General features: G+C 51.3%; 8 protein-coding genes, 2 long non-coding RNA genes, 2 other non-coding genes and 5 pseudogenes across 22 annotated transcripts; 6 read left to right on the plus strand and 11 right to left on the minus strand.

Moving 5' to 3' along the window:
* Positions 1 to 83,062: 83,062 nt before the first annotated feature.
* Positions 83,063 to 83,187, minus strand: LOC123646832 (annotated as a pseudogene).
* Positions 83,188 to 87,925: 4,738 nt separating this feature from the next.
* RAPGEF1 (Rap guanine nucleotide exchange factor 1) lies at positions 87,926 to 225,912 on the plus strand. Its single transcript, XM_045563702.1, is given in 27 exon segments — positions 87,926 to 88,017; positions 161,620 to 161,759; positions 162,343 to 162,456; positions 168,549 to 168,727; positions 172,676 to 172,832; positions 183,542 to 183,630; positions 184,290 to 184,442; positions 184,903 to 185,026; positions 185,500 to 185,683; positions 186,817 to 187,025; positions 187,027 to 187,318; positions 191,111 to 191,313; positions 193,761 to 193,913; positions 205,975 to 206,232; positions 209,373 to 209,461; positions 212,380 to 212,491; positions 214,171 to 214,246; positions 214,345 to 214,429; positions 215,987 to 216,079; positions 216,971 to 217,156; positions 217,940 to 218,024; positions 218,162 to 218,256; positions 219,666 to 219,744; positions 219,855 to 219,956; positions 221,685 to 221,782; positions 222,882 to 223,010; positions 223,507 to 225,912. Coding segments are annotated over 27 exon segments (3,696 nt in total). The 5' UTR covers positions 87,926 to 87,956; the 3' UTR covers positions 223,658 to 225,912.
* On the plus strand, positions 123,449 to 123,531 carry LOC123646838 (annotated as a pseudogene).
* LOC123646575 lies at positions 207,843 to 220,751 on the minus strand. Of its 2 annotated transcripts, none has more exons than XR_006737942.1 (6): positions 219,888 to 220,751; positions 210,880 to 211,085; positions 210,614 to 210,759; positions 209,579 to 210,371; positions 208,113 to 209,430; positions 207,843 to 207,879 (listed from the first exon to the last, which is right to left on the minus strand). It is a non-coding gene; the product is annotated as an uncharacterized LOC123646575 (long non-coding RNA). The 2 variants fall into 2 exon arrangements; XR_006737943.1 differs by lacking the exon at positions 219,888 to 220,751 and adding an exon at positions 212,109 to 212,144.
* Positions 225,913 to 228,945: 3,033 nt separating the features above from the next.
* Positions 228,946 to 229,035, plus strand: LOC123646740 (annotated as a pseudogene).
* Positions 229,036 to 237,658: 8,623 nt separating this feature from the next.
* PRRT1B (proline rich transmembrane protein 1B) lies at positions 237,659 to 243,446 on the minus strand. Of its 3 annotated transcripts, none has more exons than XR_006737941.1 (5): positions 243,422 to 243,446; positions 240,472 to 240,887; positions 239,666 to 239,809; positions 238,170 to 238,416; positions 237,659 to 237,982 (listed from the first exon to the last, which is right to left on the minus strand). XR_006737941.1 is itself a non-coding variant. In XM_045563703.1 (4 exons), exons 1-4 carry the CDS (start codon positions 243,429 to 243,431, stop codon positions 238,267 to 238,269), a joined length of 720 nt encoding a protein of 239 aa, XP_045419659.1. In that variant the 5' UTR covers positions 243,432 to 243,446; the 3' UTR covers positions 237,659 to 238,266. The 3 variants fall into 3 exon arrangements, 1 of the variants encoding a protein (XP_045419659.1); XR_006737940.1 differs by having other exon boundaries at positions 238,164 to 238,416; XM_045563703.1 differs by having other exon boundaries at positions 237,659 to 238,416.
* Positions 243,447 to 250,577: 7,131 nt separating this feature from the next.
* LOC123646580 (translation initiation factor IF-2-like) lies at positions 250,578 to 251,488 on the minus strand. Its single transcript, XM_045563713.1, has 2 exons — positions 250,865 to 251,488; positions 250,578 to 250,776 (listed from the first exon to the last, which is right to left on the minus strand). Exon 1 carries the CDS (start codon positions 251,481 to 251,483, stop codon positions 250,872 to 250,874), a length of 612 nt encoding a protein of 203 aa, XP_045419669.1. The 5' UTR covers positions 251,484 to 251,488; the 3' UTR covers positions 250,578 to 250,776; positions 250,865 to 250,871.
* Positions 251,489 to 251,517: 29 nt separating this feature from the next.
* UCK1 (uridine-cytidine kinase 1) lies at positions 251,518 to 257,681 on the plus strand. Of its 4 annotated transcripts, XM_045563709.1 has the most exons (8): positions 251,522 to 251,749; positions 252,147 to 252,306; positions 253,170 to 253,266; positions 253,489 to 253,631; positions 253,697 to 253,791; positions 255,799 to 255,847; positions 256,313 to 256,508; positions 256,978 to 257,681. In XM_045563709.1, exons 1-7 carry the CDS (start codon positions 251,642 to 251,644, stop codon positions 256,492 to 256,494), a joined length of 834 nt encoding a protein of 277 aa, XP_045419665.1. In that variant the 5' UTR covers positions 251,522 to 251,641; the 3' UTR covers positions 256,495 to 256,508; positions 256,978 to 257,681. The 4 variants fall into 4 exon arrangements, 3 of the variants coding, with proteins under 3 accessions (XP_045419668.1, XP_045419665.1, XP_045419666.1); XM_045563712.1 differs by having other exon boundaries at positions 251,518 to 251,749; positions 256,313 to 257,681; XR_006737944.1 differs by lacking the exon at positions 256,978 to 257,681 and having other exon boundaries at positions 253,697 to 254,450; positions 256,313 to 256,354.
* POMT1 (protein O-mannosyltransferase 1) lies at positions 257,676 to 274,911 on the minus strand. Of its 5 annotated transcripts, none has more exons than XM_045563704.1 (20): positions 274,746 to 274,911; positions 273,682 to 273,825; positions 272,122 to 272,228; positions 271,886 to 271,936; positions 271,188 to 271,334; positions 270,255 to 270,366; positions 269,787 to 269,852; positions 269,604 to 269,697; positions 269,236 to 269,391; positions 268,176 to 268,306; positions 267,667 to 267,762; positions 266,552 to 266,644; positions 264,858 to 264,954; positions 262,837 to 262,929; positions 262,428 to 262,548; positions 261,936 to 262,033; positions 261,219 to 261,332; positions 260,114 to 260,240; positions 258,894 to 259,071; positions 257,676 to 258,273 (listed from the first exon to the last, which is right to left on the minus strand). In XM_045563704.1, exons 2-20 carry the CDS (start codon positions 273,801 to 273,803, stop codon positions 258,099 to 258,101), a joined length of 2,178 nt encoding a protein of 725 aa, XP_045419660.1. In that variant the 5' UTR covers positions 273,804 to 273,825; positions 274,746 to 274,911; the 3' UTR covers positions 257,676 to 258,098. The 5 variants fall into 5 exon arrangements, with proteins under 5 accessions (XP_045419660.1, XP_045419661.1, XP_045419662.1 ...); XM_045563705.1 differs by having other exon boundaries at positions 274,698 to 274,911; XM_045563706.1 differs by lacking the exon at positions 274,746 to 274,911 and adding an exon at positions 274,356 to 274,555.
* A 2,233-nt stretch (positions 274,912 to 277,144) lies between these two features.
* PRRC2B (proline rich coiled-coil 2B) lies at positions 277,145 to 361,056 on the minus strand. Its single transcript, XM_045563714.1, is given in 33 exon segments — positions 277,145 to 281,598; positions 282,850 to 282,931; positions 285,016 to 285,107; positions 285,669 to 285,824; positions 288,649 to 288,889; positions 289,393 to 289,520; positions 290,482 to 290,579; positions 291,421 to 291,601; positions 291,767 to 291,871; positions 293,007 to 293,093; positions 293,529 to 293,726; positions 293,864 to 294,055; positions 294,572 to 294,654; positions 296,194 to 296,335; positions 296,930 to 297,075; positions 297,675 to 297,880; positions 299,188 to 300,269; positions 300,271 to 301,264; positions 301,906 to 302,122; positions 305,720 to 305,915; positions 308,462 to 308,652; positions 310,283 to 310,598; positions 315,132 to 315,324; positions 317,709 to 317,799; positions 321,334 to 321,476; positions 321,939 to 322,060; positions 322,525 to 322,766; positions 324,547 to 324,690; positions 329,306 to 329,378; positions 332,522 to 332,624; positions 335,529 to 335,706; positions 336,462 to 336,631; positions 360,998 to 361,056. Coding segments are annotated over 32 exon segments (6,672 nt in total). The 5' UTR covers positions 336,577 to 336,631; positions 360,998 to 361,056; the 3' UTR covers positions 277,145 to 281,463.
* Positions 277,160 to 278,005, plus strand: LOC123646582 (annotated as a pseudogene).
* LOC123646778 lies at positions 286,788 to 286,873 on the minus strand. Its single transcript, XR_006738028.1, has one exon. It is a non-coding gene; the product is annotated as a small nucleolar RNA SNORD62 (small nucleolar RNA).
* Positions 290,846 to 290,931, minus strand: LOC123646779. The gene has a single exon (XR_006738029.1). It is a non-coding gene; the product is annotated as a small nucleolar RNA SNORD62 (small nucleolar RNA).
* A 43,104-nt stretch (positions 361,057 to 404,160) lies between the features above and the next one.
* Positions 404,161 to 418,991, minus strand: PLPP7 (phospholipid phosphatase 7 (inactive)). Its single transcript, XM_045563715.1, has 2 exons — positions 418,009 to 418,991; positions 404,161 to 405,439 (listed from the first exon to the last, which is right to left on the minus strand). Exons 1-2 carry the CDS (start codon positions 418,457 to 418,459, stop codon positions 405,075 to 405,077), a joined length of 816 nt encoding a protein of 271 aa, XP_045419671.1. The 5' UTR covers positions 418,460 to 418,991; the 3' UTR covers positions 404,161 to 405,074.
* Positions 418,992 to 430,131: 11,140 nt separating this feature from the next.
* Positions 430,132 to 446,235, plus strand: FAM78A (family with sequence similarity 78 member A). The gene is made up of 2 exons (XM_045563716.1): positions 430,132 to 431,088; positions 443,168 to 446,235. Exons 1-2 carry the CDS (start codon positions 430,766 to 430,768, stop codon positions 443,694 to 443,696), a joined length of 852 nt encoding a protein of 283 aa, XP_045419672.1. The 5' UTR covers positions 430,132 to 430,765; the 3' UTR covers positions 443,697 to 446,235.
* Positions 446,236 to 449,801: 3,566 nt separating this feature from the next.
* LOC123646586 lies at positions 449,802 to 457,144 on the minus strand. Its single transcript, XR_006737946.1, has 3 exons — positions 457,073 to 457,144; positions 451,653 to 451,747; positions 449,802 to 450,024 (listed from the first exon to the last, which is right to left on the minus strand). It is a non-coding gene; the product is annotated as an uncharacterized LOC123646586 (long non-coding RNA).
* LOC123646585 lies at positions 454,585 to 455,144 on the minus strand (annotated as a pseudogene).
* Positions 457,145 to 463,215: the final 6,071 nt, after the last annotated feature.

Raw genomic sequence — 463,215 nt, forward strand, 5'->3', positions numbered from 1 at the left:
CTGCAGAGGGGTCACGTCTGAGCACCTCTGCCCGGGAGGAACGGCGCTGCGTGCACTGCCCGCCTGGGGCACTGGTGCTGTTTCCTACAGGGGTGGCTTTAGACTGGACACCTTAGTTAATCAAATGCCAGATGCCAGTGCTCATAAGATGCACCATTATTTTATGAACCACTAAGAAAGAAAACCACACCACCAATTAAGCCCAGGCCTTAATGACAATCCAGTATGACACGTGAGTCAGTCACACCAGCCTCCTATTGCTTTGAAATTTCTTTCGTCTATTCCAAAGGGGTGGCAATTTCTCCTGCCTTAAGTCTTGTTTAGCCTGTGACAGGTGACCCCTCAGCTCCCAGTAACAGACCGTAACACCCCCTCATTGACTTCCTGTGTGCTCCTTCCTTTGGTCTTGTAAGACACCTGTTTGTTGCTTTGCAAGAAAGTACAGGTATGTAATAACGTTTCGTCTCAGTGTGGCACATCTTTCTGAAGACATTTAAATGGCAAGTAAACTGACCCCGTGCAGTACTAACGGTGCGCACAGCTCGTGCAAAGTGACGACAGTATGACCAGCTATGACCACGCTGGAGCATGTGCAGACAGTGAGTCCATGGCGACTGCCAGCTGGCAGGCAGCACGCATCAGGATGTTCAGATGCGGAAAAGTATCCATTTGAGGGTTGATGCAGTTATGGTCCTGGTAAATCCCGTTGTGAGAAAGCTGTTTGTATTTTTCACTGTTTGAGTGCTCCCGGGTGTCGCGAGTCTGAGAGCGTTCCCGCTGGCACGGAAGGTCTCTGATTCCTGCAATCTCCACTGTCGAGAGAGAGGGTGGCCTTGAGCTCAGAGCCTCGGCAGGCAGTGTTTCTTCTTGGAATTTCATGGCGTTTGTCTTCTCTGTGTCATATTTAGAGATACTTTCTATTTTTGGCAAATGATGCCTGTTTCCCATTTACAGGAGTGATATAAAGTGACCATTTAAAATTTATTTAGGTGAAAAAGTGTGACTGTTACAGAAAACCATTAAATGAATAGTAGCACAGGAAGAGAATGGCTCTAGCAGAAAGTGTGAGAGTGGGCAGGTGGCAAGGGTGGGGGCAGGGACCAGGGCCTGACCCCAGCCTTCTGCTGCCAGCGGTGGGAGCCTGGAGAAGCGACTTCCTCTGCGACCCCCGTGCCCTCCGCTGTGAAATGCCAGGCAGAGGAGCCAGCCGTGGTGCAGCGGGGTGCTGGGCAGTGGGATGCCTGCGATGCCTGCTGTTCTACTTTTCCATTTTTTAACATTCCCTAATTTAAAAGGGGGGTGGGAGAGATGCAAGGGTCGGACCAGTTGAGCTTTAAGGCCTTTCCATCCCTGACGTTCCCATTCTTCAGTCCTGAGAGGGAGAGACTGACAGGGACTGTATTCGCAGTCCAGCGGGGTGGGGGCTCGTTTGCCAGACCCCAGACGATTGCTGCTTCAGGAGGCAAACACGCCAGAGACCGGCTTTGTGTGTCACCCACAGAAGTAAAATGTATTGACCTGAAGTTGGCACAATAGAGGCCCAAGGTGGATCGGGATCAGTTCCAAGATCATGGGTTATGAGGGACAGTGGGAGACCTGCTGCTGCAGTGAGGACAGCCCCCAGGTCCCGGGGCCATTCTTTGGCACCTCCCACCGAAAGGAAGGTGGCCATGCACCGGTGCTGCGTCGATGGGTCAGGGCATGATTCAGACTGTCCGGAGGTGACCTCTAGGCCAAACCTGTAGGTTCTGTCTGTGACTTGGCTGGTGCTCCTACAGCACAGCACCCGTGCTGTCTAGTTTAATCCCTGGCGGGCATGTGCTGTTTTCCCTGTTTTAGAGAAGGGACCAAGCGGATGGTCTCGCATAGCAGCCAGCAGAGGGGCTCCGGCAGCAGAGCTTCCTCCCGGTCAGAGAGACTAGCCCTGCCCTGCCCAAGTGTGCCGCGTTGAGCCGGCCCAAGCCGCAGCTCTCGGCCAGAGCCTGGACACTCTGTCTTGCAGGTGCTTCCCTTGGCCATGACTGGCAGGGACGCCTTCGCCCCCTCTGCCCCCTTCGCCCCATGCTTCCTGCTGGCCGGGTTACTGCGAGTCACCCAGTAGGGACTGACAGAACGGAGCGAGGAGGTGTATGAAAGGTGGTCCAGATTTTTTTTTTCTGAACTAAATTGGGAATTGGCCTTTTGGTATCGAGTGATGTTTTTACACTTCACACCACTGACTGCATGAAATGGTCTTTCAGTGTAAATGCGCAAACTCGCCATTGCGTTTAGGGTGTGAGAGTGTGGGCCTGATGCTAAATCGAGAGCCTTTTAAGGTCACCCCAGTTGGGAGGAGAAGGGACGACAGCTTCAGCCACCAGGACTCTCACAAGATCTGGAACCCCTGCAAACCTGACAGGAGGCACCATGCGGCCACCAGGACTACGGGGAGAGGGCAGCAAAGAACAGCTCGCCCTTTCAGTCTGTGCCCCAAGCCCCGCTTCTCCAGCGGAGTACTGAGCCGGCCAGGGAGCTTCCACCCGGGCCTGACAGGAAGGGGCAGCGGTTCCCTTGCCCTGCCTGGTGAGCTCTCTCGGGGCCACGCGCTGTGCACGTCGGAGATGAGCCCAGCAGAGCGATTGTGAAGGAGCCTCACTGAGTAATTAGGCTTCACTGTCTAGGACAGGCAGGCTCTGTCCCCAGGCTCTGCCATCCCTCCCCCTCCCTCATCCCCACCCAGCTCTTAAATTAGGGGGAAGGAACCTCAGAAACTCACTTTCAAGTCGAATTTTAAATTGCAGGTTGGCGGCTCCCTGTTACTAGTACTTGAGGAGCCAAACCTTAAAGTTCACGAGCACATCCCAGGTAAAGCACCACCCTGGCAGCTTGGAGATGATTAGTTACTCAAGAACAACTCCAGCCTGTCTCTGTGCTAATTGAATTTGAAATTTCAGCTGGAGATTGACTGTCCTCGGGGACAGTGTGAGCTGCAGTTTGGCGCTAAGGGAACAGGCAGGTCCCGCTGGCAGCAGGCTTCATCTGCGTCGTGCTTCTCCCAGCCCTGATAGAGACAGTGACCTGTCCCTCCAGGAGAGAAGGCACAGGGGAGCAGGGGGCGTCGAGGCAAGGTGGGGGACAGGGAGAGTGCAGGAAGAGGCTGCAAGCTTGAGAGCCAGCCCAGAGAGCAGCAAGCATCCGTCAGCACCCAGCGTGCTCACACCCTGCACCCCGGGGTGGGATGGACTGTTACTTAATGCATTACTCATCTCAGTCTTGGCTCTCAGCTCAATCATGGGCTTGCTTTCTTAATTACAGAAGGAATCCATATGTTCCTTTTGTAGAAAATGAGGTAATGTGAATAAGCAAAGCAAAGAAATTCAAACCCGTGATGCCCACCAGCAAGCAATACTGGCGCGCTTCGGTGTGTACCTTTCCAGACCCTTATATGGACATGCACATTTTCCGCAAAAAATGAGATCATCCCGTATACTGTTTTGAAACCTGTTTTTTTCCATTAAGCAAAGGATAAGCTTCTACAATACAGAGGCCCAAAAATACAGTGGCTTTAGGACTGTGGATACCTCCCCTTCACTTCAGAGCTCCAACGGGAGTGGACAGGTCTGCTCCAGGCAGTCACTTGGGGATCCTGTCCCTCTCATCTTAGGACATGGTCACAGGCCCCTTTGCAGTTTGCAGAAAGGGGAGAGCACACGGGGAACACGTGCCAGTGTTTAAGACCCAGACCCAGCATGGCCCACGTCAGTTCCTCTTGAATTTCATTAGCAGGAACACCCAGCTGCAAGGGCTACTGGGAAACGCATTCTCTAACTGGGCAGCCACGGTCCCGCTGAAACTCTCAGCCCCGCCAAGGGGAGAACCTTTTCTGATGGACGACCAGCAGCCCCCGCCATTTGACTTGTCCCCAACCTCCACCTGTCCCAGGAGTGCATCAGTGATGCTGTCCATAGGGGGTTGTTTTGTCCATACTTCAGTTTTATGCTACAATGGCGTTCCACTCTTTGGTGACCATAATGAATCTCCTTTTGGATATTTTTAACTTTTTATTTTGAAATAATTAGAGCTTCACAGGAAGTTGCAAGGAAATGTATAGGGATCCAGCCCCTTCCAGAGTTACCATATGGCACAACTACAGCACAACATCAAAGCCCGGAATTGGACATCAGTACAGTGCAGAGGTTATTCAGATTTCACCCACTATGCATGTACGCATTTGTGTGCGTGCGTGGCTCTGTGCAGTTTTATCACGTGTAGCTTTGTGGAACCACCACCATAATCAAGACCCTTAACTGCATCATCGCTGCAAAACCCCCCACCCCACCCTTCTCTAGCCACACACGCCTGCTCGCCCTGTCCCCAACCCCTAACAACCACTCGCCGGTTCTATGTCTCTACAATTATTTTATTTCATAAATGTTATGTATATGGAATTATGTAATATGTATCCTTCTGAGACTGGCTTTTTTTACTCAGCATAATTTCCTTGAGATTCATCCACATTGTTTCATGTATCAGTAGTCCTTTCCTTTTTATTTATTTATTTTTTTTAAGAGACAGGGTCTCTGTCACCCAGACTGGAGTGCAGTGGCGTCATCATAGCTCACTGTAACTTCAAAGTCCTGGGCTCAAAATGTCCTCCCGCCTCAGCCTCCCAAGTAGCTGGGACTGCAGGTATATGCCACCACACCCAGCTAATTTTCCTATTTTTTTGTAGGGATGGGGTCTCACTATGCTGCCCAGGCTGGTCTGTAACTCCTAGCCTCAAGTGATCCTCCCCCCTCGGCCTCCCAAAGTGCTGGGATTACAGGCGTGAGCCACTGTACCAGACCCTATTCATATTAATTTCTGAGTAGTATTTCATGGTATGCATGTATCACACTTTGTTTAACCATTTATCTATGGGAAGACATTTTGGATAGTTTCTAGTTTGGGGCTATTACAAATAAATCTGTTATGAGCATTTGTGTACAAGTTCTGGCATGAAAATAAGTTTTCTCTTCTGTGGGGTATGTGCCTATTAATGTAATTGCTTGTTCATATGATAAGTCCATTTTTAGTTTTAAAAGGAGCAAACTATTTTCCAGAGTGGTTATATTTGTTCACATTTCTGCCAGCAATGTATGAGTGATCCAGTTTCTCCACATCTTCACCAGCATTTGGTATTGTCACTATTTCTTATTTTAGCCATTCCAATAGGTGTGTAGTAATAGCTCATTGTATTTTTTATTTGTATTTTCTATCTGCTAATAACGTTGAAGATGTTTTCATGTGCTTATTTACCATCTATTTATTTGTCTTATGTAAAATGTTCATATCTTTTGCTTGTTTTCTAATTTTCTTTCATGTTGAATTTTGAGAGCTCTTTATATATTCTAAATACAAGTCCTGTGTCGGGTATGTGATTTGCAAATATTTTCTTCCAGTCTGTGGCTTGTCTTTTCATCCTCTTAATAAGGTCTTTGAAACAGAGCTGATGTGTTCAATTTTAATGCCGTCCGATCTATCAGTTTTTTATTTTATGGCTCAAGCTTTGGTATTGAGTCTGACCTGCTGGGGATTAGGTGAATGGTGTTCTACTGTAAGGACGTTGCTCTCTCTCCTCTCTCTCTCTCTAGCTCAGCCATGCATGTGATGGCCACAGTGTCCAAGGCCCCAGTTCACCCAGCCTGAGGGCCAGAAGGAAGCCCCCAGTCAGCGTGACTTCTACTTCGCCAGACTTGTCTTAGGGTAGCACCTGACCTACAGTGTCAACATGAAATCGACCCCACTACCGCGCAGATATCTAAAAGAAAACGTTTCGACAGCCTGGCCTGGGGCCCAGGTAGCTCTGGGCAGCAGTGAGGGACTGTCAGGGAAGCTCTTGCCGTCCCTGTCACACTCAGTCAGGGCAGGGCAAGGAGAGGGAACCCGCTGGGTGTGAGCAGCCACTTGGTCACCAGACGACCGGGCCCTTTGCCACACATTCCACCTGCCAGCCTCTGGGCTGCTGTTCCCCGCCTGGAACGGTCTTCCTCCAGAAGCGACGTGGCGTTCTCTCTCGCTTCCTCTAGGAAGCGTGGCCTTACCGTGTGGGCCTCCCCGACCGTTCCGTATAAACGCGTGCATGTCCCCAGTCCCTCCTTCCCCCGACACTGCTGTGTCCTGCAGAGCACCCGTCACGTTGCTTATTTTGTCATCCATCCCCCACACGAGAGTGTCAGCTTCGGGAGGGCAGAGACGGTGCCTGCCTTGGGCCCTGCTCTGGGCCCTCATACACAATAGGCGCTCAGTAAATTATCTGCCAACTGTGGAACGGACTGAGAGAGCTGGGCCCGGGTTCCTGCGCTGCTGCTAAATTGGTGACCTTGGGCCAGTCAGCCAGTCACTTGATGCCTCTGAGTGTGGATTCTTCATCTGTGAATTGGGCCAGAGAGTCTGGCCCTCCAGTGCGGAAGCTCTGAGAGTGGCCACATCACATATTTACACACCAGACGTTTACTGCACACCTGTTATATCCAGGTACATGTGCCAGGGAGACAGTTCACGTGTCGGATGAGCCCAAGGCCAGAGAGCAAAGCCCAGCTTGTGTGGCCACTGGCATCCCATCGCAGGCATGAGTGTGGATGCTATGGGGATATGGTTATCCGTGTGGGACCCGTTCTGTCTCCACAGTGGCCCGTGACACCCCTCGGCGTCTCCTTGCTCACTCAGGGGAAGAGATTCTGAGAGCGGAGTCCAGGAGGGCGACGGCGGTCCCAGGGAGGCCTCCCCTCTGCAGAGGCGGAACAGCCTCGGCTGGCGGTCGAGTGAGTCTTCAGCACAGGGACTTTCAACGCCGCTTGGAAAGCCCAGGCATCCTGAGAGCGTGTCAGAACCACGGGCACCGCCCCGCTTCCGTGGCCTGCCTGCATTTTATGAACGTGTCGCATCTTCCCGCCTTGATTAGAACGTAGTCCCTTTTTTGCTGTGGCCTTTTGATATTTGACTTTGCCCCTAAAGCTAATAGGCACTGGCCTTTCATTTCCAAAGGGTACTTGGTCAAATTAATGATTGCCAAAAGGCCATAGTTAATTTGCTGTCCTTTCTGTTTCTTTCCATTAGTTTGCAAACCAGCAGAGTTCAAGAAAACTTCCAAGCATGAAAGAGTAGGGATCTAATTAGGGAGCAGGCAAGTAGTTCTAAACTTTTTCAAAAGCTTGGGGCTGTAGCCAAGGGATGATTGCGAGACTGTACCGGCGAGAGGAGCCAGTCCAGCTGGCCACGTGCTGGCTGTGGGCCTGACACACAGTAGGTCTGGGTGAATGTGTCACACTCTCACCTGTCCTCAGCCCTCCTGGAGGCAGCTTCCCCATTTCATGACGAGCTCAGAGAGGTTCCGGGCAGAGCGGGGTTTGAACTCGGGTCTGACTGGCTCCACGGCCTGGGCCGTTGTTCCTTCGCTATGCAGCATCTCTTAGGAGCAGAAGGTGGTAAAGAAATGGGGCTTTCTTCCAGGAAGCAACAGGGGCTTGCTGGTGGTGTGTAGAAATCTTTTGGCAACATTCACCATGGCCGTGGTGGCAAAAGCCTGTGACCCCAGAGGTGTTAAGTTCCGCCAGCACATTTGCCACGTGCTTCGTAAAGGTCGCTTCTGTCGGTGCTCAGCGGGGCCGGCCTGATGTGACTGTCTCTGCCACACACTGACGGCCACAGTGGGAAAACTTTTTCACTTGGGGCCATGGTGTTTTATTATGAAATATAGAATAGAATTATGAAAATAGCATAAAAACTTCAAAAACGAAACGACCCTTTCTAATTTAATGAAAAATTTGTTATTTTGTATTGTTTTCTGTGCGTGAGTTACATGCAATTTGAAAAATAGTTCTCTCAGCTCCCAAGGTAAGAGACGTGTGAGTTGCATTTGCTTCACGAGGCCCTGGGCTCAAAACTAGCGTGAGTTAAATACAACTCACGTGGCAGTTTATGTGTTAACCATAAATTGGGAGGTTCCCCCCAACCGCTTTCTGCGCAGCTGTGCCTGGCACCATGCTAGGGCCAGGACCCCCCGGGAGCCCTCGATGAGGAGGCGCAGCAGACGTGCGGTCGGATGTTGGCCACCCAGGTGACAAGTATTAGGCTTGTCTGGGCCAGGCACCCTGAGCAGTCCGCTCTGAGCAGAGGTGAGGGTGTCTGGAAGGGTGTTTACTCCCAGGGGACACGCAAAAGGAAGAAAGGGGACAGAAGCCAGAAGCTGTCACACAAGCAGTACCTTTGGGGAACTGGCCGTGGCTCGGTGTGGCTCAGGCGTGGGGTGGACAGTGGGCTGGGCCCTGGCCCGTGGCCGCTGTACCAAATCGCCACCAGCTCGCTACTGTAAACAATACGGACGTATCCACGGTCCGGAGGTCAGAGTACGACACGAGTCTCGCTGGCTAACGTGGGGCCGCAGGGCCGTGCTCCTTCGGGGGCTCTGGGCAATCCGTTTCCGTGCCTCCCCAGCTTGTAGAGGCCCCGCATTTCTCGGTTCATGGCCCCCCACCCCGTGCCTTAAAACAGCACCCGTGGGCGACTCCCCCTCACACCTTCGTCACTCTGACTCCCTTTGCCTCCCTCTTACCCCTTGGAGGACATGGGGCCCCGGGGTAATTCAAGGCTAATCCCCTGAGAGATTTAAGAGTCAGCTGACCAGCAGCTGTCATTCCCCTGTGCCATGTGACCTAACACTGTCACAGGTGCCAGGGAAGCCTTTCGAGGCTGCCTAGCTGTCAAGGACGCTGTTCTGCTGTGAGCCGTGTTTGTGACTGCCTCGTGGGAGCACGTGATCAGAAGAATCCAGAAACCCTCTCAGGATAAAACAGGACCTTGAATTGCTTTTGGGGAACACCCTCAAGCCCTGGACCTCTCGTCAGTCCATGTGCTTTGGTTAGATTGTCTCGAATCGGTCTGCCCCCTCCCCTCTGCACCCCAGAGTCAGGAAGTCCAGTCTTAGCGTCAGACCCACCTGGACACACAGGCACCACACGTGCACACTTACCGTGGCTCAGGGACAGGCGTGTGATCTAACCCAGCCAAAGGGACACAGTTACTTGCTGGGATGCTGGGAGAAAAGGAGCCGCTAGTTTCCACTGAACATGGACGGAGGGAGCCAGACAGCTGCTCCCCACCGTGCGCGGCTTGGCCGGGGCTGGAAAGGAAATCTCTGCCCGCAGCGCCATGCGCGGCAGGCAGAGGAGGAAATACCGAAAGAGCCCAGAGCTATTTTATAGATCCCGCAGTTGAAGGGCGAATTTGGAGCTAGAGGGCGGCGGAGCGACGGCCGGCACAAGAGGCAGCGCTTTCGGTCTCTCTGAGCTGTCACAGACGATCTCGTCCTGTCCTGCAGCTGATCTTTGCCCAGAGGCCATTTTTTAATTTAAGACTTTTGTGCCATCTGGGGAGCCTGGGAATAAAAAACAGTTTTATTTTCAAACCCTTCAAGTTAGGGATCCTTTAAATTTGCTTGGAAGCTGGCAGGTTTTGTACTGGCCATCTCTGTCCTGAGCGTGGTACCAGAGGGGCTGGGACAAGCGAGGTGGCTCGTGGACGCTCGCACTGGAGTCTCCGCAGGACGAGCGCTGAGTGCGCCGGGGAGATTCCTATTTCCCGTGTCACCGCACAGGTGACGGATCACCTGACATCCTTCCACTACAAACAAGGGTCCCCTTTCCTCCTCCCAGTGCCGTTTCCCTCTCCTTTAAGCCTTCTCCAATGGCTTCTGCCGTCTGGCCCCGTGGCACACACTGGCTTCCAGAGGACGCCGCTTTAAGGCACCAGAATCTGCGTCAGTTGTCTACGGCTGGGTGAGAAGCCCCTCGCTTTGGTGGCCTGTCCCTGCCCTGTGAGTGTGAGCTGGACTGAGTGACCTTCTAATGAAGAGAAAGAAAAGGGGAAATGGCATTAACAACAGTAGAGACAGCTGGCAGCCACCATCCGAGGCAAGAGCTCAAGGTTGTCACCAGGGATATCGTGGGCCCTCCACCTCTGTGGGACTCGCCCTGAAATACATAACCCTCGTCTCATCTTGAGAAAACGTTAGACAAACTCAAAGTGGGGGACATTCCACAAAACCAGTGCTCTTCCCAAAGTGTCACGGTCACGACAGACAAAGGAAGGACTGAGATGCTGCTACAGGTCACAGGAGACTAAGGACACAACCAAGTGCAACACCGTGTCCCAGGTGGGATCCTGGAACGGAAAGCAGACACTGGCAGAAAAAAGTGGAGAAATTCAAATAAAGCCCGGGGTTTAATTAGCAGCGACGCACCGCCGTTGACTCTTACTGTTGAGAAACGCACCGTGGTCGTCGCAGGGTGTAAGATACTGGGGGAGCTGGGAGAGGCGTGTTGGGAACTCTCTGTACTGTCTCGGCAACTCTTCTGTAAATCTAATAAGATTTCAAATAAAAAGATTGTTTTGGTTTTTTATTTACTTGCTCAAAATCACAACCACTGGATGTATGTCTCACTACCTCCAGCTGGGGCGGGGCTAGCTGGGGGGGCTGGGGCTGTCGCCGGGAGCTCCGGCGAGGCTGCGGGACGGGGCCGTGGTTCCTCCACGTGGGCCTCTCCACAGGCTGCTCGGGCTCCCCACGGCGTGGAGCTGGGTGCCGAGTGAGCACCCAGAGAGCCAGCTACGTGCTGTATCACCTTCTCTGTCCCAGCCTCGGAAATCACACAGCGTCACCTCCACCATGCTCTGCCAGCCAACCAGTCACTGCGGCTGGCCCAGATTCAAGGGAGGGGGACACAGACGCCCACCCCTAGATAAGACGAGTGTCAAGAGTAGGTGGACGTGTTATCAAACCAGAACGGGGGCTGCCCTTCTCTTTTCTTCTTCCCGCTGTGGGATGCGGGGCAGCTGTCTGGGACGCGGAGCCCACTTGTACAGACAAAGATGGGATAGACTGGGGGGTCTGAAGGCATCACAGGTCCCCAGCCGCCCTCCTGGCAGACAGATGAGAGAGAAATAAGCGTCAACTTTGTTTGGGCCACTGTTATTTGGGGCCTTCCGTCCCTCACAGACTTGCATGTTTGTTCCTGCAAGTGTCTGGTCAGTGTGTTACACGCTGGTGGGCCTCAAGCACGTAGAAGGTACGCACCAGGAACCCAGGAATTTCTAACGGTGTGTCTCGTGACCGCGGGTAAGAGGATGGGCTCTGCACGTCCTTCCCGAGCTGCGGAACGAGGGCCTCGCCGTGCCTTGGGCACCGTAGCAGGGCAGGCAGGGGAGTGGTTACTCGGATGTGGTCAGGGTAAGTTTTTGTTTCCTGTCTGGGTAAAGTTTGCTGTTTTTGCACTGTATAGCATCACGACTTAAATGTCACAATTTACATGACTAATCCCACGTACTTCTAACATTCTGTCATGTGACATTTTCCCCCTTCAAGGGGGGGCTCCTGCTTCCTCACTGTCACCCTCCCCTCCCCGGGGCTGCACTCAAAGGCAGTGTCTCATTGACCCAAGATGTCATTTTGGTTTGGGCTGAATGTATTTTAACTTTAGGCCATGGTAGAATCTGCTACTGGCCCTCCTGACATTCACACTCCACTCTTCCTGATGGCGCTCCCGGTTTTAGCCTGGGATAAAACTTCATCTGCCAGCTCCTTTACAATCAGGAGTGGCTGTCAAGGTGTGACTCAAGCGATGCACAGCTGGGAGATGTCCTTGGCAGGTGGTGGGAGGAGGGAGGTCCTTCCTGCCCCTTCCTCCTTGCTGGCTGCAGTGTGGAAATGGCTGGCGCTCAAGCAGCCATCCTGGCCCAGGAGGTAGACTCCATATGCTAAGCATGGCAGAGCAGCAAGATAGAAGGAGCCTGGCGCTCTGGCGATTTTGATGTCCATCCCTGGTCTTGTGTGGGAGAGAACTAGGTTATCTTGTTTAAGCTACCATTGTTCTGAGGTTTCTGTGGCCCATGGCTGAATTTGATCCTAACTGATAAGGATTTCTGATAGAAGTTGGCTTTTCAGACTAATCTGCAATATGAGCTTGTTTCCTCCTTTCTCAGCTTATACAGGAGCTCATCCAGAGTTCCAGTGAATTGCCGCTTTTTGTTCTTGAATGTGGTGTTTTACACCCAAGGCCCAGCCAGTGTGGGGGCCCCTTCCCCATGATCATTAACACCCCAGTTCCACCGGCCTCTATTGAGACCCAAATAACTTTGGTTTCTGCTGGTGTTCAATGTTATTAAAGGTTATTGAATCCATCTTTAATCAAGAACAGCAACTTAATTAGTATGTTTCTGTTTCTGCCTCGTGAAGGGAAAGCGGCTGCTCACGTGCATTCTGAGTTCAGCAGCCCGTGGCTCCCGTGTCCTCGCCGATTTCATTTCTCGCCCGTGTTGGACAAGCAGGACAGGCTGGCCTTCTCCTTGCCTGCCCGGCCCCCAACCCTCATGCATTTTTCATCCCGACTCTCCAGTCCCGCAACTTCTCTGCCTGTGAACAGTATTGATTGGCTGATTAAGCCATCAAGTCACAGCAAACTACTTTAATTTCCTAACCAGGCTCTCCGTCCCCTTCCTTCCCCGCACTGTCCCTCCCGCACAGATTTTCCCACGTCCTGCCCGCCTCGAACCTCTCCCTCCCGCCCTTACTGTGTGGGTGTGTTTGAACAATCAGAAGATGAACTTCTAAGAAACCAGGTCCTTGGTTTAGATGACACTTCACCTGTCATCTAAATGGAATACCTCACAGCTTTGCTATTGTTATTAATCACACCTCTAGAGAGTCCCCTCTTTCAAGGACCTGTTTAAAACCAGACTCTGTGTTAGTTATCTGTCGCTGCACAAATCAGTACCCCGGTACTTAGCAGCTTAAAGCAACAAACTAGGCCGGGTGCAGTGGCTAACGCCAGTAGTCCCAGCACTTTGGGAAGCCAAGGTAGGAGGATCGCTTGAGGGCAGAAGTTCAAGACCAGCCTATGCGACGTAGCAAGACCCTGTCTCTACAAAAATAATAAATGAAAATTTTTAATTTTTTTAAAGAGCAACAAACTTAATATCTCCGAGTTCCCATGGGTCAGGGCTTCTGAGTGTCTTGGCCACATGGCCCTTCCCCAGTGTCTCCTACGAAGTTGCAGTCACGGTGTCTGAGGCAGCCACTGATGCCACTGGCTCGGCAGCTCCGCTTCCACGATGGCTCCCACGTGGCTGTGGGCAGGAGGCCTCTGCTCCTCACCGGGCAGCGTCTCCACCCGGCCTCCCGTGTCCTCCCCATGGCAGCTCGCCTCCCCCACGCGAGGGCCCTAGAGAGAGCAGCGGGAAGCGCAGAGCCTCTTGTCACCAGTCTCATCCGCCATCACTGCTCTTTTCTGTCGTCAGCAGCGAGTCGCGGGGTCTGGCCCACATCCGGGGGAAGGAGAATTCGGCTCTGCTGTGAAGGGCGAGCCCGCGAACCAGTGGACACATTTCAAATAGTCACACTCTGCCCTCTGGCCACAAGTGTTCTTCATTTCTTCCCCATGCAAAGTACGCTCGCCCTTCCCAACAGACCCCAAAAGTCTCAACCTGTCACCGCATCAGCTCGCAGTCCAGGATGCTGTCACCCAGGCGAGGCCGAGGCTCTGAAGACCTGCACGCTGAGAGCCGGGGGTCTGCCCCACAGGCCCCCACGCCAAGGCAGGTCAGCAGGCGAGAACCGCGACAAGCCCACCATCCCCGGCTGCTGGCGCCGCACTGGGCTCCCGGGCCCCAGCGTCACCTGAACAGCGAGTATGTGAGCAAGGGGACAGTCGGGGCCCCAGACGCAAAGAAGCACAGCCAGCAAGTCCCAACTCAAGTGTGACCTCCGTGTCTGTCACACTCTAGAACCTGACTCAGTTTATCTTCCTCATGCCCTTGGCACACCCCAAAATCACTCCACCTACTCCTGTTGACCCCTCTCCCCTCTGATGGCGTGTGCCACGGAGCAGGGCCTGGTGCATCTTGTTCACTGTGTCCCGTGTGCCTAGAACAGGGTATGGCAAACACTAAGCACTCAGTAAATGTTCGTAGACTGAGGAATGGAGAAATGGGCCAACCAATAATCAGAGCTGCCAGGGACGGAGAGACTAGAACAGGGACTGAGTGGTCGACTGTCCGGTGTCCTGGGTGGGACGGGGTGCTATTCCGTAGGCTCCGGCCTGGTTCTCGGGCTGGGGAGGGGAAGTGTTGGGATGTCTCCAACTTACCTTCAAGTGTTTGGCAGGTGGGGGGTGTGGAGAGAGCACAAATGTGGCAAAATGTGAACAGTTGGTGACACTAGGTGAGGGGCATGTGAGTCATTGGGCTCTTTTTTAAACTTTTCCATAGGTTAGATATTTGTCAAAATATTAGGTCTTTAAGTATGGCATGTCTAATTTTCTTAAGCACTGAGTTTGACAGTTACTGTCTCTGATATTTCACTTTGACACTTTTTTTGTTTTGTGTGAAGGGACATCCTCATTCTTTCAAATGCACATTTGCCTTGTGATTCTCTTTCTAATTTTTTTGAGCAATTTTTGTGAAACCACAGTAAGCAAAAAATTCGTATTATTTTCTAATATGGGTTCCATCGTGGAAGCAGTGCTGCGCAGACAGCTCAAAATATCAACGAATGTTGGGGAAGGATGTGGCTAATGAACGCATTGATGGTTTGAGAAGTTCTGTTCTGGTGATTTTAATCTTGAAAATGAGCCACATGGGAGACCTGAGACCAAGGTGGATAATGATGAGCTGAAAGCTGTAGTGGAAGCGAATCCGTCTCAACCTACGTGTGAATTAGCAGCAAGGTTTGACGTTACCATTCCAACAATATTGGACCATTTGAAACAAATGGGCAAGGTAAAGAAGCTGGACAGATGGTTCTGCATGAATTAAAGGAACATCAGAAGAGAAATCTGGAAGCTTGCCTTTCTTTGCTGTCATGACATAAAGGTGAACCATTTCTACACCGTATTGTTACATGTGATGAAACATGAATTTTTTTTGACAATTGCCAGCGTTTGGCACAATGGTTGGACAAAGATGAAGTGCCAAAACACAGTCCAAACTGAACATTCATCAGAAAAAGCTAATGGTGTGTGTTTGGTGGTCCAGTGCTGGTATTATCCACCACAGCTTCATGAAACCTGGTCAGTTGATGACAGCGGATGTCTCCTGCACCCAGTTGGACGAAATGAGGATGCTCGTGATGAAGCAGCCAAGATTGGTCAATAGAAACAGGCCAATCCTCTTGCGAGACCACATGTTGCACAAACAACGCTGCCCAAACTACAGAAACTGGACTTGGAAACTCTCTGTCATTCACCGTATCCACCAGACCTTGCACCAACTGACTAGCACTTCTTCCAGGCTTTGGACCACTTCTTGCAAGGAAAAATATTCAATTCCCAAAGAGCTGTGGAAAACACCTTTCGTGATTTCATCACCACTGGCTCTCCAGGCTTCTTCGCTGCTGGCATAAGTAAGCTACCATTAAAATGGCAAAACTGTGTCGATAGTTTAGGCGCACACTTTGATTAATTGCACTGCTTCTTGTTTGAGATATAATAAACTATACTATTGATTCGAAATCGGACATTTCATATTTAATGACTTAATAGAAAGGTGGGGAAAACACTCTCATGAAATCTGGCATCCTCTTGGAGACAGAAGAGGGCAAGCCAGCGTGTGCCAGGAGCACAGGATTAGTCAGGGGCCCCAGGGCCGCTGAAGGAGGGAAAAGGTGCATAAAGCTACCTGGAGGCAGTGCAGAAGGACCAAGAGCAAGTTGCAGGCCAGGGGCAGGAAAAGCCTCTCCCAGCCTGTCGGGGGAGCAGGGGCAAGGGGCCTGGTGCGCAGGGCAGGCGGCTCCCTCACCCGGGCCCCTTCCTGACCCCCCACGCTTCTGCCCTCCTGCCCTGTCCTCTCCCAGCCACACGGCCACTCGCCATCGATGGCAGAGACCAAGTCGCCTCGCTGGGGCCAGGCTCGTGGGGGGCACCAGCACCTACCACCTAGATGAGGGGGCCCGGCTTCACTTCTGCACTCCAACCCCCGCATCCACCCTGCACAACTCGCCCCCTCGGTCCATCTGCTCATCCTTCGGGTTGGGAGTAGGAAAGGGAGATTGGCGCCAGATGTCGGGGGATTCGGACACAAGGGCAGGAGCTTGTTCCTGTCTGCCCCTGGAGTGACGTGGTTGTCTCTGTCATTTAGGAAGGTCCCAAAAAGGGGGCTCAAATGTCCCCACTCCTGTTGCCAACATCTCTGCCTGGACACCTCTGCAGCCAGCCCAGCAGCGTTGGTCTCTGTGGGGTCCACGGCTCCCTAGTGAGGTTCTTACTGGAACTGTGTCACCCCCTCCAGCTGATTCCCCCCACGACCGAGATCCCTACCGCAGGACATTCACCCAGAGAGGCAGCCCGGAGCCTGTCCCGCCCCCAGCTCCTGAGGAACTTGCCCATCGCCAGGCGAGATCTTTCATGGCGATCTCAAGGGGCTCACGGGATGGCTGAGTGGAATTTACTTAACACATCGGCTCCCCTTTAAATAGCTCCCGCTAGGCATTTAGCGGCAAAGTTCTCTCATTTCCCGTCCACGTCCTTTCTTATGTTACTAAATACCAAGATATTCTGGTCCAAGCTGCCACTCCCCCACCCTGATTCATGCGGGCGTGCGTGTTAGGGAGCGTGAGACGCCGTCACCCTGCCCCCGTGAACTGGGATGGGCGGTGACATTGCGAGTGTGCCAGGCTGGAAGCTGGCATTTGAGCTCAGGAATGACTTGGTTCTGCAAATATCTCCAGGCACCACGCGTGTAACCAATGACATCACCTCCCATTCAAACTGCTGCTTCTCTGGTTTTGTTCTCTTACCTCGATGTGTGTACGTTTCTCACTGCTCACCTGGCTCCTGGGCCGTGAGGGTCCCCGTCATCCTGAGGGCAAATGCCCCAACCCCCTCCTGACGGGCTTTGTACCCAGACCTTGGGCATCTCACCTTGTCGTGGCCTCTGGTTTTTCGCTTCCTCCCGAGTTTGAATTCATCTACTCGTCTTCCAGTCTGATATTTGAGTAGGGACAGGCTTAGTAACAGGAATGCAGTGTTAGGATGCGGATGGGGGCAGCGTGTGCCCGCTGTGCAGGCTGGCTCTTCGGGAAGCCGGTGCTGAGACGGGCTGCAGGCCGCTTGCTGTGGTGCACACCTGTCAGGGCAGCAGGTGGAGGGGGGGGAGCAGAAGCGAGACCGGGCAGAGGAGGAGCTGACCCAGATGCAGGCCCCAGGAGACCTCGCTCAGCCCAGCAGGAGGTCGGGGCCACCGCTGCCCCCCAAGGGCATGGCCTGGGCAAGGAGGGTCACCGCAGCTGCGGCCCACCCCGCAGGAGCCGAGAGCCAAGTCCGTCCGACCACACACCCGTAGTTGGCGGCAGGTCCGAAGATGATCCAGACAGGCATCTCCGCGTCCACCACAAGCCTTTCGTCTGTGAGACCCAACTTCACCCTCATAACGATCGATGCCCAAGGTTGTTTTGCAGATGAGATGACAGGCTCAGAGAGGTTACATCACTCACCCAAGGTCACACAGCTGGAGTTCTGCTCCAGGTCTTTGGAGGTCCACGTTCGTAACCACCACCACGCTGCCTCCCCGGCTGCACAGTGGGGTTTGAAAGATGAAGCCGAGGTGCTGTGAGCTCCCTCACCCTAAAGGACAGACCCGGTGCTCTGATGGCCTCCACCTCCTTGGGGAGGGTCCCCATGCTCTGTGCTTCCCTTTCCACAGCTCAGGCCAGCCTGGTACCCCACTTTGCTTCCTGTTCCCTTCCTCATTCCACAGGGACTCTGGGGGTGACTTCTGGAATGGATGCCATTTGGGTGTGGTCTGGTCTTTTGCTGCCGGGCCTGGGGAAGGAGGAGGGACACAGTTGTTCAGCACCACCCTTGGTGCCAGGGTGCTGGGAGACACTGTCGGGGAGGCTGCTGCCCTGCAGGGCCAAACCCACAGGAAATGACCCTACGGTGACACCCCCAAGGGCAACTTCCTGCCTCTCCAGATAACCCACTGCTTGTTATGGGGTGTGTGTTTCTGCGGTGATGGGCGGAGGCTCTGCCTGGGGAGAAGGTGCCACACAGGACTTGGTCCACCTTGACGTCGGCCTGGGCTGCAGTGGGCTCAGTGAATGGGAGGAGCTGGCCCTGCAGGGGGAATCCCAGCCTGGGAGTCCTAGGAGGCCCCAGCCCTGCTTGGCCCCGTCCTCCTCCTCCCACCTCCGGGGCCCTTAGCAGCCAGGGCGGGGCATGTGCCTGGCTCAGCCAATCAGATGCTTCCACCTGGCTTTCGCATTTTGGGCACATGGAAACAGTTGAGAACGCCCATCTGGTGGTGACAGCCTGCCCAGCCGTCCCGGGGGGCCGGGCTGTGGTCCCAGCTGCCTGGCTGGCCTTGGCTCCTGCCACCCTCTGCTTCCCCATCGATTCCGGGAGCTTCTGCTGTCCCTCTAGTTCCCCCCTTTGCTGTGTCTATGCCACAGCCAGTTTAGGCGGTTGCAACCAGGAGCCCTGGCTGTCTGGAGGCCAGGGACGTGCAGCGCGGGCCAGCGCCCCCACAGACACGCTGGCCACACTCCTGGGGCCAGCTGTTCCAGGGGGCAGGGCCCTGTCAGGAGCAAACAAGGCTCCGTGCCGGGCGTCAGCTGGTGTCACCCCACAAGTCTCACTCAGGGTGGCTCGCAGGCTGGGGGGCCATTTATAAGACAGTGATCACCAGTAATCCCCACTCACAGTCCTAATAATTACGAGGGCCTGGCGCTGTGCCGAGGGCCTGCCTTGTTTGTCATGTTTAATCTGCACAGGAATCCTCCCGGGCAGGGACTGCTATTTGCCCCATTTTACAGATGTGAAAACTAACATGTCTGGGGCAGACTGAGGCCACAGAATGAAGCAGCAAATCCTGAGCCCTCAAAGCAACATGACATATGCAGAGAATGTCAGGGGAGTGAATGACCTAAGGAGCCTGGGGGACACCAGAGCTGGGGACAGAGCAGAGGGCTGTGTGTTTGGGGGACACTGGAGCTGGGGACCCTGTGATGAGCCCGGCAGTCACAGGCCCGGCCCTGGGAGAAGTTCATTGTCTGGAGGTGGGGTGCAGAAGAACAGGCAGAATTTTTTTTCTGGAGACAGGGTCTCGCCCTGTTGCCCAGGCTGGAGTGCGGTGGTGCTGTCGTAGCTCACTGCAGCCTCGAACTCCTGGGCTCAAGCAATCCTCCTGCCTCAGCCTCCTGAGTAGTTGGGACTATAGACACAGGCCACCATGCCCCACTATTTTTTTTATTTTTTGTAGAGACAGGATCTTGATATGTTGCCCAGGCTGGTCTTGAACTCCTGGCCTTGAGCAATCCTCCTGCCCTGGCTTCCCAAAGTGCTGGGACCATAGACGTGTGCCGCCATGTCTTGCCTGAGCAGAGGCAGAAATTCTCACACTGGGGGAGACGTGGGTTCCGATGGCCGTGGGGATGTCTGACCATGGCACGCTCCCTGGAGGAAGGCGCGTGTGAGTCCTGACCCGCGTGTGGAGTCGGTGGCAAAGGGCGGCGGGCAGAGGGTCTGAGCACTGGCGGGAAGCAGCAGGAGCTGGAGCCACCTGGCGTCTTCGTGCATCTGGGGCAGCTCAGGGCCTGTCAGGGAGGTGCCCTGGTCTGAGCCGAGGCTGCCACGGGCCTGTGACGGGAAGAGGCAGCGCAGGGAGTGCCGGGGAAAGGCCGCAGCTGAGCGCGAGCGCGGGAGCCGCACCAGACATGCGGGCGAGTCAGGCCCTAACCAGAGTCCGGGGCGCGGAGCGAGAGAGGGCCGGGCTCTGAGAAGCGCCAGTTTTCCCCTGCTGTGTCCCGGGTCCTCGGAAGCATCATTCCGGCTCCAGGCAGGCGTGGCTGATCCTCAGCACACGTGTGCAGCTGTCACCATTACACACGCAGCCTCTTGCGGTTCCTCAGGGTCACTTCCAAAAGGATCCCCATGTCGCATCTGGGAGCAGCTGGTGGAGCAGGCCAAGCCGGTGCGGTCGCGTTGGCTTTGCAGGCAAGGTCTGAATCCAGAGGAAAGACGTTGGGGTCCTCGGGGGGCCAGGGCAGAGCCAGGTGCCCGGGTGTCAGCCCAGGTGGCCTCACCGGCTGCACTGGGGAGGACAGGCGCCCGCTAGCAAGGACCGGCTGGGGCTTCTCTATCGCCCAGTAGCCCGCGCACGAACCCAGTGTTCTTGTTTCCTTGCACTGATGGGGAAACAGAGGCTTGGAGCAGATAAGGGACTTGCCAGTCACAGGCTAGGAAGCAGAGGCGGTGGGATTCCACCCGGGCTGCGCGTTTCCCACGGGCGTCCTCGTTCAGCGCATGTCCAGTCGGGTGGGGCGGTGGGGACCCAGGGAGCAACAGACAAAAGGCCGCAGGGAGTTCAGAAGAGGGAGAGCGTGCCCTTGCCTGGGCATCGAGGATGGCTTCCCAGAGATGGTGGCATCTGGCACGAGCCTGGAGGGACAGGAGGGTTTGAGCAGCAGGAGCCAGAGTGAAGAGCACCGGGCAGGTGGGGCCGCTGCTCCGCCGCCTCCCGCAGCAGAGGAGCTGGAGCTCCGGCGTGGGGTCCCTGCTGCCCCGGCCCTGCCGCCTTTCCCAGGAGGCCGGCGCATACTGGGAGGAGAGGACACAGGGAAGCCACCTGACCCTGGGCCCGTGGGCTCCCAGCACGGCAGGCAAACATCGCAGCTATGGAGGGCGGGTCCAGAACCGCCGTCAAAGGGCCCAGGACCCAGAAGGTTCCACACCCCTGCAGAGGGCTAACGCTGGGGTTGGTGGCGAGGGGGCAAGCGGAGGCCCGACATCCTCCGAACTTTGCGTGGGCTCCGACTAAAGGGAAAACACAGCTGTTCCAGGCGGAAAGGCTCCGTTTACACTTCAGGAGCTGAAGGTGGGAACTGCAAATCCTTGAGCCACGATGCACTTTCGCACGTCCCGGAGGAGCCGCCCACGTGGGCGGGTGGCTTTTCAGCTTCTCAAGCCTTTCCGGGCTTCCTTCCCTCCTTCCAAGGAACCTCTGCCCGTGAGGGATGACGGGTCCCCTCAGGCCTGACGCAGCCTTTCTTCTGGTAAAGTTTCCAACTAAAAATACCGGAGCCGGATTTTCTCTCCAAAGCTTCCGCTGACAAGTCTGCCAGCTGCGTGGATAGAAACCTTTTCATCGATGCTCCTAGGTGATCAAGGGCTACAAGCAACGAGCCCGGGAGGAGAAGAGGGCCCCAGCCCATGGGTGTGGGGCGAAAGCCAACCCACCGCCCAGCCCTCAGTCGCAATGCTCTGGGGGTCCAAGGCCCCCCGGGACCCCGCAAAGGAACACAGCACAGCTCCCCCAGTAGAAGGACTCGGCCTTGTCAAAGAATGGACGAGGGTCAAAATACCCAAGGTGGGCATGTGACCATCACACAAGAACTGCAGTGTTAATAAGAGAAGGCCTCACAGGAGCTCCGCAAAGAGAGCCCCTCAGCCTGCAGCGGCTTCCCGGGGAGCGTCGGCTGGGCCTCCCATGAGGCGGCTGCCCCCGCCCACAAGGTCGTCAGACTTCCCACGGGGCAGCTCAGAGCTCCGAGAGTGTGCTCAAGAGACAGGAAGCTGGAGTAGGCCCAGAAATGGACAGTGTCACTTCCACCGTAGCCTGTGGGTGGAAGCAGTAACAAGTCCACCTAGATTTAAGGGGAGGGGATAAACGTGTCCTCCCTTCAGTGGGAGAAGTCACAGGATTTGTGACCATCTTTAATCTACGATATTCAGGAAAACTACAGTCAGCAGCCAGGAGGGCTCTGCTCACACAGGGACTCAGAGACCCAGGCCGGGTCTGGGACCCTGCCATTTCTACATGGTATTTCCAAGGTTGCCCTGGTGTCACCATCCAGCTGGCAGATGCTGGAGATGAGAGAGCAGAGAGGATCACAGAGGAGGTTTCTATGGGCCAGCCCTGGAAGTGGCACGTGTCACTGCCGTCCATGCATGTCTCATGGCCAGAATTCGGCACTGAACTGCAAGGGTGGCCAGGAATGTCATCAGGCACACCGTTGGCAGCCTTGAGTGGCCTCTTCCCCTCCTCTGAGTGCCTCTGAGCATGTTGGGGGCAGGCTTTGCTGGTTTGCGTCACCATGTGCTTGGGCATAGTGGCACCTGCCAGTCCCTTAGCATCTCAAAGGGAAACATCCTCCATGAGGAGTGGCCTTAGGTGTCCATGCCATGCTTTTCCTAGCTGCCCCCGGCCATAGCTGAGGGCACAAAGAGTGGCCAGGCCCCTGCTGGTCACTGGCCCACAAAGGGACCTGGCATGAGAAGCTTTGCTTGGCTAGGCCGCCGCAGCCAGAGTCTAAACCGACAGGAGAGAGGAGCTGAGAAGATGCGGGCGGTGGGGGCTGAGGGGTGGGGCGCGGCCAAGGCCGGGGCAGGCGGGCGCTGCAGGAAGGCAGAGCTGGGGGCTGGCGCAGAGAGCCCGGAGGAGACGGGCAGGAGCAGGCGGGGGCAGGACTCGGATAAGGTGCGGAAGGAGAAGCAGAAACCAAGGGACCCAGCTGAGACGTGCTCACAGCAGCTCAAGAACACCACGGCCGTGCTCTGGGCTCTGAGAAGCCACCGTACACCCTGTAGGGAAGGACAAGGTCCTTTCCTTCTGCCCTTCTAAGTTCTCGGCTGGGGCCCCATCACGAAAGACGGATGAACAAGAGACAAACATGCATATTTAACTCACGTCTTACGGGACACAGGTGCCCTCGTAAGGAAGTGAAGACCCAAAGAAGCGGCTCGAGTTGAGCAGTTACATACTGAATTGGACAAAGAGCAGTACATTATGAAAACGCGACAAGGCACAGGGGCTTGGGGAAGAGCAGTTCACGGTGGAAAAGTCAGCGGGAGACAAAGGTGATTTTAACCAGGTTTGTTTGTGCAGATGTCTTTCTGCCTTGCCCCCATCTCTGGTGCTAAGAACGTTCCTTCTGCTGTAAGGAGGCCACCTTCCGTAGGAGGGTTTCTCTCCTGCTTTTAGGAAGAAAAGGAGGTCCGAATACCCTCCCTGCGCCTGCTTTTTGTTAAATGCGCAAAGTAGTCATTATGCCATAGAGACATGTTTGGGGGTGACATATTCTACCACTGTTAATGCAGGAGTCCCATGAGACCCGCTGGGTCCTTATGAACCAAGAGCAGTGGCCAGGGCATGCATGTGGCCAGGGAGAATCATCACTCCTGATCACGGGTCGGCAAACTTTCTGGGAAGAGCCTGACAGTCGATACTTCCGCTTTGTGGGTCTCTGCTGCAGTTGTTGAACTTGGCCATTGTCACGCAAAAGCAACCCTAGCAACCCTAGACGGTATGCAAGCCAGTGAACACGTGTGCCAATAAACGTTATGGACACTGAGATTTACTTACATAAAGTTTTCACATGTCCAGAAATAGTATCTTTCTTTTGATTGTATTTTAAAACGTAGAACTCACTCTCAGCTCAAGGCTGTACACGTAGTGGGCGCCAGGCAGGATCTGGAAAACACTCCACAGTTTACCAAGCCTGCTCTTGGTCTGGAAGGGCCAAGGGTGTCGTGTCCTTTGGTCACCAAGATTCTGGCCCCACTTCTGGGGCCTGCGGAAGCCTCCCTGAGGCAGAGCCCCCTCCACTGCCAAAGCCAAGCGTGACAAATGTGTACGTGTGCCCAGACGCTGGCCATTGGCAGCCGCCACCCTCACCTCAGCCAGGGGCGAGTGTGGGAACCGGACTGTGGGGGTCTGTCCTGGTGATGGGTGATGACACTCAACACAAAGGCGGGTGTGACCTTGTCCTGGGTGGTGGTGCTGGCCTGGTGGCAGTGACAGGCAAGGACACGCACAGCATCTCATGCCCAGCGGCAGTGGCGGTGGCGTCTCCACTAAACCACTTCTGTTGGATTCCGCCCTTCCCGCCTTGCTTCCCGGGCTCCCGGCTGGGTTCTCCAGCCTGCGACCAGCTCCGGGGCCCTGTGAGCCTCAGCGCCTCTAGCGAACCCCTTTCCTGCTTCAGTCGGCGGTCACGTCCCCACTGCTTCCAAACAGGAACCCCGTCCGCTGTTGGCATTTCTCTCCATGGCTGTCTCTAGTGAATTCCCAGGGCAGTAAAATCTGCGATAAAGTTCTTCTTTTAATAAGATTCTTTACAAATTATTACATAAATAATACATGCTCACTTTTTTTGTTGTTTTGAAATACAGTCTTGCTCCGTTGCCCAGGCTAGAGTGCCGTGGCGTCAGCCTAGCTCACAGCAACCTCAAACTCCTGGGCTCAAGCGATCCTACTGCCTCAGCCTCCCGGGTAGCTGGGACTACAGGCATGCGCCACCATGCCCAGCTAATTTTTTCTATTTTTATTAGAGACGGAGTCTCACTCTTGCTCAGGCTGGTCTCGAACTCCTGACCTCAAGCGATTCTCCTACCTTGGCCTCCCAGAGTGCCAGGATTACAGGCATGAGCCACCGCCCCCAGCCCATGCTCACTATTTTAAAAAGCAAGAAATAAAGGATAACACAAAGAAGAAATAAAAATCGTTCATAATCACAACATGCAGAGATAAGCAAAATTGCTATTTTGAGGCAAACTCCTCCAGATATAGATACAACAGACTTTTTTTTTTTCCTAAAAAATGGGTTATTCTATTAAATACCATATTGTAACCCACTGCTTTACTTGCCGGCATATTGTGAGCATCTTGTCACGTTATTAAGTGTATGTTTACATCTTTTTAAGTAACCGCCTGGCATGTGGGTGCACCCAGGTCACTTCAATACCCGTTAGTGCCCGTGTAGGTGGTTTTGGATTTCTCATTATTAGACACAGAGCTTGGATAAATATCCATATGGGCTAAATTGTGTTCTCCCAAAATTCATGTGCTAAAGTCCTAATCCCCAGACCTCAGACTGTATTTGGAGACAGGGCCTTTAAATAAGTATATAAGGTAAAATGGTGTCATTAGGGTGGGCCCTGATCCAATTGAACTGGTGTCCTCATAAGAGGGGACGAGGACACAGACAGCACAGACTGAAGGGTGAGCATGTGAGGACAGCAAGAAGGCGGCCCTCTGCCGTCACGCAAGAGACCTCGGAGGAAACCAACCCTGCCAACACCTGGATCTGGGACTTCCAGCCTCCAGGCTGAGAAAATAAATTTCTCTTGTTTAAGCCATCCTGTCTGTTATTAATATTTTTGTCATGGCAGCCTGAGCAAACTAATACGGCATCCTTTTAGCTAACCCTTTGAGTACAGTTTTTATTTTTCCTTAGGCAAGAATCACAAAAATGGGATTATTGATTCAAAGGGTATGCATTTTTTAAAAAATGTTCTATTTTGAGGCTGGGCACAATGGTTCATGCCTCTAATCCTAGCATTTTGGGAGGCCAAGGCGGGAGGATCACTTGAGCCCAGGAGTTTGAGACCTGCCTGGGCAATAGGGAGACTCCGTCTCTACAAAAAAAAATAAATAAATAGAAAAATTAACTGGGCATTGTGGCGAGAGCCTGTAAGTCCCAGCTACTCAGGAGGCTGAGGCAGGAGGATGGCTTGAGCCCAGTAGTCTGAGGCTGCAGTGAGCTATGATGATACCACTGCACTCCAGCCTGAGCAACAGAGTGAGACCCTATCTCAAAAATTAAATAAATAAATAAATTTTTAAAGTTTAAAAAAAAACATTCTATTTTGAAATAATTATAGGATCACAGGGAGTTGCAGAAATAGTACAGAGGGTCCTGTGTTCCCCTCACCTAGCTCCCTAATGGTAACATCTCACATCACTACGGTACAAGACTGTTAAATAGACTGCAGGCTGTATTCAGTGTACAGGTCTTGTATATCTTCTGGTAGAGTAATTCCTCAGTATATGATTTTTTTATGCTATTGCCAAAGTTATTTTCTATTTCATTTCCTTTTGGTTTGTCTCTGGAATAGGGAGACTGGGCATGCTGACCTTGTATCCAGCAATCTTGCTAAATTCACTTCTTAATTCTGACAATCTGTGATTATGTTGGATTTTCAATGCATACAATTTTATTGTCTATGAAAAATGACATTTTTATTTTTTCTTTTAAAATTTATACTTTTTCCCCCTTACTGCATTGGCTAGGAATGACAGCACAATGCACAGTGAAAGCAATGATCGTGGGAGTCCTTGTTTCACTTCCAGATTCTAGGTTGAGGGGAGAGGAGTTTTCTGCAATTTACCATTAAATGTGATGTTTGCTGTAGATTTTTAATTGATATTGTTTATCAAATTAAGGAAATTCACTTCTATTTTAGTTTTCAAAGAGCTTTTTTCATGAATGGTATTGAAGTCCATCAAACATTTTTCTGGATCTGTGAAGATGATCGTATGAATTTTCTTTTTTATAACAATATGATTTTTTACTATTAAACCAACCTTGCATTCCTGAAATGAATCCCACTTGGTTGTGATATTGCTTTATTTGATTTGCTAATATTTTGTTAAGGATTTTTGCATCGATTTTCATGGGACCCGTAACTTCCTTGGCTGTAGTGTCCTCATCAGTATTTAGCATTAGGTTATGCTACCCTCATAAAATGACTTGGGAAGTGTCCCTTCTTTCTGTATTCTCTGGGAGATTTGGTGTAAGATTAGGATTATTTCTTCCTTAAATGTTTGGCAGAATTCTGCAGTGAAGCCATCTGGGCCTGGAGTTTTATTTGGCAGATAGTTTCTAATTTTGGACTCAATTTCTTTAATAGATATGTTTTTTTTCTTGTGACAGTTTTGGTAAGTTGTGTTTTTAAGATACTTTTGCCTGTTTCATTTCAGTGTTCAAATGTATCAGCATAAAGCTGCTCCTGCTGTCTTCTTCCACTCAGTGTAAACATCAGACCTCTGCCTGGTTACAGGAGGCCTCTGTATGATTAGAGTCATGCACTCTGTATGTACCCGTGTAGTAGCACTCGCCAAGTCGTATCTGCGTCTCCTGTGTATGTGTCTGGGTTTGTCCCACTCACCATCCCCCAGGAGAAGGGACCAGACAGAACTCACTGCCCAGACAGGACACATCTAGGCACTGTTGAACTGGGGCCAACGCGAATGGTTGCAGTCAGGGTTTGGGGGGCAGCCTGTCACCAGCTGCTGGCTGCCTTGAACGAGTCTCAGGTCACTTCAAAGTGGAGCTTTCAAATGCTGTTTGCACTGAAACATCTGAGAGCTCCCCGGGTCCACCAGGCCAGAGAAAGTCATTGATAGATTAGTTTGAATGAAGATTAATCAATAATTTATGCTGATGTTTTTCCTCATGCAGCAGAGAGGCCTGTTTTGATATGATTTGACAGGGTCAGGCACACCTTGGTTTAATTAAACCTGATACAGAAAAAATACCCACAGCCCACCGGCGATTGGTTACCGAGGGTGGATTCTATCTGCAATCAATGAAGGGGGACGGAGCAGCCGGGATGCTGAGTGAAAGTGCGCACTCAGCGGTGCCGCTGTGAGCCCGCCCTGATGGGCACAGCAAATGAACATACACTTATTGGCATCTTCTCATAATGTGGCCTTTAGGAGCCAGCCGTTCGCACGCGATGATGGATGGTTTTGCGGGCAGGAGCCCGCGTCAGGGAGCCAACATTGCCCAGGCCCCCCTTGGAGGAGCTGGTACACCGAAACTGGCATCCTCAGAGCAGGCATCAGAGGAAATGAGTGAAAATGAGTGATCATCGTCTTCCCAGCTTCCGGAGGCGACCTCGGAAGCGGGTGGAGAATCTTATCAAGGCAGGCTTCTCGGGCACTTTCTAAGTCTTCCACCCTCCAGGCCACGGCAGGACCTTCTGCCCGTCAGCCCCCGGCTGGGCCACCCAGCCACGTGCCCCATCCCTGGACCCACCTCTTTGCCCCCCTAGACCCTCGTGGTGCACAGGGGTGTCCCCCTCTCGCTTTCTGCCTGAGAAATCAGTGACTCCCACACCCCACGTCCAGCCCCTCTACTGTGTCACACATGCAAAGCTCATCGCCATAGCGACCACCTGCTGTAAGCCTTGCCCCGACTTGGACAGATGTTGAAGTCAGGTCACAGGTGAGACTAAAGCGGACTCTGAAGCCCTAGAGGCAGGAGCCGAGGTCGCAGACCAGCGCCCTTGAAATCCTGCCTCTGTACCTCCTGGTCCCGCCCCCAGGTTACTCGGCCCAGGAAGGGGCCTTCTCCAGGCTGAGCAGCCAGGGCGACCCATGGGGCCCGGAGCCAGTCCACCTTCGTTTTCCAGGCTCCTGCTGCTGCTGTAGAGCCCCAACTCGCTGCAGAGCCTCCCCAACCCCTGGGCCTCCGGAGAGCCTCAGTGGGGAAAGACGCTGATCTTGGCCCCACCAGCCAGTCCCTAGTATGTGACCCTGGGAAGGTCACTTCCCTTCTGTGTTTCATTTTCCTAAACGGGGACCACACCCTCCTGTCCAACCCAGAGCAGCTGGAATGTGGGGACACTGGCTGTGCTAGGGGGCCAAGTGGGGAGCAGTTCTCAGAGGTGCTCTTTTTGGGGGTCCTTGCCTCTGTCCTGGGCGGGGGTTTGGGCCCAGCCATGCCTTGCGATGTGAAGGTCACAGCAGCCACCAGGCCCGGGCACCCCTGTCCCTACTGTGCCTCGTGCTGCTGTGTCTCCCACTCTAGAGGATCAGGAGGTGGCCCCAAAAGGTGGGTCCTCCCAGACCCTGAGAATTGACCTCATTTGAATAAAGGTCTTCGCAGATGTAATCAAGATAAGCCTCTCGAGATAAGATCATCCTGGATTAGGGTGGGATGACAGGGACAGGTGTCCTACGAAGTGAGGACACAGATACATGGAGGAGAAGGCCACGTGGGGGCAGAGGCAGAGATTGGAGCCCAGGACAGTGGAATCCCCCGCAGCCACCAGAAGCCTGGAGAGAGGCCGAGGACAGATTGTCCCCCACAGCCTCCAGGAGGAGCATCTCTGCCGACACCCTGATCTCAGACTTGCAGCCCCCAGAGCTGTGCGACAACACATCCCTGTTGTGGGAAGCCACCGGGCGTGTGCCTCACTGTCGGCACGAGGTCCGGACAGAGCAGAGCAGCACAGCCCTCTGCAGGAGCGAGGCCACGGTCCCCTCGTGGCCAGCTTGCCTGGCACCAGGATGGTGGCCTGGCCGAGGAGGGGCCATCGCATCAGCACCACGGGAAGCTTGTGATGTTGTGGCAGAGACCATCCCACGCCCAAGGTGACCTTCTCATGACAGACGCGGCGCTGGCATCAATTGCTCACACAGAGCGTCTTGGAACGAGCTCCAAACATGCGGGTCAGGCTTTCTGTTGTTACCCCCTACCCTGCCTTTAAAAACATTTGTCAAATCCACACCTGGCAGAGAAACAGAGAGCCGGGACATTTGGGAGGGGTGGGGAGCAGGGCACACAGGGCTCCCCCAAACTCACCAGCTCCGTGCAGAAAGCTGTGGCTGCCCGGGCCTTTGATTCCTCCCTGACAGGGCGCTGACGGATTGATCCGGCGCCGGTACATAATTCATGAGCCCCTAAGCAGCTGTGCATTCTGAGCAGGGCTTTTCCACCGCACACAAGAAGCTGGGCTGGAGAGAAGGGTTTGGGGAGCAGGGTGACCCGGGGATGGCAGATGTCCCACCCCTCCCCCATTCCTTTGCTGCTCCCCAGCCCCTGCTGCCCCAGGGGATGCTTCTTCAGGGTGCAGAGAAGAGTTCAAGGTCCTCTTAGAGGTGATGACCACCAGCCACGGTCCGTTGTCTTGGAGATAGGGCTTCAGGGGCCCTGTCCCATCCACCCTGCTCCAAGCTTGAGCACACCCTTCCGGATGGCCTGCCAAGAGGGGCTGCAGCCCCAGGGGACCTCCTCAGGCCGTAGTCCACACACACGATTAGCTGGTGACCTTGGGCACGTCACTCAGCCAGCCTGAGCCACGCTCGTTCCCTGCGCTGCGCAAACACACAGACAACAATACACCGTAAGGGGAAGGCACGTCCACCTGCAGTCGGACTGGGCTGTTGCTGTTAAAGGTGATGGCCGCTTGGGATTCTGCTAGCACATCGCACCCATGCCCGTCTTTCCCACTTGCTCCCCGGGGGTGGTGGCTCCATTTCCTGGGTGTGTCCATGGACAGGGTCTCGGGACCTGGTTCACACTTAGATTCTGAAGCACAGACCATGATCCCAACCAGAGCTGCTGTCGGGTAGAGAAAGCCTTTCACGCTCCGTCTCCTGGAGCCCCGGGATGTGGTTCCCAAGCCCAATGGGCCATCAGAGCTTTGGAAGGACAGCATCCGGGCCTCCACGGGGATTGGGATTCAGGTCTGGGTGGGCCGGGCATCCCCAAAGTCCTCCTGATGTGCCCCAGGGGGCCACTGCCTGGCCAGAAACAGGTGCCTGGGAAGGGCCCCGGGCCCAGCTCCACCATGTCGCCCAACCAGAGTGTGGCCGGAGGTGTCTTTGCAAAACGATTAGGTTGTCCTTTTTGCCCAATGTTTGTTTGGTTGAGGACATTGTTTTTTTTTTCTCATAGTATTTATTGTTGATAGTTTTTTTTAATTGCACAAGTAATACATATATAAATGTTTTATTCTCCATGCTTTTCTGTATTTAAGTATTTCCAACATTAAAAAATATATGTATTGCATGCCAAAAAGTGTGGAAAATATAATAGAAAAGCAGAAAGAAAAGCACCATCTCCCACGATCCCTCTGTCCCGAGATGACCGTGAGCACATTGGTCTGTGTCCTCCCTGGACTGTGGTGACGTGAACAGAGAGACCCTATCTTGTTTTATTTGTATTTATTGTGGTAAAATACGTATAACATAAAATTTACCATTTTAACCATTTTTAAGTGCACAATTCAGTGGCACTAAGGACATTCCAATTGTGCAGCCATCACGACCATCCATTTCCAGAACTTTTCCATCTTCCCAAACTGACACTCTGTCCCCATGAACCACTGACTCCCATCCCCCTCCCCAGCCCCTGACAACCTCCATTCTACTTCCTGTCTATGAATTTGACAACTCTAGGGACATCCTGTGAGTGGAGTCGCACGGCATTTGTCCTTTTGTGTCTGCTGCGTTTCACTTAGCACGATGTCTTCAAGGCTCATCCAGGTTGTAGCGAGTGGCAGAATGTCCTTCTCTGTAAGGCCGAGAGAGATTTCCTATTTATGAAATAACATTACGTTGCATGCTGTAGACTGCTCTGTGCCAACTTCTCTTTTCACACAACATTAGATTGAAACATTCTCCATCAGAGACTGAGGTGTAACTTCCTTCCACTGTCTCACCCACCAGGTACCCCCTCCTGAGAGTAGCCCCTGCTTGGGAGCGCAAAGCCCGGACCCTCTTTCCAGCTCAGCTCCCCGAGAAAGTCCCTCCTTAGGCCTCGCTTGAGTGTCCAACATGGGGCTCAGGCTCTGAAGCCCCAAATGGGCTGCCCGGGGACCATGTCTGGCCAGTAGGTACGATTCATCAGAGCTTTACAAGTTTTGCATTTAAAACCAACATTAAAAATCTGCAGCTCTCACACTGTGTTGGGGTCCCTGACACCACCCCCTACCTGGTTCAGCGAGTCACTAGGGGGACTCTCAGGACTTAGCATATTGTTGTATTAACATCACGGCTATGATCTATTACAGCAAAAGGATACAAAACCAAATCGGCAAAGGGCGAGGCACACGGGGCTGAATCCAGGGGAATCTGGGTACCAGCTCCAAGGGTTCTCCCAGTGGAGTTACATGGGAGATTCCTCCGGCAACGTGTTGTGACAGCACATTTGAAGTGTTTTCTACCAGGAAAGCTCATTAGAGCCTCAGTGCCCAGGGTCTTCACTGGGAGCTGGCCACGTAGGCACCCTCTGCCTGGCATGCACCAACATTCTAGACTCCCAGCAGGAAACCACGCACTCTGCAGCAACCACACTGTGTGTGCAGACAGTTTGGGCACAGTGAGCCAGTCTTACTAGTTAGGGAATGGTGGTAACCTTCCTGAAGTCCAGGTGCCCAGAGGCCAGGCAGAGGCCACCCTTGCAAGCAGGCCTTTCATGGAAGGCAATCTTAGGCAGGCTGTGTTAGCTCTTTTCCACACACATACCAAAGTCCAGGATTTTAAAAGTCTAAGACTTAAAACAAAAATGCAGACCATCTGTCCACCTTGGGCCCTTTGCCCACAGGCCTGGTCAGCCAGGGGAGAACAGCTGTATCTTTAAGCTAGGTGAGTAGGTCTAGGAACATTCATTATTCCATTCTTACAAATTAGCTGTAGGTTTGAAAGTAGAAAGAAGTCTAATGAAGACATGCAAACTACACTGAAAACTACAAAATGTCATTAAGAGAAATTAACAAAGACTTAAACAAATAGAGGAATATACCATGTTCATGGATTAGAAAACTACAATACTATAAATATATTGCCTTCCCCTAATTAATATCTAAATTCAATGCAATTCTAACCAAAATCCCAGTAGGTTTCTTTTTCATAGAAATTGACAAGCTGAGTCTAAAACGCTTATGGAAAGGCACATGACCAAGAATAGCTAAGGAGATTTTGAGAATAAAGAGCAAGGCTGGAGGACTGGCACTACCAGATATCAGACCTAAAAACAAGACAGAGTAATTGGGCCCATGTGGGATTGGCACAGGAATAGACAAACTGACTGACGGAGCAGAGAGAGAATTCAGAAGTAGACCCTCCTCCCCACAACACAGTCGACAGGGTGAACCCTGTAGTAAAGGAAGGAGCGTCTTCACAAATGAAGACCATTTGCAGAATGATTACATTGCAGATGGATTACAGATCAAAATGTGAAAGGAAGACAATAAAGCAATTAGAGGAAACAGCTTTGTGACCTTGGACTAGGCAAAGATGTCTTAAATAGGACACAAAAAGTACTGACCATAAAAGAAAAAAATTAACAAGTTGGACTATAGCAAGGATGTCTATTCATCAGAAGAGCCTACTAAGAGAATGAAAAGGTAAAATCCACAGAGGGGAAGTTATTAGTTTAAAACATGCCAACAAACCAATAAGAAAAGGATAGAAAAAGGAGATAAATGGGCCTGAACAGACACTTCACAGAGGAGCCAACAGGATTCCCAAAGGGACAAGACACATAAAACAAGAAGCTCAGCTTCATCAGCCATCAGGAAATGCAAAATTGCAAGCCAGCAATGCAATGGCAATACACACCCACCAGAACAGCTAAAACAAAGAGAGCAAATACTAAGAGTTGACAAGGATGTAGCGCAACTTCAACTCTCTTACACTGCTAGTGTGAAAAAACAACACCAACATTTTGGAAAAGACATGTACCAGAATGTTCATAGCAGCATTATTTATAATTACCCAGAGGCCCAACAATAGTAGAGTGGGTAAAGTGTAGTGTCCTTATCCAATGGAACACCATACAACAACGAAAAAGAATCATCTACTTTAACACACAACCACGTGGGTGAATCTCCCAGACAGTGCTGAGTGATGGAAGCCAGACACGAAGGATATACACTCCATAATTCCACCCACCTGACATAGGCACAAGGGGTCTTCTGAGGTGCTGGTTACATGGAATCAGTTTGTGAATTCATCCACTCGTGGGCACTCACTCATTTACTCGTCGGCACCCACCGGCACTTTTCTACGTGTGCTATTAAAGAGAAAACTGTTGTTTTTCTATATCCTCACAACACTCCTGACAGCCAACGTGTGGGTTTTTTCCCCCACACCAACCAGTTCTCCAATTCTCGCTGGACACCAACTGGGTGTCCTACCATTTAACTGGATTCTGACACTGACCGCCTGGAGTGAGCACAGACACGCAGGTTAAGGACTGAGTCCCACACACTGCCCCTACCTCGGAAGCCAAGTCGGGGCCTCCTGCACTTTTGACTGACCAGCTATGAATTGGGAATTCCCACAACCCCCTCCTCATGTTTGATGATTTGCTAAAATGGTGCATAAAACTCAGGGAAACATTTATTTACATTCACCAGTTTATTATAAAGGATCCAACTCAGGAACAGCCAAATGGAAGAGGTGCACAGGGAAGGTGTGGGCAGAGGGCATGGAGCTTCCACGCCCGCGCTGGGCACGCTACCCTCCCAGCGCAGCCGTGTGTTCACCCACCCAGGTCTCCAAACCCCGGTGTTTAGGGGTTTTATAGCAGTTCCTCCATAGGTGTGATCCATTGAATCATCCGCCATTGGTGAGTGACTCAATGTCCAGCCCCTCTCCCCTCCTCAGAGAGGGGAGGGGCCGAAAGGCCGACAGCCCTGTGATCACATGGTCACGTGGTCGGTTCCTCCGGCAACCAGCCCCATCCTGAAGCTATCCAGGGGCCCCCAGCCACCCCTCTCATTAGCATATAGAAAAGACATTTACCACTCCCCAGATTCCAAGGGTCTTAGAGGCTCTTGTGTCAGGAACCAGGGACTAAGACCAAATATTATTAACAAAAGATGCTCCTATCACCCCATCACTCAGGAAATTACAAGGGCTTTAGAAGCTCCGTGTCAAGAACCAGGGGCAGAGACCACATACATATTTCTTGTTATATCACAGTTTTACTTAAATAAAAGTAAACATAAAAACTCAGGGATAGAAAGATGGGACATGGCTATGGTTTGCCATACCCCACACGGGGCCTTCTGTACTTAGCGTTGTGACCTCTGACCTAGGCAATCTCTGAGGCCCCTTCGCCCTGTCACAGGTGCAGTCCTGCATCATGCCAGCAGCCAGTGGCTCCATGTGCCGCCATTGTTCGCTGTGTTGTAAAGGTTCTGACAATTCAGAAATCCGAACCTCCAGGGGAGAGCTGGCTCCCGGTGACACTCACCCTGGCTCAGGGTCCAGTTCCAAGACCAGCAGCCCAGGAAGGGCTGAGGGAAGGGGTTGGGAAGACCTCACCTAGCCCAGGCGTCCCCCAGGGAACCCTCTGGCTTCTCTGCTGGTACAGCCTGGCACTGCAGGCTCCGCACCGCACAGCCAGGCAGCCCAACCCACCGCAGATGGGTTAAAAGAAGGCTTTAGAAGCCAGTGCGCAAAGCCCAGCTCTGCCTCTTACTGGCTGTGTGACCTCGGGAAAGTCATATGCCCTCTCTGGGCCTCTATTTCCTCATCTGCAGCATGGGGACCATAGCACCCATGGATGGAGTTGTTGCAGACATTAACTGGAAGTTTAACAAAGCACAGAGTCGGACACAAGGCCAGCCCTCATCATGTGGCATCTAGCGCTGTTACTGTCAGTACTGTCATTATTGCCTTTCCTACTCTTGCTCCTTTCTGCTTCTAGACTTCACCACTCTGGATGGGGTCTGTGAATTTACCTTTCCTCAAACCTGAAAGGGAATATCCAACAGACGTAGAGAACTGATTTCTGAGAAGAGCTCTTTTTTTAACCCCACGGGCAGCACAGCTAGCCAGTACCCGCGCACAGGGTCGTGTTTGCATTCATTCCCTTCTTTCTGCAGCGCACGCGCGGCACGCACTTGGTACTGCAACGGCCCGAGCTGCAGCCCCAGGGGGCAGGGGGGAAGCAGCTCCCCAGGTTTCACAGGGGAAATGTATTACTGCAGCTTTGAGACACAGAAGCAGCCCGAGGTTGTGGTTTGGGAGCCAAAGGCAGCTGGAGCTCGCATTTCATTTAGCTCTTAGGAAAGTGATGCAGTAGATTCCAAATGCTCCCCGCCCCACGCCCCTGTATTCAGATCCCCAGGGAGTTCTTCCATGATAATGTAGACCAGCTCCAAGAGATGTTCTCTGGAAAGGTTTATTAAAAAAATCCCCCTGCTGTGGCTCAGTCCAAAACCCAAAGTGCAGACAGGCTTGACCACCCGGGGTATCACTGCTAATGCCCACTGGACCAGGCCAACTCAGGTTCCCAGAGGCTGTCACCACCATCTAGGTCTCTCTGTGGATCCCCCAGACCCACAGATCTGGGGTAAATGGGCGTGTGAGTCCCCACACATTGACTTCTCAACTGCTGGGGCAGGCAAGTGTCAATCAGCTCAGGTCCAGCGGGGTATAATGCAGGGTGCTGTAGTGTGGCAGGTAGTCCACCGCTCCCCAACCTGTGACCTTGGCAGGCATTGCTAATCAATCCCCGTGCTCCTTCCTGCTGAGCCCTGGCATGGCTGCTGAATCCTGCTCAGCTCAGTGCTCCAGGCAGCCAGACTGACTGACGGGAGTTGGCCAGGGCAGTGTTTGCCATCCCTCGCAGGGTGGAAGGAGACTGAATTTTAATCTGGAACCTGGGCTGTAGGTGCAGATCAGCCCCTGATTACCTGCCATCCCTCAGGGTGGCTGTTGAACACCCTGGCCTCAGTTTTCTGGTCTGTAAGATGGGAATGAACATAGGACAGGAACTGATTGTTACCTTGGGCTTGAGTTTCTTCCCCAGGGGTGCACAGGCAGCACTTGGTAAGTGCTGGCACCTGCTATAGTGCAAGACCCAGGGCCACTTCCAAACCTCTGAGCCTCCCACTCCACGACCACAGTAAGTGGTCTCGAAGGTATAGTCAGGACGTGGTGAGGGCCTGCAAGGAACACAGTTGGCCTGGCCCCGGCGGGAGGAGGTGCTGGCAGGAGGCCGGGCAGTGCTGCTGCTGTCTCACTCCAGCACTGCAGAGCCCTCGCACAGCATTAATGCCACTCAACCAGCTGGAGAGAAAGATTCAAGCCCTCCTGCCCGCCTCCCGCGCTCCCCGGCCCTTGGTAGGGCAGACACACATGGGGGAAGGCTTGGGTCATCGGCAGATGCTGACTGGGACCTCGGGAGGCTGCCTGGACGCCGTCCAGCCCCCAGGGCCAGACAGTTACAGGTTCTGGGTGATCACAGAGAAGGGCTCACTAGTCCTTGGATGGGAAATGCCGCCCCTGTGCCTGCATGTGACCTCGTGGCAACCACCCGATGTGTGGCAGGGCCCCAGAGGACAAAAGGGGTGCTCGGTGGGGGTGAGAGTAACCCAGGAAGGCCTCTTGGAGGCAGAGGGGTGGGCCCCACCTAGGGCGTGGTCAGAGGAATTTGACAGTGGGCACTTGGTCACCTGATTACTTCTCCCACCAGGATGGCAGCAAACCCCAGAGGGAAATGGTCTTGAGGGAGGGGAGAGGAAGCCCGGGCCTCTCACAGGGAAAGCCGTGTTCCCTGGCCATGACATTCGCGGGGACACAGCTGCCCCACCTCCCTCATTCATGCTCAGTGGCCAGGGCAGGGCAGGGTCTGTCCCACTCGCAGCTCTCCTCCCGCCTCGGCCTTCTCCATCTCTGGCGCTCTGTCTCTCTGCATTCGCCTTTCTGCTTCCCTGTGGGCATGAGAGATGGGGCCGGGGGCGGGGGGCACCCTCTTGCCCAGTTCTGCCCTCATGGTCCCCACCCCAGATGAGGAGCGCTCGGCTTCTCAGCCGGGCCCTGCTCTGCCTCCCTTCTCTGCTTGGGGGGGCAGAGATTCCTCCTGCCAGGTATCACCGCCTGTCCCTGAGCCCCCAGTTCAGGAACGGGGAGCCAGGAGACCCTGGGAGTCTGTGCTTGGGGCCTGGGCCAGCCTCCCGGTGCCCTCGCCTGAGAGCGTTTGGAAGCTGCCTCTGGGTCCGCGCCAGGAGCGCTGCACAGAGTGGCAGGTGGGCCAAGGTCACTGCTCCTGCAGGCAGGTCCTGGAAAACCCAGCCCTCCCATGACCTCAAGATGCTGGGTGCCCAGGGCGCCCCCACCCGCAGCTCCCCTGCCTACCCGTTCCCTGATGCAGCTGCTCGGCCCTTGGGAACGCCGGGCAGCGCTGGGAGGAGGCAGCTGGCTCGGGCAGACAGGGAGGTTCGGGGATGCCATGGCCCCGCCGGAGCCCCTCAGCCTCGCTGGGCCTCCCTCCCTTGGAAGCCCGTCCAGCTGCAAACACGCGTAGCCAACCCAACGGCAAAGAATTAGATGTGTTCTCAAAGAAATCAGGTTGTTAGGAGTCTGGAAACATCCACCCCTCCCCGGGCCTCGAGCTGTGTTCCCTCGGCTACGCTGCTGGGGAGAGAAGGGGCTGACGAATTTGCCAAGCGCACTGCCAGGTCCTGGTGATGCGAACGAAAGCAGCGGTGGCAGGGCCGGCCACGCTGGGCGCCTGCCATGGGCCGGGCAGGGTATGAAGGCTCTAACGCAGACGGCAGGCCTGATCCCCAGGAGACGGGAATTAGCACCAATTGTCACCCCCATTTGACAGACACGGCAGCTCAGAGAGGTCAGCAGGCCTGGCCAAGGTCACACAGCGGGGCAGCGGAGAAGCTGGGATTTAACAGTCGTTTGGGGATTCTGGCGCCTCCTTGTTCAGCCTCATCCTACCGTCTCAGTCTGTATCAGAAGCCACCAACTCGGGCACAGCAGCCACAGCCTCAAGATCTCAACCCCTGAACTGTCACCACCGTTGCCCAGTTTCTTTGGCTGGAGGCCACTCCTCTATTAACACCGCCTCCCGCTGGGGAGGCCCAGTCTGTGCCCGACTCTGCCCTGGGAAGGGCTCTGGGATCCTTTCCTAGGACTAGGGAGGAGGCTTCTGCTCCTAGAGGGGAGGTGATGGGGACAGAAAACTTGCGGGGAAAAGCAGCCTAGTGCAGGGAACGGAGAAGGGAACTGACATCACTCAGAACCTATGTTCTACCAGGCAAGTTGTAAACATCTCACTGTGCACGGCAGGGACTGTCACCACCAGCTTACAGATGAGTAAACTGAGTCCCCCAAGCTGCTGGTTAATGTGCAGCCGGGTGTCCCGTCAGGGCCTGCCGAGGGGAGCCTGGGCTGCTCAGGGAGAGCTCGGGGCAGCCCGGGCACCGGGAGGGCCAGGTGTCCCGCGGGGACTCTGGTCTCCCTGTTCTTCCCGAAGGCTGTGCCGGCCGTGGATGCGGAGTGGCCAGAGGGGAGCGAAGGCAGCCCCTGGCAGAGGTCACCCGGCTGGAGTGGAGCCGCTGCTGCCAGCCGCGCCTGCAGCCCGTGGCCTGAACATCTTCCAGGTCTCCGCAGGGCCTCACCCGCCCTGCCAGCTCGGGGCAGCTGCTGCTTTGGACGACTCTGGGGCAGCCAGGGAAAGTTCCTCACCCCGTGCCCACACCAGCCCTCGCCAGAGAGGAGAGGCGTCCAGGCCTAGAGAGACAGGGTGGAGAGCCGCTGGCCCGGCCGCCCCGCCGCCCGCGGGATCTGCGCCCGGCACTGTGCGCTGCACCACCTACCCGCTCCCCCTGCCCCGCACAAGCGCAGGTGACAGCACCTGCTCAGAGAGGTGACTCCACTTACTCAAGGCCACCGCTAAGCCGTCAGTCGCTGGGTGGAAATTTGAATTCAGAGCTGGGTCTAGAAACTCTCTAAGCCACCGAGTTCCCCTGTCAGGGCAGCTGGGCCACCTCGTGCGCAGTGCTGACTCGGGACCACGCTCACCTGAGAACAGTTTCGTGCGCCTCTTGTGCCGGGCTCAGGATAAAACACTGACAAAGTGAGACGACATCCCCGCTCCAGTGGGTCCTGTAGCCAGGTGGGACAGACAGGGCGTGAATCAGACAACCCCAGAAACCAGTGTGGCATTTCAAGCCGGAAGTCATGCTCTGAGGCAAAGTGGTGAGTGTGGTGACAGCCCAGGACGAAGGGCCCTGAGCTGGCCCAAGTGTCAGAGGAGGCTTGGGTGGACAGCACATCACCAAGGCACCAACAGGCCAGAGGTCAGCAGCGGGGGAGGGGAGGAGAGAGCGTGGGCAGCAGGACCTGTGTGTGCAAAGGCCCTGCGGCGATGGGGGCGGGACAGAGAGGGTTCAGGAAACCACAGGCTGGAGGCATGGACAGAGCCAGGGTGTGCTAGGACATAGCATAGGAAGATGGCAGGCCTGACCCTAAAGGGGGCAGAGAGCTGGACATGGCGGTGGCATCTGTAGTCCCAGCTACTCAGGAGGCTGAAGCGGGAGGATGAGCCCAGGAGTTCAAAGCCAGCCTGGGTGACATAGCGAGACCTCATCTCTAAAAATTAATTAGTTAATTAATTAATTAAAAAGACAATGGAATTTATTGGTGATTGGAAGTGAGGAAAGGTAACATGAGAAGCACATTAGTTAACAGCTGAATGCTCTGCTAGGCATTTCTCTTGCACTAACTGGCCCCCAAATACACGGTCCTATACCCGCTTCCTTTGCTGACAGCTGCTGACTCTTTGCTACCCGGTCATCTCTGACCGGAGCTGGTCCCTCTGCTCGGCCGTGGGCCGGGTGCAGATTCCTTCCGTTCCCTGGCAGCTGTGATGATCTGTCTGAGCAAAGCATGGGGGGTGGGGGGGGCTTTGCGGCTCCTTCTCAGCACCCAGGGCGTTGGGTACACTTTTGCTGCACCCAGCCTGTGGGTGGCACCCAGCCCTCCTGAGCTCCCACCGTCACCTTTGTCACCCTTCTCCAGGAGAAGGCGGGTTACAGCCCAGGAAGCCAAACCCCAGCAATAAACAGGCCCCGCCCAGCCTCAGGCCCCGCAGGGCGTTGGCCAGCCCAGCCGGCCAGCTGTGGCGTGGACGAGAGAGATTGGAACTCGTGTGTGACCAGTTCTGGTGTTAAGATCTGTGCTCGGACCTGCCTGGGTACTTGCTAACGCATCCACAGTTATGCCCTGTCTCCGTCCTGGAGGGCTCGGAGTCCCCCGGGAGGCGTCCAGCCAGAGAAAAGCCTTCACCACGGTGGGCCAAGTACTAAAACTGGAGCAGGCCCCAAGTGCTGCGGAGCCCCCATTCCGATCTTGAACAACGTGGTGATCATCTTTCTTCTGCGCAGGGACATCTGTCCTTCTCCTTGCAGTTTCCACCTCTGATCCTGATTCAGACGCCATCCAGGCTCCTTGGCTGCACGGTTCTAGAATGTTCTCAAGGCAGGCCCCAGAAGGGCAGCCAAGAGGCCTCTCTGCCACCCAGGGAAAACAGCGCACTCACCAAAACTAGTCGTCAAGCAGATTCATGCTAAGCTAGTTTGGGCTTTTTAATTGGCCAGAGGCCTAGAATCCGACTGGCAGGGATGGAGCAGACAGATGGGATCCTATATGAAGCTCCTGACTCATTCAACTTAGAAAGAGAAGAAAACCTTATTAGTCAATGTTTCGAAGGGCTGCGACTTCACAGGAAGCCTTCTCCGGCCCAGCCAGCTGGGGCTGCCTCTGCTCCCCGGCCAGCACCGCCTGGCTTTGCCCGGCCCCGCGGGAGGCTCCCGCATCCCAGGCATTGCAGTGCGGTGCCCGCCAGCCCCATCCCTGTACCCAAGAACTGCTGCTCCCTGGTCCCAGGGCTTTCCTGTGCCCACCAGCAGGCGGAACCAGGCAGAAGGGCCTCGCATGGGCCTCTTCTTGGTTCTACCCTTGGCCTGAGCTCAAAGTGACCTTACTCAAGAGACTATTGGCCACACGGGCGCCACCTCCCAGAGAGTCTGGCATGTGGCTTGGGACGTGGACATCTGCCCGGCCCAGTGGGTGCAGTTTGTCCCTCGTTGACCAGGTGACGCTCACCAGGCCTTCTCTCCTGTCCAGCGCCCTCCGTGGGTGCCCACTGCCATCCACAGGCCCCGGGTCCCCTCACCGAAGCCGGGTGGAGAATCTCCCTTCTGAGTTGCTGCAGGAGTTGTCCAGGCTTGACTTCATTCATCATTGTCATCTTCTGAAAGCCCAGGCCAAGGGATCGCAGCCCACAGCGCTGAGCCAGGCGCCCCGTCAAGGGGCCTGCGCCGGGTCCCAGGGCACCGTGATCCAACGTGCCTCACCTCAGCCAGCACCTCCTGCACACCTGCCGGGCCCTGGCACCACGTGGGCGTCGTCAGTGATGCTGGGATGAACAGGGCATAGTGCCTGTGATTATGGAGCATACAATGTCCTTTGTATTTGTTTTCAAAGAAAATGCCTTTAGGAGATCAGCCGGCAACTGGTGATATAGCTGCAGGCCAGCGAGCAAACATCCAACCTCCAGCGCCAGCCTCCCGCTCCTGTCTTCACTTGCTGGGCGCCTGCTGGGCGCCACACAGATCATCTAACCCTGTCACAGTCCTTCTAGGATAGGTATTGTCATCCCATTTCAGAGATGAGGAAAATGAGGCTCAAAGAGGTTGTGAGCTTGCGGAAGGTGACAAAGCTGCTCCGTGGCTGAGCAGGATTCAAATGACCCTGGAGCTCGTGTTCAAACCCTCATGGTGCACCCCTGTCCAGCCGCGGCCACGCTCTGCACAGGGCTTGTTCTGAAGGCAGGGAGGGAGTGTGAGCCCCACCCAAGGCCCCCCTGTGAGCGGGGACCTCACCATCCTCGCTGGCTGGCCGGCTGGGCAATTTGGGGCCACCCACTCAACCCCTACCAAAGCACTTGGCGTTGCTGGGTTTTGCTTTATGAACAAACTGGACGCTTCGCAGCCATCAGGCAAGTAGAACCATGGCTTCGTTCCCGCAGTGCACAGAGCTAGTTTCCTGTGCTCTTGAGTTTCAAAATCGTGTTCCCCTGGGGGCTGAGAGGAGGGACCTGTGGCCTCGGCCCCTGGTGTTTGTGCTCAGCCACAGATATGGATGGAGCAGGTTCCCTGCCCTCAGGGACTCAATGCTGGGGACAGTCATCAAACACAAAGTCCCAAGTCCTGGAGCAGGTGTCATACTGAGGAGCTGTGGGAGCCCAAGGGAGTACCTGGCCCTCCTGGCCACGCCCCCACCCCAGCTGGCTGCTTCTCCCTGGGGGTGGGGGAAAGTGCTTTGAAAGTCAGAGTCTCCCAGAAAGACAGCCTGGCTTAAAAGGGGCTTCCAGGCCCAGGTGGGCAAGGATGGTGCTGGCTGGGGGAGGCTGGGGCCCACCCCTCTCTTCCCCCGGAGGAAGCACCGCCTTTGCTCTCCCCACTTAGGAGAGGGGGAAACTGAGGTCCTCTGATCCCAGTGGGAGGTCCTGGGCCAAGTCAGACTGGAGGGTGCTGGCAGTCCCCTGTCCGCCAGGCCCACGCCAGGCCAGCCCCTCCTCTGCATCCCCATTTTGAGTTCCCATTTCCCGTCATCGTGCTGGCAGATCCATTCAGGTCAGGCAGGCCAGAGGCCAAGCAGAGGGGTCACTGCTAACTATATGCTAATGACAGCAGGGACCAATCAATCTCCCCTTAATCAGGCAATCAATGCACCCTGCAGGTGTGTCCGATCCTGGCCCGAGGCTGAGGGAGGGGAGAGGAGGGGGAAGGGGGAGGAGCAGAGAAAGGGAGGAGGGCTGAGGAGAGGGGGAGGGAGGGGGGATGGGTGCCCAGGCTCCCGCCCCCGCCCCACCCCCACCACAGTTAGGCTCGGGCTCTGCTCCCAGCCCCGCCCTCCTCTCCAACCCTAGAGAGCCGGCTGCAAATTGAAATCACTGCTGCGGGAAAGAACCAAGGGGAAAAGAGGAAGAAAAAAAGACGGCATCTTTTTAATCAACGCTCAGAGCTGCAGCCGCTAATGAATTCAAGGTGCTCGGGAACCCCAGGGCAAGTCTGGGTGGATGGAAGCCAAGAGACTCCCTCCCTCTCTCTGCTCCCCTGTGCGGCTCCTGGTAGTGGGAGAGGAAGGGAGGGGGCCTGCTGGGGCCTCAGACTGCGGGGACCTCAGGGGCTGCTGGTCTGACTCCTCCCTTCAGAGAAGAGCTCAGGGCTCCACCGGGAAGGGCCACCCAAGGTCACGGCCCGGCAGGGGCTTTTCCTCCCCTCCTCCGCTTAGGGGGTGCTGTTAAGAGAGGTGTAAGTGGGCCCCACTTCCTGGCCTCCCCTTTGAAGGGCGTCCTTTGGGCCAGCTGGAGTTACTCATGTTTTGTGCCCCTACTGTGTTCCAGGCTGCAGGTACAATAGCACGCTGAATTCTCACCCCCGACCACCTGCATCTGACCTAGCTGCCATCATCAGCCTCTTTTCACCCAGGTGAGAACACCAAGGCTCAGGCAGGATTGCGGAATCTGCCCACATTTCAGCCAAGTCGGGGTACACTGGGGGCTGCGGCCTGTTGGCCTCCAAATTCTCCTCCCAAGACCCCGGTTAGAGGCTTGGGTGCCCCCAGGGCTGGGAGGGGCCCTGGCTCCTGGCTCCGCTCTCCCCTGAAGCTTTGGCTTCAGATCGGCGTTTTCAAAGTGTAAGGCACAGGTGACGGCAGTTGTGACTTAGTCTGCATTTGTTCCTTGCCGGCTGTGTGATTATAAGTAAGTTGCTGGCATCTCTGGGCTCAGCAGGGGACGTGTGGCGTGACAGGCTTGCTACCAGCCTCTCACCCCCTGGAAGGCCTTTCCTGTGCCTCACTTACCCCTCAGAGAGTCAACTGTGACCCAGAGAGGTTAAGTGACTTGCCCAAGGTCACCCAGCAAACCAGTGACACCACGGGCGCTGAGCTCTCGCGTCTCTGCTCAGCCTGCTGTCTCTTGGCCCCAGTGTGCACCAGGGCCTGCGCAGTCTGAAGCTCCCCTCCTCTTCCACCTGTTCTCTTTGCCACCTCTAGAGCTGCCAGATCGGGAGGCAAAATGAAAAGCTGCTCTGCGAAGGAGCAGGGTAAATAATGCTTGTTAAGGAATTCATGGCCTGGGAAACGTATTCCCAGAACAGCTCGTTTCAAAAGTTCTGCGGTTAAGAGCTCTGTGCAGTGGACACTGCGGGGAAGCTGAGGTTCGAGGCCACGCCCACCAAGGGGAAAACACGCGTCTCATTTGCTTCTCCGTGGCACCTGCCTGGTCCCGTCTGTCATGATCCGCCTTCCCGCTCCCCACACACGCGTGCACACGTGCACACACCACAGCACCCACGCTGCAGCTGACCCCGGCCCTAGAAGTCCCGGTTACCGCACTCAGCTTAGCTCAAGCCAGAGGGCGTGGGCCCCCGAGGGCAGGAGCAGCCAGTACACTGAGGGCCTCCAGGGCAGGGCAACCGAGCACCAGGACTCCCCTGTCCAAGACCACAGCCACCAGCCACTTGGAATTAAAATTAAGTCCAGGCCGGGCGCCGTGGCTCACGCCTGTAATCCTAGCACTCTGGGGGGCCAAGGCGGGTGGATCGCTCAAGGTCAGGGGTTCGAGACCAGCCTGAGCAAGAGCGAGACCCCGTCTCTACTAAAAATAGAAATAAATTAGCTGGACAACTAAAATATATATAGAAAAAAAAAATTAGCTGGGCATGGTGGCACATGCCTGTAGTCCCAGCTACTCGGGAGGCTGAGGCAATAGGATCGCTTAAGCCCAGGAGTTTGAGGTTGCTGTGAGCTGGGCTGACGCCACGGCACTCACTCTAGCCAGGGCAACAAAGTGACACTCTGTCTCAAAAAAAAAAAAAAAAATTAAGTCCAATTTAAGTTCATTTCAGTGAAGTAAAGTTTGATATCCAGTTTCTCAGTTGCACTAGTCACATCTCAAGCACGCAGTGGCCACGTGTTATAAACCAAGACCAAGCCCGAGACAGCGGGCCACTGGGAAGGCAGAACACGTCAGAAAGTTCCGTGGACAGCCTGTCTCCTGGAGATGAGGGTTTGCCTCTCCGTGGGGCTAGTTCACTCTCCTCTCAGTGGATTCTTCTGTTTGCTCCTCTGGTCCGTGGCCCAGCACGGCCACCAGCCCCAGGGCTGCCTTGTGCCCCCTCAGCTCACCACCCCCATTCCTCTCAGGTCAAAATCTCAAGAGAGAAACCGAGACTGGCTCAGCACGGCCTGCAGGTGAGCGCTGGGTGCAGGCGGCTGTCCAGGGTGTCAGGGCTGTCCCCAGAAGCCAGGGCTGGGGGCACCGGGCTTTCCTCGGGAGGGACATGGTTCCAGGGCCCAAAACACGGAGGACAAGAGCAGGAGAGAAAGGGCATTGTTCGTGTCAATGCCACGCTAGGGCGGGGAGGTGCCCTACTGAAGACCCTGCTGGTGCCAGCAGCTGTAGGACACAGGCCCCTGGATCGCATTGCACAGATAGGAGCGTTAAGTAACTTATCTAGGATCGCACAGCCAGTAATTGGCAAACCCTCAAGCTCAAGTTCCCTGCAATGACTGGCCCGAGAGCAAGGCTTCCTCTCTAAGGGCAGCAGGCTGGCACCAGCGCCGGCCGCCCAGGGGCTTCCTTTTCCGCACTCTGGTCTCCTATCGCTTTATCCGCCTGCGAGGGGAGAAGGGCCCCCACCACCCTCACCCAGATGGCAGTTCAAGGTCACCAAGTCTGTGTGACTGTGGAGTGTCAGGCCGGTTCCCCCACGAGCCCTGGCCTGGAGACAAGTGTGCTTCGCAGGTGTGCAGGGCCTGGGTGTGAAGTGGCCTGGCAGCCGTGTCTGTTCAGCCAGACCCGGAGCTCCTTGGGTTGCGTAGATTCAGACATTCTGCCTGGAACGAATGGCCCCCAGGTCTCAGTGGCTCGACACAGTCAAGGTTCCTCTCTTGCTGTGTCCCCATCCAGTGCAGGCTACTCCAGTGCACTCTGCAGTCACCCGGGGCCCAGGCTCCTTCCAGCCAGTGGCGCCACCGTTCCCTCAGAGCGGGAGTCAGCCAGCTCTCTCTCTAAAGGGCCAGGTAGGAAAGATTAGGGGCTTTGTAGGCCACACAGGGACAACTGCTCATTTCTACTGTTGTACAAGAGCAGCTGTGGCCAACACGGAACGGATGGGGTGACTGGGTCCCATGTGAGCTTCATTCACAGACAGAGGGCTGGAGTTGGCCTGTGGAGCCCAGTTTTCTGCCCTAGAGCCTTGGAGTCCCTCCCTGGCCCCCCTGTATCTGATGAGAAGGCCAGGACAGAGAGCTGGGGGGTCATGCAGGAGGTTGGTGGGGCTGGAAGTGGCATATGTCATTTCCACCCCTATCCCGTTGGCCAGTACTCAACCATGTGATCCCACTCACGGCAAGGGAGTTTGGGGAATGCAGCGCTCCTGTGTGCCAGAGAAACACAGGCGAGAGGAGGCTTCAGGTGGTCACCTGCTCTCTCCTCCTACCTCTGGTCCATACCATTAATAAAGTCACTCCAGATAGGTGGTTTCTCTCCTCATTCCTTGGAAGCTTTAACAGTGAGAACGCTCTTGCAGCTCTCTCCTGGAGCTGTCCCTCTTGTCTGAACATCGTTTCGGGGAGGCTGAAGGTCCCCATAGTGGACAAAGAGCGGCTCCACCCAGTGCCCTCCCGGGAAACCATCAGGTGCCAGCAGGTGGGTGGGTGGAGTAACTGGCTGCCCTCATCTCCAGAAGAACTCACCTGTGGTCAGCTCACTCGTTCAGCAGGTGATTACGCTGGGAATAGAACCTTGAACGAGACCTCCCTGGACCTTGCCCTCATTCACCCAAAGACCTCTGTTCTTTTTGGGTTGTCTCCCTTTGTCAGCTTTTGCTGGGAGCTAGGAGCTGCCCTGAGGACTGTCATCTCCCCAACAGCCCTGGGAGGAACGTCCATAGTAGACTGTAAAAATGGAGCTAACGCTTCACCCCTCCCTGTATGTGAATTTGTAGTTCCCTTCCATTCTGACTCTGGAAGAGTCTCCAGGAGGCTTCCATTGGCCAGTGGGATGTTAGAAGTTAATGCAATCAGCTTGTGGTGGGGTTGGCCCTCACTCTCGCATCTCCATTGTCGCCAGGAGGATACGCACAGTCGGGCCTGATGGAGGATAAGAGAAGGTGGCGCAGAGCTCAGTCATCCAGGTCACCCCAGCCAACAGCCGGCTGACCCCCAGACAGGCAAGGCCTTCAAAGCTGCAAGACCCATGACCTCTCTCCTCTAGGTGACTGCAGATGCATGAGAAATAAATGCTTATCATTGCATGCCACTGAGATTTGGGGGTTGGTTGTTATGCAGCATTATTGTAGCAATAGGTAACTGATACACTCTTATTCTCTCCATTGTGAAGACAAAAACTGAGCTAGGATATGTTCAGTGATTTGCTCAAGGTCTCACAGCTGGCAAATGGCCTCGATTTGCCCCTATGTCTCTCTAACCACAGTACTCTCCACTAGAGCACCAGCTCCATTGGGGCTGCTGTGGTTTGAACATGTCCCCAAAGTTCATGTGTTGGAAACTTAATCCCCAATGCAACAGTGTGATCAGGTCATGAGGGCTTTCTGTGTGTTATCTCAGGAGTGGGTTCCTGATGAGAGGGTGAGTTTGGCCCCCTCCCACTCTGGGATGACGCAGCAGGCAGGCCCTCACCAGATGCAGCCCCTCAACCTTGGACTTCCCAGCCACAGTTGAAGAAATAAATCTCTGTGCTTTATAAATTACCTAGTCTCAGGTGTTGTGTTATAGCAGCAAAAAATGGACTAAGACAAGGGCCAAAGCTCTTGTCTAAAGATTTGACAACTGCTCAACCCCACTCAACTATAATGGTGTTATCGTCGGTGCCAATGTTTGCTGAGTGGGCAAGAGGCCTCTGCTTGTGAGTGGTAGTGACTGAGAGGCTTTCTTACTCTTAGGAGGCACAAGGGGCCTTGACTCTCCCACAGCAGACAGAGGAGGAAGCCGCGAAACCAGAGATTAAAATTCTCTGCAGCAGCAGGAGCCTGAAATCACGGCAGACACCAGGGACACGGTAGCACTCAATAATGCCCTTTGTTCTCCTGCAGACTCAGGGGAAATGGGCAGAATCAAAGGATGGGGAAAGAGAGGCTCTTGAAAAATCACTGGGCTTCTTGACATGATGGAAGCCCCTTTGGGAAAGACATAGGGAAGAGGGTGCAGCTCAGGGGGTCGGGGAGGGGCCTCAGGGCAGGGAGGCTGCTGCTTGGTACAGGCCAAAGCAAGACCAGTTGAGACCAAGGAACTGCCCAGAGGGACATCTCAGGGGAGCATGGAGGGAGAGATGCTTGGCCAGGCCCTTCCGTAGTGTCCTTCCAGCTCCTGTTCACCCCAATCTTGCAATCCCAGCAGCTCCCTAAAAACCCCTGTTCTGCCCAGTTTTAGCTCCAAGGGCTGGCGAGAGGAGTAAACATTTTCTCTCTGGCTAGAGTTTTACACACACAAGCTCATGCACGCGGATCCAGGGGAGAATTGATTTTCACTTATCTCATTTCTCCCACCGTGCACCCGTGCTCCGGCACCCTTAGGATTACATCGTGTTCCTGCTCCTGTTCCTTGTCAGCACTGATGTATTTCTAATTGCAGAGGAATGCAGAGGTGCATGGGCATGTGTGTGCACCCATCGTGCAAACACAGAAACCCATCCTGGTGGGCCAGCTTGGTTCCCTGGGTAGTCTGATGTCATCTGACAGCATGACAAAGCTAAGCAGCCACCAGGCAAGGGGTGTCAAGATTCACTGCCTCCTCAAAACTCCAGAGCCCCAGTCCCAAATGTCCCTCTTATCTCTCGGGGAGTCTATGCAATTTCCAGAATACTCCAGCTCATCCTGAAAGCACGGAAGCTGGTGCCATCCATTGGCTGGGCCCCTAGGATGGGGGTGGGCACAGAGTGCTCTTGTGATTCTCTCTGAGAGCTTCTATCACGGGCCGACTGTGCCAGCGTCTGTTGCATTTATGGCCAATACTCATCATAATGTACAGTGCATGGCACGTGGTGAGTGTTCAATAAGTGTTTGTAGAAATTAATGTAACTTCTAAATGATGAGAATGTTGTTAGAGGCAGGGAAGATTGCAGCTCTGCTCGATCCTGGTAAAAACAAAAACAAAAGCTCACTACTCCCTATTCTTCCGGCGCTGGTTCTTTGTGGGCACAGCTTCGCCATAAGGAAACAGCAGAGCTGGGCTGGTGTCAGCGTTGTTCCATTACGGGTCATTGCTGCAAATCAGATGGACCGGTGGGTAAGAGCTGGACTCTGAGGTTAGACAGACCTTCGCTTGAACCCTGGTTCTCACATATGTGTGGCCTTGGGCAAGTCACGCCATCCCTCGGAGCCTCCTATCACAATGGTGGTAACAGGAGGGTCTGCTGTCACAGAGTTTTTGTGAGTTTTCAGTGAGACAAAGCAGGAAAATCGCAGCATGGCCCTCGCGTGGCGTGAGTGCCCACCCACAGGGGCTGGTGGCGGTGCTGCCGCCGCTGATGCCCATGCAGAGGTCAGGCTGGGCTCTGCTGAAGGAGGGAGAGAAAGCAAGAGCCAGGTCCCCTGGGAGCTCACGGCTGAGTGGAGAGAGAGAATTCACGGAGATTATCTTGAAAAGCTTTGCTTGCTAAACTGGGCTCCATGTTCAGTAGGAGGTGAGGGGGGTGAGAAGGCAGAGTGGCCCGAGTGGTCAAGAGAGGCTTCCTAGTGCAGGAGGTGGTGGGGACAGGCCTTAAAGGTTGGGTCGGATGACAAGGTGGGGGGTGGGGAGGGCAAGAGGCCTGGGCTGGGAGGGGCAGTGTGCAGTGGCCTGCAAAGAACTTCAGGACAAGAGGAAGGTGTGGGGATGCAGGTGTCAGGTTTGCTTTTGCCATAAGGATGGTGTTGGGGGCATACCGGGTGGGAAAAGGCGTTTCCCACAGGAGGGAGTTGTTGTTCGGTGACTGCAATAATGTGTAAAGAAAGGTGCCCTCCCCAGTCTGGTGGTGGCTGTCTGACCAGCAGCACTTGTCCAGTGGTCACTCGTCACTCCACGGCTTCTTCCTCCCTGGGCTCAGAATTCCTGGAAGGAGGTGGACAGGCTTCCCCAGAGCCAGGCATAGGTGGGACAGCCAGGACAGCCCATGATGGTGGTTCAGCACCGTGGACAGCGCCCTGGGCCCAGCTACAACTCTAGGTTCAAAATGCCAGTGACTTTCACATCCTCCAAAGGCACCCAACGGCCCGCCCCCACCTGGAGCTGGCTACTGCCCTCCTGCCTGCCCCTCGCCACCCCCTTGGCATTTTTGTTTGTATCCTGTACTTCTCAAAGCCCAATTCTCGGTCTTCCAAGAGGTCAGCTGATACGCCTGCCTCGTTCATTCCACGAACGTGCGCTGAGTGTCCTGTCTGTGCCAGGCCCTGTGCTTGTTCACTAATGGAGTGGCCCACCAGGGGTCTCTGGTCCCTAGTCAATACACATTGTCCCCAAGGTCTCCTAGAGCCCCCGGGTGCCTTCGCCAGGGAAACAGCTCTGAAGAAGTGAGCGTGCACACCGGAAAGCCAGTTGGCGGGCAGCTGCGCCCTTTCAGTGCCTCCCTGAGTTACTAGTTATGTAGTACCTAGGACATCACTAGTACGTAGTGTATTACTGCCTGCCAAAGCAGCTTCTGCTGAGTGCGCGTGGATTTTGCACGAGCGCTGAGGCAAGTTCCTGACGTGCTCCCTGCCCTGCGGGGCTGTGATCACCTGCACTTGACAAGTGGGCGCGAGGCGATGAGGCCACGTTCCCGAGTCCACACGGCTGACGAGCACCAGAGCAGGCCTGGAGCCCGCGATCCTGACTCCGGGCCCTTGCCCCTGCCTCCCACTCTACAGCACAGCCTCAGATGCCCTATCAGATAGAATTGCCATTTTCCTGGGTCAACAAATGGCTAAATATCAGAAATGTCATGTGGCTCAACCTAATATTTTCTCCTTTGAGAGCATCCCTTCCCCTGCCAGGCGCCTGCTTCCTCCCACAGCTTCCAGGCCACTGGGTCTGGGCAGCCGTGACCTTCCCCACCCTGGGCGGGCTGGGAAGAGCTTCCCCTCCCCGGGAACTGCCTGCTCAGAGGTGGCCCCACTGAGCCAGGCCAGACTGCGTGACCCTGCAGCGGCTAATGAACACAGGTCACAGAGAGAAAAGCAGCTTTGTAGACTAATCCTTGATGTGGGGGCTGCCTGGTGTGCGCAGGTGGCTTCATCAGGACGTTTGTGGAGGGAATTAATCAGGAAACCCGGTGGAGTCGCCCGTGGCGGGAGCGGCAAGGCGGTGGCGGGTTTGGGAGGGGCTGCTCCAGCCCGGTAATCAGTGCTGGAAAGAATTCTGTGAATGTTAGTGGTCTGAATACAGGCTGGAGGCTGGAGAACAGCAGAGAGCAGACAAGGCCCGACCGAGTGAGAGAGGCATGTTCCACCAGCCTCCGGAAGGTCGCCGGTGTTCATTCATTCACTGATGCATTCATTCCTTCTTTCAGACAGTCAGTCACGGTCTCTGGAGGTCTCCAGTGTGCTGGGACCGGTGCAGTAGTGACAGGAAAGACATTACCCTGTCTTTGTGGACTGAACTGCAAAGACATTTAGAATCAAGTTCAGGGATTTTGAGTCTTTTCACAACTTTCTGAGTTCCTCCCACCTCCCCGACCCCTGATAATAATACACATGACTATTATCATGTACTGAGCCCTCGCTGAGTGCCAGGCACGGTGCTATTCTCTCCGTGGATCCTGGCAACACAGTATTGAAGTAGACACCATTGTTCTGACGCTACGGATGGGAATAAGGCTCGGAGAGGTGAGGAACTTGCAACTGTCGACCTGAGTTTCAAACGCAGGTCAGTGAGTACAGAGCCCCTCTCTTAGTCACTCTGCATACTGTCTCTCTAAGGGAACACAGCTTTTTAAAGCTTTGACAAGACTCTCCGATTCCCTTGGCTTCCCCATCTTCATCCTCACCACACCAGCTCCGAGCACTACTGCAAGTTCCTCCTGGTCCTCCTTAATCCCTCGTGTCCTCGCACCCTGTGTTCAGGGGGAGGATAATTAAGCAAAATGAAAAGATTTAAGGAAAACTGAAGTTCTTTGAAGACCCTGGCTAAGCATATGGGAGTACTCCAGCCAATGTGTCCTTGGCATCTCAGGGCCCCACCTGTGCCATCCCCGTCCTGTCCTGAGAGCTTGCCCTGCTTTGGGTCCATGCTGCTGGCAGGAGACACAATGCCATGGGACGCACTGTGACCTTCAGCGAGGCCCGTGGTCTCTGAGTCTTGTTCTCCCCAGCTGGGAATGCGACGTGGGCAGAGGGAAACCCCAGGGGAGTCTGGACTTCTCGCTGAGAGAATAGGACGCTGCTTCAAGCCAGGAGTGACACATCTCAGCCCCTTGGGACTGAGTCTTGCTGGTCTCTGCCCTGCCGGGTTCTGCGGGGCCTGTTTGGGGAGTGCAGTCAGCCCCGAGTGTGTCTGTGGCATGCTCCCCTCCCCGTGCCCATCCATCCCAGTCCTTTGCCACGTTAGACAACTTCCTCCCAGGTCACCGCCACCCCCCCCACTTCCTGTCCCCCAAACTCACCATGTTAACAGGGGACTTTTTTCCTTTGGTCATTCTCAGACTGAATTAAAATAGCACTGCCACGGAGCCGTGTCGGATGTGCCCAAGGAATTCCGAGTCTCCGGTGACTTCATTAGCTCCAGCGCCTTGAGTCATTCGGGCCACGGTGCTTTCTTGTCCTGTCCCCTCCCCCCTGCAGAGGGGGCCTCATTAGCTGGGAAATATGAACCACTTAGTAGTTCCATTAGCTCCACGCTTGCAGCACGTTTCATCTCTGCCTTTCTTCCCGCACTGCCCTTTCCCGTCTCCTGCCTCTCCACTCATTAGCCAGAGGTGCCTCTGCTCGCCAGCGACTGCCTCTTGCTCGTCCCTCGCTCCCCACCCGCTTCCACTTCCTCGGTGCTCCCATCAGCTTCAGAATCAAGGGACGTGGAGGTCTCGAACCAGGACCTTCTCCTTTAGTGAACGTTTGATGGCCACTGGCCCGAGAGCCTCCCCCTCAGATGCCCCCTCTCACCACCTGCCCCGAAGAGCTGCAGAGCTCCGGCCAAAGGCACTGCCGCTGGGGGCTTCCAGACCTCCCATCCCCCAGGGACCCTCCCATTCCCCAGGGACACTCCCACGTCCCCAGGATCCCCCAGCAGCACGGATGGGGTTCAGCCGCTCCCGGGGCCGCCAGCTAGCCTTGGTGCTCTGCCTCTCCCCGCCCTCCCTCTGGGGCTCAGCAGGCCCCCACCAGCCGCCACCCTTCACCCCCACCCTGTTCTGGTGTCCCCTCGCCACCACCTTGTAAAAACCTTTTCCCCCAGTCCTAACTGGAAGGCTGCCGTGCCTGGGCTGGGATGTGGCAGACCCTGCGGTGTGCGGAGGGGCCGTTGTCAGAGGCAGTAGCAGCCGGAATGGCCTGGAAAGACGGGCCGTGTTCGTGCAGAGAGATGGAAACAGACCCAGGCGCGGTCAGAGGCCAAAGGGGCACGGGGGAGTAGCCGCCCATCGTCTCTGGGGAGCCTCTGCTGTCACTGTCCCCTCTGGGCTTGTGCCTCCAACTGGCCTGAGTGGAACGACATCTGCTGGCTGTTCTGTGCCAGGCCTGCGCCAGGGGCCGGGTGTGTCGGTGGGTGAGACAGAGAGAAATTACGAGCACACAGGTCAGGACAGGAGACAGAGGATGGGCCTGGGCCTCCGGCGGGAGAACTTGTGTCCCCACACGCTGCGTGAGCTCCTTGCCCCCTCTCCCTCGAGAGGCTCGAGAGGAACACGCACAGACCACGCGCCTGCCACACGCCAGCCCCCAAGACGCCACTGCAGAGCTCGGCGTGTCGGAATACTTGGTCTGGGTCAGAAGGGCCTGGACCCGCGTCTTGCCCTGCCGCTTACAAGGTGTGTGACCTCAGGGGCAAATTGTTTCACCTCTCAGGGCCTCAGTTTTGTCATCTATGAAATGGGAATAACAATAGCACCCACCACGGTGTTGCTGTGAGGATGACGCGAGGTGACTCACCGGGCACCGTGGCTCCGGCCAGGCCCCGAGTGAGCAAGCCCCGACGCTCTCAGTGACAGGCACCATCACGGGGCATTCAAGGGAAATGGGGGCAGCAGTTTCTATGTGGCCATGAGGAGGAGTAACTGGTTCTGACTGGAGCTGGCACCTGGGCTTTGGAGGCCTTGGAAGTTTCCAGTAGGTGGAAAGCGTTTGTGTCCCAGGTTCCTGGGTGGCCTGGCGAGCGTCGTGAGTCTGAGCGTGGCGGCCCGCGCCCTCCCTCCCCCGGGCACCTCTACTGGGTCCTGGTAGGTGCCAGACACGGGGACTGCCACCACGCACAGTCTGGGGGGCAAAGTCTCACAGAAGCGAGGCGAGGGAGCCCTGGGCTTGTGCGGGGAACAGCCCGGTCCCTGCCCTCGTGGAGAGCCAGGGCCGTGTGCAGAAAGGGGACAGGAGACCCGTGAGCAGGGAGCCCCCCAGCCACCGCTGGGAGCTTCCCAGGCTGCGACCCCCATTTCCCAGGTGCCAAGTGCCCCGTGGCCTGGCCCCCCTTGCAGCTCCCCGCGGAGGTGGCTGCTCTTGCCGCGTTTGGTCGGCGTCCCGGTGGGTCAGGGCAGTAAGAGCGAGCTTGCCTTCCCCTTGCGTGGCCCACGGTGCTGTGAGGCCAATTGAGCCTCACGCTAATCACCAGCACAGGGGAGAGCCGGGCCGGGCCGAGTGAAGCGAGGTTGTCTCTGTGCTCCGCCGTGAAGAGGGGAGCTGTCGCCCCAAATCCAGCTCACACGCTCGCGCCTCCTGCGCAGGCTGCTCTGCGGGGGGACGGTTTTGCTCTGAGCCTCACGAGGGGCTGCTAGGTTGCTGCGCAGGGCAAGTGTCCCTTCACAGAGTCATTCGTGCACTCAGCTCTGAGGTCCTCGGGGTCCCCGTGGGGTGATGGGTTTGCAGCCTCTGCCAGGCCTCCCTCCAGGCTTGCCCCTCCTCCCTCCTGCCTTTCTTCTGCCCTCCCAGTGTGTGCCCCCACCCCAACGTGTTACCTAGAGCCCAGGGATTCAGAGGCAATCTCTGAACTGAGACAGAGCTGGGTTTGGTTTCTGACTCTGCTGTGTGACCTTGGACAAGTCACTTACCCTCTCAGGGCCTCAGTTTACTCATCTGTGAAATGGGTAATACCAGTGCCTGCTTCACTGGGGTGTGTGGTCGGGGGTGCTGGGGAAGGTTTTATGTGCAAAGCACCAAGCCTGGTGCCTGAGTGGGACAGACCAGTCAGGCAGACCCTGTGCGCCCCCAGAGGTTTTGCAAGTTGAGTGGGTCTCCCAGCTGCCAGCTCCCAGTTCGTCCATCCCCACCCCACCCCACGCCCTGCACCCAGGCAGCCTCCAGGGTCCTCATCTGCAAAGAGCATTTTCAGCTCAGACCAGACAGCCTGAGGCTAATTTGAAAATGAGCCTCCTACTGGGACCCCAAATACCAGGGATGAGCTGCAGGGCGGGGCAGACATCAGCCTCAGCAAGCAGATTGGAGTGTGAAGGCCCCACCCCGCTCCCCCAGCAGGAGAGAAAGCAGAAATTGGGCCTTTGCAAAGAAAATGACCAAATGCAGGGTGGGAAAGACAGTTCTGGACCGAGGGGAGACCTTGTCCTGAACATGGTGAAGGTCGCCTCTCCTTCCCAATGGGGACAACAGCCCACGGCCTGGCCCCAGACACACCTGCTTGTGTCCCCTGGCACCGAGGAGGGGCAGAGAGGGGTGTCCTCAGCCCGCAAAGCCCAGGACCTACGGTGGCTTCCCAGGCTCCACCCCTTACTGTCTGTGTGACCCTGAATAAGTCACTAAATATCTCTGAAGTTTGTCCCCCACCCATGGTAGGTACACAGCCTACCCCACCCCACACCACAAGGATGTTAAGTCTCCGTGTTTGTCTCATCTGTGGTCCCTCCCCGGGGCCTGGCACAAGCAGGGTGTTTGATACAGACTTGTAAAGAATGAAGGACAGTCCCAGCCAGGCCATGTTCTGCCCTGACAAGGAGAGTGGGGAAACTGAGGCACGGAGGAGGCGAGTTCTGGTGTAAGAGGAGCAAAGAGATGCTATGCCGGAGTTTATCCCAGGTTCTTGGGGCAAGATCCCTGTGGGGCACTTGTCTTCGTTCTCCTTCAGCTCCCAAAGCCGTCCATACGCACAGATCAGCTTCCCTGCCTGAGAGTGACACAAGAAATATTGCTGGGAAGAAATTAGAAAACATAGGAAAATACAAAGAAGAAAGAAAAACACCCGGATCTCTCCATCCCGACGCCCCTGCTGGAGAGATGGCCGAGCACGCTTCCCGCCAGCCCTCCGTGCACGCGTCCACACCCGGTCTTGCACCCGCGGTTTTACAGAAATGGGGTCACACCCCTCTCAGGCCCAGCGTCGTTCACACAACACACTTGCGGACGTTTTCCCGTCAGTAAGAACGCACCTCCAACCCCGCCGTTCCTGGCTGCGCGGCAATCCATTGTATGGGTGGATTCTAGGTGGATCAGTCCACCCCCAGCTGGGGCAGAGCCATCGATGGGTGTTTTTTTCACGGGAAGCAGGTGACCCTGGCAGGCAGACATCTAGCTTCTCTGGAATACCCCTGGTGACAGGTGCTCACTACTCGCAGGACAGCCACATTGCATTTTCAGGTGGCTCTATGGTCAGGGAATCCTTCCCGAGGTGGAGGACAAACTGTCTCCCAAACACGTCCTCACACTGGTGTCAGTCTGCACTTGGGGTGACACAGATTGTCCACCCTCGGCCTCAGCCTCCTGGTTTCCACCCCAAAGCCAACCTGTACACCCACCTTTTCAATCTCTGGTTCGGGAGAAGGGCACCTTTCCCACTTGAGTGGGCAAGCGTCCCAGGGCTGCAGGGGGCTGTGAGGCTTCCAGGTCTAGAGGCCAAGAGCCTTGGCTCTAGAGCCAACCAGACCTGGGTTCAAATCTTGGCTCCACCACTTCTTGGCTGTGTGACCTGGGGAAGGCACTTGACCTCTGGAGCCTCGGTTTCCTCATCTGTAAAACAGGTTTAATAACAGTAGCAACGTCATGGGACTGTCACAAGGATGTCACAGGGGGCTTCCTTGTGAAGCACTTAGTTCAGGACCAGCTCCCGAGAAAGCCTTAATAAATGGGAGGTAACTATACTCCAAACATCAGGGAACTCCTCTTCGTGGGGATTCTGGGGACAGGCTCAGTGGGGACCTGGGGGCCTCGCTTAGCCGTCCCAACCCTGCCCACCCCACCCCCGGCTGTCGAAGGCCTGTGACAAGCTCATCCCTCACGGCGAGGAGGCTGCAGTACCAGGAGAAGCCGCTCAGGGAGGGGGGGAGGACTAAAGACTTGGAGAGCGATCAATACATTATTTAACAGCAAGAATGCAAATGAGGAAAAATTAATGAAGGCGCTTTCTCTCCCCCGCCTCCCCATCCCCCACCCTTCCTTGACTGCGAGATTGCTGACAAATTCTCTAGAAAATATCAAAACAGCCTCCGGCTGGAACCTGCCACAGTGATGCACCACTATCTATTATTGATGTAAACCTTGACAAGTTCTCTTTCTGAGGAAGGCAAGCACGAGAGGGAGCTGCTAATCCGTGTTTAAAGGGACAGACTCTCATCCGCCCCCTCCCCAGGGCCACCGGCGCCTGCAGATGGCAGCCCCTCCCTCCGCCTGCTCCTGTCCTAGCCGGAACAGGGAGGGACACCTGGAGAGAACAATGGGAGGGAGGTCCTGCCTTTCACCAACTTTCCCTCGGATATGCCTCAGTTTCCCCCTTTGTGCTCTTTCCAAGGCCAGCTATTCTGTGGCTATTCTTTACATTGCCCTGGGGCAACGAGGGTGTCACCGTGAAACCAGAGAGCTCTGAGTCCTGCCTCCTGCCTCAGTCCCCTGAAGGACGTTGAGTGCAGTGAAACCGCTCTGGGTGATACTACGATGGCAGATACATGTCATCATCTGTGTGTCCAGACCCACAGGCTGTCTGACCCCAGGAGTGGCTCTGTGTAAACTGTGGCTCTGGGTGACAGTGACGTGTCACTAGGTTCATCCGTCATAACGGGCAAGATTGAGATTTGAGCACAGATAATCAGGGGTCACAAACTTGAGTGCAGCCGGCCACACAAAGGGGAGAAACAGGAGGGGGTGTAGTAGGCGGTGGTGGGGATTGTGGCACACTGGGGCCCACAGGTTGGGTCTGAAAGAGGCAGCTGCCCCTAAGCTCCGGCCGCGCCCACAATGGAGGAATTGGGCCCATTGTTGTCAGATCTTCCAATTTTTTGAGAAAAGTGCAAATCAAATTTTAATGTGAGATTTCCCAATTTTCAACCATTGACAACTAATTCTTCTTTTCTTTCTTTCCTTCCCTCCTTCCCTCCTTCCTTCCTTCCTTCCTTCCTTCCTTCCTTCCTTCCTTCCTTCCTTCCTTCCTTTCTTTATTGACAGAATCTTGCTCTGTTGTCCCAGCTAGAGTGCAGTGGCATCATCACAGCTCATAGCAATTTCAAACTCCTGGCTCAACCAATCCTTTTGCATCTGCTTCCCTAGTAGCTGGGACTACAGGTGTGTGCACAACCACACCCGGCTAATTTTTCTATCTTTAGTAGAGACGGGGTCTCACTCTTTCTCAGCCTGAGGCTGGTCTCAAACTCCTGCCCTCAAGCAATCCTCCTGCCTCGGCCTCCCAGAGTGCTAGGATTACAGGCGTGAGCCACCATGCCCAGCCTAATTCTTATTTTCTAAAACAGTACACAGGCCAGACACAGCCTGTCTGCAGGCTGAGCACAGGCTGAGAGCCCCAGTTTGCAGCCTCTCATCTCCCCTGACAAGGAAACTAAGGCCAGGAGAGGTTGATGGTGCCTGTGGTCAGCTGCCCAGCTCTGCAGCCTTTAACAGTCGGGTGCTCTTTCCAGTTTGTCTGGGACATGTAATAAGAATACCCACTCAGCACTGGTCCTTGCACCGTGCCAGGTCTGTGCTGAGTCCTCTACGTGAGGCGTGTTCTGTCTCGGAAACCTGCACAGAGCTCTGGGGCGGGTGTTGCGCTTCTCTTTTGTGTCTGTGATGAAATGGAGGCTCAGAGAGTCAAGCAGCTCCCCACGGTCACACGTCTGCGAAAGCGGCGGAGCTGGATGGAGGGTGCTCGGGTGCAGGTGGGGGTCCCACACTGGGGTCCCGTGGTGTCCCTCCTCACTGCAAAATGGAAATACAGCAGGGGGACATATACAAAGTGGGGTCATCGTATTGGTTTCCTATTGCTGCTCTAACAGATTACCATGAACCTGGTGGCTTAAAGCAACACAAATTTATTGCAGTTCTGGAGGTCAAAAGTCCTAAAATTGAGGTGTCAGCAGGGCTGCCTTCGTCCTGGCTGCTCTAGGGCATAACTCATTTCCTCGCCTTTCCCAGCGTCCTGAGGCCGCCTGCGTCCCTTGGCTCTCAGCCCCTTCCTCCTCTTCAAAGCCAGCAGAGTGGCGTCTCCCAATTCCTCTCCCTGACCTCTGCGTTCGTTGTCACATCTCCTTCTCCAGCTGACCCTCCCCCATATGAGGAGCTTTGTGATGACATCAGGATCACCCAGATAATCCTGAGTGACCCCCCATCTCAAGGTCCTTAATGTCATCCCATCTGCAAGGCCACTGTGCCGTGTCAGGTGACATATTCCCAGGTTCTGTATCACGACATGGACCTCATGGGTGGGAGCATCATTCTGTCTCCCACAACTGCCTTCCCTGCAGATTGTGTTCGTCACCCCTGCGTGGAGGGGTGTGGGAAGGAGACCAATGGAGAAGTTTCTGTAACAAAGCTCGGACTTCCCTGGGGGCTGTGAGAAGCCTGTGCAGCAAGCAGACCCCCCGGAGCGGCCCGGGAGAAGCTGGGGCGGAGGTGCTGGGCCCCCGCCACGCTGACCCCAGGCCACCGTCGGGAGGAGACCCTTTATCAACTTTGATCCTTCACCAGCCTTCATGGGGTGACTTCCTGGGGTGGGGGTGCCAGGATCTAGAACCCAGCATTCCCTGTTCTGGCAGGGACAGGGCTGTCCGACACGCTTCATCCAAGTCTGGCCTTGTGGTCCTGGGAGCACTGAGAACGCCAGGGGCAGTGAGCACCCGGCTGCCCCTCCCGGTGATGGGCACTGCACCATCTCCTCCATTCGCTCCTTCGTTCAAGACACGCGATCCAGCTCCTGCTCTGGGCCAGGCCCTCTGCCAGGCACTCGGGCGCAGCTGGAAGAGAGGCAGGTGGGCCCGTGCCCCTGTGGAACCGTTTGCTTGCCAAAGAGATAGGTGTGAAGCACATAATCATTTAATTGCAGATAGGAAAAGTGCTTCAGGGACGTGGCATCTTCGAGAAAAGAGGGGCCTCATCTGGTGCATTTCCTAGGTACCTGAAGGTACTTCCTTGAAGGATAAGATATGAAGGGTTGAGAGAGGAAGAGGAGGAGTCAAATCTCTCCAAAATGCACCACTTGCTTCCCCTACCCCACCCCACCCCACCCCTGAGTTCAGTTGTCAGTTTCACAGTCTAGCCTCAGAGCTCGACTCATTCCTGTTCTGGGCTATGAGGTCCTGACTCCCTTCTCTTGATCTGGGCTCTCTCCATTTTTGGGTGTTACATCTCTTTCCTCACAGTCTGACCTTTGGCACCACTGCTCCCAGCGGAAAGGGCTTGGCACTTGGAGTGTCACCTCCACTGTTCTGCTGCTGCACATCCTATGACTGGTGCATGGGGTGGATCAGGCCCAAACGTCACCAGGAGCCCAGGCCTGGAGTGCCCTGGGAGCTGTCCAGGGTCCTGCACTGCTTGTGGCCTGAGGCCCATGTCCCAAGCCTGCCCTGCTGTGGACGGTGGCCCTGGGCAGGTCCTACCCACCTCCGAGCCCCAGGCTCCCCATACAAAACAGGAGCGGATGGATCCGATGGTCTGCAAGGCCCCTGGCTCTTTCCCCAGCCTGGACTGCAGGCACTTTAAGGACGGGGGTCAGCTCCAAGTGCAGATCTGGGCACAAAGTGGATGTCCCACAAGAACATTGGCGTAGACAGCCTGCGAGCTGCTGCAGGGAGCGCAGGCCTCACTGACATTCTCAAATGATGCCCGTGGTAGGGCTGGCACAGGCCCAGTGGCTGAGGCCCAAGGCTGCAGGCACCCCACGGGGATGTGCCATCCTGCCACTCCGTGGGGAAGTACGGGCACTCTGTCCTTGGGCAGGGAGGGAGCTGGGGCCGGCCCGGGACTCCCAGGGATGGCACCTTTGCTGAATTCCTCTAGGGCTGCCAACCTGGCTGTGTGTTCTCATCCCTCAGCAGAGAGGGCTGGGTGGGGCAGCCTTCAAGACGTGCACTTGGGAATCTAACATCCCTGGGTGCGAGTCCCGCTCCCTCCGGCTAGCCAGTGACTTTGGGCAAGTGGCAGAATCTCCAACAGACTCCACTTCGTCATCTGCACAAAGGGGGCCCCCACTTCGTGGGGGGTGTGGGGCTCAGTGAGACAATAGGGTGCAGCAGAGTGCACCCCGTGTTGTAAGTGCTCAGTGAGTAAGTATGGCTGTTGGGATTATTGCGCTGGTAAGTTAGTCTACTGGTTTCAAGGCTGGGCTGCTGCTGGCCCTCAGTCCCTTCCCCTGAGAAGTAGGGGAGGAGGGGTCATCCCAACAGTCTCCCAGGTCCTTTCCAAGCTTACGTTCTGTGACCTACATGAGCTGTTACTCTCCTGTCACTACTTCCTCCAGCACTAGATTGTGGCCCTCTGGAAGGCCAGGGACACTCTGCCCCTGGAAGGCCAGCAAAGAGGAAGTCACCTGCCAGGGCTGACCAGCAGAGTGGGCAGAGCTCCTTACCTGGGCAGAGCTGCGTGGGGGCAGGTGCGCAGTGTGGGGCCAGGGGTGGCAGAGGCAGGCAATGCCACCCACATGGAGGGAGGAGGCAGCAGGGAGGCACCCAGAGCCCCAAAGAAAGGCCATCCTTTCCCCCCAGGTCAGAGGTTGTCCCTCTCTCAAGGTCAGGGATGGGGCCCAATTTTCAGATGAGCCAGGAAAGCTCCCTGGATTTAAGAGCTTATGGAGAGTTTAATTAAAGAACCTCGTTGTTACTTTTGAAAAAATCCCTCTCCCTGCATTGATCCTCCTTTGAAAGGTGCTTGCTCCAACAGAGCAGCAGAGGAAGGATGTGGGGGGACGAGGGGGAAGGAGGGATTCATAAACGGGCCGTGACGTGATGCGCATGGACGAGAGGCCTGGCTCCCCGGCTCTGCGGTGCCGGTGATCCAGCCCTGCCGTTCTGCCTCCTGAAAGATGGCTGCATTCAAATAGGCCTGAGACCCCCGGCCCACCCTGGGGCTGGCCAGCCTGCCTGCCTTCTCCTGGCTGCCACTGCATCTGTCCTGTCTCCCCAGAAGCTGGGGGTGGCTGCAGTGACACAGCAAACAGTCTGGGCCCCAGGCGAGGAGCTTGGGGGCAGCCAGCTCTCTGCTGCCGGGAGTCTCCTGAGACTTCACAAATGGCCCCAGCTTACCTCGGGCTCGCCGGAGTGCTGGCTCAGCAGGGCTGGGCTCCGGGCAACGCTCTTGCTCCCCTGAGTTATTGGACAGGGCACAGCCGCCAGCTCCCGGCCTCTGCCCAACTCCTCCCTCGGTGCCCCTTCCTCCACAGCCACCCCAGCTGTCCTGGGCCCCTAAACCAGGCACAGGGGGCATTCATCCTGCCTGTGTCTCAGGGGATGGAGCCATCTGTAACATGGAGGCTCAAGCTGCAGAGAGAGGTGGGAGCGCCGGGGTGCCAGGGAGGAGGCTGTGCAGATAGAGTGGGAACCCTGGGGTGGGGGGACACAGTGAGTTACTGGGGTGTCCACCGAAACCCAGGAGCAGGAGGCAGCCAGGCCTCTGGACAGGACAGAATCTGAGGCCTCAACACCCAGCCCCAGGCTCCTGGTTCCTCTTTCACTGAGCTTCCCTTGGGGGGCTGCCCCACTCCTCTCTGTATGCTTCAAACCACAGGGAGAAAAGTGGCCTCTCACCAACCCCAAGTGGACCTACTGCCCCTTCTTGGTCCTGCCTCCAAGTACTGGGACAGTGAACCGGACTGGTCCTCCTTGGGCCATGTGCCCACCTTGTGCAGTTGACTGTGGACACGATCTGAACCCTGTCTGAGAACCCCACTGTGAGAGTGAGGGGAGGGGCTCCCAGAGGCCCTTCATCATTGAGCAGGAAGTCACTCCCACAGGCATCCCTGACAAGTGGCCTGTGGCCAGTGGGTGTCTGGAAGAGCTGAGTGGGGGCCGGGGGAGGGGGGAGAGGGTAGGGCTGGCCCCGCTCAGCACCTTGGACAGGCCCCAGCAGTTTCTGCCATGTCCAAAGGGAGTAACAGCACCTGCCCCGCCACCTCCAAGTGGGCACTGAATGGCCAGACGTGGAACTCACGTCCTCGGACACCATGCCTTTAACCAGGGCTGACTCCACTGCACCAAAGCCCCCAGGAGCAGGCCCTTCTCCCAGGCTGTCTGTCTAGCCAAGGTAGGGACTGGTGCAGGCATTCCTATATGAAGTGTTTTAGGTGAGGCTGACAGACCAGGAGATGACTGCCATTGAAAAACCAGTTTGTTACGCCCACAGATCCCTTGGGGAGGGGCTCACCACACCAGGCAGGGCCACAGCAGGAACAGGGGCAGAGGGAATGTGGGGAAGACATCGGCAAGAGCCTTTATTGTGGTTCTCAGGGGAAGGAACAGGTGAGGCATGTAAACAGGTGAGGATTGGCTCGTTTGGATAATTTCAGTGTGCTCTGGGCACAGGGGCTGTCCCCAGTTGTCTGGTACCTGGCCCCGAGGTGGTTAGGGCAGGTGGATAGTGGCCCAGAGTGTAAGAACCCAAAAGAGGGGACTGTGGGCTCTGGGTTGGTGGTTTGCATATGGAAGGCATGCTCTTACCATCCCTAGGGACTGGCTAGCACTGGGAGGGACAGTCCCTCCAGGGTAGGCCAGGCCCCAAGATGTCAAAGCATCAAAAACATAGAAAATAGGCCAGGTGCAGTGGCTCATGCCTGTAATCCCAGCACTTTGGGAGGCCAAGACAGGAGGATCGCTTGAACCCAGTAGTTCGAGACCAGCCTGGGCAATATTGAGATCTCATCTCTATAAAAAACAAAAAAATTAGCCGTGTTTGGTGGCACCTGGAGCCCCAGCTACTCTGGAGGCTGAGGCAGGAGGATGGCTTGAGCCCAGGAGTTGGAGGCTGCAGTGAGCTATGATGATGCCAGCCCAGGTGACAGAGCGAGACCCTGTCTCTGGAAAAAAAAAAAAAAAAACAAACAGAAAATGAAAAGACAGGATTAACACAGCAGGTAGATGCCTGGGCAGAGGAGCCACAGGGTCCCCACTCAGAGGGTCCCATTCACCCAGCCGAGGAGTGACAGTCCCCTGAGGAAGGGCACTGGCGTGGCAGACAGTCAGCCCCGGGCCCTGCTGGGTTCTGCCTAGTGTGCCATCCTCCAACTCTCCCAACCCGGACAGCCTCCGCCTTCCTCACCCGAGCCACCTGGTCTAGCCAGTGCTGGCTGGAGACACATGGAACGTTCTGGCTCTGAGCCCAGCCCACATGGTGGGGCAGGTCTCCGCCATGGCTCCATGTGGCCGGCAGGGAAGGATGCGCTCAGGAGCTGGACTTGGGTTTGAGACGAGGCCCTGCTTCACAGTGGGGCCCACAGTGAGCCCCCTCGTCTCTTCAGGCCTCAGAAAGCATTTTATTCAGGCTCCTTATTCAGTCTCCACGTTTCTTCTCTTTGGAAGCCCGGAGAGGGAGAGACGTGCCGGAGGCTGCAGAGCTGACTTGTGCCCAGCGTACCAGAGCCGGCCCCTGGCCCCGGGGCTCCGTGTCAGCTCCGCCAGCCTGACAGTTGTGCCAGGCGACAGCATCGCGGCTCCCTTTACAATCCCGCACGGGCCCTGGCCCTGGCGGCGGAGCAGGGGCGAGCGGGGCCTTCCACGGTCCCTCACTCCGGCCTCCCAGCCGCCGCTGGCTTCTGGCGCCAGTTTTTGTGACTTTGGAATATTGATCGTATTCCCTGCTGCTGTGCCTATTTGTTGGTCAGGCTTTTGTTTGGAAGAGTCCTTTTGGAGGCCGCCAAGGGTCACCTTCCCATCCCGTCGGCCCGCCGGAGGGTCTCCTGGCCACAGAGAAAGGCAGGGAAGAAAGGCAGGGCCCTGGGGAGACCCCAATCAATGGGACTATTCTTCCAGCGCAGCAGCGCCGGCTTCCCGGCAAAGGCGGGAGGAGCTGCAGATGCCTGTGTGCAGCCGTGGTTCTGCAGGCAGAAACGAAGCGCCGGACCCAGCGGGGGCACAGAAGCCATTGCAGAATTGAGCGGCAACGTGGGGCGGAGCTTACAAATGTCACAAAAGCTTCAGCACAAGCCAGGCCAGAGGAGCAGGACAGGTGTGGGCCAGGGTCTGCAGGCTGGGCATGCCGGCCGCATGGCGGTACACCCTCTGCCCAGTGCTCTCAGGGTAGCGCCAGGCCCTGCTACGGCAGGCTGCTTGCAGCACCGAGTGGAGACTGTGAGCTCTGGAGTCAGGGAGACCTGAGTCAAATCCCTGCAAGCTACTCCACGGCACGGCCATGACTGCATCTGTCAAGTGGGGGTAACAACTGTGCTTCCTCACAGGCTGCAGGGGGAGGAATGAGGCAATGCGTGTCCCCAGCTTGCTGTTATGGCCACTGATCAGCCATTACTGTCACAACGACACCTCCAGCCTTACTTCCTCCTGCTCTACCGCTTGCACGCTCCATTCCAGCCACACTGAGCTTCCATGCCCTCGCTCCTCCTGGCTCGTGCGCGTGCGATTCTCACTCTGTTCCTCTCTTCTTGTTTGTTTATTTTTTTGCTGTTGTTTTTTCTTTGTGTATTTTGTTGCTGTTGTTGTTCCTTGCTCCTCTTTACCCAGCTGTCTTACCCTGCTTCTAGGTCTCAATCTCAATGTCACCTCCTCCAGGAAGCTCTCCTGGGCTAGGTGCTCTTCCTGTGCACCCTGCGGCACCTGTGCTATCCGCATCCCAGCGCTCCTATGGCGGACTCTCTGTTGAATTGCCTGTCTCTTCTGGGATGTGAGCTCCCTGGGGGTGGAGCCCACATCTGTCTGTGCACCCCTGTATTTCCAGCTCCCAGCGCCTGAATGAAGCTGCACGTGACAAATGATTAATTGTGGCAAGCTGGGGAGCTCCATCCCAGGGGTTGGGGGTCATTATTACCAAGTAGGGGCTAACAGGTGATGAAATGAGCCTAACGGTCCTCAGTGCCTGAGGGGGCGGGCGATGATGACGGATTTGCTTGGATTTTTCGGGGGAGCTGAGATAGTCCCTGGGAAATATGGTCTTTCCCCACGAGGCTCAAGAGGTTGTAGCACGTGGGGAAGGTCAGGCTCCAGAGCCTGGCAAACCAGATTCAAATTCTGACTCTCTCGCTTCCTCCTCCAAGCCTGCTGGGCTCCCCTTTGATAAAAAATACGGCTTTTAAGACGGCTTTTAAGAGAACCAGACGTCACGCTCAAGCACCTAGCACAGGGTCTGCCACGGAGCAGGTGATCCATTTTTTAAAAGCAATAGATGTTAATTTTTTAAAAGATACTACAAATCAAAAACATGTTTTACATCCTCTCCCTTTTCTAAGCCAATCCTTCACTTGCAGTTCATAATTCCTTCCCTATGACATCCTCAAAATAATGTTTTCAATTTATAATTTATTGGATTTTTTCTCCTGAGACAGACATCTTCAAGTTTTGATCTAAAGAATACAATCAACAAAATTAATAATTAAATCTAGGAAAATCTAAATTTGGTGACTGATCTCAGGGATACGAGTTAATCGGAAGATTTTTAGACCTTCCAGGCTCTGCACAGGGCATTGCATTTTGTATATTCCCCTGGGCTAAGGAGGGCAGGAAAACTGCCTCACCACCCCGCTAACCCTGCAGCCAGAGCGCTCAACAAGGGTGCTGTTGGGAACCACACTGGGATGGCAGCCATCAGCCGGGGCCATGCTGACAAATGGGGCCTGTGGTCCCCCTCCTGAGGGCTGTCATCACTGAGGGTCACAGCCTCCTTCCCAGGGGCCCCGCTCCGCCTCAGGCTCCTTCCCCCACCTCCCCGCCCCCAGCCCTGCGGGCGGCCAGTCTCAATCCACCTTCCACACCTGCTAGACGGGGAGCTCACACAGTCCTCGAGTCTGGCCCTTTCGTCCGGTCCCGGGCTAGAAGGCTGCCTGGCTCCGTGGGAGGCTCTCAGTAAATATTTGTTGAGTAAATAAATGAACGAATCAGAGATGGAATGCAAGATGAAGCCTTTCACCACGCCTACCACAGATTATGGTGAGCTTTGCTTTAAGGTTATTGTCACCTCTAATAAATGCTATAGTTCTTCTCTTTGGGTTTTCCTACCTGTGCCTTTAACTATATTTATGAAAATGGGGGTTCAAAAAAATTCTTGTTCTTCAAGACAAAATGGGAGCAACGGTGAGAACACTGACCATGCTTGTGGTATCCGAACAAATAACCTAATTCCCCTGACATTTTGGGAGCCTCCACCCCCCGCCCAGGATGGTCTCAGGCCGCCTCCTCTTCCTTATCAAGTGCGTCTCATCATCCAAAATATGAAACAATGTGACCAGAACAGAAACCTCCCACGTCTAGTTCCAGTTCTGACCTCCCGGGTAGGCCCAGTCCTTGGTCCCAGTGGCCTCTCTGGGTTGCCTTTGCTTCCTGGGCGCCCAGCAGCCTCTGCTGCTGCTGTCCCCTCTCTGGGAAGCGTCACCCTTCCCCACCTGAGGGGCCCAGGCCTCCTGCCACCCCTCCCCCCGGTTGTAAGCCCTCCCCTCCCCTAGGGGGTTCATAGCACACCTCATTGCCCAAAGGGTGATACGTTTATTGATTTGCTCTTCTAACAGCATTATTGAGGTATAATTGACATACACACTGTTTGATACTGTGGGACATGCGATTACCCCCATGAACCCGTCCCCACTGTCAAGATAGCGAATACACCTGCTAGCACTCAATTGCATCCTCTGAAAATGTGTTTGTTGAAGCCCTAACTCCCTGTACCTCAGAAGGTGACTGTATTTGGAGACAGGGTCTTTATAGAAGTAATTAAGTTAAAAATAAGCCTGTTAGGATGGGTCCTAGTCCAGTGTGACTGGTGTCCTTATAAGAAGAGGAAATTTGGACGCGGATACACGCGGAGGGAAGGCAACGTGAAGCTCCGGGGAGAACCTGGCCATCTACAAGCCAAGGAGAGAGGCCTGGGGCAGATCCCTCCTTCTTAGCCCTCGAAAGGGCTGAATCCTGCTGACGTCCCAGAATCCTAGCCTCCGGAACCGTGAGAAACGGGATTTCTGTTGTTCGAGCTCCAGCCTGTGCACTCTGTTGTGGCAGCCGGAACATACTAGCGTGGTGCCCACTGTCCCCTGGACTTTCACACGCCTCTTTGTGGCACCTCCTGCCCCCTGTGGCCCCGAGCAACCACTGGGCTGCTTTCTCACTGCACATTACTTTGCATTATCTAGAATCTTTCTGGAATTTTGTATACGAAATCCTCCTCTATGTACTCTTGTTTGGTCTGGCTTCATTCGCTCAGCATCATTGCTTTGCGACTCCCCCGTGTCGCTGTGCGTGTCGGGAGTTCATTCTTTTTATCGCTAAGTGCCGTCCGGTGCATTGATAGACCACGGTCTACGGTTTAATTTGTGATAGCCAAACGTTGGGGGGAAAAACCCAAATGTCCATCAACAGATGAATGGATATTTCCTTGTTTTTAACTTTCTCTCCACCTAGAACAGGCCTCCACGAGAGCAGGGACTGTGTTCACAGCTACAGCCACAGCATCCGGGCACCTGCGCCTGGCACGTAGTGGGCACCCAGTCATGCTGATTGAAGTCATTATTTCAAGGTCCCTGCTGTGGGGAGCATCTTCCCTGAGCCCTGCAGCCGGGCTGGCCTCTTTGTCCCTGGCGCGCAGCCTCTGCCGGCACCCTGGCTGAGCTGCTGCTGCATCTGCTGCTCCCAGCTGCATCCCCCCAGTGGTTGCTGCTCTCCCCCTGCCCACCGTAGCCCCAAGCCCCAATTCCTGCCCACATGGACTTTTCACTTTGCTCAAGCCCTGCCCCTGCGGTGTTGCTGCCCAACCGGCCTCCTCCGCTAATGCTCTCATTTATTCAACAAGCATTCACTGGGCACCTGTTGTGGGCTCCGCACTGGATGCTGGGAAGACCGTGTTGCAGACAGACGCGGAACTCGCAGTGCAGTCCTGGAGGCCACAACTAAGCGAATCATGTATGATTATCCACCTACACCTGCTACCACGTCCCATGAAGGGCAAGGGTCCTGAGAGGGGACTAGTGGTGGGGAACCTGATTTCCTTTAGGGGATCTCTGAGGGGGACCGCCGGGCAGAGACAGGGTTGAGGAGGAGCTGTGAGGCTCCGTGTGTGCAGGGCTGCAGGAGGGTTGTGAGGCCAGAGCGTGGTGAGCACAGGCCAGGTCCCCCTGGGGGCATGGGGGCTCCAGTACTGGCCTTGAAGACTGTATTCCAAGCCCTCTCCTCCCCTTGTTCACGCGGCATTTCGCAGCAGTGTCCAGAGCCTGCACTGCCTGCTCTCAGACCGCAACTAGTTTTTGTGCATCGGGAGCAGCAGTTGGGGGGTGATGCTTAGTTTTCTTGCCCCCAGTCCCGCCCCCCATGCGCTTAACAGTATGAGGCCCACATTAGGCAGATAACAAATGTTCCTGGATTGATTGATTGATCGATTGGCTGATGCCGATTGATTATCTCATTCTTATGCAGAGGAAGGGAGACTGCGTCCTGAAGGGCACCGAGTACTCGCGTCTGGAGGATGTGGACGTCTGCACAGGTATTCTGGTGCAAGCGTTAGCGTCCCCTCCAGAGCTGGGCTGCAGACCATGCTGGAAGGTAGTTTATTTACAGGCAAAGTGGTGTTTCTTGCCTCACCACTTCATTTCCCAGCAGAATCGAGGCTATTACAAATGCTTTCCAATATGCTAGCATCAAAACCCACCCTCTTTCCAATACTCCTTGAAAACTGCTTAAAATGTAGAATCTATTAAAATACAATGGATTTGTCTCTGCATTCAAAAGAGAAAGGCTGGGAGCACCGACCAGAAGACGATGGAAAAACGCACGTTTATGTACAATGCTCTTTTCCTTTTTGTCATGGGAACAGTTCTTTCTTCTCTCACTTGTTAATCACAAATTTGCTTCTCCCAGGCCCCGCTGACCCGTTCCTGGAAGGCCACATGGTCTCCTAGTTGCCGTTTTCCTTGATGTACCACAGATCTGGTCCTAGGGAAGGACCAGACAGATAATGCTGAAAGATAGCTGTGCAGCAACCCCGGGGGACAGTTAGAGGCCGATCTAGAGTGAGAACTCGGAGAGGGAATGCGACTGAAGCCAGTGAGGTCATTAAAAAAATCAAAGCCACAAACAGGGTAGCGTGGAGACACAGAAAACCTGCGAGGGCCAAAATGAGTCGCAGGTGGGAGCACCTGAAACTCGAAAACGATAATCTCAACGCAGAAGAAGAGGAGGCAGAGGAGGGGGAGGAGGAGGAGAGGAAGAAGTCTGCACCCAGTGGGGAAAAGGTAAATTGAACTTACCAACTAAAAATATAAAAAGGTTCAAGAAAGGCTTTCATAAAATATTTAGAACTAGGAGGGGCCTTAGGAATTATCTAGTCTGGTGGTTTTAAACATTTTTTGGTTAATTTTAGCATCAGAACTTCTTTCCTAGAAATAACATTGCAAAGCCTAGAAGAGCTGCTCTAGCGGGGGGGGGGGGACCCCCCCCGTCCTTCTTACTCCCTAGACCTTGGGGGCAATCCAAGGGGCATGGATTGAAAAGCTCCAATTTTCTCCTACCCCTGACACTACAGAGGAAGCGGCAGAGGTTGAGGGAGGTGACGGGAGTCCCAGGGGAGCCACCTGCGTGCTCACCAGTCCTGGGGAGGTGACAGCCGCATGTGGGTACGATGCCTCAGGCCTTACAGAGGTCAACTCTGACCGGGCGCTCTGTGGCCAGACGGTGTGGGGAGCCCCAGCCCAGCTCCTGCAACGTGGGCGGGTCAGCGTGCCCCTCTGAGCCTCAGTTTGCTCCTCTGTCCGGTGGGAATAATCACCTGCCACGGTCGGTTGTGGCCCGAAGACAGGATGTGAAAGGCACCCAGAGCAAGGAGCAGGCCCCTGGGGATGTGCTGGGGTGAGGGATGGCACCGATGCCAGTGCTGTTCCCGCCCGCGCTCCTGGGCTCTCCAGAGGGTGGTCATGAGGATTAGAGGAGAGAGGGCTTAGCAAGCACCAGCCAGGTCTCCAGCACAGAGTCAGCGCTCAGTAGACCACTGTCATCATCACGGCCATTGTTATTACCGATACTGTCACTAGTTCTGAGGCTCTCCATAGCCCACAAAGTGGCTGTGGTGTTATAATGACAGTATCACCATTTTACAGGTGCAGAAACCGAGGCACAGAGTGGTTGAATGACTTTCCTGAAGTCCCAAAGCTCATGGGTGACAGAAGCAAAGTGGTCCCTGGATTCCCTCCCCAGGGCTCAGAGCACAATACCAGGGTGTGAGCTGGACAGAGTGGGCTCCAGACCACCCCAGTCAGCAGCAGGGTCCGAGCTCCCCCCTCAGCTCCTCCCTCCCACACCCCCGTGGCTCTGCCAGGTGGTGCCAGGCGGGCGGTCCTTCTGTGGGACTGTACCGCCCTCTGGTGGCTCCACAGCAGACTCAGGCCAGCCGCCAGGCTGTCCGGGGAGGGGCGTGAGCCCTTGACCACCACTGTTGCACCCTAACCCCTTGCATTCCCACATGTGCAGACCCCACGGTGTCCAGTGATGTTGGGGAAGGACCATACCGTGACCCCCCCACCCCACCCAGAACAGCTGTCAGCCCCTGCTGGAGCAGCCCGCAGGCCTCACCAGGCACCAGTCCAGGTGTAACTAGAAATGGGGACTCCGTGGTGGCTGGTCAAGGCGCAGTGTGGAATCCTTGTTTAGGTGTCTCGACTCGGGAGTGCAGGTGTGTGCGTGTGCGTGTGCATGTGCATGTGTGTGTGTGTGTGTTTCTACGTGTCAGGACCATGTGGAGGCAGCATAAATAGGTGAGAAGGAAAACAGGGACACAATCCTAGCACATACCGTGTACCTCATCACCTACAAATCCAAAGCAGCAGTTAAATGGGGTTTAGGGAGAAGATGGAACACTTTCCAGGTGTACGTTTTCCAGCTACCTACATCATCATTGCACATTTTAAAAGCCAAGAGACAGGAGTGTAAACTGATAAAACTACTCTGAAAAAAATATTTGGCGATACTTGCTTAAACTAAACGCACATATACCCTTAAGGGCCAGCAACTCCATTCCCGGGTATACGAGTGGAAATCTGGGAACACGCAGACACACACTCTTACAAAAGACAGGCACAAGAATGTTCATGACTGCATCGTTAGTAATGGCCCAAACCTGGAAACAGATCAAATGTCCATCAAGGGTGGAATGGATGGGCCGGGTACGGTGGCTTATGCCTGTAATCCTAGCACTCTGGGAGGCCAAGGAGGGAGGATAACTCAAGGTCAGGAGTTTGAAACCAGCCTGAGCAAGAGTGAGATCCCATCTCTACTAAAAAACAGAAAGAAATTAGCTGGATGACTAAAAATATGTAGAACAAATTAGCTGGGCCTGGTGGTGCACGCCTGTAGTCCCAGCTACTTGGGAGGCTGAGGCAAAAGAATTGCTTGAGCCCAGGAGTTTGAGGTGGTTGTGAGCTGGGCTGACGCCACGGCACTCTAGCCCGGGCAACAGAGCAAGACTTTGTCTCAGAAAAAAAAGAAAAAAAGCATAGAGTGGATGAACAAATTGTGGCAGTGATATACATGTCATATAATATTATAGAATATTACTAAGCAGTGAAAAATAAATACATGCAACAGCATAAGCAAGTCTCATAGACACCATGCTGAGCAGAATTTGTCAGACCCAAACCTTCCATTTACATGAAGTTTAAAACCAAGCTAAACAAATCTATGGTGAGAGATCAGAATAGTGGTTACCTCCAGTGGGGTGGGGGGTTCTGACTTGGCGGGGCATAAAGGAACCTTGGTGATGGGTGCGGGTGCTGGGAATGTTCTAGATTTTGTTATGGATGGTGGCTATATTGGGGTAAAATCTCATCAAATTGTACATTTAAGATTATCCTGCTTTATTGTGTGTCAGTTAAACCTTAAAAACAATCTAGAAGGAAAAGGAAAGCCAGGGGACAGTGAGGGAAGTGGGGTGGGCTTGTTGCTCGCTTGAGCAGCAGTACCGGGAAGTGGTGACTTGGGACTCTGGACAGGTGGGCTCGGGCTTGCTGTCTGGCCTCGCTGAGATAACACAACTGAACCTCGGGCATAGAGGAGGTCCCAGGCATGCTGGCATTCAGACGCGGTTTTCAAAACCCCAGAGGGTCCTGCTCCATATTTCCCCTTTATGAAATGTACTTGGTTAATTTTCGTGTTCAAAGCTGCAGAGTAGGATTACTGCTTCCCCCTCTCTTTTTGCTTATTTGTATTTTTACATTTTTCTACAATGAATGTGTTATATATAGCTTTTGTGATATGAAAAAAAGCAATAAAAGCTATTTTAATTAAAGGAAAAAAGCTGTGAGTGCAGATTTTAGTTTGTGGATTTTGCAGAAAGACAGACTGTAAAAGCATTAAGGTTATTTGAGTTGGGGAAAGGGTGGGAGGTTTTGAGCTTTGGGGCCAAAACTGCCTCTGCTGCCTTCTCCCGTCTGCAGCCTTTTTACCAATAAAAATGCAAAAACATCGCACGCCTTCATAAGCCATCAGATTGTGCCCTCCTTAATGGGTTACTCAACTAAGTGCTTTACAGACTTTAGCTCCCTTAGCTTTCTAACGAGCTAGAAGGCAGGTATCCTTATCAATATCATTTAGAACAGAGGGCGGGCATGGCAAACGCCACATGGCTGATAAGTGCCTGGCTGAGAGTGGCTTTGGTGACAGTGGCTCAGATGGCCACGGGGGGACTCAGGAGCTCCACCTTCCACTCCTGGCCCTTCTCTTGACAGATGATGCTCTCCAAATCCCTCCTCCACCTGGACCACCCTTCCTGGAAGGCATTGAGCATTTACTTCCCACCTGACAAGGTTGGTCACTATTATTATCCCCATTTTACAATCAAAGGAACAGGTTTAAGAACGTTTATTTATTCATTCATTTATTTATTTATTTATTTTTGAGACAGAGTCTTGCTCTGTTGCCCGGGCTAGAGTGAGTGCCGTGGCATCAGCCTAGCTCACAGCAACTTCACACTCCTGAGCTCAAGCAATCCTCCTGCCTCAGCCTCCCGAGTAGCTGGGACTACAGGCCTGCATCACCATGCCTGGCTAATTTTTTTCTATATTTATTCTTAGTTGTCCCTATAATTTCTTTCTATTTTTAGTAGAGACAGGGTCTTGCTCTTGCTCAGGCTGGTCTCAACCTCCTGACCTTAGGCGATCCACCCGCCTCGGCCTCCCAGAGTGCTAGGAGTACAGGCATGAGCCACCGTGCCCGGCCGAGAACGTTTAAATAACTTACCCAAGACCCCCTAACCCATAAATGACAGTGCAGAGAGTCACAAACAGCCAGAACTTTCTGGCCCAGAACAGAGTTCCCCACCACTGAGCACATGCCCCCTCTGGCAGTGACTGTTCAAGTTCTTTTGTTCTAAGCTCGGCATGTTAGGCTATGAAAATCAACTTGTTCCTCTCTAGAAAATGAGAGGTTACAGAGTTTACATTTCAGAGCCGCAAAAATGAGGATAGAAAGGATTTCAAGGTGGTTTCTTTTAGGTAAAGATTAAAGGAAATGTTATAACAAAACTAGGAATCATTGATCTTTCAGTATTGTCTCTTCATTATAAAAAATAATACAGTCTATGTGATGAGTTGATGTATTTGCCATATAGGAATTTGGTAACTAAGGAAGGCATGCCTTTGTTTCTCATCCTGACTCCCCGGATTGTATTTAATACTATAGAGATATTTACCCAGGATTATTATTGGCAGTGCCCTTTCTTAATTTAAAGTGTGGAGAAAAGTGGCTTGTTAGAATCGGAGAATAAATGTCTCAGGGAAAGTGTAAATTGATACAATCTTTTTAGAGGACAGTATGGAAACATGTATCAACATTTCGCACATGCACATCTCTCCACCCAGAAATTTCACTTCTAGCAAAGAGATACAAGGATGCTCATAATAACACTGTTTGTAATGGTGAAAATTAGGAACATCTAACAATATGGAATTGGTCCAGTAAAATATGGCACGTCCACCCGGTAAAATACGGCACAGCCCTTAGAATCAAGGATGCAGAAACTGATAGCAGAGGGTGCTCCCAGGGCGAGTGGGAAATGTATTTTTCATCATCTAAATACTTTTGTAATTTTTTAAAAAAATGTTTTGTTTTAAGGTAATTGTAGATTCCCATGCAGTTGTAAGAAATAATACAAAGAGATCCCTGGTACCACTTGCCCAGTGGTAACATCTTGCAAAACTAGAGGGAGCTAGCTCACCCAGGATGTTGACATTGATACAGTCAAGATGCAAACATTCCATCACCACAACTACCTTCCCACTCCCCTTTATGGCCACACCCACTTCCCCGCCTACTCCCACCTCCTCTTTAACTGCAGACAGCCACCAATCTGTTTTCCATTTCTACAGCTTTGTCACTTTAAGACTTTTATATAAATGGAGTCACACAGTATATAACCTTTGGGGGCTGACTTTTTTCACGTAGCGTAATTCTGTGGGATCTATCTGGGTTGTTTCATGCGTCCAGCATTGCTTCCTTTGCGCTGCTGAGTAACATTCCCATCAGCAAAGTGTGAATGTTTCTCTGCATTGTCACCAACATTTCATATTCTCACTTTAATGTTAGCCATTCTGATAGGTATATAGCAGTATTTCATTGTGTTTTTAATTTGCATTTCCCTAATGGCTAATGATGTTGAGCGTCTTTTCATATGCTTCTTGGCCGTCTGTATACCCTCTTGGGTGAAAGGTCTTTTCATGTCTTTTGACCATTTTCCAATTAGATTGTTTTTTTTTTCCTGTTGAGTTTTAAGAGTTCTTTATATATTCTAGATACTAGTCCTTTATCAGATATCTATGTGGTTTGCAAATATTTTCTTCCACATGTAGCTTATCTTTTCATCCTATTAACAGAAGCTTTAGATCCCAAGGTTTTTCTCCTTTTTTTCTGCTCTAAAATTTTTATAATTTTACATTTTACATTTAAGTCCATGATCCATTTTGAACTAATTTTTACATAAAGTGTAACACTTAAGATGATGTCTATATTTTTGCCAATGGATGAACAATTGTTCTAACACCATTTGTTGAAAGGCTCTCTTTCTTCCATCGATTTTTTTTGCAACTTTGTTAGAAATCAGTTGGATATACTTGTGAGGATCTATTTCTGGGTTCTCTATTCATATGCATGTACTATCTATCAAAAATTAATTTTAAAACTATACTGATGATATAGGGCTATAATTATTAATATGGAAAATGTCAATATATAGAGTAGAAAAAAATCTTGCAAAAGAGCAATTTGGTGTATTCTAATTTTTGTAAAATTTTTTTAAGTGTACTTTTGTGCCTATACATGGGATCAACTCACAGAAAGACCCTGAAATAGCATTTTCCAGACTGTATTCTTGGGAGTCCCTCTGAAGGATTATGGGGTGGGAGAGACACTGATGTAGACAAAGCTGCACTCAGCGCCTATGCCATGCTGGTGATCTGTGACGCTTGCTGAGTGGAACGCAGCTCTTCCTAAGAACTCCCAACAGTGGGATCCTCCCCCCACCCTTTTTTCCCCCTGAGGAGTGTTTCTCAAGGCCAGTGTTCAAGGGAACATACTTTAGGAAACTGGTCTGAAAGGCTCTCTGCCAAAATGTGAACAGCAGTTATCACAGAATTGTGGCATTTGGAGTGGTTTTTATTTTTTCATCTCTAACTTTTTCTATTAGCTGAAAAAAAATTCATAACAAATATTGTTCATATAAAAAACTACAAAAGGGGCTGGGCAAGGTGGCTCATACCTGTAATCCCAGCACTTTGGGAGGCCAAGATAGGAGGGTCGTGTGAGGCCAGGAGTTTGAGACCAGCCTGGACAACATAGTGAGACCCTTTCTCTATAAAAAAATCTAAAAATTAGCCAGATGTGGTGGTGCACACCTGTAGTCCCAGCTACTCAGGAGGCTCAGATAGGAGGATCACTGGAGCCCAGGAGTTCAAGTCTAGCCTGGGCAATATAGCAAGACCCCATGTCTAAAAAAGAAAAAGAGAAAACCTGAAAACGTAATTAAAGTGTTCCTAGGACAGAGTGGGGGAGGGATAGCAGGGCACCCAAGGACTAGAGTGGGGATGGCAGAAGCAGAAAACACACACAACGCCTCCAGTTCACTGAGAGGAGGGAGAAAGAGGAGATGAGGAACCAGAATCCATGCAGATCTCAACAGTACTGCAGTGATGGTGGGCGTTTTCGTACGCAACACTCGCTGAGACCTCACTGTGTGACTGGGAGGTGGCATGGGCTCTGGGAAAAGCCGGTCCTAATGCCACCCACATGGGGAGTGTGTGAGGAAGAAGGTGTGCCAAGTTGCTCGTACGGCTGGTGGCCGTTATATCCCTGAGACTTGGTGGAACAGAATTTTGATGAAACCAACTTGTAGAAGAGACTCCTGCTAATTACATCCACAGCCACTCTTTTTCCAGTCTTTCATGTATTTATTTATACCCACCTTGTTCTTGGGGGAAAAAAATTAAAAATAGCTTACAAGTGCTCATAAAATAAAACAAGATAGCATGAAATTAAAAGCAGACGGAAGAAGAGAGGAAAACAGGGAGGATGCCAAGTGGAGCCAGCAACCAGCTTATTCCCAGCCCGCTGCCCATCATCCGGTGAACGCAGGCCCTGTAGCTCTGGAGTCCCTCGTGGCGGAGGCCGGGGCGGAGCAACGCATGAGCGGGGCCACCGGGTAGCACCACGGGCCAGGCCCTGGCAGGAATAGCTGTCGGTCATATTTGTGGAGTGAATACACATTTGACGCCGAGAAGTCAGAGCTGCTTCAGATTTCCATCGCTGACTCTCTGGTTGCCACAGAGTTGCGACGTCCCAGGATTGAGCTTTGTGTGGCTTGAGGACCAGGGTTCTCTGGAGAGAAGACTTTGAAGAGGTAAACAGCCAGTCCTCAGACGGTGACGGTGACTTTCCCTCACGCCCTTTGGAATGGCTCTACTCAAAAAACAAAAACATACCAGGTGTTGCTGAGGACTGGGAGAGGAGGCTGAAGCCCACCACGGGGGTTTGGGCTCCGCGCTGTGGTCGTGGGGAGTGGCCTGAGGCTCTTTAATCTGGAGATTGGCACCCGCATCAGGTTGGCACTGAGAAAACCCTGCGGCCCCACGTGGAGAAGAAATTGTGAGAAGGACAAGAGTGGAGGTGGGGGCCTGCCGGGAGTGACTCAGGCACAAGGTCGCGGAGGCTGGGAGGAACAAGGAGAGTGGCGGGGTGGAGAGGCGTTCATGATGGAGTGGACTGGGGTGACGGGTGTCCTGGCTTCTGAACTGGGCAACCTGTGGAAGGAGGTGACATTTCCGAATGGGAGACCCTGGAGAGGAAGCAGGTTTAGGGTCAGCTGGGTCCACGTTTGGGCGATTTGAGTCTGAGCTGCCTACGGGACAGCTGAGCGGAGGCGGCAGCCAGCCGGGATCGAGGCTGAGCGGGACCCAGGAGGCGCTCCGGTGGCCGGGAACCACGGCGGCTGTGGCGGATCAGTTCTCCAGAGACACTCACGACACACGCTCCCTTCCCACGTGGTCGTCTTCAGGGCGACCTCGCCAGACTCTCATCAAAGAGGGCCAGTCGGCAGGAACGGTGGCTCACGCCTGTCGTCCCAGCACTGTGGGAGGCCGGGCGGCAGGGTCACTTGAGCCAAGGAGTGTCACTGTTTATTTTCTATGTCTGTATTACTTATTTTTTAAATGATGAACATGTATTTTCTTTCTTTCTTTCTTTCTTTTTTTTTTTTTGAGACAGTCTCGCTTTGTTGCCCAGGCTAGAATGAGTGCTGTGGCATCAGCCTAGCTCACAGCAACCTCACACTCCTGGGCTCAAGCGATCCTAATGCCTCAGCCTCCTGAGTAGCTGGGACTACAGGCATGCGCCACCATGCCCGGCTCATTTTTTGTATATATATTTTTAGTTGGCCAGATAATTTATTTCTATTTTTAGTAGAGACGGGGTCTCACTCTTGCTCAGGCTGGTCTCGAACTCCTGACCTTGAGCAATCCACCCTCCTCGGCCTCCCAGAGTGCTAGGATTACAGGCGTGAGCCACCGCGCCCAGCTGAACATGTATTTTCTGTGAGATTTAACAACTTACAGATTTGTAAAATGATAGCACATTGCTCTTTTCTTTAGACTTTAAGCAAACGGAGTTTAGAATTCCAAAGTTCGCTAGGGGGCAGAAGAGATGTGCGAGTGCCACGAGGTCTGCTAATCTCTGTTTACTACATTTCTTGCACAACTTCCCCATTCATCCGGCCATCTGTAACCTCTACTGACTTGTTTGGGGAAATGATAGCACTCAGGCCTCTCACACTAGTAGATACCATCTGTAGGCCCAATATTCCCGTATTTTCTCCAACTTTTTTATTGTGGTAAAATATACATTACATAAAATTTACCACCTAAGCTTTTTTTTTTTTTTTTTTTTGAGACAAAGTCTTTCTCTGTCACCCAGGCTAGAGTGCAGTGGCATCAACATAACTTACTGCAACCTCAAACTCCTGGGCTCAAGCAATCCTCCTGCCTCAGCCTCCCGAGTAACAGGGACTACAGGTGCACACCATCACACCCGGCTAATTTTTCTATTTTTTGTAGAGATGGAGTCTCACTCTTGCTCAGGCTGGTCTTGAACTCCTGAGATCAAGCAATCAATCCTCCCACCTCGACCTCCCAGAGTGTTAGGATTACAGGTGTGAGCCATCATGCCCAGCCCTTTTTTTTTTTTAGAGATGGGGTCTGGCTATGTTGCACAGGCCAACCTTGAATTCCTGGGCTCAAGGGATCCTTCCACCTTAGCCTCCCCAGTAGCTGGGACTACAGGCACGTACCACCACACCTGGCTTATTTTAGCCATTTTAAAGTGTACAGTTCGGTAGCATTAACTACATTCATAAAGTGCAACCATTACCACCAGCCATCTCCATAACTCTTTATATCTTGTAAAACTGAAACTCTGTACCTATTAAACAGCTACTCCCCAATGCCCCTCCTCTAGCCCTTGGCAGCCACCATTCTACTGTCTCTACAATTTCGACTAACTCTAAGTACCTCCTATAAGTGGAATCATACAGTATTTGTTTTTTTGTGACTGGCTTATTTAACTTAGCATAATGTCCTCAAGGCTCGTTCATGTTGTAGCATGTGTCAGAATTTCCTTCTTTTCTCAGGCTGAATAATACGCCATTGTATTATTATTCCATACTTTGTTTATCCATTCATCCATTGATGGATACTTGGATTGTTTCCACATAGGAGCTGTTGTGAATAGTGCTGCTGTGAACACGGGTGTGCAAATTCCTCTTTGAGACTCTGCTCTCAATTCTTTTAAATATATAACCATAAGTGGAACTGCTGGATCATATGGTAAGTCTATTTTTATTTTTTTGAGGAACCACCACACTGTTTTCCACATTGGCTGCACCATTTTACATTGCTACCAACAGTGCACAAGTGTTCCAGTTTCTCAACATCTTTGCCAACATGTGTTATTTTCTGAGTTTTTTTGATAGTAGCCATCTTAGTGCGTATGAGGTGGTATCTCATCATAGTTTTAATTTATATTTCCTAATGATTAGTGATGTGGAGCATCTTTTCATGTGCTTGTTGGCCATTTGTATATATATCTTATTTGGAGAAATGTCTACTCAAGTCCTTTGCCCATTTTTTTAAAGAGACATTGTCTCATTTTGTCAACCAGGCTGCAGTGAGGTGGCACAATCACAGGTCACCGCACCCTCTAACTCCTGGGCTCAGGCAATCCTCCTGGCTCAGCCCCCTGAGTAACAAGGAGTACAGGCGTGTGCTAATCTGCCCAGCTAATTTTTAAATTTTTTTGTAGAGGCAGAGTCTTGCTATGTTGCCCCAGCTGGTCTCAAACTCCAGGCCTCAGCCTCCCAAAGTGCTGGGATTACAAGTGTGAGTTACTATACCTGGCTATTTGTACATTTTTTAATTGCGTCGTTTGTTCTTTTTGTTGTTATTGTTGTTGAGTTTTAGGAGTTCTCCACATATTATGAATATTAATTCTTTATATGACATATGATTCGAAAGTGTTTTCTCCCATTCTGTGGATTGCCCTTTTATTTTGTTGATAGTTTCTTTTCATGCACAAAAATTGAAAAATTTTTATGAAGTCCAATCTATTTCTTCCTTTGTTGCCTATGCCTTTGGTGTCATATCCAAGAAATCACTGACAAATTCAATGTTATGAAACTTTTGCCCTACGTTTTCTTTTCCTTTCCCTCCACTTTTGTGTTTTCTTCTAAGAGTTTTATGTCTTACATTTAGGCCATGGATGGGTTAATTTTTGTATATGGTGTGATGTAGGGGTCCAAGTTAATTCTTTTGCATGTGTATATCCAGTTTTCACAGAACCACTGGTTGAAAAGACTGGCACCCTTGTCACAAATCATTTAACCATATATGTGAGTGTTAATTCTGGGCTCTCTATTTTATTCCATTGGTCTGCTTGTCTGTCTTTATCCCAGTGCCAATCTATTTTAATCACTGTAGCTTTGTAGTTATTTTGAAATCAAAAGCTCTGTGAGTTCTCCAGCTTTGTTCTTTCTCAGGGTTGTTGGTTATTCAGGGACCCTTGAGATTCCATATCAGTTTTAGAATGGAAAGGTAAGATGTGAAAAAAAAAATTTAGGATGAATTTTTCTATTTCTGCAAAAAGAAACCCATTAGATTTTGATAGGGATTGCATTAAATCGGTAGATTGCTTTGGGTAGTATTGACATTTTAACAATGTTAAGTCTTCCAATCCATGAATATGGGATGTCTTTTCATTTATTTATGTCTTCTTTAATTTCTTTCAGAAATGTTTTGTAGTTTTCAGTGTGCAAGTCTTTAACCTCCTTGGTTAAGTTTATCCCTAAGTATTGTGTTATTTTTATTTTTTTTTTTAATTTAAATTATTTTTATTATTTTTAGAGATAGAGTCTTGATGTGTTGCCCAGGCTGGACTCAAATACCTGGGCTTAAGCGACCCTCCTGCCTCAACCTCCCAAGTAGCTGGGACTATAGGCACGTGCCACCACACCCGGCCATTTATTTTTGATGCTATTGTAAATTGAATTGTTTTCTTAATTTCCTTTTCAGATTCCAGCAACCCCATTTCAACCTGATGCTGGGCTATGATTATCTTATGAATCACTACTGAAAATGTATCTGTTTCATACCAGCTTTTTTTTTTTTTTAAAGGAACCACTCAGACTGCGTCCTCTCCACCTTACTCCCCTGAAAGGAGAGAAGAATGATCATCAATGGCAAATGGCAGTTGCGCAAATCAACACCAAGGCCCAGCTTCACAATCAGGAGACAACACTGTGCCCCCCAGTGCTGAAAACTGGACCACATGTGTAGACCCCAGCAACTGTGTGTGTGCCGTGTAATTCCACCCCCTGGCCAGACCCGACTGGACCCGAGATGGACCAGTGAAGCCAGGCCGATTAGCTCATCTCTCCTGGAATTTAGGTTTGGGATTGAACATCCTGAATGAGTCTGGTCTGTTAGCTGAGGTGGGAGAGAAAGGGGCCCGGGTGTGCAGGAGAGTGACTGTTGTGTGTGATTCAGTTCCTGGTAAGGGGTTGTGCTGCCCGCCCTTTGGTTCTACCCATGAGTCACCTCTGTGTTTTCCGGTAAGTTCCTCTCTGCCCACGTTACTAAATTGGTGTCTACAACACGTGGCCAAACACCCCCTTATCTAGATCCCACCTCCCAGGATTATTGTGAGGGTTGAAGTGAGTAAGGCCACCACAGGCAGCCCTCAGGAAGTGTCAGCTCTTGTTACCATGACTACTATTGGTGGGAGATTCCACCTGTCTAGCTGCAGAGGAGAGGTAATGAAGCAACACCCTCTGTCCTCTGGGAACTGATGGCGAAGTCAGGGAGTTCAGGCAACTGATCCCCAGTGATCCAAGCCAAGGTGAGCCCCAGGGCCACCAGCCTCACTCGGGCTGTTTTCTACCCCACTGTCAGTGAATTCCTCTTGTCCAAGTAGCTGAGTATTGTCTGCAAATGCCAAGAAGAGGATGTGACCCTTTTGGAAAAGCCCCCTTCTAAAATAGGCTCTGTGAGCAGGCTCCTGGTCACCTTGCTGCTTCTTCCAGCATGGAGTATGGAGAGGCACTGGAGTGGCACCTGGTTTGCCCCATGCCTCCCTGGAATGTTGGAGAAGGCCTGGCAGCACCCATGCAGGTGTTGCCTGAGCTCCTTCCCTGTGCTGGAGTTGGTGCTACGACAGTAAATGAGCCAGACATGGCCCCTTATATTAATAGGATTAATAATATTTTTCATTTTATGTTTTCTTTTTTTTTTTTGTAGAGATGGGGATCTCACTATGTTGTCCAGGCTGGAGTGCAGTGGCTATTCACGGGCACTGTCATACTGCACTGCAGCCTCAATCTCCTGGGCTCAAGTGATTCTCCTGCCTCAGCCTCCCAAGTAGCTGGGACTACAGGTATGTGCCACGGCACCCTCTTATGATGTTCTGTCATCTTAAAAATCTTGCTGGCCAGGGAGAGAGTGTCCCTCCCAGGGTTAGCCGATTCTTAGAGATAGCCAAGGCAGCACATCTTTCATGTGCAAACCAACCAATCCCAAGTGTATAGCTCCAATCACCTCCTTTCCTAATTCTCGCACTCCAGGCTAATATTTCTCCTGCCCTAAATCACCCCAGAGCCAGATACCAGGTAGTTAGAGACACCTCTCTAGCCTAGAGCCCACTGGAATTATCCAAACTGGCCAATCCTAAACTCTTTCCCCACCCTACCTGGCCTTTCCCGTGGAAACCCCCATAAGGCTCTGGCCTAGGCTCTCCCCTGGCTCCTGCTTTTGCCTCCTGACCAAAACCTGAGACTCTCCCTGCATCCTTGGGTGGCACGGGTGCCTCTTCTCCTGGGAAAGGCAATATATCTTCTTTCAGTGGCATTGGCCTCCCGATGTGGTCACTTGGTCACCTCCGTAAATTAAAATCCTGTGGGCACAAACAAGACAGTCCCTGCCTGCATGGAGCTCACAGCATGGAGCTGCCCCTGGAGGAGGCAGGCACTAAACAGATGCAAGAAATCAAAGAACTGAACGGAGGCATGTGCCACGGAGGAAGCCATCTAGATGCCAAGGTGGATGGCTGTCTGTGGCCTCATGGCACCTCCTCCCCAATATTGCTTTGAGCAACCACCCTCTCCACTCCCTGTTGCTGGTTCGGCCTCCACTCCTAAGCTTTCTTGCTTTGTCTACCCCTTTGCCTGCAGTCATTGGCTCGGGGATAGGCACGTGACTCAGACAGGGCTAATGAAAGTCCACTGTGGGGCTCTTTTTCGAACAATGAGGAAAGAGACCCTCTTTGTCCATTGGGGTTGTTGAGCAGGCGGATGACAGGCCTGAGACTGCTGGTGCCCAACTTTGTCCTTTGCCACCGTGTAGAGAGAGATGGTTTGAGAATGCAGCCAACATGGAGGAGCAACGCCATTGTCCCAGAGCTGGGTTAGCTGTGTTTGGGCCTGGCTGTACTCCTGGTTTGATAATTACGATCTCCAACAGATTCCCCTTTTGCTCTACCCAGGCAGAGCTGGGTTTCTGACAGTGAAATCAAGCGTCCTGACCAGTGCGGGGAGCTGGCCTGACTGTGGGAAGGATTCCCCAGGGAAGTGACGGATGACGAGAGTCAGGCAGGTGGAGAGGAAGGGAGAGAACATTCTAGACAGCAGGAGCAGCATGTGAAGAAGGTTCCAAGGCAGGAAGACCAGGGCTTTAGGAATTTGTTTGCTTGATTACCCTGTGCATGTTCTACTGTGGCTATAAACACCTTTGATGAATAACCTGTATTAAATAACTTCCATGACCCTGATTTAGAGTGATGTCCACTTGCAAGTGCTTTATTGTTTGCAAATCCCTTGTCATTTGATATGTCATGATTTATTAAATAGATTTGGTTTTGTTCTCACAAATCCCTAACTGCACCTAGTATTCATTTAGTCTGTTCATTCAGTCTAATTTTCTACTTTGCACCCAGGATTTTGGACTTAAAAGACTGGCCCCTTCTTAGCTCAGAAGTCTAGATGTGCTGGGGCAGTGCTGGGGCTGTTGGGGAGGTGGGCCTGGGCCAGGGGCCAGTTTTGCCTGATGGTGCAGCTGCCAAGAGAGCTGAGCAGGCCCCTCTGGCTCAGAGCAGCCATTTATCAGCTCAAAAAGAGAAATGAATTTGTCAATCTTTGGCTTTGCCTTTGACCCCTAGAGGGCTGCAACTGACAAACTGATGACTCTGGAAATCTGGCTGCCATCTAAGTCTGGCTCTGAGTTACGGAATCAGTGACCCATCAGAGAGTGCAGGGAGACGGAAATAGGAATCTCTCACAACATCAACCACCTTTTCCTTCTCCCTGCACCTCCCCCAAGTCCTGTCCCCACACTAGATTATTTAATTCATTTATTTCGGGGGAAACAGGAGGAAAAGCTAGCTGAGTTGGTTTGTGCTACTTCTTTAAATTCCATCTTGGGCCAAGAACAGCAGGCAGGCGGCAGGAGATTTCCCCACATTTGAACATCCCTTAAGGCTACTATAATTTATTGTTATTTAATACTTGTATTATATGATTTAATCTTGACTTTCCAACTAAATTATGAACTCTTTGGAAGGAAGAATCAATTGTGCTCATTTTTGTAGGGCCCACAGCACCTGAAATAGTGCCTGGCCCTGGTAGGTTCTTTGATTCTTAGACAAGTGACTTCTTTTTTTTTTTTAGACACAGGTGTGCTCTGTTGCCTGGGCTGGAATGCAGTAGTTTCATCAGAACTCATTGCAGCCGCAAACTCCTAGGCTCAAGGGATCCTTCTGCCTCAGCTTCCCAGTAGCTGGGACTAAAGGCATGTGCCACGCCTGGATAATTTTTGTATTTTTTTTGTAGAGATAGCATCTTGCTATGTTGCTCAGGCTGGTCTTGAACTCCTGGCCTCAAGTGATCCTCCTGCCTTGACCTCCCAAAGTGCTGGGCCACCATGTCTGGCTTCATGGGACTTTTAATCAACTTATTACCACACTAGAAAAGGCCCATAGCTGAGCCCCAGGGTACCCATCTGGGGGTCTCATGAGCAGGACGGGCAGGGGGTGCTGTGTCCCTGATGGGGTTGGGCCCAGGCCTTGGGACAGAGGCTCTAGGCCTCAGGGCACACTCAGACCTGAGTGGGGTGGCTCCAGCTTGCAGGGGCTGCTGAGTCCTGCATGGAGGTGGGGATGAGTCCCATGCCTTGGCATGGACTATGGGCCAGCAGAAGGCTTTGAATGCCCAGTAGAGTCATTCCCCAGCGTGGAGCCAGTGGGCTGGGAGGGGGTGCTCTGGGTTCACTGCCAGGCCTTGGTGTGGCAGCTCCAGTTAAGGAGGCTGCTGTGGCTCTGGTGGAGGGTCAGGGCAGACTCCCAGTCAGCAGAAGTTGAGTCCTGGTTAGGGCCAGTTCCAGGCCTTGGCATGGACCCTCTGGGTGGCAGAGGATGCTGAATCCTGGATGCAGAGGAGGTATGGGTTCTAGGTCCTGGGGCAGAAAATCTGGGCTCGTGTCTCAGGTGAGGGAGCATGCTGGGCTCTGGGCAGTGGAAGGCACCGTCCCTGGGTCAGGGGTGTCAGTCCCAGGCCTCGGCCTGGAGACTCTGGACTCTCGCAGAGGATGTGGAGTCCCGGGTGGGGACGGCCCAGGGGCAGGCCCTGGCGTGGCGACTCCGGGCCGGCAGGAGGCGCTGCGTCCCGGGCGGGAGGCTCGGGCCGGCTCCGGGTCGACAGGGGGCGCTGTGCCGGCGGCGGCGTGGCGGGCGGCCGGCAGGTGGCGCTGTGGCCGTGGCCGCGGCCGAGGCCCGGCGGGCGGCGGCGGCGCGGCGCTGCGGCCGGCTCGCGGGCCGGAGAGCGGCGGCGGAGCGCAGGAGGCGGAGCGGCGGCTGCGGGAGCGGCGGCAGCGGCGGGGCCTGGGCGGGCTGGAGCGCGGTCGCCGAGCGCACGGGCCGCGGCCGCGCGGAGCCCGCCATGCCGGCGCGGGTCTGAGGCGCGGCGAGCCAGGGCCGAGGCGAGCGGCGGGCGCGCCGGCCTGTCGCCCCGCAGCGGCCCGGCCCGGGCCCGATGAGCGGCGGCCTCGGCCTCCGGCGCAGCCCGGAAATGTCCGGCAAGATCGAGAAAGCAGGTGAGCGCGGCGGCGGGGGCGGCTCGCTGGGCCCCGGCCGCCCGCCCGCCCCGCCGCGGCCCGCGTGGGTCCCCGCCGCCCCGAGTGCGGGCTTCCCGGGCGGCGCGGGCCTGTGCGGGGGCAGGCGCGGAGCTGCGCCCGGGCCCGGCCGCGGCGCGGGCAGCGTCACCTCCAGGGCCATTTTGGGCGGCCGGGGGCCGCGGGGCGGGGCGGGGCGGCCCCGGCCGGGAACTTCGGAAAATGGCTCGACCCCGGCCGCGTGCTGGGGCGGCTGCAGCGCCCTGTGCCCGGCCTGGGCTGGGCTCGCGGAGGGCGAGCCGAGCTGAGCTGAGAAGTGTGTCATTTCTAATGAGCTCGAGTGTACACTTAACCAGAGTGTCCATTTGGGTTGCTTCCGAGGAAGCAGGCTGGGTGTGCTGGGCGTTCTGAGGACGCGGTCAAGTTTTCCTGTGGTGTCGAGCTCGGCTCTGCAAGCAGGGCGAGTGGGGGCCGGCGGGTGGGAGTAGATTGCAGATCGCGACGCGAACCTCGTCTCTTTGTGTATTCCTAGAAGTCTTCGGGAGTTGCCTTCTGATTACCTGGGTTTTACCTGTACTGGGAATGGACTCTCCAGAGATTCGATTACTGTCGCGCACTGGGGGCCCCGGGCTTAGTTAGCCGCAGCACCTTGCAGGGCCAGCCCTTGGGCCCGGGGTAGGGTGGGCGGGCGGACAGGGCTACCCTACTGGGAACACGGCGAGTTGTCATAACCCGGGCACCAGGTTAGCCTGCCGGCTGAATTGTGAAAGGCAGGCTTTTAGGGCGAGGGCTGAAAAGGGGTCCATGGCATTGATCTTGGAAGTTGCTTATGTTTCCCGGGTTGAATCAGGATACTTTTCTGGGATGCACCTCTGCGGTCGACGCAGAAGGCAGTGTAACTTTTGTGGGCTGCAGCTGAAGCTCAGGAAGGAGATTTGTGTAGCCATTATTGAGGGTTTACTCTATATCCGGCTCTTCACTTAAGTACCTAAAATGTGTTGCTTATTAAACCCTTGAAGATCCTCTGTGACAGAGACTGTGGTCCCAGTTTTACAGGCTCAGAGAGGTTCAGTGAGTTCCTGTAGGCCGCACAGCAAGAGGATGCAGGCCCAGCATTCATGCCTGGCCGTTTGACCAGAAGCTGTGCGCCTTCCTCAGGGGCAGGGCTCTTGGTTTCAGGGGCTATTTCTTGGGTATTTTTCTCACCGTTTTTCAGCCCCAGGGCCTTGCCCAGTGACCATGAGTCGCCTTCCTGCACACGTGTTGTTCCAGAAATATCTTGGGTTCATCTGTGCAGCATTTTTCATGAGCTGCTTATATAGTGTCTCATCAGAATGGTACTGTTGGGAAACTTAGACAATCTACTTAAAAAATAACATCAGGTGGATTTTCTGTGATTATAAGACTGTTTATTGTATGGTCATTGTCAAAACTTGGAAATCATAGAAAAGTATAAAGAGTGGAATGAAAATTACCTGTCATCTCATGAGCTGCTTCTCACAGCTGGGCCTCTCAGATTGAGATGACTCTTCCTTTGCCTTCTCTGCTACCCAGAGAAAGGCCTAAGGCCTGTTCCGTCAGCATGGGTTATCTGTCCTTGGGCCTTTTCTGGGCATCACCCTCTGCCAGGGGCTGTAGTAGGTGCAAAACCCGGCAAGTGCCTGCCGCAGAGGCTTGTCTGACCTAGCGTAATGCCCGGGCTGCCAGCCCACGTGAACTGCGTTCTGTGGGCACAGGTGAGGGAGGGAATGGGAAGGGCTCTGAAGAGAGGAGGATATATCCCAGGTGGAGGTAGAGATGAGGGAAGAGGGCAGAGCGGAAGGGGCTGACGGGGGCCTGTGGAAAGTGCGAGAGGAAGATGCCTTTGGCGAGAAGCAGGAAAGTAAGAAAGTTCCGAGGCTGGCAAGACCACCTGCCGATTGGGGATCCCAGATGTGGCACTGGCGAGCGGTCCAGCCTATTTGCACAAGGTCTGTTGCTGTGATCCGTACACAGCTGCCAAGGAATATTGGGACACTCCTGGAGTAAGCGTTGGCCTTTCTGGTGGTGTCTGCTGCTCGTTGTAAGTGACTTGACTTTGAGTTTCACCAGGATTTTCCGTTAGGGTTCTGTTGGAGTTTTCTAAGCGGACCTACTACTGTTAAGTCCCCAGAGGAGTGTTTGGTCCAGAGGAGAGGTCCTTAGGTGAAGTGGAGACAGCCTGCACCCAGCAAGCAATTGTCGTGAGTGGAGTTTTGCTGTTTTCCATTGTCTTGAAGCAACAGAAATGTTGCTTAAATGTGTTTGTAATCTCTTCTCTTCGAAAGTAGAAGGCCTGGCGTTTTTACTGCTCAGGGCTTAAGGAATCCAAGGGTTTTTTTTGCGTGAACAGGAACATTTCTTTCACATCTGCTGCAGCCTGAGACTCTGCCTGTTCTTTATCCTTCTTCCTTCTGGGGAGCAGGGGGTTCTCCTTGACCCCTGGGGGAGAGCTTTTGAGCCTGTCACTGCCGCTCCTCAATACGTCCACTCCCTCCCTCAGCAGTGCCTGGCTGGGGCGAGACATGGCTACACACATGCTCAGAGGACTTGTCGTTTCACAGGGACACAGAAAAGCAAGCCTTACATTCAGCTGTCCCAAGTGCCCGTGGGGATCAAGCAGTTCCAGAGGGTGACAGAGCGACAACTTGCTGGGCTGGCTGGTGAGGCTTGGTGGAGAAGGGTTGAATTTGGGGCACATGGAAGAAGGCAGGGGTGGAGGGGGAGGCTTCTCTAGACTTTTAGTGCCTCCAGAGATAATGAGGAGGTGTTGAGTGGAACAGAGCCAGATGGGTTAGGGCGCTGCTGCGGCGAGCTCGTGGGCAGGCCTGCCAGGGAGAGGAGGCTCTTCCTTGGGCACTAAGGGGGTCTTGTTCTGGAAGACTGATGGGAGGTGTGTGCAGCTGTTCATTTGGGGAAGAAATGAACATGGTTCCGGTTGTGCCGGCAGTTATGGTGATTCTGTTTGCGCATGTTTCTTCCAACAAAGACATCAAGAGTTGACACCCTAACATTTCTGGAGCTTAAGCACAGACTGACAGCAGTGGGCTGGCAGTCCACAGGTGTCTTGTGTTTTGGTCCGTGTGTTCTTGGGGGAAACAAGAATTGATGGTCAATATTGAAAAATCAGGAAATTGTTCAGAAATCTTAGGTTCCTGGTTCTCCTGAAAAATGAGAATCTCTGGTAACCCTGAGCCCTTGTTCCTACCTACAGGGCAGCTATGGGAGTTGGGCAGTGGCCATCTCTGAGGAGCCCCTGTCACTCCCACGGCTAGCTGTGTCGTTATTCCTGTTGCTCACTTGACTGTTGACATTTGAGTTTGCACCCCTTCCTTGGAGAAATGATTCACATTTGTTTGTTTTTGATCTGGACTTTGAAATCTTTGCCCCATTCCTTCATTGATTCAGTACTCGATTCCTTCATTCAGCACTGGCTGAGTGCCTGCTCCGCCAGGTACCATACCAGGCTCTGGGAATTCATTGGTGAAGTCAGCAGACATTGTGCTGCCCCCGTGAAGCCAGCCTAGCCTGTGCGTGGGCGGGCGGGCGGGCGGGCAGGGGCTGGGAGGGTTCCCAAGGATCAGATTCATAGTGGGGAGCGGTGGTCAGGGAACCACTTTACTTCTGTGAAACCATGAGATTTAAGGTGAGTTGGAGAGGATGAGTGGAATTAGGTGGGCACAGTCCAGGGAGTAGGGGGTCACCCTGTTGGGGTGGGGGGGTAATAAAGGGCTCAGCGACTGGAGGGAAGAATGTGCTTCAGTTTTACTGATGGCACGCATCAGTTTCTGTTGCTCCTTCCTTCCTTCACTCAGTTGATTCATCAGATAGTTTATGGAGCATCTCTTAAGAGCCTGGTGTCGTTCTCATCCTTAGGATACAGCAGAGAGCCCTTCCTCCTGGGTCTTACCTTTAGCTGGGCCTGAGGATAAAAATAGACATCACAAAAGAAGTAAATTATACAGGTTTTTTTTTTTTTTTTTTTGAGTCCCTCTCCTCCCTCTCTGTGCTCCTAGCAAACCACAGTCTGTCTAGAAGTTTCATCTTTACTGAACCCTCTGGGCAGTACAGTGGCTCTCTGGCCTCAGCTGTCTAGCGGAGCTGCTGAAGTATATGTGGCCTCACCCTGCACAGCCTTGAAGGCAGAATAAATACAGTGTTAAACTCAATGTGTTGTGTTTTCCAAATGTGAGAAGATGCTTTTATCATCAATTGAAAAGAAATTTACAATGACTGTATTCATAGTAACTTTTAGTCATTATGTATCTTCTGTGCATTCATAGTAACATTTTGTCACTATGTACTTTTTCAGAACAGATACTAAAAGTGCAAGTGCTGTCATGTGGGGCTGCACATTTCTGTAGCCTAAGACAGAGGTCCTCTTAGATTGGCAGTCACTGTATTTTGATCAATTTTAAACTCTTCAAATTTTGTGCTTCCTTTTGCCCTCATAGTTAGGAATTTTTGTGGTCAAAATGTACTCAATCAACCAATGTAACATTTTGATGGCCCCTACTCTTCATTCATTGGCTCACTCATTTAATATTTACTGATGGCAAACACCAAGTGACACCTCGTGGTGGCAGGGAGCCAGCAAGAACCTGGTCCTCTGGAGCTCCAGGGGTTATATCAAAAATCTTGAACATTTCTGCAATTTCCTATAGTTTCCAGAATGCGTTTATAGACCACCTCATTTCAGGTCATCCTCACAACAGCCCTGAGGGGGAGGGCAGGGCTGAGGATCCCCATTTTGCACCTGAGGGCAGTTAAGGCCCAGAGAAATTTGGTTACTTGCCCAAGATCACAGCCTTAGGGAAGTGAAATGGGGAACCAGCCCCCTTTCTTGTTTTTACAGAGCGCTGCTTAGAGCCTCCCCTGTTGCTGGAGACACAGTAGCTTTCTATCTCCATTCTTATTCGTGCTTCTCAACTTCTTTTCTGGTATTTAAAAAAAAAAAATCTAGCAGTTAAATTAAGGTAAGCCCACCACCGTCTTTAGGCTGCATATGATACTCATAATGCTAATGACATCGGCAATGCTGTAGAGAGATAAGAAACAGTACTAACACAGGCTAAATGTTTTTAAAAAAATTAACCACAGCAACCCCAAATGTTTCCTGGTCTCCTGAGCAGCTGTTGGCAGAGGCAGCTTGAATGGGATTCCTTGTAGCCAGGAGGCCTGATAGGAGGCCTATAAAGATGAGTCATGTGTGAGCGTGCAGAAAAATCATTTCCCAAATTAGCCCAGATTGGAGGTTGCCTCAAATGCCAGGCTGGGTCTTAGTCCAGCTGAATGTGTCCCCTGTTGCCATAACAAGATGACGCACTGGAAAGAGGTGAGGCCTGGCAGCACCACCGACGGGCTGCCCTGCTGCTGGGACAGGTGTGCCTCTGACTCTCACCCACCTGGCCCGAGAGGCTGTTTTATCAGCAAATGAATAAAACCCACAGTTTGTGAATTATTAAGGGATCTATCATCCAGTAGGCGTGTTATCTTAGTTTCCAGTCATTTGTTTTAGACCATCTGAGACTTGATGTTGTGTCCTCAGGTGGTTCTTTCCCTCTTCTGGGTCTCCTTTTCTCCATCGGTGTCAGGAAGGGGTGGGACTCTAAAATTAGTGCTTCCCTGCTTGTTTAAGCATCAGGTCCTTTTCTATACATAAAGATGTTTATCAGATAACTCTTCCTGCTCTGCTGTGGCCCTGAGGCTCCTCCTTGGACCCTCCAGCAACATGTGAAAACCCACTTCCTGGGTGCTCTCACAGCCGCCTCTGCCAAAACCGACTTCCTCTGGGCTGTTCATGGCGTGTCTTCCTCTAACAGATAGTAAATTCCATGGAAAGGCCCCAAATAAGCACTTGGGTAAATGACACTATTTAACTCATTCAGAGATCAAAGCCCCAGTTTCGTTTCTGCAAGTTAAAAATCAACAAATAAAGTTTTAAGTAGACGATTGGCTCCACGAGGGAGTGTGCCTGGCCACCACTGGGTTGCCATCACCATGCCTTGCACACAGTAGATGCTTAATAAATATTTACTAAAGAATGAGTTAGTGTTATCATAGAGTAAACTTAGGTTTCTAATTCCAAGTCTCAAATTATCTTTAGATGCAGCTTCTTCTGATTTTAAATTGCTAATTAGGATGTTTGTTGGTGAATTAATAGGACTAATACTTTGATCAGGGGTATCCAGTTAGTTGGAGGTTCTGTATTAATCATATACATTGATCAGTGTTTTCATGTAGTTCTCTGAAAACTAGCGGTAAGGCCAAGATCAAAGTTCCAGAACACTCCGTTGAGGGAACAACAGAACCGGCTGAGAGACTGAGCCACAGCTTGACTCTGATAACGCATCTGCCAGTACACATTCTTTGAACTTCCATTTGTAGTGACTGCGTGGTTCTGTGGGATGCACAAGAACAAAGTACTCGTAACTAGTGCCCAGTTTGCATGTGTGGTTGTAATTTTGCCTTATGTTTACAAGCCAAAGTACATGCCAACTTCGCTCAGTCTGGTGCCCATAACAGGCATCCTACCAGGAGTCCTGTCCTTTTTTTCTTCAGTTGGCCTTTGAACATTGCATAGGACTAGCTTGCTGCACCATCACACTCTGTTCTCCGGATGACTGTATGGTACGTGCTGTCTTGAAGGGCTGGGAGAGAGAGGTAGGCTGCTGGTGTTCTTCCTGGCTCCCCTTTGTCAAGGCGCATGGGCGTCTCTCTTGCTCCTCCTCCTCCTCTGTGGGCTAAGATGCAGCGGAGAGACTTGCCTGAGGGGATTAGAAATATGCTATCCCTTAGTCACAATTCCTTTTTCTCCCACCTTTTTCTTCCAGGCTATGGTTTGAAAGACAAACGATAGTTCTCTGAACCAGAGCCCTGACATGCAGCCTGGACTGCTTCTCCCTAAAACACTGTGACTATCCCGTAACAGCTTACACCTTTTGCTCCTGTTAGTCCCTTAGCGGTGATCTTTCTCTTTGCTTTTCACTAGCTTGCTGGAACCACAGAGTCACTTTACTGCAAATGAAGTTTTGTGATCAGGAAACTCTTTTAAACTCTTACAACATAGTAACGAAGCTGTTGAGCACAGAATGGTGTGCAGTGCTTCCTAGGGCTGGAGACAAAGGGGCAGATTTCAGGTGTTTGCTTTGTAGCTCTTTAAAATTTATGCCATTGGTGTGAACCTGATAGATGTGGCCCCCAGCCCACACCATACTATTAAAAATGGAGCAGGGCCGGGCGCGGTGGCTCACGCCTGTAATCCTAGCACTCTGGGAGGCCGAGGCAGGTCGATCGCTTGAGGTCAGGAGTTCGAGACCAGCCTGAGCAAGACCCCGTCTCTACTAAAAATAGAAATAAATTATCTGGACAACTAAAAATATATACATACAGAAAAAATTGGCCGGGCATGGTGGTGCATGCCTGTAGTCCCAGCTACTCGGGAGGCTGAGGCAGGAGGATCGCTTAAGCCCAGGAGTCTGAGGTTGCTGTGAGCTAGGCTGACGCCACGGCACTCACTCTAGCCCGGGCAACAGAGTGAGACTCTGTCTCAAAAAAAAAAAAAAAAAAAAAAAAATGGAGCAGGAGTGTGATGCTAGCAGTATTTGGCAGGAGGAAGGACTGACATGGAATGAGAAGAGAGGGCAGCTGAAGTCCAGTGGGATGTGATGGCACCGAACAGCCACTTAGATGACCCCAGACAAGCAAATAAACACACAAGACCCCTGGTTGGAAACAGTGGTTGTATTTTGTATTTATTCACTGGTCATGTGAGTAATCATGTGTGCCCATCCTCCTTCGAGTGACCGGTTGTGAATAAATAGATGGATGATTGTGCATGGGCCATGGAATTGGCTACTCTTGATTCCTCCTTTAATAATAAATATAGTCATAGCCAATGTTCATTGGGCACTTACCCACTGCCAGTACCAGGCTCTGTTCTGTGTATTTTACACTTGTGGTCTCGTGTCATCCTCACAATAGGAGAAAGATACTATGACTGTTCTCATGCTACTGAGGAGGAAACTAAGATACAGACAGAGCTTTTCGTTGAGGTCTGGAACAGTTAAGATATACTGAGTTGGGGCAAAGTTAGGACTAAAGCCCATTTGACTATTCCCCACTTATTTGCATTTTCATTGATTGTGATGACATTATTTTCTCGGCTGTGTGACTTGGATGAAAATGAGTATTTCCAGGGACCCCTCCCTCCCCCACTGAGGCAGCTGCTCCACTAACAGGGCCACCCAAGTGCTGCAGGCGTCCTTGAGAAGACAGCTCTTTTCCTGGCTGTCCCGCTCAAGCCCACTGGGGGCTCCGGAAACCTTGTTGGGTGACCTCAGGCAAACAGCTTAATTTGTTTGAGCCTCCTGTGCCTCTTTTATAACTTGATGAGGCAAACCCATCTCAGAGCACTTTCTAATGCTGATTCTTTGTGAGTAGTCTGCAGCATAAAGGGGGGAGTTGGACATATTGAGGGATATTTTGTTGATGTTTTTAATAGCACTAAATGTTGCGTGGTACTTTACTTTTTTTTTTTTTTTGAGATAGTCTGTTGGCTGTGCTAGAGCGCTGTGGCATCAGCCTAGCTCACAGCAACCTTACACTTCTGGGCTCAAGCGAGCCTCCTGCCTCAGCCTCCCGAGCAGCTGGGAGTAGAGGCGCCCGGCTAATTTTTTCTATTTTTAGTAGAGACGGGGTCTTACTCTTGCTCAGGCTGGTCTCAAGCTCCTGAGCTCAAGTGACCCTCCCACCTTGGCCTCCCTGCTAGTATTATAGGTGTGAGCCACCTCGCCCGGCCTAATTTATTCTTATAGAGAGAGAAATGGCAGGTATTGTGTCCATTTGACAGTTGAGGAAAGGAAAGCACCAAGAGGGAAAGTGACTTGCCAAGGTCACTTACTGCTGGGAACTTGCGTTTTACTTCCCTCCCCCTCTGGCCTGGGGTCTAATACTGGTCTGCTGCTGAGCCCCGGGGCTGACTGGGAGGCACCACCATTGTCTTTGGTTGGAACCTGCCTTGGGAGTCCCCTGGGGCTTTCCAGCCTGTCTGCGGGACTGTTAAGGTAGTCACACATGTGCCTACAGATTGATGAAGCAACTTCTGGTTTTTCAATTATAGAAGTGGCTTAAAAAGTATATTTGCTGAGAATCTGCTTTGGAGAAAGCTTTCACAAATGGCACAAGAGTGGGAAGTGGCCCTTGTGAGTTAAAATAGTTCCATCTACTTACCCACCCACACTGGCCGAGTGTCCGTTAGCGTCCTGCAGCCTGCCAAGGCAGGGGAAGGTGCTGAGAGCAGTAGAGGCATCGTTGCCCTTGGGGAGTTGATGGTCTGGCCACACACACTCATCTGTGTTGGAGGCAGCGTGAGCCTGAGCTGGAGGGCAGGAGGCCTGTTTTGGCCCCTGGATCAGCACCACTGCACTGGATTAGTGCCCCTCACTAGCCCTCAGTCTCCCCATCTTCGCAGAGAGAGGATGGAGTCTCTAAGGCAGGGACAGAGTGCGCTTCAGGTCCTATAGCTGTGGTTTTGGATCCCAGTTCTTCCCTGTAATGATAGTGGGACCTTGGGCCAGTCACTTCCCCTTGTCTAAGCCTCAGTTGTCTGTAAAATGGAGGAAATCATGACAGTACCTACCTTATGGTGTTGAGGGAGGATTAAATGAGCAGTGCACACAAAGCATGTTATCAGAGTCTGGACACTTAAGAAGTCCTCAATAAACCTTTGCTTTGTCCTTGCCTGAAGTCCCCTTCTGCTCTAAAGCGACCATTTCTTTAAAAATGGAAATCTGGCAAGTATAATAAAATTCAGACCTCAGCACTCACAGAAGAAGGGAGGCCTCTGACTATTGAGGTATTTTCCTTTCTCTTTCTCTTTCTGTGTTTCTGTCTCTCCCCGCTCGCCTTTCACCCCATCTGAGAAGCCTCAATTCCAGGGAATACATTTTTTGTAATTAAGTACTAAACCTTTGAAGAGATCAGTTATAGGCAGAGTAGATGGCATTTCATTTCAGCTGCACCTGTGGCCCCAGTGCATGCAGGTAGATCAAGGAAAGTCTGCTTATGTTATTTCTTCAGTCTCTCTAGAAGGAATGAGCCTGTGCTTGCAGGCCATGGTTTATGTCAGAGTCACAGCGGGACTCATCCACCAGCAGGTATATTTTTGCTCGACCCCAAGAGATATCACCTCAGTTTCTCCTTGCAGGGTGACTCTCAGGACTAATTAAATCATCTTTGTTTGGCTCTGAGGGTAAAACGATCATAATGTGTTGCTTTTGTTTTGTGACAGTTAAAATACCATAAGCCATTCAAAGTCCTCATGTATAAGAAACTTAATGAATTGCATTGAACACCACAAGCAGGGTGATTTTATACCCTTTATTTTTCTCCCTTGATTAGCTTTCACAGTTAAAATAATTTCAGAAATCCTGCAGTATTGTTCTGAGTCTTCCTTAACCCCTGCTCCCCTGGGAATTTCTGATAGGTGAAAGTAAACGCGTGTAGTCTCCTTGCAAATTCATCAGTGCAACTATCGTGAAGCACAGAGCTGTTTGCAGAGACTAAAGCCCAGGCAACCCTTTTCACTTCCTTTAATCATTTGGTCCTGGAGCTGCAGAACCTCTCATTTAGCAGAACCACACTAATTTGTGCCTCTGCCTCAGCTTGTCAAGATCTCCTTACAAATATTAATTCTCTGAGCTCATCCGAAAACCAAAGACACAGATCAAAAGCATGCTTTTCTGCATGATCTAGCCTTGTTTTTTCTGTCCATGGGGAGCTTTCTCTGTTAACACATTGACTGCCATGCTAAAAGAAATTTTTTTCCTTGAGGCCACAGTGTGTTATTACAAAAATAGAATAAAAACTTTGAAAACAAAACAATCCTTTCTAATTTAATGAAAAACAAAGTTTATTGACTTCTATTTATTTAATCCACGTTCGTAGAATTAATTTGTCAATATTAATTGCAATGATAAGAAGAACATCAGCAAGTAAGATTTTCACAAAACAACTACAGGGTTTTGCCCAGGTTTGTCTCATGAGGGCCTGGGCTCAAAACTAGCATAATTAAATACAACTCACATGGCAGTTAATGTGTTAATTATGCTAAATATGCAAGGTCGTAAAATGAAGTTTTTATATTTAACAAGATAAGGTTTGGGCTAGGGACTGCCCTGTGTTACAGGGAGCCTGAGGGTCCTTGGCCCCAGCTTGGTAGGACAAATGCACCTGCTGCTGAGGAAATCGTGGGCTAAAACCATCGTGGGGAGCTGGTGAGTTACTGTCACCAGGAATGCTTGGGACTGTGGCATCTTTGGGTGATAGAGAACTGGCCTGGCACTGCCACAGAAATGCACTGTGTCCTCTGGGGCAGGCCATTCTCCCTCCCTGGGCCTTTTGGCACCCTCTATAAATTGAGGGCCTTGAAGTGGAGCAGCAGTTCCAGAGCTTTTTAAGGTCATAGGTCTACTGACATCTGATGGAAGCTCTGTGGACCTTATCCCCAGGGAGAAAGATTCATTATGTGCAGACATGTTTCTGCCAACTATAAATTCCTGCTACTATGTGATAAATGAAAATTTGCAAACACCCTGAGTCTTGGAAAGATCAAATAGAATCTTGGGTGTCTGGAGTGATCAGGACTTAGTTTCTCCTAGTTCAGTTAGATATGGGTTCAAGTGACAGTAATTGTGCATTCCTGAGGTTTTGTAAGATTCTATGACATGGTGCTTGTAAGCCATTTAGTGTAATGCCTATGTAAATAAAAGGGGAGAACCTTCCCCTTTTGGGTGAGATTTTAAAATTTTATATTCCGCAAAATTGGCTTTTGGGGGGTTATAACTTTATGAGTTTAACACAGGTCGATTTGGGTAACCACTACCACATTCAGTGTACAGAACAATTCTGTCACGCTGGGGAAAAAATCGTTTTGCTGCCCGTTTATAGTCAAACCCTTCTCCCACCCCTGACAGCCATTGGTCTGTTTTCTGTCTATACCTGTAGATTTGCCTTTTCCAGAATACCATATAAATGTAACAGTATAGTATGTAATTTTTGCAGATGGGCTGCTTTTTCTCTGGTTGCTGCTGTGAGATTAATCAGCTGTTTTTTATCACTAATTAATTCCTTTGTGTTACTGAGTAGTAGTCCATTGTGTGGACATAACAACTGTTTATCTGCATGGGAATATGACCTTGGCTAACTATCTAGCTCTGTTTGCTAGAAATAGACAAAGATGGCACAGGGCCAACAAAAAACAAACAACCCAATTAGAAAATGGGCAAAGGACTTGCATAGGCATTTCTCCAAAGAAGATATACAAATGGCTTAATAAACACATGAAAATATGCTTAACATTGCTAGTCAGCAGGGAAATGAAAATCCAAACCATGGTGAGACACCACCTCACACACATGAGGATGGCTGCTTTCAAAAACACGAAGGGTTTCCAGGTAGCTGAACGCATAGAGGTTCCTGGAGGGTGGTGTGCCTGGGGAGGGCATGGAAGTTCTGTGCCCCTTCCTCCATAACCCTCTACATATCTCTTCATCTGCATTCTTTGGTGCAGCTCACTGTGACAGGGTCCAAGCTTTCCCCTGTAAGTGAGACTTAGCCTTTGGGTGAAGAGGTGGACTCTGGATTTTTGCTTGTAGATGTACCTAGTCTAGCCTCTCAGATGTCTGGACACCAGAGGAATAATTGCTTTGAGGATCAATGTGCTCGTGTAGACCATGACAGATAGGGTGATGATCACACTTCCTGGCTTACACCTGCTGTCCTGGCATAATTATTAATATCACCTGCCCTGCCCCTCTCAAAAGTGTCCTGGTTTGGATGAAAGAACTCTGAGGGAGTAATCATTTACAACTGCTGCGTTCCACAAATTTGTGTTGGAGAGGGTCTGAGTTTGCAGTAAGAGAACTATTACAGAAACGCAGCCTGTTCCAAGGTAGGACCAAGTCCTCGGGAGGGTCTCTGGGACTTGGTTTTGGTTCCATTCTTTCTGTGGGCATCGGTGTTCTAATCACTCAAATGTGGCAACATCAAATCTGGGACAGTTTGGGTCAAGAAACAATAAACATGTATATGTAACAACCAGAGTGTATTTTTCTTATAAAAATTTAATCCAACCAAATCTTAAATTCATATTTTTTGGAGTGGATGGAAGGGATATGAGTATTTGTGCCAATTTAAGTCTTACAGAGAAAGTTGGAAAAGTAATTATATAGGGACAGTAGTCTGGGTTAAGCTGGACAGAGTTTTTTGTTTTTTTTTCCCTGTTGCCATAGAAAGGAGTATGGGGATAGGATTTTTGTAAGACGTTTCATTCTTATGCAAGTGGTATATTTGGGGTTTAAAGAAAACAGCCAGAAAGACAGGTAGGAAGCTTTGTGTTTGTAACAAATTGGTAACTTGTAGTTTATTACATTAGCAGATGTTGCTGACAGGGTCATCTGGGACCAGGTGTGTTGGGGCCAGGTGCTTCCTCTCCTGAGGACCTGCTGGGTCTCCCAGGCTGCTGTCTGCCTGCTCAGTGGCTCTCAAACTTTAGCACCTAGAGATTGCTGGGCTCTAGTCCCTAGTTTCTGATTCAGTAGGTCTGTGGGCTGAGAATTGGCATGTCCACCAAGTTCCCAGGTGGCACTGATGCTCATGCTGGTGATAGTGGGGTATGCTTTGGAACTGCTACTCAAAGTATGGGGAGGAATGGAAAGAGTCCTAGGGATTTGACCTAAAAAATAAAAAGTTGCACTTAGAATAATGATGAAGATCACGATGGTTATATAACAAACAACTTCAGTGCACTAATGGCAGGAACTGTGCTACATATATTTAATCCTCCCAACAGCACTGCAAGCAGGTGATAGTGGCCTCATTTCACAGATGAGGGGTTTATGTGACTTGTCCAGCTGGCATGTGGGAGGGCTAGGTTGACGCTATTGCCCAGTGCTGAAACAAACCCTTATAAAATGGAGAAGTAGCTTCAAAATATTCCCAAAAGACATCACAGACTGAAGATGATTTTAATAATATATGCAAGAGTGAACAAGAAAATGTTGATACTTCTGCTTCTAGTACATACTTTTTGTCAGCAGTATTATGAGGGGAAAAACAAATGATCTAATTAGCTCTGACGAGAAGGCAGCCACAATATTAGCAGTTACGAAGAAGATTCTTTCATGAATCTCACACTTGATGTGTATCGTGCCTTGAGATATTAGCCAATTAATTTAGGTGATATATTTGTCATCACAATAAGCAAGACACTCAAAAACTAAGCATCCAGAACTTGAAGACAGATTCTACAATTTTGCCGGGTGTGGTGGCGTGCCCCTGTAGTCCCAGCTACTCAGGAGGCCGAGGTGAGGATTGTGTGAGCCCAGGAGTTTGGGACCAGCCCAGGCAATGTATCAAGACCTCATCTCTTAAAAGGAAAAATTCTAAAATTTAAATTATGTTTAAAGTCACACAGTACTCACATTAGTACTTTAAAAGTATAGTAGTAAATGTTTACAAACTGTTTCTGAATTTTCTTTTCCTTTTTTTTCTTTCTTTTTTTTAAACATAGCATTTATTTGCTTCTTTTTTATGATCTTCTCCCTCATATGGAGGTAAACTCCTTGTCAGCTGTTTGGCCAGAGCCCAGAACAGCGCCTGGCACACAGTTGAAGTTCATTAACTTTTGTTGAATGGATGCATATTGGGTGTGGACTCCAGACTGCTTAACAAAGGGCGTGCATCCTACAAGCCAGCCATGCTTGCCCAGCGCGGGCAGAGGGCCATGCAGTAGGAGTTGCTTAGTCAGGTTTGACGACTGTGTGTGGAAGTAACGGGTTGAAAGGACAAGAGGCAGCAGAGTCTGGAAGCTTGAGCAGTGGGCGGGTACCCGGAAGAGGGGCCGAGCCTTCCCCAGCTTGGGCCTGCCTCTTCCTGCACTGTGGGACCCCTTGACGGCATGCTGGCTGCTGGCTGTTAGGTTTCATTTGATCACCTGAAGAGGAGGGAGCTGAGCTACAGTGCAGGCGGCAGGCGTGTGGGGAAGTGGGAGGTACAGGTGAGAAAGGTAGGAAGGGCTCGAATGCTGGATCCCAGCAGGATCTACCTGGAATCCAGTCCAGGTACTTGAGACTTCCTCCTTTTAGGTATTCCAGGAAGTATTAAGGCTTTAAGAAGTATTCTCCACACGTGTTTAGACTTTCCCCCAAGTCTTCTAAATACCATGAAATAAGTGGCAGAGGAGAAATTTACTATTTTTATTCACTTTTTTTTTTTTTTTTAGACAGCATCTTTGTTTCCTGGGCTAAAGTGCAGTGGCATCATCATAGCTCAGTGCAACATCCAACTCCTGGGCTCCAGCAATCCTCCTGCCTCAGCCTGCTGAGTAGCTGCGACTACAGGTGCACGGCACCACACCTGGCTAATTTTTCTGATTTTGTAGAGACAAGGTCTCGCTGTGTTGCCCAGGCTGGTCTCAAACTCCTGGCCTCAAGCAATCCTGCCACCCTGGCCTCCCAAAGTGTTAGGATGACAGGCGTGAGCCACCACGGATGGCCTGTTTTTGTTCACTTTTGTTAAAAATTGTGTCTGTCTCTCAATTCCAGGTAGAATTTGATAAAATTGGGGTTATAGGCTTTCTCCTTTTCATGTACTGAGGGCTACATTTTGTTCTTGGCCCAGTCCTGATTTTGAAACGAAAAACAAGTAAACAGCTTCTCCCAAAGGCTGGGTGCTGAGTTAGCAGGGAGAGCTCTGCCCTGAGTGCCCTTCCTATAGTGAACCAGCATCATTCACGAAGGCCCTTGAAAAGCCAGAAGCCATCTCATCAGGGGCCCTTGGAATCGGAGGTGAGGGCCCGTTCTGAGCCGCTGTGTTTTCCAGGTTAGGTTAGCCCAAGAAGGATGAGCTGGGTGACTTCATGGTTCACTTCTGTAGCGTGTCACTTCTAGGCCTGCCTGACAGAGAAACAGAGCTGCCTTGTTTTATCAGTGCTCAGTGAGGATTAGCATTTGTCGTTGTTGACCCATCCCCTGCAGAAACAAGGCGGCTGGCTGGCTGTGGGAGAACACTGGACTGGGAGTCAGTGACTGGAGTTCTCCAGCCTCCTATGAAACCTTGGGGAAAGTCTTTTTCTCTGGACCTGTTTCCCCATTTTGTTGTAATGAGTTGGACTAACTCAGTGGTTCTTAACCTTTTGGAACTCTTCAAGACTTTAGTGGAAGCCATAGACCTCTCTTTCCAGAAAAATGAACACACATGGCTTGCAACACCCTAGGAACCCCTTGAACCTATGAGACAAAGCCCCGGACCTACAAGGTCCTGTCCTGTCTGACCATCCCCCCACCTCCCCTGTGCATGTGCTTTGGCTGTACAGGGCCTTTGGACATGCTGCTGCTTCTGCCCAGAATGCTCTCTGCCCCTTTGCTTGATCCAGTCCTGCTTACCCTTCAAGTCTCACCCTTCCCTGACTTCCCAGATTAGATTGGGTCACCCTGCTGGACATGCTTCCCCTACGCTGAGCTTCTCAGCTCCGATCGCAGTGGTAACTGAGTTATTCTTTGTGCATGTTATCTGACTCTGCCTAAGCTCCATGTTGGTATTTGTTGAATAAATCTCTGAGGCCCCACTGGCCGTGACATTCTGAGACTGATCTGTGAGTATGCAAGTGTGTCATAAGAGAGTCCCTGAGTTTGTGTTTCCTATGACACTCTACACATGATGTGCCTTTGCCTTCGATGATTTCCTCCAGGGCTGGATAGGGAAGTCACTTCAAAGCAGAGTCTACAGGACCCAGAAAAGTGGCTCCTAGACTTTCTGCCTCAGTGCTCTGCTGGGCCTGACCAGGCCGGTCCCCTTGTTTATGTTCTGGTCTGAGCTGGAACTCCCACTTGGAACATTCCCACAGTGCTTGGTGCTTCCTCGTATTGTGTTTTTCTCCAGGAGGGAAGTGACTAGCATCAGACTTTCCTCCCAGCAGACAAATTCCATACACAAAGCTTTGTGTCAGCTACCGGGTACCGCCTGAGCGCCTGGCCTCTGTTTCTTTGGTTCTGGCGAGTGAATATGTATGTTGTGGGGATCCATTGGCCTTTGCCTCCTGAGACATTTCTTTTAAAAAAAAAAAAAACTCCCTCAAGAAGTGAGCAACGCCTTGCAGAACTCCAACTTGGATTTCTTCTGAATCCCACGGTTTCTTGCATGGAGGAGAGGGCTCTTCCTAATATGTTTCATACTTCAGGGGCCACAGTATCACTTCCCTGGCTTATGTCACTTTCCACAATCAAAATATTATTCCTAAGGTACAGATGTTTGTAAGTGAAAGTTTATTTTAATTACACTAAGATAATGAGTGAGTTATTCACCCGAATGTTGCAATGGATCTTATTCTGATATGGGGAAAAAATCCCTAGTGAGGGTAAATAATTTTTTTTCAGTACATTGCATTTAAACCTTGGAGGTTTATAGGTAGTAACTATCAAAACAGCAGCAGTGGTTATTCATATTAAGTGTCTGCTGTGTGCCAGCGCTTTTAAAACATCCTGGTTAACCTTTAAACTATGAAGTAGGTGGCACATTTGTACACATTTTACATATGTGAAAAAATAAGATTCAGAGAGGTTAAGTTTCTGTCCCAAAGTTGTCCAGCTAGAAAATGCCCACGTAAAGATTCAAGCCAGGCTAGCTGTCCTCCAAAGCCTCTGGTCATGAGGAAGTAGGTAGCAGAAGTTTTCCTAGCCCAGGATAAAAATTTGAGGTCTGGATCCAGTTGTCTCACTAAATGTGTAGACTTGGTCCTTGCCCCTCCCTGGGGCATCTGTAAAATGGGGGAGGGGCTCATTGGAGGAAATGATCGTGTAAGTCTCCTTGGGCCTTATGGTGATTTGGGGCTTGTGGTAGTAACACCTCAGGGGGTGACTTTAATAACTTGTGGTCAAATAGGGTCTGCTTGAAAGCAGTACATATATCCACAGCATTCTCGAAGTGTTTGTACAAGACTTGGAAACATCCCACTAGCCATGCGGTGAGCCTTCTACCTCTGGGCCTGTTCATTTTTTATTCTTCCAATCTGTTAAGATTCTTAAGTTGTCTCCCTAAGATGTACACTGGAGATGGGTCACTTGCTCATCTTGGGCTGCAGCATATTCACTTTTGGGGATGACTCTAAAAGACACTTTCTGAGCTGGGGATTAGTGAGGAATTCTGTTTATCTCCTCCAGCCCTACCCCTGAACAGTTCACATTTGAATCATTCTGGGGGGCCATGATTACTTGAGAAACAGTTGAACCACGGGGTCCTCATTTCCGAGCTCTTCTCTCAAGGAGCAGAACTTGAGTTCTTCAGTAAATTAGTTGTTTGGAACTTGAGATGCATTTTCTCATGGAAACATGTTATGAATGTGTCAGTCCCCAGATGAGAAATGGCAGAGCCTGGCACCTGATCCCAGCTTCTGTGAGTGCATATCCACAGGCACTGTGAGGAACTGCCACAAACACAGCCCCTGCCTTCAAGTGACTTCAAGGGCTTTATAGACTAATAAGGGAAATAAAGATATGGAAGAAACTCCAGGGCAGGGGAACTGCCTGAGCCGAGGGGTGGGGGAAGTGGATGAAACAGTGCTCCAGTCGGCCCATGCCCTCTGACTCTTGCTAGGAGAGGAGAGTTTATTTGTGGGTTAGAAACTCTGGTTAACCCATTCTGGGAGGTGGGGGCAATCAATGTGGGGAGGGGGTGGAAAATTCTCATTTGCTTATTACTTCATTTTTCCACCCATTTGTTCAACAGAGAGTTATTAAGCACCTACTGTGTGCCAGGTAGTCTGCTGTGCACCTGTTAGGTTTCAGTGGACACCTCTGGCGTGGTGGGGGTTCCAGCCCTTTGCTTTTTTCTAGTTTGTGGTTGCCATTTAATTTGGGCAGAAGCTCAGTGGCTCGGAGAAGGAAGTAGGGGGCCTTCTTGCATTTGCTATTTATTTGAAACAGACGTGCTATTTATTTGCTAAGTATGAAATCTCAGCCTATGATTTTGTAAAAATTATTTCTATATTGGCAGATCAAAATAGGAAGCCTTAAGATCTCATAGAGATTTGGATTTGGCTTTGTTTGTTTTGCATAAGTTGGCAAGATTCTTTCTCCCTCCTTCAGAACAGGCAGGGGCTGGTATAACACAATGGCCTGTGGTGCCCAGAAGTTGTAACAAAGCATTAAATGCCTCTTAAACTTGGTCTCTTTGGTTCTGTGGGTCTTTTTTGAAATGTTGTCTTCAAATTTTACTCCACTTCTATACTTTGCACGCATATTATACTGTCCAACTCCATAGAATAAATTTACTTTGGTGCCTTTGGCTAAATTGACGCCAGAAATCTGCCATCTGAGTTACCGTAGTTTCACAGTCTAAGATATAAAAATGGTGACAAATATTCACCAAGGGCTTCCTAAGTGTTGGGCAGCAAGCTGAGTACTTCACAAACATTCTCTCTTATTTGATCCTCATTACAGCTGAGGAGGTGGGACTAGCACTATGCCCAGTTTAACAGGGGAGGAAACTGAGGCTGCTGTGCTCAGCGGGCAAAGCCAGGTGGCAGAGCCGGGATTTGAATCCAGGTGGTTGGGCTCCAGAACTATATTCTTACCTGTTATGCCACAGGAGATTCTTTAAGAATTTTTCTAGCTTCAGACTCTGGGATTGAAATAAACGAAATCTTTTCATCCACCTTGACATTTTCTTCCTTTTTACCAAGAGTGTATGATTTCATGCCCTTGTTTTCTTCCAGGAAATCCATTTTTCAAAATTTAGGTGGCGTAACATGTTCTCCAGCAAAATTGTTCCCAAAGTGGAATGGAAGTTTGGAACTTGAGGTTATAAATTCTTAGCTGTGTTTGTCCCTCTTGGTTTTTCTTCTTTGGAAACTGAAGTATAGCTTGCTTTTTGATATTTTGGTTTTTTTTTTTCCTTGGAAACGCAGTTTAATGAAATCAGCTTGTGTTCTCTGTTGGTACTTGTCACGTCAAGCACACCGCTCTGAGAGTGAGACCTTTAAGCCGAAGGTGTAGCATAAGGGTCTGTGTGAAAATGTTTCTCCCCGCACACCCCAGAATGGTCCATTTATGACTTTCAGCTTTTTGATCACCCAATTCCCCACTTCTCCCCCAGGGAAAAGCAGTATTGAAAGTGTTTGGAAGTATAGTCATTCTCTGAGCTGCTGCCGGGCTGATGAGTAATGTGTCAGAGCAGGGCCGGAGGGGAAAAAGCTGCTTAATATAGACCAGTTACTGCGGCTCACCGGTAGGGCGATAGAAAGCCTTTTCTTCTGATTTCCTCCCTGGGACCAAAGAGAGTTTGAAAGGCAAAGACTTTTCAGAGCAGAATTCCTCATGTTCTTGCGAGGGTTAGCCAGGGCTCTGCTGCTGGGTGATTTGGGATGTCCAAGAGATGAATCCCTTTTTGCGTTCTGACTCAGTCCTTATTTGCTGCTCAACAAAGACACCTGAGCTTGGAAGGGCCCTGTGATCCTCTGGCGTTAGAATGGGCAATGCTATTGAAAAACAGAAACCCCTGAAACGAAGCCATCTGTGCCCCTGGAAACAAGGTAAGAAAGCCCTGGGCTTCATTTCCAGGAAGAAGCAAGGAGGAAATCTTCTGTTGAGAGACTTTGGTTCAACACCAGCACTGAAACTACACAGGGAAACACCTTCCAGATCAGAAAACACTTGCAGTCTAACGTGGTCTAAAGAAAATTAACAGACAGTTCTAAGGAATAAAATGGTTCGTATCTCAATATGATGGCTTGGCTGAGAATTTAGTTCAGCCCAAGATGTTTTATTCAGTACAGTATGTATCTGTTTGTTGCAAATTTTCACTTTTTAAGAAATATTCCAAGTCAAAGTTTTGATATCCAGGAGTTTGAGTCTTTTGTGATATTTTTGGTTTAGAGAATGTTATTAATGGCTTTTAAATATTTAGCACCTTCCAGAGAGTTCAAAGTATCTTCTGTAAAAAAAAAAAAAATCTCATATGTATCCACCTTGGACCTTTTTTTTTTTTTTTTTTTTTTTGAGACAAGAGTCTTACTCTGTTGCCTGGGCTAGAGTGCCGTGGCGTCAGCCTAGCTCACAGCAACCTCAAACTCCTGGGCTCAAGCGATCCTCCTGCCTCAGCCTCCCAAGTAGCTGGGACTACAGGCATGTGCCACCATGCCTGGCTAATTTTTTTTGTTTCTATATATATTTTTAGCTGTCCATATAATTTCTTTCTATTTTTAGTAGAGATGGGGTCTCGCTCTTGCTCAGGCTGGTTTTGAACTCCTGAGCTCAAACGATCCACCCGCCTTGGCCTCTCAGAGTGCTGGGATTACAGGCGTGAGCCACCGCCCGGCCCACCTTGGACCTTTTTTAACACCTGCTTTGTCTCTGAGGGTTCGAATTAGCTTGAGGGGAGGAAGCCAGTGGGGCCACAAAGCAGTGCAGTGATGTGCTTGGAATTGGGAACCTTTAGCAGTGTCCCAGGGCAGTGCAGTGTTCTGATGCACTCAGTGGCCTTTTCTCGCAGTTATTAACCCAGGAGGCCAGCAGTTTGGCAAGCCTGGCAGGCGTGGCAGAGATGGCACATACAAGATTTCACCAGGTCTTTACCTCCACTTACCAGAAAAAGTTGCAATAGCACTTGATCTGTAGCAAGATAGTTCATTCACAACTGTATATCTGAGCATGTGTTTATGAAAAGAAAAAGTAACTGGAAGAAAATGCATGGGAATGTTAACATTAGTTGTCATTTGTGGCCAAATTGTAGGATTTTTTTCTTTTTAAAAGGGTTGGGGCCGGGCGCGGTGGCTCACGCCTGTAATCCTAGCACTCTGGGAGGCCAAGGCGGGTGGATTGCTCAAGGTCAGGAGTTCAAGACCAGCCTCAGCAAGAGTGAGACCCCGTCTCTACTAAAAATAGAAAGAAATTATCTGACCAACTAAAATATATATAGAGAAAAAATTAGCCGGGCATGGTGGCGCATGCCTGTAGTCCCAGCTACTCGGGAGGCTGAGGCAGTAGGATCGCTTGAGCCCAGGAGTTTGAGGTTGCTGTGAGCTAGGCTGACGCCACGGCACTCACTCTAGCCCAGGAACACAGAGAGACTCTGTCTCAAAAAATAAAAAATAAAAAGGTTGGGATGGGATAGGTGGGATGCTGATTACTGCCAGGTTCCAGCCCTTCTGACTGTCCCTCAGTGATTCTTTTGTCTCACATGTCACTTTGTAAAGCTTGCTCCGCAATGATCCTTGATTGGATCCTGGTTTGAACAAAACAGCTGTCAGAGACATTTGGAGGACAGTTCGGGAGATTTGAATATGAACTCGGTAGCGGATTATAATGGGGAACTGTTCGTATTATTTTGTGTAATGTACTGAGCCACGCAGGTGCATGCTCTGTTTTGGGTAGTCGTACTGAAGTATTCAGCGGTGAAGAGTTGTGCCATCTACAATTTACTCTAAAGTGGTTCAACAAAATAATATACTGTATAAATAAATAAATGGGAGCCTACAGATAAGCAAAATAGGACATGTTTAGCAACTGTTAGAATCCAGGTAATGGATGGATGAATATATGAGGTTTGTTATACTTTAATGTATTTTTACACATTAAAAAAAAATTTAAAAACCAGTCCTGACTATGATGCCATAGTACCATGTCCTTCAGAATGAATCTTAGCAGACGGGGGACTTACTGAGGCTGGTCGAGATGCACCATTCTTCTGAATTCAGTGCCACGTGGGCTGGTATCTCCAGCCACCCAGAAGGAAGTCAGCATTGATCCAATAACTCAGAAGCATCACCTTAATATATTTGCTTACTTTTGGATCATCTCTGGTTCTCCTTAGAAAAATGTAAGAGTTAAAACTTAAAATTTTCATGGGAAACAGCTGGATTTACAGACAAAAAGAAAGGTTTTATGGGTTTTTTTTGTTGTTGTTGTTATTTGTTTTAATTATGGTCAGAAATTTAAATGAGAGGAGTTGTAGGACCACTGTTGATAGTAGGGATCTCAGGATCCACAGTGAGTTGGGGATAAAGAGAGCAGAGCAGCTCATGGCCCCTGATTTCTAAGCCTTCGCAGATCCCGTTGACCAAGAGCAAGTCTTTGCCATGTGGGGTAGACCTCCTCAGTCCAGAATCTATCTCAGAACGCAAAGCTGTTTTTCATACTGAACGATGCCCTGCCAAGGAGCTGCAGTGACAAGGATGTGGAGTAGTCCCTCATAGCTTATCTGTCCTTAAAGGATGTGTATGTTTTGGAAATGGGATTTTATAACAGTATTTAGGAGCTGTATTTAATGAATCCTAGGCACCACCCTGACCCTGATCTGAATGTGTTTTCTGCAGTCCACATGCAACATGGTTGTGAAATCATGGTGGATAATGATGGCTCTAGGTTCCAGGGCAAGCAGCATGGTCAATGCCTACTTTAGAGGCAGGTAAATGGGAAACCTGGGCATGTCCTCGTGTGGATTTGTGACAGGCAGCTGGGACAGCCTAGGCAGCCCCTGACTTCTGCCTAGCTGGTTGCCCTGTGTTGGCAGGTGCTCTGGAGAATACAGGCTTTGACCAGAGAGTGCATTCCAAAGGCAAATTTAAAGGAAATGTTATCTGCCCTTTGGACTGTTGACATGTGTTTTCATATTGTACACATGGAAAGTTGAAAACTGAAGTGCCAGAACACCAGTGTGAGAAACATGAATCCTCCTACCTCTGCCTGCTGTTGCCCTCCAAAGCATTTCATGCCTGCTAGAGAAACCCCTCTCTAATGATTTTGAACAGTGCAGGACAGGCACCCAATGAGGGGCTGTTAGACTCTTCTGACTTCTTGTTCTGGTTTTTTTTATTTATTTATTTAGAGACAGAGTTTTACTCTGTCATCCAGGCTGGAGTGCAGTGGCACAATCGTAGTGCCACTTTTAATTGATCTGTTTGCATCAGGGCAAATCTCCAACATAGAAAAGTTCCGCATCATACAGAGTCAGGACTGGCCGACCCACCTGGAAGGCTCACTGCTACGGGCGGGAGTCCGCTTACAGCTTTGGCTGCTCCTTGAAAAACAATCAGGTTTCAGAGACTAAAGCGGCCTGTGCCATTTAGAAATTCTTGTAACCTTGAACTTCTGGACTCCAGTGATCCTCCTGCCTTAGCCTCCAGAGTAACTAGGACTATAGCGCACACCACCACGCCCAACTAATTTTTGTATTTTTTGGTAGAGACAGAGTCTTGCTATGTTGCTCAGGCTGGTCTTGAACTCCTAGGCTCAAGCGATCCTCCTGCCTTGGCCTCCCAAAGTGCTGGGATTACAGGCGTGAGCCACTGCACCTGGTCTGGGTTTATTTTTTTATAGCTCTCAGGACCCAAAACATAGAAAATGTTTTTGTTTTTTACAGTAATGGATGCTTTTTGCGGTTGATAAATTTGACTCATTTGTATTACCATTGTGAGTTCCAGCAGGCCCCAAGCAGAAAAAATAAGATGGGAAGTGGGATAAGGCAGTGGCTCCAATGCCGAGTGCTGTCTGCCTGGTTCTTTGTTCTGTCCTCAGCACTAGCACAGTGCCTGGCACTTGTGCCCTTTGCAAGTCCTCCTGGCTGCAGTGTCGCTCTGGGTATAAATGAGGGTAGGCATGTGAAGGGCAGAGCCTGGTGCTCCTGCTGCACAGTGGTGCACAATAAATGGTAACGGCCGGTGTTGGCAGTTATAGGGTTCATGGTTATATGCGACTTGGAAATGTTCATTCTTAGCCTTTCTCTGCTAAGAAGAGACATTAGGGAATGAAAATAGGTACACTTTCCTGTAGCAATTTTGAATTTAGAAAGAGTAAATTTATTGATGATTGTTCACATGGCAAAAGACTGCTTCACAGAAGGCCCCTATAAAGAGTCAACATTTAATTGTTGATTCAGACACCTGCGGAAACTTTGAAATTTAGAGCCAAATTGAACTTCTCTGAAATAGGCCTATAATACCACCTCCCCCACCTCTGTCCTCACCCAAGCCTGACTGGCTGGCTTTCTCTTTCTTTTTCTTTCTTCCTTTCCTAAAAATAATTTGAAGCGTTGCCTACAGTGTTCATTTTGTCTCTTGGGAGTACAACTTGCACAGAAGTTTCCTTGGAAATTAAAAATTGCAGCAGTAATTGCAAATTGAATTGTTATCTCCTTCAAAAATCCCAGCAGCTCAGGGCTGTACCAGCCTGGTAAATGGAAATGTTAATGATTTGCATGTTTGTACACAGTGTGGGTGTGAGCGAACGAAATTAACACCCTGGGTGGAAGAGCTGACTATAAAAGGCTTCAGCCCACAGGCCTGTGCTGGCTGTGGGTTTGCTGTGCTGGGAAGGACGTTGGCAGGAGAGGGTGGGCTGCGGATGGGGGTGGGTGGTGGGGGTGGGTTGTGGATTTGCCTCAGTTCTGCCTGCCAGAGGTTGCTCCACTATAGGGGCAAATTTAGAAATGTTTGGATTCCAGCCAGCAAAGGTGTTTAGACTTGCCTCTACATGCTAGACAGTGAAGAAGCATCTGGACAGCTGGATGCCCGCGTGCCAGCTAATTAATATTGATCCAGAGAGCACAAGGACTGGGTGCTCCACTCCGACCACTAGCTCAGTGCCTTGTAGCTAATAAGTAAGGCAAGACAAATTACCTCACATTTCCAAGCCTGTTTCTTGATCTCTAAATGAAATTAATAATAATGGCTACTTCAAAGGACTATTGTGAGAATTAAATGAGATAGTTCCTGTAAAGGGCTTTTAGCCCTTAGCATACAGTAAGCATTTAAGGAATAGTAGTAATTCTTGTTATCACACACTGCATAGTAGAAAGAACCCTGGATTTACCAGGTGCGTGGGCATCATCATAGGCCTGGCTCTGACCCAGTCCCCGCTAGCTGTGTGAGTTTGGGTAGTTCTCTACCCCTTTCCTTCTCCCAGTTGGGGGTATCATGTGCCTGATGATCTTAATGGTCCCCTTGAGGGCTGTGAATCAATGACCATCAGCACTGGCCACGGCCATTCTTATTGACAAGCTCCTAGAGTGTTCAGTACCTACTTAGAAAGCAGGACTGGCTGAGCTCCAGGGTCATAGGTGTGCTTTTTGTAGTGCTGAATTTCTTTGAAAAAAAAATTTTTGAACTCTGGAGCCCAGGTGGCAGGGTAGAGTCCTTGTTCTCCCACTTTCTAGTTGGCTGACCATGGGCAAATTACTTAACTTCTGGGCCTCAATTGTAGGTACTGCAAATTGTAGGTATTCCCTCATAGAGTGGCATGAGGATCAAGGAGTCTGTCTATGTAATGTGCTTAGAACAGTGTCTGGCATGCAGTAAGTGTTTATTATTATTATTATTATTACTTTGAGATGTTGTTACATTATTCAAGGAAAATATTGGAACAAATTGACAAAATGCAAAGAAGGCAATGCATGTTGAGTGCTTAAACTTAAAGGACCTACAACATAGGCAACAAAAGTGTTAGCTGGTACTGTTATTCTTTTCCAGAGCTGCTGCACATACATACATATTTTTCATATAGTTTTAATCATGTGCAAATAATTGTTTTTTTTCCTTTAATTTCATGCTTCTGTGTGGTCTTCATAGCTCCTATAATGACTGTGACATTCCATCATGTTAATGTTGCATAACTTCACCTGCTGTTGAATATTGAAATTGTTTCCCCTTTTTGCTGGTACAAGTAAGGTGGCAGTAAATAACCTCATTAATATAGTTCTGTGATTCTGTTGAGTGATTTCCTTAGGATAAGTTACCAGTGTAAAGTTCCCAAGACAGGAACATAGAAGTAGCTTTAAGGATCTCTTGCCATGTTGTTTTCCAAAAGGGATATATCTGTTAACATTTTCATGAGTGGTAACAGAGATTTACCAGTCAGTCACATGCACATCAGCATTGAATATCGTCATCTTGAAATTGCTCCTCTTATAAAACTTAAACTACACTTATCTAATGCCATTGTGGTGAGTTATCTGATGGCATGGGGCTCAGGGAAAGGATATGGGAAGTTCAAAAGCCATTATTGGTGCTAAGAGTCCATTTTTGTTATAAAATTCTGATTTCCCACAGTCCTTTGCTTTAGGCTTGACTCAGTCTCATCCAAGTGCTGAGTTTCATAGAGAAGAGACATGAGGCTTCGTTTAAGGATACGCACTTACCATCACAGCCTTTTCTTCTGCCTCCCGGAGAGCAACAATTATTAAACACTTTAATTTCCTCACATGACAGAGACAGAGCAAGCCCAGAAGTGTTATTAGCACGGTCAGTGTGACCAGTGACCCAGCTCTTCCTCTTCACTGCTTCTGTTGAGGGCTGACTCATTCCCGTTTTCCCCAGTGCTCACCCATGATGGAGGCACCAGCTCAGTTGTTACTAAGATGTATGTACTGTATGAAACAGCTTGCTGTGAGGGTGGTTTGGATCAAGCACAGCGCATCGGTGTGTTAGAGTAAGCATAACCAATGAAGACCGTGTCTAGGCCTGCTTATTAGTGAGGTTCGAAGCTGTGTTGGGATATAATAATAAATAGGTTCGGGGTAGGAGAACAAGCTAAGCAAAAGGTTATTTAACATGCTTTTGGAATCACAGAAATCTTAAGCTAGAAAGGAACAGTAAAAATCTTCTGAAATGATTCCCTAATTTTACCAATGAAGAAATCGAGGTTTAGGGAAATGAAGTGACTTGTCTGAAGTCTTGCAGTTAGTTTGTAGCTTTGTGTCTCCTATGCTGGGATAGCAGTGTAACAACGATATAATAATGTCTGTAATAAAACAATATAACGTATGATTATATATTTTATATTTATATTTACATGTTATAGAATACTTGTTCAATATGTTGTATGTGCAATACATTATATATTATATCTTATATATATAATATGTAATGTGATACAATAATACCATGTTGGGATATAATATTAGAGAAATACCAGTTGCTTCCTGTGTGCCAGGCATGGTACTAAAAGACTGTGTACATTAGGGGCTTTCATTTGTGAGCAATTCACATGTAACTCAAGCATCTCATAAACTGGATTTTTATTAAGGGAAAGATCAGATGTAGGAAATGGAAACCATAAGTGTGAAGGAATTTTTCTCATGAGACGTGTGGGGTGTTGTTTTGGGTGTGGGTAAGAAAAGGGAAGGAAACTTGGCTCTGTCATCAGATATCTCCAAATTTAGAACAATGTCTATCGCTAGCCATTGGCTTTAGGATATGCTTTACCCTGGGAACCTGCGTAAAATACATTTCCGTGTTTGGCTATTTCTTTTCCAGCTGTATAGAGGGTGTCACCATTATTTAAGATAATAGGAATGGCTAGCAGCCACTTTATATCTAATTACCTTTCAAATTTCTTTTCAGTGAAGGCATTTGGTTTCAGAAGTCACTCTGTGTCAAAATATCAGGATGACAGTTTCAGGGGACCTTGTGGACTGCAGCCAAGGAGTTTGCCCCTAAGGGCTGGTAAATTTCTTAAAGGGCCAGTGAATATTTTAGACTTTGCAGGGCCAAGAAGCAAAATGAAGACTGTTATGTAGATTTAAATGGTTTCATCTAAAATGAAGCCATTTAAAAATATGAAAACCATTCTTTACTTGTAGGCTGTAAACAGACAGCCTGCACAAACAAACAGGTGGCTGGTGGGATTTGGGCTGTGGGCAGAAGTTTGCCACCCCCTAACCTAGTGCGTTTTTGGTTTGGGTGTTCTCTGCGGTCATTGTTAGTTACTCTGGAAATCAGAAGCAGGTCACTCACAGTTAAAAAAGATCAAAGAATCTTCTAATTTTCTGGCCAGAAGAGGACTTAAATATCACCCTCCAGCTGCCTCAGGTGTGTGATTGGTATTGCTGGCTGAGTGTCTGGTTCTCTAGTCTGTCACACACATTCAGGTCTTCATCTATGAAAATGGTCCTTCTTATCACTATAATGAGGAGAAAATAGATGATGGAAGGTTTGAAGAAACTGATGGGATTGTCTGTAGAGGCTTTCAGTATTTTTCCATTACCATTAAATGGGACACTGTACTAAAAAAAATCCATTGTTCCTATTGATTGATGGAGATTAATTCATCCAACAAATATTTATTGAATAGGTCCTGTGTCAGGCACTGTTCTAGGCACAGGGGGATACCTAATTTAAAAAATATGGCTACCCTCTGGAATGTATAGTTTATATATAAATAAGTAAAATTATATGGACTTTTGGGTAATAGGCATCATATAGAGAAGACAGGGAAGAAGGGGATAGAATGTCCAGGGCCAGGGAAGAGGGTTGTTAGTTTTACATAGGATTGAAAGGGAGGGGAGTGCTCAGTGGTAAGGAACAAGCCTGAGTGTTGCAGATGTCTCAGCAAGAGCACTCTAGAAGGAAGAGCTGGTGTGGAGGGCCTGGGATGGGAGTGTGTAGCTGGGGCAGAGTAGACCGGCGAAAGTGACAACAGAGGAGATCAGGCCTTGAAGGTGATTTAAAGGACTTTGAATGGAAGAACTAATGGAATTTGCTGAGGGATTGGGTATGGGGTGTGAGAGAGAAAGGAGACCAGGATATTTTCGGCCTGTGTATCTGGAAGGTTGGCGTCATAGTGCAGGTTGCGGGGGACAGTCAGGAGCTGTTTTTGACACAGATGGAGTTTGAGATGTCTGTTAGCGATCTACAGGGAAGTGGCCCTTAGGCCGTGAGTTTTAAAATCTGGAGTTCAGAAAAGAAGTCTAAGCTTTTTTGAGAGTAGTTGACAGTTGACATAAAGGTAGTGTTTAAAGCCATGAGACTGGGCGGGATTACCAGGGAAGGGAGTTAGAGAAAAGAAGGGGCCCGAGGCCTGAGCCCCAGGACACTCCAGCATTAGGGAGTGGAGGAGACGGGAGGACAAGTGGGGACCTAGAAAGACCTTCCAGGACATAGGGGGGATCAGCAGGCTGGTGTCCTAGAAAACAAGTGCAGAAAGTGTTTTCAAGGAGGCGGCAGAGAGGGAGCCATGGTGACACACCATGCAATTTGGGTCAAGTCACCTGAGGACTGGTGGTCATTGGGGACCTCAGTAAGAAGTTTCAGTGCAGTGTTGGGGGAGAAAGTATACAAGAGGGTGGGAGGAGAGAAATCAGCCACAGGGAGCATGGGCACTTCCTTGGGGAGTTTTGCTTCAAGGGCAAGCAGAGACCAAGGCGGTGGCGTCAAGGGAAGGTTTTCATACAGGATGAGATAATGGCATAATTGAGTGCCGATGGGAATGATCTGGTGGGGAAGGAAAAATTGATGATGACGGGGAGAATTGCTGGACAGGAGAGAAGTTGTCATTATCATGGCTTTGTTTCACTATCACTCTAGCAGTCAGTCATTGCTGACAAATCACCCCAGTATTTAGGGGGTTTAAATAACAACTGTTATGCTTCTGCAGTTGGCAGATTAGGCTAGACTGCTGAGCTCCAGGTTTCACCTGGGGTCCCTCAAATGTCTGGAGTCAGCTGCTGAGAAGGCTGGTCTCTGTGCCTCCAGCAGGCCAGCCAGGGTCACTCACCTGGAGCCTGGCGGGTTCCCAGAAAGCAGGAGACTTACAGGGCCTCCTACAGCCCCAGGTCAGAACCAGTACCGTGTCACCTCCACTTCATTTCTTTGGGTAAAACACGTCACAGGCCAGCCCAGATTCAAGGAGCAGGGAGGGAGAGACCCCTCCCTTCTGCCCCCACCTCCCTCACGATGGGAGACTGTAAGGTCACCTTGCAAACAGGTGTGGACACACGGAGAGGAATTGTTTGGCCGTTTTTGCAATCTGTCTGTCACAGCTTTCTGTGAGCTGAGCATCTTGTATTTGATCTTCACTAGAGTTCTTTATGGTGGATAGTATTTGTTTCACAGATGAGAAAACAGGGGTCACTGAGGGTCTAGTAACTTGCTCAAGATCACACAGCTAACTTAGTGGCAGAATTGGGACCCAAACCTAATCTCTCCGATGTCAAAGTCCCTTTCTTCTCTGTTCTACCTTCTTGATAGTGACTGTTTACAAGAGCAGAGTAGAATGCTGCCTCTCTTTTCTTGTTAGGCACGGGAATAATTTTTTTGTAGATGATTATCATCTCATAATCAGAATGGACAGAGGGAGCTGATTATCTTGTTGTGCCTTGCATGTTTACTGCGTGGGATTGGACAACTGTATTTATTAGAATCCCATTGAGGTCACAGTGGTGTTTCATTAGGGCTTTTATTGACACACATTCACGTCTCTGCTCTCAGCTGGTCCCTAAGTGCCCTTTGACAGTCTTTCTACTTGTCCTTAGTCAGCTGACTGTCCTGTCCACATAGTCATACAAATCCCCCTTCAAATCCCGCTTGGCTCCAGGCCTTCTGACTTCCTGTGTCTGCCTTTATCCTTGCCTCTCTGTCCCCGATAAGGAGACGTCCTGCCTCTAGTCCAAGATTAGTCCCCTCTGCTCAGGTCTCCCTCCCTCCAGAATCTGTCATAATCAGCATCTGTCTCCTCAACCAGCTGGACTTCAAGCTTTTCAATAGCAGAATCCAAATAGTGGAAAGATTTGAGTTAGCATCAGGTAACTGTGGCTCTGCTGCTGGTTGTGTAACCTTGGGCAAATCACATCCCTGAGGTTCATGAGTTTGTGAAGAGTGGACGAGCTGAGTCATCTCAAAGGCCATTGAGGGGGAGAGGGAGAGGGAGATCTGTTTATCTCCACGTAGGAGACTATTGGCCTAGAGCTCAATTCTGTGTGCAGTGGCTACGGTGTGTCCTGGGTCCTGATCTTTGTGTCCTTCAATTTGCCTGCAAGAGCTGCAGCATTCTCTTTGCCTTCTCATTGGAGTGTCAAAACCTTGTTGGCCTCGAGCTGCTGGCCACTTAGCTCATTTAGGAAGGCAGCTGGAGAGGTGGCCTGTCCTGTGTTGGTTCCACAATCTCAGAAAAGATGACCTTTGGTTGGAAAGCACAGACCTCAGTAAAAAAATAATGTTTAGAAGCTCTTTGGGTAGAGGGAGCACATCGGTGAGTAATTAGGTTCAGTCAGGCATTTCAGGTCTCTATAACCTTGCTTATATAGGGAGCCCAGAGCTTTGACCTTCTTAAAATCCCTGGATTGGGATCCCAGCAAGCAGAGTGTCAGACAGGGAGAGAGAGGGAGGTTCCATGGAGGAGAAGCATGGGCCAGAGGAGGGCCACGCTGATGCTCAGGCATGAGATTCAGGATGCAAAGTCGGTCATCATTTTTAACGTAGTTGGCCATAGCAGTTAAGTAGTCCTGCTGCTTATTTATCATGTAACTTCTTGGGAAGTTACGTAGTTTCTGTCAGCCTCAATTTGCTCATCTGTAAAGTGAAGGCAGCTAACATACCAGCTGCTGTGCAGTGTGAGGAGGAGTGAATGAGAGAATACTTGGCAATACTTGGCATAGAATTAGCACTCGATACATTTCAGCTGTGACTGTTATTATGCAGACTTCACGCTTTGTTGTGTTTATATTGTAAATATCATTGGTTAAAGATTTTCCATACTTTCGGGATCGCTGCATACTTTCAAGATGTGCCATTGTAGTATTTCTTACTCATTTAGTCATTCATACACTGAGTTTGTATTTTATCAGTCACCTACTTATGGGCAAGGAACTGTTGATTATTTTCTCTCTGTTCAGGTTATGATGAGCTGTTCATTTCTTAGTGGTTGCCATTATATTATAATTTTCAGAGCTACAGTTTACTGAACAGTAGAATTGCTCACGTCGGGGGTTTAGATTCTAAAGTCAGAACATTGCATAGAGTCAGAATTACTCTTGAAAAATCCGTTAAATCATCTGTAGTGTACAGTCTACATTGGGGGTCATCAGATTTTTTCTGTGAAGAGCCAGATGGTAAATATTTTAGGCTTTGCAGGTCACACATGGTCTCCGTCACATGTACGTCTCCATTTTCTTTTTTATAACCTTTTAGAATATAAAATCCTTTTGTTAGCTCTGAGTCCTTCAAAAACAGTCCTTGGTCTACATGAGCAGACTGTGGAAGGCCCTCGCCAAGATGGCACAGTGACCTCCACCTCCTGGTGCTCACACCAGGTGCAGTCCCCTCCCATGCTGGGTCATGGTTGATCCCTGTGACCAGTAGAATACAGCAGCAGTCGTACAAGACATTGTGGCTTCTGCCTCCCTGTCTCTCCTGGACCCCCTGCTCTGGGGGAGACCAGCTGCCATGTGAGGAGAGGCCACGGGGTGAGGATCTGTGGCCTCCCGCCAGTAGCGCATGGTAAACTAAGCAGTCCTGCTGCTTATTCATCATGTAACTTCTTGGCAGATCCTCCGGCCCAGTGAAGCCTCAGGTGACTGCAGCGTTGGCCAACATCTGGCCTATAGCTTTGTGAGAGACCCTGAGCCAGAACTACCCTGCTAGTGTACATCATTCTGCCCATAAGGTGATTATAAAATCCGTAGCAGTGAATGGGGAGCAGTGAGGAACTCTAAAGAATGTCTGCTTGCCTGCAGAGTTTAATGGATTTTTTTTTTTAGACAGAATCTCACTCCGTTGCCCGGGCTAGAGTGAGTGCCGTGGCATCAGCCTAGCTCACAGCAACCTCAAACTCCTGTGCTCAAGCGATCTTCCTGTCTCAGCCTCCCAAGTATTTGGGACTACAGGCATGCACCACCATGCCCAGCTAATTTTTTTCTACGTATTTTTAATTGTCCAACTAATTTCTATTTTTAGTAGAGATGGGGTCTCACTCTTGCTCAGGCTGTTCTCGAACTCCTGAGCTCAAATGATCCTCACGCCTCGGCCTCCCAGAGTGCTAGGATTACAGGTGTGAGCCATCGTGTCTGGCCGGATTTTTAAAAAACATTTTAAGTGTTTCTGCCAGTTACATAAGTCAGCAAATCTGTTTATAGTTAGGATGAGATGGAAGGGTGGTTAAGTTGCCTAAGGGAACTTAGAAGGAGTAACTTCTAGGTGGGCTAGACATTGAAATACATGTAATCCCCTCAGCAGCCTCCTCCTCCTCCCATAAGGCCAGGGTTGGGGGCTAAATATCTGGTTTGATCCAACTTGTTCCTGACCCCATCTTGGCTTTCACTGATGCTCGGTGTGGCCTCTGCTGTAACAGCCACATGCTTGCACCCTGTGGGGAGCGTTTGCTCCCATATAGGATAGCTCCAGGTGGCTTTGCTCTTTCTTAGTTTTTCCCACAGGACTTTCTGCACTAAATGGCTTTTCCAGAGGCAGTTGGCCATTGACCTATGAGTGTGGTCTTCTTTGGAAAGATAAGCTGGGCCCATTGGTTCCACCTCAGGAATTGAACCAGGAAGAGAGACATTCTAATCATTGGTGGGCATTTGAGCTAAAGAGTCTTGCAGAATTAGAACCAAGCAGCCGGGAGGTGCTCCCAAATTAGGAAGGAGCAGTAACTCAAAAGAAGCATGTTCATGCGCTTATTTAACAGATGTTGATTAGGCCCCTGCTGCGTGCCAGGCATTGTTTTAGTCACTTGGGTTGTAGATCTCCTGGTGGAGCTGACATTTCTAGTAGGGGAAAATAGACAATAGACAATAAACCTTATCCATTAGTGGAGTATACGTAAAGTATGTGAGAAGGTGATAAGTGCTGTACACAGCAGGATAAAGGGGGTATCAGGAGTTCCAGGGGTCAAGGGGTCAGGTTGCAGAGTTAAATAGGGTGAGTGAGGTGACCTCATTGAGGGGTGATGTTTGTGTAAAGTCTTGGAGAAGGCCAGGGAGTTGGCCAAGCATATCATATGTCTGGGACACAGGCATTCCAGGCAGGGGATCAGGTAGGAGTGCTGAGGGAACAGCAAGGAGGCAAAAGTGAGCACGAGCGCACCAGCCTTAGAGTCATTGCAAGGACTTGGCTTTTATCACAAGGGAAATGGGCAGCTGTTGCAGAGTTCTGAGCAGAGCAGGGAAGTGGTCTGACTTGGGTTTTGTGAGGATCACTGTATTGTGTTGGGAATAAAGGGAGCCAGGGCAGAGGCAGAACCTGCTGGAAGCTGGTACAGTGATGCAGGTGGACAGCAGAGATGTGGGGAAGTGGTTGGATCTGAGTGTGTTTTGAAAATGAGAGCCAACAGGATTTCCTAACAGATTGGATGTGGGTTATGGGAGGAAAAGAAGAATCAAGGATGACTCCAAGGTTTCTGGCCCAAGCAGCTATGACTGTAAGGGTGCAGTTGCTGTCAGCTCAGATGGGGAAGGCTGTTATGGAGCAGGTCATAGGGGAGGCCAAGAGTTCAGCTTGGTCATGTTCAACTGCAAGTGCCTTTTAGATAGCCAAGTGGAAATACTGAGTGGACAGTTAAATACATATAGTCTGGATGAGAGGTGTAAATTGGGATGTTGTGGCATGTAGACTGTATTTAAAGTCCTAAGAGCAAGCTTTGCACAGTGGCAGTGTTGTAGCCAATAAGGTTTGTCTGAGGCACAATTATTGCTAATTGAAAACTTTTCCCTAAAGTTGTAGGAGCGGATGAGCTCCCAAAGAGAGTGAACTTGGATTGAAAATGGAGCCCGGTGCAGAAAGGCTGTGAAGCAGGGAGAGGTGGGGAATGCTGGTTCTCAGGGCTGCTTTCTTCCCTCTCAGCCCTCCTGACTTCTGGGTAGGGCTTTCCTTGCACTCTCATTTATCTTACACCTTCATTTTTATGTGAACCATGTGTCATTGGGTTTCTACTCCTTGCCACCAAAGAACTCTGGCTAAAATGGTGGTATTTATCCCTCTTTATGGGTAGGAAACAGAGTCAGGGGTTAAGTCACTTGCTCAAGGTTATACCAAGTGGGCCAGCTGGGACTGGCTCCATTCTTCCTGGCTCCAGAGTGTGTGCCTGGTGTGGGACCCCACTGTCCTTCCTGTGCAGTGGTTGGCTATTGTGCCGTGTGTGGTGTTCAGTGTGATTCCAGTGGTTTAAATGGTCTCATGCAAGTGAGGAGAGAGGTGAGGCCTTACGCTGAGACTATTATTGGCTTGAGTTTTAAACCTTAGGAGTCCTAATCCAGTGAAAGGAATTGAAGCATTGAGTGGCAGTTCATTGATTAATTTCTTGTTTCATTTTCAATCAACAAACATTTTAGCACCTACTATGTGTCGAACACTATTAGGCACAAATCTTTCCAAGCCTGGGTTCCTCATTTGAACTACAGAACACAGAGCTGTGACTATTTCCTCAGATCTTCCAGGGATGGTAAGTAGCTAGTACCATTCTAGATGCATAGGACGGAAGTTAATTCATTACCTCCAGTGGATGCCTCAGGGTATTAGACTTCAGTCTCTGCTGGAACCCTGATTGAGAAAAGCAGAAACCGAAATAGCTCCCCCAACACATAATCACAGTTTCATAAATACTATGTAAGATCAGAGCTGAGATCTAGAGGATAAGTCAGAGTGAGCTAGGTAAAGTGTGAGGTGGGCCTTGGAGAGCTAGGAGATACTCTCTAGGTGAAAACAATGGGCAAAGACCCTGAGGCAGTTTGGGGGTAGGATGAGATGCACCTTTTAGGCCTGTCTGGGCCTTGAGTTTGAGAGCACCGACAAGTTAAATAGCCATTAAGTGTTTTCAGTGGTGTGTGTGTTTCTTTGTGAAAGAGATAGATTGAGAGAGGAGATCAGGTTTGTGCTTTGACAAGGTGACAAGATCTGGCTTCAGTGGGAGAATGCCTTGGAGAGGCAGGAATGAAATTCACAGGCTGAATTGTATTTCCAGGCAGATGATAGCAGCTTGGATGAGGGTGGTGGCAGTGGGACAGATTCCCTGGATATCTGGAAGGTAAAATGGAAATAGGACTTGGGAATGGGTGGGATCCGGGGGTTGAAAGGGTGGTATTGTCAAAAGACAAAGTTACAACAGATTTAAAGATCTGAATTGGCTTTTACCTGTGATTACAGAATCTGTAACAATAGAGTGAGTGTTCTGGTGGGCTGAGCAGAGGAGGTTGGTTTTCTAGACAGAAGAGGGCTGAGGAAAACAGAAACAGAAAACAAAAAGAGGATTTGGTCATTTCAAAGTTACTTTTCTTATAAAGGTTAAAGTGCTGGGGACTTCCTTATCCTGCTGGCTAACACTGCCATGAGTAACTCCATGTTGGTTTGGTCTCTTGGGCCTAGTGCAGGAGCTCAGTCCAAACTAATAACCTCCTAAATTTTATTTAACAATTCTCCTTTTTCCCCAAAACTTAGGGCATCAGCACTACTCTTAGTCACCATCATTTTGGGTTTTCAGCCTTAGCAAGTTATGGGTTTTGGTGTCTACCTTATCATGTATTTCTTGGAGTTTCCATCTTTCCAGCCAGAGAGAGACAATTTAGCATTCATGGCTTCATGTAGATGTTTAATACTACTATTATGACTAAATGACTACAAGGAGGATAATACCAAGAGTTTGGAGTATGCCGTTAGCCAGGGTCCCATGAATCAAACCAACTAAAATCATTTAGATCAAAGAATGAGCCAGATGGGGAATCTACCTGTTTTAGCCAGGCAGCCTGTTAATTCTGTTTATTCACATGCAACAAGAAGTGTTAGCAACTGCACAGATTCCTTCCTGTTCGGCTAGTAGGTAGCACTTCTCTTATCTAGAATCCCATGACTGGGTTTGGCATGATAGATCTAATATTTTATCGGTTTTCTAAAGAAGCTACTGATTATGAAATTCCAACTACAGCATTATCCTGCCAAGAAAAAAAGGCAGGCATAAATAAGGAAAAATTAAGACGGGTAGGAGTCTCATTATGATAGGGAGTCTTGTTCTGATGTCTTGGGAAAAGCTTGAGGCATGTTGTCAGCTTCTTGTCTAAACATTTTGAATGTTTCTGGTTATGACATTGGGTGTCTGGGTGAACTCTCTGTGTGGCTCACATATCAGGCATAAGACTTGTCCTTTGTAATTTACATGCAGTTGTCCAGCTCCCGTTTATAGGGCTTTGGGAACAGAGCAGTTCTTGTTCTTGATTGGAAAAGTATAGCCAAATATTGGAGGAAACTAGAATTCAGGATCCAGTCCAGTCTACCAATAGATAATAAAAACTGGGAAACAACAAACAGGGCTACAGTCTAATAGGTGTATTATGGTTTTTCATTTTGAAACACGAGTTTTCTCTCAATCTCCCTCATCTCTACTAAAGATAATCAAAGTAAGACTAATTTGTTTGCAAAGTAAGTTTATCCTCATCAAACATGGCCATCAAACACAAGAGCAGCAAGAATAGTGACTGACCACAAAGTTTGCTTTGCTGGAACTTTTTTTAGAGACATGGTCTTGCTCTGTCACCCAGACTGGAGTACAGTGGCATGATTATAGCTCACTGTAACCTTGAACTCCAGGGCTCAAGCAGTCTTCCCGTCTCAGCCTCCCAAGTAGCTAGGACTATAGGTGTACACTACCACACCTGGCTAATTTTAAAATTTTTTGTAGAGACGGTCTCACTGTGTTGCCCAGACTGGTTTCAAACTCCTGTCCACGGGCAATCCTCCTGCCTTGGCCTTCCAAAGTACTGAGATTACAGGCATGTTGTTGGAACTTTTTATAAGGAATCCCAGATTAGACTTTTAAAAGACTTTCAAGGATAGGAACCCAAACCAATATTTCCAACAGTATCCTATTATAAAGAGAGCAGATTCTTATTGAACTTATGCAAATAACTATATTAGTATAAAAATAAGAACACTACGAATAATTTCCAAATTCTGGAGTGATCAGGTAGACAAAGTAAATGCTTCAAGTTTTGTTCACAAGAGTATAGTTTACCAAATTGTTATAAGCTATAGATAGCTTAAAGGAAAAAGAGTCCTTAAATCTGGAAAATAAAAACATTAAAAGACTCAACAGTGTTTCAAATTAAGAGCTGTAAAAACCCATAATTCTTCTTTATCAGTTCATTCAGTCTCATGTAATTAACTTTAGTTCTGCTTGATCTTGATTAGCAGTTTCATAAACCCATCAATTTCTTTATTAGGGCTCTGGAAAGTCTTAGAACCCAAATGATCTTAAAGTCATCAGAAGCCTGTACTTGTCAGAGTCTTTTCCAGCCTTTCAGTTAATCTCCTTGAAGATACAACACTTTAGGATTATAGCTGCTTGTAAAAAGCTTTCAGAAAAGCATCAGAATAAAGCAATTAATTTTGGACAAGAAGACAATGGCCGTGGTTAAAGATCTGATGAGAGTTCATTATAGTAATGATTCAATTGCCTTGGAAATTTGGTTGCTTGTGTGGCTTACAACAATTTACCATAATAACCAGAATTACGACTGATAACATATCAGATTTCTAGGAATTTCATATAATTTTTTGGAACACATATCAATAACATACCTATAAATATAACTTAAAGAAGGTTTAACATCATTTATTTGACAATGCTTCGTGTATAATTTAACATATCAAATAAGCCTAATTAGTTTAACATCTGTCTTTCACAAGGTAAGAGACACATCCTTCCATGTTTTCCTGGGGCCAAACTGGGAAATCCCAAAGTAAATTCAGGGTCAAAAAGACATTAATTTAGAATTTGATTTTGGGAAGTTTGTCAAAAATGTCAAAAGGTTTAAAACACTTAATTAAAATAGCATCACAGGTAATTGTGTAATAATAGTCATTCATTTAACAAGAGTGATAAAAGACTTCAGAAGGCAAATACAGAAGGTTACATAGTTGTCAACAAAAACTTAGCTCCTTTATTATTGTGAGGGCACTCACTTTTCTTAAGTAATTAAAGACCTAATAAAAGACAGCACAAGGCACAAGAAATTATCTTGATACAACACAAAATCTTTGTTTCCCAGGCCAATTACCTAAAAGATGAAGAAAAACCTTTCACTATTTCTTATTAAGAGCGATTAAGGCTAGGCTTGGTGGCTCACGCCTGTAATCCTAGCACTCTGGGGGAGGCAGGAGGATCGCTTGAGCTCAGAAGTTCGAGACCAGCCTGAGCAAGAGCAAGACCCCGTCTCTACTAAAAATAGAAAGAAATTATACGGACAACTAAGAATATATATAGAAAAAATTAGCTGGGCATGGTGGTGCATGCCTGTAGTCCCAGCTACTCGGGAGGCTGAGGCAGGAGGATTGCTTGAGCCCAGGAGTTTGAGGTTGCTGTGAGCTAGGCTGACACCACGGCACTCACTGTAGCCCGGGCAACAGAGTGAGACTCTGTCTCAAAAAAAAAAAAAAAAAAAAAAAACCAAATTCTAGTTTTGCATCAGTGTACTTTTGATATTCATACTCTCAATTTTTAGAAAAACTTATAAATAATTTCCTTCAAATCTTAGCTTGATCACATATAAAATTCCTATCGCAAGATTTATCTTCCACAAATCTTTTAGAATTTTCTTATTTATTCAGTTTTTATGCCATACTTTTCCTCTTTCTCATTTTGGAACAACCAGTCACTCTAAGGCAAAAATTACTTTCTTTTTTCCTTAGCAAAAACTCATTCTCATACTTTATAACTTCCTTAATGAAACATGCCTTACTTCCTTTGCATACAGAGTTGTTTCCCTTCTTATTTCTAGTCTTTTTTTTTTGGAGACAGAGTCTCACTCTTTTGCCAGGGCTAGGGTACCGAGGTGTCAGCCTATCTCACAGCAACCTTCAACTCCTCGGAGTAGCTGGGACAACAGGTTTGTGCCACCACACCCAGCTAATTTTTTCTCTTTTCAGTAGAGATGGGGTCTTGCTTTTGCTCAGGCTGGTCTCAAACTCCTGAGCTCAAGTGATCCTCCCGCCTCAGGCTCCCAGAGTGCTAGGATTACAGGCCTGAGCACTGCACCTGGCCTATTTCTAGTCTTAATGACTATATGTTACTATGTTAATTAGAATTTTTAACTCTTAGTAACTTTAATTTCTAGTGAGAAGTGTTAGGAAATAGGCAAATTTAGACTGTTTTATATCAGCATTTTGCAGATGAGTACCACTTCATAATTTTTAGAAACATGTTTCCATAATGTATTTTTTCATGTTTATTAACAGACCCAAATATATTTACCTTCTCTATACCACATAAAAACAAGATGCCAAAATACATATACTTTAAGTTTTTGTTCTGCAATTAATATTTCAATACTTTAGCTTATTTAGAAACAACTCAGACATTTCATGGCTATTTACTACTTAATTTAACATGACTTTTAAGATTTCAAGTTACTAAAAAAGATTTTTGAAACTATGACAAATTCATAGCCAATGAAGGAGTTCAGGAAATGCCACCCCCAAAATGTTGCTTTGGTATATATCGATCGTTTCCAGCTGAATGGATTTGAAAAATAAATGTAGGGAAAGGCTTTCTCTGGATTGCTTATCTGCCCAATGATAGATGCTTTAGAGGAACAAAACCTTCATCAATGTGACAAACTAGGCAAGTGTCAAAAACATTACAAACAAAGAAACAGAAGTCAAGCTTGATTCTTTTCCTTTCAAACTATCAATCTTTCTCTTGCCTATTCCATCACCCTAAGCAATTTTTAGCTAGACAACCCTAAATTTGTACTTCCAAAGGAATGACTCTTAGGTGAACCAGGGTAGAAGATTTACATTTCAAAAGCACGGAACTTAAACACCATTATTTGTCTAGACAAAGAAAGCCCAGTGAAGACTTAATGGTCAAAGGTGAGGCTTGTTATGCAGATTTAAGTCTTTGCCTTGTCCATTGTAATAGTGTCTTGTGATTTAGGGTGGTGGGAGGGAGACACCTTTACACTACAGAGATTTCCTTTACTGGTATAAATTTCTTAAAAAGAGTTTCCACATAGCCAGCTATATACCAGAAAGGTGTATTTTGGAGCTCAGTCAAACCAATGGCCTCCTATAAATTTTATTTAACAGTATGAAGCAAGCCAAGGATGGCCACTAGGTTTCTGGCTTGTGTTAGTGGGTAGTTGCCATCCACTGAGATAAGATGAGTACAGAAGGAAACTACTTGCTGTTTATTTGGTTTATTTATAATCAGTGATTGTGGTTCTTTTAGGGCTTTTTCAATTTTTATTAACCACCGGAGTCCAAACTGTTGGCTGTAGGTATTCACAGACTCAGAATAATTGACTTCAGTTCTCCCCTAAAGTTCTTAATTTGTGGGATTTGGGGGCTTTGAAAGGGAGTGACTTGGAGGGACAGAGTTACAGTTCCACCTTGAGAAGTCTCGCTTTTGTCTGGCATGATGTCTCTAGCGCATCTCCCCGAGGTCTCTCTGCCCAGGCAGGTAACTGCACACAAACCAACCTTGAAAAGGGCAAAAGACTCGCTGTGGCTCATTTTTATTTCTTTTCTTGGGCAGCTGGCTCCTAATGAGAATGCTGCTCATTCAGAGGTGCCCGGAAGCCTCTATCCGTGAGCGACTCACATGATTTACAGAACTGCTGTGTGGAGCATCCTCCCATGGATGACACTCACTCACTCCACACAGCTGGCAGGATGACGTTATCAAGCTATTGGGACCTGTGTGATGATGGCGTATCCAGATTGACAAGTTAATTTTCTGTTTATATAGAAAATTATGTGGAAAAAAATTTTTTTAAGGCATGGGGGTGGAAGATCCTGGGATATGTGGCATGGAGGGAGAGAAGATAGGATCTCTTACTTAACATTAAGAATTTACCAAGTACATTTAAACTTGTCATCCTTGACACGAACTGAGGGGCTAGGCAAGCTCTGAGTTCTAAAGGAGTTACAGGAAGCTGGTTTTACAAATGGGCTGAAATGCTCCCATGTGTCTCCTTTGCTTCTAATTAAGAAAAAGCCAAGGACCACCTTACTCTTGAGGCATTTAAAAAAATAGAAACCTAAAAGAAACATACTCACTTGAAAATAAGCTTGTGGGGAGGGATGAATAGAAATCCTATGCAAGTTACTCAGTTTGCTACTCAGAAACATTATTGATTGATTATTAGTTGAATCTGTCATCCAGGCTTGCCTTCTCAAATTTTCCAGTATTGCTGAGAAGCAGAGACTAGCAATGATTTGATTTAACATAGTGGATACTAGTGGTAATTTTATTATCTTTGTATGGTTTTGAACCTCAACAGTTGAAATGTTCAGCTTATTTTAGATCTTCCCTTTCAGCAGAACTCCATTCATAGTTCAACTAAATAATTATAGTACAACTGTGTAATTACATTTAAGTGCCATGAATGTAGAGTATTCGGGACTGAGAAAGCACACACTGGAACCCAGTTTACTTCATTCAGCAGACATTAATGAGGACTTTCTAAATCTCTAGCACTGTGCTAGGCGCTGGGCAGACAGCCACGAGCAAATGGAGGCGTGCCTTTCACTGCCTCGTGGGAAAGAGAGGCAGTAGACTCAGCCTACAGTATAGAGAGGTACATTTTAGGCAGGAAGCTATGACCTAATTACCTGGTTTAGGAGGTCAGAGCAGGTCTATGAGAGAAAATAACTGTTCAAACAGGGCAGGAGCCAAGCATTTCTGGACAGCATGACTGGATGGTGACTGTACATTGATTTCAGGGCCGATTTGGCAGCTCTTGGCATTGATGCGCAGCTGTATAGTGGGGTTGCAATTTTATACAGGCAGGGGTTGGGTTTGAATGAAAGTATATACGGAACAATTGTGTATACAGAAAATTACCTTTGAGAATGCCTGTTGGGAGCAACAAAGCCAGTTAATTGCCTTTTCAGCATTGGATAGAGTGCTATTTCTTAACCTAGACTGTGGTCCCCAGGTCCCCAACCCCCAGGCCACGCCCCGTACTGGTCCATGGCCTGTTAGGAACTCGGCTGTGCGTCACCGCCTGAGCTCCGCTGCCCTAGACCCCTCCCCCGGAAAAATTGTCCTGCCTGAAACTTAGAAAGGGGGGAGCGGCAGCCCACAGAGCAGGAGGTGAGATCTGCTCCCCATCACTGAATGACCACCAAAAAGGCTGTAGCAGCAGGGATAGCAAACAGTGGGACACATCCAGTGGGCGGTCTATTTTTGTAAATAAAGTTTTGTTGGGACACAGCCATGCCCATTCCTTTACATACTGGGGATGCTGCTTTCTCACTAAATGGCAGAGTTGAATATGAGACCGTATGGCCCACAAAGTCAGAGATATTTTGTATCTTGCCCTTTAAAGGAAAAGTTTGCTGCCCTCTGCTTTAGAGCAAATGAAGGAATTAGTTTTATATTCAGGCACCATTTTGTAAAAAGAAAATTATTGTCTTCAAACACTAGAACCTCATCAGTGAGATGAGCTATACACACCACATGAGGCTTGAAGAAACTGAAGAAACAGCCACTTCCCCTCTCCCATCTTACTTGCAGCTGGGGTCATGTGCTCATTAACCGAAATGCAGAGTGATCTGCCTCAAATATATGTCCTTCATCCTTCCCTCCCACCTTCTGTCTCTGAACTGAATTCAGCTGCATTCAATGGAGTCTGTCGCATACTCTTTGTACTCCTCCAGTCGTGGTAAGCTGATGAGGAAAGTGCAGAGGCAGACTGAACATGTAAATGATGCATTTCTGCCAGCTAAAAAGCTAGAATGTTGTCCTAGTGATTTCAGGAGGGAAAAAATGGTAAGAATGAGTTGTCATTTTGATATAATTAAACACACTGAACCTCAAAATAACTATCCTGTAGCTCTCCATACTATGCTCACATTATAACTGGCCCTGTGATCTCAAGAAGACATTGTCCTTATTGCCCATACGTGAACCTTGTTAATCTAAATTTGGGGGTGGGGTTAGTTTTATTTGCATGTAATTATAAATTTGGTTATATTCTGTGGTCATGAGGGAGCTAGAAGCATGTGGCAGACAGACTTTAAGGTGGCCCCTATGATTCCCGCCCCCTGGTGCTCACACTTTGAGTCCCTCCACTTGAGTGTAGATGGCTCCTGTAACAGGCTTCTAACCAGTAGAAGACAGCAACGCTGATGGGCTGTCATTCCCAGGGCTATGTTATCTGAGACTGGCTTCGAGGAAGAGGCTTCTGTGGCAAGGAGCTGAGCGTGGCCTCAGCCTACAACCAGCAAAAAGCTGAGGCCCTTAATCTTAGAGCTGCAAGGAAATTAGTTCTTCTGCCCACACCTGAGTGAGCAGTGAGATGCAGCCCTTTCCCTGGCCGAGTCTGTAGATGAAACCAAACCATGCTGTGCCTCTGTTGCAGCCTTGCAGGGGACCCAGCTAAGCTGTGCTTGGACTCCTGACCCACAGAAGCCATGAGGTAACAAATGTGTGTTGTTTTACGCTGGTAAGTTTGTGGTACTTTTGTTTTGCAGCAATACAAAAATAATACAAAGAATTTAAGGAGTTTACACCAGTTGTTATTGGTACATATTTAACATTATAAAAGTCCAAGCCAAGTCAGACCACCTTCAGATGGGAACGTCTGAATCACAGCCCTGAGGAGCTTTTAATCTCTTGTTTCGTTTTTATTCTCCTCGGGCAAAGCCAAGAGTGGCTCCTGGGGTCATTTTTATGGTACCGACAAGGTATTTCTGGCAAGACACTAATGAGAGATGCACTGCCATTGATGTTTCTTTGGTCACAGTGGAAGAGAGGGGCCCCCACACCATGACACGGTGTTCTTTTACTGAGGGACTCGTGGACACAGGGATTGGCCCCTTGGGCTCATCCTCCCTGAAGTCAGCCACAGCTTGCAAGGAGGTAGCGCCTGGAGATGTTTATAAACTATCCTTCATACAGCTGCTTGGGTGCCCTCTTGTCAGTAAGAGTTCCCTGTTGGGGGCCTGGTTTCTTCACTTGAGCTTCAGAGGGCCCCTCCTCCAGTCCTTGGGGCCTTTTCTTGTCCACCCTGCTCCATCCGTGCTACTTCTCAGCCCTTTCTTCTCCAGGCTGAGGAATTCCAGACTTTTTGATCTGTCCTGCTCCCACTGTGCTATTTTGCCTATCTACTGCCCTTCTACACCGTATCCCATTTAACTCATAAAAAGCAGGGGGAAATGGTAAAACCAAACTCAAGCCTCCCTATGTAAGCCTGGCTCCCATTTGATTGTTGGTTCTTTGAAGAAAGATGCTCTGAGAAAGAAGAGGGCTACCTGTGCTGCCCCTGTCATGGGGTCAGCCTCGTGCACCATGTGATTGGATTTTCTTTTGTGCCCCCAAGGCCCTGCTAGTGCCTGCAGAGCTGACAGCCCCTTGGGCACAGGAGTGTCAAGTCATAGTCATCAGTCAGTACTTTAACTGCTCAGAGCTCAATGTTGATGTGACTGACATCTCACTTCTGCCAAAAATAGGTGAGGGAAAACATATTTTTGTTAAGTTCTTGAAGGATTATTTCTATATTAAGTTGGAGGTCTTGAAAGCAACACACTGGGCTATATTAATAGATTCCCTAAGAAATATCTATTGATGTAAAGCTATTGAGCTATTGATTTTTTTATAGAGCACAGATATTAGGTGGTTATTTGAAGAACATTGTAGATGTTGTAAGAACAAAGTTGAAGACCCAATGCATAGTTACTTTACATCCTTCTTGAACTTCTTTCCAGAGTATCACACTAGAAAAGTTTTCCTTTTAAGTTCATATACTTTCTTTTAATGGACAAAATTTATCCGTCTTGTTTATCTTTTTACCTTTGCTAGGAAACTTAGAGCCAAAAGGCCACAGCTTAGCTGCAGTAAATCTTGTGTTCTGAGCTTCTGATACTGTTTGCTTTTAAACTATGTGTGTAATGTTGCCTAAATAAATATCTACCATTAGGAGAAGAATTGCTTTGCAACTTTGCACATTAGTTCTGTGGTTTGCTTTGACCCTGCTTCTGAGCAGAAGTAGCTGTGAGTTTGTTACATTAATTATTAGGTGAGTTGTTTTAACTAGTGTACACAAGAGCTTGTTGACCTGTGATCTGGATGAGAACCTTGATTTCTGCTTGTATTCAAAGTGGTCTAATTCCATGATGCAGTTTTGATTTACGAGAATTTGGTTCTGCCCTGGAGTAAGTCAGTGAGACTTTGTGGGGTTGGTGCAAACCAAGACTCTAGTGTTACCGTGTTATCGACAAGGTCTACAGCAGCTGGGCAGCTTGTTCTGCCTTCTGAGCCTGTTTCATTTGCGCACCCTGCCCCTCGCCCCTTCTGCTTGGGCAGAGGAGAGAGAAGGAAAAGCTTTTGGTAGATGTTTCTAGCAGGACCCTTTAGGCGTAGGGAGAAATCTAATTTTAGTCCTGTTTTTAATATTATGGTAGTTTGGTTGCGTCTTTCCTCCTAGGGCAGAGAATTTTAGCTTTTGTTTTTGGTTTTGCATTTCCTGTGTATACACCTCCTGAAGCAAAATGGACTGCTAAAAATGTCACTTGGTATTTGTTATTTTGTGCCTAGAATAACATTTAAGACCTGTGAGCACTGTGTGAGTCACTAAAATAGTTTTAGGAGAAAGAAATGTCATCTGTGTTACTCTTTCTGTATTCCTTCCTAGAATTTTCCCAGTTGATTTTCTGTGTTTACTTTAATTGGACATACATAATCTATCTCTTTCATCAGTAGCAATACAATAACATTATACTTGCTGGCACGTTGCATCTTTCCTTTATACAGAGCACCTTATTTTTAAAAATACAATAAGTTTAGGAAGAAGATCGTGGCTAAAGAGGAAAGTTGCTGGAAAATACAGTTGTGCTGCTTACCCAGTGAACAACCAGCGAACAAGCTGTTATGTGCTTTCACTGTGGCCGGAGCCTGTTACAAAGTAGACTTGGGTTTGTTGCCCAGTGTATAGCACGTAGTAGGAACTTTGTAAATATGTGTTGGATAAATGAAGTCAGTAGCATAACATGTAGGGAAAAGGGAAAGAGGGATGGTTTTATAAAACAATAAAAAGGGAGATCAGCTAGGCCTGTGGCCTTTGAACTCAGTGTGTATCAGAATCACCTGGGGGGCTGGTTAAAGCCTATGGCTGGGGCCCAGGAATTTGCATCTCTAAAAAATCTTTTAATGAGGCTGCTGCTGCTGGTTCAGGACCACACTTTGAGAACCACTAATGTAGGCTAATGCCTACAGATGAAAAAAGAGGCTTGGAGAAATTGTGGGGTTTTTGTTTAATTGACAAAACTGATCAGTGACGGAACCAACACAAAAAGCCAGGTGTTTCTTTCCCACTTCCTGACTTGAGGATGGAGAGAGATATTCTGATATTGCTAAACTGGCAAACTGCTATGGTGGTGGCCACATGCCCCAGTTTCTTTCCTGGGATTTAGTCCCAGCTAACTGACAACCTTGGGACAGAACGGGAGGACAAGAGGGGTTGTTCTGGTGTTTGGTAATAATCCTGCAAATGTGCCCTGTCCCAGCCACCCTTTGTGACTGGATGGCATCTGCCGCCCCTCAAAGGAAGAGATTTGTTTGGGAGCCAAGTGAAGTCTTCCCGATTGTTTGGCAGTTGTGTCCCTGAAGTCTCTTGCCTGTCTTGGAGATCTTAGCACAGCCCGTGTGCTTGGGGTTCAGCTGCCTCAAGGCGGAGTCAGCCCCCACAGATGATTCCCATACACTGTGGTGGGTGCTGAGATGGGGAGCATTCTTGATAGACCCTCCATTTACTCACAGCCCTTCTCCCCTCTGGGTGAGCCGGAAAGAACCCCTGTTGGGTGCCCGGGCTTAGAGGGAACCTTTTCAGCTCAGGCAGGAGGAGGTTATCGTGGCCGTCTCCTGTCCTTGGTTTTCTTTTGTTTCCCTTCCACGGTACTGTCGGCGCCCAGCTCCCGACCACACTCACACTCTGAGAGACGTGGTCCCTTGCTTCAGCTTAGGAAGGCACTGCAGTGTCATGACTAAGGCTGTGAGCTGAGTTCAGGTCATTTCCCAGTCGTTCTGTGACTTTGGGCCTAGCTCTTTTCTCTGAACTTCAGTTTCTTCATCTGTAAAATGGCCATTAAAATAATGTTTGCCTACCAGGGGTGGCATAGTAAGTGCTCAATAAGTTACTGGCTGTTTTGGAGGAGTGTGATGTAGGATAGATCGGGTTATAGACAGTACCTGACCAACAACATGAGCCTTAAATCCCTCTTCACCTTCACTTCTGTGGGCTCTCCTGGCACCTGGGGGGGACAGCCACTTTGGACAACACTTTGGATTTTGCCTTGTGGCAATTTGCTTTAAGACAAGATCGGGGGAATTCATTTTTGTCTAAACATCTGGACCACCAGTATACTGGTAATGAGTCTTAGATAAAGGAAGGTGTCTTCTGGGTGATTGGCTTCTCAGCCTGTTGGATACGGTGTTTAGATTAATGAATTAACCCTTTTTCATAGCAGATGAAGAAAGTACATCCTGAACCTTGTGACCCACATGTCCCAGCACCCTCAGGAAGGCTGTCAGGCCTCTCCAGTCCCGCAGGACCTGCCCCTAGCTGCAAGACCCGCCCCCAGCTTCCCTGGCCATGCTGGCCCAGGACCTTCCAAACATGTGCCTGCCTCTGCCGGGAACACTGTCCTCAGTCCACACCCCACCCCCACCAGAAATGCAGTGCAAGCTGGCCAGCTGCAAAGCCTCTCTCAGGCTTCAGTTTAAGCCAGCTTCCTCCTGGCGGGAAATGCCTGCTGCCCACCACCCACTGTGGAGGGCTTCACAGCACACCTTTTCCTGGCTCCCTTCCTCCCCTGCCTTACGGCCCCCTCCCCTGCTGCAAGAGTCTGCTTCCAGGATACCTAGACCAGGGCTTAGGCATTCACCTGGGGGAGGCCACTCCCACCCCCCCTCGCCCAGATCTGGTTGGGGTCTTTGGCCTCACTTTGTAGCAGTCATCACCTCTGTGGTGGTGTGTTTTGGGTCTTTCTTCCTGTTCCTCCTAAGTATCAGTGCCCTGTCTGTCTGCCTGCCTCACTGCTGCATCCCAGACACTGGGTATTTGCGGGGCTTGAGAAGTGCCATGTGCCATGTCACGTCAAACAATCCCCCTTTTCCACAAGGTTTCTTGTTCTCTGAGGAGAAGTGAGGGAATGTGACAGGGAGAGCTTTTCTTAGCAGGCAACCAGGTTGGGTTGAACTTTCCTTCTAGGGGTTCCTCTTCAGGTTGGGGGCTTGGGAAGGCCCTCTGAACCTGAGCGGGTGTCGGGGACACATTCAGCAGACTGGACTCCACCAGCAGTTCACACCTCCAAGCTCCTGCCAGGCTCAGGCAGTCAGAGCCACAGCCCTGACAGGGAAATAATGCAGGGGAAGAGTGCTGTCCTGCACCAGCCGTGGAGGTCCAGATTCCTTTGTACCTGAGGGAGAGGGACCACAGTGGTGGCTCGCACACAGTGGTGACCGGGGCCAGCTTATTTTATGTTTTTTTAGAGACAAGGTCTCTGTCACCCAGACTGCAGTGCAGTGGTGAAATCATAGTTCCCTACGGCCTTGGGCTTCTGGGTGCAAGCGTTTCTCTCGCCTCAGCCTCCCAAGTAAGCTGGGACTACAGGTGCGTGCCACCAAGCCTGGCTAATTTTTTTTTCTTTTTGTAGAGATGGGGTCTCACTATGTTGCCAAGGCTGATCTCAAACTCCTGACCTCAAGCTATCCTCCTGCCTCAGCCTCCCAAAGTGTTGGGATCACAGGCGTGAGCCACTGAGCCCAGCCCAGGGCCAGTTTAGAGCACAGAGGTCTGAGCTCATTTTTACGTCAGGTGGATGCTTTGAGTAAGAGCGTGGGATTTTAAAGCCAGACAGTGCCCTACGAGCTGCCTGTTTCAGCACTTTAGGTCTGGTCTCTCCCTAGCTGATTTTGGTTCATCGCCCTCAGAAATGAATGTTGACAATAAAGTGGCAAGCCCCATTTGAAGCAGCTGGATTTTAACCAAGCTCCAGGACACATAGTTCTGTGCTAATATTTTTGTTTTGATGAAAAATTTAAAAACACTACTGTCAACCCCCACCACAAAGAATACAAAATATTATTATAAAGAAACTAGATATATTTCAATCCCTGCTCTGTGGTGGTGCTTCAATTTGTAAAGAAAGTTGGAACCAAAAATGCTTTAAAAGGTGGCCTCAAAAAATGTATGTAACTTTCTGTTCTCATAATACTCTTTTTTACGGAGTTAGAGACCCATTTATAGGTTCAGTCCATAGATTTTTATGCATTTTCAAACGTATCTACTAGCTCTGCGAGTTGCATATTTTTATAATTAAGGTTCCCGTAGCTCTGAGAATATGGGGACTGGCAGACGCCAGCTGTAGTACAAAACTGTTTTTCAGGAAACACAAGCCTTGATGAATGCTTGATGGGCCTGGTCTTTCTGGAAGAAAATTAAGTGGCATGTTTTTCTTTATGGTCACTTGTTGGGTCTTAGAAACTTTTGGTTGAACACCATCGGACTCTTGCCTGCCACCTTCTTTCCATTCTGAAGGAAGGAGCTTTTGTAGTCCCCACATAGATTGGGTGGGATTCCTGAGTTCATAGGAATGTCCTGCTTTCTATCAGATCTGGAAGGACCTGTGCTTTGGGTTGCTGTATCCTTGGCTGATTTCTTTCCTTCTCAGTTGATTTTGTTTACCTGTTTAAAAAATGTAAAGCGTCTCTCTCTCTTTTTTTTTTTTTTTGAGACAGAGTCTCGATCTGTTGCCCCCCATAGAGTGCAGTGGCATCATCACAGCTTACAACAACCTCAAACTCCTGGGCTCAAGCAATCTTCCTGCCTCAGCCTCCCGAGTAGCTGAGACTACAGGCACATGCCACCTCACCTGGCTAATTTTTCTATTTTTAGTAGAGACGAGATCTCATTCTTGCTCAGGCTGGTCTCAAACACCTGAGCTCCAGCAATCCTCCCTCCTTGGCCTCTCAGAGTGCTAGGATTACAGGTGTGAGCCACCGCACCCAGCCAAGGTTTTCCATCTTAAATGTAAAATGTGGGTGTCATCTAAAACACACTTTGTTTTCCACTGAGGATAAAGTTCATTCTCAGATCAAGTCAGCAGCGGCATTAGGACCCAACCTCCAGGCTCTGGGCCTGCTCCTGAGCAGGCTGGCCCTTTAGGCCAAATGGCTTGGTGGCTTTTCACCCAGCCCTAATTTTGTACACATTAATGTCTCAGCCACTCCCCCTTAGAAATGCTGATTTGAAAATTACAGTATCTCTTCTGTATTCCCATGAGAAAGGCAAAATGATTTTGTTCAGATTTGCTTTCTTCTGATTGCAAATATGAACGTTTATATTTGTTTTGTATATACATTTTCAGACCAGACACCTGTCATTCTGACCCCTCCCCGCTCCCTTGAGAACCACTGACTTACAACAATCACTCAAGGGCAAAAAAGCACATTTTTTCCCAGCACAAAATAGGTGCTAAATAAACACTACAGCCAAATATAAACAAGCAAGTCATTCAGCAGAAGAAAGTTCTGGGTGAAATATGTTTGCCCTCACAAGCACGCCATGCGCACAGTAGGGCTTCAGGATATACTGGCTGGCTGGTTCTCTGAGCCTTGTACTTGAAGAGCCCTGGTTTCCTTGGTTGGGGTGATTGGTCAGTTGGAATTTGGTGGCTGCCACTGGTGGTCACCAACTCTCCCCCCAAGCTCTCCCCCCAGGCTCTCCTTTTCCAGGTACAGCATTTACACATTTGTTTCCCAGTGAGGAGGGGCTTATCCTGGAGAATGTTCTGATCTGAGATTAGAACTTCCCTTGCTGTCAAAGTCAAAGGATCCTGCCTGCCTGTCACTTTATACATGCACTTTGCTGGGCTTGCAGTCAGCCTCTCCCCCTCTTTGGCCCAAGATTTGAAATTTCTTAACAGCTTTACCACTTTCCCTCAGACCTTTGTCTTGTAAAACATTATCACCTGGAGGGCTTGTTAAAGCCCAGTTTACTGGGCTGCTTCCGTAGAGACCCATTAGGTTCATTAGATTGAAGAGGTTTGGGTCTGGTCTGGAGAGCTGGCATTCTCTATATGTGCTGCCTAAGCGAGGGAGAGAGCTGGAATTCTGACCGTCTCCCAGGTAACATTGGTCCTGTACTCTGATGCCCAGCCCTTGCCCTTCTCAGTTAAAGGCAGGATTAAGACACTATTTTGGCCGGGCGCAGTGGCTCACGGCTGTAATCCTAGCACTCTGGGAGGCCGAAGCGGTAGGATCCCTCGAGGTCAGGAGTTTGAGACCAGCATGAGCAAGAGCGAGACTCCCGTCTCTACTAAAAAATAGAAAGTATCTAGACAACTAAAAATATACAGAAAAAATTAGCCAGGCATGGTGGTGCATGCCTGTAGTACCAGCTACTCCGGAGGCGAAGGCAGTAGGATTGCTTGAGCCCAGGAGTTTGAGGTTGCTGTAAGCTAGGCTGATGCCACAGCACTCTGGCCAGGGCAAAAGAGCGAGACTCTGTCTCAAAAAAGAAGACTATTTTGTCATAAAACTGATTCAGTGAAATAGTGAAAAAGTGCAATAGAATTTTAATCCTTTTAGATTTTGATATACTTTTTATACTTGGTTGTAATATAAAATGCATTTCTCAGTTAAAAAAAGGTTTGAAATCCCCGGATAGTCTCTCCCTTAGCTAATTCTCTGAAAGGCCCACCTGTTGCCTTCACACCTGTGCGTGGCCCTTAGCTCCAAACCCAGGGTGGGAAGCTTAACCAGCATCTTGGTAACTTTGGGTTAAAGGTTAGATTTGTGGTCTTGTCCACCCCTGACCTGCAGCAGCACCTCATCATGCAGAGCCTGCTGGTATTTTCTATTGTTTCATGTTTTAATCCATGAAATCGATTTCAGTACTTGCTAATGGCTTGTGACTGGTAGTAAACATTAGCAATGGGAATAGCCCACACATCCACACCCTCTCCCCCACAGTGTAGCCAGAGCCAGTTCTGTCTCCCAGAGGTTCCTGTCCTCACCCAACTTAGCCCTCCCGCACCCCTCTGTCCCCAGTCAAGGGCTTCATTACTGAACTTTTCCTGCATCTCTCAAAAAGTAACCCTTATGGCTGCAGCATTTGATTCACCTGCTGTGTAGCTCTGGCTGCTTGGCTTTATTTCCTTGTCAGCTTATTAACCGCCTTGGGGCAGGGCCTGTTCAGCCCTGGACTCCCTGTGCCCAGCACCTGGCTGGTTTGCTCAGCCAAGTTGTGCTCCATAGTGTTAACTGTATTTCAAGGGGAAAGTGCATTCTGATTCCCAGCGACTGACTTCCAAGGAGACAGGGCTCAGTCTGGGCTTCTCTCCTGCCTGGCCTGTGCTGCCCGTTCTTCTCTCTGGCATGCTGTGATGTGGGTCTTCAGGCAGTGGCAGGAGGCTGCCTCCTGTGGGAAGGTTTGGTCCTATAAAGTAGGACTTCAGTTCTAGGAGACCGAGAGGATACAGCTGCTGAGAGAGAACATGGACAAACGAGATTCCTTCTCTAAATCTGGATCAGAGCGTGCTGTTTCCTGCTCTGAGGATTCTAGAATGAAGGGACTGAACTTTTGAAGTTGGGTTGTCCCCTGGACTTTTCCTAGACGCACTCCCCCGGGTGGCGCGGGGTTTTGGAGAGCTCTGAACCAGAGAGGTAATTTGGAGGGAGTTAGAGGAATGTCATGAGTGGCTGAGTCCAAGATCCAGAAAGGGGATGGCTATCTTTTAAAAACACTTCATTGAGGAGCCTTTTTAATCAGTGCTGTGAAGCTGTTTTGTTACTGATCACAGACTGTGGAGGTATAAATTCAGGGAGAACTGGAAGGCCTTTCTGGTTTTGGAAAATCCCCCTCCTGCTTTTTAGCCAGACATTGGCAACTCCAGGCATCACGGAAATACATATTCTTCCCCACTCGTTATTTTTTGTGTTGTTTAAAAATAGTATCTTGGTTCTACTCATAATCCCACCCCTCAAGTTGGGAGAGCCAGTGTGTAACTTTGGCTTCTCCCCCTCAGGCCAAGAGAGTGTCCCTGAGATTTTACCCCGGAGCGTTTTTAGCCCAGGTGCTAGCACAGCCAGGAACCTTTGATGTGCCCGTGCTGAGAATGAGCCATCTTGGTCTTGGGCTTTTCCAGAAGGGCGTGATTCACTTTCATAACCAGTGCTGCCAGAAAGTCTTCTGTTCTTGTGGTGACTTGCTTCCCTGGTGATCAAAGCTGTGAACACATATAATAAACAGTTTATTTGCTAGGCTTTGGCTTTCAACGAGGGAAGAGGAGGCCTACACCAAGATGAACCATCTGAGCTGGAAGCCGGGATTGGGGACCGGGTGGTGGTGATCCCATCTAAGTCCAACTTAGTAGGTGCCGGTTTGTCACAGTGGAACACTGACCCAGAGGAAATAAGAAAATTCTCCAGGGACAAAAACAGGCATGAGCCCTCCCTCCTCTGAACTTGTATTCTGCTTTGTTTGGGTCATCCTTAGGGTGCTTTATTTTTACTTCTCCCGCTGAATTGAGAGACTGCATGGCTGGTGTGTGAGGCAGAGCTGGGTTCGGATCCAGGGTCTGTCACTTCCTCCTCAGCCTCGGTTTTCCTGTCTATGAAGTGGAGACGGTCGTGTCTACCTTGCAGGTTCACTGTGGGGATTCGGTGACATACCTGTGAAGCGCCTGGGTGGTGCTGGGCAAGAAGTGGTTCTAGTTATTGCCATGCTGCCCTCGCTGTCAGCATCACTGTCCACTCCACGCAGCAGGGCCACGTGTGACGTGGTGCCTAACGCAATGCCTTGTACACAGGCGGCGGGGCTGGAAATGAAGTGGATTGAATTTCAGGCTCTAAACCAGTGAAGTTCTGGCTTTGCCTAAACCAGCACGACTTCAGATTTTAGTCCTGGAATTTTGAGGGCCCTCAGAGCCTGTGGTGGGCGGTTAGCCCAGTTGTAGTTGTAGATAATTCGGGAGCGAGAGAGTTGGTGGTGCCAGCAGCCCTGGAGTGGGCTGCCTGTTATTCTGGCCCTTTTGGTACACTTAGGTGTTACATCAGAGTTGTGGCACGAGGGGAAGAAAGGGCTATGGGAGGCAGGTGGATGCTTTTTCAGCCGTGACCGAGGAAGGAACCTGGACTGGCCTCTTTGGGGGTGTGGGACCTAGACGGGGGCTGCTTGCTGACCCTAGTACTTTGCAAGTGCTTGGCACATACATATTTATGGAGCGAGTGAACGAGGATACCATATGGTGCCTACCCTGCGTTATCTGGTGCAGCCTGTTTCCCTAAGCTGACGAGGGAAGGGACTTTGTAGTACATTAACTGCCATGTGAGTTGTATTTAACTCATGCTAGTTTTGAACCAGGGGCCTTGTGAAGCAAATGCAACTCACATGTCTCTTCACCTTGGGAGCTGCGAGAACTATTTTTCAAATTGCATATAACTCATGCATAGAAAACAATAAAAAAAATTTTTTTCATTAAATTAGAAAGGATCATTTCGTTTTTGAAGTTTTTATTCTATTTTCATAATAAAACACCATGACCCTAAGGAAAAACAATTGTTTCTAGTGTGTCAGTCAGTGTGCTAGGTGACCCTCTCCCTTCGCTTTCTTCCTTCTCTGCCCAGGGAGCTCATTCTGCAGTGTCCCACACTGGTGCGGATAGTGGCTCCCAGCTCCTTCCCCTGTTGCCTGGGAAATAAATAAATGAATGTGTGGTCACTGACAAATGACAATGTTGTTTTTCCTCTGGAACCCAGAGGGTGGCCTGACAAATAATGAATTCTCAGAGTCCCTGAGCAGGGCTGAGCTCAGCAAAGGCGGGCAGAGTTGCTGTCTGCCACAGCCTCCGCCACCCTGTGAGCTCCACAGTGCTCCATTCCTGTGGCCTGGCCCCAGAAAAACAGCCCTTCCTGGCGCAGAGTGGGCTTGCTCCGCGGGTGGCAGCTGCTGAAGCAGGGGCTGCTGCAGCACCCAGGGAGTGTTTTCGAGTTCTGAGGTCACATCCTGCCTCCACCTTTCCCTCCATCCCTGGTGCCAGTCCTAACAGGCAGCTCCTCTGCAGGACCAAGGCTGCCCCAGACAGCTCCATCTAAAGGACAGATGTTGGGGTAGACTCTGCTTCCTGATTCACCCGGGATCCCAAATGATGTGATGCGCTTTGGCCCTGCTCACTTTCTGCCCTGTGGTATTGGTATGTTTACTCAGAATAAACTGTTACTTTACCATCTCTCTTTTTTTCATTTTGTTTCTGGAAATAAAAATGAAAGAGACATGACTAATTGATGTCTCTGGAAGTCTATGAAGTCTGTGGTTTTAATCTCTAAGTCAATTCCAAACAGTAATGGAAATGAAATACATGGGAGTAGGCCACTGTGGGGACAGGCTGACTTTGAGTGGTTCAGGACACCTGTTAGGGCCACAGTCACCTTGTCTGACGCCGGGAAGGGAGGGGAGGTTTAGGCTAAACTGTGTGACTTTGGCCAAGGTCCTGGACTCCCCTGTGACTTGGTTTCCTCATCTGTGAAATGATAATAAGAATACCTCCCTTCCAGTGTTAGTGTGAGGATCAGAGAACTCCCTACATATCAGAAGCCCCACTCCCTGCTTTTAAGGGGATTTTTCCTAATTGTAAGGTTTTTGGTTTTTGGTTTTTTTTTTTTTTTTTTGGAAACAGTCTTGCTCTTTTGCCCTGGCTAGAGTGCCGTGGCGTCAGCCTGGCTCACAGCAACCTCAAACTCCTGGGCCCAGGCAATCCTTCTGCCTCAGCCTCCTAAGTAGCTGGGACTACAGGCATGCGCCACCATGCCCGGCTAATTTTTTCTATATATTTTTAGTCACCCAGCTAATTTCTTTCTATTTTTTTAGTAGAGACGGGGTCTCGCTCTTGTTCAGGCTGGTCTCAAACTCCTGACCTCAAGCAATCCTCCCGCCTCAGCCTCCCAGAGTGCTAGGGTGTGAGCCACCGTGCCCAGCCTAATTGTAAGTTTTTAAAAATTAAATTTTTAAATCTCATTTTTAAATTTCTAGGGGGATCTTTAAAAGTGGCAACTACTGATTGAACCACTTCATTAGGCTCCAAGAGGAAAGCAGCTCTCAGTCCCAGAGGCTCCCCTCTCATCCCTTTACTGATGTCTGATATCTGTCTGTCTATAAAAGGAGTGGGTCTGGGGCAAACTCTTCCCATCTCTGGCAGGTGGGGAGGGGACTCCCAGGACATCCTTTCTGTGTGCTTTGTTCACATTTGCAAAGGTTTACCTGATGGAGGCAGTGGCTTCTGTTTAAATCCTATGAGATACTGAAGTTATTGGAATTTTCCTCTATTTTTAAAGCCTATTGTATTAAATAACAATTGTTCATGCAGAATGATGACATGTATTCCAAAGAGGAGTATCTCTCAGAAACATCTGGGTGGCAGCAGATGGCATTTATTAAACATTTGCTAAATGGTGGGACTGTGTGAAGTGACTTTACATAGAATACTGCATTACATCCTTGTAATGGCACAGTGAGGTAACAATAATTGCTCCCATTTTATGGTTGAGAAAAGTGAGGCCCCAGAAGGCTAACATCCCACGCCATACACATTGATGGGGGTTTCGCTTACATCAAAGATGTGGGTGGGATGGGAATGCATCGATGGGTCTCTCCTGGGCGTGTGTAGAGATTAGTGCCGCTCCTTTTTGTCCACATACCATGGCAGGAGGACGTGATGGCAGTGCCACCATAGTTCTGCCTCCAGAGAAAACACAGTTTGCATTGTTAGGAGGCTGTGATTGTCAGAAATTTCTTCTCTTGAAACAACAGAAAGCCACCTCCTCAACTGTTTTCCTTCTCCAGATCTTGTATGTTTTTTCAGTCCATCGTCTAACATTCTCTATCCCTGTACTGGGTGCTGTTTAGGAGGAGATCATGCAATGTCTCCGGGTAGGAAGTGCATATGGAGGGCTTCAGAGCCTGGAACTCGAGTGCTGTGCTTGAGCCCAGCTGGAGGATGAGGAGGAAGGCACCTTAAAGACCTCAGCACACCACCCTGAAGCAGTCAGATCCAGCCTAGCTCAAGACACTTTCAGGAGGCCAAAGGAGCCGGCAGTCTCAGTGCCAGGCCTTCGCAGCGTGGGAGGTGAGGGCCGAGAGCTGCGCCGTCTAGCCCCACAGTGCTGGAAATGTGGCCAGTGCCGCTTGAGACCTGCGGGAATTATGAAATCCACACCAGATTAGTAGGAAAGAAGAAGAAGGCAAATAGCTCGTTAATAGTTTTTCTATTAATTACATGTTGAAATAATATTTTAGATAAATTGAGTTAATTAGACAATATGTTAAAATTACATACATGGTTCACATTATGTTTCTATTGGACAGTAGTGGCCCGGAGAGTCCATCACACTTTAGAGACTAGAGGAGGAGTGTGAAAGGTACAGTCTTTTTCTTGTCTGTTCCCTGGAAGTGGCTTTACCAACAAACATTCTAATAACCCGAGTAACCCAGACCGAAGCACCCCACCAAAGGAAGTTCCTGATTGAGATGTCTCTGACTCATTACATGTTGGTACTACTTACAGAATTATATTAAAAATCTATTATATATAAACCATCCCATCTACATCTCTAATCTTGTGTTACTCTCTGGTGTAGGTTGAATGTAGTAGTAGTTGTTACAGGATTCATTCATTGATCCTTTTGTCTGTGTGTTCACTAACAAACACTTAACGTATTCATTTTCACTGTGTGCCAGTTAGTACCTGGCAAAGTGCCACATTCCAAAATGAACAAGGCTTGATCTCATTGGCAACTCAAGTGACCAGTAAATAGAACCCTTTATCTCTCTCCTGAATTCTGGAAGTTAGGAAGATAATAAGATAGATGGGGAGTAAAATATCTTTATTTCTGATACAGCCTGCTTGAAGGATGCAGTTTGCTCTAAGAGCCAAATGAGATTCCTAATATTGAATCCCAAGATTCAACTAACATTACCCATCCAGTCATAGCCGCTTTGCACTTCTCAGGCCTCCCCAGGTAGAGGACATCAGGGACGAGGTTCCCTCTGGAGCAGGGGTCCCCAACATATGGTGAGTTGTATAATTATTTTGTTACATATTACAATGTAATAATAATAGAAGTAAAGTGCACAACAAATGTGCTTGAATCATCCCGAAATCATCCCCCCCACCCCCCATCTGTGGAAAAATTGTCTTCCATGGAAATGATCCCTGGTGCCAAACAGGCTGGAGACCACTGCTCTAGAGGGCTTATTCCCAAAGGTGTGTGTGTATGGGGCTGGTGGCAGTTGGAGGATGGGGTGTACACAGCAGGGTGCAAGTCATGTAGGGCTTGTAGACCTCTGGAGGGCTTTACTTTTTTCTCTGAACGAGAAGAGATGCCATCAGGGGATTTCCAGCAGAGGGGAGACATGACTGGACCCACCTTTTACAAGGACCACTCTGATTGCCGTGTTGAGAATAGAGCAAGGAGCAGGGAACCAGGTAGAAAGCTATCACAGTTGTCCAGGTGAGGAATGATGCTGGCTCAGGCCAAGAGGTCAGTGGTACAGGTGGTGAGAAGTGGTGAGATTCTGAATATACCATCAAGGTAGAACTGCCAGGATTGGCTGAAGGATTGTGTGATGGACGTGAGTGAAAGCCTGGAATCGAGGATTTTGACCAGAGCTACTGGAAGGGTGAAATTTCCTATTTGCCAAGATGTGGGAAAAGCAGGTTTGGGGAGGAAGTTTCAGGAATAGAGTTTGGATTTGTGTTTGAGCTGCCTGCTAGACATCCAAGGGAATTCCCAAGAGCTTACATGTAGAAAGAGACCACTCAACGATAAAGTGACCTGGACCTCTTCTCTATCTGCACATATCCCCCGAGGATCTCCTCGCTTCCTGTGCCGTGTGTCTGCTGACAGTTCCCAGATGTGCACCTCCAGCCCTGATCTGCCTCCTGTCTCTTCAAACTGCCTAATTCAGACTCCTGTGGATGTCTAATATAGTATCCATAAGAAATAAGAGAAAATAAGGATGGGTATATTACTTATTTCTGCAAAAAGAAACAAAGGAAGAATAACCAGAAGTCATTTAGTTTCTTGACTTTTGAACTGTATAAATGTTTTACAAATTCAAAAAAAATCTCTGAAATTGAGTATTATTAGAAACAAACCTGTATATGAAATGATATAACCTGTACGAAGAATTAATTTGAATATCTTTTGAATACAGTACTCTATGTGTACCCTTCATGGGATATATTCATATTTCCCAGCTGTGTCCACTGAGGGGACATAGAACAGTGACATCCCAGTGGCAATGAGCACATCTAATGCCCAGATCTTGGTTTCTAAATACTGCTCCCCACCAGAAGGAGCTGGGGTCATTAAAAAAATGGATGATTCCTGTGCAGTTTCCTTGGAGAAATGGGCTGTCAAGGGTACTGGTGGTTCTGGAGCATCTTTTGTAACAAGAAAATGAAGAAGTGTTCAAAGATTGACAGAGACACATCAATAATACAGGAGATGCTTTGAAAGAGGTCCCTCTGGCCAAATTTGGCGCAGTTTGAATATCAAAGGGAATGATTATAAGACACTGAATAAAAAATGAAAACCCAAGTCCACAGTGATACCAAAAAAAAGTGAGGAGTGGGTACCCATTACTTATTAAAAGAATGCCAACCAGTACATGTAGAGGAATAATTGAAAATCACCGATTTGTAACCACCAATAAAAAGCATTCTCACAAGGATCATCAATGCATGTCAAACCACTGGGGAAAAATGTGTTAGGGAACAGGATGTTTACAGTCTCAAACTGCACTACCTATTAGTTATTATACAAAGGGAAAAACATATCATTGCAATGGAGAAATGTGGCAGATACCACCTTAACCAACTGATGAAACTTAACATTATCAACATAGAAAGCAAACCCCACCCATGAACTATTTTTACTAAACGTGTTTTACCTGAATCTAATGACAGGGAACAATCAGACAAATCCAACTTACGGTATCTCCTATATAGCACACCTGGAATGCACTCTTCAGAATATGTCAACATCCAAAAGACAGTCCCCTCCCCACTACCACCAAATTAGATTTTAAAAATCTAGAGAAACATGACAACCAAATGCAATGTGTGAGCCTTAATTGGATCTTGTATTTTTAGAAAAGCTATAAAGAACATAATTAGGGAAATTTGATTGTGGAGCCAATATTATGTCAATGTTAAATATCTTGGGTATGATAATAGTATTGTGGTTATTTATGTAAGAGAATGTCCTTGTTTTTAGGAGACAGCTGGTAGCATTTAGAGATAGAGCGTTATGATGTGTGCAACTTTCATTTGGTGGTAAAATAAAAATGTGTGTATATCTATGATAGGGAGGGAAGAATAGAGAAAAAGCAAATGTGGCAGGATGTTAACAGTTGGTGAATCTAGATGAAGGTTAAGTGGATATTTGGTTCATAATATTCTTGCAGCTTTTCTGTAGGTTTGAATTTTTTTCAAAATAAAATGTTGGGGAAAAATAAAGAATATGAGAAAAAAGGAAATTGTAGGAATTATAGCAAAGTCTTTCAAGCAGTTTTGCATTTTTTTGTTGTTGTTGTTGAGACAGGGTCTCACTCTGTCACCCAAGTTGGAGTGCAGTGGCCCCATCATAGCTTGCTGCAGCCTCCAACTCTTGGACTCAAGCCATCCTCCTGCCTCAGCCTCCCCAGTAGCTGGGACTACAGGTGTGAGCCACAGTGCCCAGCCCCCGTTTTGCTATTTAGGGAAGCAGAGAAATGTAGAAGTAGCTAGAAGAAAATGTAGGGTGAAGAGGATTTTGGCTTTTAAGATGGGAGAAATCTGTGTGTATATGCTGATGTGAAACGCACAGCAGAAGGAAGCCTGTGATGAGGCCGGGAGCAGAGAGTCGCTGGTGCGTGGGCTGCGTGGGGTTCTCACTACGATGCAAGGCCTGGTACAGATGAGATGCTCAGAAATTTATTGAATGAATATTGGTTTTAATTCTTAGGCTAATCTCATGAAATAGATACTGTTTTTATTAAAAATACATTGATTCAGTCTTGATTAAAAGTAAGAGATTATAGTTTTCAATTGAAAAATGTGGTTTTTCAGTTAACATTAAGTTCTTTGAATTTTTCATCCAATAAGGAAGAAGAGATTAGAAAACATTTATTTACCAGTGATTTAAGATCATAAGAATATTTACATTTATGTAGGCTCTGTCTTTTATTATTTTTACAAAGATAAAACAAAAGCTTTCTGAGATATCCACAGGCTCTTCCTGGGCTATTCAATGCAGAGTTCTTTGGGAAGGTATTCATTCTGGAACATTCATGATTAAATACATTTGTTTGTTTTAAGGAATGGGATTTCCTTAAATTGTAAATGAATTGTTAATCTGAAAAATGGAAATGGTGGCTCTGTCATATTTGAACCCACATCCAAGGCAAGCCTGGTTTCTTCTGTAGGTAGTAGGCCCCCAGCCTCAGCCTCTTCCCTGCACTTCACCTCTCCTGCCTGCCCGCAGCCTAACTCTGCGGTGGTCACTGCCGGCTGCACCCAGCTCAGTACCAGGGCAGTTTGATAGTATCTCATCAAGCCCTGGATACTTGTCCTTTGTGACCTGACAGTTCCATTTCTAGGAGTCTGTCTCCTTGTGCAAATGCACAGAGAAGCAGGCATGAGGGTGTTCATCAATGCAGCATTGTTTGAAGAGCAAAAGTTAGAATCTGTTCAGTTAGGAGACTGACTACTTAAGTATATCGTGGTCTGCCTTTCAGCAGAACATTACTCAACTGTTAACTGTACTCACATACAAAAATGCCCACAGTATATTGTTAAGTGAAAAAAATATTCCAGCTCTGCTGTCTATGGGATTATGAGGGATTTGTACTTCTTATGTTACATATTTTCCAGTGCTTGGATTTTTATAATGAATTGTTTTGCCTTTGTTGCTGAAAAAGAAAGATAAGCTTAATATTTCCATCAGCAGTATCATAGTTATCAAGTAGACTCGCTGAACAAATGGGTAATATGAATAGATTTTCATGTCAAAGGAGCCTTTGGTATTGCAAAACTCCAAATATTGTGTTCCCTCTGTTTTAACATGAATAGTTCTATATTAAGTAAGACAGAGGATCTTTCAATGTGGAAATTGTTGGAAAAATATAACTCCAGGTTGCTTTTGGCTATACTAGGCTGGGATTATTTTTAGCTTTTGCCTTATTAAGTGTTGGCAGAGGCCTGGTGAGGTTGTCAAATAACAATAACGGTTGCCATTTATTAAGCATTTGCTATATCTCGGGTCCTTGGCCGCATACTTTACACACCAGATCGTGTTTAATCCTCACAACAACCTGAGGAGGTAGGTCGGTCTATGGTTATGCTTTTCCCGTAGGTGAGGAACCCAAGGTTCAGAGAGATGAAAAGTTTGCCCAGGGTGGTGGCCAAGCTCAAGTTAAAACAGCCACACAGGCTGTCTGATCGGCAGCCGTGTGGTGCCCGCCTGCTCACCACCGTCTCACCCATCTCTTACCTCCGTCTTCACGTCACAGTCTGGGAAATCTTAGACAAGTGAACACACTTTTAAAAAATCTGAAATCCTTATATTTAAAAAAAAGTTCTTCATAATGTCTTCTAGTCACTTCTCTGCTCCATTTGTCCTTTTTACACATTTGGAAAACGAGGGATGTGTATTAAGTAAGCGACCTCTCAATCCTTCCCAGTGCTGCAATGCTAAGCCCAGTGTGCAGTAGGTGATGAGAAATTAACAGCCATGGTGTTTCCCAAGATTGACGGCGGTCATTCTGGAACAGCCTCGGGGTGTTACCTGCCATGGCCTTGTCTTTGTGGTCCCTGTGTAATTGATGCTTAGAGACTCCCCCCATCCCAGAGTGAAATTAAGCCCTGACAGAAACTGCTAAGTTGGGATCCCAGCTGCTGCTACAAGTGACATTTTAAAGAAGACCAGTTGATATGTACATTTGTCAGCAACAGGCAGAGATTATTGTTAGGCCTGGCCAAGGGGCAAGTTGAAAATTTAAGAATGAAATTTTGGCACCTGGCAGACCACTTGGGAAGAAATTGGTTTTGGCTTTGGTGTGTTTTTGTTCTGCTTGCTTGGTTTTTTGTTGAGACATGATTCTGTGAGCAGGCTCTGCACTCTCCCTCGTCCCACCCTCTTTCTCTCTAGGGAGAGAAGGATATTCCATCTCACAGCTAGATCTGCAGCCTGTGATGGTTGCCCAAGAAAGTGGCTGCTGTTAGTAACATCACAGTCATTTATGCAGAAATTGTTTGTGAGCTTATGTCAGCTACCCTTCCTCTGGAAGAAATGACTAGCAGATTAGTCATTAGGTGTCTCTGACCTTGCTTGGTATAAATGCCATACTGCACCATTGTCTGAGACTTTGTTTCCTTAAGTTCTGTTAGTGACCTTTGAAGTTGCTTTCACAGGTTTGATAGATGACAATGAGAAATGCCAGCATGTGAAGGAGGGCTTTTGTGTCCTTTGGTTAGACATGGCCATGTGGGAAAGTGTGCAAGTCTGACAACCCCAGGTGTTGGTAGTGTGGAGCAGCTGGGACTCCTTACCCTGCCTAGTGGAACTGTAAAGTGGCACAGCCACTTTGGAGAATCATTTGGCAATATCTGTAAGATTAAATATGGTGCATGCCCTAAAATCCAACAGTTCTACTCAGAGAACTCTTGGCATGTGTTCTAGGAGACATGGATGAGACTGTTCATAGCAGCATTGTTTATGAAAGCAAAAAGGTTGGGAGCAACCCAGTGTCCACTGACAGAACAGATAAATAAAACTGGTATCGTGGAATCTATGGACTTTCACAGCATGGAAAACAAAAGTGCTGATACACACCCAGCATGGTTCAGTGTCAGGCCTACTATTGAGTGATAAAGCAAGAACATGAGAATCTCTGTAGTATCATATCATTTATGTAAAGTTCATAAACTCATAAGTTAAACTATACATGTCAATATAAACTATCATAAAAAGTAAGGGATGATAAGCACGAAAGTCAGAATCACGGCGACCCATCACAGGGAGGAGAGATGTGGTTATGAAGGAGCATGTGGTGGCACCAAGGGACTCGACCTACTTTTAGAGCTGCAGTGTCCAGTGTGCAGCCACCAGTCACGTGTGGCTGTTTACATTATAGTTAAATAAAAGTTGGGTTCCTTAGTCACACTATCCACAGTCACGTGCTCAGTAGCTACAAGTGGCTATCGTGTTAGACAGTGCAGGTCTAGAGCACTTCCATCATTGCAAAAAGCTCTACTTGATAGGCCAGATGGTAGATGCATGGATTTGATTCATTCCCTGTAACTTGGACATATGTATGTATGAAATCTCTTAAAATTTTGTTTTAATTTCAGTACTAGAAAAATTTTTTAAAGATGCATATACACCAGCCTGAGTAAGAGCGAGACCCTGTCTCTACTAAAAAATAGAAACAAATTATCTGGACAACTAAAAAAAATATAGAAAAAATTAGCTGGGCAGGGTGGCGCATGCGTGTAGTCCCAGCTACTCGGGAGGCTGAGGCAGGAGGATCGCTTAAGCCCAGGAGTTTGAGGTTGCTGTGAGTGAGGCTGATGCCACGGCACTCACTCTAGCTTGGCCAACAGAGCGAGACTCTGTCTCAAAAAAAAGAAAAAAAAAGATGCATATACAAAATCTAAAGGATAACTTCTTAAAATGTGAAAAGACAGAATGACAAGAGTGGTCGGTAAAGCTACCTGAGACTCTGCCGTGTTGCATTTCTTGGGCAGTGCCTTCTACTCCAAATATAGAAACATGTGAAGGAGGGGCAGGGAGAGTGTGTGCACAGTGTGGCTGTGTGTGTGTCTGGAGCTGCTGGCAAGATTAACCGCAGCGTTCATGTAGTGCCACCTGTTGCTTCCTTCCACCTGTTGCCACTGGCCGTTATAGTGCCTTGTCAGCACTCAGACATAGTTGGAGTGACCTTGAAAATCACCTGAAACCTGTGCTGCTAACTCAAGGTTTCAAGAAGAAGTTAACAGCCTCCAAGTCAGTATCTGTCCCTAGTTAGTGCTTCCAGAGTTGAGACGGTTGGTTGTCATTACAAAGAATCTCCTTTCTTCACCTGATTTATTGCTTCTTGTGCTTAGAACTGGCTGTTTTGAGGCTATTAGGTATCCCAAGGAGAAAGATTTATTGGTAGGCATTGCACTGCCGTTGATGACATTGTCTCCCAGACTAGAATCGTGAGTGCTGTAATATATTTCCTGGGTTCTGTTAGCATGTTTTGGGCAGAGGTTCCCTTAGTTGGTCCCTGGGTCATGATTGGGGCCAGCCCTGCACTTGCATGAACCTGAGAAGGTTTTTTGGGACTAACCTCCACTCCTCACTTGTCTCCCCTAGTTCCACCCTGGTCATAATGGCAGAGATGTGAATCTGGCCAGCTTCTCAGCCCCATGCCTGCCCACACAGCAACTCAGGGCAGCGGACAGTGGAGAAGGCAGAAGTTGGCTCACCCAGCCCGTGTTTCTGAAGATCGCTGGCCACCAGAGAACCCCTACATCCTGCCTAGACTTCCCCATTTGTGTCTGCTTTCCCCCTGCTGTCAGTCTCACATGACAGGGTAGAAGTCCCACGGATTAGGAAACCGCTCTCACATCCCGTTTGACTAGGGAACCTGCGGGGTGAGGGATATGCTATGTCTCTTAGAGATGCTGTGAGGCCAGCATCAGAGGGGTGGGGCGGGGCAGCAATGAGATCAATACAGAAGGAGGCGAGTCAGACCAAGGGGGGAAGTGGATTAGCAGGCTTAGGCCAGATTGAGACTTCTACCTCACTGCCACAGGAAGAGGACAGTGGGCATTTATAAGGTCTTCATTTATTCAGAGTAGAGAGTTAGATGTTCAGTGCCACAGAACAACCTGATTAAGATCTGTAAGCAGTGGGAAATGAGAATTTAGAATTTGATCAACCTTGCTACCCATCCAAACCATATGTTAGGTTAGCTCCCTGTATTGAACAGGTGCCATGTGCCAGGCATTTTCATAAGTACCTTATTGCATTTTCCACAGGCAGTATCTTGTTTAATCTATATCATATCAGCCATGTCAGGAAGGATACTATTATTTTATTTATATTTATATTTATTTTTCCATTGCATAGTTTTTTTTCCGGACAAAGAAACTAATGATTTAAAGAGATACTATCTAAGTATTTTAGCCCAAGCAGCCTAACTCCAGTACACAACCCTTTTTTAATTTTTAATTTAAATTTTTTTAAGAAAAGGAGTCTGGCTGTGTTGCCCAGGCTGGAGTGCAGTGGCTATTCACAGGTGCAGTCATCGCACACTACAGCCTTGAGCTCCTGGGCTCAAGTGATCCTCCTAAGTAGTTGGGACTACAGGCCCCTGCCACTATACCAGGCTACCAATGCACGCCCTTTTAACCACCACGTGAATAATTAGACTGTTCACATAAATTTTGAAGCATAAAAAAGGATGTATAAGCCGGGTGTGGTAGCTCACGCCTGTAATCCTAGCACTCTGGGAGGCTGAGGCAGGAGGATTGCTTGAGCTGAAGAGTTTAAGACCAGCCTGAGCAAGAGTGAGACCCTGCCTCTACTAAAAATAGAAAAATTAGCCAGCCATGCTGGCCTGTACCTATAGTCCCAGCTACTCAGGAGGCTGAGGCAGGCAAAGGCAAATCACTTGAGCCCAGGAGTTTGAGGTTGCAGTGAGCTATCTATGATGATGCCACTGCACTCTGGCCCAGGAGAGAGCAAGACTCTGTCTCAAAAAAAAAAAAAAAAAAAGGAAGTATAAACTATAAATGGGACCCACCCTACTTGGGTGGGGAGGGAGAAGAGGCAGGGCAGAAGGAGCTGGAGAAATCACACTGTCCCATTCACCCTCTTCTAACCCCAGGGTTGACTGCTGACATATAAGGGCTGGTTTCCATAGCCCTCCTCACCCTGCCTGTGCAGCTGTCCAGATGAACTAGCCAGGTGCACTGGCTTCCTATGGATTTGTGTCCACATTTTGGGGACTAAGAAGGGCTTTCTGCAGCTCTGGCCAGCACACAGCTGTGAAGCTTTTGGTTTGACTCTGCATGTGAATGAGGGTCAGGCCCTGGCTTTCCTCTTTGGTCTAGAGTGCAGTGGGTTCCTAGATAGTTTGCAAAGGGGTAGATAGTTTATCCCGTCCTACCTGGCCATCTGGAAGGTCTTTGACAAAGGAATTGAACTTTGGCTTTATTAAGTCACATGCAACAATGGTAGACACTGTGACAGCCCTAAAGTACAAGGTGCTATGTCATTTATTTTTTTTTTTTAGTACTAAATTGCTAAAAAAAATTGACAGAGGGAGTGCTTTTTATTTTTAAAACTACAGGTATTATTTGTCCATTGCATAGGATAGTGTTTTGTTCCATAATTTTTAGCCAATTTCAAGTATTTTCTATGAATTTCTGTTACCAAAAGAAGTAGTCCTCTTCCTGGGTTTTTTGTTGTTGTTGGTGGTGGTGGTGGTGGTGGTTGATTTGTTCATTTGTTGAATGAATGTTTACTGAGCATCTTCGATGGGCCAGGTACCATGTAAGCCCTGGGAAGACAGGCATGAACAAGACAGGTAAGGTCCTCAAGGAGCTTGCATTCTTGTGAGGAGACACGTAAATCAATTAACAAGATGATTTCAGACACTGGAAGATGTTGTGGTAAATGGTGAGTTGAAGGAAGACTGCCCAGTGGGTTTTTGGTTTATTTAACAGCTTTATTGAGATGTAATTCACATATGCAATTTACTCATTTAAAATAAACAATTCAGTGGTTTTTTAGTAATTCACTGGGTTGTGCAATCATCACCAGATTCTGATTTTAGAATATGTTTGTCCCCTATCAGAAGAAACCCCATACGCACTAGCGGTGACTCTGCATCCCTCTCTCCGCCCCCCACCAATACTTGGACATTTCAAATAAATGGAGTCATACAACGTGGTCTTCTGTGGCTGACTGCTTTCCCTTAGCATATTTTCAAGGTTCAGCCAGGTTGTGGCATGTGTCAGTACATAATGTCTTTTTATTTCCAAATAATACTCCATTGTATGGATATGTAGCACGTTTTGTCATTCTCAGAAATTTGGACATCTCAATTGTTTCCACCTTTTGGCCACTATGAATAATGTTGCTATGAACTTTCCTTGAACTTACCTGTAAAATCACATGGACATATGTTTTCATTTCTCTTGCAGACATGTCCAGGAGTGGAAGTTCTGGGTCATATGGTAGCTCTGTGTTCGATCTTGTGAGGAATTGCCCAGCGTTTTCCATAGCAATTGCATGGTTTTACATTTCTACTCACCGTGTATGGGGTTTCCAATTTCTCTGGTCCTCACCAACACTCTGTCTATAATCTTCCCTGATTATACCTAGTGAGCATGAATTGATAACTTAGTGTGGTTTTGATTTACATTTCCCTAGTGACTAAATATGTTTTATTATCTTTTCATGTGCTTTGTTGCCAATTTGTATATCTTCTTTGGAGAAGAATTCAATCCAAATTCTTTGCCCATTTTAAATTGGGTTATTTGTCTTTTATTCCTGGGTTGTAAGAGTTCTTCATGTTTTCTGTATGTAAGTCCCTCATCATATATAGTCTGCCTCCATAGCTACGGGTTCTGCATCCTCCGATTCAACCAACCTCCAATAAAAAATATTTGCAACAAAAAAACCAATATAACAATAAAAAATACAAATTTTAAAATAGAATATAACAACTATTTACATAGCATTTACATTGTATTAAGTATTATAAGTAACCTGAAGGCAATGTAAAGTATACTGACAATGCACATAGGTTATGTGCAAATATTATGCCATTTTATAAAAGAGACTTGAACATTCATGGATTTTGGTATCTGTTAGAGGCCCTGGAACTAATCACCTAAAGATACTGATGGCAACTGTATGTGATTTGCAGATACAATCATGTGCCAAATAACAACATTTTGGTCAGTGCCAGACCACGTATAACATGATGGTTCCATAAGATTATAATGGAACTGAAAAATTCCTATTGCCTGGTGACGTCTTAGCCATCATAACATCATAGGGCAGTGCATAATTCACATGTTTGTGGTGAAGCTAGCGTAAACAAACCTACTGTGCTGCCAGTTGTATAAAAGTATAGCTCATACAATTATGTACAGTACATAACACTTGATAATATTAAACAGCTGTTACTGGTTTATGTATTTACTATATGTATAGTATTTTTATCGTTATTTTATATTTTTTAAAATTAATTGTAACAAAACAGCCTCAGGCAGGTTCTTGAAGAGGTGTTCCAGAAGAAAGTATTGTTATGATACTCGATGACAGCTCCAAGTGTGTTACTGCTCTGGAAGACCTTCTAGTGAGACAAGATGTAGAGGTGGAAGACAGTGATATTGATGATTCTGACCTTCTATGGGCTTAGGCTAATGTATGTGTTCATGTCTTAGTTTTAACAAAAATATTTAAAAAGTAAAGAACCAAAATATTTTAAAAATAGAAAAAAGCTTATAGAATAAGGATATAAAGAAAGTAGTTTTGTAAAGCTGTACAATGTGTTGTATTTTAAGCTAAGTGCTATTATGAAAGAGTAAAAAGGTTTAAATATTTAAGTTTATAAAGTAAAAAGTTACAGTAAACCTAGGTTAATTCATGGTTGAAGAAAGAAAAATTATTTTTTATAGGTTTAGTGTAGCCTAAATGTTCAGTGTTTATAAAGTCTATAGTAGTATACAGTAATGTCCTAGGCCTTCACATTCACTCACCATTCATTTACTCACTGACTCACCCAGAGTGACTTCCAGTCCTGCATGCTCCATTCATGGTAAGTGCCCTATATAGATGTACCAATTTTTATCTTTTATACGTATTTTTACTGCACCTTTTCTATGTTTAGATACACAAATACTTACCATTGTGTTATAATTGCCTACAGTATGCAGGACAGTAACATGTTGTATGGGTTTGTAGCCTAGGGACAATAGGCTATAACACATAGCCTAGGTATGTAGCAGGCTGTACCGACTAGGTTTGTGTAAGTACACTCTATGACATTCACACAACAATGATGCGTTTTTCAGAATGTATTCCCATTGTGAGCAAGGCATTACTGTGTTTTCTCCTATCCTGTGGGGTTGTCTTTTCACTTTTTGATAGTATCATTTGTAGCACAAAAGTTTTTAATTTTGTTGAAGTCCAATTTATTTTTTTTCTTTTGTTTCTTATGCTTATGGTGTTGTATCTAAGAAAACACGGTCAAATCCAAGGTCACAAAAACTCCTTTGTTTTCTCTAAGAGTAGTATAATTTTAACTCTTACATTTAGGTCTGATCCATTTTGAGTTCATTTTTTTATATAGTGTGAGATAGGGGCCCAAATTCATTCTTTTGCACATGGCCACCCAGTTGTCCAAGCACCATTTGTCGAAAAGAGTATTCTTTCCCCTGTTAAATGGTCTTGATACCCTTGTTGAAAATCAGTTGGCCATAGACACATGAGTTTATTTCTGGACTCTCTATTCTATTGATCTGTGTGTCTGTCCCTATGCCTGTACCACACTGTCTTGATTAGTGTGGCTTTGTGGTAGTTTTTACATTGAGAAGTGTAAGTCCTCCAACTTTGTTCTTCTTCTTCAAGATTGTTTTGGCTGTTTGAGACTCTTGTATTTCCATACTAATTTTAGGATTAGATTGCCAATGTCTGCAAAAAAAAAAACAGCCAGCTGGGATTGTTATAGGGATTACAGTGAATGTGTAGATCAATTTGGGTAGTATTGCTATCTTAACAATATTAACCTTTTGATCCATGACATAAGATGTCTTTCCATTTATTTGGATTATCTCTTATTTCTTGCAATGATGCTTTGTAGTTTTCAGTGTGTCTTGCGTTTCTTTCATTAAATTTATGCCAGTGTATTTTATTATTCTTGATACTGTAAATGGAAGCTTTTTGAAATTTTAGTTTGGAATGTTCATTGCTACCATATAGAAATGCAATTAATTTTTATACATTGTTCTGGTATCCTGTCACCTTACTGAATTTGTTTATTAGTACTAATAGTTTTTTAATGGATTGCTTGGGAATTTCCATACAAGATCATGTCATCTACAAATAGAGATACATCGTCCTTTCCAATCTGGATACCTTTTGTTTCTTTTTCGTGCCTAATTGCCCCACAAGAACCTCCAGTACAACATCAAATAGGAGTGGCAAGAATAGACATCAGAGTCTTGTTCCTGATCTTAGGGGGAAATCATTCAGTCTCTCACCATGGTCCAGAGGATTTTGAACACCTTATGTCTAGTTTAGTCGCCCCTTCCAACTGTGGAGCCTTGCACATGTCACTTCCTGCAGTTCCCTAAACCAAAGAATGAGGAGGATGATTCGAAAGGGGCTTCCTTTCCAGTTCTTACCTCCTATGCTGCTGTGATTCTACTTGGTATTCTTTCTTCTTAGCCAGTTCCCTTGGATGTTAGTTAGATCATCATATGGATTCTATAAGGACATTTGGAAATATTTGCAAGTTTTTTCTCCATATTTATTTGGACTGCCTCTGATTTCCACAATTCTGAACAACCTAATGTAGATGGAAGTTGCAAAAATGGAAACATGCAAACAGAGATGTTTTCATGGATCCATATTTCCTTCCCTTTGAAACTCTCAACGGCCACAAAAAAAGATTGGTTTGGGGACATTGCTCATTTCCACAAAAGACCAGTGAACCATTCTTCTTCTCACTCTGCCCTCTAACAGTCAGTACCCTCTTTGTTTTCAGACTCTCAGCGTTCTCATCTCTCTTCCTTCACCATGAAGCTGATGGACAAATTCCACTCGCCTAAAATCAAGAGAACTCCGTCAAAGAAGGGAAAACCAGCTGAGGTGTGTGTGAAGATTCCAGAGAAGCCTGTGAACAAAGTAAGCTGACTCTCCAGGTGTTTCTCCTGGCCTTGCCTGCTTTGAGCAGTATAAGTTTGTGCTGGTTGTATGTTCACTCCCTGGGGATTGAGCTTTGAGTACATCACACCTATTCCGTAGCATTCCATGGTTCCAGGTGGAGCCTTCAGTGTCCTTGTGAAATAAGGACCATTAGGATAGGATGGTGAGCGTTTCCCATGTTAATTAGAGTTGAGCTCAGTTAGCTAGAACAGTTCTCCTTTTCCAGCTGTGTCATCCCCTGGGCATTTAAAACAGCTCAGCACGTTATGTTCACACCCAGGATGCTGCCTCCCTGCCCCAGAGTTCCCCATATTGCCTTGGCGCACACTCGAACCAGGGAAGTTTGTGATGTCCAGAACGTCCATCATTCGGCTTTAGGGCCAGTGCTCTGAAACGTGCAAACCCCTCGAAACCCGGCAAAGATGTCCTGAAGTGCTAGTAACCTCAGCAGGGCCAGTCAAGCCAGATATGTCGGAACAGCTATTGATTTTCATCAACCCCTCCCTTCAGCCTAAAACGGCCATTTCAAGCTCTGTAGGAATCCAGGTTTCCTCTCTTCCAGGAGGCAACAGACAGATTTCTACCAGAGGGCTACCCTATCCCCTTGGATCTGGAGCAGCAGGCAGTAGAATTTATGTCCACCAGTGCTGTGGCTTCCAGGTCTCAAAGGCAGAAGGTCAGTGTGACATTAAGAACAATTGGGTTTGCCTTGCCTTCTACTGCAGAATCCTGGTCCATGGTTTTGGGGATGGAAAAAAATCTATTGCAGTATTACTGTGTTCTATTGGGGGGCGACTGTGGGCTGAATTGTTGAGGAAAAAAAGAGTCCAGGGGGCCTTGGATAAAAGTGAGAGTTTATCCAAGCTTTCATGATCTTTGGAGAGAGCTCAGTGCTCTGTGGCAAAAGCCTGGGGATTCTTTCTGGGGTTGGTCTGGGTGTGCTGCTTGGGTCCAACGGGTTCCAGAGGGAAGTGAGTAAGTCTCATCTCTCAAGACCAGCTGTTCTTTCCTTGAATTGCTAAGATGATCAGAATAGTTTAGAAGGGGAAAGGCTTCTAGAGCCTTAGAGTGTTCTCTTAGATATCTTGCAAGGAGTGTGATGAGACTGCCACGTAATCAAGTGCTCTCGAGCCAGGGATGCCATCTGTGTCGCTAACATTTGCTGAGCCTTTTCTTGGCCCCATGCTAAGTGCTTTACGTGTGTTCTCTTATCTTCATAACAACCCTGATAGGTGATAAAACCTACTTTGCTGAAAAGGAAACTGAATCTATAGAGATATTATAGCATTTAGCCAAAGTGAAACAGTAAAAATGTGGTGAAGTCAAGATTTGAACGCAGGCTGTCTGACATCAGAGTCTGAATTCTTAAGATGCTACGTTTCCTCTTTATGAAAGACAAAATTTATTTAATATCTCACACATCTAAATATTAATCCCAACTCACTACTGTACATAAAACTAAAGTTATCAATGTAAAATAAAAACAAGCCTCGGCCGGGCGTAGTGGCTCACGCCTGTAATCCTAGCACTCTGGGAGGCCGAGACTGGTGGATCGCTCGAGGTCAGGAGTTCGAAACCAGCCTGAGCAAGAGTGAGACCCCGTCTCTACCAAAAATAGGAAGAAATGATTTGGACAGCTAAAAATCTATATAGGGCATGGTGGCGCATGCCTGTAGTCCCAGCTACTCAGGAGGCTGAGGCAGGAGGATTGCTTAAGCCCAGGAGTTTGAGGTTGCTGTGAGCTAGGCTGACGCCACAGCACTCACTCTAGCCCGGGCAACAGAGTGAGACTCTGTCTCAAAAAAAAAAAAAAAAAAACAAGCCTCTTAGACAATAGATCCTCAATCCTTTAGTGATTATCCAAAGCACAACTTCTGTGTAGTGGAACTGTTGTCACATCTGTCAACATAATGCAACTGGTCAACACTACCTTGTTGTTGAAACACCTAACTCTTGAATGTTGCAATTTATCTGTTTTCAGTTTTTATGTTGACCAGCAGAATATCTTAAAATTCTAGTTAAAAGTAGAGAAAATAATGGTTTTAAATCCAAAAGTCTTTCATTGAAAAGTTTTTCCCACCCCATCTGTTAAGCACAGGAGGCCAAAGAGGAGGAGGCAGAGAGTCAGTGTTGGCCAGATGGAAGGAGAGTAATAAAGTAGAAGATTTGGTCAGTGCCACAATTTTGTGTTTTTAATTATTATGGGACATAATAGTTGTATCACAATTATTTTTTATTACAGTCTGTTTAGCAACCTCTTGGAGCTGAGTTTAATATTAAACTCCAAGGAGTGCATAAGTTGTTCTCGAACACTAGTCCAGGCAGTTCAGAATAAAGTGATTTACTAACAGCTTTGTTCTGCTGGTGAACTCTGATGTGAAACTGTTCAGCCACCCAATTTTTGGATTTTTTTCCTTTTTATTCACTATTCCAGGAGAGGTTATGGAAGAAAACATGATGCTAGAGTATGTTGGCTTGGTGGGGCACCTGCAAGCCCCAGGGGACACTTGGCACTGTCTGGAGACAGTTTTGGTTGTCACAAAGGGAGGGTGAAGCAGGTGCTACTGGCATCTAGTGGGTAGGGGCCGGGGTGCAGGTAAACATCATACAACATACAGGACAGCTGTCCCAAAACAAAGAATTGTCTGCCCCAAAATGTCAGTATTGTTGAGGCTGAGAGAACTGTTATGTGGCAAGAAGCTGTAGGTGTGATCTTCTACCAAGAAGGAGTGTTGTCCTTTTTTTGGTAATTGCTCTTTAAGAAGGGTTGGATTACTGTGCCCTGCCCCAAGTCACCTGCGTGGGACAAAGTAGGTGTTACTTAGTGGAGGCCCACAGACAGAACTGGAAATGCTGAGGAATCTGCCAGAGCACGTGGACTCAAGATTATGTTGAGAAACCTTGCCGTAGATCTGTCATGCTGTCCTCATTTGTTGTTCATTCGCCCTCACTTAGGGAGCATTTACATACATTCTCGTTTTATCCCAGGTTGTATACATGGTCTCTGTTTTTAAATACATGGGAGATTGAAGCACAGGGAGGTAGAAGTCCAGATTCAGATTCATTGTCACTTACTGAGGTTTCTCTTTGTACAGACCCTGTCCTGGGTGGTTTCACACATGCTGTCTTATTTACTCCTCACCGTAACTGTGCAGGAAAGCTTTTATTCTTCCCACTATGCAGACAGTGTTGGCTGTGGCTCAGGTTTTCTTAGTTGAAATACAGTTTTCCCACTATGTTCTGTTGTCTTTCCAGACTGCTCTTAGTAGTCTCTTGCATCTTCTTAGTTGAATTTTAAAATTTATGGTACACTGTGGTGAATTTATAAACTTTTTTGCAACTTTTAAACAAGCCTAGCAGTGAGCTGCAGAGTGTTAAAGTAGTGGAGAACATTTAGCCACATTGTGGGAGTCCCAGCATAATTGTAGTTAGCACAGTCCAAAATGGCCTGGGAGGTGTGAGTCTTCCCTCGCTGAGGGCACGTGGACAGAGGGTTAGATCCAGGGGCTTGTTGAGTAGACCCCTGAGAGCCTTGCCCTTTCTGCTTTCAACATCTTATGAAATACAAGCAGGGAGATGCTGCTGCCAGAGAGCTGAGTGGTGGGCAGTGATGGGGGTGCCTGCTGTAACTGGTCTCTGTGTTAAACACATCTTCTTGCTAGACCTCGCTGTTCTGGTCCAACGGAGAATAATAATGTTGCGTTCCTTTTAAATAAATCCTGTGATTTAAGTTTTTTATTATACTGTTTGTGATTTGCTTTCCTCCTCAGTCCCTGAGGCTTAACCCAGATTTGAATGGTTCACTGTCCTCCCGCGTGGGGAATGAGACTTGAGTTGCTGTGGAGCAGACAGGCCCCAGGCTGAGACAAGGAAAAGAGAAGGCAGATTGGGGTTGCCCTAGATGCCACCCTGCTCTTAGGAGAGAAGTGTCTGAAGATGAGGACCAGTTTTTCCTCACTTCTGTCTCCTCCAGAGCCAGTATAGTGGCATGTAGCGGCGAAGCAGCAGCCCCAGTGTCCCGAATGAGCACAATGCCACGGGCAGGAAAGCTGGTGGAAGTTTTCTCTCCATCTCTGCCATCTGGGCCTCATTTTACTGATTCATTGAATAGAGCTTCAGACCAAGGGATCTCTAGTAAATTATTTTACTTCTTACAGTAGATTTCTGATTGGTCTTTTTTCTCCTCTCCCTCTGCCCAGGCTCTGCAATCTAAGAAAGTTCAAATTCCATTTCCTTTACTACAGCTGTGTGACCTTGGGCAGGTTGCTTGTTTTCTCACCTGTGAAATAATAGTGTCTGCTTTATATGGTGGCTGTAACCCTTAAATGAAACAATGTGTATAAAATACATAGCACAGTGGGTGACTAGAAGTCCCTGACGAGTGGTAGCAATAAGCTGGCCTCTTTCTTTCCTTTTCAGAGTTGTACATCTTTTGTTCTCTTTCTTGCCTTTATTATTAGCAGATATACAGACTCTGATGTTGGTGGCGTGTTTGTTAAGTTGATGCACCACTTCCTTTTGTATCTCATTCAGTCCCCATATTAACCTCTTTGGTTACACAGGGCCAGTATTATTCTTCCCGTTTGTGAACAACAAGCCCCATGTCCAGCAGTTGACCTTGTGTCTAGGCCCTCCCCAGGCACAGATAGTCTTGTTTAGTTTCCAGGCTTATGTGAACCAGTGGTGGCAGCTCATCCCCCACAGCAGGAGGGCTGTGCAGGTAGATGCATCTGCCTCTTCAGGTTATGCAGCCGGGCCATTTTAGCAAAGCCAAGGCATCGAGTCCCAGGTTCTGGCTGGTGCTGGGTGTAGGTGTGTCACTGTAAACTCTCCGACTGTGGGCTACATTTTGCGAGAAGCCACAGTTTAACAGCTGAAGGGCTAGGGGAATGCACAATGTTCAGAGGGCATTGATTCTGGGAGTGGCATTTGAGAGTTAATGATGCAACCTGACTCTGCTAAGTTGTTGGCTCCTTTATTAGGAGCTGAGGGCAGCCTGGCTCTTAAATAGCTGACTCGGTCTCTCTGCAACAACAGGAAAATTCTCTTTTTGCTCTGAAGTGCCTTGCCCCTTTCCAATGCCTAGCAAACCTGATGACACATTTTCTTAAAATGTTTCCTCTTCCCTTGCCAAGTTTCATCATTTCTGGCTTCTGCCACTTTCTGATATGCTAAGATGGCAGTATTATTGTCATAGTCCTCTTGCCATGGCTTTGGGCACATTTGATGTATGCATGCACTGTGATTCCTTCTTACTCAGGTTCTTCCCGGCCGTGGGCAGGGGATGGTGGAACAGAGAGCTTTCGTCCATGAGATGGAGAAACAAGCACCTGGCCTCTTACAGGCAGGAAATAAACAAATATGTCAGGCGGTGAAAAGAGAAACATAAAGCTAGGGCACAGGGATCCAGTTGTTCCCCTCTCTAGGGGATGAGGAAGGGGTGCCCTGGAGAACACCTTTTGGGAAGTGCCCGTTGAGAGAAATTACACTGGGTCTTTGAAAGTTGTCTAACTGAAGTAGCTATTTACTTGTTGATCTCATTTATTTATATATTTTTCTTTTCATATTCCCGTGAAATAAAAGCCTCTACTATTGAATTATTTTAATTTAAAATAATATTCGCCATCATTTTAGAAAAGAGCTAGTGTTCAAAATCATAATCACGTTTCACTTTATTTCTATTATTTGTATATTTATAGATTATTATTTAAATCAGCTTTTTCTAGAAATTATCTCCTTACCCTCAATTGCTTACATTTTCTGGACTGCAAAGAGCCCACAGGTGGCAGTTTTTCTCATAGAACCCCTCCCTCTTAATTCGCACTGGGCATGTCATCAGTTCCACCTGGGTCCGTATCCACTTTGCATTTATCCATTCTGTAGGTTGCTCCTGATTTTGCTTGCCCTGCCAGCCAGCTGGGACCTGACCCATGGACACCAGGACTAGTGCAGGGTGGGGGAGGAACGAAAGGGGTTGTGTGTGCTACTGGCTGTGGACCCACGTCAGCTGTAGTCAAGAAGAGTTGGGTGATGCTTTGAATACTGGAAAGTGCAGGGCTCTGTATTTTCGTTTCCTCTTGGGTCAGCTTTCCTCAGGAGCAGAGGGACCCTTCGAGCTATTAGCAGCCAGTGGACAAGTCATTGCCATCTGCTCTGACTTCTTCACCTCTTCACCCTAGAGTGCCCCCCTTTCTATCCCTGGGAGTTCCCAAGCCCTTTGGACACAGCCTGTCATTTCCAGAGCGCTTCACTGGGATGAACGAGGTGGGAGCCAAGTGAGGAGTCCCAGGGGAAGGGCTTTGAACTCTCATGGCCCAGACCAGTCTTGCACGGTCTCTCAGATCTTTGGAAGAAAGGCCTGGGGTTTCTAGATTACAGAAGGTATATGTACCGTGGGACTGGCCTGCTGCTTTTTCAGGTCATCAGCAAATTGGCCCTCACTACACTTGATGTGGTTAGTGGTGGTAGCTCAGGTGGTTACTAGGACAGAGAGGAGGAGAAGTGGTTTTCAAGACCTCAGGGTCTGGGATGAGAACTCAGAAATTACTAAATGACCTTTCTTGGTCCAAGCCCCCTTCTCCCTTCGGGTCTAGCCTCTGTCTCCTGATTGCAGTCCTTAGAAAAATCATCTGCTTGGTTTCTGCAACAAGAAACCTTTTCCATTCACATCAATCTCAAGCTAGTTTAAAGAAAATTTAACTTTATTTTTTTCAAACTATCTCCCTTTAATCTCTCTCCTCCCTCCTTATGCTTAACGTTTCCTTTCAGAACCTGAGCTGGCTGGAAGAGAAAGAGAAGGAAGTTGTCAGTGCCTTGCGATACTTTAAAACCATTGTGGACAAAATGGCTATTGATAAGAAGGTACTGGAGATGCTTCCAGGGTCAGCCAGCAAAGTGCTGGAAGCCATCTTACCCCTGGTGCAGAGCGATCCTCGAATTCAGCACAGGTGAGTTGCTCCGAAGGCCTTGGGTATGTCAGAGCAATGGAAGGCTTAGAGGTATCTTGGTTTTAGGGCCCTTTGAAACTGGAGGTTTCTAGGAACAGTTAGGAAAAGGTGTCCACCCTTCAGGCCCTCCCTCCAACACAACTATCCTTGATGCCCTCGCAGGGTTGAGGTCATAGTTACTCCTGAAGCCTCAACACTGAGGCAGATCTCTGCCATCCATAGGGATATGGCCACAGTATAAGTTCGTGGTCATTTCTTTGCATTAGTGATAATTGCATTGGTTTGGATACGTTTCTCCTAGTATCCTCAGCCACCTAACGTATTCAGCCTTATCAGCATCTAGCTGTTGTAGTCCTCAGCTGCTTAGGTGATCAGGGCAAAAGAGGTGGACAAGAACCCCATTAGAGCAGGGGTGCTGCAGCGCTTAACTGGTCGAGCTGGGACGCCTTCCAAACAGTGCCTGGCTTCACTGGAAGCAGGGAGGGGGCTGTTTTGAATGAAGCTCTTTGAGTGTCCAGTAGCCACCAGAGACCCGGGCAGAAGAGCGCCAGCTGGGAACCCACCTGCATGAGTCTCCTGGAGGGGGAGGGTCACTGTCAGGATTGGACTGTAGACCTGGCTTCAGTGACACAACTACAATGTGGAAGTTCAAGAGTTTTTTAGTATTAAATACTTTAGATCCGAGGGGCACACAGCAGCATGGAAGCCACACGTGGAGGTCAGGGAGCACAGGCAGGGAGGGAGAGAAGGGACCCCGTGGGCGTGCGCCTTTATTGGATCCAGGCTGTTATCCAAACAGGTTTCTTGCGGGGAGCTTTAATTGGTGGGTTTAAAACAGTCACTAGTTCCGGGAGTTCATGCTGTTACTGAGAGGTCACTTGAAGTTCTCGGGCAAATGTCTCCGTGGCCCATTTAAAGGAAGCGGTGGGGAAGCAAGGAGCCCAGCCCACCTCTAGAAATGCCTCTAAGTTTTTATCTCTGGCCACTAGCTGGAGCCACTAGAGTGGGGTGTGGTTGTTGAAACCCATCAAGGGTTCTTGAGCCCTCCTTCTGGTATGAGAAAGTTAAACATATTTAAAAATGGATGCTGAGATGACGTAAAATTATAAGCACTCACTGCGAGGGCGTGGAGTGGAGTGAGCCTTTGCCCCAGGAAGCTTTTGTTGGGTAATGCTTTTATTGTTAGGGTGCATTTTCCTCTTGAAGGTTAGTGAGAGGCTTGCCCCATATTTATTGTTAAATGTAAAAAGAAAAGCATTATTAAATGTAATTTGAAATGAAAGCCTAGCAGGAGCTTTTTCTTAAGAGGCTGGCAGATTTTTTTGTTTTTCTTCTGTGATACCTGTTCAGGATAAATGCATCTCTGTTTTGATTCTTCAAGATGGCTTAGTGTTCATTTAGCCCCATGAGGCTAAGCTTTTATGAACTGCTTTCAGAACTTGGCAGTAAAGTTCATAGTTTTCTTCTTCTGGGAGACAAAGCAAACAGTGTCTTTATTTCCAAGAAACTCTCTGCCCTGGGGCTTCCACGCTAGAGTTTCAGCTGACCCCTGCGTGTAGTGGTCTTTGGCACGGAGCTCTCTGGCACTGGTGGATGAGGCAGGAAGAAGCATCGGCGTGGCTGAGCCCTGCGCTGTCTGCCCTGTATTCAGTCCGGTGCCCTGCTCTTAGAAGGGCTCAGTGGCGGTGTTATTTTTCTTGATGTCCCCAAAATGATTGAAAATACTCCTCAAATGTTCGTTTTACATTCTTTTCCTTGTGTCTTTCCTCCCTAAGTGCAGCTCTTGAAGGTCTTTCCCTGCCCCTTCTGTGGCTGGGTCCTCACAGGCAGACCTTTGCTGCCCTCACCTTGGTTTCTAGGATGGTGAGGGACTGGCCTTGAATAGAGACAGCTGGCTCTTTCAGTTGGAGCCACGAATGGAGCATTCTCCTGTGTGGGGGCACCCAGGGGCCCATGTGAGAGCATGAGCCGTGCCGGCCATCACACAGGGGACTTTGCGCTGTTGCAGAAATAAGCCAGCAGCTGGGCCGCTGAGCAGCATTTTTACAGTACTGAACCCTCCTTCCTTTCTTATGTCTTGTCCCCTTGACACAGAAGTATGCTGCTTCCAAGCTAATAATGGGAAGGGTGAACATATTGTCAAGTTCTTTAAGTGCCTTCAGGGAAACTTTAGCATCCAGTGCAGGGTAGAAATTAACTATTAAATAAAAGTATTTCCTCCTGTTTTTCATCTCACTATTGCCAGTAGTTTAACAGTGGGATGCTTTGGTGGAATCCCCTGTGAGCACATCGGTGGAAGGCACCAGTCTTCGTTAAAGAGGCCTCACCCACAGCGGCTCACACCTGTAATCCCAGTACTTTGGGAAGCAAGGCGGGAGGATGGCTTTTCCCAGGAGTTTGAGGCTGCAGTGAGCTGTGGTCGCCCCACTGCACTCCAGCCTGGGTGACAGAGTGAGGCCTCATCTCTAAAAAAACAAATAAATAAGTAACAAAGAGGCCTCACCTGGCCTTGCCAGGAAGAGCGAGGTCTATCCGGCTGCCAGAAGCACATTCCCCCGCAGGACGACATCCGCTGTGATCCAGCCCCAGGAGAGGCCGCAGAGCTTTGTTTCCCTGCTCAGTCCTCCTTCCTGAGAGGAGAGATCCAACGCTGAAAGCGTTTCATTTGCATTATCCCCAGAAACAGACCAATCCTGGCTTTCTCAGAGCTCCTTTTAAACATTTGTTTGTTTCTAGCGGGACTTGAGCAGTTTGCTTTCATTCCTGCTGACCCTTCTTTTCTCCTGTTGGAGCGCGCAGAGTGGAACCACGGGCTAAGCGGAAACTTTCCATCTCTCGGAAAGATTTTTTCCTCCTTACCTGATTCTGAAGAGTTTCTCATTAGAGCACTGTTTGGTGCAGGTTTTTGTTTTAAATAGCTTTGTTTTTAGAACCTCTTTTAATTATATTTTACCATATTATATGTTTTCCTCAAAACTGTTAACATACCTTTGTCTCCTAAATGTCTCCCTCATTTTTGTTTTATTGGAGTGGAGGAGGGGCAGCATGTACATTTTCTCCATTTTTGTTCTTGCTCTGTTATAATGCATATTTAAAATGGAAAAATAATCCTTTCCAGAATTCCTAGTGAAAATTATCTTTAGTTATTTAGAAGTGTGTGGAAGATGTAAAAATTCTTCATTTCAGCTACTCCTCTACAATCACTGAGGCTTTCCCAAAGTACTCTGGGCTTCTGTTTGTGTGTGTTGGCAACAGTGTAGCTGGTGGCTGGTACCTGACACACACACACACACACCCCTTACAAGTCATCTCGCCTCTGGTTTGTTGTTCTCAGAACAGTCTTTGTGAGTGCGCTGCTGTGGCCTCAGGCTCGGTTACAGCATGAGGGCGGTGAGGCTGAGCCCATATTAGGAGGAATTCAAATAGACTGCGGGTCTGTTCTGAGCTCGTGGCTGTTCCTTTAAAGGAACATGCTGTTAAAATTCCTGTTGGAATTTGAATTTTAAAACCCATTGGCTCCCCGTGACATGTCTAAAATGAATTTTAGTCTAATTTGTAACGAGAAGTGTGCGATGCTCTGACCTAGTCTGGTGACCAGCGGCGCTGAGGCGGGAAGATGCGGCTCCTTGAGAGATGTCACCAGCATCTCACAGAGGGATGCGAAGTGGGGAAAAGCACATTAACTATCGTGATGGAATATTTATGTTGTATTTGGGAAATGAAAACAATTTTATAACACAGATAGAATATAAAGCTGCACAAAGTTTCTTGTTGGATGTAAGGAGAAAGGCTCAGGGGAGAAAAGGTTTATTTATTAAAAGGAGGTGTAAGTTTTATAAAAAGAAAGATTGAGAAACATGCCCTAGCCACTGAGAAAGTGGATATCTTAACATGATGGTCATGCTTTAGATGTTTTTAACGTTCTTTTAAAAAATCTCTTCCCTGTAGCTCAGCCCTCTCCTCCTGCTATAGCCGTGTGTACCAAAGTCTCGCCAACCTCATCCGTTGGTCTGACCAAGTGATGCTAGAAGGAGTGAACTCAGAAGATAAAGAGATGGTGACCACTGTGAAGAGCGTCATCAAGGCCGTGCTGGACGGAGTGAAGGTACCAGCTCAAGTTCCCAGCCTGCTGGGCGTTTATCACATAAGAATTTGTTCCTAACCATAACACAGTAGAAGCAATGTCTTCCAGCGTCTCTAGTGTTGTGTGCTCTATTTGATAACTACTTAATTCTCTCAGGACTGGAGCAAATGGCCTTATAAGCCTTTGGAGTACTTGTCCAGACAGTTGGGAAGGCTGCCTGGAGCAGTTGGCCCTCGCTGAGCGTTGTATTAAATCTTCAGAGAGGCTTTGTGTCCCAGCTCTGGCTGTGCGTGCTTGCCAGCTAGACAGAGTGCTACGGGGATCCTTTCTGCACTGACTTAGCAAAACTCCCAGCATGTCAGCTGCTACCTTTCACGTCCTAGGAACTTTTGGAATTCTTGATAAAAAAGCAGGCTTGAGTAAGAAGTGGAGCCATCTATAATAGGAAGTTATGAATCATAGTTAAGGTGGGAAGGATAGGCCATGGTGGACCTGAAATTTGGGTGGGGACAAACCCTAGTTGAGAAAATAAGTACTGGTGGTTAAGAAGCAAGACAGTATATAGGACATAAAGCAGGTGAGGGCCTTTGGCCAGCACCAGGACTGTGACCAACAGGAAAGTGGAACCCTGCTGTTAAGAGAGGCCAGGTGTGATGGAAAGGGGGCTAGCTTGGCGCCTAGCTAGGTTTGAATCCTAAGTTCACTACTTACCAGTCTATGAATCTGAGCAATTTACTCAGCTGTTCTACATCTTAGTTAACTTATCTATAAAATAGCTATAATAACAGCACTGTGCATCACAGGGTTGTAGGAAGGGTTAAATGAGTCATATAATGAGTACATATGATGCTCTTAGAACAAGGCCTTAGCTGCTGTGTATTATTAATTACGTAGTGCTAGATGCGTGCTTTGTTAATAGATCTTTTGGCTTGAAAAAACTGTGTCCCCTTTCATTCTACACCCTTCAATCCAAAATTATAGCTGAGATACCTTAGGTCAAAAAAAAATTTCTTCCCCACTCAACCATGCTGACAATTCCTGCAAGCTGCCTTCTTGGCTTGACATTCCCCAGAAGCTCTGGAGAGTAGAATAAGGACCCCCAGGGGGTTTAAATTACAGAGAGAAGCTAAGAAAGCATGGTTTGGCGTTACAGATTACTCCAGAATGGAGTGTGTTAGCTGGAAAGTGTGGGTGGCTCCATGCCTCTAGCACCGTGTAAGTGGAGGCCGGCATGTCTGCTGGGGACGTGAGTTCATTCAGAGGAGGATCAACCAGGTGGCATCAGTATTTTCCTCTGAGAGCCTCCATGTCTTTTTCATTCCAAAAAGTTATTAGGTCCTATGTTATCTGTTCAGCACTGTGAGGCCTAACAGTAGCCCAGGGTGGCTGCTGTCATAACACCTGATGTCACTCTCCAGAATTTGAAGTACAGTCACATACATTATCCTCTTTCGTCCTCATGATAGCTCTTTGAGGTCACCAGGGCAGAATGAGATGTGACCTGGGCCATACTTTTGTCGGCAAACTGGTATATTTTTGGCTCACCCACCCTTGCTATTCCTGTCAGGGCTTCTGGAAATATTGTCATTGAAAACTGTCATTTTTCAGATGACTTTGTTAAGATTTCCTTCTACCAAATTGATTCTGATGAGATGTTCAAAACAAGTTAGAACAGCCAAAACAGAGATGGAGCTTCCACATATAAAGCTTTGTGACAGTCCCAGGTAGATTTCCTTTGTGGAATCATTAAAGCACCACTGTATTGGTTGAAAGCCATGTCTGAAAGAAAAACGTCTTTGATTTTTTCAAAGTGACTTGGATAAAAAAAAAAAAAGAAAGAAACCTATAGATTATGTAGCTGTCAATATCTGAGAACAAATAACTTTTCCATAATTGTTTTAAGAATATTTTAACCACAACAAAGATTCTCTAGGTGAGGAGCTCTATAAATTCAATTTTGTTTCATTTATTAAAGAATCATTTAATGAGAATCTTCTTTGTGCTGGGCAGTGTGATATAATTGGGACTATAATGATGAACAAGACTGGCACAGCCCTGACCTTATGGAGCTACAAACTAGGGAGGCAAAAGGACCACGAACAAAAATGTACAGTTATGTAGTATAGTGCTACCAAGGAAAAATGGCATGTGGTTATTATGAGCGTGTGCAGATGACAGTCCTTTTTCAGGGTGATCAGAGATACTTCCCCGAGGAAGAGATAGGCCAGTGCCTGAAGAATGGACAGGCATTGACCTGTGACTAGGATCTTTTTGTGCTGGAGTCAGTAAAGGCAGTGAGGATGATTGAGACACTATGATGTTAGCATTTGTTGTTAATGTCTAATTGTAATCATAGCTAACGTTTACTGGGTGCTTTTTATATCTTACCCTGACTTAATACTCATAACAATCCTCCAAGGTAGACCCCCTTCACGGGTGTGGAAACTGAGGCTCAGGCCAGTAGTCAGTAGCAAGGTTATGATTCACACCCTGTAGGCCCTGTGCACTGTCACCCTCAGCTGCCTCCCACACAGAAAAAAGGGTTCTCTGTGCTCCCACCTCCAAGCCAGCTGGCTTCCAGCTTCTCACTGTCCCCATCAGGCCAGGGACACCTTAGAAGCCTGTGTCCTGGTGGGGTGAGAGATCCTCGCCCAGCCAGGAGGGGTCAGGACTGTGCAGAAATGAAGTACATTCAGAGGGTGTCTTCACCCCACTTGGAGGAGAAATGTCGGCATGTCCTTTAAACTGACTTACCGTCTTTCAAGCAACTCAGTCATTAAAGGGAATCCTTTTTTTTTTTTTGAAGGCTTAAAAAAATGTGTTAAAACATATTACTTTGTTTTTGTCCCAATATGGGTAGTACCATTTATCATTTAAACCCCCACATAAATGTCACTTGTTAGCTGTGTAACCTTGGGCAAGTTACTTCTCTGAGTTTCAAGTAGGTTTAAAAATGTTCACCCTGAAGATTTGAGGAAAGGCCAAGGAAGATAATGTACGTAAAGTTCCTCCGTGCGTAAGTGCCCGGCGTGCAGTGGGAAGTGCTGTCAGCCATCGAACAGCTCACACGAACAGTCTTTGGCAATGATTATGGCGCTTTTCGAGGTGATCTCGCAAATCTCGGGCCAGAAAACAGAATTCTGTTATCTGATCTGGCCCTGGGGCTGCTTTTCCAGCGGGAGCCTTGGCTCAAAGGTGCTAGTGACTCTCAGAGGAAGGAAGTCTCTGAGCAATTTAAAGGCCTCACTTTTTTCCTCTAAGAACCATACCCAGCCTAGCACCTGGATGCTGGGGGACTGAGCCCCTCGGGGGCAAAGAGATATCCCAGTTTGATCTGTTGAAACCAGCACCCCAACTGTTCCCAACTTTACCAGTTAAGTTTTGCCTTTTTCTCTCATCTCAGCCATATGACTCCTTACTCATCTCCTTGGGCTCTGGTTTGCTCTCTTTGCAGATCTAGGGATGTCAGAGCTCCCTTGTGGATCTCCCATCTCCAGCCTAGAGACTGTCTATCCCTAATCTCCAACCACATATACACAACAAAGTTTTTGTAATTAAAGAAAAAAAAAAGCCTTACACTGATAACCTTGGGAGGAAAACTGTGGAATACCTACAGTTCTGTCATTTAACCATCACCACCCAAAACTGGGCATGTGTATCAGACTCAGACTCGTATAACAGCAGCAATATTTTGAAAAGAATGTTTTCTTGACTATCGCATTTAGGATTAGGTTTGACTGTAAGAAAACCCAAAATAATAGTGGCATTTAAAAAATAGAACTTTTTGTCTTTTATGTATAGGAAGTTCAGAGATAGACAGTCTAGGGCTAGTATGACATTTTCACAAAGTACTCTTCTCCCATCTTGCTCTCCTGTCATCATTAGCACATGGATTCTACCTCATGGTTCAAAAAGGCTGTGTAGTCTCCAGCCATCATGACAACATTCCAGCCAGCTAGGAAGATGAAAGAGCAGGAAGTTGTGCCTTCTACCTTTAAGGAGGTTTCTCAAAAGGCCTCACAAAACTTCTGCTTACATTTTATTGGCTGGAAGTCAGTCATGTGCCCTGCTAAAAGTCTATCAGTAAGGAAGAACAGATATTGTTCTCTACTACACTGACATCTCTTTTATTCCTTTTCAACCTATTTTTATTATGAAAAATTTCACACATTTATAAAAAAGGGAATAGTGATAGAAAAAGAAAAATGAACATAAAAGAGAATAATGGAGCCCTGTCCCATAGCTTCTTTTTTTTTTTTGAGACAGAGTCTTGCTCTGTTGCCCGGGCTAGCGTGCCGTGGCGTCAGCCTAGCTCACAGCAACCTCAAACTCCTGGGCTCAAGCGATCCTCCTGCCTCAGCCTCCTAAGTAGCTGGGACTACAGGCATGTGCCACCATGCCCGGCTAATTTTTTCTATATATTTTTAGTTGTCCAGCTAATTTCTTTCTATTTTTAGTACAGACGAGGTCTCGCTCTTGCTCAGGTTGGTCTCGAACTCCTGAGCTCAAATGATCCACCCACCTCGGCTTCCCAGAGTGCTAGGATTACAGGCATGAGCCACCGCACCCGGCCCTGTCCCATGGCTTCTGCATCATCTGCTCACAGCTGGTCTTATTTCCTCTGCACCTCCGGAGCAAGTCCCAGACTCCGGATCCTTCCATCTGTAAACATCTTGGGACATGTCTTTAAAACAAGGGAAAGCTTTTTTGTAAAGGGTCAGATAGTAAATATTTTAGCTTCTCAAGCTACATACAGTCTCTGTTATATATTCTTTGGTTTTTTATTTATTTTTTTATTATAAACCATTTTTGAGAGCCTTACAAAAAGAAGCCCTGGGCTAGATTTGGCCTACAGGGTATAGTTTGCTATTTTCAAACAGTTTTTTAATTCAGGATCCAATATTCCCAAGGTTCATCCAATGTTGTATCACGTATCCATACTTAATCTTTTTTATTGCCAAGTAATATTCTAGTGCTCAGATATGCCACATTTTATCTGTTTACTTATGGACATTTGGGTGGTTTCCTCCTTTTGGCTATTATGAATAATGCTGCTATGAACACTCATACAGGTTTTCTGTGGATATATGTTGTCATTCGTCTTGGGTATATACCTAGGAATGTCATTACTGGGTCAGATAGTAACTCTGTTTGATCTTGTGACAAACTAACAGACCATTTTCCAAAGCAACTGCATCAAAGAACCTTGATTCTGTCCAGGCGTGGTGGCTCACGCCTGTAATCCTAGCCCTCTGGGAGGCCGAGGCGGGAGGATCGCTCAAGGTCAGGAGTTTGAGACCAGCCTGAGCAAGAGCAAGACCCCATCTCTACTAAAAAAATAGAAAGAAATGATTTGGAGAGCTAAAAAATATATAGAGAGAAAAAAATTAGCCGTGCATGGTGGCGCATGCCTGTGGTCCCAGCTACTCGAGAGGCTGAGGCAGGAGGATGGCTTGAGCCCAGGAGTTTGAGGTTGCTGTGAGCTAGGCTGACACCACGGCACTCACTCTAGCCCGGGCAACAGAGAGAGACTTTGTCTCAAAAAAAAAAAAAAAAAAAAAAAAAGAACCTTGATTCCCTTTATTGGAAAAGGGTATTTAGAGACCACAGTTTAAGTGCTAAGGTTGTTCATTGCTACTGGCTGGTCACTATTTCTAGTTCTTTTCAGTGGCTAGAGCTTAAAAACATATGTTTAGTTTCTTTAAATCAAAACGCATTATGAGTTTATACTAATACTTCCGAAGCACAACCAGGAAATGTATCTCTTAATAACCCCCTCCCGAACCTGTTTTGTGAGTAGTTCAATAAGTATATTTTCTAATAAATCTGCTAACATGAAGCCCTACACCAAGCATTTACTTTTTGTAGTCTCAAGGGCTTTGGGTGTAGAGCTGCACCCTGTCCGAGCTAGGGTAGCAGCAGCTCCTCCTCTGATGGAAACACTGGTGGTTTCTGGTGCCCGCTGCTCTGCAGAGTTACAACGAGCAAGAGAAAGTCTTTCAGTTATCTGTGAGGGCTTTATTTTCAGGGTGACTCTTGCAAGCTTTTATTATTAGAGTTGCAGCTTCTTGCCCCAACTACATTATTCTGGGTACAAAGGTGCCCGGTTGTAAAAATTGTGCTCCCCAGCCCCCGCCCTGGCCTGCTCCTTGGTAGGCCCCGTGGGTACCCCACCTGCTGGCGTGGAGTGCGAGGTCACCCACGGCTCCTTGTGTGTAGGCTTTGGGAGGAGCGCCAGCCAGCGCCTCGTGGCTGGAGCGGCCTCCGGGAGCTGACCTCACAGGTCCATTGCCACCCTGTCTGCTTCTGGGCCTCGCGTGCTTAGTGCTCTGCCACTTCCTCTTTTTTGTTATTGCCTCTTATTACCACTTTGGATGTGGGCAAGGAAGGTCCCTTTTTGTTGCCATAAAAAAGTCACACTGGGGCTGGACATCCCTGTGATGTCCTCACACAGGTTCAGTTACAGCAAAGTCCTCAGTGGCCTGTTTTGCATCAGACTCGCCCCAAGGCCTCTGGAGAATTTGTCAGAAGAACTACCTGAGAGAGGGGTTATGTCATGGTGACACAAACACATATCTTGCTGGGCTCTGGTACCCGTACCCAGCAGATGCACAGGGCCAAAAAGGGACAGAGGATAGACAGAGACGGGGTGTGAGCAGGAATGGAGGCCACAAGTTGTAGACTGGTGTGCTTTTGTTTGAAATCGTGTCCCCCTCTATGCAAACCTGGAGGGCACTGGCCATGCTGCTGTGTGCGTGGGGCCCTTTGTGGCAGGGGCAGTGTAGCAGTGAGTCGTGAAATTGGTGTTGCCTGTGGGCACCTGGTAGGAGCACTTTCCTTGTGCAGTGCGTGTCCCCTCTGCCAGGCAGTGGCCTTGTCTCAGTGCCAAGGAGAAACTGGGACGATGGATGGTTCACTTTGTCTCTCACTTGAGCAGCAGTACTGAATTTTGACTTGTTGAAGGTCATTCCCTTCCATCTCTATGATCGTTGTCAATATGGATTAAATGAGCTTGGAAATAAAGTAGTGTGTATTTGGAAAGATAACTTTTTCCAAGATACTCTTTGGCTTTTAAAAGCTGATTTTCAGGCCAGATGAGGTGACTTAACACCTGTAATCCTAGCACTTAGGGAGTCCAGAGTGGGAGGATTGCTTGAGGCCAGGAGTTTGAGACCAGCCTGGACAATATAGGAAGACCCTGTATCTACAAAAAATAGAAAAATTATTAATAGCTGGGCATGGTGGCCAGCGCCTGTAGTCCCAGCTACTAGGGAGGCTGAGATAGACCCCTTGAGCCCAGGGGTTTGCGATTGCAGTAAACTCAATGATAGATGATGCCACTGCACTCTAGCCTGGGCAACAAAGAGAGACCCTGTCTCCAAAAACAAAACAAAAAAACCTGATTTTCAGTGAACTCGTAGCTTATAGTCACTGACTATAGATACATAGCCTTTTCTAACTTGTGCCTCACAACGATTGCCTCATGACGATTAAAAAGTCTGACATCCCTTTCAGAAATTCTGCCTTCAGTAGGTGTTTGGGCTGTCACCAAGTTAGAAATGGTCAGCTTTCAATGAGATTAGGGTTAGCACAGTAGCCAGATATGTGCATGTTTTAAGGGTTTTCCTTTGTCTGTGATGGTTAAGGCAAGTTGAGACTAACGACCTTGTGTTTAGCAGGAAGGTTGGTGGTAAATAAAAAAGCCGCCTCCCTTTTACACACTCTTTTCAAGCCTAGGCCAGCAAACTGGTAGAAGGGAGAGTGGCTGCATTCGTGACGTCATCTTGGAATCCGAGTGCACGCTTGCACACGTCTGCCTGGCATTCCAAGATTCTTCGCCATCATTCGCTGGTTGAGTTCACAGCTGCCTGTCCAGAAAGATGGCGATCTAATTATAATTGCTCCTGAATCAATAAAGAATCGGTGGAATGTTTTCCTCTGTCAGCAGATGCAAAGGTGAAGCCCTCTCTGTGTTCCTTTTGCCCAGCTCTAAAGAAAAGTGAACCTGAAGGTGGGGCATCCAAGTTGTTGTGGCCTGGCGACATGCTTTCACGACGAGCTGCCTCTCCCACCCTCCTCCAGTCGCGGGGTGCTGGGGCAGCCTCCGTTCCATCTGCCGTCTCTCTTGATTATGTAGTTTCTTATCCCGCCATCCTGTCCTGTTCGTAATCACCAGCTAGGTAGCTGTTCCTTAAATATTAACTTCTAAATTGTGGTAACAGGCAAGTGTTAAGTTCTCTTTTCTTCTGCCAGTACCAGGCTCTTAGAAATCCTCACTTGTCCTCGTTTCTCCAAGAGTAGGCATCACTGTTATAGACTGGGGTAACCCTGAATCTGCTTATGTTTGTATATCTTTATTTGGGGGGGGCTGTTTGTTTAATTATTATTTCAGAAGTAATACAAGTTCATTTTAGAAAATTTAGAAAATGAAGAGAAAAAAACAAGATAGGGGATATTTCATAGCCATAGTTTTTCTGTTACGTGTTTCCAAAACATACAATATGTACCAGCATGCCACCTCAGGCTGTCTTTCCACTGAATGTTGTATTATAGCATCTTTCCGTGCCATACCATATATTCTTGATGTGACTTTGTTTTTAATGGCAATATAATGGTCTGTTGTTTGGTCTGTCAAGACTTATGTAATCAGTTATTATTATATATTATTGAATATATTGTATTCGACATATTGAATATTTAATTATGAAATGTTGAACGATTATTACATCAATAATACATAATATGTAAAATGCTGTGATGACCTGTGGCTTCATTTTTGCATACATTCAAGACATTTTTCTTGGGCAAAATTCTTATGCAAATATTTAAGGCTTTTGATATATACTTATGTCATCCTCTGGAGAGGCTGTCCAAAGTGATGCTCCCATCCACCATGTCTAGAAGTTTCTATTTTGTTACCATCTAAGCTGGAGAATCTCTTAGGATTACTGACCATTAGTATTAACATTTGTGAATTTCTTCTTTGATATTTCTTTTGGTGTGTTCATCTTTTCCCTAGTTTTTATGTTTTTGAAAGAACCCTTGCTCTGGCAAGGATGTCAACTAACTTTGTCTTATTTCTAACATATGCCGCACTTTCTATGTGTGGTGTTTTTCAAGTTTGGAGAGGCTTTGTGGTCTCTGATCTAGGGATTCATTGCTGTGCCGCCTGCTGGCAGCCCTCGCTGCCTCCTCTGTAACTTCAGAAATGGCTGTTGGTGCTGGAAGCCTGAAACCCCTCGTGAAACTGTGGTTTCGCAGATGCCCGTCAGCAGGAGGACAGCTAAAGAAATCAGGGTTTATCCCTACACAAAAGCATGGCTGTTTATGCTAAGCAAAAGACAGAACAGGCAAATCTGTGGAGACACAATGTGGATTCGTCGTTTCCAGGGGCTGGTGGGGTTGAGGAAAATGAGGAGGGACTACAAATGGACACAGAGTTTTTTTGGGGGGTGATGAAAAAGTCCTAAACTTGATTGTCTTGATGGTTGCACTACTCTGTGAACAGACTAAAAACCACTAAATTGTGTACTTTAAATGAGTGAATTTTGAAGACAGACACAAAAGCTTACATACTGTATGGTACTGTTTATGTCATGTTCTAGAATAGGCGGAAGTAATCTGTGATACTAGAAGTAAAAAAATGGTTGGGGTAGGGCAGGTTGACTGGAAAGGGTGATAGGAATGTTCTGTGGGTTGTTAGTAGTTCCTGCTTTGGATATATGCAATTGTCAAAACTCATCGAACTGGGAAAAATGCATTCTAACTGAAAAAAAAAGAAACAAATGGGCTGGGCACAGTGGCTCATGCCTGTAATCCTAGCACTCTGGGAGCCCGAGGTGGGCAGATTGTTTGAGCTCATGAGTTCAAGACCAGCCTGAGCAAGAGCGAGACCCCATCTCTACTAAAAAATAGAAATTATCTGGCCAACTAAAAATATATATAGAAAAAATTAGCCAGGCATGGTGGCGCATGCCTGTAGTCCCAGCTATTCAGGAGGCTGAGGCAGTAGGATTGCTTGAGCCCAGGAGTTTGAGGTTGCTATGAGCTAGGCTGATGCCACGGCACTCTAGCCAGGGCAAAAGGACAAGACTCTGTCTCCAAAAAAAAAAAAGAAACAAACAGATGGGCCCTAATCTCATCCCTTTCGTTTGTTTGCTATAATTTGAAAAATAATTTTTCCTTTTCTTTTCTATTTTAATGGTTCTAAAGTCATCTCTCTGGTGGATAATATGCCCTTAACTCCTCTGCATTGACAAAGACCCCAGCCAGTCCCTTGGGGTACCAGGTGCTGCCACACCCAAGGCCAGCTCTTCTTGGGAAACCACCCAAAGCCATTGTGCACATATTTAATAATATAATGGCTTTAAAAATATGGTTCTTTCCCCACAAACTGACTAGGAATCTGTTCTACTGGGTGTTTAATTTGTGTGATAAACTTAGTCATTTTGAGACCATGGGGTTTACCATTTCCCCTCCCAAGAGGAAGTGCCTTTATGCATGTGAAACTTCTTGACATGCTATCAAAGTATTTTTGGAGGGCAGGGGACATTTGGGAAGCTGTGCAGATTACCTAAGTCAAATAATACTTGCCTTTATGGTGTGTGGGGACTCTGTTGACAGAGAAACGAGCCTCAGCAGTTGGGGGCAGACAAGCCACCTGCCTTCTTGTGAACCCTCAGTGGTGACAGGAGCTCTGCTCACTTGCCTTTCTCTTATGTGGGATGTAGGAGCTAGTCAGACTGACCATCGAGAAGCAGGGGCGACCATCACCAACGAGCCCAGTGAAGCCCAGTTCCCCGCCCGGCAAGCCTGACGGGTAAGTGCTGACCGATCGTACTGTGATGGGGGTCACATTCGGTGGCACACAACAAAGAATGGGACCGGGTGGGCAGCAGGTCGAGCAGGCTGCTTGAGGCCCCTGTTCCGTTTTCAGTGATAAGTTCATAGCGTACGTTTCACACAGGCTTTTAAGTATCGCCGCCTCTCAAGCTTAGCATTTCATGTGACTGTTTCTGAGCATAGTGTGTGAGGGTGTCCAGAGACACACACGAGCACTTTTCCTGACCAACTTCACTTCATGATTAGAAAGAATTTTTAAGGGTTTGGATTTGGGGGACTTGACTTGAGAGCACTCCTGCTTGGTCAGGGAGGAAACTGAAGGCAACGTGGACAGCTGTAATAGCTTGCATCCATCTCTACTGCATGCCCTGGTGAAAATGCGGAACACGAATCTGGAGCATTCTGGAAGGGCTTTGGGTCATCTGCAGATGAGGACACTGGGTGCAGGGTCGGGGACACGGCCAAACTCCAGCAGTCTGTTAGCTATCAAACCAGACTTGAACCCCAGGGCCCTGTGCCTAGAGCCCTCAGCCCAACCCCATCGTGCCCCTGCCCTGGTCAAATTTTAACCCTCTGGGGACCTGTGTGTGCTCTTCCACAACCTTCTGTAACCCCACGCTCTTCTCCACTCTCCAGCCCATCTGAGCTCCCCCTGTCAGACCGTGAGATGGAGATCCTAAACAAGTCAGCAGGGGTGTCACAGCCCGCCGAGCTCCTCCCAGATGCCACAGACGAAGAGGTCGCTCCCCCCAAGCCCCCTTTACCTGGTATTCGGGTGGTTGATAACAGGTAATTACCTTCCTGTTTTCCGACAGCACCTTTCTTCACGACATAGAGGCGTGGAGGGTAGAATGAGCAGAAAAGGGAGGTGGCGCAGGCTGGGTAAGAACCCAGAGCTCAGGCCCTGTCTCTGTACAAGCTCTGGGGGTGGGACCTGCCTCGGGAGGGACGTCTGCTGGGGTGTCTGGGCCCCGCCCCGCCTTCCCCCGTTACATCCTCTGAGCTCTCCTGAAGGCTTTCCTTGCTCCAGCCCAGTGGCACCTGGTGTGGTTTGTTAGGAAAGAAAAGGTGGTTCTTTTTTATTCTTTTGGTATTTATGGGTTTTGTTTTGGCAGGAGGGGAATGGGTAGGAGTTGGAGTGTGAAAATTGGGTGTGGAGAGTCTCTGATGAAAGAACCCCACCCTAATATGGTGCTAAAGAGCTTTTGTGTGCATTGCTTGGTCTGCCTGGATGTTCTGTCTGTTTCAGTCCTCCCCCAGCATTGCCACCCAAGAAAAGACAGTCGGCACCGTCCCCTACCCGAGTGGCTGTGGTGGCCCCCATGAGTCGAGCCACCAGTGGCTCCAGTTTGCCTGTTGGAATTAATAGGCAGGTAATGCAGCCCCTATTCGCTGTGTGGGAAGGTGGAGGGGGAGGGTTTTGGGATTTGGCTCCTGAAGCTGAAAGAAACCCAGTGGTCTTTCAGGCCCTGGTGTTTGCCAGGTCAACACACGCTCTTCGAGGGCTTGGAGGCCGCACGGGCATCCTTCTGGCTCCAGGACATGGTAGAAGTTCTTATATGGAGTGTAGGGGCCGGTGGGAGGGAGAGGCTACAGCCAAAGGGACATCTCCTAGGGACATCTGAGCCCCAGGCCCAGGGCCCTCCCTGGCCACATACCCCAAACACTACAACAGCTGCTTTCTCAACAGCTTTCTCATCTGTCTGTGTGGTTTTATTGCTGATGTCAAAGACAGTTTCTGAATTTGGCAGTATTTCCTTTTCTAAGTATATGTACTGATCGCCCCATCCCTGGCCTCTTGTTTCTCAGTAGTGACTCGGATTTTGTTTTTATTTTTCCACCCAAGGATTTTGACGTTGACTGTTACGCACAGAGGCGACTGTCCGGAGGCAGCCACTCGTACGGCGGGGAGTCGCCCCGCCTGTCCCCCTGTAGCAGCATAGGCAAGCTCAGCAAGTCAGACGAGCAGCTGTCCTCTCTGGACAGGGACAGCGGGCAGTGCTCCCGGAACACAAGCTGTGAAACACTAGGTGAGCACCAGCGTCGTCCTGCCTCGTCCTTCCTCGGTGGCTTCTTAGGGGTCGTAGGGTCCTAGGTTTGAGTCCCAGGTAATGCCAGTCATTAACTACATGACTTTGGCCAAGTCATTTAAAACCCGAGCCTCGGTTTCCTCACCTGTAAAATGAGGATTAACAATATCTGCCTCTCAAAGGGGTTGAAAGTTTAAAGGAAACAACAGTCTGAAACCACATCATAGATACTCAAGTGGTGGCTGTTGTTACAGTTAACCTGTCAGTGTGTAAATGGATGCTCTTTGCCAGAGTTAAGTGCTTAGAGCTTTACGTGAGGGGGGTGCTCTGGCAGAGTTTGAATGCGAGCGAGCCGTGCTCCTCACCACCTTGTGGGTCGGTGCCGGGCCTGTGCCATGTGGCCCAGCGGAGTCTGCAAGGCAGCTGGGCAGGGCGTGAGGAGCAGTGGGCTGTTGGTGTCCTGTGAACTGGTTTTCACTTCAGAGAATGTATCCTAAGAACATAATCAAGGTTTCTGTCCAAGGACGTTATTCCCAGTGTTACTAGGAGTAGTGGCACTCTGGAGACGCTGGTAGGGAGTCAGATGAGTCGTGGCATGTTCACTTGGGGAGTGATCTTCACACTGTTCTGCAGCAGCAGGCCTTGCTAAAAAAAAAAAAAAAAAAAAAAGATAAAAATCACTTATGATACATTGGTAAATGAAAAAAGTCCAAGGCGATTGCATGGTATTTTCTCAGCTGGGTTTTTAAAAAAAGGAATTCTAGAGGGGAAAAAATAAAGACTTTAAATAAAATAACATCAAAATGTAAATAGGGATTATAGGTTATGGGATTGTGAGTAATTTTTATGTTCTTGATAGTTTGCCATGTTTTCTGCAGTGATCATATTGGTTTTTTTTTTTTTTAAGAAATTCAAAAAATTTAGGAAAGTACAAAGAATAGTATAGCAAACAGCCACATTTCCATCTTTTTTACTTTTATAATCAGGGAGAGGAGGGAAGAATATAAAATACAAAACATGGAGCAGGTTTTGTCACACGCTCACAAGTGAGATTGGGTGAGGGGAGGAGGGCAGGACCGTGTGTTTCTGGGGGCCTCATGACTAACGGGCATTTCTCCCTGTTGTGATTGCAGATCACTATGATCCTGACTATGAATTCCTCCAGCAAGACCTCTCTAACGCAGACCAGATACCTCAGCAAATGGCCTGTAACCTTAGCCCGCTGCCGGAGTCCTTGGGGGAGTCTGGGTCTCCATTTCTTGGCCATCCTTTCCAGCTGCCTCTTGGCAGCTGTCCCCAGCCAGAGGGGCCCTTGGCCCCAGGGCAACAGACAGACACGCCACCCCGCCCTCCCCGAGAAGAAGCGCAGAAGTGCGGCCTCCCAGACCACGGACAGCTCTGGCTGCAGGGTATCCTACGAGCGGCACCCCTCGCAGTACGACAACATCTCCGAGGACGACCTGCAGAACCCAGCCCCGATCCAGTCCGTCCCCTACACGCCCTTTGCTGCTGTTCTCCCTTTTCAGCAAGGAGGTTCCTCAGCCCCTGTTGAATTTGTGGGTGATTTCACTGCTCCTGAATCAACGGGTGACCCAGAAAAACCACCACCTCTACCAGAGAAGAAAAACAAACACAGTAAGCTTTTATTGAGCTTTGTCAAAAAGTGCATTTTATTACCTAAAATGGTGACATGTTTTATTTAAGCATTAGACCAAAGTCAAACCAGTGGCCTCATTATTTCATAAAAGATAGGAGCATGGGTACATGGACACTTCTGGGAGCCTGTCTTTGTCATTCCTGGTGGTTGTTTTTAAAGCCCAATCAGCTGGCCGGGTGTGGTGGCTCACGCCTGTAATCCTAGCACTCTGGGAGGCCGAGGCAGGCGAATCGTTTGACCTCAGGAGTTCCAGACCAGCCTGAGCAAGAGCGAGACCCCATCTCTACTAAAAAAAATAGAAAGAAATTAGCTGGACAACTAAAAATATATAGAAAAAATTAGCCTTCTCCTGTCACGGACTGCCTGGCTGGCCCCCAGGACAGTCCTTGCTGGGTTTAACTAAGCCAGGGCTTCTCTTCTTTAAGAACAGGATCCAGCTCTAAGCTGAACCACTCAGATGCTCTCATTAGGAATCTGGAATAGAGATTCCATTTCTAGTTTGTAGAAGTTCTCTGTTGGATGCTTCAACTGAGGCCAGGGAACCCTGGGGCTGTGGGGCTGATGTGGCCTCACACGTCAGAGTGGCGCATGCCTGTAGTCCCAGCTATACTCGGGAGGCTGGGGCAGTAGGATTGCGAGTGAGACTCTGTCTCAAAAAAAAAAAAAAAAAAAAAAAAAAAGCCTGATCATATGGAGAGCAAGGTGGGCCTTTGATTTTAAGCTGAACTTGCCTAGTGCCCGCAGAGTGATTTTCAGGGGTCCCTGAACAGAGGGCGCGCTGTCCTCTGTTGCAGAGGACAAACACTCACAGAGTGACCTGGAGCTGAGTTTGCCTGGCAGGAATAACTTAGGACCTCTTGGACCAGACATTTTAATATATGATGTTATTAGGACCCAGAGGTGGAGCTGAAATTTTGAATATTTGTTTATATTTTGAGTATTTTCCAACTGTAAATTTGCCATAAAATTACTAATTAGAGTTCCACAGGAATTTCTGTTTCCCCCTGGCTCCCCTGACTGCTCCACATTGTCGAGAGTTGCCTGGCCCTCTCGGCCCCCACCCTCTCCCACTTTGCTAACACAGCCCTGCTTTGATTTTCTTTGGCCGACCAGCTGTCGCCACTCTGACGTGTGAGGCCACATCAGCCCCACAGCCCCAGGGTTCCCTGGCCTCAGTTGAAGCATCCAACAGAGAACTTCTACAAACTAGAAATGGAATCTCTATTCCAGATTCCTAATGAGAGCATCTGAGTGGTTCAGCTTAGAGCTGGATCCTGTTCTTAAAGAAGAGAAGCCCTGGCTTAGTTAAACCCAGCAAGGACTGTCCTGGGGGCCAGCCAGGCAGTCCGTGACAGGAGAAGGCTGCTGATGGTGTAACATATTCTCCAGCTTCTCCCTGGGTGTTACCCAGCTTGTATAATGGCCTCAGTGGTGTGATTCCCCCCGCCCGCCCCTCCCAGAGGGAGAGCTGGCTCTGTGGGGCCAATGATGTCATCCCCATCTGTTGTGTAAATTTGCTCATTAGAAACCAGGACACTTGGGGAAGGGGATGCAATGGCAGTGCAAGGAATGCTTCCCTCTCTGCCTCCCCCCTGCATGGGCAAGTGCTTGAAGCGCTGTCGGCCTCCCCCTCCACCCGCCCTGCCAGGAGCAGTGTGGCATGTGGGCTTCACCCTCTTTCCTTCCCTAGGCGTCCTCCGAGCTCAGACATGGGGCGGCAGGATGGCATTCTTGCAAACTGCAGCAGGTGCCAGGGAGCCTTACCCTTCCAGCTCCTAGAAGAAGTGTGAGCAGCCGTCCTCATGCAGGGTCTGCAGAGAAGAGAAGGAAAGGAAGGGGTAGCCATTGTTTCCTTCCAAACAGTCACGTGTGGCTAAAACTGTCTTTCTGTTCATTTAGGCCACCGTTTTGAGGCTTTAGCCCACTCTTCAATAGCTGCAGGCATGGCGTGCTCTCAGCTAAAGCTGCACATGCCCTGTCATAGGTAGTCCTTGCAGCCACCTGCAAAGTGGGCATTATTAGCTCACATTTTATAGATAAAGAAACTGGAGCTCAGACGAACTGAGCACTTGCCCAAGATCGACAAGCCAAGTGGGTGGCAGATCTGAGGTTCAGAGCCAGGCCTGTGTTGTGCCATCATGTCACACTTCCTCCAAGCTGAGGGGGAAGGAGTTTGGCCCTCTTTCCTTGAGCTCCTGTCAGTTTTTCGTAGTGACCTCCATGCAAGGGGTAGTCTCTTTTGTGCCCTGTGAGAGAGCCCCAAACTTGGGGTATCCTGAGGCTCTGTCCTACCCCCGAGTCTGCTCTTAACTCCTTGAGGGAACTCTCAAAGGGTTCTATTCCGTGACCCTGTGGAAAATGCCTCAGAAGATTGCTTTGCGGGCAAGAAGGAAATACTCATTATCCCCTGTGCGTGACCCATGAGGGACCAAGTTCATACGTGCTCAGTGCCGACGTTATAGCGTGTCCTCATCACGATGGTCCCGGCTCCTCATGCCAAGGGCAGCCCCATGAGTCCCTTGTGCCAGATGGGCTTCCTGGTCACTGCCTGTCGTCCGAAGTCCACACAGGCCCGGTGCCCACTGCAGTGCCAGCCACCATCTCTGCTGGCCTCTGAGCCACTGCTGGGCTGCGTCTGAGATGGACTGTGTCCTCCTTGTTTCTAGATCTGAAACCCATCACTGCGGTTTCTCTGTGCACCATCAGGAGTTCACAGAGACCTCCTGAAAAGATCATAGTTCCACTGAAGAGGCGGCCAGAGCTGGCTGTGTTTAGTCTTTTCAGGGAGCAGTCGGTGGGTGTTCAGGATCACCTTCCCAGGCTGGAATCTTCCTCTGGAACTGGTGTCGTGGGTTGTGCAGTGTTAAAGGGGACGCATTGTGGGACAAGCTCAGGGGCTGGGGAGCTGCACTTTTCTTTTAGCAGCAGCGGCAGCTCAGAGTTCGGGAAGCCATCCTTTCCTGTCCCCCTTTTACAGTCAACATCTGCTTGGCACTTGTTGGAGCTAATAAATTCTTACTTATTCTTTTAAATAAAGAAGGTGACTTTGAACCCTTTCCTTCAGTGAAGGGCACCAGAAAGACATACCTGGAGAGAGAGCATTTCTACGTACCTAGACCCCAAATGCAGTGCAGGGGAGAAATAAACTCTCTGTGGCCGTCTTCCTCAGCTCGGTGTCTCTGCTCTTCCTTAATTTTCTGACTAGTTTAAGTTTCCAGGGAAGCCCCCAACTTTGTGGTTATTTGAAAATACAAAATTCAGTACTGCAGAGCTGTCCTTGCCACTGTTTCTTGGATCTGAATCTCGGCTCCATCTAGCCAGGTGTTCGTGGCACTTGTGACGTCACCCAAAGGGAAACTGGCAGCTCAGTAGGTGACCAAGACCAGCTGTCCCTGTGGCTGTCCTGGCACCCACCGCGTGCTAACTTAGGTCCTTTGCTTCCAAACCCAGGGCCCCTTTACTTCCCAGCTCTTGTCAAAGTCCAGAGTTTGCATTAAGGTTCCCTCTTGGTGTTGCACACTGTGGGTTTGGACAAATGTCCAATGACACAACATTGCAGTATCGTACAGAATGTGATTTCACTGCCCTGAAACTCCTGTGCTCTGCCTGTTCATCCCTCCCTAAGGTGCTCTCAGTGGAAACCCCCCTGGCTGCTGTGGGAAGAATGGGGGGTGGGGGTTCTCTTGCACAGCAGCCCCCAGCCCAGCCCTGCCCCAGCTCTGCCCGGGCATGGGAGGCGCAGAGCTGCCACCACCCCATCTGTCCCACAGTGCTGGCCTACATGCAGCTGCTTGAGGACTACTCGGAGCCACAGCCCTCCATGTTCTACCAGACACCGCAGAACGAGCACATCTACCAGCAGAAGAACAAGCTGCTCATGGAGGTTTACGGCTTCAACGACTCCTTCAGTGGGGGGGACTCCACCCAGGAGCTGGCCCCACCACCGGCCCTGCCCCCCAAGCAGCGGCAGCTGGTAAGTGGCACCCTCGCAGTCTCAGGTCCCTGCACTGACTGCCTATGGTGGCCAGAACGTCTGTCCAATCCTAGCAGGTCTCTAGGAACTAGAACCACCCTCATTGCGGCAGGTTTAACCCTCTTTTTGACTGTGATGGAGCCCTTGGTTTGTGTGCTGAATGCACCATCTCCCACCCACATGGGTGCTTTCGCTTCCTCGTGAGCCGCTCACCAGCGACCTGTCTCCATCTGCCATCCCCCACCCTGAGAGCGGGGGCCTTTCTTTCCCAGAGCAGCCCCATGCAGCAGGGACAGGCTTGTACTGAGCGTGTTTGCTTTCTCTGCTGATAGTCTCTTGTAGTTTTTCTTTCTTCTATGGCTCCAACATAGACCTCCCAGAAAGGAGGGACTCAATCAGAGCACAGGGCATGGTCTGTGCACGGCCATCTGTGGACTTGATTAACATAACGGGCCTGACTGTGTGGAGTGACTTACAGCCCAGCCCTGGCTGGGGATGGCCCAGTGAAAACAAGCTCCACTGAAGCAGGATGGCTTTAAACAGAGCCACTCTGTGTTTCAGACACGCACCCTTCGAACTTTAAAAAACACCACCTGTGTTGAGGGCTCCATGTACGCAGTGAAGCACAAGTCAGCACAGAACGCAGGCTGTTCCACGTGGGCAGCCTGACCGGCTCTGGGAACTCGCCGGGGTGCTGGGCGGGTGGGCACATTGGGGGTACCTGTCACGTGCCTCCAAACCTTTTTCTCTTTGCTACCAGTTGATGAACGCAGTAGGCCCTAGTCAGTCTTTAGGATCAGAGCCTCTTGCCAAGTCCTGCTCTCCAGGAAGAGCACACACACAGGAGGGAATCCTTGGCCTCTTCAGAGCATGTGCTGCTATGCTCACATGCTGGGCAGTCTGGTAGCTTTCTAACAAGAGAGGGACTGGTGTGCATCTGCGCCATCTTTTATCCATTGCAAGAGGACCCGGAGGTGCCATTCTAACTTTTCTGGGAGGCATCTGCCAGCTGGAGGACAAATATCCCTTGGTCACTCCCTATAGCACCTGGTGCTCAGCCTGGTGCCAGAAGTCTGTGAGCCTTCCTATGGGTCGGCTCAGACTGACCAAGCAAGCTGTTTCCCTCTCAGGGGCCTCAGCCAGCCTCCTCAGAGGCAGCCCCATCCAGGGGAGGAAAGGCTGAGCTCCCACCACTCGTCAGTCGTGTCACCCAGGCTGCGTTCAGGGCCTCAGTTCTTCACCTGCCTTGCCCGGCCCATGAACATTGAATAGGAATCTAAATTGCTCTGAAAATGTTTCCAAAAGGGATCTCCACCGCGGAAACTTAATGCCAATTCTGGGGCCCCCTAGCCTGAAATGCTCGGTTAGAGCCATTGCTGAGCCAGATTTCACTGAGAGTTGCAACATCCTCAGCCCCACCTGGTGGCATCCTTCGTGCCCCTGGGCCATTCGTGGCATCCTGTCCGTACTGTGGAGTCCTGAGCCTTCTGAATGTCTGAAGACAGGTCCCTAGCTGGTGTGTGGAGTCAGAACCCGTCTGAGGGAGCACTCTGGCCCGCACACCAAGCCAGTGGGGCAGGAGTGAGCTTAGCCCCAGCAGGCCTGTGAGGGACCCCCTTGTTGAACACCTTCCCAGGTAAGCACTGGAATTTTCTTATGGTCTCACACCATCCTCACCACAGCTTCCAGCATGCCCATTGTGAGTAAATTGAGGCTGAGAGAACCAGAGAGACTTATTCCAAGGCCACAGCTGGAAGTAGACCTGGGAAGTAAACCAACCTTAACTGAAGCCCAGGCACACCACGTGGCAGGCCACCCATCTCAGATGCAGATGTGGGGGAGCTGTCCCCATTTTACAGACAAAAGTGACGATGGTAATTACATCTGTTGGCCCGCGTGCAGTATGGTGGCACGATTGCAAGTGCTTCCTACGTATCACCCCGTTTAACCCCCAACAGCCTGCGCGGGAGAGCCGGTGCCATCCCCATCTCACAGATGAGGAACCTGAGGCACGGAGATCTTTAAGTGATGCCCAAGGCCAAACAGGCGATAAAGGCATGGTCCAGACTCAAACCCAGGTAGCCTGAGTCCCATTCTGAACACTGAGGAAGCATGTGTGACCTCATGTGTCCCCTCCCCACAGAGGAAGGAGCAGCTCAGAGCTGGGAGTCCGCCCCAGTTTGTGTAGCTCCAGCCCTTGTCTTTCCGCCTGACCTGCTTCAGTGGACACAGATTGTGTGATTTAGCGTGGGGAAGTGGAGGGCTCCCTTTCCTTCAGGTAGCCTTGGGCAGGTATTTTTGATCCCTGAACTGGGCCCTGAAGCCGTCCCTCTCCAGAATGTCCCTGAGCAAAGGTAGGTAGCAGCTACACAGCCTCTCCCTACACGCCTGACTGTTCTCTGCTTCTCTCCCCCTTCCCCGCCTTCCCTCCTCCCTCTGTCCAGCAGGCCTCCTATGCTGCTTCTTCCTTCTCTGTCTCCTACTGTGTCCAGCAAACTAAAGTGGCCTTCACCCCCGAGGACGGCAGTGCCACTCAGGGTCTCAGTGTGTCCGTCTCTAACTCCTTTCTCAGCCGGCACGGCAGCTTGCCCGTGCCCTCGGTGAGTCACTCCCTGCTGCTCTCTTCTTGGAAACGCGGGCACAGGATCATCCCTGTGTGGCCTGTGCCTCGCGGATCTGCGTTCTGCTGCCCTTGGCGCACTCGCCCTTCTGCAGACCCCTGCACATGGAGGGGAAGGGTATGAACAGCTGGTTCTCTGGGGTCTTAGGGCCTGTGTGCCATGTGCAGGTGGAGGGTGGGGGCACGGGGGATGTGAGTGGCCACATCTGGAGTGTCACTGCTCTAGCATAAACTGGCAGAGACGTGGCCTTCTTATTCCAGTCTCCCACTGGGCCTTGGAGCTCCCCTCTAAGCGTTCCGTGTTTAAAAATGAATGTTCCTAACTTAGAAATCCAGGCCAAGGGGAGCGGGCTTTGCCAGGTGGGTGACAGTTTGAGTTTGAGGACTGTATCAGTTAGCTTCGGCTGCATAACAGACCACCCCAAAACTTAGTGGCGTAAGATGACAATAACCATCTGTTGTTGCTTAGGGCACAGGTTAGCAGGGTGGTTGTGCTGATCTGGCCCAGCATAGCTGATTCTGACTGGACTCGCTGACATCTCTGGGACCTTAGCTGGGACAGTTGGGCAGTTTTGGTCTGTCCCATTCCCCAGGCTAGCCTGGGCTTGTTCACATGGCAGCTGGCAGGGCTCTAAGAAAACAAATGGAAGCATGCAAGGCCCCTTGAGGCCTAAGCTCAGAAGTGGCAGGATGCCACTTCCATTGCAGTTGCTCAGTTAATTACAAGGCTAGCCCAAAGTCAGGGAACGGGGAAGTAGACTCCACCTCTTGCTGGGGTTCCTGGTGAGTCTCACTGCACAGAGGCACAGGTCCAGGAAGGGGAATAAGTTGCAGCCGTTTCTGTAAACAGGTTACTACTAAAGCATAGGGGATACTAACACTTAAGACAGGGTCTTTCACTGGAACCTGACTCTGTCCAACAACCTGAACAGCCCCATTCTCCCTTTAGTCTGTTAAAATGAAACCAAGCAGGAGGAAGCACTAGAACAGCTCCTGATCCCACTCGAGGCCTTGGGTCCTCCCGGGCCTCGGAGTCTTTCCTTTGGGATTGTCCTTTTCCTTGCCTCATATTTTGATCATGAGGATTAATACTACATGAAACGCCTGGGCACGAAGTAAGCTTAGAAAGGTGTATTATTACTGTTCTTGTTCTTATTACCGTGGTAGTAAGAGTTCTGCGTTCTAGTCTTGTTCTGCTTCTAATTTTAGCCATAAGAGTTGGGCAAATGGCTTAACCTATTTGGCAGTTTTCCACCTCTATAAATGATGAGTTTGGACTGCGGGACTTTTAAAGACTTACCCGAGCTCAGGTTCCCAGTTTGTTTTTGTCCGGTTTCCATCTATGTGCAGGGTTGGCAGTCCCATTCCAAGTCCCTCCGTGTCCAGGGCCAAGGTGGTCCTGCAGTGCATTTCCCTGGGGTGCTGGGGTCTGCGGAACTCTGCAACTCTGAGCCCTCAGCGACTCTGCTTGTGCTGGGAAGGCCGGGCACCTCACCCCACCGTGGCCACACAGACGCCCTTGGTTTCCTCAGAAGGCACCTCTGGCAAGCTCCTTTCACAGATCTCCCAAAACTTGGCTTTCAGACAATCCTGGCTCTTGGCTGTTTTTTTTTCCCCCCTCTAAGTTTCTACAATATCCCTTTTGAGCAGTTAGGGGTTAGAGAACTATGAATGAACTGGACTGTTTGCTACAAAATTAAAGAAAATTGGGGGGCATTTTAATTAAGTTTGGGCATAAGTACATCATTGTTTTTATCCCTGAAACATGCAGGAGTCTTAAGACATCTTGCATCTAAACTACTGCATCCTCAGCACCTACTCCACAAAGGAGGCCGGGGATAGGTGCCCAAAGCTCATAAGGTGCTTTATTCGTGAGAAGGAAAATGCCTCCAGAACTGTTAGTAATGTTCCAAACTAAGTGTTTGGAACATTTGACATCTGATATGCTGAACCCCAGATAAGTGATTTAATATGATGCAAACATGTTCTTCATGTATTCTTGAGTTGAATTCTGAGATGAGCCCCAGATGTAGGGCTTTGGATTACTGTTATTCCTGAATTTCTGTATTTCATTGTTCCTGGGCCTGGGTCATCAGTCCAGCGTGGAGTTCTGAAGGCGCCTCTTGGGCACAGAGCATCTGACACATCTGGATGGAGACACCTTACATGGCTCTTGGCACAGTGGGCTGTTACTTCTGCTGAAAGGTTCCAACCATTGAAACCCTCTTGCCAAGGGGATTTGTAGAGGAATAAACCTGTGCTGGACAATTTAAATTGAGCTAGGTGCTGATAAGTATTCTTGTTCTCTCTTCTCATGATCCCAGGGATGGTTTTAATTCAACAAGCTCAGGACATCGGCTTGTATGGGTCAGGCTGCCAGAGGGATCCAGAGCACGGAGTTGGCCCCAAAAAGGACTTGCAATTCAGGAGGCAGAATAAGGCAAGCATAAAAGAGACTCGTGTCCAGGCAAGATGTGAGCAATGGCATGAGAGTGACAGTCAGTAGAAACCTTGAGGGGGCGGAGCGAGGCCAAGGTCAGGCAGCACTTCATGGAGGTTGGTGGTGGGGTGTGAGCTGTGGCTGGGAGGGCAGTTGGGATTTCAGGGAGATAAGGAAAGCGAGTCAGAGATGTTCTGAGCAGAGGGGCTGCCTGATGGATGGAGGCATCTCTGCCAGAAGGGCATCTGGGATGTAACTGCTTGGGGAGTAAGGTCATGGAGGGTGGTGACAGCAGCCAGCCTCCCTAGGCCTCCCGGGGACCTCCACTTGAGGAAGAGCCAGTTGCCCCCACACTGCGGGCTCTGCCTTTACCGCACCCAGCTACTGAGCTTCTCCCTTGTCAGCTCAGCCCACGAGTTGGTCCCCAGGCGGATTCCTCCTGCTGTTCCTGGGCGTGCCCGCCCTCGTCTTCACAGGCTGCAGCCAGTCTGCTTGGCTCCCATTCCACAGCCGCCCTCCCTTTCCTAACCTGCACGTAATCCTGGGAGACTCGAACACAAGCCTCCAAACTCCAACACGTGGTCTTGGGGACACTTAGACCAGCTTGATGAAAGACAAGCGTTGGGGGGATGAGTGAATGAGTGAGGCAGGAAAGGTGTGGGGCTGTGTGTGCAGCGTCCCGGAGGCCTGAGAGGCCAACCGCACTGTCCTGATTCTGCCTGACCCTGCCAGGTTTCATGTGTGCCTGCCACGCAGGGGCGCTGCCGAGCGTCCGAGCGATGGCCTCGCCATCCCTCCTAGAAACAGCGATGGTGCCTGAGCTTTCTGGACTCTCGCTCCGTGGCTTTCTGGGCGTGCTGCCTGCTATGTTCTCGTGGCAGCCCTGCCTGGGGGCTGCCCACCTCAGCCTCTGCTCGAGTCCTCCCTGCCGCCACCTGATTCGCAGCCCTCTCCTGCGGGTCCCTTCCCTGGCCCTTGTTTTCTCTGGTTCTGAACACTGGTGATGCGAATCATAAGGGTTTGGGGTTTGGTCCACATTCATTTTGTCCTTGACCAAGAATCATGGAGACTCTCAGTAACCGTTCTGGTTACCACTGCCCTCCAGGTGTTACAGTGTTGGTTGGCATCAAAACAATCACCTTCCCCATCCCCCAAACTATTTTCTTATATATTTTTTTCTTTGCTAGCTGTAAGTTATGGATATTTACTGTCACCAAGAGATCTGTTTGGATGCTAGGAATCTGTTGAAATTCTTTATCATCTTGGCTTCCGGAATGCTGGATAAGTAAAACTGCTAGCAGCACAAAGTTTTGAGTAGAAGTTATGTGGAAATGCTCATAATAACTCCTTAGTTTTTAAAAAAAAAATCTTCAGGGTAAGGAAGTCAAGTGTGTGCCATCCTGAGGACTTCAGTTTTTAAAAATGGTCTATAGAGCAGCTGGTACCCCACTCTGGGCAAAAGAGTCATTTTCTGAGATGCTGGACCCGGGTTCTTGTGGATCAGCACATATGCTCTTCACAGAAGGCCTGAGCTTCTTGCAGACACATGGTCTCTCTGCCACGGCCCAGCCGTCTCCTCGCTGCAGACCAGCCAGGGCCGTCCTGGGAGGTGCGCCAGGCTGTCTCCTCCCCCACCAGCCTCCTGGCCCCGAACCACCCCTGAGGATTCACCCAACAGCCGTCACAGACACCACAGGCACACTGACTGGTCTAAAGGTCAGACAGGAAAGAGGAGAGATGATGGGGAGAAGAGCAGAGAGGGGTGGGTAGGAAAGGGGGAGGGCCCACGTGGGGACTGGAGAACAGTCCTGTGGGCTCTCAGGCTGCCTGGCGCAGCAAGGTGTCTGTCCACCTGTTGGAAACAGTAAGTTCCGACAGTTCTTGGCTTTGTCCTTGTTTCTCCCTTATGTCATCTTGTCTTTATGGGCTTCCTGTCTTGGTCAGAGCTGAATCCCATTGAGAGATGAACAGGAGGGACACGTGTGGGCAGAGCCCCGTAGCCTCCGGTCAGGGAGGTATTTCTCAGAGTGGCCTCTGGGGAGGGCTACCGACTTTCCTGGGTTGCCTGGGAGCGCCTCTCTGTGGGGGAACCAGGAATGTGCTGCTGTCCCTCACGTTGGGAGGCTCTGTAGGGCTCTCCACCTCCTTAGTGGGGTATGTTCCTCCTCGGCCTGGTGTAGCTCGAGCACTGCGTGGGTGCTTCAGTATTGCAAGTCACTGACTGCTAGACTCTCCCGGTCCCTGGGCTTTGGCAGCCCAGCGTCGGCCACACGTCCGAGCCCGGCCCTGCTGGGTTGAGCTGTTCGTGTGCAGGCTTCTCTCCTCACCAGGCTCCGGGCTCCCTGAGATCGGAACTGGGTGGCGTGTGGCAGCAGGCAGTCAGTGTTCATTCAGTCTTGTCCGGCTGCGTTCACTCTTGTCCTTCCCTGTCCTTGCTATCATGTGAATGTTTCCAACATCCACCAAGCTGCTTCACAAGGAAGGGAAATATCTTGTCATCCCCACCATGTGTTTGTCACATGTACCCACGCGAAGTCACTGGGTCCTGCTGAGGCTGCACAAGTCTTCGGCCTTGGGCTGGTCCACTCCTCCCCGACCTGGCACCGCCCGCTTCCTCCCCACCATGGCATCTCACTCATATGGCCACTGTGACCTCCCTGCTGGGCTTCCTGCCTCCCCACTGAACCCTACAGCCAGACTAACGTCACCTCATCCCTGCAGACCCAGGGTCAACATTTCCCTCACTCTCCTGAGTCCACCCGTCCCCAAGCCATTCTCTCCATCCCTCCACCATCCTCCTGGCCTCCTCACTCCTGCACTTAGTTGCTTCTTTCTTGTGCCCCGACCTTCCCCGACTTCCTCCGCCCCCGTCTCCTTCCCCACCCCGTTTCTTCCTACTTGCTGTGTGCACCCAAGCACCCGGCCCCAACTCACTAGACCTCCGTTTCCTCATTTGTCCGGTGGGGCCCGAGATAGTTGTGAGGGTGAAGAGAAAAATGTGTGTGACGTGCTGCATGATGCACCACCAACGTTCGATAAAAAGGAGGGGGCATGACCACATTTGTTTTCACATTGGGAAGGATATTCGTTTGTGATGCTCAGGTTCTTTTTTTCAAGATTGCAAGTTCTCTGAGGTAGGGACTGGGCTTTGACAAACTTGTGGCCGCGGTACACAGCTTAGTGCCCACTGGGCAGGTGGCAGGTGCTCTGTGGCACTGAACAGGTGTGAAGATCTTGATTCACTCAAAGGCAGCAAGTGGTGACCAGGGAGGGAGGCCTCGAGCTCTTTCCCTCAGTCCCCAACATTTCAGGAACAGCCTGATGCTAACATGTCACATGACAGCCTCTCGTCCCCATGAAACAGATGCGTCAGTCCCAAGGTCTGGCAGAGCACCCATTGTCTTCCACATTTTCCTTCTCTGCTGACCCACGAGGCTCTGGCTGCTGGTGTCTGGCTCAAGTTCTATAGGTGGTTCCTGCCTGCAGAGCCTTTAACATGGTTTGGCTCCTGCAGTGTGTTCTGCCCGTGCTTTTCCGCCCTTCCTAGGAGACCCAGGGTGCTGTGGGCCAGTGGTGCCTCTGAAGTGTGAAGTCCAGACTGGGTCCCACTCTGAGCCTGTCAGGGCCTTGTAGAAGAGGTGCACGCAGACCAGCCCCCCTTCCAGGTTGCTGCAGCCCTCCTGGAGAATGTAGAGCCACCCTTGGAGAAGGCTCTGGCTCTGGAGTAGGCAGTTACCGCCTGGGCCCAGGGATGGGCCTGCTTGCCCTACAGTAGGCAGAGAGGAACATGCCTGTGTCAGGAGGCAGAACCGGAGCTTAGAGTGCCTTACCTTGGGGGTTTCGAAAGAACCGCTCTGACTCAGCCGCTTCCACCCCTTGCTTCTAGACTTCCTGACACCTTGTTTTTGTTCACAGCCTGGCATTTTGGCTGGTCGGTGCTCTCAGACCGTCTTCAGGACAAGAATGTCCTGTAGCACCTGGTAATGTCATTGCTCCATCCATGACAGCCAAACTGGCCAGGTACCAAAAGGACCCCCCTTCCCTGTGAAGGTCATTGGTGACATGCACCCTGAGGGTGCAGTTCCACACACAGTGGCTCTCTTGCCTTTACCTTCCCATCAGACTGCTTGTCTCCTTGTCAAGGGCCTTCCTTACCGCTTTGTGACAGGGTGGTGTACCCCAGTTTTAGAGCTGGGAAAGCCAGGATCGGGAAGCCGAGCCATTTGTTCAGTCTTAAGCGAGAGGCAAGGGTAGAATCCAGATCCCCACCGTGAACAACGCGGTGTCAGGTTAACATTTTTGAACTGCTCACTTGACAAATAAGTGTTGAGACCTGGTAAGGCAAGATCAAAAGGAAAGTCCACAGGCTGGACACCAACAGGTGTGTATTTGTCCTTCATGCTCTGACACATTATGAAGTGTAGCGACAGGCTCTAAATAGAGTTCTAAGAGTGAGCATAAATTAGAGCCACTGTCATGCTGTTGAAATCCAAACTGAGTAAAAATAGTTCAGTCAGATTTCTAGAACTGAATTTGAATCATTTTTCAGTCTGTACTAAATCTTTCTGTGAAGAGTTGATGCTATTCAGGTCACCACTCAGTGAATATATGTACAGAGCACCTTAAAACACACCAGAGGTTTCTGCAAGAGTGTCATTAGCCATGAAGCCATTGAGCATCCTGTGGTGTTTTCAAGGAAAATTTTATGATTCAGGTTGCAAAAATATGTCGCATGAGAAGGAACTTAATAAATTTTTCTACTCACCCATCTTACTACTCTAAAATTCTCCCAAGCAGAATATTTGGTTTTTTACATCCTTTGTTCTTAGAATTTTCAAGTGGTTTCTAAAACTAAACTCCACTAGGAAGTTTATTCAAAAGGGAGAGGGTATTTTGTGGAGCTGACATGATGCTAATGTTGCCCCTCTTTGAAGAGATTGGTGCCATCTCGTTCACACAGTGCGACCCACAAAAGTGCCCTCCTACCAGGAGCAAAGAGAAAGCAGCCTGTGACAGATCTCAAGTTCAGGTGCTTGTGGCATTGGCCTCAAAATGTACTATTTGTCTGTGGAACCTCATCTTTTAACATTATGTAAAATGTAGTTAATTGTTATAAATTAACACAAGGGCATCGAAGAAGGGGGTAGCCTGTGGGCCTAAGGTAGCCCCACCCAGATGATGGTGTTCATAAACCAGTAGTTAGTTGGGACCAGTAAGGAGAGAGAAGACAAAGCCAGAAGTCTTCTCTCTGGTTTGCCAAATGGAGTGACAAGGAACGTCACCAAGGACCTTTTCTGGCGTCCTAGGGGTGATCGTGTCCCATCTCTAAGCACCAGATCAGATGAGCTCCTCCCCCGGCAATCGTGTAGGGTGTTGTGTGGTGGCTAAAAGCCTGACTTCCTCCCAGAATCAATGCATTAGGTTTCACATTGTGACACTTGCGGTCGCTGGTGGAAGGAAGTGTGCTCGGAGCCCAGCACCAGTGCTGAGCTGCAGCTCCAGGTGATGCTCTGCAGAGGGAGGAAGCCCAAGCCACGCTGGAAAAGCAGCTTCCCTTGAGTGTGTTTTGTCACAAATGAGGGATAAAAATTTAAGCCTGAAAACCAACTGTGCGATAATTTATCTATTTTGCTAAGTAGTATCCAGAAACACTGAAGTCATAAGCCTAGCTTGAACCAAGAGTATGTAGTAATGACCAATCTGTGGCAACTTCTCTTCTTCCCAGACGCTTCACCATGACAGTGAGTCCATTCATTTATGTGATCACATTTCCTCGTAATTGGTAGAGGTGACAGGTCTCCAAGGCTTGGAGCTCATGTCACTGTGGAGCAGCCGTTCGGATCAAGGTCCCTGCACCTGTGGCTCCAGCTCTGAGCTGCTGGTGTGCAGAACCGCCTTCCCTGGCACCCAGCCTTCCTGATCATCGGGAACTGGAGTGGCTGTTATATTGAGGACTCAGAATTTTTCATTTAAAGATCTACTTTTCTGCTTTCCTGCCAAGACAACACAGGGCCCATCCCAAGTCATTTCTCATGCCAGGACTATAATGGAGAGAAAGTGTCACTGTGCCTAGCCAGCTGCAGGTAGCTTTGCCTTTTAATGAGTTGGCCACAAGCTAACCTATAAAGTCGTCAGCCTCCATCATCTTTTAGACTCTTGAAGACTCAATGGTTCTTTCAGGTGTATGTTTTCAGAAAACCCAGTTACAGATTCTATCTTTCCCTGCCCATCCTGGAATGTTCTGGCCAGTCCACTTCTCTCTGCCTCCCAGCATCCCAGAGCACTCTGTGAAGCTCTCTGCACGCGGTTAGTGAGACTGTATCGCAGAGCTGTGGGTGGTGTGGTCAGGGCCTGCCACATGCCCAGCATACTCCTCAGCGTTTCAGAAAACATGAAATGAGTGTGGCACAGGCCATCCCCATGCCACCTCTTACCAGCTGTGTGTTCCTAGGTTCGTGGTCTACCCTCCCAGCTCAGTTTCTCCATCCTTATAGTAAGGATCATGACAGCACTTTGTGTAGATTAAATGAGATGATCCATGCAAAACCCTCAGCACCTCATCTGTGCAGCAGGAAGGAGGCATTCAGTGCAAGTAGTTGTGAGTAGGTGTCCTCATCTGCATGCAGCAGTCCCCACTGGCACTTTGATCATGGGACCAGGACTGACTGGGGGCCCGGCACCTCCTCTCCTAATGGTGCTGACACCCCCAGGTCCTCTGCAGAAGTTTGCAGGTCTCAGACAGGCAGCCCTCATGTTCTAAAATCCTCAACCCAAACAGTCTTAGTCTGGCTATAAATAAAAATTCTCGCTGCACAGAGAGCAGCAGCTCTTCGGGAGCAAAGCCAGGCACCAGCCAGATCCTAAAATAAACTCCAGGCTGTGGTGAGGCCAGCCACGCCTTCCTCCCTGCCCCTGTGGATAGTGATCTTAAAGGGCTGGAAGTACTGCTCTGGGGAGTAAGTAGAGACCAGGGCTTGTTGAAAATGGTATGATCAGAGCCCTGATGCAGCTGCCGGCATCTGCAGAGCCCCCAGGGTCTGTAGTGATCAGAAAGCCTCCCCATGCATCCCCCCCCCGTCCCCCACCCCCAGGGTACTTCTCAAGCTTGGCTCTTGTCCCAGCATGACTGCATAGCTTGCATACCAGAACTCTGGCTCCGAGTTGCAGAGGGAGGGAAGGTGGGGTGGGCAGGCCCTTTGTCCAAGCTATGCGGACTCCTTCCTTTCTCCTTGGTGACTACCCCTCTTCTTGGCAGTCCAACACCCATGATGGCATCCCTGAACTTCCTTCCTCAGTCTCTGGACCTGAACCCGAACACATGTGACAAGTGAAGCTTATCTCTTACCCTTCCATGTCCAAAACTGAGATGCTGCTGTAAGGAAATATTGTAGGCACTTTGATTAATAATAGAATCAGTAAGTAGCATTGGGTCCCTACTAAATGCCTCAGCTCCGTTATTTAGAGTAGTTCCTAAAGTGGTGTTTGGAGAGCAGGCTGAGAGCAAAACCTCTAACTAAACCTGCTAAATGCACCCTGTGATCAGCTAGGAAGATACTTCTCAGACTTGATATGTTTTGTTGTGATTACACAAAAGCCATCTGTGCATATGTAAATCAGGTGCTCTGCTATGGCAGGGCACGCGTGAGTGCTAGTGAGTTCACATGGGGGCGCCGGCGATGGCCGTGCCAAGGCTTCAGAAAGAGCACCTCGCGAGAATCTTAAACTGGGTGCCAACAAGTAGGTGGGTTTGTGGGCAAGGCAAGAGGTATCTGTTAGCAAATCTCATGGCAGCACCTGGGCATTGGGAACAAGCATCTGAGGGATCTGAGAATCTGGGGAACTGCAGGGAACTGAAGCCACTGCCCGGAAGTCACTTGGGGGTTCCCTGAAAGCAACCTCCCAGTACCATCCCGCGCCTCGGCCACTGCATTCCACTTGCTGTCTTCTCTGTGGACCTTCCCAGCCATGAGAGCCTCACTATGGGGTGAGCATCCTCCAGAGATGGAGGACACAGAAAGCCAAGCCCTTCGCCCCACCGCCATCCCCAGGAAGGCCCAGAGTGCGTGCCCAGGCCCGCAGCACCGCCTGGGGTAACTGCTGGGAGAGGTTGAAGTGATCACGTGGGGCTGAGGGTGAGAGCCACAAGCCTGCGGTTGCTGGGCCGGGGCATCTGCCCCCACCTCCAGCTTCTCTAGAAAGACGACTGTGAACAGACCGTCACTCGTAGCAGGTATCTTGAGTGTTCAGTGTTATTTGGTCACATGTATGGCCCTTCCACTGATTCATTTGACCATGGTCAGGGGTTGGTCCTGAGTTTGTGAGTTAGAGGGGGAAATAAAATGTGTAATAGTCAGTGCCAAGGGCAGGTGTCATGGTTCTGCTGTAAACCGACAGCCACTGGAGCTCACAGGAGCAAGAGAGCCTTGGCCTCACCGAGGAGGGAGGAAGAGCTTTAAACTCTGATCAGTGCAACTAAGAAGGGGCAGGAGCTGTCCGCACAGTGGACGGATGCAGGGACCACCTTGTCCCTTGAGTCGCAGTATTTCTTTGTCCAGGTTGAAGGATAGCTTTGCAAGACGTCTTAAGTCTGTGAGTGGCTTTGACTCACTATAAGTTTAAAACTTCATTTTTTCTTCCTCCTTTTCCTTGTTTCCATGGGTTCTAAAAATCCTGTTACACAGCAAATACATAGAACATTTGAGTGAGGGATGTGCACCTTTGTGTTGGGTTTGACTTCTGTCGAGTCCTGGCACCTGTTGTAGGCACGTGAACCTGGCAAGGACTTCGGACATGGGCTGTGCTCCCCCCTCGATGGTCTCAGCCACCTGTGACAGTAGCAACCTGGTGGCAGGCCTTTGCAGGGCATGATGACGTTGCCAGGTTCTCAGCATGGTGGCCACTCACCAGTGGTCTGAGAGCTCCTCTGTCTCTCTTCCAGCAGCAGAGCCTGGCCTGAGGGTGCTTATCAGATCTAAGAAGCTTCGGGTATTTGCTGCCAAAAAGAAAAGATTGAGTGGGAGGGGAAATGAACTCAGAAATGTTTAGCATTTTGATAGCACAATTTTTCCAGCCATTCTTAAGTCTTATGCCCTTCTCTTCCAAAAGGATTTGAGGTGAATTACAATATTTAAAAGGTTGCAGTGTTGACTTATAAGGGATAAAACCTAAAAGATTCATCCAAAAGATTGAAAATTAATAAATACATTGGTGTTGAATTTAACTATAAGGACCGTTAAAGGACAAGAGGCAGTGGGTTGGGTTGTGTAGGTGATGTTTCTGTCACAGTAGAGCGTGTGGTCACCTGTGCCTGCAGGGTATGGGGTTTGCTCTCCTTTGGGGGCCTCGGAGCTGTTGTCCACGTGCTGTTGTTTGGACAAGTCTCCGGTTTCAAGGCCCTTCTCGAGGGAGGATGCGTTGGGTGTGGGGGGACCTCAGCGGCCAGAGGACCAGGGTATTTTGGTGGCATGATTGGTGGTCCTTATTAGAGTTACTGTGAACAACCTGTCAGTGTTTGGCTACAGTTAATCTAATTACTTTTTCTTTTGTCTGTTTTCTTCCTGTATTCTCGTTTTTGTGTTTGTTTTCCACTTTGATTCTGTAGTACAAATCTGTGTTTAGGTCCTACTCCCAGGATTTCGTGCCTCACCACCAAGCTTCCGTTCAGCCTTTCCTCCCGCCTACCTCCTCTTCCTCTCCACATTTCCCACCTGTCCACCAGTCTCAGAGCTCTGACTTAGCGGTGCCAGCTGTAGCCAGTCTGCCGCCCAGCACCGTGGACGGGCCTCTCTCATCTTCCCAGGACAGCAGCTTTCATGGGAATACTGTCTGCCTTCCTTCCGAAACCTCTTTCACTGACTCGGTGAGAACTCAACTCGCACACCTGCACGTGGGTCTGCCCAGTTTTAGAACGCGGTATCACTGTTCCTGCAAGACACGTCCGCCCTTCACGAGCAGTCAGGGGCGTTGCGGGCAAGCGCCCGTAGCAGCATGGCCAGACTGACAGCTGCGGAAGGTCACAAGGTGCAGTTTGTAGCCCATCTGTTTCCAGAACAGAAATTGAACCTTTTCTACAAAGTTTCATCAGACTAGGAATCTGATTTTCCACAAATAGACTAGTGACCATTTAGAGACAGTTAAAAGCATAAGATAGAAAATGCTACTAGCTTTTTGTTTGGTTGTTTTTAGAGAAAGGTACAAACTCCTTTGGGAGTACGGAAGTGGCAGAGATCCAAGGCAGTTGCCTGCTCATCCAGTCGCATGTAGTGCCGAGGAGAGAGGGGCCTGGTTTCCCGTCCTGTTCAATTGCCCCTGGTGCTTCATCCGAGGCCAGGGCGATGCTGCCTTGCAGGTCGGAGTGGACAAGTGGACGGGGCAGGGGACGTGTGGGCAGGTGGGGACCACTCCCTGGCGTGCTGAGCTGTCACGGTGTGCTGCTGCTTTCCCTCCACAGCCATTTCCCACCACACTGTGGACCCCTGCAGTCCCCTGAAGTTGTCTTTTCAGGACAGTTTGAATGGCCCTCGACCATTTGGAAAAGATCTAGCCGAAAACATGGGTCCTCTCTAACATAGAGGCAAGAGGTGGCAAAGGCAGCTTTGTTCTCTGGCGCTGGGGAGACCAGAGTGTAGGCTAGGGCCTTCTTTTCTTTCTTACCAAAGGAGTGTCCTGGTCAGGGCCAGCCCTGCCAGCTGCCCTCTCTGGGCTGTAAGGGCTGGCTAGAGGGCCTGGCCCATGTGTCTTTCCTCTCATCCTATCTCCCCCAGAGTGAAAACGCCAGTGAGGAAGCTGGTGAGGGTGAATATGTCAATCTGTATTCCTCTGGCCAGAGCAGCGAGGAGCTGGCTCCCTCTCGAGGAGTAAGTAACCTCGGGTGGCCTGCATGTGGCCTGGCCTGGCCTGGCAGGAGTTGGGCCCTGCTCTTCCGAGGCTGCGTCCCTCCCACCTGCTTCTGTTTGGCTGACCCTTGCCCCCTGGTCACTGGGAGACTGGGCCCCCCTGCAGGCTTGTTGGGAGCCAGGTTGGCTCTGTGGGAGAGGACGTGGCTTCCAGGTGGCGGTCTGCTTCCAGGCGGCGGTCTGCCCGTTTGCTCCTGCTTCAGCACGTGTGGCGCTCCTCAGAGCCTGGCCATATGGGTCTTGTAGAAATCTGTAGGAGCAGCATGGCATGGACCCTGGCCACGGATCCAGTTGCTCTCTGTGGGTTCTTTCTGTCCCATCTTCTAGCATAGAGCTCCATCTTCCGTCCCTCACCCAGAGGCTCATAGCCTTTCAGGCCCCATCCCCTCCTCCTCCCCAGCATGCTGTGTCACCCCTGCATTAACTGCTTCCCAGGTAGCCCCTGCGGGTTTGTGCACACCTCTCTCCCAAGGGAGTAGAGAATTACCTGGCACTGGCCGGGCGCAGTGGCTCACGCCTGTAATCCTAGCACTCTGGGAGGCCGAGGCGGGAGGATAGCTCGAGGTCAGGAGTTGGAGACCAGCCTGAGCAAGAGCGAGACCCCGTCTCTACTAAAAAACAGAAAGAAATTAACCAGACAACTAAAAATGTATAGAAAAAATTAGCTGGGCATGGTGGCTCATGCCTGTAGTCCCAGCTACTCGGGAGGCTGAGGCAGGAGGATCGCTTGAGCCCAGGAGTTTGAGGTTGCTGTGAGCTAGGCTGACACCACAGCACCCTAGCCCGGGCAACAGAGTGAGACTCTGTCTCAAAAAAAAAAACAACAACAACAAAAACGAATTACCTGGCACCATCACCCTCGTTATGTTGCCGTCCCAGCTCCTGGTGGTCGAGAGACTGCAGTTCTGTTGAGCAATCAGCTTTCCAAGTTTTGCTTCAGCAAAACATGAGCAACTTCAGAAGCTTCAAAAATAGCTCTTCCCTACATGCCAAGTGGGGCAAGGTCCTTGTGGGAGGGTCCATGAGGACTGAGAACTCCCCAGTCATCAACCCCAAGGGCAGGGCCCCCCTTAAGAGTGCGGTCCCCACAGAATTGTGGATGTCCACACAGGGCAAGCCCCACCTCAGGCGTTAGCAAGTCATGGAACATGAGGAATTTTCACTCCAGTGGGATTTGATCCTGTCCCTGGGAGCCAAGCTGATGTCCCTACCTCAGCTGTCCCCTCAGACCTGTGCCTCCGGCACCATCCAGCTCGGCCTCCATGTGGTGGAGTCCATCCCCCCAGAGAGAGGCTTTCCATGCTGTCTGCCTCTACCAACAGCTGCATCCAGGGCTGACTTTTCTTGTCCTTAAACCACTCTCCACAGTGATGTTCTATATATCTGTGCCACCCCAGTTCTCTGCGGTGGCCTTGGTTGTCACTGAATCGGGTGGGCCCAGAGACCCAGGAGGAAGCAAGTCTGCTGGAGGAGGAGAGGGGGGACTGACACTCACGTGCCTAGGCAGCTGGACCTCTGGGGACTGTACCAGGATGAGCACTATAGCCCTAAAGACTTCTTGAAGTCAGTGGAGTTGTGCACGTGACCACAGTGCCCAGTGCTTAAGGGCACAGGCATTGCAGGTAACAGCCCTGGGCTCAAATTCAGGCTCTGCCATTTACCAGCTATGTGATCTTGGGCAGCACTCTTGACTTCTAGCCTCGGTTTCCTCACGTGGCATGGGGACAGTGGTCTTAGCTCATTGAAGAGGCCAAATGAGGAGCTGTGTGCAGAGCCCTTAGCCCAGGCCTGGTCAAGCTCTGGTAGGCTGGCTGTGGTGGCAGTTCTCTTTCTTTGAGGAGGTGGTTGAGGTGGCTTCGTCTAGGTTGGCAGCTGAAAAATGTTACAATTAGTGGCACCTTTCACTCTCTCCAAAGGCAGGATGGTAGTCTCAAGAGGGCTTGTGCCTCCTGTAATTAACTGCATTCACCATTAACTTGTTCTCATCTCAGATTGCTCCGTAGGACCTTGCACTCCAAAGCCACTGTGGGCAGGAATGCTGGGAAGACAGATCCGCCCTGGAGTGGACCTCCTGTCCAAACTCAATGCTCATGTCTCTTTTCAGGAATCACCAGCTGGGAAAGATGGACATCCCAGAGATCCCTCAGCGGCCGGCACTGTACCTGGGAAGGACAGCAGAGATGGCAGTGAGAGGTAGGAAGTGAACCGAGAGGGGCTGTGGCCCCCAACCAGCCAGCTTACCAGGCCTGCAGGTGTTTCATGTTGGAGTCTTTCTTCCTTTTTTTCTGATTCTCCCACCCAAGTACTAACCAGGCCTGACGCTGCTTAGCTTCCAAGAGCAGGCGAGATCCGGCACGTTCAGGGTGGTATGGCAGTAGACCTGATTCTCAAAATTATGTATGCTCAGGTTAGAAACTGTTGGAAAGAACAGAAAATTCCAAGAAAGCAGGAAAAATCACTAAGAATCCTACTCTTCAAAGGCCTTAACATGCAGTCTGCCATTACTTCCTGATGGTCTGCACCTGCGTCATCCACCTTGCAAGTTACCATGATAGTCTCACCTTTTCCAATCCTGACCAACCTTCCGTGGTTTTGTTCTCTTTCAAGTTGTGACGGGGAGCATAAAAGATACCCCTACACCCACACAGACTTGTTATTGTTGACATTTCGAGACATGTATAAATTGTGTTGCTAAACCACCTGAAAGTAAGTTGCAGATGTGGCCTCGGCCCACAGATACTTCAGCATGCCACTCCAAAAATAATCCTCATCACAATACCATTGTCACACCTAAGAAAATTAATAAATTCCCTCATGTCATCTAATAGGCAAACCATGTTCCAGTTCCCCAGTTCTCCCCAAAATGTCTTGTATATCTTAATTTTTTTGCAACCAAGATCAATCAGGAGTTCTCCATTGTACTTAGTCATTATGTCTCTTTAATCTTTTGTAACATTTTTCAATATTAGCATAAGCCAAACCTGACCAGGTGTAGAAATATGCAGTAAATTTCTCCAACATGGGCTGCCCTTTGGGAGGTCAAAGTGGGAGGATCAGTTGAGGCCAGGTGTTCCAAGACCAGACTGGGCAACATAGCAAGACCCTGTCTCCACAAAAAGTTTAAAAATTAGCTGGGCATGGTGGCACATACCAGTAGTCCTAACTACTTGGGGGGCTGAGGCAGGAGGATGGCTTGAGACCGGGAGTTTGAGGCTACAGTGAGCTATGATCACACCATTGCCCTCCAGCCAGGGCGACAGAGCAAGACCCTGTCTCAGGAGGAAAAAAAAAGCCCAGTATACACTTACAAAATATAATGTGTAGGCTGCACATTGGCACTCCCACCTGCAACTTCATGTTGACTCCACCTTCTTTGTGAAATGTTGGATGTGTTCAAGCTTTTCCTCCCTTGTTAGGTCACGGTTCAGCTACCTCTGGTGTCCAGGGTGATCTTAGCAGAGCAAGGCAATGCCTGCTTGTCATTCTCAGGCCTGAGCATGAACAGTTGAAAAGGTAGTTAAAAAAAAAAAAAAAAGAAAGTAACAAGAGAAAGAGAAAGATGTGAAAGCGTTCCAAAAGGGGCCTCGAGGAGGGCTAGCTGCGCAGCCTACCTCTTGGCCGCTCAGCGCTGCCGTCCACATGATGCCTGTGTGATGCTGCTGCCAGGCTGAGGTCTCCCGGACTGTTAAACAGGGAGTGGTGTGGTTTCTAGCGTACCTAGGGGCAGAGGAGGTATGCACCGAGCAAAAGCAGCTCACGGGTTCTGTCACCAGCTTCATTGGACCCAAAAGTGTCATTTTCAGAGTTCCAGATGGTCCTTGTGAAAGAGAAACATGAACACATTGGTTAGAAACCATCACTGGGTGGTGTTCTCCTTCCGCCTAGGCCGTACCACAGGCTGAACAGTGACAAAACGTGAAACAGAGTAGTTCTTCCCAAGACTGGGGTGGGTTTGCTCTGGCCCATTCGTGTTCTCTTACTGAAGGCATGAATTTTTGCATCTCAGATACTTAGGGTGAAAAATGTGATCTGTGAGCCAGGCACAGTGGCACACACCTGTAGTCCCAACTAGTTGGGAAGCCAAGGCAGGAGTTCAGGTCCAACTTGGGCAACATAGCAAGACCCTCTCTCTTAAAAAAATGTGACCTGTGACCACAAGGCCGACCAGAATAAAACAGGGGAACGTAAAAGATGCCAGGGGAAAAGCCAGGCATTGGCAGACCCAGCGTCCATTCTCCCCAGAACACCCTAGGCTGGGAGACTCATCTTGGACACCGCTAGCTGCCCTTGCGCCTATCTGTGGGGAATGTCCTCCCTGTGCTTCAGGCTCAGCTCACTTGTCCCATCCCAGGGGCCTTCCTGCCCTTTTAGGAGAGGCCAGGGCACCTGCAGTGTTCTTCTTACTGTCCGTGCTCCCTCCCACCCGCCGTTTTTTTTTTTTTGTTTGTTTGTTTTTGTTTTTTTTAGTAGAGATAGGGTTTTGCTCTTGCTCAGGCTGGTCTCGAACTCCTGACCTCAAGTGATCCTCCCACCTGGGCCTCCCAGAGTGCTATGATTACAGGTCCTACTCCCCCTTTTTTGTGTTGCCATGACCACTTGTTTTACAGTCTATATCCTGCTAGATGGAGCTCTGAGAACAAGGGGCCATGTCTACCTGGTTCATGGTTTTTTCTTAGTGCCAGACAAAGGGTCTGATGGTGAGCTGGCCCTGGGAGAAGCCTCGGGGAGGGGAACAGCATCAAGCCATGCTGCCTTCCCCACCTGCTGCCCCGTTTGCTCCTTCTCCAGTGCTGACTGTGTGTGTGGTGGGCCTCGGAAGGTGGCTGAGACCATCACTCACACAGCTCAGTGGAACCTTCTTAATCTCCCAGCGGAATCCCTTCCATGTACAGACAGGCCATCCAGAGAGAGCAGGAGAAGTGCCCAGTTCACATGGCTGATCAGTAGTGAGCCGGGACCCAGTCCGTGACGATGGAGTTGCCACCCAGGGTGGGCTCGTTCAGAGAGCAGTTCTGATGCCTGTGGCCAGGCTGGCACTGCCTCGGCCTCTGGGCACCAGGAAGCCCAGGGGCTTGTTGGGTGCTTACAGTACAAACCACTTCTCCCTCCAGGGCCCCAAAGTCACCAGATGCTCTGGAGTCGGCTGAGTCGGAGGAGGAAGTGGATGAGCTGTCCCTCATCGACCACAATGAGATTATGGCCCGGCTGACACTCAAGCAAGAGGTAAGGATTCCCAGGTCCGGATTTCACAGTCTGGCCCCACAGAGGGAGAGCAAGGGGGCCAAGGAGGGTGTGACCTTGAGGTGTCTCGAGCAGACAGACCAAGCCAGGTGTGGAGGCCAAGTCTCAGTGCTCCTGGTGGAGCTCAGCTCTGGGCTCCCAGAGGGGCGAGTGCCAGGGGAAGCATACTGTCCCCTTCCCTTGATGCTTCTGAGAGTGATTTTGGTCATGACATAGTATATCCCTGAGCCTCAAATGATGGGACTCCTGAGGGTGGTATGAGGATGAAATCCATGTGCGTGCTCAGCACAGAGCTTGCACGGGGTAAGCCCTCACCAGTGTGGGATGTTTTTCTGTTGTTGATAAAATAGCCCCATGATGGCCTCAGTTGGGAGATACCAGCTGATTAAGAAAATTCGGGCCTGGACAGTGTGGCTGCCTTCATCCTGTGCCTTGTCTACAGAGCCTCATTGGTCAAAACAGTGCCCAAACCTGTTGCAATAAGAGGAAGTCGGACTGAGAGAGCTTTGCCTCTTCCTTCGACTATGCATTTCTGGAAACACAAAAGAACAGCTTCATAAAGTAGCCCTGACCTCCCCTCCCCTCCCCCCTACCCCCCAAGGAGGTAGCCATGTTTCTGGGCTTTGACTAGATGATAGTCACACACAGACACACAAGCAGACACTGCCCTTTGCATGGTCCTGGCCCAGGCTAGGCCAGCTCTGGCTGTGGCAGAGAGCAGCCCAGGACGCTGAGAGCCCTGGCAGAGAGAAGTGACATCTCATGATCCTTGCCATAAATTTCTTCCTTAAAACCAGGTCAGAGGCATAATCCCTAGCTCTGGAGGTAAATCTAGGACACTCTCAGAACCCTAGGGTTGAGGGGTAAAAGAGCTAAAAAGACAGGGAGTCTTGGAGCGGGTGCTGCGGTAGGAGGGGCTCGAGGGAGTGTTGGGGCTCAGGGGCAGAGAAAGGCCCTGGGTGTTTGTCCTGGGCCTGGTTTGCTGGCCCCTGTGACAGCTCTTTTTGGCCCCAGGCCAGGTGGTGAAAGGTCTGCTTGCCCTCATGGAAACAGATTTGCTCCTTAATTGGCAGCTGGAGGTTGATGGTCATTTAAGCAGCATCTGATGTCATCGAACATCTTTGTGACACACTCCTTTAATGAAGGGCTTCGTGGAAGAACCTGCAATAATACTAGTGACTGCTGTTTCTACTTGGGGAAAAGGATTTAGATTTAGGGCAGCTTGCTGTAGTTTTGGGAATATTAACATGCTAATAAATAGTCCTCTTGCCTCCACTGGCATCCTGGGAGGTGACTGTCCTGCCTCCCTGTGGGGTCCCACTGTCCCCCACCTATGAGGACTTCTACCTCCCCTCTGGCCCATGGGTCGTTGAGCAGGGTAAGGTCGAATGACACGGTGTCCCCTGACCCAGCTTTGTCCTCAGAACAGTGATGTGCCCTGGTGCCCGGGCCGTCCTAGGCCCTCCGGCTCCCAGACACGGTTCAGTCTGTGCCTGTCACCGAGCATGGTGTGGTGGGCTGCAGAGGCGCCCCTGGCATTGCAGCAGGGTCATGCTGCGGCACAGCCTCTTGGTCATCTCATCCCTGCCTGTTCCTTCCTAAACTTGCTTTCTTAAGGCCATGTACTGCCTCATGCCCCTCCTTGGCCGTTTTCATTACAGGGTGACGACGGGCCAGACGTGCGTGGAGGATCAGGGGACATCTTACTGGTCCACGCTACGGAGACGGACAGGAAAGGTAGGGCAGCCGTCTCTCAGCAGCTTAGTCAGCAGGGACTTGCCCCGGGCCCGAGCTCTGTGCCCTGACTCAGCGGCTCCCGTTGCTCCTCCCTGCAGACTTGGTGCTGTACTGCGAGGCCTTCCTGACCACCTACAGGACCTTCATCAGCCCGGAGGAGCTCATCAAGAAGCTGCAGTACCGATATCCTTTCCCAGCCCCGCCGCAGGCCCTACCCCCACTCTGCCCCTGTGCGAGGGTCCAAGTGATGTGTTGGGCGGCAGCGTGATCAAGGTGGGGACGTGGGAGTCCCCTCGATCTGCGATTTGCCCCATGGGCCACCCCTGGTAAATGTACCCCATGCGGTAGGGGCTGAGGAAGACCCCAGAGATTTGGTAGGAGCCACTTTTGTTGCCCACTGCCTCTTCCTCCCTTGGGCCTGCCTGTGCCGCCAAAGCTAACCGCGGCTGCTCCTCCAGGAGGGCAGCCCATGACTGCCATCTGCTGGGCAGCCGCCGCTGCCGGGGCAGGAAGTCGAGTCCCCCAGCCCTCCTCCTCCCCTTCCTGCAGGCCCTGAGCCTTCCCCCGTCCCCCTTGGGGTCTCCTGCAGATCTCCTTGCTGTGGCCGTTAGAGTCCCCTGCACGTCAAGACGGACGTGCGTGTTTCCCATTGGCAGGACTTGGGTCCCCTGGCACTTTCCGTCACGCAGAGCACCTGCTCACAGGCCCGGCTCAGCAAATGGCACCCACTCACCCGTGGAGAGCTTACTAGTCAGGCAAGGTGTCCCTTTGCACGTGTGATGTCAGCTATAACACCACCGTGTCATACATGGTGCGACTGTATAATTTCCTGTCGTGTAATTGAGGAAACTGAAGCTCAGAGAGGTGAGGGATCTGATGACCTATGTGGCTGCTTGGTGGGAGGGCAGCCACAGCCCCCTGCCTCTGCCTCCACCATGCAGGTTCTCAGCCTCTTCCCTGCTTGGCCGCCTCAGGCCCATGCATGGGCACCAAGCTCTGGGCCCGGGTGGCCAGCGAGCCCCTGTGCTGAGGCCAAGCAGACTGTCCCTAGTGCAAGGCTCCGTCCTAAATCCAGGACATGGAAGGTCGTGGGTCACTGGAGAACAGGCAGGACAGAGTCAGGGAGGGTCTGGGGAATCGATGGCAAACAGGACAGTGTGGCAGGAAACCACAACCTCCCACTTCAAGGGACAATGAGAGCTGGTCGAGAGGTCAAAGGGCTGCCCTGGAGACGAGGAGCCAGTACGGAGTGTGCTGCTCTGGGAAGGGAGACCTTGCCCAACATTGCAGAAGCAAGAGCTCCCCAGGAAGGTGTTCGAACTAGAGCAGCTACATGGCCCAGGGAGACAGTCTCAGAGTGGAAACTCATGGACAGAGTGAAGGGAGATACCTCTGGCCTATATACCTGCCAGAGGCCTGGGGTTTTGAAGGTGTTTGGTTTGGGACCACCTTCCTCTACCTGAGGCTCAGCAGGGCATCCTTCAGGTGTCAGGAATCTCGCAGGAGCCTTGGGTTGAACCTAACAGAAAGGCAGGCAGGAGAGGGAAGCAGTTGGGAACAGTCCTGGGGGCAGGAAGGTTTGGGCTCAGACCTCAGCTTCGCACAAGCCCTGTGCCTTCGTTGCTGGACGCTAACGCTTCCCTCCTGGCACATCGTAAGCACTCGATCAATCGTAGTGAGAAGGCAGGCCTCCACTTACATCTCCCCACCACATGGCTATCTCTTTAACACACGCTCCACATATGAGAAGTTCTCTCCTTTTGCCGACACATTCAAGAAGCGCGTCAGCAAGAACACATTCTTCGTGCTGGTGCGGGTGGTGGACGAGCTCTGGTGAGTGCGCCCCGGGCTCTGCAGAGGGTGGCAGAGGCTCTGCCCTCTAGGCAGCTCAGCAGGCCTGGGCCAGCCTCAGGGTGCTGTGGGCTTCCCTGCCGAGAGCGGTAGCCTGTCCCCATTGCACCCACCTCTCCTCGGGTGAACACCCCCTGAGCACAGAGCTCTGGTCAGGGCTGGCTCTTGCCTGCTTTGTCACCACCCTTTGAGAGAATGACCTGTCCCCCACGGCCCAGGGTGAGGTATCTCGCCATCCCCAGCCCGGGCCCTGAATTTCCCACAGGAGCGGAACCTGCACTGCCTAGAGCCATCCCTCCTGCAGGTATTACAGGACCATCCTCAGCCAGCTGTGCTCTTAGCCCCCAGCATTTCTGTGGTCATCTGTCCGAGTCTTTGACACAGCACTTGCCATTTTTATCCATTTAACAAGTATCCATCGAGCAGGTCTTTCCTGGTATGGAGAGTCAGAGGTGAATGGAACAGACTGGCCCCTACCTTCTGCCGGGGAGATGACCATGGCCAGTGGCTGTACAACTAGGGAACGGCCGTGGCCTGGACGGCTCTCAAGGCGGGTAGTTCAGGAGCTGCCCCAGAGCAGGATTGGTGTGGGATTTGTCTCTGTAGCCCAGTCCCCAGCTTAGTCCCTGGCACTTGTCCAGTGCCAGCAAATGTCTGTTGAGTGCATGGCAGGTGTTTGTTACCACTGAGACCACTCTCAGCACTTCTGAGGGCGCAGCCGCCGTCCCAAGATCTTGTCTCTTGCTCTCTTCCCACGGGGGGTTCCCAGCTATGCACTGATCGCTGCCCCGTGGCCTTTGGGTATCTGGAGGTGGATTCCAGGTCGTCCTAGGTCTTGTTCCTGCCCCCTCACTTGTGCCTTTGGCCCTCTAGCCTAGTGGAGTTGACAGAGGAGATCCTGAAGCTATTGATGGAGCTAGTCTTTCGCCTGGTGTGCAACGGGGAGCTCAGCCTGGCCCGCGTGCTCCGGAAGAACATCCTGGACAAGATGGACCAGAAGAAGCTGCTCAGGTGTGCCAACTCCGACCAGCCGCTGGCAGCCAAGGGGGTAGCAGCCAGGTAAGGAGCCAGCTCCCCAGTCCCCACCGCCTCTAGCAAGAACTGTGCCCAAGAGCTGCCTCGCTATGGCACTTTGCTCAGTTCACCCTCCTCGATCCCCCCCACAGCCTTACATCCTGGTTCTATCCAGGCCCTGTGACAAGGTGCCTCAGGGACAGCCCCATGGGTCCCCTGTGGCTGGGCCTCTTCTTCAGAAGTTATATGTTGGGTGATGAGTCACCTTGTCACCAGGAAGTAGGGCAGCAGGGCACACAGGGCTATGGAGGACAGAGGTAGAGGAGTGTGTTCCGGGCTGTGGTCAGCTCTGCATGGCCTTGCCAGCGTTAACAGAGCGGCCGCGCAAGGCCCTGTGTGAAAGTTCCAATCTGTTGCCTCCCCTACCCCAGCCCAGAGGAGAGTGTCAGTTCCAGCTGTAGAGACTGTTGATTGACGGGCTCCTTTTTAGTGGGCACTTAGCCTTCATTTATAGGGCACCATCTCTGTTCTGGCCACCTGGAAGTGGGGTCGGGCTGTGAGCGAGAGTCCTCAGGCCTCTGAACTGTCCGTGAGTTCACAAGGGAAACTCCGTCTCCTGATTCCAAAAGCTGCAGGACTACCCAGCAGAGGCAGGAGGGGAAGGCAGACAGCATCATCCTGGGGAGAAACGCGGGGCCCAGAGGGACCCGAGGAGCAGCTGGTGCTGGCCTGCTCCGTGGCCTCCTCGCTCCTACAGTGCAGCCAGGCTGCTCAGCTCCTGACCACTGTCCCCACCCCGACAGCAGTTCTCCTGCCTCTGTCTTCCAGGCCGGGGACCTTGCATGACTTTCACAGCCATGAAATAGCCGAGCAGCTGACACTGCTGGACGCTGAGCTCTTCTATAAAATAGAGGTGTGGTATGGAGGGGGCCGGGGCCTGGGGAGCCCGTGCTGGTTGTCCCTGAATGGGAGACTCCCCCTGCCCCTGTCACAGGGGGTATAACCTCCAGCCCAGGATTCCACCTCTATCTAGTGTCTTTCCTTTTGCAGATTCCTGAGGTTTTGCTTTGGGCAAAAGAGCAGAATGAGGAGAAGAGCCCCAACTTGACCCAGTTCACAGAGCACTTCAACAACATGTCCTACTGGTAAGAAGGGTCCACAGCACCAAGCCCTGTGGCTCTGGACGGTGGCACACCTGGATGGGCTCAGTGGTAGGAAGGAGCTGCTGCTTTCATTCCTCCAAGCTCCTCCGTGGGTGCTGTGGGCACGAATCATGAACCAAAAGGCGGAGAACAAGGGCAGGGACAGGAGAGGGCTGGTTGCAGAGGCTCAGCAGGGAAGAGTGCCAGGATCGATTAGTCATGTCTGCCATAGGTGGCAGTCCGGGAGTGGGATCGGGCTTGGTGTCCTGGGCTGGTCACTGCCAGACACTCCCTCACGTGCCAGACGCTCACACTGACTATGCCCGACAGAGCAGTTAGCAAGGAGTGGGTTTTGTTAGCCTTTAATTCTTAAAGCAAAATGAATCCCAACAGTGTGTTTATGATTCAGAACTCTTGGCTCTTTGAGGTGTGACTTAAAGTGCCCACAGCATCTCAGCATCAAACAGAGCAACCGTCAGCGCGTGGCAGCTGTGCGGTGCTCCCCGACCCGCTGCTCCCACCAGCATGCCGTCTGTTTTTCAAATGTTCCGGGGACTGCGTATTGGGGGAAAATAGGGTCATCGCCCCTTTCTTTGCCTTTCTGCCCAGCACAGCAGCAGTCCAGGCCTCAGCAGAGTGTGTGCAGCTGTCGCAACCGCCGTTCCGTGTGGGGTTTGCCCAGTCAGATGTGGTGGTTTCTGGGCAGAGAGAAGCTGCACGCACACCCTGAGCCTGGCCTCTGACGCCGGCTCCTTGCTGGGTCCAGGAACCTCAAGGGCACCCGCCCCCCAGGAGCCTGGCTGGGCCGAGGTGCAGAGATGTGGTCCTCAATGTGCTCGGCCCAGCTGCCCTCTTACAGGGTGGACGAGGGCATGCAGAAGGTGGCACTTCCTCCAAGTGATGCTGGTGGTAGCCCCAAAGACCACAGGAAGTTGAAGCCACTATGAGGTCCCTACTGCACATGTGGCAGAAATGAGACTGGCCTTTGGGTTTGGCTTTGGTTGGTGATAAGGTTCTGAGAGATCCGTTCCCTCATGGCTGGCAAATGTGGCCCGTTAAGTCACGTGCCAGCTGGTCTCCCCGAGCCAGTCCTGAGGCCACATGAGGAGCTTTCCCAGCCCCAGTGGTGCTCGGGTCCGCACCTGTCAGGAAAGGCTCCGCGTGCAGAATCCTTGTTGGTGGTGTTTGGCACCAGTCACCAGATTTCTCTGTGACGTCTTGTTTCTGTCCCTGGGATGCTGTCGGCTCCTTGAGAGCAGAGACGCGGTCTATGCCTGGGCCTCGCAAGCCCTGGGCACTCAGTAGGGGTGAGCTCATGGCTGCTGGTGCAGGTCCCGTCTCCACAGGACCGCCGGGGCCTGTAGGAAGACGGTCAGCTCAGCTGTCTCTTCTTTTTCCCTTGGTCCATGCAGGGTCCGGTCAATAATCATGTTACAGGAAAAGGCCCAGGACAGGGAACGGCTGCTCTTGAAATTCATTAAGATCATGAAGGTAACGGTGGCCAAGCCCTCCCCGGAGCACCCTCTTTAGGCCCTGCCCGGGGAGCTGGAACCCACCTGTCCTGCCACCTGCTCTCACAGAGGCTGTACCTCTCTCCACAGCACTTAAGGAAGCTGAATAACTTCAACTCCTACCTGGCCATCCTCTCAGCGCTGGACTCGGCGCCCATCCGCAGGCTGGAATGGCAGAAGCAGACCTCAGAGGTGAGTGGCCTTCGTGACATGGGTGGGAAGGAGCCAGCAGATGGGGTCCTTGGGCAAGCGGCTGTGGCAGAACGTGCTTGGATGCACTGGATGCTGGGGCTCAGGTCCCTGCTGTGCTGCCAGCCTGCTGTGTGGCCAGGACAGCTGCCCCGCCCCCAGCTTCCTGTCTCTGATCAGCAGTCACCATATCCCGGGGGGCTTCGAGGTTGGTTCTGGCGCTGTCATGTCATGGCGTCCTGCTGCTGCCCGCAAGCCCATCCCTAGGGCCCAGCATCACCATGGTCCTTCCTTCGGCCCATCCTTCAGAAGGGGCCGTTCCAGGCTCGGCGCTGCCTTAGGCACAGGCCACACCTTGAGCAGCTGCCATCCTATTGGGTGGGTTTCTACAGGGTGAGCACTAAAAGACAACGTGGGCTGCGGGGCCACGTGAGCTACCCTGGAGGAAGTGTCGCACATGCCACCACCCACAGGGGAAGAAGTTGTTCCTGGGAAGGGAAAAAAATTTCCACCCAAGGGGACAGAGCAGAGCACAGCCTGGGAGCAGGTGGGAGTTCGGCGTCCTTGGGGAGTAGGGTGGAGACCAGGATGGCCACATCCCTGGAGAAGGGACCAGCTGTAGGTGAGGAAGGCCTCTGGGGGGCCTGGTGAAGAATTGGACTTTTTTTTTCTTTTTTTTTTTGAGACAGGGTCTTGCTCTTTTACCTAGGTTTAGAGTACAGTGAGTGGTGTCATCATAGCTCATTACAGCCTCAAACTCCTGGGCTCAAGTTAACCTCTGCCTCAGCCTCCCGAGTAGCTGGGACAACAGGTGTGCGCCACTGCACCCAGCTAATTTTTGTATGTTTTTGTAGAGACAGGGTCTCACCATGTTGCCCAGGCTGGTCTGGAACTCCTGGTCTCAAGTGATCCTCCCACATCAGCCTCCCAGAGTGCCAGGATTGCAGGCTGAGCCACTGCACCTGGCCTGGAATTGGACCTTTATCCCTGTGTGGGGCAAATGTTCTTGAGAAGGGCAGCAAGCCCACGGCTTTGAGTGTCAGCCAGACCACCTGGGGAGCCCTCTCACTCGGTGCACATAAAGGGACAATTATATAACAGTGTCATATGGCACCTGGGGGAAATTCACCCCAGGAGCTACAGGAACAAGAGAGGTCCCGAGGAGTCAGGGCAGGCTTCCTGGAGCAGGCATGACAATAGCGTTCCAAGCATGGGGCAGCGGTAGGTGCCTCTCACAACACATGCAGAGGCGAGAAGCAGCTTGGCCCTGCAGGAGGTCGAGGTCACATGCCACCCCGATCGCACCTCAGGTGCGGTGAGGCGTGAAGGCAGCTCTGAGCCAGGAGTGGCTTGGTTCCGTGCATGGTTTAGAAGCTCCCTCAGGCTTGAGCATGGAGCAGGAACCAAGTGGGAGCCCCAGCTTGCAGTGTCCTGCACACACAGTGGTCAGTGGCTGCTCGGCAATGGTTTTACCAAGCACAAAAAGCCCATGGGGTGTTTCTCCCTACCAGGTCTGGGGTTTGTCTGGGACCAGGGTTTGGCTGATACTCAGTTAAAAGAGACTAAATCTATGCCGGCCGGGGGCAGGGCCCGCATCTGGCTTGTGTTCTCATGTGGGCACCACCCTGCCAGTGTCGATGGAGCAGGGTAGACAGGCTGGCTGGCACTGAGGGCCAGGCTCTGCCCCCGACAGTGTCCCCGCACTCGCTGACCCCTGCCCTGTCCCACCAGGGCCTGGCCGAGTACTGCACACTCATCGACAGCTCGTCCTCCTTCCGGGCCTACCGGGCTGCCCTCTCGGAGGTGGAGCCTCCCTGCATCCCGTACCTGTGAGTAGCCCGCACGCCCCTCGCCCAGCCAGCTGCTCTGGGGAAGGTACACTGGGTTCCCCCAGAGAAATCCTCACTCAAGGGCTTCCAGCTGTGACGTTTATACTTCTATTTTAGTTTTTACTTCTAACTTTCAAAGTAAAACATGCTCTTTGTAACGGAATTTAAACAGAAGACACAGTCAAGGATAAAAGTTCTCCTTCCTATCTCCCAGCCCCCCTCCCGCTCCTCCCGTACCTGCCAGAGCGCGTGTGCAGGCATGCTGACGACAGGCATGTGGCTTCTCCCCACGTGGCGTCATGCAGTATCTAGTGGTCCTCACACTCAGCTGCATGTTAGCACCACCCAAGGAGCCTGTCACTCCGGAAGCCCCAAGAGCGCTTGGCAGGAAGAAGTTCAAAAAGTCTTCCTGAGGGTGGGCCGTGGGGCGGAGGAAGTGCGTTTCGTGGAAAAGGGAAGTTGCAGAAAAATCAGAGCTAAGGAGGTTTCTTTGATTATCAGAGCCTTCAATATACTAGTGGACACTGGCATTCCCCAGAGGGGGGCAGAAGACTCAGCAGTGTCCCTTGGGTTAGGGCCTGCGCTGAACACTGTCCCCTCACAGACCCACCCCTGGGCCCTGCGGCTGAGCACTCCCTGCATCCCCCGCCTTCTCCCCTCTGGATCCAGAAGCACCTGTTAGGTTACCATACCTGTTAACAACCGGGTCTCCACCCCTCGACCCTCCTCAGTTTGGGGTTTTGTTTTTTACTGCTCATGTGTTAATTTCACATTAGCAACCCACAGCTCTGCCCCAACCCTGCAGCTCTCTGACAGTCGTCCTCAGGCGTGGATGGGTGGGATGTTCCAGGCCCCTCCAACGCCTGAGCTGGCTTCCGAGAGACCCAGCGGGTTCTCATGGACACAGAGATGGTGAGGTGGCAATTCACCCCAGAGGAAACAGACACCCAGACTTGCTCTTCGGTTTGCTTTGGTTTGCTCTTGAGTTTTCGGCAGCTGCGTGGGCTGGAGTCATTGTCCAGCGCTAGAGTCTCAGTAAACCAGCTGCCTTGGGACTTACCCTCTGTAGTGGTGACTGGGCTTCCTCCCGTCCTCCCAGGGGGCTGATCCTGCAGGACCTGACCTTCGTGCACCTGGGGAACCCAGACTATATTGATGGGAAGGTGAATTTCTCCAAACGCTGGCAGCAGTTCAACATCCTCGACAGCATGCGGTGCTTCCAGCAGGCGTGAGTGCCATTGCCCGGGCCGCGTGGGGCAGATCTGAGCCCTCCCCAATGCAAGGAGCGACCCCGGGGCCCTGAGCAGAAGCAAAAGGTCATGGAGGACCAAGTCACCCTCCATCTGTTGAATGGGGGTACTGCCTCTGGGTCAGGATAACGCGAGAGAGTATCCATAAGGGGCTCAGCTCCCTGTCTGGCCCCGGGCCTGAACCCAGTGCCACAACCAGCTCCTCCTCCGTTTCGCACACCAGGAAGGTGGTGCTGCCTTACTGTGAGGAGAGGGCTGACGACCCCGGGCCTGCCTGAATCCAGGGTGTGCCTGGGGCACCTGCAGTGGGGGCCAGGCTTCTGCCGCCCTCGCTGGGGGGCCCAGTCCACATGCTGGGTGCGGGCGTCCTCTGCAATAGCAGCACATGAGTTTGCTGTGAGGGGTGTCGGGTTGGTCCACGTGGCACCCTTGGGCTGTTCGGCCCTCACCCCCTGCCTCCCCTCCCCTGCACAGGCATTACGACATCCGAAGAAATGACGACATCATAAACTTCTTCAACGACTTTAGTGACCACCTGGCTGAGGAGGCCCTATGGGAACTCTCTCTGAAAATTAAACCCCGGAACATAACAAGGAGGAAAACAGACCGGGAAGAGAAGACCTAGGAGCAGGTGCCAGGATGGAGGCACGCGCTCGGGGGCGCAGAGCAGCTCCACCACCAGGGTGCGCTGGGGACCTAGCAGGCACTGCAGCACTCCTGGCCCCAGGGCCAGGAGGCCGGGCCAGGCCTGGCTGAGCCGGCAGGAGCCTGGAGCCTGGAGCCTGGGGGCAGCCTCCTGCCTCCCTCCCTCCCTGTGGGAGCAGACCCAGGCAGCGTGGAGCCTCGGGCCTTGCTGCTGACTGCGAGCCAATGGGTTCCTGGGTCGGTTTTGTTTTCTGCTTTCACTTCTGTCTTTCCCCTCCTGCCCTCCCTCCCACCTACTCCCCTCCCACCTGGGAGCAGCAGGGATGTCATCAGCAGACGCAGGAACAGCCGGTCCTCCCCCTCCCTAAGCTCCAGGGTCCTTAAGTCTTCTGACATGGCGTGTGAGTGGCGGCTGGAGGCTTCTGGAACAGGAGCCCGCAGGGGCTTGGGCAGAAAGCAGAGAAGACCCAGGAGGCCCCTTTCACCTTCCATTTCCTGCTTAGACGTGGAGGATGGTGACAGCTTTTCTCTGGCCCAGAAAGGTACAGCAGGTGGCAACGCGGCAGCCTCACAGCTGGCACTCCTTGTCATGGTACTGGCGCCCGCAGGGCCTCCCTCGGGCCAGCCGTGGTGTCTGTCATCTTGCCGCTCCTTCAGCTCCCACACCGCCGGTGCTCTCGGGAGCTGGGAGTGGGGGGTACGGGAGGCCGTTAGCATCGGACACTTGTTAGTGCTGGGAGTCTGAGCTCCGGGCGCGTTAACTCGGAGGAGGAGTGGAGGCGCTGCTCTGTCTGGGAGAGTCCAGCAGCCCCTCCCCGGCGCTTGCTGTGTGCCTTAAACGCCATCTCCTGCCGCACCAGGCTCCAGCTTCCCTCCGGCCCTGCGGTGCTGGGGCGGTGCCTCTTTGGCTCTGCAGCCCTTTCTGCCAGTGCGGGGAGGGCAGAGGCGCTCCTGAGGCTGTGCAGCTTGCTTCCCCAGCGAAAGCACCTTCGAGAGCGGGTACTCTTGCCCTCCTCCTCCTCTTTAAAAACCAGTCTTGCTGCTGAGGTTGACAATCTGGGGCAAGGTTTGCAGGGGCGCTCAGCAGACAGGTGCCCACTGGTGCCGCCTGGCTCCGCGGCAGCCGAGTGAGGGGTGCTGGTGGGACCCCAGATGCCCTGCCCGCCTAGGCCCGTTTTGCATGAATGAGCGCTCACGTCTCCTGGGCGTGGTTAAGCGAACATCAGGCTCTAACTGTGCTGGCTTAGCCCAGTTTAAACAGAACAAAGGAAACTAGTAGAAAGCACCGCCTGCTGATGTAGGTTGTTTAAACAACCCTGCCACTTTGAGTCCTTCATGAGTTTTTGAGCAGCATTTATCAAGAAAATGGGGGCTGCTTTTCCCTCTTTTGTGTTTTTGGCCTGTAGAGAGAGGGGCGGACCCCCTATGAGATGTCAGGTAGGATCTTGCTGGGGCTGGCCGGAGCCTGTCACTTTATTATTTAAAGCGTGTGTGTGTATGTGTGGTCGCTGGGTTATTAACAGTGTTGTATGTGTGGGGTTTTTAGTTTGTTTCCTCTTTAAGTCCCTTCATTTCATCCTGCCCTCGCCCAGCACTGGTGGCTGCTGCTGTGCGCGTGTGACGGCCACTCTGTACACGGGGCTCTGGGGCTGTGCACTTGTGGGAGCCCCGCACAGGCCAACCCTGCGCCGCAGCCTTGCCCTCCCAGCCGGGCCCCTGGGGCTGCCCCCGTTCCCTCTGCCTGGTGCTCAGGCGTGAGCCGGACAGTGCCAGGGAATCTCTTCCCCTTCTGAGTTTGGAACAGACCCTGTGCCCAGCCCCAGAGTGCCCGAGCATCTGTCCGGGCGGCTCCCTGTGTGAGGACAGCGAGGTGCGACGTGAGTCTTTACCTTAGTGGCTGACGGGCGTCCCCACCCACCCCTCAGTGCCACAGGGGGCCCGGGAGGGTCATGGGAAGGAGTCTTCACAGACAGCTGTGAGCAAGACGGGAGACTCGGGTCCCTGTAGACAAAGTCAGTTCCCACCCGCAGGTGTGGGCGGGGCCAGGTGGGGCAGGCATGCACCTGTGGGCCTGAAGCCCGGGTCTGAGGAGTGTCCCCTGCTTTGGCTGCCCACAACCACCCCAGTGTTCCGTTGTAAATATACCCCCCGACTAACCTGATCATGGCATCTTCCTGCAGACATTTCAACCGTGTAACTTTTATACAGAAGAAAAATAAACACAGACGAAAGCTGCCCCATGCTGGCTTTGCGCCGCATGCTGCGTGTGTGCAGTCAAAGCGCTAGTTCGGGCCGCTCTGCTGGGATCCCTCTTGCAGGCAGGGCTCCCGGGGGCACTGAGGGTCATTTGTCTCAGGCCCCAGGCCTTGCTGCTATTGGGGTAGCTCTGGCTAGGGGAAGGAATGTCAATAGCATCAACTCCTTTCTAGAACTTTCTCTCCTAGGGCTTATGCCCCAGAAGCATTCAAATTGACCAGAACTACATGTGCCCTGGAAATGGGTTCACATGCAGGAGCTAAACCACCCCCCCACCCCAGGATCCTGGTGAAAAGGGGCATTCCTGGGGTGGGAGCCCCAGGCCTTGACGGGCACAGAGGCTCCGGCCCAAGCAGCAGAGCCTCTGTGCCTGCATGGCCGGAGGGAGGAGGCCCCAAGGCTTCCTGTCCCTTCTACACAGAGTAAGGCCGGGGACTCAATAGCTCTGGGAGGCTATTTGTCCTCCTCCCAGAGCTATCGCCCCTGCCCGTCACCCCCCCCCCCCCCCGTGCCCCAGGCTTCCCTCAGCACCTTCACTGCAGTGAGACCCACTGCCCAGGGGAGGGCAGGCCCTCTCTAGCGCCCTGTTCCCCCGGGAAAGCCCAGGGGCTCCCACCTCTGTACCTGGAGAGGCCCAGAGGTCAGACCTGGCCGGGAAAAGGGGCATCGCCCTTAGATTCCACCCTCAGGTGGTCTCCCCTTGCCCACTCCAAAAGGCAGCAGCTTAAGCCTGTCTGTTTAAAGGGAGGGGGACAACTGTTCCTGGGCTGATCGCACTGTTACGGATCTGACAGAAGGGATCCCAACTACGGTGAGCTCTCCTGCTCTCAGCTGTTTACTGAGCACCTAGTACGTACCAGGCATCATCGGGACCTCTCACGTTAAGCTTGTGGGGCGACTGAACCTGCCTGGGGCAAACCACTCAACACTCATGCCTCAACTTCCCCTTTATCTGCAGTTGTCCAGTGTGGTCCATGAGCACATGGAGACCCCCACTGCCTTCACCCCACCCTTACCTGCCACCAGCGCCAAGAACTTGGGCTGGCCCCAAGACCCCCTGGTGCCCAGGAAGTGACAAGCTAGACATGGACCTCAGGCCTAAGCCTTCCCACCAGGGCTGCAGGTCTTTGGTGACTGGGGGTCCTAGGCCTCACACCAAGGGAGCAGTCATGGGCCTGCAGTAAACACCTGGGTTCCAGGCCTGGAGCACAACGCTTAGCCAGTGACCCAGGTGTACCTGCTGCAACCAAGGACTGCGGCCCTACTTCAGGGATGGAGCCAAGGGCCCCGCACATCCCCAAGTGGTCCACCTGCATTCAGACCGCTAGGTTCAGTGACCTGAGGTAGGATGGCTGCTTAGAGGTACCCCCAGTGGGGTGAAAGGCAGGCCCAGCCTTCATTCAGACCATCCCCTCTTCACTCACGCACTGGGGCTGCATTATTTAGGGGCCGGGCCAGGCTGGGCTTGGGCCATCTGAGTCCTGCAGCTGCTGGCCACAAGCTATAAAGGGCATGTCCTGACCCTGCAGCCAACACGCCAGAGGACCTTGGGTTCGTGGTTTTCTCTCTGCTCCCCAGTTTTCCCAGCTGGAAGTGGGGCTCCTAACACCTGCCTCGTAAGCTCTGGTGAGGTTTCAATGAGTGAATACCTGGAACAGGGTCTGGTGAGCATTTCTTGGGTACCAAGCACTTTGCAGACTCCGCTGCCTCATTCAGTCTTCTCAGCTGAAAAACCACACGAGCGAAATATTACAACCATGATGAGTGCCGCAGAGAAGGGGAGCTTGACATTAAATTAAATCTAGCTCGAAGTCCACCCACCAACCTCAGGGCCAGACAGGTTTAACAAGTCATTTATGCCAAACAAACTTCCCTTGAGAGTAGAAAAAAGGAAAACACTTAACTCGTTTTATGAACAGAAGAAAACACTTAACTCATTTTATGAACAGAATAATCTCAACATCACATCTAGACAGTACACAATAGTTATAGGTCAGTCTAACTTATGAATACTGATGCAAAATTTACAAAATCATCTTAGTAAGCCCAGACCAGCAATGCATAAAATCAGCACTTCCCGCCCAAAGCAGGCTTATCTCAGTCATGGTGTCATTTACCCCCCACTAGGCCTCGGTCCTGGGCATGACTGCTTTGCCTCCTGCCTGGGCACCTGGGGGACTACACTTCCCGGCCCCCCTCGCATGAGATCTGAGGGACAGAGACACAGGTCACGCTGGGCTGGACATTAGGAACTGTTGTGCCACCTCCATGCTCGCTCCTCTTTCCCACCCACAGCACAGAGTCCCCGAGCGAGGGGCCATCCCCACTGCCCCACCCTGGGCTTCGCATGAATAAAAAATGAAGCTGCTGAGAGTTGAAGGTTTATATATTTTCACAGCAGCCTCAGCTGCCCTGAAGGTGCCATGTTAACAAATTAAAGGAAGAAGCCACAGAATCAGCTCAGTACTCACAGAACAGCCCTTGTTAAACATGCCACACCCGTTCATAATTTTTATTTTTAAAAAAAAAACCTCTTAACTAGAAAACCTCCTTAATCCAATAAAGGTTACCTTCCAAAATCCTGTGCAAACATCCTACCTAATGGTGAAATATTCAAAGTGTTTCTTTTAACATCAGAAACAAGGGAAGATGCTGCCGACACCTGATTTCACCATCCACTGGAGACCACAGCCCACGCTGCAAGGAAGGAGAAACAGCCAGGGAGTGACAAGATCCGCCACGGTGGCTGGGTGCAGACACACTCCTGTTGTAATCAACAATTAGCAAATGCTGTTAAAGGACCCCATTTATCCCGGCATCTCAAGTCTCAAAATCCTAAGAATAAACCCCACACAGGATGTGAGACCCTTATAGCAACAATGATAAGAGTTTATCAAAAACCATAAAGGAGACCTTTGAGAGAGTGCGTATTTGTGGCTAATAAGATTAACTTTCTCAAAGATATCACTTCTCCCCCAAAGAGCATCTATAAATTTAAAACTATTCCAGTGCTCGCTTTGGCAGCAAACATACTAAAATTAGAATGATACAGAGAAGATTAGCATGGCCCCTGCGCAAGAATGACACAGATACATTCTTTTTAATAAATAAAGTAATAAAGTAAATAAAACTATTCCAAAGGAAATCCCAACAGGATTTTATATAGCTCATGACCAAGTTTATTCTAAAATGTCTAAGAAACAATTTCCACTGTGATTAGTAACGGCAGACCAGGTAATTTAGACCAGGCCTCCTGCTAGGAAAGCTGTATGAACTATTTTAAAGTCCTGCCTGAGGCCATCAGAGAGCTCGAGAGGGTGGATTGCTGGACCAAGATTTGGGAGGAGACAAAGGGAGAGGCCTGAGTCGGCCACATGGAGTTAAGGGTGCCGGATGATTCCAGGCGCAGGGGTGAGAAGCGGAGCAGCACTTCTGACAAAAGGTGGACTTAGAGAGGGAGTATGGGGGGAGTCCAGAACTCACCAGGATTTGAGCTGAAACCTCGAGGTCCCCTCCAGGTGGAAGGGTGACCTGTGACAAGTATACTGAGCTAGCGTAGAATCGTTTCAATCCTTAAGTTGAATTGAGATGGTTCAAGACTGCTAGCAGCCCAGGCACCTGCCAGAAATAGGCAGAGTCTTACCAGAGGAGGTTAATGTCACCCTAGGTCTCAGATTTTAATTTTTCACATACAATAAAAAAAATAACCAGGGACACTACACAAGCATGAACCATAAAACAGCAGAAGCAGTTGACAGACTCAGCCCCGCAGGGCTGAGATTTGGAGGCAGGCGTCGATGTGAAAGCACAGTGCTTATTATGCTAGGAGTAAGGCAAGGCTGAGAATTGGGGCAAATAATTGGAAGATATAAATAAGAAAAATGGAAATTCTGAACCAAAAAATACCTTAACTGATACAAAGAACGCAATGACCATGATTAACAGCAGAATTAGCAAGTAGGAGGTAGGCGAGAAGCCATGGCGGGACGAAGCTGGAGGCACACGGTGGCCCCGGGAGGCCGAGAAGGGACGAGAAGAGCTGCAGTGTGACCGCAGCGGGAACAAAGGCTGACGTGCAGGCCGATGGCCAAAGAATGGGAACGATCCAAATGCCCATGACTCGGTGAAATGATCAACATGGCATGGCCACGCAGTGGGACACTGTGGCAATGGAAAGAAATGGACTACACACTACAGCAGGGACAGACCTTAAAACACGGACGTGGAAGCCGCCACGTGCAAAGGACGCATGTTACATAGTTCCATGTACATGGAGTGTCCAGAAAAAAGCAAACATGTGGACACAGGAAGCAGATTCATGGCTGCCTCAAAGTGGAAATGGAGACTGACAACAAAAAGGGCGTGAGATCTTGTGGAGCTGATGGAAATTTTTTTTTTTTAATTGGATCTTGGTGCTGGTTACACAATTCTAAATTTACTAATAATTGAATTATATGCTTAAAATAGGTGAATTTATATGTAAACTATATTTCAGTAAGGCTGTTTAAGCAAGTTTTCCAAAACTGGTTGTGCCAGACACCAACTCATCACCCACCCCGCATGTCCAAGTCCTCCCCTCAGGGCCTGCTCTGCAGCCAGCACGTCAGGCTGTCAGTGGGGACCACCGGAGGGATATTGCAGGAGTGGTGCTTCTAGTACTTTCTTCCTGCTCTGACCCCACGGCTGCCTCCGGGCACGTGTGGGACACATCTGGTGGGGGTCTGCCCCTGCCATGCACCCACAGCCTGCAGCCTCCCAGAAAGCTCGCAGCCCCAGTGCTGGCATGGGTACCGCGCACCCCAGACCTTGTGCCACCTACAGGCGGGCAGGCAGGCTCCCAACACCCCGGCTCCCAGCACGTGCCCACCCACCAGCTTCAGCCTGTCCACACCATGGCCCTCCGGCACCTCAAAGGGGTGTTTCCTGCCTGCCCGGCTCTGGGAACCGGCTCCAGCGGGGGCGACCCAGGGAGCTTCTGTACCTCCCAGTGAATTCTGAATCCTGGCCAGAACTTGGAGTGGCCCTGCCACTCACCTTCAGCCCTAGGACATTCTTTAGCATTCTCTTTATACCAGCACTGGGACTCTTCCCCTTAGAGTTATTCATTCCCTGCACTAATCTTTTCCAGTGTGGATCACTCTGTAGTTTACGTCTCTTGATTGGCCCTTGACTGGCAACGTCAAGCCTGGGATTCAGGAATCCTTATAAATTCCACGTGGGATTAAAAAAAAAGAAATATGCACAGCGTGGTTAAGCTTCTAAAAACCAAAGACAAAAGAATATCTTTAAGGCCAGGCATGGTGGCTCACGCCTGTAATCCTAGCACTCTGGGAGGCCGAGGCAGGCAGATCGTTTTAGCTCAGGAGTTCGAGACCAGCCTGAGCAAGAGCAAGACCCCCGTCTCTACTGAAAATAGAAAGAAATTATATGGACAGCTAAAAATATATATACAAAAAAATTAGCCGGGCATGGTGGCGCATGCCTGTAGTCCCAGCTACTCGGGAGGCTGAGGCAGGGGGATCGCTTGAGCCCAGGAGTTTGAGGTTGCTGTGAGCTAGGCTGACGCCACGGCACTCTAACTCAGGGCAACGGAGTGAAACACTGTCTCAAAAAAAAAAGAAAAAAAAATATATCTTTAAGCAACCATAAGAAAAAAAGACACATACCTTTAAGGGAGCAACAATTAGACTCCTCAGCAGAAGCAGCTGAGGCAGGAAGACAATGGGACAGTGTCTTCAGTGCCGAGAGAACCAGCCACCGCCCAAAATTCTCCTCCCACTGAAAACGGTTTTCAAGAATGAAGGTAAAATCAAGATACCGTCAGACGAACAAGACACAGGAAACTCGTCACCAACAGACCCGCAACTATGACTGCACTAACCAGTGTCTCAGAGGGAAACAGCCCCATGTGGCAGATCAGACGTGCAGAAGAGGAGGAGTAACAAAAAGAGTAAATACGTGGATAAATGACCACTAACTGTATAAAACAACAATAAAAATGCCCGGAGCTTAACACAGAGAATTAAAATACATACAATGGCTCGTGACTTGGGGAGGGGATGAAATAGAGTTCACGTGTTCCTGAATTGTCCAGGGAGATAAAAGTACTAAAAACATAGGATTTTGAGAAGACAAGAATGCAAGTTGCAATCTCTAAGTAACCACTGAAAAAATAGTAAGAGAATGTATTAATATAATTGCCAAGCTAATAATAGGAAAAAATGGAATAAAAAATAATCAAAAAGGCAGGACAGGCCGGGCGCGGTGGCTCATGCCTGTCATCCTAGCACTCTGGGAGGCCGAGGCGGGTGGATCACTCAAGGTCAGGAGTTCGAAACCAGCCTGAGCAAGAGTGAGACCCTGTCTCTACTAAAAAAATAGAAATTATCTGGCCAACTAAAATATATATATAGAAAAAATTAGCCGGGCATGGTGGCGCATGCCTGTAGTCCCAGCTACTCGGGAGGCTGAGGCAGTAGGATCGCTTAAGCCCAGGAGTCTGAGGTTGCTGTGAGCTAGGCTGACGCCACGGCACTCACTCTAGCCCGGGCAACAAAGCGAGACTCTGTCTCAAAAAAAAAAAAAGGCAGGACAGGCAGGTGACAGCGTGTCACAGGTGGGGAGCAGGAAGCAAACAGCCACGTGGTGGATTTACCTCCCTCAAAAAACTATTAAATAAATGCTCCCGCTGGAAGGCAGGCTGTCAGATTATTTTTAAAAATCTATATGCTGTTAACAAGATGTGTCTGTCTAAAATTAAAGATGCAGAAAGGTTGAAAGTAAAATTATGCAAACAAATACTCTGCAAATACAGCTCCCCCAAAACCCGCTGGCACAACTATGCAGAAAAAAAGTAGACTTTAAGGCAAAATGCATTGCTAGTTACAGAGGGACACTTGGTAAAGATATAAAGTATACTCAACAGAACAATTTCTAAATTTGCATCTAATTAATTACACAGCCTCAATATGTCAAGCGAAAGCTAATAACTACAAGGAGAAATGAATAAATCTATGATCCTAGTGGGAAGTTTTAACACACCTCTCGCAAACATTAAAAAATGAATCTAATCTTACACAACACTTCCAAAAAGAAAGGAAAATGAGGAACATTTTTCCATGCTGTGACGGGACCAACATAACCCTGATACCAAAACCATAACAAGCACAAAACCCAAATCACAGGCCAATTTCACTTATGAACACAGTGTAAAAATCCTAAACAAAATATTAGTTAACTGAAAACCAACAGCATCTACAAATTATCAGAATTAAGTGAATTTGGAAAGGTTGCTGAACACAAAGTCAAGAATCAATTCTGTAGACTAGCAAGTAACAGAAAAATACTTAAAGTAGCATCAAAAAATCAAATATCTAGAGATACTAATGAAATCGGCAATATTTCTACACAGAAAACTAGAAAATACATTGAGAAAAATGCTTTAAAAGACCTGCTAAGTCCCCCGCACCCACAGGGGTACGTTCAAAGACCCACAGTGAATGCCTGAAACTGCGGCCAGCAGCAAACCCTACCTGTCCTGCAGGTTCCGTGCTGTTTCCCACTCTGCTAACCAAGACGGCTGCTGGCACACGCAGCGTGGGTAGCCAGAGGGATGATTCAAGTCCCAGGTGGACAGAGGACAGCAAGAGATTTCATCATGCGACTCAATTGAACTTATGAGTTGTTTATTTCTGGAACTTTCTATTTAATATTTTTGATCCGCTGTTCACTTCAGGCAACTGAAACCTTGGAAAGCGAAACCGTACTAAGGAGGAGTACTATAAGAGACTTCACCGTGTTTATTGGAAAACTCCGCCTTGTGAAGATGTTAATTATCCCCATATTAATCCATAGACTTAATCATAGTGAAATTCCCAACCTGTGTGAAAATTGACAAGTTAATTCTAAAATTTGTTCTGAATACATATGATTTAAAATGAACAAGACATTTGAAGACAGTGGGAGGACCTGGCACACCAATGTCGAGGCTAAACATCAAGCTCTATGACAAAGCGTTGACAGCGGCACAAGGATAGACCGACTTCTGGAATCTGTTCCAGGCAGATCTAAACACGAATAAGCCAATAAAGCTTCTAGATTTAGGAGACAGTTAAGACTACCTTCATGCTCTAGGAGTAGGGAAATGTTTCTTAAGCCACGGAAAGCACTGTTCACAAAGGAAAAGGTAAGTTGGACCACATTAAAGTTGAGAAGTTGTTTTTGGCAGATGACACTATTAAGAGAGAGGGGAAGCTGCACAGCGAGAAGGACGTTTGCAATGCTGCCCTTAACACAGGACTCGTGCAGACACGCAAAGGAGTCCTCCAGCTCAACGAGGAAGGACAACCCGGCATCAGACAAGGGCGCGAGACTTGAACGGGCGCATCCTGAAGAGATTCCCAGACAGCTGTGGGCACGATGGAAGGCTCGGCGTCAGTCATCAGAGAAATGCAAATTCACCCCACACCTACCACTACACACACACCAGAAGAGTTAAAACTTAAAACCCGACAAACACCAGAGGTGGATGAGGATAAGGAGCCGCTGGGATGCCCGGCCATCGCTGGCAGTTCGGCGGCAGCTCGTTGGGTCTTAATGTTATACATTGACAGCCTAAGCTCAGAATAGCCTTTTTCTCCTCCACCACTCTCCCCCACCTCCTTCCTTACCACGTTAAAGTGACTCTAGGACACGCATATTTTAACGTCTCTGAAATCACATGCGCCCTAATTTACACTCAGCATTCAGATCTGCCCTGGCTGCCTCTCTTCCATGGCACTTCAGCAGAGTTTGCGACTACCTTGTGTGAGAAACGTCTGTCTCCCACGTCGGACTGTTAGCTTCAGGAAAACTTCGCTACTGTGAATCCTAAAACTGAAATTTCTGGGTCAGAAGCCATACACTTTTTTATTACATAAGTAATACACCCTATTTAAAGACCTGGCGGTGTATTGCACAAACCCCCCTCCCCCACCCCGAGTCCCAAAGAGCCACTGTGGGCAGCTGGGAATATCCTTCAGACCTTGTTCTTTGCGCTTGTCTGCATCTGTACGTGCATACGTTATAGGTACATTATATGCTTATAAATCTGCAAAAGTCCTTTAGTAATTTTTTTCCAGTGAACAGTAGAAAAATTTTAAATTCCACTCACACTCCATGGACATACACACATTAACAAAAACCATCAGCCTACTTTTACATAAAGATGATGGCAACACGCACCCACCAGTAGTAAATGTGGCAGGGTCAGTGGTGCCTCTTCAACTCTGGGTGTGCTCAGTCTAATTTTTTTCATAATTCAATGGTTAAAAATCACATCTCATGGTTTAAATCTGTACTTCCCTGATATACAGGACTCAAATCTATCACTCTTTCCCTCTATGGCTTTCCAGATTTTAAGAGACCTCCCCCTTCCCACACTGCCCCAACTCCCCGAAGTTATACAAGTACATTCCTAAGCTTGCTTTCGTTATTATTAGAGCTTTATTTTACACTTAGCTCTTTAATCCATCTTGAATTTATTTTTGCATTCAATATGAGAATAATTTTTTCTAACCAGATGGCTAGCACTGCGTATGAGCTTCTTTGACTCATTCAATTAAAATACCATTTTTATCAGGTATTAACTTCCCACACATACTTGAGACTTTTCTTTTTTTAAGAGACAAGGTCTCACTCTGTCACCCCTGCTAGAGTGCAGTGGCATCGTCATAGCTCACTGTGACCTCAAACTCCTGGGGCTCAAGTGATCCTCCTGCCTCAGCCTCCCAAGTAGCTGGGATTACAGGTGTGCACCACCACGCCTGGCTGATTCTATTTTTTTGTAGAGACAGAGGTCTCACAGGCTTGCTCAGGCTGGCCTCGAACTCCTGACCTCAAGCAATCCTCCTGCCTTGGCCTCCCAAAGTACTAGGATTATAGGTGTGAGCCACTGTGCCCAGCCTTATTTTCCAGACTTTCTATAATTTTTCACTGATCTATCTCTATGGCAGTGCCATGCTGTTTTGATTATTGTAGCTTTGTGGTAAATTTCAGTATCTGGTGAAGACAGCCCTCTCGGTAAACTTTTACAAAATTATTAGCAATTTTTGCATATTTTAAGTAATTGTCATATTTTTAAAAGGTTTTTTTTCAGAATTGCATTAAATCTATTTGATACTCTTACGATATTACATCTTTCTAGATATTTTGTTCAGCTCTTGTTTTTATCTTTTGGTAATTTTTTAAAATAATTTTATTCATTTGGTTCCCCAGATCTTTGTTAAATTTATTCCTAAGTTGTACTGTTTTTGTCACTGTTGAATGGAATTTTAAACTTTTCTACTTTTACCTGGTTATTGCTATTGTTTTGTATATTTGGTATCCAACTATTTTCCCGAGTTCTCTGATAAGTGCTATGGTCATTGACTCTTGGATATTCTAGCCGGGTAATTATTTTGTCTCTTCTAGTTTTTGTTTGTATAGGAGACAGGGTCTCGCTCTGTCACCCAGGCTGGAGTGCAGTGGCACAATCTCAGCTCATTGTAACCTTGAACTCCGGGCACAAGCAACCCTGCCTGCCTCCGCCGTCCAAAGCGCTAGGATCACAGAAGTGAGCACCATGTCGGGCCGCTTCCAGGTTTCACACTACACGTTTCACGTCCTTGCTTTTTGCACTAGCTGGAACTTCACAGCAATGTTGGGTGACGGGGACCCTGGGGAGCATCTGTGGTATGATCCTGGTCTTACTGCCTTTTAGTAGTTTTAATCATTTCCTACTTAATTTGCTGTCGGTTTCACCACCTTCAACGTCACCTGGCAGCTCACAGAAAGGTAGAATCTCAGGCCCTGCTTACTGGCTCGGAGGCTGCAGGCTGCGTCTTATGCAAGATTCCCCGGGGCACTCGCGTGTACTTGAAGTTCAGGGAGCACTCACCCAGACAATTTCACTGTGGCTGTTGGATTCTACCAAACATCTCTTGGCATCTATTGATCCCTAAAAAAATGACACCTCCTTTCTTTTTGTGGTTATCATGCGTTTTAGTCCTCATTCTGGACCAGCCCTGTGTCCCAGAACAGGGCCACCTCACCATCTCCAAGCTGCTCATCACTTACTTCCTCATTCCCGTGTCCCCAGCTCCTGGAGGAGGGGCCGGGCCAGCCTCCCAGCGCCAGGGCTGTGAGACAGGCTGCTCAGAAAGCACCCGACCTAACCTGAGCTGTGGATCGTCCATGGCTCAGCCAGGGCCCCGCCCCACTTTCTCCCTCTACACATGGTTTGGAATCTTGCTTAAACGGAGGATTCTCGGGACCAACCCTAACTGGCCTGGGGCTCCAGGCAGCGGACCTGAGCACCCAGTGCAGCTCCTACAGGCTGCACAGGGCTGCTCCCAGTCAGGGTGCGCCGAACGGGGCCCAGCTGATCCTCCAGCTTTGGGCCATGAAGTTAAAGACAAAGGGAGTGAGCAGAAAGCTCAGGTGGGGTGAGGCAGAAGCTGAAAGACCCAGAGAGGCAGTAAGCAGAAGCCCAGTGGTTGTGAGGAGGGGAGAGAGAAGTTCAGCTGCCCCCGCAGAAATGGGTCCGGGGAGCAGCAGCAGCAGCAGCAGCAGCATGGCTCAGCGGAGCTGCACAGTGTGAGCAGCACACGGATCCTGCCAGAGCCGCCAGGTGCCCGCGGCATCCCCAAGAGGGGCGGGCAGGGCGCCCTGGAGCCCAGCTGTGGGCAAATGTTGCCACTTGCCTTGGAAGCGAGCCAGGAAGTAGCAGTGTCCCCGAGGCAGCAACGTGAAGCTCTGCACAGGGTGTTGCTTTCTGGCGACTGAGCTGACACAGTGCCTGGATCTCTGGACGTGGGGTCAGCATGAGAAAGACCCTATCTCCCAGCTGGGCAGGGGGCCGGGACAACCAGCCAGGAGCCGCCAGGGAAGGAGCGGGGAGGGGCTGCTGCTCCCCACCAAATACTGGCAGCCAGGTCTCCCCAAGGTCCCTGGGGTGGAGGTAGGGGAGCCCAGAGGTGGCGAAGTCCTTCCAGATGGCTCTGAAGACAGTCTTTAGTCCTTCCAACGGCCTCTGAGGAATAAAGGCAAAGGCAGGAGTCCCAGGAAGACCTTGGGAGCAGGCGCCTGGGAAACAGCCCTGTCCCACGCTGGGTCTGGGCTCGCCTCAGGTTAGGACACTGCCTGGGGCCTCCGTGAGCCACCAGTGGGGGCTGAGGTCCAGCCACAAGTCTGCTGAGGGCTGCCAGGCTCACCCTCACCTGGCCCCTGGGCCAGCTCTGTAGGCGACAGCTGGCCGGCGGCAGAGCTCAGAGTCCACAGCGAGGGTCTGGCCAGGCTGGTTACCCCCGGGCATCCTCAGGGGAGGTAGAGTGCCACCACCACGTAGATGACCCAGCTGGTGGACACGAAGACCCCGAAGAGCAGGCTAAACAGCACCAGTGAGCGGGCCTTCCGTGAGGCCACCTCGGCCTGGGCCAGGTCGCCCCTGCCCAGGGCTGCCCGGGTCTGCAACGAGATAGCGCAGGGACAGGCAGTGAGCAGCAGGGAGCCCCAGTCCCACCCCGGTGCAACACCGCCAGAGACAGGCCCTGTTCTGTGCCTGGAAAGCACAGCCCGAGAGGTCCAGGGACTCGCCAGGCCCAAGACCTGTAAGGAGTGACGGCGGCAGTGGCCACCTGCTCCCAGGTGCTGGTCCTGGCCAGGTACCGACTGATGCCCGAGGTTGCCCCCACTTTGCAGATGTGGAAACAAAGGCCCAGAGAGGTTAGGTGACCTGCCCAGGGCTGCACAGCTAGTTATGGAGCCAGAATGCACAGGCAAGCAATGGCCTCCGGAGTCCCAGCTCTGAGCTGTCCTGAGGGCTGGCTTTTCTCTGTGGCCCTGGCTTGGGTAGTAGAGGGAAGCCAGGGCCATATGGGTCAGCCTTGAGCACAGGCCCCCAGAGTCTTGCCTACCGAGGTCTCTGCTGCGATGTCACCACACTGGTATCGCCGAGTTCCCAGGGCCCCGCCCTGTGCCTGACATGATCAATAAACTTGGGGAGCAGGGAGGGGGAGGGAGGAAGCTAGTGAGAGGTGGATGGATGGGAGGATGGGTGAGGAGAGGGACAGATAAGTAAATAGATCGGTGACTGGAGGGCGGGAGGGAGAGAGAGGAGGGACAGACAGGCTAGAGACGTGGCAGGTAGGTGGGTGGGAGGAAACTAGAGAGGTGAAGAGTTGTGATGGCTGGTTGAGTAGACACACGATGAAAAGGGGTGGGTGGGTGGATGGAGGCCAGAGAGATGGTGCCTGGGCAGGGAGTGGATGGGGGGCGGGGATGGATGGGGGCAGGGAATGGATGGGGGGGATGGACAGGGGGATGGATAGGCGGGGCGGGGGGGGCGGGTAGATGTGCAGCTAGAGTGAGGGTTAGATGCGGGGGAGTGGAAGACGAGTGCAGGGACGAATAAGCACAGTCGTCCCCCTTCGAAACAACACGGGGACGGGCAGCACCTGGGCCTCACCCCTCATTCACTCCTTTGCTGTGAATTACTCTGGCTGAGCTTCCCAGAGCAGACCTGGAGTGGTAAGGGGCAGAGACAGGAGCAGGTGCCCATACAAGATGGGCAAGGACCTCCCAATTCCCACTCCCCTCCTGAGGGAGAGACCCTAGACTCCTGTTGCTGGGAGCGGGGCCCTGTGGGCCCCCACCTGGGGTGCTGGTGGCTGCGTGCTGGGAGGGGCCGTGCACGGGGCCTGCCCAGGGCACCTACCTCGTGGGAGTACACGATGGCGATGAGCCCGGTGAGCAGGCAGCAGAAGAGGGTGGCCAGCACGGACTCCACCATGTAGTCCTTGGGCAGGGGCCTGTGCTCCACCGCGGGGGCGCCAGCCACGCCAGCCACGGGGCTGCTGTACTGTGGGGCAGAGCCACAGTGGTGAGGGGCCGCCGGCCTCCAGACACCAGAGTGAGGACACAGCCAGCCAGGGCCCTGGAAGGTCAGGCACTCTGTGCCCCCCGCGCCCACCCAGTGCCGCTGCAGGTCACCTGGGAGTGGGTCAGGGGCCCCCTCTGCCCTCCCCCTTCCACACCCCTCGCTGGTCACTCAGCCCCCAGGAGTCCTCTGGGCTCTGCCCTCTGCAACCAGCGTCCAGCCACCAACTGCATTTCCAGTCCCCACCTGCTGCCACCCCCTCCCGGGGGATCTTCAATCTCGCCTCCACCGGGCAGCCAGCGGTGGCGGGGAGTGGGGGGGCGGTTAGAAAATCTAATCAAGTCACCTCCCGCCCAAAGGCCCCGGGGCCCCTCACCTGGATCCCATCTTCCTTCTCTCCCCTCCCCGCCACGCCACGCCAGCCGCGCTCATTCCCCGCACACCTGCCCTGTGCCCTCTGCCCGGGCGCTCTTCCTTCCCTTCCCTGCCGCAAACCTCCTATTCACCCCACAGAACCCGGCTCACAAGCCCCGACCTCCGGGAAGCCTCCCGGCTCTTCCGCCCCGCAGGCCAAGGGACCGGAGAGCGCCCCGGTCCCCGCGCGCCACGCCGCGCCCGCCCAGGCCCGCCCGGCCCCGACTCACCACGGGGAAGGGGAAGGCGGGCGCGGCGGGGTAGAGCGGCGCGGGCGGCGGCGGGAAGGCGGCGGCGGGCGCGGGCGCGGCCTGGAAGAGCACCGGCACCTGCGGGAAGGGCGGGTAGAGCAGGTGCACGGCCTTGGGGTCGGGCGGCGCGTAGGGCGGCGGCTCGCCCACGAAGCCGATGGGGACGACCCCGCCGGCCGCCGCCTTGGGCTCCGGCCCGGCCTCGCCCGCCGCCGCGGCCCGGGCCGGGGGCTCCTCCGGGGCCGGCTCGCTTCCCTCAGCGCCCGCGGCCGCCGCGTCCCCGCTGGGCCCCGCGTCCTCGTCCAGGGGCTGCGGGCGGCGCGGGAGCGCGGGGAGCGCGGGGCTCCGGGCGTCCTCCGGGAGGGCAGGGCTGCCGCCCTCTTTCGCGTCCGGGCCTGGAGAAAAAGGGCAGGGCGGTGAGCCCCTCTCCCAGCACGCCCCCCATGCCGAGTGCCAGGCCTCTCCAGCTCATCCCATCCTCAAGCAAAGGGCAATGGTGGGACAAGGAAAGTGAGGCGCCTTGCTGTAGGCCACACAGCCCGAAAGGGGCCCAGCTGGACCGACCTGGCAGTCGGCCCCGCCCTGGGTTCAAATTGCCTCTATTAGGTGCTAGTCCCCGCCCCCCAGGCCTAGCTGTCACAGCTGATTGGAGCAGAAAAAGAGCCTCAACCCGGAGCAGCCCCTGATTGGCTGTCCTGAGATACAGTTCCAACAGGTGGCTCATCTGAAGAGATGAGCAGAGCCAATCAGATTCTTGGTTTGGGGTTGTGGGGGAGGAGTGGGGTCCTCAGGGGCTGCCAGAGTTTGGCAGCCAGACTGTTGCTAATAGAGTGACATGGTGGAGCCAGGAGGTCACTAAGGGTTATGTGCCACCGAGGCACAGAGAGAACAGAAACCAGAATGTGCAGGGCCCTGCAGCCAGGGCCCAGAGCCCCAAAGGTGCCCAGCTGCCTGCCTTCCAACCAAGGCCCTGCCCTCCAGCAGCCACAGATAAACTAATGACACCTGAGTAGGTCTCAATACATCCTGAAGGTGCCCCTGCACCTCCTGAGAGCATCCTGACCAGCTGTGCACTTGGGGGTCTCTGGCAGGGGCCCAAGGAAGGCCCCGGAAGAGAACCTGGGTTGGCCTCCTCTGACCTGTGTGGGCATTCAAGGCCTCACACCAGGGGTGGGCAGCCCCGCAACAAGGGTTTGGCTTCAGGTTCATTTCCTAAGTGTCCTTAAGGGTTATGGAAGGCAGAGGGAGAAGTGAAACACATAACACGGCACAGCTCAGTGGATGGGAGGGGCCTTTCTGAAGACCCTTTCTCCCATCTCCGTACCCCACAGGGATGGAGGGTGGAGTCAGGGGCCAGGGATCCTTGGGAGGGGTCCCCATGGCAGGAATGCTGAGCCCCTGAGAGCTTCCTGCCCCAGCAGCCAGGGTCTCACTCAAGGCCTCTGCTCCTCACACACCTGCTGTTTGTTAATACCTCCTCGCCTTTACATCTGTGACAGTCCCGCTATTTTTTTCCACCCCTTGGAGCTTGGCCTGGCCATGTGTCTTGCTTTGGCCAATGGGACCTTGACAAACATTTTGCAAGCAGAAGCCTTATAAACCTCTGTCCCCAGGTTACCAGGGGCTGGGGACTGGGGGAGGCGGGGTTAGTGTTTCTGTTTAGTAAGATGAGAAAGTTCTGGAGATGGATGGTGGTGATGGTACACAACACTGTGGGTGTACTTAATGCCACTGAATTGCACACTTAAAAATAATTAAAATGGTAAATTTTATGTTACACATATTTTACCACAATTTTTAAAAAGCCTGTCTCTCCATCTGATGACAACTAAAAAAGACAAAATAAAAAAAACAACCTGAGGTCACTGAAAAGCAATCAAAAGCAAATTATGGAGTGGGATCAAAACTCAGAGTCACCCTCAGGTGCACTTTTGCTTTTATGAACCCCATTTTACAGATGGGGAACTGAGGCTCTCAGCAGGTAAACTGAGCCTCAGCGAGTTAGGTCTCCACTCCGGATGCTGCGACAGGAATTCCCGCAGGGCCCCTGCCCCAGTTATCACAACAAAAACCACAGTTTCCCTGGACCCCGCCAGGGCAAATACCCTGCCCGATGGCGTAGATAGGGCCGCAGAGTAAATAAACTTGATGGCGGGGCTGCCCCAGCGCGACCTCGGCTTCTCAGGTTCTCGACCAACACCTGAGCTTCGCCCGACATTCCAGCCGGGAAGTAGGCCGAGGCTGCCCGGGGCGAGGAGGGTGGGTAAGTGCTTGAGGTCAGGGCGGGTCCTGGGCGGGGTAAGAGCCAGGCCCCCGCCCCCTCTTCGCCCAGCATCCCCTGGAGCCGGTTGCAGATGGGACCACCCCTGAGTTCTCGAGGTGGGCCCGGACTCTGCACGGTCCCGTGCCACCAGCCCACCCCTGCCAACCCCGGACTCCCAAGGGCAGGGCCAGAGTCTCTACTCCCGTCCCAGCCCCTCCGGGCGCCTGACTCGCCCGGGCGGTCGGAGTTGGTGGCGGAGCCTTTGCGCGCAGCCCCTGGTCTGCGTGTCCGTCTGCGTTTCCCTCTGCCTCTGTCCCCAGCTCTCGTCTCTGAATCTCCCCTCCTCGACCTCCCTCCCCAGGCTCTGTCACCGCCCCACTTGCCAGAGTCGCCCCTTCCCCCTGGAGCGCTGAGCAAAGCTACCCGGGACAGGGCGCGGCGCGGGAGGGGCTGGAAAGCGCCCGAAGACGTGCCGTCGCCGGGCACCCGCTGCCCGCCCGGGTCTCGCTCAGGGCGCCCCCAGAGCTGGGCAGGGGCTTGGCCAGAGCTCCAGAACTTTCTACAGCCTCCTGGACCCCCGGCTTGGGTGGGAGTGTCCCGGCCGGGCGGTCGCCCCGCCCCCCCGGCCCCCGGCCCGGCGACCCGGGCCCCGTGGCCCCGCCGTACCTGCCTCCATGGCGCTCAGGACTGCGGCTCCCGCTCCCGCCGGGCGGCTCTGCGTCGCCGCGGGCTCGGGTTTCCTGGTGCCGCCGTGCACCTGTTAATAATTGACTGCCTTGTTTGCCGACGGCCGCGTCACCACCGCGCAGGGCAGGACGGCGGGGTCGGACCTCGCGGCGCAGCCCGGGGTCCAAGGGGTTCGGGGCAGGCAGGGGGCACCTGCAAGTGCCCGCAGGGGCCTGGGCGGCCGGAACACACAGTAGGAGCCTGAGGGTTGTGCTACCCGCAGGCACCGCGGGGGATCTGACTGGCCAGATCTTCCTTTTGATTTTCCAGCAAGTGACACCAGAAATGTAGATTTTTCATGCGAAATCTGAGTTTTTAAGCCTGCCCCTTCTTCTAAAACAGAAATCTGAGTTTTCGGCCTGGCGTGGTGACTCTCGCCTGTAATTCTACCACTCTGGGAGGCCGAGGTGGGAAGATCACTTGAGGCCAGGAGTTCGAAACCAGCCTAAGCAAGAGCGAGACCCTGTCTCTATAAAAGATAGAAAAAATTAGCCAGGCCTGGTGGCACACACCTGTAGTCCCAGCTACTTGGGAGGCTGAGGCAGGAGGATCGCCTGAGCCCAGGAGTTGGAGGTTGCTGTGGGCTAGGCTAAGGCCACTGCACTCTAGCCCAGGAAACAGAGTGCGACTCGGTCACAAAAATAAAAAGAAATCTGAGTTTTAAAACAATGTGTGCGAGACTTCTGCTCCCTCAAAAGCGCCCCTCTGGAGAACCTGGAAATGCTGGATCAACACCACCAGCCTGCCAGACAGAGTCGAAATTCATAGCTCCCACATGGGAAGGAAAAGCCCCAGGACCCAGAATGAAGAGGGAGCATCTGGTAAGCCCTGGGGACTGGTCTCAGCGGTCCAGGGCTTGAGTTTCACACCCGGATGTGGGCAGGAGACTGAGCCTTGGGTCTGGTAAGCAGGGACTGGGATGCAGAGAGAAGAACCGAAAACAAACTCTGCCCATGGCTCATACAAGTGACAAGGAAGTTGGTCTGAACCAGCCCAGGTTATAGTGAGGAAATAAAATCTCCCTGGGGGTTGGAACCACAGGCCTGTTCCTCAATTTCAGTCTATCTAGTGGTCCAGACACCCCCACACTAAAAATTGACACTAAAAAAAAAGAACTCCAGGAAGGAGTTTTGGAACTTATCCAAAGCAAAATGTAAAAGTACTCCCGTCTGAGCTGACAAAATTCCCCTGGGAAAAGTGTCCCTGAAGATGAGCTCGCAATGCACAAGTGAAAACATGCAGGGAAACAATCCACCACGAGCAAGAGTCTGCAGACACACGACAGCAAGATCGGGTCAGCCAGGATCCCGTCAGGAAAAGACAAATCACGTGGAACATTTAAAACAGAGAAGATGTAGCGCAGAGAGCTGGCTTTAGAGGTGACAAAAGAGACAAAGGCCGACCAGAGGAGAGAGAAACAACCCAGAGCTTAGTGTGAGGAGGAGGACAATGTCCCCGAGTGACATATTACCAACAAGGGCAGGAAGGTGGAGGCAGCCCACCCAAGTGCAGGCAACAGGGGTGCGATGTTTGAAGAGCATTTGAAGGCAGTAATAAAAGTGACTGGAAGTTGCTCTGCTTTTAATCGCCATGTGACAGTAATCCTAAACAATGCCTGTGACAAAATACTCCTCCCTGAAAAGAATGTTTTGTTGGTCTGAGGTCTAACCCACTGCTGTGGTTACTGCTGGCTCCCACTCAATGTCAGGTCTCTGCGTCCTGGCAGACTAGAAAAGTCCTCTCCTAGGAATGTGACCAGCCCAAGGGAAAAGAACAAGATTTAAAAAATATCAGTGTTTCCTCAATGAAAATACCCACATGATAAACTCCACCCACACTCTTAGAACTAATTTCCAGCCATCTTTCTAATTCCCACTCTTTTTTGTTGGAGACAGAGTCTCACTCTGTCACCCAGCCTAGAGTGCCATGGCATCATCATAGCTCACAGCAACCTCAAACTCTTGGGCTCAAGCGAGCCTCCTGCCTCAGCCTCCTGAGGACTACAGGTGCGAGCCACTAAACCTGGCTAATTTTTCTATTTTTATTACAGACAGGGGTCTCGCTCTTGCTCAGGCTGGTCTCGAACTCCTGACCTCAAGCAATCCTCCCGCCTCAGCCTGCCAGAGTGCTAGGATTACAGGCGTGAGCCGCCGCTCCCAGCTGTAATTCCACTCTTGAATATCAACAGAGAGACAGTGATCACTCGCCATAGAGCTGAAGAATGCATCTCACCTGAAAAGAGATACAAAGAAACAAGCGGAAAAAAACTAACTTGGAGGAAACAGATCATGTAGGGAGAAGAAAACTTTAAAAACAAACCAGTATGTTCAGAGAATTTGAGAAGCCTCGTGAAACAAGAGCAGGATGACGTAAAAAAGGAACATTCATAAAACAAAAACAAAAAGCTCTTGAGAATTAAAGATCTGGCAGCAGCAATTTAAAAGCTCCATGGAAAGGTGAGAAGGTAGAAGTGGAGGAGGTCTCCAGACAGTGGAGGAAAAAATAGGAAAGTATTTAGGGAAAAAAATGATAGAGGCAGCCCAGGACACCTCACAGCTGAACCCCAGGAGGTCCACACGGAACAAAGAGAGGGCAGGGAGAGGAGGGAATCATCAAGGAACCCAGGGAAACCCTCCGTAGCTGAAGGACACAAGTTTTCAGGCAAGAGCTCATTGAGGGCCCAACAGACCAGGGAAAATAGCCCCTCCAAAGGGACACAATTGTGAACTTTCAGAATACTAGGACAAAAGAGAGATTCTATCAATTTCCACAGGAAAAAAGGTAAGTTTCATACACTGGATTGAGAATGAGAAAGACATTGGACTTCTTAATAGAAACATCAAAAACAAGGAAACAATAGATAAATGCTTCAAAATCCTGAGGGAAATTAATTTTCAACTGGAGTGGCTGGTTCCTTCTGAATATGGTAGAAATGACACTAAGCAAACTCTGAGGCCAGAGCGTGAGAATCCGTGCAATCTCGCTCTAAAGATTCTTTCTCCTCTCTCTCCCTCTCCTCCTCCCTGTCCATCTCTGGGGAAAAAAAACACTTTATTCTAATTAATTCACAAACAATAACATCACAACGGCCGGTTTAGGGAGGCCACACACACATCTGCTTAGTCCTAACTTAAATCTACTATCTCGATGGACGTCTGCACATTAAGAACACTCTTCCACCGCAATTCTGAAGCAAGGAAGTGATTAATAACAGAGGGGAGGCTTGACTGCTGGTTTTACATTTATACTTTCATTATCAATTATATTTTTATGCTAAATTAACTCGGTCATGAGAATTGATTTTCCAGTTTTCTTAATTTGAATTTTTGGATTAGGCAAATGCATTTGTAAATCTACACTGTTTCAGCGCCTTGCCGAAAGCCTTACAAAGCTTGAGGTCACCGGTTCCGGGCACACTCCCAGAACCGTTTCATCTTGGTTTGGCAGCAAGGGCCAAACCGCCACCCTGCTGCTGCCGTGACTGCTGTGTTCCCTGCGATTCCGGTACGTAGGTGACGCCAGGCCTTCAGGGCTCAGCGTCACTTCCTCCACGGAGCCCCAGCAATGGCACGCCCCAGCACGTGGCCAGAGGCTGAGCCCACAGCCACACTGGGTACAGGGGTTGCCATCCAGGCCGTCAGACCTGGCTGCTGGCGCTGAGCCGCTGGCGCTGTGCTGGCCTAGGCGCAGCTCTCGCCCCGGTTGCCCGCCTGCCAGAGGGGCTGTGCAGGAGTACAGCTTTGGCTTCCATGAGGCATCACGACTCGGTGGCAGTTCGATGTCTAGAAGTAGGAAACCCCTGTGGAAAGCCAGGCTTGAGGAGAGCAGAACACCTAAGGATGCCGTCTCCTGGACCCCAGCTGCCACGCTGTGCAGAGCCCCCATCTCAGGAGAGGCCAGGTTATAAGTATTTTGGGTGATGGCCACTGTAGGTCTTCTGGTGGACAGCCCCAGCTGACTTCCCAGTTGACAGGTAACATCAAATGCCAGCCATGTGACTGAGCGATCTTCGACCCTCAACACACGTGAGCTTGTGCCCCAGACACCCTCGGACTGCAACAAAATGTGCGACCCCGAGGGAGAATGGAAGCTATGCCAGCCAACACCCAGAACCGGAAGAGACAATGAGCTGTTGTTCTAAGCCACTAAGTGTTGGGTGGCTTGTTTTGTAACAACAGATAACCAGAACACCTACCTGGAAGTCTATACCCAAGCAAACTATCAATGGAGTGTAAAGTAAAGGGATTTAAAAATATTCAAGATTTCAAAAGTTTTACCCCTCGTTTAACTTTATCAAGAAGCATCGCCCAAAAAAAGGAGGTAAACTAAGAGAAAGGAAGTCATGGTGTATAGGAAATAGGAGAGGGTCTCTTTATTGAGGGAAGCCTCAGAAAAACATGCCTGAGACAAAGGCTGCACAGCAGGCCCTGAGAGCCAGTCTCCCAGAGAATTGTCCAAAATTAACAACAGACTTCAAATCACACATATCCAGGCAAGCAAACAAAACAATTCAGGCATATTGCATCCAACAGCAAAAAAAGAAAGAAAAGGAGAAAGGCCAGGCACGGTGGCTCATGCCTGTAATCCCAGCACTCTGGGAGGCCTACGTGGGAGGATCGCTTGAGCTCAGGCGTTCGAGACCAACCTAGCAAGAGTGAGACCCCGTTTCTACTAAAAATAGAAAAATTAGCTGGACATCATGGCACATGCCTGTAATCCCAGCTACTTGGGAGGCTGAGGGAGAAGGATCACTTGAGCCCAGGAGTTTGAGGCTGTTGTGAGCTATAATCATGCCACTGTACTCCAGCCTGGGTGACAGAGTGAGACTCTGTCTCTTTAAACAACAACAAAACCCCGCAAGGCTACGACCAGGGTGAGGCAGGGGCCCTCACTGTTAGGGTCAGGCCTATGCAGGATTCCGCACTTGTGCTGACCTGAGAGTTACAGCGGGGAATCCCCGCAGACACCACCTGAGCCAGGCGGTCTAGGGGCGCACGCCCGGCACCTCTATGCACAAGTCAGCTTCAAGCCACTCACTGTGAGGACCTGCTTCATTTCAAGGGCCCAGATACTGTATTTCCCTTGTTTTGAACAGGGAGATTACACGTTTCTTGTGGAGTGTGTACGTGTGCGAGTGTGTTGGCTCCACCTGCCAGCTCAGTCCGTGGCAAGCCACATAATCTACTCTCAATTCACCCATCAGGAAAACGGGACCCAACGGGACCCACATCACAGGGTTGTCCTGAAGCTTTAACGCTATTCGATACATAACCAAACCTCGTCTGATCTCCCTCACGTTACCTGTCAACAACCAGACGAGAACGGCAAACGCCAGAACACAGAACTGTGGTTTTCCCTGGGCGATTTTAGTTTTATTTATGTGTTTGTGTATACATATTTTCTGCAATGAACATGAGTTACTTTTGTGATTAGGAAACAGCAACCAATTACACATAAAACATTGAGCATCTGGTCAACTCTTTAAGTGCTAAGAGCCAGCTTACGTGCAATGAAAGCTTCAAGACACGATGGGGACATTTTTGCAGAGTCAGGATGGTTCCGGGGATGGGGAGGTTGCCATCGAGCACATTTTCTGGCCCGCATGTGTTTGCGGGTGGGGGACAGTGAAGGTAAGAGAGCCAATCCCACAGGGTGGACCCTGGTCACTCCCACAGTACTGCCTCACCTGGTCCCAATAACCCAGACTCTGAGAGCTGCTGACCTCAAGCCACTGCCTCATTCAGCAACAACAAACCTCTATCGTGGGTGCCAGAGATTCTGAGGACCAAGCAGCCATGGCCCTGCCCTCAGCAGGCTCTATGCTCAGGCCAAACATCAAGCAGGTGACGGCGGATTCAGCTACTTCATCGCAGCTGTGTGAGGGGCTTTCCAGAAGGGCGGGGTTTAGCCTGGTCCGGCGGGGAGGGCCCAGACCTTCTTTGAGGACCAGGCGCTGGCAACAGTCCCTGGGGAAGGGTTGGGGTGGGAGGTGTCCCGGGTCTAGGCCCCAGGGAGATGCCTTGGTCCCTTCTCCATCTCCACATTTCCCAGCGTGCCTTGTGCAGGACCAGGCCACAGTGCGGGTCTAAAACGTTGAACAAATAATGGAACCAACCAGGATTCCTCCCATTCACTTGTGCTTCTCCAAGGTTACTGCACAAAGTGGGGGCAGACTGGTACCATCTGGAGATTTGGGGCTGGACATCTGCTTGGTGGTGGTTGGGGGGTGTCCCACAGTGGGGCCACGTGGCCCAGGACAGGATTGTTTCCTGGATAATGCATGGTAGCCGGCCCTGGGATGATTTAGGGATGGGGCAATCTTGGCTTGTGATGAGAGAGAGTTAAAGAGATAGTTCGGGCTATATATTAATACTTGGAACTGGCTGCGTTGCGTAAGAAAGGCCTGCTCCTGCCCAGTCCTTTGCTATCTATCTGTAAGAACTGGCTAGCCCAGCATTTTGGAAGGCTGAGGTGGGAGGACTGCTTAAGCCCAGGAGTTCAAGGTTGCAGAGCACTATGATTTTGCCTGTGAATAGCTACTGCGCTCTAGCCAGGGCCACAGAGCAAGACCTTGTCTCTTAAGAAAAATAAAAAATAAAAAATTGGCCCTGGGAGGGGAAGTTGCTCCAGGGGTTTATAAGGCCCTCAAATGCCAGAGCACCAAGAATACAGAAAATAAGCAAATATAACTGGTCCTCTGTGAATGGATGTCAGACAAACAAACACAGAATCCAAGAAAACAGAACAGGCACCTCCTCTGGGCCAAGCCCCCAGCGAGCCCTTTGTGTGCTTCACAGCAGGGAATCCTCAGCAGGTTAATGCCCGTTTTTAGGCCCGGGCCCGGTGTAATCCTAGCACTCTGGGAGGCTGAGGAGTTCGAGATGAGCCTGAGCAAGAGCGAGACACCATCTCTACTAAAAACATAAAAAATTAGCTGGGCATGGTGGCGCGTGCCTGTAGTCTCAGCTACTCGGGAGGCTGAGGCAGGAAGAACGCTTGAGCCCAGGAGTTTGAGGTTGCTGTGAGCTAGGCTGACGCCACGGCACTCTAGCCTGGGTGACAGGGTGAGACTGTCTCAAAAAAAAAAAAAAAAAAAAAAAATTCCCCTATCTCGGCAGTGAGGATATGGAGGCACCTAGCGATCACATCACTGCCCGAGGTCACTCAGGAAAGGCAAGGTTTGAATCCAATTGTCCCTCAGAACCTGGCAGCCGCCGGTCAGGGAGCTTCCCGCTGTCCTTGTCCGCAGGGCTTAGGACGCCAGTCCCCTCTCGCCCCGTCCCACTGGTTAATACCTGCGAAGTGACAGGAACCGTTAATTGGGATGTCTGCCCGTTCCTCTAGACCCACCTGAGTCAAATTTCAGCATCATCAAATATTTACGGAGGGCTCAGCTGCATTCGGAGCTAGACTTGCACAGTCTCGACGCCTGGGGAAACGCACGACTTGAGCCGATCAGCATTTGCCTCACACCTTCCCCGCGCCCGGCGCTGGCGGCAGAGGTGGACCTGGGTGCCCACAGCCCATGGCTCGAGCCTAAAAAGTCACCGGGTGACATCTGCCCCCCGCGTCCCGGGAGGCACGGGGCAGCCCCGAGGGCTCCAGCGGGCGGGGGGCGGGGGGAGGCTCGCGCGGTCCGCAAACTCCGGCGGCCAGCGGGGAGCAGGGCCCGGGGGCGGCGGGCCGAGGCAGCGCCAGGGCTGCCACCTTGCGGAAACGGCGGCCCCAGGGCGGCGGAGGGCCCCAGGCAGGGCCCGGGGGGCTCAGGCGCCTCCCTTCCCCGCCACCGTCGGCGGTGCGGACCCAGGACCTTCCTGGCCACGGGCCTGCTGGGGCGGCCGCCCGCGTCCGAGACGCCTGCAGCGGCTGCGAGGCTGGGGGAAACCTGTGCTCTGCAGCCAGCTGTCGCCACGAGCGGCCGCGGCGTCCCAGGGCGGCTCCCCACGCCCCCAGCGCCCCCGGCGACCTCGGCAGGGACCCCGGCGAGGACCAGGCAACGCATGCGCGGCTCCGCGGACTACGCCTCCCGCCACGCAACGCGCACGCGCCCCGGAAGTGGTCGTGCGGGTCGTCGCCGACCTCTGCACTGGGGGCGCGCGCGCCCGCCGCTGTGGGGAAGGGGCGGGAGCGAGGACCCGATGCGGGGTGGCGGAGGGCGCGATGGCTTCGGCTGGAGGCGGCCACTGTGAGGGCGCCGCGCCGGAGGCCGACCGTCCCCACCAGCGGCCCTTCCTGATCGGGGTGAGCGGCGGCACTGCTAGCGGGAAGGTAAGGGCCGGCTAGCCGGGCGCCTCGCCTCTGACCGGTGCCTCCGCGCGGCCCGACCGGAGAGGAGACCCCAGCCCCCAGCCGCGGCGCCCCCTTGCAGGCGCAGGCAGGGGAGGGGCGAAGGGGCTGCAGGCAGCAGTGGGCCAGGGGCCGACCGAGGGGCCCGCAGGGGGTAGGGGCGCTTGCCCTCGGGCTCTCCCCAAGCCTCCCCACTGGCCTGGCCCCTGGGGACCCCCACTCCGTGCTGGCCCCCATCACGGGCCCCACCCCCCTCCCGCTGAGACCAGCCCCCTAGGGGTGATGGGTCAGTGTCTCCAGAAGCCAGCTCCTAGCAGAAACGCCCAGGAAAGGCCTGGATGAGTTTCCAGGCAGGGACTTCTGGTTTTGTACCCCCCAGTCAACTGTGTGTGAGAAGATCATGGAGCTGCTGGGACAGAATGAGGTGGACCACCGGCAGCGCAAGTTGGTCATCCTGAGCCAGGACAGGTTCTATAAGGTCCTGACAGCAGAACAGAAGGCTAAGGCCTTGAAGGGACAGTACAATTTTGACCACCCAGGTAGGTCAGGTGCCCAACAGTGGGAAGGTTTGGGGAAGGCCTGCGCCCAGAGGTGGATCTCCGTGAAATTCCCTGTGCAGCCTGCCGTGGAGGGGACTGCACAGTTACATCAGGAGGACTGTGCTGAGCGCTCTGGGCCCTGGGTGCCCCCACAGCAGCTTGGCTGGAGCCAGTCAGGAAGCCTGTGGCACAGAGGAGCTGTGAGGACCACTGCACTGCCACCACGGTGGTCATGGGGAAACCCACTCACCTTCCCTCCCCCTTTGTTGCACTGGGGCCTCTCACCCACCCCCCACCACCCCCAGCCTCCAGGCAGAGTCCTCAGAGAGGCTGGTGCGGGAAGCAGTGGGAAACTAGAGCTGGTGGCCCCCAGGTCTGTTTCCTGGACTGGTCAAGGGCCAGGTAAACAGAGGAAGGTGGGGCAAGGAGATACCTGCCACTACTAGAAGATTCCACTCTGGTTGGCTGTCATTTTCAGCGCTTTCTCAGGGACATGTGGGAAGAAGGCCTGCAAAGTGGCAGTCTAACTGTGGTTATTTCCAGAAAAGAGAGAAGCAGAGGCCCAACCTACCCACTTCCCAGTGACAGCCAATCAGAAATCTGTGTTCCAGCTTCCTGGTGGGACAGAGCTTGGGCAGTGGCACTGCCTGAGGGCAGCAAGGACAGGTTCATCTTGTGGTTTGCAGGACTGCGCGGGCCCTGTTGCTACCAAACACAAACTGCAGGGGCAGCTCCTAGTCTAATGTTCTAGGTCCTTGGTGTCCCTAGCACCCAGCTGTGCTGAGCCTGAGGCAGGGGGCGTTTCCTCCTGCCCGCTGCACAAGGGCAGCCGGCTTACCTTGGTTTGTGCTACATCCCTACAGATGCTTTTGATAATGATTTGATGCACAGGACTCTGAAAAACATCGTGGAGGGCAAAACTGTTGAAGTCCCAACCTATGATTTTGTGACCCACTCTAGGTAAGCAGGTGGTTCCTGGGAGGGTCAAAGAGAGGGGCTGGGCAGGGTGTCCCCTCTGGGCTTACACAGACTTTTCGGTAGCAGGCCCTGCCCCAGTTGGTTTCTGTGGCCATCTGCCCCCTCCACAGAGTCAGTGTCCCCGAGACGCGACTGAAGCTGCCTGTGTGGCTCCAGAGAGCCTGTGTCGCCAGCAAGGCCCATTTCCTCATCTCCCCCTCACAGGTTACCGGAGACCACGGTGGTCTACCCTGCGGACGTGGTTCTGTTTGAGGGCATCTTGGTGTTCTACAGCCAGGAGATCCGGGACATGTTCCACCTGCGCCTCTTTGTGGACACAGACTCTGACGTCAGGCTGTCTCGCAGAGGTAAGGCGGTGAGGGCGGCGGTGGGGGTGGCTGCAAGTCCTGAGGCCCTGCTCTTGTCGCTGCAGTTCTCCGCGACGTTCACCGAGGGAGGGAGCTGGAGCAGATCCTGACCCAGTACACCACCTTCGTCAAGCCCGCCTTCGAGGAGTTCTGCCTGCCGGTACCCACCCTGCGCTTACTTGAAAGTCCTGTTTCTCCCTGTTCAGAAGGACACAGGGTCTCCAGTTCTGTGACAGAGCTGAAATTTGGATGAAAGTGATCTGATTAAAAATGAAGAACTGAGCTTATGATACAGCCAAGTACCCAGGGAATGGCTCTCAGCTCTAAACACATTCTCTGCACTTGCTCCTCCACCTTAAAAAGCCCCTCATCTCCCCTCGGGCCACGCTGGCTCTTTTCCGGCCTGCATCAGCCCTTTGCCCACACGGCACCTGCACCGCCACTGCTGGCACTCCTGCCAGCGCCCTCCCCAGCTGCTCTGCCTCTGTTTCCCCAGGGGGTTCTTACCTGACGTGTGCTGTGTGTTTTATGTTTTCCCGCCTTTGAGTGGTAAACCCCATGAGGACAGGGACTTTGGCCTGTTCGATTTCCTACCAGGATCTGGCCCACCGTGGGCGTTTTGTAGCTGTTCCTGCAGGGCATGTGTCCCCCAGGCTGCTCTGGGCTGGCGCTCTGAGGCCCACCAGCTTGTAGAGAAGGAATTCCCGGTCGGGCAGCTGCCTGTCTTTTCCTCCTTCTCGTACTTACTTGATGGGACCGTGGCTCTACTCAGATTGGAGTGTTTTAAAGAGAAATTTAAGAGTCTTTTGCCTCTTAAAGGTAAGAATACAGCACAAAGGAACCAGAACCCGGATTCCTGCCTTAGACAAATAAGTTCTATCTGCTGCTATTTAAAGAAACATGTTAACATTCATGTTCTCTGAAATTTCTGGAAAATAATTTGAAAAGTAAATTAGCTGTCATAGTCTCTCTGTTACTCAGAGAAAGACATTTGGCAAAGTAGGTGGTTTGCGGTAAAACTTTGGACACCAAATCTGACCAGGAGACTCAAGTAGAGGAAGTGCCATCACCTGTCCTGTCCTGTGCCGAGCCCCAGAGTCACTCCGGGGTCTCCTTCTCCCTCACGTTTAGCCACTTGTACGGTCCTATGAACCCAATCTCTTAAGTATTTCCTGTCTATGGTCTCTGACCCAGGAGGCTTAAAAACAAAAGTCCTGACTATATCCATTTCCCGCCCTGCTAACGACCCTTACCCACCCATTCCTGGGCTTCTGCTGCCTCTGGGCTCCCTCTCTTCCCGCCCCCTAACCCAGGGCCACAGCCCTCGCACTCGTGCTTCCCTGGGTGGGCCACACTGCCTGCAGACACAGCTGTCCCTAGGACTTGGGCCCTGCCTGCCTCTGCGGCTCAACTCTTGTGACCATCCTCCTTGGCCCAAATCCACATGCCAGCAGCACCACACAGTTGGCAGGTCTGTCCCTCAGCCCGGACCATGCCCTGCCCCCCACCTGCCCCAGCTTTGCCTGGTTCAGGTGTGTCCCCTCACAGCACCCTCCTCCCAGGGTCTCCCACCTGCCGGTTGGGTCCCTCCCCAGTGGCCCAGCATTGCCTGTTTGGGCCTGCCCTCACTCCACACAGCGTCTGACAGGGAACAGGCGGATACCAATGCAGGTAATTAGAACAAACGTGGATGAAGGATGTCAGGCAGGGGCTGTCTGCATCCAGAGCACCGGTGTGAACAGTGGGTTACGCACAGCTGTGTCCTGCACTACCCTACCTGTTCCTCCCAGGTTTCTGTGTAATCCCAGAGGAACAATGTCCTGCATTGTGGAAGGTGCCACCCTTGGCTTGGCCCAGTGAATTAACTTGTTAGCACAGACAACTGTTCCCTGCCATGGTGTTCATGGAAAAGAACTAGAACAATAAGTGATTCAGAGACACCAGCAGTGGCAGTTTCTTTCATCTGTCTCAACGTCACCTTCTGCCTCGCCACCTGGGCTGCTGTCTCTCACACGGGGTGGAGAGCTGAGCCCCTGCTCCCCATCTGCCAATGACACCGACATCTCTGAGCACCCCAGGGCTGCCCCTCCTGCTGTCGCTAGTTCTGAGCACCTGAAATCACCTTTGATGGAAAAATCCTCACAAAAACCTCCTTTGTGCCTTGCAGACAAAGAAGTATGCAGACGTGATCATCCCTCGTGGGGTTGACAACATGGGTAAGAACCTGGCCCGACGGGCTGCCTGGCTCCTGTCCCCCTCCCAGAGCCACGAAGCAGGGGCTGTGACACCCTTTTGCAGCTACTGGGCCTTCCCAATGCATGTGCCTATCTGTGGCACAGGTTTAAAACATGCTTTAAAAATTATTTAAAACTGTTTGACAGGGATTGTCACTTGTTAGCAGAAAGAATTTTAACCAGGCTTTAACCAGGCCTTAGCAGAGGCCGCATCAGTAAGTCTTACCGTGCTTGTGTCCTGACGTGCGTTTTTCTGCTGAGACATGACACCGGGCAGGTGCCCACGCGCGAAGACCTGTGCTTCAGCGTGTGGCAGTAGGGCTGTCACTTGTGGCTGTTTGCTGCTGCTGGGAGTGGGGCACTCAGCGTGCGGCAGCGGGCCTTGTGCCAGCATCACGTCGTGCCGAGGATGGATGCGGCTGACCCACTGCTTGTCTTTCGCCGCAGTTGCCATCAACCTGATTGTGCAGCACATCCAGGACATCCTGAATGGCGACATTTGCAAATGGCACCGCGGAGGGTCCAATGGGCGAAACTACAAGAGGACCTTTTCTGAGCCAGGAGACCACCCCGGGGTGCTGACTTCCGGCAAACGGTCACACCTGGAATCCAGCAGCAGACCCCACTGAGGGTCTCCCGACAGGCACGTGCATGCAGGGCCTGGGCCTGGAGGTGCCCACCTGCCCTGGGAACGCACCCACTGCTTCCTCTCCGTGTCCCAGGGTGGCGTTAGGATCCAGGCGAGTGGGAGCCTGGATGTGTCATTCAAACTCAATTTGACAGGACAGTGACAGGGCATTCCTGAGTCCTTCACCTGCTTCCTCAGGCTTGGGGAGGTTTAAAAATCTCTCCAGGTCACTGAGAAATGCCACAGAACACGTAGCAAGCCTAAGCCTGCTTGCTTCTGCAAGGAGTGCAAGTCATGTATAGTTGGGGAAACTGAGGAAACAACCAGGACACCATGCTGGCCTGGTGTTTTTGACAGGGAACCCAGAGACGTTTTCCAGTCTGACGTGGTTCACTCACATGTATAAGTAACATGTTTTATGAGAGAATATGTTCCTCTTTCACATTATACATTTCAGTGATTTCTGTTTTATTCTATATCATAGAACAAGGCTGGCTGTGACCTATGAGCCTAGTTCCATGGTTGCAGTCAGGAGCGGGAAACACCAATGAGAGGAGCCACAACGAGATGGCTCCCTCCTCCTCCCCTGCGTGTCAAAGGCAGAGGAGTGGCAGGAGCCTTGGGGAGCAGCCGGTATCACACACAGCACACGGGGCTCTTGCGGTCCAGGCTGTGGGCGCCTGTGCAGTGGGCAGGGCAGCGGCGGTCAGGTCTGTCCCGACTGGGACACGTGTCATCTGCCACAGTCCTGCCCGGGGCCGGGCCCCCCGACCCAGCACCAGGAGCCCGAGCCCAAGGTGCTGTCTGTGGACGGGCTGTCCCCAGTGCAGCTCAGGGCCACATCCAGGGCACAGTGCGTCCAGCCAGCACACGTGCTGGACGGTAGAGGTTCCAGTGAGTGTGGCTGCCCGAGGCCGGCCATTGTCCCTTATGCCAGTCCTGAGCTCACGGCCTCACAAATGATCTGTGTCTCTGTCCAAGTTTGTCTTCCCTCCCACATGATGGCTGTTTCTGTGAAGTGTCCCTTGCCATTGTCACAAGCCAGACTGCACAGGCAGCTCTGGGCTTCTTTCCATCCCATGTAACTCGCCGTAGTGATGCAGACACGAGGTGAGTGTCCGAGCTGTGACGGTTTTGTCAAGCTTGGGCCCTTTCAGAGGGGAATGAATAAATAACACCGAATGCAAATGCCAACGTGTCCTTTCTTTAATTACGTAAGAAGAGACAGATTCAGGACAAGGCAATGTGTGGATGACAGACCTTGACTGTTGGAGGTGCCGCTCGTACCGTCTCAGCAGGATCCCACGGAGGGCACTGTTCACACAGCAGCGAGGGTCACAGCACCTGCAGAAGCCGCAAGGAAGGCGGCTTATCTGACACCGTATCAGCTGGTGACTTCTGCGCAGCTGCTGGAGGCAGGGCTGGGCCCCCTCGGGCTCGGGGGTGTTTGTAGGAAGGATCGGGGCCATCAAACCAAACACCAAACCTGTGGCTGTTGGCAAAGGCCAGTCCCCACTAGCAGGGCCACTCTGCTGGTTAAACAGACTGACAAAGGCCTTCTGTCTTGTCCTGCCCCAGCGCAGGCGTTCTTCACGGGTTCTTATTCTAGTTTTTTCGGATCAAGATGTCCCAGCTGTCTTTCCAGCGAAGGGCCTTGAGTTCGTCTGGCGAGAGCTCCTTGTCCCCATAAGTCAGGGGGCGCAGCGCGTTGGACACAAGACATGCAGAGGAGCACCAGGCCACGACCAGGGCGCTGAGGAGGTTCCTCTGGAGCTGGGACCTGCGGGTGGCAGCAGGGTGAAGACAGCCGGCTCCCTCGTGGTTTCCCTGCCTGGCGCCTTCTCGGCATCTGCTGTCCACGTGGTCACCTCTCAAGGCATGTGGGTTCTGCCTGTAGGTTTCTAGACCTGTCCTTTGCATTTCTGTTCTCCTGCCACCTGTGACCCTCTCCTGTCTGGATGTGCCAAGAGTGACCCTCCTCACAGGACCTCTAGAACTGCCACTGCTTCTGGGCCATCAATGTGGATGCCAGAGGGGCCCCAAGCCTGCTGTCACTACCTCATGGCCCTCGCTTGAGCTCTCAGGTTCTCTCTACCACGCACCACACGATCAGCCATCACCCAGCTGCTGTGGTGAGCACACCTGAGGCTCTCTGGTCCTTGCCTTCAATCCCAGCCACCTGTGTCCCCTCCCCCTTCCCATCCTCTCAACCGCTCCCATCGCTGGATCTCGCAGTGCCTTGTTCGAGCCTTTCTGGACACATAGCCCAGTCCGAGCTATGCTGAAATCGGTGGTCGTGACCCCTGGATGCTGCTCGGGGCTTTGCCTGGGGTTGAGGGGTTCTGCACAGCACAGAGTTGCTGCCTGAATGAGCAGCGGCTGTCTGCAAAGCGCCCGTACCTGCACAGGTGGTCGTTTATGTGCTGCAGGACCACAGGGAGCAGGAGGATCTGGAAGGTGAGCGCAGGCAGGTAGTGGTAGAGGAAGAGTGTCTTCTCCATCAGGAAGAACGGGAGGTAGTTCACTGCCCAGCCGCCGGCACACACAGCCCCAGCCAGCACCCAGCGCTGCCAGGCGTCTGTGGGAGAGGGCGTGTCTCAGACGGCACCAATGGGCTCCATCTGGCCTGCACACCAACCTTCTCATCTTGAAGTTACACACACGGCCTCAGTTCTCAATTTCTCTTACTCTCCCCCCAGCCCTCCCCACTGGCTGTGAAGGAAGAACAAACTGCGTCTCAACACCTTCAGCAGCCTCTCCAGGTCCTAACAGTCCCCTTCCCTGCAAACACGAGCCGGTCTGTGTGAGCGTGGGACTCCCTGCTGGCAGGTGCCAGCCCACCTGGGCCCATCTGGTCTCGTCTGGGAAGTGCGAGTTGGGGCTGAGACCGGGGGCTGTGGAGGGGCCGTGTTTGTCCCCCAGCCCAGCAGAGCCGGGAAACCTGCTCTGCACTGGATAGTTTTTCCTTTTCTTTCTTTCCTGAGACAAGGTCTCACTAAGCCACCCAGGCTAACAGCACAGTAGGGTGATCATAGTTCACCGTAACCTTGAACTCCTGGGCTCAAGAAATCTTCCCGCCTCAGCCTGCTGAGTAGCTGGGACTACAGGCCACACCACCATCCCCAGCTAATTTTTAAATTTTTTGTGGAGACAGAGTCTCACTGTGTTGCCCAGGCTGGTCTCAAAACTCCTGGCCTCAAGTGATCCTCCCACCTCAGCCTCCCAAAGTGCTGGGATTACGGGCGTGAGCCACCCCACACTTGGCCTGGTTTTGTCTGTTCTGTTGCAAGATGGTGGTAAGTGGGTTTCTGTTAGGTGCTTGCTGCCCTGTTCCATCTTGCCCTTTCCGATGCATGCAGTAGCATGCGGTGAGGTTAGAGAGCCATTCCTGCCCGACACGCCACACTGTGCCGGAGAAGCTTCCAGCGCCACAGAGAACTTAACTGCAACATTTTGTCTCTGGGGAGACAAAGATTGTTGAAGTTCCCCCAATACGGGATCAAAGAGGGGCCCTTTTGGCGTAGGGTCCTGGTAGGCTGGCTGTCACCTGAGCACAGTGAACCACCATCAGCACGAGAAGGAAGAGACATAAAGGCGAGCCCTGTGTGGGCTGCACTCACCCTCGGGGAGGTCACAGACGTGTCTTCGCCGTCGGAGCAGGTACCACAAGAAGAGCAGGGTGTAGGCGGCTGTGGCAAGGCTGCCCGAAGCCCAGATCACGACATTCCCAAGCAGGTGGATCTGTGCCTGCAAGCGCGGGGACAGGCTGTTGGCCGCCTGCCCTCTGCCCAGGCAGGGACGGTGACTGCGCTGCCCAAGTTCACATGCACACTCTGCGTCAGCAAAGAGTTAAAGACGCCAGGCACATCCTGGCATCCCCTCGACCGTACTACTAGTGCGCACGTCTGTGGACATGGCCGTTCCTGATGAGACCTTTCTAGAAAAGTGCTGACACTCTGAATTTGTAAATGGAAACTGAAAACCAGGGGGTGGGATTCACTTTGTAATGACAGAGTCATCTGCGGTGGGATAACAACGTCTGCACTGGGAGCCTAGGACACACTCCTGGGTTGCACTAAGCACTTGCGTTTGACGGGGTGGCTCTCCCTACCCACTTCGGGGAGGAGGAGATGGGGGCACTTTGGCATTCACTCGCTCACTGACTATTTGCTGAGCAAGGTCCCCGTGCCAGCCCTAATGACGCTTTTATTCCACTGCACGAAGAGAGATGATACACACACAAGCACTGGTAGGCTCAGCCGCTACGTGCTGCGCAGAAGATAAAACAGGAATGTTTTTAAAATAAATCACTTTTGACTGGGTGCAGTGGCTCACCCCGGTAATCCTAGCACTTTGGGAGGCTGAGGCAGGAGGATCACTTGAGGTCAGGAGTTCAAGACCACCCTGAGCAACACAGTGAGACCTCCATCTCTAAAAAGTAAAATAAAAACCACTTTTGCCAGGAAAAGGGGAACACTGCGCTCCAATCAAAGCAATAAAGCCTGAATTCCTTCAGCAGAAACGCAGGACTTACTCCCTGGCATCTGAGGGAGCACTGGCTCCGTGCGGCCAAAGCGTCAGAGAAAAGCCAGCCACAGGCCTTCATTAGGAAGGCTTTGGCGGAACCTAGGACTCCGCGTGGGGTGCAATGGCCGCTCTTCCTGGCAGAAGGGATTCCCGCGGAATGAGACAAACCTATGGCTGCCGGGAGAGCCGCCCACTCACACTGGTCCGGGGGTGCAGCCAGTAGGCGATGTTGGTGTCCAGGGTGACCCACTCCAGCGGGGTGGAGCTGTACTTGTGCTCTGAGTCATCACTCCTCAGCGTCAGCATCTTCCACTGGAACAAAGAGAGGACAGTCAGACGCCTCCAGTCCCACGTGGATTTTGTCAGAGGAGTTGGAATGAACTACTGCCCCTCACCTATGAATGGTCCAACCTCAAGTTCATGTGGACCATGCAACAGAAGCAGCACAATGAGAATCTGATTTCTAACCCCAGCTGTGGCCTGGGAGAGTCGTCCCACCCCATGGGCTCCAGTCACCTCCTCTGTAGACTAAATGATTGGGCTCAGTGCTCTCTAAGGCCACTGTCAGATTCAGGGCTCTCCGAGTTTCTGATTCTGACTTCTCTCGAACTGTGATGTTGAACATGGCCCATTTCAACATGACCGGGGCCTGAAGACACCCGGCCGTGCTGCAATGTCCCACTGATGCGGAAGCTCCCTGTCTCTGACTTCTCCCTACTGCAGAGCCACTAGGAAAAGGCCAGCAGTGTCATAGAGTCACTTATGCTGGAGAGAGAAGACACTCTGTGCTGGTGAGCCTGGGGCTCCAGTTTCAAAGCCTGACTCGGGGAGGAACTGTGCAGACAGCAGCGCTTTCCCTGGTAAGGTGCCAGCCTCCGCTGAGCAAAGCTGGGCTTCCCTCTGGCCGTGCGTCACCTGCAGTTCTGAGAATCTGGCCATGAAGCTGAGGTTCCTGCTGATGTCGACCTGAGTCGGGGAGTGCAGCTCCAGTTCCCTCTCCTTCTGTTCCTGGCCTGGCAGCACACGGAGCACAGAAGACAGGAGCTGAACGTCAGGGAGCTCAGAACAGGAGCTGCCAGCTGGCACAAAGCTGCCCTCCCTGCGGTCCCAGCAGTCCACACCACACCGCATCCTTCCCAGTGCCCAGTGCTGCCCCCAAAGCTCAGATTAGGCCATCCCCCCTCTGGAGGCTTAGTGTGTGCTGGGATGAATTGGTCGCCTTCCAGTAATACCTCAGAGGAAGTATCCTGGGTTGCTATGGCTGCAGGTAAGCGAGGGAGGGACATTATTTGTCACCAAGCACGGACAATGCGCTCAGATCCCACCTAAACGAGAACCCTGTTTTGGCGTCTTAGTGAACTGCCGAGCGACTGGAAGCGAGTTTTCTGAAGCAGCGCGGCCACTCACTCTTGCCGTAGCGGTGCTCCTCCACATTCCACGCCGTGCTCCCATGGTAGCTTCGGGGCAGTTTCTCCCCAACGACCTCCAGCTGCCGGAACCCCCAGTCAGGGAGGTGTGCCCCGCTCAGCTGTGGAAAGTGCGGGAGAGAAAAGGGCACGATGGGAGAGCTGGGCCCCGCTCTGGCTCCCGCTGGGAGCGGAAGCCACACTGGGCACGGGGCAGCAGATGTCCCCTGCAGGAGCGTCACATTAGGGTTCCGTCCTGAGAAGGTACAGCAACCTCCTCCCCCAGCGCAAATACACACAGCGGGGCCTTAGCCAGGGTCTGCCCGGCGGGAGCCGGCGCAGCCGGAGAGTTCACCGGGCAGACTGGGGTGTGCAGCTCACAACGGCCCAGCCACGAGCGGTGCCCTTACCTTCAGGACGGTGGACGTGTTCACGTGCACAAAGCGCACCTCTGACAGGATGGTCTTCCAGACGTCTGTGTCCGATTCTCTGTTTACAATTTCCTGCAAAAACAGACCTTATCAATGATTTCCTTCCTTCCTAAATTTCCTTGAATGTAAAAATAAAGACCAGTCCCCAAACGATAACATTAATTTCGGTCTAAGATAAGGGGACAAGCCCACAGCGAGGGTGCTGCCAGGGGGTGGCGGGGGGCTTGTCCCGGATGTTCTTCCTGATGCCCAGGCGTGCAGGTCCGAGGGCCGGCGGGAAAGCAAGTCCCTTGCAACGGCCGCACGGGAGAAGTGTCCTGACAGGCGAGTGAAGAGCCAGCGTTCTCCGAGCCTGCGACGCCTGCGTGCTGAGAAGGCAGCGCCCCGGCCAGCGAGTGCGCCTTCCTCAGGCCGCTCCGGCAGGAATCCAAGGCGGCTCAAACAAAGGTGAGAGACACTATCCCTAAAGACACACCATGGGGGGATCCCTCGTCCTGGGTGACAAGAGAGACAAGTAGCTCTGAAGAGCACTCTGCATTGTCACATCCGAACACGCCGGGCCTCATGTGGCCCAGGGAGGTCACGTGGCTACTGCTTTTCCCATTTTATTGACGAGAACCAGGGCGCCCAGGAAGTGGAGCGGGAGCCAGGAACCCAGGAGCCTGTCCAGGTCCTCTCGGCGGGCTGGGTGCTGACTGCTGACGCAGGCTCCTCCGTCTTCGTTCTGCGGACATCAGTGACTTGAAACGTGGGCGCCTGGTGCCGGAGGTGCCATCGGAAGGGACGGAGGAGGAAGCAGGGGAAGAGAGGAGGGATTAGCAGCGGAGCCGTGGGCAGCAAGATGTCAGAAAGGGAAGCCAGGCAGAGAGGGTGAGACTCCGCAGCACTTCCCTTGGGAGAGCTCACGTCAAGGCAGGCCCACGGAGAAGACGGAGACACGAAAACAAACACGCGGCGCACTGAGCAGGCCAAGCGGCAGAGGCGCTGGCTCTGCATGGAGACGGGGAGTCAGCGGACACCTGGCTTTGCCGGGAGGATGGGCCGGCGGGCTCGTGCCACACACACCGTGGAGAACCAACACGCGGGTGGGCTGGTGTTGGCGGGTGTTGCTGCAACCACTCCGACGTGGGATGGGGAGCATGACCTCACGTGAAACGGCCCAGCGTGATCACGGGCAGCAGCTGCACTTGGCACTCACCTCGTTAGAGCCACAGAGAAATGGCCCAATAATGGGACATTTTCTTTACGGAAACTTTCCCAGCAGACCCAGCTCTGTAAGGGAAGCATGTCCCCCCGGCCACTCGGAGGAAAGGCAACCACAGGCCCAGCCACCTTGGGACCGTCCCCCACACTGATGGCCCAGCCTCTCCCCGAGGAAATCCCTAGAACAGGGAACCTGTTAACACCCAGCCCGGGGCTGGCCATGAGGCGCGTGTCCTGGGCCGTGGGACTCGTGATGTCCTGTGCTCAGGACCTGTCCTGGGGCCACGCAGCGGGGGAGAACCTTCACTCAGCAGAGCCATGTGAGCCCACAGAGCCCAACACGGAGCAAACACAAAGCACCTAAAATCTCTTAGAAAACTCAGGCCTGACACACAAAACCACTCAGATTTCCAGTTCCACAGAGGAGGAAATGTCTGTTTCTGTGAAAACATCTATTTCTTTTCTTCAGAGACAAAGGATCACTCTGTCACCCAGGCTGGAGTGCTGTGGTGTGATCCCAGGCCCTCCCAAGGACCTGGGACTATAGGCAGGTGCCACAACCCCTGACTAATTTTTTTTTTACTGTTTTTTGTAGAGATAGGGTCTTGCTATGTTGCCCAGGCTGGTGTCAAACTCCTGGCCTCAAGTGATCCTTCCACCTCAGCCTCCCAAACTGCTGGGATAAACTTACACGATTTTACTCTGAATCAGAACCACTCTAATGGCAGGCCGGGATGTCTGTGCTGGAAGCAGCATCACCGACAGCTGTGACCTGCCCTGGCCACAGTGAGACTCACCACTCGCCAGAGGTTCTGGGCCGGCATGGAGATGTTGTAGTCAATGTAGCAGGAGACCTCCTGGGAGTGGGGGGTCAGGGGGGCTGCGACATCATGCCTGGAAAACCAATGCAAAGCTTTCGGAAGGAATTCCTCGAGCGCCTCTGAGAGGCAGGTACTGTTTCATTAAAGGGAGAAAAGCCACTTTTCAGAAACAAAGCCAGCTCAGCCTTAGAGGACACCCTGGTCCCATCAGTCCCCACCATGTGCGGGTGCAGCACTGAGGGCCCGGCCATAGGAAACCCCGACAGGCAGGAGCATCTGCAGGTCCCATTGCCGGGGGAAGCGCACGCTGCTGCACCAGGTGTCTGACAACCATGGGCAGCACCACCCAGTGCCGGACAAGTGAACCCAACCTCAGAGAACGGGACCGCTGCCACAGCACCCTGGTGTGGCACTGCCTCCGACTCCAGGACTCAGATGCTGCCTGGGGACCAAGCAACACCAGGTGGGAAGGAAAGGTTGGCCCGTGACAGCAACGTCACTGCTCAGAAACACCCACTTCCTCCTCCTGCGATTGCTCAGTGATCATCGTCCCCAAGCCGTGCGTCTGGCACCATCTAGGAGCCGGCCACCAGCTGCGAACAAAGAGACAAAGCCCTCGCAGCACCGGGAAGATGGCCATCTGCGCTGGCAGACACCAGCATACAGGCTGTGGGAGGGCCACGGATTAGAACAGGCTTGGGGACAACACCCAGCAAACACTTTCAATGAGGTGACACTGTAGCCGATATTGCACAGAGTGGGCCCTGGGGGAGCTGAGCCCAAGCAAAGCCCAGCAGAGGAGCAAGTGTGGGCCCGAGGGGGCCACGCCAGTCATCTGAGGCTGGGGGAGGCGTGGGAGACAGGGTCAAGTGTGCCAGAGGCTGCCAGGGGCCTCGGCAGGGGGAGAGCTGAGCGTGCCGGGAGCCACCGAGGGCTCTCAGCAGAGAAGCCACACGAGCGGGCTGTGGGGAGCAAGGGGGAGGCAGGAGGTCGGGACGCAGGCCTATGTGGGGTCAGTTCTGATGATTCAGAGGACGTATTTCCTGGTGGTGTAAACAAGGGATGGAAGAAGAGAAGAATCAAGGGTGACGCCTGAGCCTCAGGGCCCTTCCCAGGAGAACCGGCCCCAGCGGGGGCGTGTGAACACGGAGCTACGGGGAGCGCAGGCCCCTAGGGGACCTGGGTGTCCGGGAGTGTGAGGCAAGACACTGGTGCAGGGGAGGAGAGGGGGCCTGGGACCAAGCCCGTGAGAGAGCGAGAGGCAAGGGACAAAGTGGGAGGGCCCGCGGGAGAGGCCAGCGAGGGAAGAGGACGTCAGGCCAGGCCCAAATGAGAACCCACAGGGAGGAGGCCTCCGCCGCTCCACTTATGCCCAAACTTCAGTCCTTGCTGAACTCATTTATCTTTTAGACTCGTAACATTCCCCTGCTGCCCAGCCTGTCATTGACGGTCTCCCTGAGCACTGAAGTCTCTTGTGGACTGTGCTGGGCTCTGTCTGACCCCGACTAAAGCTCCACTCCCTGCAGGCCCCTCCCCTCAGCCGCCAGCCCTGAGGTCCCTCCCCACATCTGACAGCCGCACACCCCAAGACGGGGCGGCAGAGCGCACGCTCCGCTCCGAGCAGGGCCACGGAGGAAAGCCACAGCGGTGAGGGAGGACGCGGTGCTCACGTGTTGAGGAAGCGGGTGGTCATGCCGTGGACCAGCTGCACGATGTCTCCGTGACGCACGGGTCTCAGGGGGCTGCTCACCACCAGCTGGTGCCTGGGGAGAAACGGGGCTGTCGGTGGCACCGTGCCCAGCGCCCTCAAGCTGACAGCCGTGCTAGGAGGGCACACGCTCCAGACGCTCACGGCAGACGGCCCCCAGCCCACTGTGGCTGGCATGAGGCGAATTCCTACAAAGCCACGCATGTGCACTTGATTAAACTCTTTTCTTAAACCTAAGGTCCCTTTCCAAACGTAATTCAGTTTGTCATTAGCACATTCAGGTCACTCTATGCTGTCTACGAATGCTAAAGTGATAAATACGCCGTGTGCGCCAAGAAATCTTCCAACAGACTCTTGTTCCATATTCTTTCCAGGGAAGAGCATGGAGAGCCCATCACGTCCCAGACGCCAGGCTGGTGCCTGCTGCCCTCACGTCCCTGCGGTGAGTGGGACGGACAAGACACTGAGCCAGTGAACGAACCACCCACAGTCAGCAGGTGTCTGACGGCCACGAGACGGCCAGCGGCCCGACAGAGGAGGAAGAGTGGCGCTGCCAGGCAGGGCGGAGGACGCCTTCCCAGGAGCCGGCTCCGCGTTTTCACAGAAGGACCAGCCGGACGGAGGAGCTGCCCTGCTCTAGAGACGCGTGTTGGCAGGTCGTGCCGTGAGCAGGGTGGCCAGAGGGGCTGGGGCAGGGGCTGCCAGGGGCAACGGAAGCTCAGGACAGGGTGTGGGCCGAGAGGACCCGCCACCCTGCACTCAGGGGCTGTGCTGCTCGAGTCAGGAGGGCAGGAGAGGAAGGAAACTGCTGGGGACACGGAGACGGGACCTGACTTTTGAGACCTCAGCAAGACGACACCATTTCTGAGCAGAGCGAGGAGGGGTCCTTGTGTTTGAAGGGGGGGGAGGTGTGGCGGGAGAGGCTCACAGGAGGGGGCCCGGGCGCCTGCACCGACCCTCAGAGGGGAAGGTGAGGGGTCGCTGACGGAGCAGCGCGGACAGACAAGAGGGCGCAGGACTGAGCCTCAGGACCGCGTCTCGCCAGGCCCAGAGGTGGGCTCTAGGACCCGTACTCACCTCCCAGGATCCTTTACGATCCACCAGTTATTGACGTCTTTGAAGGGGTAACAGGTCACCTGCTGCTGGTGGGAGCTGCCCCGGCCGTTCTCGTATCTGTGAAGCCAACAAGGATGTACCTGGACGTGGGCCAGCGGTCAGGCGCAGGCCTTCCTCTCAAGGCTTCCACAAAGGGAAGAGATTTCAACAGATGCCACCCAGCGAGGTGTTTCAGGGAAAACGAAGAGACAACAGACAAGGACCCTAAACCTAACGGGGGCCAAAAGACGAGAGACAGACAGTGCTGAACGAGGCAGAGCCGCAGCGCCGGCGCCAATGGCACGCACCCGGCCCGCCGCACGCCGGTCCCCCGAGCTGCTCCACACAGAAATCACGAAGCTCACTGACAATCAGTGTCGGAGAGCTCAATGTCCCTCCGTCCTGCAAACTTCCTTATAGAAAATACAAGTTGCTAAGATAAACAAAATTATGAAAAAATATCTTCAAATTAAAAGAGTCACTTTCCTTACATCATGGGGTAGGTGCTCTGGTGGGAATGAAGCCAGCAGGGCAAGGGCTTGCCGGAGACGCTCCTCAGAGTGACCTGGGACCCGAAGGCCACCTCCAGGGGCTGGCCTTGGGTGACCCGAGCTAGTCCTCCCTGAGATGAAAGCAGAAAGACAGGAGAGAGAGGGAGGGAAGCAAACCTAAATGTGCCTTCCCGGTGGCCACTGCCTCTGGGTGACATGTGGGTAGTGGCAATTCTCATTATGTAATTAGTTATGATGTCTATCATCTAATCATGTCATATTACGCCATATGATCATAATCAGAGCTTCTTCTGACTGAATGGCACCTCTCGGCCAGGCTCTCGGCTAACCTTCCACTCACGTCCTCATCTGGTTCTTACAAGCGTCCTGTGAGGTAAGAACAACTACTGTGTCTAAGAGATGAGTAAACTGGAACTGGGGTAGTTAAGAAATCTGTCCCCTCTGGGCGCGGTGGCTCACGCCTGCAATCCTAGCAATTCAGGAGGCCAGGCGTTCTAGACCAGCCCGGGCAGCATAGCAAGACCCTGTTAGCCAGGCATGGCGGTGCGAGCCTATAGTCCCAGCTACTCGGGAGGCTGAGGCAGGAGGATCGCTTGGGTCCAGGAGTTCGAGGCTGCAGTGAGCTGTGATCGCACCACTGCACTCCAGCTTGGCCATGTCTCTTCAAAGAGAAAGAGCAGAGCAGCCTGCTGATGCCAGGGCCTATGGTCCCAACCAGCTCAAAGGACACATTCCACTCTGCCTGCAAGTTCGTGAGAGTGAATGTCAGAGCCGAGTCTGTCCTGTGAGGCATTGGAAAACTGCCCAGGGCTCATAGGACTTGACTTTAAAATGTTCCCAAGCACTGTCAAACTGACAATATCAGAGAGCTGACTCCTTCACTGATTTCCATACTGCCAGCATCAGAATGCGTTTAGAAATGCTGGCATGGATTCTTCATTGATTTGGTTTTCCCTCTAATGCTCGCTTGCTGATGTTTACATAGGGAGACTGAGTTTACTGTCCTCTTTCCCAGGTGGCTGCGGCACCCACTTCTTACCTCCAAGCTGGCCTGGAAGGCACTGGACATGATCTGGTCGTGGGGCCCTGAGCGGTAGAGCAGAATCAAGTGGACATAGAAGAACAGCACGTACAGGACGGCTGGGATGACCAGTAGAGCCACTGCCCTGGCGAGCAAGTGGCAGAATACACAGACCTGCCAGAAGATTCAAGGAAGAGTCATTTCCTGCTATGTGGAAAAGCGTGTCCATTTCCAGATTTCGCAGACTCATGAAGAGTCAGCAACACAAACTCCTATGCAGAGGTTGCCCCGGCCCATCTGCTTCTGAAGCTTTGAGGATTCGGGTCTTTCCCCCAGATACTCCCCGTGACACCCTCCTACACAGGGGAGCCTAACGCAGCACCTACGTTGGACAAGGTCCGGTCACCAATCAGGTGCCAAGCGTGGACGGCCGCAACACCAAGCACCAGCAAGTATGTGAACACGCCCATGTATTTGATGCTGAAGAGACAGGGTTGAAATAAAGTTAGAACAAGACGCGAAACACAAGAGAAAGAGGACACCGTCCCACACCAGTGGCTCGAACTCACCCCACTGCACAGGAACAAGCGACCCCAGTCAGCGTTAGCCAAAACCACCAGCTCAGACAGAAAGGGCTGGAGTAAAAACAGAAAAACAGAGCAGATGGAAAAAGGAATGGTTCACATGAGGTTTCCCGAAGGCCAGAGAAATCAAACATTTCTTAGAGAAATCGTCCTGGGTTGGGGGCTGTCTCGGGCACCAGGTGTGATAAAGAAAACAACCCCCAGCTCCCAAAGCATCAGTACTGGCAGAATTTTTCTTTTGTTCAGAAAATTTCTGCTGCCAGTGTAAGTTATAGAAAAATGAGGATGCATTTATGAAGTCACGAGCCAAGGGCCAACCCAAAAAGTATGAGGTGACCAAAAGACACTTAGCAGCCCACTCCTCAAAATAAAATGTTCCCAGACCATCTCAGGCCAACACACCACCCCAAATCTTTTTTCTCATTAACTAGGAAAAATACCCATTTTCCATACCTGTGTTTTTGGGAGTTGGAGAACTTCAGGAAGGACAACACAGCCAATAGATTAAAAAATATTAACACTGATTCCAAAAGCATCAGCCTTGACTGAGTGATCAGAGCATTCTCTGTTACAAAGATGAAACGTATGTCAGGTTTAAGGGAGCAAGGGCGAATGCAGAAAGATGAAAAACATGCCCAAGAAAAGGCACAGTGAACCAAGACAGACAGCAACACCCCCGAGTGTCACAGGATGTGAAGGTGGGAGGTCCAGAAATGGGGTGGCTGGAAGGAGACCCGCTCCAGAGCCATGACGACAAACTCCTAGGTCTGGCTCACACCCACCAACGCCTAACGGTATAAACTGAGCAAATCACTTAACTTTTCTGAGTATTTTTCTTACTTGCGGAAGTAATACCGGCACCGCAAGGCTGCCATGAATATTAAAGCATTGGATAGGCACATGGCCTCATATAGGGTTGTCACTCAATAAATAATCTTTTTTTACTTTCTAGTCTAACTTTTCATCTGATTTAATTTCGTCTGTTCATAAACCTGAGCTGAAAGATCCTTTCTGAAGAGTACCTATTAGTTAATAGGTACTCAATTGGCTGAAGCCTGGGAAGGTGATGGAACGAGGGAAGTTATCATTCATTAGGTGACAAGCTTGGTTGCAGATGGAGGTGCTCGAGGTGTGCGCGCCCCTTGTCTGTGCAGCACCCCGCCCCCCCACTACTGATCAGAGTCTAATCACACAGTTCAGCAGCCCCACAGCCAAGGGTCGGCCTGGGAGCAGGTGACGCAGAGTCGAATCTGGATGAACCAGAAGTACTTCCTAGTGCAGCACACCCACCAAACCCCTGAGTTCTCCTGGGCCTCACAATGAAACATACAAAGGCTTGGTTCTTCCCTGCCTGACACCAAGAGGAGGCAGGGGCCCCGGTCTTACCGATGAGCATCAACAGAGCAGCTCCCATGGCAGCACAATGAGAAAAGTGGAGCTCTGACACTATCTGGTAGGCCATGGGGACCGACAAGGCCCCTGCGAGTGCTGGCAGCAGGCGCAAGGACCACACGGGCACGTTGCTACTGTATTCTGGAAAAGCAACCACACAGCAGAGCTGAGAGCACTGTGCACACACCATCTTCGTAAACTGCAGGTGTGTTTTCAGAGTGTCAGGTTCACAGACTCTAGAACAAAAGTTTACAAAATGGGACCACATCAGCAAGTGAGTATGCAAGCCATGGGTGAAGGCTTTGAAATTTGCTTTACATAGTCAATGAACCAGCTCCCACTAAGCAGAGGAAAGATGACTAAGAATTCTGAAATTATTGTTTTGCTTAATTACCAATTTATCCCACTTATTTCCAAAAACACTGTGGCAAAATAAAAAATTTACAGGTACAAAAGGTAACTGCAATCAGATGCTACATGATACATGTACCAAAAACTAGGGAAAAAATAATTACTGCAACTAAATACTGAGATTTTTACCAGACTTCTCAAAAGTCCATCACTTATACCCAAATAATTTATTATATCCTGGACTCAGATCAATAAGCCACAGTTGTTAATCCCTATGAAAGCCACTATCTCTCCACTCTAATATGTGCACATTAATAAGGAAAATGAAAATTATCTTTTACCTGCTCCAATTCTGTTCCACAAAAAGTTACCATCAAATCCTCCTAAATAACCTAAAACAGAGGATTAATCAGTAACTATCCCATTCAGCAAATATTTCTGGAGTACTATGGCAAGCAATAAGGAAACAAATAAATAATAAGGCATGGTTTCTGCCATTAAGAAATTCACTGATAAGTTTTAAATGTATTTGAGGACCTGAAAGGCAATGGCTACTTCTCATACTCATGAATCCTACCTCCCAGGGCCAGCAGCATGTGGCCAAATGGTGGTCCACTGTCATCCAAAAAGAAGACTCGTTTCATATAAAAAGATATATATTGCCCATAATATACTTCATCAAAACTGGAAAAAAAAAACATTACATTCAATTAAAAATCTTTTTTCTTTTTTTTTTTGAGATGGGGTCTCACTCTGTTGCCCAGGCTGGAGTACAGTGGTGCGATCATAGCTTACTGCAGCCTCAAACTCCTGGACCCAAGTGATCCTCCTCCCTCAGCCTCCCAAGTAGCTGGGACTAACGGCACTCACTATCACACCCGGCTAATTTTTTATATTTTATAGCAATAGAGTCTCACTATGTTACCCAGGCTGGTCTTGAACTCCTGGCCTCAAGCAATCCTCCCACCTTGGCCTCTCAAAGTGTTAGATTACAGGCATGAGCCACCATGCCCAGTCCAGAAATTTTAACTGTAGACAAAAGGTGTGAGGATAAATGTACATGTGCTTCCAAACAACTTTAGGTGAGTGATCAGCAAAGGTCAGATCTTTTGCCCCAGTTGTATCCCATCCCCAAATATTAAGACACATACACAACCTCATCCATCCATAGGGACAAAGGTGGAAAATTCACCAAGCCCAGCTGGCACTCAAGATGTATGCCCCAAACGGATTCTCACCTCTCTCCCCAGTTTTCGATTTAGGTGAGCATCACTGGCCAACCTCATGGACACGAGGCTCACTCCCCACTCCCACCCCCAGGGCCGTGAGCACATACATGTCTGTGGCTATGATTCAGAATCAGACCTGGTGACCCAACGGTCACCACACAGTTGCAAGTGTGAAAGGAATGTAGGAATAACTGCAATAAAACATTTTCAGACAATCTGGGACATCATGGTATCAAGGAACTGCTGTCAATTTCTCAGGCATGATAATGCTACTATGGTTATGAGATTTTTGATTTTAAGAACCTTTATCTTTGAGAGATATATACCGAATTATTTATGAATGAAGTATGTCTAGGATCTGCATCAAAATAATTCATGGCAGGGAGCAGGTTGGCTACGAACTGATAATTGTTGAAGCTGGGTAATAAATATATTGGTGTCAGGGTCATTTTACTATTCTCTTTACTTTTGTATATGTTTGATGCTTTCCATGATAAAAGTTAAACAAAAAAGAACACATATATTAATCAGTTCATAAATAGCCCTTCAATAATAACAGCAAACGTTTCCCGTTATGACAAAAACACGCTGAGTGCTCTAAATGATGAAGACTCGCTTTCCAATCCATCAATCCTCTGCCTTCCTATTTTAAAATGGTTTCCTAAGGCTGCTAACCAGGTTTTCCTCTACTGCAGCCGTTTAATGGGCCAAGTTTTACCTGACACAGACCTGTAAGGCAAGATCTAAAAGGTCTACTGGGGAAAAACCAGTCTCTCCTCTCACTGCCAAAAACATCCATCACCAAGAAGCCCAGAATTTCATTTTCCTGTTTACACTGTTCAATCAGGCACTTCATGTCACAAACCACAACTGTAGATTCACCCTAAGAATGGAGTTGTTTGGCTTACACCACAGCCCGAGGGTAGGTGAGTCGCCACAGTCGGCTTAGTAACCCCACCCCGGTCAGAACCATAACGTTCAAGTTGATGTCAGTGGTCATCACTATAGGGCGCTTCAAAAATCCCAACATCTTGCAGGCTCAGGAGGATGCCCTAGAAAAGAAGTGAAGAACCGTCACAATAAAGGGGTGGCAGCCCTGTAGGGCTCACAGAAGGCTACAAAAATAGTACTGAACCACCAGCGCAGGCAAGGAGAGCCACAGCACGCCGGGCTATTAACAAAGTCAGAGAAGCTCATGGAGCAGCCATACTGGAAAGTTATCGCATGTTTCACCACAAAGGTTTATGTAAAGACGTTTGGGGTAAGAGGCAGGGCACTAGGAATCTCAGTGCTGAATGTTCACTCCTTTCAACAACTCATTCCACAGGCACCTGCTGAGCACCTCCCGGAGTGAGGCCGCCCTTACTGAATGTCGCGGCTTCTCCCCATCTGCCGGGCAGTGCGGCCACAAGCTACTCTGACTTCGGGCAGCTCTTGGGGTGCCATCGCAGCTGCTTACAGCCCAGTGACCTCAACCTTCCTGAGCCTCAGAGCCTCATCCCTCCTCAGATACATCTGCCCCCCAAGCGCCTCCCTCCCCTCCCTCAGTGGCACATCAACCCCTGGGTACTCCTTTCCTTGCCTGGAGGGTGCATTTGCACGCAATTCTCTCCCCGAGGCTTTATCTTTCCTTGAGCTCCACTTCTCTTGGGACTGCATCTGCTTGGGGGCCCCTTCCTCACACCAAGGCTGCGCCTGCAATGAGCACCCCCTGCCCTCCCGAGGCCTCATCTGTCCTGGGAGTTCCTCCTCCACTCTTCCAACTTGCATCTCCCCGGCCTGCCCCTCTCCCCACAGGACGCCCTGTCCCCGCCACCCTCTTTCCCGGCGCCGCATCCCGGGGCCCCGCCCCCGCTCGGAGGGACCCCGGCGCAAGGCCCCAGCCCGTCCTCAGGCTGCGCACGCGCGTCCCGCACCGACGTACTCGAACGCGTCTAGGCTGCGCTCCCGTTCCTGGTGCCCCGAAACGTACTCGCGTTTCTCCAAGTCCCAGCAGAGCTGCTCCCCGCGTCCCGCTCAACGTCTCGGAGCCGGCTTCGGGGCCGGCGGTTGCGGGCCAAGCCTCGCCTCTCGGCTCGGCACTCTACACCGCGTACCGCGCCGCTCGACGTTCGATTCACCGCGCCTGCAAGGCCAGGTAGCGGCGCGCGTGCACCCCAGGGGCGGGGCGGGGGCGGGGCGCATACGCTCCGGGGGCGGGGCGGGCTTGGCAAAGGGCGGTGCGCGTGCGCTCTGAGGCCGAGGGCGCGGCTCGCCGGCGGAACTGGGCTGAGGATACTGAACAGGAGGACCCGGCCCCCCGTGGGGCCTTATTGGCTGCTTGGGCGACCCGGGTTTCTGCGTCCTCTGAGCGTGCGTAAACCTTTTTAAACAGCGGCCGCCGTCCCGCTGCTCCCTGCTTTCTCCTCCGCCCGGCGCCCATCGGCGCCGTCTTTTCCTTGTCTGCGTGAAGCCGGGTCTCGCTCCCTTGCCGTGCTGGAGCCGGGATGCTCTTGGGCGCGACGCTGGCGCCCGCTTCCTCTCTGACTCGCGGCTGCGCGGACGCGCTCGCACACGCCTACTGCCGGCGCAGCAGGGGTAGCGCCCGGGCACCGGCACGGACGTGGGTGACGAGCTGCGCCGCTAGGGGACGCCCGGGGACCCTGCCGGGCCGCGCCGCTGCAGGACCACGCGGGGCTCCGGCCGGGCCTCTCCCCAGCGCGCCGCGCGGGGAAGCCTCCAGGCTCCTGTTCGTGCCCCAGCCTCTCCGAAGGCCCGCTGGACTTTTGCTGGACGCTGTCCTTCCCACGTTTTTCTGGGATGGGGGACAGCCGTTGATGGACCACTCTCTCATCGGGCTCATCCCCGCCCTAGTCTACTTGTATGTTAAAAGGACACTGCAGATTTAATAACTTGAATTACTATTTACTGCTTGCAACGATTTTTTTTCATCTTGGTCAACCCAGCATTAGATGACACCGGTTAGGAATGTAGTGAAGGTGAATTCTTTCTGGCTTACCCACGAAGGGTTGTGTGACTCGCCCAAGATCCTTCAGGAGCTGGGCAGCGAGGGCTCCCTGGGCCCTAGGAGGGAGTGGGGCAGGCTTTGCTTTGGTGCTTTGGCCTGTGCCCTGCGCGCAGTGGTGGTGCTTTGGAGTCGGAGCCTCCATCCTGCGGGCACTCACTCTCAGGGCCAGCGGCTTCTGAGGCCTTGTGAACCACTTGTCCCTGGGGGCAGTAACTCTGGACAACGGGTTATGGCTGGTTAGAGCGGACAGATCCCCAACTCTTCCATAGTCAAGAGGCTCAGCATCTGAGGGATTAGAGTTCCTCATGGAAAGTGTTTTAGTAATAATGCTTTCTTGGGACCATTTCTAAATTTTCTTCCCTGGCTTTAGGCACTAGGCTAAATGTACCGGTGACCTTTTAAGAATCTACACTACCCAGTGAGGCAGATAACACTACAATCAGATGGTGATGTCTTTCCCAAGGTCACACACCCAGGCAGTGGCGGAGCTGAGAATTACCGCCTTAACTCCAGTCTAAACTTTATTCTTGCCCTTTTCGTGCACCCGTCCTTTTGTTCTCCCTTTGCTGCAGCAGTGGGTCTGGTCGTCATCTGTGGCATATGTATCATGCTTTAAACCTATATCTTGCTCTTGCCCTATAATCCTATTTTTCTGTCATCAATAAACCTCATTTTTTTGCTTGCCTTAAAAAAAAAAAATAGACTTTATTTTTTTTATCTAGGATCTCTGGCTTAAAAAAAAAAAAAACTTCTTCCTCTGCGTCATCATAGCTCAATACAACCTCAAACTCCTGGGCTCAAGCCATTCCCCCGTTTTGGTCTCCTAAGTAGTTAGGACTACAGGTGCGTGTCACCATGCTTTGCAAATTATTTTTTTGTAGAGACAGGGTCTTGCTGTGTTGCCCAGACTGGTCTCAAACTCCTGGCCTCGTGATCCTTGCCCCCCCAGCTTCCCCAAGTGCTGGGATGACGAGCATGAGCCACCGTGGTGGGCCTCCAATCTAAACTCTTGATCTTTGGCTGCCCCAGGCCTGGCTTGCTCCTTCCCCACCTCCCAGTGCAGCATAACTCTCTCCTACTGCCTGCAAAAGGTCCACTAGAAGTGGCAATACAACATGGGATTGAAACCCGTGGTTAAGGTGCATCTTCAAACCAAGCCACGGCAGCATCTAGCACTCCCCAGCCTCCTCCCCATGGTGTGCACATTACCTGCCTACCCTCTCCCCATAATGCTTTCTGAAGGCATTTCACCAAGCCACTCCTAATTTCTGTGCAACATGTTCATAAAATTAGAACTCTTCCATCTGCAGGTCTCTCCAGTCAAATGACTGAGAAACTAGGGACAAACAACCTGAGAAAGCATGTTCAGCTTTATTTTTTTTACTTTTTTTATTTAAATAAGGAGAATTCTTTCATATGGAAAGAGCTAGTACAATCACATATTTGAAAGGAGAAACAATAGGTACTGAACCGGAGGGAAAAGGCGCAGGGTGAGTGTGCCAGCACCGGCCTGGTGAATCCGTGAATTCCACTTCCCATTCAAGGTAAGTTTCCCCAAAATAACGTATAAACAAGTTGCACATTACACCTTTAGCCATCGTCTGCCCTTTCAAATATCTGGTCTACATGAAAAGACAAAGAGAGGAAAGGCCAAAATGAAAACGAAAGGAAACAAAAACAAAACACAACCCTCAAGAACAAAACAAAAACCCCCAAGTCCTTTTTACTATGCAAGGCATGAGGTCGAAAGCTTGGAGTCCAGTGTCCCCTCTGAACAACAGAAGAAAGTCTTAACACAGAGCCTGGACAGGAACTTCCACCCGGAGCTTCCCAGCACGCTGAGGACAGCGCCCCGGGAAAGCTACCACCAGCTCGGAGGCCACCAAACCAGGTCGGAGGACGCCGAACAGCAGGTCTCCTGCACCTGGAAGATCAGTACCCAAATCCGCACTGGTGGCCATGGGGGAGCATGGCCAGGTGACACGGTGTCCATCCCCCACACTGAGCCACTCCTGTCCCGGATGACCCATTTGTCTTAGGTCCATCTCACATTCTGGAGGAGAGCTGGCTTTCTCGAAGTCTGCTTTCCTCGTTCATCACAGAACATGACGAAGCACACACTCTAGTATCCTTGGTTGTCAAAGGCCATTTACAACAGACCCTCTAACCCAGGCTTGCTCTGCAAGAAGTGAAAAGGAACAATGATTTGAGGGGCAACATGCAGCTACCTGGCAGAGGGGAACCAAACCAGGGAGGAGCTTTACCACAACGGCCACACACTGCCTCAGTGGGCCAGTTCACAGCACGGCTGTGCACACACAGCCTCCTTGGCTCTGAGAATCCATCAGTGACAAACGTCATCACTGACCATCCAAAAGGCAGATCCTGTGATGGCATAGGTGGAGAGGACCCACGTCAGCATTCAACAAGATGACCCAATATCCTCAGAACTGGCTGGAATGACCACAGCTTGGAACTGAATGGATTTTTCTTAGTATGTAATAAAGTCATCCTTTGTTTTCTCCCTTAAGGAACCCAGGGCCAGAAGTGTTCTTTGAATTCCAAGTTAGAAACCAATAATAACATGAACAAAAAGGGGGAAAGCAACAGGTAAGCAAACCAGGCCAATTGCAGCTGACACAGGCATCTTAAGAGGGTGGGCAAGGCCTTCCCGACACACCCCACACTCTGAACTCACGCTGAAGAACAAAACAAAACACTACTGACTGCAAGGGCACTGGCTGCACCACTGATGGCCCAGGCAATGCCACCAGCAACAGGAAGGTGGCACGAGCAGGCACAGGGGCGGGGATTCCCCCTCCCCCCCCCACCGCAGCAAAGTGCTGGTCTTCACCTCTCCCGCCAAGGCCCCACGGCAGCCTGGCAGAAGCCCCTGCACGTGTCTGTGTTCTGAGGATGGGGGTTTGGAACTGAAATAAGATCCTAAGTCCTATTACCTTGAGCTTGGCTCTAAAACCATGTTAAAGGAAGAAAGATATTGCACCTTAAAACGTCTCTGCACTAAAAATTGCATTTAATCAGACCAAGAAGGAGTTGGGATATCCGGAGGCTTGAGGCCTGCCCTCTGCCCCCCCAGAGTCTAATTTAAAATCTGCATCTCAGTGGGGAAGAGACTGCAGCTTGGGTCACACAGAGGTGGTGAACGCACTGAACTTCACATGCAATTCCCTGGCCTTTCCCGCACAGAATTAATTCAGACATTATATATAAACAGAGCAGTGAAACATTTACTTTTTTTTCACCTAGACCTACAACATCAATACATATAAATAAATTCTAGTGTTTTTTGTCTTTATTTGGGGTGGGAGGAGGAGGATGGAGGGAACCACGGGGTAAGAGAAGAGGGCTAGAGAAAAGGTGACCTTTTTGTTTTTATTTTTCCCAAACAGCAAGTACTGTCATTCTGGCGGCAGGTTCGCCTGAAGGACACGTCTTGGTTTGTAACGGCATCCGGGACTGTTCTGTTCAATTTCAACATGAGGAAACTTCTTTTTCTTTCGACAGATAACGCGGCCAGCATTAGGTGTGAGTGGGTCTGGCTGCATTTCCCGAGTGTGCAGGCAGAGCTGAGCGTGTGTGGCTCCCGCAGACCAGACTCACCCGGGGACGGCTTGGTTTGGAGGCAGGTTGGGCAGAGGACTCATCCCAGACCCTGACCAGACGCTTGCAGGGGAGGAGAAAACCCAGATAAGGGCGCAGGCAGGTGCTGGGGACTTGTCAGGTGGGCAGAAGGGGCTGGGAGAGCAAAGGCTCAGGACGGAGAAGGAAGAGACGTGTGGTCAGGGTGAGGCAGGAAGAGGGGCTGCTGAGAGGTACAGATGAAACCAAACATGAGCATCTTGCAATGAAATGGCCCCAGCCAGATGGCACCGGAGACGACACCCTGGCACTGCTTGGGTGGAGGCTGTTACTCCACCTCCTTAGAATCACGAAGAGAGACAGGAAGTTACTCCAGCAGTTCCTAAGATGCTGCTTCCCATATGCTACACTAGACATGGAGCTTAGGACTCAAAGCCCAAAAGCTGTCACACACCCACAGTGACACCAAGCGCAGGCTCTGTGCAGGGCCCCTCCCAGCCCGCCTCCTCACATGCACATTCTCCAAGCCAAGTTTCCTCTGGAACTAACAGCGGTGGCAGGTAGAAGGCTGGTCAGTGACCCTAAAGGGCATCTGAGAAGCATGACAATGCCCCCTCCCTTTCCTTGGAATGACAGAATCTGGGATGATTTCATTCTGTTTCTTATTTAAAAACCACCACCAAAAGCCCAGCATAGAAAGTCTCACACAAACATTCTGCTAGAGGTGGCTCTGCAGTCTTAAGATGCTGTCCTTTCTGAGGCTCCCAGGCTGCTGTGGAACTAGTCAGCCCTGCAACACATGCTCACCTCGGATGCCGCTCGGCGGGCTGTGAGGACAAGTGGGACTGACACCTGCTGCTCAGCACAGGTCCTTCCACCCCGACAGCCTGGGTCCGCGCTGGGAACGAAGATGGAGAACAAGGAGAAAAACGCCCAGTGGCCTTACTTAGGGACGATCAGCCTTTGCTGCTGAGTTGACCAAACAATGTCACTGTGTGGTTTCAGTGACGAGCTGCTGAAAAGTGGAGAGACAGGGACCCCGGGGAGAAAGCAGCAAGTTCCAGAAGGCAAGGAAAGGAAATGACACACTAGAGAAGGCTTCGAGGAAAGGACGTGCGTGTGAAAACACAGCAACCTTCAGCATGGGGCGCGGAGCCCCAGAAACAGAGCACAGCGATGGGGCCTGTGGCGCGTCAGCTCACCCTGTCCAGGCCAATGTGGAAAACACCAGTGACTCCATGATTCGTCTCTGGTGCCCAGTGGTTGGCACATCCACTGGCTTTAGAAGAGCCCGGGACAGGAATCCTGTGTAATTCTAAACCATCACCAACTTCCTAGGGCTGCCTGAAGCCCCCTGGGCTCACTAAGGCCAGGAGCTGGAATCCGACTGAGACACCAGCCTACCTGCTGCTGCTCACTGGCCGCGTCCACGGCCGGTAGCTGCCATACCAGGAGGCTCATGACCAGCATCCTAAAGAACCTCAAAGGTTACCCAGCTGACGGGGAGCAGGAGGGGACACGTCCTTAAGAGTCATCTCTTAAGGTGAAAGAAACCGCTAGAGATGGAAGGGGAGGGAGGGAATGGCGGACAACGTATAAAAGTTTAGCTATACAGATGTAGCTTGCATTTTTGTTTTCTTTTCCTTTCCCCTTTGTAAAAACCTTGGCTGCTTTTTAAAACAAAAAGCCTCAAACTAAAATGACCTTGCTGCCAAACCACTGTGCTAGGGATGGGGCAGCGGGGCCAGAAGCACTGCGGAGAAGGCGCCCTGGCGGCAGGACGGGGCAGGCAGCGAGGAGGGGCTGCGCTCCACGGTCACGGTGGGAGGAGGACACAGGAATGAAGAGTCATTTGCTTGTTTGTTTCGTATCAAAGCAAGCGGGTCAATGCCATAGATCCACGGGTGCAAGCTGGTTGACAACAGAGCTTTCAGGAGCGGAGAAGAGGAGGGAGAGCTCTCAGTCCGGGCCAGGCGGTTGGACGGTGGATCTGGTGAGGCTCCCGGGTGCCGGCTGTGTTGAGGCCGAGTGGTGGCACCGTCCCCAGCGGGGCGGGGCGAGGCGAGGTGGCAGCCAGGCAGCTTCAGGCCTTACTCTCCTCCACTTTGACCGCCCGAGGCTTGATCGCTCCAGTTCGCTTCATCTGGGAGGTGGCCGAGGGGGCCTCCTGCAGCTTCACGGCTCCCAGGGTGGGCTTTTCATCCACTCGTTGTTTTGCCTTTGGACAGATGAACAGGAAAAACAAAGTGATCCTAAGGCAGAAACACCCGTTTGGATACCTAGTTCCTACCACTCCCTTTTTGCTCCCCAGTTGCAGAGGAAAGCTACCCTCAGTAGTCCATGCCTTGGCTGACGGACCAGATGCAGAAGTCACTCTCCCAGTAAGGAAAGTGGCTGCTCTGTCTCTGTCCCCTCCTGTGGGCGCTGAGTGCAGTGATTCGGAGAGGCAGGAAGACACTGGGTCCTCCACAAAGAATTCAGCAATGGCACGTCCCAGGGTGAAAGCATTTCTGGCCCCAAGGCTGACTTGATTGGAAGAACCTGTTCAAATCAGTGCACCCCATACCCTGCAGGCAAAAAAGCCCCTTCACGTAGATCCAGGTGCATCCTACAAGTCTTGGAGGCCCCAGCTGTGTGCTGAGGGTGGGGTGGGGCATCTAGGCAGAGCTGCTTCTCCCAGATCTCTGGCCACGATTCAGCCAAGCCCCCACCCTCCAGCTCCCACGGTATGAAACCTTTCCCTGGGGCCCTAGTTTGACCTTGAGATTCCCAATCACCCTCCACGGTCTGTGGCTCTGCACAGAGAAACGTCACAGAGCAACCAGTGCGCCTGCTCTGGAAGAAAGCTTAGAAGCTCATTCCGCACAGTTCAGCTAGGGACCCCAGGGGAGCCAAGCATGGAGGAGTGAAACAGAGCAATCGACCCCCCACCTGCACCAGCCAGTCATGCTGACTCTATTGAACACCCAGTACATGTTTTAGAGCAACAGTGAAGACAATAGTGCCTGCAGAAAAAGACACTGAGAAGTCCTATTTATTATAAAATAGGAAAACTTAACTTCCCCTGTGATCCCACCCAGCCAAGACACAGACGACACACATCACACGCCAGAGCCAGCGCGCGCCCCCCGCCCAGCTTCTAGAGCTAACCCGCAGACCTAACCAAGTCTCCCAGAGCACCCGCACAGCCCCAAATTGCTAGGGACAGTACACCTTCCGGCGTCACCTCCTCAGAGGAATCAGTATCCTCCCTTCTCTGCAGGACAAGGAAGGATCCAGACGCCCGTCAAAAGGAGCAATGCCTTTGCAGGAGGGACTCGGGCTGCCCGGCTCCGGTTCCATGCTCGAACCGCTAGGGCATGTCTCTCTTTACACAAGGAGCACTCAAATAGGTTAGTCCCTCCTCTTTTGGTGCTTGGAGACAGGCCTAAGTGTCCAGGGCTGAAAGGTCTGGAAAGCCATCTTCTACCTGTTGAACGTAGTGTCCCTGCACAGAGCCCATGTTAACTGCTGATCCAGAGGGCTTCCCACTGGGGCTAGCAGAGCTAGGCCTGAAAAAACCAAAGGCAGGGGTTGAGAATACACAACGTGTCACCAGAGAAATGGAGTCAAAGCCTAGCACAGGGAGGCGGCAGGAGGAAGGAAGGGCCCTTTGGCCAAAGACACTTGCTCTGGGCAGTCCATAGACCTCTCGGATGGAAAAAACCAGAGACCTAAGGCAGCCAAGAAGCAGAAGCGGGGAGAGGGTGGGGGTCGCTGTCCACCCGGCACCTCCCCGACAGAGCTCGAGGAAGAGAGAGGGGCCGAGGCCCCTGCTCAGGCAGACACTGCCGTCCTGCTGTGGAGAGACAGACACCCACCACGCGGGTTCGGAGGGTCTGGACCAAAACGATGCAGGCCCCAGACCAAAGGGTTGACAAGCCTGATACTAAGCAAGAATTGTGCTGAGTATTTGTGTAGTCACCACTTTAAGAGGGGATAGGGGAACAAAAATGTATGACATGGTTCTAAACATGTTCCACTGGCCACTAGCTAGTTCCCTGGGATGTTAATTAGGTGCTACATGAGCAGAAGGTTCTGCGGTCAAAATGCCTACATGCTGTGTGCACAGGGTCGAACAGGACTCTTGACTCACTCCCCGACAGGCCACCTCAGATGCCGCACACCCCAACTACCTGGCGGGGGAGCCCTTTCTTGTAGGATGTAGCTCTGCAGCCCTGCTTCCAGAAAACTTTGGGAAACACTGCTTTACAGAATGAGACCAATTTCCCCAGGCCCCCAAAACACCATCAAAACAAAGGCTACTGGTTAAGACATATTTTCTAAATATCCTCCAAAGAATGATCTGCTGCCATTCCTACAGCTAAATGGGCACAGGCAACTCTCGTCATGTGAGCTTCCGTTTTCTGGGTTTTGCCTCTTTGAGGCTCTGTAGCCAGATGCTGCTAGAATCTGCCACGGCAGCAGGGACCACAGCATCTGTTCATACTTGGAGCTCTTTTCTTTCCAATCATACTCACTGTTTGGTGCTGCCGTCATCTAACTTTTTTATATAGGTCTAATGTTTTGGCCCGTGTGAAAAACATGGTAGGAGAACAAAACATACTAACAAAAATAAATGAAGCCAAAAGGGAAAATAATATCAGAAAATGAGATGAAATGGGGAAAAAGTCACAAAAACCCCTTTCTCTGGACAGGAAGCTGGACGTGTGGAATGCCGTGACAGAGGAAGAAAGGCTGACAGGCAGAGCAACGGGGCAGAGTGACTGCAACAAGAGCCGAGCAGGGACAAAGGGACCTGCTTGTGGAGCGCTTCCCCAGGGGCAAGGCCCTGCGTAATCATGGAGGGCCCCCACGGTGCCTGGAGTGATGGTGTTAACCTCTCACAGGGCTCTGCAGGTCTCGTGTGTCTGCGCTACTCATTTGCAAACACAACTATCTCCAGGAACCTCCCACATGTAACAAGAGTCAGCTGGACAAACCCTCGGGGCCTGGCCCAGAGCACATCCTAGCGGGGGTGAAAAAGCCAGACCAGGTTTCCCACCATAACCCGACAGAGGCACCTCTGGACCCAGCTAAGGGGACGAGAGGCACTTACTGGACACTGAGACAGACACAAAGGAGAAAAACAGAGGGTGCCAGTTTACAGTGGCAGGAATGGCCCCGAGACCCCGCAGTAGCAAGTCCCTTGGTAGGGGGTTAGAGGGTGAGCTACGGTGAAAGAGACTGTGGCAAAGGCCAGACACCTCCCTCCCCTTGCCAAGGTCTTGCCTTCCTGGCTAGTGGGTCCTGTTTCTAAAAATCTGGGTAGAATTTTGAGTAGTCAGGGTCAGTCCTGATGTCTATTAAAACATTAGCCAATCCTTTTCCTACCTTTCCAGAAAGCTCCCCAACCCAGAGCATCTTATGATGATGATTAAAAACAAAACCACTCTCTGATTCACCATTTTAATCATGGTTAACTGAAACACAAGTGTGTCCCAGCACTGCAGCTCACGGTGACACATCAGCCTACAAAGGGGACCAGGCTTTGGTGCCCTTCAAACCACTTTCCCCATGCCCACGGAATCTTCTGGGCCACATCTCCAGCAAACGCTCAGCTACTTGGCATTCAGCCCCCCGGGAATGTCTTTACCTGTAGGTCTGTGGTGATGGTACGGGGCCTCCTGTAGGAACATTCTGTTTACTGTCAGCAAAGTGGAAGCCTTTCATCTCCATCTGAGAGGACTAGAGAGACCAAGCAGTAACAAGCTGTCAGGTGACGCCCCTGCAGACAGCCCAGCCTCCACTGCCCCACCCTGCGCAGAGTGCGCCAGGGCCCGTGACAACTTCCAGGGAGGCACCTTCTAGGAGTCTGCAACCCCCTCCCTTCCAATCCAGACTCAAAAGAGGGCTTTTCCTTACAAGCCGGAACCATCACAGTAATTTTTTCTTTTTAAAGTGAGGTGGGAGAGCTGACCACGCACATCTAGGACGTACACCTGTGATGGCCTTGCACGTGGCCTTGGCCAACCCCAAGGCATCACTTGTGCACACCCTCCTCTCGCCCTGGCAGTCCTGCATGTGCCGGAGCTTGTGTGCGCTACTACCTTACACATCAACCAGGGAGCTCCTGAGCCTTGGGACTGCAAGGACTTCGTAGTGTCGGAAAGCAGCGGTCTGGTGAGGCCAGGAGCCTGCATCCCAAGCCACTGTCACTTTCCACCACACAAGGGTCCTAGCTTGCTGGAACGGGCTGGTGAGACAAAGCTCCCACCCCAGGGTCACCGGCGGTTGGGGCACCTTTACCTCTCTGCTGGTGTTCAGGACTGGCGGCTGGGACCCAGGTGGAGGAATCCTTCGGGGGGCCCCAACAGAGAGGCTCTGCCCCGGCGGCAGCTGAATGGACTGGGGCAGGATCAGCGGCTGCTGCCCGGAGCCGTACCGAGGCAGTGGCATGGTCAGCTGCTGGGCGACAGGGACAGTCAGGAGGAGGAATGGATGCTGCGGAGAAAGCCTAAAACACGCACCCACAAGTGACCACAAATACACCTCAGATTCCTACTTCGAAAGAATTAAAGCATGGCCTGCGCACAATAGTCAGGATTCCGAACTTGTGCTCCATCTACAGCGGAGACTGCCCAGGTTGTGCACTGTGGATGGCAGAGGGCAGATCTGGCTGGAGTGTCACGGGGGTGAGAAAACAGGCAGACTAAGCTGGGTGCAGTCGTAGGCGGTAACGGTGTAAGATGTGTCTCCTCGACATCTCTGAAAAGGCTGTGCCTCAGCCCCTTCTGCCTCTGCCCGAGTGTTTACCGAAGCACAGACGGTGCCGGGGAAGCCGCAGGGCAGTCAAAGCCGGGCGTGGGCAATGCAGGGCAGGCTGCCCAGGGCAGCAACAAACCCCATGTACATGCGTGTGCATGTGTGCGTGCTGGGCAGGGTGGGCGAGGAACGAGCAAGTTAGGGGAGTCAGGAAGCTTTTTGGAAGTAATGGCCAAGCCAAGTCCAACAGATGAAGCCGCTCAGCATGTCTATCTTTGTATTCCTTTGTGCAGCATGAAATTCCAGACTCTTTTACTGTTCTGCATCCACAGTGGTAGAAAACAAGGCCTAGCTGGACTCTGGGATCTGCGGGCCCCTGGAAGCGTGACATGACAGGACGAGGGTGGCCGCAAGGCCTGAACAACCAGAACAAGGGCAAGGGGGGAGGTTGCCCGGGGGACTCTCAGGACAGGGGGACGGGAAGGCACCACTTTATTTTTCTGAGACAAGCTCTTCTTTCCCTGTCGCCCAGGCTGCAGTGCAGTGGCGCGATCATAGCTCACTGCAGTCTCCAACTCCCTCAAGAAACCCTCCCACCTGAGCCTCCCAGGTGCTGGGATTACAGGTGTGAGCCACTGCGCCTGGTGGAGGCACCACTTTTGGTCTCTCAGTCACTGCCCTCTTCATCTCCCTGCTATTGAGTCCACAGTGGAGGGTCAGAAGGATCTATTGGAAGTACATCACTGAGACTTGTGGTGGCCAAGCCTCAGACGCTGGGCTCGGTGCTGGAGGAAGATGACAAGGACATGTGCCATTTTTAGAGCACAGACTCAGGGTGTGGCATGATCTGGATTGTTGAGAACGGACAGACTGCGAGGCCCCAGGGCAGAAGCAAGGGGATGAGGCAGGAGCCCCTGTAGGAGCCTGACAGCGTGGTGGGGCGCACAGGAGGACAAACAGCTGGATTCGGAATCCTTTTAAAGGCAGAGCTGGGAGGACCTGCTGGAGGATCAGAGGGGCAGAGAGGGGAAGCAGGGAACCGCAGCAGGTGTGCCTGACAACCAGAAGGACCGGGAGGAAACTGTCTTGGATGCGGCCAGTCTGACATCCCATGAGACATCAAAGCAGAGACGCTGGGCAGTCCGCAGGATTTGAGATCAGTTCCAGGAGACAGATGGGGTTGGAGATACGCACATGGAAGTGATCAGAACATGATGGGATTTAGAGCCACAGGTCTCATAAGAGACCCAAGGACAGGCCCGGAGCACGCCACCTTACAGACCAGGGAGGAGAGGGGACAGCAAAGGAGACTTAGGGGCCTGAGGCCAAACTGAGTGAAGAACATGATTGGGGTGGTGGGGGGAGGCAGGACCATGGGGTCAGATGCTGCTGCCAGGGAATGTCACCAAAGGAGGACCCCCGCCAAGAGGGCAGGGCCATAGCACATTTGCAAGCTGACAGGAAAGGCCACAAGATATAGGAAACACAGGGAGACCTGCTGGGGCCAGGCAACCCCAGGGACATAGGCAGGGAGATGTGCCCGGGGAGGCTTGCAGACTGTCACTGCTTCTGTTCTGGGTGACACAGGACGTGAGGTCATGGTGGGGTAGGAGGCAGTGAGGAGGAGGGTGCAAGTCTGAAACAGCTGCTGAGGGTGGGGTCCACGTGGGGAGACGCAGCTCAGCAGAGAATGCAAATGCCGAGCAGCCCTGATGGGCAGGAAGGAAGTGAGCCCTGGGGGACAGGGATGACAAGAAGGTGGGTGGTAGGTCCCAGGGGTTAAAGAATTTTGGACTTGGGTCACTAGAGTGGTTTAGAAAAGTCAGAGGTGACAACTGAGCAGGACCCTTATACTTCAGATTATACAGGAGGTAATGACCAAGCCTAGATGGAAGTGTGGACAGAGTGGGAGGCTGAAGTGGACAAGGGCACAGATGGCAATGAGGTCACAAGCTGGGAGGACAGAGTGCATGGCAGGAAGACCTGGGGGTTCATCCACGCAGACATCGAGACCCCCAGGGCCAGAACAGGAGAGCAGCCACAGCCAAACGAGGGAGAGGCCCCAAAGATGCCAAATACTGCCCACAGGTCAAGGGAGAGGAAGGCTTGGAGCAGATGTTGGACGTGGCATCGTGGAGCTCGTGGCGGCACGGAGGGCACAGGCTATGGTGTGGGCTTCAGAGCTGGGATTTCAGGCAAGAAGGAGGAAGAGGGCTCTAGAAGCATGAGGATGCAAAGAGGAGGCCCACCTTGTTCCCATGCCCACAGCGTGAGGGCCGGGAGGGAGGAGGCAGCCTCCGTTTGGGGGACTGCAGGAGTGGCAGTGCTCAGGCAAAGCTGGGTCCCGGGAACAAGGAGGTAACGGGGCTATTCAGAAGAAGCCAAGTTCTAGCAGCCTGAGGACCAGGCACGGTGGCCCCACACCAGCACGAGCCATCACATACCAAGAGTGGGTAAAAGGGAAGGACGAAGTTGGGAAGGGAAGAGACTTAGTGTTCCGGGGCGGGGCGACTGAGTTCCTGACCTGTGGGAGCTGGGAGTCCAACATCTGGGAGGCGCCCAGGCCAGCAGCTTGGCCGAGCTGGCCCTCGTAGACCAGGGCTTGGTTTCCACTCAGGGTCTGGTAGGGTGAGCCGGACTGGGGCTTCACCATCTCTAGGGGCTGCATGCCTGGGAACGCCGAGTACGGAGGCTTCAAGGCTGTGCCCCCAGAGAGGATCATGGTGCTGGGCGGTGACAGGCTGGGGTGCATGTACACCTGAGACCTACAAAAGTGACACACGTACAGGGTTAGGAGGCGTACATAGCGATCTCAAACACAGCAAGAACCCAGATCCCTGAGGGCCTGCTTGACATAGACCCCGTCCCCACCCCAGGGCTTGACCCCGAGGGTCCAGGATGGGGCTGGGAACGTGCATGTATAGTGAGTTCCTAGGAGGTGCTGATGCTGCTGGTCCACGTACACCTCCGGCACCACTGGATTACACAAATGGACACATCCACGCCATACAAGGCTCTGCAAGACCTCTGTGATGCCAAAGCACAGGACATCAGACGTGGAAGAGCAACTCAGGCCAGCGACAGTGGGAAGAGGGGGCACTGGAGGGAGGAGCCAGGGAAGGAGGCAGGATGACGTGGAAAAGAAAATCTAGGCCCACCATGGCCTCTCCCAGAGCATCTTTAGTAACAGGCTTGGAGTGGTGGAGGGCAGCACGGGGGGCGCAGAGCAGAGGGGGCTGCCAGCTCCGCAGCCCGGGCACGAGCTCACCTGAAGGGCTGTAAGGAGCTGAAGATCTCCTGAGACTGGGAGACAGGGAGCCCCCCCCTCAGTCCGAGCTGAGCTTGAGCCTGGAGAGACGTGTGAAGGGAGATCGGAATCTGCTGGGCGGCGGCAGCCTGGGAACGAGGGGCCGGGCGGGTCACTGCAAGGCCCTCCTAGGTGGGCCCCGCCTCCCACCTCCCCGGCCCCTCTCCACATGGCAGGTGCGACAGTGCCCCAAATGCGATTCCAGCATGTTCTCCCTGGGCTTCCCTCGATCTCGGGGTACAGCCTGTACTGAAGAGTGGGTAGCACCCCCAAGCCACGGCATGTTCCTCTACTAGGATTCTGTACAGCGGCGAGAAGGAATCCTAACTACACATACCAACAGAGCTGAATTTCGAAATGACAAATTTTAACGTGTGCATAAAGAAGGTTACATGCAGTTTGATCCAGTTATATGAGTGTCAAAATCTTGCAACACAAACAATAATGGTTAAGAATACATTTTGAAAAAGACATCAGGACAGGCCACGTCCTCTGTCCTCTGACCTGAAACCTGCATTTGGAGCAGACTCTGCTGGGAGATCCACTGCTGTGGTGCAGGTTCACGGGTCTGTGGGGGTGGCTGGACCCTTTGAAAGGCCCAGCACCAGCATTAGGAGGGAGACTCAAATCACCCCCGCAGCACAGAAGTGCGCCGTCCTGCACAGAAACAAACAGCTATTCCTTTCTAAACTACCTCTTTCTAATACATCCATGCCTGGGAATCTAGGCCTTTCTTCTCTTCATCAGAAGGATACCTGATCACCAAAGGAAATTCCATTTTAGCTAATTCCCCAGCTAGGGTACAGGAGGGAGAACTTTGAGAAAGGATCGTTAAACAGAGTCTGGAGCATTTAACTCCATTCCTCTTCCTTGTCTCTCGTTTATTCATTCAATAAATATGTTCTGGCTGCCATGACGTGCCAGGTGCCGGGCACCGCATGAGAGGGACACAGAAAACCAGACAGACAGTGAACAAACAAATGAAGAAGGTGGTTACGCCCATGCTGCATCTCCCCTCCCGCTCCCAGGCCACCTGCTCGCTGCTGTCACCTGTTGGTAACTCTGCTGCTGAGGTATCGTCTGAGGAACCAGCCGGGGCTGACTTGCAAACACATGTCCGTCCAGGTACAGAGGTGGGAGGTGGCTGCCTGGAAACACAATGGGGGGTGGGGGCAGAAAAGGATCAAGTCTCGCTGTTTCTGCACGTCCCTCCAGGGAGCTGTCCCGCACACCTGCGCTTTTCAGGGGGCTCTGGGGGGTGAGGGCGTGTGTGTGCAGGGCTGCTCGGTTGCCGCACATGCCCGCTCACGGCATACACCTCAGGGAGCCAGGTGCGGCATCAGGCCCGCCCTCCCACCTAACCACCCACCAACACTCAGGAGGGACATTTTAGTCTAACTGAGGGCTGCCTCGGTCTCTCAGTCAATGTCCTCTTCATCTCCCTGCTATTGAGTCCACAGTGGAGGGTCAGAAGGATCTATTGGAAGTACATCACTGAGACTTCGGCAGCTGGGCCCTCATAATCCCCATGCTCTCCCTTGAGGCACAAACACAGTGACAAAGATGGTGACAGTAAGGACAAGAACAGCTACCACTGACAGGGCTCAGCTGCTAGGGAAGAGCTGGCTTTGTGGCGCAGCCACCCCACAGAGCGCCACCATCACTGGCCGGACTTCACAGAGGAGGAAGCTGTGGCTCACAAGGGCCAGCTGCTCACTGGCAGAGGTGGCACAGCACTGGCAGGTGACCTGGGTCTGACTCAAAGCCAGGGCTGCTCGTTCCTCTCTCCAGGAGGTGGGAGAGCCTTGCATGGTCCCCTGTGTGCACGTGATCTGCAGCCCACGGGAAGCTATGACCACCCGGCCTAAAATCAAACTCTGACTTCTGCACACTCCTTAAGCCTAGGCGAGGCATTTAGGGCTGTTGATCCAAAATTTCTCTTGAGTAAGTGGAGAAAGCTCCCAAGGCCCGGCTCGGGGGATGAGATACCTGGCATGGAAGCTGAAGGTGCTACCGAGGCCACAGGCATGGGTGGCATGGACACCCCACCAAAGGAGCTGTAGTTGACCCCGCTGGAGGACGGAGGCTGGATGCCTGAGCCGGCACCTCCTGGAGAGCTCTGCTCTGGCAAACTGGGGGAGTTTTCCCAAGCCTTGCGCGCAGACTCCATCTTCAGAAGCAAGGGAAAGGAGGGCGAGAGACGACGATTACTACCAGGGATGCCTGTGCACAGCACAAATCTAAGCTTTAGGGCGGTGGGTGGGCTCCTCCCTCCTGCCTCTTCACAGGCTAAGGCACCAGTGTGGGCCCCTGCCCAGCTCAGCGCTGGTGTTACCTTCAGAGTAAGGTCAGCGGTGGGGAAGGACATTGGGGAGAGGCCAATGGCCCTCTGGATGTGATGATCCCGCCGCAGGATGGGAATACTCTGGGTCAGCCCTGCCTGGAGAGGGGGAAAAAGGAAACCATGGAACACACACAGCAGCAGAGAAAATGAGACACTCTTCAAATTCACCTATGACTCCTCCAAACACATCTTCAGTTTGGGCCACGGGCACTTGAGACCACGATGGAGCTGACAGCAGCCGAAACCATATCTCTCTCGTCTAGATGGCTGCCTTCATCCACGCACAGCCACCTCCACACCCACACTCCACCGAGTCCTCCAGACAGGGGCAGTCACGTCCCCACAACACAAAAATTGACTGGCTGCCGGCACGCAAGCACCTGGCTCAGCAGGCACCTGCCATGCGGCCTAAGGATACCCTGGTGCAGCCAGGGAAGGTGTGCCCTTGGCCAGCTGTGACAAAGAGGTCTGTGGTAGCAGAGGTTGGAAATGCAATGGCTAGACCCTCTGCCTGCAGGTCCCTGGTGTCCTTTGGTATGTCACAGCCACTTAGAGAGATCTCAGGGCAAAGAAATTTGTTTATCCCAGCTTTTCCAAACATGCATGACCACAGAACTTTTTTTTTCCATTCAACAACTGTCAACATTCTGCAGCACTGACGTTCCTTGAAATCTGCTGGGAAGTGCTGCCCAGCGAGCCCCCTTCATTCAGCACATCCACCAAGCACCTCTGCCACCAGGCGGAGAGGACAGAGCGGCAAACAAAAATGCTGCCGTGGCAGCCTTGGCTGTGGCCCTGAGCAGCCCACGACTGATGCGTCTCCTTGCTTGCGTCTGCAGGACAGGCACAGGAGGTCTGCTGGATTACAACAGAGTCAGGTCACAGGCTGCAGGGACCCTCAGGCAGTGAGGCTGGGGCCTCCCAAGGAGACCCTCTCAGGGCCCCTCCACGGGGCCTGGAAAAGACAGTGGGCACCATTCTCGGCGTGTATCTGGCACAAAGGAGACCGTGGAACCAAAGAAAGCCAAATAAACCAGACCTTAGGAGTTACATTATCCCCACTGGAAGGTCACAAACCTGGGCGTGGAACATTAAGCAACCTGCCCGAGGACATGTAGCTGGCTAGAGACTGAGTCACGAGTCAAAGCCAGGCCATCCTGTCTCTCCTCTGACCCAGGGCCTGCCAGCAGTGGGGGAACAGAGTGAGCTGGAGGTGGAGGTGTGGACTTACATTGCTGGCCAAGGCGTCCTGAAGCTTGACAACTGGATTTCCTGCAGGACCAGAGGCAGAGCCGGGCGGCAAACTGAAATCAGAGTCCTGGAAAAAAGGGCAAACAGCCCATGAAATCCTGCCTCACCCCTGCCCAGAGGCATACAGTAACCACAACTCAGGAAGTCCACTAAGCAGCATTCCCCGGAGCCACACGTGAGCAAGACAGATAGGTGCTTCCTGGTGCCACATGAGACAGGGAGCCACCCTTGCTCCTCTTTCCCTGCCCACCAGGTGGCCGGCGGAGATAGGGAAGGTCACCAGCCTGCTCGGCTGAGCCTGGCTAGTGCCACCAAGGCAACCTACAAGGCCAATCGATAGCACCTGGCCCTTTCATGACTCCATACCAACGTTCTCGCCCCTGGAATGGGCTCAGCTCCCAGCTTCCTGCTCTTTCTAGGATGCAACCCTGTCTAAGCCCCACCCTGTCCATGTACCAAAAAGAAAAAAGAAAAAGGGAAAGGAAACAAATCAAAGCCTCACTTTTGGATTGACTCCAAATTCAATAGGTGGCACAGGCAGCACAGAATCCACATGAATCTCCACCCCATTAACAGGCGGGACGACGGCCCCTTGCAGCCGCTCGGCCCCCTCCGAGCCCTTCCTGTTTCTCAGCGAGCGTTCGTTGCCGATGGGTCCTGGTCTGTGCTCCCTGCTCTGTCCCGAGCCTTGTTCTGAATCCTGGATGAGAAAGCAGAGGCTGAGACACACAGGCTGGGACAACGCAGTCTCCAGCGTCCAAGTGCCCCGGGAATAGGGGAGGCAGACAGACGATGGCTCCTTCCACCCGGGCCACCGTGAGAGAACTTCCAGGTTACCTTTTGCTCAGGTTGCTTCTGAGCCTGCTCCTTGTGGCTGTCGGCCTTGGGTTCCGCCAGGCCGGGCCCGCTCATCTCCTCCGGCTTCAGAGTACCATACGGGGAGCTGCGCTGCGAGGAGGTTGCGGACGACTCCCGAGACTCGGCACTCAAGTCAACACCACTATCTCCCTGGCTGCTCTTAAAACCCTGCTGTGCAGAGCACAAGACGGGTTAGAGCCCTGACCCCCAAACTCCAGAACTTGATTACCCAGAAAGTAAGACTGTGTGCAGCCCTGGACACAAGTCCCCAAACCACCTGCCCCCACGACGAGTTGTCCTAATCTTGGTCCTGACCTGCTGATGGCGCCTGCAAACTACGTGGCCAAATGCACCGAGCCTGCTCACGCTCTCGGCCACCAGACCTCTCTGTGGGCCCCAAACCATGACTGCCCAACTCAGTCTACTCGTGACCCAAATCCAACTGAGTGACCACCGAGTCCGGTTCAGGAGGCCGCTGTTCAATCCCTTTCCCTACCCAGGGGCTTCCCTTTGTCACCCTTCTCTTCCTCCCACAGGCCCCACACAGACCCGGAATCAAGACTGAAAACCAGTGACGAGCCAGGGCCTGTGGGAACAGCCTCGGGCAGGCTGGGATGAAGGGGCCACAGCAAGCCAGCCCCGTGGACGGCGAGCACACGCTTGGCACGCAGCCTCAGCCACGCTCACCTCGGCAGAGCCAGGCTCAGTGCTGCTGAAGGCAGTGACAGCTTTCCTCCAGGAGTCGCTGGCTGGGGCCTGCACGGGGAGCGCTGCCAGAGGGAGGAAGACAGAGTCAAGTCATCAAAGAGGAACAACTATTCTCGAAAAACACGAGTTCATGAGTCTTAAAAAACAAACACAGGTACAGCTTACAAATCCAGTTCCCCTGACTGCCTCCCCGACCCCTGCAAATGACACATTCGTGAGCAGATCTGATCTGATGGCTTTACCCAACTTTCCAACAACCTCAGATGGATTTCATCGAATGAGCTTCTCCGTATTTTATGGATTATTTGCAACAATAAACGCAACAGCGATTTCTTATTCACACCGGTTTGAATTCCCTATCACTCCTTCTGTTACTGCTTTCTTTCCCTTATTTATTTTTAAAAGTTGGCAGCTTCTCTAAAGTCTTTTTAAAAGATCCAAGTGGGTATTACTCAAATTTTATTGGCTCACAGACCCCCCTGAGAATCTAACAACAGCCTCGGACCCTAAGCCCAGAAAAATGTATATGCACACAAAGCTTTACATGCTGTTTTAAGACCCAGGGGCCCTCTGAAACCATCCACAGGTCCCTGGTCTCAGCAACCAATGAGACACTGCAAAGTCCTGGAGGAACAGATGTGATGAAAGGGGATGACTCTTCAGTCTAGCATGCACTGCTCAACCAAGCCGGCGGGTGGGCATTTTTGGACATTTATACCATAATACTCATCACTCTCACACTCTACCAAACACACTGTTATCAATGCTTTATCAAAAGATCATTTCCTTTTAATCAGAGTTGAATATCATCTGATGTTACTTTGCAATGTGTTGGAGCCAAAGTTTTCACTAGGTACATGAGGGAAGGCCATGTGGGAACACTGAATGAAGGCCCAGAACCCAGAGTCCTGGGTGCACGCCGTGTGGCCCTGGGGTCAGGTCACACTGCACCCTGGAAGCCTCAGCTGCTTTGCATACAAATCAGCTGCAAACAGATGTCTCCCCAAGCTCCCCTGAGAACTGCCAATGCCCTTGTTTTACCTGTCTATGCACCCTCAGGGTTCATAGTGCAGGGCCCTGCCCAAAGCAGGCATTCAAGATGGTTTTATATTTTAAAAGAAAAAGTTTCCAGAAAAATAGCACTGGGTATAAAATTGAGAAAAATATTTTTCAGGGAAAAATAAACTTTTCCAAAAGGTGAGGCATATCTTACTCAGGCTTGCCTTCCCCAGAATGTTCGGGGAGGAGCTCATGGAAACTTTCCTCCAGGACCAGGGAAGGGCACACCACAGGTAAGAGAGCTTCTGAGGTCTCGGTGGTCTCCCCATCAGCCACCCGTTGTTTTTCCGTAAGATAAACAAGGATGACTGATGTGGGCAAAGAAAGTGGGACCCGTTCCCTGAGGGACCCTGGGTCACTGGGCTGTCCTCTCCCAGATCATGACATAATGAGCAAACAGTGCTAAGAGGGCGTTCGACACTCTGGCTCGAAACAGCTAGTGCTGCACACATTGCTCAGCAGCAGGACGCCCCTAAGAGGAGATCCCGGTCTGTGAGACGACCTCAGGCCACGGGGTTGAGCCCAGATGTGCTGCCCCTTACCTTGGCTGCTGCTCTCCCAGATCTCAGTGCCAAGGCTGTTGCCAGGCACGGTCACATCACCTTGTTCCAAGCACAAGTTGTTTTGCTTTTTTGCAAATCGAGGAGGAATACGGGACGAAAGGCCTCGACCTTTGACAGGCACCTACGGGAGGAAAGGAGTGATACAGTGTAGCCCGAGGCATGAAGACTGACAAACTCTCCCCAGGCCAAGTATCTCAGGCGCCAAAATCACACCACCCAAAATTGCTCCAGAGATGCTTGGAACTCATGACTCCCAGGACCTCAACCACAGAGTGCACTGCAACACCAGGCAAACCCAACCCCGTGGAAGGGCTGCAGACGAGTGAGTCCCCTTGTAGCACAGGGTTCATGACCCAAGTGACACCCAGACTCCCAGAGGATGAATCTTGTTACCCTCAGGCTGGAGCACAGTGTGCGTGTGTTGGGGGGGAGGGGGGACCTGGGAGGCCGGGCAAGGTCTGAATCTGGCTTGGCCACAGGTCAGCTATTGTCACCCTAGGACAAGTCACCCTCTTTGAGAGTCAATTTCTTCCTCTGCAGAACAGTGATACCATCACCTACTCCCACAGGGCTATGGTGAGGACAGGCACTGCGAGATACTGCATGCTTAATAAATACTCCTTTCTTCCTCCCAGCTTCCGTGGGCTTCACTCAGACTCTTACCCTCCAGCCCTGGCTTCTCGGGCAACCTGCAGGCCTGCCCTCCCCCGCTTACCTGCACGGCTTGCTCCTTCTTCCTTCTCTCTTCCTCCAGTAGGCGGCGCTGCTTCTTTGTCAGGACTTCGATGAAGCCTTCACCCACCATAGAGGCCACCTCGCTCTCCTCTCCAGGGCTGGACCCACAATTTTCAATGATAGCATCTGAACCAAGATTTCATGAGAAGGGACAGTGTTTCCATTCATCAGAAAGCAAGAATAACCCAACCCAATAGGCTCCTGACATCTAAGGACAGGCTCAGCTCAGGAAGCAAGGCAGCGCCTGGCTGACACTGCCAAGCAGCTGTGGTATATTCACCAGGGCCTACGAAAATCTGGACATGATCTCTGCACCTTTCTCACGTCCCCTCTGATCTAACTCACTATTATCTCAAACCAAAGAGGCCTGAGTAGCATTACAATTAAGAAAACAGTCTTAGAGAAGAGCACACTTAAATCCCAGCTCTGCTCTGAGCCAGCTGTGTGACCTTGGACCGCTACTGAACCTCTCTGGGCCTTGGGCCTCCTCTCTTTAAAACTGGAAAGCCGCAGGGTGTCATGGGGATTCAACAGGCTGTGAGCCACATGAGGGCAGGAATCTCGCCTGTCTGGTCAACACTGCAGCCCCAGAACTTCGCGCAGCACCTGGCCAGGGCAGCTGTAGGAGCCAACAGATTCAGTGACGCAGCAGTCCCCACCTGCCGTGGCCCTCAGTTCTGCCTAGTTCTTCTTCCCTCTAAAGCTGGGAGGGGGACCAGACTCACTTCCGTAGTTCAGGTCAAACTGTTTCATGGTCTCTCCCTGTTCGCCTGCCCTCTGAGCAGCCAGCTTGGCCTCTTTCTCTGCCTTCTTTGTGGAGGCTTCAGGGAGGTCAGTGTTGGCATGGGCTGCCCGCTCCAGGGTGTAGGGTGAGTGGCCACTCCCACTGCTGCAGCCACTAAGACCTCCAGGCAAGGCCTCATCTGGGGACCTATAGAGGAAAGAGGATCTTGTTAACTCAGAAACCACCAAAGGCTGGTGAGGGGAGAGAAGGGAATCTCGCATGTGCACACAGCCCACACACAAACACAGCACCCTGACCTAGGTCCATTTCCCTTCGCTGACCCCTCGGCAGCAGCGTCTGTGTCTGTGCAAATGCCACGTGGAATGCCCCCATCCCACCCCTGCTGGCACGGAGCTCTACCTGCTCCTGAGGAAGGCGGCTCTTTCACCAGCCCCTTCCCAGGGCTCGGCACTTCTGTTCTTCCCCGCTACAGGCCGAACTCAGCAGACCGCAGCAGGGAGAGAAAGGCGGGAATACGCTCAGAACAGAGCTGCTGACCTTTCTGTTCTCATCCAGGAGACTTGGACCAGCCAGGGGGCTGGGCCTGCCCACGCTCCCAGGGCAGAGATCTGAAGCAAAGCCAAGTCTTGGCATCTGGGCCCTGGAAAGCTAGGCCAGACCAACAGCTAAAAGAATCAGCATTTTCCCGTGGCTCCTTTTTTGGGGGCAGGAGCACCCCAGGTTGTGCCTTGAATTCTAAGGAGGATGGGGGATGTGAAGCAATCTTCCCAATACGCTCTGAGGCCAGGGAAGGCGTCCACACACCTTGCATCCCACTACCTGAGACGTGAACTATGGGCAATCCGTAAACCTTGCACAAGCAACCCCTTCCCCAGTACAGGGCAGCCTGTGGGCAGTGAGCTGCCACCGAGCACAGACCGTCCTCCTGGAAGCCTCTGGTTCCAGAGAGACACTCACAGGCCTCAGGCAGCCCACTTCCCTTTGCACCTGCTGGGCTCCTACAGTGCCAAGGTGGCAACCCCTGCAGCAGCGCTACATCTCCTCGCTGCGGAGGACAGCCACTTGGGAAGAGTCGCCTCTGCACAGCCAGAAGGCCAGCAGGGCCCCCAGGCCACCGCCTGGCAGCAGCTCTGGAGCAGGGTCTTGGGGACTGACCAAGGCTAGCCAGGTCCACGCACAGACAATGCTCCTCTGGGCGGTAGCCCCTTGACAGGTTCCAAGGACACTTACGGAGACCAGGTGCCAGGACAGCTGCCACAAGAGAACTATGGGGGTAAGGGGGGTGTCTAGCTTTAGCTTTTTCAAGCCACAACACCACCGTGAGAGAAGCAGACAAGCAATGCAGGAGTGCTGGGGACACTCACACACAATGGCCTTGGGGGCAGGCGCCCCCATGGAGCACCTGACCCAGGGTGGGCATGCATGCATGAATTCAGTGCTGCTAAACAACAGGACGACAACAAAAAGGGCCTGGGATGGTGTTCTGGTGTTACCTTTTGGCTTTCAAAGGCGTCCCATTCTGTTGGCTCTCATAACGGGGGGAAGTGTCACCACCACCTGGCCTAATGGACTTCTCCCCAAACCCTCCCGGCTCCAGCTTTCGGCTCTGTCTGTCAACCAGGGGTCTCTGACTGGAGAAGCTCCTCTTGGCCAGCTCCTTCTTCTCACCCAAACTGGCCCCGGACAGGCCACCGTCCACCTGGGAGTCGGGCTCGGCCCCGTGGCCTTCTCGTCGCTCCCGCCGCTCGCTGAAGTCACTACTCTCGGAGGCCGTCTCCCACTCTTCGTTGGCGTGATCGGAGGAGTTCTGGTAGGAGAGCTCGGGGGACCTGCGACCCACAGCGCTGCTCTTGTCCCCAGGACAGAGTTTGGACCTACCCGGCCACTGACCCGCCAGCAGGTGGGGCTCCTCCTCCGGTCCCCACAGGCCCAGCGACTCACGTTCTTGCCGGAGGCGCCTGAATCGTGGGGGCTTGTCTTGGCGCGGGGGGCGCCTTCTCCTGAAGGGCCGGTTTTCTGCATTTTCAGAATCTGCCACATGGTCGTCTTGGAAGAAGGACCTCTTGTCTTCCAGGCGGCTGTCCTCAAAGCCCCTGCTGCCAAATGAGTCGGAGTGCCTGTAGGAATCAGGGATATAGTCTCTGTCTGCGGATCGCCGGGACCCGCACGTGTCGGAAGCGCCATACTCCTGCCAGGAGCTGCCTGGACTCTTGCTCTGCCGGTGGGGTGACTCTCTGGAGACGAAGGTTCTCCGCCCATAGCCGCAGTTGCTCAGCCGGGGAGGGAGAGCTCGCCCGAAGGCCCGAGGGCCTCGGCTCTTGGCGTCCAGACCGTTATGGTCCTCGGAGTAGATCTTGTTGGACCGCCAGGAATCTCTGTAGTCACCTTTCTTCAAGGCGCTCTCCTCCCTCTCCAGGAGCGAGCCCTCGTTCCCGTTCTCGGAGCCTCTCTGCCGGCGCCGCTTGGGAAGCTCTTCATACTCGGAGCCCTCGCTGTGCGTCTCGCTGGCGATCCTTCGCCGGGGCCTGGCCCGGGGACAGTCTTCCGGCTGGGCGAACTCGCGCAGGCCGCGGCCCCCGGCCGCTCCGCTGGCTGCTGCTGTAGATGCCGCGGGCCCCGAGGACACCCCCACCACAGAGGCTGCCTCCGTTGCCACCAGCAGGCCGGCCGCGAAAAGTGAACTCTCTGAAACCGCGGCCCCGGCCCCGGGCCTGCCCTCGGACCCCAAAGGCCTGCTCCTCGTCAATAAAGATCCAGTTATTTCTCTTTGTTGGGGGAACATCACTGGACTCTCGTGAGGGTCTGGTTTCCCAGGCCTTGTCAGGCTTCTCGTCCTCCTCAAGCTTGTCGGCCTCACGGCCAAAAGCAGCGTGGGCAGGGTCCTTGTCCTCCAAGGCGGAGGGAGAGGAGTTGGCCAGGGTGGGGTCATTCTCTTCATCCTCATCCTTCTCCGCCGTGCGAACCTGCTCCTTCTCCTTGGCCAGCCGCTCCTCCCCGAGTTCCTGCTTCATCTTCTCCAGCTCCTTCTCCTTATCTTCTACCTTGAGGGCTTTTAGGACTGGTTTCTTGATGGGCCCCGACCTCCGCATCCTGCCCGTCTGCTCCTGCTGCTGGCTGCCGGAGCTCCGGGACTCGGGCGTCCACTCGGGCTCTGGGGATGGCTGCTTGCTGGGGCTCCCATCCTTCTCCCAGGAGGAGATGTTAAAGGACGGCCCCTCCTGGGGCGCCTCCTGCTCCACACTGTGGGCTATGTCAGCGGCCTTTGGCTGGTGGCTAATGTCCCAACTGCCATACTCTGGCTTTTTCTCATCTGGGACAAAGTCAGGCTCCAATGGGGAACACCTGAGGTTCTGGGTGTGACCCCCAGGAGCACCTGCTTCCTGAACATTTTCTTGGGGTAGAAACAAAAGCTCCTGGCCTATTCTTTGAGAAGAGATACAGCTGTCAAAGTCTGCTTGGGCCTTCTTGTCAAAAGCACTCAAGTACTCTTCCCCTCTCTCCTCAAAGAGATCGCGCTGGGCACCTATGCCCCCGGACCTTCCGGGTGAGGCAGAGTAAGAGCTTTCATTCCTGAAAAGGAACCAGAAAAATCAGTCAATGTGATTGGAGCCTGGTTCCTGGTTTCCACGCTGAACACAGAGCTTAGTTTTAAAAAGCAAAAAATTTTTTAAAAAAAGAAAGAAAAAAACACAAGCACCAACATTTGCGCTATCTTTAAACACGTCTCAGAGCGGCTGGGCCATGGACTGGTCGGTGGCCCCTGGAGTCCGAGAGAATGAAGAGTGCAGTGGCCACGGGTGGCTGCAGTGTGCCACCCTGGGGGTGGCAGCTGGGCAATCCTCTGGTTCAAAGAACAAGCTGGAGCCTGGCGTCCGTGAAGAGTCGGGGCACCGGATGGCAGCGCTACCTTCGCTTACTTAACAGGAACGAGCCAAGACCCACTCTCGACCCCACCTGCCCCGTGAGGCCCCCACCCACTCGCCATGCACCCACGGCCCAGAGACCCCAGGATTTCTCCTCCTCAAGTCCCGCCGTCCGCGAAGAGCCTCTCACACAAAGCAGTCAAGCCCCCTCACACTCTCCTCCCCAGAGGGCACTGGCGCCCCTTCAGAGGAGCCCACCTCCGGGGCAGTGCCTCTTCCCAGGGCCCCTCAGTCAGGACCTGGGGTCTCCCTCCAGCGGCAAGGCAGTAGCCCCAAGTTTCATCTCACCTGACACGCATGTCCACAGCCAAGGTGTCACTCGACTTCGGGTGGGGGAGTGAGTAGCCCTTGTTCTGCAAGGCCATGTAGCCCTCTGGGCTCCACACGGGGGCCGGATCCATGGTGGTCACCTTTCTCTCTTGGAGTGGGGGCACACAGTTCTGATCCTCAGAGCGACAGCCAGTCCCACTGAGAGGGTCTTGGGGTGCCATGGGTTTCATCAGTCCTGGGGGAGGCAAAGGCTGATCTCGTCATCTCGTGGAGAGAGCCCTGCCCGATCTCAGGGTCAAAGGCTCACAGTAGACCAGTCACCCCAACTATCACATGCACACAACACCCTGCCCACTTAAACATCACAGGGTTCATCATCTTTTCTGATCAGAGAAACTCTGAAAGCACACGTGCATGCAATCTGAACTGTCCAAAGACCTGTGAAGTCCTATCTTAATTCTCGGATACTACTCTGACTTTTCCCTGGAGGGGAGCGAGGGAAGCACATTTGTCAGTCGTAGAAAACCTGTGGGCTTGGCCTTCGACACCCTCACGGCACAGGGGATAAGGCCTTTCTGTACAGGGCAGAGAGTTGCAACTGAGACGCTACTGAAAATAAAGACCCTCAAAGGGCTACAACCGCAAAAAGCACAGTGGACAAATGTACGCTCTTTAGTACTAGGAATTAACTAGGAAGTCTGCCTTGGCTTGGCCCAGGGCAGAGAAAAAATAGTGACCCCCCACCCCTAGCCCCCGAATCCAAAACCACATGCGTTCTTTCATGAGCCTTGGGGTATGGGGAGTTCAGATTTCTACCTCCCACAATGGTCCAGAAGCCTCCCAAGTTAACATGAAAGGTGGTTCTAGGCTGGCAGAAGAAAACACAAAACCAGATTGGAAGGACAGACCTTCAACCCAAACCATACTGGGTCCCCACAGACAAAACTCTGTCAAAACTGAACTTGCCATCCCAGCTGCCAGAGCACATGCGGAAAGTAACCCACTACGAGTTTACAGTGAGCCCCCAGGACTTGAGATAACAGAATAATTTGTTAAACACTGGAAAATTATATATAAAATGATTAAAAGCATAAAAGAAGAATTAAAAACAAAGGAAAATACAAACAAAAAAATTAACAGAAAAAAATCAATTCTAGTAATAAATATATAATCACTGACATTAAAAGCTTACTCAGGACAGTAAGAAAGCAGATTAGACGCAGCTGGGGAGAGAACAAACTAGAAAATAGTTCTGAGGCAGTTTCCCAGAGGGCAACACAGAGGCACCCTGTCTTTTATATATTCCTCCTCATTTAAGGCACTTGGAAGACAGAATGAGAAGGTACAACCTTCAACCTAGTGGAAGTCTTAGAAAGAAAAGATAAAAAGAATGAGGAAGAAGTAATATTTGAAGTGATAATTAGATGAAGAGAGTCCAGAAGTGATTAAAGACATACTTCCTTCAATTCTAGCAATGAGTATTAAGCAGAGTAAAACAGACACAACACATCGACATAGAACTCCAGGACACCAGAGACAAAGAGAAGATCTTAAAAGAAGTCAGAGAAAAAATGGAGCAGACTATCCAAAAATGATCAGTCCCTCAGCAACAATAGGCACCAGAAGAAAACAGATGGCTGCCTTCACAGCACTGGAAGATGGTAACTGCCAACCTATACCCAGCTACACTATCACTCAGAAGGGTGAAATAAAGGCTTTTTCAGACAAAGATAACCTATTGCCAAAAACTTTACTGAAGACCCGAAAAATGCACTTCCTAGAGAAATATACTCAACCCAGATGGAAGAAAAAAAGATAGGAAAAAACTGGTAAATATACAGGTAAATCTGAATAAGCACAGACTAGATAAAACAACAAATATAATAATCACTATTTGGTGGGCAAAAAACCAAGGAAGAACTGAAATTCTAGGCAAAAACCACAAGTAAGCCTGATGGTGGAGGTAATGAGAGTTTAGGTGAAGGGTTAACGATACTGATGAGCCTTTGCTAAGTCAAGGGCCCATGTTACAATTTCAAAGTAACCACTAACATCTAGTAATAGAATGTAGAAGGGGAAAAAATCCAAAAAGAATAGTAAAACTTAATCCAAAAAAGGTAGGAAATAAAAAGAAAAGCATACAGAAAGAGGAATGAATAGAATACATAAAATAGGACAGTTGGACAATCTAAATACACTAATCTCAATAAATGTAAAGGGACCAACTTTGGCAATTAAAAGTCATAGATTTTCATATTGGGTAAAACCATACACATCTTGTGGATGCAAAGATACACTCACTCTCCACAAATAAGGGCTCAGAGAGGCTGAGAGCAAAAGGTTGAAACAAAGATATCAAACAAACCCTAATTAAAAGAAAACTGGAACCAGTCATCTCAGTAGTTTGGGAGGCCAAGGTGGGAGGATCACTTGAGCCCAGGAATTCAAGACCTGCCTGGGCAACATATCGAGACCTCATCGCTACAAAAAATATTTTTAAATTAGCTGGGCTTGGTGGCAGGTACTTATGTTCCCAGCTACTCAGGAGGCTGAGGCGAGAGGATTGCTTGAGCCCAGGAGTTAAAGGTTATAATATGCTACATTCATGCCACCGCACTCCAGCCTGGGTGACAGAGACCCTATCGCTAAAAAAAAGAAAGAAAGAAAATAATTATATTGCTGTCAGACAAAGTAGACAGTAAAGACAGAAAGCACTATTAACTGCTATGTAAAAACAGAAGAACTGCATCTTGTTCTTCTGTTTTTCCACACAGGTAGGCCTCCAGATAGACAAAGCAAAAATTGGCAGCCTTACAAGGGAAGATTTGACAAATCCACAATCATAGTGGGAGATTTCAACACACCTCTTAGTAATTGATCAAGGGGATAAAAACTTGTAATGATACAGATATTTGCAAAACACAATTAGAAAGCTCAATTTAATACACTGCTTCTGATGGAGAATTCTCTGTAGGCAATCATGGAATGATTAAAAAGTAATGATCATGTAACAGCCTACAAAGAAAATCTCAACAATGTCAAGTCACCCAGATTAGGATGGGTTAGCAGGCCACAGCTCTTCAGTAAAAGGCAGCCTGTCGCCAGCTTTTATACATTATGCTTTACCAGAAAACCACGATGCTCGTACATTCACTATTGTCTATAGTACTTTTTGTCTTAGAACAGCAAAATTGAATAGGTAGTTGATAAAAGCCTAAAAAATTTTACTAACTTGCCATTTATAGAAAGTTGCTGACCCCCTGGTCTTAAGCACAGACCATATTATCTGGTCAGAGGCGGTTACATTAAAAATTAACACTGTAAGGATAAAAAGCCAGAAATTCGTGCACTAAGCCTCTAACACTATTGGTTAGAAAAAAACAATAATTTCAGAGGCGATGAGAAAGAAAAGTCAGAAATTATTGAACCGAAATAAGACAGAGGAATGAAGAAACCCAAAAGCTAATTCTAAAAAAATGCATTAGACAAAACTTGGGAAAGACTAATCAAGGAAAAAAGAGAGAAAAGACACAAAGAACATTACAAATGGGAAGAGAGACAAAAAGACATAGCAGAAATCTAAAATTAATTAAAGCAATTTACAATGCACGATCTTACTGACTATTCTTCCCAACAATTCTTTATGAACTATTATTGTACCTTCACTTTGCAAATAAGAACACTGAACTCAGAACAATCGTGTGACTTGACCAAGAGGCCAGACTACAATCCAGGTGGGTGTGTCTAACTTGCAAGGTGACACCCTAACCACCACACTATCCTGAGTCCATACACTCCAGGTATGGGCCACTGGCTAGACCCTGGTGCTTACCTGAAGGGTGGAGGGCGGAGGGGTAGAAGTCCACGGGGGTCCGTGTGGGTGTGATCCGGGGGTCCATGTAGGAAGGCATCATCATCCACCTGGGATCGAAGCCGAGCATCTGGGGATGGTGCGGGTAAAAGGTGCGCTGGGGGTGGGAAGGCGGAGGGTACACGGGCTGCCAGTGCTGCATCTTGTACAGCTGCTCCTGCCCAGGCGGAGAGAGACCTGGTTAGCAGGTGCAGGATGGGCAGAGACACTTGCCAGCAGACGGCACAGAAGTCCACCCAGAACAGAAGACCAAAGAGGGAAGAGATGGGTAGCTGCTCAAAGGGGAGACCTGAGTATCACGGCTCAGACTGGGAGCCATCTCCGTGGCTGGGTGGACAAGCCATGCCATCATGACAGGGGCCCAACGCACCAGTGCTACACAAGACAGGCTCGGTTTTCATTTAGATTAAACACTCCTGGAACTGACCAACCGACCAGCACCCTTCCCATGGAACCTCTAGATGTTGGCCACCTCTCTTCTTGCCTAGCGCCATCATCTGAGGACGGTCATCCTCCTTTCCCTCCTCCCACCTGTCCTCTTCAATCCATTCTCCACACTCAACTAGTGTGATCTTTTCCACACAGCCACCCCTAGCTTCAGAGCCTTCACTGGTTCCCCACCGCTCTCTGCCTGCCAGCCCGAATCTGACCAGGCTCCACACGATCTGCAGGCTCCTGCGAGACCCTGCTCGACCTGCATCTCCAGCTGTGACTCCAGTGACTGCCCTCCATGTCTCTGCCTGCCCACTTCAGGCCATGGTGACATGCTGGGCCCACTGTCTGCTAGGCTCTTCTTCCCTGCACCCCTAAACCCAGGTATCCGGCTTAAAAAACACTTCCCGGGCAGGTATAGTAGCTCATGCCTATAATCCCAGCACTATGGGAGGCCTAGGCAGGAGGATAACTTGAGGCCAGGAGGTTGAGACCAGCCTGCGCAATATAGTGAGACCCATCTCTACAAAAAAATACAAAAATCACCTGGGCATGGTGGCGTGCACCTGTAGTCCCAGCTACTAGGAAGGCTGAGGTGGCAGGACCACTTGAGCCCAGGAGTTTGAGGTTGCAGTGAACTGTGATCACGCCACTGCACTCCAGCCTGGGCAAAAGAACAAGACCCTCTCTCTAAAAACACAACACAACACAACAACACAACACTTCCTCTAGGAATCCCATCATAATGAGACCCTGTTCTCTGCTCTCGTGGAACTGCCATTTCTCCTTTGTGGCACTCACAACCATTTACTCTATTTTGATGTTGGTATCCCTCACTAAGTCTCAAGAGATTGTGTGCCTAGCTCACTGTGGCATCCTTGCCCCCAGCACCTTTTAGGAGTGCTCGATAAACAGACATCATCTATCAAGACACTAGAGTCACTAACTCTCCAGCCACACAGAAGGCTACAGCCTCTACCCAAAAGCTACTCCTTCTGTCTAGACCCCAGGTCCTCAGGGAATCCGATCAGATAGGCTGCCCTGCGACTTCCAGACACCTTTCCATTTTCAAGGAAGGATTTACGCATCACTGCCTCGCCCACCCCTACAAGGAATTACCTAGAGCAGCTGTCACTGTTGTGTTTGACACAAGTAATTCCACAGATCTCCCTAATCAGAAATTCTACTCCAACAACACCAGTAACTGTGCAGTGCTCACTTATACCGCAATGCTATAAAAGCACAATTAAGGAACCCCTGAATGTTCCTAGGAGACCAAAGAAGAAGAGAGGCTGTGCTGAAAATTTTAAAGGAAATGAAATGAGATACTGGAAGAAGCCTTAAGACCTTGGTTTGTTTCTCCAGGCACACATATTTTGAAACATTTTCAGTTAATATTAATAACTTATTACACACCTTGCTGCGGGGCAAGTCTACGTATTATTAATATCTCAGTTTCCCACCACAGTGCACCATTCCTCAGTAGGGACTCCTTTCGTTCTTCGTTTCTTACTACACTAAGCAGCGCAACTGCTGCTGAGTGCTTCCGGGTGACCAGGACCAGGAGAGGCTGGTGTGATTACAACCATTATCCACACGCTCTTCCTCCGGGCAAAAAGTAGGGCCCTTTTAAAGTTTGTAAAATACCAGTAACGATTACACTGATAATCAGTTTGCAGGAGTCACCGCCACGCTGCTAGGCAGGTGCCCACGCTTCCGGTCCACGAAGAAACACCGGTTGGAGGAGCACAGCCGACCTGGCCACAGGCGCCCAGTTAGGCAGCACCATGAGGACGGGAACTCAAGCCTTTGTCCCTAACCCAAAGCTGACATGCCTCTGACAGCTCTTGAAACAGCTCATAGGCCTCCCCTGTGCCTTGGGAGGACCCCAGCACAGGGCTCACTGTCACTCTACCGAGTGTCCAAAGTGTCCTGCTGAAATGGAAAAGAACCACTTTCCAAGCTAAACAGAATGGAACTCGAGGCACACACCAGGAACTCTTTTCCTCACCATGCTAGAAAGCAAGATCAATAATCCACAACACAGGCTGTATTCACTCACGGGGCCCTCATCACGTGGAGAAATAAGCTGGGGCTGATTTACCAAGGTCACAAGTTTTGGGGTGCAACTCCTGACATCCCTGCTGTTTGCTGGGACTCAAGAGGGTGTTTTGTTTTTAATTGAAGGTGGGCATGGGGAAGGGGGAGAGGCGGTGTCTGCTCAGTGGTCGGGTCTGTTTACAACAACCTCCTAACATCCTATGTCTTTACCTGTTGCTGCTGCTGCTGGCGCTGGAATCGGGGAGGAAGTGACTTCTGATACTTGCTCAACTCCTGCGCCGGGGACCCAGCCTCCCTGGCCTCCTCCTCACCGCTAGTGCTCTGAGCCACAGCCGGGGACACTGTGGGTGCCTCTTCAGGGAATGTGGTGGGGGCTTCCTGGGCAGGGAGTTCTGGGGAGCCTAGAGAAGAAGCGGAGGAACAGCACAGTGAGCTCACGGCAGCTCAGCCCACCTGTGTTTACCAGCAAGTGCCTTCTCCTGCTGGCACTTCCATTCCACGCTTAGACCATGCACACCCCTGAACCTGGCACTGGGCCAAAGGGGCCACACGCATGATCTCAGGATCCCCACAACACACTGTGAGGAGGATTCACCTGCTCCCACGTTAGAGGAGAGGAAACTAGGGGTGAAGAGGCTGGGCGACCACTCCCAGTGACACGGTCAATGGCAGAGCTGGGATCTGATTCCAGGAGAGTTTTATTAAAAACGAAGGACAGGCTGGGTGCAGTGGCTCACACTTGTAATCCCAGCACTTTGAGAGGCTGTGGCGGGAGGACTGCTTGAGGCCAGGAGTTCAAGGTTGCAGTGAGCTGTTGTGCCACTGAACTCCAGCCTGGGCGACAGAGACCTTGTCTCTAAAAATAAAAAGGGGCTGGTAAATTAGAGGACAGCCAGGAACCCCCAAGACAGCCACCTTCCATCATCCAACAGAATTCAACATATCCAAAGGCTGTGTGACCTGGACGTGTTTTTTAGCCTCTACTTGCCCATTTCTTCATCTGCAAATAAGGATAACAACTGCAAAGGGCTTTTGTGAGAATTACATTCACACAATGTACTTAAAACAGTGCCTGACAAGTAGAAAATGCTCAACACAACTCCATTACTCCACCCCGACGAGTGCCGTGAGACTGGCACAACCCACTCAAGCTTTAATGAGAGGAGGTCAGAAGGCAAGTGCCCACTTCTTCAGTTCCTTGGCCAGAGGGCACTATGCCCGTCAGATCACCAATCAGACCCCACCTGAGAAGCCCTTAGGGACCAAAACTAACATCAGCCCTTTTCTCCTAACAACAGTTGATCTGAACTGACTTAAGAAAATTATAAAGAATATAGACAATCATAAAATTTAAAACAGCTACAAGAGACACTCTCCACTCCACAGTCCTGTTCAACGTCTCTTTTATGGGGCCCTGTGATCCAGTCCTTTAATGCCAGCAAAAATGGATTCTAATAAGCAAGTGAGCTTTCCTCGTGCCACATAAAAGGATCCTGTGGTTTTATTAACACGTTGACTGCCACAGCAGAAAAAACATGTTTCCTCCTGGGGCCCCAGTGTTCTATTATAAAAACAGAATAAAAACTTTGAAAACAAAACTATCCTTTCTTACTTAATGAACGATCTGTTATTTTTTATGATTTTCTGTGTGTGAGTTATATGCAACTTGAAAACCAGTTCATGCAGCTCCCAAGGTGAGGAGACGTGTGAGTTACCTACATTTCACAAGACCCCCGGCTCACGACTAGCACGAGTTAAATACAACTCGCCCAGCAGTTAATGTGTGAAGGTCCTCTAGCACTTGTGTCTTTGGCTGAGCAGTGATAGTGACAATATCAGTGACAATGATGAGGAGTCACCACATACATGCTTCCTACGCGTTAGATACTGTGGGGTGTGCTGCGTGCCCCTCGTGCTGGCAGGTGTGCACCCTGCACCACATTTTATAGATGAAGTTAATATGGCACAAATCACACACTGCTGACAACACCCCAGGGCTTCCAGCTGGAGGAAAAAGGGTCCTCCTCTTACCTTTGTGGACAGCAGGGCCGTTTTCCTGTGGGGATGCCTTCTCGGTGCCTGGAGATCGGGGCACTTCCTTCTCTGCCTGCTTCCGGGCCTCGCCCGCCTTCCGGGCCTGCTTGCACTTCTGGTCCAGCTGCTTGAGTTTGGCGGCACAGGCGGCCAGCCTCTCTTCCCGGGCTCGGCGCTCCTCTTCCTCCCGGCGCTTTCGGGCTCGTTCCACTGCCTCGGACATCTCTGACTGGATGAACTTCTGCCGCGGGGGCGGCTTGTCCTCCTTGTCCTCGACAGACTGCTGCCGGAACACGCTGCCTATTGAGGGCTTCTGCCAAGAGAACAAAGTCTCTGCTAAGATGGTGTCACAGCCCCAGGACACAGGGCCACTCCCGCTCTGGGAGCAGTTCCCCAGCCCAGGGTCCTCAAGCACCTTCCACACGCGTGCAGCAGGCAGGCCTGCGTTTGCATCTCGCTCTGTCCTTTACTACACGTGGAACGAGGTATGGGCAAGCACCAACTCTCTACACCTCTGTACTCGTTTATAAAACAGGGGCACAAACGAAGCCCTTGGGATTGCGAAGGTGAAAGGAAATGACGCTTACAAAGCCCTCAACACCACAAGTGACACAGAGCACGCTCAGGAAGTGGCTGCTCTCACCACTGCTAATGGCACATAAATGAGGCCTCCGTGGCTAATGAACAGGAGCAGGAAACCACCGTCATCGCTGCTGATCACAAAATAGCTACTCCTGCCCCCCTGGACATACAGAACCCCCGGCTACTAAAAGCCACAAGAGAATGAAAGTCACTGTTACCCAAACAGCTTCAAATGAAAAATGTCTAAAAAACATCTCTTTTGGATATTTATCCATTCCTGAGTTTCCTGTTGGTTGCCAGTTACTAAACAACCAGGGCCCTGCGACGTAGCGAGAAAACACGCGGTGTTGGGGAGATCTCACGCTGGTCTGCGGGCAGAATACACGCCAGCACCAACGACGGCAAGTGGTGCTGGAACCCGGCCACCGCAAGTCCGTGAGATTTGACTATCCAAAAAATAGGGCTTTCTGTTTTCAATGGTAGTTACACAGACGTATACAACTGTCAAAAATCATTAAACAGAAACAAACCAAAATCTATGCCTTTTCTTATAGGTTAATTATACCTCAGTAAAAGAAATAAGCAACACATATACTGCAGTCAAGGAGTTTTTTCCGAAAAATTAACTTCTTGTCAAGAGACTATTACTATCACCATAAGACATAAACTTCCAATTTAGAATCATGAAGGTACAGTTTATATAACATAACCAGGATAAAACTGCGCACTGTTCTTTCACTTTGCCACTGATCCTGAATGTTTTATAAACATTCGTGTATGTTTTATAATGATCATTTCATGACTTGTACTGTAATCTACCTTATCCCCTGGTATTTAACACACCATTGCAGATAAGCCTTCATGCACGGACCTCATTAACTTTGTTCAGATAATTTCCTGGAAGTGAAGTAGCAGACTCAAAGGCCATATACATGTAAACTCCCCTCGACATGCTTTTCTAAACTGCCCTAAGAGGCCGGGCACGGTGGCTCACACCTGCAATCCTAGCACTCTGGGAGGCAGAGGCAGGAGGATACCTTGAGCTCAGGAGTTAGAGACCAGCCTGAGCAACAGTAAGACCTGGTCTCTTAAAAAAAAAATAAAAGAAAATAAAAGAAAGAAATCTAAACTGCCCTAAGATTAGCTATCATTTCATAAACTAAATGTTCTGTAAAAGATTAGAACTGAGACAATATATTTTCAGAAATTTGTTGACTTTACTCAGTTAATTTACAGTGTTGTTATGAGTAAACTGAAGTGAAACCTTCTTTTGAATACTGAGCCACCCTAACGTATGAATGAAAATTTAGATTAATTGCAGAATAATTTCCAAGAGTGATGCTATGTCTATTTTGGTTCCTTTTGTGTCCCCTGTACATAGCAGTGCCTGGCACACAAGAGGTACTCAATAAGAAGACTGACAATAAGGACATTCCATTTCATAAGAAAATGTGGGCCAGGTGCAGTGGCTCATGCCTGTAATCCCAGCACTTCGGGGCACCAAGGCAAGAGTCAGCCTGGGCAACATGGAGAAACCCTGTCTCTACAAAGCACAAAACAGGCCGGGCGCGGTGCCTCACGCCTGTAATCCTAGCACTCTGGGAGGCCGAGGCAGGTGGATCGCTCGAGGTCAGGAGTTCGAGACCAGCCTGAGCAAGAGCAAGACCTCGTCTCTACTAAAAATAGAAAGAAATTATATGGACAACTAAAAATATATATATATAGAAAAAATTAGCCGGGCATGGTGGCACATGCCTGTAGTCCCAGCTACTCAAGAGGCTGAGGTAGTAGGATCGCTTAAGCCCAGGAGTTTGAGGTTGCTGTGAGCTAGGCTGACGCCACGGCACTCACTCTAGCCAGGGCAACAAAGTGACACTCTGTCTCAAAAAAAAAAAAGAACAAAACAATTAGCCAGGAGTGGTGGCATGTGCCTGTAGTCCCAGCTACTGGGGAGGCTGAGGCAGGAGGATCACTTGAGCCCAGGAGTCCAGGCGTTTGAGGCCACAGTGAGCTATGACTCTGCCAACCTGGGTAACAGAGCAAGATCCTACCTCTTCAAAAGAAAAGAGAAAAAAAAAAACAAGATGTGGAATAGTAGCCCTTTAAATAGCAAAGTGCATTGAAAATGGCAAGTTTTATCAAGCGTATTAAAAATAATGCCTTTCCCTTCCCCAGCTCTTCCTCTCCTGACCAGGTCAATCCACTGTCGTCAGGGACGGATGGCAAAGCAAGTTACACGTCAGGTGCCAGGGGGTTGTGGTGGCTCAGAGTGGAGGTCAGAGCCTAGGCAAGGCGTGAGGGGGTGTAGGCAAGGCGAGGGGGTGTACACGTGGAGGTGTGGCCTGGTCTGGGAGTCGGAGCCCAAACTGGATGAGGAGAGGTGGCCCAGCAGAGAGATGCAGAGCACCTGGAGTGGGGACAGCAGCCTCCGAGTGGGTGGGGAGGGCAGCTGCACCGGGGAGCCAGGGTGGTGGCAGGATGGGAGACTGGTCTCACACAAGGAATTGATCAAACAAGCATAAATATTAGGAAATTAGAAAGCATTAATATGCTGGAAAAAGGAGTAAGAAATATGCCACGGGAGAACACTAGAAGACAGTCCATGGAACTGGAGGTGTTACCACGAGCAGAGGGTTTTCAATGTAGACACAGATATGCATGTACGTGTGTATTTATACACGCACACACGTGTATACACACATACATCCCCTAACTCTGTCCACTGACGAGGCCCAGAAGCAGTGACACCCCAACAGCAAGGAGCACTCTTGGGGCTCAGGTACTGTTTTCTAAATATCATCCTTCACTAAAAGAAACTAGGACTCCGTGGAAACGTGGAGAAAGGGCTGATCCCGGGCAAGATGAGTAGCGTGGAAAAGGTGACTGTCGGAAAGCAAGCATGTGCTCCGGTAAGGAGGGAGCCGTGGGGAAAGCACACACGCCAGCCTGCCGAGGCTCCCGGTGGGCAGATCAAAGATGACATGAGCTTCAAACCAGGTAATGGGAGTAACAGATTATAACCCACTGATATAAGCAAATACATGTATTGAAAGTTTGATCAGAAATGGGACAGTCACAATCTCAAATCGCTTCTCCATAAAATTCTTTTTTTTTTTTTGAGACAGAGTCTCGCTTTGTTGCCCAGGCTAGAATGAGTGCCGTGGCATCAGCCTAGCTCACAGCAACCTCAGACTCCTCGGCTTAAGCAATCCTACTGCCTCAGCCTCCCGAGTAGCTGGGACTACAGGCATGCGCCACTATGCCCGGCTAATTTTTTTTCTATATAGATTTTTAGTTGGCCATATAATTTCTTTCTATTTTTAGTAGAGACGGGGTCTCGCTCTTGCTCAGGCTGGTCTCGAACTCCTGACCTCGAGCAATCACCCGCCTCGGCCTCCCAGAGTGCTAGGATTACAGGCATGAGCCACCGCGCCCGGCCCACAAAATTCTTAATCAATTAAAATGAGGGAAAGAGAAACTCTACAGCATAAAACTCGTCAGACACGGCGCTGATCTGATCAAGAGATCAAGTGCAGGTCGCCAGAGTGAGAAAGGCTGGAGTCACGGCCACCTGGCGGGGTGGGACGCAGTGAGAGGAGTCAGTGTAACGCCAGAGAGCTTCCACTCCAGGACACAAACTGTGGGCTCATCAGGAGCGAGCACCAGACAAACCCAGCGTGGGGGCTCCGCCAGCTTGGAACCACCACAGCTTCCAAGGCACGAAAGCGGAGGAAAGGCTGGGAAAGTGATCCCGACTGAAGGAGAAAGGGACGTGACAGCTAAAGGCAGTGTGGGAGTCTAAACTGGCTTCTATTACATGAGGACATAGAAAGCAGGATGGGGTCTGAGGATTAGACAGCTGAGATGTGCTAATGCTAATTCCTGGGTGGGACGGCAGTTACCTAGATGGAACGAATGCCACTGCTTTAGTAGAAAACAGACACCACAGTGCTCTGCGGTAAGAGGGCCTGATCAGGTTAGCAATTTGTTCTTTGATCGGTTCAGAAAAAAATATTCTTTGTATTATACTCCCAACTTTTCTATAACCTTGTGGCTGTTGCAAAATTTTTTTAATTTAAAGAAGAAATGCCCACCTAGGGCTTTTCAGAAACCCAGCCACTGAACTCGGTGAGGTAAAAATGCGCAGGACAGAAAACTAAAGGACTGTTGTGGTCTTTGTCTTGGATCTCTGGTCAAATGACTTTGGAAAGAGCATGTGTCCCAGCTCATCAGCCAGGCACAGAACTCTCACGGGCTGCAGTACCTGGTAGTCGGGGCCTGACGCCCAGCCGTGAAGCTTCCTGGGAGGTGGCTGAGGCTCTGGCACCTTTCGCACGACACGAGACACACCCACTGCGTCGGCCCAGTCCTTTCCTTCCTCTTGAGTACGTTTGGCATCAGCACTGTCCGCGGAGCTCATCGACAACTGCCGCTGCCTTCTGGGGTCCCAGCTGTTCCTAGGACAAACGCACTTTCTGTTAAGTTTTCCAAGTCAGTCCAAGCATGTCTGACCTCACCAATCAGAGGCCCTCGGGAACTCTAAAGTCCAGCTGCTCATATACCAATTTCCTTGATCAGAATAGAGGCCCCGTCTCTTATGTGTGAACTCCAAAACTCAGCACCAACATTTATCAAGGCAATCTTTTACACAAAGCCCCAGGCAGGACATGCCACATTTGTTATTTCATGGACTACAAAACAGTTTTCATTACCCCCTCATTTTAAAGTGTCAGTAACTCTCAGATGTTAAGGGAGCTATTCTCGTAGGGCGGAGCTCACAGATTTGAACCAGGACTTCCAGACACGTGTCCCTCTCCTTACATGACAGCCTCCCTCCTGTGCTCTGCACAGAAGGTGCTCAATAAATACTCCTCAAAAGAACAAAGACGACCACTGACTAGCGCCGTAACAGAAAGAACAAGAGGAGCAAAGCTAAGCACACAGCGTGGGAAAGGAAAAGACAAGCCCAAGGCAGAGTTAGGGAAGGCTCGACAAGAAGGAAGCCCGTGCTGAGCTCAGCCGACATGCTGTGGTGAGAGCACAGGCGCGGGCAAGACACAGGTGTGCATTCACAAGTGCCCAGTACAGCTGGCAGAAGATCAGAGAAAAGTGAGGGTCGGGTGTGCTGCCACGTGTGCCTGCGTGTGTCCATGCACACACATATATGTGGAGGTGGAGGGAAGACGAGGCAGGTAAGGTGGATTAGGGGAGGACAGAAAGAGGGACCACTGCTAGCAACTTGACTTGAATTTGTGAGAAACAGAGACAACATGAAAGCTTCTGACCCATCAGAAGATCTGTGTTTTTAGAAGATGACTACTGCAGAGTCTGAAGGCTGGGCCGTAAGAGGTTAGGATGGAAGGAAAGGGATGAACTGGCAGGCCCCTGGATGGTCCAGAAGAGACGGATGCTGGTCCCAGTGGTCCCAGGGACAATGATCAGGAGGGAACAGAGCCAGAGAAGTTTCAGGAGCCAATCAGGCATTAAGAAATAAAGAAGATGTCAAAGAAGACTTGGAAGCTTGTAGTGAATTTTTGAGAGTTGGGTGTCATCAATCAGCTCAGAGAACATCAAAACAAAAACTCGTTTCGGGAGGAAGTAGTTTGGGCATTCTGAATGTAAGCTGTTCTTGGTCATGGCCGGTAACAAAGCTGGGCCCAAAACCCATGTCTAATTTTTAACTGAATATTCAATTCACATTCCTTGAAAGAGACAAAGAACAAAGTGTCCTACTGCTCCAATAAGTCTGTAAGATTTTATGTCTCTGCCTTTGATCTAAATCCTTGGTCACATCTCCTTCTGAGCTTAGTGTTCCAATAACTGACCTGTAGCTATGTCCCAACTACATCCAAAGCTTTGGATGAAATTAAAAAGCATGAAAATAAATTACAGAAGCTTCAACTAGCTCATGTTTTGTCTATCATCTGAGAAAGAGCAGCAGAAGATTGTCACCAGCTCCTTCCAGGAGAGGGATACTGCAGGAGCTTTGAAGTAAAGGAAGAAATAACAAAAAACAGACTCGCAGACTTGACTGTACAAACATCCACCTATTGACAAGAAAACAGGCAAAAAAAAATTTGCAACATAGCAAAGCATGAATATCTAAACAATACAAAGCATTAATCACATTTTAATAAATGTGATAAATGTATAAAGGAAATAGGCAACTTCATAAAGGAAAGCATTCTTATTTACTATTACTCACAAAAATGCAACTGCAGGTAGTATTCAAAAAGTACTAGCCAATGCTATTGCTACTACAATAAAAACTGGAAGGACCAGGATACAATGCAATTACTTCCCAAAGGGCACTGAGTAAAACCAGTCCAATGAAGTGATCCAAAAACGAGAGAAGAGTGGCCAGACGGGTTTGGGCAATGTGGTGCAGGCCCTGCTCACGGCTGCTCCCACCTCCCTAACTTACTCCAGCACATTTCAGGAACCGCAAGATCTTCCCATAAAGAAGGAAGTTGAACCCAGGGTGGCTTCCCAAACTTGCTCGGCCACAGAGGCCTTTTGGGGCTTGATACCCATGAACATGCGTGGAAGAAGTGTGTGCATAACACACTCAGGAAACACCGGCACGGAGGTTCACCGAGCACAGGACTCAGGCACGCCTGATACAAACCTTGGCTCCACTCCGCAACAGCTATCCTCAGTAGCTGTCGTCCCCAGAGCAAAATGCAAACAACATCTGCCCTCCGAGGTTGCTATGGAAACGCGGAAATGCACTCTGCACGGTAACCAGCCTGTAGCAGCACCCATAAACATGAATGTGCTCACAGGACGCTGGTGTCAGGTGACACTGGGATGGTGCCAGAGCAGGGACAGGGAGGCTTACCACTTCGGCCTGCCATCCTTCACAATTTCTTCCTCCTCTTCATCATCACTGAACTTCAGTTTCTCAGAATAGTCCACTTCTTCATGGAGGCCTACAATAGGAGGGACCAGGAAGAGATAAAAATGTCAGCGGTGCCCAGGGTACTGGGGTAGAGCCTCCTTCAGTCGGAAATCACACTGCCCCAGTAGAGGAGCAGAGTGCACACACGTGCACTAGGACACGTGAAGGGCAGCTCTGGCTCTCCTAAGAGCAAAGTGGCTTGGGTGGACTAGCCCTCCCACAGATAACAATTTTTAAAAGTAGACAAAATATTTTTAAAATGTATTAATATTTCAAGGCACAAGAGAGTCAGCAAAGCAGGCAGAAACCAGAGAGAAGTCGGCCCTTGAAGTACAGAAACACTACCAGTGAGACGTGTGAGTTACCATTTAGCCCCAGGCACTGCCCAGCCTGGGAGTGGGAGGCAGAGTGTCCATCAGCTGAGGGGTGGGTCACCAAAATCTATAGGGCCACAATGGAATATTATTTGGCCATAAAGAAGAATGAATATGGATACATGCCACAACACGATTAACCTTGAAAACATTATCCTAAGTGAAGAAGTCAGACGTGAACGGCTCCACACTGCTGGATTCCATTTACATAGAATGTCCAGGAATGCAAATCCACAGTGACAGAGAGAAGTCAGCGGTTGCCAGAGGACTCAGGGTGGGGACAGAGTGCCTGCTAACGGGTTCGGGGTTTCTTTGGGTGACGGAAACAATCTGGAATTGGATGGTGGTGATGGTTGCAAAACCTTGTCACAAATTTGTAGACTTTAAAAGGGTGAACTTTATGTTACATGAAAATCTATGTGAACCATATCTTTTTTTTTTAAAAAAAGGTAACATTAAAGATCCAATCAAATTAAATGGCAGAGTTAGGCGTTGATGAAAAGGAAGTTGCAAATACATGCTGTCTGCTAGATATCACTTTTTTTTTTTTGAGACAGGGTCTAGCTCTGTTGCTCAGGCTGGAGTCCAGTGGCGTCACCATAGCTCACTACAGCCTCAAACTCCTGGGGGCTCAAGTGATCCTTCTGCCTCAGCTTCCTACATAGCTGGGACTACAGGCGTGTGCCACAATGCCTGGCTAGTTTTTCTATTTTTTGTACAGACAGGGTCTCACATTCCTAGTTCTCAAGTGATCCTCCCACCTAGGCCTCCCAAAGTGCTGGGATTACAGGCATGAGCCACTGCATCTAGCCTAAATAATCACTTTAAATATGAACATAAATGGGTTAAAAGAAAAAGAACAGAAAAAAAATATTCCATGGAAACAATAAATAAAGTCAGAGAGATGGATGGTATGAACTCAGAACAAAACAGACTGCAAAATAACAAGCATTACTGGAGATAATAGAGACGTGGAAATATTACAAAGGGTCGACATACCAGGGAGACATAAAAACTACACACATGTATCCCTCATAACAGTTTCAAAATAAATGAAGCAGAAACCAACAGAATTAAAGGAAAAAACAGATAAATCCATAATTAGAGTGGAGAGCTTAATACCTAACTTTCAGTAATTAAGAGAACCAGTCAAAAATATCACTAATCACTAAGTATGTAAGATCTGAATGTCACCATCAACCACTCTGACTAAATTGATATTTACAAAACAAATGTAGAGTGTACATTCTTTACAAGCGCACTGAGAATATTCTCCAAGATAAGTAATATCAACAAAATCCTAACCAAAATGCCTGCAGGTTCTTTGTAAATACTGACAGGTTAATTCTAAACTTATATGGAGATGCAAAGAACTTAGAATAGTCAAGCAATCTTGAAAAAGAAAGTGGGAAAACTTACAACTACCTAAATTTAAGACTTACTATAAACTACACTATGGTATTGGCATAAGGATGAACAAACAGCATCCAGAAATAGACCAGCGCTTTTGTGGTCAATTCATTTTTGGCAAAAGTGCCAAAGCAGTTCAATAGGGAAAGGAAACTCTCACCAGCAACTGGTGCAGAAAACTGCATGTCTATACAGAAAAAAATTTAACCTTGACTCCTACCTATACCATATATAAAAATTAATCCAATGTGAATCAAAAACCTAAAATAGTTAAACTATAAAATATGAGGGAGTATCTTTACCACCAAGGAGACGTCAAGATTTTTATAGACAGGACACAAAATAACCATAAAAAAACCCAAATATATAAATTAAACTTCAAAATTAAAAATTTCTGCTCATCAAAACACAATGCTAAAAAAAATGAATACACAAGGAATGCACTCGAAAAACATATTTGCAAAAAGTAAGTTGCAAAGGACTTTGCATCAGGACTGGTGTCCTATCACTCAGTTAAAAAAAAATGTACAGACACTAAACAAGGACAATGTATCAGTAGCCAAACAGCACATGAAAGCATGTTTATCATCATTAGTCATCAGCAAAATGCAAATTAAAAGCATAATGAGATACCACTACACACCCACTAGAATGGCTAAAATTAAAAAGACAAACACGCAAATGTTATGAGGATGTAGAGTAGCCAGATTCCCACACACTGCCGCTGGGAACGCAGAATGGCACACCACGGGGAGGGGTGGACGGCTCTTACAAACCTGATCACACCCTACCCTTTCACCCAATACTTCTAGATATTTATCTACCCGAGAGAAATAAAAATACTATCTATAATGGGACCTTTGAATAAATAAGTAAATTATGGTATACTGACACAATGGAACATATCTCAGCAATTAAAAGCAACTGATACATATCAAAAACATCATACAAGAGTAAAAACTATGACCTCCATTCATTTGAAGTTCGATTATAACAGGCAAAACTCATCTATGGTAAAATTAATCAGAAGAGCAGCATCCTCTTGGGTAGTTGGGCACGCCGCTCCAAAATGTACTACATCTCAATAGGTGTATGTGACACACATGTATCCATTTGTCAAAATTGTACAATTAAGGTGTGTGCCTTTCAATGTAATTAAAATTTACCAGAAAACAAACAACAAAAAGAATTACAGAAGAAAATAATCAGGTTGGGGGGGTGAAGAGTGGGTGGAGGTGAAGAATAAGAACAGCAGAACAAGCCGGGCGTGGCAGCACGTGCCTGTGGTCCCAGCTACCCAGGAGGCCGAGGCAGGAGGATCGCTGCCCGGGAGCTCCAGGCTGCAGTGTGTTATGATCACACCTGTGAATAGCTACTGTGCTCTGGCCTGGACAACATAATGACATAGTGAGACCCGTCTCTTAAAAGAACAACAAAAAAGCGAATGGCAGAACATTGGTACTTATTGAAGCTAGGTGATGGGTAGCTGGGAGCTGATTGTTTTATTTTGTTTAAATTTTCCATCAACAGTTTTTTAGAAAAGTTAACATCACACTTTTCTAGCCATTGAAACTACAGGGAAAAAAGAAGTTAACACCAAAGATCAAGACCAAAGACCAAAAGAAGGTAACGGCTTGGTCAGGAGGTAACCCGTGGTCCGACTGAAGACGAGGACAAACGCAGCCCACCGCAGCTGCTTCCCTGGCCTGGCACCTCGGCTCCCGTCTTGCCAAGGGAAAACACACCATGGTCCTGCCCTCCTAGCGCGCCCGCCGGCCCACCTGCCCAGCCGTCGTCAGCATCAGTGTCCAGATCGTCGAGGCCCTTCAGGTTTTCCGCGTTGATGATGGTGGGCCGCGGCGCCCGTTCCACCAGCTGCCTCAGTGGGCGCAGAGGACGGGCTATCCCCAGCTTGTTTTCTTTTCTGATGAGAGAAAGAAAAGTAAAGATGATGATGGACTCATGTCCAACACGCGGATGGAAGCAAAATCAAATACGTTCCCAAAGTGTTCTACATTGCAAGGGTGTGTGTTTGATTTAATATTTATGTCATTTCCTTTTAAAAGCAACATATAATGAACAAATACACCCCAGAGAGACGTTCTGCCTCATCCTACAGCTTTATGTGCTCACTGCTCATGTTTAGGGTAGCAGCAGCAAGCACATGCCAGAACTTCAACTCTGCCAGGAGGCTGAAATCATAACTCAATTTCCCATTCAGCTCCAAATCCCAGCCGCCCCGCGAGCCCTGGGGTGCTGAGTTGGTTGTTAAGGGCTCTGCAGTCTCCAGGAGACAAAGCACTTTCATACATCAGCCCATTATCTTAACCAGCTTCAACCACCAGGAGAAATCTCTACACATGTGACTGTAATGCAATTGCCTTACCCATCTTGGTCATTCATCTGGAATTGTCTAAAAGGAACACGGGGTTCAAGGCGGAGCTGAGGAAGGGGGAAAGATCCTCGTTCCACTGTACCCTGGTTCTCTGATGACTGTGGCGAACACATCTGAAACATAACATCAATGAACAGGATTTTCTGGTAATGGCCTAAATTCCAGGTTCCACTTAAATTAGAATTTGCTTTGGAAAGTGGAAAATGGGAAAAAGAAACAGGAAAGTCTTGGGGTTTCCTAATCAATCCTGCCACCATCTCCCCCATTTCTTTCCTGCTGTCAGTGAGTAGATTTGGGGACCAGTATCAGGGAATACCTGCCTCTCCTTTTTCCAAAGAACCAAGGCTAAAATAACATCCACATCACCAGGAAAGGAGTCAGAGGCCCTTAAAGATTTGAAAAGTGGGGAGAGAAAATGCAAAGCTAACGGAAACCTCCAAAGTGAGGCTATCAGGGCAAAGAGTGGAATCGGGAGGGAGAATTACAAGGTGGACTTTCAACCACTTGAACTAGGTTCTGCTGGACATGAACAATCCAACCTCATGGGGAAAAAAAAATGTACACTCTGAAGACTTACAAAAGCAGGAAGCATATCATGGTATGTAGGTGGGTGGTATACATTCCCCATGAACTGTGAAGCCCCTTTGCGGACAGGCTGAGCCGGGCGGAGAGAGGGGTCCTTAGAATCGCTGGTACATGCCGAGGAGGGGGCTCCGTCTCCCGCACTCGAGTTCCTGCTGCCCAGCTCAGTTGGGGAGGCGCTCAGAGACGTGGCAGAAATTATGTTTCGCCCACCGCCCTCCCTCCAGCTTGTCACATCTGGAAATCGAAAGGGGGCAAAGGGGAGAGGAAAGAGGAGGGGGAGGGGGGATTGCATGAGGTTCTGATGGTCAAGGGACCCCCTCATTCACCAAAAAAACAAAAACAAAAAACACAAAAAACCCCAAAAGTGAATAACTGTCATGTCTGACAGGGAAGGTTGGGGGTGGACACCTGGCCAATGGCATAAGCTGGCTGAGGGAGGCCGACGGGGAGAGAAACACGATGAGACCTCCTCGGAGGGGGTGTGAACGAGATGTGGCCTCGTCTATTCATAGCAGTCACATACGCCCACGGATCTCACAGCAGAGAATCACACAGCCCTGACGAACACAGCCTCGAGTCGCTCCTTCAACAAATACTGCCCCGGCCCCGTCAGGGTCAGCAGGATGCTCAGCACTGGACTTGCCGTGAGAACTAGAGCAAATTCCCAATGGTGTTTGCAAACTCTGTTTAGCAGTGGCATCTTCGACACAGTGGCCCTCAGTGCCTAAGACAGTTGGGGGCGTGGGGCACTCATGCGGCTCACAAGCTGGAACCTGCAGACCTGTCTACCTTTTCTAAATGATGCTTTCCACTGCCAAATATAGTAAGATCCAGTGGAAATTACTCTGGGCCAACGAGAGATCAGATGAGCCAGAAGACTTCTCATCTCAGTCAACTTTTGGTTGGGAGCTGAAGCACGTAAGGTCCCCAAGTTACATGGTCCTTAAGAGAAAGGAAACCGGGACGAGAGCCACGAACGCGGCGTCTGGCTCCAGTTCTCCAGGCCCTTTGCTGCGTGATCTCGGCCAAGCCAAGGTCACCCTCTGGCCATCTGTTTCCTCGCCTTCTCCAAGGAGGAGATGAAACTGATCCTAGAAGCTTCATCTAGCTCTAAATTTTCACAGTCCTACAAAGCAGCTCATCTCAATTCATCCCAAAGATACAATTCTTGTCCTGAAGAATCTGATTATGTATTTGGAACAAACAAAATAGCGCTGTGTAGGCCACGGGAAAGGCAGCTCTGTTTAAGGCAGAGTTGCACCAGCAATCCCTGAATGTACACGACATTGTCAGTTCTGACGTGAACAGGGAAGGCCGTGGCAATGAACCAAGACGAGCAAACAGAGCCTCTCACATTTCAGGGCCAGACCAAAGCCCGTGGAAACATGAGCCCCTTCGGAATCCCTGACGAGGACAGGCAGGACAACTCATTCCTGAACACCACTTTAACCTCAAGCCACCCGTGGCCTCTAAGGAAAAAGTATTCCCGCATGTAGTGCCACACGGTCCTGCAGACCTTGGCCAGACGCTGGATGAGGGGACAGCAGAGACCAGGGCTGGCTGGTTCTGGGACGATTCCCAGGGCACCCTGTTAAAAACACAGATTCTCATTTGGTTGGACTATGGGAGGGCTGGGGACCAGGCTCTTTCATCAACTTCTCAAGTGACTCTGATGAGATTCAGCTAGGTTCGGGAACAAGCTCTGATCAGGGGCTCGAGTTACTGGTCCCTTGTCCACCCTTGCCACGACTACCCAGCACTGCAAAACCAACAACTGGACGACAGGCAGGAAGGCGACAGGCCTGGCCCAACCCAAGGGACTACTAGAAAGGCAGAAGTGAGGCCCAGAACAGCCTGGCTGAGTCCACAGTGCACAGATCAGGGAAAGGGCCGACAGCTACGCGCTCCGGCTCGGCAGCAGAGACCCCAGCAGTGCGGGCACCCTTCCAAGAGGGCAGGAAGAAGGGGACGTTCCTCACTCAGAGACTGCCGAGACAGCTTTGCAGCCACTTACTCTGAGGGCGGAGGCTTGGTCCTGGCCCATACGACAGATCTAAGACGCCCTTTTCTTTGCCAGCCTTGTCCTGCCCTCCAGCTGCTTTCAGCGTCGGAAATTCCTCGGGAGAGAAGGATAACAGTCGGCTTGAGCCCCTTAAACCTGTCAAGAAAACCGAAAAGACGTGAGGCAAGTGAGATGGACCAGCAGTGGTCTGTGTTCCCAGCTCCACATGCTGAAAGTCACGCTGCTGCTCTGCGGTGGCCTCTTCCTCAAGGAGCTGCGCCGAGGGCCTCTGTGCTGGCCGATGGCACCACGCCCTTCCCCAGCTGACCCGCAGGGGCCCTGCATATGGGTACAGAGGGCGCAGGGTGGGACATCACAGCTGCTCCAGCCCACACCTTGCTCCCACCCCAGAAGGCGTCTGGAAGGTCCTTCTGACTGCCTGGGTGGGGCGGCAGACACGCAGGGCCTTCAGCAAAGCCAGCCCAGGGAAGGAAAAGCCAACTGAGTGCCTCCCTCCCTCACCCACCTCCCCAAGACGCCTACCCTAGGTTTGTTTTTTTTGTTTGGTTTTTTTTTTTTTTGAGACAGTTGCTTGCGCTGTTGCCAAGGCTGGAATGTAGTGACGTTATGACAGCTCGCTGAAGACTCAAATTCCTGGGCTCAAGTGATCCTCCCACCTCAGCCTCCCAAAGTGCTGGGATTACAGGCCCAAGCTGCTGCACCTGCGCCCCACCCCCTCACCCCCACCCCGGTTTACGCACTCCTCCTTCACCTGTCCTTCCTCTGCCTTTGAACAGTTTCGGTTTACCATTTTCTACAAAGTTCCTCAAGCCCTGCAAGGCCAGATATTTTGCTCTTGTAATCCTGGGAACAGTTTCTCTGCTCCTTCTCTCATTTCTCAACATCACAAACTGCTTTAGAGAAGAAACCTTTCCTTACTCTTGTTCTCGTCATATAGGCCACTTAGCACAGAGGTTCTGCAATCATTTTTTAGATGAATAGACAATAAATGCTGCATTTTAAGGTCCAGAGTGGGAACTGGTCCTTTTATCTGGAACATGTAGCACATAAGTGGTCCGATCTAAATAATAACGGTAAGATCACACACAATGGCACCCAGCAGTACGCCTTGTTCCCTATACAGCTCACCCCAAATTTTCCACAGGTATTATTTCTTAGCTCCACTGATTCACGGCCCTGGCAACTAAGGCAGCCTTTGCCAGAAACACACAGCTGGGATAGCTGCAGATGCACGAGGCAGCAATTCATGTGCCATCCCACTTAGTAAAATGGGTCAAATAAACCCATCAGGGTGATAACTGGACACTTCATTCACCAACAGTTAACCTAAGAGACAGTCTCCAAGCGTCACAAAGGAGCTTTGCTCCTCTGTGAAGGGGGATTTTGACTCACAGAGCTGGCTCATTATGTTAAAAGGTCACTGGCAAGAGTGAAATATGAAAAGTCACATTTTTATTTTTATTTTATTTATTTATTTTTTTTTTGAGACAGAGTCTCGCTCTGTTGCCCAGGCTAGAGTGAGTGCCGTGGCGTCAGCCTAGCTCACAGCAACCTCAAACTCCTGGGCTTAAGCGATCCTACTGCCTCAGCCTCTCGAGTAGCTGGGACTACAGGCATGCGCCACCATGCCCAGCTAATTTTTTCTATATATATTTTTAGTTGTCCAGCTAATTTCTTTCTATTTTGAGTAGAGACGGGGTCTCGCTCTTGCTGAGGCTGGTCTCGAACTCCTGATCTCGAGCGATCCACTCGCCTCGGCCTCCCAGAGGGCTAGGATTACAGGCGTGAGCCACCGTGCCCGGCCTGAAAAGTCACATTTTTAAAATACGGTAGATTATCTGAAATTAGAAAAAGCCCAGCATGTCCAATTACTGCTGTTCCATCCCATTTTTCTGCCTCAGCAGTCAGGAATTAAACTTACCATTCATCAATAAAAAGGATAAAGGGTAGAACTCAAAATTCCAAACCAAAACACCAATATCCCCAAGGTTCCAATGTTTTATGTTCACCCACCGTTGTCCTCTGCCATGAGAAACTGAGGCAGAAAAATCAGGGGGCTTCTAAGGCCACACGTGGAGCCACCGGTGGTGCAGCAGCTGGACCAGAGCCCTGGGCCCGGAGCCTCTGCCCAAGCTACACCCTCGGGCCCCCTGGCTCTGCCGTAGGGGACCCAGGGGGAACAGACCAGAGACCACTCCCGCATGGGGAGTGTCTGTCGATTCAGGAGCAGTCCTTTCGAATTCCAATTCCAGAGTCATAAAACATTTATGGGCAACACCTCAGAATCCCCACACCCGATGGTGTCACAGACATGTGACCAGCAGAAGAGGGGGAACTGAAGCCAACTTTTACCCGGGCACCCTGGGCCCTAGGTTCAGCTGTCTCACATGTTGACAGAGAATTTTTACTGTGTTTTACGATTCTTTTGTGAGGGCGGCACTTGCCAGGTTGCACAGGCTGGCCTCAACTCGTGGCTCAAGTGATCCTGCCTCAGCCTCTTGAGTGCTGGGACTGAACGTGTGGGCCACTGCACTCGGCTGAGAACCATTGTCTACATCAAGTTTTATTTCTGATCGGTAACACAGTTACATGGTTCAAAAGTGAAAAGCTGTAAAAAGTTATAAATTAAAGCCTTCCTCTCACCCTTCTGTCTGCCTGCTTCTGACTCCCTCAAAAAATTGGTAGTTTTCTATTTCCTTCCAGAGATTTTTTTTTTTGAGACAGAGTCTCACTCTGTTGCCCAGGCTAGAGTGCTGTGGCGTCAGCCTAGCTCACAGCAACCTCAAACTCCTAGGGGCTCAAGCAATCCTCCTGCCTCAGCCTCCAAGTAGCTGGGACTACAGGCATGCATCACCATGCCTGGCTAATTTTTTCTATATATATTTTTAATTGTCCATATAATTTCTTTGTATTTTTAGTAGAGACGGGGTCTCGCTCTTGCTCAGGCTGGTCCCGAACTCCTGAGCTCAAACGATCCACCTGTCTTGGCCTCCCAGAGTGCTAAGATTACAGGCGTGAGCCACAGCACCTGGCCTTCCAGAGATTTTTTAAAAATGTATACGCCATGTTTTTCAGAAGTGTATTTTTCCTCACCCCCATTTTTTGCACAATTGGTGAGATACTAACGTACCATGTATATATTCTTTTTTTCACTTAAGAATATATCCTGGAAACTTGCCATATCAGTAGAACACTTTTGCTTTTTTTCTTTATAGCCAAATTATTATACTACTTCATTCAAGTGCCATACTTTGATGGACATTTCAAGTGACCATCTCCAGTCTTTTGCTGTTACGATGCTGTGGTGAGTAACCTTGTACATAGGTCACTTCACACATGGGCGAGTATAATGTATAGGTGATTTCCTCATGGTGGAGCTGCTAAGTCCATAGGGGTTATGTCAATTCATACCGGCTTGGTTATTTTAGTCTTTGTAGTTCTTTTTAAATAAAAATTAATACATTCTGCTCACTTTTTAAAAATTCTAACCTTCCAGAAATATAGGATACAGAAAGCCAAAGAACCAGTTATGAGTCTAGTGAATGTTTTTTTTTGAAAGGTCTTGCTCTGTTGCCTGGGCTAGAGTGTGTTGGCGTCATCATAGCTCACCGCAGCCTCCACCTCCTGGGCTCAAGCGATCCTCCTGCCTCAGCCTCCCAAGGAGCTGGGATTACAGGTGTGCGCCATCGTGCCCGGCTAATTTTTCTATTTTTTTGTAGAGACAGGATCTTACTCTTGCTCAGGCTGGTCTTGAACTCTTGAGCTCAAGCAGTCTGCCCCCATCGGCCTCCCAGAGTGTTAGGATTAGGGGCGTGAGCCACCGTGCCTGGGCCGTAAATGCTTTTTATAAAGCAACTTTAACAACCCTTTCAAGTACCACAAGGGCACATCACACCCCCACCCTCCACCTCACTGCCAGACAGGAAGGTCACTCAAGTCCTCTTACAATGTGGGCTGAGCTGCCCCTGCCCGGTGTGAAGTCATGAGCTCCAGACTGTGCCCCCAGCGCCCAGGGAGAAGCTAGAGTGGAAATCCACTTGGCACGTTGATGGGCTTGTCATTTCCCACTGGAGACTGAGGAAACAGCCTTCGATCACAGGATTTCCACCCTGACAGGGTACATCCTCCCAGGCAGGGAGGTCTGGTGGTGGAGTGCAGGGAAGGGGGAGCATGTAGCTGGTTTTCTGACATAAGCTACAAAAGGCCAAGTCTGGGGCTGCCTTGGTTGGCAGGGATGGTGTGAGAGCGACACCAGGACAGGGGCAAAGGGTAACAAATACCAGAAACCCGCAGCATGCTTTGGTGTTAATGTCCTAAAGCGAGCAGTTCAATCCCCAAGGCTGGCTACTTTCTAACCGCAAGCCTGAAGCCAAAGCTACCACGCAACACCTCCTTCTTGTGGTCCGAGCAGAGAGGAAGTAGGTGGGGACTGGCAACACCACTGAGCAGGTTTAATTCCATCAACAGCACAGCCAAATTAAACAGCGGCAGGGCCAGCACCCTGGTCTCCTCTGTACACTTCAAGAGAAGAGAGATGCCGTGGCAATAACTTTCCATGAAATCAAAGAGCTGAGATCCCTCACAGAATCGGTGCCTCCACCTCCGTGGCAAAGGGAAGGGCCCCATGGAAAGTTAACCCTTTGTGGAAGAGATTCCACGAAGCTTCTAGGTGCCTAGACCCAACCAGAACAGTCTGGCAAAGGCACTCATCACCCCTCCCAGCCACCCAGAGTCGCACGTACACACTTACCACCTTCGTGTCCTACTGGCTTTCCATTCAGCTGTGCCCATGACTTTGGTCCACCTGGCACTGAATTTGTATTCTGAAAGAAGGAAGAAACAAGAAGAGCCAGTTCAGCAAGTCTGCTGTCCAGAACTCAGCACGTCGGAACAAGGCGCTGAGAGGCCGGCACCTCAGACTGGAACCTCACACGGACACATCGGCTAACAACACAAGGTCCCTGCACAGCACCCGCTCAGCGCGGCGGTCCCCAGGCGAGGAGCTGCCGGGTCCACTCCGCAGACGAGCAACAGGGCAGGGGACGAGACCAGCTCAAAGTCGCACAACTGGTTATACAGCAAAGCCAGGACACAGACCCACATCCATCTTCATGCTGTGCTCTGGAACATCCTGTCAGGTTGCCTCTTGTGCCCACACAGAGCTACTTTATTTTGCTCCAGAGACAAAGGCCAAACCCCAGTTCCATCAGGTGTCCCTAAAACTGCGCACCACTGCTGACTGCGGAAGGCAAACCCGGGAAACCCGACATGCCCAGCCTTTCATGGGATGGGCCAGCTGCAACACAGCGCCTTCTGCATCTACTGCTATTCCACAAGGCACGACTTCCCACGTGACAGGCTTCCTCCTCCACTAAGCTGGACCTGCCCGTCTCAGCCTCGGCCCCACAAGGGAAGCCCTGCTGAAAGATCACAAGTGTCAGGGGTTACGCTAGGCACACCCAGCCTGACTGCATCCTCATCACACCCTGGGAAGGTTCTGGTCACATCTTGACTGAGGCTCAGAAAGGAGCAACTGATGTAGAGGCTCAGCTAGAGTGGTAGGACCAGGACCTGTTCCCAGCCCACCCGTGTCCAGAGCCCCTTTGAGTCCTCAACCACTAAGCTCACCTGTCTTTTCCAACAACATTCAACTACTAAACAGCCTTCCTCTTCCAAATGAAGGTGAGGACATACAACAAAGCCGAAGCCACGAGGTCAGTAATCCCCGTTTCCCAGCAGCGCTTCCTCCCAGCCCACCCCTTACCACGACCACTGCACACACACAGAGCACATGATCAGATGCAGCAATCCATTTATTTATCAGAGTTGCCCTGAATGCATGACATCAGTGGTCCCCCGCTGGACCACAGAAGGGATGTACCAGCAGCACAGCAGGGACAAAGCAGCCAGAGCTGGGTAGTCCCACAAGCGAGCTGGGAGCCTTCAGACCCAGCAGCAAGCAGACGGGCACCGGGCGCATCTCGCTCTCCTCCACCACACACTGCAATCCCTTGCCCTCCACTTGGTGTTGGTAGCCACAGGGATGACTCCCCTGCCCTCACCCAAAGGCAGTAAACTGGAAAGAATGCCTACAGGGCCAAGAAAGGATTACTGGGGTTGCTGGCAAGTTTTTCTTTCTTTTCTTTTCTTTTTTTTTTTTTTAAAGAGACAGGGTTTCACTCTAACTCCCCAGGCTGGACTGTGCAGTGGAGTAGCTCACTGTAACCTCCAACTCCTGGACTCCAGTGATCCTCCTGCCTCAGCCTCCCCACTACTTGGGACTACAGGCATGTACCCCCACACCAAGCTAATTTTTTAATATTTTTGTAGAGATGGGGTCTCACTATATTGCCCAGGTTGGTCTCTAACTCCTGGCCTCAAGTGATCCTCCCACCTTGGCCTCCCAAAGTGCTGGGATTATAGGCAGGAGCCATTGTGCTCAGCCAATTTCTTTGTTTTTTAGAGACAAGATCTTGCGCTGTTCCAGGGGCTGGAATGCAGTGGCATGATCGTAGCTCACTATAGCCTGGAACTCCCCAGCTCAAGGGATCCTCCCGCCTCAGCCTCCTGGACAGGTGGACACCACCATAACCAGCTGCTGTCAAATTTCATCTCCAGAGCAAAACTCCAGTAATACCTCTGAGGAGATGTTCTAGAAGTAACAAAACACTGGGTGTCTCTTCTTCTTACCCCCCACCCCTGCATATGAGAAAAAACCAGAGAGCAGCTAAGAAGAGCTGAGCACTGAATGGTGCCAGGAGAGATGCCCAGGACCTCACCCAGTCTGCAGAGGTGGGGTCTGGGCGCACGTAAACAGCTCCAGAGGCAAGGCTGATATATACGTAGCCGGGCTAAAAAACCAGGGCTCTGTAATCTCACTCAGTCTCAAATTCTGGGAAATAGAAGCTCAACTCTATATGCTCTGAATGGTTGGCAGATGCCAGTGGACTTAGACTAATGAGTATCAGTCCCACATCAATACAAATCCCTTTAATTTGAAATGCATAATTCTGTGCTGGGTGGGGAGAGGGTGTCCTGGCAAAGCCACAGACTTCCCCAGTGGTTAGAGTGGAGAGAGGACGACATTTCAGACTTTATGCTGCCCAGGTAGTAAAACAAACCCAAAATACGATAGTTCAAGTTGTTGTTCAGAGCTGGTGAATGCCAGGTATCTACATCTGCATCTCTTTTTGTCGTCTAAAACATAGACTTGTCATCTAGATTTCTAGCTACTAGCTAAGTATGAATATATCCTCCTGCTGATCTCTGTAAACTGTAGCCAGACTCTGATGGACTGAGCTCTTACATGGTTAAATCATGACTTTCCGCTTAGAAAAAATATTTTAAATGTATCATCAAATACAGGATAGCAGCTCAGCATTTCTCAAAGTGTGTTCTGAGAGACATCAATCCTTAGACACATTCAATTAAGCAAGGTTTCCAAGGACAAATAAATCTGGGGAATACTGTCCATCATGCCCTCTTCTCAGAGACTTCACGGTACACATTAGTGTATTCAAGGCACTGAGAAGTACTGCAGTGAAGGAGCTTGCTTAATTTTGTTTTTCAGACTCACCTGGCCATTGTACCTTTCTGTGGCCTGACACCTTTTGTCTTCTTATGACACCAGTTTCCATGCAGCACGTCTGGGGAAACCCTGAGCTAGCCTGCAGCCCAGCCTGAGTGACCTCACCTCAAGGTAAATCAACAGGAACCAAAGTAGATGTCTGCGTCCTGTTCTGTATCTGGGTCTTTTTCTAGAAGTTGCAGATTAAATTTCTTCATCAGTGACCACAACAATTTCCCAGGCTCATTTTCTAAAGCCACTCATCAGGTTTGCCTCTGGAATACACAGGTCTTGCAAAGCCACACTGCTGAGCAGCAACTCCTACCAGGCCCCAGCAACAAGGACATTCAGGGGCTACGATGCCCAAGAAACAGCCAAGACAGGGTCCCCAGCACCTACCTCCGGACTGATTGACTGTGTCGGTTTCTGCAAATTGGAGACAGACTTCTGCAAACCCGGCTGCGGCAGCGACTCCAGCGGCTGAGAGGCCGTCGCACTGGAACTAGACAAAGGCAGGACAAACGGTGGGGATCAGACACAGCACGGGGCATGCAGATCAGGCCCCTCTGCGTTTACAAGAGCCACAACTGCTTAGCTGCTCGCTGGGAGCAAGGCCTCCTCTGGCCAATAAAAATAATGCTTTCCCCGGCAGACTATTACACTGGCAAAGACTAAAGAGAAACTAAACCATGTCTGAGATCTATTCACTGACATTTCACAGGACAGAATAGTCTCTGCCTTCTTGTAGAGTCTTCTGTCTGTCTGCAGAAATGGAAAGCTCATTGTAAACAATGGAAATGATACAGGGTTTGCCAATAGGGAAACTGAGTCACCAGAGGGAAGGGGCTTGTGCCCCTTACTCCTCACATTTGCTCAGGGGCTGACTGCTTTGAAACATGAACAGATTTTTAACGTTCTCTTGGCTCATCCATGATCATAGTAAAAATAAATTTATAAATATATATAACACAGAATCCGTCACGATCTCATCCTCCAGAGAGAAACTCCAAGCAGATTTTGCTATACATATGTTAATATAGTATTTTTTAACACAAGTAGGATAACACCACACACACACAATTCCTTATTTTTTACTTAAGGTTTCTGAACATCTTCTCATGACAACACACGTGGATCTACCTGTCTTTTGATGAAGACATAGTACAACTCAATGGGCTATAACTTAACCAATCTCCCATTTGGGTTTTTCCCCCCCTAATACAGATAAAGCTGTAATAAGAATTGTTTTGTACATATCTTTGCACACTTTTTCTGTAATTCAGTAGCATAAGGTCTTAGAAATGGAAATGTTGGATCAAAAGACGTTTTGAAGTTCAAAAGATATTGCCAAACTGCCCTTCAAAAAAGGTCGTGTCAGTGAATTTACTCTGTGAGTAATCTTTTGAGAGAGCAACAAGAAAGGCTCTGAATAAAGATTTCTGCTCCGACTCCGCAGCTCTCTGTCACTCTTTCTACTCAACTTTCCACTCGACAGGATTCAAACACGGCATCAGTCCACTTGGCGAGAATCCAACCAATCCCGGTGGCTTATCTGAAAGCGGAAGCCAAATTCTACACAGACACCCTCTTCCAAGGTTCCCTTGACCCAGGTAACTCGCCATTTATGGTCACTACGAAATGAAGGCCATCGGTCCTGCTCTCAGTTCACCTGCTACCTAAGACAGAAGCTTCCAGGTAGTGGCGCTTGTGTTCTCTAAATCTAAGCACTGAGTCCCAACCTGGTGGGCTCCCCACTCGCCACCTCCAAGCCGGCTGGCCTGGGGACTGCTGCCTTCTCCAATACTCCCTCCTCCCCCCCGCTCCCTGGCAGACAAGCTTCTGCACAGACTGGCCCGCATTAGAGCCACCTGATACTGTCTACCCCGGTGCTAGGTAACGCTGCATAAAGCAGGGAGTGAAGCTTTATCCTCTTCTCTCTAGAACTATCAGTAGCAGAGGCATCTCAGTGGTTCCACTAAAATGACAATATCCGTTTCCTTACAGAGCCCCAGATGTGTACATTTGAATGGAGTGATGACGACAGTGCCATCTGCCCCTCCTCTGTGCCAAGCACCTGGCCTGTGTCATCCCACCGATTCCTGACTGACTCCTTGTAACACCCTGGGAACCAGATACCATTCCTACTTCAAGGGAGGACACTGAGGGACAGAAGTCAAATAATTCTCCAGGTTCTATCAAACTAATAAATGGTCTGGCAGGAAACCACACAGAGGGCTGTCTGTTTTCAAAAGTTCTACTGCCTAAGCAAACTGTTACAAAAAAAATTTTTAATATATTTGTAGAGACAGGGTCTTGCTATGTTGCTGGGCTGGTCTCAAGCTCCCAGCCTCAAGCAATCCTCCTGCCTCAGCCTTCCAAAGTGCTGGAATTATAGGTGTGAGCCACCGTGCCTGGCCAGAAAAATTTTTTAAAGAACATAAGACCCTATCTCAGTTATTACTACATTGTAATCATCTGGCTGAATTATTTGTTCACTGTCTGTCTGAAAGAACTACAGGAAACAGTTTCACAAAAGCTGCCACGGTCATTTCTAGCACAGACTTGAAAGAGAAGGATACCAGCCAGCAGGCTGAATTCCGGGTCCCTTTACTGCCTGTTTCCTACATCAGCAGTCAGGCCGCCAGAGACACAGGTGCAGGAGGGTGCCTGAGATCACACTACTTTATTTTCATTCCGCAAGAGACAAGTTTCTGCCTGCCAGCCTTAGCAAAGCCCTGTCCCTCCCAGAGCCACTCCCTGAATACACTTTCCACTGACTGAACAGTCAGAGAAGACTCGCAGGGGAAGGAAACAGGGCTCACAAGTCTGAGGGGCTCACCCAGGCCGTGGGCCCCACCACACAGGTGCTGTGTCTCTAATAACAACATGATGCCAAAACCTCGCCTCCTAAGGCTTCCCTACAGCGACCCTGGCTCACGAGGATTCTATGTGGTTCTGATAACCGGGTCTGTTCAGAGCAACAGCAGTGGCCTCCCCTGCCTGGGACGCGCCGGGCCGGAGTCAGCGGCTGCATTCCCCTCCTCCAGAGCTCGGCGCACAGGGCCGCCCACCATCAGGAACGGAGCTCTGCCCACAGTGGTTCCTGCAGGAACTGGCTCTGAGTCATTGCATAAGCTCCTCTGGGATGATGAGGACTTTCCTAACAAGGCACAGGGGGACACTGGGCACTGGGGACAAGGCTGTCCTCAGAAACGCTGCTGCACTGGCTCTGAAAGCCAGGAAAAATGAAGGCAGGGAGCAAGAAGCACACTGAGCAATGGGAGTCAGAGAGAAAGAGGCTTCGTCTGCATCTGCTCGGTCCTCTGGCTCTGCCCAGGGGAAGGTGCTGGCACACGTGCTGAAGCCCCGGCCTCCGACTCGCCGCGGGCTCCCCTCTGCCGCTTACCTCTTTGGGTCTTGCTGATCCTGCTTGTTTGCCCATCCCGTTCCGTCCTTGGGTACTATAACGATGTTGGGGTCGTTTCCTTTGTTTTCAGACTTCAAGCTTGGCAGGTTTGCAGGCGGTGGCATACGCCGGGCTGTGGCAACTTTCCCAAGACTCTGCAAGCCATGTCTAGGAATAACTGCAGGCAAGAGAGGGATGGGAACAGACACCACACAGAAAGTCACAGAAGGAAAGGGGCCCAATTCGTTCAGTTGTTCTTTCACATTCTAAGTCTTGACAAAGCCAACCAAACAAAACACAAGAGGCAGACCAGCAGTGGGAACAAACAGAAGTGTTTAGTAGTCACTTTAGTCACTTTAAAAGCTCTTCACTGAGGACTAGAGACCAAAGAGCTGCCTGAAACCTGCACAAAGGCTTCCATTTTACAACTTCATGACATGGGTGAGGAGCCAGGCCCAGAAACCTCGATCCCACACAAGAACCACCTCTCTGCCAGTTGAGACGGCTCTGGCCTCATCACCGCGGGAACAAAGGGACAGCCTCTGCCTAGACCTAAACCTCCTGAGATGTGGACAGAATCCACATGGACTTTTCCCACCAAGTTCCAGAATATTAGAATGATGGAAACTAAAACAGGTAACACTGATGCCAATTAAATTCCCTTCCATCCATCAGGACGAAAATGTCCACGGCTCCAACAAGGCAATGGATGGAGAAATCATTCCACTCTAGGTGAGTCGGGATATTTAAGGCTCTGAAATCAGACCTCGAATAAGCAGAGGTGACTCTGATTCCCCAAAACTGCTGGGTGACCACTGTGTGCCCAGGAGACGGGTTAGCGCGGACTCCATCTGTGACGGGGTGAGGGACTCTCTGGGTTTCCAGTTTCTAATAAGAGAGGGCTCAGAGAGCTGGCCTTACTCTGGGCCTTACCTGAGGGTCTAATTGCGTCTACTGATTTTCCTTTATACTTGTCAAACAGGCTGAGAGTCGAATACTTGCTTTTCCCATCCTTGCCCTTGGTTATTTGCCCCAAACGATCGGACATTGCGATGAAATGTCATCTAGTAAGGAAATTTTTCTCGGCACCGCTCCCGATCTGCCTTTGAAATGAAAAAAAAAAAAAAAATAGAGTGTCAATCCAAATCCACCAGACCCTCTGATCCAGTGGAATGCACTCTTCAGGGATCATGGATCTCCTGAAAAGCTGAGGAAAGCTTAGAACTCTGTCCCTAGAAAAGTGCCCCTATCACCCACAGGCAGTTTGCCCACAGTTAAAGGGAATTTTGCAGACACCCCTAGGAACCCATCGACCATCCACCCAATCCGCTACCCAGTAAATGACTCCCGCTCTGAACTGGCTGGAGTGTACCGCACACCAACTACACTGAAATGTAAACGAACAGTCCTCTGTCCAAGTCAAGGGCAGCCCTTCAACATGGAAAAATAAATGCTCATTACTTGTAGTAACACCAAAATTAAGGCAGGCAGAACAGGGAGGTGTATGGTCTACTACGCCAAGGGGCTGTTCATCTCAAGAACAAGCAAAACCAAATCAAAGGAAAGCAACCCAAGTAAGCAAATAATTCACAAACAGTCGTGTGCATGTACTTTTCAAAATAAACAACCAACACCCAGAGAGAAAACATCTGCTTAGGCAACAAAAGCAGGGCTCTCTAAGGGGCAGCACATAAAACAGGAAGCAAGTAACTCCCTGGGGCCACGAGAGAGGTACACGCTGTACCTTCCACAATCACAACCGCCCCTCCACTTACAGAAAACCTTGGAAAGACCACCAAGAAAGAAGCCTCCTCCCTCTGCCACTTTCTAATTTTCTACAGGCATCTATGAATCTATTGGCACTTTCCTCTCACTCACTCACTCATTCAAATACTATGTGCCTTCCAGGGGGAGTACCGTGCGCCAGGCCCTGAGGACTAAGAGCTTCACTGCCTTTTATTCTGCACCCAAACTTGGTTATAGGTGCTAAGCTGGATGCCCATTACTTCCCACTGCAAGGAATGTATGGAAAAAAAGCTAAAGCATCGGTTTAGGCACATTGACAATATGTCCTTGGTGACTCAAGGGCAGTAACTGTCAAAACATCCACAGACAAGTCACAGGCACTTGGTGGCAGCTGTGCAGGAAGGTCTGCCGTTCCATCATGCCATCCTGAAGCCACAGAGGAGCATATCCAGTGTGTTGGGCAGGCACTGTAGCTAGCCCCAAAATGATTTTAAAGATAAAACTACATCACGATCCAAACAAAGCACAGGGAGCAAAGATCAGTTATAAACTGGGGCCCAGAACAGCGAGCTGGAGACAAGGACACCACCAGCCCAAGTGGACTTCACTGGGCGTGCCCACCCAAGCCAGGGGTATCCACCCTTTCATTCATTTAACAAGTATCAGCTGATACCTAAGATCTGCCAGTCACTGCAGGGCAGACAAGCATGCAGTTCGTATCAGGAGGTGTTCAGAGAACGCAGGCAGACGATGCCAAGGGATGAGCACCCATAAGCTGGATCCTTGCGAGTGGGGACGACACATCGAGCGGTGAGCTCGGCATCCCTTCTTCAGGGAAATTCTCCTCTCCTCCCCATATGGGTTCAGCCATCCTGGTTGGATACTTCACTCCCTTCTCTCACTCAGATCCAAGTTCATTCAGCTGTGGCCAAGGGGAAGAGGCCAGAGAATGCCAGCATGTTTGAAAATGTGCAGGAGCATTTTTGATTGTCACAATGGTGGGAGTGCTGCCCACATTCTGTGGCCAAGCCCAGGGATGCTAAATGTGCTAGTGTGTAGGAGAGTCTGGCCCAAAGAAGAAAGATACCAGCAAAGACGTTCCCAAGTGCCCCCTGCTCCCGTCTGTCAGAAGCCACTCGACATCACTAGCCCTCCCCAGAGTCTGCCTCCTGTACCAGGAGCAAAGAGTAGCAATGACCATGATGGCAACTGGCCCCAAGCGTCCAAATCCTGATTCTGGAGCCCGAGACACACCCTTATATCTCTAAACTCCACCCCCCCCCACCCCGAGGCTGGCTCTAGTGGGTTTCTACCCTGCCCTCCAGAGTCATAACTAAGAACAGCATCCTGCTCCAGGCTGGACTGTAAGTCCCTTGAGGACAGAGTCTGGGTATCATCTGCTTCAGAATGACTTGTAATTAATAGGCTCTGAAATGTAAATCAGCTTGAAATTCTCCATTAAAACTGGGTGAGATCTAGGTTTGAGACACTTCTATCAGATCAAACCAATAACTTGAAATACAAAAGAACACTTGGGTAGAAACCCCCAATACCGACACACACTTTAACAAAAAAAAGCCCTTGAGATTGTCACCACAGTGACAGCCACCCGAGGCCCTGGCCTCACAGAGCTTCCAGTCTAGAACAGGGGCCAGCAACAGTGGCCAGGGCCCCAGCCAATAGCCTGTTTTTATATGGTCCTCAAGCTATTAATAAAAATGATATATATATTTTTTACATGTTTTATATTTGCTTAAAAAAAAAAAAGACTATGCAACAGAGAGTGCATAGCCCACAAAGCCACAGGTGGAAAAAGTCTGCTGACCCTGAGTCTAAAAGGAATCGCCATGGGCGGGGCAGGGGCACAGGGAGAGGGACAGAACCTGTGCCTGTCTTGCGCTGGTTGGACTCCTCCACAGACTGTGAAGGGGCTACTTGGGACTTCCTAATTAACTCTTTACAAACTCGTTGGGGCCGGTTGAACAGGTTTGTAAAGAGTGTTACAGTCTCTCAACCAAGATGTCCATGTCTTCACTCTCAGAACCTGTGAACATGTTACCTTTACACAGCAAAAGGGATTTTGCAGATGTGGACAAGAGCCTTGGGATGGGATTATCCATCTTGGATTATCCGAGTAAGCCCAGTGGAATCACAAAGGTCCTTGTGCAAGGGGGGCGGGATGACCGAGGTCAGAGGTGCCACGCGAAGCAGCGGCTGGAGTACTGCTCTCTGAAGGCAGAGGAAGGGACCAGAGAGCCAAGGACACACAGCCTCTGGAAGCCGGGAAGGCAAGGACATAGATTCCCCTCTAGCCTCCAGAAGGAACAGCCCTGCTGACACACTGCTTTTAGCTCCAGACCCACTTCAGATTTCTGACCTCTTGAACTCTGAGAGAATAAATTTGTGTTGCTTAAGCCATTAAATGTGCAGTAATTTGTTACAAAAGCAACAGGAAAGTAATACATTCATTTATTACCACATTTTTATTAGGCACTGCCACGTGCCCAACACGAAGCTGGGCCTGGGCTACAGCACAGGACAGGCTGGACGGAACCCCAGCCCCATATCCACCCAGAGATGGCGGAATCTATCCACTACAGGTGCATGCCAACATGCCTGGCTAATTTTTTAATTTTTTTGTAGAGACAAGGTCTCACTATGTTGCCCAGGTTGGTCTCCAACTCCTAGCCTCAAGCAATCCTCCCATCTCGGCCTCCCAAAGTGCTGGGACTGTGCCTGGCCATGCCTGATTTCTTAATTTATTAAATCAAATGTCATTTAATTCTGAAACTTGACCAGAAATACATTTGTCTCTGTAAATGTTGCTAAAAAGTCTTCTTAAAATGTGTTAGTCCTAGCTTCTCTGCTAGGTCACTGACACAAACAGATCTTTCTTTGACCCTACAGCAACAGGGCCTGTGGGCAGAGGTTAGAGCAACACAAACAGCTCTCTGTGCATCTAGCTGGTGCACATCACACTTCTCTGAGAAGGTTCCATTCCCGCCCCCACACTCTGCACCCTGCAAAAACAGTAAAGAAAAACTCTGCTCAACCATGAGCCACTCTCCTGGGAATTTAGACTGCGTCTGAGAGATGTTAGTTGGTCTAATAACTTGAATTATATCCTCCCAGTAAATCGAACCATCCAACAAATACTAATCAGGCACCTGCTATGTTCCAGGTGAAATGTTTTCTACTCCTGTGGCCACAGAGCCTTGGTGAACCCAGTACAAGGAACACACTGAACTAACACCTCTACTAAACCTGCACATACAATATTTTTTAGTGCACTCCCCCCTTTAACTAACTTTTGCACTTTTGGGCACAGTATTGGCCTCTCTAGACCTCAGTTTCCCCATCTATGGAAGGAGGGGCCTGGTTCAACAATCAAGCCCACCATGTTGACAACCCACAGCCACACAATTACAAATGATTTACCGTCAAATCAGCCATCTCTCACCACACACCTGGGACTGGATTCTATATTCCTGTAAAACCTGGGATACTAATAAGCAATGAACTGAGTCACCACTGCTATGCAAGCAGCACCTACTACTGGGGAGGGGCCTGATACTTGTACATTCAAGCTCCCCACAGGGAAGACTGCCCCGATTTTCCCGTAGAGCAGGGGCTGGCAAAATACAGGCAGCCTGAAGAATGTGCAAAAGAGGCTGCATGTGGCCCACAAAGCCTAAAGTATTTACTATGTGGCCCTTACAAAGTAAGTTTACGGATACCTGTCTCAGAGCATTCACGAGTTCTTTCATTAAGCCAAATTCCACTGGACATAACTCCAAAATAAAAATATAATCATTAGGCTTTCCTCCAATTGCACGTATCTCCACTGAAGCGGTGCTGCATTTGGGGCCTGGCCCAGCCCACACCCATCTGGCTCCTCTGCTCACCAGCTGGTTTGCACAAACGTCAGGCCAGGAGCACTGCTGCTAGGGCCTCAGCCAGCTTCCAAGTATCTGCTGAGCTTCCATCCATCAACACACACACACACACACACACACACACACACACACACACACACACACAAGCTAGACTAGCCTCATCCAATAGCAGGAAGAAAGCACAGGCCAACATCTGGCTGTGAATCAGGAAGATGTCTGATGCAAGAAAATACGCTTTTCGGCGGGTCAGAGGCATTTGCATCGAGTCGGACTCACTCCTGGATCTGAGGGACAAGAACTGGCCAAGACGCACTGAGTCCTCAAAGACGAGCGTGAGTCGAACCTGGCTCATAGCCATGGCTTTCCCATTGCCTTCTCTCCCTTTTGCAGGCAACAGAATCCTTTTTCTCCCCAAACAAAATCTAATTTGGAACCTCAGTACTGCATATCATAACAGACATAAGCCCACGACACTTGCCAGGGAGGGGTCCAGCCTGCGTCCGTGGTGACCCCTCCTTTCCTACAGCAGCTGTCCTGTAGGATCCATTTTGAAATGCGCTGGACTAAACGAAAATATTGCTGCTATTGGATGAAAAAAGGGCCTAAAATCCACATAAACATAGCTTTGAGGAATGAAGAAAAGGATGTTTAAAAATGAATCCAGGTCTACATGTTTTAGCATATAATCTAAAGTGCTGTGAGGCCCGGGCTTTGCTGGAACAAAAACAACCAGAAAGATCAGCCAACAAAGGCAAGAAAACACCTAAGCTCCGCCTTTCCAGACAGCACCCGCCCACCTGCCAAACAGGTTCCTGAGACAGGCTGCTATCTGTCCACCAGAAGGAAAATCTCCCTGCTCTCTAACTTATCGAAAGCCATTTCCCGTCAACAGGATTAATTTCACACCACACTTGGGTACCAGCCAGCGTCAGATGCCTGACCAGGTGACCTGGGCTGGCCTGTACCTCACCAGGAACCACTACAGCTGCATATTCAGGGCTAATCACAGTGGCCACCAGCACTCAGGGAGCTGTGTACCCTGCTAAGTGCTCAAGTGCCCTGACTCCTCCCCACAACCCTTTCTGGAAGATACTACTGCCGGTAGGCTGTGTGACAGAGAAGAACGTTAAGGTTCGGTGAGGATAGAGAAGTAACTTGCCCAAGGTCACAGAGCTGCCAAGTGCGGGAGCCAGGCCTGGAGCCCAGGCTGGACAACACCAGGCCGCAGAGGAGACGTCCAGGGTAACCCCGGCTCCCGCCGCTGCGTCTGCTTCCCCCGAGAGACACAGAGAGTCAGGACATGAGCCAACCCAGGCTCAACCGCTATTTTCTGGATTGTACAGATGACGGTACCGGACAACTTCAAAGGCAAGTTATTTCATTTTACGCCTTGCCTCCAACAGCCAGATTTTCATCCAAGCCAAACCCAGTCTTCTCACTCTTTTCACAGCCCCCCGCCCCCACCGATTCTGAAAACAGTGAGTCACAATCATCTCCTTTCTTAAGCAGTCCTCACGTCCAGGACACCTGGAGATGGCTCTTCCCTCCAGTCACTGACACTGAGGAACGACCACGCTGTGCCCAGCCAGAGCCCTGCCCTCGCAGAGCATGGTCACTCGGGGGACACACAATGAGTTCAGCTAAGTGTCACGCTGGCTGTGAGGCATAAGCAGAAGCCCCCAGGCTGAGGGTGGGGAGACAGGATGGTGGGATGTCTGTGTATGGAAGGAATGGGGAGACCCCACTGCAAGACAAAATACACCAAGCATCGTGATGTGACAAGATGGAAGCCAATGGCAGGCTGGATAAATGCTTTGGGAAACCACCACGTGGGCCAGGAACAAAGTGGTCATTACAGTTTACTCATTAAGTCTCAAGAAGTCAAGAACTTTCACCACGAAATCCAGGTCCAAGATTAAGGAGTTAAGTCTGTCCTTTTCCAACCTGCCAGTGCCTTGCAAAGAACTTTAACATAAGGCAGGCTGCATCACCTGCTTCAAATATGCAAATGTTTACTGACCAGTGTGTGCCAGACACTGTGCCACTAGGTGCTGGGGACGATGAGATTCCACCCTTGTACTCCAGGAGCAGAAGGGGTCTGCAAACTTTTTCTGTGAAGGGCCAGATAGTAAACGTATTTGGCTTTGTTGGCCACAGTCTCTGCTCCAAGTACTCAACTCCGCCCAGCACTGTCCTCTGAGCATAGGGAGGAAAGTAATCACAGATAATACATAAACAAAGGGGCACAGCTGTGTTCCAGTAAATCTTTATTTACAAAAACAAGAGGCGGGCAGGAATCCAGGCTGCAGTTTGCTGACCCCTGGTTTAGAGGATGAAGCAAATATGGAAATAAATACTCTGCAATATGAGGAATACAACAAAAAGGGTTTCGTGTATGTACCAGGATGGGGGAATCCTAACCCGATTTTGAAGGGAAACTTCTGCTGCCTTGCTCAGCAACAGCATGACCCAACACTTGCCACACCTCCAGCTTCCAAAAAATCCCTATGCAGCACAGTCAGAAAAGCAGAGATGGCTTTCAAGAAGCCACAGAGCACCCACTCTTCTCCACTCCTTAGGAGTCAGGAGCTGGCCCATCTGGAAAAGCTGAAGCCGGGGCTAGGCTAAGCTGTAGCACAATCCCGTCATTCCACCTGCAGAAGCCCAAACAGGTGAGGTTCCTGCAGAGTGCAGCACAGACCTTGCCAAGGACAAATTGCTTGAAAACAAGGTGTGAGGGAACAACAGAGGGGTGGGAGTGGGTTTTCTGGTAACCCAGTGTTCCTTATGGGAGATGTTAGCCACTGCCAGAAGACCACATCCCCCTAAGGAGACAACACGTTTAGAAAGCAACAGAAACTTAAAATAAGGATAAAAAATAAAAATTAAAAATTATGGCCAGCCTAGCACTCTGGGAGGCGGACATGGGAGGATGGCCTGAACTCAGGAGTTCAAGACCAGCCTGAGCAAGAGCGAGACCCCGTCTCTACAAAAAAAAAAAAAAAAAGAAAGAAAGAAAGAAAAAATTAGCCAGGTGCAGTGGCACATGCCTATAGTCCCAGCTACTCAGGAGGCTAAGGCAGAAGCATTGCTTGAGCCCAGGAGTTCAAGGTTACAGTGAGCTATGATCAACCCCACTGCACTCCAGCCTGGGTGACAGAGCAAGACCCCATACAGAAAAAAAAAATTTTAACCCATAAAAAATTAAAAATAAATAAGAAACAAGGCCTGTGCTGCAGACACCAAGGCATGTCCTTCCTTGCCTGCCTGAACTACAGTCTGCTCCTGTCCCCCCACAGCTACAGCTCATCTGTCAAACCAGACATCAAGCATTTGCTCCAGGGTCAATTCCACATGCCCCAGCCCAACACTGGCCCCACAGCCCCCTCACCCTACCCCAGTCTCATCTCTGAAACACTGGGTTTGCATCTCACCCTCGGCTCACGTGGGCTGTGACTTGAGGACTATTTCCTCATGGATTAAATAAGGATGAACATACTGTTACCCACCTCGCAGGTCTGCTGTAAGGAATAAATGGGAGAACAAATACCACACGCTTGACCCAGTGCTTGTCATCAGTAGATTCTCAACTGGTGGCAGCTGTCACCACAGCTCTGCTCCTGTTCCTTCTGCCGCACCTCCCTGCATCAGCCTTAATGACAGCACTCATCTCTCCAGACCCCGCACAGATGGTGAAGCCTCTGGTTTCCCCAAGAATTGCTCTGGGCAGACCTGGCACCTGTGCTTCTACCTCGTCCTGTGCATCAGGGACCTGTCCTCACACTGGTGTGTCACAGCCTAAGGACACTGGTGCAGAAAGCAGACCTTCAAAAACCATGAGGACAAATTCATAGATGTTTATAGGATCTGTTGGTAGACCCCTTTAATTAATTCACAGGAGACAGAGGTGCACTTTAATTCTCAGAAAACCCTCGAGAAAAACACCCCACTGTGACTACATTTTAAACAACATTTAACTGCCCCAGTTTGAAGGTTTCCCACTTTAGGGCAATAAGCATGGATGTGCAACGCAATCACACGCTGATATTACAACAGACTGCCTTATGGAGGTGGAGAATCCTAGTCCTGCTCTTTATGTGTTTTTTCCACAATATTTTTTAATAACAAAAGGAATATACGCTTGATATAGAAAAACTGTAAAGCTTTAAAAAAATACAGAAAATTATCTCCTCTAAACTAGCCTCCCAGTTATAGCGCTGGGTCTCTCTTCATGGGCACACGTCACTTAAATTCTGGGTGCTATTGTGCTGCAACACTAATTATCTGCCTCCCGCTACTGCTTTATTGTGTTTTCGTTATCTATTTCAAAAGAGTTCAGAAATAAGGGTCATAAAATATTGTAAATTAATTCTAAACAGATTTGCTATGTTTAAAAGAATTATGAAAAATTAATTTTAAAGAAAGCTTAGGGAGGATGGCAGAAGGCCCAGCACAGCACAAGGAAGAAGCCACCCAGCCAGCTGCAGCTGTCCCCGGCAACCCGGCAGCTAGTTTGTTTACACCCAAAGCCTCTCCCCTGTAGGAATGACGTCACCTATAGCAAGCTGGAATCTGGGCACAAGCGCAGGGGACGAATCAGGTGGCCTCTGGCAGGAAGTGACTTTCTGTAGCCCAGGAGAAAGCATTCCTCCCACCTTCCCAAACCCTACGTCCTCAAGATTCACCACTGGAGCAACACGGGAGGGCAGAGAAACAAAGATTGGTTCTATCATCCACCAAGTCATAGCCACTGTGAGTCTATAAACTCCCATCTAACCTAAAGATAACTATGGGCCTCTCTGGGGCCAACAGTCTCTACAGAGAATAAACACCCCCTGCAAGCTTTCCCTACACAAACTGCCAGAACAAGAAAGAGCCAGGAAGCCAAATGTCACCGCACTCGCTTACTGTTTTCCCATCTATAAGTGGGGACAGAGAGCTGCTTCAGAAGGCTGAGATGATCACCAGGGGAAATACCAACGCCCCCAGTGCAGTGCTCCTTGGCAAGGAGAAGCAATTCCACAGAGGAACTCTCCGCCTCCAGGCTGGGCTTCCGGCTCCCCTTCCCTAGAGGTCTGGAAGGACAGACAGAGAAGCTCACTCTCCACATCTGTAAGAAGGTGTGACACATGACCAGACACCAAAACCAGCCCTTCCTTCTGGGCCTCGAAAAACTCTGCAGCCACCACAGCAAACAGCAGCTCTAGCTGTCCTGACACAGAAAGACAGCCGTGACTGATAACGTGAAAAAGGCTGCGGAGAAGAACATTGGACGAAAAGACTCAAACATCGATGTACATAGATATGACTGTGTATGTGAATCTACAGGCACACGCATCCCAGAAATGGCCCTTAATTCACTCCACGTGACTCACAGAAGCAGTGTTTAGAACAGGGGGGTTCTGGTTAAATGTGCCAGGAGGACTGCAGGCATGCACAGCTCACCCTTTTGAAACGCCCTTAAATGAAGATAAACAACTGAGAACTAAGAGAACTGGGAAGATGGCAATTTTGGCAGACAAAGAGTAGTATTAACAGACTGAGCAGACTGAAAGATGCTGCAAAGTGAGGACTGCAGACGGGGCAAACCCCCACTCACCTCAGAGTGTCAGAGGCTCAGCAGGTGCTGGGGTAGCAGGTGCCTTGTACAGAAATGGGAGGGAGGGACGTCAACATGGAAGGATTGGCTGAAGGCTGCACGTATCGCAGCTAGACGCCCACGACCCCATCCCACTCCCCCACTGGATAAACTGAACCAGAGAAATCTAGACTTGAGAACAGCAAGGTCAATGGAGTAGGGGTGAGGAAAGGAGCTAGAAGAGGAGGCTAAGTAACAACCCTAGTAGCCAGCCAGCCAGCCAATCCCAGGCCCCCTTTGCTGCTGGCCTCACAGCAGGACCGCAGCAAACACACGAAGTCCCTCTCCACTGCCCAGGCAGAAAGTCTCCTCTTGAAAAACCAGCCCCAGAGAAAGAATACCAACACTTGGTACAAGAAAGAAAAAAGGCAGGCCTCCCCCGCCAGATACCTACACTGAGGAGCCCACCCAGTTTCCAATCAGCTGTGTGCCCAAGACCCAGAGTATCCGAGAGATCACCAACTGAAAGACACCAAATAAACAGACAATGCCAGGTACCAAAGATAAAAAATAGGTTAATTTAAAATTAAAATCCTCAGGAACAGGTACAGTGGCTCACGTCTGTTATCCCAGTACTCTGGGAGGCCGAGGCAGGCAGATGGTTTGGGCTCAAGAGTTTGAGACCAGCCTGAGCAAGAGCGAGACCCTGTCTCTACTAAAAAAATAGAAAGAAATTAGCTGGACAACTAAAAATATATAGAAAAAATTAGCTGGGCATGGTGGCGCATGCCTGTAGTGCCAGCTACTCAGGAGACTGAGGCAGAAGGATTGCTTGAGCCCAGGAATTTGAGGTTGCTGTGAGCTAGGCTGATGCCACAGCACTCTACTAGCCTGGGCAACAGAGCAAGACACTGTCTCCAAAAAAAAGGCCAAAAGTAGTTTAATGAATACATTTGAATAAAACTGAATTTAAAAAAGAGTTCTGGCCAGGTGCAGTGGCACATGCTTGTAATCCTAGCACTTTGGGAAGCTGAGGCAGGAGGATTGCTTGAGGCCAGGAGTTCAAGACCAGCCTGGGCAACTTACCAAGACCCCATCTCTACCAAAAAATAAATAAAAAAATAAGAAAAATCAGCCAGGAGTGGTGGTGCTCCTGTAGTCCCAGCTAGCTACTCGGGAGGCTGAGGTAGGAGGATTGCTTGACCCCTTAAGTTGGAGGACGCAGTGAGCTATTATGATGCCACTGCACTGTAGCAGGGACAAAAGAACAAGACTGTTTCACCAAAAAAAAAGGGTCCTATGAAACAAGAAATAAAATAGATAACCACTCAGAAAAAGGTACTAGTATTCGCATTTTATAGACAAGACACTAAGGCTCACCAAGCTTAAAAGACTGACCCAAGGTCACTATCATCCAATTAGGGAGAGTCAAAAACCCTGAACCTGAACCCAGGTCAATCTGACATCCAGAGCTACTCAGGAAGTGTCGGGCACTGGAGAAACAAAGTCTGCCACTGTGATTGTGAGGTCCATCCCATGGGCCCCAGAGAATGACAATGCCCCTAGTGCTCCCTGGGCCTGAGGTGAAAGTGAAGTGCAAGCATGGCCTGGGTGGGGTCTCTACTGACACAGGGTCCCATTCCCCCAGAAGCCGTGCCAGCTCCAGGCTCCTCACTCACAGAGGTCTGCCTTGAGCTCATGGGCAGGCAGACAGGCTTGGGCTGAAGCCTGCAGGACTCTGGCTAAAATCTCATTTGCAGTCTGCAAGGAGTTACTGCCTACTTCCCCTTTCGAATATGCAGTTAATTTAGCAGCTGGGGGAAAAAAAGACAATTTCGATTTCAATATACAGCTAGGAATGAACAGTCGGGCAGATATGCTATACAAAGGCCTCCCTTCCCAGCATCAAAATTTAACAAGGACCTGGCCGACACATAAGAGAAAAAGATAAAATACATAGGTCTATTTCAGTTTCGCCTTCATTTTCCACCTGCAAATAATGACAAATTGGCAAACAAGAAGTACTTTGCAAATGCAACCAAAATCTAAGTTCTTTATTGTAAATCTCATTTAGTAGGAAACAGAACACGGAGACAGCATTTGTATTGGATTTTTCCTTCTAACCAGATCAACAAAGCTGTTTCCGAAGGCCCCTGACACACAAACAGAGACATATGATCGAATGGGTTAAATTCACGGGAACCATCGGGCCCCAGCACCAGAAGCCAGGACGCTCCGGACGGGTCAGAGTGAAATACGAAGGCTTGTGAAGCTCATGCCAGGAAAGAGACAGCTGCTGGGTCCCAGCCCAGCCCACTACACACAGGCATGTCTGTTTTAAAATGTGTGTGAGTTACTCTTGCAGTTAGCTACCTATGTTACTAATACACATTCAGTATAACAAATCAAATGATACTAAAAAACAATCCAACTCAAAAAATGACTACTGTTAAACTTATGGATATCTTCCACACCTTATTTGGTTACATAAACCTATAAGCAGAATTGTGGTCTTCAATTTTTATTCTACAAATGTGGAAAGTTACTATGTTATGTATGCTGCAAATTGGGTTCTTCTCTTAATATACTGTAGTCATCGTTCTAAGAAAATACACAGCAACCTACCTCATTCTTTTTAATGCCCACAGAGCATTCCATCACATCGTTGCATCATATCTTATTTACCCACTGTCCTACAGACAACTGTGTACTGTGACAAACCTACAACCAACACTATAGTACATGTATGTATGCTTGGGCCAATATTTCTGTACCACCTGGCATTTCAATGAAACACATTTTTAGTTTGCGTCCAAGAAATGAAAGGCAGGAAGAAAGGCAAGGAAGGAATTGAGAACTGTAACCCCGCCCAGAGAAACCAATGGTAGGTAAATTACCTGGGAGTCAGATGCCCTTTAGCAATGAATGCCCGAGAACCTGCATACCAAAAACAAACAAAAAAAACCCCACCTTCCTCTTCCCACCCTCCTTCAACTGTGGCATCTCATAGTGCAGCTGGAGGCAGAAAAGAGCCAACAGTGATTGTCACCAGAAGCTCCAGAGGAGACTCCTTAGCAACAAACCACTCCAACACTGAACTAATGCCTCCCTTAACCTGAGTGAGGACACACTCCCACAAGGCTGCCTGAGTACCATTGTGGCCGTACAGAGAATCCTCCTAACAGCCACTGAGGGGGCGTCCTTACCATCGTCCTAGCTGCATACGAGGAAATGGAGGCTCAGCTGTGAAGGAACAGGCCAAGGTCCTCACTGGACCATGTCACCTCAGAGCAGAGCCACATGCCCTAGGGTATGTGTTTATATAGAGATGGGTCATCAACAACTCAACCCCCACAAATGCACCTTCTCTTTGATGAAAATATATAAATCCAAAGATACTGATGGGGGTGGGAGGGGGGTGCTAAAAGGGCTGAGCTGTTTTAAATGATCTCCAACAAAGCCCAAAGACTACACTTGGAACCCACATGCCATTTCTTCTCTAAGCCTTGTACACTGGAGGAAACCCAGGACAATTACCATCACCAGGCCACTGATCAGATCTGGCCAGGTCTGAAGGAACAAAGTAACACGGAGAACACAAAGTAAGGGCCAGGTGTTCCCCAGGGGTAGTCACAGGCCCGTCTGTGATTTCAGCAAGGCACAAAAGAGGAACATGTGCCCTCACTGCAAATATACTGCCTTTATTCATTTATTATTCATAATAATATAAAGACCTTACCCACTTCACACAACTCCCCTGCTCCTTAACCCACTGTCTCCTCCAAACTCCTAAAAAGCCAGACTGAACGGCCCCACTACCCTAACAAGCTCATATCACAGGGCACGTGGCCCATCCTCCCATCCCCTCAACCTCCCTATATGGATACCAAATCATAAAGCTTTGGGATCTTTGGAGAGCAGCACTTGTTAAGCAAACCTACTACTTGCCACTGCTGAATTTTATGGATACGATGTTATAATTTGTCCAGGTGTGCAAAGAATTGCAACGCCCCCCCCAACACACACACACACACACACACACACACACACACACACACACACACGCACACACACACGGGAAAGGGCTGAAGTGATAATGCTGGCAAATTTTGTATCAAATGTCCTTTACTTATCTTTTTTTTTTTTCAGACAGAGTCTCACTTTGTTGCCTGGGCTAGAGTGAGTGCCATGGCGTCAGCCTAGCTCACAGCAACCTCAAACTCCTGGGCTTAAGCGATCCTACTGCCTCAGCCTCCCGAGTAGCTGGGACTACAGGCATGTGCCACCATGCCCAGCTAATTTTTCCTACGTATTTTTAGTTGTCCAGCTAATTTCTTTCTATTTTGAGTAGAGACAGGGTCTCGCTCAGGCTGGTCTCGAACTCCTGACCTCGAGTGATCCACCCACCTTGGCCTCCCAGAGGGCTAGGATTACAGGCGTGAGCCACCTCAAGCCTGACCTACTTATCTTTACTTACACTAAGGCATACCTATAAACATCCACATCTCCCATCTTCTAATAGTCATTTCAGGTTTAGAGCTTATATGTATAATTAAAATATTCCCATTAGTTGAAGAAAATTCTTTTCAAGACAGCAGTCATCTCTTGATATTAAAAAGGAGTAACAGCAGGGAGGAAGGAATGGCTTTCATTTTCTATTTCGTGCACTTCTGGAGCGTTTAGATTTTTTTTGTAACTAGCCTGTATTGTAACTGTTATATCGTTTTTAAGGTCTCGGTAAACTGAGCAATATAGACTCAACACCTTACTTACACTGTTCCTGAGCTGACTGGATTCCCTGCTGCGAGCTAACTGCATCCCAGGAATTGCGTCACCAGCAATGCTACAGCAATGCTAGAGAGAGGTTCTACCCCACCTGGCAGACAAGAAAAGTGAGGCTCCAGAATAAGAGATTATGTGTTCAAGGTCCCAGGTAGGTAGGTGTTAAGCGGTGAAAAGGAACAGTCCTGCCTGCCGAGGCCAAGTCAGAGCTGTGGCTGGCCAAACTGCAGGTCCTCCCTTGCAGCTAGAACCCACGAACCGCCTTAACATGCTACCTTCATTCTTTCCAAGACATTTACCTACAACTCTCCCAGAACAGGACACACTTAGCATAAGGCAGCAGTCAGGGATCAAATGCCCTTGTGAGCTGGAAAAGATGTCACAGTGGTGTTTAACTTGGAGAGATGAACTAAACAGCAGAAAGAGCTCCAACGCACCTAGTCCACAGAGAAGCCCTCGCTGGTTAAGGTGTCTGAGCTCCTGGAGGTGAAGGCATGGGCTATTTGATTTGGGTCTACAATTTTTAGCATGTAGCACAGGGCTTAGCACACAATTAGAAGCCCCAACATATAGTAAACAAATCAGCCCCAAGTGTATAAGCCTCCCTACTCCAAACCCCCAGGCCCTGGTCGAGTGTTGACTCCGGGAACCATTAATAGCTACTGTTTATTGGAAGCCTGCTTGCCTTGTGCCAGGTACCTTATAAACACTTTGGCACATGGCCCTCTGAATCCCCCCCCCAATTCTATGAAGGCGTTACTACCACATTTTGCAGAGGAAGAGAATGGAGATTCAAAAAGACTAAATAACTGCCCCCAGGTCACCCAGCTTGTAAGTGGTAGAATATGCATTTGATGGCAGCTGACCCCAAAGCGGGGCTTCCAACATGGGGTGCTGCACTGTGCATCTAGCACCTGCCACAGTGAGCTATTCTCCATCAGGAGGAGCAGCAGGAGGGGCATGGCATTCCCAACTCTCCCAGTGAATTCTCCCTAGGTTCAAGCTAACAATAACCACCCATGGGGGCCAGAGTCGTGTGGTTCTAAACCATGTCTCCTCTGGGCACTCATCTTGCCAGAGCACAGCAAAAACTGTCCCCAGCCTAGCCTGATGAAACACCACCCAGGCATTTCCAGGTGCTTCATTTCTGCAGTCACTACATCCACTAGGTATGATCTCCTGGAAAAGCTGTTGGCAAGAGGCCAAGAGGTTGAGCAGGGAAGTAAGCAGATGTGCATAACAGCCGTATCAGAAGATGCAAAAGAGGATCAGCCTGCAAATAAATTCCACGTCAAATGATTAACAGCAACAAAACCACCAAGGGCTGCAAAATGTGAGCCTCAGAAATCTCCAAAGGGGCTACGTATGGAAACACTGCAAATGGAGGAGGTCTCTGAATGGCATACAGCAGGCTCTAGTGTGTAAGGGCTGGAAGAAAACACTGGCACCAGTACCACCATTTCAGTTGATGGGGAAAATCAACCTTAGACCTGGCTACCTGTGTGTCTCCATAGCCTGCTTCTAGTCCCTGTGCAGCCTGCAGCTGAGCACGATGCCCAGAGTGACGCCTCCATGGCCATTTCTGCAGTGGAGGCCCCAGTGACAGGAACTGTTTCTCTGATATGCTGCCTGTCTGAACTGATCAAAACAGAAGAGCCTACAGTGACCACAGAAAGCCTAAAACAGTGGCTGCTTTTGATTGGGAAACATGCACAACCAAAATGACCCCCAAAAGCTATTCATTTGGAAAAGCCCACAGTTCAGAAACACATGCTCACACATAGCATCGTATATAAATTGATAGAGTTTTTTGAAGAGGAGTTTAGCAGAATTCTTACCAAAATGCTACTCAACTGCAAGAGCCCACAAGGCAGAAACACATTCTCAAATACTATTACATACAAATTGCATGTTTTTGAAGAGAAATTTGGCATAGTTTTACCAAAATTGTGTAATATCCCAAAATTACACATAGCCTAAATGTCCACCAGTAGGAGACAGGTTAAATCAAGTATATCCACAAAATATTCTCTGGAGTTGCTAAAACAAATGACATAACCCATCTGTATGGTTGTTGTGGAGCACAGAGACGATTTGTCATGTGAAAAGGCAGCATGCTTTAAGAATACAGACGTGTATGGGCAATACGGAATTTTTTTTCCTGGTAGGAGTCACAGGAAACTTCTCACAGTGGTTTCCTTTCAGAGGGACTGAGGAAGAGCCTTTATACCTCTATAGACAGCTTAAATTTTCTAACTACCCTTTTTAAAAAGTCAACTGGGCCAGGCGCAGTGGCTCACCCCTGTAATCCTAGCACTCTGGGAGGCCGAGGCGGGTGGATCGCTCGAGGTCAGGAGTTCAAGACCAGCCTGAGCAAGAGCGAGACGCCGTCTCTACTAAAAATAGAAAGAAATTATCTGGCCAACTAAAATATATATAGAAAAAATTAGCCGGGCATGGTGGCGCATGCCTGTAGTCCCAACTACGGGGGAGGCTGAGGCAGTAGGATCGCTTAAGCCCAGGAGTTTGAGGTTGCTGTGAGCTAGGCTGACACCACGGCACTCACTCTAGCCTGGGCAACAAAGCGAGACTCTGTCTCAAAAAAAAAAGAAAAAAAAGTCAACTGGGAATACCTGGGCCATGGGATTATGAGCCATTTTTTCCTTCTTTATACACCTGTATATTTTAAAAAAACATAATATTATTTTTAAAAATTAAAAGAGTATGATAGATCTGTCTATATTAATATGAAAAAATGCTCATAATATTTTTTAAATGCAAGTTACAAGAAAGGATAGTATATTCCATCTTTGTTTTGTTTTTTTAAAAAAACCTAACTACATGAGGCCATATTTACCTGTGTTGAGAGTCTAGAAGGATAACACACCACATTGTAAACAGTGGTTACGGGAAGTTGAAGAGAAGAGAGCTTTCATTTCTCATCATACACTTGCTTTTTCTTTCCTTCTCGCAACAATTATGTATAGTTTTGTAATTAATTTTTAATTAAAAAAAAAAACAGAAAATTCCACATTATGCTTCAGGACAACACTCTGTCTCCCTAATGATTGCCAAACACTCAGTCCATTCAGCCCCACTGACAGGTCAGCCAGGCAGGAGTGACGGTGCCCCTCCCAGACAGGCCTGTGTTTTCTGTCCCTGCCTGGAACAGAGCTGTTCTTTAAGCTCTGAACTGTACGTAAACAACACCTGCCCAAAAAAGCTCTGGAAGACACAAAGAAACCATGGAAAGAGTGAAGATAACCTTTCTCCAGTAGGTCCTGCAGCGATCCACTGCACGGTTCTGTACAAAGGGATCATCCCAAAGCATGTTGGGAGAGTCAGCACGGGCTTTCCGGAGCCAGTCATTCTCTGCCCTCCTCTCAGCTGGCCACTGGCCATACTAGAGCACTTGCATAATGTCATATTCAAAAGGCTTCAGTGCTCTGGAAAGTAGGCTGACCCATGAGCTCTCTTCTGGGACCCATACATTTCTGATTTCAACATGGAAACACATTTTTAACATTCCAGGGCTCAGGATACGATTTCCAAGAGATGCTTATTGCAAGTCTGCTCCATTTTCCACAAGGCCTTCTCCGACCACCCCACACCCAGGCTGAGTAGGGCTGGGCTTAGTGGGCTCCTATGAGACCCTCTGACACAGCTCTGTGACTCACCTACACATGTCCATGGAGTGTCTTCTATGCTAGACACGTAGCACACAGGGGTGAACCAGAAGCAGTGGAATTCTGCTTCAGGGTACACTCACTCTACTGGGGGAAAGACCAATTCAATAAATGAAAACAAAACTGTATTTACAAATTGTCATCCATCGATGGATGAATGGATAAACAAAATGCGGTATATACATGTAATAGAATATTATTCACCCTTAAAAAGAAAGGAAATCCTGACGCACGCCACAGCATGAATGAACCTTGGAAACATTACACTAAGTGAAATAAGCCAGACACAAAACGACTAATACTGAATGATCTCACTTATATGAGGTACCCAGAACAGTCAAATTCACAGAGGTAGAAGGGGGAATGGTGGGTGCCAGGGGCTGGAGGCAGGGGCAATGGGGAGTTAGTGGCTAATGAGTGCAGAGCTTCAGTTTTGCAAGACGAAGAGAATTCTGCAGATGGAGGGTGGTGATAATCTCGCAACACTGTGAATGTACTTAATGCCACTGAACTGAACACTTAAAATGGTAAATTTTATGTTATGTATACTTTACTACATTAAAAAATTATTTTAAAAAACTACTTACAACTTGTGAAAAGTGCTAAAGAAAAAACAACAGTATGGAGCTGCGAAAGCACAGGCGGATGATGTCAAAGAGGTCGTAGAGGGGTTCCCGGGCCTCTTTAAGGAGGTGCTTGCCTTTTCCCCACTGGACCTCGGGCTCCTGAGGAATGCCAGTGGGCAGCCACACCTCTACGTCACCAGGACAAGAAGCGTTTAAGGCAAGAGACTTGTCCAGACTCAAACCGGTACATGAAGACCCCACACCCCACTCATCACAGGGCTTCACCAGGTCTGAGACACCAGAACCTAGTGGCTCCAGGATGGCGAGGAAGGTGACTAAAGCAGAACACTGATCCTGTGCAGGAGAGAACTGAAGAACCAGACTGTACACCCTCTGACCCCAGAAATCTCATTTATGGGAGAGAATCGGCCATGTGGACCAAGATTTACAAGACAGGATGCTCCCTAAAGTTGTTTATAAGAGGGAAAAATAGGTAACAACAACCTAAATGTCTAATATTAAGGTCTAAATAATTCATGGCATATCTATACTAGCAATTGTACAATTATAAAAAATGTTTTCAATAACTTAGAGAACACACTATAATATTAAGAGGAAAAAGCACACTATCAACTGTGTATACAGTTGATAGCATTGCTGCAAATTTTTTTTTTTTTTCTTTTCTGAGACAGAGTCTCACTCTGTTGCCAGGGCTGGAGTGCTGTGGCCTTAGTCCAGCTCACAGCAACCTCAAACTCCTGGGCTCAAGCAATCCTCCTGCCTCAGCCTCCCGGGTAGCTGGGACTACAGGTGCGCACCACCACGATCGGCTAATTTTTCTATTTTTAGTAGAGACAGGGTCTGGCTCTTGCTCAGGTTGGTCTAGAACTCCTGAGCTCAAGCGATTAGGGATTACAAGCTGAGCCACTGCCCCCGGCAACATTGTTGCAAATTTTGAAAACACAAACATAATATTAGAGGAAAGAAACACACCGGAATCTTTACTGTAGTTTTTTCTGGATGGTGAAGTTACAGGTGATTTATATTTTAATTTTGGTATTTACTCTTCAGTATTTTCAAATTTTTCTTCAGTGAAAATATTACTTTTATCAATGGATAAAAATGTATTCAAAGGGACTTGCACAATGCCTAGCAAATGATAGATGCTCAAGGAGTATCTCTGTTGCCTGACAGGTGAATTAAAAATGCAATCAATACTGATTCTGCAACACCTAAGAGGAAAAGGCTGCTGGTTTTCTTGGAAAGGAGGAAGAGGATATAAACTGGAGCTACAAAACAGGCTGCAGAGGTAAGAACGGAAGGAAGTAATGTAAGAGAATGTGAAAGACCGCCAGCAACTTGAGATACTTCATTTTGCCCACAGATACCTCCTGCTGCAGGCAGGCAGAGCTTTACAAACCAGTGTTGCTGCCAGCGTCTTACAGCTCAGAGGAAGGCTGCTTCTCAGGTCACACGGAAAACCAACAAGTACAGCTGAGAACAAAGCTAAGCAAGACTTCTGGCTCAAGTAACTAAGGCAAACCTCCCTCCCAGTGCAAAGAGATTTCCCACATGCCACCCACAGACATAAACAGTGATATCACCCATGGCAGGGCCCAGGGCTGCCAGCTCCCAGGTGAGTAGGCCCGGTCTAAATGGAAGCTTTTAAACCTAAAAGCCGGTCATGAGCAGTATTATTTCACCAGAAACCTCACCATCTCCTACCTTTCTCCCACCTCCCACACCACAGGCAACGCTTTTCTTTGTTCAAATGACAGTCCCAAGGTTCCTGAGGCTGTACAAGTCCAAGAAAGAATCTTAAAAAGAAACTGAGTTATGATTTGAAAAGAAGATAGTCTAGTTAGCACTGCCTTTCTACATGCAATTTATTTACAAACCAAAAATATGAGATTTAGAGCATGAAGCCCAACAGATGTCTGCTGGAAAATTTATTTTTCAGGGAGAAATGCGTTGTTTTAAAATCTAGTATAAATAGGCCCTATTTAATACCTGCCCACCCATGACAAGACATGTATGTTTGACAGTAGAGAAGCCTCATTATTGAATTTAGAAATATATGCCCTGGCCCATTTAGCCTATTCTAGTTTGAAATAGAAACCAACACAGAAATGATCAATCTTGAACGGTAGAATGAGACATATAACCAGCACACAGCCATTAGCAACATGAGTCAGTACTTTGTGCAAGGCAGAAAAAAAAAGCTTGAAAGTACAATGAAATAATCCTTTAGGAAAAAAAGAGAACTGAAATTCAAAAAGGGATGGGAGTGGTGAACAGGCCAACAAAAGGCTTAACAAAAATCCGTCAGCCAAGCCCAAGGCAACTAGTCCCAAGCAGGAACCAGTTCTGACTTGCCATTCCTGAAATTCCACTCTCCCCGAGGTTTCTGGCTCTTCATTCTCCAGGCTTTCTTTTTACGCATTTGTGCCCAGTGGAGACTGGGGAGGGCCCGGGGCACTGTAGGAGACATCAGGCCCCCCACAAAGGGCTTAGGCAAGGTCCCTGCAGTCAGCTTTAAAGGGCCGGTAGATAACCAAAATTCACAGGTAATCAAAAAGCTTGGTGGGAGGGGCAGCTCTTCTCCTTCCCTAGAACAGGCAGTGCAGGGCCAGACTGGGCCAGAGTGAAGTCGAACAGAAAGGACTGGCCAAGAGGCAGAATGAGAAGAAACACAAAGGATGACGTGACCCTGCTAAGACATCTCAGTCCCACAGCCAGGAGGCCTTGGGGGTGGGGGTGGGGGGGTAGGAGAGGTGTGAAGCACGAAAGTTTTTTTTTAAAAAAAATCCAAGATGGTTGTAGGAATATCAAAATGAACCAAAACACATTCCCCACATAAATGCAGAACCACTGTATGTCCAACCAGAGTGTCTCCAGGGCCTTTAACAAGTTAACAGGTTTGGCCAAGAGAGGACCTGGCTCTTGTTCTCCCCCTTTATGAGCCTCAGTCCTTCCATGGTCTCCAAACAGCAGACACCCAGGCCTGGCTGAGCTCCCTGGCTCTTCCAAGCCATTCTGGTGCTTCCAGACAGTCGGCTGATGGTCATGACAGTAAAACATTAACTGGCCATAGAATGTGGGGTGGAGGGGTCACAGCTCCATCAAACAGAACAGGAGAAAAGGGTCAAGAATTCAGAGAAAGGGACCAGAAAAATAGGTAACCAACAAAAACAACATACATTTCATCACCTTCCTACGGGGGGAAATACTTCACTACAAATCTTATGTGAGGCTCCCAAGAGCCCCAACAGATACCCAAGGCAAGCATAATTATTCCCATTTTACAGATGCAGGGGCTGAGACTACCCAACAAGGACCAAAACCCAGCTGGTCACGCTCCAAGAGACACACTTGCCTGAACAAGCAAAGGCTCCCAAATGATTATTTGCCAATCCCAAAGGAAAGTATTCTCCAAAGGCCAGACTCCTTGGGTCTCTGCTTGTCCTGAGTTATCTTACACCATTCTAGCCCTGCCTTAAAATGACCTGTTACCACACACCCCAGGTCTATTAAATTCCTGAGGGCTCCAAACACTCCTTCCCATCCATGTCTCCCCACAGAAGCCCAGCACTGAATAAGCACCCACTATTTTGTGCCTTCAATTCCTTCTTTTGTCTATGCCTTGGGCCAGCACCTGTGGCATCCACAGGCACAGCTCAGCTCTACGGGTGGCATGCACTACAAGTGGCTAACCTCTGTCCTAAGACTTGACAGCAGTTATACAAACAGCTGTACAAGGAACAACTATTGAGCACCAACTGTGTGCCACCCTTCTGCTAGGACGTGCCATCTTCCCAAACCTACCAGGTGGAGGGTGCAATGTCCCTATTCATGCCAATGAAGACTCAGAGAGACCCACAGTTGCACGGCTTAGCAAGATTTGCACCCCAAAGCCTGAGCCTCCTCAGTACCACCTTACACCACATTGCTGTGCACACACATGGCTAAATGGCTGCAGTTAGACTCCGAGAAACCCATGCTAAGACTCCAGACGGATGGTTACAAAAACCGAACTGGATAATGTATAAAGCCACATCAAATGCACACTAAACCTTAAAGAAAAAAAAAATCTTAGGGAAAGTTTTAACAGTCCTGTAAACCAAAGGCTTTTAAAGCTTTCTGCCAGGCAGCCATTTAGCAAATGACACACTCCAAAAGCCTCCCCAGCCCCCCTTCGCCCACTTCCTTCAAGCACACCACTGCCTTGAAAAACACCTCTTCTTGCCTAAAGGTGGGCTCCGACCTCCCACGATATTTAGAAAGAACAGAAAAAAAAATAAGAATAAACCACCTTCTAATTTTATGAAGGCAAATCTAGTCTAGAGAGGCCCAAATTTCAACAGTACTGTATTCCTTACTTAGAAGGGAGGGGGGAACAGAAAAGGAGGAAAAAAAAGAACCATCTGGCAGGCCCCGAGTAGCGACATCCTGTTTATTATTAAACATTTTTAGCAATAGAGCATTAAGTGTTTTGAAAAGAACCCTGTTGTTCCCGCATTCGAGCCGAGCCTGCCAGGGCGGCCATTCACCTCCCCTTCCCCGCACGCAGGCCAGCAGCCCGACCACCGGCTTGGCCCGCGGGGCCCGGGTCCGCCGGACCGCGGGACCCACCTCGGGGGGGGGGGGGGCGTTTTTAAAAGTAAGCAGGATGGCGCTGGGGAGAGCCGGGCACCGTCCCCCGTATCCGGAGACCACGGGAGCGCGCTGGGCCGCCGGAATGCGGGCGCGGAAAGGCCACTCCGGGGGACCCTCCGCCCCACCAGTCTCCCTGGGCCGCGGCCGAGCCCCGGCCCCGCCCCGGCGCGCACCCCCGCTCCGCCGGCGCCCAGGCCCGGCCGCGGCCCGTGGGGGCGGCCTCGGGCCGGCGGGAGGCGCGCGGCCCCCGGACCCCGCCCGCCCGAGCCCGAGGCCGCGCGGCGCCGCCACAACAATGGCGAGCGCGCCCGGGCCGCCCGCCGCCCCCAGCCGCCCCGCCAGGCCGCCGCCCCACAGCCCGCCGGCGGGGAGGCGGCGGCGCCCGGCCCGGCCGCGCTCGCGGACAAAGGCCGGCCGGGCCCCGGGGCTCGCGCTGTCAGTCAGCGGCCGCGGGAGACAAAGCCCGGCCGGGCCGCGCCACCTCGGCGCCTCCATCTTAGCGCCGCAGCCACCCCGCCGCCCCCGGCCCGGCCCGCGCGCCCCGCGCCCCGCGGCCCACCTGGTCTGGTTCCGCGGGCGCGACTGGGCCGGGCGATGGCGGTCGGGCGGCGGTCGGGCGCGGAGGCGGCGGGATGGCGGTGGATTGCGCGGCGGCGGCGCGGGCTGCTCGCTCGCTCGCTCGCTCCCTCCCTCCCGGGCTCGCTGCTCGCTCGAGCCTCCGAGCCTGTGTCTCGCCGCTCGCCTCCTTCTCGCGCTCGGCTCCCCGCCCCCCGCCTGCCGCCGCCCCCGCCTCCTCGGCCTCCTCCTCCCGCCGCCGCCGCCGCCCGCAGCCTGGGCCACGCAGCGCCCCCTGTCGCGCCTCCCGGGAGCGGCGGCCGCGGGCACCGGCGGGGCCGAGCGGGCAGGGGAAGGGGCGCGGGAGACGGGGTCTGGCGGGGGGAGGGGGCTCGGGGGAGGGGCCCGGGGAGGGGCAGGCCCCCGGAGGAGGGCGGGGGAGAGAAGGGGCCGGGAGCCTGGAGGAGGGGGCCGAGCGGGGCGGGAGGCCCAGGGAGGGGCGGGAGAAGCAGCTGCAGGCAGGGGGGCAGCGGGGCCGGGCCGGGGCGGGCGAGGCCGGAGGGAGGGAGGGGAGAGAGCCCGGATCTCCGCCTTCTCCCCCTTCCCAACCGCGGTGCCTCCTGACAGCCTGTGAGCCGGATTTTGTTAAAGTGTGTATGTGCTGCACGCACGGAAAGGAAGCAGAAATAATACATTGTTCAATTCTAAAGCAAGGTTGTTGCACAATGTGGATACTTAATGCCATTTTTATAAAATGAAAAATAATAAACCAATCCTCTGGAGTGTTTGTTGCGTATTTGCGTGAATGCAAAACAAAAGCTCTGGGAGCATGCCCTCCCCTCTCAGTTACCTGTGTGGTCTGAGGTTGGGAGAGCTGAGGAGGGTTCTTACTTTTTATTCTAGACACCTTGGCAATTAGAAAAGCAATTTCAAAAAGGAAAGACAAAAAAGAAAGGAGCTGGGGCCTGGCATCCAAATCATCCCACTCCCCTGTTCCAGCCACTTGTGCTTACATACTGAACACCAGCTGCCAGCCTTCCCGCTCCTGAAGGACTTGGCTTGGTATGTCTCATTTAATTCCAGCCCTGGGGCAGGTATTATTGTTCCAATTCACAGCTGAGAAAAAGGAGGATCTGAGAGGTTACCTACCTTGCCCAAGGCCACACAGCTAGCTAGACCCAGAAGGAAAATTAACCTACTTGAGCCTAACTCCAGAACTTCAGAACCCAGGCTGGTGAGATTTGGTACAGGGGTAGTGGAATTCTGGGTAATTTTAGAGACTTCTTTATATTTCTCTCAATTTTCCTACATTTTGTCCATGGTCTTTTTTTTTTTGCAACAGGGTCTTGCTCTGTCACCCAGGCTGGAGTGCAGTGGCATCATGACACCTCACTGCAACCGCAAACTCTGGGCTCAGGCAGTCTTCCTGCTTCAGCCTGCCAAGTAGCTGGGACTACAAGTGTATGCCACCATGCCCAGCTAATTTTTATATATATATATATATATATATTTTTTTTTTTTTTTTTTTGGTAGAGACTGGAGTCTCAATATGTTGCTCAGGCAACCTTGAACTCCTGGCCTCAGGTGATCCTCCCATCTCAGCCCAGGGTCATTTTCAACATTATCCTCTGTTTATAATAATCAAGCTGGGTGTGGTGGCTCAGGCCTATAATTCCAGCAATTTGGGAGGGGAGGGTGGGCAGATCACTTGCGGTCAGGAATTTCAGACCAGCCTGAGCAACATAGCAAGACCCCATCTCTACAAAAAATAAAAAAAGTTAGCCAGGCATGGTGGCGAGCCTGTAGTCCTAGCTACTCAGGAGGCTGAGGCAAGAGGATCGCTTGAGCCCAGGAGTTCCAGGTTACAGTGAGCTATGATTGGGCCACTGCATACCAGTCTGGGCAACAGAGCAAGACCCTGTCTCTTAAAAAAAAAAAAAATCCAACTTGCACTGTCTTCCTGCCAATATCGTCATCCTTTAACTATCTCCACAAAACAGGGAGGATGTAATCCTAACCTTCATTCTCCATCTTGTCCCTTGACTTTAAAACCATCTTCAGGAAGGCTATCAAACCTGTCCCATTCTTACCACACAGCAGCTAACAAATGTGGTAGGAGGAGGCTGAGCAGAAACAGTGTGGTTTATTGGATACTCACTATGGGCCAGCCACTGTGCTAAACATCATCTGTAAAGTCACTCATGTACTCCTCACAACATACCCACAGTATGGATATCACCATGATTACCATCTGACAGAGAAGAAAAGCAGACTTTGTATAGACAGCATAATGCTCCCCACAAAGATGTCCAAGTCCTAATCCCACGGCAAAAGGACTTTGCAGCTGTGATTAAATTAAGGATTTTAGCTGAGATTATCCTAGATTATCTGGGTGGGCCCAATGGAATCACTAAGGCCCTTATGAGAGGGAGACAGGAGGGTAAGGGTCAGAGAAGATATGATTCATGAATTTGAAGCAGAAGTCTTTTTTTTTTTTTTTTTCCAGAGAGACATGGTCTTGCTCTGTCGCCCAGGCTGGAGTGCAGTAGTGTGACCATAGTTCATTGCAGCCTCAAACTCCTAGGTTCAAGCTATCCTCCCACCTCAGCCTCCCAGGAGTCCCTGGGATTACAGGTGTGAGCCACCACGCCCAGCAGAGGTCATCATTTTGATTGGCAAGGGAATGATGCAGGACCTCCAGCCAAGAAATGCAGTCAGGCTCTGGAATCTGCAAATGGCAAGGAATGGATTCTCTTCTAAGGCCTCCAGAAGAAGATGAGCCTGCTGGCCCATTAGCCCTTCTGACCTCCAGAATGGTAAGATAATAAAGCTACAGTAAACAACAACATTTGTGGTCATTTGTTACAGCAGCAAGAGGAAACTAGTGCAACCTTGGAGACTTGCTGGATGCAGTGCAGCCAGCTAAGTGTTAAATGGGCTAGGATCTTGGGAGGGTGGGGAGAGACCTGGCTTCAAACCCAGCTCAGCCACTTCCTCCCTCTGTCACCACCCTGTAAAGTGGTCAGCCCAGAGGGGAGCCCTGGGAATCAAAGTTCATCCACTCATTCATTGAGCATCTGCTCTTTTGCGCTGATGATGCGGGGCTCTGGGGGCCACAGTGTTGAACCAGGCAGACAAGGTCTACTACAGTCAATAAAACACAAACACCTATTCCAAGGTTTTAGTTCTGGTTCAGCCTCCAATCAGCAGAGGCAGCTTTTTGGTGCCTCAAAATTGCCACCTGTGAAAATTGTGCAGCATTAACTATGGTCTCCCTCCAGTTGGGTTCCTCCAGCAGAGAAGGGAGCTTGGCACAAAGTAGATACTCACTACGTGATGACGAAAAGCGGCCGCCTGGCAGACTGGGGCTAGGAACACGGCTCCTGGCCACCAGCCACATGGCTACCAAAACCAGCCACATAAGCACACTTGGTAAAGCCTCCAGCCCCAGCTGGCCTGAGTATGGGGTGGCCAGCCTTCCTTCCACTGTCACCATGTGGCAACAAAGCAGCCAACGTCTGGTGTTCCCAACACCTTCACTTAAGGTCAAGAAAATAGAGCAGGGGCCGGGCACGGTGGCTCACACCTGTAGTCCTAGCACTCTGGGAGGCTGAGGCAGGCAGATCGTTTGAACTCAGGAGTTCAAAACCAGCCTGAGCAAGAGCGAGACCCCATCTCTACTAAAAATAGAAAGAAATTATATGGATAACTAAAAGTATATATAGAAAAAATTAGCTGGGCATGGTGGCGCATGCCTGTAGTCCCAGCTACTCGGGAGGCTAAGGCAGGAAGACTGCTTGAGCCCAGGAGTTTGAGGTTGCTGTGAGCTAGGCTGACACCACAGCACTCTAGGCTGGGCAACAGAGTGAGACTCTGTCTCAAAAAAAAAAAAAAAAGAAAGAAAAGAAAGAAAGAAAGAAAGAAAGAATGAATGAATAGAGCAGGAAATGGTTAAATGACTTGCATAAGGTCACAGATTCTAGCTAAAATTCCAGCATCCTATGGCATCCAATGACAATATAATGTGAATCTCCCAGGTCATTAAAATGTTATAGTGGCCACATTAAAAAAGTAAGACAAGGTGAAATTAATTTTAATAATATATTTTATGTAATCCACTATATCCAAAATATTATCATTTCAACATGTAATCAATACTTTAAAGTGTAAATGAGATCATTTGCATTCTTTCTGGGCACATGAAGTTGTCAAGTCCTGTGTGTAGTTTACATTTTACAGTACATCTCATTGAGGACTGGGCACGTGTCAGCCCCCCGGGAGCAGCACGTGGCCAGCGTCTACTGCGTTGAACAGTGCAGAGCTTCATCTTTTCCACTGTGTCTCATAGCCTTCACCAAAGTGTGGGGGTTGGGGGGATGATAGTGCCATGAGAGGCAGAATGGCCATGTCCGCCTTATTTGATGCTAATCCCCTCAGGGCTTAAGTCTGGCACAAGGGAGACATTGGTCTAAGACTCAGGAGGACAAGCATTTGTCCATGTGTTTCCCTGCACTAACCTTAGCATCAAGCACGGTGCCTGGTAAATAGTAGGTGCTCAATAAATATTGGTTGGTTTGCTGAATGGAGGAATAATGAATGTCTGGCCCTTGACCTCACTGGCTGGGACATAGGGGACCCTGGAACTCACTAATAATCAGAGGTTACCCTTTTCCATCATCTTACAACAGAGGACATAAGAGTATGAGACACCTGGAAGACCTTGCATGCTCTGGGAAGACAGATGGGGAAATGTTAAGGTAACAGGGAAAGAAGTCAAATCAACAGGTGCTCTGCTCATACGGCAGATCTGGAAGGGGTGTGATGCCCTTTAGGGACAGTGTGGGCTGCTGGGTCCCTGGGAGTTAAGTAGAAGCGGATGCTTCACTTGCCCTGAAAAACCCACGGGTTGGGCTGCATCCAAACCATGCCCCAGGGTCAGGAAATCCTTTTCTTTCTGGGCTTCTCTCTGGGATGACAACAGTGAGAATGACAGCTTCTGTTTACTGGGCACCGCTCCTGGGGCAGGCATGCTGCTAAGCACTTTGTAAGAGACGGCTTAATACTTGTGAGAGAATTATCATTGTTCCCACTTTATGGATAAGGAAATTGAGGTTGGAAGCTAAGGGACCTTAGGCAAGGTCACTATTGACATGGGTGGTCCAGCCGTGGTGGGAACCCAGCGGTGCCAGTCTGGGGAGTCCGAGCCTTTCCCAGGGCAGGGCAGGCCCGACGTGCTGGGCTGGCCGTTGGGGCGGTTGTCTGTGGTCCAAGGCTGTCAGCCAGGGCCAGCTCCTGGGATTTCCCAGGAAGTCTGGGGGACCTTGAAGGAGACGTTTTTATTAATACATAATCAAAGTTACTGTAAAGGAAACAGCAACTGGAACCAGAGCTGGAATAGTAAATAAAGTATGGAATACACAGACCCAGCGGAGCAAAGCTGGGGAGAGTGGGCATGAAGCAGTGAGCGAGTGTGGGTCTGTGTTTTGTTGTGTTGTGATACCTTATCCCGACCAGGAGGAGGAAGACACAAATAAAAATAAATAAATATATATTAGGGTACTTGCAGCTCTGCTATGGGCAGAGAAATCTCTTCAGACCCCCCCAACTGAGTCAGAGGGGAAATTTCAACGACCTCTCGCGGCCCAGTAGAAATTTTATGTATATATAATTTTGTATTTTCCAAATTATGATCACTGTCTTTTGTTACATTGAAATGTAATATGTTCATATAATGCTTATAAGTAGACTTCTTTACCCGTGATTTTTCTTTTTAAAACTATACTGTGGCTAGATATGGACTCCTTTGCAATAATGAAATACAAAAAACCCTGCCATTGCTCCGATTCAGGTCTTTTTTTTTTTTTTCAAGTCATCTAGAAAATTACCTCCTTTTACGCTCTCTCCTCTTCCTCTTCCCTCTGCTCTGGTTCCTTCTTCCCCAGCCCCACTGCTGTGACAGCCCAGGACAACCCCCTGGGTTCCCGGCTCTGCATCACTGACCTCCAGCCCCCTCCGTCACAGTCCCAGCCTTGCTGGTGGTCGTCACTGCCTTCATTTCTATGTAGACCCGCGTCCCCGGGAAGACTAGGGGCTGCTCCAGACAGAGCCACTGAGTTACTGGCGTTTGTAATTTCCCTGCCCCTCGCTCACAATCTACGGCACATAGCAGGTGCCTAACGAGAGGCTGTTAAATAAGCGAAGGAAAAAACGAAGGGAGAGGGAAACTTGAGACTCCAGAAGGAATGTGACCGTGCGCAGCCCCCGCCTCACAAGGGAAGCCGGGAGAGCTCCTTGAAACACCCCACTGCCGGGGTGGATGTCGTCGGGCTTCTTTCTCCTTCATAAATCAGGGTTACCATTTATTGAGCACTTTTAGGAGAGAAAACTAAAAAACACAGACGGGTTTAGTGACTTGTCCATGTCACACAGGGAGGTGGTGACAGCTGGAAAGGAAAGAAGGGCTGGGAGAGAGAAGGCACGCTTGCCGAGGACCTCGCGTGCTGTGTGCTGACACCCACCTTCCGTGTGTGCGGCCTCCTCCTCATGATTCTGTGACCCCGTTTTACAGATTAGTAAACTAAGCCTTCAGGACCTTCACGCACCACCACCTGGCTTTCAAATGCTGTGTTGCGCCGCTGTGGTTAGGAGAGCATTTCTGGTCATCCAGACCCCAGAAAGTTCTGGCAAATCACCGTCCCGCTGTGAGGGAGGGAAGTGGAGGACCACACGAGGCTGTGAACACGAGCATGGTGCCAACCGACAAAGCACTGGCCCAGGCACACAGCCTAGAGGGCGGCGCCAGAGGCCGCTCACATGGACCCCGTCTGGCTTCAAGGCCAAGCCTCCCTCCAGCCACGGAGTGGCGTCGTCCACAACCAGCCATGCATCCCATCCCGTGTGCTGGCTCCACAGCGAACACAGGCCCAGCCAGCTCACCTCGGGCTCCTCAGAGGGGCCTGTCCCAGCTAAACCTGGAGTCCAGCACTGGGTCTGTGCCCTTCCCCCTCTGCGTGCCTCCAACATGTTGCCATGGTTAAGAATTCAGGATTTGGAGTCAGAAAGACCTGAGTTGAATCGTGTCTCTGTCCTCATTTGCTGAGGGTCTTTAGAGGAATGGCTGTAACTCTCTGAGCCTCTGACAGCAGGGGAGGAGGGCTGCTGTGGGAAGGGTTAGCACGGCTGGTGCCTAGTAGGCATTCCCCACGTGTTTCTTATTCCTGTTATTCCTTCTCACCCTCAGACACCTCAGACAGAGCTTCCCGTCAGTCAGCAACAGCTGAGTAACAAACATCCCCCAAACTTAGGGCCTTAAAACATCACCATGCTATTTCTCATGATTTAGTAGGCTATTGGGTGGGTCTTCAGTTCCCCCTGGTGTTGACTGGTGTCACTCATGCAGCTGCCATCAGCCCTCCACATGGTGTCTCATCCCCCAGGACTCTCCGCATGGCCCCTCCCTCCAGGCAATAGTCTGGGCTTCCTCATAGCATGGCTGCTGGGCTCCAGGGGGGTGAGAGTGGAGGCTGACATGCCTCATGGGATGTCGCTTCTACTGCATTCTGCTGGTCAGAGTCAGTCACAGGATGAGCTCAGACTCAAGGGGAGGGGCCATAAGCCCTTCCGCACCTTGGCAGAAGGAGCTTTGTCTTGCACAAGGAGGGGAAGATCGGTTGGCAGATCATTTGCAGATAATCTCCCCGGACCCATGTTCTCAGCATGTCTTGCTTCCCTACCCTGTGCCTCGCCAAAGCCTCTGCTCACTGTGTCTAATGAGAGACTCCATCTGACTGCAAGAAACGTCTACCAGATCTATTGTGGCAAAGCCCATCGGAGTGCCAAGAAATTGCAGGATGAGGAAGAAAAGATCCCTACCCTCCAGAAACTCCCAAATTAAGTGGCATTAAAAACAAAACAAGATGGGTGTGGTGGCTCACACATGTAATCCTAGTACTTTGGAAGCCAAGGTGGGAGGGTCACTGGAGGCCAGGAGACCAGTCTGGGCAACCTAGTGAGACTCCGTCTCTAAAACAGAAACAGTAACAATAAAAACTGACTTACTGAGTCTCACTACTGCCAGGCCCGGGCTGGGATGGGGTCCTGGGACCTGCAGTAGTGCTTCTTCCCGCCCGAGAACTGTGGGAGGATAAAGCTAACTTGCAATACAATCCGACCCAGGAATGTGAGGCCTCCGACTCATGCAGTCCCGATATGTTCCAGGATTCCTGGTCCAGCCTCTTTCATACTCTCTGATTCTCTGCACCTGTTTTCCACGGAGTACTTGTACTAACAAGAGACAGCGTGAGTCCCGATTTTCAGCTCAGAAAATGTGGTCATCTTAACTCCAGGGGAAAAATGAATAATATTCCAGGAGGAAATGGATTCCAGCTGGGGAGACTGAGGGAGCCTTCTTGGTGCAGGTGTTTTTGAGGCCAGGCTTTGAAGAACATTCCAGATGGAAGGACCAGTGTGAACAAAGGCCTGGGAGTGGGAGAGTCTGGGCACTGGGAGGGGACCACAGGCTGGCCTGTGGCCATTGGAAATGTGGCCCCATCCGAGGGAATGTGCATTCCAGTCGGGGTAGGAGTCTGGAGCCACAAATACAACATTTGCTCTGAACCAGCAGTGGGGAGCCCTGCACAGACCTTGGCACACACAGCAGGGAGGAGATCTGGGTCCCCAACTGACACACACAGGCTGAAAGCAAAGAGCGAAGTCTCCTCTGAGGCACTTAACAACACGGTGGCAGGGCAGGGAGCCCTGACACCTTCTCTTCAAACCACACCCAGTTCTTAGAACTTTCCCTCAGTTTCCCACCAGACGCTGGGGGGAGGGGAGATAAGGAAGCAAGAGCAGGGAATGGGGAATAAAAAAGAATGAGGGTAAGATTTAAAACTTGGGAACTTTGAGAAAAAGCAGTGAAAAATTATTGAGGGGTTGGGTTTAAGGAAGCAAAGGAAAGGAAAGAAGAGGCAGTTTTTGGCCAGGTGCAGTGGCTCACACCCATAATCCTAGCACTCTGGGAGGCTGAAGTAGGAGGATTGCTTGAGGCCAGGAGTTTGAGATCAGCCTGGGCAGCATAGCGAGACCCTGTCTCTGCAAAAACTAGAAACATTAGCTGGGCATGATGGTGCACCAGTAGTTCCAGCTATTCAGGAAACTGAGGCAGGAGGATCACTTGAGCCCATGAGCTTGAGGTTGCAGTGAGCTATGATGATGCCACTGTACTCTAGTTTGGGTGTCTCAAAAAAAACAATAATAATAAATAAAGGCAGCTGTCTAAGGAGGCTCCCCAAAGAAGGCATTCTTATCGCAAAAGGATAAAGATGGCAAGTACCAGGAAGGCATTCTGCCTGCTCCCTTCCTGTGTCCATGGCAGAATTCCTGAATCACAGTCCTCCTTCCTGCTGAGCCATTTCAGAGTTTTCCTCAACACAGAACCCTAGGAAGCCCCACCAACTGGTGGAGCTGACATGCGATGAGGAGGGCGTTGGGTAAAGGTGGGATGAACAAGGGTCACTGGCAAGAGAATTTAGTAATCAAGTTTTGCCCTCTGTGACCAGTATGTCAGAAGCATAGGCCGTGGCGAAATAGCAGATCTCAAAACCTAACTTGATATCAAGATACTGAGATGACAATCTACAGAATGGGAGAAAATAACTGTTCACCATACATATGTACAAGGATCTGTATCCAGAAAATGTAAAGAGCTCTTACAACTCAACAACAAAAAGGCAAACAAGCCAGTGAAAAAATGGACAAAGGACTTGAACAGATATTTGTCCACAGAAGATTTACAAATGGACAACAAGCACATGAAAAGATGCCCACCATCACTGGCCATCAGGGAAACACATATCAAAACCATAATGAGATACAACTTCATACCCACTAGGATGGCCATAATCAAAAAAATGGAAAATATCACATGTTGGTAAGGATATGGAGATACTGGAACACATACATTGCTGGTGGGAATGTAAAATGGTAGGTGCAGCTGCTGTGGAAAATAGTTTCATGGTTTCTCGAAAAATTAAATATAGAATTATCATATAACCAGCAATTCTACTCCTATACATATGTCTCAAAGCATCGAAAACATGTTCAAACAAAAACTTATACACATGAAGTTCACAGCAACATTATTCACAATAACCAAAAGATGGAAATAACCCAAAATGTCCATCACCTGATGAATGGGTAAACAAAATGCGGTGTAGCCATACTGAGATATTACTCCACTATAAAATGAATGAAGTACCAGCCAGGGATGGTGGCACATGCCTGCAGTCCCAGCTACTTGGGAGGCTGAGGCAGGAGGATGGTTTGAGCCCAGGTATGAGCTGTGATGACGCCACTGCATTCCAGCCTGGCCAACAGAGCGAGACTCTGTCTCAAGAAACAAAACAAAAAGTAATGAAGTGCTGACTACAACATGGATGAACCTTAAAAACATTATGCTAAGGGAAAGCAGCCCGACACAAGAGGCCACGCATTGAAACACTGTAAGATTCCATTTATGCGAAATGTCCAGAATGGGCAAATCCACAGAGACAGAAAACAGACTGGTGATTGCCGTGGGCTGAGAGAAGGCGGACGGCGAGTGCTTAATGGGCATGGGGTTTACTCTGGGGATGATGACACAATTCTGAAACCAGACAGAGGTGATGGCTCCACACATTGTGAATGTACTCAGTGTCACTGAATTGCATACTTTAAAGGTTAAAAAGGTAAATTTTACGTTATGTGTATTTTACCACACGCAATTAAAAATACTCTATTTTGAAATGGCAATTTTGCTGGGATCTTGGTCATTTGTGTTACAAATTTGTAAATACATTTGTTTACACATTTAGATTTCCAAACTTCCAGGTGATAGTCTAAGGGGAGATGGTGGACGTCGGGCCAGGGACCTTCCCCATGTGGCATCCCAGGAGCCGCCTTGGAAAAGAACCCCACATTTTGGCAACAGCGGGGGTTTAGTTATCTGTTAATATAGATGAGTCTGGCAGGTCAGGAGGCAGTGCAGGGGGAGGCAGATCTTGAAGTGAACAAGAACTCCTGGGAGAAAATTCACTCTGAAGGAAGGACAGGAAGCAGCAGCTGCCAGGTCTGAAGGGAGGTGGCTTTGGACAGTCCAGTGGCAGTTACAGACTGTGGAATGGGGGTTCACACAAGCTCTTGCACTGGCCTGATGTGAGGGTTAGACGACATTATTATTCACAAAAGACTCCAAATGGTTTCTGGCACATAGTGAGCACTCTAAATCAGCAGTTCTAAAATTTTTTGGTATTAGAACCCCTTCTCACTCTCTTTTTCTTCTTCTTCTTCTTTTTTTTTTTTTAAGAGACAGAGTCTTACTCTGTTGCCCAGGCTGGAGTGCAGTGGTTTGGTCATTGTTCACTGCAACCTCAAACTCCTGGGCTCAAGCGATTCTCCTGCCTCAGCCTCCCGAGTAGCTGGGACTACAGGCACACGCCACACGCCCTGCTAATTTTTTCTATTTTTAGTAGAGACCGAGTCTCGCTCTTGCTCTGGCTGGTCTCAAACTCCTGGCCTCAATTGATCCTCCTGCCTCAGCCTCCCAAAGTGCTAGGATTACAGGCGTGAGCCACCGCGCCCGGCCCCCTTTTCACTGTTAACAGACCTTAAAGAAACTTTGTTTCTGTGTGTTATGTCTACATATATTTACTATGTTAGCAATTAAAACTGAGAAAAAAATTCAGATATTTATTATCTAATTTAATTTAAAATAGCAAACCTATTACACATTAACATAAATACTATGGTTTTATGAAAAATAATTTTATTTTCTAAAACATATTTTTAACCAAGAAAATTTTCATTGTTTTAAATTTTTGTAAATCTCTTTAATGTTTAACTTAATAGCTAGGTTCTCATAGCTGCTTGTGAATTCAGAGTGTCGTGATATGTTGTCTTGGTCAAAGCACATGAAGAAAATGCAGCCTCATGCAAATATGTTGTTGGAAAAGGTAGGACCACTTCAATCATCTGTAATTATCTGTAATCAGATAATTACAGATATTTTTTTCTGATACAGCACTAAAACTTGACAAGTTTTAATTTCTTAGTTGCAATATCAAATCTGAAACCACAACAGTGAACTTTTCTTACTGCGTAATGTTAAATTCACTGTTTTATCTTCCATTTTCCATGGATTCACACATGATTTTGTAACATCATGCATTGGTCATTGGGGAAATATTGATTCACTGAGTCATGCAGCTCTTCCAGATGTTGACACATTTAATTTTACAATACATAAAAATCACATCCGGCAATGCCACCACCATTCTCAGAAAAGTCTTTATTGGGAAATGGTCAAGTTTCCCCAACGGTCAAGGTTTTCCAAAATTCTAACTCTTGCTTGAAATTTCAAATTTTATTGTTGACAACAAATGCTGACAGTTGCTTTCCTAGAAATGACAGGCATCTTTTATTCACTTTAGAAAAAAATTCTCCCTCATACCCAAGTCTGAATAACCACAGCTTGGCGGGTAAAAAAGGCGGTCTGTGAAAAAAAGCACTAGGTCGGCTGCAACTCAACCGCGCGCATACGTTCCTTGGATGTAACCCCGATACTCGGGTATGCAGCTGAGGGGCCTTTTCTGCACTTTCCATTTTGTCATAAAATACTAAAAAGGTGTGTTCTCAAGGGTTGCGATTTAATAAAATTACTTTTTACCACTTCATCAACGACATTCCTAAGTAAAATCGGCTTTTATTTTTTCTGCAAGAGCATGGCAATGAAGAATGCCACGGCTGCTAGAACAGTTTGGTGCCAGCACCTCGACCCACGTGACGGCACCAGCTGTTTTATCCCCCCCCCAATTGCTTTGCACCATTAGTGCAGATGTCAGCACAGTGATAAAGGCAAACCATGCTTTAGCGTTGTCATGAAAATAATCTTGACACTTGCAGCTCTGCAAGAGGGTCTCAAGGACCCCAGGGACCTGCAGATCATACTTGGAAAGCTACCAGCCCAAGCTTGTTCCCCTCATGGCAATTTTAAAACAGAACAGATAAAGCCACCCAGAAGAGGCAGGCTCACTTAGAGTTATTTATTGAGCACATATCACAGAGTAGGTGCTCAATAAACAGTTTTTGGATCTCAAATAATGACTCCACTTACCATGCTCACCATGGGCCAGGCATTGTGCTACATATTTTACACATGTGGTCTCATGAGCCTGGCATCCTCATTTCACAGGTGAAAAGTGCCAGGCTCAGAAAGGATAAGTATTAATAACTCACCCAGATAGTAATGCCCAGATCCAGAAGTCAAACCCAGTTTTGTCTGATTTCAAAGCTTGGGCTCTTAAGCACCGGGTCATCCTGAATGTGTTTGTTGTCAAAATCTTTGGTCTGCAGTCAGATCAAGGCAAAAAGAGGAAAATAATTACAGGAAAATTTAAGGAAATTTTGTCAAGAAGTTCAAATAACTCAGCTGCCTACATGAATCTATCATTTATTTCCCAGCCACCAAACTGAATTTAGACATTCTCTGGCCCATTCACCTGGGCCAATGGTGTAGTTGCAAGGCTGGTCTAAAGCGGGAGTATTAGCGCTGCTGGATGCAGATTGCAGAGAGCCCGTTCTCACAAAGGCATGGTGCTGCTGTGCCACAGGTCTCCATGTCCCAGCGGAGGACCAGGCACAGACAATAGCCAGGGGGGTATGACAGGCCAGTGGGGCTCAGGTGTAGAATCTAAACTGCAGCAAGAATAATGAGACAATTAGGCCTCCCTGGGCTGTGTCCCCACAGGTCAGGGTCCACACTTGCAAAAGTCCTCCCAGAGTTGAGAGCAGCAGCTTTTCCCCAGGTGCCCAGCCCCCACCGCAGCCCTGAGAGAATGAGCGGAATCACTCCTGTGGTTGCTCCCGTTCTTTCCGGAGGAGGAATTAACCAGCGAAATCCCAGCAACCAGGTCTGCCAGGTCTTCACTAATGCCTCAGCCCAGCTTCTTGGCAGCTGGAACATGATCCGGCCCCTGCCTAGCTCTCCAGCCTGTGTCTCTCCCCCTGTCCAGACTCGACACTGCCCTCAGCTCCAGACCTCAGTACTGCCTCTCTCCGCCTGGAATAAGCTCTTCCGACCCCCACACAACCTCCTTTGTGGGGGTGAATCCTACTCGACCCTCAGGACTCAGTTTGGACATCATCCTTTAAGAACGCTTCCTGTGGGTGCCCGCTTCCAAATTGCCACAGTGCCAGTCTTTGTCCAATATGGCACCAGGGATGCCATGGCTCACAAGACAGCCACGTGCTTATGGAGCTAAGGGCTGGTATTTGCTTGTGTTACTTGCCGATCAGACTATAAGATCCTCTGGACAGCGACAGGGTCCACATGTTCACTGCTACATCCATGACTCTCACACAGTGCCTGGTCCAGAGGTGGAGCTCAATACACAGGTGCCAATTCGATGAGTAAAGAATGAGCAAATGAATCCAAAAGACAGGTGTAAGGAACAACCTTTGCACCTCACCTATAGACACTTGACCCTCTTGTCACTCCACAGGGGTTGTCTGGGGCACTGGGCGCTGCAGATGGCGGGCCCAGGGCTGGGGTGAGGGTGCGTAAACAGAAACAAAACTCAAAGAGGGGCTTACAATTCTGATGGGAAGCAGTGTGCACACGTTTAAACTGCCATCACAAAACAACACACCCTCAAAAGTACGATTGTAGAAGGATAAAAAAACTGTAGTACAGTAATAACAGAAGCAGCTATATATTAAGTGATGGCTATGACAAATCATGCCAGCATCTGAGTGGTGCATCACAACATTTTATTTTTATTTTTTATATTTGCAAATAAGATATATATATATTTCAAAATATTAAGGGGTACAAATGTTTTTGTTACATGGATTACCTTTTAAAATGCTTAAGTTGGGGCTCTCAGTATACCCATCACCTGAATAGTGTTCATTATACCCGAAAGGTAAGTTTTTATCCCTGCCCCCTGCCCACTCCCCCCTTCTTGATTTCCATGATCTTTACATCTCTTTGTGCCCGTGTCTGCCCATCAATTAGCTTCCAACTATCAGAGTACATGTGTTTGTCCATTCCTGAGATACCTCAACTAGGACAATGGTCTCCAGTTCCATCCAAGTTGCTGCAAAAGACACTATTTCGTTCTCAAAAGTTAATTTTTTAATTTCTCTCTTGCACAGTACTCCCAAGGAGAGATTGAGCTGCTCTGTTCCCAGTGGTGCTGCAAGGATTCTGGAACCTCCATCTTCTGGTTCCACTATCACTTCCAGCTGTGCAGACAAGAAAACGGAGAGGAAGGCAGGCCAGGAAGTGTGTCCATCACTTCTGGCCGCATTCCCTCCTCTAGAACTCAGTCGTGTGGTGTGGTCCCACCTAACTACACAGGAGGCTGGGAATTGTAGTCTAGTGATGCACCCTGGAGGACAAGGAAATGAGGACTGCTGAACAACTATTTGTCTCTGGCACAGCTGTTGTTTCCTGAGAATCCACTATGTGTCAGGTACTATGCTAAGCACGTTACATGCGTGTTGTCATTTCATCCTTACATCAATTCTCATTTTCAGAGGAGGAAACTGAGGCTCAGAAAGTTTAAGTAAGTAAATTTTATAAGGTAAAAGGCAAATGCTTGGAGAACCAGATCCTTCTGACTCCAAAGCCAGTAGCTGACAAAGAAGTAAGGACAGATAACACTAGCGAGCTCCTACTTGCTCTGAGACTACACCCACTCCCTTAACATCATCATTTTTTGAGTTTGTATGATGAGTTAGGCATTGTTATAAGCACCATTAACTAACTCATTCGATCCTCACAAAAAAGCCACTGTTAATATCCTTATTTTAAAGACAAGGAAACTGCACAGAGAAGTTAGGTGACTTGCTTGAGATCACTCAGCATGTACATGGCAGGGACAGGACTCAAACCTGGGCAGTCTGTCTCCAGAGTCTACCTCCACGTTGGCCCAGCTCCTGCCTCTCTACAGACAATAAAGGCAAGCGTTGCAGGGCAGAGTCTCTAAAGTGGGGTGCCGGTACCCTGGAGAGGGTGCAAGATGGTCCACTGGGATGAAGCAGGAAATGATCCTTCTATTTATGTTTATTTGTATTCTTAAAAAAATCAGAGTGATAGTAAATTTTACTAATATCTGTTATACAGATTGACACTGGTGCTCTCACTCAGTGGAGAATCAATCTGTATAGTACATATTAGCAAAGTTTAATCTGACTTTGTTTTAGAATACAGATAAACATATGTAGAAGCCATCATCTGCAGTATTTGGCTAAGTGAATCAGTGCAGTATGGTGAGGTTTTTTTTTTTTTTTAAGACAGAGTCTAGCTCTGTCGCCTTGGGTAGAGTGCAGTGGGGTCTTCATAGCTTACAATAACCTCAAACTCCTGAGTTCAAGCCATCCTCCTGCCTCGGCCTCCCAGAGTGCAGGATTGCAGGCGTGAGCCACCACGCCCGGCCCAGTAGGGTTAGTTTTAACTAAATTCTCACAGTGTGCACACGTGGGTTTTCTTTTGTATTTTTTATTGATATATCATAGCTGTACATATTTGGGGGATACACGTGATATTTTGATACTATATTTGTATCAAAATACAATTATACGTGTAATGAACAAATCAGGATAATTGGAATATCCATCACCCCAAATGCTTACTTTTTCTTTGTGGATGAGTGGTTTTAAAGGGTTCGTGCAAAGAATGGCTGGCCGGGCGCGGTGGCTCACACCCGCGGTCCCAGCACTCTGGGAGGCAGGGGCAGGCGCATCGCTTGAGCCCAGGAGTGAGGGTGCAGTGAGCTAGGCTGACGTCACTGCACTCTCGCTGGGGCGAGGGAGTGAGACTCTGTTTTAAAAAAAAAAAAAAAGGAAAGAAAGAAAAAAACAACAGGACGCAGACCAAAGGTACCGCGTCCCTCACGCCCCAACCCTCCCCCACGCATGCCCAGAACGGCTACCGCGCAGCATGGAAGGCGGGGCCTCGAGGCCACACCCCTTCCCTTTTCCCCGCCTTCCTGGTTTCTTCCGGGAGCGTATTTGGCTGCTTTGCCTTGGGATTGGGCCAACTGCGTATGGTCGGAGGGACGCGATTGGATAACGTCCCCGCCTCTCGTCCAGTGGCCAGCTTCGGTTGGCTGAGGTACTGCGCCGCCGGGTTTTGCCAAATCTTGAGGTCCGCTGGGCTGCGACTGGAGGGGTCGGCTCGCAGGGCCGGGCGCCAGGTGTTGGGCGGCACTGCGGCTCGAGGGCTGAGGGCTAGCCGAGGTGGGCGGTGCCCAATGCCCCGGGAGAGAACGGCCGAGATGCGGGCGAGGACGCGGGGGCAGGCGGGTAGAGTGAGAGGAAGACGCCGGTTCTGTGCACGCGACCCCGGCAAAGGCCCCCAGCTTGCCGCCGCCGAGCTCGGAACCCCGGCGTGGAGGCGTCTCTGCAAGCTGATGGGCACAACCCGTCAGCAGCAGTTACAGAAAATTAAGTCTGTGTCGGAGCAGGTGGAGCTTCTGCGGCAGAGCGGTGACCTGCTTGCAGAGGTTTGAGCAAGGGAATTGGAAGAAACAAATCAAGAAGCTAATTGCTGACGGCGAGGCCTCTGGGTCTGCAAACCCCTCTCCAGGAGCCGAGCGGAGGAACTGAAGACTTTTGGTCATGGGAGAAGGATCCAGGAGGAATGGGACCAGAAGTCTGTGTACTGCTTCTGTTGTCTGAAGCTCTGTGACCTGTGCGAGTGGGTGGAACCCTGCCCCGGACAAAATTCTCTTTGTAGAAGGAGAAAGAACATCTGTGGAAATGAAGAGCTTATCAGCAAAGATCACCATGATGTTGTTGAAGAAGTTAAATGAAAGACTCGCAAGAAGTCCATCACGACAAAAAGCCAAACGTTTCTCTGGATAAAGATTTGCTATCTGTGAGGTGTCTGAGGCCCAAGAGAGATCCGATTCAGTCTGAGAGGTTTTTGGCAGGTTTACTCAGAGTTCTCAGTCACACTGTACTTGCCAATGTGACAAAGACAGGCAGCCGCAAGAATGGCAACAGCCCAATAATTGGGCAAAATTTACATGGTATTAGACATAAAGCCACAGAAAAGGATAATGGTAGATCCTGCTTCTGATGCCACTTGATAATATTTAATAAGCTGAAGGTGACTTTCCTGTCTAGTGAAAATCCCTGCAAGCAGTGCACCCTGGGCTTGTGGAACAAGGGTAACAATAGCACCAGAAGTCTATAGTGATACCAAAGGATGAAGTCCAGTAAGCCAGTCGCCTTTGTGATAGCATCTCCGAGGGACCCATGGAAACAGGCAAACACATACAAAGGGGCACCATGTAAGATGACTTGAACAGCCTTCTGCTTTAGAGTTGTCTTGAAGATAACTCCCAAGTCAGGTCATTAAAAGCATTCCATATCATTAAAATTGTCTATTTTTTTTTTTTTTTTGAGACAGAGTCTCACTCTGTTGCCTGTGGGCTACAGTGCTGTGGCATCAGGCTAGCTCACAGCAACCTCAAACTCCTGGGCTCAAGCAATCCTTCTGCCTCAGCCTCCTGAGTAGCTGGGGCTACAGGTGCACACCACCATATCCGTCTAATTAAAAAAAAAAAATTTTGTAGAGATGGGGTCTTACGATGTTGCCCAGGCTGATCTTGAACTCCTGGGCTCAAGCAATTCTCCTACTTCTGCCTCCCAAAGTGCTGGGATTACTGATGTGAGCCACCGTGCCCAGCAAACTATCTCCATTCTCAGATGACATGATATTATATGTATCATAGAAAACCCTAAAGAATTCACAAAAAAACCATTAGAGCTAAAAATGGATTCAAGCAAAGTTGTAGCATACAAAATCAACAAACAAATCAGTTGTATTTCTATACTCTAGTAATTAACAATCCAAAAAGGAAATTAAAAAAAATTATTTGTAATAGCCTAAAAAAGAAATACTTAGGAATATTTAACCAAGGAAGTGTAAAACTTGTACACTGAAAACTACAAAGCATTATTGGAAGAAGTGGAAGATGACACAAATAAAGGGGAAGACATCTCCTGTTCATGGGCTGACAGACTTAATATTGCTAAGATGACAATATCACCCTAAACAATATGAAGATTCAATGCCGGCCCTAACCAAATCTCAATGCTGTTTTTTGCAGACATGGAAAAATCCATCCTAAAATTCATACGAAATTTCAAGGAGCCCAGAATAGCCAAAATAATCTTTAAAAAGAAGAACATAGTTGGATGATTTACACTTCCAGATTTCAAAATTTACTACAAAGTTACAGTAATCAAAACAGATAGTAGTGACACAAGGCTGGACATATAGACCAATGGAACAGAATTGAGAGCCCAGAAATAGACCCTCACATCTATGGTCAGGTGCTTTTTGACAAGGGTGGTGAGAGCATTTAATGGGGAAAGAAGGATCTCTTGAACAAACGGTGCTAGGAACACTGGTACCCACATGCAAAAAAAGTTAGACCTTTACCTCACACCATGTACAAAAATTAACTCAAAATGGATCAAATCTAAATTAAAGGAGCAAAACTGTAAAACTCTTGAAAGAAAACACATGGGAAAATCTGTTTGAGCTTGGATCTGACAATGGTCTCTTTCTTCCTTTCTTGCTCTCTTTCTCAGAGTCCCACTCTGTCACCCAGGCTGAAGTGCAGTGATACAATCATAGCTCACTGCAGCCTCCAACTCCTGGGCTCAAGGGATCCTCCTGCCTCAGCCTCCCAACTAGCTAGGACTACAGGTATGAGCCACCATGCCTGGCTAATATTTTTTTATTTTTAAAATTTTTTGTAGAGATCGTGATCTCACTATGTTGCCAGGCTGGTCTCAAACTCTTGGCCTCAAGCAATCCTCTTGACTTTGCCTCCCAAAGTGATGGGATTATAGATGTGAGCCTCCATGCCTGGCCAGGGATGATTTCTTAAATGACACCAAAAGCATGGGCAACAAAAGAAAAAATAGATAAGTTGGACTTCACTAAAATTAAAGACTTTTGTACATCAAAGAACACTATCAAGAGAGCGAAAAACCCACAGAAGAAAATGTTTGCAAATCACGTATCTGATGAGGGTTTAATATCCAGGACATATAGAGAATCACTATACCTTAATGACAAAGAGAGAAACAATTCAACTTTAAAATGAGCAAAGGACTTGAATAGGTAAATTTCCAAGGAAGATATACAAATAGCCAATAAGCACATGAAAAGATGCTTACCATCGCTGGCCATCAGGGAAATGCAAATCAAAACCGCAATGAGATACAATTTCATACCCACTAGGATGGCTATAATAAAAAGATATATTAATAAAAGAGAAAGTTGAGAAAAGGCTCTGCAATTTTGAATGTGAGTTAGAAATATCAGCATGAACTCACGACTTGTTTTAAATATATCTTGTCTTCAGTGCCTTGGAAGAGCTGTGCCTAGTTTCTTAGGGCAGTTGTCACCAAGTACCACAGATGGGTGGCTGAGGACACAAGTGTATTGTCTCAGTTCTGGAGGCCAGAAGTCCAAAGTCAGGGCATCGCCGGGCCACGCGCCCTCTGAAGGTGGCAGGAAGGGTCGTTCTAGGCCTCCGTCCAGCTTCCAGCAGCCTCAGGCATTTCTTGGCATGTGGCTTCACTGTCCTCCCGTCCTCTGCCTTCATAGCCCGTCTCCTCCCTGTGTCCTCACGTTGTCTCCCCCCTTTTTATAGGGACCCCTGTCTTATTGGATTAGGGCCCACCCTAATGACTTCGTCTCAGTGATCTCTTCTGTTACGACCACGAGGTCCCCTTTGGAGGTACTGGGGGTTAAGGTGCCAACATATCTTTTTGGGAGACATAATTCACTGTAACAGCCAGCCAGCTCCTGGGCACACCAGGCTCTCCGACCCCGGGCCTTCGAGGCGTGCCTTCCTCGGGTCAAAAGGCCTGATGCCGCATCCGCCCGCCCACACCCAGCTGAGGCCAGGCAAGGGCAGGAGGGCCTTTCACAAGCCCCCCACCCTGAGCCAGCCGCGGGTTCCTGTGCTTCACACAGCCAGGCCGGGGCCTCAGCCTGGCCACCGTGGGTGGTGGGTTAGAGAAGGGGGGCTGCTGCTAGGCCACCTCCCTCACGTTGCAGATGGGGAAACTGAGACCCAGGGGACATGGGCTGGCCTTGGACCACAGAGTGCGTTAGGGTCAGGGCTGGGCCAGGTCTTCTGACTCCTGGGCCTGAGCTCTCTGCCCCTCTGCTCTGCCTCAGCTTGACCACCTGGGCAGGGCCCCTGGCTCCCCTTGACCACCTGGGCAGGGCCCTCATGTTGTGTCTTACAGCACTGATAATCAGGACGCCCAGCCCTCCTCTCCTCATCTGCTCCTGGCCCCCTCGCTCCACACTGCCCCTCTGGCCTCTTGCTCTTCCTCTAACCGCTGCAGCCTTTGCCTGCCTCCAAGAACCCTGCGGGGGACAGGGGCAGGCTCGTCACCTTCCTCACGTCCCCAGAGGGCTCAGGGGATGCTCAAGAGAACCAGGCACTCTGCGAATGCTTGTTGGCCCGAATGGCACTCTGGAGCTCCTTCTTGGATGCCCTGCATTGCATCTCCTCAGGTATCTACTCACACCAGGCGCCCCCCCGCCACCACATCTAAACCCACAAGCCTCCTCCCGGCTCCTCCTGTCCCCTCTCCACAGCACTTAGCACCAGAAGGTTTCAGGATCCCGTTTGCAGAGGAGGACTCTGGGGATCAAGGAGGGTGTGGCGTGTCCAGGCTGGAGGGGCAGGACCCAGAACTGGGACCAAACAGGCGTTCCTGTCCTTTGAGCTTCCAGAGAAGGCAGTGGGTCTCTGTCTTCTGTCCTCCTTTGACCTGCCATGCCAGTGCATACGTAACAGAGGCCATGAATTTAAGTTGACCAGAAAGGGCACATTTTGGATCCAGTTTGGGGTTGGAAGCCCTGCACGACCTGGAAAGATGCCCTGCAATACCTGACTTTGACCACCAGAGAGCGCTGTGGGACAGAAACCCAGGTGGGACCAGACCAAGCGGCCGTCAGCGGGACAAGTAGGGGCTGTGATGACAGGTGACAATGACCTCTCTTCCCCAAGGTTTGCCCTCGGTGGCAACTACCTCATTGGGTCCTCACGGCAAATCCAGAAACTGGGTCCTTTTAGCACCCCCGCTTTACTCATGAAGAAACCAGGATTCAGTGTTGTCAAGTGATTTGTCCCAAGTCACTAGGTGGGAAATGGGAGAGCCAGGGCTGGAACTCAGCTCTGGCCACATGACCCCCTCCCTCACAGACTGCTCGTCTCTGTCTTTCCTCCTGGTGCCTTCCAGGTGGTTCCCTCACCAGCGAGTTTGCCGGCACACTCCATGGTGGGGAGGGGTCTCCCCGCGTGAATTACTTCTGGGAGGTGCTGGGCTGCAGGGCCAGTGGGGGCCATGGGGGGGGGATCCCAGGCCACAGGGCGGGGAGTCCTTCTATTCTGGCCCCTGGCAGGGCCGCCCCTGGGAAGCCGCCAGGCTTATTAATGTCCTGCTGAGTCGGGCTCTTGTGCGGTATCACAAGACTCAGGATATTCTCGACTGCCGGGGCCCCTCCCACCTGCGCTGCCCACCCCCGGCTGGGGCTCCTCAGGTCTGAGTTGCCGCCTGGCCTGGGGGACAAGTCCCTTCCCCTGACTGTGAGGAGGAGATAAGGACTGGCTTCAGTGGGTAATTGGACAGCTCCCAAATGGTCTGACACATGGGAGTGGCTGAGAAGCCAGAGCTGTCCTTGCAGAAAACACTGTTTTGAGGGCTTGCTATATGCCCCGGGCCCCAGGACTGGGGGTCCTGAGTTCACTGCCTGACCACACTGGCCCGGGCCAGGAGCCTCAGCCGAGTGGGCTTGGCTGCGGCCAGGCACAAGCTGGGCTTGGGTTCGAGCTTTTCTGGACATTTGGAATTGGGTCTGGTCACATGAGCTGGGCACTGGCTGACCGGAGAGAAACTGGACTCAGGGCTGAGGGTGGCTGTGACAGCAGAGGGGGCCAGTCTGCGGAGGACAACATGAGGCAGATGAACCCCTGGAGAGAGGGCCCTTGGCACCCCCTGCCACCCCGGGCTCCAGGAGATTGCCCTGTGTCCCTAGGCCCAGCCCTCCACATGGTCCTGCAGGGCAGACAGAGGGAGGAGCCCTTCCTACCACCGGCCCTTGGCACTCCAGCAGTCATGGTTTAAAAACTATTTGCTGAGGGCTTCCCAGGCCCCGGGCCCCATTTGGAGTGTAACACACACACTGTCCCCTCAAATCCTCACACAGTTCCTGAAAGGTGGGTACTTAGTTCTCCCCATTTTACAGTTGAGAAAATTGAGGCCCACAAGGCAAAGTCGCCTGCCACTAAGTGATGGAGCCAGTCCTCAAGCCCAGGTCTGGCTGATTCCAGAGCCCTGACACTTAACCTTGATTCTAAACTCACTCGTTCAGCATGGCAGCTATGCTGCTGTCAGATGTGCTGAAGGAATTGACGGGTGAATAAACGAACTTGTACCTAGCAAATTCCTCTGCTCACATCCTTGACCCCAGGCCCCGGCACCCATCCCCACGCACACACGGCATCTGCCCAAGGCCCTGCTGCCTGCAGATTTGGTCCATGCCAGCGACGCTGTGAATACCGGCCCCACCTCAGATCCTGCCCACAGCTTGCCAAGCCCAGGGAGAGGCCTTATCAGTCAGCCCCACAGGTCCCCAGAGCCCACAACAGGCAGCCCACCCCTCCCTGTTATCAGGGGACACCTTCCAAGCCAGGCCTCTCCTCTTAAGGAGGGGAAGATAAAGCCTGCCACTTTCCGGCCAGTGGGGGCAGGAGTCTGGGGCAGGAAGGGGTTATGGTGACAGGAAGGGCTGGCGTGGGGCCCTCTTAGGAGGTGACCTTTTCAGGAGGGGACCCCCGCTGGGGGCTGGGGCTGGAGGAGAGACAACTGCTTCTTGGGAAGCCAAGAGGCCTAATGTTTGCTCCCAGGAGCCAGGATGTGGCTGGTGAAGGGGCCGGGTTTAGCCGGAGGCAGGAGGATGCCTCTGGAGGGTCTCAAAGCACATTCCTCCAGTGGCCTGTGTGTCCACTGCTGTCCCCAGGCCCAGCCAGCACCTGGCATGGGAAGGGCTCAAAGGAACAAATGAGCCGGATGCTTCAGACGTGAGCAGGCAGGTGAGGGCCGAGGCTCGGGGTTTCTGCCTCATGGAGAGTCCGTTGCTTCCACGCTGTACTTGATGAGTCGGGCCGGCGGCGGGTGGATGAGGGCTTGGAGACTTGACTCAGGCGGCCTGGGCTGGACCTTGGAAAAGGCTCAGTGCGGAGCCTGGCCCCTCGCAGGCACCACTGAAACTGCCTCCGTGGGACACATGCACACGCACGCGCACCTAGCGCTGGTTAGACGGCGGCACACGCCAGTCTCTGGACATGGACAAGCACACTCATCCTCGTCGGCGCCCCAGGGACACGACGCAATTGTTATTCCCATTGTGCAGAGGAAGAAACTGAGGCTCAGATGGACGAAATCGCTTACCCAGGGTCACGCAGCTCTAAGAAGAACAGGGTCGGACCCCAGGCTGTGTGACCTCCACACGTGAGCTCCTGATCACCACATCCCCACGCCTTTCCGCGGACTCGTGCACCACCTCGTCTACACAGCAGACGTCCGAGGTCTCTCCGACCCCTACCACAGCCACGGAAATGTGCAAAACGAGGCCCGTGCAAGCAACATCCCAGGCAGTGGCAGCAGGCCTGTGCTCTCTCTCCAAGGTCCTCCTGGTGGCCGTGAGCCCCCAGACTCCACCTACCCCTGCACAAAGCCCCGAGCCCCGGCCTACCTTCCCAGCCCTGGCAGACCAGCGGCAGACCCGAAGGTGGGGGGGCCGGGCCCGGCCAGGCACAGAGGCCACAGCACCAAGTGCCCCCCGAGGGGCTGGCAACAAGGCGGGTCCAGGGAAGCTTTCCCAGCGGCACAGGAGAAGTCTAGAAGGAGAGCAGGTCGGGCCATGCGGTGTGGGGGCAAACAGCCTGTGACACGTCACCAGCCCTCGAGACATCACGTGAGAGTTACCCGACAGGGAGAAGCAAGGACACAGATGAAGGTCACAGGCTTCCAGCTGCGCATGACTGGGCTCAAATTTTAGCACTCGAGGGGCCTCAGCTTTTGGGTGGTGACGGTGGGAGCCCTAAGGGACACGCTTGTCCCGTAACAATGAATCCTGGAAGGAGCCTATTCGTTGAAACATTGCTGGTTTATAGAAAGGAGGAGAAGATTCCATGGAGCCTTTTCAAACAGAAGACGGACAAACAAACAAACAAACAAACTGAGCTGGTCCAGCGGCTGGGGAGAAGGCACGGGGGGCCGGGTGCTGCACGGAGGTGGAGCAGGGCCTGGCAGCGCAGTCCAGCTGCCGGGGCAGGAAACTGGTCTGGCCTGGCATGCAGTGGGCAGGGAGGCCAGCGGCCAGGTTCCGACAGTGACATTGCCACAGGAGTACCCAAGCTGGGAACATCTTGGAGGGCCGTGGATGGCGGTGGCTAGTTGGGGATCCCAGCCCGGAGCCTTGGATGGACATCCCGGCGACAACCAGGAGCAAAGCACGTCCCCTGCGAGGGAAAAGCCCAACTAGCCCAGGACTCTCTCGGGTTAAGATCAAGCCACGACCTTGTGAACATCGTTAATTTACACACGAAGGAAGCTGACAGAAACGAGAACAATCAAAGACCGCGGATATTAGAACACTCAGGTTCAGAATGGAGACCAGGCCATGTGGCAACTATGTCAAGAAATCCAGTGGGCAACATGACCCTGCAGACAAAGGGACTATTAGACATGGACACAGATCTGAAAAACAAACATAAACGGAGGCCGGGTGCTGTAATCCCAGCCCTCTGGGAGGCCGAGGTGGGAGGGTCGCTTGATGCCAGGAGTCGAGAGCAGCCTGAGCAAGAGCGAGACCCTGGCTCTACTAATCATAGAAAGATTATCCAGGTGTGGTGGCAGGTACCTGCAATCAATCCCAGCTACTCGGGAGGCTGAGGCAGGAGGATCGCTTGAGCCCAGGCGTTTGAGGTTGCTGTGAGCTGTGATGAGGCCACTGCCCTCTACCCAGGAGACAGAACGAGATCCTGTCTCAAAAAATAAATAAATAAATGGAAAAGCGAAAAATTGGTTAAAGGGATTAGACACGATTGAAACAAAAACCAGGGAAACAGGAGATGTATCTGAAATTTTTCTCAGAATGCAACAAAAATAGAGAAGGGCGAGGAAACTATGAACGAGGACGAGAGCCAGGAGGGCAAGAATGGGGAAAAACACACTGGCACTCAGAGAGGAGCTCGGGTGGGAGCTCGCACCAGCTGCCCTAACAGCTCCTATGGCCTGAGCTCCAGGGGGGCAGATGGGCCCAGGGGGACTGAACCTGAGGGGAAAGGGTAAGTAAAAGTGATAAACGTATTGGTAAATCAGAACAAACTGCACGAAATAATAGCAGCGTTTCCTTTGGTGATTTAACAAAAAGACACCCTGAATTATTTGACAATTTACATAAATCAGATGGGGGTAGTTTGAAGCTAAAGACCTTGTATTGTTTGGGAGAGAGACCGACATTTGCAAAGTTTAGATTTTGTAAAGTAAAATATACACATTACCATCTTGACAGCAACAACAAAAGGAATAGAAATTGTATGTATTCCAAATCAGTAGAGAGAAAAAAGTGAAAGAAAAATGCAAACTAAAAACTCAATTCAAAAAAGAGCAAGAAAGGAGAAAAAAGAAACCTAGAAAAAGTTGAACAAATAGAAAATGAAAAAAATAAAATGGCAGAAACAAGTTCAAATATATCCATAATCATAATAAACATAAATGAACTAAACTCACCAATTAAAAGATTCTCAGACTGGGTAGGAAAAAAAAATCTCGATTGAAGAAGTTTAGAAGGGATCCACCAAAAGCTTAAGGATCCAGAAAGGGCCGGGCATGGTGGCTCACACCTGTAATCCTAGCACTCTGGGAGGTCGAGGCGGGTGGATCGCTCAAGGTCAGAAGTTCGAGACCAGCCTGAGCAAGAGTGAGACTCTGTCTCTACTAAAAATAGAAAGAAATTAGCTGGACAACTAAAAATACATATACATAGAAAAAACTAGCTGGGCATGGTGGCACATGCCTGTAGTCCCAGCTACTCAGGAGGCTGAGGCAGAAGGGTCACTTAAGCCCAGGAGTTTGAGGTTGCTGTGAGCTAGGCTGACACCACGGCACTCACTCTAGCCCGGGCAACAGAGCAAGACTCTGTCTCAAAAAAAAAAAAAAAAAAGGATCCAGAAAGGTTGAAAACAAAAGTATGGAAATATATATATATGAAAAGATATATTTTCATATTAGGCAAATTGGTCATATACTTTAAAAGCGTCATCAAGAATAGAAACAAAATAAGAAAGTTTCAAATTATCCAAAAGTTGTAATAAATCTAAATACATGCATATACACACATAATGGCCTCAAAAGACTCAAGGTGAAAACTAAAAGAATGTCAAGGAGAAACAAATCCACCATCATGCTGAGAGACTTCAACAAACATTAGAGATAGGCCAAGCAGACCCCAAAAAGAATAAAAATCAGCAAACAAACAGATTTGAACAACTCAAATAACAAGGTTGATTTAATAGACATATAGAGAATTCTGTACCTAATTACTAGAGAAATTACTTTCTTTACATGTGGAACAATTATAAAAATCAATCACAAATTAGTCTATAAACATATAAAAAATTTCAGGTGCGGTGGCTCACGCCTGTAATCCTAACACTCTGGGAGGCCAAGGCAGGCAAATTGTTTGAGCTCAGGAGTTTGAGACCAGCCTGAGCAAGAGCGAGACCCCGTCTCTACTAAAAATAGAAAGAAATTATATGGACAGCTAAATGTATATATAGAAAAATTAGCCAGGCATGGTGGCACATGCCTGTAGTCCCAGCTACTTGGGAGGCTGAGGTAGGAGGATTGCTTGAGCCCAGGAGTTTGAGGTTGCTGTGAGCTAGGCTGATGCCATGGCACTCTAGTACAGGCAACAGAGTGAGACTCTGTCTAAAAAAAAAAAAAGTTTTTTTTTTAATATTATTTTTTTTTTTCACCAAGAGACAGGGTCTCACTCTATTTCCCAGGCTGGAGTACAGGAGCATCATCATAGCTCTCTGCAACCTTGAACTCCTGGGCTCAAGAGATCCTCCTGCTTCAGCCTCCTAACTGCATGCTACCATGCCCAGCTAATTTTTCTCTATTTTTTGTAGAGTTGAGATCTCTCTGTATTGTTCAGGCTGATCTTGACCTCCTGGCCTTAAGTGATCCTCCTGCCTTGGCCTCCCAAAACACTGGGATTACAGGCATGAGCCATTGCACCCAGCCAAAATAATGTTCTTTTAAAAAATTATCTCACCACAACACAATCCAGATATGTGTTAATAACAAAAAGATAAGTTTTCTAAAACCTGCCTATATTTGGAAATTGAATTAAAAACTTCTAAATAATTCATAGATAAAAGAAGTCATAATGAAAATTTGAAACTAAGTAGAACTGAAAAAAAGTGGAAAATATTGCCTATCAAAATGTGTGGAATGTATGAAAATGATCCCTCAAAGACCCTTTGAAGTTGAAGTGCATGTATTACAAAGAAAGGCTGAAAAGTCAAAGTGTGTGCCTAACTTAAGAAGCTGTACAGGCTGGACAGGGTGGCTCGTGCCTGTAACCCTAGCACTCTGGGAGGCCGAGGCAGGAGGATCGCTTGAGCCAGGACTGTGAGGCTACAGTGAGCTATGACGATGCCACTGCACTCCAGCCTGGGCAACAGAGCAAGACCCTGTCTTAAAAAAAAAGCAGCCACACAAAGAATAGGAGACTAAATCTAATGGAAGTAGAAGGCCAAAGATACCAAAAGTAGAGTAGAAATAAAACACAAAGATACTCTACAGAGTATTAACAAGGAGGAAGGGAGAGAGAGAGAGGAGGAAAATAACATATTAGGACTAAAAAGGAGGATTTAACTATAAATAGCAGAGAATAAAAAGACAGTAAGAGAATACTATCAACAATTTTATGTTAATAAATTTGAAAACTTAGATAAATTGGTCAAAAACTTAGGAAAATATAGCTTAAAACAGACCCAAGAAGTAGCAAACCTAAATATAACTATTAAAGAGTATTAGGGCATTAAATATTCTTTTACTGAAAGTATCTGTTAAAGAATGTCACAATGAAAGAAAACACCAGATGTAGATGATTTACAGGTGAGTTCTAGCAAACTTAAGGCGCGATCCTTCTAGTGTTGTGCGAACCATTCAGCAGAACTGACAAAGTTCACTCTCTGAGCCCAGTATTGCCCGGACACCTGAACCAGACAGGACGGTACAAGAAAAGGAAATGACAGATATTTCACTCATGAATCTAAAGGTAAAAGAACTAAAACTTGAGCAAGCAGAGTACAGTAGTGTATAAAAAAGATAATAAACATAATGAAATTAGGTCTATTCCAAGATTGCAAGGGATGGTTTAGTATTAGAAAAATCTGCCAGTGTCATTTACCACATTAACTGATGAAAGGAGGAAGAACTATTTTAATAGATGCTGAGGAAGAATTTTTAACAGTTCAACATAAATCCATGATGCGGCCTGTCGGCAAATCAGAAACAGAAGGGCAGACATTAGCCGCCTTCCCTCTGAGATGAGAAACAAAAACATTGTGTTTACCGTTATCGGTTCTGTTCAACGGGGAGCACTGCAGATCCTACACTAGTAATATGCCTAGAAAAAATAAAAACATAAGGATTGGGAAAGAGAAAATAAAAAACATTATTTTCAGATACGATACACTATATAGAAAACCCAAAGGGAGAGTTTAGCAAGATATAAGGACAATCTACAAAAGTTAATTGCTTTTCTTTCTTTCTTCTTTTTTTTTTTTTTGATACAAGAGTCTCACTCTGTTGCCCGGGCTAGAGTGCCATGGCATCAGCCTAGCTCACGGCAACCTCAAACTCCTGGGCTCAAGAGATCCTCCTGCCTCAGCCTCCCGAGTAGCTGGGACTACAGGAATGCGCCACCATGCCCGGCTAATTTTTCCTACATATTTTTAGTTGTCCAGCTAATTTCTTTCTATTTTGAGTAGAGACGGGGTGTCTTGCTCTTGCTCAGGCTGATCTCGAATTCCTGAGCTCAAACGATCCACCCGCCTCGGCTTCCCAGAGCGCTAGGATTACAGGCCTGAGCCACTGCCCCTGGCCAATTGCTTTTCTATATACCAGGAACAAACAAATGGAAAATGTACGTTAAAAAAAAGGACACCATTCACAGAGCATGAAAATTCTCAGTATCTAAGTGTAATGAAATATAGGTAAGAATTAGGCAGAAAATTATACTGTTTTCTGCAAAGGAATTAAAGAATTAGATAAAAGAGGGGGCACATAACGATGCATAAGGGGAGGGAGGCCTGATACAACAGAGATGTCAATTCTTCATAAATTGATCCAGAGACTCAGTGCAATTCCAATCAAGGTCCCAAGAGGAGTTTTGTAGAATTTGACCAGTGGTCCTGAAATTTATACGAGAGAGCAAAGGGCCAAGACACTCCAGGAGAAGAGTGTCAGAGGGGAACTGCCCACGCTAATACTGGGACCCTTGAAGCTGTGGAATTGAACAGTCTGACCTCTGGGCAGCAATTCGTTCATTGACTAATGGAGTCGAACGGGGAGCCCAGCAACAGACCCTCACGTGTGCGACTTTGACATGTATCAGAGGTGGCGTGGTGGAGCAGTAAGGAAATTGAGCCAAAGAAGGTTTTATCCATATTTTCCATAAGGATTTGTTTCTATTTCTAAAAAGAAACTGGATTCCTATTTCACAAAATACATAAATGTCAACTCCTGATGGATTAAGGACTTAAATGTCAAAAGCAAAACTTTTGAAGAATATCTGTGAATTTCTTTCTGACCTTGTGGGAAAGGATTTGTTAAATAAGACACACACAAAAGAGCACTAACCATGAAATAAAAGAATCAAACATTTCATTATATTAAAATTAAGATTTTTCTCTTAATCAAAAGACAAAATGAAGAAAGTAAAATGACAATGACAAACTGCTAAGCTGGAGAAGATACTTCTAATATGTACAGTTAGCCAACAATACCTAATATATAAAGGACACTCTGCAATCAATAAGCAAAGAACAAAAAAATAGCACCAGGAAAATGGCCAAGAGATGGGAACAGGCATTTCACAGAAGAGGAAACGTGAGCAGTGGCTACTGAGAGACGCTCATTTTCCTTAAGGATCAGAGAAACCCACAGCAAGACGGGATGAGGTGCCACCCACAGCCACTGGAGTGCAAAACTCAGTGCTGGAAAGGACACGATCAACCAGATTGCTCATGGATTGGTGGTGAGGTCACAAAGCCGCCAGCCATTCTGGAGCGTAGTTTGACGATACCTTGTAATGCCGATCATTCACATAGCCTGTGGTCCGGCACTTCCACCTTCAGGTCGCCTTGAACCCTGGGTTCACCTGAGAACTTGTACGAGAACGTTGGTCGTAGCACTAATCCTAACAGCAGAAAGCTGAACACAGCCCTGGTGCCCACTGGGAGGAGAATGGACAGACTTACTCACACTACTGAGGGTTACACGGCAGCGAAAGCTGAGTGAACGACAGCCACAGGCAACACCATGCACGACCCCTGGCATAACATCGAATGATCTTTTCTACAAAGTACAAAAGCAATCAAATCTAAAAATACATTGTTTAGACATATAAGTGATAACATGATTTTTTTTGAAGCAAGGGAATGATAAAATTCAGGGTTTGGGCAGGAACACATGAAAATAGGTATTGTCAGTGTTTTGCTTGTTGATTTTATGGGTGGTTTCATGGGCACTCATTATTTTAGTAAAAATAAATACATCGTCAAAGCAAGGACAGAAAGCAGCATGGCCGGTCATGAGAGTTGTGATGGCCGAGGACTAGGATGAACCCAGATCTGGGCCTCTGAGGTCTCTTGGCAGGAACTGCAGCCCAGCACCCCCGACTGTGTCTGGCCAGTGGGGATACTAACAGCCAAAAACAGGCGGTTTTGCTAGGTGTCAGCAACAGGTATGGGGGCTCTTATCAATGGATGCTATTATCGCCACGCTGTCCAGGGTAACCTGGGCGGGGACTTAGGGACAGGGAGCCGAGCAGTCCCTGGGCTCCCGGCTTTCCTGGGGTGTGGCAGGTGGAGCAGACTGGACTCTTGTGAGCCGTCTCAGCCCCACCGTCACTAAAGCTCAGGAGCTTCACTTCTGAGATGGTTTCCAGAGAGCCTCCTGCCCGGCCCGGCCCTGCTGGTTGCAACTAGCAGAAACCCAGCTCCAACCTGATGCAGCCAAACAGGTGCTCACCCACCTGAGACATCCAAGGGTCGGGTTCAAGGACTGAGACACTGGCACAACTGATTCCTCCCCTTTTAGAGATGCTGAAACTGAGGCTTAGAGAGGGCGAGAGATTTGCCCAAAGTTGCACAGACTGCGATGAGAGGCGGGTGCTCCAGCCTGGTGTGCGGAGGGTTCATCTGCAGGAGGAAGCACAGCTGAGTCAAAAGCCCAGTGACTTTGGTGGCAGCATGTCTTGCATGAACGGAACAAACGCAAACCAGTTTCTGGGGGCAAGCCTTCCCTCTTCCTCACCAGCAGCAGGGAGGGTAGAGTTAGCCACCCCAGGGCCCCTGAAAACCTGAAAACAATCCCAATGCCAGACTCCCCCAAGAAATGCAATCCTGCAGGTCCTCATGCCCCCCAGACTGGAGTGGAATGTCACAGCCACCTGGGTTTGAGGCAGGAAGGAAAGGCAGATGGAGTGAGAAGGTGGAGGGTCTCCCGCTGCCCCTGGGGAGGGTGGGGGCTCCCTCCTTCTCCCCTTTCAGCTGTCAGTGCAAACCCCCAAGTAAATGGGTGCTGCTGCCTTCTCCCGCCGGCGCTGACCTGGCCACTCTCCGCAAAGCTGCCTGGCCCCAGGCCGGAGGTGGGAGGAAACTTGCTGCATACCTGTCTGCCACAGGGGCCGAGCTAAGTTACCGCCTGTCCCTTCTCTCCTGCCTGGGCAGGCGTCCCCAGGGCACTTGCTAAGGATTCAGAGGCCTGGGCCACACCCCGGACGGAAGCCCGTGGCCTCTCCAGCTGAGGATCCTGGAGGTCGGGGTGGATTCTTAACTCGGGTTGTATTGGAATCAACTGGGAAGCTGGAAGAAGTCAGTTACAGCCGAACCTCTGCAGGTGGGACCCAGGCTTCTTGATTATTGGTTTTTAACAGTTAGAAAGCCTTGGTTGGGCACATCCTGAGAGAGGCCACCTGCTTCCAGGGTCTCTCTGTGCGTAAGCGTGATCCCACCATCCACACGCAGGCTGCTGGCACACGCAGGCGAGGCCCCGGCCCACCTCCATCCCTTCCTCAGGGAAGGTCGACGATGGGACGGCAGCCCACAAGGAACACAGAGGAACAGTTGACAGCTCAGAGAAAGCACCTCGTTGCCCAGGGCTGCCGCAACAAACTAGCACACACTGCGTGGCCTGGAGGCGAGAGGTCCAAGATGACGTGTCAGCAGGGCTGCTTCCCCCAGGCCTCTCTCCTTGTCTCCCAGGTGGCGCCTCCGCGCCGTGTCCTCACACGGCCTTTCCTCTGAGCCTGCGGGTCCCTGTACAGGTCTCTGTGTGTCCAAGTTTCCTCTTGTTATAAGGACGCCAGTCTGTTGGATTAGTGCCCACCCCGACGGCCTCATTTTAACTTAATCAGCTCTTCAAGGGCCCTGTCCCCAAACACAGCCACATCCTGAGGTTCTGGGACTCGAGGCTTCACAGGTGAACTTGGGGAGGTACAGGTCAGCCCGTAACAATCTTCTTAGCACATTCATTATAAAAGGCAGTCATAAAACAAGGAAATATAAAGTATTAAAATCCGATTGACAACAGTTATACAGATTAAAAATAAAACAACTCTTGTTTTAATGATCAGTTTCTTATACGGCTAGAGAAAAAGCTAGTGAAACTTCTCTGGTGACCCATTTGGTAATACCAAAAACCTTACAAAAAAAAAATGCACACACAGAGTCACTCACATACGCTCCCTCCTGCATCTAGCAATTCCACTGCCAGGAACTGAACACAACAAGATAAGGCAACTGTGCAAAGAGACACAGACAAGGAGGATTCTAGCTGCATGGCTTGTATTTACCAAAAAGCTGGGAGTCGGCCGGGTGCGTTGGCTCATGCCTGTAATCCTAGCACTTGGAAGGCCGAGGTGGGCAGATCGTTCGAGCTCAGGAGTTCGAGACCAGCCTGAGCAAGAGCGAGACCCCCCCCATCTCTACTAAAAAAAAAAAAATAGAAAGAACTTAGCAGGACAACTAAAAATATATAGAAAAAAATACCTGGGCAAAGTGGTGCGCGTCTGTAGTCCCAGCTACTCAGGAGGCTGAGGCAGGAGGATCGTTTGAGCCCAGGAGTTTGAGGTTGCTGTGAGCTAGGCTGACGCCATGGCACTCTAGGCCGGGCAACAGAGAGAGACTCTGTCTCAAAAAAACAAAAAAAACAAAAAACGGGGAGTCCGTGTCACGCCCCGTAGGATAGCTATGATGGGGGAAAGAAGATAATGCCAAGTGTTGGAGAGGGTGTGGGGGAATTGAAACCCTCGTGCATTGCTCGTGGAAATGTGAAATGATGCAATTGTTGTAGAAAACAGTTTGGGGTTCCTCAAAAAGATATACATAGAGCTACCAACTGAACCAGAAATTCCACTCCTAGCTATTTACGCAAAATAATTGAAAACAGGGACTCAGACAAATACTTGTACATGGATGTTCATAGCAACTCTAGTCCCAAGAGTCAAAAGATGCCAATAACCCAAATGCCCATGGTCACAAGACTGGATAGGCAAATGTGGCACATCCATACAATGGAATATTATTCGGCAATGAAAGGAGTGAGGGGCTGACCCACGCTCCAGTGTGATGAGCCTGGACAACGTTGTGCTGAGGGAAAGAAGCCAGGCACAAAAGGTCATGTATTGTTTCAACCCCTTCCTAGGAAATATCTAGAACAGACAAATCCACAGAGACAGAGGCAGATTACGGGTTGCCGGCAACTGGGGGGAGGCAGGATGGGGTTCCTTTTGGGGTGATGAAAATGTTTTGGAGCTGGATGGAGATGGTGGTTGTACCATACGGTGAATGTGCTAAATCCCACTGAATTGTACACTCTAATGTAGTTAATTGTATGTTGTGTAAAGTTCACCTCAATTTAAACAAAACAAAACTAGGAACAACCCAAAAACAAAAGGCCTCTTCCATACAAGGGACCACCACGAGGCCGCTACACGTCGGGATACAGATGTTTGGTTTTTGATGCAGAAACATGTTCACAATATGTCAGTAAATGAAAAAGCAGGTCACAAAATGATAGAGTATAATTGGTTTTTTGTTCAAAATATAGTCACATTTTCACAAATGCAGAGAAACACACCTGAAGGGAATAACCAAAATATTTTTGCTTTTGGTTTTCCTATCTGTTCTAGTTTTTTAAATAATGCAAAAGCATTCTTGTGTAGCCAAAACACATGTGAATCACCCTGTTCCTGCGAGGCTCTCAAGAGACTCACCGCACATCTGCCGGCCCAGGCTCTGGACCAGAGTTTTCCATGGGGGACAGGAGGGGAAGGGGAACAGGAGGGGAGGGGAGAGGTGGCAGGTCTGCGTCGTCCCATCTGTGAGTCCTCTCTCCAAGGTGAGTGCCCCCAGCCTTGCTCACTGCCATCCCTCCACAAACCCCTCGGCTGAAAGATTTGGGCTGAGGAGTCAGGATTTCAAGGCAGCCTTGTTCTGTGCGGACTTGTCTCCCACCAGCAGAAGCAGCCGGATGGAGAGGCAGCCAAGCCGGCCCCTGGGGGCTCAGACTGCGTCTCTCACCCAGCTGGACAGCCCTCCCGGAGGCCAGGCCCCGACCTCGGCTCTCGGGTGGGGTCCCGGGTTCCCAGGGCTCCGCGCTGCCGGGCTGTGGGCGAGAGGAGCTTTCTCAGGAATCCGGGGAGCCCCTTTCCCACTAGCAGCCCCGTCCCCGGGCCAGGCTATTTAACGTGGTACTTGGGGGCCCAGGGCTGCTCTGTGGCCAGGGGAGCATCTGTGGGTTTACTTACCAGATGGAGAGCAGGGCTTGGCCGTTCTCCTGGCGAACTGCATGTCGGGCTGGGCCCCAGGGACCCTGATGGCTTCATGAGCTTTCACGTTAGGTTGTCAAATAAAATACAGGACCCTCAGTTAAATATGAATTTCAGATAAATGAATAGTTTTTTAGTACAAGTCTGTCCGAAATAATGACTTAGTACATGTGTGTCCTAAGTCTGGCATGGATATCAAGCCACGTAAACATGTGCATTCAAGAGAACATGGAAGCGTGAGTGTGTGCACCAGTGCCAAAGCACGCGGGTGTGCGTGTGTATAAACCCAGGCAAGGCTGCGTGTGCCATTTTAGATCTAGGTGCGTGTATAAGGTATCTCTGTGTGAATGTGAACGTGCACGTGTTTTCAAGCTTGCACGTACATGTATGTTTACCCAAGCACATGAAGTTTGGACATGGAAGTACCTGTGTACGTGTGTGTTACAGAATATTGCAGCTGGAGGGAAGCTGAGAGACCTCCTGTGTGTAACTTTACATACGAGAAAAGCAGGGCGGGCCAGCTGGACTGCGTGTGCGTGTGTGTGCGCATGTGTGTGAGCGAGTGACAGTGTGAGTGTGAGTGTGAGTGTGAGCACAAGCTCCCGGGGGGCCTGGCAGGGCTTTCTGAGCATCTTCCTGTCCCCACAACTGCCCTGTTATTGTGACGCCCATTTCACACACGAAGAAGTCAGGTGGAGCGTGGCCAGGGCACCAGCTTGCCAGGGGCCGCCTGGGCCACGTGTGGTCACACGTGGCTTACATAAACGTGTGGGCCAGAGCAGGCGCCAGATGTTCCATCTCTTCCCAGAGCCAGATGGTGGTGGATCCGGGCGTTCCTGGGTTTTTCTAGCTCCTGCCATCCCCTGCCCTGCCCCTTCTGGATTTTCCCCAGGCAGGAGAGGGCTGGGGACACGGGGACTTCATGTTGGTGATGACTGCCTCAGCCTGGGAAGCTGCTTCCCCATGGCAGGGCGCCAGGGAGCTGAGATGGGGTCTGTGCAGACACTTCTCCTCCAGGGTGGACTCTCTGCACAGTGTTCCTCCCACGCTGCCTGGAAGCAGCTTCCTGCAGCTGCTGTGACTGATTGCTGCAAGCTTAGTGGCTTAAGACGACACACGGTTATTATCCTAGCGCTCTGGAGGTCAGGAGCGCACAGCAGCCTCACCAGGCTGGGTCAGGGGCCGCAGGGCTGCACTCCCTCCCTCCGGAGGCCCCCGGGGAGAATTGTTTCCTTGCCGTCTCCACCTTCAAAGCCAGCTGTGCAGGCCGAGCCTCTGTCGCATCACATGCTCGTCCCCTTCCACGTGTGAGGATGCGTGTGACTGCATCGGGCCCACCTGCAGAACCCAGGCCACGCTCCCTAGTTTAAGGTCAGCTGATTAGCAACCTTCATTCTATCCACCACCCTGATCCCTCAGTGCCATTAGTCCCTTCCGCTGCCGTGACAAGTGACCACAGGCTGGGTAGCGTATCAGCAACAGAAATTTCGTCCTCACGGGCTGGAGGCTGGAAGTCTGGGGTCCGGGCGCCGGCACCGTCGGGTTCTGGAGAGGCCTCCTCCGGCTTGCAGACCGCTGACTTCTCGCCGTGTCCTCGCACAGGGGAGGGGTGAGGCCGCTCTCTGGGTCTCTCTGACAAGGGCACTGATCCCACTCAGGAGGGCCACCCTCGTGACCTAATCACCGCCCAAAGGCCCCGCCTCCTAACGCCATCGCACTGGGATTAGGGTCCCATGGATTCTGGGGAGACACAAACATTCAGTCCAAAGCACCATGTAATGTAACATATTCTCAGATTCTGGGGATTCGATGTGGACATTTGGGGGCCATTATACTGTCTACCACAGCATTCGCCACCCGTCATCACCTCCTCCCCAGTCCTTGGTCATTAGGGACTGTCATCGAGCCCACCCCACGGCTGCCTGACAGGGAGGCCAGCTGGCAGCCCTGCCCTGCACCCCTGCTCCGCCTGGGGTCTGAACCTGCTCCCCAGCCTGCCAGTCCCCAGCCCCAGACTCAGGCCCCAGCAGCTTCAGCACTTGACCCTGGGGCTGTGCTAGCCACACCTTAACCCTGGGACAGGCGGGCTAGGCCGTGAGTAAGACCCACAGCAGGGGTGAGGGGCAGAAGCTGGGGAGCATGGACCCTCCCACCCCAGCCGGCCTGAATTCCCACCCACCACCCACCACGGGAGAGGAGGCTCAGCTGACGGCCCTGTGGGAACGTCTCTGGGGGCAGTTTGGCAATGGGCACACGATTCATTAAAAATGCGCATCCCCTATGACCCCGTACTCCCAGGAATTTAAGGAAACAATCACAGACGTGCACAAGGATGGAGCAAGTTTTCCCTTAGCTGTGTCCTCACTTGGCAGAAGGCAGGAGCGTCTCTCCAGGGCCTGGTGCCCTCACTTTGGGGTCAGGGTTTCAGCATGTGAGTTTCAGGGGACACAGACATGCAGACCATAGTGGGGCAGAGCAGCAGCAGCACGGCAAGTTACAGATGGGAAACAGCCCCCACCAGGCCCCGCTGCCTCCCTGGGCCTTTGGGAACAGGGTGGGACCCTGCACAGGACGGGTGGGCACCTGGCCCCACCCCTGTGGCCCACAGCTTTCTCTCTGTCCCTCCTTCCCTGCTTCCCTGGATCCTCCCACCAGCGCTAGGGGAGGAGCTGTTTGCAGCCTGCCAGTCCCCACCCTGCCCCCTCTGACTTTGAAGCTGGTGCCTGGAGCAAATGTCCCTTTGCTGGGGCTGCAGGGGGACAGACCCCAGGGCCCTCCCTCTCATGGGAGTTGAACCACAAGGGCCAGAAGCCCCAAGCCCTGTGGTTGCCATAGAGACGGGCAGGTTTTTCAGGTGGAGCCAGGATGGGGTGGAATTTGCGTCTGTCGTAGGAGCAGCTTCCTCGCCACCCTTGAGAGGCGCTTGCTGCCCCAGACACTCTTGTGAGGGTTTCCCAGGAAAGCCGGTCTCACAGGGACCCAGATTCCTCCCCTCACCCTGCCCCGCCCCTGCCCACCCACACACCCAGGCAACCGGGGCCAGGGGACAGGCCGGCACAGGTGCCCCAGGATGGCGGTAAGCTGCCTGCCTCGGGATTCCCCAACTTCCCCTGCCACCTGCCTGTTCAAGCCCCCAGACATCCCCAAAGGGCCAAGAAAGACTCGTGGTCCTCTCCGGGGCTGCGGCTGATGGCCTGGGCGGCCCATGCTTGCTCAGCAGCCCGTCTGCGTGCGCTCGGCCCTCTCCACCCTCGTGCTCTCATCCTTACAACTGTGCAGGGTAAGTTTGTCCCCATTTCATAGACGGAAAAACCAAGGCTCGGAAGTCTCAGGGCCTCGTCAGGGCCAGAACATGAAGCCGGGTCTGCCAGGTCCTGTGCGCTCTGTCCTGGGCGCCACCCGGCCCGGCCCAGCTCCAGCCTGGTCCCTCAGCACAAAGCTGGGGCCCAGAGGGGCGCAGGAGGCAGCCCCCAAACCATGAAGCGCAGGTGGGGAGCTCTGTGGCCTGCCACCTCCAGGCCACTGTGGCCTCAGGGCTCTGCCTTGGTTTCCCCTCACAGCACCATGAAAGACACCCCACACGGACCCTGTCAACACGCGATGCCGCTGGTGACCACCCCGGGCCCCTCGGCCAGAGCAGAATGGAGAACAAGCCTCACGTTTCCTGCTCTTTGCCAGGGCTCCTTAGGCCTCCGTGGATCCTGCTCAGGGGGTGAAAGGACACGATTAAAATCACCTTTTCAGATTCCCATAGTCGTGATTCTTGCAGGGGGTCCCGGGGTGCCCGTTCTTCTGTGATTACATTGGCCACGACAGCTGGGGAGGCGGGAGGTGACGCCGGGGGCGGGGAAGCGGGGGCTGGCAGGCGGTGGGGGGGTGGAGCAAACGCAGGCCGGCTCCAGGCTCCGGGAGCCCAGCCCCAGTGGGAAGGGCCGGAGCCCACAGGGCTGGGCCTGGCTCACTGTGGGACAGGTGTCCTGCACCAGCTAGGCCTCGTTCCAAGCTCAGTGGGTGCCCTGCGTGGCCATTTTCAAGAGGGCCTCCCGGCTCCGGGGCTGCTCAGGCCTCGTTTCCAACCCAGGCTCTGGCACATCCTAGCTGGGAAACCTTAGGGAAACGACTTTTCCTCTCTGAGCCTCAGTGTCCTCATCTGTAAATGGGGATAGCATTGTCCTAGTGGGCTGGCACAGCCCGGCCCACAGGACACCCTCGCCCCCACCCCCGCCCCCTGCCCTCCCAGTCACGGTACAGAACTGAACACCACCCCACGAAGAGGCTGATTTCCGAGAGGTGGGGCAAGAGGGGGATCTGAGGTCTGAGGGATAAAGAAAGAAATGACACCAGTTGCCACGAACCCCCAGAAACACGGAAGAGGCCAGTGACCCAGGTAACCAGGGAGACACGGACAAGACAAACGAAGAAAGACACACAAACATTCCTCGCGGATATCCGTGCCGGGATCCCGAACACGCTCTTCGCCCGACCCCAGCAGCAACATCTGGAAGGGTGGCATGTCCTGACCGCGTCGGGTTTATCCCGGCTGTGCGGCAGTGGCATTCGCCATAAAACGTGGGTGCCACAGTGCATTCACCAGGCCTGTGAGCACACGTGCAGTCCTGTCTTGTCCCGTGACTAGGGTGCTCGAAGCTGTCATCAGGACGGGAGGGCTGGCAGGTCCCGTGGAGTCACAGCCCCCTCCCTGCTTCCTCCTCTCGGGCTCTGCTCTTGCAGGCACTCCCAGACCGGTCATCTTGGAGGGTGGCAGCTCCTCCCACGCCCTCGGGTCTCCGTGGGGAGGGGCCGCAGAGTTCACATTCCGAAGAGACCTGGGAGTCTGAGAGCCACGGAGTCCAAGGAAAGCCGTGGCCCAAAGTCAGAGTCCTCGTCAGATTCAGGCCCACAGCCATGCCAGTGTGGACATCTCCTGGTTCCTTCCTCGCCACCAGGGCCGACGATGCCAGGAACCCAGACACTGATGTGGAGCGTGGACCCCACGCCGTGCCAGGCCCCGTGTGGAGGGCACCCATGAGTCTCACAGCGACCCACGGGAAGCGCTGTCATCCGCTTTGACGGATGAGGACACCAAGGCTCCGGGAGGGGACGTCAGCACTGGCGGGAAGTGCTGGCGCTGGCCTGAGCCAGCACCAGCTGCTGCCACCATCCCACGGGCGGTGGCTCCCAGGCACAGCCGACGGCCTTCCGGAGCCTTTCCTCCAGCAGTTCGCCAGGCACTCTTGGGGCTGCACCGTCCCCTCCAAGCCCCAGAGGATCTGCTGAGAGGTTTCCGTTCTTCAGAAACCCTTTCTCACCCACCTCTCCACAGCCCGCAGAAGCAGAGGCCCTGGGGACCCCTGTCCTTGCTGGGCATGGGGACCTCGGGTGGCAGAAGTCTGTCCCCAGCTCAAACTTGGAGCTGGACTCACTGCGGATGACAGATCCCGGAGGGCGGGGGCGAGGGGAGAAGGAAGACGCCCTTACCCCTCTGCTCAGCGTCTGGGAAAGGCGCCGCCCTTGAACACCCGTGGGAATGTGCAGACGGTATTTTACCCAGCCCGGGTCCAGGATCGGATGTTGGGGTTTGAACTGTGGCGGCCCCGCTGGATCCGGCACTCCTGACTCCTTCAGGACAAAGACAAGGGGCAGATCCCCCGGCCCCCGGCGGGCTGGACGCGGGAGAAGCCGGGGGCCTGGAGAGAGTGAGTGGGGTCTTGGGTCCTGTCTGCAGGGGCGCTGGCCCTGGGCAGACCCCACCGTCGAGGACGGGGAGTCCCTGCAGCGGGAGGGCGGGCCAGCGGGCTGGGCCTGGGACACCCCACCTGTGGGGCTGGCTGGGACAGGACGTTGTTTCCTCCCCCAAAAGATCCTGTGGGTCATGGGTTGACATATGTCCCCTCCCCCCCAAAAAGATACGTTGGTGTCCTAACTCCCAGCACCCGTGGATGTGACCTTATTTAGAAATAGGGTCTCTGTAGATGTGACTGAGATGTAAGTTGAGGTCGTCCTGGTGTAGGGCCATACTAAGCCAGTACCCTGTTGTTGTGAGAAGGGGACATACAGACAGGGGGACAGACACAGACACAGGGAGAAGGTCATGTGACGTCTGAGGCAGACAGCAGAGTGACATAGCCCAGGAACACTGAGGATTTCTGGTCACCCCACACAGACAGGATCATGCCCCACTGTGCTGCCTCCTGGCTGGGCAACCTTGGGCAAGTTACCTGCCCCCTCAGGGCCTCAGTTTTCTCATCTGTGAAATGGGCTCGTTGATCACCCCTCGTCAGAGGGTTGCTGTGAGCTGTGGCCGAGCGCTCACACACAACGCGCTGGCTCGGGGAGCTCCAGGCCTCTGCCTGAGCTTCCTGCGGATCTGGGACAGGCCACGGTGGGGCTCCTGGCCCACACCCCCTCCTCCCTCTGCCAAGGGCATCCTTCCCCTCCTTCCCTGCTCACTCCACCCTTTCCCTCTGTCTCCATTAGACTCCCCTCCTGGACCCCTGCCCTGCCGCCCTGGGCTGGGCTCAGGGGCCTCGTCTCTGAGTTCTCTGTCCCACACGGCAGGCTGGGCTGTGTTTGCCTGGTCACTGGTCCACTTCCTGGGGGACAGGGACCAGTGGGCCAGGAGTGGGGAGGGGCTCGGGAGGGCTTGAGGCTGGAGTGAGAGGCCACGGCCGGTCACCACCACGGCGAGCGCTTCCAGCCCACTGCGCAGGGCTGGGTGGAACAGCCAGAGCCCAGCCTGGGGGCTGGGAGGGCATCAGACAGCGACCTCAGGGATAAGGGACCAGCCAGCCCACGCACACTGCCCCCTGACCACCAGCCCCGTGGTGCTGTCTGGGCCGGAGAGATCAGTCCCCACCGTGTTGACAGCGGCCCTCCTGCTGGGAGCGCCACCCTGCCAGGAGCCACTGCGTCACGTAAGGGAAGAACTGCACAGGAGAGGGTCCGTTTGCATGTCACCTGTATTGTCCCATGAAACGCACATCCATGAATAGTTGACTTGGAAACGACCTATTAGGTCACATGGAGTCCGGCCCCTGGGGGCCAAAACCGCACCGACGCCCACGGGCTGTGGCGTGTGCACCTGGCCTCCGCAGGCCCCGGCCGGGTGCTGGGAGAGGCCGGCTTGCACGCAGGCCCTTCGGCTCTTGGGCAGCCGCTCCCAAAATGCGCTTGAGGAAACAGTGGTTCCTTGGGGGCTGGTAGGTTCCTTAAGAAAAGGGTTCTGTGGTCAAGTAAGTTTAGGAAACATGGGTTGAACAAGGCTCAGCAAGAAGCCGTTCTACGGAACTTATCAGAGTCTTTATGACAACAACGGCCCTTGTCAATGTCCAAAATGGGGGCAGAGTGTGAGCACTTCCCAGACTTATTGGACCACAAAACCCTCCCCGCTACAAGCATCTTGCAGGCCGGGGTCCTGCAGGGCCCCCTTTGGAAAGTGCTGCCTTAGGCTAACGGCCACGGCACCTGCGCCAGGCGGTAGGTGGGGTGAGTTGGCATCGTGCTGTGGTGTGATGGGCACAGCCAAAAACTCAACAGTCATGGCGATGAAAGGACAAGACACGGCTCGGCCCCTCCCAGCATCTCGATTCCGGCCGGTTATCTCCAGAGCAGAAGCTAAATCGGGCTGTCCCCACAGGTGGGTCCCGGCCCGCCCAGAGAGCAAGAGGCCTGGCGCTACGACACAGGCCGGCCACAGTCACGGGGCGGGCCGGCCTTGGGTCACCGGCCTGCAGCCAAGACGGGAAGACGGGGTGGGGGTGGCTGGCTCCACCCCTGGGCCTCCAGGGTCGGCCCCGCCACCCGCCGCCAACCCTGCCTCCTCAGGCCACCCTGTCCCGGAGCCGCGGCAGGCGGTTCACCAGGCAGAGATGAGCATCTGGCAGGTGTTGGACGACATCCAGACCAGCTCCACCAGGCGGAACTGGAAGTAGCCGATGACGAAGCCCGAGATGACGTCCGTGACGTGGTGGCGGCCGATCATCACGCGTGACAGGCCCACGCAGAAGGCCCAGAGCACCAGCAGCACACGCAAGGGCACCGCCAGCACCAGGTGGCTGAGGAAGAACTTGGACACCATGGCGGCGCGGCTGGCGTGCCCGGCGGGGAAGGCGTAGATGTCCATGGTGAGGTAGTCCAGCAGGCCGGGGCTCGTCTCGTACGGGCCGCGCCGCTTGATGAGCTTCTGCACGCCGGCCACCGTCATGATGTCCAGGAGCAGGGCTGCGGGCGGGAGACACAGGCCCCGGGGCCGTCAGGGCCTGGCCAGGCCAGCTGCCGCCCCGGCCCCCGAGACCTCCCCCACCCTCGCTGGCTCCGCTCAGCCCCCCGACGCCCAGGCGGCTCCCCCCAGAGGCCCTGCCGGGTGCCCTCCCTCCGCGCCCCTCGCTTCGGCAGAGAAGCCCCCGCACTCTCCATGCCCGCCCGCTTCACTGTTTCTTAGGGTGTTTCTCACCCCCCTGCCCCCCCACATGGCACATTTTCTTCCCGATTTCTCTCTTACCCCTCCCCCTGCCGTAACACGTGTGGTCCGCGGTGCCCACGGCTGGGAGGTGTCCAACAAACGTGCCCAAAGCGCGTGGGGGGTCGAGGTCCCTCCGGCAGCTACGGGCACCTGGAAGGTCTCAGTCCTGACGCGTGGGCCCTGGGCTGGGGGGGTTTTCTCGGAGGACCTCACTGGCCACCCCTCCCTCCAGCCCTGAGAGCATGACACTGTCATCCTCTTTTTTAAACGTTGAAGTGAAATTCACATCACATACAACTGACCACTTCAGAGTGTACAATTCAGGGGCATTTGGTGCTTTCGCAATGCTGTGCGGCCACACCTCTATCTAGTTCCAAGATATTTTGTCACCCAAGAGAAAACCCGGTACCATTACACAGCCACCCCCCACCCCTTGGCTTCTGGAAACCACCAATCTGCTCTGTGTCTCTGTGATTCACCTGCTCTAGACATTGCGGATAGATGGGACCACATGTGCTCCTGTGTCGCCCCCCCACCCCCGCCCCCGTGTGCCAGGGCTCCACTCCCTCTGCGGCCAGCAACAGTCCCTGCATGGATGGACCAGCCTGCTCGCCCACCCACCTGCCCAGGGACACTGGGCTGTTTGCACCTTTGGGCTCCCGTGAATCCCGCTGCTGTGAGCACCTGGGGTGAGTGTCTGCCGCATACCTGTCTTGGGCTCCTTTGGGGATAGGGCCGGAGCGGGACTGCTGGTTCGCATGGTGGCCCTAGCTGTGACTTTTGCGGAAACCCACAGTGTTTTCACAGTAGCTGCACCATTTCATCCTCACCGCACAGGGGACAGGACAAAGCCAAGGGGCTCGCAGCATTTGTACCCGCTGCTCCCTCTTTCCACCCTTCCCCCACCCACCACCTCCGGGAGACCTGCCCTGGTCCCCGACGGGCCAGGCCTGAGTCCTTCCTTCACGGTACCCACCCGGCGGGCCCTGAGGAAGCCACCGGGTGATGGGTCAGTGTCGGCTTCCCTCCCCTCTTCCGCCAACTGTTCATGGAGGCAGGGCCACGCTGCTCCTCCGTAGGTTTGTCCCTGGGGCCAGACGCAGAGCAACAGTCTCCCAGTGTTAGTGACATTACCGGCCTGAGGCTCACAGCCAGGGCTCTTTCCCTGGGTCTCCATGTCTCTGCCACCACCTGCTGTGCAGTGTGGGGAGCTGCTCTGCCTCTCTGTGCTGTTAAATGAAGGCACCATGCCAGGGCCCTAGTTTCACCCAGCTGATCAGTGGCACCCAGCAGCCAATTTGGGGGCTCTGGGTAAATCCTCCTCATCCTCAGGAAGGCCCTTGGAGCTCATGCCCTCTGACCTGGGGTGGGGGTGGCAGCAGCAGGCCAAGTAGCACCCCGGGGCAGGTGCAGAGTCCTCAGGGAGCCTATGCCCCTCCCCCTGCTTCCCTGGCCTCAGGTGACCTCAGCGACCCCCGTGAGGTCCCAGCACCTGTAAGCCCGTCTTCAGTGACAGTGACGACAACACCAGCAGTGTGGTGTGGTGGCAAAGCTCACGAGCGTCACAGCCTGGAGCCTCCCGGCTGTGTGACCTTGGACAAGTCACCGAGCTTTCCTCCCCTCCCAGAGGAGGCCCAGCACAGAGCCTCAGGGTGACCAACTGTTCCAGGTTTGCTGGGACAGATGAGTTTCCCAGGACACAAGACATTCAGCGCTAAAGCCGGGAGGGCCCAGCAAACCAGTCGTGTTTGTCCCCGTGCCTGGCCCACCGGCAGTGCCGGGTAAGAGTGGGGGTCATTGCTAAGCGGCAGTTCAGTGCAGCTGGCGCTGGGAGATTTCCTAGAAACTTTGCCACGTTTATCACAATGATTGGCTCTCAGCAACTGTTCTCTGAAATGGAAAAAACCCCAAAAACGACCTTAAAAAAAAAGACACAGTAGATGGTGTTCACTGTAAGACATTTGCAGAGCAGAAAACAGGAGTCAGAGTTTAAATGCCCCGTGACGCCGCCACTCAGAGGTGGCCACTGCTGCAGAAACGCTGAGACATGCTCTACAGACAGTGTTCTGGAACCTGCTTTTGAAAGTCTTACCCCGTCACACGCCGCCTCCCATGCCATGGAGTCAGGCGCTGGGGGTGCCTAACCGCCCGCCAGCCGTTGCTCTGCTCCAAACGCCACCGCCTCAGCACTCCACTGGGCTGAGGGGGTCCCGGTGTCAGCATTTAACCCCCACGGCCACCTGCCTCCAGCCACACGCCTCTCCAGGCCCTTCCTGGCGGTTAGCTCGGAACTACTCGGCCTCCCGCTTCCCTGCCTGTCGCGGGGCTGCTGCTCGCAGTCCGGTCTCTCCGTTTCGGGTCTGAACCTCGGCCTCCCCTGGGCTCGCCTGGCACTGGCACCCAGGGAGCAGGTGCTCAGAGAAGCTGCCCAGCGGGGAGGAGCCTGGGGGATGGAGGGGACCTTGTTCCACACGTGCCGGCCAATGCCATGGCAGTCTGCTCCCCGGAGGTGGCCGGGAGGTATGTGGCCACCAGCCTGTGTGCTGCTGACCATGGCCAGGCTCGGAGCCACCTGGATCCTGGGGGAGGTCACAGTTCCAGCAGGAGAGAGGGATGGGGGACTGCCAGGTCCCCAGGGCAGGGGGAGCCTGAGGGAGGTGGCCGCGCTGCCGTGGGACTCCCCAGCTCGGTGGAGCAGCTGAGGAGGCCAGGCCAGGAGGGGCCGGCTGCCCCTCCAGACAGGGAGGCCTCTCTCACCCTCAAGCCAGGGCACAGGCTCTCTCCACCTGCGGAGGGGGTTAAATGCGAAGCCTCGTTGGCTGGGGCGGTGAGGAGGGTGCTGGTGCTTCTGGCTTGGGGGGTCGACCTTGCTAATTAAGAACAAGTTCCTCCACCTCTGGGAGCCTTGGCCTACTCGCCTGCAACGGGGTTGTCACAGGGCACAACGAGCTAAGGGGTGCATGTGAGGCCTTTAACACAGCCTGGGATGCGCGGTCAAGGGCATGTTGCTGCCATCGTTCCTCTCGCAAGTCCCGGCCTGGCCAGGGGGCAGCGCGCGGCCTTCTGACCCTGGAGCCTGCGTGGCATCAAGCAGCGCATCAGCGAAAGGGTTTTCTCCTCTGAGGCTTCAGCAGAGTCAGAATGATCTGGCCCAGGCTCTGAGACTCCACACCCAAGGCAGAGTCAGAGAGACCCGGGCCAGGCCAGGGCCGCCCCGGTGCCGGTGGACAATGGCTGGCTGGGATCTGGGTGCCAGGAGCACTGTCAGAGCTGAGAGTGGTTAATGTGGACCAGGATTGGGCCCCAAGGTAGGTCAAAATATGACAGCAGCCACTGGAAGGCACGGGCCATCTGTCCTACTGGCAACCAGTCTGATTGGAAAACCAGGGCTTGGCAGCTGAGGGGGTTAAAATCTGCCTTCCTGACACAGGTGCCCGTGGAAGGCGGCTGGGTTCAAGGAGGAATGGGGGAGGGAGGGAGTTCACTGGGTCACCCAGAGGCCCCTCTCTGATAGGGCGGCCTGGTGCCTCGACTTCCCCACGTGCCCCAGCTCCGCATGGGCTGTCGGGCACCACAGGCTAAGGACTGAGCTAGACCCAAACCTTTCAAATTTTTTATCATCAGAACATTTTTTTCCCCAGGAAAGCATAAGGATCCAGTATATAAAACGGACGTGGCTGTAGCTGGGGGGGGGGCTGCGTCTGGAGCTCAGTTTGCAGGACCCTCCACTCCCCCCAGGGAGGCTTCTGGACTGCCCAGCTCCCATGATTCCAAACCCCACGCTATGGTCTGAACGTGTCCCCCGAAGTTCACGTGTTGGGAACTTAACCCCCCAGGCAGCAGTGTTGGGAGGTGGGTCCTGGGGGCTCTGCCCTCCTGCGGATTGGTGGCGTTGCTGAGGGAGGGGGCTCCTGAGGGGAGGAGGAGTCCAGCCCCTTCTCCCCCCACCTCCCCCATCTCTCCTGCCAGGTCTTGCCCTGTGACGCCTTCTGTCGTGCAATGACGTGACTGAAGGTCCCTGGGTCTCAGACTTCTCAGCCTCCAGGACTGTGGCCCAAACAGACTGCTATTCTTTGCAAATCGCCCCGTCTGTGGCCTTCTGCTGTAGGAGCAGAAAGTAAGACGCCCTCCCGCCATATCTGAGCCCTTGGGAAGCTGCTGCTATTTCCGGCTGCTTCCACCTCTCGAGGCCACAGTGAGGTGCAGACTCTGCCCCTTTTCTGCCCTGCGCCCCAAGCGGACTGGTGCCTGGTTCAGTCACTCACTCGGTCACCGGTTCTTGGGCATCCCCGGTTCCTGGGCCTGCCAGGCGCGTGCCAGGCCTGGGGCTGGTGAGCCCGGCTGGCGGGGTCCCACGTGGCTGAGAGGGGGTGGGCAGTGAACAGATTGTTACAGAGTTACTTTGTCTCAGCTGTGACAGGCCTGTGGCCCACGACGCCGCAGCCTCTGGTCTTGGGAGCTGTAAACAGAGGAGGCAGTGGCGCTGTCATACCCAAGCCTCAGGATGGCCCCCAGCAGAGCCCACGGCCTGCTGGGCCTACTGCCCCTCCTGCGGGGCCCGTCCCCTCCTCCAGCACGGCTGCCCTGCTGTGACTGTGATTCTGACACCGTCAGCACATCGGCTGGTGCCCGGAAATAGAAGCAAATGGCGCCATCACTCAGGGCTCCGTGAGCGCTGCCGCCCGGCCCCGCCAAGTCTGCTGACCTGCATCCCGTCCTCCACTCAGACGGCGGACCCCCGAGAGGGGAAGGTACACCTGGCAGGAGGCTCAGGGGTGAGGGCCAGCCCTGCTGTGTGTCTGGGCCGGTCACCCGACCTCCACGGCCTCCCCTCGCTGCGGTCACCAGGGCGGAGTCTGCGCACCCGGGGTCCACTTGAGACCCGCCTCAAGGTCGGCCACTTGTGGACCGCGTGACCTTGGCGCATCCTTCCCCTCAGTGATGCCAGGGGGGCGGCGAGAAGCCCGCTCTGAGGGCTGCGTGCAGCAAGCGCTCGGTAAACGGCGCCCGGGACCCTGCGGGAAGATGTCAGGGCTCGGCCTGACCCCCCTCGCGCCCTCGCGCCCCGACAACTCCCGTCCCCGGACTCTCTCAGGGGGTGCGTCTGGGACGCCTGCACCTCCCCCAGGAAGCACAGCTGCTCCCCAGGCCTCGGCAAGGACCTGCCTCGGGGCCCACCCGTCTCCCCGTCTCAGGGCCGTGGTGGCGTGGTGGCCTGGCGCATCAAGGCAGGACAGGAGCCAAGGCCCTCTCCGAAAGGAGCTGCTATCCCGGAGGACGTGGAGTCAGCTCCTCCTAACCCCGTCTGCCCGCGGCTGGCTGTGTGCATGGGTGACCTCGCGGACCCCTTCTGGGTTTGGACCGCTTTGCCCCCGAGGACACGCTCTGTGGGGCCAGCTCAGCAGCAGGGCAGGACCCCGGGGGGCCAGGGCTGGGGTGGGGTGGGAAGCGGTGGGCTCAGGTGAAAGACGGGGCTTCGTGGGGCTCCTGTTGGCTGGTGAAGGGACAGGTGTGGCTGACGTCCCCTGCTGGCTGGGGCTGTGAGGAGGGGTCCCTGTGCTCCTGGCCTGGGGGTCGACCCTGCTCCTAATCCCCCATTCTGGCTTCCGGGAGGTTGGGAGCCGGCGGACCCTGCCGAGGGGAGTGTGAACGGGCCTAAACCCTCTGAAGGGCACTTGGCTTCAGCATCAGAAGTCCGCACCGCGTCGCCCTTTGACTCCGCGATTCCCTCTGCAGGAATATCTCCTTGGGAAGTAATTAGGGACATGCACCACGATTCGTGGTCAAGGCTGTCCCCTGCAGCACTATTTATAACACTGAAAAATGTGAAATAAGCCAGTGCCCTTCAGGAGGAGACAGATGGGACACATTGTGGCCGAGCCCAGACGACGGAGCGCCCTGTGGCCACTGCGGCTGAGGGGGCCGTGCGCACTCACAGCGGGAGGGCTGCGGGCCCTGCGAAGGGGCAAAGGTCAGTTCCGAAACAGGGTTCCCGGCGGGAGGGCGTCTTTGTAGAGTAGATGTGTCCATGAGTAAATGTCTATATGCAGAGAAAAAAGTCTGGAAGGTACTACACTAAATGTTAACAGAGCTTCTCGCTGGGTAGGAGGATTAGGAGTGGTTTTTATTGTCTTTTTGTAATTCTGCACTTAAAATCTTTCTTACTAGGAACATGCATTGTTTGTGCACATTTTTTTAAAATGTTATTTTTACAAAAGGACAAATATTCCACTCACACAAGGTCCCCAGAGCAGTCAAATTCATAGAGACAAAGGGGAAGGGAGGCGGCCGGGCGCCGGGGGAGGCAGGGGAGTGTGTGTTTCTTGGGGACGGAGTTTCAGTTTGGGAAGATGTAAAGTTCTGGAGTTGGATGGTGGCGACAGCTGCACAACGGTATGAATGTACTGACTACCACTGAATGTACACTTTAAAATGGTTAAAAATGGTACATTTTATGTTACATATATGTTATCACACACATAAAAATTATTTAAAAAACCAGAGCAGCATCTCGGAAGGACACAGCCCTTGGGGAGCATTCAGCGAGCAGAGAGCTTGGGTTGAAGGGAAACCCCGAGGGAGGCAGGGATGTGCCGGTCCTTTGGTATCGGGCCCTCTGCTCAGCTGGCCTGAGTGCGGGGTGTGCGTGTGTGTGTGTGCGCATGCCCCCGGCATCTCTCCTGACCACGCAGCCCCTGCCCCCCAGACCCTCGGTGCCCGGGGACCTGACCCGTGGATCCTGGTTTGTTGCCAGCTCTCCCGGCCTGAGTGATTCTGAGCAAATGTAATTCCCGGAACCTCCATTTTCTCACCTGAGGCATCCACACACTAAAGCTAGCTCCCCTCTCTGTGAGGACTGCTGGGGTGCAAGGAAACCAGGGTCCTCAGTGTCCAGTGCGAAGGTACGTCTACTCGCTCAGCTGAGCGCCAGGCCCTGGCGGGAGAGGGCACCAGGGCAATGAGGTGACTGGTGTGGGGTGGACGGTGCGACCCAGACCCTGCCTGTTGGCACGACTAGTTATCCCATCCCCACATGCCAGCTTCGAGGGGGGCTGCTAGGACAGTGTGTGGTGGGGCCCTGACCTGGTCTGGGGGTGATCAAAGGCCTCCCTGAGGGACCAACTGGTGCGCTGAGCCCCGCTGAGGTGGCAGGAGGTGAAGCGGGTCACCGTGGGGATGCCCCACTCTGAGGGGCAAGCGTGTGTCTCCAGCAGGAGCACATCCGACAGTGAAGATTTGGGATCAGCCTAAATATCCCTCAATTAGGGACAGGTCACACGAGCCTCGTGGAGAGGTTGTCACCTAAGTTGTCCCTGAGAGCAAGAGCCAGGGGGCAGGGGATGGCAGAGCTGCCAGAGCAGATTATCTGGACAGCTGACCCCTTGCGGCTGCTGTGAGGGCCCTGGGGGACCAGGATTCCGAAAGGGAGGTGCAGCCGTGAGCACGAGGCACGCGGCAGAAACACGACAGGGGAAGCACATGGTATGTTAGTGTGTGCGCAGGGAAAAGTCCGGAGGATGCGACCCAGACTGCAACAGAGGTTATTCCTGGGCAGAGGATTTAAGGCAGATGCTCACTTTCTTCACGATCTACCCTTGGAGTGTCGGAAATTTTTCTTACTATAAGGATGTATAGTGAAAAGGTGCTCAACGTCACTGATCATTAGGGAAATTAAAATGAAAACCACAATGAGATACCACTTCACACCCATTGGGATGGCTATTATTTTTAAAAAACCAGATAATAATAAGTGTTAGCAAGGATGTAGACCTATGGGAACCCTTGTGCATTTCTGGGGGAATGTAAAATGGTGCAGCCTCTATGGAAAACGGTATGATCGTTCCACAATGAAACACAGAACTATTATGCCCTGTGATCCAGCAATTTCACTCCTGAGGATACAACCAACAGAACAGATACGTGTACACCGACGGTCACAGCAGCCAAAAGGTGGAAACAACCCAAGTATCCAACGACAGATGAATGGATAAACAAAATGTGGTCCATCCATACAATGGAATATTATTCAGCCTTAACAAGGAAGGGAATTCTGATACATACTATGTGACACATGGAGTTCGAGACCAGCCTGAGCAAGAGTGAGACCCCGTCTCTACAAAAAACACAAAAATTAGCTGGGTGTGGTGGTGTGTGCCTATAGTTCCAGCTACACGGGAGGCCAAGGCAGGAGGATTGCTTGAGCCCAGGAGTTTGAGCTTACAGTCAGCTACGATGATGCCACTACACTCTACCAGGGGGAGGGGGACAGAGCGAGACCATGTCTCAAAAAAAAAAAAAAAAGACATACAAATATGTATAGTTTTAGTATTCAGAAAAATCTCAATAAAGATACTTTTATAGAGGATGTAGGTCGAGACCACAAGACCCAGGGCCATTTTCTGGCACAAGGCAGGCCTGTGAGGGAGCCAGGATGGGCCTGCTCACCTGCCACCTGGCTCCCTTTGAGGTCACCAAGCTGGGTGCTGCAGGGGAGGAACAAGGAGGGGCATAGGGTCGTCTTGAGGTGTGAAGAGCTTGGAGGGGACCTGGGACTTCTGATAATGATGGCAGTGATGGTGATGATGATGGTGGTGATGATCATTGTTTCATAAGTGTTAACCAACATTAGCAAGTGCCAGGTACTTTCTGTGTAATTCTTCAGTGAAGTGTCCCAATAACCCATTTGACAGATGAAGAAACTGAGGTCCAGAGAGGCAAAGTCACTTGCCTGAGGTCCCACAGCAGGGCTGGAATTTGCCCCCAGCTGAAGCTCACTCTGGAGTCCAGGCTTTTGCCAGCTGCTAAGACCCTCTGGCTCTGAGGCTTCCAGAGTCTTGCCAGTGTGCACTGGGGGCAAGGAGAGCAGAGCGGGCACACGGCCGCCTGCTGAGCAGGGAGGATGCAGAGAATTTCTCCTGGCCCAGCTGGGGTCCTTGCTAGGCCTAGTAGCTGGAGCGCTCATCACCTAAGGGTCCCAAGTCTGCTCCTTCAGGACCCAGGGGACGCGGGGTCCCAGCTAGATGCTTGGAGGCTTTGCTCCCTGCCCAGGGACTGCCCTGGGAGTTGGCTAGACACCTGGGGCTGTGAGTGGGCAGGCAGGGCTGGGCAGGGCTCCCTCACCTTGCTGAGCCCTGCAGTTCCCACAACAGAGGTGTCAGCCAACCCTGGGCACACGCCACCCGCTCTGCCAAGTGCTTTGCCAGCTCCCTGTGAATCCCCACCGCAGACCTGGACCCACTGCACGGATGAAGGAACTGAGGTTCAGAGACAGGAAGTGACTTGACCAAGTTCATACAGCAAGTGAGGGTTAGAGCAGGGACCGGGACGAAGCCCAGTGCAACCCCAGCGCCTGTGTCCAGGGTGGACATGTGCCCGAGGCCCCAGGCCCTCCAAGGACTGAAGGGCAGGCGGGACCCTGCAGGTGCTGCTCACGGGGGCTCTGTTCTCCCGTGGTGTGGACAGCTCCTCCCGGCAGGGCAGGCCGAGCGGATCACAGCCCGCCTTGGCTATCTGCTGCAGGTTTCTCTCTCCCAGCTGAGGGGCTGGACTGGCATCCTCATGAAGTGACCCCTGGGGACTCCAGGCCCATCCTGCCTGCTCTGATGGCCAGTGCTGAGTGGCCGCTTTGTGCCAGGCCCGGATCTCTCCATGGTCTCGGCACCTGGATGCAAAGATGGAAAACCTCCTCCCAGGCCCACCTCCTCCTCAATGCACACAGGCTCAGGAGTGCAGCAAACACATGGGTGAGACATCCGACCTGCAGGCCCACGGTGCGGGGGAAGGCGTGGGGTTTGCAGTCAGGAGGCCTTGGATTTGGTTCTGGGACCTGCCACTTAACGGCTGTGTGGGAAGGCAAGTTGCTTGATGCTTCTGAGACTCAGTTTACTCATCTGTACAATGGGCATATTACTATTGACCTTGAAAGTTTATCAAGACCTTTTTTACATCATAAAATACAGGTTGCTCAAGGCATAGTATTTGGTACATAATGAAGCTCAATAGATGATGTCTTTTTTTTTTTTTTTTTTTTTTTGAGACAGAGTCTCGCTTTGTTGCCCTGGCTAGAGTGAGTGCCGTGGCGTCAGCCTAGCTCACAGCAACCTCACACTCCTGGGCTTAAGCGATCCTACTGCCTCAGCCTCCCGGGTAGCTGGGACTACAGGCATGCGCCACCATGCCCGGCTAATTTTTTTCTATATATATTTTTTAGTTGGCCAGATAATTTCTTTCTATTTCCAGCAGAGACGGGGTCTCGCTCCTGCTCAGGCTGGTCTCAAACTCCTGACCTCGAGCAATCCACCCGCCTCGGCCTCCCAGAGTGTTAGGATTACAGGCGTGAGCCACCGCGCCCGGCCAATAGATGATGTCTTAAAAGATTTAAACAGCGATTGTATTCTTTAATTCAAGAAAGGAGGCATCTCAAGTCTTGTACTTTACCTATGGAGCAAATACCTTTGTGCCCACAGCAGCTGGTTGCTGGGAGAGCCAGGAACCTCATCTTAACAAGTGGGTTGCAAACTTTTAAACGTTTGCGGAGGGCAGCTTGCTTGCACTCCTCCTACGGGGCTTGGGGCTCGCCCCTACCTGGAGCCTGTGGCTGGGGAGACCTGAGCTCCACCGGCTCCTGCGCTCCACAACCTGCCCAAAGCGCCAGCAGCCCGAAGCGGTTCCCTCTCCCTCTCCTCTGAAAAATGCAAAACAAAGCTAGACTTGCTTCCAGTTCTAACCCAGGCTCCATCTCAGACTAGCTGCGTGACCCTGGGCTTGTCATCATCCTGTGCCTCAGTTTCCTCCCCTTTAAATGAGGAATAATAACAGCACCACACTCCAGGGGCCATGGCGAAGACTAGAGTGATGATGTGGTTCACGCAAAACCTGGCACGCAGTGAGCCCTCCACAAAGTCCAGCTTCCACCTCCACCGTCACACGGGGAAGGAGGAGGGAGGAGCGGGCACACGCTGTCCCGGCCCATCCCCCGACAGCCACACTGACTCCCAGCACAGAGGTCCCGATGGAGGCCCTGTGCGCAACCGCAGAGATGAGAGCAGGTTCTGCCCCTGGGAGCCCCTGGCCCAGTGTCTCAGCCACCTTGCCCTGTCCCTCCCTCTCAAGCCCACAGCACCCGGAAAGAGTAGAGGCCTGTCTGTCAGGGGGACCTGGTGCAAACCTCAAGCTCTGAGGTTTGGCGGGTTGCTTTATTTATAGGAACCTCAGTTTCCTGATCTGTAAAATGGGAATGAAAATGGCACCAGCCTCATGGGACTATGTATTCAGGATAGAATAATAAGTAATGCAATGTAAATAATTCAGCAATAAGAACAAGGAAACACTGGCGGCAGCGGACCCAGCCATCTTGCGCAGGAAGTGTCTGGGAGTTTCTTCCTCCCCAGGTCCCACCCACAGAGCTGGGGCCTGTAGACTCTGACGCTGGAGGGGGAGATGCATGTTTTCACTGTGACTTCCTCTGGGACTGAAGTTCACAGTGGTCCAACCCACACACCTATTGGCACTGAGACCCCTTGTTAAAGTTTGCTTTGCCTGAGGCCCCTGCCCAACCTGTCCCCTGAATAATAACCACGCTGGGCATGGCAAGGAGATCAATGCGGGACTGGCACGAGGGTGCAAGCAGAGGTTCCTGGGGCACCCTGGCGATCTGAAGGTGCCTGGAGGGTGGGCTGGACAGGGACTGGGTGTCCCCTCTGGGTGAAGGGGATGGCTTGCCTCCACATGGGTCGCACGTGGTGGCACCTGGCACAGGGCAGTGCTAATTTGAAAGACGCTGGCGGCAAAGACTTTGGAAAAACAAACCGACAACTGGGGACGGAGCAGGAAACGACTCCGGGAGGCCAGGAGTGGGCCCCAGGCCCTGTGGGAGAAGCCCGGGCAGACTGCCGGGTCCCTGAATGGGGGAGGGGATTCGTGGGGCAGCTCACAAGTGCTGTCTATGAGCAATCAAGTAATGACGACCCCAACCATGGGGTGGCGTCAAACTGTGACACCCCGCTCCAGGACGTCCACCAGACACCTGACCACCTCCTTCGAGGCCACCGCCTCTGGCCCCAGCCTCCCTTCCAGCTGCCTCTGGGCAGCGGTGACCTCTGCGAGAGCGGGCCTTCCCCAGGGCTCCCGCGGCCTCCACGTTTGCAGACCCTGGTCTGTGCATCCCTGGCTGCGGCTCCCCCTGCGAGAGGCCTGCCCGTTTCTGGGGCACCTTCCTGCTTAACCTCATTAGGGTGTTCCAGCCGGTTTCAAGGGCCCTGCCGGCCCTGGCCGGGGCGGGCGGGTGGGCTCCCTCCCCGGGGCCTGCGGCAGGTGTGGGCACACTCACCCAGGAGCAGGTTCATGAGCACCTCCTGGCCGGCCAGGCTGCTGCTCTTCACCAGGCAGAGGATGGTGCCGCCGATCCAGGGGATGCCGTGGCCTGTGATGCCAATGAGCTTGACCATGGAGCGGGCGCTGGCCCAGGACGCGGCCCGGTTGGCGCACACCCCCAGCCGCTTGGACACGCAGATGTCAATGGCCAGCAGGGAGTTGAAGGCAATGCCCTTGAAGGAGGGGTTCAGCTGCATGCAGTCCTCCTCGGGCAGCTGCTGTGACTGGCGCCGCTCACGGGCCCCGTCGCCAGCGGGCGAGGGCTGCGCCGAGGGGCCTGAGGCCTTCCTGCAGGAGCTGCGGGGCTCTGGGGCCCCCTTGGGGGGCTGGTTCAGGGACAGGAACTCAGCCCTGTTGAGGACATTGTTGCGGTCCCGGGCGCGGGCCCGGCTCTGGGAAGCTGGCATGGTGACCTCGCTCACCCCCAGAAGGCTGGTGCCAGCCCGGCTCCGAGGGCCTTCTCCCCGAAGACAAGAGCCGCCTAGAGAGCCGCCACCGCTGCCTGCCTCCCCGCCTTCTCTGGGGCAGCTGCTAAATATAGAGTGGAGGATTGTGCATGGCTGTTTACCTCCGGCTGCCACCAGGCTCCGGGGGACGTCAGTGCCAGCTGGGCAGCCAATCGAGCCCACCAACGCCGGGCCAGCGCCAATGGAGCCGCCGGGGAGGCGAGGAGCCCACAGCTGCGGCCTGGCTGCCTCCGGCCTGGGCTATTTAAATCTGCCAATGGCCCAGCCCCGGCTTTGGGGGACGCTGGGAAATGTAGTCCTCCTGCTGCTCTAGACTCCGTTGTGGCCTTGGCCTCTGACCTTGGCGGAGGTGGTCCTGGACTTACCCCTGCTTCTGCCAGCTCCCCTCTGAGCAGTGCAGACCCCTGTGAGCTGGGCCTGCCTGCCCCACCGGCCTGGCAGCTTGGACCCAGTCCCAGGCACCGGACGGTGGAGCCCAGGCCAGAGGCCTCCCGAGCACCAGATGGAGTTAACGACGTCACTGACAGCATCATCTTGGGTCCCTGGGACCAGGTCCAGCTCCTCCCTCTGTGACAGTATTCACTAAGCTGGCAGGCTGGTTTTTCTTGTTTTTTTTTTTTGTTATTGTTGTTGTTTTGTTTTGTTTTGTTTTTAAATCAGTCTTGAATTCAGCTTCAGTTATGACAGTTCAATCAAATGGCAATCTGTACGATGTGATTTCCATTACAGGGAGCGGTACTGAATCGGTTGGTAACGGATTGCCCCTTGAATTTTGCAAAGGGGGAGGGCTACAGCAGCTTCAGACAACCCATAAATAGTTCCTGAGCACCTGGCTCTGCTCTAGGAGCTGGGCACACTGCAGAGTGCAACCGACTCCATCCCTGTCCCCGGAATCTCACAGTTCAGTGGGGATTAAAAGAATGACACATGTGAATGATCACAGAGCCGGGCTCTGGGTCTGGTCTGGGAGCCGTGGAGGGCTTGCCCCAGGGAGGAGGAGCAGGTGGGGAGCCCGAGGCAGGGGAGAGCCTGCCCCGCAGTGTTTGGCTGGTGCTTGGGGCGACAAACCCAGAAGGCAGCCCAAGAGTGCCCAGCGAGGTTTTGGGATTTGAGGCAGGCCTCCCTGCACCAGTGACCTGTGGGAGCCCAGAGTCTCCACAGCCCTTTCATGTCTGGCTGGGCCTGGGTTCGAGCAGGGAAACTGCTTGTTTAAGCTGACCAGACAGTCAGAAGTGAACTCCCCGGTGTCATGATTCCGGGTCCCACAGCCTGTCTGCCCAGCCCAGGTGGATGCAGGAGGCCGAAGCCTCTCTTCCAGTCACGAAGCCCACCCAGGAAGCCTCAGGCCCACCCCACAGCCTCCCCCAGTCAGGAAGCTGCCAGGGGAGGGGGGGGGTGTGCCCTGGCCGCAAGGGACTAGCACACAGGCTCGAGTCAGATAGATGGGGCGCGGCCATCTGTTGTGGCTCTGCCACCAACTAGCTGTGAGACCTTGAGCAAGTCACTTCGCCTTGGTTTTTCCACCCGTAACATGGGAATAATAGTACCCACCTCTTAGGGTTGTGTGAGTCTCAACGTTGGGTCTCTGCCGTAGTGAGCCTTCAACCCGATGGGTTAGGAATTGACTGTGTTTGACACACGAGGCACAGTCCTTTTCCCTGCCAAGTGCCCCCTTCAGAAGGACCCACCCCAGTGGTCTGGCCTGCCCTATCCCTGGCTGGGTTGAGGCCAGAGCCCAGGAGCCCTCAGTCTGGGGTTCCTTGTAAACCCCCTGGCTGGGCCCACCTCAGTCCTCCTCTTCCTCTTCCAGAGTGTTCCATTCAGGCCACATGGCCACAGACGGGGTTGACCCAGACTGCATCCTGTCCTGCCCTCCTGAATGTAGCAGTGATGACATGAGCTGCCTGAGGCTGGACTAAGGACAGGTGCAGTGCCCGTGGGAGCGGGTGTGCGAGGCACAGGTGCCAGGCAGCGTGCCGAGCTCCCCACGCGCGTCAGCTCGTGGGCACCACACGACCAGCATTCCCGTGAAGTCGTGTGACGTCATCCCCACTTACAGATGAGGAAGCTGAGGCTGAGGGGGTGAAGGCCTCCAGCCGGGAAGCTGAAAAGAGAAGAGGTCCAACTCCTAAGTAGTCCCTGGGGTGGGGACATGAGGGCCTTTGGGCTCAGACCCCTGGTCCACAGGGACCTTGTTGTGTCTGCTCAGCTCTCCACCACGGCCCTCACCCCACACTCCCCATGGTGGGGGGGGCCTGTGACCCGGGGTGGCCTCTGGAGGGGCACAGGAGCCCAGCCCAGACAGGGGCTATTAATACCCAGAGGCTTGTGTCAGCATTTCAGTCTGGCTAGAGCTGCTGGCTGGTTCTGAGGGCCACACTGGGCCCCACGCTGGAAAGAGCCCTGGGCTTTGAATTGGCCCCCAGCCCAGCAGACATGAGGACAGACCCTGGCTCAAACCCTGACTCAGCCACCTTCAGGGAAGGGACCACAGGCAGCCCTTCCATCCCTCCCAGCCTCTGCTTTCCCCTGTGAGGGCCGGCAGGAAGATTATCTGAAGGGTTCTTTCAGCCTGAAGTGGCTTTGGTGGCTTCTCCTGTGACCCTGAGACCTGCCTGCTCTCCTCTGTATGGTGGGGTGACGCTGCTCACACTCTCAGGTGGCTGAGAAGCAAGCGCCATTTCTCACCCACAAGCCTGTATGAGCACCTGCTGTGGGCACACAGGGCCACGTCTGAAGAGCCTTAGATTCCTTCATTCATTCAGCGCTTTCATCGATCTCTTCCTGTGGGGAAGAGTCTGGTTGGGGAGATAGAATACAGACCCATGACATAAGTAGCCAGTTTATAAAACAGTTTAATTTTACCAATAGCCTTATTTTTTTCTTACTATCATAGTGTTACATACTTACTGAAATAAATTCAATAAATATGATCATATAGGTATAATCCCACCACCAGGAGACCAGCACTGTTAACATGAGGGTGATCAGGTGACAAGGGATTCTCACCTGTCTCATTTTCAATTATTGAAATATTTTACATAACCAAGTATTACCTTATTAATCAGAAAAGAATATATATTAAACCATACGTATGTCATATATATATGCATCATACATGACCATACGCATTTTAAAAATATGATCACGTTATGAGTCCTTTTTTTTTTTTTTTTTTTGAGACAGAGTCTCGCTGTGTTGCCCAGGCTAGAGTGAGTGCTGTGGCGTCAGCCTAGCTCACAGCAACCTCAAACTCCTGGGCTTAAGTGATCCTACTGCCTCAGCCTCCCGAGTAGCTGGGACTACAGGCATGCGCCACCATGCCCGGCTAATTTTTTCTATATAGATTTTTTAGTTGGCCAGATAATTTCTTTCTATTTTTTTTAGTAGAGACGGGGTCTCACTCTTGCTGAGGCTGGTTTCTAACTCCTGACCTGGAGCAATCCACCCGCCTCGGCCTCCCAGAGTGCTAGGATTACAGGCGTGAGCCACCGCGCCCGGCCACGTTATGAGTCCTTTTAAAAAATAATGTCCCTTTTCATTTTACAATATAAACCTGGCCATGTTTCCATGACAACCCCATTACTTTCCAGTGGCTGCCCAGCATTTTGTTATGTGGATGGGTCATAATTTATGTAACCAATCCCCTAGTATTGGACATCTAGATTGTTTCCATTTTGTAACAATTCAAAACTGTTCTAGGATGGCCATCCTTATACACATGTCCCTGTGCAATAAAGCAGAATATAAGTGAGTAGTCGAAGTGGCAAGTGTCAAAGAAGCAGTGTGCTCAGGCGCATTCCCTCGGGATCCTGGGGGCTAACCTGAGCCACCTCCCGTAGTGCCCAGATACTTCTGGTTGGCAGGGCAAGTGGCAAGTCCCACCACCTTCTTCCCATCGCAGAGGAGGAAGAGCAGGCCCAGAGTAGCGGCATCACCTGTGAGGCCTCACAGCTGGCCAGGACCGGGGCTGGGACTCGGGCCGCTGGTCTCTCTGCCTCGGATCCTGTGAGCTGTCTTCCTGGCCACGTGTCCCACGGGTTCTCTGTTCTCTGCCTGCTTGGCCTCATCTGTCACTCGTTCACTTACTTGTTCAACTCACTCACTCATTCACTCGCGGGACACTTCCTGAGGGCTGCTATATGCCAGGCCCCACGGCAGGACCAGCGGGAAGAGCAAAGGTGCCTCTGTGGCAGCCCCATCCCTACAGACTGGGCCTCCCTGCAGGTGTGGCCGCACCTGGCCCTTGTTCCACATCAGCCTCCTGTCCCAGCACTTGTTGAGTGCTGAGAGGTGGGGTGGGAGGAGGTGGCTTCCGAGGGCCCACAGCCGGTACAAGGATTCAGACTCAGGTCTGGGCCTCAGGCTCTTGTCCCTAACCATTTGACAATACTGCCTCTCTCTTACTTAAGATTAGTCGCAGTTTTCTGGCAGCTTTGTGGGACCTAAAGCAGTTTGGATGTTGTAGACACTTGTTTGTTGTCTTTAAATGTTTAAGATAGATTTACCACTAACACTAAGAAGCGTATTTATCATTGGCTTACACTTAATCCTTGCTGTGCACGCACCAGACGCAGAGTTAAGTGCGTGTCCCTGCAACACCTTGTTTAACGTCACAGTAACTTCATAGACAGGCTTTTCGTGCCCTTCACACAAAGGAGAAAACTGGAGCTCAGAGGTGAAGGGATTCTATTCAGGCCATTGAGTGAGCCAGAGGGGGACCCCAGGATTCAGACATCATTCTCATCTCCTTACTTTCTTCTGTTCCTTTCTTTTTAAGCCCACATCACTGTCTAAACATCATACACTCTACTTACTCTGTGTATGTCTTTGTGGTGTGTGTCCTCCTAGCAAAACGTCAGCCCCTGGGGCAGGGACTGTTGGCTATTTGTTCACTGGTGGGACCCAGGTACCCAGGTGGTGCCCAGCACACAGTAGATGCTCAATAAATACTGAATGAATGACCATCTGCATGCAGAGCCTCTAATCTACCGCATACTTTGCCACCAAAGACGATGCCAATAGGAGGTTGGTTTTTGGGATAATGACCCCAGAAAAGAAGGGGAGGGGAGTGGTGAGCAGCTGCACTCCCACGGGTGGGCGACCTGGCTGCTGGAGGGGGAGGGGACGGGGATGGCTGCGGGGTCGCTGCCAGGAGTGGGAGGGAGCTTTCATCGCCACCTCCCGCCGCGGATCGCTTTCCCAGCTCTCATTTCTAAGGCCGCTCCTGGGTTATTTTGGTCGGGAAACCTGATCCTTCGCTGGGTTTATTTTAGCACCTTGGAGAACTCCCAGTGCCGCACCGATCCCGGGCCGCGCCCAGCCTGCTGTCGCCCCCTGCGTCCTTCCCTGGCGGCGGGGGCGGGGACCGCGGAGCGAGGGACGGGGGCGCACCCGGCCCGGCCGCGCAGCCTCCGGGTCGCGGCGCCCGCGTCCCCCGCATCGCCCGCACGTGGGCTTCGGACCTCGCGGATATGGGGCGCCCCGAGCCCAGCGACTGTGCGCCCAGATGGACGTCCGGGAGGGGAAGCGGGCTCGGAGCTCGGAGACATCGCCAGGCGCACGGGGAAGCCGGGCAGGGGCGCCCAGAGAGTCGGGGGCAAGGCCGGGATCCCCGCTGGGCCGGCGCTCCCCGCCCTGCCGGACCCCAGTCCAGCCGCCGCGCCCACGCCCCACACGCCCGCACACGCAGACACACGCACGCTCTGCCAGGCACACTGTCGTACGTCACACCCGCGCACACACACAGACCAGCTCACCTACACTGAGCAGTTCACACACGCGTCCACACACACCCTTACACACACACCCAGAGCACACAAACACATCCTCATAGCCCACACAACACACACTGTCATACACAGTGGGTGCACGCTTGCTCATCTTCACCGCACCACGTATGCTCATTCACACCACTGCACACCTCACACACACACAGGCACGCACACAGCCCCTCACGGACACGGACACGCCGGCACATACACGAATACACACCCACACACCATTACACACAACTGTCGAATATACCCTCACACACAGAGATGCACAGACTCACATTGTCACACACACACTGTCACATACACAGATGCACATTTATCCACACCCCCAACCCACTCCTAACTATGTTGCCTCACACACACCCATCTCAGTACTGGACACACACCAGAACAGCGCACTCGCACACTCACCGATTTATAGCAGTCGATATTTACGCATAACCACTGAGTATCAATTTGTACCTATTTATTATTTACATTAATTAATACCTTCATTCATCATAACTGGCGTTGTCCCTCGCTGTCTCTCTGGCCCAGGGGGATGTAAGCGCTGTTGCTGTGTGGGCCCAGGGAAGGCATGAAGTAACGGGCAGGCTGGCTGAGAAGTCCCAAGTCCGACAGGCCCTACGGGGAATGTGGTTCTAAACCTTTTACTGGGAAGGCCTGAGCCTCCCGATTTGCGGCCACCTTGACAGCAGGTTTTGTGCACTCGCCCACACTGCACCACTGCTGCTTATCACCGAGTTGGAGGCCAGGAGGCCTGGGTCCTAGTGGAGGGGCCCTCCTTGGAGGACCTCACTGGGCCTCTGTTCCCCACCTGCAGGGGAGGCTGTCGGATCAGCCCTCTCTGAGATCTGGTCCCTACTAAGCTGGCCAGGCCCAGCCTGCTCCCTGCAGAGGGGGGCACATCGGGGATGCAGGACGGGCCCTGTGCCTAACCCACTTCCTTGCCTGGCAATACCCCTTCTCCAGCCACCTGCCGGCCCCCGGCCCCACCCACCCATCTCCCAGGTGGACATTCCAAGCTTCGCCATTGGCTTTCCATCTGTTCCCAAACAGTTGGGGAGAGAACCCTGTCTCCCAGGGCAACAGAATTCCAGCATTTAACATTTCCATCTGCTGAAGGAGGAATTTTCCCTCCTGCAAAATGCTTTTCTGGCCTCATGATGACCCCACCCTTGGAGGTGATGAGCCCTGGGAGGACTGGCTGGGACCCTGAATGTAGGTTGGTCCACGACAGAGAAGAAGCCTTGGGACGATCTCCGGTGGCCACTGAAAATGAGGTCCCTAACCCTGCAGGGAATGCTGGTGAGAGTGCCCAGCACATCCGAATCACTGAGTTTTGGGTATGAGAGCCAGGCTGCCTGGTTCAATCCTCCCTTCCCTCTTCACCAGGCCTCAGTATCCTCAACTGTAGAATGGGCTGATGACAGGGCCTGGCTCCTGGGCTCATTGCAGAAAGCCATGAAGATGCTGTGTGCAAAGCCCCAGCTCAGGACGTGCAGCTGGGAGGCACTGTGTTAGGCTCTTTCCACAGACCTCCAAGGGCTCCGGACGTGTTCAGGGCTGTATGTGACAGCGTAGCTGGGCAAGGTCAGTGTTGTTTCTGCCTCTGACTTGATGGGTAGCTTTGGGTTTTCACGACCTCTGTGGGCCCATGTACCAGGAACTGAGGGACGCAATGGGCCCTGTCTTCCCACGGCCAACACTTTGAGCTCCCAAGTTGCCACACTGAGGAGCTCATCATCTCGGGGTCAGGGTGGGGCTGAGCATCCTGACCCCACCTGTTTCTCATTCGCAGAGGAGTCTGGGGGACTGAAGCCTGGGGGAGGGGATGGGGGCTGGGAGCAATGTGAGTGCCCCATGCTGTCAGGCAGTGACTCAATCAGGTGTCCCCTCCCTCTGCTCTGCAGACGCCAGCGTGGACGCATCATGAGCTTTTCACATATGCTGAGGCTGCCGTGGGTCTGTGCCCAACACCCACAGAGCTCAGAAAATGCTGAGCAGGAGGAAGGGCTGTGTGGGGAAGCGGGAGGGCCGCAGGGGCCTGAGAGCTGGGAAGCAGCTGGAACCTTGGTGGGCGCTTCAGGAGCTGGGACAGGGCATGCGTGCAGGAGCTGAACCTGTTCCCACCCTGTCTGTCAGGGCTGGGCCTGACGAGCTGCCCCTCAGCTCAGAGCCTGGCAAACAGGCCCATGAGGCTGCCTGGGCCCTCCTTCCCCGCAGACTGAGACAAAGCCCTTGTAGGGGTGATGTGAAAGGCGGCAGGTTAAGGGACAGGGTCTTGTACTTTGCAAGTCCTCATCCCGTGGGCACCCAAGCACCTCTTCCAGTAGGACTTCCAGTAGTGGCCAGCCCCATCTTAGCTTGGAGCAGCCGGCCGCAGCCAGCACGGGCGATGTGCCCAGTGGAGGAGTTGAGTGTGGGGTTTGGCATTGGCCAGATCTGGTCCCTGGGTTTCTCTGTCTGTGGAGCACCTTACCCAGGGTCAAGGTAACGGGTAAGGGAGACAGTGATTGCCTGTGCAGCACCTGACACATGGTGCTGGCTTCATCATCATCACAAACCTAGGCTCAGCCCGGGGCCGAGGGGAGCAATCCCACTTCCCACAGTCCCCGATGGGGACCATGCCCAGGAAGTCACCTCCAGGGGCTTCCCTACCTCTGGAGGCAGCTTAGGGCCACGGCCTCTGCCTGTGTCACGAAAGGGATGTGCGGCTCAGCACATGTTCATGGAGCACCCTCGAACTCGTTACCCTGTCTTGGGACCACCCAGGCAGTGGGGTCTGCACAGTTCCAGGCTCTCGGGATAAGGGGAGTAGGTAGATGAGATGGATCAAAGGCTAATATCTTCCGATATATAAACTGAGTAGCATTATTACCTGATGGCACAGCAGGTGTTGAAGGCTGTCCTGAGTCCCAGAGGGACACGATGTTTTGCTGGGGCCATGAGTGCATGGTGGGCAGAGGTCGCTGTGGGTTAGGAGGCCAGGAAAGACTTCTTCCTGGAAGTGGAAATTTATGTGAGGCCCTTAGGGAACCCATGTGCTGCTGTCCGGGGTTCTGCTATGTGGTAATAAACTGGCCAAAAGGGCCACCCCTATGGCATTGGCTCGCCCTCCCTGCCTGGTCTGAGTCAGCCACATACTTGCTGAACTGGAAAAGGATGACCCTCTCGGCCGGGTGCGGTGGCTCACGCCTGTAACCCTAGCACTCTGGGAGGCTGAGGCGGGTGGATTGCTTGAGCTCAGGAGTTCGAGACCAGCCTGAGCAAGAGTGAGACCCCGTCTCTACTAAAAATAGAAAAATTATCTGGCCAACTAAAAAATATATATATAAAAAATTAGCCAGGCATGGGTGGCGCATGCCTGTAGTCCCAGCTACTCGGAAGGCTGAGGCAGTAGGATCGTTTAAGCCCAGGAGTTTGAGGTTGCTGTGAGCTAGGCTGACGCCACGGCACTCAATCTAGCCCGGGCAACAAAGCGAGACTGTCTCAAAAAAAAAAAAAAAAAAAAGGATGACCCTCTCGACAGGCTGGGGACACAGGCCGATCAATAGCAGTGCTCAGGCGGAAGGCATGGCAGGGTGAGAGGCACTGGCCACCTAACCGGCTGCTTCCTCTCTGTGGCTCAGCTGTGCTGCTATGATATGGCCATCTGGCCTGGCTGTTCATCCCTGAAAGAAGACATCCCAGGGCAACCGGCCCTCAGCCCCTCCAGCTCCTGCCCTCAGGCACTCAGCACGCTCTGGCTCTGGGACTAGCTGGAACCACCTGCCCTGAGCCATCTGTGGGCACCTTTGGAAGTCAGAGTGAATCACAGTGGGAGAGAGTGTGCTTTTAATGTGGCTACCCCGCTTTCTGATGTCATAAACTGCTTGGTCTCTCTCTGGGGGGCGGGGGGTAGTTGAAAGGTAGGGGTGGGGTTCATAGCTTTCCTACAGCTGTCCAGCCTCAAACCCCTTTTGAACCTTGACACTTGGACCTCTAGGGTCCCAGCATGAGCTGGGACACCTGCCCAGCTGGGGCCTTGGGCAAGTCTCCAAGCCTCCCAGCTTCGGACACCTCCTCTGTGAAACACATGTCATTACAGGCCTCCCTGCATGGGGTGGCTGATGGGGGATGAAATGAAGATGCTTGTGCTGCACTGATCACACCGTTTAGCCCAACAGGTGGACCACCAGTCAGGGCGCCAGCAGACCAGCAGGGAGGGACCAACCTCTCCCCAATCCCCACACCCCTCACCCCAACCTTCCCAGCCCTGGAGCCTGCCAGAGCCCCATCACTGTCTCCACCAGCTGCTGTCCACCTGCAGCCAGGGGCCCTAGGGCAGTGCAGCCCTTCCCCGCGAACTCCGAGTCCCAGAGAGCCTCCTACCTGTGGAGTTCAAAGGGCACGGGGAGCAGCCCACCTGGACCCGAGACAGAAGCGGAACTACACTACCCAGAATTCCTGGGGACAGCCAAAAAGGAAATGTCGTTTTTGCGAGGAGAGGCTCAGCTCCCCAGCAGCTGCAGAGAGGGAGAGGGGGAGAGGAGCGAGGGATTACCAGGGGGAGGGCGGGCTGGTGCGGGGAGCGAGGGTGGAGAGCCGAGCGGGCGGGGAGGAGGAGGCGGCGCTCGCCGCCGCCGCCGCCGCCTGCGGACCTGCATCCCCGCGGGGCCGGCGAGCGGGCGGCGGTCCCTGCGTGCGCGGGCTGCGAGCGGGTGCGGGGGCCGGCGGGCGCCGGGGCCGAGTTTCTGCAAAGTTTGACCTGGTTGCCTTTCCGATGCCGCAGCGGAGCGAGGCAGCGCGGGGCGCGCCAGGCGGCTGCGGCGCGGCGCGGGGCTGAGCGGCGACAGCGCACTCACAATGATCGTAAAATAAGGAGGCGCGGGGTGGGGGCGAGAGAGCCCCGAGCCTCAGCTCTCCGCCCCCGGCCACCCCCAGCAGCCCCGAGCCAGGAGAGGGTGGGGGTCAGGGCGCCCACGCCGTCCCCAGACCCCAGTAGATCCAGGGGACACTGCCTTGGGGAGGGGGGGCGCCCCGAGAACGTGCCCGCGGCGGGGTGAGGGGCGTCCGGAGGGCGGCGGTCCAGGCACGCGGAGCGGCCCGAGGGGCAGGTGAGTCGGCGGCGCTGCTCGGTTGGGGGCGTGCGCGCAAAAGTTCCCCGGCAGCGGCCAGCGCGCCCGACTCGCGGGGATCTGGGGCCGCTCGCGGCTGGCGAGAGGGGACAGAGGTGCCCGACGCGGCGAGGCGGGGACACTGCGCGTTCCGGGGGTCGGCGGACCCCGGCCCGGGAAGGGGCGCGCGCCCGATCAGACCGGCCTAGGGGTGGCACTGCTGGCCCCGGGGGCCAAAGGGTCCCGGGCTGGGAAGGGGCGCCTAACACTGGCGGCGAGGCGGTGGGAGCAGTGCCAGGGCAAGTCCTCGCCGCCCACTGCAGTGGCAGCCGGTCGCCCCCTCACCCCGCCCCCGGGCAGGAGGCAGGAGGGTGTCAGCGGAGATGTCACGGGCGGCGATTATTCGCTGGTGCGCGCGGTCCTGCGGCCGCCACTGACGGGGCGGGTGGGGGGGAGCGCCGCCTCCGGGGAGACCGCCCAGAGCTGCGCCGTCAGCTCCGCAGCTTGAGCTCAGAGCACACGCGTCGCCGCCCCCGCGCGCGCCCCCAGCAAAGTTCGGCTGAACTTAGAGGCCGGCCTGACGCCCTGTCCCTTCCACCTCCCACCAGGTCCTCGGCGGCCGCGGCAAGCCAGGCGTCCCGAGCGCAGCCCCGGGACCTCGCACGGCGACCAGCGGCGACAGCGACAGCGGCGAGGGGGACGCGGCGCCCGCGTGGGGGCGTCCAGCCCGCGCCCCTAGTGAGCGCCGACAGGGACCCGCGCCGCGCTGCTCCGGCACCGGCGAGTGGCCCAAGCCCAGAGCGCGCCTGCTGGAAGCCAAGGGTGGGCGCCCCTCCCCGAGCGCGCCCGGACCCCGCGGATTGAACAGAAACTGCTCCACTGCCGCGGCCCCGCCGGGCGAGCGGCCGCGAGCTGTTCCCGGAGGGAGCGCGTGCGGAAGGCCGGAGGGCAGGAAGTCGGGCTTCTGCAGCGAGGGTGGCGCGACCGCGCGGGGACCGAGTCTTCCTTATTTATGTGTCAGCCAGCGCTCGCCTTCTTCCTCCGAAGACTTCAGGGAGAGCTCCGGGCTGCCATCCCCGCGTGTGAGGCACAGAAGCGTCGGGTGTCAGAACAACATGATTATGCATTAAACTCCAAACTTTTCTTTTTTTAACCCAAAGAATATCGGTGATTTTTGTCCACTGCTAGGAGAAGAAGAGAGAGCCCAGGGCTCTTGAAATGCAGCAAAACCCTTATTTATAAACAGGCCGCGGTAGTGATATGCAGCCCCCCTACACTCTGTGAGTTTTCTATCCTATGGATATCCGTCTTGAGATTTAGATTGGAGAGCAGCGCTGTGTGCACTGGGTCCGGCAGCATCCATCCTTTCAATGCCTGGTTTTCTCTGGGACTGCTGGCCTTGCCTGGAGATCAGAGCGGTCCTGTGTGCCATGGGCTGTATTCAGAGCATCGGAGGCAAAGCCAGAGTCTTCCGGGAAGGGATCACGGTGATTGATGTTAAAGCCTCTATCGACCCCGTCCCCACCAGCATTGACGAGTCCTCCAGCGTGGTGCTCCGCTATCGGACGCCCCACTTCCGGGCCTCGGCCCAGGTGGTCATGCCGCCCATTCCCAAGAAGGAGACGTGGATCGTTGGCTGGATTCAGGCGTGCAGTCACATGGAGTTCTACAACCAGTATGGCGAGCAGGGCATGTGAGTACTGCCCCGGAGCAAGCTTTGGGGACTGCCGAGGGTGGCCGAGCTTGGAGGCCTGGGGGGAGGGTGTAGATACATGGAGAGAGGGGCCTTCCATGGGCCAGAGGGAAGCTATAGGCAGAGACGGAAGTGGCCTCTGAGTCTTCTTTGCCCAGGTGACTCTCTGGAGGGTTTGCCTGTTGATCCATATTGGGGTCATGGCTCAAGGACCTACCCTGCCACTGTCTCTGGCCCCTGGGGTGCCTATGTCCTTCCTTGCAAGATGCCGAGAAAGCAGAGGAACATTCCTCTCATGCCCCTTTGGCAAAGCAAGTGTGCCATCTGCCCTAGGAGTGTCAGTACCGTCAGGGGTCACCAGAGAGGCTGCAGCTCTGCCCCCCAGGCTCAGGCCCCGTGGGGCACATGGCAGACACTCGGGGCCCTCTGAAGCCCCTAGACTTCTTTATACGGGGCTTTGTGGTTTTTGTCTCTCTCTCTGGCATTCTCAAATGCACATCAGGACCTGGGGGATGCTTCGCTGTTCCAAAAGCGCTGTGTTTGAGAGTGCCGTTAGTTTTAGCAACCTGGTTTGCTTTGCAATGTAGAGTTTTCTGTCTTCAAGGCAGAAGGCCACTTTATGCAGATGTCAAATATCAGTGCCCAGTGTCCCTCTGGTGGGGCCCTAACTAGGACCAGCAAAGAGGAGCCCACTGGCCTCTTCTCTGCAGCCTGGTCTCTGGAATGCTCCTAGGATGTTGTAGGTCTCTGTGAGGACAGTGGAGCCCTGGGGCTTCTTTTTTGGCATGCTCCTTGACCCCAGGGAAGGCCATCCTAAAGTGGAAAGAGCAGCAGTAGACAAAGGGAAAAGTGACTTAACTTGAAGAGTCACCCTAAGACAGCGGTGGTGAAAATAGCTGTTTCCGAGCATGAGGACCCTGTGGGTAGGTGGGCCCCGAGAGGGAGCCCCTCAATTTGACCGCCGTGGCTGGCTGTGTTAACTCCCAGAGCCTCTCTCTGCATGCCCACCCTGTGCAGCATCACTTCCCGGTTTTGCAAGTGAGGAAGAGAGGGGACACCTCCCCCAGGAGTTGGAGCTTATCGCTGATTTCAGAACTTCGTAGGCCACCTGTAAACAAGAGGGGTGGAGGATGGCCAGGCACCAGATCTTGAGGCTTCTCCACTGAATGACTCCGAAGTTGTAAGAGAAACAGGAGGATCAGGCCAAAACTTAAAACCAGGGTGTACCGATGCGCGGCCAAAGGGGTGAACGTGGCCATGTCCGGAGGCGCCTGCTTCCCCCCCCCAACCTGATTTCTGTGCCGAGCCCCTCACGTCTCAAGAGCAGCTGTTAATCCAGTCCAGGTGGGGGGGCTGCCTTTCCATTCCAAGAAGGGAAACATGATTCTAAGTTATTTACTGAGGACCTTTTCTAAGAAGTCTTAAGCTCAGAAACCTCCTCGGGCTTTGCAAGGCACCCAGGACAGTTGTTAAGAAACAAAGGTTTTTTTAGGGGTTTTAGGCTAAGCCTCACTCCTTCCCTAGAAGGGGTAGGGAAGCCAGAGAGTTCTTTTGAACTTGGGATTCTAGTGAGACCTATGCAGTGTGTGGTGGGGAGGGAACAGGCCTGGCTGAGGTATAGCCTGGGTTCTCCCTGACCCGGAGCCTCAGTTTCCCTGTCTGTACACAGGAGCTTGCAGATGTCTTCAGGCGCTGCAGGCCTCATTCTCCATTTCATGGCTCTGAGTACATTCTGGCACTGTGGCAGGATCCAGGCCTGAGAGTCAGGAACCTGAGATGACCTTGCCCTGACTGTGCCAGTCCCCAGTTCCTGGTTAGAAGAGCCTCGTGCATACTTAGACTTTGCAGTCAAGCAGACCTGGGCGGGAGGCCAGGCTCTGCCACTTTCCAGGGTGCCACCCTAGGCAAGCCCCTTAGCCACTCTGAGCCTTGGTTTACTCATCTGCAAACTGGGGCTAAGAATAGTCCCTTCCCTGTGGCTCACTGGGAGAATTACTCAGACAGCATTTGCCAAGCAATCAGCACTGCGCCAAGCACGCGGTGAATACTGAATGCAAGCGGTGATCGTCCTTCACGTTGTCGTTACTGTGACTGTTATTCTATCAGACAGGAGTGGCTGCAACTACAGTACTAGGACCAGCCCATGTCAACTACTCCTTGCACCGAATTCTCTCCCCAGCCCTGGTCTTCCTCTTTCACACAGGGCCCGCTCTCTGACTTGTAAACATTTAAAAATGGCATCAGTCACGAACAGTTCCCATCTTACGGTGGCTCAGGGCCATCGTCATTGCTCTCAACTTGCCCAACGGTTCCCTTTGCTCCCTCCCTGTCTCTGGACATCTCTTGCAGCACTGGGCCCCTGGGCCGCACCCAGCCCATTCTCCCTGGGTCCCAGGCCAGGTGTGTACTCCCAGCTGAGATATGACCAGCTCCAGGGAAAGGACGAGTCTGAGGCTTCTTGGGAGGGCGCTCGGGGCAGTCAGGCAGAGCCACGACCAGTGCTGGCTCTGGGCCGTGACTCGGCAGCCTCAGAGGTTCCGCTTTGTCATCTGTAAGTGAGGATAAGGCCAGGACTCACCACAGGCCGCTGTGAGGTTCAGTGAGAGGACAGGTGCAGGTGACTATCCTGTGGCTGAAACGCAGAGGTGGGGGCTGCTGACCACGCCTCACTATTCAGCAGAACCATGCTAAGGAACCGAACTGCCGAGGAGCCCTGAGCAGAGTGCTGGATTCAGCCCACGCCCCCTGGAAACAAACGCGGGGAAGCCTGGATGTGGCTCCTTCCTGATTGGAAATAGAAGCATTTAGGAGGCATTTCAAAGACCCTTCTTGTCTTCCCGACCCCCACCTCCTGTGATAAGTACTGTTTTAGTTTTAAGCCCTGTGGCATGAAAGAAAGTGGAGTGGTGAGTTGTGATTCGGTGAGATTGACCAGAAACCTCAGCCAGCCTAGACTTGTCCTGCTGCGTTGCCTGGCCCAGGCTGGGACAGCTCTTCACATGGGGCAGTGGGGTGGAGCGTCCCGTGTATGGCAGGGTGCTGAGCTTCTGCCCACTTAATGCCAGGAGCACCTCCCCCACGTGGTGACAGTCAAAAGTGTCTTCAGACAGGGCCCAATGTCCCCTGGGAGGGGTGTGAGAACCGCTGGACTCAACCCAGACAGTTTGAATCATTAAAATGAAACCCGGGCACTGGGCTTTAGTGGCCTGAGGAGGGGACAGCCAGGTGGCCAGGAGTAGGTTAGGGCTTTGGTTCTTTACAAATGGGCTTGTATTCAAAACATTAATTCCAAATACTTAACTGAAATCCATAATACCCCCAAACATTATCCCTGCCTGAGATTAATCTCTAAGCCAGGAGGAGAACTGGTTAGAATGACATTCTGGGTTTGAAATATTTAAAGTGGAACAATAAAAACCCCACCACCTCAGTAATACCCTGACTTTCCAGACACGCGCTGGGAAAGGGTGAGCTTCTCTGTGCCAGCTTCAGGATTCTATATGGTTTTGGGTCCAACCCACAGCGCTTTAAAAGCCACCCCCCCTCCAAATTGTTGGAGACACCTGCCTCCACAGCCTGTCCCCCGCAATTCTCAACTGCCACCTGTCAGCTGGCAAGAGTCTTCTAAGTGACAAGTCACAATTTCTCTCCTGTGTGGGAGATATTCCACGTTATCCCTGCTTTGCCCTTCTTGGGAGCCCCCAGGGAACTTGGCCCATGGCCAAGGCCAAGAATTCTGCCAAAGGGCAGACTTGGGGGCAAGGGGCAGGTCTCTTTGGGTTGACAGTACCACCTCACTGTGCCTGTGTCTAGCAGGATGTGGATCTCAGCTCCACACCCTTGGGCCGGTCTCTTAACCTTCCCGAGCCTCACTGTTCCCATCTATGAAATGGGAATACTGGTACCTCCCTCATGGGTTTGCTACAGTGAGCGCTTAGCCCAGTGCCTGGTGCCTAGCTGCACTCAGTCCGCGGCAGCCATCCATACCATCTTTATGAATGGCTAATGATTGATTGTTCATTATGTGATACCTGTCGGAGAGTCAGCATAAAGATTGCTGTATGTTGCTGCAGTTATTACCTCCCCCTACTCCTGGGTTTCAAGTCCCTGTCCGCAGCACGCGGGTCTTGGGCCATGAGACCTCTGAGGGTCTTTCCGGCCAAGATGTATGCTGGAAGCTGCTGCCATAGTGCAGGAGAGGCAGGTGGGAGAGGGGCAGGGCCTGGGCGGGGGGCCGTCCTGTGCTGCTGGGGTGATGCTGGGAACAGCTGCTCTGGGACCCCTTTCCACCCGCTGTCTCTGAGTGTCCTCCCTGGACCTCAGGAGGTCCTCATTTTATGATGAGGACACAGCCTCTGAGGCCTGAAGCTGCTGCTGGAGGAGGCTTGCTTGGAGCCAGCAGATCTGGGAACAGGCCATGGAGGAATGTCCCTGGTGACCACGTGGCCTCTTCCTGAAGCCGGGGCCTGTGGTTCAGGCTCTGCACAGAACAATGGAGGACGAGGCTTCCTCTCTGTGACCGGAAGGTGGCCTCCCCCATCTGCTGGGCCTTGGCGGAGGCCAGGGCGGTGTGGGTGGGAGAGGGAAGTCCCTCTTTCAAGGCTTTAGGGTGGGAGGAAGTGGGGGGGACGGCGCAGCCCAAGGAAAACTCCCCCTGGACCTGCCCTGGCCAAGCCACCTCTGGCTGTTCCCAGAGACGTGTGGGAAGGCACCGATGGCCGTAGTAATTAGGGAAATGGCAAATTAAATGCCCACGTCCTTTTCTTGCTGATCAGAGGGGAGACTCCTTACCGATCCTTGTGATAAGGAAAACCCCCATCTATTACTTAGCACAGCAGCCACCGGAGACCCCCACCCCTCACGGAAGACCTTCATTAGCATAATACTAACCTAACACCTGGACATTAGCATAATACTAACCTATTACCTGGTACATCAGCATAACACTAAACCTGTTACCTGGTACATCAGCATAACACTAAACCTATTACGTGGTGCAGCAACTAACCTAACCTATTACCTGGCGGGCATTAGTCACCGGAGACCCCATCCCTTGGATCACCCCAACTTAATAAAAGTGGGAAAAATTGGGTAGACAGGGCTCAGAATTTGTTGGCAAGACCCCTCTGAGCCCGCGGCCAATAAACCTTGATTCTCCGACTCTCCGTGTGCTGCTCGGTTTGTCCTCGGGACCACTTGCTGTAACAGTTCCGGGGGCACAGTTTAGGCAGCTCCTATGCGGTGAGCTTGGCGGTGCCGGCTACAACTTGCAGGTGTGGGGCCTTTGCCTTGGCGCTTCTCGTTTTAGCGTCTAGGGCCTGGCGTGTCAGAGGCATCTAAAAAATAGTCTTCTGAACAGATGAATTAAGGAACATGTGCACGGAAGAACTGTACTTAAAGATACACGTGTGAGGGTGTTAACTGCAGCATGTTCCTGCCAGCAAAAAGCCACGAACCACTCCAGTGTCCCTGCACAGGGGTGAAGTGACGGTCTGTCTGCACACACAATATGCCATGGCAGAGCTGTAGATGTTCCCGTGTGGGAAAATACTATTTAATATATTGTTACATTAAAAAAAGTTGTAAAAAATATGCAGAGTAGGAACCTGTTTTATTGAAAACACTAATGTTGGGTATGTATCCTGTGTGTATGCAGAGAGCAAGGTCTAGAAGGATGTTTACCCAGTAGAATGTGGTGCGGAACCTCAGCGGGGGAGGGCACCATGGCTTTCGGTTTTCACTTTATACCCTTCTTTCTGGCGTGCTTTTTTTTTTTTTTTTTGAAACCAAAAGCAAATATTTTATAACTAAAAACTGAAATTGAAAGGCACTGTTGATCTATCCTGCATGTGTTGGAGCCCAGGGGCCCAGGGCTGTGGCCTGGGTTAAGAGGGGTGAGGTAAGGGAGGGGGAGGGTGGCCCGGAGCTGAAAGGAGGGGGGGTTGGGGGGGTGTTGTTGGGGGGAGCCCAGGAACAGGCCCTGTGGGAGGTTTTAACCTCCAGACCCTGCCCTGCTGGAGAGTGGGGCCTAGTGACCCAGTGGTGGCAGGGACAAAGGGGCAGCCAGCAGCCTGGGGAGGAAAGCAGGAAACCAGGATCCCTGTGCATCTGGTGTGGGATGGGGGCTCTCGAGCTTCAGTATCTACAAAACTGTCAAACTTTTAAAGAATGTGTACTTTTTTGCAAATTCTACCAAATTATAATATCTGGGCTGGGCACAGTGGCTCAGGCCTGTAATCCCAGTGCTTTGGGAGGATCACTTACTTGAGCCCAGGAGTTGGAGGCTGCAGTGAGCTATGATGACGCCACTGCACTCTAGCCCGGGTTACAGGGCAAGACACTGTCTCAAAACAAGAAAAGAAAAGAAAAGAAAGAAAATCTATCTATCTGTCTTTCTATCTCACTATCTATATATCTAGCATATCCAACCCATTATTCCAAAGATGTTTCTTAGAGGAGACTAAAGAGACTAAATTTAGTTGAGTTTTTAAAAAAGTGATTAATTTTAAGGAAAAAAATTAAGCGAGTAAGAATACAGGCCATGTGTAGACAGGATCAAAATGAAGAAGGAGATGTGATGTTTGGTACACTTGACCCTGAGACAAAGTGGACTTGAATCTTCCTGCTCTAGAGTCCTGAACTCCAGCCCCATGGCCTGGGGGTTCATAGAGAGAGCCCTGGGGACCCAGAGACTTTGGGAAGAGAGATGGGGATCCCAGGGCTGGAGGGGGCTTTGCTCACGTTGGCGGGGAGTCCCAGGCCCAGGCCCCCTGCCTGGTGTGCAGGACCAAGCCATTGCTGTGAGAAGAGACCAGAACCCTCGTTGGGCCACTCTTCCTGATAAAATAGGGAAAGGGGTGCTCCTGTCAGCTTGGTCCAAGGTCATGGAGGTGGCAAGTCACATCCCTTCACTCTGAGACATACCTGCCTCCAAAGCCTCTGGCCGTCCCTGGCTTCCGTCACCTTGTACAGAAAGGCCTTCTTGTGGGGCCAGCTTCTGGCTGCAGGCTGGGCCTGGAGCCCTGGGTTGGGGTCACCCCACAGGGTGACCCCCACCCACACTGAGTTGTTGTCCCCTTGGTGGCAGCCTCAACCCCATCCCTGACCTCCAGTAAAGGCTCTTCTGTTGGTCATGCTGCTCCGTGTGTGTGTGTGTGTGTGTGTGTGTGTGTGTGTGTGTAGGGCTGGGCGTGTGTGTTGGGCGAGGTTCTGTCAGAGGAAGGTGAGTAAGAGCCGGCTCAGGCTGTGGGCCTTGGCCTGGTTGTTTCCCAATTGTGTGACCCTGAACCTGGCTTCTAACTTCCCCAAGTCTCCTCTAAAATGCACTCCATGCATGTGGCAGGCGCAACTGTGCCAGGAGCATACTGTGCTGAAGTGACTGCCCACCCTGCGAGTGGCTATTGCAGCTGCAGCTCTGCAGGGCCAGCAGAGGCACCAATCTGGGGTCCCCAGGCTCCTCACAGGGACCCCTTGAGGGCTCAGGACGCTGGGGGAGACCCAGCATGTTGCTAACTGACATTGATCCAGGCCACAGCATTGATTGTGCCTGATTCTGGGCCTGGCGCTGTGACAAATCCTGGACATGTGGTGAAGAGGACAGCAGTTCTGGCCCTGCCCTCCCGGCTTTGTGGTCTGTCTGGGGAAGAGACTGACAGCAAATGAGCACACAGTCATCGACTCACCCTCGTGTGTGGGCCATGGAGCAGCAGGAGGAGGAGCCAGTGGTGTCGAAAGCAGGGACACCTGGCCAGTGTGAAGGGTCCAGGCAGGCGTCTCTGGGGTGGTGGCTCCAGAGCTGAGCGATGAACAGCTACTAACTAGGACGGGAGTGTGGGGGGGTGGGGGGACGCTGCCCCCAGGAGGAGGCCCTGAGATGGAAGGGCATGGCCCACGAGAGGAGCTGAGAATGCCTGGTGGGTCTGGAGCCCAGGGAGGATGTGCGCCTGTGTGAGTGTACGTGCACGTGTGGGGCTCTGGACTTAAGCTGCATCTGGCTTTAAGGGGAATGGGGAGTCATGGCAGGTTTGGTTTAAGAGGGTTGGAGCAACTGATCAGATTTGTGTTTTAAAGATCCCTTGGGTTTCTGGGAGGAGAACAGATTGTAGGAGGTGGGGAGCCCAGGGAGGGGTGAGGCCAGGGTGGGGACAGAGAAGAAGGGGACCTCCTTGGGGCAGGAGGGAGGCTCAGGGATGGTGCTGGCTGTGGGGGCACGGGGTCCCCATCGCTGCAGACCAGGCCAGCCACTCTGTCCATCCCCTTCATGGCTTCATGGCCAGTGTCGATGGCAGGTGCCTGCGGATGTTCTCTGGGTGGGTGATGGTGGGGCCGCAGCAGGACAGGACCTTTGAGACTCGAAGCGGGAGCCAGAAAGCATCCTGAGGCCAGGTTCTAGCCTGGACTTGCCTGCTGTCCTTTGGGTTTGCACACCTAGGAGGACAAGGACGGGGTATGCCAGCGGCCTGCTGGGTTCACAGACTGGGCAGTCGCCCTGCGCCCTGCATGGTCAGTGGTCTGCTGTCGCCGTGTTGAACAGGAGCTCTGCGTTGTCTTCTGTGCTAGACCCACGGGTTCTGTGGCCGGTCTTGCCTTGAAGGCCAGCAGGGGCCAGTGAGAGGTAACAGGAGAGACCTGGGAGGGCTCCATGCCTGTCCCTCAGCCACACCAGGACCGACACAAAACACCCTAGGGTCTGGGAAGAAGGTGGCTGTGGCGATAGGATCAAAGTCTGGGAACTCGGGGAGGGGGCGGGGACCAGGCGCGTTTCAACTTATTCACAAGCCCCCTACTCCAAACAGACCTTTGATGAAGCCCTGTGTGCCAGCATGGCGCCGGGTGTGTGGGCGCCGTGGGGTAGGGGCTCTGTCGTCCAGTGCCAGGTGTGGAGGAGGCTCCGTGTGTGCAGGGCTGGGGTCTGGGTTCACCCCTCCACCCCTTCTAGCCGAGACCCGAGGGTTGGCCTGACGCTCAAGGTCACTGCGGGACAGACACCAGGAGGTCTTACAGAGGCGGGGGAACCATGTGGGACATTACTCTGAGCGTGTGTGTAACCTGAAAACGCAACGAAGTTAAAAAGGGCATGCATACCTCTCAGCCTTTTGGTTACGACAGAGGGGTCCGTTCGCCATTCTGTGGTGAACCCATCTTGTCCTTCCTCAATAAACTTTGTTTCACGCTTGCAAGAAAAAAAAATAGGCACACCTCTAACTGACACAGCCACCCTCAAACAGTTTCTAGAAGTTTCCACGTAGTGCCACTGAGGATGCCAGGCAGCGTGCCTTAATGCGTTTGCTCTTCACAGACACGGCAGGCGGGCAGGTGGGGTTATCAGGGCCTACAGGTTAGAGTGCAGAGTTTGAGACTTGGGCACAGAACTCGTCGCCAGGGCCGGGCTGCGGCCAGGACCACGGGGAGGCCCACCTGGGCCTTGTGATGGTTTGAAAACCGATGCCCTTGGTCTGGACTCTGAGTGATACTCCACGTGAGACACTGCCATTGCCAGCTCAGGAGAATCATCACCTGTCTGTGACTGAGCCAGGGCTTGGGCATTTTGGGGCTGGGGAAAGGAAAGGAAACCCCAAGGCTGGGGTCTGAGAGGGGCCATGCTGGTGCTAAGCCCACTCCCCAAAACAAGGCCTTCAGCTCTTTAGAAGTGAAAGGGGCCACGGCAGGAGCAAAGTTCCTTTTGCAACTTTGCTTTTGGCATTTTTAAAAAAAAATAGAAAGAAAGAAAAACTTTCCCAAGCGGGTGAAGGCACTGTGAGAGGACAGGGTGGCTGTTTCTTCTTGAACCGGGAGGCACCAGCTGAGGAGAGTCAGGCCCGGGCCTTGGTCCTTCTCCCTGTCTACCTGGGGACAGGATCCGCAGGCTCAGGCCTGTCATCCCCCCACCCACTGCCGTGGGGACCCGCAGGTCTCAGGGACTGCTGGTGCTTCAGACGGGTGAGGCCGAGCTGCTGCCAGGTTCCCTCGGGGGCCGGGCAGGGAGGACGCATTTCAGTAGAGGAATGCGTTTTTTATTATGGTAAAGCCCACACAACATAAAACTTGCCATTTTAACCATTTTTAAGTGTACAGTTCAGCGGCATCAAGCACATTCGTACTGTTGTGCAGCCATCACCACCGTCCTTCTCCAGAACTTTTTCATCTTCCCAAACTGCAACTCTGTCCCCAGGAAACATTCACTGCCCACCCGCCTCCCCCAGGCCCAGGCAACCTCCCTTCCACTTCCTAGTCTACGAATTTGACTACTCTGGGTACCTGATATAAGTGGAATCACACAGTATTTGTCATTTTGTGTTATGCTTAATTCACTTACCATAATGTCCTCAAGGTTCATCCGTGTTGTAGCAAGGGTCAGAATTTCCTTCTTTAAGGCTGAAAAAAAGTCCATTCGTGGCAGGACCACATTTTGTTCACCCTTTTATCTGCCGATAGACTCTGGGGTTCCACCTTTGGCTGTTGTGAACAGTGCTGGGGACAGAATGCATTTTTAAAGGACGTCGGTTCTTGGAGAGCACCCTGCGCACGCGGGTGTGCAGACAGCGCCCTGGCTCAGGGTGTCCCGAGCTTCAGTGTGCTCGGGACGGACCAGGCCAGGCCCCCGGGTCCCAGGCGCCACTGCTTAGCCAGATCTCCTTGGAAAAGTCACCAGCCCCCACTTCTCTCCCGTAGAGACGACTGTCTGTGAGTCTGTAAGGCTAAGGAGCCCCACAGCCTGGGGTGGGCTCCCCGGATGCCAGTGTGTCCGCTTCCCACGGGAGCGTGGGATTGGATGTCCCCAGAGCAACTTGGGACAGGCTGGCTGGCCGTCTTCTGTCTGAGGGTTATTATTATAACAGCAGCAGTGATGACAGTGATGCTGACAGCCACCAATTACAGGCTGGGGAGGTCCTGCCCTCGGTGACCCCGGGGTGTGTGACGAGTCTGGGGTCTAGTGGGGGTGGGACCTTGCCTAGGGGCTCATGTCACTGGGGGGGGTGGGCTGAGGCCACCCTGGGGCCCCCACAGGTAAAAGAAAGTCAGTCTGACCATGTGCTGGGCAGCGGCATCTCTATTTGGACCGGCCTTGGTAGCTGAACTGCAGGCTCCCCTGGCCCAACCGCTGCAGCAAAGCCCTCTGCCGACCAGCCAGGCCGGGACTGAGTGCAGCGTTTGGGCAGTAGGGCCCCAGTCAGGTCTCCTCTGGTTCTAGTGCTCCAAAAAAGGGGGCCCACCGGGCAGGAGCAATTCTGATGCAAGCAGAAAGGAAAGTGGGCAGCCCCTGGCCCCGGGACCCTCCTGGTGCTGGCTCTGGCCTGGGCAAGGTGGAGGGGATGTAGGGGTGAGATCACTGAAGCCCAGAAAGGGTGGGCATATGCCCAAGGTCACATGCTGGTCAGCAAGGGGCCAAGAATCATTCCCAGATATGTTGACTCAAGGCCACTGGGCTCTAGCCTCTTTCAGCCCCTAAAACTGGAGAAGGAAACTCATCTTCTAGGGCTGGGGCCAGGCCAACATGTGTCCCCATCCAGGCCCACCCTGACACACTGTGTGGCCTGGGAGAGTCCCCCAGCCCCTCAGAGCCCACCGCCACCACCTTAACCAAGGCGCAGGGCTGTGCTAGGCTGCCTGTGGCCATCCCACCAGCGTCTGGAGGCCGTGGTGCCGGTGTTGGCACATGGGCTGGGGGTGCAGCATTCAGCCTGGTGCCAGGTGCGTGTCAGGGTTCACTCCTGCTGACCAGCACTAGGCTCCTCTGAGTGACAAGCTGGGGCTGCCCCAGGTCCCACTTGGGATCCAGTCCTGGTCTAAAATGGTTCCGGGGCTGAAGAGGGAACGCTGGTCCCAGGGGGTGTCTGATTTGGGATGGTGCTAGGGAACGGCATGTGGCTTTTGAGGGGCCTGTATCCGGGGGAGCCCCCACTCACCCAACCTGATACTGGATGTCTGTCTGACCTCCCCCCAGAAGGTAAGTGCAAAAGGGTGTTCATTCTATTCTCAGGGTCCAGGACAGCCCCTGGCCCTGGTCCTGGCCCACTATGGAACACAGAAATCGCTTGTTGAGTGACTGAGTGAGTGAACTGGCCTTCCTTGTCCCCAGGTCCAGCTGGGAGCTCCCCGACCTCCAGGAGGGCAAGATCGAGGCCATCAGCGACTCAGACGGGGTGAACTACCCCTGGTACGGCAACACCACGGAGACGTGCACCATCGTGGGCCCCACCAAGAGAGACTCCAAATTCATCATCAGCATGAATGACAACTTTTATCCCAGTGTCACGTGGGCTGTGCCGGTCAGTGAGAGCAACGTGGCCAAACTGACCAACATCTACCGGGACCAGAGCTTCATCACGTGGCTGGTGGCCACCAACACCTCGACCAACGACATGATCGTCCTGCAGACGCTGCACTGGCGCATGCAGCTCAGCATCGACGTGAACCCCCACCGGCCCCTGGGCCAGCGTGCGCGGCTACGGGAGCCCATCGCCCAGGACCAGCCCAAAATCCTGAGCAAGAACGAGCCCATCCCGCCCAGCGCTCTGGTCAAGCCCAATGCCAACGATGCCCAGGTCCTCATGTGGCGCCCCAAGTACGGGCAGCCACTGGTGGTGATCCCACCCAAGCACCGGTAACGGTCAGGGTGACCCGCTAGATTAGACTCACAAATAATAATACTGCTCAGAACAAAACCCAAACGTGCTCTGCAGTCATTCAGCAAAATACAACCATCCTACCTTCTCAGCGGGCGGCTCTCACTGTGCTCATGCCCCGGGCTGGCCTCGCGCAGAGGGGAAGACCCCCGCGGGACTGACAGACCCCCGCGTGCGCCCTCCAGGGCCACCTCTGGTCCCCCATCCTTTCCTTTTCTCACAGATTCCCCGAGACACTGGTATTCCAGTTCTTTTTTTAAATCCCTCTTTACGAGGTTCAGGGCGGGAGGAGGAGGAGCTGGCTACTCGGGAGGCCTGGCTGCCACTGCCGTGTCCATGTTTGCACGGTGGGGGTCTGTCGCCGGTCAGCCTCCCACACTGCTCCCTCATCCTCCGTCATGAGGCCTTACGTAGACTTGCTTTGCCAAACTTTTGCCTTAAGCTGAATTCAAAGGAAGAAGGAGACACAGAAAAGCAGGATCTCTTCTGCGGGACTTTCCATCTGCCGCGAGCGCAGGGAGGGGCGGGTAGGGCATCCCCTGAGCCCGCCCGCTCCTCTTGGGAGAAGGGGGAGGATGGAGATTCAGACCTGAGACCAGCTGCTTACTCTTTCCTTTCAGCAGAAACAAAACCACAGGCAGACTCTGCCCAACAGCCCCTTCTGTCCACCCCCGGGTAGAGCCCCCCCCCCCCGCCCCGTGGAGAGGCGCTGTGAGCTCTGGGGGGGGGCAGGTCTGCCAGTGGCCTCCTCTTTTTTGCTTTTCTTTTCTCCGCAGCCTTAACTTGCCCTGGGCGGCTCTAGGAGGAGGGATGGAGAGTCCTGTGCGTCCCGGCTGGGCCCAGGGGATGTTCACCCTCTCTGCCCTCAGGACCTGCCCACGGATGGGTCCCTGGACCATCCTCTAAGTGTGTGGCATTCCCACTTCCATCCACACTGGTCCCAAGTGCGGGGGCCAGCCCTCAAGAAAGGCATGCACATCCCTCCCTGCACAGCATTTTCAGACTTGAACTGGTGGCCCCAGCGCCCTTGGCTGGCTGTCCTCTAGCACACTGCAGAGGAGCCAGGACAGGGCTCATTCTCAGGGGCTGCTGCTCCCAGGCTCTCCTGGGTGGGGTGGGGGCTTTGGACAGGCTCTCAGTACCGGTGATGAGGCAGAGGACAGCTGCAGAAGGCCTGGGGGCCGAGGCGTCCCTGATCCGGGAAGTCTGGGGGGCAGTCAGCCCACCCTCTGCTTCATGTCCTTAAAGGAATAAGCGCAGGCCCAGGGCTGGGAGGGTTGAGTGGGCCTGGGGAGAGGTGTCACAGCCACTCTGGAGGCTGGTCTGGCACAGTGACAGCGTCAGGTGAGGACAGATATCAGGTGGCCAGTCCCCAGGACCCACCTTCCCGCTGGAGCCACAGGACTTCCTTGGTCCTGAGCAATGTCTGCCTGGAGGCTGCCCGCAGCTCTGCCCGGGGCCACCGCTGCCAGCTTGCCAAACCCCAGCCCCACCCCAGGCTGCGCTCATACTAATAATATTCAAGCACAGAACACCGTCGGATAAGAAAAATACCCCATTTCTGCTGCAGATGAGCCACTTGTAGGAGTCTCAGTGACAACGTGGGAGGGTGTGGGTGCCTGAATCCTCGCCCTGCTCCTGCGTCCACGTGATGTATTTATTCAAGGGGTGCTTAACGTCCAGTCAGCCTCTGCCAGCTAGTCTCGGAGCCCAGCTCCTGCCGGAGGCCGGCTGGTGCGGTGCTTAGGGGCCCTTGGTGGGGCTGGGACCTCCCCCGCCAGAAACTGCAGGTTCCTGTTTGTGAGGATGGAGGCCGCGCCACCCAGAGAAGCAGCATTGAGTGGCGGAACCACGGGGTCCCTGCTGTACCTCCGAGGGCAGGCTGGGGAGGGGCCGGCCTGGGACTTGGCCTCCTGCCTGGGGAGAGGTCCCCATACAACTCAGGTCTTTGTTGCACTAGAGGAGCCGGGGCCCTGTCAGGGGTCAGGAAGGGGTTTGTCGTGCTGGGCTGGGGCATCACAAAGGCGTTCCTACTGGAGGTGGAGCTGGGGAGCACAGGCAGGGGTCCTGAGCTGCTCTGGAGCCAAGGGGCCCCAAACCTGCATTTCTTGAGTGTGAACAAACATTGAGGCAGAGGCCAGAGCCCCACCGCCCACTCCCGTGCGGGCCCCCAGCCCACCTGCTCCCTGGCTGACTTCCACCCCACATGCCTCAGGCTGCAGGTCCGGCCAAGCACGCTTGGCTCTGCTTGGGTCTGGTCCCTCAGCCTCTGTCCTCATGTGGGGGCGCAGACCCTGGCCTCCTGCCTGCCCTGGTCTCTGACGCTCCCCCCAGCCCCCCATGGCACGGACACTCACTCCTTCCAGCAATAAGAATCGTCCTCGGCCGTGGAGAGTACTGTGAAAACAAACCAATGCACTTACCAGGAGGCACAAGACTCTTAACGAAAATGTAAAATAAACCTTTTTTTAAGAAAAAACCCACAAATATTCATAAAGAAATAAAACTTAATTTTAAAGTAGGCTTGGCTAGGATCTGGATGTTTCTGAAGTGGCCGTCCATTCTGGGGTTGCCGGCTGGGTATGGCAGGCTGTGGGGGTGGGCATATTTGGTGGGCAGGGAGGATGGGCTGAGGCTGGGACCCTGGTGTTCAGGGCCAGGGAGACAGGAGGCAGCAGGCCGTGAATGCCCCACGCCTTTCACCTGCTTCTGGCCACAGCCCCAGCTCCAGCCAGAGTAGCTCTGGGACCTCAGTCCTACGCCTAGAAGTGCCCTTGCCCGGAGGAGGATGGCAGGCTTAGAGGACAAGCTAGGAAATGGGGCGGTTTGGCTTTATGGCAAACACTGGAAACGCCTATGGCAGCATGGTTGAAGTGGAGACTGGGCCCTAGCCTGGGTCGTACTGCAGATCTGTGGAAAACAGCAGCACAATGGCAGCCTGGGCCACGGCTCTGTGCCCTGCCCTCGGCCAGCAGCTGATGAGGGGGTCACGGGGCCCAGAGCACTGGGAGTAGACACCCTCTTCTTCCAATCAGAACTTTCTTATGTAAGGATGGCTGGGGGCCCTGGAGGTCCTGGGGGTGGGCTCTGAGGCCAGACCATGTTTCAAGGCTGTTTGTGTGAGCTCGCACAAGACACTTGGTCCCCTGAGCCCAGTTACCGTGTATGGAAAATGCGGCTTCCTGGAGTAGCTGCCTCCTGGCCGATGAGGTGTGTACACACTGCCCTGCCCTGTTTCTGGGTGTGAACACACTGAATCCTCATGACAGCCCCCCAAGGGCGGTGTTACTGCAACCGCCATTTTGCAGATGAGGAAACCAAGGGAGTGGAAGTCAGGAAGCTGCTCGAGGCCACGCGTCCAGGAGGAGGCAGAGCCAGCTTCTTAGCACTGCTCACAGCCTGTGGGCACCTGTCTGGTGCCCAGTGATTATCAAGGAGGCCCCATAGCCAGGTGTAGCCCAGCTACTCGGCAGGCTGAGGCAGGAGGGATGGCCTGAGCCCATGATACCACTGCAGTCTAGCTGGGGTGACAGAGTAAGACTGTCAAAAAAAAAAACCCACAAAAAACCAAAAAACAAACAAACAAAACAATCTACAAAACCAAGAAAGCCCCACGCCTTCGGCTCCCTCCATTCTGGGTGCCCGGGACAAGAAGGCTCCTCTTCCCGGGCTCTGAAAGTCCCTGTGCAGTCAGTTCTCTCAGGCCCACGATGAGCCCATCTCATTCCCTTGAGGAGGGGCTGGCTGGTCAACTGCAGGCCTCAGGCCGACCCTCCAGGTGGGTGCTGGCCTCTCCACATCACCACGGGGACCAGGAGCCCCCGCTCGCTCTGGGCTCGGGAGTTTGGTTTCTGTCTGAGTTCTCCACGTCGCAGCAGCCCGACGGCTCCCTGCATCCGGCCTCCTGGGTCTGAGACACTGAAGCAGGAAATTGCATAACAGGCCTCGCTGGCTGCCCTCCACCCAGAGGGCTTCTGGGTGGTGCCATTCACTGTCGTGGTTTGGCTTTTGGTTGTGGAGTTGGCTCCTGAGCTCTGCCCACGGGAGACATGGTGTGTGTGCGTGCACACACGTGTGCACGGAGAACAGGGTGCAGGCCTCACCAGCAGGAGCAGAAAGTCAAGCTGGACCACACCAGCACAAAGCCAAGGGCATTCAGGAATACCAGTCCTCATCCAGTGCGCAGCTCAGCAAGGACGGGGAGTTTGTGGGTAACAGTTTGGGGAGGAAAATGTGCAGGGAGCGTGGCTGTGAGTAGAGTGGATGCCAAGTGGCATTTAGTCACAGAGTGGAAGCCCTCCAGCCTGCTGGGCCGATGGCAGGTTAAATTTAGAGGTCCAGACTGGGATGAGAGGCACAGACATCAGACTCCATCCAGCTGTCGTGGGTTCCCCTCCAGGATCCAGGGGAGCTGGCTGCCTGGGCCGGGCAAGGCCCACCTGCCCAAGACGCCGGGGGTCTGGAGAAGCAGCTGCACAGCAGCAGCCTCCCACTTCTGAAGTCACTTCTCAGGAGAGCCCACTCCACTCTCTGCTCGAAAAAGGACACCATTTCATCGGGAACTGCAAAAAGGCGTTGGCTCATGTGCTCTCTCAGGCGCTCGGACATTTCTAACAGCCCGTGCTCTTTCTGCCACCTCCAGCCTGGTTCATCTCTTGGTCATCCTCTGTCCTGCCTAAGTGCCGCCCAGACACAGGTTCCCACCCGGGTGGGGTCCAGGCATTCAGGGAAAGCAAATATTCCAGCCACTGTCCACACATGGTCCATCGGGATCATTAGAAAACAACCGACTGCTTCGGTGCTGCCCAGGCCCTTCCTGCTACTGCCGATTGCAGCTCATGTTGTTCTTCCCCTTTCATGGAGGAGGAAACTGACCCCCAGAAGGGACCAGGAGCTTGCTAAAGGTCACTTGGCTAGGAAGTTGCAGAGCTGGTTTCAAACACCAGGCCTATGGCCCCGCTGGCCGCCTCTGCTCTTTCTGCCCGGCCTTCCGGAGCCCTGGTCCTCCCAGATGGCTCTTGACTGTTGCCGCCAAGGCCCCGGCGGTGCTGAGCTCTCGGCAGCCCTGTTGGCCCTGCATGACAGCAACTATCAAATGCAGGAAAACACATCTGAGACAGCGAACTCTGTCTCTGTGCCTGTGTCCAGAGAAGCAAACCCAAAAACTGACACGGGTCCTGGTATAGGCCAGCCCAACCCCTGTCTGGGCAGGGCCTTGCCCACTTGCCCCCTAGACAGCACGGCTCGGAATGCAGAGATGGAATTAGCTTCTCCATCGGCCTGAGCCCTGGCGCATGTTTTATGTCCCCTTTTTAATCAGACTGATGAAGGGCGGTATGGCCGGCGTTTGCAGTGAGGAAACCCCTGCGCTGCTCCAGGGGCCACTTGCCTTGCTAGGTGGGGTCCCGCTTGTCGCTTGGCTCCGAGTGCTGAGTGTCCTAATTCACAGGCCGGAGACAGCACACCCACCCTGTCCTGCCCAGCCCGGGGCCGAGCAAAGGCCCAGCAGTTGTGCTCAGGGTTACATGTGCAAATGCGGGGTTTAGATTGGAGACCAGAGACTCTTTAAATATGGCTAAATTTATCTAAAAATTCCAGATGACAGGGAGATTCTTAGCATCCTCAGTAAATACAGACCCAGTGGTGATCAGTCAAACGTATTAAAATTTTTTTCCACAGCTTTTTTGGGATCCCCAATCCCCATCCCATCCACCTTATCCATATCGAGTATATGATTCTGTGGGGTTTTTTTTTTGTTTTGTTCTTAGACAGAGTCTTGCTCTGTTGCCCTGGCTAGAGTGCTATGGTATCAGCCTAGCTCACAGCAACCTCAAACTCCTGGGCTCAAGCAATCCTCTTGCCTCAGCCCCCCAAGTAGCTGGGACCACAGGCATGCACTACCACGCCCAGCTAATTTTTTCTATTTTTAGTTGTCTGGCTAATTTATTTTTAGTTTTAGTAGAGACGGGGGTCTCACTCTTGCTCAGGCTGGTCTCGAAGTCCTGAGCTCAAGCGATCCTCCCCTTAGCCTCCAAAAGTGCTAGGATTACAGGCGTGAGCCACTGCGTCCGCCCTGATGCTGTGGTTTTTAATGTATTCACAGACATGTGCAATGGTCTCAGTCCGTTTGGGCTGCTATAACAAAATACTGCAGACTGAGGGGCTCATGAACAACAGAAACTTACTTCTCACAGTTCTGGAGGCTGGAAGTCCGAGGTCTCCACACACCAGCAGGGGTGGTGTGTGGCAAAGGCTGCCTCTTGCTCACAGAGGTTCCAGGCTGTGCGCTCACGTGGTGGCAGGTGCTGGGCTGCAGAAAGGGAACAGGACACGTTGCCGCTTCAGCTGGGGGCTCTGGCCACTGCCCTGGAGAGAGCTCCCACCACACCTCTCTCCACCCAGGATCGCTGTCCTGTGGCAGCAGCTCTCTAGGCCACCCGCCACTTGTGAATGACCAAGAGGAGCTGGGTCAGACCCACAGGCTGGCGCTCGCACGTGAGGAGGCAGCTAGTTCTCTGGGCTCCCGCAGGTCGCAGGTCCTTGTACAGCTGGCTGTGGAGGCAGGAGAGGTGGCCCGAGCCCTCTTGGGTTGGCACACCCCACCCTGGCTGTGCAATCTTGAGCAAGTTACCTTTCTTCTTCTACCTTGGTGTCCTCAGATGTGGGGTGGGGCTAAGGATGGTTCCCTACCTCACAGGATTGCTGCAAAGCATCTGGAAAGTGCCTGCCCATAGTGAATGCCTAGTATGTTTGAGCTGTTATTACAGTGGAGCCTCTGAGCCACAGTTTCCTCATCTGCAAGAGGGGGTTACGCTATCCTTCATGGGGAAGGAGGGTTCCCTGGGATCATCATGCAAAGCCCTGGGCACAAGGCCTTGCACAGAGCCAGGTGCCCGACAGGTGTTCACTGTACTGACCTTGTAACTGGATGCTAAAATGCTTTTCCTTCCTGCCCCAACTTCAGCTCAGACTTGGAAGGGACAAAACAATACAAGAGGACTTGTCCCCCCCGAACCAGGCCTCCTGTGCTGGATGTGCTGAGGGGTAGTGCGGCCCTGTGGCCAGCACCTGTCCCATCCCCACTCAGGGTACAAACAGGGCCAGGTGGGCCAGGTCAGGGCGGAAAGTATCCCTTGAGAGAGCAGCTTGTGGACCATGTGTCCCTTGCGGGGGGGTGCCTCTCTGCAGCGCAGCACTGGGTGGTTAACACTTAGGCTGCTGTTACAGGATGCCGAGGGGTTTCCTGTAAACCATCGCCCGCCACTTCCTGTGGAGGCAAGTGAGGGAGGCGGGCGAGGGTTCTGCAGCTGCTCTCTGGACAGACGGCACCACGGCGGTTCTGCTGTGTAGACACATTCCATCTCCTAGGAACGGTGATGCCCCTAGTGAGGCTGATGATCCTACAGGAGCAGGGGGAGGTGAGAAATGGCTGCAGATTGCCAGGACTGATGGCTTGATGACCAGGGAACCTGGAAACATCTGCATCTGGCTCATTTCTTCCCTGGGAGGGACGAGGGAGACAGATGCCCAAGGAGGAAGTTCCACTGCCTCATTAGCTGGATAGGGAGGTCCTGAAATCAAGGCTGGAGGATCCAAAAGGAGATCCTGCAGAGAACTCCTGTGCTAGCTTGTCTGGAGGTTCTAGCAGGGGAGTGCAGCTACTCGCACGCCCTTGACCAAAGAATGGCTCTAGCGGGAAAGGTAGAGGGATGTCCATGGGGTGGTGAGGGAGGAAGGGGACGCCCACTGAGCCAGTCAGATCAGCAGAATCAACCCCAGTGATCAATGGGGTGACATGTCATAGCCAGATCCCCCTCACATCCAGAGAATCCCTTTGGATACCAGTTTCACCCCACCTCACCTGCTCCACAGCCAAACCCCAGCCACAGGGCATATCGCTCCAGCTGCTCTGAGGAACAGTACAAGAATCAGACTCACCCCCACACGTTCGCCTGGGATTGCGCAGTGACTATGCACAGGTACACCTGGCCTTCCCACCTGGGATCCAACCAATCCAATTAGAATTTTTCTTTCTGAAAGAGTAGTGAGAAGAGGAAGCAGTGTTGCTCAAACTCTTTTTTAAAAAACAGCTTCATTCAGGTAAAATTGACGTAATACACAAAGTGAATGATTTGATAAGTTTCGGCATATGTACACACCCATGGCAACCATCACAGTCAAGGTATCAAGCAGGAAAGGAGGGGTGGCTCACGTCTGTAATCCCAACACTTTGGGAGGCCAAGGCAAGAGGATTTTTTGAGGCTAGGAGCTTGAGACAAGCCTGGGCAACATAGTGAGACCCATCGCTACAAAAAACAAAAAATTAGCTGCGTGAGGTGGTACATACCTATAGTCCTAGCTACTTGGGAGGATGAGGTGGGAAGATTGCTTGAGCCCAGGGGTTTGAGGTTATAGTGAGCTATGCTGATGCTACTGTACGTTAGCCTGGGAGACAGAGTGAGACCCTATATATTAAAAAAAAGTGTCAAATATTTTGTCCATTTTTAAAATTGGATTGTCCATTTTCTTATTGACTTTTCAGAGTTTATATTCTGGATTCAAGTAATTTATTAGTCTGTGGCTTGTCTTTTCATTCTATTAAATGTCTTTTGAAGAGAAGTTCTTAATTTTGATTAAGTTGAATTTATTAATACTTTCTTTTACAGATTGTGCTTTTGGTATCTAAGAAATCCTTGTTTAACCCAAGATCACAAGGATTTTCTCTTCTGTTTTCTTCTAGGACTTTATAGTGTTATGTTTTACGTCGATGTCTGCGATCCATTTTAATTTTGTGTATGGTGCAAGGCAGGAATCGAAGTTCTTCTTTCTAGTACCATGAATATCCAGTTGTTCCAGCAGTGTTTGTTGAAAAGCCCATCCTTCCCCCACTGCATTACCTTCTCACCTTTGTCAAAAATCAAGTGACCATATATGTGTGGATCTACTGCTGGACTTTTATTCTGCATGATTGATCTATTTTTAAAATCTTGACACTAATATCACATGGTCTTGAATACTGTTTTTTTTTTTTTTGAGACAGAGTCTCGCTCTGTTGCCTGGGCTAGAGTGCTGTGGCGTCAGGCTAGCTCACAGCAACCTCAAACTCCTGGGCTTTAAGCAATCCTTCTGCCTCAGCCTCCTGAGTAGCTGGGACTACAGGCATGTGCCACCATGCCTGGCTAATTTTTTTCTATATAATTTTAACTGTCCAGATCATTTCTTTCTATTTTTTAGTAGAGACGGGGTCTCACTCTTGGTCAGGCTGATCTCGAACTCCTGACCTCGAACGATCCTCCCGCCTCGGCCTCCCAGAGTGCTAGGATTACAGGCTTGAGCCACCGTGCCTGGCCTTGAATACTGTATCTTTATAAGAAGTCTTTTTAAATTGATATATAGTATACATATTTTATTTATTTTTATTTCAGCATATTACAGGGGTACAAATGTTTAGGTTACTTATTAGCCTTTGCCCCACCCAAGTCAGAGCTTCAAGCGTGTCCATCCCCCAGATGGTGCACACCACACCCATTAGGGGTGTATATACCCATCCCCTCCTCCCCACTCCCATCTGCCAGACACACAATGAATGTTACTACTATATGTGCACATAAGTGTTGATTAGTTAAGTCAGTTAATACCAATTTGATGGTGAGTACATGTGGTGCCCTTGTTTTTCCATTCTTGTGATACTTCACTTAGAAGAATGGGTTCCAGCTCTATCCAGGATAATACAAGGGGTGCTAGGTCATCACTGTTTTTTGTGGCTGAGTAGTATTCCATGGTATACATATATCACATTTTATTAATCCACTCATGTGTTGATGGGCACTGGGTTGTTTCCACACCTTTGCAACTGTGAATTGTGCTGCTGTAAACATTTGAGTGCATGTGTCTTTTTTATAGAATGTCTTTTGCTCCTTTGGGAAGATGCTGTTAATCCTTTCCAGGGTATTCTCATCTCAGACATTACAGTTTTCATCGCTGGAAGTTCAATTTGGGTCTTTTGTGTATCTTCCATGCCTCTATTCAACACATTTAATCTTTCCTCTAGTTTCTTAAAAATATGGAATACAGTTGTAATAATGGATTGAAAGTTTTTGACTGCTAACTTTATTATCTGTGTCGTTTCTGGATCCATCTAAATTGTTTGATTTTTCTCACTATAGATTGTATTTCTCTACTTCTTCGTATTCTTGGTATTTTTTTTAAGAGACGGAATCTTGCTCTTTTGCCCAGGGTAGACTGCAGTGGTACAATCATAGCTCACAGCAGCCTCAAACTCCTGGGCTCAAGCGATCCTCCTGCCTGAGCCTCCTGAGTAGCTGGGACTACAGGTATGTGCCACCACACTTGGCTAATTAAAACAAAAATTTTTTTTAGAGACAGGGGCTCAGCTCACTATGTTGCCCATGCTGGTTTTGAACTCCTGGCCTCAAGTGATCTTCCTGCCTCAGCACTTTTTTCTTTTTAAAAATAATTTATTTATTTCTGATTACAAAATACAGGGAAGGAGCAAGGCCAACTCCCGTAACCCTTTGGTTGCACATCTTCCTGCTCTATGCATTTATAAATACCTTGTACAACACCAAGCTTATACTGCCCCACAAGCGTCTTCTCATAGTCTAACAGCTGCAGAGTATAGTATGTGACCAGGTGAGAAGTTTAAACAGATACCCCATTCACAATGTAGGGCTCCCCTCCAACTGTAGTGTTCCAGCTCACTTTTGCTAATATTGAAACCAAAGTGGTTGTTCTCTCTATCCATTTCTAAAACTCTCTCATGAACAAGTAGGTCATAGACAAATTATGCCTGCACAGCTCTTAGAGTTGTTTAAAGTAACCTTGTAGAAAGGCAATGACTAAGGCGCTTTCCTTGTCCCCAGCTTTCTAAATCCCAGACTACCTGTGACATCTGGACTGCTGCCCCTGGGTCCCCCACATCCCAGGGCAGCCATGGAGGAAGGGTGGGCCAGGCCACGCATGAGGAATAAACCATCTATTGGACTCGGACCACAAGCCCACAGGTCTTGAGGACCTCTGTACATTTGTTAATTTTCTTCTCCATGTTCTTTTCGGCTGCTTTCTTTAGCCTCATGAGCTGTGTTTTCTTCCAGCAACGGATCTCAGCCTTCGTCCTCTTCTTCTCCAGGGTGGCCAGTCATTGCCTGGTTCTGCTAGCCCACCTCATGAACCAGGAGCCCCAGGTAGGCAATCGTTCTTGTAGGCTGCAAACACACAACCTTGAGGGCAGCAGGAACTGCTATTTGCTTTTTCTTGTCATAGTGCAGCAGATCCCACTAAACACCGTAAGGTGGTCCAGGGCAGCCTGGCCTCGCTTGGTCTCTCCAGGCAGCATGCCATGCAGTCTGCCAAAAGATGCTGCTGGGGGCATGGACGTGGTAGCAGCCATGGGATGGGTTGACGTTCATCCACTTACAGATGAAGGACAGGTACTTTAATTGCTGTTGAGAAATGTTGATGCCCTTGTAGTACATGCCCACCACCTTCCGGCCCAGCAGTACCTGTGGGCTACAATGGCCACCAGATAGTCCAGGAGATGGCCTTGGACATGGAGCACCAGGATCTGCCCCTCCACCTTCAGCAGCTACCTGGGAAAGCACTTGGTAATTTTTGACTGGATGCTAGACATTGTGAAATTTATTGTGCTGGGTACTGGGTATTTTTGTATTCCTATAAATTTTTTGAGCTTAGTTCTGGGATCTTACTTAGAAATAGTTTGATCTATTTGGGTCTTGCTTTTAAGCTTTGTTAGGTGAGATCAGAGTGGCATTCTGTGTAGGACTAATATTCCCCCACTACTGAGGCAAAACCTTTCTGAATACTGCATCCAATGCAAAGTGAACTATGAGGTTTTCCACTTTGGTAGGAAGAGGCACTCTTCTCTGCCCCAGAGTTCTGAAGATTCTGCCTCTAATCTTTTCATGTCTTTTTCCTCCAAACGTGGGATTCTTCTCATGCATGTACTCATCAGTACTTAGATGAATACTCGCGAGGACCCTCTGCAAGTGTCCAGAGTTCTCGGTGAGGCTCTTTCCTCTCCAACACTCTGTGAACTCGAGGAGACTGCTGGGCTCTGCTTGACTCCTGCTTCCCTGCACTGAGGTCAGCAAACTTTCTCTAGGCAGTGACTGGGGCACTTACAGGGCTCACCTCATTTGTTTCTTGAATCTAGGAGATCACTATCCTTTGTTGTATGATGTCTTGAAAAATGGTGGACTGGATTTTTACTTGTTTCAGAAAAGAGGATAATTCTGGTTCCTACTAACTCATCTTGCTGGAAACAGAAAAACACACCTCAGCTCATTAGGAATAAAAGAATTTATGGGCCAGTGGCACCACTCCCATGTTTTCTAGAGGAAAAAGTACTTAGAAATAACCAAGACTTAGAGGAATCCATTGATTTTTTTTTTTTTGTAAGTATTACAGCAACTTCAGAAGGACACAATGATGCACTAAAGAAAAAACCAACAGTAGTTCTACAATCCATTAACACATCCACAGGCAGCAACTGAAAACCACGACCGGCACAAGGCAACACTGATGCTAGCTGCCAAAACTGTGGCCCTCCCTCAAACTGCAAGAATTCCACCTCTCCTGATACACACTCCGGCAGTAGAAGCCCTGTACGTTGCCAAAAGTTGCACAAGAGCCACATATCTCTACATGGATTGAGTCCTCTGTAGACTTTCCTCAAGCTTTTAATTTGTAAATATCTAATGTGGGTAACATCTTCTAACTCCATTTGTCCCTTTCCTTGCATGTGAAGGAAAGCTAAGGAATTTGGTGTGTTGAAGGATGGACTTTTGTGTTTAGACCTGTACACACATCTAGAGAATGCTGCCCAAGGTCTGGGCACTTGGTCGGTGGAAAAGCAGCTCTGGCTCCAGAGCTGGGTGCGGAGGAAGAGGGTCTTGCCTTGAGGACAAGCCACCAAGTGCTGTTTTCTTCTTTAGCTCTCTGCCCTCTCCTACCTCTCAAATCTGGTATTAGCCCAGAAAAACTGGGAGTCATTATTTGCAGTATTAATAAGCCTACAAATAATAATGGATCACCACGGCATAGATCCCCAAGGTCCTGTTTCCTGTTACTAGGCAGCTAAGCCAAGTGTACTTGAAGGTTCTATTTATTCTTGACAGAAGTTTAGCAGTAAGACAAAATAAACATCTTTGATTAAGAATCTAATCGGAAATTAAACTGGCTTTCCATTTAGAATGATTCTACCTACTCAGGCAAGTTGCTCTCATGCCCTGGTCGATATTAGTTGATCAACTGAGGAGAGCTGGGCCCTTTCTCTTTCCAGATGCCCCAAACCCATCACTTGGATACAAAATACTTACCCTTTTAAAGAAGATAAGCCACTGGAAAGAAAAACAAGCTGAGGAGAAGCCCCAGGTGCATTCTGACTTCATGTTCGAGAACAGTGGGTGGACACCATCATGACAAGGCTCATCTCTATAATGAAGACCAGACTGGAAACTTCTTCCAAGGCAGAGTTTTAATTTCTTATATTGGCAGTTCCAATGTCAAGCCCCATGCATTTTGAGAGACTTCATCTTAACGTGGATTGCTGAAAAGTGACACCTCACCTTCATGGGGGTTATCCCACTGGGGGAAACTGTGCAGTGAGGACCTAGGGGACAGACCTTTGTAAGCAGCCTGCAGTGGGAGCAGGCAGGGCCTGCCTGGTTTGCACCTGCATCTTCTGTGGACATGCGAAGGCCTGAAATGGCCCACGAGTTCCTGCCACTCCTTAGTCCCTCAGAGACTGTGGGGACCCATGCAGTAGCTACATCCCCACGCTGTGACTTCCAATAATTGGTTCTTCTGGCATGGCTGAATATGTGGCAATAAAATACTTACAGTAAGTTTGACCATGGCAATTTTCCTCATTCTGTGAATACTTATTACACAAGCTGACCCCCATGCACATCTGAGGAGGAAGGCCCTTTTACGCTTAGAAAGAGTTTACCTCGGGGCAGCCAGCACATTTGTTTGGGAGCACAAGCAGCTTGGATCTCCCTGCAACAGGCCCATTTTAGCTCTCTGATTAGAGCCATATACGAGTGAGCCCAGGAGTCACGACGTGCAGTCAGACAGTAACGGTCAGGAATGGGATCGTGGCCTTCCGCTCTCACTCTGTCAATACATAATGGTAATAATGACAGTGATGACAATGCCAGCTTCACATACAGTGTTTCATTTACTCCTCAACAAATCTAGATGAAGATATTACTGCTACCCCATTTCATAGACAATAAAACTGGGGCTCAGAGAGGTTAAGTGAACCTGCCCGAGGCCACTCAGGTAGGAGGAGGTTGGAGACCAGGCGTACCCATGGTCTTAACCAATAAACTCTACTTGCTGAATCGAATCTCTTCCCTTCTTTGGGTCTCGATTTCCTTCTGTATGCAAGGAGGGAAGTGAACAGGGTAATCTTCAGCCCTAAAACTCTGGGCTTCTTTGATTCCCTCATGGGCCAGCTTTGCTCAATGCCATGGCCACAGAAGGGACCGCCTCCTCCCCCAACACACATCTTGCAGCCAGCAACACACTCAGTGAGAAAAGGGACTGGGTGCTAAGTGTGTGGCTGGAACGGTCCAGGACCCCATCCCGCCACCACGCCTGCTGTGCTCACAGCAGGTTGGCAGGGGCAACGCACGCAGGAAGCCGGGAGCATTGATAAATGCTTTTGGATGATGCCCACGGGTCCCACCATCTGCGAGGCTGACAACCACAGCAGAGCCTGACACCACTTGGCTTAAGTGTCTCAGATATGTTTATTCCCATTTCCAGAGTGGTTCTGACGGAAAAAGAGGACCCTGAAGACAGCAGTCACCCAGGTCAGGACGGAAGCCCCACAGTGGGCGCAGAGCTACCGCTGCCGTCACTTGACAAATGCAGGCGCCTGGCTCTTGTCAGCCAGGGCTGGCCTGGGCCTTGGGCACGAGGGACCACGGGAGGCATTCAGGCTGCTCTGTCAAACCACCCATTCGCAGAACCCTGCGACATAACGATAGCACTTTTGTTTCCCTACGCTGGGCCAAATCTCGGTTCCCTAAAACAAACAGAATGAAAGCAATTTAAAGCAAACACCCCAAGATTTGAGAATTCTAACTGCTCCTGAAAACGCTGGCTGGTGACAACTAAGCTGTTCCATCAGCTCACAGCCTGTCAGCTGCAGCCAGAGACTCAAAACTCGAACTGCCGGCCCTTCCTGCTGCTCCCTCCTGGCAGCCCCTCAGCCAGCACACTGGCAAGCGTGGGGCTGAGTGGGGCTTTGGGGGGTGGTGGGTGAGGCCAAGGGGGAACAGGCATAGTGTCTCTCAGCCTGAGACCCTATGCCTCCTTTCGTGATGTGAGCGCTGCAGGCCAGCCTTGGGATCAGGTGAGGACTTTGTAGGTGTGTGCCCATACCAGGGAAGCCACTGTGAGCACTCCAGTGATCCCGTGCCAGGCATTGTCCTGTGCCCTGTGAGGCAGCGGCATCTGCCCCATGTCAGCTTGGGGTAGATGAAACGACTTGTTCCAGCCCGTATGTCTCAGAGGGGAGCCTCTTACCTGGTCCCTCTGCCCTCACTGCTCACCCAGCTGCTCCGCCCCGAGCTCATGCGTTCCTGGGACTGAGACCAGAGGACCATTGGGCAGGAGGGGGAACACTGGCCTTGCTGGGTGGCTCTGTGCCATCAGCTGGCTCGGCGCCCTTGAACTGTCTGTAACACTCCAGGCCCACCATCATCTCCTACTGAGGTCTGGCTTTTGAGCCAGTCCTGGCTTTTTTCTAGGAAGTTATTCTCGAGTCATTTATCGATAGTTCCTGACTCTTGCTCTGTCCTGGCACCACCAGGGGCCGAGGACAGACCAGGCTGACATGGCCCCTGACCACATGGAGCTGTCCGTTGGTCTGGGGGAGACAAGATGAATAATTCCAACCACCAGCTATGCAAGTGATCACCACTGTGATGTTCGCCTCAAACAGTGACACGGCGGGGCAGCCCGGAAGGCTTCGGGGGAGGCAGCACTTCAACCGAGACCTGCACGGCACCCGTGTGCCCTGTGATGAGAGGAGGAGGGAAATTTCAGCAGAGACAGAGGATGGAGCTGCCCTGAGGTGGGGAGGAGGGGAACAGGCCATGTGAGGAGCAGGGAAAGGGCAGAGGGCCCTTGAGAGCTGGGGTGGGTAGGGGGTGGAGGCCGCGCGGCCCCCAAGTCCCTGTCTAGCCTTGCAGATGTAAAAGTGCTAGGCAAGGCTGTGGGAGCCAACACCTGAAGGGGCAGGAAGCAAGTGGCTTCTGTGTCCTCACGGGCCAGACGAACCTGGCCAGCAAGGTGAGGTCACCTCCAGCAGGAGCAGGCGCCGCCAGGGCTCCAGCCTTCTGTCCTCCCCAATCCCAGACTTTCTCTGCAGCTGGCAATGTAGGCCCGAAAACAATGCGGAGAATCTCCGGCCAGGCCTGTGGTATGGACGGGTTTCTATTTATAACAACGGAGCAACTGCCGCCTCAGTGGGTCTGCGGCCTGACCTCCGGTGGGACAAGCCTCAAAGAAAGACCCCGGGGGAGCCGACAAAGGAAGGGCGGAGGAGACGGCTGAAGGGCAGCAGCAGCTGCTCCCACCAGGCTCTGACCATCCTTACAAGGCTCTGCAAGCCCCTGTCTGCATAGGGTTGGTGCCAGCGTGAGCTGGACAGACCCTGCCTCTGCCCAGCCCCCCTCTCTGGGCTGCAGTGCAGACAAGACCACGATCACAAATACTAACAAGGCTAGAGGCAGCAGAGGAGAGGCAAGAAACTACGCGATGTGAGAGCATCTGCTGTTTGTCTGGGGCCGGCTCATTGTCACAGGGTGGTCGTTGGGGGGACAGGAGCACAGCAGCGTCCCTGGCACAAGCAGGCAGCATTTCTTCTGAAATGAATGGGTATCTTGAAGAACTGGGACATCCATTAGCCAGCCCAGGCCTGGCAGGAGCAGGAGGGATGCACAGCCCAGCCCTAGTGCCGCCCCACACTCACTCCCTTGTGTGACTTGGGCAAATTGTTTCCTTTTGGGCCCATTTTCTCATCTGAAAGATGTGGGTTACAGCAGCAAACTTGCAGGGTGAAATGTGAAAATGCTGGTGAAGTGCTTAGGATAGACAGCACCTGGCACAGCGTAAGCATTCAACTTATTTAACTACTATTATAATGAAATAAAAAAAAAGGATCGCCATGTTAGAACCTCAACTTGCATGAAGTAAGCCCTGCTGCTGTCCAACAAAAACAACGAAGCCCTTTCTAGGACTTGGTGCCAAGGAAAAAGTTTTTGTGGTAAAAATATTTGGGAAATGGCAGACTATTTTATCTTACTGATTTACAAAGCACATTTGCATATTAAAGGTTCAAAATGTCCTGTAATGAACAGATCTGTTCAGTCCATTCTTTTCCTAAACTTATTTGGCCATGGAGCCCTTTCTGTTTTGGCGGACTTCTAACTTCCTACAGGACGCATCCTGAAAACAGCATTGGTTTGGGGGCTGACACAATCTCAATCCAATTGCTTCTTTCCTCACAAGAAAGTGAAGAGTGGTGAGGGGACGGGAGGAGCGAGACCGAGCCGACGGCGTGGAGACGCGCCTCCCTGCCATCCCGCCGTGCTCGACGTCAGGTCTTCTGTTAGAATCAACGAGCTGATGGAACGGGAGGAAAAGACAAGACTGAGAGTCCGCCTCAGAGGATGCTGGGGGCACCCCCCCCATGTATTAATTTAAAATAAATGACTAAGTGGCAGGCCAGGAACCAACGGGGTAGGCTGCTGTCAGGACGAGGGCAGGAAGGGCTTTCCTCCTGTTAGTCAGGTACTCCACAGAGGCGGGGTCAGAAGTGTCTGACTGGCGAGGAGGTGACTAGGCCCACTCACGCTTTCATAGTTTTGTTCTTTTTTTGAACAGGTGCCCAGAAAACAGCTTAAATTTAAACTCATGTCTCTCTTCAACAATTTCAGATAAAAATCCCTTCCCCTGGATTAATTGCAAAATAAACATGTCCATGGAGGTGTCTATTTTTCAGGTGCCCCCTGGGTGTCGGGGGTATTTATGATTATTGCCATTAAAGGGTTTCTCTGCATGGGGTCCATGGACCACGTGCACTGGATGCACCTGCTTGTTAAAAACTCAGATTCAAGGGCCCAACTCAGCTCTGCTGGCCCAGAATCTCCAATTACAACTTGGAGAGTACTGTGCTAGCACCATGCCCTCCCCAGCAGCAGTGTGGTCGTGTGTTTGATAAGGGTGGAAGAGGCTCCCCACCTCTCAAACCAGATGAAGTCAGAGTGGGAATCAATTGAGGACTGTTTAACCTGGATGTCAGGCAAGATCCTGCAGATGAAAGCCAAGACTGAGAACTGATTTTGTGCCAAGTGCTCTGCAAGCATCATCTCATTTAGCCCAAAGCACCACCCAGCCAGACAGGTATTCTAATTTTCACTTTACAAATGAGGGGGAAAAACTCTCAAGACACGATGAGGCCAATTGCCTTGTTCTGGTTATAGAGCCAGTGAGGGCTGGGGTCAGGTCAGCTTGCACGGTCCACTCCCTTTCCATAATCCTGGAAACCCGACCTAGAAATTTCTCTGGAAGCTGCCAGACAGACAAAGCAAAGCCCAAGGCAAGCCCCAGAACACTCACAGGGACAGACAGCACAGAGCTGAGGGGACACCAGCTCCCGCCCCCATCGACGTGCAAGGGGACTTGTGCTTTCGCCTGATGAGAGGCCAGGTTTGTGGGCATCGCTGTGTAACTGGAGTTTCACCTGAAACCCTACTTGTGGCCTGTATCACCACTGTGTTGCCATCTGAAGCACCAATTATAAGCATATAACATTTACGTCTGGAAAGGCCAAGAAAAACACAACCTAGCTTATTAAATCTGCCTTCCCCCTTTCCTTCCTGCCTGTCCTTGGTTACGCAAAGCAAAATAGAAATCACACGACTGGGACTGCCTGCCTGCCCACTGCTCCAGAGTGGCGCGGCCACTCTCCTGGGTCTACAGAGCAGCACGCACCCTTCTTCTCACTGGGCTCTTTGCCTGCCCCATCTCCTCCCTGGGCAGGCGGGAGCCTCTGGGCAGTCCCAGCCCCATATCCCACTGCTTGGGCTTCAGGGGATACAGGATGCCTGAGCTGAGCTGACCCCTGCCACCTAACATGTAATCAACCCCAAAAAAGGAACTCTGAGGGGCTCACGCGTCAGCAGCACATTCCTCCGGGGCCTCCGCCCCAGCAGCAAGTGGTAGGGTCGTTATCTGGCCAAGCACAGCTGATATAGCCTTATGGAGAGATGTCACATGTCACCTCAATGGAGGATTAGTGCAAAGAATTTGAGGTCAAGGGTTAGGCTGAACTAGTTTCTATTTATAAAAAGGAGTGTCTGGGGGAAACAGAGGGTAGGGGGGACAGGCCCCCGGCCTGGGTGCTGGTCGGCAGGAGGAGCCCACGTTACCTCCAGCTGCA

The sequence above is a fragment of the Lemur catta genome, chromosome 10 (assembly GCF_020740605.2).
Source record: "Lemur catta isolate mLemCat1 chromosome 10, mLemCat1.pri, whole genome shotgun sequence".
Classification (NCBI taxonomy): Eukaryota; Metazoa; Chordata; class Mammalia; order Primates; family Lemuridae; genus Lemur; species Lemur catta.

Coding starts and splice junctions, on each gene's coding strand:
- PRRT1B (XM_045563703.1), bottom strand. Junction 239,810..240,471: donor CCGCCTTCCCCTTCCCCGTG/GTGAGTCGGGGC, acceptor TCTGCCCCACAG/TACAGCAGCCCCGTGGCTGG. Junction 238,417..239,665: donor CCATCGTGTACTCCCACGAG/GTAGGTGCCCTG, acceptor ATCTCGTTGCAG/ACCCGGGCAGCCCTGGGCAG.
- POMT1 (XM_045563704.1), bottom strand. CDS start 273,803: ATGTTGGGATTTTTGAAGCGCCCTATAGTGATGACCACTGACATCAAC. Junction 269,853..270,254: donor TCCAACTCCCAAAAACACAG/GTATGGAAAATG, acceptor TTTTTACTCCAG/CCCTTTCTGTCTGAGCTGGT. Junction 269,698..269,786: donor GCTTGTTCCTGTGCAGTGGG/GTGAGTTCGAGC, acceptor CTGTCTCTTCAG/CATCAAATACATGGGCGTGT.
- UCK1 (XM_045563712.1), top strand. CDS start 251,642: ATGGCTTCGGCTGGAGGCGGCCACTGTGAGGGCGCCGCGCCGGAGGCC. Junction 251,750..252,146: donor GCGGCACTGCTAGCGGGAAG/GTAAGGGCCGGC, acceptor TGTACCCCCCAG/TCAACTGTGTGTGAGAAGAT. Junction 252,307..253,169: donor GTACAATTTTGACCACCCAG/GTAGGTCAGGTG, acceptor ACATCCCTACAG/ATGCTTTTGATAATGATTTG.
- LOC123646580 (XM_045563713.1), bottom strand. CDS start 251,483: ATGCGTTGCCTGGTCCTCGCCGGGGTCCCTGCCGAGGTCGCCGGGGGC.
- PLPP7 (XM_045563715.1), bottom strand. CDS start 418,459: ATGCCAGCTTCCCAGAGCCGGGCCCGCGCCCGGGACCGCAACAATGTC. Junction 405,440..418,008: donor GCTCATGAACCTGCTCCTGG/GTGAGTGTGCCC, acceptor TCCCGCCCGCAG/CCCTGCTCCTGGACATCATG.
- FAM78A (XM_045563716.1), top strand. CDS start 430,766: ATGCCTGGTTTTCTCTGGGACTGCTGGCCTTGCCTGGAGATCAGAGCG. Junction 431,089..443,167: donor CAGTATGGCGAGCAGGGCAT/GTGAGTACTGCC, acceptor CCTTGTCCCCAG/GTCCAGCTGGGAGCTCCCCG.